The sequence below is a fragment of the Meles meles genome, chromosome 18 (assembly GCF_922984935.1).
Source record: "Meles meles chromosome 18, mMelMel3.1 paternal haplotype, whole genome shotgun sequence".
Taxonomy (NCBI): Eukaryota; Metazoa; Chordata; class Mammalia; order Carnivora; family Mustelidae; genus Meles; species Meles meles.
Genome location: NC_060083.1, coordinates 48,833,242 through 49,306,336, shown reverse-complemented (window position 1 = coordinate 49,306,336; position 473,095 = coordinate 48,833,242). Strand labels below are relative to the sequence as shown.

At 41.7% G+C, this 473,095-nt stretch overlaps 6 protein-coding genes across 24 annotated transcripts; 1 reads left to right on the top strand and 5 right to left on the bottom strand.

The window, feature by feature from the left end:
- Positions 1 to 4,388: 4,388 nt before the first annotated feature.
- Positions 4,389 to 25,630, bottom strand: KCNH6 (potassium voltage-gated channel subfamily H member 6). The gene is made up of 13 exons (XM_045985624.1): positions 25,390 to 25,630; positions 24,364 to 24,594; positions 19,155 to 19,316; positions 18,844 to 19,049; positions 15,215 to 15,640; positions 13,619 to 14,018; positions 12,392 to 12,591; positions 11,929 to 12,181; positions 8,692 to 8,885; positions 7,073 to 7,157; positions 6,393 to 6,561; positions 5,483 to 5,669; positions 4,389 to 5,192 (listed from the first exon to the last, which is right to left on the bottom strand). The coding sequence occupies exons 1-13, from the start codon at positions 25,463 to 25,465 to the stop codon at positions 4,884 to 4,886; spliced, it is 2,898 nt and encodes a 965-aa protein (XP_045841580.1). The 5' UTR covers positions 25,466 to 25,630; the 3' UTR covers positions 4,389 to 4,883.
- A 2,859-nt stretch (positions 25,631 to 28,489) lies between these two features.
- On the bottom strand, positions 28,490 to 39,125 carry LOC123929942 (angiotensin-converting enzyme-like protein Ace3). The gene is made up of 14 exons (XM_045986125.1): positions 38,969 to 39,125; positions 38,734 to 38,870; positions 38,178 to 38,336; positions 37,821 to 37,908; positions 37,462 to 37,605; positions 36,511 to 36,702; positions 36,299 to 36,396; positions 36,016 to 36,188; positions 35,480 to 35,703; positions 35,212 to 35,356; positions 33,656 to 33,754; positions 33,130 to 33,252; positions 29,371 to 29,555; positions 28,490 to 28,884 (listed from the first exon to the last, which is right to left on the bottom strand). Exons 1-14 carry the CDS (start codon positions 39,123 to 39,125, stop codon positions 28,490 to 28,492), a joined length of 2,319 nt encoding a protein of 772 aa, XP_045842081.1.
- A 6,545-nt stretch (positions 39,126 to 45,670) lies between these two features.
- On the bottom strand, positions 45,671 to 64,684 carry ACE (angiotensin I converting enzyme). 2 transcript variants are annotated; one of them, XM_045983970.1, is made up of 25 exons: positions 64,381 to 64,684; positions 63,617 to 63,784; positions 62,946 to 63,042; positions 62,107 to 62,250; positions 61,494 to 61,685; positions 60,819 to 60,916; positions 60,276 to 60,448; positions 59,661 to 59,884; positions 59,190 to 59,334; positions 58,793 to 58,891; positions 58,400 to 58,522; positions 57,854 to 58,065; positions 57,027 to 57,163; positions 56,034 to 56,192; positions 55,662 to 55,749; positions 53,481 to 53,624; positions 53,131 to 53,322; positions 51,855 to 51,952; positions 51,478 to 51,650; positions 49,388 to 49,611; positions 48,931 to 49,075; positions 48,539 to 48,637; positions 46,879 to 47,001; positions 46,336 to 46,523; positions 45,671 to 46,195 (listed from the first exon to the last, which is right to left on the bottom strand). In XM_045983970.1, exons 1-25 carry the CDS (start codon positions 64,645 to 64,647, stop codon positions 45,966 to 45,968), a joined length of 3,942 nt encoding a protein of 1,313 aa, XP_045839926.1. In that variant the 5' UTR covers positions 64,648 to 64,684; the 3' UTR covers positions 45,671 to 45,965. The 2 variants fall into 2 exon arrangements, with proteins under 2 accessions (XP_045839926.1, XP_045839927.1); XM_045983971.1 differs by lacking the exons at positions 57,854 to 58,065; positions 58,400 to 58,522; positions 58,793 to 58,891; ... (7 more) ...; positions 63,617 to 63,784; positions 64,381 to 64,684 and adding an exon at positions 57,302 to 57,793.
- A 133-nt stretch (positions 64,685 to 64,817) lies between these two features.
- LOC123928913 lies at positions 64,818 to 84,380 on the bottom strand. 7 transcript variants are annotated; one of them, XR_006815851.1, is made up of 5 exons: positions 84,117 to 84,380; positions 81,608 to 81,767; positions 80,057 to 80,129; positions 76,303 to 77,077; positions 69,980 to 74,388 (listed from the first exon to the last, which is right to left on the bottom strand). XR_006815851.1 is itself a non-coding variant. In XM_045983983.1 (4 exons), exons 1-4 carry the CDS (start codon positions 84,378 to 84,380, stop codon positions 66,596 to 66,598), a joined length of 543 nt encoding a protein of 180 aa, XP_045839939.1. In that variant the 3' UTR covers positions 64,818 to 66,595. The 7 variants fall into 7 exon arrangements, 6 of the variants coding, with proteins under 6 accessions (XP_045839939.1, XP_045839938.1, XP_045839936.1 ...); XM_045983983.1 differs by lacking the exons at positions 69,980 to 74,388; positions 76,303 to 77,077 and adding an exon at positions 64,818 to 66,641; XM_045983982.1 differs by having other exon boundaries at positions 69,979 to 79,757.
- An 8-nt stretch (positions 84,381 to 84,388) lies between these two features.
- LOC123928911 (transmembrane ascorbate-dependent reductase CYB561) lies at positions 84,389 to 95,258 on the top strand. Of its 7 annotated transcripts, none has more exons than XM_045983978.1 (8): positions 84,447 to 84,516; positions 87,657 to 87,725; positions 89,181 to 89,530; positions 92,101 to 92,315; positions 93,268 to 93,366; positions 93,632 to 93,735; positions 94,111 to 94,268; positions 94,449 to 95,258. In XM_045983978.1, exons 4-8 carry the CDS (start codon positions 92,111 to 92,113, stop codon positions 94,639 to 94,641), a joined length of 759 nt encoding a protein of 252 aa, XP_045839934.1. In that variant the 5' UTR covers positions 84,447 to 84,516; positions 87,657 to 87,725; positions 89,181 to 89,530; positions 92,101 to 92,110; the 3' UTR covers positions 94,642 to 95,258. The 7 variants fall into 7 exon arrangements, with proteins under 7 accessions (XP_045839928.1, XP_045839930.1, XP_045839933.1 ...); XM_045983973.1 differs by having other exon boundaries at positions 92,098 to 92,315; XM_045983977.1 differs by lacking the exon at positions 87,657 to 87,725 and having other exon boundaries at positions 84,446 to 84,516; positions 89,178 to 89,530; positions 92,098 to 92,315.
- Positions 95,259 to 95,267: 9 nt separating this feature from the next.
- Positions 95,268 to 471,147, bottom strand: TANC2 (tetratricopeptide repeat, ankyrin repeat and coiled-coil containing 2). 6 transcript variants are annotated; one of them, XM_045983969.1, is made up of 28 exons: positions 471,009 to 471,141; positions 412,051 to 412,144; positions 366,618 to 366,689; positions 337,548 to 337,730; positions 281,905 to 282,015; positions 255,280 to 255,428; positions 248,596 to 248,782; positions 232,983 to 233,246; positions 217,983 to 218,108; positions 196,007 to 196,288; positions 191,793 to 191,926; positions 180,513 to 180,744; positions 165,165 to 165,331; positions 161,379 to 161,986; positions 145,039 to 145,147; positions 135,528 to 135,650; positions 134,534 to 134,770; positions 129,272 to 129,457; positions 126,724 to 126,817; positions 119,711 to 119,844; positions 118,634 to 118,757; positions 114,229 to 114,404; positions 113,615 to 113,747; positions 112,092 to 112,183; positions 109,856 to 110,002; positions 107,377 to 107,477; positions 104,786 to 105,816; positions 95,268 to 95,426 (listed from the first exon to the last, which is right to left on the bottom strand). In XM_045983969.1, exons 2-28 carry the CDS (start codon positions 412,115 to 412,117, stop codon positions 95,290 to 95,292), a joined length of 5,406 nt encoding a protein of 1,801 aa, XP_045839925.1. In that variant the 5' UTR covers positions 412,118 to 412,144; positions 471,009 to 471,141; the 3' UTR covers positions 95,268 to 95,289. The 6 variants fall into 6 exon arrangements, with proteins under 6 accessions (XP_045839925.1, XP_045839920.1, XP_045839922.1 ...); XM_045983964.1 differs by lacking the exon at positions 95,268 to 95,426 and having other exon boundaries at positions 98,191 to 105,816; positions 471,009 to 471,147; XM_045983966.1 differs by lacking the exon at positions 95,268 to 95,426 and having other exon boundaries at positions 98,191 to 105,816; positions 337,659 to 337,730; positions 471,009 to 471,147.
- Positions 471,148 to 473,095: the final 1,948 nt, after the last annotated feature.

Sequence of the window (473,095 nt, the reverse complement as noted above, 5' to 3'; positions counted from 1 at the left end):
GAGATAACGGCGCAGTGCGGGGCTTGGGTGGCCTAGCGGCCAGTTACCTAGCTGCAGCACACCAGGCCTAAAAGTTCTAGGCCAAGTCTTTGACAGCGAAACCGCCTACGTGACCTGCTCTGACTTCTCTGCAGCTGCCATTCTGAGAGGCTTCTCCACGCTGTCCACTAGAAATTTACATTCTGCCTTACCCTGGCAGCCTGGCCCCAGCCAAGTGGGAATCACGTTAATTTCCTCGCGGTGCCCACAGCCCTGCACACCAGGGAGCTGGTCTCCCAGTAACCCCCAAGGGCCAAAGGTGGACGCGCCTTTGCAGACCGACCCACCTTTAGTCAGGACTTCCTGCGCTTTCTTGGACATTCTAGAAATGCTCAGAATTTCAGGGTTGGTTTTCAGTTAAATCGGCGATCCTACTTGCTTGGCCCAAATTTTTGTCGGTTCCCATTCATTCCATCCTTTTCCCTCCAGCGCCCACGAGCCCAAGGCAAAAGCTAATCAAGTCCTAAACCTATCTGTGTCGTCAGTTTGAAATGGAGAAAGGTCTGAATCTAGGTAACATCTCTTTATAATTTGAATGATTTCTTATGCTTTGCTTTCAACACAAAGGAGAATCATATGGGACTGCTAGATGATATCACTATCGTTTTAAATATAGTGGATCTTTGAGCAGCTCAAAAAGAATTAAGTAACTGCTGTGTATAACAAATCCCTTAGTGTTCTATCTGCTTACTTATTTGAACAAGTTTTCTCTCTTTTTTAAAAGATTTTATTTATTTATTTGACAGAGAGAGATCACAAGTAAACAGAGAGGCAGGCAGAGAGAGAGAGGGAAGCAGGCTCGCTGCTGAGCAGAAAGCCCGATGTGGGACTCGATCCCAGGACCCTGAGATCATGACCTGAGCCGAAGGCAGCGGCTTAACCCACTGAGCCACCCAGGCGCCCCTTGAACAAGTTTTCTAAAAAATAAAGAAAAATAGATATAAAAGTGTTGCTGAACCTTATCTCCGATAAAAAAGTGATATTCATCCACACTTGAGCTATGAGGGGAAAATACCCTCCTTTATACATGCATTTCCAATAAAACTGCAATTTCTATAAAAATTTTTTTGAAATATATTTGAGGCTCCTGGTTGGCTCAGTTGGTAGAGCATCCATCTCTTGATGCTGAGGTTATTGAGTTCAAGTCCCACCTTGGGTGTAGAGATTACTTAAATAAAATTTTTTAAAAACTTTAAAAAATAATTTTAAAAAATTTGAAATATATTTCTGATGTTTTGAACAACTCTGTACTAATAAGTGTAATCTTTTTTTTTTAAGATTTTATTTTATTTATTTGACAGAGAGAGATCACAAGTAGATAGAGAGGCAGGCAGAGAGAGAGAGAGAGAGAGGGAAGCAGGCTCCCTGCCGAGCAGAGAGCCCGATGCGGGACTCGATCCCAGGACCCCGAGATCATGACCTGAGCCGAAGGCAGCGGCTCAACCCACTGAGCCACCCAGGCGCCCCTAATAAGTGTAATCTTTAAAGCTTGGTAAGGTTACAAAAATTTAATTTTAACATTTATATATATAGGGGCACCTGGGTGGCTCAGTGGGTTGAGCCTCTGCCTTCTGCTCAGGCCTGCATCAGGCTCTCTGCTCAGCAGGGAGCCTGCTCCCCACCCCCACCTGCCTACTTGTGATCTGTCAAATAAATAAAATCTTTTAAAAAAATGTATATATACAGGGGCGCCTGGGTGGCTCAGTGGATTAAGCCGCTGCCTTCGGCTCAGGTCATGATCTCAGGGTCCTGGGATCGATCCCTGCATCGGGCTCTCTGCTCCACAGGGAGCCTGCTTCCTCCTCTCTCTCTGCCTGCCTCTCTGCCTACTTGTGATCTCTCTCTGTCAAATAAATAAATAAAATCTTTTAAAAAAATGTATATATACATATATATATATTTGTTGCAAACAGTTATGATCAGGTTATCAATAATAGATCTTAAATCTGGAAATAAATTACATGTAGCATAAACTGTGGTGGGAATAGAATGGAATTATGAAAAGAGACAAAAGAATGATGTTAAAGAAGAGCTTATTCTCGTGTTTTTATTTTTTATTTTTTAGATCTTTTTTTTTTTAAGATTTTTTATTTTATTTATTTGACAGAGAGAAATCAAGAGAGGCAGGCAGAGAGGGAGGAAGGGAAGCAGGCTCTCCGCTGAGCAGAGAGCCCGACGTGGGACTCGATCCCAGGACCCTGAGATCATGACCTGAGCTGAAGGCAGCAGCTTAACCCACTGAGCCACCCAGGCGCCCCATTATTTTTTATTTTTTAAAATATTTCATTTATTTGAAAGAAAGAGAGCGTGAGTGGGGGAAGGGGCAGAGGGAGAGGGAGAAACAGATTACCTGTTGAGCAGGCAGCCCAACCTGGGGCTAGATCCCAGGACCCTGAGACCATGACCTGAGCCAAAGGCAGCCACTAACCAACTGAATCACCCAGGTGCCCCTATTTTTGTCTTTTTAAAATGAATGCTGTAAAAAAGATGTGATATATATATATATATACACATACACACACACACAATGTAGTATTAATCAGCAATGAAAAAGGATGATATTTTACCATTTACAATGACATGGATGTAACTGGAGGGTATTATGGTAAGCAAAATAAGTCAATCAGGGAAAGAATTATACGGTTTCACTTATATGTGGAATTTAAGTAACATAACAGATCATAGGGGAAAGGAGGGGAAAATAAAATAAGATGAAATCAGAGAGGGAGACAAACCATAAGAGACTCTTAACTATAGGAAACAAACTGAGGGTTACTGGAGGGGAGAAGAGTGAGGGGATGGGGTAACCCGGTAATGGGCATTAAGGAGGGCACGTGATGTAATGAGCACCGGGTGTTATATGCAACTGATGAATCAATGAACTCTATATCTGAACCTAATGTTACACTATATGTTAACTAACCGAATTTAAATAAAATAAGTTTTAAAAAAAGAAAATGAATTATGTTAGGGGTTCCTGGCTGTCTCACTTGGCAGACATGTGATTCTTGATCTTAGGGTTATGAATTCAAGCCCCACATTGAGCATGGATCCTACTTTAAAAAAAAAAAAAAGAATGATGTTGGTTCTGAAATCACTATGCTACTTGGATCTAAATGGATTGATATAAATGAGGCAATTTATAAAGTATCAATATTCACAATACACTGGAAATTACATGCTTGCAATTATTTAAGCTCATCAGTGAAATACTTCAAATGTTAAGTTAAAAATGTGTATGTGGTAGGAGAGATTCATTTTCAAAATTCTTTCAGGGATTTCTGAAAAATGACTGAGGGCTAGCGACCAGGTACTTTTTGGACAAAATTCCATTTCACTGGAGTGATTAACTGCAATGTTCTCAGCCCAGACCTGGATTGAAACCATGTTGTCCTTTTCCCGTAATGTTAGGGAAGATTCCTTTTTTTTTTTTTTTAAGATTTTATCTATTTATTTGAGAGAACACAAGCAGAGGGAGGGGCAGCAGGAGAGGCAGAGGGAGAGGGAGAAGCAGACTGTGCTGAGCAGAGAGCCTGACACGGATCTCGATCCCAGGACCCCAAGATCATGACCTGAGCTGAAGACAGATGCTCAACCAACTGAGCCACCCAGGTGTCTCAAGATTCCTTTTTTTTTTTTTAAGATTTTATTTATTTATTTGACAGCCAGAGATCACAAGTAGGCAGAGAGGCAGGCAGAGAGAGAGAGAGGAAGGGAAGCAGGCTCCCTGCTGAGCAGAGAGCCCGACTCAGGGCACGATCCCAGGACCCTAGGATCATGACCTGAGCCGAAGACAGAGGCTTTAACCCACTGAGCCACCCAGGCGCCCCTTCATTCCTTTTTTTTAAAATTGAAGTATAATTTACACGTAGAAGTGCACATATTTTCACCATCTGAAATACACTTACGTCACAGCTCCTGGATCAGGAAGCAGGAAGGTACTAGCATCCCAGAGGTCCCCCTCATGTTTGCGTAAATTTCGTAGCCTCTTGCTAAACGGGGCCAATAATGTCAACCCCATCGGGTTGTGGTGAGGCTTAGGGAACCAGTATCTACAGAACTGTCAGCAGAGGCCTGGCACAGGGTGAGCACTACAGATGTGTTGGCCAAGCCAGACCCTCTCTGTTTCCCTTTACCCTAGCCTAGCTAAAAGCACTATGCTCCTGGTAGGTTCCTGGGTCCAGCAGAGCACCTTCAGGTCCCCAACACACAAATCCTTGTGGGAGCGACTTGAAGAAGACCACAGCTGTTGGAGTCACAGCACAATCAAGGACCTGATGACTCTCAGGTAAGTAACACACCCAGTCCAACATGAAATGTGCAGACTTTATTAGCCGGGAGACATTCCACTGCCTGGTAGAGTCCCAAGGGTCATCACAGAACCGTGAGGGGTGGACTAGCTGGGGGCTGGAGCTCTGTGCCCTGATGTGTCCACTACAGAGGACACTTTTGTCCTCAGCCGGTTCAAAGGCTCTTGGCAGGAGGTCTCACTAACCTTGGGTGCTGAGCCATGAAGTGGTGGATAGTTCTGAGTCACAGGTGACAGTACCCAGCCGAGAGCAAGCGTCTCACATGGATCAAAAACTTCTTTCTTCAGTGATTCCTCCATCCTGTAAGCTACCTCTACTACACCTGAGCCTCAAACACCCTCTAAAAAGAGCCCTAGAGGAGTCTGGGAAATTCCTGAGCCTCTTTACCATTCGTCATTGTGGGTCACTTGGGTTGGCAGTTTGTAGTTATGGTAGGAGAATGGTTTTCAGAGGTCCATTGGGCAGCTGTCTGCCTCCCCCAAATCCTTCACTCTCACCCACCTTCAATCCCCTCATGGTATCTTATCTTGGGGTTCAGTGGCTCCAACTTCCTGCCAATCCAGGATCTGAGCCATGTCTCTGGAACTCCAGCTGCTTGGGGATGGAGCTGAGGTGTTCAGGGAGGGAGGGAAAACGGGGACCACAGATGAGTCCCTGTACCTCCAGGGGATGAAGAGTTGAGGCCAAGGGCGACAGGAGCCCCTCAGGCTGCTCCTGTTCTGAGGAAACTGTGAGAATTTTGTCTGTTGCAGCCAGGGGAGCCAGGGGAGCCAGGGGAGGCCCCCTGGAGGAGGAGTTCCTTCGCATCAGCCTATACTTGTTCAAGTTGCCACAGCTTGGGACCTGGGGGTCGGGGGGCAAGAAACGGGGAGGCCACCAACGTCAGGGATGGGAACTGGCAGGAGCTGTGTCCTGTTGCCCTTGCCCCAGCTGTGGGATCTATGGTTACAATCTGGGCTTTGCCACCACCTGTCCAGGCTGCTTGTCATGATGTAAAGGAGGACAGCAGAAGCCACAGCTGCTCTCTGACCGCAAAGGCTCTGGGCTTGATGCCACAATGAGACCAAGTTCCGGGTGAGGCAAACATGCAGCTGCCTCCAGGAAAGCCCTTGGGGATCCCTTCATCTGCTCACCTGTTCAGGGGTCAGACCGCCCAGGGGCAGCCTAGTTCCTGGACTCTGAGTGGCTGAGGCTGCAGGAAACAAGGCCAGGTCATCGGACATAGGGGCTCCCAGAATGCAGCCAGCGTGACCCTGGGGCGGGGGATGCTGAAGGAGCTGTAGGATACGGCTGAGGTCTGAGAACATGCGGGACTCCAGCCTGCCAGACAGAACCCCACAGTCAAGGTCAGGGTCAGAGTCAACATCAGGGTAAGGGAGAGCAGTTCAGGTCCTGAGGCAGCTCTCAATTTTGCAGCCTGTGTGCCATTCCTGATGCATGGAATGGCAGCCTGGGACCTACCTGATGCTACTTCCCTGCTACAATCCACAGGTCTACTGAAATTCCCCTTAGCACATCCCTGACTTCAATAATAACAGTGACCAGGCATTGTGCACACCTCATTTAGCCCTCTTAAGGGAGCTTTAGTATGGGTATTCTGGTTATCCCCATTTCATGAAAGGGCAAACAGAGGCTCAGAATAGTTAAGTAACTCGTCCACATTCTTGCTGGTCAGTTGCAGAGCCAGGTTAGGAGCCCAAGACTCTACTGCCCCAAGCCCTCCCTCTACCACGATGGCCCAGCCATCCACAGGCCACACACTCTTTCCAAGGGCCTATGGAATTTGTTTCTGCATGAGGTTATGCTCCTCTTCCAGAAAGTCTTCCTTGGTGTGTTTGGGGGTTTGCTAGGACAAGCCGCCCAAGGAAGTAGGCTTAGTGACCTAGGGAAGGGGAGTCTTACAGCTAAATGGGGCTAGCCATTCTAAAACCCACAGAGTCCACAGTGATGTCCCTGAGCCACCAAGAGGGGGCACCCGTGCCTAGCCCACTGCTGGGCCTGCTCTCTGCAGCCACCCCCATTCCTGGCCCACAGGACACTCACCTGTTCATCTGGGCCTGGAGCTGTTCTAGCCTGGAGCCTAGCTCCCTAGGCCAGCCGTCTGGGTCTCCCTGAGGGTTGGGGGGGCTGTGCCTTGGCTTTGGGGGCACTTGCTGCAGCAACTCGGGCCAGAGGCCAGATGCATCTGAGATGCTCAGGGAAGGGGCTGCGGCTGCAGGAGGGAAAGGGAAGCCGGAGCTTCGCTGTGGCTGGTTCCACAGGCACGAACTGGAGCAGAGCCCATCCCCTTCCCCTACCTGCCATGGTAACACAGGTTGGGAGAAGTGGATCTCTTTACCTGGGTGCCCTGGAGTACAAGGTCCTGCCCCCGTAGAGGTCTGGCTTCTAGGGCCCAGAAAGCTCTAGCCTGGAAAAGGGGGCTAGGGCCCTAGCTTGGGTGGGGGGGTGCTGGCTGCGTGGGGACTGTCCAGCCCTGGCCTCACTGTCCAGGGAGCTGCAGCCCAGCCGCTCCCCTTGTGCCTTGATGTGAAACAGTCCTTGCTCAGGTTCTGAGCACACAGGGGCAGGAAGGAGACAAGGGTGTCTATTCTTGAGCCTCAGAGAGGGAGCTGCCCTCTGTCCCAAGGCAAGGAAGATGGGGAAGGACCTGCAAGGGGTAGGAGGCTGGGCAGGGGCTTTAGGCCAGGCTGGGTCCAACACTAGCGGAGGCTGGCTTTGCTTACCTGACTGGTTGTCACCAAGGAAGAAGGCTTGGTGGTCCTGGCTGCCTGCAGCTGGCTGGGGTGATGACTGGAAACCCCCGCCTGCCTTGTGGGGAAAAAGAGCATCAAGTGACAGGTACCACAGTTGGGACAGCTTTTTTCTTCCTTGCAACCCCCCTCCTGTGGCCCTTGAACAGCTAGGTAAGAAAGTAGTAACAGGAGACCAGGCTTCCCCTGATGCTCCAGAAAGGTTCCTGAAGGTTCTCTCCTACACAGGTGGGCAGGAGATTAACGGGGACTTGGAGATGTGCTGACTACCCCGTCCCCCAACCAAGAGTCTTGGGAGAGGCAGGCTTGAGTCGCAAGATTTGGTGGGGTGCGGGGGGGAGGCGGACAGAGGAGCTGTTCTTGTGGTCCTCCCTTTCCTGAATTCCCTGCTGCTCCCATCCTCAGCTTGGGCTACTAGAAAGTTTCCTATGAGGAGACTCATAGTCTGGAATCCCTAATCCATCTGGGATACCCTCAGCAGCACCCTTGGCAGACCACCCTCTTGGCACCATGTAACTTGGGGGTATTGAGGGGCTACAGATGCCCCAGGCCACAGGACCACATTCCTCTTGCCCTAGGGTCCAGCCACTGAGCACTTGGGCCATCTGATGGCTCCTAGGGGCTAGGGGCCCCAAAGCAGATTCCTTATAAAATGTCTCCCAGACAGATCAGATGGGAAGAGGAGATACTGGCTTGGGGGAGAAGAGCAGAAGAGACAGGGTTGGAATGGCTGTCCACAGCAAGAAAACCTACCTCAGCACCACCTTCTAGAAGGTGGGCATGGGGCTTGAGCCAGCAGAACCCATCCTCCTGAGGCTGGGGGGTGGCAGGCTCAGTGCCAGGACCTCAGCCACTGTTTTCCCTGCCAGGCACGCCTGCCCCCTCCTTCACACTAACCGATTCCAGACACCCCTTCTCCATACAGTCCCTTCTGGGCACTCCTTGGTAACCCTGAGCTCCGTAGAAATTTGGTCTCCCCACACATCCTTGTGAATTCCTTGGTTATTTAACTATGAGGCTCTTTATTTTCATTGAGTTGTTATAATCTCTTCCACTGAGAGATAAGCTTGAGCGGAGAGGCTGCTCTATCACTCATTTACACCCCTGGGACCTGGCACTGTGAGCCCCTGGATGGCAGATGCCCCCTTCCAGCCTGGTGCTGTGGGGTGGGAAAAACATCAGCTGTAGATTTGCACAAACTTGAGTCCACTCTTTGGCTCTGCCTTTGACTGTATGGCTTACTGAATGCGGTATGGCTTTAGCCAATGTACTCATCCTCTCTGACCCTCAGTCTCTTCATCTAGAAAGTGGGGGAAATTAGACCCAGTGCAAGGAGAAGACTAAATGAGATCGTGTAAATGAAGCTGGGTTGGTGCTCAATAACTAGTAGCTCTCATCACATTTGGCATTATGTTGGCCACAGAAGACGTAGAAGAAATTACAGTGAAGGATGCAGGATGGGGTGGAAAGGAAGGGAGGTGGTCAGATGGGTCCCCTCAGGCCAGGCAGGCCAAGGGCTCAGCAGCCTCCATGGCCCATTACCAGCTGGCTGAGGGCCTCTCCCCGCCCTGGCCCACCCAGCCCAGACTCACGTCCCGCAGGTTGAAGGTGACTTCCAGCTTACTCCAGAAGCTGTCTGCAAACGCGGGGTACATGTCCAGCACCTCCAGCAGGTCTGCCCGCTGGATCTTGTGCAGGTCACAGTAGGTCAGGGCCCGCACATCTGCACTGGACTTGCCTGGCCGGGCGTGAAGGCTAATGGGTTCCCCAAAGATGTCGTTCTTCCCTGCCGGCCAGAGGGACAGGGGTCTCTCCAGGTTCTGGCTCCAAGCTCTCCTTGGAAGAGCCTCCCTGAGGGCCCCTTGATCATGAAATCTCCCCCCTCCAGGGATACTGCCAGGCTGGGGCTAGGGACAAGGCTGGGTGTGCTGGCTGGGGGTGGGGAGGGGTTGGACCTGAAACCTGCCTTTTTCTTTGTTTTCTGAACTCTGAAGAGGACATATACTATCCCAGCATGTAGGTTTCCCCCAACACTTGTCTCCAGGCCCCTCAGGACCACCCCCATCAGAATCCGCCCCCCTTCTATTTTCTTTGTTCTCTGGCACTGCCCCTATCCACTCCTCCACTCCAGGGGAAAGTGGGCAGAAAAGGACACTAAAGGTTCCCTGCTCAACCTCTTCCTCACCCCTCAGTCTGGTGGTGCTGTGAGTGCAGGGAACCCGGGCGGGGAGCCCCCACTGCCCCCACAGCGAGGTCTGAGGCTTCTATCTCCTTGTGTTCCCACTCCCTATTGTGGGGCCAGGCAACCAGCATGGCCCTGACAGAGGAAGCCTGGGGAAGTCACTTCCTCTCTCTGGATCCCACCATTCTCCTCTCTAAAATGGGTTTAACTGTATCTGCCTTGCCTGCCCCACTGGGCTGTCCAGAGGAACAGATGTGATGCTTGAGAACCTGCCTCCAACAGCAAGAAGCACCAGACAGGTTGGTGCCAGGCACCGGGGGCAACGGATGTCCCAGGGTGGATGTAGACTGATGACACTTGGGGCATGTGGTGAGGGTAGGGTTCCTCCTGGTGCCAGGCTCCCTGTGCTGGCCACAGGATGTAAACGTGAATAATATCCTATACCCCCTCAAAGAGCCCCCAGAGTCCCACAAGACAAGCAACTAAGCCATCAACTAGATTATGCATCATGTGTAGAGTCTGAGGACGGGGAAAACCAAAAGCTAAGGGGCCAAGGAGGGGGAGGGGCTCAATCGACCAGGGTTGGTGGAGGCCGGGATGAATGGCTTACAGAAGATGTGATGTGGAGGCTGGGTTGTGACAATGAGGGCTGGGCCCGCAGGAGAAAGGCAATCGGAGTAGAAGAATCATCTGCCCAGTGAAGGCAGACAGAGAGCCCAGGGCTGGGGTGCCAGGGACCATGATTGCCTGACATCTACCCCCCACAGGGAAGTCCAGCCCCTCAGCCTGGCAGTACGACCAGGAGCCCTAATGGCTCACATGGACAATGATGGATGGAAGCCAAGACCTGTTGCCCAAGAGAACAGGATCAAAGATCACTCAAGAGGAGGCGACTAAGGTCCAGAGAGGGAAGGGACTCACCAGAGTCACATATGAAATTCATAAGCTCGAAAACTGGGCAACATCATAAAATGATGGTTATCCAGTAGACGAAGGATTATGATCTAATGTCCATTTCCACTCAAGGCAAAATGAGAGGATTTCAAGTCTCTAACTGAAACTTAGATTGGACTAGCTTCTTAATTATTAAATAGAATTATTATCCTTCCCACGTGGATGGCACTTCTAAGGTAGGCTGGGAGTGAGGGAAGGTCTCACAGAGGAGCCCACGGCTTGAGCTCAGCCTTGAAGGATGACCAGGATCTACCAGGCGAGTGCTCCAAGCAGAGTGGCAGCACGTGCGAAGGCAGGGAGGTGTGACAGAAAGTGCAGGGTAGGGAAGTCTAAGTGTTTGGATGGCGGCAGCATGAAGTATCGGGGGGAGGGTGGCAGGATTTAGGGAGGCCAGATCAGGGAGGGCTGTGCATGTTGTGATCAGGGGTTTACAAATGTCATGGGTCACGGGGAACCATGGAAAGATTTTGAACAGAAGAGGAATATGCAGATGTGAATTTCAGGTCCCATCACAGGCAGAAGGTGGAAAATGGAGTATGGGGGTAGACCAGATGTAGGGACACAGGAAAGGAGCGCATGACACGTGCCGAGGAAGGACATGATGAGGGCTGGAGCCAGGCAGGGACAAGGAGACAAGTGTGGGATAGAAAGGTATTAAGGAGGGTAACAGCTGGGAGTCTGTGGCTGCCTGGATGGTGGGGATGGGACAGGAAAGGAGAAGGGTGCTCCCTTGGTTGATTTCCAGATCTCTGGCCCCAGCAACGGATGGTTCACAGTGATGGGGATTCTGAAGGAGCAGATTTGAGGAAAGATAATGATTTTAGACATGGACATGTTGTTTGGTCTTCCTATGGAATATAGGGTGGCCACACCCAGGAAGGAATGGAATATTCCGGCCTAAGGAGATATTGGGGCCAGGATGGCTGAGAACGTGGGAGAAAGGTGAGGGTACTGGGTGAGAAGAAAGCAGAGCCCACACTTGGTGAACACCAGCTAAGGGTGACCAAAGGGAGAGGACTGAGCAGAGGAACTGGAGGCGGCCTGTTCAGTGGGGCTGGAGGAGAGCCCAGCCATGGAGACCAAAGGAAGGAGAGGCTGGCATCCTGATCAGGGTCTTGGGGTGGGCTGAAGTCAGGGAGAAGGCAAGGAAGATGAAAATTGTCTCAGAGAGGTGAAGTGACTTGTACGAGGTCACATGGTTGGTAAGGAGCAGAGGCTTGTGTGGCCCCAAATCTGTCCCCTATCCAGTGCTCATATCCTCTTCCAAAGTGTCCAGCTGTCCGTATAGCAGCAGTGAATGAAACTGGGGTCCTCCCTCCACCCAAGACAAAGCTTTGCCCTCTCACACTGAGAGCTCCCCAAGAGTGGAAGAAGGTAGGCACCTTCCTGGACTTTGGAGCCAGACACATAGCCCTGGAATCCCGGTCTGGGCACCTGTCGGCATGACCTCTCTGAGCCTCTACTTCCCTATCAGGAAAATGGAACCCATGGTAGAGATTTGTTTTAAGGGTTCAGTGAGCTAGGTATTTAAAGGGGAAAAAAAAAAAAAAAGCTCTCCACCAAGCACCGAGCATGCGCACATGGCAGGCCAGTAAAACGTCCGGTCCTCGTTAGGAATGGAGTAGTCCAGGCAGGACATCTCTATTTCCACCCCACCCACCCATACCGGTCTTGCCCTCCCTGCCCGACCCACCTAGGATGGCCACCACCACGTCGTCGCGCAAGATCTCAATTGAGCCACGAGAGATAAAGTAGAGCGTGGAGAGCACGTCACCCAGGTGCACCAGTGTGTCCCCCGGCGGTGCGTGCGTCGTCTTGAACTTGACTGCCAGCGCTCGCAAGCAGCCCTTGCTGGCTCCCCGGAAGGCAGGGCAGTGCTGCAGCAGCGCGCGGTGCAGATGCAGGCAGATGTCGGCCTGCAGGCACTCCGGGAAGCCCTTCAGCACCTGTGAGGGGGACGCCCCGTCCAGCGGGATGCGGCTGGTCCTGGGGCTAGGGGAACAGGAGCGGGGGAGGGGGAAGGCAGAGTGGAAGGGGGTAGGGGGCTGGGGGTGCCCTGTGCCCACAGGACCTCGGCCTCCCCCGGGGGCATTCAGCCAGAGCTGGGACATGAGCTGGATCGCCTGCCCCACTCGAGGTAACATGGCGGGGCTCACCGCGTTCATGTCAATGCCGTTGGTGTAGGACCAGGCATGCTGGAAGTACTCTTCCAGGCGCTGCCGCAGCGGGTTTGGGATCTGGTGGAAGCGGATGAACTCCTTGACACGTAACATCTGTGTGTGGTAGCGCGCAGTGCCCGAGTACAGGCGCTGGATGATGGCTGACACGTTGCCAAAGATGCTGGCGTACATGAGGGCTGGGGTGAAGAAGCAGGGGTGCGGGCAGTGAGCTCCTTCGCAGCCCCACCAGGCCACAGCACCCCAAGGCCTGCTCCAGACCTCCTTCTCCCTAGGAACCCTCTAATCAGGGGCCCCTCTGTCCAGAGCCAAGTCAGAGTGCCCAGAACAGTGCCAGGGCACACAGAGGGACAAAAGCCCATGGGCTTCCTGCCCTCCTCCCTCCTCCCTCTGTGCTGTGTCTCTTGGCACCTTCCTGGACCCAGAGGCCAGACTCCTGAGAACTAGGGCAATGATTTTTTTTTTTAGTACAGATTTGTTTTCCTCCTTCAAGTTGTTAAAAAAAAAAAAAAGTATAATAAAGGGAAAACTCTTGGTCTCTGTTTTCACCCATTTTTTTTTCCTTGTTTTTGTTTCTCTGGGCTTTCACATCTCTAAATACTCTGAACATGACAACTTCTTCTACGTGTAAAATTCCATCTGACTCTTGTGTTGCTAGACGAGGTGTCTTGGGGAGCAGGCAGCGCGGGGCAGGGCCCAGAGCACACATAGCCAGAGGAGCTGGCCCCCTGGGATAAAACTGGGTCTCTGTGTATCCCTGGCAAGTTAGGACCCTCAGCCTCTTTGGTCTGTAAACTGGGCTTGTAATACGGGCCCCACAGGGCATGCACCTTTGACAAGCACTTACAAAAATGCCTGAGGGGCCAGCTTCATGGGGGTGTGACCTGTGCTAAGAAGGGCCCCCGGGTTTGGTTGCTGGCTCTGCTGTCACCATTCTGGAAATCCTAAGACTTTTTAAATAAACAGTCCCCACCTTTTCATTTTGTACTGGGCCCTACAAGTAATACGGCTGGTCCTGTTGCCTGGCACAGAACCAAATATTGTACGTGTGTTAAATTCTGTGTGTAGTAGGTGAACAGGTGCAAAATTTCCTTGTGCTGCATGCTTCGTATTTGCCCATCCCCCACAGCTTTGCTGTGTTCTGTCTCATTACCCAACTAAAATTTGAACGGCCCGGGTAAGGCCTGGGCATGGCGTGGCACTCACAGCCGATGAGCATGATGCAGATAGAGAAGACCTTCTCAGAGTTGGTGTTGGGGGAGACGTTGCCGAAGCCCACACTGGTGAGGCTGCTGAAGGTGAAGTAGAGGGCAGTGACGTACTTGTCCTGCACCGAGGGGCCGGAGGCTGGGTCACTGCCATTGTAGCGTTTGCCGAGCTGCACGCCCAGGCTGTCCAGCCAGCCAATCTTGGGCTCCAGGTAGGGCCGCTCCACGTTGCCGATGGCGTACCAGATGCAGGCTAGCCAGTGTGCAATGAGCGCAAACGTGCACATGAGCAGGAAGAGAACAGCTGCCCCGTACTCAGAGTAGCGGTCCAGCTTCCGCGCCACGCGCACCAGCCGCAGCAGCCTCGCCGTTTTCAGCAGCCCGATCAGGGTTGTGGTCTGGAGGGGCAGGGAGGGGGGGCCATGGAACCGAGGGTCAGCCCTGGAAAGGCTGCACTTAGGATCACCTTTGGTTGCTTGTGCGTGTGGTCACACAGTCATTCAACAAACATTGGGCTCTCGGCCGGTGGCTGCACAGCACAGCAGAGGATCTTAAGGAGCTCTCAGCCTAAATCTCAAAACATTGTTACGGTTGTGCGGACAGAAGTCCAGGGGAGTGCAGAGAAAAGGGTGATCAATACAGGACAGGGGAGGCTTCACTCATGAGCGAAATCTAGAGAGTTGAGGCCGAGTCCGCAGGCAGACAGAGGGAGAGGGAAAGGCATTCTAGGCACAGGGAGTAGAACGAGCCAAGCAAGGCGTGGAGGCGTGAAACGGCACAGCCCGCATGGGAGACCAAGTGCAGTGTTGCCGCCTGGAGGGCAGGGTAGATGGTGGAGTGGTGAGAAACGAGCCTGAGGGGGGGTGAGCGGGGGCTGCTCCTGTGGACCTCAAGGTCCAAAAAGAGCTTGGCTTTTATTTCAAGCCACTGAGAAACCAATGAAGGTTCTACAGGGTCAGATAAATGACTTGAAACCGGTCCCGGTTTCTGTGTGGAGGAGTGAGGCTGGCGGGTACAGCGCTGGGGCAGAAGTGGGTACGAGGGCCGCTCAGTATTCTGGCAGGGGCAGTTGGGATGGAGAGGAGGGGAAGGGATTGGCTAGAAGTGGATGGGCACAGGTACAGGGAGTGATGATGGACTTCCCTCCCCGCCAGCCCCCTGCTGGACGGGCTGTTGTGGGGGTGGCTGGTACACAGAAGGCAGAGCTGATCTGAATGGAAAGCTGATCCCAAGGATGGGGACAAGAGGACATTGTGGGACTAGAAGCTAGGAGAAGAACCTGCAAATGCCTTCATGTCAACTGTAGGAAGTGAGTGGGCATAGTAGAGGGTCTGGGGGTGACCGGGGGGTCAGGCTGCCTTGCGGAAGCAGCCTGTGGATTCCCTTTCCAACTCCAGGGTAAGTGTGCTTTAGAAGCCAGCACAAGGGGCTGGGAGCTGACAATTGTTTGAGGCCCCCCTCTCTATCCCCACCTGCTTTGGCAAAGGTACCCAACACCAAGTGCTCCCTGCACCCAGGACCGTGGGGCTGAGAAGCCCCAGGGCTGGGGCACAGGGAGTGGCCACAGCCGCTGGCCTGAATGGGGTTTGCTCACCTCATCAGAGCCAGTGCGGAAGATGAGCAGGTCGAAGGGGATGGCGGCCACCATGTCAATGAGGAACCAGCCCTTGAAGTAGTGGACGGCGATGCGGCGAGGGTGGCTGACCACCTCGTCATTGGTGTTGACATAGGTGGTGCGGAAGTTGATGACAATGTCCACGACAAACATGATGTCTACGATGAGGTCCACCACGGTGAGCGGACTACAGGTGTAGCCACAGTCCACGCGTTGCGACTCATCCTGGTCGCTGAGCAGGAAGGCGGCTGAGTAGGGCGTGAAGACGGCCGTGTAGATGACCAGCAACAGGATGAGCCAGTCCCACACGGCCTTGAAGGGGCTGTAGTGCAGCAGCGTCCCCCGGTGGATGCGTGGAGCCTGCAGCTTGTACTCCGGTAGCACGTCGGCGCCCAGGGACAGAACCTGGGGGCGGGGACACATAGGGTGTCCGTTGCTAGTCAGACAGGGCTGGGAGGGATGAAGGCTTCTCGGAGAGGCTGGGGGAGGGGGCTGGGCAAGAGGGTGGGTGATGAGGGCTGTGGTGGGCAGAGGGGATGAAGCAAAGATGGGGAGAGCATGTGTGAGGCAAATTCATAAGGCGACAGGTGTATTGGGAGGAAGTACAGAGGGGAGATGGGTTACATGAGGAAGGACACAGCTCTGCGGCATAGGGAACCCAGGCTGGAAGTTCACCAGCTCCCTCACAAACAGGCCAGCCTGGAGTGGAGACAGCACGGGGTCTCCTCCCCCACCCCCAGGCTCGGAGGAGAGGGAGGGAAGGAGAACCAGGCTCGGAGTCATCCGTGGGTGTGTTCCAGAGAAGAACTTAGATCAAAGTGGGTGGCTGGGGGTTCGATCCTCTCTGGTGGGTTTGGGAGGTTCCCAGAGGTCAGGATTCCTGATGGACCAAATCACTCTCAGAAAAACCTCTTCAGTCCTGAAGGCCCCGGGGAGCCTAGACCAACGAGGGGCCTCCCTGGGGCCAACTCACAGAGCCTTCCATGGGAAGAGTCAAACTTGGGGTCATGTAGCTAATCTGAGCCCTTGACAGGTCCTGGGCACCAAGGAGCCCTGACTATTTTACATGTGTGCAGGGGGGCTTTGCTCATTACTTTCAGCTGAGCCCCCTCTGTTCTGCCCCTCCCACCCTGCCTCGGAGGCTATGGCCAATATAGGGTGACCAGGCCCAGCCCGGCATGCCCAGGCTCTTGCCAGCTACCCAACACTAGAGGCAGCTGGAGCATCAGGAAGGGCATGTGTTTTGAAGCCAGCCAGACCTTCCAGGCTGATCCCAGTTCTAACATTGCTATACGTCTGTCTTGGGGTAAACTTTATGAGCTCTATGAGCCTCAGTTCCTCCGTCTGCAGAGTGGGTAACAAAGCACAACCAACTCCAGACGCGATCGTGCATCCCAGTGGCACGTGCCGCTCTACGATCATTCCTGATGGAGCCTGAGGGCTGGCCCGCTGACCCCACCACCACCACTGGATAGGCCCTGGCGGATGGCCCTGGTTTGAGAAAATCTGCAGTGTTACATTCTAACCTTTGCAAATCAGATCCGTTAACAGATGAGGTCACAATAAGGAGGATCCATCAAAGGGCTGGTTTCACCGTGTGGCTCCCTGATCAGCCATCTAAGCCCCTCACAGAGGTCACAGTGTCCCCACCCTACAGCTGACCCCCGACTCTGCCTTAACTCCTATTCTGCCTCTCAGGAAGCCTCCTCTGACCCTCTTTCCTGATTTTTCTCCCTGCCCCCCTAAACACCCCTGAACACAGTTATTCTCCACAAAACAACAGGCCATCCTATATGCCCAGCACTTAGTTCACGTGGGGGCTCAACTAAAGGGAGCGACCTCAACCAACTGAGCTGAATGAGCACTGAGACCCTGGGTCCTTGTAGCTACCCCTCTCCTTCCCTGGACAGGGAAGGAGCTCAAGACCACACCATGATGGAAGCCCAAAGCAGAGGACCTGGGAGGGAGGCAGCAGGAATCCAGAGGATCACGGGTGGATAAGAAGAGAAGGGCCCCCAGAAATGGGTGCCATTTTCCCCACCACACAGACCTCCATAGTTTCCCACTCTCTCTGAAGCCAGCATGGGGGCCTTTCCCTGTGTTGCCTGGAGCTGCAGGGGCCTTAGGAGGTATGAGCTCAGGTGTGAGGGCCCAGTCCTCTGAGCTTTGGTTGAGGCAGGGGAAACTTCCCTACTTGGGGCCCATGCCAGCCCCCTCCCCTGAGCTCTGTCAGGCGCCTCTCCTACCTTAGGGCCCTTAGGGGGTGAGCTGGAAAAGCCAAGGCAGGCTGCGGCGCTGGGGTTGGGGGGCAGGATAGGAGCAGGGGGGCTGGTGGAGCAGGGACCATGGGCCCCAGCCAGGCCTGTCAGTCTTTCATGGGCAAATTTCCAGTCTAACATCCCCCACCACTGCTGTGCCAAGCTGAGGGCCTGGGGTGAGTGGCCTTGGCAGGACTCCCATGGTCAGGTCACTAGGGCCACCCTGCCTGACCTCTGAGGCCCGGGCCCTGCAGCCTGGGGTGCTTCCTTCCCAGGGTTCTCACATTTGGGGCGGGGCTGGGTGACAGGGAGTTTCCATCCCACCTGTCCTGTCATAGGTGAAAGGGGGCAGGGAGGAAAAAGAACTGACCCATCCCCCTTGGAGGCAAAGCCTCAGAGAAAGCTGAGTGGAGGCCCCCCTCCAGGTCCCCCATCCCCACGACCTGTACTTCCTCACTCAGCCCCAGTCTAGCCCCCTTTGATGTCCCCATTACTCAATGTCAAAAGGATCCTCAGAGACCGTGGAGTCCAACTCTCTCTACATGAGAGCTCTGGGGCCCAGAAAGGGGTAAGGTTACTTGTCCAAGGTCATACAACAAGTCAGGGGCAGGACTCTGGTCATCTGAACCTCAGACAGGGCTCTTGCATTTCCCTCTAGAATGGTGGTGGGGACTGGGGCATCAGGCCCTATGTGAGGGCACACTGGGGTCAGCTGAAACAGAAAACCCAGGAAGGTTTGCCTGGGGCTGGCCAAGGAGGGGCTGAAGGGGAGGGAGGCATTGCAGATGGGACAGCTGGTCCCCTGGGCCTGGCGGCTCTGACCCTGGGCCTGCTTCAGGGCATGAATCCCCAGGAAGGTGCTCAAAGAGAACTTAAGATGCCAGGGCCAGCTCCCCTCTGCCTGGCTGGCGGGAGGATCCTGTTGAGGGCTGGGGGGTGGAGGTGGGAACAGGGACAGGAACAGGGCTCTCCATCCTTCCTCCTCTTCTCCCCTTAGGACGGCCCTGACACGTCTCTCTGCTTCTCCTTCACTGTGACTGGCAGAGACCTGAACAGGCCCCCGTGGTGGCCTGGGTGATCCCCCCTCCCAGGTTCCTCCAGAGCTAGGGCTTGGCACTATTCCCAGGCACTGTTGATACCGACCTCCCGGCCTCTTCTATCAGGATGGTGGGCTCTAGGTAGGCCTTCAGGGCTAAAGAATCAGACTGCGGCAGGACGGGGGGCCTGGGGCTCAGACCAGACCCCAGGGGACTGGACAAGCTGACTGCCTCTACCACTTCCCAGCCCCAGGCCTGAGAAGGGACCCATGAGGCCCAGCACAGCCCCACCACCCTGCCCCGCAGCCCGCACCTGGGTGACCTTCTCAGTGACGTTCTGGGTTCGCTCCACCACCTTGTGCGGCGCGATGATCTCAATCTCCGTGGTCGAGCCCGAGCGGTGCTTCTCGAGGTTGAACTCCACGAAGTTGAGCGTGAACTGTGGGATCTGGCCAATGGTTCTGTACTTGACCCTGCCTGTGCCAGGCCCCTGTGCCCCCGGCCTGCCATGAGAGCTCTCTGAAAGCAGGCCCAGGGTCAGAGCAGCCAGGCCCAGGGGACCAGCTGTCACATCTGGTACCCCCACGCATCCCTCCCTCCCCACTACCCGCACCCCCACCTCACCGGAGCCCAGGAAGCTCTGGGACAGCAGGCACTGGGACAGGCTGCGGCGTTCGCTTTTGGCCAGGAGCTGGGCCAGGTCCTCGAAGTTGAGGATGAACATGATGACGGCCCCGTCCTCGTTCTTCACGGGTACCACGTCCACCAGGCAGCGGAAGCTGGAGGCTGCAGACACCATTGGGAGGGGTCACGGAAGGGATCCTCTCCTGCAGTAACACGGCCAGGGGAAGCCAGGGAGGGGGCTGGGTGGAGGTCAAGTGAAGGGCAGCCACGGGACTATTGGGTAGAGGGTTGGCGATGCTGCCCAGCAGGTGCCCCACCCACAGGGCAGAGGTGGGGAGAGCAGCTTAGCTGCTCATTAGGAGATAATGTAGCATCGGGCCCAAGTCCACACTCAGCCCCCCGCTCAGGGCTTAACCTTGAGGTTTGCTTCTGCTGTAATTAAAGCTGAGCAGCTGGGGTGGATTAAGCGGGGAGGTGATGCCGGGCGTTCCACCCCCATGTAGCTCTGGCTAGCCCTGGGTTCGGCTGCCATATTCTTACCCGACAAAGATGCCCCGCTCCCTCGATGCTGGAAGGAACTCGGAAAACACACCAAGTACTGTACCTGGAGCCAGTGGGCGCTTTAGGCCTCAAGATCCATGGTGGTGCGTCAGGGGAGGGGCAGACATAGCCCTCCCCTCCCTTCTGCGGAGTCTGGGGTTCTGAGAAACTGACTGGCGAGGGCTGGAAGGGGAGGTGGTGTGGGGCTAGTCTCGCTGAGCTCTCAGCACATAACAGCTTGGGGAGAAGGGACAGGTCCAGGAAGAATACACAGGAGTAAAGGCCAGGCTGCTGCCCCAGGGGTCCCAAGGCAGAGGTACTGGACTGGAGGGCAGGCAGGGCAGTGACCTGGGGTCTGGAGAAGGAGAGAGATGGCAGTTGGGGGAGAGGCCCCTCCCCTTCTGTCCCTCTCACGCCCTCTTAGGCAGCTTAGACCTAGCTGTTGGCTCTCTGTTCTTCTTTCTTGGCTTCAGGGTCTCCCCTATGTGTGTGTGGGGGGGGGGGCAATCAGAGCTAAGGCAGCCACATACTCCCAGAGCCCAGACTATGGGCTGAGTTGGTGGGTAGATGCTCTATAAGCCCCCTTTCCATGATACCCAGTGGTCCCATGTCCCTCAGCTGAAACTGTTGGTGGGTATCAGGCCCAAAGGGCAGGATGCTAAGAGCCAGGGCCTCAAGTAAATATGCAGATCAGCCTGCTGAGGGCAGATTTGGGTCTGTCTCACATACGAGGGGTCAGTACCTGTCCCGGGTGTTGTGTGTTGGTTGAGTGAATGAAAGAACGTGTAGATGCAAGTACACAGGAGGCCAGTTGACAGGAGCATTGCTACTTTGGGGTCCCTTGGGCTCTCTCTTCCCCCAAACTGCCTCCTCACACCATCAGCACTGGGGTGCAGCTAAGCGGCCTGCATCCTCCCTCCCACCTTCTTCCCTGGGAGCAGGGATCTCCTGGATCAGATTCCCCGACTCCCAGGCACCAGGCAGCCATCTGCCAGCTGCTGCCCTGGGCCCCCGGGAGAGACATCCACACCGAGGAGAGGCCACCCACCTGCCTCTGTGACCGCTCCTGGGCTCAGAGGGCTATGGGCTCAGCCTCCCGAACCACAGACCAAACTCTTAGCCTGGGACACCGGGACCTAGCCAGGAAGACTTGCTGGCCAGTGGTCCGACACATCCCCCCAAGGCCAGACTGTTGCCTGGCTGGCACTCCTCTCTGGCATTCGAGAGATCTGGCCTGGAATAGGGAAGGGAGAGGGCAGAGCTGGACAGAGCGGCAGGGTCTCCAGGCTCTCTATGCTGTTGGGCACTGTCAAGGCCCAGTCTTCAAGGGGTAGGACCTGCCACTGATGCTCTTCTGGGAAAACTGAGGTTGGGAATGAACCAAAGACCCATCATAATAGTGAGGGCTAGAGGGGAGTTGTGCATCCTATGCCTGACTTCCATTCATTCTTGCTGCCCGAACTTCATTCTTGCTGCCTCTAGGGTGGGCAGAGAAAGGAGCCTGTGAGGATTTAGATGAGTTTGGAGCATTCTTTATCCACAGCCCCAGGCTGCCCTTGCTCACAAGTGACTGTGTCTGGGTAACCAGAAGCAGGTGAGTGTGTCACCCCAGGTTGTACCCAGGAGAGGCTGTGTCTCTGTGCTCTTGCCCCACTGCTGGAGGGGGAGCTACCTTTTACCCCTTCCAGGGGCTCCTTCCAGGGCCTACCTCACCTCTGACCAAGGGCAGCAGACTTGTCTGCCCCCTGGGACGCAGCCCTTTGCTCTGCTCTGCTCTGCCTCCTGGATGTGCTCCTTCATTCAGTTTCCCATTGTCCCCTCCCCTTGCCCCCTGGCCCTTGTCCCTCCTCCACACAGCCTCCCTGTCTATCACCCACCCCCCTTTATGCCCCGTCCAGGTTTGCAGGGAGCCCTCAGGGAGAAGCTGGGGCTGTAGAAAGTTGCTACTGAGAGGGTAACAAGGGAGGGTGGCCTCCTTTTTGGAGCTTCTGGCATTCATGGGTGAGTATGTGGAAAACACTGGGGCCTCTGACGTTGGCCCTTAACCTGTCCTCCTCATCCAGAGCTGAGGACTAGAGGAGCCCAGGCATCCTCTAGTGTGGCTTGGAGATGAGGAGACTCTCTGGTTTGGGGTCATTAGAGAAGAGGGCCCGACTAAAGCAGGCAGGTCTAGGCTCCTCTGCCAATGGTCCAGCGGGGGCCGGCATAAAGGTGGGGGAGATCTGAGCACTCTCTCTTCCTCTCTCCAAACTCTCATTAGTTTTAGTCCATCATGACTGTCCCCATTCCTCCTTATCTGTTAGACTCTTACTTTCCTCAGTAAAGGCAGGTGGCGGAAGAGCCAGGTTTTTAGGGGTCTCTGAGCCATATCTCATGGGGCAATTTTTGCCAAGTGCCGTGGCTTCTTTGAATCCAACTTTGTGCAGCTGTATAATGCAGAGATAAATGGACACTTTCATTTTGACTTGGAGAACTGTCAGTGGATTACCCTTTTAGAGGAAAAGAGGATTATAAATAAAACAGCTAGAGTTCTGTTCAGGACCCTTTCCCACCTCCCTGGAGTCAGGGGGAGGGGAAGAGAGGAGGTATTGACAGGAAGAGGTAAGAAATCACCATTAGGAGACCTGTCAGGAGGACTAAAAGGTATATGGGAACATTATAAAAGAAGAATCATGTAGTCAGAGTGAACCATAAGGTGAATATAAGTTATCTGAGTACCACATCCTTTCCTTAGAGTAATACAGGCCAAGAAGCTCTCCTTTCTGGATTTTGGGCCAATCTCAGGTAGGTCCAAGTGGTCTAAGTCTTGGGTAACAGGGCAGAGAAGGGCTTAGTGGCATAGGCTGGGGTTTGCAGGCACCAGATATGTGGTAATTTTCCATTTTCACCCAGGGCACACCCCCAAGACTAGGTCCTGGGATCTCTTTTGATATCTGGAAGACCCCAGCAGGGTTCTGAAGACCTGAATCTTGATCTGAGAAGGCCAAAGCCTGGTCTTGATCTCTTCCCCCTGCCCAGGTACATGCAGGGTGCTGAGGAGAGATCCTAAGAAAGCTGATCTGACATCCCTAGGAGTCTGAGACCAGCCCATACCCCTCTGGGGCCCAGCTAGAGCTCTGGGGTTAAGGACCTGTTATCCACCACCCCCCCATTTCCTCCTGTCCCATCCTATCTCTAGGGGACCCTTCTCACTCCCCTGACTGTCACCTGCTCCCTGCAATGATGTGAGGAGGTGAGGTCACAGCTTTTAAAAATGTTCTGACTTCATTAACCCTGCAAGGGCTGCCAAACTAAACCAGATTCTTCCCACTTCCCTAATCATTACCCCTGCATCGGCTTAGTTGGCAGCAGCAGGAGACAGTCAGGGGGACACATCTAGGACCCAGCCATGAAGCACCCTAGAAGCCCTTGAACACAAACATGCACCCACATATGTGCTTATGTCCATGTACATAACATGGACATTACATTCATGCTCCACACACACCCCAGGCCCCTAGGGCCCCAGTTCTCAGTACCCCTTGGCCCCAATCCAAAGGAACCTGGTCTTTATACTCAGAGGGCCCTCATGCCTGCCTTATCCAGAAGTCCGGCTTCTTAGCAGAGGCAGCTGGGGGGCCTTTCTCCCCTCTTGGGATTACTCAGAACAAATAGCTCAAGGCAAACATCCAGAGACTTGGGTTCTGCCCCAAGTTGGACCCCAGCAGTAGGATATCGGGCAAGTCCCTCCGTTGTCTTGGGCCTTAGTTTCTTCATCCATGAAATGAAGGGATTTATCTAAGCCAGTGGTTCCTTAACTTGACAGAACATCAGAACCACCAGGGAGATTTCTCCAAATGCCCTTGCTTTGGTTTCAACTCACACCTCTGAGTCAGCCTCTCTCTAGGGAAGGTGTGTTTTGGAAAACACTGTCCCAGGTAATTCTGATGCAGAACCAGGGTGGGGGGCCATTAAGTGATTTCAAAGGGACTTTTAGGATCCTAGTTCCCAGTCATCTCTCCCCTCCTTCCCACCTACTGTCTGAGACTCTGAGGTCCTAGGGGGAGAGTCTTAAAGGGCCACAGAGCTCTGTGCTCAGCTCCTGCCCCATGCTTCTGTCCTGCTTGCAATAAACATGGGCTGGCAGTAACATCCCAAACTGGATGAGCCTCTGGGTAGGGGCAAACTCCAGACTCTATCTCCCCGAGGATCTGGGGCTGGGTGAGCCAGATCCACTCCCGTTTCCCAGCAAGCAGCCCCCAAGCCTTGTCTGCCCACAGAGGCATTGAGGGGGTGACTCCTCCCCTAATCTCCAGAGCAGACGGAGATGAGGAAAGGTTCATTTTCATTCCAGCTGCCTGACAGCTGGGGCGGACAGTGACAGAGTGGGCAGCCAGGAGACTGGGGATGTGGGGGAGGGATGGTGGAGCGGGGGGCCGTGCCTGGAGTGAGGATCAGTCAGTCAGTCACCCTGGTCCCCAGCTTTGGGAAAGGACCTCAGAAGGCATTGATTCCAATGCCTATTGCTCCTCCCCCCCCTCCACGCAGATAAGGAAACTGAGGAGCAGAGAGGAGCAGGATTTGTTGGGGCCTCTGGTCCCTGGGTCAGTGCCCTCCTGATGGCCACTGTGGCTGGACAAGAGAGGGGCCGGGTCAGCCCTGCAACACCTGTGGCCCAAAGGAAGCTCACCATCCTTGCGGTAGTAGAGAATGTCCACCTTGCACTCCTCAGTCCCCAGGAGGGCCTGCGCTAGGCGGGACATGGCACTGCGCGGGGTATTGGGTCCTGTGAGGAAGTCGCAGGTGCAGGGTCGCTGCATCACCTCCACTCGGGAGTAGCCGAAGAGTTCACAGAAGCCGTCGTTGCAGTAAATGATGGCGCAGTTCTCCATCTGTGCATTGGCTATCAGGAACTTCCGACCTGGGGTGGGATGTGGGAAGCCCATGGCGACCAAAACTGGGCAACAGAGGGCAGAAAGATCATAGGGATTCTTGGCAGCAGTGAGGGGGTGTCTGGATGGGAGAGCAGAGCAGTAACCAGAATGAGGGAGAGAGGTCAGGTCTGGCAAGGGTGGGAAGACCTCAGAGGCCAGAGTCATGGGGGATGGCCATGGGGCTCTTGAAAGTAATGAGGGTGATGGTAAGGAGTGGGGGGAATCAGAACAGTGACCAGAGAAGTGCTGGGGAAGGGGAGTCAGGCCTGGGGGTAATGGGAAGACCGGGGCAGTAATAGGGTCAGTGAAGTGGGAAAGTGGCCCAAGGCTTCCTGGAGTCAGTGCAAGGAGTCAGGAAGTGGGAGCAGGGATGTGAACAGATGGGGCTCAGGCCTGGCGAGAGCTCCTGTAAAAATTAGAGTGGCTAGGGTCAGGAGGTGAAAAGGAGGGATCAAGGAAACCTCTGGAGGAAGGGGGAGGGGGTTGGTGTCAGGAGGAGGAAGCCCAACCGTGATAGAAGGGAAGGTCAGCGATTGGGATACCAAGAAATCAGATCAGGGAAGGGGGCACGGCAGCCTGCCTCTCTTGCTCCAGAGGAGAGTGTGGCATTTGAGTTAAGTGGGGCTCGCTGGAACAGAAGATGTCCGGGGACATTACAACGAAGGATTTTGCATTCAGCGTTAATACCCCCCACTCTGCTCCATTCGAAGTAAGGGAGTCCCACCACTCCTGCCACCGAACCAGGAGTTCAGATCCGCCCCCACCTTAACGCATACACTCACTCTGGCCCTCGAACTTGCGGATGATGGTGTCCAGGTACGTGTTTTGGGGCGCGACGTGGCCCCTGCGGACAGGCATCTTTCGGCTGTAACCTCCGCCCGGAGCCACCAGCGCCCGGCTCCCTGCGGCTCCACCTGTCCTCGGGCTCAGCGACGTCCGGTTCCGGGTGGGCGCCGCCCCCGGAGTGGGCCGCGGGGCTACGTGCCCCGCCTGCCCGCCTGCGCCTACCCTCTGCTGCCCTCCCTGCTCCGCCCTCCCAGGCCCGCGGCTCCCGCGCCTCACTCCCCGGGCTCCAGCCCCGGAGCTGTCCGCGCCGCGGTGCTGAAAGAAGCCTCGCAGCGGCGGGGCGGGGTTCGCGGGGCGGGGGCAACTTCTCCCAGACCCGACGGGGCAGGGGCGGGGCCCTGGCTCTTAGGGGGCGGAGCTGGGCAGAAGTGCTGCATCAGGGAATGGGTCGGGGCTCCTCTCCGGAGCTTCTTTCTGATTCTGTCCCACAGGCCAGTGGCCTCAGCCCCTATCGGACCCTTTCCCGCTACCGTAGGGCAGTCCATACCTTGCCGGGCCGGGTCTTTTAGGTGGAGGGTGAGGAGAAGGGGAGCAGTTGTTAGAGGCCTCAGGTAGTCTTTAGCTGACTGTTTCTTTCACGGTTAAACAACCCTTAATCCGCCCTTGCCCTTGCCCTCCAGCTGAATCCCAGTGCAACATGCAGAGCTCCTAAGTGGCAAGCTCAACATGGCCCTGGCCCTGGCAACATGGGTAGGAGTACATACGGAGGTGTACAAAAAATATACAGTAAGGTATCTTCTTCAGAGGCCTGAGAGCTCTTAGCCTACAGGCACTGCTTGGGTTGGGGGGGGGGGGGGAGGAAGAGATTTAAAGCCAGCTATTAGCAAGTGACCACTGATAAGAGTACTGACTGAAAATAAGACACTAGCAGAGCAGATGGGGATGGGGTGAGGTTTATTGAAAGAGGCTTCTTGGAGAGGAGGGAGAGAAGAGGATCACTGTTCACTGAGCACGTCAGTGACTGGTCTTGGAGCTTTGCAGAGGGTCCAATGAACAGTTTTGAGTCAGGCCTTGGAAGGCAAGCATTCAAATGGGGCATGCACCATAGGCAAAGGCCAATGGTGGAAGCAGTGCCAAGGGGCTCAGCTGGGGCATGGGAGAGGTGAGGTTTGGACAAAAGGGGAATTGATAGAGACCCTCGGATGCCATTTTGAACATCTAGATTTAATTGATGGGCAAGCAAGTTCTTAGGCAGTTAGACATGAAGGAAATATTCCAGTGGAAGAAACTTTACAATGGTGGGCGGGAGAGAGAGGATGGACAAGGAGGCTCAGTGAGGTTTCTGCTGGAGTCCAGGTGAGAGGCTTGGAGTCCTGGGCTGGGTGTGCCTTTGCCACGCAGAGCCACAGTGCCGGATGGGGGCCTGGCTGGCCACTGTGGCTGGGGAATGGGAAGGCTGCAAGTGTGGCCTCCTAGGGGGGGCAGAGTTGTCCTGGCTGCCCCTTATTCGGGGGTGCAGGCTGGCTGTGGAGGAAAAGTGGGGCTGTTTCTCGTGGACTCAGAGCACGATGCTGAGCTCTGAGGAGGGACTTGGGCAGTGGGATACTCATGCATTCACTTTCAAACATTTTCCAAGTCTCCACCATGTTCTATGGCCTGTGCTGGCTAAAGATATTACGCAGGGGCACACTCCTGATGGGTGTCCTGTCCTTACAGAGCTACCAGCTAGTAATGGGGACAAATAAGGACATTATAGCACAGCAAAGTAAAAGGAGTGACAGGAACATCAAATAAGAGTGCTGTGGAGCCTGCAGGCAGAGCAGGGATTTCTCGGGTTTAGCTAGAACTCAGGAAGACTTCTTGAAACCTGGGGCAGAGGTAGGGTCCATGGAGATCTCAGCCCAGTCCCTCTGGTTCCCTGAACCCTTGACGTCTGGATTCAGATCCTTGATCTAGACAGAGCCAGTCCCATCTTTTCACTGCGCTCCCACCAACTCAACCATAACCCTACTGCCTGTCTCTGTGGTTACTGGTTATGAGGCTACTTGCCTCAAGACTCCCCTAATCTCTGACAGGCCTGATTTTCAACCTTGGGGCCTCATTCCCAACTCAGTGAGCCTACATATATTGGATGTGGCATCCCCGTGGTGGGCAGACCCAGGCTGGAAAGAAAGGGCTAGAAGAGGAGGGAGCAGAGGCTCTCTCTCTCTCTCTTTTCAAGCTTGTCCCAGAGTACTCATTTCCCAAATGCCCTCCTACAGCTCTCTTCATCCCGTTTTCCCTTCCCCCACTGAGCCTGGAAAGGTGCTGTTTGCCCTGTGCTCCGTCCCCAGGGCAACACGCCAGGCAGCAGGTGTGTGTGTGTTGAACAAGGCCATCTCTGGAGCGGAGTGGCTGGAGATGAGCTTTGTTTAAATATTAAAGAAGTCAATCATTAATCAAGCCTGGCTTGGTGCCCAGCTCCCCACTGTCTCCATTTGGGGAGCCGGGACTGGGCCAGGGAGGGCCATGTTGCATCTCATGCAGCTGGCAAGCAGCTTTTGGGGCTGGATTATGCAGCCCAACACAGGGTAGGCCAGGGGATCAGCAGAAAAATGTGCGAGGTAGCGCCGGGAGCACAGTGCTCATGAACGGGCACTAGTGATTTGTACAGAATGCCCGGTTCAACTTGACTATGTTTTATAAGGGGACTGAAGCAGTGTCCTGTTTCTAGCCAAAGAGGACATTTCTTGGGCATGTCCTGACCCAGCCTCACAGGCTGTGGGAAGAACAGTTTGGGGCATGAATTGCGGTGGGGACTGGATTGGAATGACATAGTCATTGGGTCGCTAAAACCATGGTTCCTGAGCCCTCCCTAGGGGATGGAGGTTGGTCTGGAAGCCAGAGCATACATGAAATCACACAGAGTCAGTAGCCTGCGCACATACATGAGTTCCAGACACACAGTTACGAACCCCCACGTACCCAGATCGGCCACAGCTGCACCCAACTGCAGCTGGACACTATGCACGCAAGCAGTCTCCTCCCCAGCCCCTCAGCCCTTTCTGCCTTGGCCGCCCTCCTCTTGCCCTCCAGCCTCACCAATCGTACTGGTGTCTAGTCCCAGCTCCACCATTCAGCTCTCATCCACGGAGGCTTCCTGTAGTGCTGTGTGAAAATCCGAATGATCAGGCAGATTGAGCACAGCGTCAGGACCAGGCAGATGCCCAGCAGGATCCACTGTCTTTTGGCAGCTAGGCGGGGCGCCATGGCTACGCCCAGGAAGTAGGCCTTGGGCTGTTTCTCGGGGGCACCGGAGTCCCGTGAACCAGTGTCCTGGGCGTTGGTGTCCTGGGACAGTGACCTTTTTTCCCGGGAGTACAACCTGCAGGCCAGCAGTAGGGCCAGCAGGAACATGACCAAGCTGAGGGCCAGCAACACCCACTGCCCAAATTTGGCCTGGTCAGAGTTCAGCTCCAGACTCAGAAACGTCACCTTGTCTGTGTCTTTTTCTGTGGAAGACATGGGAGTCTTGTAGAGCTGGCAGAAGGAGGGAAGGAGCCCTGGGGTGCCCCAAGGAAATCAGAGTACCTGACTGCCACTGGCCTCCTCCCTCAGCCTCAGAAGGAGGGTGAAAAAGAGGACTAGAAGGGAGAGGAGGAGGAAATGGGCATAGATAGGGCTACGTCCCTATGGTGCCCAGTGGTGGTTCTGTGCAAGGGTCGGGAGGAAAGAAGCCCACCCTATGCTCAACCGGGCCTTCTAGCTGAACAGTGTGCAAGAAAGCAACTGAGCCAGTGGCTGGGCTGTGGGCTGCGGTCTTGGCCAAGGCTGCATCAGGTGCAGACTTGGCCACGCAGCAACAGGGCTGTTACTTGTTCAAATCAGGTCGTAGATAGGTTAGGGGTTAAAGCTGGGTTAGGGTGGGGCCTGGCCCAGACCAGGCTGGGGTAGGGCTTGGGGCTGTACCAGGGCTAGCACTAAGGTCATGATCAAACCTTCAAAGGTACAGCTGAAGTCTGGCCAGCCCAGGATCTCCCCATGGCGCACATTCTCGGTGACCAGCCAGTTCAGCAGGGGCTTGAAGTAGGTCATGAGGGCTCTTACGGACACTTCGGTCTGGCCGGTTATCTTCTGCAGAACTTCTGGCCAGGGCTTGCTGGAGCCTAGCTTTAGGGTGTCTCTGGAAGATTGGATACAGCTGTGAGACTGTGTGGGCGCATCAGCTGGTGCTGCTGGGACCCTTTCGTGGGCCCCGCCCTGGCCTCACGGCTTTGCTAGCCAGGCTCTTCCCACAGTGCTCGGCGCCAGGGATAGAATCACAAGCTCTGAAATAAGACTGACCTGCGTTTGAACTCTGTGGGGCTTCGGGCCAGTGACTTAACCTCCCTGAGTCTGAGAGTCCATATTCACAAAACGGAGATAACAGTACGACCTCCTAGGGTTGGCCCGATGATGAAATCAGAGTGGGCAGGTGATAAATGTTGGCTGCTGTTTATTATTATGTGATGAACGTTATTCTCCTGACTCAGAGAGGCATAAAGTCTTGAGACACTGTTTGCCAGGAGGTGCTCTCTGTCAGTGGGGGAGGGGCCTTTCCGGTCGCAGGGAGTGTTTGGGAGGATTAGGGAGATGGCCAGCGTGGGATGTGCTCTGCGCATTGCCTGAGGCACTGCCTTAATGTCATCTGTCATCCAGCACACCCGGTGTTTGGTGGCAGGGGGACAAGCCTGAGGCTTGGTGGGGGCACAGTGTTTTGCAGAAGCCAGGGTACTGGGCTGTTCCCACTAGGGCCCCCTGCAGAGGCAGTGGGGGGGCATAGGTTGCTCCTTCTTAATCTGTGTCCGCGTTCTGACCAGGAGAGAGAGGGGCTCTAGAGGCCCACAAGTCAGGACTGTGGAGTCTAGACTAACGGGACCCATGTTCAAGACTCAGCAGTGCTACTAATGGGCCGTATAACCTCAGGCAATCAACTCATCTCCTCTTAGCCTCAGTTTCTCCGTCAGGAAAATGGGTCCCATTAATACCCACCTTTCACCGTGGTGCAGACTAAGCCACATCATGGTGGTGAGAGAAGGCTTTGTAGCATGCACACACTTGTATGCATTGCTTCATAAACAGCAGAGAAAGAATGAAGGGGAAACTAAATGTTAGTGCATCCTTGACAGAAACCACCAGGGGAAAATGTAGTTAAGATCTGAGAGAAATGCAGGGGAAAAGTCATCAAGATTAAAAGAAAAACAAAACAAAACCCCACAACTAAATTTAGGTAAGAGGATTTTATCAGATGCGGGTCCTGGGAGAAAGGAAGGACCTGATGAGAGAAAAGTTTTGACCACTGAAAGTCTGCCCACTTAGAAACAGTGGGACAAGAGGTTTGACCCAAGCCTGGCTCACAGCCAGCGTGGCCGGCACCTGAGACTTGCAAAGGTCGTAACTGGAACCCTCAACTCCAAGGTGGCTACAAGGTGTCCCATGGACAAGGTCAGGCCTACCACGGCGGCCAGATGAGCCAAGTGCTTTGGGAACTTGGATCAAATCCACTTCAACTCTCCATTCCCAGCAGAACCAACCGAGAGCAATCGCATATAGGAAGATGAGTCAAATTCTAAGATATATTAAAAAAGCAGCCAAGAATCTTGCCCTCCCCCTTCTCCTCTGCAAGCACTCACACCCCACACCCAACCTATATTCCACTCTGCTCTGTGTCATTTCTCCAAAGCTCAGGACATCCTCCTTTTCCAGAGCCCTCTCCTCTGCCCTCTGCCCAGAAGACAGCATTCAAAGTCCTAAACCTGGAACTTGGGGTCTTCCCTGGCATCCAGGGGTCTGGAGAGCAACGCATGAGGACATGAGAGCAATGAGCAGTGTTGACTGGCAGGTGCCTTGGTGCCAAGTCAGATGCTGGGAGCCTCGTGTGCCCTGCGGGTGGCGGTAGCAGAGGGGGTGGTGGGAACAACTGAGGTCAGATGCCCCACCCATCACGTGGTGAAGGCTTGGAATTAAACGTGAGTTGATGTATAGAAAACAGAAGTCACTATTTCTTGCACTTCTGCTTTTGGGGACAGAGATCCCTTCCTTGTACCCCCGCCCCCAGCGTGACCTCCTCACCCTCTCTGCATGTTCACCAAAGCCCTTTCCTACCGCACCAGCTCCTTTCTTGTAGTGCGGTCATTATCCTGTGGCCCATTGCCCCCTGCTGGACACAGGGCAGGCTGAATGGCACGTGCCCAAGTAAATGTTTGCTGAATGAATAAATGATGGGAGGCCAGAGACATGAATGCAGAGAGCAGAGAGGCCCCTTATGTTCCACACATTCAGAAAAGCTCCAACATGGGCCGTCAGCTATCATAAACCCCTGTAGTGTGGAAAGAAGGAAAAGCAAACAGACTAGGTTGACACTTGGCCTGCAAGGTGCAGCCCTCCCTGGGAGCAAAACCAGGGGAACAGTCCCGCAGCTCCATCCGTCCTAGTGGTTCCTGACAAACCCCATGGTGGAATCAAAATATGCTCATTAAATTTCCGAAGGATACTAAATTATTTGGCTATGTTAATCCTCTGGGAGACAGGAATAAAACTCAAGATGACCTTGACCAATCAGGGAAATGGACCCGCTGAAAAGGGTTGAAAATTGGTGGGGAGGAGACCATGTCAGTGGGTGGGCTCTGCATCTTGGGTGGTGGGAGCACTGACCTTGGAGCCAGCGGACCGAAGTCTAACCTCACCAGACCCGGACCCCTTGATTGGTAGAAGCAACCGTGTGAATGAGAATGCGTTCTGGAGTCAGTTCGGGACTCAAAGCCTGCTTTTGCCACTTGCTAGATGAGTGATGGGCAAGCATATTTTCTCTCTTAGCTTTGTTTCATTATTTATGAAATGTGGCTAATCATATCCACTCTGCAGGTTCGGAGCCGCTCACGTGAGACCTCATAGGAGCGCTCCTCAAAGAGCCCAGCCTCTACCAGCAAATGCTCCCCGCCATCGGGTCGGCCCCCCACCCCCCTCCAGGTTTGCTTCAGGGCTAAAACCACCTCTCCAGAGGCAGGAATAGAAAGGATGGCTGGATCCCAACTGCAGGAAGAAAAGACTGTGGGTAGGGAGTCGAAGTGGACCACACGCTGACCAGTGCATCCCAAAGGCTGCTGTGAAAGCGACCCGCTGCATCCGGGCACCTCCTGGGAGCTGCATCCGGGCACCTCCAGGAAGAGGTGGGAAGAGCCGTGTGCACCCGAGGGTGCCTCAAGGCTGCCAAGGGTAGGAAAGGATGAAGGGGTTCGGATGGAAATCTGGACGCTGAGGTCGGACTCCAGCATGACTTCCCATCGGGGACAGTTTGATTTACTGGCGCGCGTGTGTGTGTGTGTGTGTGTGTGCACGCGCATGGGCAAGTGGGGAACCATGAGCACAGGTGAGTGAGTGTGTAGTAGTGAGTGTGCGCAAGCTTGTGTGTGAGAAGGTGCGAGTGTGTGGGTGTGAGAATGACTGTGAGTATGAGTGTGTGTGTGTGTGTGTGTGTGTGTGAGCAGCAGAGGCCAGAGAGTGTGTCTGAGCATGAGGGGCTACACACAAGGAAACGGGCTTCGATGATTGTCGGAGAGACTGCAGTCTGACACAAGGAAGAACTTCCCCTACACTCTGAGGTCCATGAGGCCTGCTCCGGGTACCCCAGGCGGCCTGGTGAGGACATGGGGCCAGGGCTTAAGCGTCCAGGCAGGGGCAGGGGGAGCTGAGAACAAATGAGGGAGGAGAGCACTCACTCCAGGAGCTTCCCAGCCATCTTGGAGTTAGAGATGTCACAGCGGTGCAGGGGGCCCACGTGACCCGAGACCTTGCATAGAGCTTCGTGGAATTGGAACTGGAGCACAAGGCTGAGGAAGTACCTGGGTAGAGGAACGGGAGGGCAGGCTGGGGAGCTGGTGGCAGGGGTGGGAAGCCCAGAGCCATTTGGGGCCCGAGGGCTCTGCCAGGTGGAGGCTCCCTCGGCAAGGTCCCACCTCGGCCAGGGGCTCTCCTCCTTAGCCTTCTGAACCAGCCCTTACCTCCTTCTTCCCTGCCCTCCTCTTGGAGACAGTAGAAATGGTTTAGAATCTTCCCAACAGCTCTGCCCTCTGTGCAGAGCTAAAAGCCCAAATTGTCCCAGGGAGGGCTGTGCAACCCAACAGATAGGTGGGTAGGTGGTGGGGGGGGGGAACATTTGGATCCAGGGCCTTCCTGGGAATCCTCAGCCCAGTCCCCAACCCCCAACTCCCAGAGCTGCCTCTGCTGGCAGGCCCAGACCGTTACCGTATGTAGGGCATGCTGGCAGAGATGTGGAACTTGGCACCAGGATCAAAGTCATCCTCTGTCCGAGGGACGGGGGGGCACAGGCCCTGGTACTTCAACCTGCCAGGGAGAATGGGGGGCCGGTACCACCCAGCTGGGTTCTCAGAGCCTTTTCCCTTAGAAGTATTTGCACAGCTACCAAAAGTGGACTTGGCTGACGCAGGACATTTCATGCATTTTTATAGATTAAATAAATGAGTTGAAAACACAGGGGATTGGGAATCAGCGTCAAACGATAATAGTGGTTAACACTGACTTCCTCTGCGGAGGAACCATGCTAAGCTCTTCACACAGACTCACTCGACACTATCATGGTTCTGGGGACTTGGGAGGGAATGGGCTTCGCAAGGTCTTGCTTATAATCCTAATGATGAAGATGGTTAGAGACCAATCAACAAGGTCGTCTCATTTGGCAAGAACAACCAAGAAGAAAACGGAACAGCATCTCTGTGGCATAGAGCTGTTATCATTCCCAGTTTACAGATGAGGAGACCAAAGTTTAGAGGTCAGGGAACTGGTGGGAGGTCACAGAACTAGTCACTGGCAGATCCCATTAACCCTCTGCGCTGTGTGACTGTGGGAAAGTTACTGTCACTGAGCCTTGTTGCAAAATGTTGTCTAAGATGGGGGTAAAATGTTCCATCCCTGGGATGAAACAAAGTCTACGAAAAGTTCTCATTGTTTGATTATTGGCTCACTGGTCGCCTCTGAGGCACACTCTGGGGTCGACAGACAGTGGGGTGGTACCTCTCCCGGTGGACAGAGCCTTCCTTGGTCAGGCCCAGGAACTTGCCACCTCTCTCCCTGTGCCCCTGGATTTCCCCATTGATGGTGGTAGGTGCAGCTGACCCAGGAAGGGAAAGGGCCCTGTGGGTAGCCCAGATAGCTAGTGGGGTTTGCCCTTGGAGGAGTACAAGGTCAAGACTCTGCCAACCTCACTAGTGAGCCTGGGGCCTGAATTCAGGGGGGAGGGTAGGAGGGTGAGTGGACAAAGAGAGGAGCACCCAGCTTTGCCACCCTGGGGTGCCGTGGGACCCTGGGCTGCTCACACATTCTGCTCCTGCGAATGACCCTGGGACGTTGCACAGGATCAAAGAAACAGAAGGGCCTCGTGCAGAGCTGGCAGCCCCTTCATGGTCACCCCAAACCACGCTGTGCCTGGCAGACTCAAGCAGGTCATACTGAGGCCTGGGGGAGACGGGGTGCCCTGGCCATTCATTATCCCATCAAACAGCCAGCGGTCGGTGAGGAGACGTATCGTGGATGCCCCTTGCTTAAGCGGGGTGCTGCCTGACTGCTGGCAGGCTCTTTCAGCAGCCAGTTCTGACCTTGGACATGCCTAAGGATGCTAAACCAGAGGCAGGTGTCTGTGTGTACGTGTGCAGTGGCTGGGTTGGCGCCTGCGCAGAAGATCACAGAGAGGACACTGCATGGGCGGTGTCGTGAGGCTGACCCGGAAGCCCGGCCCACCGGGGGCAGAGGGGGCAGAGAGCCCAGGGCAGCCATCCTCTCCCCACCTGAGGTTCCACCACTCCTGGTTGTAGACGTCCTTCCGGATGGTGCCATCAAAGACCTTCCAGCGGAACAGGTCCATCAGGTAGGCGAAAGGGATTAAAGCGATCTTCTCCAGGGCAATGCCCATCAGGAAATTGACCTCCTCCTCTGGGGAAGAGGGTGCAGTCAGGAGGTGGCTCCTGGCTCACCTTCCCTTCAGCTTTTCCCAGAGAGCCCAGGTGGCAGCCTCAGGCTCGGCGGCCCTGCTACGGTTCTCTTGGTCCCCATCACCTGAGTCCTGGTGTTGGTGGCTGAGCAGGCCTCTGTTGAGCAGGTGCTTGTGGGAGGAGGCCGAGAGGGTGATCATGGACCCCACGGCCTCTTCAAAGGCTGGGTTGGCGCCTGCGCGGAAGATCATAGAGAGGTTCTTGTACTGCAGGAAGTACTGGATATGGCCCATCTGGTGGAAGATGGAGAGCAGGTCTTCTGTGGTCACCTCGGTGCACTTCTTTATCCTAGGGTTAAAGGGCAGGGGTCAAGGAGCACGGGGAGGCCCTGGGACAAGGGGACATCTCTGGATTCAGACTCCACAGAGGGACCGGGGCGGTCAGGCTGGAGACCATCAGGGCCTTGGGTGCTGTCGCTTCTCATTCTGGGTCCCCCGAAGACCCACGTTAGCAGCTCACATCCCCCCTCCGCCTCTGCGCTCCAGCCCTGCTCACACACCTCCTGATGCACCTCCTCAGACCAGTGGCCCGAGGAGGAGTGGGCGGAACCGAAGAAGGGTGAGAGAGGGGCGGGAGGGTGGTGCCGGCGCAGGGTGAGACCTGAAGTCCTTGCCGTTGTAAAAGTCCCAGGCGGAGGCGTGGCACTCCACCTCCCGACCATCAGCTGGCCTTTCCATCATGGATTTTTTCCAGAAGCTGGGAGGGGTGGAAAGCAGCCCCAGGGAGGTGAAGAACTTGTCTGCCTCTTCGAACATTTTGGAGGGCTTCCAGTGCTGTGGGGAAGAGGGGCTGCTTGGGGCCCTGCCCGGGGAGCAGGGGAGGATGTGGGGGTGGGGGGGGTGGGGGCAGCGCCAGCAGGGGCAGAGGGAGGCCCAGTACTAACCTGGCTTTTCATGTTCTTCGTGATATCCTCGGGGGGCTTCTTCGGGAAGGGTAGGACCAGGTCTAAGATGTTGACCCAGGACTGAGCCCACATGTTCCCTGGAAGGGGTATGCAGGGGCTCAGAGGAGTCCGGGGAGCGCCCCTCCTTTTGCTGGGGGCCAGCCTGGAGGCCTGCTCTGCCCACCCCACTCTGCTACCAGCAAGGTCTTTACCCAGCAGGTGAGCGGGGATGGGCCCCCTCGGGTCGATAAGCTCGGGCCCATAGTAGCGGTGCAGGGCCCGGCGCACGTAGGCGTGCAGGTTCAAGTACAGCGGCTGCAGCTCCTCGTAGAGCTGCTCCAGGTCCTGCTCCAGCGTGTCAGACTCATACTTGGACCGCCACAAGGCCCCCATGTCTGTGTAACCTAGGACAGGAGAAGGGGAGCTCAGAAGCACTCACCACCCACCCTTCCTCAGCGCCGGCCTGGCAGGTAGGAGACCCGGGCACTTTCTGGGGAAGCTGCTTGACCTCCCTGTTCCTCAGTCTCTTCATCTGCCAAATGGGAAATGTGCCTCCCAAGGTCAAGTTCAGACCAGATGAGATCAGGGGTGGAAAAGCACTTAGCAAAGTACACACTCCGTGCTCCTCACCGTGCCTGGTTGGATAGGACCCAACGAGGCCCTGGTCCTCACACCCACTTTGAACCCCACTTGTCCAAGCCCTAAGACCACCTGGCTCCTTTCAGATCCTCCCATCGTGGGGCCTGGGCGGCTCTTCCACTTCTTGTTTGCCTTCTTTCAGGCCTTGGGGAAGTGTCTCCAGGCCTACCCTTCCCCTTCTCTCTGGGCACTTGTCCAGAGATGTGCATTTGCACATCTTGTCTGTCCCCCAGACCATAGGCCCTGCCTAGGAGGACGGGCATCTTCTTGTCTTTTCATCCACAAATCTTTAGAACCTCTCCAGGGCCTGGCACACAGTAGGTGCTCAAGCAATATCTGTAGACCAATGGTGGTGAATGAAACACCTTTGCTTCCCCCAGCTGCAGGGCTCAGGGTCCCCATCTCCAGGTCCTACCATTGCCCTTATCCCCTGCAGAGTCTGCTTTGCCCTTCCCACCAAGGCCTGCGCCCTGTGCTATCTGCACAGACTGGACTGGCCGGGCTGGGGGGGGTGGGGGCCTTACCGTTGAGCTTCGCAGCCTTGTTGCTCAGTTGCACGTAGCGCTCAAAGGTCATGCGGAGCTGACGACCCACAGCATCCCGCCAGCCCTGCCAGGCCCACAGCAGCTCCTTCTGGTCCCGGGAGGTGGCCATGACTTCTTGGAGGTCTATGCCAGGGGAAAAAGGAGCCAAGGTGGGACCCAGGCACTCCTGCCTGCCTCCCGCCCTCTCCTGCCTCAGGCAGACCGCCCCTCCCCCCACCACACCCTCCGACAAGTGAGTGCAGCTGGGACGTGGACGATGATGGGGGTCAGGGCTAGGCTTGTGGAAGGGGCCCATGCTGGACTCTCGGGTTGGACGGGGACGAGGCTTGGGGGCTCACCAGGCTCCAGGGGCAGGCAGGGTCCCTCATTCAGGCACACCTGGGCCATGCTGTACGTCGTCTCCATGTAGGCCAGAAGCTGGTTGTACTGGGGTGGGGCAGGTGTCACCTAGAGCAGGCCTGCACCCGTGGGCCCACCCCCAGCACTAGCCCCACCAGCTGGGAGGGGCAGGCCTGTCTGAGGCATCTTCCCGCCGGCCTCTGTTTCTCTCCTCCCACCCCCCACCACCCAGGAAGCTCTAGCCCTGCCCGTCCCTCTCCCCCCCTGCCCAGGCAGTCTGGCTTCCCTCCTGGCCAGCCCACCCACCCCTGGGGTGGGGAGCATGTGCCTGGAGACCTGGGGGCTCCGTCCATCACCTCCCGGAGCTCGTCCTGGGGCAGGGCCGCCTTGTCTATGGTCTGCAGCTTACTCAGCATGCGCTTCACAGCCGGGTCCTGGAACCTGGAGGTCTTAAACAGGCGGGCCCGGGTGCCAAAGTACAGCATGTGCTGGGACCTCACTGAGTCCTTGTGCAGCTGGAATGAGGGTCACCATATTTATCATGGGAAGTTGGGGGAGGGAGGAAGGGCCCCACATTGAACTCCAAGGTCACAGTCCTCCCAACCTCCTCCCAAAGCCTACTTTAAGGGGTCACAATCACTGGAAATTTGCTAAGGGAGAAGGGGAGGAGCCTGGGTCCTTAAAAGCAAGGAGGTGATACTTACAAGGGGAAAGAAACCAGAGATTCTGGCCCAGGGAGCTTCTCTGGCCAGCAAGAGGCTCAGAGCTTGCAAGCCTGCTTTGACATGTACTTTGGGGATTCCCTCCTTCCTCTAGCTCTGGACAGGGGGCAGAAGGTATGTTTCCCCCAATCCCCCCAGATCCCTGAGAAGAGCAAGGGGAGAAGGGACTGGAGTTGAGGTGGTACCACACCATCTCCTCCCGATTTTTCTTGGTGATGTTGGTGACATAGTTCCACGTGGCCTCCATGAACTGGTTCCACACAACCTGGGCGGTATGTTCATAAAACTGCAGGAACGCCTTTGCCACGGTCTCATTGTAGAACTTGTCTGCGGAGAAGGAGGTGGACATCATGATGTCCTGGGAGAGGCCTGCCCCTGACTGGTCCCCTTGTCTGGTCCCAGGTTCCTTCAGGTCCCAGCCCCACCTAAGCTCTGATCATCCTCGGTCCTGAGCCAAGGCAAGAGCTGCCCATAACAGAAGAGCACAAATAGGGAAGGTCCATGGCAAGTCCATCTTGTGCCCATGACCAAGAGAACAGCAGAGCTGGGTGAGGCTGTGGGCCAATCGCAGTCCAGCTCCATATTGTGACATCAGGAGCTGAAGGGTTAGCCATGGAATGTCAGAACTAGAAAACCTCCACCCACCTTCTGGTCCAACCGTTCCCATTTTACAGGTGAGGAGACTGAGGTCAAGCCGCATGACCTGGTTCACACAGCTAGTGAGTGGCAGAGCCAAGAAGAGAACCAGGGCTCTTGATTTTTTAGGCCAAAGCTTATTTTGGTCTACTTGGTCACTTTTCCTTGGCATTGGAACCACCCTTGGACCTTGGCCGGGATTGGTGAGACCCCTGCCCTCCACAGGCTGGTATTACCTCTGAGAGGTGGATAGAAGGATGAATGGGTGAGAGGATGGATAGAGGTACGGAAGTGATGTCTCTGGGTCTCTGGAATCTGGAAGCCCAGTTGTCTCTCCCTGTTCTTTTGACCTAATCTCTTATGTTCTCATTTTTGGCCTCCTTCTCTCTTATGGGATGTGTGATCATCCCTCGGGCGATGCAGGACCCCTCCTCCCTTCCCCTTGTCCTTAAATCTGTTTCCCCAGGGATAGCCTCATGCTATGAGTTTGCAGTCAGGAGGAAGCACAGAGGGCAGAGGGCTGTGAGGGCTCTGGGGAATGAGTGGTTGGCACCTGCCACTCAAGATGCACGTCCCCGAGTACCTGAGCCTGCTTGGAACACCAGCTGGCAGGACCCCAGCTCTCTGCTGGCCTGGTGACACCCCACTAGCCTAACACACTTAGCGTGGTGGAGATGAGCCCATCTATCTCCCTTCGGGATTTTTTGCTCAGATTTGCTTTCCTCCACACTCACATGCCCTCGACCCCATGTTCCTTTCACTCCCCCTGCTCAGCCCAGGTGTACCCACAATCTACCAGACGCTTCACCTATTGGCCTGAGCCGATATCCCCCAGAGAAACTGACCGAATAACCCTCCAAATATGCTATGATCAAAATTATTTAAAACACCAGGAAAGAAGAAAATCAGTGACACTTTTGGGTAAGCTGGCTGACCGAGTTCTGCTTCAAGCATAGACATGCTTGATAAAATACAGAATTTTGTTGTCATTAACGATAGTCCTCGTGCCGTACCTTACGTTTCCCGGGACTTATTTATGTTATCACCAGCAGCTGATGCCTTTTGCCCACCGTCACCCGTTTTGCCGACCCTCCCACCCCTACTTCTGGCAACCACGAATCTGTTCTCTGTGTCTGTGGGCTCAGTTTTTTACCACCTTTTCATTATCCATTCACCTGTCATTAGACACGTAGGTTGTTTCCGTGTCTTGGTTATTCTAAGTTGTGTTGCGAGGAACACAGGAGTGTAGGTAACGTTTCAAGACAGCGATTTCATTTTCTTTGTATAAATACCCAGAAGTGAAATCGCTGGGTTATATAGTCTCCTATTTTTGACTTTTTGAGGAAGCTCTATACCGTTGTCTATAGCAACTGCCAATTCACATTCCCACCAACAGAGCACAAGAGTTCCCTTTTCTCCCCATCCTTGCCGGCACCTGTTATTTCATTTTGATAACGGCCCTTCTACCAGGCATGAGGTGCTATCTAATTGTGGTTCTGATCTGCATTTCCCTGATGTTTAGGGATGTTGGCCACCATTTCTTGCACCTGTTGGCCATCTGTATGTCGTCTTTGGAAAAATGTCTATCCAGTTCTTCTGCTCATTTTTTAATTGGAGTGTTTGAATTGTAAGAGTTCTTTATATATTTCGGCTCTTAATCCCTTATCAGATATATAATTTGCAAGTATTTTCTCCCACCCTGTAGGTTGCCTTTTCACTTTGCTGATGATTGGCTTTGTTGTGTAAGAGCTTTTTAGTCTGATGTCATCCCACCTGTTGATTTTTTCTTTTATCTTTGTTTTTGGTGTCAAATCCAAAAAAATCCTTGTCAACACCAATGCCTAGGAGCTCACCACCTATGTTTTCTTAGGAGTTCTATGCCTTCTGGCTTTATGCTTGTGTCTTTAATCCATGTTCAGTTGATTTTTTCGCGTGATGTAAGATAGGGCCCCAGTTTCATTCTTTGGCATGTGGCTGTCCACCTTCCCCAACACCATTTATTGAAGAAACTATCCTTTCCCCATTGCATATTCCTGGCTGTTTTGTCATAAATATGTTGACCATATATGGGTGGGTTTATTTGGGGGCTCTCTATTCTGTTTCATTGATCTATATGTCTGTTTTTATGCTGGTTCCATACTGTTTTGAATACAACGACTTTGGTACATAGTTTGAAGATAGGACGTGTGATGTCTCCAGCTTTATTCTTCTTTCTCAAGATTGCTTTGACTATTTGGGCTTAAAAATAGTGTTGTTGTTGTTGTTTTTTTAAGATTTTGTTCATTTATTTGAGAGAGAGAGCGCGGGCCCAGAGGGAGAATGAGATGGAGAAGTAGACTCCCCAATGAGCAGAGAGCCCGATGTGGGTCTCAATTCCAAGACCCCGAGTTCACAACCTGAGCTGAGGGCAGAAGCCTAACTGACTGAGCCACCCAGGTGCCCCCAACATAGTGCTTTTTAAAAAATGCAAAATACAGAGCTGAGATGGGAAGCAAGAAAGGGTACTGTTCAGATGCTGGTGAGACAAAGAGGGTTCATGCCACAGTGAGTGGGGGCCGTATGGGAAATCAGAGTACATCCATGTTCAAAGTGCTGCAGCATGGCGGCCTGCAGGGGGAGAGCTGATCCTCCATTCAGCTGAGAGCCGGCAGATGGCTTCCTTTCTAAGGGGGGTCCTACAAGAAGCAACCATGAACCTGACCGTGGGAACATCTTCACAACACATGCACATGCTGTGTGCATGGGATCCTGAAGAAGAATGTTCCCACTGAAACTGGCTCTTGGGTCAAGATAACCAAGAGAAAGGGCAGTGTCGTGAGGGTCAGTGATGCTCGCCAGTCCCCTCTGAGCACTTTTCCAGGTGCTAGGGACCCTTTGAGAGCTTTTAGTATAGACATCCTTGTAAAAAACATATGAGGTATGTACTGTGATCAACACTCCTACTTTACAGATGAGGAAACGGAGGCACAGAGAGGTTGAGGAACTTGCTCACAGTCACACAGCTGGCAAAAAGTGGAGGTGAGACTCAAATTAGCCTTTGCTAAATGACAGATACACCTGAGGAAGGACGGGTCTTGGAGCAATCTGGAAAGGACTTAAAATACAGATCTTTACACCATATGGAAAAAGTAAATAAAACTGGATTAAAGACCTAAACATAAGAGCTAAGATCATGAAACTCTTTCAAGAAGTCACCCGGGAAAAGCTTCCTGACATTGGATTTGTCAGTGCTATCTTGGCTAGGACACCAAAAACACAGACAACAATGACAACAAAAACCAAACTGTACTTCATCAATTTAAAAAACCTTTGCACATCAAAGAACATTAACAACAGAGCACAAAGACAACCATAGAAAGGGAGAAAGTGTTCATAAATCATACATCTGGTAAGTGATTCAGATCTGGAATATATAAAGAACTCCCAAACTGGACAATTAAAAAAAAAAACAAACAACAACTCAATTCAGCGGGGAGCAAAGGACTTGAATAGACATCTCTCTAAAGAGGAGGTATAAACAGATAATAAGCACTTGAAAAGATACTATTATTATTAGGAAAACACAAATCAAAACCAGGAGATACTGCTAGGATGATCATTACCAAACCACCCAGAAAACCTCATCTGTTGGCCAACACACGGAAAAACTGAAGCCTTGTGCATTGCTGCTGGGAATATAAAATAGTGCAGCCTCCAGTGAAAAGTAGTGTGGTGGCTCTTAAAAAAATTATAGGATTATATGATCAAGCAATCCCAAGTTGGGGCCCGCATTCAAAAGAATTGGAAGCAGGGACTCGAAAGATACGATGGTGATGGTTGCAGGACAGTCTGAATGTCCTCAGTGCCCCTGAACTCACGCTTTAAGACAGAACGCTATAGTGTATGGTATGTTTATTTTACCACGACTTAAAAAAAATACAGATCTTAAAGTGATTAAAGGCGGCACAGAATCCATGAAGCAAGAATGGGCTTTTATGAACACACAGGAGATTTGAAGGAGAGATGCAAAAACGAAAAAAAAAGAGTTATTACATCGGAACCACGTAAATCCCTATGGGCAGGAGAAGCCGCAGATTGAAATGCAGAACCGGAGCCTTCGAAGACATGACTGGGGAATCCCCTGGAACGCAGGACAGAGAAAGAGATGAGAACTACGTGCAAGGATTTGGGAGACACAGAAGGCAAAAGAGAAAGCTCCGAGGAGCATCTGGTAGGAGTTCCTGGAGAGGATCCTGGATAGGAGGGGAAGAGCGACATTCAAAGAGATGATGCCCTCGTTTCCAGAACTGAAGCAAGCCGAGTCCCCAAATGAACAAGCTCATTGCACTCCAGGGAAGTCGATGGCGCCGAAACCACAGAGAGTTCATGGAAGGCACCAGAGGGAAATGTGGCGCACTCAGCTGTCTCCAGCAAGCTGCTCTGGACCTTTCCCTCCTCCTGTCTAGTGAGGGGCTGATGTCTGCTTGACTTTCCTGCTGTCACAGTCCGTGACTGGGGGAGGTGATGTATTCATTATTAAGAGAGGAAACTCTATACAGGAAGTTGCATATTATCTCACCTAATCTTCACAGCAACCATAGGAAGATTTGCAAGAACCGTGTCATAGGCTCAGAAAATGGAAATCTCCAGGTTACACAGGTGGTAAGTACAGAGGCAGGATTTGACTTGGGCATAATCCAAAGCCACCAGATTCACTTATATTAGGGCCAACGTGGGGGTTAAGAGGGGGGTTTGAGAGATCAGAGAAACTGTCCAACAACTATGCTCATCTTTGGCCCTCGTAGGTAAGAGCTGATTGCGGAGGAGTGATCAGCCATCAGACATTAGCAGGTGCAATACAGAGAAGGGCTCAGACTTCAGGGCCACTGGTAGAAAATGCCAGAATGACCTCTCTTTCTGCTGTCACCCCTACCTTTTCTCTGCCTTCTTCCAGGTGGACCCAAGGAAGCAGCCACAGGAATCTAAGCAATTTTAATATTTCAAAAGGTCCAGGGGATAAAGCTGGTCAGGCTGACCCCACTGTTAAGTTTCTTTGTTCTCAGTCTGCGGCTCAGAACTCTGGGTGGTGAGTGCTGGTGCCCTCAGGCTGTTCTACCAGCTGCCACAGGCAGAGGAACCCCCCCGCTTTCACAAAGATAGGAAACGGGGTGTTGTGACAATGATCTTTGTCTGGCAGAGGGGCAGCTTTTGAAACACCAGGCTGGGGAGGAGAGTAATTAAAAAGTCATTGGTGGTAGAAGGCTTGGAACTATTTAGAGGATGTGTTTATAAATTCCATTGTCCTAAGTAATCATAAACTTCAACCCTCTTGCATATCCAAAATACCTCAACTCCACATCCTGCTCCGTGGAACAGGCCCCTAGGACCTAGTCTGTGCACAACACACACACACACACACACACACACACACACACACGGCCGCTGGAGATTGGGGGTAAAAAAAAAACCTGTGGACTAAAGGATATTGGGGGACAGTTATTGGGGGCTTGGCCTGGCTGGGGCCAAGGCATCCCCAAAGCTGGGACAGGCTCTGGGCCCAGTGTCCTGAGGGAGGGAACCAGGCTTACAATATGAGCCTCTGGCCCTGGAAAACTGCCAACTTCCTTTTGGCCAGGTTCTAGACTTGGCATTTAAATATCTGAAAAACAGATTGTATGTTAACTGGGAAAAGGATACACAACCGTCACATACGATGATCTCATTTAAAATATGTGCTGAGAAAAACTGGACAATTAACTGTCAACACTGCTTCTCTTGGTCTTCATAAAAAGGGCTTTAATCTTTATTCTTCTCTATTTTCCGAATTTTCTATGATAAAGTTATTAAAGTGTCCCTCAGAATTCTGCTCCCTCAAGCCCACCTTGGCTTCCTGAGGGAAGGCTCAGGGTGAGAGTGTGAGCTCGGGGGAGGGCAGGGGCGGCCCCCGGCAGTGAATCCCTGCTTGAGCACTAGCTCCTGCCTAGCTCCAGCATTTAGGGCCCCTCTCCAGCTGAGGAGAAGGGATCTGGCCCGGGACCCCACGGACGATACTCAGGGAGCTCGGTCTAGTCACACAAGGGGACATGGAGCTGGTGCAGGCAGGAGCCTGAGGCGACCAAGGGGAACAGTGCTGTGCCCTGGGTGAGTCAGATACATGCAAGGCTTCTTCCCCAGGGAACCAGAGGACAGCCGGAAGCCTTCCATCTTAAAGACCTGCCATTTTAAGCGAACAGTTGGGGCGAGGCCGGAAGCCCAGAATGTCTGCTCCCCCTTTGCTTCCCAGAGTCCCCTTGGGTTGGTGCCGGGGCTGGCAGGGGCCGCCTGCCGTGCAGGACATTGGCCGACTGCCTGGCCTAGAGGTGGGTGCTGGGGCCAGAGCTCCAGGGCATTTTCCCAGGCTCTTCTTGGAGGAGGAGGAAGACGCCCAGCGAAGTGACCCACTTGACTGCCAGGAGGTGGGAGAGCGTCCCTGTGCCTGTCCCTGGCTTCCCCATGAGGGACACAGACTCAGATGGGGGAGGCAGGTCCTTTAATTGTATTCAGAGAGGGACGAGGAGGGGGCTCCATGTTAGGCGGACGGCTGCTGCCCTGGGATCGGGGGGCAGGGGCCGCGGGGGCTCGCGGTCTGGAGGGCGGACTGTCAGCACGGGGTTCGAGGCACGGCGAGGGGGGACCGGGTGAGAGGAGGACGGCGGGCCGGGGTGAGCCGTGAGGGGGGCGGTGGGTCCTCTGCCCACGACCCCGTGCCCGCAGTCTGGTCCCTCGGTGGCGGACGCTCCCCGGCAGGCCCAGGCCGCCCCGGGCCTCTCAGGAGTGTCTCAGCTCCACCTCGGAGCCGAACTGGGGCCCGCGGTGCGGCCGGTGGAGGCTGTGGTGGCGGATGCTGAAGAGCCTCTGGGTGAGGCCGAGGGTGGCCACCAGCAGGGCGACGCCCAGGAAGAGCAGCGCCCACTGGCCCACGCGGGCCTGCTGCTCGTCCAGCTGCAGGCCCAGGAAGTTGACGCGGCCGTTGCCCGGGAAGGGGCCTTCGGAGCGAGCTGGGCGGGGGAGGCAAGGAGAGCGGGCGGTGGGCAGGCCCCGGGTCAGGCCGGCTGCAGCCCGCGCGGACCGCCCAGGGGCCCGGGCCGGCGGGAGCTCTGGGGGCGCGCCTGGGGCGGAGGGGGGCGGGGAGCGGTACCGGAGTTTGGCGTCCAGTTGTACTGAGGCCAGCCCAGCTTCTCCCCGTGCCGCCCGTTCTCGGTGAGGAGCCAGTCCAGCAGCGGCTTGAAGTAGTTCATCATGGCGGACGCGGACATGTTGGACTGGCCTGTGATCAGCTTCATGGCTTCCGGCCACGGCTTGCTGAAGCCCAGTTTCATGGCATCCCTGGGGGAGCACCAAAGAAGGGAAACTGAGTCAGAAGGCCAGGAGGGGAGGCTCCCTGATCCAGCCCCCAACCTAATTCTCACTGCCCCCAGCCCCCCACCAGCATCAACCTCCTTGGGGATTGGGAAGGCCTGGGCAGGCCTGGGGGAGCGGGAGTAGGGGAGGGATGACCCCGGCCCAGAGGGCTGTAGGTCCCTACTGGGATGACACATTAAGGCCCTGGCACGGGCTCCACCTGGGATCTCCAGCACAGGCACCCGGACAGCAGGTGTTCCCAGAAGAGCCCCACAGGGCTCTTCAAAGCTGAAGGGTTAGAGGGTGGAAAATGATCAAAAGAAAGCTGGAGAACACTCACGCCAGGCGCTTCCCTGCCTCCTTCGATTGGTAGATGTCACACGTGTGCAAGGGGCCTTTGTGGCCAGCTGCCTGACACAGAGCCTCGTGGAACTGGAACTGAATGACAAAGCCCACGAAGTACCTGGCGTGAAGGGAAGCACGGCCTGGGGTGGGGTGGCTGGGGACCTGTGCCACCGAGGCCCAGTGCCCCTCACCTTCCTCTGCAGCCAGTCAGTCAGGGTCAGCACACCCTCTGGTCTGCAGGGTCAGCAAGTCTCCCTAGTTCCATGCCTCCCACCGGAGAGGCTCCTGCTGCATCTCAGGAGGGCTGTTCTGAGGAGGTCTGGTGATCACTCATGGGTGAGGAGGGTCAGGGCAGAGCCCTTCAAAGTTTTGGCAGCTTGCTTCCGCAGCAGTGAGGTCTGGGTTAGATGCAAGCAGAAGCCAGGTGTTGGCTCCAGGGTCACGTGCACCTGGCAGGGTGGTCTGGGCAAGGAAGCCAGCGCAAATGATCTCCTTTATCCCAAACAGCAGGGATTCCCTGGTCAAGGCCACAGCAAATTCTCCGCACTTGGTTCAGAATGTCCCAAACTGGCAGTGCAGGCCTCCCACTTTGAATGCTGGGCACAAGCCATGTGCCACTGACTTTCCTGGCATTTCTTAAACGTGCTTTGCCAAGGTTGCTGGTCAGAATTTGGAATGTGTCTCCTTCACCCACCCCTGCCTGGAGAATTATCTACACTAAGCTCAGACGCTAACCATCACTTGGGCCTGGCTTCCATGGGAAAGCTAGTGCCAGCCTGGAAGAAGGAAACCAGTGGAGAAGGCAGGTAGGAGCCCTTCTTACAGGTCAACCTCGTGTACTGTCCAGGTTGGGCCTGTTCTGAGGTACCCTTCAGTCCCCTTGGTCCCCTGCCCAAGGTTGCTCTCTGGAACATCTGAGCAGGCTTTCTCTCCCTTCCTGGACTCTGGAAACAATTCACCCAACCCACACTTATGTATTAGGTCTTGACTATATGCAGACATCATGCCAGGGGCTAGGGTGGAAAGATGGGCATGGTGAGCACGAATCCTCCCTCAATGGCCTTCCTGGGACTGAAGGTGGCAAGGGATAGAGGTAGCCACAGCCCTCCTGGGGCAGCCCTCACAAGCCTTCCCCCCTCGCCTTGCCTCATGGGTGGTCTGGGCTCCCTACAGCTCAGAGACATCTAGGCCCTTCCCTCTCGAGGTCTCTCTAGACCCTTCCCCCCCAGGGAGAGCCCCAGATCCAGCTGGGTCTCTAACCCTGGATTTAGTGTATAGAAGTTCTTCCAGGCACAACTCAAATTTTATCACAGGCAATATGGTGAATGTATAGTAAAGGAATCACAATCTTGTTTTAAAACAAAGTTCTTAGGTCATGATCTAGCCAAGGATCATGGGTCATGGTTAATAATGTTAATTATCCAACCAAGGTCTTGTAACCATTAGCCAATTACAGTAGAGTTTCTGTTTTCAATTGCATGGAGGGGAGAGACTCTCATCACGTCAAAAGTGTGAAACAACAGGAAGCCTTGGTTTCAGGTGAGTGACCTAGGCACTGTGTGTCATGCAGCCAGGCCCTCCGGGTCACCCAGACAGGTAGCTCCCCATAGAGAAGCGATGGCCCTTCAAAGACTGCCTCTTTCCTTCCCCTTTACCTGATATAAGGCACACTTGAAGGAACGTGGAACTTGGCCCCTGGGTCAAAGTCACCTTGAGAGCGGGCCACTGGGGGGCAGAGGCCCTGGTACTTCAGCCTGTCAAGGGGAAAGGTACGTTGGAGGGAGGGTTTGGGAAGAATCAAGTCAGGAAGAGTTGGCATTTTTGAAGTAAAGAGCTACTTGCCCCTGGAGCTACACTGGGTACTCCAGATTCTGGTGTGCTGTACCTCGTGCACAATCAGCCCCTGTACCCCTCCTCACTTACACACACACACAGACTCGTGTTGTTCACAGACACATCCCCTCTCTAAACACACCCCACATGCAGAGACACAGATACCGATGGAGACCCTCCCACAACCCACAGCCTCACGGGAACATTCTAGAACCTGAGGTTCCACCACTCCTGGTTGTAGTTCTCCTTGGTGATGCTTCCATCGAATACCCTCCAGCGCCACTGGTCGACGAGGTAGCTGAAGGGGACAAAGGCGATCTTGTCGAGTGCCATCTTCATCAGAAAATTGATGTCTTGCTCTGCCAAGGGAAGGGAGCCTGTTCGTCAGATCACCACCTGCCTCCTGCCACATCCCAGCAGCTCAGCCTGGATGGGTGTGCAGCGGCTAGAGAGGGGAGGAGCGGGCTGTGCCTCTCTGGGTCCAGCGACCTGCCTCTTGGGCTGGTATGAGGGTTCTGTCCTCCTGGCTCACTGAGCTGGTAGCCTCCTTGTTCCCCATTGTTCTGTCCCAGCTGCTGCCTATGAGCCATCAAGGGCCCTCCCACAGCCTCCCAAGCTCACTGGCCCTTCTCAGTCCCTCTGTCCAGTGGGACCTCCCATTCCTCTCTCACCATAGCCGCCGCTCTCGCTACTCAGTAGGTTAATACTGTGTAGGTGCTTGGGGGTAGACACAGAGAGTGCCAGCACATCTCCGATGGCCTCGTGAAAGCCAGGGTTGGCACCCTCCCGGAAGGTCACAGGCAAGTCCTTGTACTGCATGAAATACTGTATGTGGCCCATTTCGTGATGGGCCACCACCAGGTCCTCCATGTTCACCGTGGTGCACTGCTTGATCCTGGAACACAAGGAGTGGGGCAAAGGGACCTGCTGTCCTCCCTGCATGCGAACCACATGCCCATCAATGCTCTATGCAGGGAATACAGCATTATGGGAAGGAAAACCAAAGGAGGCATGAAGCAAGCTTGAGAAAGAGGCAATCTGAGTGTTGGAAGCCCCTAAAGTATGGTCATTCAGGCCATCTCTCTGCCTCCAACTTCCCTGAATAACTCCAGCCCTCACTGCTATGTTGCTTTCTAACTGTGCAAAGTACTTGCTCCAGAGGCATTGGGACACTTAGCTATGATTGTGTAGGACTTTCTAGAATGTGGGTGCTATGATTTTTTTTCTTTTTTGGTACTGTGATTTTTCATGCACACTTTTTTTTTTTTTTTCTCTTCCAAGACTCGGGCTTCCTGAAGGAAACAACAGTTATTCTGAGCCATTCTACATCCCATGTGCCCAACACCAGCAAACATCTTCACCCCAGGAGGTCTCCGGCTCGGGCTGAATTGTCATCTGCAGAGCTGTCCACGCCAGAGGTCCCGCCTCCTTCTTCATCTTTCTTCAGTCTCTTTTGTGAACCAAAGAAATTCTCCCTTGACTCTAACCAGAGCCCTTCAGTTCAGTTGACCCCATATTTCTGTCACTGTACTGTCATTGTATAGGAAGAGCTTCCCTGCATCCAGATTGGAGTCTGTCCACCTTCTCCTATGACTCCCCATACAAGGAAAGACCCCCCCGAGAAGGGCTCTCACCCTCTTGATTCTGTCTCCATCTAGCCCTACAGTTGCAGCCCTCATGCCTTTGAAAGAGGGACCCAAGAACAGGCAATCCAGTGAACCCTGACCGCTTTGTTCTAGCCTCACTTTGGCCACTCTCATAAGAAGACACTTCACCCAAAATGGCAGATCATCCTTGCCACTTCTCCCAAGAGTTGGGGTATTCTTTCCCTTCTTTGACTCTGGATTGTCCTTGTGACTTGCTTTAGCCAATGAAGTGGGGCAGAAGTGACTTGGCCAGTTTTGGATTTAGCCTTTAAGAGACCTGGCTGTTTTTGCTTTCTTCCTGGAGGATGCCAACCGCCAGACAGGAAATCTGACTGCTTATCTCTCATACTGGGCGAAAGCCCAAGCTAGCCTGGACAGACCTATGTCCCATCAACCCCCAGCTGCTCCAGTCATCCCAGCCCAAGGACCCAACATGTGAGTAAAGAAGCCAGCTTGAACCTTCCTGCCCCAGCATGTGCCACATGGAGAAAAACTGAGGAGCCCGACCAAGAGCCAGAACCAAGTCCCCACCCCGTGCTCTCCAGCCACCAGAGCCACCGCAGCTGAGGGCTCCATCATTGTACATAGGAGCAGCCATGTCCGTTGCATGTTGCCTGCGCTCCTGACCAATAAAATCATGAACTAAACAGATGATTGTTTTCTACCACTAAGTTCTGGGGTGGTTTGTTAGGCAGCAATAGATAACTATCCTCTGATGAGGACAGATTCTGAGCCTCTGCTAATGGTGGGCCTGTGTGAAGCCCCCACTGTCCTCAGGTACCTCTCTGTGTCAAGGCACATGTAGCCAGGAGGATGGCCTGCTATAAGCAGGGGCTGCCGCAGAGTGAGGGAAGCCTGGGCAGCTCCCACGGTGCTCACATCCGACACTGGTCAGTGCCCGAGAAGACCCTTGCCTGGTAAACAATGTTCTCCCGCTGGAAGCCAATGGCCAAGCTGGGGTCAGGCCCAAGGCTCTTGAACCTCATCCTAAGCTCCGGTCCCTGTGCTTGTTTCTGCTCACTCTGGCTGAGAGGACAATAGGAGAACCTTTACTTAGCTCATCTCCTTGCCCACTGGGTTCAGGATATGGTCCTCTGGCTGCTACCTGGACACACCTGAAGTCCTTGCCATTGTAGAAGTCCCAGGCAGAGGCATGGCACACTACTTCCCGCCCATCGGTTGGCTTCTCCAGCATTGACTTGTTCCAGAACTCAAAGGGCACAGGCAACAGCCCCAGGGAGGTGAAGAACTTGTCTGCTTCTTCAAACATCCTTTTGGGAGTCCAGCCCTGCAAGCAGAGGGAGCTCTGTCCAAACTGGGGACTAAGGGGCTAGACTGTGTGCTGCGGTTGGGGTGGGGGTTGGGAGAAGCCCAAGCCAGAGGGAATTCCTGAATCAGAAGGCCATCTCGCACTGAGGCAGAGGTCTCCCCTCCCCTGTGCCCAGAGGCTGCCCTGGAGGGGCAGAAGTGAGACGAGGGACCCAGTGTGCACCTGCTTTATCATGGCCTCTGTGGCGTCTATCTTGGGGGCTGAAGGGAAAGGCACCACCAAGTCATAGATGTTGGACCAGGTCTGAGCCCACATGTTTCCTGAAGGCAGGGAGGGGAAGAGAAGGCAGAGAGAGAGGAGAGACCGATGTTATTTCTTAGACTCAGCATCATCACCCATGGAAAGGGAACCAGATCCCCGTCTTAGGATATTAACGGCTTCTCTTGAGCACCTGCTGTTAGCAAATGGTGCCGGGCATTCGACATACATGGGTCTTCAGTCTGTACATCCAGTGCACGAAGTCATTATCTGCTCTGAGTGCTAAGGTCTTCGTTCAAAGCCTCAGCTCGGCCTCCCGCTCCTGGGGCCACTTGGGCCTGGTGCCTCCCCTTCGGGGGCCTGTGTTTCACAGTCATCAAGCTGATGTCTCTTCAGATGTTCTTGGTTGCACCAGTGCGGGTCAAGGATGGCTGGGCTCCTGGGCTACAAGGTCCCCAAACCTGGTCAAGCTTCTTGGGGTCTCCCTCGTGGTTGGCAAATGGTCTGTGGCCCTGTCTGGCCTCTCTGCTCATAGCAATAAGCCCCCTAGGGCTGTATCCTCAGTGGCCCAGCAGGGACGGACAAGAACCCGGGAGCCCCTGCTTTGCCTCCCTGCCCAACATCCTTCACTGTCTTCCACTGCCTACTTCCTGCCTTCTGGGCATCTGAGCTTACAAGCCCTGAAAACACAAGGCTCCAGAGGTTGCAATGGCTCTACACTCTCCATGCTGTCCTCTGTGCTCCTAACTCCCTCTGCCCCGGGCTGAGCATCATGTCTGCCCTTCTCTCTACCGCTACTTTTTCCATCTGTGGGATCCTCTCTCATCTTTGAAGGCTCTGCTCACCTGCCGCCTCTCGAGGAGGCCCAGGTTCCCACTCCCAGCCCCTCCTTCGCCCGCACCCCCAGCGTCGTGCTGCCTTGAGCGGGGATGGGTGATAGGGTCTCCTGTAAACTTACTATGAATCCTCCCGGGCTCCATCCGGGTGATCTGTACCATGGGGCTCCGTAGCAAATGGGGTGCTCAAGACAAGCAGGGGGTTCATCTCTGCACACCTAGCTACCACCCCACCCCAGCCCTGGCAACATTCCCTCAGCCTCAAGTCTTCACGCTGTCCGCCCAAGGGACCTTTCCAGCCTCTCCTCCGCCCTCTGGACAGCACTGGCCCCACCCTCCCTCAGTCGGGCTCTGTTCCCGGCCCCGCCCCCGCCCCGCCCCCGCCCCGCGGTACTCGTCCTCACCCAGCAGGTGAGCGGGAATTGGGCCCTCCAGGTTGATGTGCTGCGACCCGTAGTGGCGGTGCAGGGCCCGGCGCACGTAGGCGTGCAGGTTCAAGTACAGCGGCTGCAGCTCCTGGTAGAGCTGCTCCAGGTCTTGCTCCAGGGACGGCATCTCATACATGACTCTCCAGGAGTCCCCTGCATCTTCGTAGCCTGTAGAGAGGACACCCGACCAGTCGCTGAGCACCCTCCGCCCCGCCTCCTCTAGGGACCCCCCCCCCTCACCAAGTGTAGGAGGCTCCGAGGACCCTCCTGAGGGCCCCAGCGGGGCTGGAACCCGAGAGCTGGCGATAACGGCCAGAGGGACTCACCGTTGAGCCGGGCAGCCTTGTTGGCGAGTTCCACATACTTGGGAAAGAAAGGGAGGATGGCTCTCCCCACCTTGTCCCGCCAGCTCGTCCAGGCCCACAACAGATCTTCGTATTTCCGGGATGTGGCCATGAGGTTTGTCAGATCTGTGGGAAGGAGTTGGAAGAATTTGAAGGGCTGGAACCTCGAGCCCTCGGCTCAACTCCCACCTCCTCTAAAGTGGACTCGGTCATAGGAGTTGGAGGCTGGGGTCCAGCTGGGAGGTCCCGGGAAGAGGGCTGTCCAGGCAGCCTGTCCAGGGACATGGGAGAAAGGCTCCTGCGCTTTCTGCAGAGGCTTCCTGGTGGCCGTCCCTGGGCTCAGGGGACCTGCACACCACTTCAAGTTTGCAACAGCCCCGTGAGGGGTACACTGGCTTTCACATGAGCGTGTTGGTGACATGGCAGGTTCCCCCAGCCAGGAAGTGGCCCAGCCAGGCACAAACCAAAGGCCCGGACTCCAGAGCTGCTGCTCGCCACGGATTTCCTGCTCACCCCCTCCGTGGGAGGGACAAATGGCTTAGAGGGCACAAGACCTGAGTTCCTGTCTAGTCTCCCACTGACTCCAAAATAACCTCACGAGTCATGGGACCCTTCTTCCCCTATCTTTCAAATGGGGATATGCCAAGCACTCATGGGGGGGGGTGTAAAAATCACATAGGGACACGAAGGCCCTGAGTGGGCACACTCCCCATCGGTCTCTGAGTATTCATGGGGCCTAGACCATCTAGCACCAATTGCTGGCAAACTGGACGAAATCAAGGATGGCCGTGGAGACAAAGTACAGAGAGCCATCCCAGTGCCGTCAGGAAGGCCGGAGTCCTAGGTCTGGGTCTGGTCTGCACTGTGCGTGCAGCCTTCTCCACATGGCTTGCACGGAGCTGGCACACACCTGGCAGAGCTGGGACAAGGAGGGTGAGCTCACGTGGCACTTTCGGAGTCCCCCCGCTCCCCCCACGGGTGGTGCCTGCGCTCGGCCCCCAGGCCTGAGCCGGAAGACAGCAGACGCCCTTTGGGACCATCTGTACCTTACTATCTGACTTGTGCTCTCTCCCTATTTCGGAATATGCTTCAGCATATCTACTTCTCCCTGAGAAAGTGTATTCAAATGCATTGTTTGGGGGAAAAATGTAATGTGAGAATTTCACTTCTGCCCTCTGCTGATGTGAGTATTGTTTTTTGTGGGTGCTTCCTCGTTTTAATGATGGCACCGTCTGACGGCCCGGGCCTGGAGGAAGAGGCTAACTGCCGGGGGTGGGGGGAGGCTGAAGGCGACACTCTCCCACATACATGGGCACACACACGCACACAGGCGCGCATACGCCCCCCGCAGCTCTGTGCGTGCCTCCCCGTGTATACAAACCGTAGGTCAAACCCTGTCTCAGGAAAACTGTCTCTCTCTCCTGTTTATTTTCCATTTCCCCTTCTATTTGTCATTGTTCTAATGAGGGACTTGGGCAGAGGGCCAGGAAGAGATGGTTTCTGGGTAGTGATTTCTCAGGAAGAATGTTTAGGGCTCTAACTCCCCAACCCTTGGGAGAATGGGGTCAAGAGGGAGGACGGAACGTATCTGTGCACAGGTACTCGAGCGTCCAGGGGGAGCTCTTCCAAAGGGGAGAAGCCAAGAAGAACCAGCCAGTGTGGAGAGAGAAGGGGATGAGCAAGAGCCGGGGGCATTCCTTCGAGTGGGAGGTGGGTTCCATGAGCCGTGGCCTCAGTGTGGGGGATGGGGGGCAAGGAGGAGGCCAGAGAAGGTGGGAAAGACATGGGTTGGGTGAAGGAAGGAAGGGACCTAGAGTTACTCTCCTCAGTGGCGGGTATAAGCACTCAGCTGACAAGTCTGAGGTACGCCGGACTCTGATGGGCACGCTGCCCATCAGAGAGGAAAAGAGGGAGTCCAGGGGGGATCCAGAGGGAGCAGAAGCACGGACCCATGGAGAGCCATGATCAGAGCAGAGGTAAAGTGGGTGCCTACCCTCGGTGGTGGCAGAGAAGCCCCCAGGGGTGGAAAACAGAGGAGTGAATCTCCTGGACACGCTGACCCTGTGGGTCAGGAGACCCTGACCCCCCTCAGTGGGCCAGTACCCCTAACACTGCCCACGCCAGCCTTCCCCACCCTCCCTCTCGTTCCCCACGTGCGCTCACCAGGGTCCAGCTGCAGACAAGTGCCGTTGGCGTGGCACACAGAGGCAACGCTGTAGGTGGTTTCCATGTCCAGCAGGATCTGGTTGTACTGCAGGAGGAAGGAGAGAGACAGCAAGCTGCCCCCCTTTGCTACCTGTTCTGCCCCAGGCACCATCATGTGCAGAGGGGGACCTATGGAGCTGGGGGAGTGTGTTCGCAAAGGTGCTGCCTTCTCAGGAGTTCTATGGGTGATGCCAACAGGGGAGATGTCACGACAGATAGAGGACGAGGAAGCAGCAGGAAGGCCGGACCCTGTACTGGGCTCAGTCCCCCGAGCTGGGACCTGGTCTTGTCCTTGGACCTTCCATTCTCTGCTCCCCACAAGGCACATACCTCCTCCAGCTCGTTGGCAGGCAGCGCTGCCCGCTCTAGGTCCTGAATCTTCTTTATCATCCGCTTGATGCTGGCATTCTGGAAGTTAGTCACATCGAACTGCCTGGCCCAGGTGCCGAACTTTAAGGTGTGGTTTGCCATCTGTATGTTCTTCTGCAGCTGAGGGCACAGGGGGAACCGTGCCAGGAGGCCTGGGAGCTTTGGAGAGGCCTCTGAGGTGGAGGGGTCACGGGGGGAGTGGAAGGGACTGGGTGTTGCCGTGGGACGGGGCAGTTTTGTCAAATTGTTGCCTTTGCTCTTCAACCTGGACCGTCTATGGGGTCTTGGATGCAGTGCGTGCCCCTCAACAGATACCCAATGTCACACAGGACATTCCTGGTAGACAGAAGGGGATGCGCCCCATGTATCTTGTTAGGATGGGGTCAGGTTGGTGTTAGTTCTGTGGCCTCTCTGAGCCTCAGGGTCCCATCTGTAAAATGGGAACAAGATCACTGGTTTTGCAAAGGCAGATGAGGACTAAAGGAGGCAAGAGCCGTTCCTCAAGAAACGGTTCTCCAGCGCTCACCTCCCATACACCTGCATGCACCACACAGGCCGGGAAGGGGTGAGGGGCCGCGAGTCCTTACTGTGGTGGCAAACAGGGGCTTTCAACCTAAAAACCCAGCTTTAGTCTCCCCTGTGTCTGTGCAAATCATTCTACTACGAACAACAGGTTGCTTGGTAAAGAAAGACAACTTTTTTAGGCATTGAGTATATGCCCACCCAAATCTGAAATTGAGTATTATTTTAAATATCACATCTGGATTTTTCACAAATTCTGATAGCGCCACCCCCCCGCCCTAAGGGAGGGAGGCGGCAGCCTGCTCTGCGCTATCTTGGGTTTTGAGGCTCGGTCCCTGGGGGCAGGAGTTCACATGTGGGCCGCCTGTGTGCGTGAGTGTGCGTGAATGTGTGCGCGTGTGCGCGAGCATGGGGCGGGGGCAGGGCCCCTACCAGGATCTTGCTGGTCTCTGTGGTGATGTTGGTGTTATAGTTCCAGTTGGCCTCGGCATACTCGTTCCATATCACCAGGGACCTCCGGTCATACTCCTCCACAAACCTTCTGGCCTCAACCTCATCGGTCACCATGCCTGTGGAACAAAGTGGAGGGAAACAGACAGGCCTCCCCTTGCCCTCTGCTGCGGGTTGGCCTGAGCCTGCCCCGGCCCCAGCCTCCTGCTCCTACCCCCCTCCCCCCAGGCCCCGCCCCACCCCCCAGCTGGTCCCACTTGGGCTCTGGGGTGTCTGGCTGCTGGTTGTTGTCTGGCCGGTTGTTGTCTGGCTGCTGGTTGTTGCTAGGCTGGTTGTTGTTGTCTGGCTGGTTGTTGCCTGGTCGGTTGTCACCTGGCCGGTGGTCTCCTGGCTGGGGACCAGCATGGGGTACCCACAGCAGAGTAGGAGGAAGAAGAGGCTGGGCAGTCCTGGAGCGGCCCAACCTTGGCCCATGGCCGCAGGAGAGCAGAGCCCTGTAGCCACAGTCCCCCGGCCAATAAGAGCGGAGCCAGCAATGTGACCTCATAGAGCAGTGTGCCCGCCAGCTTGCCCCCGGGGGGCCTCAGATCTGGGCACCCCCTCCCTAGAATGCTGGGGAAAAGGCATGCTCACTCCCACCCCAAGGCCCAGTGATGAGCTAAGGGCCCTGGGATGCACAGTCCTTAAGGGCAGGGTGCTGGGGCCCAGCTGGGAGCGGCTGACCAGGAACCAGGAACCAGGGGTCCTGAGTCCAGAGCCCAGAACCAAGAACGGACGTTAGCCAGCCCCACCCTCACTCCAGGCTTTACCGATGTCCTGTGGGTAATTGTTGGGCATCGGAGGCCGCCACTGGTATTCGGGCCACCCCAGCACCTCCCCGTTGCGCTCGTTCTGCTCCTGTAGCCACCGGTAGACCGGCTCGAAGTAATCGAGCAGCGGCTGGGCGTCCAGGGTGTCGGTGCCGATCGCCTCCTTCAGCACCTCCTGCCAGGGCCGCGAGGAGCCTGCGCGCAGCGCCTCCCTGTTGGTGGGCACAGGTTGCTCAGAGCAGCATCCGACACCGGCCCCGGCCCACCTCCGTGCCCCCTGGCCTGTCAGAGCAGCAACATTAAGACTCTGGGGACTAGGAGCTCTGGCAAGGGGCCGGGACATCATCCTGTGATGTACCTGCCAGAGACCTACTCCGTAGATGCTTGACGACACAAACAAGGGGCTGGGAGGGGAGGAAGGCGCCCTCCCCCAGTAGAGCCTTGTGGTTTTCCCATGGGCAGCCAGTTGCCTTCCAGACACGTCTTCTCCCTACCACCCCTCCCCTCCCCTCCCCTCCCACTGGCCCTGCTGCTCCCCCTACACACCGGAGCTTGGCCCCCGCCTGGGTGGACTGGTAGATGTCACATTTGTGCAGTGGGTACTGTTGGCCTGCCTCCTTGCACAGGGCTTGATGGAACTGGAACTGCAGGACAAAACTCACGAAGTACCTGCAGGTACAGGGCGGGCGTTAGGGCGAGTGGTGGGGAAGCCTTCGCCCAGGCACCATTCAGCGCCGAGCCGGCAGAGGCCAGACCACACGGGTCGCCTTGGGGGAGAGAGAACCCACCCTAGCTCAAGAAAGAGGCCCACTGCAATCCCAGGCCCTTGGCGGGGGGGGGGGGGTGGGGGGGTGCCCAGAAGAGTGTGGGGATCAGCCCTGAGAAGGGGGAGGGGGACGAACAGTGTGACCAGTTGGGTGGGGGGAGGGGCACTGGTACCTGATGTACGGTGTCACATTTGGGACATGAAACTTAGCTCCGGCATCAAAGTGGGTTTCGTTTCGGGCAACTGGAGGACAGATCCCCTGATACTTGGTTCTAGAAGAGGATGGTTAAATTGCCTCAGGACTTAAGAGTTGCACACAGGCTGACTTAGCCTTTGCAGAAAATGCTGTGAAGCAGGCATTCCCACCAGGCCATCCTGTCCCCCTCTGGTGAACTGTGGAAGACTTCCCAGAGGAGGGAGTTTTGGGTAGAAGAGAATGGGTAGGGAAAGGGTAGAGACAACATTAGAGAGGATGGGACGGGACTGATGGAGGCAGGAGGCTCCTGGCGGCCCAGGAGAGGAAGGAGGGAAAACTTGGGGTTAGGCCCTTCCTGATCCCTCTTTACTCACCGAAGATACCACCAGTCAAAGTTGTAGCGGGAAGGGGGGGTACGCCCACTAAAGACCCCCCAACGCCACTGGTCTACCAAGTAGCCGAAGGGAAGGAAGGCAATTTTTTCCAGTGCCATCTTCAACAAGAAGTTGATGTCACTTTCTGTTGGAAGAGGAGACGAGAAGAGGGAGGTCAGAGGGAGATGGGGGTCCAGCTAGGATAGGGTGGGCCTGGGCCGGAGCCAGCAGGAGGTGGGGGTGGCCGATGCAGAGAAGGGCAGGCCGGCCTTCACAACCATGGAGCCCTGCTTGGAAGAGGGTCCTTGGGCAGTGTCCAGTTGGAACTTGGGGTGAGCTGTGAGGCTCCAGGTGGATGCCCAAACCTGCCTGATCCGGGGCAGAGAGGCAGAATCAGGAAGGGCAGGAGGGAGCGTGGGCTGGAATGGGGTCCGGGGGTGGGGCGGGCTGGGTCCTCTCCACCCCCCATACCCATGTCATTGCTGACATTGTCCAGCAGGCCAATTTTGTACAGATGTGCAGGAGTGGAGACGGAGAGTGCCAGCACATCCCCGATGGCCTCGTGGAAGCCAGGGTTGGCCCCTTGGCGCAGGGAGACGGGCTGCTCCTTGTACTGCAGATAGTACTGCACGTGGCCCATCTCGTGGTGCACCGTGGACAGCTGGTCCATAGTGACCCGCGTGCACTGCTTGATCCTGGGGCAGGGAGATGGCGAGGGTGAGGGTGAAGGACAGGGCAGGGCAAGGACCAGAGCACGGGGAGGCCGGCACCTAAGGGAAAGGAGCCAGCTGGGCACTGCCCTGGGGCTCGAAGGAGCTGGTGGAAACATACAAATCCTTTGCTCTGCCCCAGCCCACACTCAGGGCCTTCCTCCTCCATTCCAATATAAAGAGCTGCTGCCTGCCAAAGCTGCCAAAGGAAGGCGACCTATGGGGTCTCATATGCCCAATAGCCTTGGAATAGAACCAGCCCCACCAGATGGTGTCAGGGCTCGGGGAAGAGGTGGTTTGGGGAACTGGCATCTCTGTGCCCAGTCTGGCCACCCTTCCTGGATCCAGACTCCCCTTTCCCCTCCCACGTCTAGACCTGAAGTCTCTCCTGTTGTAGAAGTCCCAGGCAGAGGCGTGGCACACCACCTCACGCCCGTCGGTTGGTTTCTCCAGCATGGACCCTGCCCAAAACTCAGGAGGCATGGGCGAGAGCCCTAGGGAGGTGAAGAACTCCTCCGCCACCCGGAACATGTGCGTAGTGTTCCAACCCTGGGGGAGGGAGTGGGGAGCAGGTACAAGTCAGGGACCAGCTGTGGGAGCTCCCTGTGGCTCCCATCTAGCTCGGCTCCTTGCCCAGTCCCTGCTCTGGCGGCCTCCCTTCCCAGAAGCAGGGCCCCCACTAACCACAGTGGATCAATAAAAGTAGACGGCAGCCCACACCCCACCTGTGGGGTCGTGGAGGGAGGGGCCGGCATCTCGCCCCGGACACAGACCCCATCTCACTGCTGGCATGCACACTCCGGGCTAGTGCTCTGTAGAAAGGGGGGGACCCATCTCCCTCCTGTAACTTCTTCCTGCCCCTCCCCCCATGTCTGATGCCTTCATGCTGCCTCCCACTCCAGCCCAACCCCAAGCTTACCTTCTGCACCATAGTGCTGGTAACATCAAGGCTCGGCTTGTCAGGGAAAGGCACCATCATGTCATAGAGGTTGTCCCAGCTCTGGGCCCACATGTCCCCTAGACAGAGGAGGGGAGCCAGTCAGCTTAGCTCCCTGCCTGGCCGGCTTCCTTCCTGCTTGCTTCCCCACGTGTGTCCCCGAACAGCCTGCTGGGTCCCTGGCACCTGGATCCTGGGCACTCAAGGGTAGCAGCCTGTTCGCCCCCTCAGGCCCACTCACGCTCCCAAAAGCTCCAGGTTCCCCAGGGTTCGCAAGGACCCTGGCAACGGCGGGAAGGACCCCAGCAGCATCACTTGGGCTCACACAAGCCCGGGCTTGCTTCCTAGGACATAATCTAAGATGATTACTCCTCCCTCACTGGACCTGAAGTCAAAAGTCTGTAGTGTGACTCCTAGCTCCACCTTTCACCAGTTCTCTGTCCTCTGCCCTCTGCCAAGTCTAGCGCCTCAAGCCTCTGGGTCCCCGTCTGAAAAGCAGGAACAGCCATGGTGATTGAGAAGGGCCGCCTGCTTAAGGGGTTGTGGAGTGAGCCATGGGGCTCGTGCATGGGGGAGTACAGAGGATGGGGCTCGACAACGGGAGACATGAGGAGGAGAGTCCATGGGACACGCGTGGAGGCGAGGCAAGGTCCTCACCCAGCAGGTGCGCAGGAATGGGCCCCCTGAGGTTGACGTATCTGTCTCCGTATCGGCGGTGCAGTGCGCGGCGGACGTAGGCGTGGAGGTTCAGGTAGAGGGGCTCTACTTGATGGTAGAGGTGCTCCAGATCTTCCACGAAGGTGGGTGACTCATACCAGGAGCGCCAGTAGGCCCCTGTGTCTGAGAAGCCTGCGGGTGGTGTTGGGGTGCAGCTCAGACCCAAGGTTCTGGCACCTCCTGGTCAGCTCCTGCTTCCCCATTCCCCCGGGCTCGGGGCCTGCGTATCTGCCAGCTAGCTGGGAAAGATGGCTGAGGGACCGCCACTCTAGGATTTTCCAACTAGGGTTGTTCCAACTCCAGCTAAACAGATCCTGGCACGGCAAAGATGAGTGCTGGGGCTCCGACGTGTGCCGGGAGGGGCAGCGCGAGGACCGCGGGGCAGCCCCGAGGAAGGCAGGTGCGGCTGCCTTCCACTAGCTGGGCGACCTTGAGTCGGAATATGGCGACAGCCCGACCCCTGAGGCTCCGAGGGGACTGTGGATGGGAGAGCTCCTGGCAAGCTGGGAAGGGCAGAGCTCGCTCACACCACAGGTGGGGTGGGTCAACTCACCATCCTTCTGGTAAGCCTCATTGCTGAGGGTGGTGAAGTTCTGGTACAGCGGCTTCAGTGGGGTGCCCACGGCATTGTGCCAGCCCTCCCAGGCATAGAGAAGCAGGGCGTAGTTTCTCGAGATGGCCATGATGTGGATGAGCTCTGGGACATGGGGGAGCGGGGTCAGTTGTTTCCACTGAAGGCAGCAGCCATCTTCAGGAGAGCTCCCACACCAGTCCTCACCATCTCCACCTGCTTCCTCAACATCATGATGCCCCCCCCAAGCCAAGGGCCGCCTGCAGCCTAGGTGGGCTGGGGCTGGGAGCTATACAAGAGGGATCCTGGTCCCTAGGGAAGTGAGGCTCTAAGGCGGTACACACAAGGGGGCCAGCCAGAGGCCAAAACCCAGACAGACCTTTCACAGCTCATGGGTTGGAGCGGCTAACCTCAGGCTGCCTCGTGGATGGGGGTGTCGGTGTTGAGGGAGACGGGGAGGTTTAGGCAAAAGTGACAAGGGGTCTATGTCCTGTGGAGGGCTCTTGGGAGACCCAGAGGACTCATGAAAGGGCAAAACCAGGCAGCCAGGAGGAAGGCTAGTGGGGATGGGAGAGGCCAGAGCACCCATGGGGGTGGGGGTTGGGTGGGGTGGGAGCTGGAGACTGGAGGTATGAGAAATCAGTGTGCCAGAAGCAGGGGAGGGGGCAACTGACAGTCCAGCTCCAATCGGAGGTCAATGCCTTTGGTTTACCCACTCCCTCCGTGGGCCTCCTGTTAAACACACCCTCTTCCTGGGTGCAGCAGCGCTGTGGGGAAGGGCTGGGAAGCCCCAGCAGAGACAATGAGAGACAGAGCCATACCTGGGTCCAGGGACCAGCAGATGGCAGTCTTGTTGGGATAGAAGCAGACCCTGGCTGTGGAGTAGATCCTGTTCATGCTGCTTAGCAGAGAGTTGTACTGGGGAATTAGAGTGCGGAAAATGTTAGCACCAAACAGCCCCCAGAGACCACTGGGCTGCCCCCTCCTCTTTTTGCTGGGATGAAGAGGAGGCCCGGAGAGCGCATGTGACTTGGGCAAGGCCCCTCGTGGAGCTCAGGACACTCTGATCACTAATATACTGATTCCCCTTCCCACGGAGGCAGCCTGCGGAGGTGGAAACAAGTGTCCTTAGAATTTGGGATGGGTTTCAAGTCCCAGCTCGGTCACCACCTCGCAGTGAGGGCAAATCTCTTTCAATCTGGCCTCAATGCCCTCTCAGTCCTCAATCTTTCAGAAGCCCATACACCACACTGGACTGTGGCAAAATTTTGAAAACCCCCTTTTCATCTGTTTTCTTGAATTTCACTTTCTATACTCCAACTCCAGGGGAAATCAATGTTTCAGGGAGCCGTTCTGTGCTCACAGAGGCTGCCCAGCCAGGGTGTGTACAGACCCCAGGGGCCCCTCCTGCCAGGCTTCCCCCCGCCGGCCCAGGGCAGCCCTGGGAGGCATGCTGGCCATGCCTGCGTCCCCCTCCGGCCCCCAGGCCCACCTGCTGCCGCTTTTCCACAGGCAGGTTGGCAGGACCCAGGGTGCGAACACCGCTGATGACCCTTCGCAGGATGGGGTCGCTGAAGTTCTGCCAGATTGGGTCGTATAGATCCTTGGCCTTCTGGCCCCAGACCTCAGCAAACTCCTGGTTGAGTAAGGCTGCTTCCTCCTGTGGGCACCGGAGGGGACACAGCAGAAGCCATGGCGCTGGGCAAGGGGAGGAAGGCCAGGGTCTCCTGGACACTGGGGCTTGGGGAAGCACTGCTCGCTCCTCTTGGGGGTCAGGAGCTGGGGGAATCTGCCTCAGGTGGGCGGCGGAGCAGAAACTGGGACCAGAAGAGAGGCGGGCAGAGGGAGGGTAGGTAGTGATGAGCAGTGACAGGAACAGTGAGAGAGGGGTAGGTAGCGGCTACGGAGGATGAGGTGAGGGCCAGAACAGAGAGGGCACCCCCGGAGAAGACTGCCTCTGACCTAACCCGATGTCATCCCAGGGCGCTGCAACCTGGGTGACTCGAGGTCATGCGAGCCAGCCTTATCCATTTTGGTTCTTGGGGATGGATCATGCGCCCAGCACCGTGCTGGGACATCCACCGCCGGTCTGATGGGAGGCAGCGGGGTCGGCGGCGTCCGCTGGTCCCACCTGGTCCCTGAGGCTCAGGGGCCGGGGGCGCGCGCCCGGCCGTGACTCCCCGCCCCCCAGCGCCCAGCCGCAGGCCTGTGATTGGGCGTCCGGGCCCCGCCCCCGCCCCGGGCCCGCGCGCCCACCTGGCGCCGCGCGTTCTCCTCGGTGATGTTGGTGTCGTACGCCCAGCTGGCGACCGTGCTCTGGTACATCACCAGCTCGGCGCTCGAGTTGAAGCTCTGCACGAAGAGCTGCGCCCCGGCCTCGTCGGCGGAAAAGTTTCCGGGCTCCAGGTCGGGGTGGAGCGCCAGGGCTGCGGGCGGCCGCGGCTGCAGGAGCAGCAGCGGCAGGAGCAGCAGCGGCAGCGGGGGCGGCGGCCCCCGCCCCGCACGGCCCGGCGCGGCCCCCATGGCGCGGTGCGCGGTGCACGGCGCGGCGCTGCCGCTTCTCCCGCGCGGCGCCCGGCCTGCGGATTATAAAACCCCGCCGCCGCCTTTCGACACACCCCCACCTCCCCGCCCCGCTAGCTTCCTCCGCGACTCCAAAGTCCCCCGGCTGCGGGCCTAAGCGAGCGGGGCGGGGACCGACGCTTCCTGGCCAGCCTGGGCAGGGGCGCCGGCCCGGGGAGGGGCCAAGGCGGCCCCCCGCGAGCTGTCGCCCGGGGGGTGGCGGATGGGGCTCAGGTCAGGCTCTCACAGAGGAGGCTGGAAGGGGGGACCCTCCCGGCACACACAGACCTCCGAGGCTGAGCGAGCCAGCAGTTCGCCGGAACAGCCCAGTCTGCACTCGGTGCCCTCTCCTTGCCATCGCCCAGCCTCGGCGCATGCACCCGGGAGCCGCGCGATCTGCCGGGCTCAGTCTCCCCGCCGAACCGCCCCAGGCGTCTCCGGAGTGACAAAGTGGGGGAGCCGTCCGCGGCGCCGCCAGCGCAGCAGAGATGGGGTTAATGATCAGTCACCGGGTCCAGCTTCTCCACCAGGCCTTGAGGGGAGGGCGTGTGACCTGCACCGGCCCCGGGAAGGCGGGGGGGTGGGGGGGGGGGTGGGCTCCAAAGCCAAAGTTTCGGCTTTGGAGGCGCCTGGGGGAGGTGCTGGCACGAGGTTCACCTGGAGACTGGCTGGGGGACTACCAAGAAAGGGGGGAGAACGGAGGGGCTGTGCTGGGAGGGTTTGTCTAGAGGCACAGGAGCGCTGGCACGCATGCCCCCTTCCTGCTGGGGACGCGAGCCGTTGAGTGTCTTACGCAGAAGCGACCACAGACTCTCAGCCTTTGCGAAGGACGAGAGGAGCCTCCAGATGAGAATTTATCCCCTCACTGTGACAGATGAAGAAATTAAGACTGCGGTTTACGTGGCTTCCTTCAAGTCACCTCAGGTCCCCACACTCCCCATCATTCTTTTCCGGTGTCATCCACGTCTCCAGGGGACAAGCACAGGGAGGGAAGAGAGTGGCATCTGCCTGAGGTGGTTGTGGCAGCGGAAGGTCCTCCCCTAACTCCTCAGCACCACAGTGTGTGTCCCCAGAGGCGGGGGGGGGGGGGGGGGGGCACCGACCCAAGACCCCAGCAGACCTGGACAAGCGAGTGGGAGGGGTGGTGGAAGGAGCCAGAGGCAGGGCAGAGGAAGCAGGAAAGGGACCACCGTGGGTGGTTCCCCAACCCATTCAGCTGCTCCAGGCAATTGGGAATCCCTGTGTCTGGGTGTGGACAGTGCCTGGTGCCTGAGGCTCCAAGGGACACATGGGCTCCCCTTGTCATATGGAGTGTGCACAAGAGGCTGTGACCGAAATGCCCCAGATGACTAATCAGGCGACATGGTGGCAGGGAGAGTGTGAAGGAAGATGGGGTGGATGGGGGACAGGGAGGGGAAGAGAGTAGATAGCTAGGGGCCCTCTGGCTGTCCCTCATGCCAAGGGACACTGGTGCATCTCAGGGCTGGCTAGGTGCACCCCTGTGACCACCCTAGCAAGGGGGAGGGCCCAGGCCGAGGGTACAGCGGTGGGCCTGGGCTCTCGTTCCCAGAGCCATGCGGGCTCTTGGGTGGTCCAAGGGAGCTGCTGTCTTCTGGGAGGGAGGAGTCTCCACTGGCGGCTGGCAGTGGTTGGGGGGTGCCATGTGGAGTCTTAACACCCCTTCAGGCCCTGAAGGAAGGGTCAGGGTTGGGGAGGAGGGGCAGAGTGGGAGGCTTAACTTGTAACTAGGGAGCCTTTCTCTGTAGTCAGAAAAGAAACGCAAGGAAAGCAGGATGGAGGTAGATTTCAGCCGGGATTGCCCTCGGAAGAGCTTCCCTCTGAGAACCGGATCTAGGAGGACAGCAGAGCAGGCTGGTCCGTTCAGGTCTGTGTGGCACTGCGATGATGTCTATGGAACATCTGGGTAAGGGACTGAGTTCAGCATGGAACAGCTTCTGCCTCAATGAAAAATAAAAGAAGCCAAGGTAAATGAGTTGGAAGATAATCTCATCTCCGTGGTTTATGTGGAGCAAAGAGATACGAGGGCTGGTTGAAGGCATCACCCGCACCTCTCTAATGATGGTTCACTCTGGTAGCCTGCTTCCCCACTGCACCATCCGTGCCAGGAGACAGAGACTGGGTCTGCCTTAGTCTCTGGTTTTCCCAGAGCTCAGCACAGCACCTGGCACAAAGTAAGCCCTCATTCAAGGAAGGGGGGGGTATGTGGATAAAAGGAATAAACATCATTCATACTCGCTTGCCAGGTGGCAGGCTCCCAGCCTCCTGCACGAATAACAGGAAGGACCAAAACTCACTAATTTGGAATTTGCAATAATATTGATGTTACAACCTTGATCTCAATGAGTAAAAGTTAAAAATAACCTCTCTCTTTAGGGTCCTATTCATGAGGGAGAGGTATAATAAGAATGCACATTACATTTGGATAGCACTTTAGACCTCCTAAATTCTTTTGTGGGAATTATCTAATTTTTTTTAAAGATTTTATTTATTTATTTGACAGAGAGAGATAGCGAGAGAGGGAACACAAGCAGGAGGAGTGGGAGAGGTAGAAGCAGGCTTCTTCCTGAGCACAGAGCCCAATGTGGGGCTCGATCCCAGGACCCCAGGATCATGACCTGAGCTGAAGGCAGACACTTAACAACTGAGCCACCCAGGTGCCCTGGGAATTATCTAATTTGATAATGGTAATAACCTTGAGAGGTAGGAAAGAGATACGGTCAGTTACTTCCCAGACGCCATCAAATCAATGGAGGATGTTCTGATTCCTATAGGAGGAGGTCATTATGGTTAGGCCAGTGCAAAGAGCTATGGATGACCGAACCAACAAAGGAAATGCAGTCTGCTTTTGGGAGCTCACTACCTATCTCCTCCTCTCTTCCAGGGAAGGAGGAATCACCAGCTATCACAGTTTGAGGGGGAAAAAATCCCTTAGAAAATATGCCCCCAAATGGAATAAAAGTTTAGTCTATAAATAAATCCTTAAATTATGTTCAATTGAGTTTTTGATAAGGGTGCCCAGACAATTAAATGGGGTAGAGGGAAAGGGAAGAAATTCTTTTTAACAAATGATTCTGGGACACTGGATTTCTACCTGCCGGAGAATAAAGTTGGACCCCCCCCATACCGTTTATAAAAATCAACCCAAACATCATAGACAGTGTAAGGGGTAAAATCATAAAAATCTGAGAAGAAGCATAGATATAAATCTTTGTGACCTTGGGTTAGGCAATAGTTTCTTAGATGTGACACCAAAAGCACAGGTGACAAAAGAGAAATTAGATAAACTAGACTTTGTCAAAATGAAAAACTTTTGGGCCTCAAAGGACACCACCAAGAAAACGAACAGACAAGCCATGAACCGGGAGAAAATATTTGCAAAGCATGCCTATGATAAGGGACTTTTTCCAGAATAAAGAACTCTTCCAACTCAACAAAAAGACAAATAATTCAATTTAAAAATGGGCAGAGGATTTGAATAGACGTTCTCCAAAGAGATACACAATGACCAATAAGCACATGAAAAGATGCTCAACTTCATTAATCATCAGGGAAATGCAAGTCAAACCACGGAATGAGCTGCCACTTCACACCCACCAAGATGCCTAAAATAAATAAGACAGGGCACCTGACTGGCTGATTCAGAAGAGCACGTGACTCTCGATCTCTGGGCTGTGAGTTCACACCCCGCGTTGGGTGTAGAGGTTGCTTTAAAAAAAAAAATTTGAAAAAATTTTTAAAAAAAGACAACAACCAATGCTGTTGAGGATGTGGAGAAATTGGAACCCTTGTACATTGCTAGTAGGATTGTAAAATGGTGCAGCCACTTTGGGAAACAGATTGGCAGTTCCTCAAATTGTTGACCATAAAGTTACCGTGTGACCCTGCAACCCCATTCCGAGGTACATACCCGAGCACTGAAGAAGCGTGTGCACAAAATACTTTTACACAAATGCTCAAAGCAGCATGTTACTGTTCATAATAGCCAAAAATGGAAAACGACCCAGATGTTCATCAACTGATGGATGGATAAGCAAAAGGTAGTATACTCATACAATGGAATATTATTCTGCCATAAAATGAAATGAAGTATTGATTATACACGATGAATATTGTGCTGTTCAGGCTACAACACAGATAAACCTTGAAAACATTATGCTAAGTGAAGGCAGCTGATCACGAAAAGCCACATATTTTATAAATCCATTCATGTGAAATTTCTAGAATAGGTAAATCCATAGAGACAGAAAAAGGATTAGTGGGTGCCAGGGATGTGGGGAGGGGAATTGGGAATGAATGCCAATGGTATGGTTTCTTTATGAGATGATGAATATGTTCTGAAATTAGCAGGGATGATAGCGTAAGGGGGGGATTTTATACTATAGGAATTGGATTTATTAAAAAATATGCCCAAGGGTTTATTTCTATCATTCTATGTTCATCAAGAAGTCTCCTGATTATTGACAGGTTTTTAGAGAAGCTGTGGGTCTCTTACCAGAGACCCACTTACTTCTGCTTAGCTAAAACCCCTGGGGCGCCTGGGTAGCTCAGATGGTTAAGTGTCTGCCTTCAGCTCAGGTGATGATCTCAGGGTGCTGGGATTGAGCCCCACGTCGGGCTCCCTGCTCAGTGGGGAGCCTGCTTCTCCCTCTCCCTCTGCCTGCTGCTTTGCCCATTTGTGTGCTTTCTCTCTCTCTGTGTGTCAAATAAATAAAATCTTTAAAAACAAATGAATTAAAAAAAAAACCCACCCACCTCTCAGAGCCCAGCCCCAAAATAGCTCTAATTTCCTTAATCCCTGCTAATCTCTCTCTTTCATATTTATTCAGCATTAATGTATACAGGCCTCCAAAGCACAGTGGAGGGGATGGATTAGGAGCCAGAAAAACCGGGGCCACACTTAAAGTCTTATGACCTGAGCAAAATAATCGCTCTGAGCCTCAGTTTCATCCTGGGTAAAATGGCTGTAGACCCTTTACCCATCCTCCCTTGAGAGGTTGTGAGAAAATGAAGACAGATTCCTTGTCAGTTGCCACACAAAACCAAGATGGTATTAATATTTTAAAAACCATCCGCTCGGGGCGCCTGGGTGGCTCAGTGGGTTAAAGCCTCTGCCTTCAGTTCAGGTCATGATCCCAGGGTCCTGGGATCGAGCCCCGCATCGGGCTCTCTGCTCAGCGGGGAGCCTGCTTCCCCTCTCTCTCTGCCTGCCTCTCTGCCTGCTTGTGATCTCTGTCTGTCGAATAAATAAATAAAATCTTTAAAAACAAAAACAAAAACAAAAAAACCATCCGCTCCCGTTCGTTATGTGCAGGGCACTGGGCTGAAAGAGAAATACAAGAGTGTTGCCTTTAACGTAAAAAAAATGGGGTGAAGAGAAGATTAGGTCCGTGAGGCCACATGCATTATCAGTAGAAGGTGCTAAGGAGCTGGGAGGAAGAAGGCTCCAGCAGGCTGAAGGGGACAAACAAGACAGATTCCTTGGGAGGAAGGCAGAATCTGAGAGAGGGAGGCCCCCAGGAGCCCAGTATGGGAGGGGGTAACAAGGATGCTGGGGGCTCAGGGTGAGCACGGTTTATTTAGACTCAATTAGCACAGTCCAGTGGAACTTTCTCGTGCTGGTGGAAATATCTGTCCAACAGAAATATAATGAGAGCTGCATACAGAATTATATAATTTCTGGAACCACATTTAAAAACGTAAAAAGAAAGAGGTAACATTAATTTTAGTAACATTGATATAATAATAATTTAATACTTTATTTAAAACTGATATATCCAAAATATCATTTCAACACGCAATCATTAGAAAAATAACGAGATATTTTATGTGTGTGTGTGCTAAGTCTTAAAAATCTGGTGTGTGTGTTTTTTTTTTCCATTTTATTTATTTTTTCAGCGTAACAGTATTCATTGTTTTTGCACAACACCCAGTGCTCCATGCAATACGTGCCCTCCCTATTACCCATCTGGTGTGTGTTTTACACATCACAATTTGGATGCTAAACTGTCAAGTTACAGTGAAATGTAATCTTGCCACAGCCAATGGAGTTTTGTTCAATGGCAACACATTGTGTACTGTTTCTGTTTTTAAATTAAAATTAATCAAAGAAAATTAAAATCCAGTTACACTGGCCACATTTCAGATATTCAATAGCCACGTGGAGCAAATGGTTTTCATGTTGGGCAGCGCAGCCCTGGAGCTAAGATTTTGAGGGTAGATTGTGGGATTGAAGACAGCTTCTAAATCCACACCTCCAGCCTGGACCTCCATGGGCTCCAGCCTCGTGCTCCACTGCTTTCCAGAATTATCCGTGTAGGGTCTGGATTACGACCGTGATGACTGTATAACCCTTTCCTCCCAGAGGCCACCCCACCATGGACATGCGGGATCCTAGCTTTGCAGAGTACTTTAAGGCTCATCTACCCCAGCTGCCTCCAAATGGAACCCTAGACCTGCGGGGGTCCTTGAAGGTGCTCATGAGGGCCAGATGAGCACTTCCAACTGGAATCCTACATTTCCCCGATGTGCACCTGTTGCCAGGTTACTTAGAGCACACCATTTTGTGCCTTCAGTGGACACAGAGCAGCTCAGGTGGATAACTCCAACAGTCTCCATCTGTTCACAAGCTCGCAAGCTTTATTTCACTCTGTAAGTACTTACTGAGACCCTGTTGCAGCCAGGCACCTCTGCGTGCTGGGGTCGCAGCAGAGAGCGAGGCAGAGCCCAGCTGCCCATGTGTCGGTGGCAGGGGAATGACAACGCTATGTTGCAAAGCAAATGAGGCTGGGGTTGGGGTACAGAGAGGCAGACAGGCAGACGTGCTGTCCCGCCCAAGACTTCAGGGGGGAAGAAAGACCCTGAAGAGAGCCAACCAGCAGCCTGGACATCCGGGGAGGGGCTCTTGTGGGCCTGCAGGGACTGCGCCCCACCTCTAAGGAACAGCCAGTGCGAGGGCCTGTGTAGCCCGCTCACCGGGAGCCGTGAACAGCTGAGTGCACACAGGTGGCCAGAGCGTGGGTCATCTTGTCCGCTGGAGGGGGGGACCTGGTTATCGTGATGTGAGAACCCAATGGAATTAGGGTATTGGAGGCAGCCTTTTGTTTTTAAAAATGTCTTTTTATGTAATATATGTAGACTATAAATAATATAAATACGTATGTAGGCATGATAGCTAATGTCTGTTATGAAGTATAATAAAAGGAACACCATAAACTCCCTCTGCCTCATTATTCTCATCTAGCTGGGACCCGTCTTTCCCTTCCCCGTCTTCTGCTTCCCCATACACCCCCAACTAACTCTGTTGTGTTTATTACTCTCTTCACTTTTAAAGATTTATTTAAGAGAGAGAGAGAGAGTGCACCAGCAGAAGGGGCAGAGGGAGAGGGAGTCCCAGGTCGACTCTGAACTGAGCGCAGAGCTCAAAGCCAGGACCGGATTCTGGGACTCGAAGATCATGGCCTGAGCAGAAACCAAGAGTCCATCACTCAACTGACTACGCCACCCAGGCGCCCCGACTCTCTTCACTTTTAAAGAATAGTTTCAGTTCTTTGTATTTCTAAACATAACACTGTTTCGCTTTGCTTAAGAATTTTATAAAAACAGGGTCACCTAGGAATGCACCTAAGAGAAATGAAGATCCACGGCCTTGCGAAGACTTGCGTACATAGCATTGTTAGTCAACGCAGCCGAAAAGTGCAAACAAGCCAGATGTCCGTCAGCTCGAGGCTTGCTTCTTCTCTCACAGTGATGTTTCTGAGACTTAATTGGTGGTGTTGCAGAAATCTGTAGTTCATTTATTTTCACAACTGTGTGACAGCCCATCACCCAGCGTGATGATACCACGATTTATTCCTCCAGTCTCTAATTCTGTCACTGGACACGTGAGTTACCTCTTGTTTTTTTGCAAAATAGTGTGCCAGTAACACGCTCGGACGTGTCTCCCCGGTAAACATAACCGGTAGGGATGTTGAATTGAATAATAAAATATCAGGGCTTGTAGATTGCATGTCTTTTTTCCACTTCATTTTTCAGAAATTCACTTTTATTGTAATTTACAAAAGGATTGCTTCCCCAGCCTATTGAAAAGTAAAATAAAATCAAAACTGGTCCTCATTGAGAAATATTGCTCTGGGGAATATACTGGGAGTAGAACTGCTGAGTCAAGGGTATGCAGATGTTCAAAGACATGCAAAAGTTCAAGGGTGTCCAAATGTCAAACTGCTTTCTAAAATACGTATATTGGGGGTGCCTGGCTGGCTCAGTCGGCAGAAAGTGTGACTCTTGATCTCAGGGTTGTGGGTTCCCACGTTGGGCTGGAGCCTACTTAAAAATAAAAGACAAAACAAAACAAAATACTCCTACTGATCTGCACTCCCACCAGCCATGGGTGAGAGCTCCCATGCCGTTCCCCATCTTCACCAACACTTACTCTTGTCCAATTTTTAATTTTGTACCAATTCCGTGCGTAGGACACGTTTTCTGTCCCTTGCTGCTGCCGAGGCTGGATTACCTTCTCAGTGTCTGGGAGGCATTTGTGCTTCCTCCTCTCTGCTGCTCCTGTTTGTTTCCTTTGCCCATGATTTCCTCCTTCTTCTTGATTCACACAGTTCTTCAAATATCCTGGCTAATAATCCTTTGTCATTTCAGTGTGCTGCAGACACAATTCCCAGCTCGTGACTTGTTTGCATCTCTTTGGGGGTGTCTCAATCACAGAAGGTCTTACTTTTAAAGTTGTTGCCTTTTATCTTTTGGGCTGGCTCCTCTTCACTCCCTGTAGATCTGCCCCCTGGAGATCATGGTCAAAGCCCCTACTGATCGGATAGGTTCCAGAGCAGAGCACGGACACCCGCTTTGAATCTGTACCCTCCTGCCCCCAGCCTCACGTCAGCCCCACTGTATACTGAGGTGTTTACTCTGGAGCTTTTTTTTCCCACCCGAGTCTTTCCCTGCCCTTCGGACCAGAACCCTAAGTTAAATCTCAGCTCTGGCACAAGCTCCTTTTGAAAAAACCAGTCCAGAGGTCTTTTATGTATTTATTCCCTTACTCACTAACCTATTTTTACACCTATTAAACCATGAATTCTTAGGCAACAGGTTCCAGCGGCTCAGGCTTCTGCCCACCCGTTCTCCCCAAGTGTGGGTCTCTGGGCAGAGCAGGTTGGTGCTTCTGTGGAGCCCAGGTAACTTTCCCTTCAGCTTCTTTCTTGTTCTCATCATTTTCCTTCCCACGTTTCAGGAACTATCTTGGCTCTTGGAGTGCTTAATATGCTCAGGACGTACGTTAATTCTCTTGGCAAGAAACTTGCCCTTAACTTGTTTGTTTACAACGATGCCAACAGCATGCTGGGTAACACGGAGGGCTCTTCCAATTTTGCCATGGTAACGTTTGTGGGGCAGTCCTTTTTGAGCAGTGCCCATTCCCTTGATGTCGACAATTTCACCTTTCTTGAAGATTCGCATGTATGTAGCCAAAGGAGCGACTCTGTGTTTTCGAAAAGGCAGGCCTAGAACGCACAGTGCTGCCTCTCTCCTTTCCCTTTGGGCCGGACATTTTGGGACCTTGCTGGAAGAGGGGATTCTGGCCGAAAGGCACACATCTTCTTCTTGGAAGCATTTCCAGCCCCCCCGCGGCTAAATCACTTCTTCTAGTCAGTGGGCTTAGCCTGCCGACGTATCCGATGACTGACAGGAGACAGGTGTTCGACTATTAAAATGGGATACTTTTTCCTTTGAATAAGTACAGCTTGTGAAATTGATTCAGTATTTCAAAACATGGGATTCCTCAACCAGGGAATGTTTGGGAGGAGAAAAATGGTTGGGAACTCTTACTAGTGATGCCTACAGTAGCCTTGACACTTCTGACTAATCTTTGACTCATAGCTCTCCTGTCTCATATTGCCGAATTTTGCCACGTCTTCATTAAACTTGTCTCCCTGCTTTCCTTTCTCTCACTGCACATCTCTCCCTATGCCAGAGACGGTCTTACCGACACCAACTACCCGGATGTTTAACAAGCAATTCCCGAAGATGTGAAGGCCCTTGAGCCCCCGCTTGGGGTGAGCCCTGACAGAAGTGGTAGGAGTTGATCCGATCAGGCCAGCTGTTGAAAGACACATTTCGAACAGAGGAAAGAGAAATTTATACCGCCCAGCACTAGGATGTGAGTAGAGGCTGGAAAAGCAGGCTGAGTCTGCCAAAGCCGAGGTGGGTGGTCAGACTTCGTCCTAAGGAAGCCTTTGGCTTGGGCAGTGCCCTGGCCACACTTACATTTTAGGGCCATCAGGGAAGATGTGATTAGCAAACTGAGAGGGCCTGGAGGTGGCGGGAGAAGGCAGTGGGCTAGGGTCCCCAGAGTCTGAGGGAAGTGGTAGATTGAGGGTTGTGCCAAGGGAGGTGGGACGGAAAGGAGGCAGGAGCCCGCCGGTTGGAGGGGAAGGGTGGAGGAGTTGAGGAGGGTGACAATGCTTTGAAAGACATGTTCATAGGAGAGGAACATTCTAGAAGCAGGTTTGAATGGTGGGAGGGAAAGGAGATGAAGACTCGGTGTTGGAGGGTGCTGGTCCTTTGGAGTGAGGAGGTGGGTGACTAAGGAGCCAGCCCTTCTCACCACCCCTCACAGCTGCTATGGGGCCTCTGGTCCACTTGGCCTCCCCGGGATCCTTTGTGCCTTTTCTCTGCCTGCCTTCTGCCTGTTGAGGTGCTGCTGGACCTCAGAGAACATCCATCTCAGAGAACCTTCAGGTGTTGTGTCCCTCCTCCTCCCCAAGCCCACCATATTTTCCATCTCAGTCCCTGCTCAGTGAATGTGGAGAGGCATGTGAGGGCTGCCTGCAGAGGACCGAGGAACATTCGAAGTCCTGTCCTAGACCCTTGTCCTTCCATAAAGCTGGCCTGGCATTTGCCCCCATCATACCTCCTTGTCCATTTCACCCACATTAATGGTCTGTCCTATGCTGTGAGTGCTGGAGATACAGCAATGGATGTTAATATCAGGCCACGTCCACTGAGCCAGGCATCTAAGAGCTTTATATATCTTCATTCTTTTCAATCTCCTAGCAACCCTACGAGTTAGCTACTATTTGATTCCCATTTTACAGATGAGGAAACTGAGGCACAAAAAGGTTAGTAAGGTGACTAAGGTCACCCAAGTGGGGGAGCCCAAATGCAAAGTCAGATAAATGCCCCCACTGCGAGCGACTGCACTGTCCCCGCCTGCTCTCTCCTCCAGAATGTTGTGTCCATTCACTGTCATGGGATATGTCAAATGCCATCCTCGTTAGAGTCAGGAAGTTCTTATTTTTGATCCCAAATCTTAAACCCCCCTCTCCTAGTTTTGCTCCTGGTGAGGTGACCTCTGCTGCAGTCCCTGCAGGAACTTAGACATGACACCTTCCTCTTCCTGGCTCTGTGTGGCTCCTCACCTGACCTGCTCACAGCAGCGCCCAGTCCCCCCTCCCAGTCCCACTGCCACTGTCCCCATCTACGGACCCTCATCATCTCTCACAGGCCCCACCTCTGCTTGCCCCCTCCGTGTCTCTCCCTGAAGGCCATTCTCACGGGCAGCCTGGGAATGAACCCGTGTCCTAAAGCACACACCTGAAAACAGCATCTGTTGGCAAATCGCTCCCTTAGTCCTCTGAGGGATAAAATCCGCACTCCTCAGCGTGAAGTCCAAAGTCTGCGGTTTAAAGTCCAAAGTCCTGGCGTGGCCCCTGCCTCCTCCACAGCCCCAGTCCTGGCCCTCCCTCCACAGATCCCTGTGTCAGTGCTCCCGGAGGCCCGTCGCTGGCGACTCTGGCCTTGATAAAGTGTTCAAGAAGTCAGCAAGAAAGGGAGCAAAACAAGAATAGTCAGATACAAAAATCAATCAGCATATATCAGCCAAGTGGCCAGTTGTCCTTTCTTGGTCACAATATCTTTAATCCCAAATATCCTTTCTATTTTTTTTTTTTTTTTTTTTGCAGTTAAAATATTACTTCTTTGATAAAATGGTGGCAAGTAAAATGTCTTACTTGGCAAACTAAAAAGTGTTTGCGACTCCGGTCAGACTCCATCTTTTCCCTGATGACTCAGTGGCAGGCAGACCCTGAGCTCTGGGTCTTTCCTGCCTCTCTCCTTCCTTCTGCCTGGAATGTGCCCTCCTCCTGTTGGCTGGTCCTTGTCGTCCCTCCAGGCCTGGCCTGTCCTTTCTTTCCCAAAGCAAGGCCTCAGCGTTCAGCATAGCGTTCAGCGAGTAGGGCCCCGGGCACGGGCACATCTGTCTCCCCGCAGGCCTCGGGGGCGTAGAACCAGGGCGTGCTCACAGTCACACTTCCAGAGCCTGGTGCACCTGCGGCCATCCCAGTACATGGCAGCTTTGCTGAGGTCCGGCCTGGAACGAGTCGGTTCCAACGCCCCTTGCTGTGGTGGTGGTGAGAGGCCATGGGGCTGCCCAGGCCTCCCTGGCTGCAGCAGGTGGACTCTCTTGCTCTGAGGGCCCCAGAGAGGGCTCTGGTGCGATCCCTCCCCAGCCCCAGAGAGGTCCCGGGGGGAGTTCAGGGGCTTGGGGGCTCAGGCGTCTAACTGTCCCCAAAGCACGACGGGGGCCAGGGCCGCGTGGGCCTTCCTGTGACTGTCTGTAGCTTGCACAGGGTTCCCGGAGGGGGCCGGGGAACTGGCCGCACTCTGAGGGGCTGGAGATTATCATCTGCTTCCTGGCGGCCCAGGGAAGCTCAGGTCACACGGGAAGCCATGGAGGGAGGGAAGGAAGAGAGCCCAGAGAGAGAAGCTGAGGAAGACAGGTGGACAGGATTGAAACCAGGCCGAGGCTGGCAGCAGAGACAGAAACCTGGGGGACCCAGAGAGAAGTGGGGAGGGGCCGCTGCCATCAGACAGGCGTGGGGGTGGGAGCCTGGAGCCTGGAGCTGGAGGTTCGGCCGGCCTCCCGCTGGGCTGGAGGAGAGGCACCTGCCTGTTGGCGCTGACACAGACTACGTTGTGGGACCCAGGGCAGGGGGGCAAATTCACCTCGGGGTCCAGCCTCCACCAGTCGATGTCCAGGGTCTTGGCAAAGTCCTCTGAATGCCTAGGACCCCGGAGGGCCCTCTAGCCCTGGTCTCAACCCAGGTGGCACCCTGACTTTGCCTGGCCCCCTTACCCTTTTCCTGAGGGCCTCTTGATAAACTCCCTGAAGACATCACAGATGGGTCAGAGGAGGGACTCAGAGGGAAGAAAATGACATTTTTCATTACTTTGTAGACGTTTGTTTTAGGCAGAACCTCTTGAGAGGGCATTTTAAACCGCTGTGAGACATTAAGTCCCATGTTGAGGGGGAGGTGGTGGTGGACTTCTGTGGTTGGACAGAGGCCAGCTCGTGTCACACACACACACACACACACACACACACCTCCCCCCCGCCCCGAGAGCGGTTGACCAACAAGGAGGAGGCGGAGGAGGAAAGAAGGTGAGCCGAGACCCTCCTATCTTAGCAGACCTCCTCTGACGTCAGCTGGCCAGAAGGGCGCTAGGGTTTCTGGGGAGAAGCCTCTTCGTGGAGGAACCTGCATGGGGCCCGGCTCTGCAGTGGCCTGATCATCTAGGGGACAGCTGAGCACTGGGGACGCCATGGGGGTGGCAAGCAGAACGCTGGGCCAGCGAAGAGCTCAGGAGCTGGCTTTGCCGCCACAAGGCCGCCACAAGTGCCTGTACAACTGCCCGGGCGAGCAGGTGCAGCTGGCTCTTGATTTCATGGTGCAGTGAAGCCGGGACTGAGCCCTCGGCCAAAACAAGCCCTGGGGGTGCTTGAATTTATCAAATGCAGAGTGGCGCTTGGAAAGGGAGAAACACGCCAGACAGGTGAATGTGCTCCAAGGCCCATCAATGTCAGGACGTGACGGTGCCCTTCCAGCTGTAAACGGCTATCACGTCACAGGGGAGAAAGGGATGTTGGGATGGATGACTTATTAAAGCCTCCCAGTAGTATCTTTGCCTTCCAAAGATACAGACTTATGTTCTAGAACCCAAGAGCCAGCCCTTGGGCAACATTCTTGGGCCCCGGAGCTTTAGGGTGAGACTTTGAAGCAGCCCTACCCAGGAGACCTGAGCTGCCAGAGAACGAGGCCCCAGTTCAGCCCTGCTCCAGAACGGGCCCCTCGGATCCATGCTGGAGCGGGGGGCATGACGGGCTCACAGTGTGTGATGACGCAAGAGACAAGGATCCATCCGAACTGGGGGCCCAGCTGACAGGGGTGGGATTCTCCCTGGTTGTAGCCCACTGGTTAGCACAGCATATCCCAGTGACCAGCTGGGAGGGATCAAAGGAGCATGGCTTCTTGGGTAAGGGAGGTTCTGTGCTAAGGTCAAGGTGACTTCAAATCTAATCTGCTCTCAAGAAGGACCAGCGGCCTGACCGGAGCACTCAAGGTAGGAGGAGATGACCAAGGTCAAGAGAGTGTGAAGAATGGAGGTGGGAGGGGGAGTTGGGTTAAGGGAAATCTCAGACTCAGGCCCGCCATGCTGCTAACTTGTGATGACCTTGGAAGAGTCACCAGCCTTAGCGCACTCATCAGAGCCAGTGTCTTGTATGAGTGCCCCCTTTTTCCTGCTCTTCTGGTTTCAGTGGAGGTCTGACTTGGAGAGGGATATGCCATAAAGCCACCCCTGGGGAATGACGCCTAAGCCTCTGCGGGCACCCTCTGGGCCATGGCTTGGGCACCCCTCACTTTCGGCTCACCCCCTTGCGGCGCTTCTCTCAGGAGAAGGTGGGCCAAGAACCAGGGGGTGTGCGGCTGAAGTTGGCGTAGCTCTCAGGGTCAAGATGAGAACGCAGAGCTGCCACAGGCTTTGAACAAAGTGCAAGAGTCCTAGCCCTGCAGTTTATGGCTGGCTTGTGGAGTCGATTAGGCGGGGGACATTATCAGCGGGATCTCCTCTCCCTTCCCTTATCCCTGCTGACAACACGAAAGGCTCTGGCCACCCTTTGCCCCAGGCCTCACACGCTTGCTCTCCACAGTGAATGCCCCTAGCACTCACACAGCAGGCCTTCAGTGCTTGTTGACTGACCGAGGACTGATCTACCCAAGGAGAAAAGCCGGAAGGTCGGGATGGAGGACACCACTGGGATACAAACCTCTTCGAGTTTTCTTCCTGGAGGGGAGAGCTGGCCCAGGGGAGTGGGGTCCTGGAGCTGGGCTCCAGTGCCTCCTGCGCAGGCCACGCTGGACAAGGGGAGCTTGGCAGTGCCCTAGCAACTGTGACCCTCCATCCAGAGTCCCCATTGTGTGAGGGATGTGCTCCGTAATGAGATACAACTATGGACCTGCGGACACCTCTTAAATGCCCCGGGAACCACTGCTAAGTCCCTCCAACGTACCTCACATCTTCAACCTCTGCCCTCTGCGAGGACCTGTTTGCATTCTTGCCACCTTCTGTATACACCATCTCCTCTGCCGGGGGGAGAGGAGTGTTAGAGGGCAGGACGGGATGGAGCTGACCATGCACATTCCTGTCTCAGGGCCTTTGCCCTTCCTCCCTCTTCCCTCTGCTGGACTTAACCTCCCCTCTATCTCCACAGGACCTGCATCCCTTTCTCCTCAGAGAGCCTTCCTCCTGTGACACTCCAGCCCTTCTCCTGCTTAATTGCCTTTGTAACACTTGCTGTTATGTGCAACTAGGTTTCTGTGTGTGGGTGCACACATGCATGTCTGTGCGTATGTGTCATTAGAAACACCCTGGGTTGGAAAAAAAAAAAAAAAGAAACACCCTGGGAGGTTGGAAAGCCCGCCCCTTTCATGGCCCCCCACCTCGCGCACCCAGGGCCCTCACGCCCCCTCTTGCCCCAGGCTGGTCCTCAGTGTTTATCTAACCCCCGCCGGTTCCCTCAGAGCCGGCAGAGGGAAAAGCTGGCCCGACTCCGCTGATTCACATCGCTTCTCCAGCCATCCCACAGGGCTAAATTGGTGTGTTTGTCTGAGTCTTGTCTTCCCAGACCGGACTGGCTTTAGCGTCAGCCTGGAACCCACAGCCTGTGACAGCCCTCAGCCCAATGCCCTGGAATTCCAGAGGTCCCAGGTGACTGACTGTCTTCATCCGGAGCCAGCCCTCCCCCCCCCCACCTCCCTGCCACGCCTTCCCCATTGCTGCAGCTCCTGCTGCTCCTGCTGAGGCCGGTGCCCCCCCAAACCGAAAGAGGGGGGGTTTCTCCCTGAGGGATTCGTCTCATCTGCAGCTCATCAAAGTGGCTGGGTACTTTCAGAATAAGACTCGTTTTCTTTTCGAGAAAGCTGGAACAAGTTCCTCTGGGAGGGGGCCTGATGGGGCCACCCCACGCCCTGGGCGGCTCCTGCCTCCGCAGACAGGTCAGAGTAAGCGTCTTTCAGGGATCAGCCATCCCAAGGCAAGGCTCAGCTCCCTGCGCCCGCGCAGGCTTCGGGGCAAGCTTGTGGACTCTTGCGGTGGCGGCCAGGGAGCCCGGAGGGTGTACCAGTTAGGCCATGCTCACGTTCCTGCACAATGCTCTAGCCGCTCTAGCTGTGTCTTTGGCTGGGATACTCCTGCCCTCTCCCCATGGTCCCTCTGCCAGTGGAACCCCTGCTTGTGCTGTAGCTCTCTGAGTCTACGTCAGGGTTACAGAAGCCTTCCCTGACTCTCACATCTGGGTTGCCTTTCTATGAGCTGAGGCCTGAAAGAACAGGGCTGTGCCTGTCGTGTTCACTGATACTGTCCCAGGGTCGCCCAGCACCTGGCACACAGAAGGGACTCGATAAATCGCTGCTGTAAAGCGTGAGTGAATTCTGTGTGTGCGTGTCTTACAGAGCCTTTGGTCTGGGGAACCCCGTCTCCTATGCCTTTCGCATTCTCTGTATCCCAAGGTGAAGGCCTCTGTCTACACCCTGTGCTGAAGAGGAATGTGCATGAGATGTACCTTGACCTGACTCTGAACAGGAGTGAACTGGGTGTTTCAGTCTGTTGGAGGTGCGGGAGCTCTTCTGGAGGGGGCTAGAATGGCTAGGAGGCTCCTCTCTGGTCCTTCCCACACAGGAGCAAGATGGGCTTGCCAGGTAATACAGGATATCCAGCTGCATTTGAATACCAAATAAATGACAAATGCATTTTCAGTATATCACACATCAGTGGAGATGGGGATGCCAAAAACAATACGAAATTCGAATTTAACTGGGAATCCTTCTTTCTCAGTCTGGGAACCCTAGGAAGGGCAGCGCTGAACCACCTGGTTCCCCAGGGGCATTGGAGACCCTACTCATGAAGTACATTCTGCTCTCTTGGTTCCTCCTATTCGTTAAATAAATGCTTTCGGCCAAAGAACAGGGTGAGCGCCAGCTGTGGTTTCCCAGCGCTGTCACGAGCACAGTTAATGCAAAGTCCCTCCCTCCGTCTCAACCTCAACCCCACTGGACTGGTCGGTTAGGGAGGGCCTCTCTCAGAAGTTGACATGGGAAGGAATAAGCCAAGTGATAACCAGGGCATTCGGAAGGAGAGGCAGGAGTGAATTTGGTGAGTCTAGTGTGGCTTTATGAGTGCGGTAAGGGCGGGGGGGGGTTGTTGCATGGAAAATGCCCCGGACCACAACCTCCGTCCTCAAGAAGGTGCCTTGGTGCTGCTCCACTAGCCTGCTCTTACCCACCTCTCTGCCCCCAGCGGAGGGTGGAAGCTTCTGTAGCTTCTGCCGCAGGAGTCTCAGCAGCAGGCAGTAGGGGGAGAATGGGAGTGTCTGCCATCCTGGGTTGGGGGTTCTGGAGCTTGGTGGCAATTTAGTGGGATCACCTGCTCTTTAAAATGGTTGAGTGGAGCCCTGAGTCCTTAGTGCTAAGTCTATGTGTGGCTGGTCCTCAGGGAGGCGCCTTACCTGCATCAGAGCACCACGGCTCTCCCCTCCCCACTGTAAGCTCGCAGGGTATTCACCCCTTTCTGAGAGGAAAATGCTGCTGCCCAAGGCCATAGGACCATGGGGGCAGGTGGAAGAAGGACTCAGGGGCCCCATCCTGCCTCAGCAGGCGTCTCTCTCCCAGCTTTGGAAGGGGCTGAAAGCTCTACACTGGGAAGCTCGGCACTCAAATCACAGAGTTCCCAGCAGGCTCCGCTCCTCAACTGCCCACTCCAGCCCTCCTCCTCTAAGCCCAGATATACAGGCCAAACAATGGGAAATGGCTCAGTTCCACATTTAACACACAGAGCATTTGTTGCCTGCTGTTTGCCTGCTGGCACACTAAGGAAGCTGTTTCTTATTTTAAAATGTCCATTAACTCCCTCCAACTGGAAAGCTACTCCAACAAATTTATGCTGTGGCAGGTTTAAGCTTGGTTACTCTGAGGGGTGGGCCCTGCACTGTCTGCCCCCTTAAAAGATGTGCCCACGACAGTGGGCACCCTTGGGTGTCTTGCCATGGGCTTGAGAGTATGTTCTCTCTGTAAGGGGGAATTAGATCCCCAAGGCCCCCTTTGGCCAGGGTCCTTCAGGAGCCCTTGGCCACTGCCCATGGGAAGCCCACAGTGTGGGAGGTAGGGGGAGGGGGAGGGACACCCTGGGGGAGGGGTGTCTCTTTTACAACTCCAGGGGAGGAAACCCCATTTCCCTCCTACCCTCAGGCTCTTGGTGAGCTTTGCCAGGCATCTGACAGGAAAGAACCTTTTGTTCTGAGCTTGTGAGAAGTCTGAGCTGGACTTGTTATCTACCCACAGCATTTCCTGGAGAGGGGGCTGCGGTAGGGGCTGGCCCCCAGCCTTGGCCTTGGCATCCTTCTCTCAGCTGTTAGGACAGGGGAGGCTGCCGCTGGCAAGATCTAGGCCTTCAGGAGCAGCTGGTGAGAACTGCTATTTATCCTTAGGCTGGTTTGTCTGGAGGGTGGGTAGTCAGTCTCAAAGTCCCTTAAGAAAGGGGTGCAAAGAAAGCCACTGTGTGTGTGTGTGTGTGTGTGTGTGTGTGTGTGTGTGTGTTGGGGAGGCCGTAGTGTGTGTGTGTGTGTGTGTGCCGTAGTGTGTGTGTGTGTGTGTGACTTGCCCACCAGTGACATCCCCCAGGGCTGCGGGAGCGTCAGCGTGGCCCAGGTCCGGGCCGTGTCTGACACCTAGTGGCCACCTGAGCCCGGGGCGGGGCGAGGGGAAGGAGGAGGAAGGTGGGAGGGAAGCGGAGGGAGGGCGTGGAGGGAATCAGGAAGCGCGGAGCCCACGCCGGGGACCAGGCCCGGCGACTGCTCTCCCGGCCAGCAGCCCCTCCCCACGGGAGCCGTGGGCCCATCACGTGCCCGTCCTGGGTCCCGGTCCCCGTCCCGCAGCCCATCACCCCCCCCCCCCCCCAGCAGCGCCCGCGACCTCCGCGTCAGGCCTGGGCGGGAGGCCCTCACACCCACGGGGTCGCAGACCCCCTTCCGCCCCTGAACGCGCCCCGGGTCGCGAGGCCCGGATTTCGAAGGTTACCCGAGCTCGGGTCCAGAAGGCCGGGTCGCAGTGGCCGCGGCTGTCGCCCCTCAGCGCCACGCGCCGCATCTCCTTTCGCGCGGCGTCAAGGTCTGGGCCCGGGATCCGGCGGCGGCCGGGTCCCGAGAGCGGGGCACTAGTGGGCGCCGGGCCCTGCCCCGCGTGCCTCGACGCGCGGGGGCACTTCCGGCGCCCCCTGCCCCCAGTTACCCTCGCGGCACCTCCCACCTCGCGCCCCACCCGCAGCCACCGCCCTGTCGTCATGGCGACGCCGTAGCTCTACGCGGGGCGCGGCGGGCGGAACCCGCCGAGCCGCAGGGGCGCGGCGCGGGGAGCTCACCTGCCGGTGCGCGGTGAGGCTGCGCGGCGGGGACGAGCTCCGGGCCCGGCGCCCGGCCAGGTAGGCGGCCCGGGCGGGTGGGTGCGAGCCGAGCCCCGGCGCGGAGCCGGGACGGAGGCCCAGGTGTGCCCGCAGCGGAACGGGCCCGCCCCCCGAGCCGCCGTGGGTCTTTCTCCAGCCCCTCACCCGCCAGCACCCCGAGCCCTCACCTCACCCGCCGCCTCACCCGCGGAGCAGGGCGGGGGGTGAGAGAGCAGGCCGTGCGCCGGGCCAGGGCTGTCGGCCTCGGGCCCTGGGTCAGCCTCCGGGCCAGTCCGCGGAAGTTAAATCCGAGCGCCAGGTGACCTCACGTGTATCTAGGGCCTCACGCCTGATAGTTGGCCATATTCTAGAAACAAGCTAGGCGTGGATCAGCCAACATTTGCTACGACCGTTCTTTGGAAACCTGAAACCGAGACTGGCCGAACTGCTTTGCTGGTGGCGGGGCCTCCCTCAGCCTGCCCCTCTCCTCTTGCAGAGAAGTACCTAGCCAAGGAGTTCCTCGTTTGGGAAACCCTGGCTCATGGGGTTGGCCCTGGTGGGCCCAGAGCTGTGGGCACAGCGGGCACAGAACGGGGCCGAGGGTGGGGGTCCGCTGCTGCCTTTGACGCCTGGGTTAAGACAGAGCCACCTCCCGTCTCCACCTGCTCTTTCCCCCAGGGATCCCGCTGGAAAACCCCCCTCCCGCCCCAGCCTTTCTTCCTGGAGGTTGCCCCTCCCTTACTTGGCAGTCTTTGAGGAGCTGCTAAGTCTCATTAAATGAAGCTCCACCTCAGGACTTCCGGATTCGATTCCTTTGTTTTCATAGCAAATGAAGAAATGCCAAAGCTTTGCCACCTTCTCATGGATCTCTTGATTTCTCTCGTGACATTGGATTTGAGGCAGAAAGTACAGAAAGAAAACTTGTAAATGCCAGGGTGAGACCCACATAGAGAAAGGGTGCTGGAAACCGCCACCACCGTCACCCCCCCCCCCCAATGCAGGAGAAACCGGCTGGACTGGGAGGGGGAACCACCCCTGCCTGCCCCACAACTTCCCAGCCCTGGCCGCCTTCCTTGGTCCGGTATGGGGTGGGGCAGCAGCACCGGGAGGCACCGGTGAAGGAATCGGCCCCAGATCCAGGGGTTTCTGCGCGGCGGGGGGATGGCCGGAGAGTAGACAGAATTGGCATAGGGATTTATGAGAGGGGTACTGCTGTCTGCTGCCTTCTGACTCTCTTTGGCCCCAGACCTCTATGTCAACAACTTCTGATGTGTGACTCTAACCAAGCTGCCATTAGGACCAGATTTATTTTTATTAGATTGTTATCTGAATGTCTACCATGTGGCAGGCACTTTGCTAGGCTCTCGTACATAGTTATCCCTCTTAATTTTTGCTAGGCCAGTGAGTGGTAAGGTGGGACTCGATGTCCCCTATCTCGCTGATGAGGAAGCAGGTCCAGAGAGGGGACTTGGCTTGACCAGGAGCACATAAACAGTAGGGCTGGCTTTCAGATCACATGTGTTTGACCCGAGCTGCATTCATGTGTCCCAGGCACTTTTGCCTTGGTGGAACCCCTCTTCCACTAAAAATAATAACAATTTAAAAAAAAAGACACCCTATATTTTACAACTGTGTTGGTATAAAGCAGATATAGTCCAGGTTGGATTAAAAATTAAAGAATTTTTTTCAACACTGAATTTGTTCTTCCTCCTGATTTAGCAGAAATCTTAACAGTTTTTGTGGGTCCCTGCAAGTATTGGGAACCCTGGACCCAAGCCCACTGTACCTAATGGAGAACCAGGCTCAGTGTTTGACTTCAAGCTTTGCTTCTTCCCGCAGGCTACTTGGGGCCCTGCCTGACACCTCAACCTTCATTTTGCCTTCGATTCCATCACTTTCTAGGATGTTCTAGGGCAATTGGGTTGTCCCCTCCTCCCGGCACTCACCCATCAAGAAAAGCTCTAACTTCTGTCCCCAATATAATCTTCTCTAACCCAATTTTAAAACCCCGCTGCGGACAAGCAGGGCTGTGGCCAGGCCAGGCTGCCTGCTTCCAGGCTCTAGGACAGGCACAGTGTCTGGTCCCCATAATGAGATTAGGCCTGGTGGCCTTTAAATGAAACTGTGGAATCGGGAAGAGAGAGTGATTCTGAGCACTGTCAAGCCCTGAGGGTAGCTTCTGTGCCTGTTTGATTGCATTAAATGGATCTGGCCTGCAAGTGTGGGTGGGAGGGACAGGGTGGGGTGGGGGTGGTGTGTGACTGTCTCAGCCTAGGGTTCCAGAAGCTGCCAAAACTGTCCCCCCCATCCTGTGCTCTGACAGGAAAGAGAGTGGCTGTGGAAGGGGCTGTAAGAGCCTCCTCTGCTTCTAAGACTCCGGTCTGCCCCGGTGGAGGAGAGCTTTGGGGTGGAGAATGGCAGCTTCCAGGCCCTTGGTGCTGCTGCTTCTGCTCCCGGAACAAAGGGAGCAGCCTCATTGGGAAGGGAGAGAGAGAGTGTTGTCACTGTCTGGATTGGGAACCGAAGGCACATGATTCAAAGGCAGCTGCTTACTAGGGAGTGACTCCTGACTGATTTCCAAGTTCAATTGATTTCCAAGTTTGCACATGCAAAAATGTGTTTGTGGGTGTGTCAGTTTCCAACCGGAGTCAGTGAAATGTGCTCTCTCTCCAGCATTGGAAGTAGGCCCTCCTTGGCCAAAGATAGGTTGTCCGTGATGTTGAACCAAATAAGCTGTTGTTGAAGGAATCTTTCAGGTCATGTTCTGTAAAGCACAGAACCACTCACTGCTTTGTCTTTTTTGTGAATCTGGATTTTTCACCCTTGGAGCTTACTGACTGTGAGGCCACCTGGAGGCAAGACACATGCCTGCCTGAGGCAGGATGGTTTGCTTGGTGTGAGTTTTCTTGCTTCCCTCATGCTTGGGCTTAAATCACTTTCACACTGAAAGGAAGAGTGGAGGAGACAGCTTGGGCTTTCGTAGTTCCAAAGGTCATTCTTTACTGATGGTTTCCTCTTGGACGCCTCATCACCCAGATGCCTAGTTCCCAGCAAGGATGGGGCAGGGGAGCTGCCTTTGGAGCAGCTGATGTGAAAATCTCAAGAAATGCCTGGTTTGCCCTCCTGCCACCCCCTTTGCTCTTAACTGCCTGTTCCCATCTTGCCTCCTTCTCTCCCAGGAGAGCCGGCAGGGGACGCCATGCTAGATGCGGTGATGGGCCTCCCTTAGGAGCCTGGTTTCCTGAGAGGTGAGGGACACAGGAGGACTGGCATGGGACAGAGAGAGTCTTCTTGGTGCTCTGGTTCAAAGTGACTTCTTTGGCAAGCGCGCGTTCAGATCGTTGATTGCTTTCAGATCCACCCTCCATGCTGGGCAAAGCCACGCCTCCGCCCAACGACCAGCTGCTAGGGCAAGTCACTCCCTGTGTTAAAGCAGGTGGATAGTGGCAAGTGCCCTTGGAGGCCTGAGTTGAGCTTGCGGCCTGAATTCTTAACACCCTTTACTAAAAAATTCCGCATCTGCTCTGCAGCTTGTCTGCAAGCTTCTCGAAGGCAGGGCTCACGTCTTACCTGTATAGCTCCATCATCTGGTAGTCTCACCAGCATACAGCAGGTGCTCGATGAATAAATGCGTTGAGTAGCTATTTGTGGCTGATAATTTGGGGCGTGTCATGTATCCTCTTTGAGCCCCAGTTTCCTCCCCATTAAAGTGGGACAACACTCCTATTATCCTAGTGGTATTGCGAGAGAGGTTAAGCGAGAGAAGGCTGAGCACAGAGGAGGGGGCTTACAATCAGCGGGGAGCCATCCTCCCAGCCACACAGGCAGGCCTCTCCGCTCTGCTCCAAACAGCATTAGGGTTCGGACTTCTGGGGAATTCAGGATGGGAAATTGCAGTGCAGAACGTTCAAGCCCCCCATTTGGTGGTTTCGGCTATCCCAGAGTGCGTCTCCTTTTCAGCATTACCAGCCACTTCTCCAGTTCTCAGCGGACAAAGACTGGGTGTCGTGCAAGTTAACTCAGTTCCGACACTGTTTACCTGGAGATCGCGTCAGAGCCCACAGGTTAAGGGTTCAGTCCCGCAAGACTGCTCCCCACTTCAGAGGCCAGTTGCAAATCCAGGCTCGCCCCTGTGGCTCCGACCCACCGGCTGTAGATGCAAAGTTCCCCTGGCCTTCTCCCCGGGTTCAAGTAATTTGCTAGAGCAGCTCACAGAACTCAGTGAAACATTCTACTTAGTAGATTTGTTTGAAAAGGCTATGACTCAGGAACTGCCAGATGGAAGAGGAACATTAGGGCAAGGTCCCGAAGGTCGTGAACGTAGGAGCTTCTTTCTATCCCCGGGGAACTAGGGTAGCCGTCCTCTGGGAAGCTCCTTTTGGATTAAACTGAGGCTTCATTACTTGGACAGGGTCGATTAGATCAGTGGCCATTGGCGATGGAACTCAAATCCCCAGCGGAGAGCTCCTTAGAGGTTGAGAGAGGGTGGAACGGAAGGTTCCAGCCGTCAATCACGTGGTTGGTTTCCCTGGCGACCAGCCCTCGCCCACAGGTTATCTAAGGGCTCGTTAACAAGGCAGGTTTCTGGGGTGGTTGGGAAATTCCAAGGGTTTTAGGAGCTCCATCCTATATACTCCTTCTTCTAAGTCACAACCTCACAGCTCTGCAGAGACCCTCGCTTTGATTTCTGCCTTTCTCAGTAGGAGGCTGGCTGGCGTGGCCACGGAGTAGCTCCGAGATCGGGGAGCGACAGTTCCTTTGCTGCCCTGAGCTCCTGCTGCTGTCGTCGGTCATTCAGCTTGGGCTGCGGAAGCCAGGCGCAGAGCACGTTCCATGTGTTCTTTCTCCTTCAGAGCTAATCAGGTTCTGACTGTGCCCCGGGCGTTCTGGGGATGAATCTAATAAAGGGGAGGAGGACTGAGAACAGGTGACCCGGGGACAGCAGCTGTTTGGTAGATCTTTCCTGTACGAGTCAGTGCAAGACATCAGATCCCGGAGGAGATCCAAGGAAGAGCGGGACGCGTGGCCCGCCTTGCGCGAGCTCCCAGGGCAGGTGAGCAGAGGGGCGCAGGCCAGCTTCCCGGGAGGCAGACCGCCGCCGGGGTAACTGAGCCCCGGCCCGGCTTGGCGGTGCAGAGGACTGGCCAGAGATGAATGAGATGCCGGGCTCAGGTTGTGGGCCGAGGGATGGCGGGGAGGGTGAGTGGAGGAGGTGGGGAGGGTGTATGCGAGTGGCGGGGAACAGGGAGTAAGGCCGGGAAGTGTGAGGCAGAGGGCGGTAGGGGAAGCGAGAGTCTCCTGAGTGCATTTGGTGAGAAAACCCAGTTGGGAGCTGGGGTGGTGTTACAGAGGTGGCATTTCCCCAGCAGGCGGGGCGCTGTTTGTGCGGGGTGGGGTGGCAGGGGGGTGTAGAGATTGGAGCAGAAGCCCCATGCCCTGGCTGGGGTGGTGGCAAGGAGGATGGCCAGGAGGGAAGTGATGGCGGGGGTGGGGGGGCAGGGGAAATCCTCCAGCATTCGGTGGCCTGTCTCCACTGACCGCTCCACGGATGTCAGGGCCCGACGGGGCGGGGGGTGCAGCCACATCGGCTACGTGCACGGACAGGAACCGGCTTGGTTGTCAGGGGCAGATGAGTTGACTTTGGACCTGCCGCGTTTGGAGTGTTGTGTGGGTTGTCGGTAGAGGCGAATGGTGGGTGGCTGGAAATGGAAATGGGGTTTGTATTTGGGGGAGAGCACTGAACGGGCCGTACATTTAGGAGTTACCTGTAGAGGTGACAGATACAGAGACAAGCGTTTCAGAAGCAGAGGGTTGTTGTCCGCCAGGCCTTCTGGAAACAGGTGTTGCTACCTGCTGTGGGAGTGTGTTTGGAAGATGATTTGATAAAATGTGAAAAACCTCTGTTTCTCCAGTGAGGAATTAATTAGACACATGTGCAAAGATGATCACATAGCCTGGTTTATTTAGTGAAAAACTAGGAGCTAAATGTTGAACAACAGGTTCAACAGGTTGGTTAAAGCACGGAACAGCCGCAGCCTGTAATCCCGTGACGTCATTGAAACGATGGTGTAAAGTAGATGGATTTTCTTTGACGTGAAGAGATGAGTAGGACCTACTGTGACGTTAAAACAGGTTAGAAATCAGTAAGATTCTGTTTCTATAAAATAATGTATATATTTCTAGACAAAAGTGATGTAAGGACACACATGAAAATGCTGATTACTTGTAATTTTTTCCTTTTTTTTTGCTAGTCTGCATTTTACTGTAAGAAGTGTGTATTAGTGACACTCCCCACTGCCACTGACTTTTTTTGATGGTGAAGTTGCCAACATTTTCGGATATGGCAGAGAGAACTGGGGGGTAACCTCCCTAGTAGTCGTTGAAGACCAGGCCGACTGGACACAAGTTCTTGTGCAGAACAGAGGAGAGAAAGAGCACACGTCGGCTGTGAGCAGGGGACCATAAGCCTGTTAGGCATGTCTCTGCTCGGCTGTCTTTCCCTGGGATGTTTCCAGCAGTGCTAGGCGAGGCCAGGACTGGGAAGGGGGAGAGCACCTTTTTGTGGGCACAGGACACCCCAGCGGCAAGGCAAGGCGGATGGAGGCCATCTTTGTTTGTGCCCAGGCTGCTGCTCCCTCCTGGGTGTCTGGGCCAGGGCTGGGCTCTGGGTCAGGAGAAACATCCAATTCAGGGTGAAAAGCTGGCACGAGGCCTTCGTCCTAACCGGTAGGGGTTGGGGGGGCGGGGTGTGGAGGAGACTACCAGAGGGGTGGACTGGGCAGAGGAGCCAGGAAATGCGACACACACACACACACACACACACACACACACACACACCCACCCAAACCTCCTGGAACTGCCATTTTCTCATCTGTAGCATGGGTCCAGTAACTCCCTGATTACAGCCCCACGCAGGCTCACCGGGAGCGGAGTGACGTGTATGAAACACACCAGGAGCCCTGAACGCGAGGTGCTGTTCCCTGTAGGGCTCATTTCTGGTGACTTTAGTTTTGGAAGCATCAGGCCAGCGGGAGTGCAGATGGGCCTGCCCTGAGCAGGGTGGGTGGGGGAAGAGGCAGCCGCAGGGGGAACAGGCTGCTTGGCTGCTCCCATTGCCCACGTGTGTTGGGCGAAGCGGGGTCCGAGCACATCCCTGCTATAAGCAGGGGACTGCGGTGGGGGGGGGGGGCAGGACTCCTCTTCATCTCGGGCGGCAGGCTTGCACACTGGGGCGGGGAGTGCACCCGATGGCCTTAGGACACACTTGGGGGACAAACGGTGAGGAACCCTGTTCGTTCGAGGGATTTCCTCACTTCTCTGTCCCTCCTCTGTGAAGGCCCCTGAGAAAACCCAGGGCCTCGTGAAACTGAACGTAAAGCCAGGTGCAGGCTTCACACCTGCTCCCACCTGAATTTGGGGGACCTTCACTTGCACCCTCGTGGCCTCTCTCCGCCGGTGTCTGGCCTGTCTCTGGGGAAGCGGGGCACCTCTGCCGACCCCACTAGAGACTTGGGGTGGCCGGCTTTAGCACAGGGGCCTGGGGGAGGGGGGGAGAGGGGCTTGGCCTTGGGAGGCCAGGGTGTGGCGTGTGGTGCTCTGAGCTGTCTGTCTCTCCTCCAGCAGCTGCCGCAGCATGGACAGTCGGGCCGGCCTGGCAGCCACGCCCGGAGCGCTGCCTTACTACGTGGCTTTCTCCCAGCTGCTGGGCCTGACTGTGGTGGCCACGACGGGGGCTTGGCTCGGTCTGTACAGGGGCGGCATCGCCTGGGAGGGCGCCCTGCAGTTTAACGTGCATCCGCTCTGCATGGTCATAGGCCTGATCTTCCTGCAGGGAGACGGTGAGTCCCGCTGTGCGCCTGGAACCGCTCCTGAGAGAGGCTGTTTGCACAAACACTCTTGTCCTGAGGTTGTTCCACAAAAGACAGGAAGGAAGCTGGCTTAGAGCCTGGGGACACCAGGCATCCAAATCCAGGGGCCTGAGGTGTGGGGGTGGCAACTCCTTTCCTACTTGTCCTGGTCTTTCCACAAGAGCATCCAATGGTGTGTGTGCTGCTTAGGGCAGGAAGCCCAGGGTTTGGGCTATGAGCTGAGGCCAGCTTCTATGGGGACGGTTTGATATCGGGAGAAAGAGGGTGGGTTTGAGTGTGAGCGTGTGCGCGCGCGTGTGTGTCAGGGGTGGGTGATGGACTTGGCAGAGCTGAAGCTCCTTTCTGAAGGAGGGGGGCTGTGCTTGGCCCCCACTTGCCATCTGTGGCCTTCTCCTCTGCTAAGGAGAAGTCTGGATCTGTTTGACCCATTCTTCCTAGAGGTGGTCCTGGTGACAGCCACTCCTCCCGCAGCAGCCGCTCCGCAGAGGCATTCCCTGTGCCACCTGGGTCTGTCTGGCTCAGCGCAGTGACCGGGTGGGGAGTGAGCTTCGGACCTGGGGGCTCCCCGTCTCCCTGTCTCGGGAGCGTGCTTGGTAAAGGTCGTGAGTGTCTGCTCAGGCTTCCATCCTGGACTCTTCATCATAGCTAAGAGGTGAACGCAGAAGCTTGGTGACACCTCGGCATCACTGTGCGATGACCCTACCACACACACCGGACAAGGAAGTGATGGTGGCCGGGGCTGCTAGGGGACACACATCCGGGGACCCCTGCCAGGCCCCATGGAGCCTTGTTTTCTCTCCCCTTGGCTGTGGCTGGAGGACCTTGACAAGTCCGTCATTCTGATCGCCTCCCCCAGCCGAAGGGTGTCTCCTTGGTGCCGGTGGCAGGCCGGCCTCACGGTTCCTTTCTCGCCCCCCATAAGCCTTGCTGGTTTACCGGGTCTTCAGGAATGAGGCCAAACGCACAACCAAGGTCCTGCACGGGCTGCTGCACGTCTTCGCGCTCATCATCGCCCTAGTGGGTGAGTTCCGGGGCACAGGCGCCCCCTGTCCCCACCTCTGCTTTGGACTTGGGGAGGGAGCTGCTTGATCTGTCTGCTCTCCACTCCAGTTCGGTTACGGTCCCCTCCCCGTCTCTCCGCCCCCGTCCGGGCATCCCCGGCTGGGACACTGGGTGCTGGCAGCCACCGAGCTGGGACCAGATCCCAGAAGTGCCAGCGAGTCGGGTTTCCCTTGGGTCACCTCCCCAGCAGCCCTGTCCTCATGCGGCCCCTCTCTCCGGCCCAGGCGTGGTGGCGGTGTTCGACTACCACCGGAAGAAGGGCTACGCGGACCTGTACAGCCTGCACAGCTGGTGTGGCCTCCTCGTGTTGGTTCTCTACTTCGTGCAGGTGAGGCTTCAGCCCACCGCGACGGGGGGCTGGGGGCGACACGGGTGTCCTACCAGGGCCCACTTCCGGGCCGTGTGCCTGAAAGTGAAAGAGGTGCTTTAGCACCGCGGGCGGCCGCCTGCGGACTCTAAAATGGGTGCAAAAGCCAGGATTTCCGGGCGAGGGTGCCTCGGAGCACGTCTGTGTGGCCAAGGCCTGGGGCGCCGCGGCGGGACCTCCGCCCCGGTGCTTTCTGCGGCCGCACCCAAGCTCTTAGGGTGGAGGGAGCCCGACAGGTGGGCGCAGGGGTTCTGCTTCCTTGCCTGTCGGCGCGTCCTGGGCTCCGTCAGACGGATGGCCAGCTCGGTCCCTGGCAGCCCCCGCCTTTCCTCGCAGTGGCTCGTGGGCTTGAGCTTCTTCCTGTTCCCCGGAGCTTCGTTTTCCCTGCGGAGCCGCTACCGCCCACAGCACGTCTTCTTCGGCGCCGCCATCTTCCTCCTGTCCGTGGGCACCGCCCTGCTGGGCCTGAAGGAGGCGCTGCTGTTTAAACTTGGGTGAGCGTCGTCCGGTCTGCTGTCCCCCGAGTTAGCGAGGCCCTGGTTTTCCTCCGGGGAGGGGACGGGCGGGGCTGGGGCGGGGATACCAGGCCGCCTTTCTGCTGTTTCTGGGTGCGGAGGGCGTTTGGTCCGACCGTGACCCCTTGGGGGGCTTCTCCCTTCCGCTTCACCCCGCAGGGCCAAGTACAGCACGTTTGAGGCGGAGGGTGTCCTGGCCAACGTGCTGGGCTTGCTGCTGGTCGGCTTCGGGGTGACCGTGCTCTACATCTTGACTCGCTCTGACTGGAAGCGGCCGCCCCAGGCGGAGGAACAAGCCCTTTCCATGGACTTCAAGACGCTGACAGAAGGCGACAGCCCCGGCTCCCAGTGACGGCCTGTCCTCGTCCCGCACGGAGGGCCTGGCTGTGGCTGGCCGCCGCAGTTGGGGGGGGGGTGTTGGGTAGGCGACTTTCCCACGCTCTGTCGCCGCTCTTCTGGCTCGGCGGCTCCTGGCTAGGGCTGGCCGGTGCGGCGGGCGCGTGGGGGCAGCGCTCCGCTGTGGGCTGTAGGGCTTGGCTTCCTCCGCTTTCCCTCCTTGTTGCTGCTCTAGAGTCCCGTTAGTCTCGCACAGACCCCGGCCCTGTTGTCACCGTCACCCCCTCCACTCGAGCCGTTTCGGATAGGGTTTTGGGTGGTCAGTCCTGGCTACAGAAGCACAGATCCTTCAAGAACACGCAGAGTGGCCCTCCTCTTGAGGAGCGGATGCTGGGCCGGGTCCAGGGGCTGCCAGGAGCACAAAGCTGTGGGAGAAACTGGGGCTTAGTGACAGGCCTGGCAAGGCCGAGACTTGCTTTGTGAAACGCTGAATTCAGACCAGAGCCCCGTCCGAGTAACACGTGGTGAGAACGGGCCCGACTTTGGCAGCGGAGCAGGTGATATTATGTACAGACTATGCTGGTGTCCAGAGCGTAGTCCCCTGGAGAGGGGAGGGCGGGCCCCTGGGAAGCTGTGGAGCTGTGGCTTGGGCCCAGCCGCACTCTCAGCCGCCTTCTCTCCGGGCCTCAGCCCCAGGACGGCTCTGCCGGGAGAGGGCCAGGGCCCAGGCTGGAGACAAACTGTCCTTGGCGGCTGAGGGCCACCGAGAGAGGAGGCCGAGATGGCCCCCGGGCAGGCGCGCTGGGCTGCTGGCGCTGGGGTTCGGCTCCGCGTGGGGCTGGGGTTGCTGGCGGCCGCCAGGCTCCCCGCCCTCAGCAGCTGGCTTAGGCGCTGCTCTTGCTCTGACCTCAGGCTCGGGGCTTCTATCTTTTTTTTTTTTTTCTTTTTTTTAGAGCAGAAGGCTTCTGCTGCTGCTGCCCTGTTCCAGGGAAGGCAGGGCCTCCCGCTTCTGTGCGGAGGAAAGTGCCCTCCTCCCCGCCGCGCCCCTCTCTGCGGGCAGTTGGGCTGCGCGGGAACCAGAGCGGTCCTCCCAGGGGCCGCCGAGTCACTCTTTGGCCTCAGCCTCGAAGGAACGTGATTAGAGCATTGACCTTGTGCTTCTTGGACTCGGTGAATGCTCTCTCCTTGTTTTCCTCATGTTCTGGGCTTTGAGGAACATGACACAGTTTGAGACCGACGCCGGTTACGTAAATGAAGAAATGCCAAGAGCTTTCCAAACCTGACCGCTGTTCCTTCCATGGTTGCCTTTTTCTCGCCTCAGCGCTGCCTTCAAGAGAGGGGTCAGCCTCCTCTCGTGCTCCGGTTGCGAACCCTGCATTCTGGCCTTGAGCCCTGCCTCCAGCGATGCCACTTCAGCGAGCAGGGGGCTGTGGTCCAGGGCCCTCCCCAGCAGGGCGGCCCAGTCCCCTCCGAGACCCCTTCCATGCTGCAGCTGGCCTGGCTGGCCGGGGTGTTCGCCGGTGACACGGCGCGCTCTGCCCGCACCAGGGCCCCGTCCACCACCCCCCCCCCCCCCGCCCCGGCACACGCCATGTAGCCAGACATTTTCACGTGCAGAAACGTCCCCCTCGGACAAACCCAAGTGCAATTGTGTCTCTCCCTTGCCAGGACGCCCCAGAGAGAGACGGAACCTTAGATTTGTGGTAAAAACCTGTAAACTGGTCTGTTGGCCCAAGTGTCTGTTGGATGATTCTGGAGGCCCCCTGAAAGCGCCCCACGTGGTTTATTTCACTTTGCCTGTGGCCAGTCTTCTTTGAAGTGCCGTGTAGCGTCGGTGTAATGGATGATTCAATAAATGTCTACAGCATATCTCTGGCCTGCTAGCTTCATTTACTGTGGCGACAAAAGGGGCTGGTGCTTCTAGAAGAGTCAGATACAAGGTTAGTTCTCCCGGGCTCGACAAACGGAACATCCCCCTGCTGGGCACAGGAGGTAAAGCGATGCGTGCTGTCAGGACACAGGCTTGGAGATGGCCCGGGGGCCGCTCGGTCTGTGGACCCAGTGGGGGAGAAACCGTTTTCTCAATCCGGAGAGAGTGGCCTGGAGGGTGGAGCCCGATAAGGGCCTTGGTAAGAAGTTCTCCCCCCAGTAACTTTCTGCCTTTTAAAAATATGTCTCTTTATTCCTTCAGAGGAGGAGCAAAACTTGGGGGACAAGTGGAGATTTTACTTGAGAGCCATTCCCGAGGCCCAGGCAGGAGGTGCGTTTATGGTGAAGTCGGGCGGGGTCCCACACGGGGACGCTCTGTGGGCTCCACATGGGCACGGCAGTGAGAACACTAACAGGGCCCTACAGCAAATCCTCTGGTGCGTGATCCTCGGGTTACATGAATCCTTCCTGATACTGACCTTATTCTCCATATTCTTGAGAGGTCTTTGGTTTGGTGTCTGTGGAGTCTGTCTCCTGAATCAGGGCTTCTGTGTGAAGCTTCATTTGCTTAAATGCATGTAAAGCACATGGCTTGGTACACATCACGAGCTAATGGCTCGGTCAAGATCACAGCTGGCTCTCAGTGTGAGGGCGGAAGCCCCTGGACCCCGTGAGTGGCCCATGTCAACTCTGACTTCTGTGCTCGCCTCTGGATCCAGGGTCTCCGTGTTTGGAAATATTCCAATGATCCCAGATGTGAAGGAGACGCCTCCACCTTCACCGGCTCAGGGTGTCCCTCACCTGACTGGGTTTGGAACCCCTTGAGGTCTCAAAGGTTTCAGACCAAGCAGGTGGTTCCTTCCAGAGTCCTCTCCTGTCCTCTTTGAAGATAACTCTGGCATCCAGGCTGGGGTAACTGCGTGCCTGGAGTTTTCCTGCTTCCCCGGCTCTGGCTGTTTTGGGGAAATGGACATAGTTGCACAACAGGGATGTTTGTTCAGCACAGTGTGGTGTCTAGAGGAAGCAGTCTCCTTCCTTGCTCGTCCCTGCAGTAGACAGAGCGGTACCAGCGAGGAGGAAAGGCTCCCGGACTCTGGGCTGGCCGCTTTTTAAAAAAAGGTCCCCAGAGTCTCCAGCCGGTTTCAGGAAACCTGCAGCTTCTCCACTTATGGTGCAGCCGCCTAGCTCTCTGGCTGGTAAGGATGGGAAATTCTGGCCAGATTGCTGAAGAGTAAATAAGCCAGTGGAAGCCGTGGGCTTCCAGCTCTGACCAAGTTCGCTTGGGGAACTCTAGCTAGGGCTGTTCCCTCCCCTCCCCTCGGGCCTGCAGCCTCAGCTACTAAAATCAAACAAGACACCTCTGTGCTCCCGTGGTTTGGCACTGCCCCAGCTCCGAGAGGGGTGCCCAGTCACCTCGCTGAATGAATACGAGCCTGGAGGGGTGACTGTGCATGTCCCACGGGAGACCAACCGGATCACCAGGAATCTGGCCTCCGCCTTCACCTTGGGGGAGGTTCTCGCTGGGGGAGGCTCAGCGAGGTCCCTCCTTAGCACTGCGGGACCGTGAGGGAAGGGCAAGCTCCAGGCAGCTCTCGGGAGGCGCACGGTACCGGAAGGAGAAAGCACCACAACACCGTGTTTTTCCAAGTGTTACCCTTTATAAATAAGTACATTTGCTTTCATACATACAGTTCATTGTACGGATGGCGATCTGTACACATGGGCAGGAAAATGCATTCATTTAACTTTTCACATCTATCTCACACAGCTCACATGTACAGACAATACAACTGCTCAAGCAAGTACAGCAAAGGAAAAGGTCTTTCCTTATACACAGGGGGCTAGATGCCTCTGTTGGGTGTGGGACATCCCCACTGCACGAGTTCACAACTGTGTGGTGTTCAATATATCGGGAGAGAGAACAAACATGCATTGGATAATATACTGTACAGAGAAAGTCCTTTACATCTGAGTCATAGAAAACCTAAAGGAAAACTAAGTGCATTAAAGCTTTTTCCAGCAAGTGTCTTGAAAGGACAGCAAAGAGGAGGAGGAATCAAAATCATATTAGTACAAATCACTCTTTAATTGTAGACTGTACATGTCTGTACTAATTAAAATCATCTTGGATTTGGAGGAGACAGAACAGAGACGGATATGCTGCGCTAAATGGAAAGGAGGCCATGCCTGAGGATGGCACCTGCCCTGAGCCCGATGAGGAACTGGCCCCACTCAGCAGGAATCAGCCAAAGGAAAAAACAAAAACAAAAACAAACTGGAACAGGAAGTGTAACTTACAGGATTTCCAAAATAACCTGTGAATGAAGGAGAGATCTGGAGCCGGCATTTCTAACTCTTTTTTTCCAGTCAGCTGGTACACAATAAGGCAGGTACATTCAAGTACTGAATTTCCAGAATTTACAGTCTGTCTGGTCCTGGGGACCCAAGGGATGGAGTGGAGTCCCCCTAACCAGGTTAGTGGTTCTGGTTCTGGTTCTGGTTAGTGATTAGGCAAAAGAAAAATCCAGCCAGTAAGTGCTACAAAAACACAGCAGCTAGGCTCCTTCCTTTCCACGGAGTAGGTCTGTCTGAGAAACGAGTGACGCCCGCCTGCATCTAGATGCGTTCAGCTAAAACCTGGCAGGTCAGCTTCGTGGAGAGTATCAGAGTCGGCAGGAAGAAGTGAGATGACATGGGTGAGGAAACATGAAAGTAACACTTGATTTTTGGTGTCCAATTACGCATTCATTTGGTACTGACTTTCAAAGCTCTGACCGTGGCCATCGCATGGCCACAAGCATCTCAGGGCGGCTCAGCAGCTGTGAGGCATTGGACACCAAATGCAGGTTACCAACACTTCAGCCCTTCAGTGGTCTGTTATAAACGGAGTTGATGAAGACCCAGTGATTATTCAAGTAGCTCTGCACAGTGGCTCTACCGTTCCCATTGTGCTTGTGTCCAGGCCCCCAGCCAGCCGCCTTTTCTGGGGAGCAGCCAGAGCTGAGTTCAAGGCATTGCATGGTGAAGGTTTCCATGACACGTCTTTGTAGGTAGCTCTTACCCCTAAGCCCTTTGTTCATTGTTGTTAGTCATGGTAGATGGTCAGTCTGGAATTCCTAGAGGAAAAGGAGAAAAAGCCACACCTCCCGACGTGCATGCACCGGGCAGCACGGGCCTCGGTGTGGAAGCAGCAGCAGGCTGCCTCTGCAAGTTGGCTTCTTGAGAAGTGGGCAGCCCAAGGACAGACAGGGTGGGAGAGGCCAGGACAGGGAGGGGGGAACATCCTGCCCCCCCTCCCCGCCCCCCAGGGGAGCCTGTTCCATTTTGTGGCAAAGATTCGGTGAGCAACTGGTTTTGTTCAAGGCATTTCTGCAGTAGAAAAATAACAATTTTTGAATCAAACCAGCCAACTGTGATATCTCTGGAGTTATAAAAGTTGGAGGCCAAGAGGAACTGAGAGGGATGCTCACGGGAAGTGAAGGAGGCTTCCTCATACCCACCCATCCACCAGAGCAAGGGAGTTCTAGTCAATTCTCCCATCCTCTGCCTGCCTGGCTGAAGGTCCAAAGCGGGTCGTGTTCAAAGACCTTTTCTCGCCACAATGGGCACAGATACTTGAAGACCCCTCTGCAGGCCTGTCCCCTCCTTCCTGAACCCTCTGGGCCTGCCGGCTGCCCTGGGAGAGGCTCCTCCAGGGGAACCTGCTGCCATTCTTTGCTACCAGACAAGCCTGGTGCAGAGCCACAGTGACACCTAGTGGTAGAGTATGGTTGAAGCAAGGTGACGTCCACATAACCCACTGTGTAGGACTAAAATCTAAGGAAAATACTTATGGATATTAAATTAGATACTGGTTAATTTTTCTATTGGGTACATCTCTGGAATATAAAAATACCAATATTTAGAGAGGGGTTCATAAACTACTATACAATATAAGGACCGAGGATACCTTTCTCTAGGCTGTTCTGTTTACAATAATTTAGGAAAAGTGTTTTTAATAATCCAGGCTTAACTAAATTAGCAAACTTGTGTCTCTGGACAACGACCTGGGGTACTGTACATGATTCTAATTAGTGGAATTTTCCTGAGCCTTCGAGTTTAAGTTAAACACATCTAGAAAGAGGGGCACATGGGAAAGGAACAAGAAGGGTTTGTGCTCTATTAACTTGGGGCTTTAATAGTGCACGTCTGCAACCCAGACGAGAGACAACAGCAGATACAAAATGGTCTCCATTTTGTCCATGCCAAATTCTCATGTCACACAGGGTTTCCCTTTACTTTGTAAATAAACATTGATTTTTAAATTGTTAATTGTGTGCCTTACTGATCCAGTAAATAAAGTAACCACGTCTCAGGAGTCCCTAAGAAAATTGCTGGAAAAGCACTTTAAAATCACTGCAAATATTTTTTTGTATTTAAAAATTCTTAATCTTTTTGATGCTTATATACAACAGTTATTTCTTGTGCTATAAATGTTGTGATCCACTGCTTGATTTCTTTCCTTTTTTTCCTTTTTTTTTTCCCTTGAAAGATACACTAAAAGACAAGAGCGGTTTTGCTATTTTCTAATGAAGACATTACGCACACTTAAATATCCAGTATTTATCAGAGTTACAAATTCAAACAGTAAAGTGCACCCATTTATAGACATGATGTGACGGGAACCCATTAGTGCAAGAATTCTGGGTGAATGAAACGTACAGTCTGGTGAGAAACCTAGAGGCTGCGGTTTGTTACCACTGTCTCCATTGCAGGGTGATGTGAACTGGGTGAGTGGAACTTACCAGGCCCATCTGAAAAACTGCCCCCACCAGGAGCCAGACATCGACTCAGCGAGTGTTGCCGGGGAGAGGCCATCTCGGAGACGCGGTACTAAGACCGGCCCATGGCAGTGAAGTAGTGCAAAGGGCACGGGCCGTCCGCCTGCAAGAACCGGTCGGTCTCCTGCCCCCAGGAAGGCCCAGTTGGCGTTTTCTAGTCAAACTCAACTGGCACCCAGCAGTGATATTCACTCCCTCTTACAATGGCTAACAAAGAGGCTGCATTTTGACTGTTTTAAGTGTTTTGCCCAATAAGGCATAGACCCTAAATCTCCGGTTTGTCCAGGAAAGCCAAGAGAGACCCTGGGGACAAGCGGCATCAGGGCCGTGTTGGTGAAATGCAGAACCCGCTGGCTCCCAGAGAGAGCTGAGCGCAGGTCGCATGTATGGTGTTCCGAATAAGCAGGGGCACTTCTCTGACAGACGCAGACATTGTTCAGAATGTCGCAGCAGCATCTCGGTGAGAGGTGCTTAGGAAAGGGAGGAGATGCCAAGAGCCCCCTAGGGCTGAGACCTGGACAAAGCGGGAGCTGGGCTCCTGGCTGTAGGCTGGAGCCACAGCTGGACATTTCATCTTCCCAGTGAGAGAAAGAGGGAGAAGGGAAGGGCCAAGACACCGGGGCCCACCCTGGGCTAGCTGAGTAGGACACAGTCCCTGGGCGCTGGAGAGAGAGGAAAGAGTCTGGGTCTTGAGATGGCCCGGCTGTCTGCTTCTAGTACAGAGCCAAGTCCTGGCCTGTTTCAGGCTTGGGGGCAGAGGGGCCCATCTATTTGGCAGAATCTAAATTAGTAGAGAAATGTTTCTGATCTCAACTTCATGCTCCCCATGTCTTAGTGATACTTTCAGAGGACACTTACAAACATGTCTGGTCGTATCTGGATTTTTGTTCAGGAAACTGCCCTTCCAATAGCCCTTTACTAACAAGAGCAGAATGATTCTTAATAACAGAGAACGAATTCACTTTTGCTTCAGTTTCTTAAGTTTTCAGAGTTGACGTGCCATCAGCACCAGGCCTGTGCTAAGGCTTTGGTTTCAGTGTTCTTGCTGTCCACCTCATGCTGGCCTCAATCACGCAAAGGAGAGGTCAGCAAACGACCTCAAGACATGGAAGAAGGGTGCAGGCTACCCAGGTCAGAAGACCTGCTGTCTGTCTCATGTGCCCCCACCCAGGGCTGAAAGGGGTCCGTGTTCTCCCTGAAACATGTTGTAGTTTCTGGTTTTCAAAGATTGCTCCCCAAACACTCCTACCTTGAAAAAAAAAAAAGAAAAGAAGAAACGATTCCTAAAGTAACAGATAATGGGACTATAGATCTCAAAATGGAATCAGATGGCGTCTGGCGCAGGGTGCAATGACCCTGGGTGCAAACTTCAGGAATAAAGTTACGGTCCCGAGAGAATTCAGTTTGCTTCCCAGAGAACCAATTTCTTCACTACACCGTGTGGGCTGCAATCGGAGGGCCGGTGGAACCCAGTCTGGTTCTGAGCGAAGACCCCACTAACAGGATTAGGGTACCACTCACACCTCAGCAAGAGTTTGCTTTCGTAGAGTATGATGCTCAGTGATCTCTCAGGCGCTAAAACGCAGACTTCTCCAAGACAAAGATTCTCTCTAGCCTTTCAATGAGAGTCCAGAACAGTCTTTCTTCCTCTCTTTTCTATGTATTTATGTAGATCCCCCCTGCTACCACCCCTGGAAAATCAGTAGATTTTTAGTAGTTACTGGTTGGCTAAAAACCTGGAGAATACCTCTCAGTAGATTATTTAATAATATCCATGATTCTCATCTGATTTCCTTGGCTGAGTGAAATATTTAAAGGGCTGGTTGTTTTCTAAATATTCATAAAATGTTTCAAATAATTATATTGTTTTTTTCCCCTTCCAATTTAATAGACCTGTTTCCTCTCTTTCTCCTGGATCCTTTTGCCCCCGTACGAAGACCAGCAATAACCTAAATGAACATTCTAGACCTGATGACTGCAGGGAGCTGGCAGTCCAGGGGAGGAGACCATGGCACGAGAATGCACTGGGGCTGGCTATTTGGATAACACCGGATAAGAATGCGAAGGCAAAGGGGCGTCATACTCTTTCTAAAGTTCCTAGAAGAAAACAAACGAGAACACCTTATTTTTGTAAAAAAGGAGAAAGACATTCACACAACAAGAACATCAGTGAAAGCGATTGTCTCCTGGAAAAAGCTGACCAGTGTGTCTGATCTCCCTGGGTTAAAGCACACGGCACAACAATCTCCTCGTTGGCGTCGGAAGAGAGGGAGAGCGCTTGTGGCTGGGGCACAGACGGGAGGAACTCAAGTCCTGGTTCGCTGGAGGCCAGCTTCCCGGTCGGCTGCATGCAGAGAACTCCAGCATGTGGGCTGCCACCTCTGAACACCACACAGAAACTACATGAGAAATTAAGCCAGAGAACTACCTCAAATGTGGAAACCAAGCCTGAAAATGTGCAGTGAAAACATATGGGTCTCACTCCAACAAACGTCTTTTAAACATTAGACTCCACAAATGGTCTCTTTGGTTTGATAGGGGATGTCTGCCCTTGTCGAGAGTCCCGGGACAACTGCCTGTACAGGTTGTCCTGGTATGCCTGAGCCACAGGGAGGGTCCGAGCCACCTTCACATCGGGGTACGAGGAGGCCTGGCCGACTCTCTCCAAGAGGTCTCCGCGGGACCCGTTGGCCAGCATCCCATGGGGGCTGTAATAATCGTCCTCCAGCAAATGGCCATTCTGTGCATTGTTGGTTTTGTTATAAAAGGCAATGTTGCTGATGGATGATGGTGGGCTGAAGGACTCAGGCTGAGGCAGGTTGCCTGGAGACGTGGGACTGAGAACGGTATCCACGGATGACACGGCCCAGGTCCGATTCTGCTGGTGAAGGTGGGGGTACTGTTGAGTCCGGGCTGTTTTATCTATGATCCCCATGAATGGTGTGGTCCTGGATCGGGTGGGCTCGCTGGGATAACCTCCCTGAGTGGGAGACACTGGGGACAGCTCGTCACATGACCTATCATATGCCGGTTTCAGTGGGATCTCCATTTGCTGAATCGAGGAAGACGGCCGGAAGGTTGGAGTGAGGTTGGAGGCTGATGAGATACTATTGCTGGATGGAGAGAAGCGGAGGCCTACGCTCTGGGAGTGCAGCAGCGGCCTGGGAGTTGGTGGGTGGGGCTTGATCTCGTTCGGGTTGACGCTAATAGGTCTTCTGATTAAATGCGACACGTCAGGGGAACCTAGCTGGCTGGAGGAACGCTCCAGATCTAGTTTTGAGTGGCAGACTGGGTAGTAGGATGCCGACTGGCTACGTCCAATCTGTGGCGTCTGGCTGTATCTCATACCGCCTCGGTATGCCGAGGAAGGTCGCTGTGGAAGGTCTTCTTTGGTCAACCCTCCGTGCTGACAGATGGCGCCCGCACTCAGGCTAGCCTGGACATGCTGCACGGGTCTCCCGTCTCCTACGATCCCCCCAATTGACCCTTGATAAACCAAGCGGCTCTGACTTACTCCCATGTCGCCTTGGGAAGACTGGTACTTACTAGCCATCGAGTGGGCTACTTGGCCATAGGCCCCTGTGGAGATGACGGTGCTGGAATGAACTGCTGAGCTGGGCTGGTTGCTTCTCACAATCTGGGCCTTGGCAGGCTGTAGCCTGAGCCCTTGCTGGGGAACCGCCACAGGGAGCTGAGGCATCTGGTAGGGCCGCTGGGTCATTTTGGATAATGGAGATTTTGGTCTGCCAGGAAGCTGACTCACATTTGTGTTTTGCTGATAGCGCACGGGGGAGCCCGACTGGGATCTGTAGACACTCATGCTTTCAGCCGGAGGGCTGGCCCGATACTGAGGGCCTCTACGGAGTGGGGAAGGGGGAGGGCTTGGGTATTCCTTGCCCTGTCCTCCCACGGGCGGGGGGCTGAAGCGGTAAGACCCGCTCTGGTGCGCCGGGGAGGTGTGTGGTGGGCTGGGCCTGTAGTGGGAGTTCTGGTGAGTGGGAGAAAGAGCGGGGGAGGTGGACTGATAGCCCTGTCTGGTGGGAGAACCTACGGAACTGCTAGAACGGAAGTCAAAGACCTGATGCGAGCCAAGTGGTGAGCTGGAGATGTAGGCTGAGTCCCGATGGGCTGGGGAGGATGGCGGGCTCTGGATTATCGGGAGCCCCTGACTGGGCCGAGCCTCAGTCTGGAGGCCAATGGAAACGTTTTCAACATCTTGTTCCAGGTACTCCTCCTCGAATATATCCTGGACAGAGTAGAGATCTTCGTGCTGCGGTTCGGGCTCCGTCTCCTCCGGCAGCGGCGGCTGTGGCGGCTGCTGGGGCGGCGGCTGCACCTGGCGGCACTCCTCCTCCACTCGCAGCAGGAGTCTCTGGATCTCACGGTTGTTTGGACAGAGCTTGATGGCCTCGTTCAGATCCTCTAAGGCTGCTGCAAACTGTCTGCTCGACAAAATGTAAACACAGGAACTGGAGTTATTCTGAACCAATAGGAACCACCAAGAGCTGAGAACGCGGTCACTGCTGCAGAGAACTGAGGGGTAGCGTCTGTGGGAGTCTGGGGTGGGGGTTGGTTTCGTTTGATTTGTAAGGGAGGGAACAGGTAGGCTGTCATTCTGGAAGAGTCCAGAATGCTTCCTTAGCCTGTTTAACCTCCGTCTTCCTTCTGGCCTCTCTGGGATTAGCAGAGAAGTGGCCCCATTTTGTCAGTCCAGCCAGGCCCTTCAGGAAGATTCTCTTTGTGCCCAAAGGCACACCAGGCGGTATGTGGGTTGGGTGGGGTTGTCATTTACAGGGTCACTGTCAATTAGCTTAGGAACAAAACAGTAACTACAATATTTAAAAATCTTGCTGATCCAGCATAATTTTTTCTTTACATTCTCAATATTTTGGCCCCAAATTTCAGGCCTGTTCCATCCTAGGCAAGAAGCCCGACTTCTGCCCTTCTCTCCCCTTCGCCCCATAGCACTGTCGCTCCTCCATTTGGCTACATCAGAGCTGGGCAGGTCTTAGGCTCACTGACTAGGCAACTCAGATCCTAATTTACAGATGAGGACACGAACTCTCAGAGACAGTTCCGTCTTCTCTATTAATAATCACCCTATTAATCACTCTGTTAATAATAGTCCCTCAATAATCACTCTATTAATCACAGGAAAGGGGCAATTGGCCTTGTTGGGAAGGCATTCTCTGGGGACAAAGAGAATTTGACAGTTAAGCTTCTGTAAAGACTTTCTTACCCCAGCTAGTTAAGACTAATGCTATCACCCCTGTCATCACTAGACTTAACCCGGGTTTGGTTTTTTAGGACTGTATCCCCTGCTGGCCACAACAGTGTATGTGAAGCAGTTCTTTCCCAGGGAAGAGTTTGGGAGAAGGGTGGGACACTGGGCAGGAGGCACCGAGGACAGTGACAAGTTATCCAAAGATCAGTGATGTCAGGTTCTAGGTCTCTCTGGACCCCCTGTCTCCATGAGGTGGTGGTGGTGTTGGTGTGACTTGGGTGAGGAGGAGATCTGATGCCACCAGACCTGAGGAGTACTCCAGAAGGAAGACTAAATAATCCAGGGACTCCTCAAATTCCACCAGAAAAGGGGCACCTGTGGTATAAGTGACCCATCCTACTTTTCCTCCTAAAAGGGCCAGGAGGATGTTTTGCTTAAGTGACCTCCTCTTAAGTCATTGGCGTCTCTCTAAGTTGTCTGTTCCAGGGGTTAAAAAGTGATTGAGAGATGGCAGAGGCTTCTTGGAAGAAGGTGCCATTCTCCAGCAATATGAAGGCACTTTCCTCCCAAAGTAAAATGTTCTAGATCTCTGTAGCACTGAAGATTTGCCAGTCTCAAGTGGAGTTCTGTGCTATGGAAGCCATCGCCAAAGCAAGTCCCTAAACATCCTCAGGGAGAGACACATTTGGGTACATATGCCCCAGGATGGCCTAGGTTGGCTCGGCCAGATTTTCGGAAAAGAGACCTCTTGCTCGTCACCCTCTCTCTCTCTCCTCACCTGCTGCTGCGCTTTGCCCTTGCTCTTGCATAGTAAGCTTCATAAGATTTCGGTTTCAGCTCCAGGGCCTTAGTAGCAAATTCCTCCGCCATTCCAAAATCCTGTCATTACAATAGGTGTGCAAATGAGTCATTGGAGAGATATGAAAAATAGACAACTTGGGAATAAAACAGATTATATGTACATTTCTTTGACATTTATGGATGGAACACCTGGGATTCTCGACATGCCTGGCACGGCTCTAGCCATGTGGCCCAGACCGGGAGTTGCTTCTGCTTTTGCCCTGAGAGGCCCTGCAGTAGGTCCTGGGAATTTATCTGCCCAGGAGCATTAAAATACTCTAATGTGCCTTCCTTCTGCTTTTCTAACGAAGTTCCTTCTAGGCCAGCAGCCAAATGTGAACCCAATGAAGCTCCTGAAGTTGGAAACCTGACCCGTTGTGACACGTGTGTGTACGAGGCAGACACGTGCGTCACTCGGGGCCTCGCCCTACTCCCCAGCTCCCTGTCGCACCCGCTATTCCTCTGCTTCCTAACGGGCGAGGGAGGGCCAGTGGGATGAGGTCTGTGGAGAGGAGAGCTGCATGGACCAGGGAGACTACCTGGGGTCAGGGCGCCCGACAGACTCGGGTTCAGTCCTCCAGCTGACCCCATAACCCCTCGAAGGGGTGGCGGTGTGCCTTCTCATCCACGCCTACTTCACAGGTGGGATGAAGTGTGAGGACGCATTTGAAAGTCCCAACACCATTTCCGGCACAGAGCAGATGCTCAGTAATGGCCTCTCCCTTCTCTTAACTGGGTCCTTACTTAGAAAACATTGAAAACAACAACAAAAATAAAGTAAGAGAGGGCCCTGGCTGTGACTGGGGTTTGTGACAGATCATCTCTTGGTCACTGTGGCTCCTGAGAGGAGCATGGTCTCCTGAGAACCCTGGGGATAGGGACCTGCGACATACAGCCACGGTTTTAAAACTACCCTTCCGTACTAAGCTAAAAGGAGTGTCCTTTCTCTCCTTTCATTCGGTGTCCAAGCCTTAGGACAGCATAATGACTCCTGGTGACACGCGTGATTCCAGGGGCAGAACAAAGGCCTGCAGCATGGGTGGAAACTAAGCAGGAAAAGTCACGAGCCCTCTTGGGCTGAAGGAGACAGGCCTCAGGAGCGTCGTCCAGTGCAGGCCGCGGGAGCTGACTGCCACCTCTTTCTGAGCAAGTGGAGCTGGAGAGGGAGTGTTCATTTTATGGGAGTCATCTTCTATCGCTACTCTCTTTCCAATCGTTAATTTTTCCTTTCTCTTTTCAACAATCATCGTTTCTGGCAAAATCAGAAGGCTTTTAAGATTGGGCTGGGAGCGGCTCCTGAGCGTTACCTCATTCGCACTGGCTGGAGCCCTGGGGGACCCTGGGTGCTGCAGGTCTGGTTCTGTTTCAGAGAAGAGCCTCACCGCCTTCCCCTGGGGTGTCCCCTTCCCACAGGAACCGCTACCCTGTCCACAGTCTCCTCGGCACCATGGGGCAACTCCGCCTCTTCCGGCCACAACTGTGTTCTCTGGGCCATCAGGGCTCTTCTCGTTGCCAGGGTTTAGACGGAGGCTACGAAGGTCGTACACACAAACAGCCTCTCTGGAACTGAAGTAGACCTCTCGTCCCTGCAGCTGAAATCTCGCTTCTGCACAGCTGGGCTCTCTACTCATCAGCATCCTTTTTTTGGGGTGGATTGTTTTTAGCTCCTGAGGAACTGTGAGACCTCAGGTGGGGGATTATCAGAGGTTCCTGACATAATCTCATCTATTCCCAGTCTCCGAGAGAGGATTCTTGGCCTGGGAGCATCTGCATGTCTGTGTGTCATGGGAGCAGTGGCTGAAGGCATCAGACACCGTTTCTGCATGGCAGGCGAGAAGGACCAAGGACTATTTGGGAGGTAACAGAGGACCAAAAAGAGTTCTAAGATTCCCTCTGTGACACGAAGGGACATGGCATGCTGGAGTAAAAAGATGAGGAAAGGAAGTGAAAAGTTCAAGATCAGCCTTTGAAATAAACCTTGAAGTCCATGGTCCTGAGTTCTCTTTCCAGCCCTTCCTTAAGAGACTAGGGGCCTACTAGAAAGGAAGGGAGTGACTACAGTTCATATCGAATTGCAGCTGGAATTCTAGTGACCACTGCTCTCACATTTTCCCAAAGACCAGAAAACTGCCTTGGGGGTAGGAGATGATGATGATGGCATTCCAATCACTTTCGGTGGGAACTAAAAATTCAGAAAGCTCCAAAAGTGCCCACAGCATTAACTTTTTTACAGTTTAAGATACGGATTGTACTTAGACTTGATTTCTTTCAAATTGCAAATGTCAGTGCTCTGTGAAGGACAACCAAGTTCCAAATGGGGCCGAGAACGATTTCAGGGGCCTGGTTAAGAGCCAGAGAGTGACATGGATGGTCAGCTTCCAGGGTTGTAGGAAGCAGCTGGGGGGAGAGGGACTTACGTTCATTTTCCTGCGACATCGAGAGAGGTTGAGGAGGAGAGACACCTTTAGTTCCCGGAAGGTTTTCAAGTCCTCACCAAACCCTTCTCGAGGGAATTTCTTCAGGGCGTACTGGTAGCGCTGGGCAGCCTCCTTTACTTTACCTTTCTAATGGGGGTAGAAGACGGCAAAACACATCGTTGGTTTGCTGAGCAGCCGAGGAGGTCTGGCCCGCTCCCTTCCTCCTCTCTGCAGTGATTATTAAGTTAGCCCTCCCAAACGCCAGCCTGGGGAGTAGATCTGGCCCTGCTGGTGAGAGAAAAGGGTCCAGTCTTTTCAACAGGAAACTCACCTGGCAGGAAGGGCAAGGTTGAAGGGGATGCCCAAGACACAAGCCAAAGAACCAACACCTGGAACCCCCAACTTCCTGACCGGAATCCCAAGAGACTGATCTTGCTCATTTCAAAGGAGCTTTTTCTTGACCTGATTTCCCTGGGACACATACTATTTTCTAGTCCCAACTACTCCACAGTTATTACTCCTTCTTCACTTTCGATTTGCCTGGAAAACTCTTCCTGTTTGATGCTCCTCCTCGCCAGTCCTCTAGAAGAGGTCATGCTCTTCCTCACAAAGGAGGTGGGAGCTAGAACAGTCTAGCTGTTGCTTCCCTAGGCTCAATGCATAAAATAGTTGCCAGTGTCCCCATTTTTAGAAAAGGCTTAGGGTAGGGTGAAATTAGTAGAGAAGTTTAAAATTTGTGTTCCATCTGTGTAGGAGGGATTTTCCAAGATGAAGTAAGTCTAGGACCAACTTAGGGACCTGGTAGCAGGGGCCTTGAATTTTCCTTACATTCTGTATCTGAAAATCTATCAGCTAATAAATAAATACTTATATACATATACACATAAATAAATAAAAATAAAACAAATGAAAATCTATCAGCTGGACTCAGAATGAGGCAGGAGGCATCTCCCCTTCATTTAGCCGATCTTAATCTGTTCCATTCCTTCTGTGCAGCTGCACCTCCATCAGGGAGCCTGATCGTCTCATGTTCTCTTCAGCATCTTTCCTCACGGAGAGATCTGGAGTCTACCAAGGTAGAACTCTGCCTATCCTCATTAGGAGGTAGGACTCTTTTTGTTGGAATATGAGAAGTTATATTATAGTCAGGGCTTAGATTCTTGAGACCAATGTTATCCCCAAGTCCATAAATATGACACCTGGAGTAATGAGGCCCTTCTTGGAAGTCATATGAAATCCTGGGAGGGTCAGGACTCAAGTTTCCTAGAAGACCAAGATCCCTAGATTGTCATGACTTCCACACGGAGGGTCCTCAGGAAATACAACTCTTCTCCCAGGAACTCAAAACATTCCTTACACAGGGGTGGGTGAGAGGTGGAAATAACGCGCTTCATAATCATCTCCCATCTTTGGGCCTGACAGCTCAGTGAGGCTGGATTTATGTTTACCTTTAGGAGAAGAGGATGCCGCTAATCTTAATATAACCAGGTAACCATGACATGTAATGTGCTTTGGTTTTTTTTTTTTTTTTTCTTTTTAAGTAATCTCTGCACCCAACATGGGGCTTGAACTCACAACCCTGGGACCAAGGGTTGCATGCTCTTCTGACTGAACCAGCCAGGTGTCCTGTCATGTAATGTTCTTTTAGGATTTCCTACAGGCTGTGGGAGAGAGTCTGCGTTAGGGTACTGGAGACTTTGGCTTGAATTGTGACTACAAAAAGACTCCATATATTTTTGCTGTCATTCGGTGAGTGACTTAAAGAAAATCTTATAATTGCTATTTATCTTGCTTTCCTTATCTTACTCAGGGATGTTGACAAGCTGTTATTACTACAGACTTTTAAATCTACATATATATATTAAATATGAAGGTGAAGATCAATGCCTTTTCCCACAGACTAGAAATATCTGTACTACATAATTTTACTTTACTTGTGTCATGAGTTTCCAGGTCCCACTTAGCAGATTCCATGTGGAAACTAGGTAACTGCCTATTAGTGACCAGATAAAATTAGGTCTTTGAGTTGATCAGCTGCAGGCGTATGTAAGCCATTCTCGCTCTCTTGTTGGGAAACTAAAAACTCAGGATGGTCAACCTAGGAGCCCATCAAGGAGGGATGGCATTCTCCCCTTGCCTCTAGAGCCGAGGATGAGACTGTCAAGACTTTAGTAGATTCTACAGGGAGAGAACAGTCCGCGGCCGCTTTGAGGAAACTGTTCCTTGCCCCCCTCACCTTATAAAACATGTCCCCCTCTTCCATCAGCTTGCTCAACAGGATGATCATGATGTCTGGTTTGGAGGTGGCCATCGCCCACGTGGCTGGACCTGTAGTGTACAGGATGCATGATGGGTAAAAAACTCAGACAATGTAAGGGTGGCAGGAAGCTAGGTGAAAAAACATCCTGGGGGATTTCTGCTGAGAGAACAACTTGCTCCACAACAACTTCCTCATCGTTTAGACCTGGGAGTATCTTAGGAACTCCCATTGCCAAGAAGCTGCGCTGGACTGGTATTCACCTTAAAATAAGAGCACCTGACCTGTCTGAGCCTGCACCACAGGAGGGCAGCAAAGCCTGCCAACACGCTGTATTTGAGCAGGCCATGGCTTAGCCTGGCGCTGTTTTAAATGAGGTCATTCGGAGAAAGAGTTTACATCAAATGTCACCAAGAGATTTAGAAAATCCAAAAAGGGCGGTTTATTTTAGAACCCGGGACTCAAAATCCCTAGCTGTTTAGTCTCTTAATTTAAAAATATGTCCTTTGCAGAAAGGGGAACCATTAAAGATTCTAAAGGCTCCCTTAATTTGTAAGTACTGAATAGGCCTCCCTGGGATTTACTTTGAATCAGGAGCACAGTTCGAATGTCAAAAGACGAGAAACAAGCCGACATGACTGAGAACTACTTTACCCACACAGAGAAAGAAGAGGTTAAACTGATTAGTTTATAGACGCCTGGATTATTTACCAACTAAGCTTTTCGGGGTTAGTTATCAAAAGTTCAAGTTATTCTCTACAACAGTCGTTAAAAAAAATCTTCTTTTAAGGTGAAGTAAATTAAAAGATTAGAGGTGTAGGGAACTCATGCAGGCTAAATCAAAGAGGAGAAGGCAAAGCTGACCAAGCCATCAGACCACGCCTGATGCTGACAGCGGTGAAATATACCTCGTGGGCGACTCGGTAACGTCTGACAACCTTCAAAGAAAGGAGAAAACAAAAAGTTGTAGGAGAGGAAAAAAAAATGGATGAAGGTGAAAAAAAAAAAAAAAAAAGGAAGGAAAAAGCAGCAGTGAGAGGCAGGCAGCAAAAAAGCCAGCATATCAGCCAACCCTCGCCTACAGGTCCGTGGGATGGGGAGCAGATGGGACGGCAGCAGCAGGGACTGGAGAGTCTGAAGCACATACAGAGCAGAGAAAGCAGAGGCTCACGGCAGTGCGGGGATCCAGGGTGCTGGGGGTGGGGTTGTGCTGGCACAGAGGCATTAGCACGAAGATGTGCTTAAGGTTGGAGCAGCCTCCTGGCAAAGGCGATAAGGGGCACGGCAGATAACCAGGTGATTGTGGACACGGAGTAGTGTCGACCAGGGCTCCGAGGGTGCTTTCTCTGGGCCCAGAGCCTTTCTGTTCACTTGGACAACAACTGGGGCAGGGCAGAGGGGAGACTATATACACACTCACACCAAACACCCAGGGCAGCCAGACCACTGGACCAGTCTGGCCCCCGGGCACAGATGGCCAGCACCTTCTTCCTTTCTCCTACCTATCTTGGCTCCTTTCTTCAGAAGAGTGACAACAACAGATGTGTTCCGACACCCCACTGCTCTATCCAGAGGGCGCATCCCGCTGTAGTCGACATGCTCGATCATGGCCCCGTGATCCACCAGGAACTGGACCTAGGATGGGGATCAAAGGGAACAGTTAGCGCAAGTGCAGTGGCTCAGTGCCGCCCCCCTGAGGGCTCTGGCTGTTGCCTGGACTTTATTCAACCGCTGGTCTGAACCAGGCTGGGTAGCCACGGGACTTCAGGCCATACTGTATTCTTGATCTTTAATGGTGTTTTGAATATGCTTGTCCTCTAGCAAGTACAGGTCCAAGAACTTTCTTTATATATATATATATATAACATTTATCTATTTGAGAGAGAGGGAAGCAGAGTCCCTGCTGAGCAAGGAACCTAACATGGGGTTTGATCCCAGGATCCTGAGATCATGACCTGAGCTACAGGCAGACACTTAACTGACGGAGCCACTCAAGTGCCCTCCAAGAACTTTCTATCAGGAATCATCAACATGTTACTCTACTCTTAACCCGATAACATTATGGATGGAGAACCTTCCCCATCCCTACTACCCAAACGTGTGTAAAGGCACTCACCACTTCGGCATCACCGTAGAAAGCTGCCAGGTCCAGTGGGGTGCGGCCGTTCTTGTCAGCGTGGTCTGTAGCAGCTCCGTTATCCACCAGAGAACGAACTACTGGGAGATGACCCTTCAGACAAGCCCAGCTGAGGGCTGTCAGTCCTTCTTTGTCCATTAGAGCAATGGAGGCACCTACAAGAGCGAGTGTAACACGGGGCTGAGGAAATAGGAAACACGGGGCCGCCCAGAGCAGGCGGGAAAGCAGGTCCCAAAGCTGAATGCTCGGCCAAAGCACAGCTGTTGTTTCTGGGGGAGGGGGGAGCTCTCTCGCACTAACACTGCTAAAAAAACCCTGTTCCTACAAGCTCTCGGTAGAAGAGAGTCCAGCTGTTTTTACTGGGTATCCTGGGCCCCCCATAAGGCTTCCTCTTTGTACTTAAGTTCCAGCACGCCCCGCAGAGAATCCTCTACTTGGGCCACGTGGATGTCCTCACGGCCTCCTGACTCTCCCACAATATCCCCATATTCTCACTTCTGGTCATGTTTGCTCCCACGTGGGGAGTCTTGTCATTCCTGCCTCACTTCTACTCATTCTCTAGGGACCATTTCAAATCCCCCCGTTTCCAGGAAGCTTCTCCTGGTTCACGGTTCACCTCATCTTGAATGTGCTTAACACATGTCACCTTATTCTGTTCTTAATCTTTTTTTATGTATCCTACTTGCATGTAATAAATTCTCAGTGAATGTTTTCAGGAAGCAGCAAAAGTCTTCCCTTTGGAACAGTATAAACTCCTGGAGAGACTCTCATAAAGCAGGAGGAGCTCAGTCTGTGCTTATCACTGGCAATAGCACCAGATCACGTTCTTTCTCTCTAGAACGTGGGAGAGATGAACTCATGGGAAGAGACTGAGCCCAAGCCACAAGGAAATTCAGAGTTTAATTAAACTTGTCAGCCTTCAACGATCCCATCCCCACTCTCTTAGCCTTGTTGGTATTCTACATCTGTGTCTCTTCAACATTTCTATTTTCTTCCATAAAGATCAAGCATACTCGATACACTGTTTTGTAATTAGTCTAAAGTTCAATACACATTTCATCCTTAGTCTAGACTGTAAGCGCTTGGATGGCAAAGGGCTTATCACTTCCTTGCTGGTTTTGAAGAGTACCTAAGACAATTCTTTTCACACAGGGGACATGGCACACTAACTAAATTAGGATCAGCTTACTGTGTACAGAACACTTTCCAGGCCGCCTCCTCAGCTAGACAGGACTCAGAGGTCAGATCAAGCTTAGGATGTACCACAGCAGGCTCGGTGTGGGTCAGACAATCAGACTTTGTGGCTTCCCGCAGCAGGATGAAGGGCTGGAAGCTACCTCTCACCCCAATGACAGCCACTTACGTACTGGGTTCTCTTTTCATAATGGTGTAGTTTACAAAGAAATCATCGGCTCTAACACAGAATGAAACTGAATGTGGGAGAAAATCTAAGGAGTTTTCTCAGATGGAATGTCTAGAAACTCCCTGGACAGAGCCTCCAATGTGGAAGAAGCAGGATAAGAAGGTTCTGGATGTGTATTACAGATAAGTTGATTTTCCAAAGATAAGGAAAGCTGGAATTTAAGAAATTAATAGGAGATACATATGAAACGAACCCATTTATTCAATGTATGTCCAAAATTCAATACGTATCTTTCCCTTCACTCTCGATGGTTCCCCTTGCAGTGAATGGAATCACACTTCTTCCAAACATCCATTTTAAAACTTTGGAGTTATCTTTAACTCAACTGTCATTATTTCCTACATGTAATTACTCTTTATATCCAAAATCGTTTTTGTACTTGGCCCTTCTGCTCTCTTCTAACAGCTACCGCACCTGGATTAGAGCCTCATTACTTCTCATCTATTACAATGCTTCCTAATTGATCCCCTGGCCCACTATAATTCCTCCATCAAATTGTACTACTGCCAGAGGAATTTTTCTTTTAAAGCACAACTCTGGCATCAATTCCCTTTTAAAAAGTCTTGAAAGGCTCCCCATTGCCTTCAGAATTAAGTCCAAAACCTCTTTTGGTCTGTTCCTTTTCACCTTCTTTCCACATACATTTCCAATTTTACTTCCCAAGAGCCCTCATGTACTTCCCTGGACAACTTGCATTATTTCCTCAAACCTCTTGTGTGCTGGCTCTCCTCATTGATTTTTAATCACGTTCCCCTCCCTAAACAGGACAACTTTCTTCCTATTCACCTTTCAAAGTCTGTCCTTTCCTAAGTCAAATACCTTAAACAGAGCACTTAGGATTCTCTGGTTTTCAGGTATTTATCTTCGTTTCATCCCTTCCTTGCTGGATTACAGTCTTGGAGGGCACAGATTACAGAGTGTCCATTAAAAGAAAATCACCTGCTGGGGCAGTACTGGTGCAGTGTTCTGCAAGTGAAGCTGGGTCAGTAAGTGTTGGCAGAATTTGCTGATTTCGTTGAGTCCCTGATTTAAGTGTGAAAAAATGAAATACGGAGGATCCCTGACTCTTGATCGTTTGTCTTACAATTTTTCAACTTTATGATGGCGCCAAAGTGATATGTGTTCAGTAGTAGATGGGCTGTGAATCTTGAATCTGGACCTTTTTCCAGGATAGCAATGTGCGGTACGATGCTATCTCGTGATGCTGGCCAGCAGTAGGGAGCCCCAGCAAGCCAGCAGCCATGCCACCATGAGTGTAAACAACAGATATGCTTACAACCATTCTGTTTTTCACTTTCCATACAGTATTCGATAAACTACATGAGACACTCAGCACTATTATATAGTAGGCTAAGCTATCATGTCCATAAGCTAGGTGTATTAAATGCATCTTCAACTTCAGATATTTTCAACTTGGGTTTATCAGGACCTAAGCCCATCCTAAGTTGAGGAAGACTGGTAGTACAAAGACCAGCATGTCTGCAAGGGTAAGGGAGAACACATCTCTGCACTCTGTCTGATAAGCTTCCACTGGTGTGTGGCAGACACTGTGCAGTGATCTAAAAGTTATCAGCGCCTGAAGAGGTTTTGCCTTTTCCAGTAGACTTGGGTTGTTCTGGGACTTTTGTTCCTGCCACATCTTATCCTGGGAATCTAGGTACACCCCCTATCCTCCTCCAACCCTCTCTTGGCAGAAGTAAGAATAGGTATCATGAAACCAGACTTGTTTGTTGGCTTGTATTATGGAAGCAAGAACCACTCTGCATACTGGGAGAGTGGTTTTCTGGTTCTGGCCCAGCATTGCGAGTCTGAGGCTGTGGAAACAAATACCTCTTCTTTGGAGATGCAGCTAAAGGCCTAGTAAATTTCTGAGTTTCAGTTTGAAATCTTAGAAGAAACCTCGTCGTCTTCTTAATTTGACTACCCTCAGTTGTGCCGGCCTGGTTAGGATTCTTCCTTCAGGAGCTTGGATTCCTTGAAGTGAATGTGCCCACAGATATAATTTTAAATAGGTCCATTTTACTAATAGGGAAGGCTAACTGGAATGAAGTCATTAGCCTGGGCACAATCACACTATCTCCTGCTTCACGTAAATGCTCAAAGTCCACTAGATGGTACTGTAGAGTCAACAGTGATTTGAGTTTTCCTTCTACAAAAGGCCATGCTCATTCACCCGTTTTGCATAGGTGACTGAGGTCAGAGCCATGAAAAGGAGCCTGAAATGCTTTTGAAGGTGGTGTGACCACAATCTCTTTGTTTCCCATTCACCAGGAGCATGTGAATGTTAATGTCAAAAGGAATTTATTACAACAGAAGAGAATATCCTGATTTCTCAAATAGGGTCCCAGTGTCAGCAATTATCTTAACCTTTGTCTCCTTCGGATACAAGAAAAATATTAGTTGTGCAGGCTTACAAAAGAATTGATAAAAATTAAAGAAAAAACACAGTCCTTGGAAGATGAACAACTATTGAGTATATATTAAAAAATCAAAGTTTGGAGATTACAGATTTGAATTAGAGAATTTAGAATACATTAATCGATTAGAAGACCAAAACTCCCTTAATTCATAAGGAAACAAAGAATATCAGAGTTAAAGGGTCCCACTGTATATAAGAGAGGAGATGAACTTTCACATCTTAACCAACTAGATTCATAATACATATATTTTTTTTAAGATTTATTTAGAAAGAGAGAGAGAGCATGTGTGCACATGCATGGGAGGGGAGGAGAGGGAGAGAAACTTAAGTAGACTCCCAGCTAAGCACGGAGCCCAATGTGGGACTTGATCCCAGGACCCTGAGATCATGCTCCAAGCCTAAACCAAGAGTCTGGATGCTCAACTGATTGGGCCACCCAGGTGCCCCAATAATATCTATTCTTAACATCTCTTAGAATCCATCACTAGTTCCTTGGGTTATTATAGGCACTGCCCATGCAGCTCTGGCATCCCAGGACTGACCTTGTGCAAGCAGAAAGTCCACAGTTCCTAGATGGCCTTCAGAGGCAGCCATCATCAGGGGAGTACGACCCTGCTTGTCTGCCATGTTGACATCAGCTCCATGGGTGAGTAAAAGATCAACAATCTGTAAGTGCAGAGAAACAGGGACGAATGAGCCGGGAAGAGCTGCTGAGTAGACATGTGCACGCTGTTCCCTACACTGGGGGGATCTCCTCTTGCTGCACAGGCGAGTCACTTCTCCATGTAACTTTCTACTGTAAGAGTCTCTCTAATTCCTGCAGAGTCCTAGTACCATGTCATTTGATCGGACTCTCTTAAAGGAAAGCCAAATGAGAATTCAACTCTGAATGTCTGACTTATCCCTAAAGTGAAAAAGAATTTAAGATACAAAAGGCCAACATGTAGACTAAAACATCCCACAGTGGAAGCTCCGACACTAGTCACTACCTATGCGAGTGCCATTTTATTGACCTCTAGGGGCTGCTAGCCTGCCTGTAGTGAGGATTTATGACTGAAATGAATACAGCAAAGTGCCTCTAATAACTCTTCTATACCATTGGGCTTCTAGAGCTTTTTTTCTACAAAAATACTTCCAAAGATTATTACCAATATATGTTCTTCTCCATTGTAAGTGTACAAATTAGCATTTATCTGGAATTCAAACATCTGGAACGATTGCATAGCTAGAATTTACGTACACCACATTTTCTTTTAGCAAGTCTGAGACACTTGCAAGACACCTGTTGGCAGGGATCTGCTGGGATACGCATCTTCTAGAGGACCTGTGGATACTGTGAAATGTGGGAAGCAGCTCACTCCATGACCAGGCCAGAAGGAGCTAGTCCCTCTATGCAATCTAGATCGTGATGATGATTTTTTTTTTTTAAGTGATGATTTTGAACGGTAGGTTTCTGACATCTTCTCAATGAACCAGAATACTAATAACCAAGCCCAAGTCCTCAAATCCGATGACTGGTGAGTAACCCAAATGTGACCTTTTTTTTTCCTTTCTGTTTCAGAAGTTCTTGTCTAGAACTCACCCTTCCCTGAGGGGCTGGAAGTAGCTAGCCTGCTTACCTGCCAGTGGCCCTGGCGAACAGTGCTGAACAGGGGCACCGCCCCTCGGCGGTTTGGCTGGGCCACTGCTGCCCCCTGTTCCAAGAGCAGACGGCACACCTCCAGTTTGCCCCTCCCGGCTGCAGCTGTCAGCGCTAAGAGCAGAGAACACAGACTGAGAACAGGCAGGTCTTGCCCTCCCCCACCCTCTGTGTGAGTATGGAAGTCTCTCTGCTACTTCACCTCCGGGCGTGAGAATGGCTACTTTTGCCATGAAGGATATTTTTAAAGAAAAATCATGAGTAAAACTACATTTAAGTGGGCTTACCATCTATGGAGACAATTGCAGTAATAAATTTATTTGAAAATCACCTTTGATTCAACTGACTTGGTTTAATTTTTCCTACCTAGACTGTCTTCCCTACTTTTGACTTACCTCTTTTTTTGGTATCTCTTCCTAGCTAGGAACTTTTCACGGGTGTGTATGCATCGGTGGAATGTAGAGAGAGGGCCTCTGCAGAGTAAAGCCTTTTTATTTTATTTTTAAGATATTTATTTATTATTATTTTTAAAGATTTTATTTATTTACTTGACAGAGAGAGATAGACAGCAAGAGAGGGAACACAAGCAGGGGGAGTGGAAGAGGGAGAAGCAGGCTTCCCGCTGAGTGGGGAGCCTGATGCGGGGCTTGATCTCCGGACCCTGGGATCATGACCTGAGCTGAAGTTAGATGCTTAATGACTGAGCCCACCCAGGGCCCCTATTTATTTATTTAAGATTCTGTACACTTATTTGACAAAGAGAGAACGAGAGAGCACAAGCAGGGGGAGCTGCAGAGGAAGAGGGAAAAGTAGGCTTTCTAGCGAGCAGGGAACCTGACGCACAGGCCCCTGGGATTGTGACCTGAACCTACATTTAACTGACTGGGCCACCCAGGTGCCCCAAGTAAGGTCTTTTTTAGAATTAGCTAGGAACCATTTCTGCCAGCCTCTACTCCTGGGTCCTTAAGCCTAAAGAACCAAAGTCAGGAATGGCAGTCTCGGGGTCCTGGGCCAGTTTTCTTTTCTTTTCTTTTTTTCTTCATTAGTTGAGACAGAACTTTTGCACCATTTGCAACCACTTTCAGGTAGGGGTCAGAACTGTTCAAGGTAATGGCCTTAAAGATGAGAGAAGAGGTGTGACAAAGGCTCTTCTGAATATGAAATAATGGAGTCACTGGTAATAAAAATTGCTATAGTGGGGCGCCTGGGTGGCTCTGTGGGTTAAAGCCTCTGCCTTCGGCTCAGGTCATGATCCCAGGGTCCTCGGATCGAGCCCGGCATCGGGCTCTGCTCAGCAGGGAGTCTGCTTCCTCCTCTATCTCTGCCTGCCTCTCTGCCTACTTGTGATCTCTGTCAAATAAATAAATAAAATCTTTTAAAAAAATTGCTGTAGTGCCTCCAAGGGACACAACAGGGAGAAACTTAAACACTCTTCTTTTTGCGTTACTGTCCGTTTATGATCTCTGAGAGGTTGTGAAGAGTCATGAGTGCCACTTTCATTCTCTGAGCGCTGTGTCAATAGCAGCAAGAGGGATTTGGAGATAGATTTTCCTACTAAGTCCATATTTGAACAAATATATATATATTTCATTTGACCATGGTGTCTCAAATGCATAGGCTCAGGGTTTTAAAGAATGGAGGAGGGTGGAGAGGACGGTAAACACTACTAGAAGGTGGCAGGAATTAGGTTTTTTAAAGAAAGAGGATAGAGAACTTATTCTCAAACTGGCTTGGACACCTGAGGTCGTAGCCAGGAGGTCCTTCCTTGATCATGGCCTCCTACTCCAATGGCAACTAAAAAAAGATAGTATTTCCCAAGTGCAGATAATATTCCAGTTTGCAAATGTTGGTATCTAATCAGGAAGACAGCTGAAATTCAAATCAAATGGTCACTTGAAATTTTTTTCATTCAAGTGCAACTGGTGGCATTTTGTCTTTGGGCTTTTGTCAAACACAACTGATTCCCGTGAATCATATGAAAACGAAGAAGTTTTGCATCTTGTTCCTTACATCAAAGAGATCTTTGGCAACTTTCCATTTCTTTCTTTTTTAAAAATTAACATATAATGTATTATTTGTTTCAGGGGTTATATTTCTTTTTTTATTTTTAAGATTTTATTTATTTATCTGAGAGAGACAGAACACAAGTTGGGGGGAAGGGGAAGGGACAGAGGGAGAAGGAGACTCCCCACTGAGCAGGGAGCCCCATATGAGGCTTCATCCCAGGACCCTGGGATCATGACCTGAGCCGAAGGCAGACGCTTAACCGACTGAGCCACCCAGGCACCCCAAGAACCCAACTTCACCGTTCTAATAGTTCAGGAAAAAAAAAACAACAACTTTAATTCTTGGGTTAGAACACAAGAGTAGCTTAAGAACTTGACTGGAAATCATGTTGTACACCTTAGTTTACACATGTGTATATAAATAAGCTCTCAGTAAAGCTGGAACAGAAATAACTTGACTGGGGTAGACACTCATTAGGAACCATAAGAATCATCTTGTTGGTACATGAAACAAAGGATTTGTAGAATTTCTAACTCTTACTTTCTGATTCCATTTAAAGTAGCTATGCCCAAACCTCCCTTATAATGCCCTGAGTACGGCGGGCGGGGGTAGGGGAATTTGTGAATTTGTGAAAATTCCTTTCACAAAAGAACTGTAGCCTGCTGGAGAAAATACAGACAGTATTTCAGAATCAAGCCTTTCACCAGTGATGCCAGTTCACAGAACACTGATGAAAACTTACAACCAGTTCCCATCTTGAAAGCTGAACTTTCTACTGTTCACTCTAACCTGGAGTTACATTGCTCTGGCTGGCGCATTTCAACTCGTTGGATAACACATTTATATGAGAGGGAATGTTCCATTTGGCTCTTTTCTTTGTTGTATCATCTCTGTTGCTTAGGTCATGATGTAATTTGGTAGGAATCTCCAGCTGATAGCTGGACACGGTCATTAATACAGCTGGCCAATTTCATCTCAGAACAACACGCTATGTATAATGGGATTTGTACTTTTCAAAATCCAAGAGCAAAAAAACTTCTTTGGCTGAATTTTATGTAAGTCTTATCAAAAACTGTTAAAACTTTTTGAAAGAAAGAAGATTAAGGTAAAGTCAGTTCTGTAAAACAACAAACCAATTCTTAGAGCAAACAGAGCAGTTTGGAGGAAATCTCTTCCTAAGAGACCAGTAACAGAATTTGTTCCCCAGCTTGTCAGCAGCTGATGAGATTATCTGACATAAATGGCCCTTTTTCAAAGTAAAATATCTAAGGAGTCTGAAGAGGCAGACAGGATGCAGCTCAGAGTTGGGGCAATAGCCAAAGTCTGCTTGGATGGGATGGGGACACTAAACAGAATGCGGCAAAGCAAATGGTTCTGTTTGTCTATTTTCAACTGTGAGAGAGTATAGCACAGACAGGTCATGCAAGACCAGTAAGAGAGAGGTGGTTAGGGAGACATAAACTAATCACTGTTATCTAAAACATTAACTAAACATTTTTTGAACTATTTGTCAGACACTGTCTCTGCTCTCAAGGAACTCAAGGTTGAGTAAGGATAACAGACAAATAAAAAGAACATTACTATCTGGTGTATAAGTTGTATGGAGGGGACAACAGAGAAGGTCTTCCAAAAGAGATGTTCATCTGAGCTAGATGCTTAAAGAGAAACAGAAAACTGAGAGGCATGCCAGGCACAGGGAGAGCATGTACAAAGGCCCTGAGGTGGGAGACAACAAGTTTATTGTTATTGGAGTTACCAGAGAAGCCAGGCAATAGATAAGGCTAGAGATCATGACTGGTCTTCTTGGGCTCCACTAAATAACTTCATTAATGGTACAGGTGGTCAGTAAATGGTGGTAAGCAGGAAAGTGACATCAACAGATTGTGGCTCACAAAGACCACTCTGGCAGAAGTCATAAGGGAATCATGAAAGGGTGACAAGAAGATCAGTGAGGAGGTGGTTGCAATAAATTAGGCAAAGGATGATAAGAGCATGAGTTATGGGTATCTTGTTTATTTTGTGAACTCTTGCTTCTTTTGGGTCATAGGACAGTTCAGGTGCTCCAGAGATGTTAGAAGATTTTTAATGCTGGTCCTGGTCTAAGCTCATAAGACAAGGAAGAAGAGGGAGTAGTGAACAATCTTGTCACCTTAATTGCTTTTCTTCTGTACTATTCCATAAGAAGTCTATGAAAACCCTATGGGCTGGGAGGGGGCCAGCCAGATGGTGGAGGCTGGTTGTAGGCAGATGCTCTCTGGAAGAATAAGGAGGCTGCAAAAGGAGGACAAAAGCAACCAGGATATTCCAGTGACCTGCTTTTAGAAAATCTGCTCTGTAAAAATTACATTTCGATTATTATTTCATTAGATGCTAAGATAAATTTCATTGATTCTAAGACGCACTTTTTTCCCTTCACATTTTTTAAATTGTATTATGTTAGTCACCATACAGTGCATCATTAGTTTTTGATGTAGTGTTCCATGATCAGTTGCATATAACACCCAGTGCTCCATGCAATCTGTGCCCTCTTTAATGCCCTTCACATTTTAACATCTCTAAAACTGGGATGCATCTTGTGATTACTGTGATAATAAGGAACTGTGTCAGTTTAAAAGGTGAAGCCTTCCTTTTTTTTTGTAGTGGTACATAAATTAATGGCTATATAGTTTTCTATAGTTAGAAGTGTCTTAGATTTGATACAGATTGTTGGGACCATCACAATCATTTGATTTTCCTTAGGTAAAAATTGTGTTGTTTAGACCAGGGCTGTAGGTATGAGACCCAACCAGCGGGCTGCAGGTCACAGACCTTATATACATAAGGGGGCATGTATAAGATTTTGCCATTGGAGAAAACATTACAATTCACTGGGTCATTATACATTTTAAATGCTTATGTGCTATAAGGTAGAAAGGAACATGTATATTTATTAAATCTATCACTAGTGAGGAGGAATAGGGACATTTTTGCATAGCACAGGCATTACTTCCTAGAAATTTTCCTGAAGCCAAATAACTATTTACAGATCTATAAATTGTATTACAGATGCATTTCATTCTAGCACTATTTAAACAGCATCTTATGTTTATAATCCTGAAATTATTTCAGGTATGTATCAAGTTAAACACAACTCAATTATGATTATAAGCCAATTCACATGAAGCTTTGATTTTTTTTTTACAATCTTGAGATATGGTACATATTTAAATAAATAAATGTAACAAACTTTGTTGTGCATGTTAAGGTGAGATATTTAAAAAGTCCTGAGGCAATAAAATTTTGTCCTTTTTTTTTTTTAAAGAGGCGGATGAAGAGAGAAAGAGAAAGAGAGAAGTGCAGAGGAAGAGGGAGAGAGCCCCAGCAGGCTCCATGCTCAGTGCACAGATGACACGGGGCTCCATCTCACAACCCCGAGATCATGACCTGAGCTGAAATCAAGAGTCCAACGTCTAAGTGACTGAACCACCCAGGCGCCCCCATAGAGTTTTATTCTAATAAGAAATTCATATCAATAAAAATAAGTCTTTTACTTAGTTCACTCCCTTCTTGAACATTTTTAAGAAACTCAAGTACAGCACTAGAATGTGTTTGATATTCATCACTATGATTGTTAATCTTATAATTCCCATCTATTATCCTTATCAGGCCATACTTTTTTTTCATACCCTCCCCTGGGGTTCCATGTGCACGACTGGCATCAGGAGCCAGTTGGGAGGTTCAGCAACACTGTGCTGGGCAAGGCTGTGCTGATGTGAACGGTAAAGCACCATGTCCCTTCTGCAGCTCTCAGTCACAATATACATGTTCCAGGACAGCCGGAGTCCCGCTCAATCCCCTCAGGCCATCCTCTGGCTTCCTGCGGGTTAGAGTCCCAGAAACGGCAGCTGTTTCCAGCTGCACATTTTCCTTTAATCTGTCATGGGCCCTTAAGCTGCAGCTGCCTGGCATCTGTTCTCTTTTGGCTCTTACAGAGGGAGGGATTGTTGGAGAAGCAAATTCCCGAGCTTTGGACCATTCTACATGATATTAAAGAAGCCATGAAACCTACCTATGATATTTGCCACGAATGGAAACATCACAATTTGATAGGTCGTGATAAATTTTCAATGAATTCAAGTGCCTCCTTTATTTTTAATAACACTCTGACTATAAGTAAAACACACACTCTCTTTAAGAAAATATTCCCCCTATGTTGGCCATCTCAGTATTGGTCTTCTTCTGGCAAATATGACACATATCTGTGGTGACTCCACAGCTTTCAGTGCCCTGATTTCATAACAACACATAAAAGGTTATTAATGTTTCTCCAGATGTTTCAGTTTAGACTTGGGGGAAAGACAACAACCATTTCCTGCAAAGGCCACAAGGAAGAAGCTTCTGTTTGTGGAGTAAGTACCAAGCAATACAGACATCTCTTGGCTACAGATCAAGAGGGACTGCATGGCGCTGTGCCTTAGAGGGTGGTACCTTCATTTTGCATTCAGAGAGCAACTTTACTCGGAATGTATAGTTTAGCCATGTCAGATACTACTCCGTCATGATAACACCTGGTTACGCCAGAGGTGTGGATGAAAATTTAACCTCCTGGATTACAACTGCAGGTGGAGTTCTTTTGATGGGAGAAAAATTTATCCTAACTGCTACAAGAATCCCATAAAAGAAGAGAGAGGCCACAACTATTTTCTGCTCTGGTTTGGCACATTGTAAGGAAACTTTCAGTCTTCTAAAAATATCTGGAAACAAGAGCAGACTAAAGTTTTGGTTGAAAGACGACACTGGTGCCAATGATTTGGGGAGTCCAAAGGGAAAGAGGATTGGAAGAAGGACACTGTTTGACTTTTTACCTTGGCTGAATCAATCTCCAGTACAAAAGCCATACAGTGGAGACTGCCAAAGGTATGCAGAGGAAAAATCAGGGTGTGAGATGCCGAATATCTTCACACAAACACATTACTGAGAAAAGGGGGTAATGTCCATGAGAAGTACCTGTCTCTCCCCAGAGACTGTCAAAACTGTTGATCTGTGCTCGCTCTACTTCTTCTTCATCTTTTTCTGGAAGATCAAGTAGGTAGGAGACAATCTGAAATGAGAAGTTGTGTCAGTTCAAACTTCAGGTGGGAAACTATGCTACAGGCTCTAGCCTGTGAGGTCTGGAAGATGCCTGGATGACCCAAGCGTGATGCAAGCTCTTGCACACAGAAGAAACCAGAACCGACTATCCCAGCAAAGAAACCCGAAGCAGCTGCGTTGGACATTTCTTTTATCAGGCAGAGTTTATACGTTTCTCTTGAACACAACTCACTTACACAGCAAGTGACTTTTAAAAAATTATTTATTCCTCACATTTTTTCTTTTTAAAGATTTTATTTATTTGACAGAGAGAGATCACAAGTAGGCAGAGAGGCAGGCAGAGAGAGAGGAGGAAGCAGGCTCCCTGCCAAGCAGAGAGCCTGATGTGGGACTCGATCCCAGGACCCTGAGATCATGACCTGAGCTGAAGGCAGAGGTTTATTAACCCTCTGAGCCACCCAGGCGCCCCTTATTCCTCACATTTAAGGTAAAGAAGCAATCCCTCATCCTCCAGTAAAAATACCAATTAAGTAGAGAAAAAAAGGGGCACCTGGGTGGCTTATTAGTTAAGCGGTTGCTTTTGGCTCAGGTCATGATCCCAGAGTCCTGGGATCGAGCCCCACATCCGGCTCCCTGCTCGGCGGGGAGTCTGCTTCTCCCTCTGCTCCTCCTCCTACTCCTGATCTCTCTCAAATAAATAAATAAAATCTTTCAAAGAAAATAAAATAAAGAGAAAAAAGATAATCAATCAATAAAAACTAGAAAACAAAATGAAGAAAATGTAGGACCTGTATTTCATCAGAGTAGAGCAATGATCTCTTTTCTGCTTGGAAGTACAAGGACTACTCTGGGGATAATAAAGGGAGAACGACTACTAACATAAAAGGAAAGTGACAGCTCTGTTTCTGGGAATTTGCCTGTAGAGAGTGTTTAAAAACCTACAGATACTAAAAATTCCAGTTTTACTTAATATTCCCTTGGTGACGTTTCGGGTCAGCTCGCAGGACAGCTGGACACCAAGGCATTCCCATGCAGTGGTGAGCCAGTGTGTTCTGGACCACGAAAGCAGAGCATTACATGTGTAGAGACTTTGTAAGCTGGTTCTTCGACGAAGATGCTTATTAAAAATTAAGTAACAAATAAATTATATTAAAAACAAAGTTTAAAAGTATAAAATCTCATGACTTATTTACTACACTTGGCATTATCTGTGCTCTTGAGGTGATTTATGTGTATTGTATCGTGTGGTGGAAATCCACACTACAGTGTGTGCTCCTGCGCCTCTCTCTGCAACTCTGTGCTGAGTGATGTCACAATGGCAGCTCTGTGGCAAATGTAGGGGGACATTTACACCTTGGCAATTGGTAAACATTATAAATCAAGATTTGATTTAGTGCTTATGCCCAAAAGACTCCAGTTTTTGTATGAGGGTGAGAAGTAGTTTAACATAGATCACATACCAGATTTAATGACAAGAAAATTATTGGGAAAAGAGCAAAAGAGATCACCGATAAATGATTGCTGAGTTGCAACCACAGGTTGGCTTCAGATGTGAATTTCACAAAAATCAAGCATTCTACAATGTATATTTTATATTTGTAAACTGTATGCTACATGTTCATTATACGTAAAGTTTTTTTAAAGAAGATTTTATTTATTTATTTGAGGTAGAGAGAGCACAAGCAGGGGAGTGGCCGAGGGAGAGGGAGAAGCAGACTCCCTGCCGAGCAGGAAGCCCAACATGTGGGTTGATCCCAGGACCCCAGGATCACGACCCAAGCCAAGGACAGGTGCATAACCAACTGAGCCACCTAGGTGCCCCCATATCAGTAAAATTTATACCAATTTTAAGTATGTATGCACACACACACATATTTCTGTTCCACTACACAACCCTCCCAGAACTGGATGTTCAACATTTCCTAGCAATTATTAATTCCATACATTCGTTACTGTATTATTACTGTGATAATATATGAGACTAATTTTACTGATGGGAAACGAAGGTTCTAAGAGATTAGGTAAACTACCCAAGGTCCAGAGCAAATGAGTAGCAAACTGGGACTCAAACCTGGTCCTTCTGAGATCTCAAATACTGTGCTCTTCCCATTCCACATCACCTACTCATGTGAGTACAGGTCAATAAATAATCCCTAGGAGCCTAGTGTCACTGCCTGTTAAATAAGGGCGGCAAAATGGGGAAGGAATTGGACTTGATGATTTCCAAAGTGCTTTCCCAGTCTCGTGTTGTGTTCAAAATTTTAGACATGCTGGTATTTGAGAATTAAAGTGTTTCATGGAATTCAGTCTCGATTCCTCAAAACCAGTGACCAAAATGCTAATTCACATTAATTAGGCAGGTAATTTTGTTAATAATGCCACCCCTTGCCCCGTTTCTTAAGTCCTTTAATACATAGCCTGAAAAAAACCTAAAAACCCTAACCCCTACCACCTGCTTTCTTACCTCCGTGTACCCCATGCTGGCGGCGGCAATGAGGGCCTGCTGGATGGCGTGGCTCTTCTTAAATACTCCTTGCTGCTGGCCGGCCATTGTCCAGTCACACTGAATCAAAAACTTGACAACCTCCAGGTGACCTCGGAGTGCAGCATGGACCAAAGCACACTGCCCATTCTTGTCCAAATGATCCACCTCAGGGGAAAAACAGAGAAATGGATGTGAACAAAGATTTGTGGCCACACTCCTAATCCAGTTACATTGGTCCACTGCATATGACTAGACTAACAAGACTCATCCCTTCCCAAACCCTGAATCCATCTCTGAGAAAATCTAGAAAGTTCTCTCCTACTCAGGCTAGGTCACTGCTGAGCTAGAACTCTGATAGATGTCCCTCAGGGGAGAACCTCTTTTTGTAAGGTCAGGCTTTTGTTTTCACAGAAAAAGGAACCAAAAAAACAAAACTGCCAGCTCCAGCTTTGTTTTCCTGAGGTATATTCTCCTTTGTCCTCGAATAGTTCTTTTCAGACCAAGATTTGAAAGACTCGCAGCTCTGCTGGCACCAAAAAAAAAAAACCACCAAAAAAACAAAAAACCCCAAAGACCTGTCTTTGAAATCATGAAAGAGAAGAAAAACATTTTGAAGCTCAAAATTTTTGGTCTTCCAAAGAAGCAAAATACCTCATATCATGAATCATACTTTTGACCACCAAGCTTTGGCGGAGGCTACTTTTTTCTTCCAATGGGAGGGAAGAATCTCAGATCTGGCCAAAATGGCTAGAGATCCTTGGAGTCTAATGCTAGACTATGTTCCAGTAGTGGCTTTTATGGTTGCAGTGTTGGTTGCATGTTCAGGTTGAAAGAAGAGGCTGGTTAAGGCAGCCACAAGTTTCAACAGAAGAGTGGCCTTTTCTGGCGGGCAGACTTCCCGGGGTAGTTAGAGCACTGGAAACGTAAGTGCTGCATCTGGTTCACCCCAGCTTTATTTCCACCCAGCAACCTATTTAACGAATGTTTACTGAATGCCTACTTTGTGCAAGGTACCACATAGGATGAAAAGGTGAACAGGGTAGTAAAATACAGATTCTGTTCTCAAGGACTTTCAAGTGAGGTAGGGAGATGCGACCAATACAACAGAAATCTATCCAACGAAGGATAAAGAATGTTGTAAGGAGAGTAAGAGTGCAATGAAACTGGAGAGAATTCCTGACTAGAATCAGGGACAGATTCTGAAGGAAAGGTGCTGGAGTCTAAATTTTTTGTTCCGCTGAAATTATTTGTTGGAATTCTCATCCCCAATGTAATGATATTCAAAGGAGATGGGACGTTTGGGAAGTGGTGAGTCTCCTACTATCATGCCCCTGGAGGGCTTGCTTTCCTCCTCCACCACAGGACAACACAGCAAGAAGGTGTGACTGTGCACCAGGAGGCTCCCACCGGTGCCCAATCTGCTGGCACCGTACTCCTGAGACGTAGCCTCAGAAGGGCGGGAAGTAAGTGCTGTCCACTGGCCACTCTGTTTATGATATTTTGTTATGGCAGCCCAAATGGACTAAGAAAAGATCCATCTCACTTGGCTGAGATGGGAAACGATTAATGCTAGTTTTTATAAAGGTAAGGTACATGGAGGGAAAGTTTAAATTACAAAGTTGAGAGGGTCTGAATTTTAATCAGGGGTAATGGAGAGTCATTTTTTGGAGAGAGAATTTTCATGCTCATACTACATTTTCAAAAACTAAGGGGATGAATAAAAGGTGCTTTGGCTCCTTGGAAATGATTAATTCCTGGGCACTAATAGTAAATGATGAGTGTGGATAATCTGGTAGTGCCAGAAAGTCCTGAAATGCTCATAAAATACTTAGCAGAGACTGGGAGGACACAGGAGCCAACTTGAAGGAGTTCCTAAAGGCCAAATATTGGGCAATTTGAGCAACAAATAACAATGGCAATGGGTTATAGGTCCTACTATAAAGTAGATACAGGAATCCATAATGCTATAAATGAATAAACAAATACATATGTGGGGAGAAGGGACAGCTCTTCCTTACATTAGAATTCTAATTAATAAACGTTGAAGGAATGAGGGAAACAGAAAAGTGCAAAAACAGCATAGCAATCATCATTGCAGCAAGAATCTCCGATGGATCCTAAAAGCAGTGGACAAAAGCACGAGAAACAAGATATTGGCCTAGCCTCAAAGCATCTCCCTCAAAGATACTTCTTCATTACAAAGGGAAAAACAAACCTGACAAACCTGGTAGACACAATGTGACCCAGGTGATGGAGGGCAGCATCCCCAGCAACAGGCCTCAGCAACTTCACCCACCCCTCCCGCGTGCTGCATGAGGAAGGGGCCCAGCAGCACCTCTGCGGGAGTCTTGCTGAGAAAATAAACTCAATCTAACAGTGAGAAAATCTCAAAGTAAAACTGGAGAACATCCTATAAATAACTAGCTAATATTCTTCAGTATTTTGGTGCTGATGCCATGGGAGAGAGTGTGAGGATGGAGAAGACCAGAGGACAAAATCTCAGGAAACAGTGATATTAGGAGAAGGAAGAGAAAAAAGCAACCTGTCTCTCAGGCAGGGAGAGAACCAGGACCATACTACAAGTTCTAGGAAGTCTTGTGTCAATACTGCCAACACTATGGAGAGGTTTGGAGGGGTGAGAAATGAGAAAAAGTTACTTTATTTGGCGGTTGGCAGTTGTTTGTGGCTTTTGAGAAAGTAGCTTCAGTTGAATGCCAAGAGGTTAGGGGTTTTCTTTCTTTTCTTTTTTTTGAACATTTTATTTTATTTATTATTATTTTTTAAAGATTTTATTTATTTATCAGACAGAGATAGATACAGTGAGAGAGGGAACAGAAGCAGGGGGAGTGGGAGAAGCAGGTTTCCCGCAGAGCAGGGAGCCCCATACGGGGCTCGATTCCAGGACCCTGGGATCATGACCTAAGCCAAAGGCAGATGCTTAATGACTGAGCCATTCAGGCGCCCAACAACTGAGCCACCCAGGCGCCCCTAAAGATTTTATGTTTAAGTGATCTCCACACTGAACACGGGGCTTGAACTTATAACCCTGAGGTCAAGTGTCACATGCTCTACCGACGGAGACAGCTGGGCGTGCCCATCCCCCATTTTTCTTAAAGAATATTATGTATTAGGCCCTGCAAGAGATGAAAAGAGACTTCATCTTTCTCTCTTTTTTTTTTTTTAAGATTTATTTATTTGAGAGAAAGAGCAAGAGAGAGCAGGGGGAGGGGCAAAAGGAGAGGGAGAAGGAGGAAGCAGACTCCCCACTGAGGCAACATAGGACTCAAACTCAAGACCCTGAGATCATGACCTGAGCCAAAATCAAGAGTCAGAGGTTTAACTAAACCACCCAGGTGCCCCAAGACTTTATCTCTTTTTAAAAAGACTTTCTCACTTTTCCCATGGTGAACCCCATTAATCCTTTTTGTGGATGAAAATAGTGAGACTGAGAGGTTAAATGATTTGTCCATGCCCTTGGAAAAAGAAGTGTAAATGGAGGCTTTGACCAAGTTGTGTTTGATACCAAAGTTTACAATTTTAATGATTTAACTCCTCTTTCTCTCACGGAAGCCAGACTAAAAGTGGTTAAGGGGCAGTAAGGAAGCGGCGGTGGCAAGTAGAGATGACTCTTGGGCTAGGACTGTGGACACAGAAGGGAAGAGATGGGATGGTAGCTTCTGGTTAGCAGCAGAGAGGGAAGCTGTTTTTTTGGGTTATAGGAGACATTCATAGGTTTGTTGAGAATTTATTTTTTATTTTTAAAGATTTATTTATTTATTTATTTGTCAGAGAGACAGAGAGCGAGAGAGCATGAGCACAGGCAGGGGAAGCTGCAGGCAGAGGGAGAGGCAGGCTTCCCGCTGAGCAGGGAGGCTGACTCGGGACTCCACCCCCGGACCCCAGGGGATCATGACCCAAGCTGCAGGCACACGCTCAACCAACTAGCCATCCAGGCAACCCAGTTTGTTGTGAATTTAGAAAAAGAGTGAAAAGAACTGTAAGAGAAGAGCAACATACAGAGATTAAAAAATACAGGTGGAGGCAAATGCTTTGGAAAGGAAGGTAAGCACTTCCTTCCCTGAGGCACATGTGAAAGGAGTGTCAGTAAGGATTAACAGAGTTTTGAGACCGGAGGCACAGGGAGATGGACTCAATCTTGGTAACTCAGGAGGCCAAGAGGTGTGACAGGGTGTGGAGATGAATGCAAATGATTTCCGTATCTGCTCTGAGGAAAACGACAGACGGTTAGAATCATAACTGGGCAGTAGGAAAGGCTCCGAGAGACGAGAATATGAAATGACAGCAGTAGTAACAAGGCCCAGTTCTTTTTTTTAGAGATGTTCATTCAGATGAATAGGACATTAGAGGTGGACAGTATAGGTCTGTGTCACAGAAGACACTCAAGGCTCTGGGATTTCACCGAGAGTCTCAGGTTCCAGGTCTCAAAAGTCTCAAGAGTCCTCCTTCCTTCCTTGGTAAGTAAGAACACTGGACACCTCAGAATGAGGTCACACATATTACTTACATTTCAGTGCAAAACCACCAAAATCCTCAGTCTGTTTTCAAGACTGAAACAAAATGCCACAAGGCTACAATTTTCCCCAGAGGCTTGCACTGTTGAGATCAGCACTTTTCGTTTCACCAAAATTTTGAAATTTAGTTTTTTTGTTTTTTTTTTTTGGTATCAACAGCTCTTGAGATACTATAAAGCAAACACGTTTTGAGAAAGGTCTTCAGAGAATTAAAGTACGCTAGCAGAAACACTGTTGAGTGCCTCTGGTCGGTTTGAGGATCAACACAGAGAGTCATGTTCTCCTCACACCTCTAGACGCTGGTCTTCAAGGCTAGGCTGAGGGAGTCTGGCCCCTGTTCTTACTTCTAGAGCGAACTTCACTTCTTTACACATGAAAGGCTGTGGGCATGGTTCAGTTCCCCCTTCCCAATGCAGTCTCTTTGCTCCTTCCCTTCTCCTTCCTCCCTCTGTGCTCAGCAGAGAAGTCCCTGATTGTTGTTAGGTGGGGACTTTTTGTGGCTGCTGATAAAGGCAGTTTCCTAAGTGCCCCCCAAGGGTTCGAGAACCGTGTCCTGATGCGCTGCAGAAGGGGCAGCGGCAAGTGGGCCAACAGTGGGCCAGGGCTCCCCGGGCTCTACATCCTGCTGGGCGTGGTGTGCTCTGCCTGGACTCCCATGAGGGAGACTGCACGGAGCCGGGGGAAGGGCAGCGGGCGGGGCAGCCGTTACCTTGGCTCGCTTCTTGCACAGCAGCACCACGATGCTCAGGAAGCCGGCCGCAGCGGCGTAGCCCAGAGGGGTCAGGCCGCTCTCAGATGAGGCATCCACGTTGGCCCCAAACTCCAACAGCAGGGCCACCATTTCTGTGTAACCAAGATGAGACTGGACACACAGAATTGGAGCATTATTTAAAACCTCTGTCCGGTAATTAATGTTGGCACCTCCCAAAATCAGCAGTCGGCTGACCTGGAAATAAGTAAACAGAAATCACACTCAGGCAAATTTCAGTTGTATCCTTTCAGTCATCTGTAAAGATTTTATTTATTTATTTGACAGAAAAATCACAAGTAGGCAGAGAGGCAGGCAGGGAGAGAGGGGGAAGCAGGCTTCCTGCCGAGCAGAGAGCCTGATGCGGGGCTCGATCCCAGGACCCTGGGATCATGACCTGAGCTGAAGGCAGAGGCTTAACCTGCTGAGCCACCCAGGTACCCCCTTTCAGTCATCTTTAGTGAAGTCATCTGGGACCCCACAACAGCACCCCAGGAGCATTTAGTAACTGCTTTATCAGTCTCCACTTGCTCTTTTTTTGATACCTTGCCTTTAGAACAGGATGTGACACGTCTCCTATCCATGAACTGCTCAGTCACGAGAGCCGACTGCCACCCACACCGTAGGGCTGAACACAGCCTCTACTAGGTGAACCGCTGGCCGGAAAAGCTCCTACCGAAACAAAGCCTACCTGAGATTAATTTACTGCTAGAGGCAGGAGGACCTGACACTATAAATCAGAGCCAGCTTATAGAAGGTAGTAGCTCCACAGGTCTGGTCTTCAATTCACAGAATAAAATGCAACCATTTAAAATAGATTAGATTATCAATAAAAGTCTGATTACGGAGACAGTCTAAGGTTAAGTCAAAGATCAGTTAAACTGCCACTTAAATGTCTTAACTTTATGTTTGCACAGCTAATTCTTTTATCTGTCTGTAGTCTACAAGCATCTACCTTTATATTTGGAGTGTAGAGATTTCGTAAAGACGCCAATGCCATGGAAAGACCTTCTGTGCTGTAGGAGATCCAGAGACCTTGGAGGATGGAAGAGGACACACCAACTTTTTTACTCAAACCCTGAAAAGAAATAGAGACAGTTAAACTCGTAGCCCAGCTGAAGAGTACCGAGTTAGTAGTGGCTTCTAGGTTTGTTGTACTAAGAAATGAGAACAGAGTCTTGCCCTAACTACGTCCATGCCCAGCAAAGCCAGTCCACTCATGGGGACAGACTAGTCCTGTAGGAACAAGCTGATTTAAATTGTTTCTATATTAGCAGTCTTTGGCAACAAATCTACTTAATACCCTTCTTTTTTCTGCTATGTCTGGATGTAATTCCTTCCCCATATCTTTTCTATTAGCCTTCTTGAATCAATCTCTCAAATTCAAGTTACTAAAATACACACTGTGGCAAAGATAATGCAATGTGGTCACCGATCTCCATCTCATTTTCTCCCTGGGCATCTGGGAAAATGATGTTTCCCAGCCTCCTTTACAGTTTGATGGCCCATGTGACTGACTTCTAGCTAGTTAAGTATGGGCAGAAACAGTATCTTGTGTCCAGGCTTTGCGCCCTCCTCCCTTTCTACTGCTCCTCTGGACTGCAGACTGGAAGATCCAGTGGAGGGTTCCGAGGCCCTAGACTATTTCAAAATTACTCTATGGAGGAAGCCTGCCTGTTGATTTGCCCTGGACTGTAACAGGAGAGAGAAATGAACCTTTGTCAAGTCCCTGAGCTCTTACAGGTTTGTTACAGCAGTTAGCACTCCTCACCCTGGCTAATGCACCCTAGAGTGACCATATCTGTTTATCTCTGGAAAACAACAATATAGGTTGGATCATCGTGAGCAACAAATTTTCTCTAGTATGACCAGCATAGGTCCCACCGCATGTACTAATGTTTGCTCCTTTCACTGTGGCTTCTCCAGAAGGAAATCAGAATACTTTTCAAAATTTCTGGATAGTCAGATATTCTCTGGCAGTCATTCTACTATTCTGCCTATATCTGGGTGAAGTGAGTTAAAGTGGGAAATCCTGAGGGAAGGAAGATACTAACAATGAAGTTTGGCACCTAATAAGTGAATCTGGGGAGGTATCTCTTAAAAAAACTTAAGCTACTCCTGCCTGCTTTGTTCTTGAAAAGCAGGTTGTTCTTGCCTAGAATACCTACTTATGAACAGCAATTCATGGCCAACTTTGTTTTATTTATACTCCTGACCCTACCCCCCCCCTTTCCCCATAACTGAATTATTTGGAAGCAAATCCCAGACCTCTTATCAGTCAATATCCAAATATTTCAGTAAATGCCTCTAGAAGCACATCATTATGATACCTAAAATGAACAAGGATTCCATAATATGAGATATCCAGTGTTCAAATTTCCTTGACTGTTTCTGAAAAAAAAAAAAATAATTTTTTTCTAAATTGTGATCCAGAAAAGATCCATATACTACAATTTTAAAACACTTAAAAATGTAGAGGGAAAAAAAATGAGATTTTTTTCCTATTAATTTTTAATAAAGATTTTTATTTATTTGATAGAGACATACAGAGAGAATACAAGTACACAGAGCAGCAGGCAGAGGGAGAGGAAGAAGCAGGCTTCCCCCTGAGCAGGGAACCTGATGTGGGGCTCCATCCCAGGACCCTGGGATCATGACTTGAGCTGAAGGCAGCTGCTTAACTGACTGAGCCACCCAGGTGCCCCTCTATTAATTTTTAAACAAAATACTGTGCACATATTCCACACATGTGCATGTTTTTGCCTCGTTCTATTTCAAGAGAGACTTAGTAGTCCATTATATGGATGTATCATAATTTACTTACAGGTAAGTTAGGGTCTAGAGCTTACCTCCACTGTAGATCCTGGGAAACCAGAAAACCTAGCTCTGACTCCCTCTTTGGGCCTCAGTCTCCTAATCTAGACTATGTGTGAGCCTCACCAAGATCTTTTGAGGGACTGTAAACTATATTAGCCAATTATACAGAAAAATCATTAGCAATTAATATTTATGTCCAATAGAGGGAGCTCTTAGTAATGGAAGACAAGCTCTATAAATTGTGATTGAAGGGGAAAAGAGGAAGGGAATCCAACATTTATTCAGTATCTATGTGTTCTATGTTCAGTATCAGGTTCTATGGTAGCGCCTTTTCATACATTAGCTCCTTTAATCTCCATGACAGTCCTATGAAGTTGAATTTATTACTATTTTATTAGGAGGAAACAACCCAGAGAGGACTAAGTAATTTGCCCAAAGTCCTACAGCCATTAAAAAGTGGAGCTGGAGTTAGAAGCCAAGTCCTTTTAACTCTAAAGTTCATGTTCCTTCCATTAGACCAAGTTAAACCTGGGCCAGGACTTCAATTCTGAATTCTTAGCTGGAAAAGTGGCAACTAAAATAAAGTAGCTGATTGCTGGCTTCTCATTTAATTCTGACCCATTCTCCACCCTTCAGTGTCATCTTTAAAACTGTCCTTTTTTATCCTAGACAATCCGATCGATTCCTATGGCTTTACTCTTATAATTTCAGCTAAGCATTGTTTCTTTTCTAACTATGATATTTAAAGCAAAACTATGACTATGATCTATAATAGTCAACTTTCTTTTAAACAATGACTTACATAAAATTCCTTAGATACGTTCATTTAATCCATTAGAATATTATGAAGATTATCCTACAGAGAAATAATGCTGAACCAGTGTTTATTAAAGTCACACAGCAATTCTACTTTTACTCAAGGTCTCCAGCATCAGAGGGAGCTCAGTAAATGTTGTATTTAGCTTCTTGGAAAGCTAAACTCCTTTGCTCAGGGCCTATAAATTTGGGTTTAGTTTTCCTGAATGTAAATTGCTTCTCTTTTCTGTGTGATACTGAGGACAGTTTTGGTCATTTAAAGATACCAAAGGAATTTTAAATGAGAAGGCCTAAGATGGTTAGAGAAAAGCCAAATGTTCCCAAAATACCAAGTCATAATTTTTCCTCAAGGGGACCTGGGTATATTTCTACTTCTGGTAATGGTGGATCTAAACTTGATCCTGCTAAGGACAGCTAGGAAAAATGGTACAAGATTTAAAAATCACCCTCATCAAAGACATGGGAGGAATAATAGGTTGGAGAAGAATTACTAGCCCAAGTAAGGATAGGATGGAGCCCAGGAGAGCAGCTTAGAGCTACTTTTCTCCGCAATGTGTTTGCCAATTCTGCAGAATTAGCTAGGAGTACTTTTAATAGCTTTGGGATTTTTAGGGCAGTGAAATTCTTCTGTAAGAGACTGTAATGGTGGATACATATTAGGCATTTGGCAAGATCCACAGAAGCATACGACACAGTTAAGACCTAATATAAACTGTGGACTTCAGTTAATAATGATGTACTGATAAAGGTTCATCAATTTTAACAGTGTACTGCACCAGTGCAAGAAGTTAGTAATAGGGGAAACTGGTGGGACAGTGAGTATATGGAAATTCTCTGTATTTTCTGTAAACCTAAAACTGCTCTAAGAAAGAAAGTCTATTAAGATCAAACAGACAAAACCTGGGTTCTACTCCAGAGCAATGACTGATAATCTCTGGGAGTAAGGCTCAGAGGTGTGTGTGTGTGCGCGCACGCATACACGCACACGCGTGTGCTTAAAGTTCTCTGGGAGAAGGGCGCCTGGGTGGCTCAGTTGGTTAAGCAACTGTTTTCAGTTCAGGTCATGATCCCAGAGTCCTGAGATCAAGCCCCACTTGGGCTCCTTGCTCAGCGGGGAGCCTGCTTCTCCCTCTCCCATTCCCTGCTACTCTGTTTGTGCTCTCTCTCTGTCAAATAAATAAATAAAATTTATTGAAGTTCTCCAGGAGAATCTAATGTATAGCCAAACTGAAAGCCACTGGCCATTGATCTCGACACACAGATAAATCTCGAATATACAAAATTGGGTGAAAAAAGAGAATTTCACGAAGAGTATGATTCTGTTTATGTCAAACTTAAAAGTTAGCAAAGTAAGTCTATATACTGTTTATGAATACATTTCTATGTTGGAAAAATGCAAAATATGGATAAGAAGAACACATGTGAACTTCTGAACTTCATCTCTGAAAAGGGGAGAGAAATCAAGTTACAGAGGGCTTCTACTCTAAGTATTATATTTTCATTTCTTCAAAATAAAGAAAAAGATTCGGAGCAAATATGGAAATTTTAATGTCTTAAATCTGATAGAGAGTATTTGATTATTCGGTTATCTGTGATTTCTGGTATGTTTGAAAAAAAATAAAATTTTTAAAAAGGGGGAGAGAGGGATATTTCCTCCTGAGACAAGAGAAAGTTGAGGTAAGAACTGATGATACTGTAGACTGATTTTTTTGGTGAGAGGAGGAAAGTCGTTAAGGGAAGTCACACTCAATGGCTTTGATTTCTTCAGTGACTCATAAGTCAGGCTGTTTGTGCAGTTAGTTGACTTGGTTAAGAGCCGACAAAAAAGAAATGGGAAAAGGAACTGAGTATGAATAGACCTTGGCAAATGAATTTCAATGAAACAGTCCAGTAAACGGACTACAAAGCAGCACTGAGGGTCGCAATGAGGTTGAAGTAAATACACAGGAAAGAAGCCTGAATTTCAGAGCTACACTCCAGGACTTGGAGGATGAGCTTCACTTGTGCAAGGACTTGCTCTGCTGATTTCTTCTGCTTGGTGGGGTTGACTCTTTGCTTCTATGTGGTATAAGAGGAAAGAGCTTCAGTTTAGTTAAATTCATCTCAACAGACGTGATAGGCAGGATCCCATTATCAGGCGGGATGTAGCCAAAAATAACCTGTAATTAAATTCTGAGCTGATGGATTCTTAAAGAGAACTTTAAGTTCAAATAACTAGAAAAAGTGCTTCTTTAGTATCTAACTACTGCTCAGGCAACAAGGGATCTCTGTCAGAGATGGATGGTAATGGGGTCCCTTCCTTAAATATTTGTTAGAGTCTAAATTTACAACACTGTTTATCAGCTGGGAGAAAGCTTGCTCAGCAGTTTAGACTACAAACAGAGAAAGCATAAAGAGATGACAGCAATCTCATCTTAAGAATCTGAGCTCTGGGTCAGGTATCATAAGATCATGGCAAAAAATAACCTAGGGGGCTCATCCGATGAGGGTTTTTTTTTGTTTGTTTTTTGTTTTTTTTTTTTTTTTAAAGATTTTATTTATTTATTTAACAGACAGAGATCACAAGTAGGCAGAAAGGCAGGCAGAGAGAGAGGAAGAAACAGGCTCCCTGCTGAGCAGAGAGCCAATGCGGGGACTTGATCCCAGGACCCTGAGATCATGACCTAGGCAGAAGCAGAGGCTTTAACCCATTGAGCCACCCAGGCGCCCTAGGTGACGTTCTTTAAGGCAAATTATTTACAAAAATGTCATTAGTGACTACAGTGATATAACCTATAGTTATCCAAGCATCTCAAATAAATCATTACCATTCTTATCTGACTATCCGTGAGGCCATGCTTGGTTATAATGAAAAGATCCTGGTTAAAAAAAAGGGGGTGGGCAAACTATAGCCTGGAGCTAAATCCAGCCTTTCATGAACTTTAATAAATCATGTTTTACTGGAATATGACCATATCCATTTATTTCTGTATCACCTTTAGCTGTTTTTGAATTACAATGGCAGAGTTAAATGGTTTCAACACAGTTTATACGGACTACAAAGCCGGATTTGCTGATCACTGCTGTAGGGGATGCTAGGTAACCTCTGACAAGGTTATAGCACCATCTGGAATTTATGCTCATTTTTAATTCTTACTATCAGGCAAGAGATTATTTCTAGTAAGTTTGATCATAGAACCTTAGATATATGTCTAGTACTTTGCATTTTATAATGTACCTCTTTTGTATATCTTCTATGATCCTGGTAACAATTCTGAGAGTTAGATACTGTTACCATTTTACAGATGAGAAAACAGATTGCTTAAGTGGTAGAGTCTGTACTGAAACCCATGCCTTTTGACTGATATCCAAGGATCTTTCTTCTTTCTACCAGATGCCTACGTATAGCACCTTTCCCTCTTGGCTAACAGTTCTCTTCTGGTAAGAAATGTTATAGAACTGACCAATCAAAGAAACATTTCAGAGGGCAGCATTTAGGCAGTGAATTGCAAGAGCACTCTGAAACCCTTTTGGTGGCCAGACTCAATCCAACGAAACACCTTGCATTACAAGGTAGACTGAAATATCTCTGGCCACAATTCACAAACAGCCTGCTTTCTTTTCATAGATTAAAAAAAATCAAAATGGCAATTAGGGGATCACAAAAGAACTGTTAAGTGCTCAACACTGGTGGTCATTAGGAAAGTGCAAATTAACACTACAGTGAACTAGCTACCACATCACACTAAAATGGCTACAATAAGACAGACAATACCTAACAAGTGTTGGCAAGGGCTTGAAAAAAATGGAACCCTCATACATTGCTGGTGGGAAATGTAAAATGATGCAGCTCCTTTGGAAAGCAGATTCGCAATTCTCCAAAATGTTAAACACAGAGTTACTATATGACCTAGTAATTCCATCCTGGTATATATCCAAGAGAAGTGAAGACATGTTCACATAAAAACCTGAACACTAAAAAATAAAAAATGGGAAAAATCTGTAAGCTAATATTCATAGCAATGTTAAGTCACAATAGCCAAAAAGCAGAAACAACCCAAATGTCCAACTGGTGAATGGATAAACAAACTATGGTGCATCTATAAAACAGAATATTATTTGGCAATAAAAAGGAATAAAGCGGGATGCCTGGGTGGCTCAGTTCGCTAAGTATCCAACTCTTGATTTCAGCTCAGGTCACAATCTCAGGGTCGTGAGACTGAGCCCTGCACTGGGCTCTGTGCTCAGCGTGGAGTCTGCTTGTCCCTCTCCCTCTGCTCCTCTCTGAGCCGGTGTGCGTGCTCTCTCTTCTTCTAAAATAAATACGTTTTAAAAATCTTAGGGAAAGAGGGGCGCCTGGGTGGCTCAGTGGGTTAAAGCCTCTGGCTTCGGCTCAGGTCATGATCCCTGGGTCCTGGGATCGAGCCCCACGCCGGGCTCCTCTGCTCAGCAGGGAGCCTGCTTTCCTTCCTCTCTCTCTGCCTGCCTCTCTGCCTACTTGTGATCTCTGTCTGTCAAATAAATGAATAAAATCTTTAAAAAAAAATCTTAGGGAAAGAAAAAGGAATCAAGTGCTGACAAATGCTATAACACAGTGAACCCTGAAAACATGCTAAGTGAAAGAAGCCAGACACAGAAGGTCACATTCTGTATGATTCTGTTTGTATACAATGTGTAGAAAAGTCAAATCTACAGAGACAGAAAGTGGACTGGTGGTTGCCAGGGAAGTATGGGGAGTACCTTCAAGTGGGCATGAGGTTTTTTAGGGTGATAGAAATGTACAAATAGTGGTGATAGTTACACAACTCTGTAGATACACTAAAAGTCACTGATCTGTACATTCAAAATGGGTTACTTTTATGGTATATAAATTATACCTCAATAAAGTTGTTAAAAGCAAAAAGAATGAAAAGGGCTTCTTGGCCAGCCAAATATCCAGAATCAGTCCTACAACCATGTACTTTAACGGTAGTTAATGATATTGTACCGCAATTTTTCATGAACAAAGATAAAACAGAGGGAATTTAAAATTAATTGGAAAGAAATAGAAATTGGATTATATGTCACTGCTAATTGGGAGTTCTAAATGGTACTGGTTATAACCAGTCTGTCTTTGCCTTTTCATGACCCTTAACTGATGGGGACTGAAAATTCTAGCAGTCTGGGAGAAGCTAACGTGAATCGACAGGGAGCACTGGGCATTTAAAGGACACTGAAAAGTGTAGCATCAGGAAAGTCATAGTCCAAGTCTACATTCTTCAGCCCACAGTCATGTCATCACCATATGCTGCACACCCGAGTATTTACGGCCAGAATCACACACGGAGCCAGTCTTATCTCAGGCAACCGTGCTGTCTGCAGCAACTTAAGATAAAACTGTGTCAACCATAGGAGCGTGTGGTTTGAACACAGGTTTTCACGTACTGGATATAATCACCCTGGGTCCAAGAAACTTCGTATCATTTATCTGTTAATGTGGTATTTGTTTATTTTATGGTATAGAAAAGACAGGAATCAACTTCTTTGTATCTGACCCTAGGCAGATGGTGAGGCTAAAAGCTTAAGTGTTTAAAGCAGTAATGCTTAAAACTTATGTTACTTTCCTAGCTGACTGAAGGACAATGATCTCAGAGTTTGTAGAAATAGCAGACACTTTTTGGTCCACTTGAAGTTGGAATGAGACACCTGGCCTGTTATTTTAGTCTCATTCTGCTCCCGCTAAGTAAGGTCACTGGGTAGAGTCATTTTTGGTACAGTGATTTGTTAGATAAGGCAATTATGATTCAAATAAAGGACTTGTCACTGTGGGTTCCACTTCTGTATGTCTGCTGAACAGGCCTTTCCGGCTGTGCGCTTATATACTGGGAAGAATTTGCTAGGCTCTCGGAGTTGCCCTTAATGCCATCTTTCTCTCTGAAGAGAACCGTTTTATCTTTAGCAGTATCCCTCAGGGGGAAGTCCGACACAGAGAACTATTTAAGATACTTGTATTTCTCCATCCTGAGGCAGGAAAAGCACTCTGATGTGACTGCAGGGACTGGAGGGAGCAGATGCAAGAGCAAACTGTGGGCTAGGAAGACCACGAGAACAAATTTCTTTCCCAACTTTTGTGCTTTATCCAACAATTCTTACTTAGACTTTAAATTCCTTGAGATTAGGGACATTATCTTTTCTGTTTCTGTATCCCTAGGATAATGTCTACATTAAGTGCTGAATAAACAAATGTACAGGCGCAGACAGATATATTACGTGCCGTCTCCTCTGGCATTGTGTGTCCGCTCCAGCCTCGCGAGTACTGAGAGAGGGACGCTGATGCCACAGAGTTCTTAGAAGTTTTGAAACTACTGGGAGAAAAACCGGGATTACAATTTGAATGGAGAATGGGGGAAGTAGCTCAAAGAGAGGTTAATGTTGGTTCCAGATAAATAGCTGGAAAATCACAGTAAGGAATATTACAATCTTCATTAACACAATTATAAGAAAATTAAAAGAGTAACTGCTCTCAGTGATTTTTTTTAGACATTGTGAACATCTGCAGCTAATTGCTAGAGCATGACTTGTCTTTAGGAGATGGCAGGTCATATATGGAGTACACGTATGTATGTGTGCATGCTTCTTACCTAAATGATTATACATGCACATTTCCTGAAAAGCCTAGCAATCTGCTAAACTGAGAGATGACAAACGTGGTTCTCTTTCCAAAGTCCTAGAGAGGAACAGGCTACAAATTTTAGGAGGTGGTTCAACTCTACAACAAAAAGCAGGGACTACATTGAAATGAGTAGCTTCATCCACAGTGTTAAGGAAAGCCTGCTGGAGATTGAAAGAAAAAAGCCTTCAACTTCTCTAATTACCTTAAAAATGTGTGCTTTGAGGATGTGATGTCCCAGTTCAATAGTCTGCTGTCGGTTTAGTTTTCCCTCTTGGCGGGAAAACCAGAAAGCAAGTAATGTGTGACCACTCCTGCAAAGAAAAAGAGACTCTTTTTAGAATTTTAATGACCCTGTTCTGCATTGGGTGGGGGACTGTTCAGGTCCATCCATACGTCCAGCGAAACTTTGCCTCATTCAACCAGTATCTAAGAGAAGGGCACCTGCTGCTGGGCAAATAATGGGCACTGAAAGGTCTCTAACTTTTACCAGTCCTTTACCCAGATCACATGTGTGAATATCACAAAATGTCATTTCTAGTTGGCTTACACCATCCCACACACAGATGGCATTAAAAGATTCATTTTTATTTTCTGTCTCTGTGAACTCTCCACTTATTTTACCCATACTTTAAATGTCAGTCCTCCTCAGGATCTCCACTTTGGTCCCCATCTGTCCTCTCTCCAGTAGCTCATCCATCCCGAGAGCCTTCACCACCACCTGAATCTTCTTCTTGATCTAGACTCCCGAGGCTTCCACCAATATACATCCAACAGTTTGTTGGATTTCTCCGCCTGGAGGTCTCGCAGTACCTCAAGCTCAACATGTCCCCAGATGGATTAACCACCTCCTCCCCAAGGGAAGTCTTCTTTGATCCCCTCTATCTTCCCTGCAGCTGAGAAACAGGGAGTATTTTCTTTTTGGTACAAGCATTACAGATTGTGTATCTCTCTCGTATCTCTCACGCTATTTCATGCCTCTCCTCTGTGTGACTGCAGGTTTCCAGATGGCATCCACTCCATCTCCTTGATAATGGACCCTTAATCTCTTAAGAGAAAACTCTCTTTTCTGCCTCCCCATGTTGTCTTATCAGCCCATAATACTCAGAACTGCCATGGCTCTCGTAATCATGTGGTCACCTGGTCTGAAGACAAAGCTAACAGAAGGGCTAAGCTAAGAGGACTGCAGAAAAATAGAGCTTAGGTCCTGACTATATGGCATCAGAAACTCCCCGAAGTTTGGACTTGTTATATACTTTATACATTATTGTATACTTTATACATCTGCAAAATACATTTATACTCCATTTGAGTTAGGAGTATTCTAGTTCTTCCAGCTCAAAGCATCTTAATGGTATGTATTCTTCCTTTAAAGAAGATTTTATTTATTTGAAGGGGGTGGGGGGAGGTGCAGAGGGAGAGGGAGAGAGAAAACCAAACAGACTTCATGCTCAGTGTGGAGCCTGACGCAGGGCTCAATCTCATGACCTTGAGATCAGACCTGAACCAAAACCAAGAGTCTGATGCCCAACCAACTATGCACCCAGGTGCCCCTGATATATTCCTTTAAATGTGAATGTATGTATGTATGCATATATATCAGATGTGTGTGTATTTCTATTTACATTAGGACAGAAATTCTGAATTATTTATATTTCCTGGAGTGCCTAACACAGTGTACTGCATATAAACATTCTCAGCAACATTTTTTGGAAGCAAGAGAAAATTCGGTATTAAAGAAAGTATGCTGGGGGCGCCTGGGTGGCTCAGTGGTTTAAGCCGCTGCCTTCGGCTCAGGTCATGATCTTAGGGTCCTGGGATCGAGTCCCGCATCGGGCTCTCTGCTCGGCAGGGAGCCTGCTTCCCTCTCACTCTCTCTGCCTGCCTCTCTGCCTACTTGTGATCTCTGTCATAAATAAATAAAAAATCTTAAAAAAAAAAAAAGAAAGTAGGCTGGATCACCTTTGGGATGTGCTCTCTTGCCACATTTGCTCTAGGTTGTAGGAACTGCAGACATTTAGAACTGCCTCTCTACTGCCTGCCAGATTAGTGGTCAGTAGAGTTCTTTATGCGACTGGTAACAAAACTCTTCTATTCCTTTCACTTGGAGTGCCATAGAAGAGGGAAATGAAACTACTGTCTCAGTTTCAAGTCTAATGAATTAATCAAAAAGAAGGTAAAAAAAATAGCAAGTAAATTTTGTTCATGATATTTCCCCGAAAAGACACCCAAATATCTACTGGATGATTTTCTCTCATGTTGAACACTGGCTACTCTGCCAGGTTTAACCAAATTTGGAGATAACCTCACATTTGTTTGAAAAACAAATACATTTTTAACTTATTCTTTGATTTTTTTTTCAAGCTTCAGTAAAGAATCTGAAAACTAGGGGATGAGACAACTTACCCAGGAATCATTATAAAGAAATTTCTCTCCAAAAAGACTTTAAAAAGAAATTCTACCAAGGTTCTAACCTTGAGCTCCAAGAATTCTAGTGGATAACGTGCCAACTTATTTCACTGGATAAGATTAACCATAATGGGAAGGAAGTTATTTAACTGAAAGACTATCTCAGAGAAGTGTAGCCTGCATGGAATCATCAGTATCATCTGAGGGTATGAGCCCAGATCGTTCCACATTCAAAAATCTGGAAATTGCTATTGAATTTTCTTTTTTTTATTTTTTAAAGATTTTATTTGTTTATTTGATGGAGAGAGAGATCACAAGTAGGCAGAGAGGCAGACTGAGAGAGAGGGGGAAGCAGGTTCCCCACCCAGCAGAGAGCCCGATCGAGCGCTGGGGCTCGATCCCAGGACCCTGAGACCATGACCTGAGCAGAAGGCAGAGGCTTGACCCACCGAGCCACCCAGGTGCCCCTGAACTTTCAATTATCCTCTGAAAGCCCAATTTAGTTGTTGGTTATTTCAACAGAGCATATTAGAAGGTGACATGCAACATTTAGGAAAGGCCCTATGTCAAGTTCTCAAAGTCCTACTCAGTTATTAACACTGAAATTACTGTAGCCTCCCTGCTGTAAGAATTACTGCTTTAAATGACTCATCCATTGACTCAGCTACATAGTACCAGAACCCCTGAATACAGGCCTCTGACCCACTACCTACCCACGCTTCAGGCCATTCCCAACAGGGTTAAGATAAAAACTCAGGTCTGACAAGGAAATGAATTAGACACAGAACTGACATCACCCTAGTGCTTTCGTTTTATTACCATAAGAAAGAAATCCCGGTATGATGTGTGCATTTCTTTAGTATGCACTTCAGCTAGCTAGAGAGGACAATGCTTGCTTTGGCTGTCGTTGATCTCGCACTAAGGAGACCAGCAAGCAATACGAATCAAGGAAAAAGATGAAGGTGACAACTATAGTTTCATTTCCTTTTGGACACAAGCATATCACATTATTCATAAAAGAACGGTTCTGATCAGTTCACTGGACTCAGAGTTTATGGTGTTCAGGACACAAAGGAAAACAGCAATTTATATTATATGCTGGCATTTCCATCTGTCCCTTACTGTTCTGATAAGATATGGAGCCACTGGCTAACCTACCATCTGAATGTGTTACACTATACTTGTCTGTGTTTATTTCTATTTTCTAATTATTTGCTCACTTCCAACCTCACTTCTTTTGACTCTTAGCCTTGCCATTCTCTGAGATTACCAGCAGCCTCTTAATTGGTTGTCTTTGAGACTCTGAGCTTTTTCTTTTTTTCTCCCTCCAGCACGAGGTCCTATTGACTACCTCCCCTGAACTCTCTTCTCTCAGTATCTGTGACACTGCCCTGATGCTTTCTCTCCCATTTCCTTCAGTGATATAACTTCTCTGCTTTATTTCCCATTTCCTCTTATTTCATAGGTCTCCTGGCTTCAGCTCTCACTGTAGCCACATCTCTAGCACAGACATATTGTTTTGCTTCTCTAATTGTCTGCTGGATCTCTCGTCCTTCAAATGGCCTGTCATATGACACTATCTGAAGTTGAAGCTTTCCCTCAAAACCAAATGCATTTATGGGGCGCCTGGGTGGCTCAGTTGTTAAGCATCTGCCTTCGGCTCAGGTCATGATCCCAGGGTCCTGGGATGGAGCCCCACATCGGGCTCCCTGCTTGGCAGGAAGCCTGCTTCTCCCTCTCCCTCTGTTGCTCCTCTGTGTGTGTTCCCTCTCTCACTGTCTCTGTCAAATAAAAAACAAAAAAACAAAAACAAAATCCATTTAGGATTTCTTTATTTTTTAATATATTGCCAGTCACTCAGGCATAAAATCTAGCACTTGTTTTTCTCCTCCCTTTATATACTTTTCTGTTGGATAATTCCAAGAGCCTCGTTCTCTCCACTCTGCTCCCTGGCCCATGCCAATAATCTACAGTGTAGAAACCTGATAAAAAGTCTGCTCAAGGGCGCCTGGGTGGCTCAGTTGGTTGAGCGACTGCCTTCGGCTCAGGTTATGATCCCGGACTTCCAGGATCAAGTCCCGCATGGGGCTCCCAGCTCCTTGGGGAGTCTGCTTCTCCCTCTGACCTTCTCCTCTCTCATGCTCTCTCTCACTCATTCTCTCTCAAATAAATAAATAAAATCTTAAAAAAAAAAAAAGTCTGCTCAAAATTCTTCAATGGCTTTATACTTCTTCCCATATATAATCTAAGCTCTGTAGCATGGTATTCAAAGGCTCTCCGTAATTTGTCCCTTGTCTATTCTTCTCTCTTTACCCTTTTACCTGGTGCTTGTATTTTCAGATGGAGTAAATTATTCTAGGTTTCAAACACACGTTCCCTCTGCCTATAATTCTCTTCCCCATTTAGTTCACAAGGCAAACTCTTCCTCATTCCTGAAGTCTCAGTTCACAGCATCTCCTCTATGAAGTCCTCCCTGATCCCACCAGATAGACTCAGAAGCTCTTTCCCTTGGATTCTTGTAGTAGGTACACCCCCCCATCACACCTACCACAGCACACTACCTGTCTGCATGTCGGCCTTCCCACAAGACTGTATGGAGTCTGGAAGCCATGTTTTTTCACATATGTACTCCCAGGCAACAGGAACGCATATTTGTAGAATGACTGAATTAATAATACTGTAAAGTTGCACACGACCTTATCGTTTTACAAATACTATAACACTTTTTTAAATTCTCACAAACACCTATACTATAGGCATAGGACTAAATATTACTCCTAATATTATCATGGAAGACAGAGACTTGGCAAGACTGAAGGACAGCTCCCAACTCACGTGGCTGGGATCAAAGAGAGATGGGATGAGAACCCAGGGTTTTCTGAAACCTAGTTCTGTTAACACACTGACAAGATCAGCGACTTGGTTTTCATTTCTGCAAAAAATGGGCATGTTTGTGTGAAAAATCAACCAATATTAAGAGCAATGTATTCCTTTCTATGGTATAAACCCTGAATTCTTTTTTTTTTTTTAAAGATTTTATTTATTTATTTGACAGATAGAGATCACAAGTAGGCAGAGAGGCAGGCACAGAGAGAGGGAGGAAGAAGCAGGCTCCCTGCTGAGCAGAAAGCCCGATGTGGGGCTCGATCCCAGGACCCTGGGATCATTGCCCGAGCCGAAGGCAGAGGCTTTAACCCACTGAGCCACCCAGGTGCCCCTAAACCCTGAATTCTTAACATAATTAAAATCAGCAATTAATTTTGACATTTTTTGATTGGCATTTTGGGAGAGACTAGTTTAAAAAACAGAGGGAGCCCTCATCAGTGTGACATGATTTTAGACATGACTGAACACAACTATGTCTTCCTTCTATAATTAAAGATGATGGTAATCAAAGTCAACTTTGGTGTGGGTTCATATGTGATAATAAAGACCAAATGGGGGTGGGGGGCAGCGGCGAAGGCAGAATTACTTCCACATAGCTTATATATAATGAGGTCACCTTGTGATTCAAAGCTACATAGCAAATTTCCCTGTCTGCATTCACACTGCTGCCTCTTCATCTCTGAAGCAAAATCAAAACAGACCTATGTTCAAATCCTGGTTCTGTCACTTAGAAGCTCTGTAACCTTGGAAAAGCTACTTAACCTCACCTGCAAGACAGGTGATAACCACCTCACAGGACTGTGGTGAGAATTAAGTGAGCTATACTAAGTGAGATGTATATTCTCTGTAAGAACTAGGATAGTGCTATACTTAAGGAATGAATATTAACCACGTGACTTTATACATATTGCGAGATAACTGTGTGCACAAACAGAACTTTAACCTTTAAATGCGATACCTCATCCTTAAGCCCAATCTTCATCCCTTCACACCTTGACCCCACTACCTTCAGGACCAAAAGAGAAATCCATATATCAGGGAACAGTTATTGGGTATGGCTGCCATTCCCTGTTAGTCAATGCAGGAAAACTTGGTAGTGTAATTTCAGGCAGAGAGGGGAGACGAAGACAGAGCTAACTGGTCCCTAAGAAATAACGTTAACATTTAAGCTAACAGGAGGAATATAAATTTCTCAAGGAGACCAGAGGTTTTTTCAAGAGGATATTGAACTTTATATTCAAGATGGATTTGCTTTTGAGGTATTTTAGGGGAGAACCAATCACAGGTCAGAGTTGCAGATTCCTCCCCTGGCCTTGACCCCTCTCCCTTCTCCTAGATGAGTAAGTTCTGAGGAAAGGTAGAGAAGATAGTGTCCAGAAGAGCAGAGGGTCAATCTTATCTCCATTCCTTTTTGCAGGCATCAACAGCCCCTTGAGATGGATTATTGGAGACAAGTGATGCTCACCCTTGGGACACTGACAGATTACAAGGCAGTGAAGAGTTGCTCTTAAGATATTATCAAGATATTATCATTGATAAGATGTTATCGAGAGATAACATGGTTATCTCTTACATGATAACCCTGTTTCCCTATACCTCAAGACTTCAGAGCTAGGGAGATTTTTAGAGAAAAAAACCCTTTATAAGCAAGAATCACCCTCCTTTCCCCCCACCTGTTTAACAGTCTGGAAACTGAAGAATAGTTGTTTTACGCAAAATATATAATGGCATAAAATATATATTGTTTTTCTAATAGATTTTCACTTAGCACCCCAGGGAGATAGCTAGACTTAAAGTTTCTATTTGTAGTAGGGAAACATGCTAACAAATGTTTAACTTAAATATTTCTGACATGGATGTTTTCTCCACTGTTCTAGTCACAGTCACTGATGTGTAGTCACAAAGATTTCATTAGCTGTTATGCTGAAAGTCGATATACAACACGTTAGTGTTTCAGAGAAACATCACTTAGGTGTTTTGATATTCTTCTGTGCAGGGCTCAGACATGATAAAGTGGTATAGTTACAGCCTGCTGCTAAGGTGTTGCTTACAAGCTAGCTGAACTATCTTATAATCTGGGCAGAAGAAATGTGCGAGGCTGCTGTGGAATGACTTTCTAGAATAGAGGTAGATGGGGGGGAATTATTTAGGGAGACCTAGTGAGATCAGAATTACCTGGCAGAGGGGCGCCTGGGTGGCTCAGTGGGTTAAAGCCTTTGCCTTTCGCTCAGGTCATGATCCCAGGGTCCTGGGATCGAGCCCCGCATCGGGCTCTCTGCTTGGCAGGAAGCCTGCTTCCTCCTCTCTCTCTCTCTGCCTGCCTCGCTCCCTACTTGTGATCTCTATCTGTCAAATAAATAAATAAAATCTTAAAAAAAAAAAAAAGAATTACCTGGCAGAGAGGGATAGCTGTCTACAAAAGATCTGCGCTCCCTTCCATAGCCAACACTTGTTCCTAGGAGGTGGCGACTTTGCCAGGAACCTCGCATTCACTTACTCAAGTGGGGTTGAGGATGGAGTTCTGGCTAATGGGATATAGGCAGAAATTATATTCATCGCTTCAGACCTGGCCCAGAAAAGTTTTCTCCTTTGACTTCCGTGACCTTACTTTCTCTTGTGTCTTCTTCTAATATTTCCCTTGTACATTATTAGTTAGTCCATCATTTCCCTTAGTGTTTAAATATAACTATTCTGTTCACACGCTTCTAAACTTCCTGCTCTATACTCTTAACTTGGGTTACCTTGTTTAGTCCTACAACTTCTGCTGTCAGGTACTTGCTGATGACTTCCAAATCCATAACCCTGTGCTTTGACTCTTCTCTTTCCCTATTTTCCAAAGTCACATTCTAAATAAACTTGTGCACCTTCCTTGGAGGTAATTCATTAACAACATGTCCAAAACAGGACTCACCTTCTCTCACTAATCCTATTATTCTCCTCCCTCCGTTGCTCATGCTAGGAGCCCTCCTCCCTCAGAATGTTCTATATTGGTCAGTAGTTTCACTTCCCGCCAGCATTCAAGATAAGTTTCACGGTAATTTTTAAGCCCTCCACCCTCAATGGCTGTACACACAAAAAAAGATGCAGTGCTTTTGAGTATCCCCAAAATGTCTCATGTATACCTTGCTCTCCATTCTCACCATTGTAGGTCTTGGCATTTCTTACCTACACTATTGCTATAAACCTCATAACTAGTATTCCTACCTGCACTCTCTCCTCTTCTTCAACCCATCTTCCACACACCACTCATTAGAACTATTTTTTACATCATCAGAGTTATTTAATCATTGTCTCCTTGTCCTTAAAAGGTTATAGAGATTCCCTGTTACAGAATAAATTGCGAAGTCTTAAACATGGCAGTCAAGGCTTTCTTCCTAGTGACACTTCCATTCATTCTTTCTGATCTCATGTCTTATTCTCTAATCACATCTTCTCACAATTCGGCAAAGGCATTTCCTATCTTCCTATCCTAGCCTGCTTTTGCTCCTGCCGTGACCTTGTCTTGCCTGCCTATAGCGTTCTCCCACTCCAGAGCTGCTTCATGGAATCAACTCATCCTTTAAGACATCCAGTGGGAATGTCTTCTGCAAAGCATTTCCTCTTTGTCTAGGTTCCTAGGGTATTCCGTACTATGGCACTATTGTTGGTTGCTTGGGGTCTGATTCCCCTTTAGAAGGTAATGGTTTTAGTGTCAGGAGGGGTCTCATTCGTCTAAGTTTCTCTAGTGGATAGCACAGTCCTTGGTGTAGAGTAGAAGTTCAATAAATGTTTCAAGATTGAATCCATGCTAAGCAAATGGGGTCAAGAAAAAGAAACACGAGGACTTGCAGGTCTGCTTTCTAACTCACTAACCCACTTTGGCCTTGAATTTGCAGGCATCTCTGTTGCCACTGTTTCACTGTGAAGGAGTGTAACTATAACTCAAATATTGACAAGAGACTGACATTCCTGATCCTTTTCACCTCTCATCTTAAAAACTCCGCCTGCAGCCACACTTTGGTGGTTGCTGCCTTACAGTCTGCTTGTTGCTATCAATTCTCAGCAAATGACACCCACACATCTTGTAAAAATTTCTTCCATCTTTAGCTTATCACTCGGTAACTGCTTTGGCATGTTCTCGTCATGGTTTTCTCATGGCACCTGGATACCAAATACATTGCTAGTCAGCTTGTCCTACTGTTTCAGATTCAACGTGAAAGTGAAATGAAAGAGCCTGGTGAAGTCAACCCCAAGTCGCAGATTGTCAAAGTAGAGTGTGCCCAAGATCTGCCTTTGTAGAAGTGGGTGGAGCAGTGTTCCATCTTTTAAAATATGGAATCTGGATGGAGATTTCCTGTTTTCTCCCACTTCACCCCACAGTTTCCTCTAGCCCTTCTGTTCCGTTAAGGCATCACTGGCCTGAGGAAAATGGACACTTGTCCTCTGACAATGAAGTCTTTGGGCAGTTGGCAGGGATCTGTGAAGCAGAAGAGCTATGGCTCCACTGACTTGTCACAATTTAGAACAATAACAGCAGGCACTGAAGATTTATCACGCCGCTCTTCGTCCCCCATGCTGCTCGCTCACTGCTTATACCTCTAGCATAGCACTCTGCCTTGATTTATAGTGAGTTGTAAATGTGTCTGTTAAAACCACTAACCTGTAAGTCCTAGTAGACAGATCTATCTTATATCTGTATCCTCATCAGTGCTTAACACAGTCTTGAAAATATTACTTAGTAACTGTTCTTTGGACCCTTGCGGAAATGCGTGTCTTCACTCATTCCTGACACATGGTGACAGAGTGAACAAAAGACACTGTTGAACTGTCACGAAGAGTTTCACAAATATTTTCAGTTGCAAGCTTAGAATTAGTAGCACTTATCATTCCTTTGTTTACTTAATTCATTATTTTAAAAAGTATTTACTGAGTGCTGTGTGCCAGGTACCGTATAAATCACTAGAAAGCCCAAGGTGAGCATGACAGAAAGGGTTCCTGTCCTCATGAGCACACTCACATTCTAAAGGGGAAAATGGATCATAGAAACAGTATTCACATACAACAAATTAATAGTAGATTGTGACAACTGTTAGGAACGAAGTATATAGGTTGCTATGATGAAGAAAACAAGGAAGGACTTCCTTATATAAGGTGACAAGTGGAAGTCTCTTTGAGGAGATGGCATTTTTAAGCTGAGATCTGAGGAGGAGTGAGAGATCTTGCCATGTGATGAGCCAGGGAAAGTGAGCTCCAGATGGCGGGAATTGTGAAGTGCGAAGGCCCAGAGGTGGGAGAGAGCTTAGCAAGTTCTGGGAATTAGCCGGCGATCAGTTATGACCAGAATATCAGGGAGAATAAGAGGGAGAATGAAGGAGCTCAATTTAAAAAGGTGGGTGGAAGATACCTTTGTTAGAGAGGGCTTTGAAGTAGATATTAAAGGATTTTCATGGGGAAGTTACATGGTTGGATTTATGCTTTAAAAAAAAAAATGATTGTGGCTGCTGGTGGAAAATGGATAAAGCGGAGGCTCTCCCTAGTTAGGAGGTTAAAGCAGTTCATGTTAGAACCGAGGGTGTGGTCTGCAGAGGTGGAAACAACTCAGGGAACACTTAGGATAAAACTGGAACGGCCAAACCAACTGGATATGCTCATGGCTGCGTGAATGCATGTCTCACAGCTGTGGGTTCTTACGGTTGAGAGGACAGGCTATTAGTGCTGATTCTACCAAATGTGGAGATCGAGCCGCTTTCGAAAGTCTCTAGAGACAGTTGAGTAAGTTGCTGCAGTCACAGAAAAGAAAATGGGCTGTCAGGTCCCCCTAAGCTGGCGAAAACTACTTCTGATTGCTGGGCCATTAATCTTGGTTTGACAACCTAGGAAAGCCCGTGGAATTCCCATCTTTTCATTCAGCCAGGGCTGCTTCAGGACTCATTAATAGGACAAATCAGCCTCTACTTCCTATGCTACTTTTGGTAGTGAAACTTTTCCTTAACTGCCTGCTCTACTTCTTTCTATTTTTGATTTTTTAGTTAAGTTGTTTTAATCAGCATTTGCTATTCAGGGCATAAGCACTTAAAAAAATACATATACATACATACATAATTTTAAACATATAAAGCAATATTACTTTCTTGTGGCAAAATCAAATATAGGACAATACAAGCCCTTTTTGTGTTTTCTTCAGTGGACTCTTCTGCATGCCTTCCAATCATAAAAGAATGCTCTCTCTCCATCTTATAAGAACTATTTCTCTGTATATTTATTAACTTAGGAAACTTCACATGAGTTTTTATGACAGTAAGAATGATTACTAGCTTTCTCCAAACTTAATTTTGGATTTGGAAAAGGGGGAAAAAAAGAGTTATTGTTGCCCATTGAAAGTATAAAAGCTTTAAAGATGGGAATGGTTTGTCTACTCGACTAACAGACGTGGGTCTCATGATTTATACTGAGAGAAAACAAATTTTTAAAGTTGAAGGACATTCATGCAATTGGCAAACTGGACATAGTCCAAGATATACATTAGATTTTATCTAATATCTCCCTTGCATTAAATCACAAAACCATGACCTTGGGTGACTAGAGTAATACTTCAGATATGAGTCTCACATTTATTCTTGATGCCAATAGGGAGTTAGAAACTGGATTAGATAATAAGGGAAAATTTATTGGCAAATTAGACAAATCTCTAACAATATTACACATCAATGAAATCTCTCCTTGGAAGTACACACACAAATGGTGACGTCAGAAGACCAAGTCTCCCCAGTGACAGAAAGGAACTCGAAGTGTAGCAGAAGTAGACCCGGCACAGAGATTAGAGAGTTAATACTTCCAGGCAGGTAAGATCATCTACTAATACTCAAATGCTAGTAAAGGATATACACCGTCTTTTTCCTTGCTGTAACTCTTCCAGACCTCCTAAGAGCTGATGTGATTCCAGATCCTTTTTTCCTTCCCATGATCCGTCACTTTGCTGAATTCTTTCCTACTGCTTTTAGAAAGCACAACCTATTCCCAATGTAAGAGTTCGTTGTAGGCCTGCAATGGCTATCAGCAGTAACCCAGAGGTCAGGCTTCAGCGAGGGCAAGGTTAAATGTCATCCTGCCGGGAGGCTCATGTCTGGATTAGAACAGTCAGGATCACCTTGACCCTGGCCTCCCTGTTCTGTGGTTACTTCAGACCCATGTGTTCTTTAAGAAGGCAGGCTGGGCAGGTCCTCTGCACAGAGTTCGTTTTCCCTTTTAGGGGGAATGCCTTCTTTTCACCTTAGGCAAACTGCTTCTCCTCCGATGGTCTGCTTTGTGGCATGGATTCTGGAGCACAAGGTTCAATGTGTAACTCATGGGCTAACATTGACCAAAATAGGAAAAATCTCAACAGACCATGTATTATAAGATACCAATTCTAGTCACAGAGAGTCAACTAAGTACTCAACTGTAGGGTTTGTGCAGCCCCTCCCCCTCTTTGCCTGCCATAAAGTTTGCTTCTCTTAGTTTAAGGAAACCAGGTCAACCCAGATGAGGCTCCCAAATCATTACTTCATTAGGTCATAGTGATTCAGTTACTCAAAAAAAGTTCACAAACCTCATGTGTTTTATTCAAACAGTTAAAAATAAGATAACTGAGTCTTCTGATCTTTTTATAAAGATCCTACATGTATTTTCCTATATATATGTATATACACAAACACTGATCTGTGAGCTGTTCCTATGGAAGGGGAGACTAGATACCGTGAAGACAAAGATAGTGAGGAACAGAAACAAAAAAAGGGTGGGGGTTTGTGCAGAAATATTAAGCCTAATGCTCTGCAGAAATAGAAGCAGCAAGGGCCAGCAGCCCCCAACTGTTTACTCTCCCAGCCTCAAATTTCAACGATTGAAGTTATCAGTAGGTTAGATAACAAAGACTGATGACTTTTCTCAAATACTTTACTTGAAATGCACAAGTTGCTTCAAATGGGTTTGCTATCTTCCTCTTATTAGCATAATAGCAGAGATTAGTTTATAAGATTAGTGAGTTAATCTGATATCTCAGTGCCCGAGGGAATAAAATATAAGATGGATTAATCTCAGAGTATGACAGGATATGACAGTGATGAATAGTGGGAAACAGAGAGTAGAATCAGATGGTGAAGTCTAAGGTTTGTCAGGGCTTCAAGAGGCATATTTTTATCCAGAATGTAAATCCAAAGTTTTAGAAGTTCTGATGTGATAAAAAAAATTTTCAGTGATGCTCTGCTTACAGTTTGACACACACACACACACACACACACACACCCATCCTGTTACCAAGCTAAGAAAAGACATCTATAACTCATCTCTTTCTGTGACAGTTATATGTTTATGCAACATTAGGTCATTCTCTCGGGGATGTTGGAGCTGACATCCTGGGACAACAGGCCATCTGATATTTAAAATAAGGAAAACTCTATCTCAGCTGTAGCACTGACCTCTGGCTCTGTTATTTCCTCTCTCCCTCACCATCCTCAGATTATAGACTCCCTTCAGCTTATGTGGGTGGCCTATTTCTGAGGAAGATCAACTACTTTTTGGCTTCAGTACAGAATATTCTCCTCTGTGTCTACTTCCCTAATAAGGTCAGCAAGTTCAGGGTGAACAAGTGAGTGTTGAAAGCCTGGGAAGATGGACTAGAAGAGCCAGAGACGTTCTGTTGCCTCTGAGAGTTCTCCTTACACGGAGACTGGCCTTCAGCACAGGCTTACATGGTGTGATTTCGGAGGCACTGAGTTGGTCTCTCTGGTCTACTGAAATATGTGCAATGCTCTGGAGAGAAACTAGGGAGAAACAGAAGAACAGAAGAGCAGAGGGGGAATGCACAGGAAGTAGAGGCTGAAGGCCACAAAGCCAAACCCTGCTTTGAAAGAGTCCCGCTAATCAGACTGCCTGAAATGGAAAGCAATTACAGCCAGTTTCTTTGAAAGGCCAGCTTGGGCTTTGCCAATAGCATTAAACTCTTAGTGAATTTCCATCTCATTGACCCAGGGGGCCTCAAACTCTGAGATCAATACTTCAGTAACAAAGCTGGTGCCAGACAGTGCTGGGCAGAAGGCTGAATTCCAACTGAAATGAAATGTGAGGAAGCTTTTTTGATAACTCCTGGTCCCACTATTTTATTCTCTCTGCCATTAAGTGATATATGATGGTCCCTCAGCAGCTCTGCATGTTATTCAATCACCAGGGAACAGACTACAAAGCATCTGAAGTTAGAAGTGTTTGCTTGGCCCCGTGTATCAGCTGGTTGCCAAGATGTTTCTGGTTAATAAATCATGTTGAGAAGGTAAGCCTGTAAAGTCATGATATGGCTACAAAATACCGTATTTTCTCCTTTCGGAGCCCTCTGAGGGTTTTATCTGTTGTAAAGACACTTTATTCAGTGGTAGCCTGGCTGCCTTGGACCTCAGCATTCAATTCTCTGAGATGTTCCAGGAAAAGAGAGAGCAGATCAACTAGCGAAGTTTCTCTGGAAATAGATTTCTAAGTTTTCATGAGCAATTCTAGATTGGTCTCTTTTTATTAAATATGTGGCTGCCAACTCTGTGTATGAAGCATTGTAGCAGTACTAGTGGGAGTTATAATAAAATACTCTTGGGAATGTCATACAAGTTATAGAAGAAACTCAGATTCAGTTTTTTTTTTTTTTTTAAATCTTGTGCCCCTGAATACTAATAGCAGAAAACTACTGCTGCCTATCGAATTAGCCACAGGATTTAGTTAAGGTATATCTAAAGGGTCTATTACTGCAAAGGCAGGAGTAGAGAGAAGAACATTCCTTGAACACTTTCTTTGTACTCTGTACTATTTTAGGTATTATACTATATGACCTCTTTAGTTCTCAACAACTTTAGTAATTATCTCTTTTACATAGGTAAGAAAATGGTCCCAGAAACATAAAACTCTCCAAAGGTCACAGTTGCAGGAAGAAATACGATTTACATGCAGGTAATGACTCAAAAATCCATGTTCTTTCCACTAGAGCTTGTTTCTTTAAAAGTTCCTGTCTCAGGGAAAATACCAAAATACCATAGAATCTCCTCCCTGGCTTAATATCTTCATCAGAATCTGGAACTAATTTTCTAACAAACTGGCATGAAGTAGGCTGGGCAGCATGGCCACCAGCACAGTTGTGTCCAATAAGGCTGGGTGAAGAACATGCCAGGAGAGAAATAAAACCCCAGCATGGTCTGAGAGGTTTAGTCTCTCTGATGAGTCACAGATGGAGGCACACACAGTCAAATGTGGCCTCTCTTCTTTCTAGGCCAGAACAAGTTCTGCATTTGCCAGCTATGTCGTTGGTGTCTTCTTTGTTTCCAGGAAAGCAGGGATAGGTCTGCTTTGGGAAACACCAACTTTGTTAAAGGAATAATCTTTTATAAAAAGGTAATGTGGAGCAGAAAGCACACTTCACTGGGATGCTAGAGATCTAGGTTCTACCCAAGAGAATGGGAAACAGTTTCACACCTAGTCTGGCATGTTGTGCTGAGAAAGAGCGTTAAGTCAGGGTCACGTTGGTGAGGTGAGAGTGCTGGGCATGCACAGCTGCAGGGCAGGGGAGAGCTGGTTGGTACATACCACGTATCTGCCGTTCTTTTTCTAGTCCTTCCTCCTTTCCCCCACCTATTAACTTGATGACTTCCAGCACTGATTCATCATTTTAACGCTTTTGTAAAAGGGGACCTTTGTAAAATACGGACAATGGAAACTTATTCAACTATAAGGAGGGCAGCTAGGTCAGCTGAACTCTTCAGGTCTGTTTAGCTACGAGGTTTAAGATTCCATTTTCCAGCATAAACCTTAGCACTGGCTGGGCTCTAATGGGCTTAGTCACTGGTGGCTTTAAAAATGGTATGGCTTTTAAAAGGGCAATTGCAATTTTAAAACAATTTTGGTCTAAGTCAAAGACATGAACAATATATGAATTCTTTCTTCATATTGGAAGAACACTGAGGAAGTCTATGAAATGGCTAAATTAGTTATAACCTGGGTTCAGTAGCACAAAGAAAATTATTTAGGAATATACAGGACAGTAGGGGGGGTATTTTAAATATCTATGCAGAGTTCGAGTCTTACGGAAATAACATTGTGAGAAAATAAACCTCATTACAGCCTTGTCTTGGGAAGAAACAGAGACGTGTTGCCTTTGCGTGAAATGTTCAATGAAGAACACTTCTCATTGCTTTCAATACCCATGTTCCATGCAATCAATACAAAATAGGCGCTCAGAATTGCTTATTACAGGTGATGGCTTACCTGGGATCACAGAGAAATTTGGTTTTCTCTCCTTCTTCTCTCCAGATAAGCCACTCTCGAAAAGAAGGATGTACAAACATACGAGTCATGTCTCTGCGTTTGATTAGGAACATGGAGAGGTTCTCCATTCTCTGCTGAAAATCCTCCCATTCTAGGGTGCCTTCAATGCTACCAGCATTGATGGCCTGGAAGATATGTTCGTCAGTCAGTGGGTGCAGAGAGGCCACTGCCACATTCAGGAGAGGCATCACCCGGTCAAAGGAAGACTGGGTGGGGAACTTCATATTACACTGGAGCAAATAAACCTCCGAGAGCGAAACAGGAACTACTTTGTAGCTAGAGCTCTTTAACACTAGATAGCCTTTCTCTATGAGGTCAAATGTGAGTTTCAGGTATAGATAGGACCCTTGACTGAGGGTCTTGAGGTGAGAACTGAGTTTGCCAAATGTAGTATTGTCCATTTTGCCATTAAGTGAAATGTTATTCTGGATCTCTGAGCTGCTGTGTATCCGGTGCAGGATGTAAGCCTGCAGATCCTGGTCTATGGCTTCGTTCTCTTCTAGTCGATCCAAAAAAATCCTATGGAAAGGCAGCAGCTTGGTAATTTCCTAAAACAGATGGAGAGAGAGAGAGAGACAGAAAGACCTTCAGTTTCCCCTAACTCTTGTGATACACTCTGAGGTCCACACATTGATCCTAAACTTCTGAGTGGCCGAAGAGGGAAACGGGATCAAGTATCAGTATCCATAGGTTAAAACACATCTGTTGCACAGAGGGGACACAATTTTTCCTAATATTGAGACTTGAGATAAATGTTTATGGGTCTTCATAAAGGCTACCTTAGGAGTGATTTAACAATCAATATTCTAAATAACGCTCCTAACATGAAGGGAAAATGGAGCGTCATATAATTCTTTTGTTGTAGTTTTTCTCAGTGTAAACCATGGCATAATGTCAAAGTACAATTCAGTAAGGGAAATGCACGAGGACTCAAAGAACACCATATAAAAATGTGCCTTTCCAACCCCTAATAAGATGACTACATTTTAATGGAGACTTTTTGCAGAGGCCTTAGCCCAAAGGAATACTTCTAATATGTTTGGTACCTTGGTGATCTGCTGGAAAGTATACTGGGGAAAGGTGATAGGGCTTTGTGGTTACTTATGCTCCGGATTCCATTTTATCTGCATACAGACTTTGGTCCTCTAAGTATCTACTTTCTTCTGCATCAGTTTCTTTTTCCTCTACTGGCTCACACAGACGAATGGCACCACAATCCCTCCCCTCAAAGACTATCCTATATCTCTGTCCCCATTTTTAGCAAAACTTCACAGAAGAGTTTCCTTATTTCCTATCTCTTGTTCCTCCTTCCCATTCTGTCCTCTATTTGTTGCAATCAGACTTCAACCGCATCATTTCACTGAAATGGTTCTTGCTAAGGTTTTACGTAATTTTCGTCTCACCTGGATGAAGCCTAACCTGTGTTTCCTACTTAGTCCTCTCCCCTGAGCTCTTATCGTATACCTTGGTCTACTCGACATTTACATCATCGGGGTGTTGCACAGACAAACTTAACATGGCTAAAAATCAGAACTAATGAATTTTGCCCCCACCACAGAAACTTCCCCATGTCAACAAACAGCATCACTACCAAGCCTACCACCAAATTATAGGTGTCTGTGATCTTTCTCTTTTCCTCATGCTGGCATTTACCCAACTGTTCACCAAAATCCCATGTTTTGCTTTTGAATCTTGTTTCTTGCTCACCCTACATTCAGCCCATCATTAAGTCCTTTTGATTCTCCTTCAAAGTATAGTCCAAGTATGACCACTTCACAGGGTCCCTGCTATGACGACTCTAGTCTAAGCCACCATCACCTTTCGCCTATACTGCTCCTATTCTTGATCCCCTACATTTTATTATCTTTGTGGCCAGCAGCCAAAGAAATCTTTTAAAAAGGTAAATCAGATCTTATTATTTTGCCAGGCTCCTGGGAGAGGGCTTTCCCATTGCCCTGCCTAAAATAACTGTCTCTTTATCCTATTTGTCTTCATAACACCAATACTATCTAAAATTTTAATATATGTTTAATTTTTCACTTAGTTTTCATTAGTGTTCCTCACTGGAATATAAGCTTTATGAGGGCAGCGACAGAATTTGTCTTGTTTACTGCTTGATCTTCAGCTCCTAGGAAGTGCCTGACACATGTAAAGTACTTAAGAAATGTCTGTGGAAATAATGAATGATCAAATATGAGGGTTTTTTTTTTTTAAAGACCTATGAATTATTTCACTGTCAGAGCTGAATGAAAATAAAAAAATTCTTGGTCAAAGTGAACGAAGTATCTGGGAAGTTATTACAGGTCTTGAATTATGAGGACACTGAAATTTTGACTTTGTAGATTAGTATGCATGGTAGTACTTTTCCTGTCCTTTGGCATAGCTGGAAAGTTAAAGTCATCTGTTCAAGTCATACTTAAAATGTCTTTTGAGATTGCACATGGTCTTATGTAAAAATACAAATGAGAAGAACATCTCCTAAGCATACATTTAGTATAACTAGTCAGAGACTGTGTTCCTGGGAAGTTTCTTTTTTTCATCCTTCTTCTTTAACAATCAAGTTACTGACCAGTAACAATAGATTACACAATTTTTAGTTGTAAAGATGCATTTACATTGATTTATCCACATCCTTTAATTTAAATTACTTTGAGATTAATAACAAACATCTGTAAGGTGGTGGCCAGGATTGTAAGTCTAGTTTCTGATCAAAGAAGGGAGAAAAGCTAATTGGTCCACACGCAGGAATACCACTAAGTCCCTGGGAGAGGGGAAAAGGAAGGAGAAGCTGCTTTCTGCACACTAGTAATTATTACAAATGGGCTATATCAAGATAGTGGGATAGGTGTATAATATGTGAGACTTTGATGCCTAACAAACAAGGCAATGGTTAGGCAAAAAAAAAAAAAAAAAAAAAAGGTTAAGAATTCTGTTCCAAACCAAGTATGAATATGTAAGGAATAGGGGACACCAACTCAACTACAGTGAGAACAAGGTTTTACGTAATCTTGTGAGAGATTAGGTGGAGTCATTTATCCTTAGCCCATATGTCTTTGCAGGCTTAGTCCCACATTTCTAGTCCTTCTTCCAGGCCATTAGGTGATCAGTGGGAAAGGATGGAAGGTAAAAAGGATTAAAAAAAAATCTTATCTCCCAGTTGTCGTACATTTAATCTAAAGCCTTAATACTGCCAATATTTCTTAGAGGAAGGCATACACCGTCCTGTTATAGAAAAGTTGTTCAAGTTGAAGCGGGTGGTGGGGGGGAGAAAATCTGACTCTAAATGGCAGACAGAACTGGGCTTTACATGGCATTACATGATAAAAAAAAAAGTCAAACAAAAGTCAAACAGCAAATTAGAGTGCTAGGGATTGAATTTGTATTGCTATGTTAAGGACAAAGTCTAGAAAAATGGACTTTCTTTTCATGTTAATTGAGGGATACTTTATCAAAACTTACCCAGAGCAATGGGAATGCTATCCCACCTATCCCACTATGTAAGACAGGCATACATATACAGAGACTGCCCTCTCTAGATCATCTGATCTCTTGCTCTCAAAATATACTCTTAGGGAATTATTCTTGCTAGTGCTCCAGGACATGGTAGAGGTGTTTAAAAAAAAAACAACACACAAAAAACAACTCACCACTAAGGGAACACAGATCTAGAACTTTGTTTAAGCACTCTCCAAGAGAAATATGGTCCCAAAGCAAACAAACACATACCTGTAAACTGGTCCTAACGGTTACAATTAGCTTGAGCCAAGAAGGAAATTTTCCAATCATTTTACTCAGAAATGAAACAATTGTATCCCCATAATCCGGTTTGTGAAATTCTGCTTCATTTAATCCATCAATTAGGATGATGAAATCTTCATCTGGGATTTTTCTCTCTGAGGCAGAAAGAAACAGATTACTTAATAGTTAACAAGTGGATAACTGAGTTCTTTTTGGGTCTTTGACCAAGTATCTGTTTGGGAAAAAAAAATCAGAAAAAGATCTCTTATGTGTTACTAAATGCTCAGGGTACATAATTTATTATAAAGACAAAGAATAATTTATTTAGTGAATTAATTTTTTTTATACATGTAATATTCATTTTGTTTTGTTATACATGTAATAGATGAAGTGTAGGTATGATCATCATCTCCATGTTATCAGTTGTGAGACAGACTGAACATGACATTTGTGAAGATATGCACATGGAAATTCATTTTTCTCCCAAACTTGAAAATACTGAAAAGAATGTGTTTTGTTTTTTTTTTTTCTATCTGATAGCATTAAAGAGAACAGAGTTACATGTTCCTTTGGGAATTTCTTCTCATACCTCCCACCTGCCCCTACAAAAAAGGTTTAATGTGAAGTCCAAAGCAGTATATATTACTTCATGTGAATGTGCAGTGGGAAAGAAGGGGGTGGAACAAAGAAAAAATCCGAGCCAACAGAGAGATCTCAGTAAGGAAGGTTGGATCCCAATATCTTACAGAACTAGCAGCTTCCTACACTACATCTAATGCAGCTTCAGTGGGACCAGACCCTTGTGTGATCTTCCCAGGAAGAAGGAGTCAATGGGAGGGGCGCCTGGGTGGCTCAGTGGGTTAAGCCTCTGCCTTCGGCTCAGGTCATGATTCCAGGGTCCTGGGATCGAGCCCCACATCGGGCTCTCTGCTCAGCAGGGAGCCTGCTTCCCCTCTCTCTCTGCCTGCTTGTGATCTCTTTCTCTATCAAATAAATAAAATAAAATCTTAAAAAAAAAAAAAAGGAGTCAATGGGAAAGACAAACACGTGCCGCTTTTATGTTTAGTTCCCTCCTGAACTCTATACTCTCCCAGCTTGACAAAATCAGTTTATCTTTAGGGCTAGGCTGTAGAAAAAGGGTTGGAGGGTTTTCAGACTTCCACTCTCATTAAATGCTTAGTGGTTCTTGAACCAGAGTGAACAAATTATAGAGATTAAAATGTATACTTTAGTACAAATGAATTGCAAGTAGGAAGTAAAAATTACTACATTTGACCCTTAAACAACATGGCTTTGAATTGCATGGGTCCACTTACATGTGGATTTTTTTTTAGATAAATACAGTATAGTACTGTAAATGTGTTTTCTCTTCCTTATGACTTTCTGAATAACTTTTTTCTCTAGCTTACTTTATTGTGAGAATACATAATACATACATCATACAGAATATGTGTTAATTGAGTGTTCATGTTACTGGTAAGGCTTCATGTCAACAGTAGGCTATAAATAGTTAATTTTGGGGGGAGTCACAAGTTGTATGCAGATTTTTATTTTTGTAGGTGTCAGTGACCTTAACCTCTGGGTTGTTTAAGGATCAACTATGGTTAGTAGGACTTGACAGGTTCTCCAAGGAGGAAAGCAGGGGGAAGAAAGAAGTCATTGAAATGGAACACAGGTTGTATCTGAGTCTGAGGAGGAAAAGAGGAAGTTGGGGACTGAAGGAAAAGTCCATGGACTTCTGTACAAGACTAGCTCTTTTAAAAGAGTCAAGACCGGGGTGCCTGGGTGGCTCAGTGGGTTAAGCCTCTGCCTTCGGCCCAGGTCATGATCCCACTGTCCTGGGATCGAGTCCCGTGTCAGGCTCTCTGCTTGGCAGGGAGCCTGCTTTCTCCTCTCTCTCTGCCTGCCTCTCTGCCTCCTTGTGATTTCTCTCTGTCAAATAAATAAATAAAATCTTTAAAAAAAAAAAAGAGTCAAGACCAATTGAAAATACATATTTTGGTTTCCTACTTGAAAATATGCAGATTTTTTTCATGATTAATAAAACTTTCTATTTCTCCCCTAAAGTACAAGCTTTATATTATAGCAATTTAATTTTAATATCCTAAGGACTGTAAGTCAGTTCTCAAATTATGAAGAATTTTAACTATTACTTTCATCTGGTGACCCTTTGAAATGAACTATGGATTCCAGCTCTGTTAACAATGATTATTAATGATGGGGCGCCTGGGTGGCTCAGTGGGTTAAGCTGCTGCCTTCGGCTCAGGTCATGATCTCGGGGTCCTGGGATCGAGTCCTGCATGGGCTCTCTGCTCAGCAGGGAGCCTGCTTCCCTCTCTCTCTCTGCCTGCCTCTCTATCTACTTGGGATCTCTCTCTGTCAAATAAATAAATAAAAATCTTTAAATAAAAAAAAAACAAAAAAACAATGATTATTAATGAAATGACATCCTTGATGACATAGTACTAAGAAAAAACATTATTCCTATAGGGAGTCCAAAGACTTAAGAAAGACAAAAAAGTTGTCTGGAACTAACGGACTGACCCACAAAAGTGGGGGCTCTTATGTTCTTGATTTCGAGGACCATGGCACCCATAAGCATAATTGTGCCTTTAATGTCCATAGAGGAATCTTCTAATTGCATTCTGCTTGGCAGCTGTAATAGATCTCTTCCTTACTGGGCACCATCACCTTGCCCCACCAAGTGGTGGGCTGAAGTCACTCTGTACTGATCCAGGAAAACCCACTGCAGTCTTTTTAAGAGCTGGTTGTTAAACAGCTGGTAGCCTAAAACTGGCCAAGGCGGGAGTATTTATTTACACAGTGGAAATGGGCAAATATTACAAACCCTCCCTCTCCAGCTGGCTGTTAAAATTTTATCAGCACATCACTGCCTCCCCAACTTCAATTACATCTCCCTTAACTTCACCTGGACTCCTTCGTCAGAAAGCCATGATCTTCCAATGGAGAAAAAGTCTGGTGATAATGCATTTGCTGGGATTTTCTTTGGGAAAAACATTTCAAACACATTCTTAAGCATAAAGATCAAGAACATGCTCTAAATTGTGATCTGGACATTTTAATGAATGAGATAATTCCATAGCTGATAAAAACCACATTTTTATTTGCATAAATTCCCAGTAGATTACATTACTCATGCCAAGAGTAAAGTAGACAATGTATCATTTCTTTTTTTTAAAAAAGGAAGTATGGGGGCGCCTGGGTGGCTTAGTGGGTTAAAGCCTCTGCTTTCGGCTCAGGTCATGATCCCAGGGTCCTGGGATCGAGCCCCGCATCGGGCTCTCTGCTCAGCAGGAAGCCTGCTTCCCTTCCTCTCTCTCTGCCTGCCTCTCTGCCTACTTGTGATCTCTGTCAAATAAATTAAAAAAATAAATAAATAAAAAATAAATAAAAAAGGAAGTATGTCTCACTTATGATAATTACATTGTTCTCAATTTTGGCTATTTTTTCCTTTTTTTGGAGATTTGCTTCCTTGAAGAGGTTACTTAGAAGTCACCTAGTAATACAGGTGATATAAAGGAAGTATCAAAAATATTTCATGTGTTAAGAAATAAGGACATCATGTTTATCTAAGATTACTTTTTTTTAGGATTAAGAATAAATGCAAAGAATTTCCAAATGGTACTAATATTGTAAAACAGTGAGAAGTATTCCTAAAAAAATTTCCTTTTCCTCTGCTAAATAAGGTATCTCAGTTATAAATTTAAGAGGTGAGGACTTAATGATATTTAGCTTTCACCTCTCAAATGCAACTAGCCTTACAGAATGCTTCTGCATGCTCATTTCCAAATTTCTGCACATTCTTTAAATACATACTCTATCATCAGTAGCTTTAAAAGGTTTTATAGACAAATAAAAATTAAAAAAAAACTGGGGACCAACAAAGGATTGCTGTTTCTTATTTATTTATTATTATTTTTTTAAAGTACACTCTATACCCAACATGATGCTTGAACTAACGACCCCAAGGTTCAAGAGTCACGTGCTGTGCTCTACATACTAAGCCAGCCAGGCATCCGACCAGTAAGAACACTTAAGTGCAATTACCATCTACTATCACCATTAGTTCATAGAATAAAAATACTTTAATATTTAAAAAAAGGAAAGATGTAATCTCTCTAACTTTTACATACATGTATATACCAAATTATATTCACACAAAGTCTAGGCTGTTTGTTTTCTTATTTTGTTAATGGACTAATGAAAACTTCGAAGGGACTGGTGCTTAGAAGCCACTGTTCTAGCTGACAAGTCCCTGGAAAAGCTTCTAAGCCCTTTAACCTTTGTTTTTATTCCCTTGTAAAACTGTATTTACCAGGGATTCCCTACTGCCCTCGCTTATACGTACACTTAACAAATGCTGGAACTCATGTGCTTAGCACCCCTATTCTGAGACTCTGTACCTAGGAATCTGAGAGAAATAAGGACAGAGACTGCAAGAGAAGAGATGGTAGCTAGTACTATAGTCAGAACTAAATCCGACTGCATGGGATTTTACTGGTATACTGTGTAGGAATTATCAAAAGTGAAAGGAAGGCTCATATCAGACAACATTTTTTGTTCAGAAAAGCTGCATATTACATGTGAATTATCTTCCTTTTAGTTGTGATAACAAATTAGTATCTCCTTTCATTGCATATCAGTGGCTGAAGCAAGAGCTCACCAGGAAACTGCAAAACTTTTCCATTTGTTTTGCATATATGTGTTTTGCTATTTAAAAAAAGTATTTTTTTCCCTTAGAGAGGCTGCACAAGTGTGCAGGGAGGGGGAGAGAGAGAATCTTAAGCTGGCTGCATTCCCAGTGCAAAGCCCAATGGTGGGGGGGGGGCTCAATTTCATGACCCTGAGATCATGACTTGGGCCAAAATCAGGAGTCAGATGTTGAAACAGCGGAGCCACCCAGGCATCCCTGTATGTGTTTTTGTCACTACACTTGTAGAACCTTAGAGTACTGAGGAAAATACTTCTATTTAGGAGTGCCTGGGTGGCTCAGGGGGTTAAGCCTCTGCCTTTGGCTCAGGGCATGATCTCAGGGTCCTGGGATTGAGACCCACATCGGGCTCTCTGCTCAGCGGGGAGCCTGCTTCCCCCACCCCCTCTCTGACTGCCTCTCTGCCTGCTTGTGATCTCTGTCAAATAATTAAATAAAATCTTTAAAAAAAAATACTTCTATTAAAAAAAAAAGATTTTATTTATTTATCTGAGAGAGTGAGCAAGCAAGAGAGAGACAGAACACGCGAGAGCGCACACTAACGGGGCAAAGGAGAAGCAGACTCCCTACTGAGCAGGGAACCCAAGGCAGGACTCGATCCCAGGACTCTGGGATCACAACCCGAACCAAAGGCAGATGTCTAACCGACTGAGCGAGACTTTTCATTTTTTAAAAGAAAAACAGGGGCACCTGGGTGGCTCAGTGGGTTAAAGCCTCTGCCTTCGGTTCAGGTCATGATCCCAGGGTCCTGGGATCGAGCCTCGCACCGGGCTCTCTGCTCGGCAGGGAGCCTTCTTCTTCCTCTCTCTTTGCCTGCCTCTCTGCCAACTTGTGATTTCTATCTCTCAAATAAATAAATAAAATCTTAAAAAAAAAAAGAAAAATGTACAATTTGAAATCTAGCTTTGGAATCTAAACTGAAAACGTTTTCCACTGAACTTCCCTGGAAAGAAAGCTTCAGCTACCTTTAAAAATAATCTATCTTAGGGCGCCTGGGTGGCTCAGTGGGTTAAGCTGCTGCCTTCGGCTCAGGTCATGATCTCAGGGTCCTGGGATTGAGTCCCGCATCTGGCTCTCTGCTCAGCAGGGAGCCTGCTTCCCTCTCTCTCTCTCTGCCTGCCTCTCTACCAACTTGTGATCTCTCTCTGCCAAATAAATAAATAAAATCTTTAAAAAAGAAACCTTAAAAAAATAATCTATCTTAAAAATTATTGTGATAAAATTTACTTAGAGTTAATTGTGAAGATCTTAACTGCATTGATCAGTTTTGATAAATATATGTAACTCATGTAACTAACATGCTAATCAAAATATAAAACATTTTCATCATTCCAGAAATTTCTCTTAGGTTCCCTCCCAGTCAATCTTCTATCTCTTCTATCACCATAGACTATATACACTTGTTTCTTTTGTTTAACATGATATTGAGATTCCTCTATATATGTTGAGTATATTATTATTATTACATATTATTATATATATTATTAGCTTGTTCCTTTTTAATATTACGAAGTATTCCATTGAGTGAATATACAACAATTTGTTTATCCACTCTGTTGAAGGACATTTGGGTTGTATCCAGTTTCTAACTACTATGAGTAAAGCTGCTATGAACATTGTTGTGTAAGTCTTTTTGTAGACATATGTTTTCATTTCTTTTGGGTAAATACATAGGCACAGAGTTTCTTGGTCATAAAGCAGATTTATATTTAACTTTATAAAGAACTGCCAGTTTTCCAAAGTAGTTGTACCATCTTATACTCCCACCAGCATTGTGTGAGAGTTCCAGCTGCTCATCACCATCACCAACATTTGACGCTCGACTTAAAAAATTTTAACCTATTCTAGTGGGAGTAAAGTGGTGTCTCACTGTGTTTTTAATTTGCGTTTTCCTGATGACTAATGATGTTAAACACCTTTTCTTGTGCTTGTAGGCGCACTTGGTATCTTCTTTTGTGAAATGTCTTTAGATTATGTTGAATCTATAGACCAGTGTGGGGGAAAAATTCTAATCTACAAACTACATATATTTTTTCCATTTACTAAGTTCTGTAATTTCACTCTAAAATATTTTGTAACGGGCACCTGGGTGGCTCAGTGGGTTAAGCCGCTGCCTTCGGCTCAGGTCGTGATCTCAGGGTCCTGGGATTGAGTCCCGCATCGGGCTCTCTGCTCAGTGGGGAGCCTGCTTCCCTCTCTCTCTCTGCCTGCCTCTCTGTCTACTTGTGATCTCTCTCTGTCAAATAACTAAATAAAATCTTAAAAAAAAAATAAAATGTTTTGTAACTTTCACTGAAGTCTTATCATCTTTTGTTAAGTTTTTTCTTAAGTACTTTGACACTACATAAAATATTGTTTGTATCATTTGAGAATATCTTCTCCCATTCCGTGGGTTGCCTCTTTGTTTTGTTGACTGTTTCCTTTGCTGTGCAGAAGCTTTTTATCTTGATGAAGTCTCAAAAGTTCATTTTCACTTTTGTTTCCTTTGCCTTTGGAGACATGTCTTGAAATAAGTTGCTATGGCTCATGTCGAAGAAGTTACTGCCTATGTTCTCCTCCAGGATTTTGATAGATTTCTGCCTCACGTTGAGGTCTTTCATTCATTTCGAGTTTATCTTTGTGTATGGTGTAAAAGAATGGCTGAGTTTCATTCCTCTATACATAGCTGTCCAATTTTCCCAGCACCATTTATTGAAGGGACTGTCTTTTCCACTGGATATCTTTTCCTGCTTTGTCAAAGATTATTTGACCATAGAGTTGAGAGTCCATATCTGGACTCTCTACTCTGTTCCAGTGGTGCAGCCACTTTGGAAAACAGTGTGGAGATCCCTCAAAAATTAAAAATATAGCTACCCAATACGCTGCAACTGTACTACTGAGTATTTACCCCAAATATATAGATGTAGTGAAAAGAAGGGCCATCTGTATCCCAATGTTCACAGCAGCAATGGCCACAACCGCCAAACTGTGGAAAGAGCCAAGATACCCTTCAGCAGATGAGTGGAAAAAGAAGATATGGTCCATATATATAATGGAATATTATGCAGCCATCAGAAAGGATGAATACCCAACTTTTGTATCAACATGGATGGGACTGGAAGAGATTATGTTGAGTGAAATAAGCCAAGCAGAGAAAGTCAATTATCATACGGTTTCACTTATTTGTGAAGCATAAGGAATAACATGGAGGACATTAGGAGAAGGAAAGGAAAAGTGAATTGGGATAAATTGGAGGGGGAGAGGAAGCATGAGAGACTATGGACTCTGAGAAACCAAGTAAAGGTTTTGGAGGGAAGGGGATGAGGGGATGGGTGAGCCTGGTGAGGTACTGTGGAGGGCACGTATTGGATGGAGCACTGGATATGGTGCATAAACAATGAAACTTGCAACACTGAAAAAATAAAATAAAATAAAATAAATATATTGTTTGTTAGAGTTAACTACTGCTGCATCAGACCTGTAGGGGTTACTCAAATGGCTGTGGGCTGAAATCACCTGGAACAAAAACTCCCATGTCAGGGCTAGTCAACCAGAACACTTAAGTGTTGGTACTTCTTTACTTCTTACATGACAATGCAATCCTCCAAAAGCAAGTGTTTCAGTGAACAAGATGAAAGCTGTGTGGACATTCATGACCTAGCCTAAAGATGTCACCTAGCATCAACTTGTAGTATTCTATTGGTTGAAGCAGTCACAAGCCTGCTAAAAACATTCAAGAGGACAGACAAAGACCCCCAACTCTGGATAGGAAGAATGCCAAAGAATTTACAGCCATCTTTTAAAACTGCCACACTACCGGGGAACTGGCTGGCTCAGTTGGAGGAGTGTGTGATTCTTGATCTCAGGGTTATGAGTTCAAGCCTCATGTTGGGTGTAAAGATTACTTAAATAAAGAAGCTTAAATAAAACAAAAACTACTTTTTTTTTTTTTAGATTTTATCTATTTATTTTAGCGAGAGAGTGAGAGAGAGCATTAGAGGAGAAAACCAGAGGGAGAAGTAGACTCCCCATGGAGCAGGGAGCCCGATGTGGGACTCAATCCCAGGACTCTAGGATCATGACCTGAGCCGAAGGCAGTCGCTTAACCAACTGAGCCACCCAGGTACCTTGCCACACTACTTTTTAAGTTTCAGTTTTCAATTGTTTTCTGCCAGTATAAAAATACAATAGATATATGCATATTGGCCTTATAGCCTGGAGTTCTGTATTTATTATTATTTCTATTATTTCTGTATTTATTATTAGTTCTAGGTAGGCTAATTTTTTCTTTTGTAGATTCCTGAGAGTATTTTAGGTAAATAATCTACAAATAAAGACAGTTTTATTTCTTCCTTTCCAATCTTTACTATTTGCTTGTTTGTTTTCTTCTTGTGCTAGCTTGGACTACCAGTGGAATGTTGAGTTTAATGTAAGTGGTGTGAGTGAAGGAAAATTCCTGTCTTGTTCCTCACTATTAGGGGGAAAATATTTAGCATTTCATCGTTAGCTGCATGTTTTTTGGAGTTTTCCTTTATTAGACCAAGTTTTCTTCTATTCTTAGTTTATAGAAAGTTTTATTGTTAATTATAATATTTGGCCAAAGCTTTATTGTGTTTATTGAAAAGATTATGTACGCATTTATTTTATATAAATATATTTTATATAAAGACATATAGATTTTCTCATTTATTGTTAATATGATGAATTACACTGATAAATTTTCAAAAAAAATTTTTAATGATTTTTTAAAAATTTATTTGACAGCATAAGTAGGCAGAGAGGCAGGTGCGGTGGGGGAAGCAGGCTCCCTGCTGAGCAGAAAGCCCTAAATTTTCAAATGTTAAACTAACATTTCATTCTTGATCAAGTAGGGCTAATTGATTTGCTATTAGTTTTTTCAGAACTTTGTTCTTATAGTCATGAGGAATACTGACCTATAATTTTCTTTTCTTCTGAGATTCTTACTGTATTTTGGTTTCAGTGTAACACTTATCTAATAAAATGGGTTGAGAAATGTTTCTGTCTCCTCTAGTTTTCTGAAGACATGTGTATGATATATTTCTTTTTTATCTTTTTGAATTCTATTATTTTTGCAGAAATATTATTTCTTCTTTAAATGTTGAAAACAATTCATCAGTGAAACCATGTGAGGCTGGAGTTTTTTGGTTGAAGATTTTTTTCCTTTTAAATTACAAATTAAATTAAATAGATAAGGGCTATTCAGATTGTCTATTTCCCCTTGAGTCACTTTCAGTAAGCTGTATTTTTTTCTTTTAATTTATTTATTTGACAGAGAGAGAGAGATCACAAGTAGGCAGAGAGTCAGGCAGAGAGAGAGAGGGGGAAGCAGGGTCCCCGCTAAGCAGAGAGCCCAATGTGAGGCTCGATGCCAGGACCCTGAGATCATGACCTGAGCTGAAGGCAGAGGCTTAACATACTGAGCTACCCAGGCGCCCTAGTAAACTGTATTTTTTAGAGGATTTGTCCAGTTTATGTTGTTGAATTTATGTTATAAAGATGTTTATAGGGACACCTGAGTGGCTCAGATGGTTAAGCATCTGTCTTCGGCTCAGATCATGGTCCCAAGGTCCTGGGATCGAGCCCCATGGGAAAAAAAAGATGTTTATAATAAACCCTTATTTTTCTTTTAATGTCTATAGGAACTACAAAGCTATCTCCCTTTTATATCTCATGTTAATTTGAGTTCTTTTTCTCATTTTCTTGATCAGTCTTGCTAGGGGTTTATTCATTTTAAATATTAATTTTTTTCTATTTATTGATGTCTGTTCTTGTTTTTACTGTTTTTTTCTTTCTGCTTACTCTGGGTTTATTTTCTTTTTTTTTTTTTCTAGTTTATGAAGTCAGAAACTTAGACATTGATTTTACACTACTCATTTTGAGATACTTTATCATTTCCTCTGTGATTTCTTCTTTGTCTTATAGGTTATTTAGAAGTATGTTGTTAAATTTCTAAATATTTGGGGATTTTATTTGTATCGATTTCTCATTTAATTCCATTATGTCAGATAACATTTTCTATAAGATTTTAATTTTTTGAAACCTTTAGACTTGGGGCACCTGGGTGGTTCAGTCAGTTGAGTGCCTTCAGCTCAGGTCATAGTCCAGGGCCCTGGGATTGAGCCCTGCACCAGGCTCACTGCTTGGTGGGGAATCTGCTTCACCCTCTACCTGCTGCTCCCCCTGCTTGTACTCTCTCTCATTCTCTATCAAATAAATAGTAAGTCTTAAAAAAAAAAAAAAAGAAAGAAAGAAAAGCAAAGAAACCTTCCAACTTGGTTTTATGGCCCAGAATATGGTCCTCGTGCACTCGAGAAGAATATATATTCTGCAGTTATTGGGTAGTAGTCTATAAACGATAAGTGGATCGGGCTGGTTGACAGGGTCATTGAAATCTTCTACACACTTGGTTTTTATCTGCTTGTTCTTACACTTATTGAGAGGTGTTAAAATCACCAGCTATGATTATTTTCCTGTTTATCTCTTTAGTTCTATTAGTTTTTGACTCATGAATTTTTTTTTTACTTAAAAAACTTACTTGAAATAATTTCTTCATTCTTCTGAAAAATATGTATTAGTGAAGTACAGCTGACATACAATGTTATATTCATTTTAGGTGAACAATACAGTGATTTGACAATGATTCATGTAATTTGAGCTTCTGTTATTAGGTATATGTACATTAGGATTATTTTATCTTCCCAGAAATTGGTTCTTTCATGTTTATCAAATGGCCCTCTGGTTATACTTCTTGTCTTAAAGTCTGCTCTGTCTCACATTATTAATACAGCCACTCCAGCCTTCTTATGCTCCATGATTATATATATTCTCTATCCTTTCACTTCCAATCTGTGTCTTTGTATTCAGATAACATCTCTTGTAGATAGCATATTGTTGGATCTTGCTTTTTTTTTTTTTTTAAAGATTTTATTTATGTATTTGATAGACAGAGATTACAAGTAGTCAGAGAGGCAGGCAGGGAGAGAGGAGGAAGCAGGCTCCCCGCTGAGCAGAGAGCCCGATGTGGGGCTTGATCCCAGGACCCTGAGACCATGACCCGAGCTGAAGGCAGAGGCTTTAACCCACTGAGCCACCCAGGCGCCCCTGGATCTTGCTTTTTATTCAGTCTGGTAGTTTCTGCCTTTTAATAGAAATGCTTAGTCCATTTAAATGTAATGTAATTATTGATATGATTGACTTTAAGTATAGTATTTTGCTTACTAAAAAAGTTTAATTTGATTTTGTGTTTTTGGTTCAGTTCTATAGCATAATGATTCGATATTTGCATACACTGTGAAACAAAAAACACAAGTCTGTTAACATCTATCACCTTACACAATTACAAACTTTCTTTCTTGTGATGAGAACTTTAAAGATTTACTCTCCTAGCAAGTTAAAAATGTGCAATACAGTATTATTAAATATAGTCACAAGCTGTATTTTCCCATGACTTATAAATTTTATAACTGTAAGTTTTTTTGACCCCTTTCCCCACACCCCACCTCTGGCAACCATTAATCTGTTCTCTGGATCTATGAGATTGGCTTTTGTTTTGGTTTTTTTTTTTTTTGGTTTTGTTTTTTTTAGATTCCACATATAAGTGGGATCATACAGTATTTTTGTTTCTCTGCTTGACTTACTGCTTCTTTTAGCAGCTTAACACAATACCATTTTATTTTCTTATATTTCTTTAAAAATTTTTTTTTTTTAAAGATTTTATTTATTTATTTGACAGAGAGAGATACAAGTAGGCAGAGAGGCAAGCAGAGAGAGTGAGAGGGAAGCAGGCTCCCTGCTGAGCAGAGAGCCTGATGCGGGACTCGATCCCAGGACCCTGAGATCATGACCTGAGCCGAAGGCAGCGGCCTAAACCACTGAGCCACCCAGGCGCCCCTTAAAAATTTTTTATTAAAATTTTTTAAAATTTGAATATAGTTGACACACAGTGTTACATTAGTTTCAGGCTTATGACGTAAATTCAACTTCTCTATATGTTATTCTATGCTTACCACCAGTGGAGCTACCATCTGTCACCATATAATTCTATGATATCACTGACTATATTCTTTAAGCTGTGCCTTTGATTTCCACTTGTTCAATTTAAAATTTTGTGTGTGCGTGTGCGCGCGCGCAAAAAGGTGGTTCTATTAAAGCATGGGGACAGTACTTATGGGCAGAAAGAGCTGCCTAAAAAAAAATTTTATTCTGTTTTTCTTTCCTGCCTTCTTACTGGTTGATAAAATAATTTTTAGTATTTCATTTACTTTATAAATTCTGTTTACAGCTATTGCTCATGACAGGGATTTTGTTTTAAAAGTAAGAACATGGGAATCAGATGGAATAATTAAATTCACTTAGAACAATATTCATCAATAAGGCTATAAAGCTGTTTATGGAGACCTACATGAGAAACAAAATTGAAACGCATGAGTCATGGCTAACAATCTAGAGCTGAACCTGCAAGCATTTGGATATTCTCCTTGAATGAGTTATAAGATGTAGATCTTTGTATCACTGTCCTTCCTTCAAGGTACTCAGTATGTGAGCAACTTCTATGTTCACTCATTTGTTCAAACTTTATTTCCTGAAATGCCCACTGTGTTCAAGGTGATGTAACCACATCGAAGTATAAAAGATGAATGAGAAAAGGTTCCTAACTTCAGTAGCATACAATTTAGTCGAAGGGATAGGACAGGTACAGAAATAACTAATTCTTATAAAGCACAAAGTATAGTATCTGACATATAGTTCAATAAATGGTAGTAATAAAATTTTAAATCCTTACTATGCATATAATAATGTGTTAAGTACTCTAAATATAAAAATACAAAAAATAAACCCCCTAATATCGATGTGGAAGAATACTGTATCTTACTAGAGGCTGGTAGGGGGATCATTAGGCCTCTTATGAACAAGGGGGCATTTAAGCTGGTTGTTGAAAGATGGGTAGAATTCTAATAGAGATGTAAGCAGAAGGCATAATAAGAAATGGAACAATGAGCAAATGTACGGAGGCAGGAATATGTATATGAGTGTTTAAGAACTAGTGAGTATTTCACATGTAAACACAGGATTCATACAGGTAAAAGGATACAGTAAGGCTGGAAAGCAGGTTGGACCCAGGCTATCAAGTACCTTACACACTAGACTAAGAAACTGGAAGTTAATTCAGTAAGCAGTAGTTAGGTTTCTGAACAGGGAAATTAAGTGATGAGAGTGATGCTTTATGAAGCTTTATTTGGAAGCAGCACATCAAGTTTACAAGATTGTAGGGGCTAGGGCAGAGCCTCCCTACCAGGTATGTCAAGAACGGGTTACAGGTGTACTTAAAAATGAATCTCTTTAGCCCTCAGGGCTCTGGGGGTTTAGCACAGTTGTAACCTCAAGGCCAGTCATGTCTAGCTATAAGTTGTGATTTTTTTATCTCAGGATGCTATACAAATTTTTATAATTTTCTAAGTGTGCTATGATGTGAAAGCAGCACTAAACCCCCAAACCAGAGAAGACCAGGAAGGGTAGTAATACAGACAGATGCCAGGAGCAACTGAATGGCCTTTGGGGGTGACAATGGCAGGAATGAATACGAGACTAATGGATGGGAGAAACATCACGAAGGCACAATTAGTAGGATGTAGATTGACCATACAGAAAATAGGCTTTCAAATATCTGTGGAGAAATTCCAAGGTCTAGGGTACAGAGAAGCTAATAGGTAGGTAGTAGAGGTATAGTGAGTTGAGAAGAGAAACTCTGATATCCAAGTAACTAGTACGGAGGTTGAAATAACTGAAGATGGTGGCCAGGAAAAAGGCAATCATAATCATTTTTTCTTACTGAGCACCTCCAAAACCTTCAAGAAAGACGTAAGTCTCCTAGGAATAAACACAACTGCTCAGGAACCTCATGCTCGCTCGAGTCCTTCTTTCTGGCTTCCAGCACTGAAAAAACTGTTAAGGGGATGGGGTAGACACAGGTGAAGGAGGGGATGCTTGTGCATAGGCCACGGCTGACACCAGAGTTGCAGAGGAAAGAGGGAAGAAGGGCATGAGTACGAGAGGGAGATGGATTCCATTTTATCAACCCTCCCCCCCCATTTCTTAAACAGATCTTAAATACCCTTTACATAGTTTTTCGTGGAAAGCTGAGGTTTAGGACATACACAGAATTGTGCAGCCATAGATGCCATTTCATTTTACCTGACTATGGAGTGAAAAAAAACAAACAAACCAAATCCAAACATGATGATGAGGAGGTTTCTAATCCCACGAACTCTACAACATGGAGTGGGAGCCATGGCTGTACTGGTTTTTTTGAACTCTACAGAGAGGACTAGAAGCACTACTATCTTGAGTACAAGAAAAATGTATTCTATTTGGAAGTGAGAATGAGAATTTTTAGAGGGAAAAAGGAGGAAAGGAGTAGCAGTTCCTGTAGGAATTTTCATGTTTTCAAGTAAAATCTTTTCTCTGTTAACTGTATCCTGTGGGACATCAGTTATGGCACATTTGGTTTTGGCAATGTGATAAAAATAATCATTTCTAGGACATGCTCTAGGTAAACTTGGGCTCCAAAGCTTCCACCTTTCCCCTTCTGAGCTCTCCATCTGTACCTTTGTGGAGATTCTCCAGGGGCTCCAGGACTCCCCTCCGGAAGGAGGCCATGGGGTCTTGGACACAGGACCGAAGGCTCAGCATGCTCTGTAAGTGAGGCTCCCGAAGCAGCTGCTCCCGGTAAGCCGTCAGCTGAGGTGAGCGGCAGAGCAGGGCAGCGACATTGTGGACGAATTCTGGGACCAGGCAGGTGTAGGCGTTATCTGCTTGGCAATAGTGATAGGCAACCACCTACAGCAGAGAGACGAGAACGCCAACAGGTTTGTCAGGAGCAAGAACAGCAGCCACCGTTACCGTAGGATCGTTCCCTAACTCGGTCTTCCACCTCCCCATTCCCCAACTTTTTCAAGTAAGAACAAAAACTGCTATCTCAGAAACGGCCTGTTTTACCCAAGACAGAAATTTGGTGCAGTATTTCTACTGTATACACATATAATTTACAATTAGAATTTATAAATGCAAACTGAGTTTTGGATGATAAGATTCCTTTGCAGAATTTGGGTTTTAGATTTTAAGAAATGGGAAACAAGCCTGAGAATAAAGATTTACATTTATCTCTCTAATATTTATTCAGCATGGAACCGTACAGGTTCCATGTATGGTACGGTATGGTACGGTAATCTTGTACCAAAGCGTTAGGACTAAAATGACCCCAGAAAACCCTTGTTAATCTCAATAAACACATATAACTTATTAAGTCCTTACTTTTTAAAATTAATGTTGCTTAAATAGCTTTATAAAAAATAATTCAGATTTAGGAATTATCATTAGTATTTTCTAGCACCCAGAGACAACCAGAATTAGATGACAGGAAAAAGGAAATGACTGAGATTTTTGTTAGCTGCAGGTCTTACATTCAAAGAACTTAGAAAATGTGTGCGTCTTAATATCATCCATCCATCTGGGCAGTCTGGCTGGAGCCTGCTTTTCACCTCTGGGTTTTTTGTTTGTTTGAATTTGCACAGAGCTCACTCCATATCTTCTGGCTGTTCTCTTTGCCTCAAGGTAAGTGTAGGGGGGTGACTTTAATCTATAGCACTCTGTTGGCTCAGTACTACCCACGGAAGTGACAAGACTGAAGAGGTAACATGAAATTGGCAGGGGAGAGTCAGCCTGAATGTATGGAAACCACCTGGCACGGTGCTCAGCACAAAGATGCACAGCAATGTCAGCTGACGCTGCCATCACCATCATTGCCCTACGCCCCCCCACCTCCTCTCCATCGTCATCAACATCACCCAAGTTTTGTATACTCTTTACTTTTGGGCTGCTGGCTTTGTGCCTTTAGGCAGATGAAAACTGCCCTGGGAGTAGTCATGCACCAAAGTGTTCTTTTTTTTTTTTTTTTTGAAGACTTTATTACTTATTTGACAGAGAGAGACACAGTGAGAGAGGGAACACAAGCAGGGGGAGTGGGAGAGGGAGAAGCAGGCTTCTCGCTGAGCAGGGAGCCCAATGTGGGGCTCGATCCCAGGACTCTGGAATCATGATCTGAGCTGACCGCAGACACTTAAGGACTGAGCCACCCAGGTACCCCTAAAGTGTTCCGTTTTGAAAAGACTCCCGATCTATAGGTCATTCTTGCTCTTTAACAAATACTAGAAACGTCACTTTTTTTCTTTAAACAACCGAAATCCTTCTCATTAGGCACACAGAGAAAAATTTAATACGGGAAATGTTATTATCCATAGACAGCTGAAGACAGCTGAAGACAGAAATTGCTTGTGAGTGAAGCAATGAGATGTGATCATAATTTGGAATTGGAAGTGAGAAGTTACAAATTTAAATTTAAAAATCTCCACTCTTTTCTTTAGATAGACTGGTCACTGCTTTATTATACCTTTCTTAAGCACAATGTAAAGAGCCAAAGAAAAACCTAGCAGCAGCTGATCTCTCCTCTCAATGAACAGTGAATGTCAGTGGTTATATCCACGTGGATACAAATATCCACTTCATAAAGAGCAAACAGCAAACCTCTGAATCAATATGAACTTTCATCATATTTTACCTTGATAGCTTCCACATGTCGAGGTGAAGCAAAGCTGAGCAAATCAGCTGGAACTTACCCTTTACCTAAGATAATGGGACAGAAGTTTTAAGATAAAAATTCTGAAATTTAGGAAGAGGTTTCTCTTATTGATTTTATTAAAAATCATCTGTGCTCTAGGCTGAATGAGATTTTATCTAACAAAGGACACTGCTAAAGCTACTCCTTCTGGGGCTACCTTTCTTTCTTTTAGTTTGAAATATTTCTTCAGCATTCCAAATATAGAGTCTTGACTGCTTTGCAGAATTCAGGTAGAAAGACCATTCAACATTTTCATGAAATTTGCACTGTGGCTCAAAATAAGTTATTTACTAGACATTTCAAAGCAGTTTGGTAGTATACATACATAGAACATGCACACGTAGTAACCAACAAACACAGGTTCATTTGTCAAACCTATCTGGTGCTTCCTCCAAATTGTGTGTTGACATCAACTACGACTTTTCCTACATATACAAATAGGAAACAAGTCTGCTAACTTCAGTCTCTCATTGCACCAGTGTTCAATGGTATTAGATTTTTCCTGCAGCTTTGAGGAAGTTACCATGGCCACTTGTGTTCAATCACTAACTTCTTGGAAATGATTCAGAATTAGTCTACCCCCAATAAATTAGCAGGTAGAATCTTTTTCCTTGAATTCTTGTCTCTCATGATGATTTGCTGAAATTTCATTTTCAGCTATGCCTCTTTTATTATTAATTTCTCTCCATGTCAAGTTTTTCTTATGTTAAATCCCTAGACTTTTTATTAAAATAATTCTAGTCAAAATATGTCAGATATGACCAGAATTATATTAATTCTTTGGGAAAGACAGAGAGTAAATTTTACTTATTTATTTTTTGAGAGAGGCAGAGGAAGGGAGGGGCAGAGGGAAAGGAGAATCTTAAACAGGTTCCACACTGGGTGCGGAGCCTCATGCAGTTCTTGATCTCATGACCTTGAGATCATGACCCGAGCCAAAATCAAGAGGACACTTAACTGACAGAGCCTCCCAGAAACCCCAATAGAAAGTAAATTTTAGATTACTTCTATGAGGGAAGAAAGAAAAGGCAGGTTTGTAGGCTATATAGACGAAAGAAAAGACTAGCTTTGGGTATAAGAAAATTTAAGGGGAGCCTGGGTGGCTCAGTGGGTTAAGCCTCTGCCTTCTGCTCAGCTCATGATCTCAGGGTCCTGGGATAGAGCCCCACATTGGGCTCTCTGCTCAGCAGGGAGCCTGCTTCCCCCTCTCACTCTCGGCCTGCTTCTCTGCCTATTTGTGATCTCTCTCTCTGTCAAATAAATAAATAAAATCTTAAAAAAGAAAAAAAAAAAAAGAAACTTTGATGGGGTCCCTGGCTGGCTCATTCTGTGGAGCATGAAACTAGAGCTTAGGGATGTGGGTTTAAGTCATACACTGGGTGTAGAAATTACTTAAAAAATAAAATCTTAAAGAAAAAAGTAAAAAAGCTTTGATTTATTGCTGTATATAAGAAATCATAAGATGAAATATAATCCTCATCAAAAGGCCTAATCAAATGATTGAGTGGCTGCAAACCTGTCAGGCTTTGGTTAAAAATCCCAGACCTTCACTCTCCAAAGACTGTTTTCTACTTGAAATGAATAATTTGTGACAGGATTAAGCTAATCTCACATAAAGAAAACGACAGCTTCGACTATCTAGAATTCAGCTGGAAATAAAAACTTGATTTACATAATGACTGGCACTTGTACCATTTAAATTCTAATGTTGCAAGCACACTCCCTTCAGGTCTGCTCTCATATTCTTACTCCAGGTCTCATTTTCATGACTCCTTGAATTCCCTCATCCCCACCTGAATGATTCCTAGCTCAGCACATCCCTTCCAGCACTTTAGTGTGGCTTCTAACATTTCCAGGGACCTGAGGTTTAGTATGAGTAAGGACCTTTGCTTGCTTTTCTTAGTCCCTCAACTCTGACTCTAATCCTTACCGTGGGGCTGGAAGCTAAGAATAGCCTCCAGACTTGGGTTCTGCCTCAGTAATTTTCCAGCTTGGAGATCTACTTTTTTTTTTTGGGGCAGTAGGACTTTTATTTATTTTTTAACTTTATTTTGAACTAATTTTAGACTTACAGAAATGTTGTAAAAGTAGTACACAGAGTTTCTGTATATCCCTCACCCAGCTTCTCTTTTTATTAATATCTTACATAATCAAATCATAATTAACAAACCTAGGAAATAACACTGGCACAACATTACTAACTAAAGGCATTATTCAAATTTTACCAGTTTTCCACTAATGTCCTTTTTCTATTCCAAGATTCTTTCGGTCCCGTATCGCATTTAGTTGTTATTTCTCCTCACACTCCTGTGAGTTTAAGTCTGTAAGAGTTCCTCGGGCTTTATCTTTCATGACCTTGACACTTTCAAAGAGTACTGATCAGTTATTCTGGTGAATGTCAATTTGGGTTTGTCTAATGTTTTCCTCATAATCCAACTGAGATTTCTGAGCAAGAATACCACAAAAACAATGTTGTGTCCTTCTCAGTGGATCCCATCACGGGGCCGCGATGTTGACATGTTTTGTTACTGGCAACGCTGACCTTGATTGCCTTGGTTAAGGTAAAGGTTTCTGTCATATTTGTCTACTCTAAAGTTACTCTCTTTCTCTTTGTAGTTAATAAATATCTTGCGGGAGACACTTGGAGACAATGCAAATCCTGTTTCTCCTCAAATTTCTGCCCAATGATTTTTAGTATCCATCAGTGCATCTTGTCTGCAACAACTACCACGTAGTGTTTGCATGAGAGTGATGCTCTATTTCCTCCCTTTTTCCTTCTACATTTACTATTGGAATTCTACCTGCAGAGCGAGCTCTCCTTCCTCCCGCCTCATTTGTTTACTTGAGTGATTTTAAGTATGGATTTATTTTATTCCATTAGTTATATTCAGTACTATATTTATTTTGTTGTCACTTTGCTCCAGCTTCAGTCATTAGGATTTCCTTCTGGGAAATCCTAGAAATCCTTCCAGGTTGGTATCTGTGTTCTTTCAAGAAACCCCCATCTTCCCCACCCCCCATCTTTTTAAAAGCACTTTCTTATTTTCTGGCACCATAACATGCTCCAGGCTCATCTTAAATTTACTCTGCCCCAGATCTGGCATCATTTAACTTCTTCAGAGCCCTGGTTTCTTTTACTGGAGAATGGTGTTTATAAAACAAGATCTGAACAGTAGGTGTGCTTAGTGCTATTGAAGTGCCTTTGATTTGGGGCCCTCTTGGTGGAGAGAGCTAGGAAATGCACATACATACACTAATTCACACACAAAGATTCATCTGTATTTCTGTCTCTCTCTCACTCTACGGAAGTAGCTGTAGATGCAGATATACGTATTAAAAATTGTGAATATACACTGGCGCCTCAGATTTCCATCCAGTGCCACCTGGCTCACTTTTGATTTCCCTTTCCTCATTTGTTGACTTCCTTCTCCAACAATGAGAAACCTGGGGTTGCTATTTACAATATTTTTACTTACTCGATCCATTCTCTAATACATACATGAAGGATTTTCAGAATTGCTAACCATATCCTGTGAGAAACACACTTATTAATCAGAATACAGCATTATGCACAGCTCTTTTTGTCTAGCCTTACAGTATTCAGTAAAGATGTCTTCCAAACTGAGTTCTTCCGCATGGTCGTGTTACCCGTTTGATGCACAGTTAGGTTTGGGGCACCCGGGTGGTTCAGCTGGTTAAGCGTCCAACTCTTGATTTTGGCTCCAAATCTTGATCATGGGGCGCCTGGGTGGCTCAGCGGGTTAAAGCCTCTGCCTTCAGCTCAGGTCATGATCCCAGGGTCCTGGGATCGAGCCCCGCATCGGGCTCTCTGCTTGGCTGGGAGCCTGCTTCCTCCTCTCTCTCTCTCTGCCTGCCTCTCTTCCTACTTGTAATCTCTATCTGTCAAATAAATAAATCTTTAAAAAAAAAAAATTTACATTCAAATCTTGATCATGACCTCCGTGTTGTGAGGTAGAGCCTTGCACTGGGCTCCACACTCAGCATGACTTAGCATGGAGTCTGCGTGGGATTCTCTCTCTCCCTCTGCTCCTTCCCTGCTCACATGTGTGTACTCTCTCTCACTCTAAATAAAATGGATAAAATCTTGAAATACAGGGACATTTATTTGTAAATGTTTGGATTCCACTTTGGGCTTCCCCGACCCCAACATACTTGTTGGTTTTAATTATGCTCTGGGTATGTGAAACATCGCTCTGTTTCTAGGAGTCACAGCTATACAAAAAGATATATGCAAAGGAGTGCCACAACTCTCTTCATCTTAATGGGTACCCCATTTCCAGTACCCATTTCTTCCTATTCTCCATCCCACCAACCTGCTTTAGGTAACCAGTATCTTTTCCTTCTGGTTTATCCTTCCTGCATTTCTTTTGTACAAATAAGCAGATACCTATGTATTTTTATATTAGATGAAAGTTAGCATCCCGTAGTTGCTCCTTTGCACTCTCCTCCCCACCTAACATTACGTCCTGAAAATACCAAAGATAATTACTGATGTACAAGAATTGGCACTAAGAACTTTGTCTATCAAATCAAGAGGTTTTGCACGGATACTTTTAATTCACATACATTAGCTTACTTCACCAAAATACTAATTGATTTGAAAACCTTACTGAAAAGGCTTCTGCTTACTGGCCCGTTATAGTGAGAAGTGAGATTGTTGGCTTCTGCTCTATGCCTCCAAGAACAAACTTATATACTTAAATGTAACACATGGCACAATTACTGGGATATTTAGGTGCCATTTCTTATACAACATTCACTATAAACTTAAAACTATCCTATCTCTAGCACAAACAGGTGCATTTCTATTTTGCTTAAGGAAAAAGTAATCATGAAATTTAAAATATATTCCTTGAGTAAGTGTAAATAATCACTAATTTCCTACTCACAATATTTAACATTTTCCAAATCTTGAGCATCAACATCAATTTTAATTTAAAGGGCCATTTCTTATACAAGGTTTAATATAAATTTAAAGATAAACCATCTCTAGGCACAAAAAAGATTTATTTACATTTTGCTTAAGATAGACACGAAATCATGGACTTGAAAATGAGATTACTTCTTAAGTGTAGTCACTAATTTCCTACCAACAATATCTAACATTTTCCAAATATTGAACATAAACTTGATGAAAGAGAGACTAAGACGTGACAATGTGGGGAGATGTAATTCCTGGAGCTCTTTTCAGCACTCATCACGATCTGACATATTACGTTTGTTTATTGGCTTTCTCCCACCGCAAGAACGTGGGCTACAAAACAGCAGGGACTGTGTCTGTTTTGTTCACTGCCTTAATTTTAGTCTTGTATTCCATGCATTCGAAACATCCATTCTAAATGAGTAAGTTGTTGATGATGATGATGATGATGATGATGGAAGCTCTTCAGCACTCAATGTATTTCCAATGTGATATTTATTCTGATTCTTCTAAAGAAGAAGTGGGAGCTAGTTTATACAAAATATTTAGAAAAAAGCAGATGTCTTTTAAAGTTGCAGAGTTGAGGGAATGAATATGAGGGAAATCTGAGACTGTTTTCAGAAGCCCACTGATAAGTAGGGATGGTTAAAAATGTACTTGGGGGAAATACGCTGCTTTGAGCTCTGGGCTGGACTGGATTTCTATGAAGAAATTAGAACCTTATGATATTACAGATGACTCCCTGTTCCTCCTTACTAATTAACTATGACAAGAGATTTCTCTGAATATTGGAAACAGACACTTTAAAACTCTTGTTCGTCTCTTGAAAATCCTCAAAAATAAAACTCCACCTAAAGGGATCTCTATCTATAATCTCAGATTATAATATATAAGGTTGGAAAGTAGATGCACAATTCATAAATGACTCAACAGATAGAAGAAGGTGCCCGCTGGAGGTAATGACAACAGGACTAGGCCAGATCATCTGTAAAACCTCAGAAAAGCACAGGAGTCAGAAGCATCAGGTAATGTGGAAGATGGGGGTGAGGAAGGGAATTGAAAATACAGAAATTATTTGAAGTTTATATAAGGGGCAGTTAGATCTCCAGATAGCCACACCCACCTTGCCCAGCCAGGAGACTACCTTCCCCAACAGCCACAGGAAAGAGAATTATATTCATTAGAGAAACAAAACCAGGGCAAATAGACTTAGGGGTGGTAGACACAGAATAGGTAAGGGTCAAAGAAGGACTGAAAATGATGTAGGGACTTAAGTAAGTCTGCATACTGAATGGTGAAACTCTAACTCTTCTCTTGCCAACTCTAGATATATACCCAGGATGTATATCCTCCAGGAAAGAGACCGGTGGAATTTTTTGCTAAAGAAGAACAGCACAAAGAAAAAACTTTGTGAACACTGACTTTTGGGTGTTTCCAATAAAGGCTGGTGGGCTGTCTTACCGCTGTATAGTTAAGCTCTCTATACACATAAGCTTCCAATCAGTTTTCTAGTGCCTAAGTACTAAGGAAGAGATAAGAGAAAATACTGCATCTATAAAACAAGAACAGAATGCTGTGAAAAAGAAGGGAACAACTAGGGCCAAAGAAAGAGTTATCGGAAATTAAAACTATGATAGCCAATCCTTGTGAAAAGATTAGAAGGTAGTGTTGTGAAAATCTCTTAAATCAAAAAACAAAATAGAAAAATAAAAGTAGAATACAGGAAAAAAAGCTTAAGAAAACTAGAGTATCAGATTAAGGAATATAATATATTTTTTAAAAGATTATTTATTTATTTATTTGACACAGAGAGAGAAAGATCACAAGTAGGCAGGCAGAGAGAGGGGGATGTAGGCTCCCCGCTGAGCAGAGAGCCTGATGCGGAGCTCGATCCCAGGACTCTGGGATCAAGACCTGAGCTGAAGGTGGAGGATTAACCCACTGAGCCATTCAGGCGCCTCCAAGGAATACAATTTTTGATTAAAAAGAGTTGTAGAAGGAGAAAACAGAGCAGATGGTGTGATAAAATTATCAACAAGTAGTACAAAAACACTTCCCAGAATCAAAGAACATCTCCAGGGCTTACTAGGTACTAAAAGAATAAATGGAAAAAAGGCCCAAGGACAATGGTGATAAAAAATAAGATCCTAAAAGTTTCTGGAGAGAAAAAATGGTATAAAGAATTAAGTATAAGGGACACCTGAGTGGCTCAGCCAGTAAAGTTTCTGCCTGTAGTTCAGGTCATGGTCTCAGGGTCCTGGGATTGAGTCCAGCATGGGGCTCCTTGTTCAGCAGAGAGCTTGCTTCTCCCCCTGCTTATGCTTGCTTGCTCTCTCTGACAAATAAATAAATATCTTTAATAGAAAAAAGATTTAGGAATAAAAATATCATTTAATAACAAAATTATTGGGGCGCCTGGGTGGCTCAGTAGGTTAAGCCTCTCCCTTTGGCTTAGGTCATGGTCTCAGGGTCCTGGGATCTAGCCCCGCATTGGGCTCTCTGCTCAGCGGGGAGCCTGCATCTCCCCTCTCTCTGCCTGCCCCTCTGCCTACTTGTGATGTCCCTTTCTGTCAAATAAATAAATAAATAAATAAATAATCTTTAAAAAAGAAAAAGACTACTGTTTAAAAAAAATAACAAGGGGCGCCTGGGTGGCTCAGTGGTTTAGGCCACTGCCTTCGGCTCAGGTCATGATCTCAGGGTCCTGGGATTGAGTCCCGCATTGGGCTCTCTGCTCGGCAGGGAGCCTGCTTCCCTCTCACTCTCTCTGCTTGCCTCTCTGCCTACTTGTGATCTCTCTCTGTCAAGTAAATAAATAAAATCTTTAAAAAAAAATAAATAAAATAAAAAAAATAACAAAATTATTAGAAGCTCAAGTCAGTGGAGCAATGCCTTCAAAATTTTGAGGGGAAATAATTTTTAACCTAGAATTACATTATGTCAAATAAACAGTAATGTATGAGAATGGAATAATGATGCTTTTAGAAACATTAAATTTTAAAAACTTACCTCCTGTGCACTATTTCATAGTGCAGTGGCTACTGGCGGATATGCTCCACCAAAATGAGAAATAAAATCAAGAAAGAAGATGATGACATGGGATCAAGCACAGAAGAAAAGTAATGGGAATTTCCAGAATAAGAGTTAGGTGGTAAGCCTCAAGTGCATCCTAGGTCCAGGCTGAGTTTGATGGAAGGTTCTAAGCTCTCAGGGGAAATGTAACTGATGTGGAAAACTGTACTGAGAGGCATTTTACAAAGCTATTAAGGATTATAGATTTTAGCTACAGATTTGAAAAAGAAAACAAATTTTACTTTATTTTTAAAATTTTTTAAAAATAAGCTATACACCCAACATGGGGCTTGAAGTCACACCTCTGAGATCAAGAGTCAGATGGTCCCATGCTGTACCAACTGAGCCAGCCAGATGCCCCCTGCCAAGAATAAGCAAAATTTAAAAAGAGGCATTTCATAACCCTAGGAAAAGCAAAATTGCTCAAGAAGGAAATGTTACCCTTTGTTCCACAATGAAACATACGTGCATAGTACTAATACTGAAAATATTATAAGGTGGATTCAGACAAAAATCATGATGTAATGGTACAGAGATGATGGAGGGAGGAAGGAAAATTAAAGATCTAAAATTCTCATCATCCATAAGAAGCAACAAAAGGTAACGCATAAAACTGATGAAAAAAATTACAGCAGTATAAGAATATTATTTAGAAACTGTGGAGGTAAGATCAGAAGAACAACCTCAGGGGCTGAAAGTGGCTACCTTTCGGGTGAGGAGGGGGAAAGAATTGCTGGTTTTTATTATAAGTCTTTGAGCATTAACTGATTTTTGAAAATCAAGCAGATGTTACTTAGATAAAAAATAGAAGTTTAAAACCCAAACATACAAAAAATATTATGAACAGTATAGTATAGCAGGAGGAGTTTTGAAATAGGAATGAAAATAAACTACTGAGTGCTTATACTGTGATTTGGGTAAATCATATAACTTCTTTGAGTCTCGACTTCCCTATCTATTCATTGTGGGACTCTGGTTATTTCTTAGGGCCTTTCAAACAATAAGGCTTTCATTCTATAATGACAACGTCATTATAGACGTCATTATAGACGAACGGCACAGAAAGAGAAACTCTTCTCCATGGTCTCATGGCATAGCTGTACACATTTCTGTCCACTTTGCCAAGGGTCCCCCTACCTTTGCCCATTGACGTTAAAATGGAACTGGCACACCCACACCCTGAAAACCCTATTGTACCTGCGAGGCTAGTCTCCGCATAGCTTCCTCCTGCCGCCTGCGCATCTCTGGGGTTCCTGGGCAGCTTCCACTGGGGATAGATGAGTGGGCTGAAGGTGGCTGTGTGAGTGGCAGCTCTCTGTTGGCATCCACATCTGGATTAAAAAGATGAGATGTTTGCATGAAATACTCATAAAACCCTGAGTTAAAGGAAGATTGGTTAAATTCCATTTGTTCTATGACCTAGCAATTCTACTCCAAGAGAAATAAAAACTTAGGTCCACAGAAAAACTTATACACAAGGGTTCAAAGAAGCAAGATTCATAACAGCGCAAAAGTGAAAACAACCCAAATGTCCAACTGACGAACGGTTAAAATACGGAATATGGAATACCTATACAATGGAATATTATGCTCACTTGAAGAAGCCAGTTAGAAAAGACCATCTACTGTATGATTCTCTCTACATGATATTCACAGAGTAGAGAAATCCATAGACAAAAAGTAAACTGGTGGTTATATAGGGGTGAAGGCAGGGTGTTAGGGGGAGAATGGAGATTGACCACTAATGGGCATTTCTTTTGGGGGGGAGATAAGAATGTTCTGATATTAGATGATGCTGATTGCTGTACAACTCTGTGAATATACAAAAAGCACTGAGTTGAACAATTTAAGTGGGTGAATTGTATGGTATGTGAATTGTAGCTTAATAAAGCTGTTTTTAAAAAATCTCATTTGTTCATGTTATTTAGAAAATATCTTACCTCCTACTAGAAATTATAGACTATATATATATATGGATACGGATCACAATATAAAAATGGGTACCCAAATCAGGAGACTGTTGATGGTTACTAGCCATGGAAAAGGAGGAGGAATAGGGAAGGTAGTCCTCATTTAACTCCCCACCAGCAGGACTGAATTAAGACTTCTTCATCCAGCTGGGAGAGTAAAATCTCTGGTCACCGGAGCCGAGTTCAGAATAACTGTAGGAGGGCAGGAGTGGGAGGCAGCAGTGGAAAAAGACTGAAAATGTGTGAACTGAGATAAAGCTCTGTGACTGTCACTGTATCATTTCTGTTGTTCACTCCCTCTCCCCACCCCATTCCCCTTTATCCAGTATTTGATTTTGTGGGCGATTAGTGCCTGAATACCTTGTCTTCTAGCTATTGCTTTAGGGAGATGCCTTCCTTTTCATCAGGAGTGGCTTTACTCTCCGTCTGGTACTCAGAGAACAGGAGAATAAGTTCAGAGGTAGGCAGTCAATGTGCACAGGAAACGGGCAAAACAGTCACTGCTTCCAAAGCAAACAGACCATGGAGGGTAGGGGTCACTTACTTAACAGCTCGCTGGGGGCCTGGCAGCTGTTGGCAAATGTCAAATCCAAACAATAACTACCCTGAGACTTTTAGTGATGGGAAAAGATAGTCTTGTATTAGACAGAGCTTCCCTAACTACTGTATTGAGTATACTTGTAGTTAACGTAATAGAGCCTAAATTACACAACGGCTCTATTTTTACAAAATGTTTTTGTGCTTTGTGTGTCTGTGCTGGGGAGGGGGGTGGGTGATGACGGTGGTGGTGGAGACTGACGGGGGAGTCAGGTTTGGGAAGGGGTGTGGGTGGAAAGCAGGATGACAGGCTAGTGCCTGCCTTGACAGTTTTTCTGTACCTTCCCAGGAAAATGACAAGGAAGGGGCGGGCCGGGGGCTGAGTGTCTGTGGGGGAAGGCCGGAGCCAGGCAGCGCAGGGCTGCAGGCTGAGTGGCTCCCATCTTTCACAGCGATGCTGCGCAGCGTGGAGGAGGCAGGGGTGGAAGGAAGAAGGCAGATGATGCAGAGATGGGAGCTGGGAGCTCCAAAGATTTTCCACCCTGCTTTCGTTATTTCTACAACTCTATCATTGGTATCGCTGACGGGGGTTAGGAAAGCCATCGGGAATTCAAATAAACCTATTCAAGCTTGATGTAAATTAAACTCTGTGGAAAAATTAAGCCATCTCTCCATACGGACATCATTCTTATTCACTAATGAAAGAAATTCTGCTGTTGCCAGTAAAACTCCCAGCGCCAGCTTACATAATAACAGATTAATGTGAAAAAACAGCTTGCACACTTTATCAGTCACTTACTCTTGACCCTTCTTAAGGGCTAGTGGCTCTGGGAAGGCGGCAGAGGTAGGGTGTAGTTTGGACTTGGCAGATTACAACAGAAGTTATTTTGTACAAGGCAACTGCTGGTTCTGTGTGAGTCCGATAAATACATAACGCGTATTCTATCTCCTCTGACACCACCTTCAAGTTTTGAAAGTTAACTATCAGGGAAATCTACAGTCACAACATATGGACAGTTATCTCAAGAATAGCAGCGTCCCGCTCTTTTTAGAGTTTCTCTGGAGATAAAAGGCAATGGAGGTCAGAGAATAACTTAATGAACCACCTCTAAAGAACCTCGGCTTTGGGGAGCACATGGGCTATGTTCTGTTAATTCTTGTTCTCCCAGGTACCTTTGCTTTCTCAGAAAGCAGCTCTTTTTGCCCTTGGGATTTATTCCGTCCTCCAGGAGTCTACCATTCTGTTATCTGCAACAGTGGTACACAGAGGAATCGGAGAGACTATTAGCTATCTGGTTTTCTTTCTAACACACTCAAAGAGTTAACCTCTTGGATTATTCAGATAAGATGTAGTCTGGTGTGATATTTAAGTATTCAAAGAAAAATACTGGAATAGGTTGGAAAGTTAATTTCAACTACTTTTCAAGAAGATATGTTTTTAGAATCACAGAATTTTAACACAGGAACAAATCTTAAAGATCACTTCCTCATTTTACAGATGAGAAAACAGGTTTAAAAACCTCAATTAGAATTCTCAAGTTACAAAGTATGTGTAGTCACTTGAGTGTTGGGGCTCAAACTCTGGGCTCCTGGCTCCCATGACACAATGCCAATCTACCTAAGAAAAGCTTCCTAGAGAAATTAAGCATGCTACTGCTTGTGAGAAAGGAATTCTTCCATACCAATTTTTATCATACCCTGGTAAACAGGGACTCTCAATTCAATGAATTTTCTCTGTAGACACTAGTTCTTCTCCATATGAGATACCCATTAAGTTAGCCAGAGGTAATCTGCCTACTGAATGAAAGGGGCTGCTAATTAATTTCATCAGGAAACCAGAATGTCTGGAGGATATGAAGTGAGTACCTATTAAGTTTCCAGCATGCGCTAGACTCTGTAACTACTATGATCTCAAACCATTTCTACTGGCTGCTGTCTGAAAATTTGTGGTGAGCTAGATTATTCATTCGGAATAGCAGAGCAATAGTTTCTGGTTTTATTCTCTCATAACTAATAGAAACCAGGTAGACTGGTTATACCTACAGGTTATATAGGAAGAACATCTATTTATTTCCTTTCTGCAGATGAGTTCCTCCAATAAGGAGAGGCAGGACAGCAAAGCAGATAAGACACTGGGCTCTGACACAGACTGCTTAGACTCAAATTCTTGTTTCACCATTTACTGGCTTTGAAACTTTCGAGGTCTACTTAACCTCTTTGAGCCTCAGATCACTGCTCTGTGACATGAAGACAACAGAACTACCTTACTGAGTTGATAAGAGGACTGGGTGAATTAATATTGGTTAAGATCTTAGAGAGTGCCTGGTACTAAGGACCTCATGAGTATTTTGAAAATAAACAAGATCCTGGTGGGGACCTTTGAGCTGTGCCCTCTCTGTGATGAAAGAAGTACGAATATATACGAGATCTTGGCATCTTTTCACAAGGAAGCAGGAGAAATCCTTCAAGGACACAATGAAGTTCAAGCCCAAGCAGCGCAGTACTGACATCAAGAGCAAGGAAACGGAGGCTGCAGATAGACTGTGCCTGCTCGGAATGAAAAGACCTGGGCCCTGGCAGAGCAGCAGCTGACGGTGATGGGTGCGAGCGGCTCTTACAGGCAAGGCTGGAGTCAGTGTCTAAAGGACAGGCTAGCCAGAATGCCAGAAGCGAAGAGTCATAAATTTATTCCCAGAGAAAGGTTTTCTCAGTCACACTTAGGTGACTGCTAGATATGTGGGTTAAATATAAACAGAGTATTACATTCTTTCTCTCAACTCTGAATTAATGGTCCTCTTGAGCAAGTCAGGTTTTGCAGATCAGAAAAGAAAAGGGTATAAGGCTTAATACGTCAGAAAAACTTTCAGCAACGAAGTACGGAGTTCTTTAAAAAGGAATACGTACGTTTGGGGGAGGCATGTGGGCTGTCTGAGGCAATCTGTCTCATCCGTGTTCCATGGCAGCTGAGGGCCACCAGTCTGGAGATGATGGCAGTTTTGCCGAACCCAATGTTTCCCACAATCACCACTCCTTGGTTGACGCTGGCATTTGAACTCTGAAGTTGAGCATCTATTTCATGGAAAACCCAATCCCGGCCAACAAACACTGACTCTGTAGTGATGCTGGGCACTTCAAAGAGCAGAGGCTTCAGGGAGATGTCTGGAGGCCTATAAGGTGCAAAGTGAACTGGAAGGAACAACAAGAGAACACACAACTTAGGCCAAACTGTCATTGAAAGAAACACAGAAGCAGGGCCGCACGGTTTAGGAGACTCTCAGTTACAGTACAATGGCATCCTGGGTTATTCAGCAGATAATACAGCTCAACTTCGCTTCTATGCAGATGAGCAACAGCAGGTGAACTAGGGTCATTTGATACTCTAGTTGGCAGAAAACAAACACAATTAAAATGCCCAATATTTACGGAACAGTCAGAAAGACAAGATGACATTCAAAATTATTAAATAGTGGGGAGGGCCCAGCACCAACACTCAGAATGGACGCCGAAGGAGTAGAGAAGCAGGGTCCAGGCTTCCTGCTCTGCCTGGCGATAAACTTTAAGTGGCTGGATTGTGGGGAGATACAGGGTGGGAGTTCCTGGGGGAGAGTCCAGGCTATGGCAGAGCACCCAGATGTCTTACAGCATCAGCTCTTTACCTCTAAAAGCTCTGCTAGTTTAAAAAGTCTTCAACATGTTAAGCAGTCAAGGAAGCAGAAACCAAACTTCCTCAAAGACCTCAGGTCTTTGCTCCTCTACTGCTTGTATTCATGCCAATTAAAAAAAACAAAACAAGGGCGCCTGGGTGGCTCAGTGGGTTGAGCCTCTGCCTTCGGCTCGGGTCGTGATCTCGGGGTCCTGGGATCGAGCCCCACATCGGGCTCTCTGCTCAGTGGGGAGCCTGCTTCCCCCTCTCTCTTTGCTTGCCTCTCTATCTACTTGTGATCTCTCTCTATATACCAAATAAATAAAATCTTTTAAAAAACAAACAAACCAAACCAAACCAACAAAGAGTTTTGGCTTATATACACCATGGAGACCAGGTACTGCTTTTCTCATTTCTGTGCTTCTGAAGTTGTGGGATATGCTAAGAGCCAAGCATAGGCTCTACTTTCAGTAGCTTTCTAATAATGCATAATAGATGTGACTTGGTTTCGAAGATCAACCTTTTAATTTTATTGGTGGTAGAAAGAAGTCTTGTCTATGACCTCTCTTACCTGAGTTAAATGCCTTCCTAACTATTCAGAGAGTAGCTCTAAGATGTATCATTTTACCTGTCCGGAACCAGGTTGTTGTTGCTGTTCTCGTTTTCAGTAAGCTCTATGCCCAGTGTGGGGCTTGAACTCATGACCCCGAGATCAAGAGTCACATGCTCTACCGACTTAGCCAGCCAGGTGCTCCAGGAACCAGGCATTTTATGTTTGTACCTTTAACACCATAGCACAGTGCTTTGACAAAAAGCAGGTACTCAATAAATGCTTACTGAAATAATTAATGAAGAATAAGGTATTATACTCTAAGCCCGTTTTTATATTTTGGAGGATAAAGCCCAAGGGAAGGGAATGAGGACAGGAGAAAGAGGGAAATGAGATCTATTTTTATTGCTTATATTATTCTAGAACATACGTAAGCCACCCATACATCATTAAATGGGATCTAGAGATGGCAGCTTGAGAAAATCTGCTCATAAACAAGCATACATGTACATACTCATTAAAAACCCTCTGAAAGCTATTAGAATAACTGAGCATTAAAAAAATAACAACTCCAGGGGCGCCTGGGTGGCTCGGTGGTTTGAGCCTCTGCCTTCGGCTCGGGTCATGATCTCAGGGTCCTGGGATAGAGCCCCGCGTCGGGTTCTCTGCTCAGTGGGGAGCCTGTTTCTCCCTCTCTCTCTGCCTGCCTCTCTGCCTACTTGTGACCTCTCTCTCTGTCAAATAAATAAAATATTAAAAAAAATAACAACTCCAAAAATAGTGCAAATAATTAAAAATATAAAGCCAAACTCTAAAATGAGAAGAAAAGTTTCCTCTAACAATTTTAAAATGTTCCAAATTTTCACGAAAAAGAAAAAAAAAAAAAGGCTGTGGAGATTCAGCTATGTAATTGCTTATAATTTCCTGATTCTTATTTCTTTAACAAAACTTACTTTTCTAAAATCCATAACTAAAAACATAAAATAATAAAATCTATAATAATAGGCTAATGTAACACTATATGTTAACTGGACTTAAAATAAAAATTAAAAAAAATCCATAATCATAATTACAGAATTCAGTGAAAAATTTGACTATAACTTGCTAAATATATTCTTTTTAATGCTAATGAAAGCATTAAAGCTAATGTAGCTCATACTCTATTTTACCTTTCTTAAACATTACTTTATTGAGCTACACTTTACAGATCATTAAATTCAGCCTTTTAAAGTATACAGTTCAGGCGTTTTCAGAACAGCTGACCCCTGAACTACGTGGGGGATAGAGGAGGTGATGCCTCATGGAGTTGAAAATCCATGTGTAACACCTGACTCCCCAAAAGCTTTACTAATAGCCTATCTGACTGAAACCCTTACTGGTAGTCAACCAATGCATATTTTGTATGTCATACATACTATACACTATATTCTTACAATACAGTAAGCTAGAGAAAAGAAAATGTTAGTAAGAAAATCCTAAGAGAAAATACCTGTATGGTACAGTCTGTAAAAAATCCACATATGAGTCAACCAGCACAGCTCAAATCTGTGTTGGTTGAGGCTCAACTATATATTCAAGAAGTTGTGCAATCATCACTATCTAATTCCTGAACATTTTTATCATCCCCCAAAGAAAACTCTACACCCATTAGCTGTTACTGTCCAGTTCCTCTTCCTCCTAGACCCTGATAACCAGACTTCCCATCTTTACAGATTTACCTATTCTGGACATACATGATAAATGCTATTGTGTAATATGTGGTCTGTTGTGTCTGGCTCATTTAGCATGTTTTTGAGGTTCGTTCATATTGAAGCATGTATTAGTACTTCATTCTTTTTATAGTTGAGTAGTATTCCATTATATGGATATATCACATTTTGTTTATCAACTTATCTGATAAATGTCTGATTTGTTCCCACTTTTTGGCTATTATGAATTATGCTGATATAAACATTCATGTACAAGTTTTTGTGTACATATGTTTTCAGTTATCTTGGGTATATATCTAGGAGTGGTATTGCTGAGTCATCTGGAAACTCTATGTTTAACTTTTTGAGAAACTGCCAAACTGTTCTATTTTCCTTTTTGCTATTTTTTTAGAGAAGTAATACATATTCACTATAGAAAACTTAGGAAAAGCAGATAAACAAGATAATAATTGTACTCCCAGTAGCCAGAGAGAAACACTACTCACATATACTCTGAATTTTTTTCTGTACCATAAATACTTAATCTAAAAACCCAAAATGGGATCATACTGTTTTATAATCTCCTTTTTAAAATTTTCACTTAGCAATTCCAGAATTCTGAAAAGGTTGATTCTGTCAGACTTGCCTAATGGCTACGTCAGTGGTGGGACTGATTCTTGGAGCTCCTTACTCTACCGTTTTCCATGTCACTTGATAGTAGGCGACTGCTATCCACTTGGGGCTTCCTGGGTACCTGAGTTTGCTTGGTGGGTACCCAGACAGACACACTGAGATTGGGATGAGCAGTGATAGGACTCCCCGGGAGGAAGGAGAAAATAGATCAGTTGGCTTGTGATGAGTCTAATGAGGCCTAGTGAGACCTAAAGTTACACAGCCAGTTTCAGAACTAGAAACAAAACCCAATTCTGACTCAAAAATCCAGGTTTCCCCCCCACACTGTATCATGTTGCAACTGTTCTACAGGATGTGACTTTCAAATCTGAAAGTGACATGAATGATCCCACTGATGACCAGGACTGATTAGGCTTATCTGATGAGCTACATGGTCTTCCTCCTTCAGTTCTCTTGTGCTTCCCTTTAGGAACTGCATGCTTGGCCAGAAACGACCTTTCCACAGAGGTAAGAGCTACAGAAACTCTCATATGATTTCTACACTAACTGACTTATTTCTTCAGGTCCAAGGTTACTTTATATTTTGTATCAAAGGTGCTTTCATGAATATGACCAATGCTAATTTATAATATGGAATTAAGTATAGACTCAATTTAAATGCTTAAGTTTTTGAGAAAAATTTCTGAACTTGTTCTCACGTTGACGTAATCTCCCATCATATTTTATTCTACTGAGAAAGCTCTGACATTTTAAAAAGTTATTTAAAAAATTTTCTAAAAATGTAATCAATTCACAAAAGCCTCAAGGGAAGAACAGACAAAATTAGCCCGGTACCATATGGTAAAACAACTGTAGACGCCAAGAACAGCCTAGAAACAATTTCTGTACTTCAGAACCTAAGGCTTTTGTCAGCTCAGTTGATAAAAGAAAGCCCTGCTTCCTATGTACCAACAATAAATTTAGGGCATACGAACAAGAAAGCACTTTGGCCTGCATTATGGGACATGGAGGTAATGGATGTTCTCTGTGCAGTTCATATTCCTAAATAAATGTTTGTTTGGGATATCAGCTGGCTTCTGAGATATTTTCTAAGGCAGAAACACTGAAATAATCCATGAGAAATTACCACTGCAACTACAGCTGAGCTAAGGGAAAAAAGATGAGTTAATCCATACCATTTAGTAGCAGATGTGGCTTTCTTACCCCTGGCACTCAAGAGTTGGCAGTCTCAGCTCAGCAAAGACAATCCCACCTGTCTCAAAGCTTTCTGATAAAGTATACTGGGGTGTCTGCGTGGCTCAGTTGGTTAAGCATCGGACTCTTGGTTTCTGGCTCAGGTCTTGATCTCGTGGGTTATGAGATTGAGCCTCACACCAGGCTCTGCGCTCAGAGGGGAGTCTGCTTAAAGATTCTCTCCCTCTGCCTCCACCCTGACTTAAGGGCAAGCTCTCTCTCTCACTCTTAAATAAATAAATAAATAAATCTTATTTTTTTAAAAGCATACAGATACCTGTAATTTACTTCAAAACACATAAAAAAATGATGGGTGGGTAAAGAGATGGACAGATGGATACACAGGTGATAAAACAAAACAGCAAATGTTCATGATACAATCAAGGTGGTGGGTATGTAAGTGTTAACTGTAAGATCCTTTCCTTTCTGGTATATCTGAAAATTTTCCTAATAAAATGTTAAAGGGAAAAAAAAACACCATGGAAAACAATCACATAAGATAAGCTTAAGGGAAGTAGTTTTAAAAAGGATTTAATAACCACTCCAGACTCAGATCGGTGTGGGCATCTCCTCAATGTAGATGAGGCTTGGAGCAGACGAGTAAGTTCTCTCTAGGAAACAGCCTCTGTGAGACCATCAATAAGTGTAATTATATACCTAGGCTTACGGAGAAAACAGACCTTTCTTTAACTAAGGCAAAGCAGCAACATTAAAAAACAACACTGGTGTGCATTAAGGCCAAGGGATCAGCCTGCCCAAATGCAAATATAAACAGCTGCAGTAAGAGGAAAAGGGGAAGGGGAAGTGGAGGCAAAGGAGCTCTAAGTGGATTTAGACTAAAGCATATTTACTCATGGAAAACAATCATGAATCATCTTGAAAGCAGTCAGTCACAGGACTGGCAGAAGAAAGGGTGTGTGTAATACAGCCAAGGTCTGGTGCAAACAGGAGCAGAGATGTGTTTCCTCACATTCTTCTACAATGACTGTAAAGTCTAGCCTGGAAGTTCCTCTGCTCCTCAGAACAAAAGATAATCGCAGGCTCATTCTCAGGGCTCATGACATGCATGCCAGAGCAGAGAAAAAACACACGGGCTGCAGACACAGCCTGGTCACATCAGCACCAAAGCTCTGTCAAAAAACACACTTATTTTTCTTCTTAAGAAATGTTTAAACCAGGGCAGGAATTGATTTGTCTACTGAGTTTCTAGAAGGTTCACTCTCCCGTTTACAGGAATCAAATCGCTTTAGGGTCTGTTGTTTATTCCTGCTGCTTGGGATAGGACTACAGTAGGCAGCTATTTCTATACCAGGAAATGAGTTTCTGAAGAATGTAAAGCAATTTGAAGCAGGTCTTAAAAGACAATCTAAAGATAACAGTCTGAGAAATGTTCATTCCAGAAAACGTCTGTTTAAAAAAAGAAAAAAAAAAAGGTTAAATAAAATGGAATCACTTTTGGGGTCAATAAGGAAACACAGCAGAGTAGGAAAACTATGGACTCAGAGCCAGGATCCCTTAGTTTGTATCCTGTCTCTGTTACTTGCTGGTGGTGTGGCCTCAGGATAATTACTTAGGTTAGGATATCTCAGTCTTCCTCATTTTAAAACTAGGGATAACAAAGACACCTGAGGATTAGATGAATTAAAAGATGTGATGGTTTTAGGACAGTGTCTGGTGGTTACCTGTGTTAGCTGCTAGCACTAGGGACATCATTAAGCCAAAAAGACATCCAGAGTAACCGTAATCAGCCCCCTCCCGCATACACTTATTTAAAACAAAACTTAGCAAAAAGGATATATATTTTTTAAAGATTTTATTTATTTATTTGACAGACAGAGATCACAAGTGGGCAGAGAGGCAGGCAGAGAGAGAGGAGGAAGCAGGCTCCCTGCAGAGCAGAGAGCCCCATGCGGGGCTCGATCCCAGGACCCTGAGATCATGACCTGAGTCGAAGGCAGAGGCTTTAACCCACTGAGCCACCCAGGCGCCCCAGCAAAAAGGATATTGAGAACATAATGACTCTCTTTAAGCTCTCGTCCCTCTGAGGCTTCTGACTTATGTCCCTTCTTTTCCCTACCCAACATTTTGAAAGAGCCCTGCTTGCTCTCTTCACTTCCGCAGCAATCATGCACTCTAGCCTGGCCTCCTCCTGTATTATTCAACAGCATATCTGCTCAAACTATTTGCTTAAAGTCACTACAAACTTTTTAATTGTTAAGTGTGATGATTTCTTTTTCCAGTCTTTATGCTTCTTTTTTTTTTTTTTCCCCAGTCTTTATGCTTCTTAACTACTCCTCAGTATTTAACACTCTTAACTAACCCCCACTTTTGGAAATACATTCCCTTCTTGGGCTTCACATGGTAACACTTTCTTCTAGTTCTTTTTTTATCCTCTCCTCCTGATGTGTCTTTAATGATTCCTCCTCTTCTGCCCATTCCTAAGATACTGCCAATTTTTGGTTCTATATTTCATTTTTTTTCTTCTTCATGATCTCCCTGGATAATCTCAAAGGAATAGACTAATAGCTTTCACAACTATCTAAGTGGTGATGGTTTGTATTTCTATTCCTCATTATCAAACTCCTATACAGCATTTCCAAAATCTCAAGAGTTATCTGCTTGGATTTCCAATAAAACCTCAAACTTGTTTAAAAGTAAAGTTACTGACTCACTCACCTTAATCTATTCTTTCTCTTCCATTTAGTATCTCAGTTAATGAAATATCACCAATCTGCCTGGTCTTTCCAGACAGAAACTGACACTCATCAGGATTTCTTTTTCATTAATATTTACATCTAATTTGTCACAAGTCCTACTAATAATTCTTGAGAAAAGGGGTGCCTGAGTGGCTCAGTTGGTTGAGTGTCTGACTCTTGGTTTCAGCTCAGGTCATGATCTCAGAGTTGTGAGATGGAGCCCCACGTCAGACTCCATGCTCAGCAGGGAGTATGCCTGAGATTCTCTCCCTCGCCGTCTGTCCCTCCCCCTGCTCATGCTCTCTCTCTCTAAAATAAATTAGTAAATCTTTAAAAAAATTATTCGTGAGGACTATCTCCCAGATATAATTCCTTTTTTCTTCCCTACTCCACTGCTACTAGTGGTATAGCCTTGGGGGAGCTACTGATCCCTCTAAGTCTCAATTTTGTCATCTATAAATTAGGGTATTAGGAGCATCTACTGCCTTAGGCTGAGAAAATATATGTTAAAGTTCTTAGCCCAGACCCTTAATCCTCAATGAATGGAAGCCATATAGTTTAGGTTCTCAACATCTCTTGCTTTTACTATGTACTTAAATAGGTTATTTTTCCTTTTGTATACAGCTACCAAATCAATCTATCTATCCATCCATCAATCTATCATGATCATGTCAACCTCTACATTCTACTCTCATGTCATCAAATCGTCCTACCACAGTCATCTAACCTATTAGGTTATTAACTTAATTAACTAACTACCACAGTTCTTGTCATAGGGTAGGTATATTCAGTAACATTTAATAAATGAATTCATGAATGGAAATAGTTAATATGGATTTTTCTTCCCCAGCTGCAGGGAAATACAGTACTATACACTTCACTTTGGTAGAGCAGGAGAGCTCAAGGAAGACAGTTAAAGGATGCAAATTCAGGTCTTTGAAAAATCATTGCTCTGTACTGTAATAATAAAAAGAAATGAATTCATTTGTTTGGCACCTTTCAGGGATACATTCCTGTATAGAGGCAACTGTCAAAAAACAAGTAGGCCATTAAATAACAAGATAGAGAGAAAAAATGTTATTTTCCAAGCTCTGTGCATATCACAAGCAAGGCCTGGATGTTACGTAAGTACCAACAGTCTACTATTGCTATACGAAGACAGGAGAAGGGAGAAAATGGTTTCTTAGAGCTAGTGTCCACAGAGGACAGGATAAATATTTCTAAAAACAATTCTTGTTTTCTTTTAGAAAAGTTACTGAAAAGGCTGGATCCAAATGAATCCATTTAGTAACTGAGGTCTTGCTAATCCTACATGTGAGATTTATTCTTGTGCAACAAATGACCATATTTAATTTTCATCATTATATGTACAATATGTAATTTAGTTCACAGAGAACCCAAGTCTAATTCTATTTTTGTCCAAGATGGAGTAACAAGGACTTTTTTTACCCTCCTACCTAAGAGATTTCCCAAAGAAACAAACAAACAAACCTCTAGACAAAGTATATAAAACAATGGTTAAGACATTAGACATAAGCAGTGAAAAATAATGATCTTTGAGAGACGGAAAACAACAGGCATATCCTATGCCCACTTATAGCCTTCAGAGAATTTTCAGGCCATAATGTAGGAGGGAAAACCCAGTCAGATTCTGGCAGACTCCCTGAGTTGAGGAGATGGAATTGAGAATCTAGGAAGACTAAGGCAGCAACTGTTCAAAGGACAGAGGACTGAGAAGATGAACACTGAACAGAATAAATCTGTAGATCTGTGGAAAGTAGAGTACTGGTTGGCACACGTATGTAAAAAAGCTGCCCGAGACCAGGAGATGAACTATCCAAGATGATTAGAAGGAGGAGGGCCTGAATAGTGCCTATTACCAGCAGCCAGGATAGAAAAACCTCACATATGACCTCAGCTCAGGTCATGATCTCAGGGTCCTGGGACAGAGCCCCATGTCAGGCTCCCTGCTCTGTGGGGAGCCTGCTTCTCCCTCTCCCTCTGCCTGCTGCTCCCCCTGCTTGTGTTCCTTCTCTCTTTGTCAAACAAATAAATTAAAAAATCTTTAAAAAATAATAGCTATAAAATTTCTTAAATTTGATGGAAACTATAAATTCATAGATCCAAGGAGCTCAATGAGCCCCAAGTACAAGAAATATGAAGAAAACCAAACCAAGGTACATCATAATCAAACTGTTCAAAACTGGAGATAAATAGAAAATCTTAAAAGCAGCCACACATAAAAAAAGATATGATGTACAGAGGAACAAAGATAAAGATGACAGCAGATTTCTTGTCAGAAACAATGGAACTAAAAAGACAGTGGACCTACAGCTTTATATTAATGGAAAGAAAAAAAACCTGTCAACCTAAATTATAAACCCAGTGAAAATTTAAATTTATCTTTCAAAAGTAATGGTGAAATAAAGACTTTTTTAGACATTTAAGAACTGAAAAAATTAATTACCAGCAGATCCACAATACAAAAAAAATGTAAAAAAAAAAGACCTGCAGGCAGAAGAAAAATGTAGAAATATGGATTAACACAAAGAAATGAAGAACACCAGAAATGAAAACTACATAGGTTAATATGTAAGATTTTTGTTGACTTTACAACAAATGGTGTTGGAACAACTGGATAAGTGTATCCAAAAAATCCCCCCAACAAAACCCCAAAAACCTACTTTCATACATATCATGTACCATACATAAAAATTAAAATCGATCATAGACCTAAATGTAAAATCTGAAACTGTAAAACTTCTGGAAAAATATATAGAAAGTATTTGTGACCTTCAGTTAGTCAAAAAAATCTTAGATACAACACCAAAAGAATGATCCAACAAGGCAAAAATTAATAAATTGGATTTCTAAAAACTTTGGTTCTTCAAAAGATACTGTTAAGGGAATGAAAATACAAGCCATAATATGGGAAAAAATATTTGCAAAACATACATCTGATAAAGAACTTGTATCCAAACTACGACAAACTCTCAGAACTCAGTAATAAGAAACAACACTATAAAAACTGAACAAAACATATGTACAGATGCTTCTTCATCAAAGAAAATATTCTACAGCAAATCAGCATACAAGATCATCAGATAAGCACAATGTTGTATAGAGATCTAGAACTTTTTCATCTTGTATGACTGAAACTTCACCCACTGAACAGCAACTCATTTTCCCTTCCCTCCAGGGCCTAGCATACACCATTCTACTCTGTACTTTGAGGAGTGTGACTACTTCAGATACCTTCTGTGAGTGAAATCCTGCGGTCTTCTATGACTAGTTTATTTAATTTAGCACAATAATCATCAAATTTAATCCATCTTTTATTATATAACAGAATTTCCTTCTTTTTTTATGGCTGAATAACATTCTATTGTATGTACATGGAACATTTTCTTTATCCATTCATCCATCAATGGATATTTAGGTTCCTTCCACCTCTTCACTACTGTGAATAATGCTGTAATGAAAAAAAAAGGGGCGGGTATCTCTTTGAGATCTCAGTTTTAATTCTTTTGGATATATACCCCAGAAGTGGGATTGCTGGATCATATGGTAGTTGTATTTTTAACTTTTTGAGGAACTACAGTGCTGTTTTCCACAGTGGCTGCACCATTTTGCATTCCTAACAACAGTGCACAAGGATTTCAATTTCTCTATGTCCTTGTTATTTTCTTTGTGTATGTGTGTGTTTTCTAATGGCCATTCTTACAGCTGTGAGGTCATTGTGGTTTTCATTTGCATTTCTCTGATGATTAGTGATGTTGAGCATCTTTGCAAATACCTGTTGGCCATCTCTATGTTTGCTTTGGAGAAATGTTTACTCAAGTCCTTTGCCCATTTTTATTTATTTTATCTTATTTTTAAGTAGGCTCTATGTTGGGCATGGAGCTCCGTGCAGGGCTTGAATTCATGATCCTGAGATCAAGATCTGAGCTGAGATCAAGAATCAAATACTTAACTGACTGAGCCACCCAGGCACTTTGCCTGTTTTTAAAATTGGATTATTAAGTTTTTTTGCTATTGAGTTTTAGGACTTCTTATGTATTTTGGTTATTAACCCCTTATCAATTACATGGTTTACAAGTACTTTCTCTTAGTCCACAGGCTACCTTTTTACTCTCTTTTTAAGTACTTTAAAATATAAATGCAAAAGTAATTTCTTTCCATTGTAATTCCTTTATTTATGAGTTCTAGATATGTTTCACATTACAATTTAACCCCCCTTATCTTTAATTTAATATATGTTTATTCGTCTATTTCTTCTTTCTTAATTATTTTACTTGTCTTCCTTGTTATGGTTCAGTAACTCAGTTAAAAACAACTGAGTCGGGGCACCTGGGTGGCCCAGTCAGTTTAGCGTCTCACTCTTGGTTTTGTCTCAGATCGTGATCTCAGGGGTTTTGGTATAGAGTCCCAAGTCACACTTCTTGCTCAGTGTGGAGTCAAGCTTGTCCCTCTCCCTCTGCTCCTCCCCCTGCTTGCACTCTCTCTTTAAAATACATAAATAAAATCTTAGAAAAAATAAAAAAAGATAAAAACAACTGAGTTGCTATCAGTGACTCCACGTGGAAAAGGGTCTTACTCAACTAGCATGGAAGTGATTTAAGACTTTGTTTTTGAATGAATGAACAAAATTCATTAAGCATGGTCTAGGCAGGTTCCTCGAACATTATCTAGTATATCTGCCCCTTTAGTTCCTGTCCACCACAGGTTCTGTTTCATGGTCCATCTGGCAGTATCCATTTTAAAGAATATTATTTAGCTTAAGTATCAACAAAGTTAATTTTTAAAGGTATTAACAAACCATAACTTGTCTTCTCCAAAACCACTTTTTTATTTTTCTGATTTCTGGACCAGAGAAGGATGATAGCAATGATAACTATAAGATAGAGAAATGACATTATCTGAGCTGCATTTTAGAAGGACTAATCTGGCAAGCCAGGCATTAGCTTGATTCAAATTTGGAAAGACCAGAGGAGGGAGACAGACTAATTATGGGAGAACATGGGAGAAACTGGGAGAGTAGAATCCTCAGAGTGTCCTAAGTGACTGGATGTGGGAGATAAAGAAGACAGTGATTCAAAGCTGACTTCAAGAGTTAAAACTGAGGTGACAGAAAAATTGGGGCACTATTAATAGAAATAGGGAAGTAGGAGCTAGTGCCCTGTTTGATCAGAGTTGCCAAAAGGACAGTCATAGGCAATTAGTGTTGATATGTAGCTCTCTTTCCCATACCTAATGCCCCAGAGTCCTGAGTATCTATAATCAGCCACTGTATTGGTACATTATTACATTCCTCACTGCTTTTTATATTACGCTGTCTATAACATTGTATAATATGGTGGTTAAGAGCATAGGCTCTGGAGTTGGCCAGGTATGAAGTGAATCCTGGCACTGCCAATGACTAGATATGTAACCTTAAGCAAGTTATTTAACCTCTCCAAATCCCAGTTTCCTAATTACCACTGCTTAGATCAAAGAGTTATGAGGATTAAAAAAGAACACATTTAAAGCTCTTAGCACTGTGACTACAAAGAATAAGAACTCCAATAAAAGCAAGCTATCGTTTTTATATCTGTCTAAAAGTGATACTCAACATTTGTCTTAGTGTTTTAAAAAGTCTACTGTATTCTATTAATGTGGGGGTAACAAAGGGATGAGGCTTATTTTACTCTGAAAAATTATACTTTGAGTCCTCAAATAATTGTATATTAAATTTCAGCTTTCTGACATTGGTCTTATAGGAAAACATTTGTTGAGAAAAATTTGGAGTCATTGCTGAGTGGAATTTTCAGGAAGGGATTTTCCCTTTGGACAATAGTAAGGGAAATAAGGAAAGCCAAACTCTCTCAAATGTTGTCAATTTTTACGTTTCCTCATGTTAAGTATCTCAAAATGTAGGGAAAATATAAAAACAGTAAAGCTTCTAAAATGTGAAATGTTTGATAAAATAATTATACAACTGTCAACAGTTTTATGCTATTAAATTGTTGGCCTTGAATGTGAGATATGAGACATATTTTTACTGCTTAATTACTTGAAATTTAAGATTAAACTTTTTTTTTTTTCATGTAGGCTCCATGAGCTCCAATGTGGGGTTTGAACTCACGCCTCTGGGATCAAGATCTAAGCCAAAATGAAGAGTTAGACACTCAATGACTGAGCCCTTAAGATGAGACGTTCAATCCAGGCACCCCTAAGATTAAACATTTTTAAGTGAACTTTCAGTGATGAAACAGCTATAGTTTTACAAAGGAAATTTTCCATTTTTATATTTTATTATACTTGCAGAGTAATTCCATTAAAAACTTAAAAAAAATTCCATTTGAGAGAGAGTGAGTGAGCAAGAGAGACAGTGTGAGCAGGGGAAGGGTGGAATCAGAGGGACAAGCAGGCTCCCCGCTGAGCAGGGAGCCGGACGTGGGGCTCAATCCCAGGACCCTGAGATCATGACCTGTGATCATGACCTGAGCCAAAGGCAGACACTTAGCCAACTGAGCCACCCAGGCACCCCAATATAAAAGAACTTCTATATATAAGAGTGGAAAGGTTAAATCATTTTACAGAATCAAAAAATGTTTTGCAAAGGGTTACCTAAGTAAATTTATTGGCAATATGATTACTAAATAAGATATAGTCACTTTTGGAGAAAATGATAGATTAACTGGGAAGCTGATTCTTTAAATCTCATTTAGATCAAAACATCAAAATGTCCTAATGGTTACTTATTTTTCCTTTACTGCACTTAAGGCATTTAAAAGTATTTTCAATGATTTATTCTTGCAGAATTAGATATCATGATTAGAATCTCTTTCATGTTACTCCATGGGCTTTCTTTTTTTTTTTTTTTTTTTTTTTTTAAAGATTTTATTTATTTATTTGACAGAGAGAGAGATCACAAGTAGGCAGAGAGGCAGGCAGAGAGAGAGGAGGAAGCAGGCTCCCCGCGGAGCAGAGAGCCCGATGCGGGGCTCGATCCCAGGACCCCGAGACCATGACCTGAGCCGAAGGCAGCGGCTCAATCCACTGAGCCACCCAGGCGCCCCTCCATGGGCTTTCTTTAAGTAGTGTGTTATTTAATGCAAGAGGTCAATATGGGCCTGTTAGAAGACCCTGTGTTTTATAGATGTGTTTTATAGTCTCTTCTCTTTCTCAAAGGTTATTTCTCCCTTGTGGGTCATGCAGGGGAACTCTGTTGTATATTAGCTACTGTTTGGATTCTTAAACTTTAAGATAAAATTTAGTAAACAAGGCTGGGTTACATAAAAACCAGATCAGTCTGAGTTCCTTTAACAAGTAATGATCTGCTTTAAAAAATCATATCCAGACTACTACAAAAAGCATAAACTAGTTTCTAGCAGACATTCTAGCAGTTTGAATACTGCATTTTCAGATTTTAAGGTACTTTCCAAAAGAGCTGACTGGGGTGCAAGGATCAACTTCATACAATTAAAGATTACAATCTATTTATCTACTTATCTATACAGATTATATGTATACATACATATCTATAATATATTACTATCTACTTATCTATAGGCAGTATGTACATGCAATCTTACCTCTGAATTTTAAAATTTTAAAAGAAACCTAATCTTGTAAAAATAGAACAGTGAACAGTAAGACAGAAGACAATGATGGAAATATTCTCCTGTAACTGTAAGAGCCAGCCAGGTCATGATCAAGATGACTAAGAATCTCAGGGGTGTGTGACTCAGTGGGCTAATGCAAGAGTATTAGCTCCATGACATGCATCTTAGTCATCTTCATAATGAATTCATTGTTTTGGAAAAGGGACTCACAAATATTGTGATGCACTGATTTTATTTGATGAAAATTCAACATTTTGCTTTGACAAAGCGACATTAACCATGGCAGGGTCAATTTCATATAAATTCTGCCAGTGAGCCAGATTATCATTTGCACATATGCCCTCCCACCTAGTATCTACGAAGGTAGCTGTGAACTAAAGCCAATGCCTGTGAATGGTCATTGAGTAATGGGATTTAGTAAAAGTCCTAGGGAAACCAACATATATTGGGAAATAAATTTTAATTAGGTTTATAAACTCTTCAATCAGAACAGTGTTAGAATATTATCATTAATAATTTATTGTTATTTACCCCAAGTAGCTACTCTGGGAAATCAGTATGCTATGATTTGTTTTGTGTATTTTAATTCCCCCTTGTTCCCTTTACGTCTTCCATCATAAGATTTATTACATTTGTCCATAAAAACCAACAACCTCTGCCTTCCTTTGGCTAGACAGCAAACTTGGTTTCTGTCTTTCTCTGTGGAAGAAGAGAGTCCATTAAGAGGGTCAGAAAGAAAGAGTTTTCAGGTAGGTTATTCCTAGCCTAACTTCACATTAACACAATGGTGATTAAACTTTTAAAAATGGACTCCAAAATAATGTTTAAAACTTAAATTAAAAACTTTAATAATGTTTCAAATTAATATCTATCAAAGACTTTAGGCTTTGAGATTAGAAAAGGCATTCATGGTTGGCTAGCCAGCTATCTACTCTGCACTCCTAGTACACAATCTTCTGTAACTGTTTTACCATGAGAGCTCAGGCTCTTGGATGGCTGACAGCTAGGAATCTACTAACTTGCTGCAATGGTCCTGGACAGTGCACTTATGTGACCTTCTCCCCATTGTTGGGCTGGGTCTCTGGAAACATCAATTTTGGTAGAACAGTTGTTCAAAACAGCTGCCTTGAGAAGTTAAAAAAAAAAAAAAAGAGACTTTTTACTAATGAAGAACTGTGGATTTTTAAAAAAAATTCTTTCTATTGCTTTTCTTTATTCTGTATTTTATCTGTGTTTTTTTTTTCCCTTGCATATGTTAGTGTTACTACCCTACTTAAGATCCAAATTTTAGCTTAGATGTTAACCAGCAACTTCTGCTTCAGTGGTTAAAACACTACCATTATAATCAAACAACTGTAGTTACTATTAAGGCAACTATTAAGTGAACTATGCCTGCAGTCTTTTTTTTATTAATTCAAATAAACATTTATTGCACAGGTACTCTGGCAACTGTGTTAAGTGTTGGATTTCAGGCAGAATGGTCAGCACTCAATGACAGAGCCGTTCTGCATCAACATCTGTAAGGTTTCAGTCACTATATTTAAATAACACAACTAAAGAACACAATTAAAGGCTGGCTCTTTTAACACAAAGTTAGCATAATCAATACTAGTGATAAAATGATTAAAGAATCATACAGATAGCTTAGAATTCCAGAATGAAGGTATCTAACCTAAGTGAACTCAGGACAAATATTCAGAAAGTACTTCTACACAGAGTTCAAAGAAGAGTAGAGCCTATCAGCTACAAGAGGTCCTGCTAGTGTGGAAATATAAAAAGATGTGAAAACCTTAGGGAGACAAAGACAGACACCACATGATTTCACTTATATACAGAATCTAAAAAACAAATGAACAAAACAAACTCTTAAACACAGAGAACAAACTGGTGGCTGCCAGTGGGGAGGTGGGTAGGGTACAAACTTCCAGTCATAAACTAAATAAGTCACGGAGATGAGAAGTACAGCTCTATCCTTGTTCTCTTAAACAATGTTTATGAATAACTTTTTTTAAAAAAATATTTTATTTATTTATTTGACAGACAGAGATCACAAGTAGGCAGAGAGGCAAGCAGAGAGAGAGGGGGGGAGGCAGACTCCCTGCTGAGCAGACAGCCCGATGCAGGGCTGGATCCTAGGACCCTGGGATCATGACCTGAGCTGAAGGAAGAGGCTTTAATCCACTGAGCCACCCAGGCATCCCTATGGATGACTTTTTTTTTTTTTTGAAAAGTATGTATTTTTTTTTTTTAATTTCTTTTTAGCGTAACAGTATTCATTGTTTTTGCACCACACCCAGTGCTCCATGCAATACGTGCCCTCCCTAATACCCACCACCTGGTTCCCCCAACCTCCCAGTCCCGGCCCTTTCGAAACCCCCAGGTTGTTTTTCAGAGTCCATAGTCTCTCATGGTTCACCTCCCCTTCCAATTTCCCTCAACTCCCTTCTCCTCTCCCTCTCCCCATGTCCTCCAATAATTTGTTATGCTCCACAAATAAGTGAAACCATAGGATAATTGACGCTCTCTGCTTGACTTATTTCACTCAGCATAATCTCTTCCAGTCCCGTCCATGTTGCTACAAAAGTCGGGTATTCATCCTTTCTGATGGAGGCATAATACTCCATGTGTATATGGACCACATCTTCCTGATCCATTCGTCCACTGAAGGGCATCTTGGTTCTTTCCTATGAATGACTTTATTTTTTTTTTAATTTAATTTATTTATTTGACAGAGAGACAGGTCACAAGTAGGCAGAGAGGCAGGCAGAGAGAGAGGGAGAAACAGGCTCCCCACTGAGCAGAGACCCTATTGCGGGGCTCGATCCCAGGACCTGAGCCGAAGGCAGAGGCTTAAACCACTGAGTCACCCAGGCGCCCCCTATGAATGACTTTAAACCAATTCTAAAACTATACTTTTTCCATATTTCTGTAAATAGACTTTATGGTCCTTAAAGATGGAAAGGCACTTATCTCCAATTGCTAAACCAATGGTTCTTAAAGTGGGATCTGGAGGCCCCAGGGAGTTTTTAAGACACTTTCGGGGGGGGGGGTCCACAAAATCATAATTATTTAATACTCAGAGGTTACTTGTCTTTTTCCATGTTCATCTCTCACAAATGTATGGCAGAATTTTCCAGAGCTTATGTGATATTAACAAATAATGGGTCTACTATTGTTTTTGAAAAATGAACAGATACTTTAACACTTTCTCAGTTTTAACTTCTAATATGGCAAATATCAATAAATATAACTCACATAAACACAAGCTTTTAAGGTCCTCAGTAATTTTTTTAAGTGTATAAAAGGGTGCTGATACCAAAAAGTTCAAGAACCACCGCTCTAAACAGAGTAATGCAAGAATGTCTGTATGAAGTGCCCCAAAAGTGTTTGCTCCCTACCTGTTGAGACATATCCTCAAAAGATACTATTTCAGATAATCTCCATGCTGGGAATCAGTCAAGTAAATTCAGTAGCCAGAGGATACACTACAGTATATCTGACCATTAACTACCTTCTCTGAAGATCGAGGGTCATTTAAAACTCATCACTTGTGATAATTGTGATAGAAAAACTATTTCACTACTTCATAGGACTTATTTGAGTAATATTTTAAAGTATAGAAAGATCTATCTCTAGTGCAGAAAGATTTATCTTAGATACCACAAAAGGTTTCAATCACATTATTATTTTTCTGGGGTAAAGTTGTCTTACTTCAACCACAGCCAGAAGAAAAATATGTAAGACCAAAATATGACTGAAATTTGTATGTCTCTTTAAATAAAACAGAAACCATGATGTGACATGTTTTCTAAAGTTATGCCAGGAAAACAATATGATACTGTTTCTACGATGAAGTACAATGTTTGGGTATAACAAGCACAAATTATAAAGGCTTGCCAAGCAGGTCTATAGAAACATAACGGAAGTCAATCCAAGTTTGCTTTCCTTTCTTGTTAATGTGTTTTAAGTCATTTCAGGAGACAAAGAGTTCATCCGTAAACAGTAATTAAGATAACATATTGCTTTTTGAGGGAAGATTAGTATGCTAATTTAGAAGGCAAAATATTTCTTAGTAAACACCCAGTCTCTTATGGATTAAAGTACTCAACGGAATGGCATGTTCTAACCCTTTGGACTGCTGAACAAAAAGCTCTTGAAAGAACAACTTTAAGAAACTAAAACACTCCTATCACAGCACCTTTATCAATGGAAAAACTGCATCTTCAAGTAGTAGTGTAAACAGTAAATTGAGACACTGTCTGCAGGAATATAAAATTCGTTTTGTTAGGAATGCATTATTCAGGCAGAGAGCTCTCTAAAGATTTAGGCATGCTTTGAAAATCTTTGGATGCGCTTTGGTTTTACTGAACGCTGAGGCTGAAGCTCAGGGCAACAGCAAAGCTTTTTGTTGTTTTCTGGATATAAGTGCTATCTGTGTCTAAATATCAAGTTCACTAGAATGCATCTGCCAAAGATCTTACTAAATCTTTACCTACCAGAGCAGATACACACCATCAAGTATTAAGAGAACCCAACCCTTTGAGAAGGGTCCTCAAAAATATACAGCTGCAATCTGTCAACAGATGTTATTTTCTACTTTCAGGCATACCTTGTTTTCTTGTTTCACATGCAGATAATTCCTTTTTTTTTTTTTTAAACAATTTGAAGGTCTGTCGCAACCCTGCATTGAGCAAGTCTACTAGTGCCATTTTCCAAGAGCATTTGCTTACTCTTTGTCTCTGTGTCCCATTTTGGGAGTGTGTGCACTATTTCAAACTTTTTCATCATTATTATATTTGTTATGGTGATCTGTGATTAGTGATCATGACTCACTGAAAGCTCAGATGATGTTGCCATTTTTTAAGTAATAAAGTATTTTAGAGATTTTTAAAAAAATTTATTTATTTGAGAGAGACTGAAGGCATGAGGGGGAGAAGGGCGAGAGGGAGAAGCAGACTCCCTACCGAGAACAGAGTCCAACGTGGGGCTTGATCCCAGGACCCTAGGATTATGACCTGAGCCGAAGGCAGATGCTTAACTAACTGAGCCACCTAGGGGCCCCTAAGTAATAAAGTACTTTAAAATTAAGGTATGCACATTGTTTTTTCTAGACAATACTTTTACATACTTAATAAACTACAATATAGTGTAAAGATAACTTTTATAGGTAAAAATCCATTTGACTTGCTTTATTGTGATATTTACTTTAAAACTGCAGTGGTTTGAAACTGAACCCGCAAGATCTCTGAAGTATGCCTGTAGTACGAAATCCATCATTCAATGACTAGCAGAGCACAAAACAGGATAAACAGTGTATGTCTTCTAGCCATGACAAGGTGATGTCAATGCAGCAGATTTTCAGCCAAATCTTTTTTTTAAAAATTTGAATTCCAGTTAATGTACAGTGTACAATTTAGTGATTCAACACTTACATAACACCTGGTGCTCATCAAGACAAGTGCACTCTTTAATCCTCATCCCCAATTTAACCCATCCTGCCCCTCCCTTCTGGTGACCATCAGTTTGTTCTCTATAGCTAAGAGTCTGTTTCTTGGTTTGCCTCTCTCTTTTTTCCCCCTATGATCATTCCTTTGGTTTCTTAAATTCTATATATGAGTGAAATTAGGTGTCCAAATTTCTTTATTATGGCTATGCATACTGGTTTTGGCACAAATCACTTATTCAGTCTTTTGATTAGATTTATTCAGGCTTTGGATATAACCAATCAATCAGCACTAAGTTGTGCTAAATAGAATTCCACTTCCTAGGCTGGAAATACACAACTGTATACACTAAGCAACTAGCACATGGCTTAGCTGAAGAAATGGTGAGGAGAATGAACAGGACTGGGAATTAAAACTGACAGATGTCAACTCACTATAGTTGATGGGAGGTTTGGTAACTGCAGCAATACACCCAATTATTTTATGCTCCTAGTTGCCTGGTCATCACTGATAAACTATCAGCACCATGACTTCCAGAATCGACAGCAGGCATGAATAGAACCCTTCCTGTGTGAGTTACGCATGTCGGCCTATACAGATTAGCACTGGACAAGTGGTGAGCAGGAGAGCAGAGGAAAGATGAAAATAATCTAGGAGATATAATTTTTTAAAAAGGCACTTGGGATATTAGAACTCTGGATTACGACATACGAGAGAAAGCAGAGCACTCTCTGGTAAGGTGATCAGAAATGGTCTGGTTCATTTTGAACAAGCCAGAAGCACAAGCAGTGGTACCACTAACACGTCTCTCAGCTCGACTGTCTTTGGAAAGGATCAACAAAATGAAAAGTCTTTGAAAAGACCGGGTTCCTGATTGTAGAACCGAGCAGTATGCCTAAAAAATGTAAAGAAACTGTTGCCTGAGTGGGATAAGGATAAGTGGTTTAAATGTTGCCAGGGGAGAATTAGAAGCACTGTGTAAAACTCCAAGTAAAAAAACTTACTGTATGTCACTGGAAATGGCCACTAGGAAGAAAGCAAAATGAATTCTCCAAGAAACATGTGACCATTAGCACCAAGCTCACCAGGGGCACTAGGGCTGAAGTGAATCAACACCCCTTCTGAAATCTAGGTTGTCTCCTCCATCACCAACCTTTACTCTTACTTCCTTGGAGAATTTCAAGGGTCAATGTTTCCAACTGTTCAAAACTACAATGTCTATGATGAGTATAATGTATTGGTGTTTATCTTTCTCTTCTATGGTGACATGCTCATTTCTTAAGGGAGGCTTGAGGAACAGTAGAAATAGGAAACAAACTTTTTGCCTACTGCCCATGTCCACTTTTGCCTGGGCATCACCAGGCAAAGCCCTTCTGCAGTTCTAACCTCTTAAATCCTGTTGTGTGCGAGCACCGCCCATGCTCTGTCTCGGCATTCGAAGAGAAGTTCTCAAAGGCGTATGTCTCTGCTCATCCAGGTAAGCAAGGTCCTCCAAGTGGGCAGAGCTTGTGGCTGACAAGACAGAAAAGCTTAGTCAGAATATGTAAGTTCAGAACACTTTCAGTTAGTCTCTATCTCCCAGACTTGGGAATCAGAGCTTATTCCAGCATATACATTTACCAAGAGTTTGCAGAACTCATGGTCCTCGGCAGTGTCCTAAACATGTGCGGAGAGAAAATGTCAAGCATTGTCTTCAGCTCCTTCAACGCTATCAACTGCCTGAGGTTATGAAGAGTACTAGCAACAAGCTGGCAAACACATTTGTACCTGACAACAAAAGTTATTAGTTTTTGCTTCTTTGGGGTCACAACGACCACTTGCAGAACAAGGCATAAACATCACCAGTGGAGAACCATGTTCTAAATTATATTGAGCTGTAAGAAAAACATGAAGCTCTGTTTCTGACATTTTCCCTTCATGCTAAAGAATGAAATAGGAAAACATTCTGAAAACAATGTTCATGTGTGTGTATCTTTTGGAAAGATGGGCACTAGGACAAGAGACAGAGAACTGCTAAAGAGCCTTTAGGGAACTGCCAATGTCCATGAATTCCAAGAAACACTTAGTTGCCCTCCAAACATAGTCAGGTAATAAGGCCCCCCATTGCATGTATAAACCTTTAACCCAGCCACAGGAGAGAGAGGGAAAATGCATGGGTATTGGCACGGCTGTATATTGAGAGCTGTTGGGAACATTCACAATGAACCAAAAAGTGAGGAAATTAAGGATCAGCACTGAAGACAAAGTAGTTTTTAACAATAACATGCCCAAACTTCTGTCAGAATACAATCATTTTAGAGCTTATAAATTATTAATTAAACCGTTGGTTCAGTTTGTTGCTAATTATGTACAATTCTGAGCCAGGGGTTATTCAGTTCTTTGATGGCAATTATTTACCAAGAGTTTACTGTGTGCCAGGCCCTGTTCTTGAGGCCCTCCCTGGCGTGGCTGCCAGTTTACCTCTGGTGACTGTTTTGAGTGGGTGAGAGGAAGCAAAATGAGATCACTCTTGGCTACAGAGCTCTAATGAAGTACTGTCCATATCCCCAGTTGAGGTAAGACACAAACAACAATCTAAGGTGGATTATGACTAAGTGGCACAAAGAAAGTCACAAAGTGCTCTCTGAGCTGAAACGGGGGGACAGGGAAGACAGAGAAAAACAGAATAGAAGTAGAGAAAGACAGAAAAGAACAAGAGAGAACATGTTCAAGAGATATATATTCCCTTCGTCCTTCAACTACTGTAATAACCTCAGTTACTTGGGTCTGCTAGAAACCTAGACAAAAAGAACTTCTCCAAATTTATAGATATAGTTTCTACGGGGAAATAAAAGTCTCTGAAAGCTTGTCTTGGGAAGTAAATCAAGAAAAGGAAGTCAAATGTCACATTACACATCAGTGGGAGAGAGTCTCAGAGGAGTAGGAGATAATCTTGATCTCTGCATTCTGAAATTAAAACGATGCAGAAGAGATTACTGTTTAATCTTTTATTTAAAAACACTGGAGATATGACTCTTACATCATTCCCACTGGGAGAGTAACAGAGGAATAAGAGATGATCTTGATCTTTGCATTCGGAAACTAAAACTATCCAGAAAAAATAACTACAGAATTTTTCATTTAAAAACACTGGAGACAATGACTTACACTATTCCCACTGGTACTCTAATGTGGTTCCGTGAATTCATTCTTTCTTATGTTTATTAGTCTTTCCTGCTTTAATCTAAGTTGGTTTTCCTTTGTATGGTTCTTTGTCTATATGTGTGTAGCTACCAAAAAAAAAAAAAAAAAAAGAAAGGAGTAGAAAAAGAAGAAGAAGAAGAAGAAGAAAGGGAGAGAGGAAAAAAAAGAGCCTGCAGAATTCCCATTCCCACAGAGCCCTTGTAGGAACAGAGAAATATTAACATCGGCTGAGCAGGGCCCCCTACACAGAGATCAGAGTGTCAGCTTTGTAGGGCCTTTCCTCCAAGTTTCTATGGGTTAATAATAATAACCCCAGCCTCTTCTTGTGCCCATAGGCTCAGAGGTGCTGTTTCCTGCAGTTGCTAAGTCCATGATACCTCAGTGTTTCCTTTTTACCTTTTCAGTTCATTTAAACATAGTCAACCATTTTTTACATATCAAGTTTTCTGGTAAAATATGGCTTCTGTATCCTGGCTAGCCCCTGACTGACCCATACACCACAGAACGTAGTGGAGCAGCAATCTTTTCATATATGTGATGTTGGTAATAAAGCCATACCACAGAATGAAGATGTGGAAGGAATCTTATCAGTCATCTAGTCCAGAGGTCAGCACACTCAGGCCTGTAGATGAAATCTGGCCTGCTGCCCGTTTCTGTAAATAAAGTTTTACTGAAACACAGCTTTGCCTGTTCCTTAAGTATTCATTTTCAACAGAGTTGCGAGAGAGGCCATATTGGCCTGCAAAGCCTAAAATACTTACTAGCTGGCCTTTTAATAGAACGCCTGTTGATCCCAAACCAGTCAAATTGCTTCATTTTACAGATTAGTACTGTAGAGTGACTTGTCTACAGTGAATCACTTTTTTATGGTACAGCCAGGCCTCAAAACCAGCCATCTGGTCATCAATCCAATGAGTGCTCTCTGCATTGTACCCCTTACCCCCATCTTTAAAGCTTAAACAGATTTAATTCTTTCTTAAAAGGCTTATTTTTTTTTTTTTTTATCCCTTCTTATCTTTGTCACTTCCCCTCAACTCCTAGTTTTTTATGGCTTCAAAGAGCAGTAATCAAACCTGGGAACAGAGACCTTAGAATGCCAGTGAAGGTACTGGTGTAGCCCGGACTAATGATTTTCACCCTTCAAATATTTTTTCCACAATAAGAAACAAGGGAAAAAACAAAAGCCCCCAAATTTGTTTTTTTTTTTTTAATACGAAAAATACAGATAAGGTACTTTCTAAAGCTGATAAACTGAAGAGTAATATGAAAAGAGTATCAATGACAACAAGAATCTTTTACTCACATTAAAATAGAACTCAAATGGAAACTTTAACCACTGGATGAGTGCTTAGTTTCGGGTTACCATTATAGCAATACTAATGGCACATTATGTAATTTTAAAGCAACGTTCTCTTGCTAAAATGTCAATGCACTAAAACAGTTTGATACGTTTTAATAAAAAGAGAATGTGTATTTCTTTAACAGTAGGTGTAATGATACAGCAACAACATGGAGTGGAGCAAAAAGCTGTGTTAAGGAAAAAATGGCCCTTTTTCCTAAATTCTTTTTCCGTATTATATTCCTCTATAAATCTTTTAAAGATTAAACTCAGTGAGATCTGAACTTTGAGTAGAGATCTGAATAACAGATAATCCATTTTCATTTCTCTTTACTGAAAAGATCTTCTGGCAGGTACTACCAGCCGCAGCCCCAGTTTCACAGCGTCAGTTTCCTATTCCAAAAGAGCTGCTGGCAGCGTTTGTTACATCTAAACGTTTAGTGTGAACTTAACAAGCTTTGCTAAACGAATCTTTACCATCTTAATTCCTTGGAAAATGGACATCAGTTGTTTTATTCCTTTACTTCACAAAACCAAGAAATGTAGTAAAGATATTTTGGAACGAGCAACATGTCTCAATTTCAATCAGATGACATCAGGAGAAAAAGGCAAATACCGTAATTATCGAGCTGAATGAACGGTTCATTCCTCTACATATCCAAATACTCATAGGCAAACAGTGAACTAAGGAAAAACAGTGATCTTCGGTGTCAAGTGCAAGAGCTCTGAAGCCTGATTCAGGACACAGACAGACCTCAAATCAGCCAATGGGGAACTACTGTTTTAATCCGGATTGCAAATAAATTATCTTTAGCGCTACTTAAGTCTACTAAAACATTTGTTGTTTTTCTTATTTTAGCAACCAGTATCTTCTCTTTGTTGATCTCTGAATCTATCACAACTTTATCAAATAATCCAAAATGTTTTTTTCACTGCTCATATCCCTTATTAAATCACCATTCTCCTTAGTCTTACTTTGCTTTTCACTACCTCATCATTTTCAAAATTCTTGCCCATTATTTAAAGGAATATGAGACAAATATTGGAAAGATGAGCCAGGAGACCTGAAATTCTGTTAGCTGCGGCTCTTTGTTTCACTAGTTGTATAGATGTACTCTCCCTCATGATCACTTGAACGTTTTCCATTTGTAAGCCACTTTCTGAGAAGTCTGTTGTAGTTTGTTAAACATCTCACTGTCAAATTTGCTCAAATTACATTTTCTCTGCTTCCCTGACTGATCCTCCAGTCAAAATTAATTGCTTCTCCCCTTTAGCAACCACATACATATATTAATTAAATCTGTGTTATTCAGCTACTTGCCTACATTGCTGTCTTCCCTTGTTAGAGTAAGTTCTGGAAGGCAAGAAAGCGATGTCTGATTCATCTTTGATAACCCTGTCTCCTCAAAGTAAATCAAAGTACTCTGCACCTTATGCTTAATACAGAACTGAATTCCAGCCTAGTCCTACCTAGATTTAGATATATGTCTGGTTCTAGCTTCATCCTCCTCGTTGCTCTGTTTAATGCTTACCAGACATCACTATGATAATATGCTCGGCTCCAATGATGTTTATATAAACTTCCTTCAAGTACCAATGAAGTACTTGTCTTGAAGTCCCTCTTCTACTTTTTTCTATAGCAGATATCACTTTCTTTCATACTATATAAATTACCTATTACATTTATTTTATTTTCTCTGGCTAGAATGTGAGCTTCGTGGGGTGGGGCAGGGATTTCTGTTTTGTTTACTGATGTTTCTCAAGTGTTTTGAACAGTGCCTGCCATATATACAGTACATATTCAGTAAACACTTGTCTAATAGCTGAATAATTGTATTTGACATCAATGAATGACCAATTAGGTTTTGTCTTATGGGGTTGTTTTGAAAGCTAAGGATGAAGGAGGCAGCTATAGCAACAATGTCTTGAATATCTTCATCACATACAAACACCAATGGCAGATCTACAGGGACATACATGTTTCCACCTCACAGTGGTACTCTCACTGTGACACTGCCCTAGCATGTTTTATCTGAGAGAGTTCCATCAAGTTAAATTAATACTATAATATTTAATGAACATTTTCCAGATACAAGCATAGGAGATAATTAGGTAAGTCGGACTGAACGAAAGAAAGAAGAAAAACAAATATACAATTAAAAAAATTACATGAAAAGAAAATGCTTTAAAAAGTAAACTTCCATATATTCTATGGACATTGGGGAGGGGAGGCGAACCATAAGAGACTATGGACTCTGAAAAACAACCTGAGGGTTTTGAAGGGTCAGGGGTGGGAGGTTGGGGGAACAGGTGGTGGGTGATGGGGAGGGCACGTTTTGCATGGAGCACTGGGTGTTGTGCAAAAAGAATGAACACTGTTATGCTGAAAAAATAAATAAAAAGGGAAAAAAAAAAAAAAGTAAACTTCCATGTAAAATCTCTCTAAGTAAAATCTATGTCATTAAAAATCCTTGTTTTCAGAGAAGGAAGAGGGAAGTGGAAAAAGGGAGCATCTATATATTTTTTGAGATCTCACAAGATTGAACAGCTGATTCATTTATAGAACATTTAACTGACATACTTTTTTAAGTCAAAATAACTTAACAAACAAGTGGGCAGAAAAAAATCCAGCAGACAGCATTTGGTACAAAACATTCCAGAGGCAACTCTATATCGAGTATGAAACCAGTCTGAACCGTTTCTTCTTATATCAGTTGTCACTAGTACAAACAGATTTTAGTAGCACGACTGTCATTCTGGCTGACCTGAGCAGGGAGCTTGGAATGACATTATGTTTGCTACAGTCTGGGCAAGAAGCCACTGTGCTGTCCTTATACCCTTGATTCATAAAGTCAACATTCTGACTGCTGAAAAGTCCATATTTTCTTCTTCATAAGATCCTCATTACAGCTTCTGATTGGATTCACCTAAATCCCCCAAGATTCCCATTTTGCATTTACCTGATTCTTAAGATCTTTTTCTTAGGAAAATGTGCAGCTCCAAACATTAGCAAGTAGATGGTGAGAGTTTGTATTTTCACTGACTTCCATTGCTTATGTTTCTTTGACAGACTCCTCATTTTCACACAAAGCAATGAGGACAGCTGCTCTAAGTGACTATTCCTGCTGTCCACATCCCTCCAATTCCCAGCCAATCTCATTTTAAGAGATCACAGACATCCTACTCTCCGATAATTTCTGCCATGCAACCGCAAGTCCACAAATTCTCTAATTCCTTTCAGCACAACAGGCTTAAAAAATAAACATGCAGCAGTGATTTACATTTTGAAAACAGTAAAAGACAGTAGTTTCAATTTTCTGTATCTTAGAATTTTAATTTAAAGGTAGAGTCTATACATCTGAATTTATATTCAGAAAACTGAGCTACTCTAGGAAAAACTCAAGCCTTGAAGGTAGAGATTGCCAAAACTTAGCTTTAATCACTTTGTCATTCGAGTTAAAAGTTTTTATTTTCAGTAAATAGCACTACCTTCATATATGGTATATCATTGAGCTTTTAAATGATACATCTAAGTATAAACTTCACTTGTTTGAATCTTTATATTTCTAAAAATATACAGCTTTTGGACCAATCTAATGGATCAATATATTTATACTTAGAATAATCAGACTTCTATTTTAATAGTTAATAATGAGTACATGGTTGTTGTTTTTTCTTTCTTCTTCTTTCTTTCTTTCTTTTTACAGATTTTATTTACTTATTTGACAGAAAGAGAGAGCACAAGCAGGGGGAGCAGCAGGCAGTGCGAGAGGGAGAAGCAGTCTCCCCGCTGAGCAGGGGGCCTGACGCGGGACTCGATCCCAGGACCCCGGGGATCATGACCTGAGCCAAAGGCAGATGCTTAATGGACTGAGCCACCCAGGTGCCCCAGTACATGGTTGTTTTAAAAATTTCCTTACATATATATTTTCCATGTATGTTGCAGGTGAGTTCAAAGCTCAGAAAAAAATTTTTAAAAATCACTATAAACATCTGAATACGTACTGAACCCATTTCTAAGTAAAGTGTTACAAAAGTGTCCTTCCCATTCTTTTTAAAATCAAGGGTTATATGGAATAATAAAGTCAATTTTATTCTTTAGAATTCAGTGCAGCAAATTAATTTAAATAATTCCTTGACAATTTCCTGGTCCGGCCAGAAGATGTGGCCCCATAAAGATGCCAGCAAGCTCAGGCAAAGGAGGTGACTCTCTTCCCCAAGTAGGAAAAAGTCTATAATGGCAAGGACCATTTAAACAATTATTCTCCCTGATTTTCTCAAGTGATGTGAATGGTATTTTCACATCATTATTCAATGTTATTTCGTCTCTAAAGTAATTATATTATTCATACTGAAATAAAGTTTTAAAAAGAAGGCAAATTTAAGAGCTGGATTTGAACAAAGCCTTTTATAACTGGCATTATTTTTTCCCCCTCAACTGTTTATATGCTTAGAATAATTTAATAAGTATAAATAAATATCTCATATTTGAAATCCTCAGTTACTCCTGTTCACCAAGGAGATTTGAGTGTTTGATCTTCCCACACTTTGGGAAACCACTCATATGTGCACATTAGAAAGTAAAGGAAAATAAGTATATCTAGAGCTATATCGAGAGCTGACCCTCCACAGCTAAGAAATTATTTTAAAAAATGATTTAGATACCTAATCATTTTAACTATCAGAGGTTGTGGTCTTACAAACATTTATACAACATTACATAGTTAGCAGGATAATCCCCTGTAAAAGTAACTTTATTTCTCTACATTCTGGAAACATTTTCAACCTATAACCTATTAAATTTTGAAGATAATGGAGTCCTCTGGTTTATAGTTCACTTTCCTGCCTCTTTGTGAGGATACTGAAACCATGGTTTCCAGATACAGAAAACAATCCAATACAAACTATTCCCTGACCTATGACTTGCACTGTAGGCAACACTAGATTTGTTTGTATTACATTCAACAATGACAAAAAATAATTTTCTGATGAAGTATGCCCATACTCCAATACATTCAATTTGTACTACTCGGAGAGTATAAAATCCTATTCTCCAAGACAGATCTGCCTGGCTTCTTTTTTTCCTCTTCCTTTTTAAACTTCTTAAAAAAAAGATTTTATTTGTTTATTTGAGAGAAGAGAAAGAGCAAGGGAGCACACAAGTTGGGGAACGAGGGGGAGAGGGAGAAGCTGACTCCCCACTGAGCAGTGACCCTGGGATCATGACCTCAGCCAAAGGGAGACGCTTAACCAAGCCACCCAGGAACCCCTGATCTATCTGGCTTCTGATGGTACATTTACCTTTTACCCTTTTTTTTTGAGCAAACATGATCAGTACTACTTAAGAATCTGAAAATCTGTGCTTAGCCAGAAAGGCTCTAATTATGGTATGAACACTGTGATAAATGGAAAAATAATAAACAGTTATGGTCTATGGGCATAGCAAAACAGGCTAATGTTATCCCTTTTATTTTTTTGAACATGGGGGAGGGGCAGGAGAAGGAAAAGGAGGGTAGAAAGAATTTGAGTATAGAAAATATTTTCCAATACTTGAATTTAAAACAAATAAATTCCAATAACAAAGAAAAATCATTATTTTGTGGTATTTGATATAAACAGTATACTTTCTATTAAAAAGATAAAAAATGACACCAAAAGCATGATCCATAAAAAGAAAAATTTGATAAACTGATGTGATCAAAATGTTTCTGCTTCAAAATATATCAATGAATCAATGAAAAGATAAGTAACAGACTTGGAGAAAATATTTTGCAAACCTGTCGTTTGATAGAGTATTGTATGCAGAATATACAACAAATGCTTACAACTCAGTAAGACAAACAAGCCAACAAAAAAATGTGCAAAGGGTTTGAAAAGATATTTTACCAAAGAAAATATATGAATAACTAATGAGCACACAAAATAAGCTCAACACCATCAGTCATTAAGAAAATACAAATTAAAAATATAACAAGATAGTACGTCACACCCACCCAAGTAACGATAGTAAGAGATAAGACAGTAACAAATGGTGGAGAGAATGTGGAGAAAGAGGAATCCACACACACATTATGGGCGGGAATGTAAAACGGTGCAGCTACTTTAGAAAACATTTTGGCAATTTCTTAAAAAGTTAAACATAAATTTACCCTATGACACAGCATTTCCACTCCTAGGTATCTATCCAAGAGAAATGAAACCATATGTCCATCCGAAGACTTGCACACGAATGTTCATAGTAGCACTATTCAAAATAGCCAAAACCTGGAAAAAACCTAAATGCCTGTCAACTGGTGAATGGATAAAATGTGGTACAGGCACACAAAAGAATACTATTTGCAATAAGAAGGAACAAACTTCTGATACATGCTATATCATATCATCAAAAACATGATGCTAAGAAGCCAAACGTAAGAGACCACAGACTACATTTATACAAATGTCCAGAAAAGATAAGTCTACAGAGATAGAAAATAGATTAGTGGCTGCCTGGGGCAGGGGATGGGAATAAAATTAATATTAAATAGACATGAGGACCACGTCATCACAACATATTATTGGAATGATGAAATGTTCTAAAATTGATTTATGGTAAAGGTTGCATAACTTAGTAAATATGCTGTAAATTACTAAATTGGGTAGATTATTCAAAATGGGTAAATTTTATGATATGTAAAACATAAGTCAAAATAATTATTTTTAAAAATAGGATAAATTCACATAGACACTGCTGCTTTAGGACTTTATCTAGGCTAACACTGAACTAAGGTGGCAATTAAAATCATTTCTGGCCAGTTTGGGTACTGATCCTAGGTTTATGGTCTCAACACGTGGAACACTTTAAGTAAATTATCCATTTGTTGAAGTTACTAGGTTATTATACACACACACACACACACATATATGTATATATTCATTCATTCATTCATTTATTCTGAGAGAGGGGGTATGGGGCAAAGTAAGAGAGAGAATCCCAAGTAGACTCCATCCCCAATGCAGAGCCAGACAAGAGGATTGATCTCAGCATCCTGAGATCATGACCTGAACCAAAATCAACAGTCTGACACTTAACAGCCTGAGCCATCCAGGCGCCCCTAGGTGATTTTTAATCAACACTAAAAATAGGTATTTCTTCAAAGACCTAGTTATGTCACCAAGAACCACTATTTCTAAACCAAAGGGAAAATTCTTCTAGAAAGACAGAAGCCTAAATACTTTATACATTTTTTTTTTAAATTGAGATATGGCTTGTATATGTTAACTATATAAATCTTAAGTGCATAACTCAATAAATGATTATATGTGTACACACCCATGCAACCACCATCAATCAAGATATAGAAGGCTCCCTTGACATTCCCACCAAAGGTACCCACTATCTTAGTTCTATCACCATAGAAATGACATAGTTTTGTCTATTTTTCTACACTTCATATAAATATACATATTTCATATAGTATGCCCTCTGCATGATGTTATCTTGGCTACAACATTCTTTTTCATTGTTGTATAAAATTTATTAAATCAGTCGACTGTTGACAGACATTTGGATGATTTCAGCTTTTGGGTATTATGAATAAAATAGATATGAACATTCTTATATTTATTTATATTTATTTTAGTTATTTTTTTGGTGAATATAAAGACTTTTTTTTTCCCCAGTAGGCTCCATGCCCAACACAGGGCCTGAACTCATGACCCTGAGACCAGAAGTCATGTGCTCTACCAGCTGAGCCAGCCAGGCACCTGGGGATTTATTTTTGCTGGCCATTCTATACAGGAGTGGAACTGATAGGTTTTAGGTAACATGCATAAACAGCTTTAGACACCTTTAATAGACCCTGCCAAGCACCTTTACAAAGTGCTAGTTCCAGTTGATTATTACACTCCTATTAGCAATGCATGACAATTTCAACTGCATCATATCCCCATTAACGTGGTATTGTCATTCCTTTTAATTTTGTGGGTATGCCCACAGTCGTATCTCACTGCCAGGAAGTAGGAAGGATCTGGTATCTTACTCTACTTCTAACAAACTGGGATGGCGGAAGACAGGAGACATCTAGGTCAGAGACGAAAGACATTTTATTACTCAGAAGAAAAGCAAAAGCCAGAGTATCAACACTGGAGTTGCTCTCTGAGGCGGAATTCCCACGGGCAACACCAAGAGCTGGATGGTACCAGCACATGCAGATGGGTGTGCTGTGAGAAGATGTGCACTGTGCCTATGAATTAATTTGTGTTTTCTAGGAGTCTGTAAGTGGAATCATATAGTATATTCTCTTTTTTGTCTGACTTCTTTCATTCATTGTCACCATTTTGAAACTTGTATACATTGCTGCAGTATCAATAGTTCACTTCTTTTTACTGCTACGTAGTACCCACTGTAAGGATATGCTCTAATTTGTTTATCCATTCAACTGCGGGGGGCCATTCAGGATGTTCACGATTTTTGGCTATTAACAAATAAAGGTGTATACCTTTGTAAGAACATGTTTCCATTTCTCCCTCTATAAATCCTACTGATTTTTTGACCTCACATGTCTCTTACATATATTATAATCATATATAGGTATATATTACATATATAATCTGGATATTTTATGTATAACATATATACTTTAAAGACTCATAAGTAATATTAACCTTTGGAGAGGGGAACTACATGGAGAGAGGAGTGGCTTTTTCTCTTGTATTTTTTTGTTCGAATTTGAATTTTTGTTTGATTTATATATATATTATGTAACACATATGAATCTTTAATTTCTAGAATATGTCAGCAGGAACTACTGGGCAAGGAAATTACAGCTCATTTTTGTTTTGTTTTCTTCTTTGTATTTCTCTGTATTTAAAAAAAATCTAATAAATGTTACTTTTTAAGGCAAAAAAAGAAGAAAATCTTCCAAGCCATTTTCTCAACTCTACTGATAACTGGTGATTCGCTCCCTATAATTCTGCGTAATACCACAAGCTTTTGATGAACTATTTTCTCTAACTCCAGGCTCTCCTCCTTCAGTTCATCCTATATGAATGAGTATATAGCCATTTTTCTAAACTGCAAATCTGGTTATATAGCTCCTGATTAGACTGACTAGCAACAAAATAAACCTAATATCATCAGAGCACAGAAGCTCCTCGGTATCATCTGCAACATCATTTTCTACTATGCCATCACTGTACCCCAGGTTCGGGTCATGCTGAAATGCCAGTAACATGCCAAGTTCCTTCACTTCTTGGTGCCTCCTTCCTGTTTTTTCTGTCCTTCTTGTGACTTCTCGCTCATCCCTTTCTGTGATGTCTTCTATTCCTCTCTACCCTCTCCCCCTCCTTTTTAAAAGATTAATTAATTAATTTGAGAGAGAAAGAGAGCAAGAGTTAGGGGGAGGGGCAAAGGGAGAAGTTGAAGCAGACTCCCTGATGAGCAGGGAGCCTGACATGGGGCTTGATCCCAGGACTGTGAGATCATGACCTGAGCAGATGGCAGACGCTTGACTGACTGAGCCACCCAGGTGCCTCTACCCTCCTACTTTGCGTTCAGATGCTTCCCTCCTCTGTGTTCCTATGGTACTTTAAAATTACTGTATTATAGCAGTTATCAGACTGAAGCTGACTATTTCACAAAAACAGCAATGGATGTCAATTAGAATTCCATCCTGTAATTCTTTCTAAAACTCTTTTTTTTTTCAAGATTTTATTTATTTATTTGAGAGAGAGAGAGCATAAGCAGAGGGGAGAGAGAGAAGCAGGTTCCCTGAAGAGCAGGGAGCCCAACATGGGGCTTGATCCCAGGACCCTGGGATCATGACCAGAGCCAAAGGCAGATGCTTAACCCACTGAGCCACCCAGGCGCCCATGTAAAATTCTTATCCTAATATTTGCTGAAGTCAGTGTCCCAAAGAATATGCAAAGACTTACTGAAGTTGAAGTGTAGCCACAAATATATTGATGCCTAAAAGGGGTAGAGTTGCTAAATGGCAGTTAGCAAAAAATATACCATGAGAGGTAGTTTAGAAGCCCTCAAAATTCACAGATTGGATGGCAATTCCCTGAAAGTTGACCATAATTTAAAAGATTTTATTAAGTAACTAGAATATCAGCTCTTGCAAGATAAAATTCTAAATAAACGAAAATCTTACAATCCATGTAAAAGAAAAAACGTACTCTTCACCTGATAAAATGTTGCTTGCTTTGTAAAGTTTAAAAAAATATATATTTTAAAAATGGCATTTTTTATCTGGTGATTAAAATACCTGGTACAGAAATCTAAGTTCTGTTCTCTGTGATAGAGCTATAGAGTCAATTTCTTCTGTATGTATTAGAGAAGGAACTGGTAACTCACTGATACTTATGACAGTTGCCTTGTGCTAATTTCTAGAAAACAAGAGTGTTAAAAAACTTTAGAGAGAGAGAGAGAGAGAAGGATAATATCTGGCCAGTTTGTCCTGGACAACTCTTTGTACAACCTAAGGTTAACATCTGAATAGGGTAAAATAATGAATACAGATATTTATTCTCAAGAAGGGCAAAGTACTTTATAATCTCTCTAGTAAACTAAAAAGAGGACAAGAGAAGCTTATACTTTTGACTTCTACCAAGTGCTCAGTGCCCTTCTCTAATAGCAGAGCTGGAATTTTCTTATAAATCACTGCAGCTTAGTTAAGAAAGTGGGATGTACCATTAAGACTGGTAGCTATATTTCCTCAATGTTATGTAGGCGAGAACTTAAACATTTCTTTTCTGGAAAGACTGAATTTGCTTTGCACTGTTTAAATTACAGCATTCTAGGAGTCTAATACAACATCATTAGTGGGGATCAATATATTCCAAACAACCTAAGAGAGAAAAGTTTCTGTCACTAGTTAAAGTGAATAATCTTGAAAAATTAATATTTAAATCGCCTACAGTTACCACATAATCACATGTGATGACTGAAGTTGATGGTCTCCCCGAGGATGGAACAAAGAGCAATGTTTTAGAGAAGGTACAAAAAGGCAAGTAGCATCACATTATCGTCTGTATAACATAAATCATTATATTTGGGAAAAAAGAGCTCTCAACTACAATAAGTGTTTTATTACCTTGTGTCAGAGAGACAAACCTTTCAGGCATTCATCAGGCAAGTAAGAAAGACAAACATAACTATGGTATTATAGTAAGGACAAAGCCGAGATGATGTTGCATTTTGAAAATGCCAGAACGCCCAACTATTCTGCAAAAGCTCCTGGTCTGAATTATTAAGTAGCAACTTAGCTATATAAAAATATCCTTTGACATCAATTCTGAACAGCTGCTAAAGGATAACGGCTCCATATTTCCTTAATGAGTTTATGACTAAGACTGCTAGGAGTGTTTGAGTTATTCTTTAGCAATGTAGGTACCTGGTGATTTTCCTATGATAGGATGACCGGGGTATTGTGAAAATACTGAGCTCTGCCTTACCTGCCTGTTACTCCCTCAAACTATGGATGACGATTTATTTCTGATAACACAACTTGTACTGAAATACACATTAATTTTAAAATGTTTTTTAACACTATTGTTTTTAAAAACCTCAAACCAAAATCTTTTCAAAGACTTCGGATGTGAAAAAAATACAGTTAGAAATTTAATAATAAACTTTATTGGTTTTACTTCTGATTTTATGCATGCTGTTACACACTTTCGGAGCAGAACTAAATAACCACTTGAATATGATGATATTCATATTCAAAGCCAGATTCAAAAAGATATACACGTGCATATTACCCAAACACAAAAGAATAGCTTAGTCAAAGAAGATGAATGGAAAATTCTGTTAAAGCAGAATTTGCTTTCATTCCAGTACATATGCCAGTAAAATGGTCAATTAAAAAAAAAAATCTTACCTGCTACTGAATTTGGCCGTGGCATAAGATACAGAGGAATAGACTGTACGGACTGTGACAGAACTGTTTCCAAATTCCTCTCTGGGATCTTATTCAGACTATAGGTAGAAGCCGTCATGTTTTCATCTACTCGATACAAACAGGAATCCATGCTGGATTTTTGAGACTGCCAAGGTTTTAGGTTTCCTCCAGATCCTAATTCTTTACTGCTTTCCCCAACATATTTCGTGCGTTCTACATTTTCAGAATAGCTTGTCAACGTAGCTGAAAAAGAGAGTAGAACAAGTTTAAAAAACCCTCACAAACTTAGAGATTAAGCTGTTTACTACTATCCAAATTCATGACTAGCTATTAAGAGTAGTAACGATATTATTTTTAAGAAGTCACTGATGATCGTTTCATCTCCACCATGAACTTTAAATAATTGAAAGCAAAATATAATTCTTACATATTTTCTCTCACATCTGTTATATATTTACTTTAACAACTCTATTTAAATGGAACTAAACACATTCATACATCAGTGTTTAAAGATCTACAACTAGAACCTATCAATGCTAAAAATTTCAGAATTTCATCAAAAAGGGAATTTATATAATTTTCATGAATTGCTGGAGAGTCCTCCAAATCTCAAAAAGATCTTCATGCTCCTTTTATCCCATATTTTCCCTCAGTTAAATTTATTTCCTGGCCCCTTCTATGTAATTAAGAATTAGAAAAAAACAAACAGTCCTTAAGTAGACACACAGGATATACAGGAGAAATAATCTGTCCAAATAAGGAGGCAATACAGGGCCTTCTTGTACAGCTACCCTCCATAGCGCTAACCCTAGATGTCCCCGCATGAAATCAAACAAAACCCGAAAGGTTTTAAAATATTTTCATCAATGCTAGAAATGCAAGGATTAAAAACATTAAAATCAAGATTATAAAAACCTTAGCAATAATTATAAGAATAAAAGAGGTCATCCCAGGAGAGTTTTTAATAGGTTATTCATATTCTCTTCTTACATCTTCAATATACTTGTTGTTAAAAGAAGAGACCTAAGTTTATTAGGTAATTTCCATAATCCCTTATAGTGAGGAGGTTGTCTCTTTGGAAATGTAAATGGAGTTCTGGACTTTGTAGTAACAGGGGAAAAGAAGAGTTACAAAGGAAGACACCCCGGTTGCTTCGGTTGCTTCGAGCCTTTCTGCTCTTTAAGTCCTCCTTGCATCTGAGAATTAAGTGCTGCCAACTGGTCTCTGTATCCTGATACCAACGGAGTCTAGTTCCAAGGTAACATCTACCTGTTAATTGCATCGGAGTGGGCAGTCACCATTAGGCTTCTCCAAGATGACAACGCTCCCTACCCCTACCTACTCTTGACACGTTCTCCCCTCCTTTTTTCAAAAGATTTATTCATTTATTTGAGAGAGAGATAGAGTTTGTGTGTGTGTGTGTGTGTGTGTGCACGCACAGGGGGAGGGGCAGAGGACAAGCAGAATCCTCAAGCATAATCCCTGCTGAGTGCAGAGCCCAACATGGGGCTTGATCCCAGGACCCTGAGATCATGATGTGAGTTGAAATCAAGAGCTGATGCTCAACCAACTGAGCCACTCAGGTGTCCTGACACATCCTTTTTGTATATTGTCCCTATTATCTTTTTTATATATTGCTGTATTCAATGTTGGAATTCTGTTAAAGCCTTTAATGTCTATGTTCATGAGAGATACTGGCCTGTAGTTTCTTTTTTTTTTTTTTAAGATTTTATTTATTTATTTGACAGACAGAGATCACAAGTAGGCAGAGGCAGGCAGAGAGAGAGAGAGGGAAGCAGGCTCCCTGCTGAGCAGAGAGCCCTGGGATCATGACCTAAGCCGAATGCAGAGGCTTTAACCCACTGAGCCACCAAGGCGCCCCTGTAGTTTACTTTTTATATAATGTCTTTGTCTGGTTTCATCTTAGGATAATGTTGGCCTCATAAAGTATTCCTTTCACTTCAATTTCCTGGAGCAGTTTCTGTAGAAATGGGAGAAGATATGTGCAAATGACATTACAGACAAAGAGCTGATATCCAAGATCTATAAAGAACTCCTCAAACTCAACACTCAAAAAACAGATAATCATGTCAAAAAATGGGCAGAAGACATGAACAGATACTCCTCTAAAAAAGACATACAAATGGCTAAGAGACACATGAAAAAATGCTCAATATCACTAGCCATCAGAGAAATACAAATCAAAATCACAATGAGATACTACCTCATACCAGTAGGAATGGCAAAAATTAATAAAACAGGAAACAACAAATATTGGTGAGGATGTAGAGAAAGAGAAACCCTCTTACACCATTGGTGGGAATGCAAGCTGGTACAGCCACTCTGGAAAACAGTGTGTAGTAGGTTCCTCAAGATGTTAAGAACAGAGCTACCCTATGATGCAGCAATTGCAGTACTTGGTGTTTACCCCAAAGATACAGACATAGGGAAAAGAAGAAGCACATGTACCCCAATGTTCATAGCAGCAATGTCCACAACAGCCAAACTGTGGAAGGAGCCGAGATGTCCTTCAACAGATGGACAGAATGGATAAAGAAGATGTAGTCCATATACACAATGGAATATTATTCAGCCATAAGAAATGATGAATATCCACCATTTGCATCAACATGGGTGGAACTGGAGGGGATTATGTTAAGTGAAGTAAGCCAAACAGAGAAAGACAATTATCATATGGTTTTACTCATATATTGAACATAAGCAATAGCATGAGGATAACAGGGGAAGGGAGGGAAATCTAAAGGGGGAGAAATCAGAGAGGGAGATGAACCATGAGAGACTATGGACCCTGAGAAACAATCTGGGGGTTTCAGAGGGGAGGAGGCTAGGGGAGAGGGTAATGGTTATGGGTAGTGAGGAGAGCATGTGCTGTGATGAACACTGGGTGTTATCTTAACTAATGAACTGCTGAACTACTACATCAAAAACTAATTATGTACCATACAGTGGCTAACTGAACATAATAAAAAAATAATAATAAAAAAGAAAAAAAAAGAAATGGTATTATGTTTTCCTTAAATGTTTGGTAGAATTTACCTGTCAAGGCATCTGGACTAAGAGTTTCCCTTGTGGGAGAGTTTTAAATAACAAATTCAATTTATATTTAACAGCTGTAAAACTTTCAGGTTATCCTTTTCCTCTCAAATGATCTTTGGTCATGTATTATTTCCAGGAATTTGTTCATCTAAATTGTCAAATATATTGGCATAAAGTTGTTCATGACATTTACTTACCCTTTTAATGTTTGTGGGGTCTGTAGTAATGTCGCTCTTTTGTTCCTGATATTGGTAATTTTTATCTTCTTTTTTGCTGGTTAATATGACTAGCAGTATATCAATATGATTTTCTCTGAGAACAAGCTTTCAGTTTCACTGATTTTCTCTGTTCCTATTTCACTGATGTCTGCTTTTTATTATTTCCTACTTTGTTTGGTCTGATTTGAATTTCTTTCTTTTTCTTGTTTAAGTAGAAGTTTAGTTCACTAATTAAAAAACTTTCTTTTCTAAAATAAGCATCTAATGCTTTAAATTTTCTTCTAAGCACTTCTTTAGCTGCATTTTAAAAATTTTGATGTTTTGTTTTCATTATCGTTCAATTAAAAATATTTTAAAATTTCTACTGATTTTTTTTGACCATGTTACTTAGAAATGTGTTTAATTTCTAAGCATTTGTGAAATTTCCTGATATTTTTCAATTATTGGTTTTAGTGTAAACACGTGGTTAGAGAACACAGTTTGTAATGGTTTAGCCCATTTACCTTTATTGAGACCTGTTTTATGAAACAGAATATGGTCTCTTGGTGCATCTTCTGTGTATACCTAAAAAGAATCTGAACTATGCTAGTGTTAGGTGGACTGTCCTATAAAAAATAATCAGGTCAAGTTGGTTAATGAAATTGTTTAGGTCTTTTACATGCTAATTGATTTACTACTTGTTCTCTAAACCACTGAGAGATGAGAGGTAAAAATCTCTGTGGATTTCTGCCATTTGAAGCTTTGTTATTCCACGCATGAATATTTTGGATTGTTATTTCCTATTGATGATTTGACCCATTTATCATTATGAAATGACCTTTCTTGATAGGTTTTCACTGTTTATTCTGAAATCTATCTTGACACTCTTAATGAGGGAGAGGATGAGCATACAGTATAGACTCCAGGACAAGCAGGAGCAGCAGGGACTTAATATTCATTTACCAACCATTTCTAAGTCTTTTTGGGAGACTGCGACTGGTCATTTTGAAGAACTGGATTTGGATCTCTCCTCTCAGAAAAGAATTGAGTACCACAGTATCATGTTCCCAGGTGAGACTAGATGCTAAAAGAGGGTACTAATAATTGATCTATGTAGTATAAGAGTTGAACTGGATTTGCCACTCTAAATGTACTTACCTGCCTCTTGTCTGCTACGAATGACTCTAGCAGTGGTGTAGACTATTCCCATGATTAGAGCTGGGTCCTTGTTATTAACATCCTGCTCCATACTGAAGAACTGGCTATAGTGGCTATTCTTGGTCCTTTGTAATAATCATGGGCAGAAGTCAACCACTGTCTTATGTACTGTCATATAGCCTCTTATCTGTCTCTAGACTTCCTAGTTGCCATGGAGACATGAGATGCAGTAGGGCTACTGGATTTATGCAATAGTAAGAGTCAGGGAAATAGTATCCTATTAGGGCTAACATACCAATGTGAGAAGGGAACTAGAAGTAATACCACCTTGTAATTCCCCCTTCCACAGTTAAGAAATGCATGGTCTCTCTGAAGACTTTCAGTAGAATCAAGCAATCATCTCTGCCAGCTCTGTAATTCCTTTCCTTATAATTATTTCTCCTCCTTTTCTGCCTTACTTCTCTTTAATTCACTCTTGTTTCCTTCGTTTATAGTCCCGTAATATAGTATGAGCACATAACTTTGTTGTCTCAGGCTCTATTTTTCTAAGGAATCTATGCTCAGGAAGTCTTGTTGATGAAAATGTTGAGAACCATGGGATACTCTTATAGCTAATCCAAATATTCAAGTCAGTTTCAGTATACAGTCAAAACTACTCACTTTAATTAAAAATTCCTTTCATATGTTCAGACTTTCAGTCATGAATAGCCCAACAGTTCCTAACTTTTTGCTACTAAACATAATGCTATACCTTTCCCAATGAGGTTATCATGGAGTCCACAGCATTATTTTGTAATTTCTAAATTATTTTGTATTTCTAAATTTCTAATATATACATAATGTACCTGTGTGTTCTTTTATTTTATATATATATATATATATATATTTGTGATAACAAGTTACAACTATTAATTTATCACCAAGTATCTTGCTTGTATTATCTCATTTGAAATTCTATCAATATGTACAAGGAGAGTTGCATTAACCCATTTTCTAGATGAGAAAGATAATACTCTGAGAGGGTAAGTGATGTTCTTAAGATCAATCAGTTGTTAAGTGATGAATCTGGGATGCTGTGTTCTCTTCCTAATTTCTGAAAATTATCTCATTAATTTAGAATATAGTTGAAATTTTTTAGTAAAATCTGCTAAATATTCAGTAAAAATTGGAAAATAGTATTTCATTTGGTGTAAAGATGTAGTGATTCAGCTGGCTTTCTAATTATTTGCAAGAAGCTTAGAGTTCATATAGCTGCTAGGATCAGTATCCTGAATCAAGCCAGAGAAGGAAAACTCTTGCTTCCCAGAGAACTTGTCTACATGTAAAGTGTCTGCTATTTAACCTGTTACCTTTTATGTTTTTTTGTGTTGTGTCCAAAAGAAGTTATTTTTAAGTCCCTAATCAGATTTGGCTAAGACCTACCTGTATCTGTGTGGTCTTAGCCTGGTATATATCCCAGAAATATACCCCTTTTCCCCAGATAAACCATGAAAATATTCAGTACACTGGATGACTATACCTTTACAGGTCTGAGAAAGTAGCAATGGAGTTCACTATTTTCAGTATTTCAAGTAATTTATAAATAATATATAGCTAGTTAAAATGGTAGCTAGTTAAAACATCAAACTTCTGCCAACATAGCTAGAATTTTATTAAAGGTGACAACAGCAGTTACCTCATTTAAACAGAAGCTTTGGCAGAAATACATGTTTGATAAATTAAACATGAGAAGCTGCTAAATAACAAATAGAGTGATGCTGAAAAATTTTTCAAAACTATGGGATCTACCAACAAAAATTATGAAAGTACTGATCAGTGGTGGAAAGATTAGAGAAACTGTGAGTTAATTTGTGGTACACAGAGATGGAATTACTCAGTGGTCTAAGGACCCTACTTTAGTTTTATTTGATGCACAATGGTCTAGGATCTTAGGGGCACAGAAAGTAAAAATAGACAACTGACGCAAAATGCTAGAAGTGAAATTCTCTAGGTAACTACTTCTACTTAGGGATTTTGTGCATATTTGCTTCATTGATGCTTTTCACTGAACTTGGTGACTTTTGGTTAATTCCATTCACCTACCGATCCAATAAATTTTTACTGAGCAATTAATGTATATAAATAAGATAGGTCTTAAATCCTTAATTATAGAAGAAGGACAATTCTGTGACAAAAGAGGTCATACACAGAAAAATGAATCATAAAATGAAATGCTATTTTTAGTAACAACAGGCTAATGTCTGTATATTATCCACCTTTATGGATACATCCTATTTTATTCAACCATTCCTCTATGGTGAGACCTCATATAATTTGGGGTCATCAGGGTTAACTAAAACACCAGAGAATGCAGTAATACTTTCATGCATGCTAAAAGTTTCAAAAGCCCAAAGCCCATGCATGCAGTCTTTGTGCCAGATTAGCTGGGCCTAGATGAATTAAGCACTCATATGTGTGAAGTTTCTATGAATGGAGTTGGAAAGGAAGACACAGTTCCTCACTGAAAATATACATATTTGTTTCCCTAATCTATCATTATTTCTAATAATGACCAGGTGGAACAAAGGATAGGAAGAAAATACTGAGTCTCACGTAACTGAAGAGATTTTTCTGAGATCTCCATTTTCCTTCTCTGATACAGAAAAAAATTGCTACCTCAGTATAAAAAACTATTTATGTGACATGTCTTTTTTTATTGTCATAGAGACCAGAAAAGAGATAGTGTGAGGAAGAAGGAATCACAGGCACATGAAACAGGCTTGTTGTGAATAAAATTAACTCTCTATGCTTTTAAATCAGTTTTATTGAAGTACAATTTACATACTGTAAAATATACCCACTGTAAACGTACGATTCAATGATTTTCACCAAATTTATAGATCAGTGCAATCATCACTATGATTCAGTTCTAGGATGTTTCCATAACCCCTAGAAGTTCCTTTGTGCCTGTTTACAGTTAATTTCTGTTCTCATCCCAGTACTAGGCAACTACTGATTTGCTTTCTGTCTCTATAAACATGCCTTTTTGGAATTTCATATAAACAGAATCACATAAGACGGAGTCCTTATGTTTGAGGTCAATTCATTCTGTAGCATTTATTAATAACCTCTTCCCTCTTTATTGCCAAAACAGTACTCCGCTGTATGGACAGTTCACATTTTGTACATCCATTCACCAAGTGATGGATATCTGGACTGTTTCCAGTTTTTGGCTATTATGAATAATGCTTCTTTTGGAGACATGTTTTCATTTCTTTTGGACCTATTCCAAAGAGTAGAACTGCTAGGTCATATGGTAAGTTTATGTTTACTTCATAAACATAAAGTAATACATGAGGGCAATACATGAAGGTTCTAGTTTTTCCACATCTTTGCCAATACTTGGTACTTTTTTTTTTTTTTTGGTAACAGCCATTCTAGTAGGTGAACAGTAGTGTCCCACTGTGGTTTTAATTGCACTTCTCTAATGACTGAGGATAATGAGCACTTTTTTTCTGTGCTTGGTAGTTATTCATGTATCCTATTTGGTGAAATGCCTATCCAATGTCTTTTGTACATTTTAAAATTGGATTGTTTGCAAACAAAAAGCAGAATCAGACCTAGAGATACAGAGAACAAACTGATGGTTGCCAGAGAGAAGGAGTGGGGGATGGAAAAATGGGAGAAGGGAAGAAGGGGATCCAGGCTTCCAGTTATGGATTTTTTTTTTTTTAATTTTTATTTATTTGACAGAGAGAAATCACACTAGGCAGAGAGGCAGGAAGAGGGAGAGGAAGGTAAGCAAGCTCCCCGCTGAGCAGAGAGCCGGATGTGGGGCTCGATCCCAGGACCCTGGGATCATGACCTGAGCCGAAGGCAGAGGCTTTAACCCACTGAGCCACCCAGGCGCCCTCCAGTTATGGATTTAATAAGTCATGGGGATGAAAGGCAGTTTAGGGAATAATAGTCAATGATATTGTGAAAGCATTGTATGGTGACAGATGGTTGGTACACTTGTGGTAAATACAGTATAAGGTATGCAGGTGTTGAATCACTGTTCACCTGAAACTAATGTAACACTGTGTGTCAGCTATACTAAAATTAAAAAAAAATATATGTATATAAAATAAAATTGGTTCATTTGTCTTCTATAATATTTTAAAACAGGACAAATTTTTTTTTATCTTGACTCATTATTCTACTTTTGTTGATAGAGACTACGTTTTTAATGCCATATAATAGTTCTAGGTCATCTATCCTGAGACGGAATTATTTCAGAACTATGCACTGTTCTGTAATAATTAGGACCAGGGGTTTTGAAGTCATACAGACCTGAACTTGAATCTTAACTTTGCTTCTTACTGTCTATAATATGACCTGAGACCAATTATTTTTGAATTTCAGTTTTCTAATTCTAAGAAAGATTCTTACGCTATTATATAAGACAGAGTTATTTTACAACTAGACTGGGCCATTCCCAAGCTTATTTCTGGGGTTGCCTGGGAGTCTATTACTGATTCTTTGCCAAGATAACTAAAGATCTATAATTTGCTCTTTAAAGTTTTAAACTTCTCTTGCAGCCCCCAAAACTAGCAGTTTATTGACAACTTACACTGGAGGACTTAGACAACCTGACTTGGCTATGAGATGAGAGGGGCATAAAAATCTTCACTATAAACTTCTGGGGAGCTCTCCTGAAACCAAGATTCCTCGTACAAATTTGGTCCTTTATATTCTGGAGATAGAGCACATCCTGTTTAAGAAAGAACTTGGAGAGCTGTACTTGGAAGTGTCTAGGGTCCTCTGCTTGTTTGCATTCTCCTTTACCTGCTATTCTGTATCTTTATTAAAAGACTTTATAGGCATTCTCTGTCAAGTCTTATGCATCATTTCAATGACATGACCCTGTGAAATCTTTACAACTATTTTCTTATAAGATCATTGTAACAGGGGCTCCTGGGTGGCTCAGGGGGTTAAGCCTCTGCCTTCGGCTTGGGTCATGATCCCGGGATCCTGGGATCAAGCCCCACTTCGGGCTCCCTGCTCAGCGGGGAGCCTGCTTCCTCCTCTCTCTCTGCCTACTTGTGATCTGTCTGTCAAATTAAAAAAAAAAGGATCATTGTAACAATTAAATAAAGGTACTTGGCTCAATGTTTGTACTCAATAAATGCTGGTTGATACTATTCGGTCAATATGCAAAAGAAATGCTTTGTTAGGTCTCCTTGATCATTCTAATAAGCAGTGTCCAGATTTCTTTAACAAACATGTCATATTATAGCTATTGACATTTTACTTAGGGCTAAGTGATTAGAGAGGTGGGAAGAATGATGGAGTCATAGAACAATGAGTGGAAAAACTTAGTAGTAAAAATAAACGTGTACTTTTCTGAAAACAGGTTGGGGAAAACACAAAAAAGTAATTCACATGATCTAATGTTCAGTTTATGACCCAGAGGGGTAACTTTTTTATTTTAATCTTTTTGAGTTTAGTTCACACACAGTATTACATTAGTTTCAGGCACATAACACAGCGACTCAGCACCTCTACAGGTTACGCTATGCTCACTGCAAGTGTAACTACCATCAGTCACCCTACAATGCTATTACAATATCACCAACTGTATTTCCTATGCTGTGCCTTTTATCCCCACAGCATACTCACTCTGTAGCTGGAAGACTGTATCTCCCACTCCCTTTTACCGATGTTGCCCATCCCCATAACCCCTTCCCTCTGGGAGGTACAACTTTCAAGATGTGACAATATGAATCAAACAAAGAATATACAACATCCCACTGGTCTGCAGTCATACAGACCTGAATCTGAATCTTAGCTTTGCCTCTTACTGTCTTGAATCTCAGTTTTTTAATTTAAGGAAGATTATTACATTATTAGATCAGGTAGAGTTATTTTACAACTAGACTGGGCCAACCCTATGCTCATCTCTGGGATTGCCAGAGTCTAATACTGATTCTTTTTACTTACTAATGTGAAACATTAGGAAAACATAATCACAAAAAACGGGCAAAGTCACAGATACTACATCTTTGTAGGTGTTAAGTGATATAGGGCTATAGGATAGAAGACCAAATTTGGCAACAAAATCAGGACTTAAAACATTCCAAGATTTGATTAAAAGAAATAATTCAAGAATTATACCATTCTGGAAAGAACTGTGACCTCCAAATAAACCAGAGGAAAAGCAAAATGGACCCATGCTTAAATTCATTTTGCGGTATAACCATACCAAAAAGGACCATTATTAAAACTTAATATGAAAAAGGAATAGGAGAGAAAAATGATATCTCATGGAGGTTATAACTGTCAAGATTTTTGCTTGACATTATGTGTATATGTCTATATATGTGGATATATAAATACATATACAGATAAATAGAGATATAGCTGATAGGAGATTATACGTTATTAGTGGTATCACCTACTAGGTACATACATAAGACCATTATACTACTAGAGTTATACCAATAAAATTAAAAAAGAGAGTCACAGATATAAAATTAACAAGCAAATATCTGACAACTGCGTTGGTGACATTTCACCACATGTTTAAGAAGGGTTATGAATTTGGGGAGGGATGCTATGACTGCAGCAGAGAATGCTTTCTGTGGTAGAAATTAACTCACGTCTGGGCTGAATCAACTCCACAGAATCAAATAAGTCACAGTTATTTAAAATCTTCTAGAACCCTATTTTACATTCAGAATACTTAAAAATTTAGGAAGTCTGTATTTCTAGTATTCCAAATCTTGTAACTAGGATTCTACAAATTTTGGTCAACTATGAGAGTGATACAGCCAAGCACATGAATGGTTAAAATTCTGATAGCTGTAAGTGGAAAATGCAGTGCATCACAAAGGATCACACTGAGCTGACCTCTACAGGAATTTAAAATGCATAAATTAAAACATTTAATAACTTTTGTGCATTTTTGCTAATAGGGCAGGATTTAAATACAGAGCACTAATAAACAACAGACCATCTTGGAAGTTTTATTTGAAATAATGCAAGCAATATGAAATTTGGTAAAGCAGGTGTCTGTATAATCAGACAGGAAAATACTTAAAGAAAGTGTATTTAACAGTTAAGGTAGGTCAGTCATGAGATTTCCAAGGTAATAACAATCTTGACTATTATTACTTATGCCACATTCTGTTTTCTTCCAACTCAAATTGCATTTAAAAAAATAAAAATGAAAGAGAAACTAAACATTTAAGTTAACTGCTCACATATAATTTGATAACTGTTCTACAGTTGAAGTAATTTGATGACCAGATATTATTCTCATTCTTCTCTCATAATTTTGTAAGCAAATGTTTATTTATACATATTAAAGAATGGAAGTTCATCATTCTTTAAATTACATCTATTAAGAACAAAGGCACTTATGGTACAAGGAACACAATTTTGGAAACTTATCAGAAAAAAAAATAGAGAAACACTGCCAGCTGTAAGTCAAAGCAGGATCCCATTTTTAATTTTCAGAACATACGAACATTTACTCTGAACATCCACTGACGTGTTAGGTTTTCCCTTTGACAGGTAACTACTTGTAAACATATTTTGTCTGCTCCATCAGCACCATCCCTTCCACTTGGATGAACACATTTTTATATGCAACACAGGGGATATGCAATGATAGACACTAACAATATCAACAGAAGAACCCAAGAAGAAGCGTGGCTGGGATTATAAAAGTCACTTTGCTAAAATTAATCATAAAGAGAATGTAAGAGAACAAAACTAGTCAATGGATAACTCTAATCTCTACACTTTGTTCAAAATCGAATAAATCCAATACCTATCTTGTACCTAACGGTCACTCTAAGCACTATCAAAAAATTAATGCAAAATACCAGATCAGTCCTTGGGCCCTTCTTCTTCTCCCCTTTTGCTCTCCTTCCATTTGTAAACATTTAGTTAAACACTGACTGTGCTACCACATACCAGCTACTGGACCAGACGCTGCAGATACCGACGAGTAAGGCAATGTTTCTGCCAATAAGAGATTAACAGCTTGATCCCAATGGTGGAAAGCAGGTTCAAAAAGTAATTAATACAACACACATTAAATGCCATGACATCTATATGCTCAGGTGTTACTGGGAACATGGAGTAATAATATATACTGGATAGGAGATGGAGTGGAAAACTGAAGGGAGGTGGTGGCTGCGGTTAAGTGGCAGAACACTTAACAAAGTCTTAAAAAATCCATAGGAGTCATTCATATGTGAAGGAGATTACAGGTAGAATGGTCAATATGAGCAACAGCACAGAGAGGAAAAAACTGAATGCATCAGGTAACAATAAAGTCTAATGTTGCTAGAACAATATATACAAAGCTGGAAATAGTGGGACAGATGGCTGGAGAAACTGGCCATGGTCAGTTCAGGAGGGCCTGGGCTTTAATTTATAGGTAAATGGGAGTCAAAGGAATATTATGATCAGACTTGATTTTCAGGTAGTTCACTATCTACCTTATAGATAACAGAATCAAAAGAGTAATTGGTTTTCGGTTAATTCACTTTGGTGGTTGTGTGAAAAATAGACTTGGAAGGGACAAGATGAAAAGCAGAAATAACAGTTACATTTCTATTAATCTATGTCTAAGATAATGAGGACTGCTCAGACAATACTAAGAAAGATGAAAATACAATCTGGGGATAAGAAATTTAGGGGGAGGGAAGGTCTCCTCTCAGCTCTTTAGCTCCTGTGTAGGTAGTGAATATTTTGGACAATTTTATACCAGTAAATTTGAAAAAGATAAAAACCATAACGAAGGAAAACTGATTCAAAAAGAAAGAGAAAACTTAGAAAGTCCTATAGTTATTAAATACTATATGAATCAGTAGTAAAGGGCTTCTGGGTGGCACAGTCAGTTGAGCTTCCGACTCTTGGTTTCAGCTCAGGACATGATCTCAGGGTTCTGGGATCAAGCTCCGTGCCAGGCTCTGTGCTCAGTGGGGAGTCTGCTTGGGATTGTCTCTCTCTCTCTCTCCCTCGACTTATTCTCCACCACCCCGCCACTTGCTCTTTCTCTCTCTCAAAAATTAAATAAATCTTTTTTTTTTTTTTTAAAGATTTTATTTATTTATTTATTTGACAAAGAGAGATCACAAGTAGGCAGAGAGGCAGGCAGAGAGAGAGGAAGGGAAGCAGGTTCCCTGCTAGCAGAGAGCCCGATATGGGACTTGATCCCAGGACCCTGAGATCATGACCTGAGCCGAAGGCAGTGGCTTAACCCACTGAGCCACCCAGGCGCCCCTAAATAAATCTTTTTAAAAAAAGTAGTAGTTTAAAAAAACACTCATGAGTATCAGCTCCAGATTATTTTAATGGCAAGTCCTACTAAATAGTCAAGGAACTGATAATTCCAATCTTTCATAAATTATTCCAGAGGTTAGAAAAAGAAGGTACTCTTCTAGAGTTTATTTCTCTATTTTATTTCATTAAAACATTTAGTTTTATGTTTTATTATATTATACATATATATAAAAACTAAATGTTTTATTAAATAAAATATGTTTATTTTTATGTTTAATAAAAAGTTTAATGACTATATCTTCATAAAGACTTCTCATATAAATAAATCACAAGTTAGAAATTATTATGCTAAATCCTGAGGATGTATAAAAACTGTAAGACATGAATCCTGCCTTTAAGAAGCTTTGTAATAAGTTGTGAAATAAAGAAACCCGAGTCCTCCAACTTTGTTCTCCTTTTTCAAGACTGTTTTGGCTACTCAGGATCCTCTCAGATTCCACTGAATTTTAGGATAGAAACACCACGTGTTTCTACTTGTGCAAAGAACTTTGTTGGGATTATGATAGTAATTTCACTGAATGTGTAGAATGCTTTGAGAAATATTATCACTTTAACAATATTAAGTCTTCCAATCCATGAACACAGAATATATCTTCATTTATTTAAATCTTTTAAAACTCCTTAAGCAATATTTTCTGTTTCGTGTACTGGTCTCAGTTTAGTGTACTGTTTAGTGTAGAAGTCTTTTACCTCGGTTAAATTTATTCCTAAGTATTTTGTTCTTTTTGATGCTATAATAATGGAATTGTTTTCATAATTTTCTTTTGAATTGTTCATGGTTAGCATGTATGAAATGCAACTGGTTCTTATGTGCTCATTTTGTATCCTGCAACTTTGCTATTAAAATATTCTTTTCAACGGGGCACCTGGGTGGCTCATTGGGTTGGGCATCTGCCTCCAGTTCAGGTCATGATCTCAGGGTCTTGGGACTGAGCCCCATGTCAGGCTTCCTGTTCAGCAGGGAGTCTGCTTATCTCTCTCCCTCTGCTCCTCCTCCTCATTTGTGCTCACCTGTGCTCGCTCTCTCTGAGATAAATAAAATCTTTAAAAAAAATTCTTTTCACTTATTACTTATTTTAAATGAATAAATTTACATGTTAATACATATGCCTTTAGGTATTAGATATATACTTAGTTGCATGGCATTAATATCTGCCTCACCATCTAAATAAATAAATAGTTTGATTTGATAACTTTTAGAAGGAAGCCAAATGAGGAAGAAATATTTTCTTTATGCCTGGTCTTTTCAGCTTTTGTCATTTGTTCACCAACCTTTCCTCATCCCTTCCCTGAAACTTTTATCTTCTTTGGCCTTCCTCCAATTCTTCTACTTGTCTGACTACTACTGTCCACGGGCTCATTCTCCTACCTCTAAGTTCCTGCTCAATTTGAACATGGCCTAAGATTCAGTGCTCATTCCTGTTTCCTTCTCTGTGGATTCCCTTTCTTCAGATTCTTCATTTCCCAAAACTTCACTCATTTCCATTTGACTGACTCCCCTTAATAAGCATATAGTAAGCAATACATATATGAAGAACTGAGAACCTCAGCTCAGTGAGGAATGAACCTTTTCTGAACCACTTCTGTTGGCAGAGAGATGAACTTACAGGCAGCAGCAGACAAAACTTTTTTTTATCCACCCCATCTTTTATCAGGTAATATCTTTAAAGGAGTGGTTAAGGAGGGAGGGATAGCTTTCATTTTGTTTACCTTTATTTCTCTCTCCAGCATCATTAAAAAGGACATTTTGTATACATATTTCAACAATTCAAACACAGAATTTTTTAAAACCTTAAGTTTGTGTAATTATTTTAAAGAGGGGGAAAAAACCCACAAAATGATTAATGTAAAAATCAACTCACCAATAATGCCGCTATCTCTGCTTTCAAGGGTAGAGGTTGGACTGGTAACAGCCCCATAGCTGCAGTCTTTGGCAGCTGCATTTGTACTGACTGGCGGGAGGGTGGAGCAGGGGCTACTGGCTGGTGGAGAGGCAGTGCTACTAGTCAAGGTGGAACAGGGACTTATCCGCTGAGTGATTGCTGAGGTCTGAAAAAGTGGAATGAAAAACAAGATCAACTGATCGCTGTTAAAGTAAAATGTATCTTATGGCAAAATATATGCTTTGATGAGAAAAAGAACAAAATCTACATACATAACTTTTACATCAACTAGGTACTAGTTGCTTTTTGCCTTCTAGGGTAAGAGAGTCTGCATCATACAATTAAGGCACAACTTGATAAATTTTAACACAAGCAGAGACTGTGGTCAGTTTTTCTGCCTAAGAAATTTCTAGTGACAAATATTCTTTATCACTGCCATGAATTCACAGATGGATTTTTTTTCCCACAGAGGTATTTTTAATTAGCTACAAGTTGTGCTTGCTTTTTCCTATCAACAAAACTATTCTGAAGGCTTAGAATTTAGTCTTGTTAATACTTTTCTTCAGATTGAAAAAAAAAATATCTGCAGCCAAGGAGAAATAAAAATAAGGCTCTCAATGCAAATAAACATTTTTTTTTTTATACACAGGTGGCTACTCTAAGACAGTAAATGAACGCAGAGATTATGCCTTATCCTGAAAGTCTAACTAAAAGATAGAAAACAATGTTCATTTAAAGCAAAACTAAATAATTTCTCTGTAGAAACTGATTATAGACTGAGATTGCTTTGTATCTTGAATAACTTTTATATGAGGTCACCTCAGTTTAAAGTTTTTGATGGGAAGGAATGAATAATCACCAAAAAGATTGGTGGCAATATATCTTGGCTTACCTAATTTAACAAAAATCCCTTTTCCTTAACTCTTTCTACCCAAATTAATTGCCAAAATATGAACAAAAGTATATATTTTTTCAAACACTCAAAAAAATGGTAAGTTATCAGTGACACAATTACTGAAGGAACACTAATGACACCACTCAACATCTTTAAATGTCAAATCTAAAAGAAATCTTTTGACTTCTTACCTACAGAGTCACTATTCACATTCTCTCCACTAAAATTGAAGATTTACATTTAACAACTCGACTTGAAAATGTGTTAATCACTAAATACGAGAAAATTAAGGCTCTTTCACTCACCCTAACATAAGGTTTAGATACAATCCCTTGTATTTCATCATATGTGTTGAATCCAGGTTTTGACTTTAATTTAAATGCTATAGCTATAGGTCATAAAGCATACAGTCAACTTAGGGCACAAGTGACATTCTCAGAACCTGGCAATGAAGCAAATCGTTTCAACCGTATTAATGATATTAGGAACTGATTTTTGTTAGTCATACCACAAGCCCTCCAATCTATGCCATTTCTCTTCGCTCTCTGTCATTTTTTTCTCCAGAGGATGGAGGAGTTTCAATTTCTTTGTAATCTCCTCTATTTTTATAAAATGATGCTGGCCTACCACAGCAATGAGTTTTAACTGGGCATGCAGGAGAATCACCTATGGAATGTAAAAAAGCAAGCTCCCCAATGAAATTGACAGATGTAGAACCCCACACCCCAGACTTACTGAATCAGAATTCTCCCTAGTTAGAATCTAACATGGCAATTTTTAACCTCCTCACTCTCAGTTTAAAAAAATATGTGGGTAGATGAAATGAACTATACAAGGATTTTTTTTTTACATTAAATATATCTATAGTCATTCCATATTGAAAAAGTTCCATTTTGGTATGAATCTATTACCTCCATAGCAACTCATTTCCATTTTTAGACAAGATTCTCAGTCTGTTCTTTGAGAAAGGAAACTATATTATACGCATAATACAGCCAATGTGGAGGTTAAGCCCAAACGACACTATTTTTACTACAAGTTGTTCTCTACAAAATAAAACTTGTATCACAGAATGTATGCTTTAAAAGCTTTAACTGTAAAAGCAAAGCTTAAAGATCAAGCCGTTTAGAAAGCAGAAATTTGCTCATGGCCTATGAATTAAAAAAGCAGGCTTCCTCTTTATCTAAGAAGGCTAGTTAATGAGATACAGAAATCTCTTCTAGGCAGAGAAAGACAACATTAACAGTTCTCCATACTTTAAGCTAAAATGGACATCTAATTAAACCACTCCACTTTCAAAACCTTTCAGTCGTTTTTCAATTGTGTTCTCTGGAAGGATCCCAAACTCCCAGTCTAATCTCTTAAAGGTTCTACAATTACACAAGGTGAGAACCTGATGACGGAATTCCTAAAGTACATCCTACTACTCCAGAAATTCCAAGTGAAGAAAATGTAACGGTTAGTTGAATATCACACTTCAGTACTTTGTCTTTTGTAGAAAAACAATACATGCTAACTTTCCTGTGCTGGATTCTGTCCTTTCTAGTATAATTCTGAGGATGCCATTAACCTCAGGCCCTTCCGAACAAAGCAATTTATCTTTGTTAGCATGCTGATTACCTTGGAAGAAAGTCACCAGTGAACACGATAACCTTAATAACCTTCCTAAGACTAAAAATTCCAATTCCAATGATCAATTTAGTCACTTCCTTCTGTAGCTCCAAGATAGTTTCATGGTATATTATATTCCAAGACAGTCATCATTATTGATATTTTACATTTGTTCAATGCTTTACAGTTTAAAAAATTTTAGCATTATTTCATTTACTCCTTACCAACCAAATATAAGGCAAAATGACTATTATCTTCCCATTAAGAAATGTGAATAAGAAACTGCCCTCAAGAATGAAAGCTTTAACTTCCTCAAATCATAGTTCTTGCCATATATTTATTTTTTATTTATTTATTTATTTTTGCTATTTCACGGGTTTTATTATTATTTTTTTTTCCATTTTATTTATTTTTTCAGCGTAACAGTATTCATTCTTTTTGCACAACACCCAGTGCTCCATGCAAAACGTGCCCTCCCCATTACCCACCACCTGTTCCCCCAACCTCCCACCCCTGACCCTTCAAAACCCTCAGGTTGTTTTTCAGAGTCCATAGTCTCTTATGGTTCGCCTCCCCTCCCCAATGTCCATAGCCCGCTCCCCCTCTCCCAATCCCACCTCCCCCCAGCAACCCCCAGTTTGTTTTGTGAGATTAAGAGTCATTTATGGTTTGTCTCCCTCCCAATATACTAATTATACTGCATAGTATTTTATACCTTTTATTTATATGGCATTCCACAGCTTACAAAGTAATTTCATATTCATGGTTTACCTTGATCCTCACAACAATCTATCAGGTCTTATTATTTTATATTACACTGAAACAGTATGGTGCAGCTGTTAAGAACAGAAATTTGTAAAAGCAGACTGTCTGGATTTGAATACTATTCCATCACTTTGTGGCACCGTGCTTCCACTTTTTTATCTGAAATCTGGAATATCCAAGGACCCTACCACGTTGGGTTGTAAGGAAGCTCAGACAAAATAGTATAAATAAAGCAATTAGTACAATGATTAGCATGTAGCAAGTATTTCATAAATGTCAGCTGTTATTACCTATGAAAAACCTAAAGCTCAGGGAGGTTAAGTGACATGTTCAAATTTACAAAGTCATAGGTGGCAGAGTTGGAAGCAGGGCACAGATTTTTTACTTCCTTGTTCAGGGACTTTTCTGTTTTCTTTCTTTTGTTAACTGAAATATAGTTGACACCCAATGTTACATCAGCTTCAGATGAATAACAGTGATTCTGACAAGTTTATATTATGCTATGCTCACCACAAATGTAAGTGACAATTCTATTATTAGAAACAACATGATCCTTGGCAAATACTCCTACTGTAACGTTATGTTCCTTGGTCATTATTAGAACACAGTCACATTTTTAACTTGACACAAATATCAAGAAATAAAAAGTAAAAAATAAAAATGGATGTTTTACTTAAACCAGTATCAGAAAGGCCCTCAACATATATCATTCCTATTTTTTATTCACAGGGCATAGCATACCGACACAGTTATAAACTGATTTAAAAAAAACGACCAATCCCTGACATTGTGAAGCTTACACTCCTGTATGAGATACACGCAAGAAAACGAAAACAAAAATCCACAACTAAATATGGAGTGTAATAAATTAATGATTAAGAGCTATAAAAAAAAAAGCAGCAGGATAAGGGGCCATAATGACGGGCAGGTGCTATTAGAGACAGCAGTTAAGGAAGGCTTCCCTGAAGAGGTAACACTTGAGCAGAGCAGCGAATGAAGTGAGCAAGTGAGTTATGGGGGAGCGCTTTCCAGTATTAAAGGAATGTTCTGTGTCAGAGGAATGACAGGAAGGCCAGTGCTGCTGCAGGGCTGCAGGTCAAAGGGAGAAGGGTTGGCAGTGTAGGAGAGGTAGTAGCAAGGGGTCAGATGAGGCAGTGCCTTTCTGATCATGCTGACGATTTTAGATTCAACTCTAAATGTGATGGGAAAACAGTGGAAGATCGAGAGCACAGAAGCAAAAGGATCGGATTCATGTTTTAAAGATCACTCTGGTTACTGTGTGAACAGATTACGAAGGAGCAAGAGCGGAAGCAGAGGCCTACTAGGAGGCTATTTATTCATTCAGTAAATATTACTGAGCACCTGCCAGTGCTAGACCCTATTCTAGATGCAGAGGATACAGCAGTAAATAGAACAGGCGAAAGTTCCAGGGGTGCCTGGGTGGCTTGGTCGGTTAAGCATCTGCCTTTGGCTAGGGTCATGATCCCAGGGTCCTGCGATCGGCCCCGAGTTGGGCGCCTTGCTTGGTGAGGAGCCTGCTTCTCCCTCTCCTCCCCACTCATGCTCTTTTTCTCTCTCACTATCTCTGTTTGTCTCTCTCAAATAGATAAGTAAAATCTTAAAAAAAAAAAAAAAGTTCCAGGCCTTATAGTCCAGTAACCATCACAGTAGCCCAGGCAAGAGGACAATGACCTGGACTCAGGTGTAGTGTGGAAATAAAGAGAAGGGAGCAGATTCAGCATATATTTTGTAGACAAAGCCTACATGATTTGCCAAAAGAGTGAATGAATAATCTGACAGTGAAAACTCAAGAAGGGCTCTGATGCTTTTGTCCGAAGCATGAAAGTGGTACAAACTACTCAGACTGAAAACACTGCAGAAGGAGCAGGTTCTGGGGAAAAATGTAAGGGTTCAGGTTTTGACATGTTAGGTTTGAGTTGTGTCTTGGACACACAGGTAGAAAAGGGAGTACAGGTAGCTGGAAATACACTGGAGTTAAGGGGAAAAGCAGGGCCAGAGGCAATTCAGGAGTTAAGAGAGTATTTAAAAAAAAAAAAAAAAGGAAGCGAGTTTCAATATGATTAGAATCTCCAGGCATCGGAATTTTATAAAAACTGCTCAGGTGATTATAATGTGCAGCCAGCAAAACCAATGACCAAGGGAATGAGCATAGAGAAGTCGGAGGAGAGAGCTCTGGAACACCTGAGTATTATCCACATGATCTATAAATGTAATCCTTAAAGACTATATTATTTTGTGACAAAACAAACACAGGACACAGAATCTTCACAAATATTTGCGAAGAATATACAAGATGAACTCAAACTGTCATCTTCTAGAATAAAGGATTCACTACAGGACATGTATTTTAAAAATGAGCACACAAATCTGAGTCTACTTCCTTTGCTACATTTAAGGTAAAAAATAGCTAGAAGAAAAAAAAAATCTATGAAATAAATGTTCACATTGCTGATATTTTAAAACTTTCAGACATGAATATTTAGATTATTAATTTTTCAGATTTTCACTCTTCTAATTATGTATTCAAATTTAAATTTTTTGAGCACCTCTTTAACTGTAAGTTTTATATATTACCAATACATACTGTAAGTTTTGTTATATTTTATTATTTCAGTTTAAAATATTTTCTAATTTCTTATAAATTCTTCTTTGAAAGGCTGTTTAGAAGTAGATTAATAGCCAAATATTTGGAGGATTTTCTAAATTATCTTCTAGCTATTTTTAAGGTTATCATTTTGTAATTGATTAATTCTACTATGATCACAGTAATTGTAATTCGAAATTTATCAAGACCTGGTCAGCATATTGTCAATTTGAGAAATAATCCATATGAACCTGAACAATGTATATTCTGTTATTTCCGGGTACAGTGCTCACATAAATGTCAATTCTGTTTCTTGGCTTATGCACTTAATAATTTCCTCATTCGTTCCATAATGAATCAAAACTTTAAAGTGACTTTTTAGACCTAAGAATGAAACTAAAAGGTGTTTCATAAACTAAAGCGATACAGTGATGATAGAAAGTTAAGCTACATCTTCAGGACTCAAAAGTCATTCAAGGGCGCCTGGGTGGCTCAGTGGGTTAAAGCCTCTGCCTTCAGCTCAGGTCATGATCCCAGGGTCCTGGGATCGAGCCCCGCATCGGGCTCTCTGCTTAGCGGGGAGCCTGCTTCCTCCTCTCTCTCTCTCTGCCTGCCTCTCTGCCTACTTGTAATCTCTATCTGTCAAATAAATAAATCTTAAAAAAAAAAAAAAAAAAAAAAAGTCATTCAACCATTGGGATGCACACATACACACACCCTGCAACATTGTTCTTGATATAACAGGCTGATTTATTCCACATTTCGCAGGTGACAGCAAGCAGTTTACCTGATTTTCATCCTGTACCTCCATGTTGTATTGGTCACCCGGCTGAACTTCCGTGACTTTCTCTCCAAGGAGGAAACCCAGACGAGTCATGAGTGTGTTCGCTGCCTCATCTACAGATGGAGGGGGACCAAGTTCCTGTTCAGCATCACCTACAACAGACAGACATTGAAACACTTGAGTCTTTCAAAATAAAATAGCCTCGTCCCACAGCTATTCTTACATTTAATTTGGTTATTCCTTTGTTTTAGTTCTAAATCCAAAATTACCAGGTCCCTGCCTAGAAGCTGATTTTCCCACTTCTGCACAATTGATATATTATTTCCTCGGATTATCCTCAATGTATCTACTTGAAACCTGGGTTTAAGAGAATGTTTGTAATTTACTAACTAGAAGAAGTTTCCTATTTCTTTGGGAGTTAGGGTTCCAATTCAGTTCCAGTCTTGGGATCTAGCTCCAGCCACAATCCCCACCTTCATTCAAGTTCTTTTATCTTCTTTTTCTTTTCTCTTACAGTTTGTGTAAATATTCTTTTCAAAAGATTTTGAAATAAGTTTAAACTTTTAAAAAAGTTTCAAGAATAGTAAAAAGAACATTGTTTCCCTTAACCATGTGGAAGTATAGACATGATGTCCCATCATCCCCAGTTAGTGTGTCCTGTAAACAAGGACATTCTCTTACATGATCACAACACCAGCACAGACATCAGGAAACTGACGTTTGTGGCATTATTATGATCTCACCCACAGATCCCATTCAAGTTTTGCCCCAGCAACGTCCTTTCTAGCAAAAGGATCCATTTCAGTGTTACTCACTGCATTTCATTCTCTGTTCTCTTGTAACTCTTTTAATTTGGAACAGTCCTCCAGTCTTCTTAACTTTCATGACCTTGACACTTCAGAAAATTATAGGCCAGTTGTTTTGTACAGTGTCCCTCAATTTGAATTTATCTCCTGTTACCCTGTACTTTGACTCAGGTTATGCATTTTGGGCAGAATAATCACAAAAGTGATGCTCTGTTAACTTTGATTGCTTGGTTATAGTAGTGTTTGCTATATTCTGCCATTCTAAAATTATACTTCTCTCTTTGTAATTAGTAAGTATTCTGTGGGGGGTTACTTTGAGTCTACATAAATATATCAACAAGTTTTTAATTAAAAAAAATTTGTGATAAAAAATATATACCAAGATTTTCCATTTTAACCATTTTAACATGTATAAGTCAGTGGCATTAAGTTTGTTAATAGTGTTGTATAGTCACTGCCACTGTCCATTTCCAGAACTTTTTCATCTTCCCCCAAAGAAACTCTGTACCCATTAAATAAAAACTTCCCATTCCCCCCTCTTACTAGCCCCAACTAGCTCTATTCTGCTTTCTATTTCTACAAATTTGTCTTTTCTTGGTACCCTGTAAGTGGAACCACACAATATTTGTCCTTTGACATCCTGCCTAACTGACTTTGCATGTTTTCAAGGGTCACTCATGTGGTAGCATGTATCAGAATTTCATTCCTTTTTATGGATAAATAATATTCCATTGTATGTATATTACCATAGTTTATTCAACTGATATTGGACCTTGGGGTTGTTTTTATCTGTTAGATATTAGAATATATCATATATATATTCCTATATATGCTATTAGTATAGACACTGGTGTAAAAGTATCAGTCTGACTCTTGTCAGTGAACTTTGGTACACTATTTTTTTAGCATTCACTAATGCTTCTTGATTGAATTAATTACTATCATGCCAAATAGTAATTTTTCTAAACCCATCACTCTTTCTACAGCTTACTTTCTTTTCCTTACTTATTTATCCGAACTTAATGATTCCTATATATTCACTGACTTACAATCTGTTACTATCCTTTTTTATTTTGTTGTTCCAATTGTCCCAGATTTGGCCAGGGTAAGCCGTTTCAGTGTGGCTCTTGCAACCTTTGGACATACTTTTGTCATTTTCTGAGTACTTCTTTTCTTTCTGATACAATAAGATGTTCCAGGATCATCTTTTACTTTCCCTGCCCTAGCCCTAGAATCAGATGTTTTTCCAAGAAGCCGTGGTTATTTTTAGTGGAGAAAGGCATTTAGAATGTCAGGTATGCTTATGGCTGTTAGGATGCCATTCACCTCCATGTCCACTGGGACAGAGTTAGGCAGTATAATCATGTACATACATACACGTATATATACATACACATTCACACATCCTTATATTCATTTTCCTTTGTAATTCTGTACGCAAACATACACCCCAAAAGTTCCCGGTGATGCTCTAATTCCAATTCAATACCATAAGGTTAATTTAGGTTTTATTTTTCCCCAAAGTTTTTTCCCATAGTTCTCCAATTGTGAGAAATCTGACTCTCACTATCCTTACTTAATCTGTTCCCCCTTTAAATACAAATGTCACTGCTGCTCACTGCCATCCTACACACAAGTGCTCAACTCCCCCAGCTTGGGGTCCTACCCCATGCCACAGGAGGCTGACTAGCATGTCCCCCACAGTCAGAGTCATTTTTTTTTTTTTTAAAGAGAGAGTGAGAGAGCGCATAACATGTGCACAGAAGAGTGGAGGCTAGGTGCAGAGAGAGAGAGAGAATCTCAAGCAGACTCCCCACTGAGCACACAGCCTTATCCAAGGCTTGAACGATCCCACAAGCCATGAGATCATGACCTGAGCCAAAATCACAAGTCCGATGCTTAACGAGCTACCCAGGTGCCCCCAGGGTAATTTTTAAAAAATTGATATATAATTCACATACCATCAATTCTATCCTCTTGAATTATACAGTTCAGTGGTTTTTAGCATATTCATAAGGTTACACAACCACCATCACTTTCGAATACCAGAATATTTTAATCACTCCAAAAAGAAACCCCATTAAAGTTCATTTTTGCCCTAAAATTTATACAACCCCCCTCCCAAATTCCTGATCGTTGGTACTCATTTTAATCCTCTATATCGACTGCTACATTCTTTTCATACAATTTGCTTTTTTAGGTTCTTTTTCTATTTAGGCTATTTTTCAGTGGTCACCAACTATATGAATTATTCTTTTTCAAACCTTTTCACTGAAGGATACTAAACAAAGTCAGTATGAGGTTTTTCCTTGGACTCACCATCAAGATAAACTTACTTTCAAATTGAGAATTTATCATCGTTTCTCAGTCTTTTGGCTAAGATCGAGTGAAAAAAGAGAATTTATAGAAATCACACAAAAAGGAGCCAAGGAATGCAATATGATCTACTCTAAATGTGATGCAGAAATAATTTATTTAAACTACCTGTTTATACTAACTTGACTCATAGTTAACATTTTTTCAGATTTTGTTGTCATTTAGATGCATTTAGTCTAACTTTATAACAATCCACAGAAGCACAGATCCTACAGGACCTTACAAAAATCTTTTTAAGAGAGAGACATGTCCTTTTAACACAAGAAGCATCAGCTAGAATGTCATATGGTTTGATGCCAAAATAGCTTCTTAATTTTTTCTTAATATTCAGTCTTACACATTAAACCATTCCATATGGCAAGAAAATGTGACTAACATTGTTATTATTCAGTTTACATTTATCTTAACTTCTCTACTAAAGCTGTAAGCTGGAGGTCAGAGGAAGGGACTATTTGTATATTTTTGCATACTACTGCTGAACTCAAGTGGTGCGTCTGTGAAAGATCTATACAGAACTTTAACTGAATTTATGTCAGAATAGAAAAACAGGCTCTATTTTCTCTTCCCTACTTCCTCTCCAAGAGTCAACAAAAATAGATTCTCTGCCACAGAACAGATATAATAGAATCAATGAGGTTATTTTTATTTACAAATATTTAAGTTTACACAGTTCTTGCTGCCCCCCCCCCCCGACTCACCTCAAGAATGAAAGCTTTTTATTTCTTCATAAAAAGGTAACTGCTGGGGCACCTGGGTGGCTCAGTGGGTTGAGCCTCTGCCTTCGGCTTGGGTCATGATCTCAGGGTCCTGGGATCGAGCCCCACATCGGGCTCTCTGCTCAGCGGGAATCTGCCCCCCCCATCCTGCCTGCCTCTCTGCCTACTTATGATCTCTCCCTGTCAAATAAATAAAATCTTTAAAAAAAAAAGGTAACTGCTATATTCAAATGGATGAATTACCCTTTTCCCCTTCTATAGATTAAACTAGCTAAGCTTTTCCAAATTCTTCTTAGCATAGATTCCTGACCTTTAGACATTTTGGGGCTCCACTTCATTTTCTTTTAGGACTTATTCTGGTAATTATCAAGTATTTTCTACGTACATGTTAATACCAGGTACTATGAGGATTTATATAATGTGGAGGAGGTACAGTCACTGATTTTAAAAAGTTTATACTCTATGTGGAAAATAAGACATTAAATTATATGATTCATTTATTTAACATATAGTACTTATTATGTACAAGTCACTGAACAATTTATACATATTAATTTGTCTTTATAGTAACTTTATGAAATAGGTATTATCACCCTCATTTTACAGATGAGAAAACTTAGGGACAAGCAATAAATGGTAGAGCCAGGTTTAGAATCCAGGCTCCCTGACTCCAGAATCAATGTTCCCAGCTAGTAAGTTATATGGCTCACTCACTGGAAAGTAATATTACAAATAGTGAGAATGTCTAAATGAGAGACAACTTATTAACAGCCATATTGCTTATATGTGATATTGTGATATAAGAAATGTATATCTGGTCCTTGTTCCCAGTTGTTGGAACAGAGCTCCTGAACTCTTGGAATTCTGTGAGTGACAGCAGTGAGAGAAACATGTTTTGTTTTTCAGAAGCCCTTTTGAGGTGACTCTTAGGGGACCACTAAACAGCTGTGGGAGTTACCAAAGAATCAGAGAATCAACCATGTTTTTAGAAGGTTGGAACTTTCACTCCCACTCCCCAACATACAGGGAGGGGAAAGGGGGCTGAAGATTGAGTTAATCAGCTATGCTCAATGATTAATTAATCATGCCTACATAATGGAACTTCCATGAAAATATTAAACAATGAGGTTTGGAGAGCTTAGAGGTTGATAAACACATCCACATACTGGGAGGATGGTACATCTAAACTCCACAAAGACTGAAGCTCTTGTGCTCAGGACTTTTCTGGACCTCCTCTTATGTACCTCTTCATCTGACTGTTCATTTATATCAGTAAAGATATCCCTTATGAGGGACATCTGGGTGGCTCAGTTGGTTAAGCACCTTTTTTTTTTTTTAACTTTTTAAAAAAAGATTTTATTTATTTGAGAGAGCCACAGAGATAGTGAGAGAGCATGAGCGGGGAAGAGAGGGAGAAGCAGGCACTCTGCTGAGCAGGGAGCCCTATAGATGCAGGGCTGGATCCCAGGACCCTGGGATCATGACTTGAGCAGAAGGTAGACACTCAACTGACTGAGCCACCCAGGCACCCCCAAACTGTTATTTCTGAGAATTCCTAGAATTACTTCAATTTCTGGCTTACAATGAAGTTTTATCTTTAGATTGTTTCTTTCCTGAGTGTGGGGTTTGTTTTCTGTACTACTAGGTTCTAATAATCTTTTCAGTCTTCAACACACTTTGGTCTTACATAGGACTTACTGGGGATGAACTGTGCATGTCAAGGGTGGAGAAACATAACAAGGCACAGAACAACTTAAATAAAAATATAATACATTTCAGATGATAACACAGATGATCCTTTATTAATTAAAACCATAGCTAGCAATATGAAGATTAACTATATGCCATGTACTGTTTCTAAGTATTGTATTATACATACTAACCCATTTAATTATCCTAACTGCCTTACAAGGGTAGGTATTCTTATCCTTATTTTACAGATAAGGGAAGTAGGCACAGAAAGAATAAGTAACTTACCCAAATTCACATGGGTAATGAGTGGTTGTCCAGGCAATTTGGATCTAGAACTCAAGCTCTTAATCCCAGGTTATACTGTAATCCTTGATTCCAGTCTCTTATCATGTCGCTGGCATCACTCCCTACCATCTCTCTACTCAGGGTACCTGCTCTCATAACTCTCAAAATTCCTCTTAAATCCTCCTACCAAGTATTTGCTGTCAAAATTCCTCATGGGATGCCTAGGTGGCTCAGTTGGGTAAGTGTCTGACTTCAGCTCTGATGGTGATCTTGGGGTCTCGGAATCAAGTCACATGGTGGGCTCCGCGCTCAGTGGGGAGTCTACTTCTCCCTCTCCCTTATTCCTCTGCCCCTCCCCATGCTCACTCTCTCTGTCTCAAATAGATAAATAAAATCTTAAAAAAAAAATCCTCTTCTTCATACCAAATGTTTTACCCACCTTTTAGACTTGTCCATGACCATCTAGGCATTTTTATAACCAAACACACCCAATTAAGGTATGTCTGTAAACAAAGATAGTACTTTTCTTGAGTGGAATTCTACTCTGACTTCTTTAATAATGATGAATTTGGAATATGATAAACAAAACAAGTGATCACTGTAAGACTATTTTATACGAAATAAATCATATAACTTTCATACATTCACTGCTGATCAAAACTATTTAAATTTACAGCCTTATTTTATTTTAGCTGTTTAGGACGAGTGTACTCATGCATTAGGCTTTGCTCCCAGAACACTGAATAAAGAATATAGCACCATGGGCCCCTGGGTGGCTCGGTGGGTTAAATCCTCTGCCTTCAGCTCAGGTCACGATCCCAGGGCCCTGGGATCAAGCCCCGCATTGGGCTCTCTGCTCAGCAGGGAGCCTGCTTCCTCCTCTCTCTCTCTGCCTGCCTCTCTGCCTACTTGTGATCTGTCAAATAAATACATAAAATCTTTAAAAAAAAAAAAAAGAATATAGAACCATAAGAGATAAAGGATTCTAAAATTTACACGGAAATGGAAAGGTCCAGGAATAGTAAAGAAAACTTGAAGAAGAATGACTTCCATTACTTAATATCAAGATTTAATATAATAATAAAGCACTTAAGATAGAATGTGACTGACACAAGCATAGATTAAAAGACCAGTGGAAGAGAATAAAGAATCGAGAAGCTTATCTATACATGTATAATTCATCTCATTTAGGACAGGGGTAAGCCACTGCCATATTTTAGTAACAGGACGGTATTTTCAGTAATTGATGATGGATCAATATGATATGAATAAAAATAAAACTTGTTCCTACATCACACCATATACAAAGCTCAATTCCATAAGGAATACAGACCCAAATATGAAAGGTAAAACAATACATTTTCTGGAAGATAAACTAACAGAATATCTGCATGACCTAGGACTGGGCAAAGACAATTTAAACAGGACAAAAAAGGCACTTAACCACAGAAGAAGATTGGTTCTTAGTGAAGTTTATTGATAAGAAAAACTTCTAATCACCAAAGACACCATTAAGATGGTAAGAAGGCAAGCCGTATGATAGGAAAAGGTATCTCTAATTCAAATATCCAACAAAGGGTTTATTTCTAGAATATACAGAGAACCCATACAAATCAATAAGAAAAATAAAGACAATCTTATCAAAAGATGAACTAAAAAATTTATACAAGAATTTAGAAAAGAGTATGCCCAAATGACCAACAGGCATACGAAAAGCTGTTCAACATTATCGGGAGATACTATGGACTACAAGAAGCAAACTGAGGGTTTCAGAAGGGAGGGTGGTTGGGGGATGGGTTAGTCCAGTGCTGGGTATTAAGGAGGGCATGTACTGCATGGAGCACTGGGTGTTATATGCAAACAATGAATCATGGAACACCATATCAAAAACTAATGATGTATCGTGACTAACACAACATAATAAAATAAATGAAAAGAAAAGAATCCTGCTAAAAACAAAAACAATGCCGCACCCCCCCCAAAAAAAGCCCCAAAACATTACTGGGAGATGAAAATAAAAATCACGGTGAGATACCACTGCACATGTACAGTGCAGAATGGCATGCAAAACAAATAAACAAACAACCCTGACAGTACAGGGTAAAAAAATACTTAAATACTGCTGTGCTGGTGGGATTGCAAATTGGAAGCATTAAATTTGGGAAAAATTTTAAGCTGAATGTACTGAAAACCCTAGCATGCCCACTGCTGGGTATCTACCGAAAGGAAAAGTATACATAGGTGCATCAAAATGTATGTAACAAATATTCACTGAGTTGTTCATAATAGCCAAAATTGACAATGTCCATCAACAGTATAGACACAATGAAATAAGAAAGCAGTAAGAGAGAATCTAACAAACATCCTATTGAACAAAAGAAGAGAGATTCAAAAGAATACGTACTAAGTGATTTCATTTGTACAAAGTGTGAAAATGGGGAAAGGAAATAACAGAATGGCAGTCATATAGTAGTTATACTCACAAAGCAGATAATGATGTGGGTGGGGGGAGCATGAGGAAAACTTCTAAGTGCTTGGTAATATTCTATATCTTGACCTAGGTAGTGGTTAGGTGGGGGTGTTTGCTTCAGAGAATTTCATCAAGACTACATAATTATGATTGGTATGCCCTTCTGTATTTATAGTTTAATTTTTTTCCTTTTTTTTTTTTTTTTTTTTTTTACAGAGAGAGATCGGAAGTAGGCAGAGCAGCAGGCAGAGAGAGAAGGGGAAGCAGGCTCCCTGCTGAGCAGAGAGCCCAATGTGGGGCTTGATCCCAGGACCCTGAGATCATGACCTGAGCCGAAGGCAGAGGCTTAACCCACTGAGCCACCCAGGTGCCCCTATAGTTTAATTTTTAAAAATATTTTATTTATTTATATGACAGAGAGAGACAGAGAGATCACAAGTAGGCAGAGAGGCAGGCAGAGAGAGATGGGGGGAAGCAGGCTCCCCGGTGAGCAGAGAGCCCGATGCAGGGCTTGATCCCAGGACCCTGAGATCATGACCTGAGCCAAACACAGAAGTTTAACCCACTGAGCCACACAGGCGCCCCTATAGTTTAATTTTTAAAACTTAACAGACTGGGTTTAAGAATGAAACAATTATTAATATGTTTTTTCCTCCAAGAAAGAAGTCTAGAATAAGAAAAAAGAAATAATGCTGTATGTATTTCAAAATTTAGTATAAAATTAAGAAGTACTTGGCCACTCCTCTCGTACCAGTTAGCAACTTAAAGCAGAGCAATGACGTACAGAGAGAGAGAAGCCAATGAATACAAGAAGTGTTTTATAAATAAAGGAAGTGCTGGAGACCACAGAGAAAACAATTAAACTTGTTTGGAAGGGTGGAAGCAGGAAAAGGAGGGAAGAGGGCTCTTAAACGAGGCTATATTCAGAAGTCTTATAATGGATGAGGCTGGTTTTGTAACAGTAGAGCTAGGGAGCTCTGAGAGAGCTGAGGGAATGATCTTCAGATTCACATTCTATATGACTTACCAGTTCAACACAAACATAGAGCTCTAATTTCAAGACAGATTAAATGCAGTATACTTAATGTTGTTCTACAAGAGTGTTTTTTATTTCTAGAATAGTAATATTGATAGTAGACTAGTAGTATTAACAATGATAACTAATACTTACTGGGCTATTAGTGTCTAGTACTTTCCTAAGTGCTTTACATGTATTAAATCACTTAATCTTTACAAGGTGCCCTACCCTACAGATAGTAAAAGGGAGGTACATGGAGACAGTTCTTGCCTGCCCATGGTTACAGAGTTAGATCAGTGACAAAGTTAATGCTGAGCCTCAGGAGCTCAACCACCTTATTATTTTGCCAGGAAATAAGTGATTGCTGTATATGAACTGTTTATATGGTTACTTTGTTTACTTTTATCTTTTTTAAAAGATTTTATTTATTTATTTGACAGAGAGAGTGTGTGAGTGCATGAGCAGAAAGGAGGGGCAGAAGGAGAAGCAGACTCCCCACTGAGCAGGAATCCCGATGCAGGGCTCCATCCAAGGACTCTAGGATCAAGACCTGAGCCAAAGGCAGACGCTGAACCAACTGAGCCCCTACATTTATCTTTAACAGTATCCTGATGACAGACAATATAGGAAAGCATTCATTAACTCAATAAATATTTACTGAGTACTTTCTGTGTGTCCCCAGCACTGTGTCACGTGTTACCTACACATTTATGAACAACGGGCATAGCCCCTATTCTTAAGGAGGTTACAGTCTCATGGGGGAAAAAGGAAAATCAATCAGTCCATTAATGAAATCATACTAAATTAAACTACGTGAGAAATACAATGCAAGCAAGAAACGGGATGCTGTAAAAAAGCAAGTGCTGAACATTTTGGTCCTTGTTTCCTTGATGATACCAATTCTCCTTTCAGAGATGGTTTATACTTTATATTTGCAAAAAAAAAAAAAGTGTCTTCTATTTGGCTACTTCTGTAGCCCAACCACAGAGGGATTAGACAATGACTAAAACTGTGTAAAGAAATGACTGCGTATGGGGTGACCGGGTGATGGGTACTGAGAAGGGCACGTGATGTGATGAGCACTGGGTGTTATATACAACTAGTAAATCACAGCACACTACAGCAAAAACTTATGATGTACTATATGCTGGCTAACTGAACATGAAGGAAAAAAAAAAAAGAAATCAATGTCTAATAGCTAATGCATCCAAACCCCTAATCTACATCCGCAACATGGCAGGCTACACAGAGTCTCAGTGTACAGCCTCTCTCAATTCTCCGCATTCTCTTAGCATTTTCACATCAGGCTGTTTACATTTTCCTTTATGATCTGCTAATTATAAACCACTTGTTCTCATCTACTGCAAAACTAGAAATTTGTACCACATTTAATCAAATAAAGAAACCCATTCATTCTCTCTCACAGAGTTATAAAACCTATGATTAGCTTGGCCCAAAGCAAACCTGGTAACATTTTCATTTCTCGGTTCTTAAATGATTACCTAAATTTTTTCATTTTCTAAAGAATATTGGGAAATGGGTGGCTATTAAAATCAGGGCTGTTATTTGTCACAGTAAGTGCTGAAGCCGGCACATGGGCTCTGCCACTTTCTCCCCAAACTGGGCTTGTTATATGGCTCCAGTTCTTCAAGCTTATGAACCCCTTTGTAGCAAATGAGACAGTGAAAAGATATATTCTTACTAGAGAGAAATCTCTGTCATTTACATACATTTATAACATATTAAATTGTTTCATTTTGCCTTCCTCTGACTTTTTGGGTTCATTTCATTCATTCAACATACACTGAATGAAAGTCTACTATGTACCAGCCACTACAGGAAGCACTGTGAATACAACTGTAAGCATAAGGGAGAAAATCTATTAAATTCTCCAGATGGGTGTTTTTGATAATTTTAGTGTTTATTTTTTCTTGATTGGGCACTTGAGAAGACATGATTGAAGAATAGTTATTTAAAAGCTTTCACTGAAAAAAGGCCATGATGATTCACCTACAGTTTAACTCTTTCTTTTCTCTAGGGCAAATAGCAGACCTTCTCTGTCATAAAAAATGTTACTTGGTTAAGGACCAGCTAAGGCATTTGTTGTAGTAGAGAACTCATTTTAATGAAGAAAATCAGCATCGTTGTTTTGTTAAGATGCCAGAAAACAGCATCCATATTTTATGCCCCTGAATGAAATGGAAGTTTTACTTGTACATATATGAATTCTAACCCATGTTCTTTAAGACTTATAAATAGAAAAATTACTTATATAAAACAAATAATACCTTTAGATTTTAAGGGTAGCCTTCTGTTCTAGAGTAGCCAAAGATGATTTACATGGATTAATAGAAGGGTAAGTCTTCAATATATACACTAGTCATTTTGTGGTAAATATAAAAATGTATTGTGTGGCTTTTGAAATTCGATGTTTTAGTAAAACATTGACCAGCAGATAAGAACATTCCTTTTAAACTGGTTTGCAACAGAGCCAAGCAATATAAACCCAGACTGTAGTATGCTTATGTCTCATGATCCTCTTCAAACATGAAAAGAAACTCTCTACTCATTTTGCATGATTACTCCTATTTCCTATTTAGTATTTTTTTCCTGGCAACAAAAGAAACATCAGTTTCATCTACTCATATTTATAACTGAGTTTTCAAGGCTACTGTAGAAGTTAAGATAAAACTAGAAAACAAAATAACGCTGAACTTATCTCAATGATTTATGAAATACATTTGAGATTTGTGGCTGGATAAAGTAGACATTTTTCACTCCAAGCTAAGGTAACAGGTCAAATGAGGTCAGACGGAGATCAGAAGCAGAAAGACAAGTTTTTCAACAATTTAGTATGAAGGGTCTTATAACCACAATAGGCAAAACTTGCAAACCTTTGATGCAAAATACAAATTTGAGATTTAGTTTCCAAGTCCAAATAGGAGACAACTTGCTCAAAGAGACAAACCATGAATCAACTGTAAAAGCCTGTTTGAAAAGGGAACTTCTTTATATTTCAAGTAATCACCGGGCTAACAATACCATTTCAATTTCTTATTATATAGCTCCCAGAACTTAGGTTGACTGGTTTATTCAAAGAGGTAGTGTTCTAAGACTATTTTAGTATTCAGTCTGTTTCCATTTGCTTCATGGAGAGCACAGAATGAAAAATTAAAATGTTCTTTTTATACACTTTAGAATGTGTATACACTCTAAAAATATAAATGCTAGAATTTCCCCCACAGCCCCCAAAGGAAATGGTGGTGGCAGGGACCTTCCAGTAACTGGAGACTTTCTAGCTGATGACAACTAATACAAACGGGACAAAACATACCTTAAATATCTTTTTAAAAGCAATAAAACCTAACAAGATGGTGATAAATCAAAAGAACAAGAAGAGGAAAATCCAGAATGGAGATCTCACCCACTATCAATGGCCACTTTAAACAGGGGCATTTGTTAACAGGGAAGAAATGATTGCTTGGCTGAGCTGTGCTTCTATCTGTCTCACAAGGTCAGGGGAACAAAACTGTGGAGTCTAGGATCTGCCAAGGGTGGGAAATCTAGTAAAGCAACCTACACTTTGGGCTGAGACCCTTAACTGTACCCAGGGGGTAAAGATAAACCAGAAGTAAACTAAGCCTTGCAATTTGACTTACGTCATCTGATGAGCCTGGGAAACCACAAATTCTGAACTTGAATCAAACTGGTCTCAGATGGCAGAAGCAAATACAAATCTTCTCTGGGGGGGGGGGGAACCCCATCCTATCTTCAGGTTATTTCTATGAATATTCTCAAATATTAAATCCAGCACACAGAAATAATTAGGGGTATGCAAAGACAAAAGAACGAGAAGAAATAATAAGCAAAAGTAATAGTGGTAAAGATGATGGGGTGATAGTATTATAGTTGATCTCTTATGATTAAGATAGTTCTTAATATAATCTTGTAAAACTGCGGTAGAAAAGAACTAGTGTCTATAGCATGATGACTGGTGGAGTTGGAGGAAGGAGTGAGTTGTAGAAGAGGTAGAAGAATGAGTTATCTGATGATCACAGCACTGAAGATGGCAAATATTTCCCTAACACCACTAGACGTTATTGGTTGAGAAAAATCTCCTTAGTTCTTTTCTTTTCAAAGTAACTTCACATTTCAACTGTTCAGTCACGCATATTTTCTCTTGGTACAGCTAACCACGGTAGCTAATAACAAATGATCCTCTAAACCATAGCATATGGAAGCTAACAGAGGATCTCAATCAGGAACTCTTGATCTGAAGCCCTCTGCTACCTGCTCTTTTGGAAGTCTGTGAAACCACTGAAATTGTTTGTTTTAATAGGGAAAGAATAAAGGAAATTTTCTTTCTTCTATCCTCCACTGCTTCTTTGCATCTCCTAGAAAAAGAAAATAACAGTTCCCAGTAACCCATAGCAGAGACTGCAAACTCAAATACCTTCAGGATACAAGCAGTTTTAATATGCCTGTCATGGCTGGGTTAATGGTAGTAGGAAATGGTAAAATGTATATTGAACTATGACGTGTACGGCCAGCAAGAGGGTATTCTAATCCCAATTTTTAAAAATGTGCTTATCAAACAGGATTTTTATTAACTGTCTAGAAAAATCTGTATACTATTTTACTAGTTTGGAGGTTAAGATGGTAGTCTATAAGTTTGGATGTTATATAAGTTTGGAGGTTAAGATGGTAGTCTAACATGTTTTCCATAGTTCTGAGAACTACCTTTCAATTTGGTCCAGAGAACAGAAAAGTAGAGAAGAATGGTTCCTGGAGATAGATGGGAAAACTAGGTCCATGTTAGGCTATCAATGACAGGTCACTGTCCATCCTCAACTGAGGAAAAAATTGCCCAAGTTGGGGCAGGTACATAAAAGTCTAAGGATCTTTAATTATAGGACCCCATCTCTTGAAAAGGGAAGTGTCTGAGCCTCTCCAACTTACCCTTCCTTGTCTTCCAAATTACTGCCTTCTTTAAATTAACTTACCTGGAGCCTAAGTTAAAGAATCAACTTTTAGGGAATCTCTCCAGTTACAGAGAGGAGTATTTAGATGCCTTGCTTTAGGGTATGGGATGGGAGTTAGAAATAATGCAAATTCATTAGAGCACTCCCAGTTAGTCTTTCTTATTAACTTTGGTTTGTTCAGACTAGCTTTCACATAAAACTATTTACATAATGCAACAAATATTAATGTTTCATTAATTTTTTGAAACTCCAGACAATATGCAAAATTTTGTATGTAGGCTCAATTTTCTGGAGAGATTGTCCATAAATTTCACCAGCAATCATTATGCAAGATATACATAAATGAAATCACACATATTGCAGACCTTAAGCTTACACAATGTCATATATCAACTATATCTCATAAAAGCTGGAAAAAATTTTTTTTACAAGTATGTTCCCTAAAGAACAATAAGAATAAAAGTAAATTTAATAAATTTATCTAATCTTTAATAATCCTATAGTCTCTTAACTAATAACTTAGACATAAGTAAGTGGAAGAAAAGTCACCCACCCATATAAGCACATAGCTGTTGGTCCTTTTGCTATTTAGAAATTAAATGTTTAAAAGATTAAGGACTCTACTTTTTGTTTTGTTTTGTTTTGTTTTGTTTTAGTGGTGCCACCATGGGGCCCAAACTTACAACCTGCAGATCAAGACCTGAGCTAAGATCAGGAGTCAGACACCCAATTGACCTAGCTACCAGGCTGCCTTGGACTCTGCGTATTTTTTTATCTCATTAGTTTGGCACTTAGCTAAGAAAACAGGCTTTTATTCTATACTGAACAAGCTTTTAATATATACACAAAATTTGGGATGTCATTATGTAAAAATATTACTGTCATTGTCTTTGGGAGGTGAGGTTATGGGTGTACTCATTAAATTCTTCCAGGTTTCAATAGGTATGCAATTACAAAAATCCTGGAAGGGAGGGAAGGAAGAGGGAGGAAAAGGGGAGGGAAGGCAAGCAGTAAGGGAGTAAGGGAAGGAGTAAGAGATGGAAAAAAGGAAGGAAGGGAGGGAGGAAAGGGGGGAAAAGGAAGGAAGGAAACAGCCACTGACTTTGTGAATTAGAGGATAAAAATCTATTTGGTACATCTATATTCAGTAACTTCTATGATTTTTTTTTTGCCATTGAGATAAACTTAAATTTCATTTGTTAAAAAAAAAACCCACAGGTTTTAAAATGCTAAATAATCTTCTATCACAACACCCTACTTCTGATTCTCTCCCACTGAAGTAAGAATCACTGCAAAGACAGGATATATAGAAAGTACTCACTGCTGGCAACACTTAGAGTAGTGTTTCCTTGCCTACATAATTGCCCCCAGTGTACAAAAAGTAGTATGTGCACAGTGATGTAAGGTGATGACTATTTGGCTGGGATAAAAAGCAGTATTTGACAAGCTCAAGAACCTTAAATGCTTCACTGAACTCTCTAAGACTGATGTTTCTCATTGAGTGTTCCTTTGGGCTTTAAACTGAGGTTTCTAACGACTGTTTTGAATAGACATACGTTTGAGATACAAGTGATGGTAAAGAAGCGTTACTTCTGTAATGCAGTATTCTCCATGTTATTTCCCTGTTGGCCTGGATTTCCTCATCCATAGCACAATTTATTCTAATGTAGAAAGCTAGGTATGTATATACTGGTCACAGTAAGGAAAGTTTTATCCTCAAAACTCACGTTTGTCTAAATAACAAATTTACTCTCTGTTGACTTCCAAATCTGAGATCTATTCTAGAAACCACACTAAAATAACATGATGTAATCACGCAGACTTAAAGAGAAAAATACCATTCTAGGAAGAGTTATTTCACTGTACTGTATACTCAGTACAGACTGGGAAAGACCTACAGGTAATTATATGAAAAACAGCAGGGGAAGGGCATCTGGCTGGCGGCTCAGTTGGTGGAGCATGTGTCTCGATCTCTGGGTTGTGAGTTCGAGCCTCACACTGGGGGGTTGAGATTACTTAATTTTTTTTTTTTAAGTGGCAGGGGAATTTTGAAAACAAAATGGGTAGGAAGCAGGAATTCTGGTGAACCAGCAGCTAAAACCTTTAAAGAATTAGTGGTATGACCTCAGAGTCTAGAGAAACTTCAACAAGGAAAAGTAGTGATTAGTACAGTCTGATGATGTGAAATGGAAAGCTGAAGTATTAGGGAAGAAAGTAGGAGATTGGTCTAGAATGGACTCTCCTAGTCAGCTCTTATGGAAATTTTTTTTAGTGTATACAAGAATTTAATACTTCCTTCAGTTTATTCATTTATTTATTTTTAAAGATTTACTTATTTGAGAGAAAGAGCATGAGCATGAGCGTGGGGGCAATGGGGAAAGGCAGAGGGAGAGTGGTCCTAAGCAGACTCCTCCCTGAGCATGGAGCCCAACACAGGGCTTGATGTCATGATCCTGAGAACATCTCCTGAGTGGAAACTTAGCTGGATGCTTAACTGACTGTGCCACCCAGGGGTTCCTTCAGTTGTTTAAATGTGGTATTTTCTTTTAATCTCCCTGAGTAAATTGAAAGATGAGGAGTGGGAATCCAGCACAATCTATGTATTTGCAATAGCTGCCTTTTCTTCAAGGACTGGCTTGTCTAATGCCAAAAGATATGCTTGTAACACAAACTGTTCCTCAGATCATTTCCAAATAATCTGCTGAATGTGTGTCCATGGTATCTGACACAGCAGCTTTTACAAGAATTTGTTTCACATACTCCTTAGTATCCGCTATTATCTCTAGAATTAACCTCTTTTTTTCTGGTGTTTTCCTTGTTTGCAAAATATTGCAATTTTTAGTTGTTGCTACTGTTTTACAGTTGACCATTTATCCATCTAGTATTTGTTGAGTATTATATAGCAGTCACTGGTCTGAGTGCTAGGGATAGTGGACAAGTTCCACATTCATAGATCTTGTAGTTTAGCGTGGCTCATGTAGCATAAACTAACACCTCACTTCCTTGGATCACAGTTTAGGAAATCCTGTTCTAAGTAAGGATATCTGTTCTAATATAGTAAATACAATCTAAGATGGTAACAGGACATAGTAATCTTCCATAATGTGGTTTGTGCACATTTTTTGGCATAAATACGTTTAAATACTGGCCACCTCTTCGTAAGAAATAAGAAATAATGTTATACTTTGAAAAGAAAATTTTTTTAAGATTTTATTTATTTGATAGAGAGGCAGCGAAAGAAGGAACACAAACAGGAGGAGTGGCAGAAGGAGAAGCAGGCTTCCCACTGAGCAGGGAGCCCAATGCTGGGCTTGATCCCAGGACCCTGAGATCGTGCCCTGAGCTGAAGGCAGATGCTTAACAACTGAGCTACCCAGGTGCCCCTGAAAAAAGATTTCTGAATAGTGGTAGGAAAGAAGGGTATAATACAAAGGGGTGGTAAGTTATCTTTGTTCTTCCTTTCTATATTGACCACGAAAAACAAATCCGGAAATGCTAGCTGCAACATCAGAATCTTTTTTTTTTTTTCACATCAGAATCTTAATATGGCATCATGAGACAGATTTTTCCAAGCCCAAATTTCATGCAAGTGGTATAAACCACTTTATATTAGTTATTTTCACTGAATATATTTTTCTATAAAAGTCAAAACACATTACAGTAAACTTAAAGGTAGAGTAGCATTGATTATAATTGCTTAGTAGTACAGGTTAATAATTTGTAATCTGTAAATAATCTGTACAGATAAATCAGGGAAAGACCTATAGATAGTTATAAGAAGGACAGCAGAAGTTTCTGAATATAAAAAGGGTGGATACTAGGAATATATAGATTTTTTTTTTCTATTGGAATGTAAGGATGAGAAAGATACATGCTTCCAGACCATGGGATGGCATATACCAAATACGTAGAAAAAACAAGAAAAATTTGTTGCTTCATTTAAACAACTTTCCTCAAAATTCCAATTTACTCCCTTGAGTGTGGATTGGATGTAGTAATTCCTGCTAACAAATGGAATACAGCAAAAACTAGAGGATTTCACTTTTTAAAAAAGTTCTATTTATTTAAGTAATCGCTATACCCCATGTGGGGTTCAAACTCCCGACCCCAAGATCAAGAGTCGCATGCTCTTCCGACTGAACCAGCCAGGTGCCCGGTTACTTTTGAGATTATACTAAAAAAGACCATCACTTCCATTTTGCTCGAACTCACTTTGCCTCTGCTTGCTTGCTCTCATGAAGCAAGTTTCCATGTTGTGAGGTGCCTATGGAGAAATACACATGGAAAGGAACTAAAGGTGGCCTCTGGCCAAAAAGCTAGTAAGGAACTAAGACCCTAAGTTCAACAACCCACAGGGAACCAAATCCTTCCAACAATCACATATATAAACTTGAAAGAAGATCCTTCCCTAGTTGTGTCTTGAGATGATTACAGCCCAGGCTGTCAACCTGACTGCAGCTTATATGCGACCCTGAGCCACACAAAGAAGCTAAGCCGCCTCTAAATTCCTGACCCACAGGAACTGTGAGATAGTTAAGGGCTATTGTTTTAAGCTACTAAGTTTTATGTTAATTTGTTATATAGCAATAGATCACTAATACAGGATCTATTTTCAAGTGAACTTAGTGAAAATAAACAGAATTTAACCAACACTTCCCACAAGTCCTATAAGCATAAATGTTACAATGCAGAACTTCTAGATAAGGAAAAACAAACAAAAAGACAAGGAGGATTTTAAGTGACTTAGAAATAAAGGATGGCACTGGCGACTTCATACAGAATTCATAAATCTCAAGTTTGTTGGGTGTCAAAACACAGGTCAAGAATACCTTTCTGTCCCTTCCTTCCACCCACAGAATTTTTCATGGATATTAGGCTGCAGGAACTTATACACTGTTTAGGAAAGGAAAAAGATAAAACTACATTTATTTTCAGAAATAAATTTACAATAATATAGACTTGTGAAACACAAGTTATTAGTCATAATAATTGATGTTCCAGATGCTGAGCTAAGTAAATTATGTATTGTATCTTATTTAATCATCACAAACACCCTATGGAGTAGGCGGTATGACTATCTTCATTTTACAAACGAGGAACCAGAGGATTAGAAAGATAAAGTAATACAAGTTACAGCTAATATGTGGCACAGCTAGAGTTGAATCCAAGCTTGTCTGATCCCAGGGCCTGAGCTATTTACCGCCGTGAAAAACTGCCTCCACTAAAAAAACCCAAAACCTAGAACCCACACAACTTAGCATCTATATACATACCACATTGCCTGTAAAAACAACCAATGACTACAGGATACAGGTGTAATTTTATCTCCTGCAAAGTACTCTAAAAAGGATGATAGCCTAATCCACAGTATTCTTAAATAAAAGGCACTAAAGTTTCTAAAACATTATAATAATCATAGTTAAGATTTACACAGCACTCCGATTGACTTATTTCACTAAGCATGATATGCTCTAGTTCCATCCACGTCGTCGCAAATGGCAAGATTTCATTTCTTTTGATGGCTGCATAGTATTCCATTGTGTATATATACCACATCTTCTTTATCCATTCATCTGTTGATGGACATCTAGGTTCTTTCCATAGTCTGGCTATTGTATGATCTCCCTGATATGAGGACATGGAGAAGCAACATGGGGGGGTAGGGGGATAGGAGAAGAATAAATGAAACAAGATGGGATTGGGAGGGAGACAAACCATAAATGACTCTTAATCTCACAAAACAAACTGGGGGTTGCTGGGGGGAGGTGGGATTGGGAGAGGGGGAGCGGGCTATGGACATTGGGGAGGGGAGGCGAACCATAAGAGACTATGGACTCTGAAAAACAACCTGAGGGTTTTGAAGGGTCAGGGGTGGGAGGTTGGGGGAACAGGTGGTGGGTAATGGGGAGGGCACGTTTTGCATGGAGCACTGGGTGTTGTGCAAAAAGAATGAATACTGTTACGCTGAAAAAATAAATAAAATGGAAAAAAAAAAAAAGATTTACATAGCACTCTAGGCCACATGCATAACTGTTTGATTATTTTACATAGTTTAACAAATCTCTGCAGCATTCCTATGGTGTAGGTAATATTATAATCTCCATTTTACAGATAAGGAAATTAACTTCTTATGGTTGTTCCTTGCTCAAGGTCACACAAGTAGTGACAGAACAAATGTCTGAACATAGGCACTCTGGCTTCAAGATCTGTTGTCTACGCCAGTGCATTTTACTCTAAATCAGTGCATTTTACTGCCTCAAAAATTGTAAGTTAAAACGTTTTTCAGTTAATGGAAAAACCGTTCTTTTGGGTATCTAATTTATGGATCTAGGCGCCACATGCGTAGGCCATGTTTTTAGAATTTGTGATGCAAGACATCTGAGAAAAGTTAATCTCAGAGTTTGTGGGATGAGACTATTTATCTTTTAAATAATGGTTAAGATGTAAGTCAGGAAAACAACTAAAAATTATCAAAATGAAACATTTTATTCAGCAAAGCATCTGTGCACTGAAGTAACTTTCTGACATGTTAAGAATTTACCAGTGGCTAAGGAAGTATGGGCAAGAAAAGTTATTCATATTCATATTCTAGTCTTTGGCATGCTTTTTTTCATAACCAGGCTGTGTCTCTCGTACTTAAAATACACTGAAATATGTTCAGTTTCTCTCTCTGCTTCTGAGCTCTCCTTTCTATACTGACTTTCACATTGTGATTAGAGCAGCACTGTTTTTCAGCAATTCCCTTCATTCCATTTAAAAGTCTGTCCACTGTCCATATATATGTGTGTGTGTGTGTGTGCATTTTGTTGTTGTTGTTGTTCTAATAGCTATACCACTAAGAGCCTTTGTTTCATTTCAATCTTTACAAGAGTATTTCTTTTCTCCTTTATTTGGGGTGGTGAAGTATGTGTCACAGACTGCTCTGAAAGCAGCACACATTCGGGCACCTGGGTGGCTCAGCTAGTTAAGTGTCTGCCTTGGCTCAGGTTATGATCCCAGGGTCCTGGGATTAAGTCCCACGTTGTGCTCCCTGCTCAGTGGGGAGCCTGATTCTCCCTCTGCCCCTCCCCTCCCTTGTGCTCACACGCACACACTTTCTTGCAAAAATAAATAAAATCTAAAAAAAAGAAAGAAGCACACATATACATTACAGAATCATGTTTATGTATAATAAGGAGCTTAGGACACACTTAAAGCCCACCAGTTTCCGTCAGGTTAAAAACCCTGCTTTACACTTACTGTGTTTACAACACAGTAGATGTAGGGAATACAAACACAACAGAGCAGAAGATGTGAATTACAAGAGAAGCCTCCTGGTATCTACATGCCAATCAAAAATTATACAGAGGGTTTTAAAATATAATTTTAAGTATAAAACTCACAGCAGAACAAATGAAGCATGTCTAAATAATGAAGATAACATTTGATAATGTTTTCAGGGAAAAAAATATAAAGAAAAAGATGAGAAAACAAATTATCCTTTTCTTTTAAATAGAATGACCACAACTATATAGGAGTGGGAAAAGAGGTTCAAGGAATTACTTTTTATAAAACATTTATCTACATTTGCTTGTATTTGTCCACAGAACGTACAATGTGATAAGAAGTCCAGAGGAAAACCTTTCATGAATTAAAAAAAAATATGTAAATATGAATATGTACCAAATAACTATCATAAAACTCTCTTCCATTCTTGAGTTTCAAATACAACCTAATCTTGTTGTCATCTTAAGTAACACTGTCCTTTAAAGGACAGTGCCATTTTAAAAGAGATTTAAAAGATCTATTATAAAAAGATTAATCTCAAATTTCTCTGAAATTTGAAATTTGAAATTCTGTCTATTTTCAGAATACCAGTCTGGACTTTGGTCCTTAACCTTGCACGTGTAGTCAAAAGTCCTATAAAACTGTTCAGTTGGCTTGTGTCAAGATTCATTTCTACAGTTGAGATGATTATTACAACATCCAATACAAAAACTTAAGAAACAAAGGTATTTAAATAAAGAGTATCACCATCCTTTAGTGGCATCTGATGACTAAAAGATTTCAGTACACAGTCATTGTAGAAATTTTAGAAAAGGAACAAAGTGAAATGATGATGATCAACAACAATAACAGGAAAGGTGCTCTTATTATTTTGCCTGAAGTAAGCATTTGGCATGTATGTTACTACTCTTTTTTTGCAGTATATGTATATGTACTATGTAGTATATATAAAAATACATGGCACTTATGTTATTTTACTTAATCTTAACAACCCTATGAGATAAACCTATCATAAAAGACCTATTTTAATCAAAGCTTGCAAATAATCAAGGTTATGAAAGTTAACACGTTGTTACAACTAGTAGGTGACAGAGTCAGAAATTAAACCCACATCTAACTCTAGAACTTGAGCTCTCATTCACTAATACATGCTGCCCAAGAATGAAAATTAAAACCACCTGTAACCCCACCAACCAGCCACAACCACTGCTAACACTAATCCCACTCTCTCCTGACTTCCCAACCAATCCCAACTCTCTTTCTCTTTAGGCAACCAATGTTTTCCCTGAGAATCTATATATTTATATATATGTTATATAATGTTAAATTACATTATATATATGTTAAATTACAGAAATAAGATCATGGTATATGCCATGTTGCTGTGACAGGAAACTGAGGCACACCAGAGACATTATATCACACGTTTAGGATCACATGACTAGTAGGGGGGAAATCAGAACTGAAACACAGAACATTTAAGTAAAAATGACTCTTGGGGAACATGGATGGCTCAGTCAGTTAAGCATCTGACTCTTGATTTTTGGCTCAGGTCATGATCTCAGGGTTGCAAGATTGAGCCTTGAGCTGGACTCTGTGCTGGGTGTGGAGCCTGCTTAAGATTCTCCCCCTCCCTCTCTAAAATAAATAAATAATAAAAAAATAAAACAAATAAAATAAAAATGACCTTAAACCTTTACATCTTCCCACCTCCCTGATTATTAAGAAGAAGCTTTAACACCCTGCAGTATACTTCAGGATTATCACTATAATAGTAACAAAATCAGCTAACATTTATAAGCATTTACAATGAATCAAGTTTCTGCTGAGTGCTTTATATTAATCTGATTTAAGATTATTCCCATTTTTACAGATGAGGAAACTGAAGCTCAGAAAGGTTAAGTGACTTGCCTAAAACCACAAAGCTAAGAAATAATGCCATAAGCAGGAAAGTCAGAGTGTAGGATGAATCCGTTCTCTCACCTTGGGAATTGCTTTTATTGAAATCCCTGATACCAGTTGGTTACCCTAAAAATAGATTACAGCCCAGTCTCATAAGTAAAAACTGAATTTTCTGCTTCTTAATTAAAGGAGAGTTAAGGGGTGTTTATGGAATTTAAACAGTACCAGAATTCCTGGATTACACTGTGTCTACTTCAGGAGTTCAACAATAAATTCTGCTTGTGACGCTATACAAATCACTTAAATTCTCTAGGTCTTGATTTTCCCACTGTAAGACAATTATCAAACACAACTCACTTAACATCCCCTATACTCTGGTAGGTCAGTTATGCAACATCATCAATCATGTCCCATGATTTTAAGCACAGAACCAAAACACACTGTTCACTTGTGTTTTTCTTACATTTTCTGCATACAACAAATTTGATATGAGGAATGGTAAAATGTAAGTTAGGTATTTTAGAATCTAATGCTATGTAGACTGCATCCCATAATTTGTTAGACAAATATTCTGGATCAACAGCTGTATCTCAGTATAGCTTTCCATAGACTTTGCAGACCAAATATCAGTGACTTGCTCTGATTTGATCCACAATTGCCTTTTACACGTAGGACAATACTGAAAACTAGACATAGGGACACAGATACCAGGAACAAAAGGACCAACCAAAAAAAGGACATGTCCATTTCTTAGACACAAAAGCTTTATTCTTCCAACCTAAGGTACAGGCATCAAAAGGTTTAAATTCAGATAATACAGAAACAACATCTGCAGAAGAGCCGAATGACTTTCTGGAATTGTTCACTGGACCGCTTGTAAGCAGCCTGCAGCAGTCCTGGTTCCTCTAAGTGTAGAACCTCAACCAGCAGCTTCAGCGTCACTTGGGACTTTGTCAGGAAAACAAATTCTCAACCTAACCCAGGTTTACTGAATCAGAAATTCTGAGGGTGGACCCCACAATCTGCAACAAGTCTTTCTGGTCATTCTGAAGCATGCCAAAATCTGAAAGCCACTGCTTGAACCTTTGATTTATGACTGTTGTCTCTGTGAGATACACATACTCTTTTCCTAAATTCGTATATGATAACGAATAAAGCAGGTGGACAAGAAGAGAAACAGCCTGAACTGAGTTACTACATATAAGCATATGATAAAACACGATCTCTGTTCTGATAGTATATCCTATGTAAGAGAAATTCAAAAGGAACGGATGATTTGTTTGCTTTCTGAGTACACTGAGTTCATCTGTTTATTAAGTTTTGGTACTATGTAGAAGGTAACAGCTTCAACCTTCATGTCACTAATCTTATCTCAGTACAAACTTATTTTCAGAGAGTTTAATAACTTCATTATAAAAGAGTAAAACACTAAGAAGTTTCTGTGCATTAAGTCTGTTCAGATAAGAAAAGGAGAGACTGAGGAGCATGGCAATTAACATTCTGGCAACATATTTTGTTTTTTTCCTGGCTTTCTGGAAGTTTCAACTGAGGTTTAGTTTGGTTCGATTCCAACTCAGCAAAGATTCATATTTGTGGGGGATATACATAAAAAATAACGTGGATAAGATTTTTCAGAGGGATTCAGCACTGGCATTCCAACAAACAGCAGCTACCTCGGTTCTTGAAGATAACAATGGCTAGATTAAAGATGTCGGATGGACAATCAGGAAGTGAAAGATTGTCTCCCTGAGAGCCATTCTGACTTGCAAATCTGGAAAGGAAAAGCCCTCCAACAGAAGTTTCTTTCCCAAAACTTAATGCAATAATTAGGGCATTTATTTGTTTTACTTAATTATACCAAAATTCGTATGAAAAATGCAAAGCACACTATGTCACTGCCCAAGAAGTGTGACAGTACCTCAAAACATGAAAAAGACTGCTCTAACCGTGTGCTATGGTGCCATTTAAAGAGCTATTTTGTTCGCTTCAGACACAGAAAAGCTGGTTCCTGATACATAACTGTGACTGACTTAAAAAAAGTCATCTCCGATGGTGGATGAAACCTGGGATTCTGCATCCTTAAAGTAAAAATCCCCAAGGTCCTTCAATATTTAAAACCGATCCATCCAATCAATATCTCTGATTAGGTTTGGTCCAAGTTTTCGCCTATTAACCCCTTTTCCCCCCTTAAATATGTATTATTTGGCTTCAGAGCCATGTTATCCTGATGTTTCAGATTATGGATACCTTCCCTAGAACTAAAAATCATTTTATTCTGCTGACCCCTAATGTTGTAAATACGTAGTAGTTTCATTCTACGGTTTGACATCAATTTTAGTGAGCAGAAATAAAAACAAAAGACCTAAAACCAAGTCTTCTAAGGCCCTCTGCTAAAGCTCTGATCTGTATACTCAAGTAGATCTTTGAACATTTCTAACACAGCTTATAGACTCACTGTAGAATGAGTGTAAAGGATGTTGCCAGGCAACTCATCTCAGTTTGCAAGAATCTGAGCATTGATAATGATTCTGTCTCAGCTTGGCTCCCACAAGAGAAGGGTTTTAGGGAACTCCCACATGTGCTCACAGGCCATTCATGAAGAAGAGGTATTTCTGAAAGTGAATGTCCAGGAGCCCAAATTGGGAACCTATAAGGCTTCTTTTCTAGTAATTTAAGTTTAATGTTTCCAACATCACAACTATTTTCCAGAAATCCAATGGGAGTTAGAAAAAGTAGGTCATATATAAAGGGCTAGTGTTGAATGAACATTTATATTCATATCTTTAATATTCTTATTTGCACATGGCCAAAGCAAAATTTCTTCAAGTATCTCAAATAGCAAAAATCACCCTGAAAAATACTAATCTACCAAAATTATTTTAATTCTTTTGAAGATTATCCTGGAAATGGTTTTCAATACTTACTCATTATTACATCAACAGTCAAAAAGGATATTCAGTAAAAACTATGTTCTAATAAGGAAAATATGCCATCAGTTGCAAAAGGGATTATGGATATGTTTTTATGAACAGGATACATGCAAAACACTGCTCTGCTGGATGGGCCTGATCCAAACCTCCCTCTGTCAAAGCAGACACTTTGCATGCATGCTTACCAGGGCAGTACGCATCCACGTCCAGTTTCTGAGCTGAAGCGAGGGTTGGTGAGCCAAGCTCGGATTCTGGAATTCGTGGGCTCTCAACAAACTTTGCCTTCCTCAGAGGGGCTAAGGACAAAAAAAAGAGACAGGGAGAGAGGGAGAGGGAAAAAGGAGAGAGAGAAAAACAGAGAGAGACAGAGAGGGAAGAAAACAGAAAGGAAGGAAGAAAGAAAAAGGAAAGAGAAACGGGGAAGGAGAAGGGAAAGAGAGAAACATAGAGGGGTCATGAGTAAGGGGAACAGCAGGCAACAGATGGAAGCACTTAAATGAACGACACACTCTGTCAGACTCAGATCAGGTTACCCTATTTTTTTGTGCCAGAAAAAAAATGAACTGCATTCTTCATAGAAGAGATGGGTCTTGTTAAAAAGTCACTGCAAACTGGAAAAGCTAAAATCTAATATTCAAAACTATGAGCCTGAGTTGCAACTGTCTATCACATTTAGCTACTTTCTCTCTTTAGAAAGTAATGAGCTATTCTGTCTTCCTTTGCCATTAAATAAAGGTATGAACTGAGGAAAGCATAGGGCCAAGTTTTAAAATTCTGTTTATAACAACTGTAATCAAAGGTTTTCTTTAGCCAGAAATAACTGCTATAACACTCAGTTGTGATAAATACCATAACTAGGATTAATCTACCTAGCTTAAAAGGAAATCAATCACCTGACGGCTCAGCTATTAAGGTAAGAAGTCAAAACTGCTGGTGGACTAAGATGCCAGTCGGACACAGGACGCTAAAGGTAAAGAGAGGTGATTCAGTTGCACATATACTCGGGGTTCTAGGGATTATTCATATCCCACGCCATGGAATCCATTCATTCTTGTAAGGAATGAAATAGAAAGTATAATTCATGAATTTAAAGTTCTATTTATCAAAGGCTTGTATAAATTCTATGTATTGATCTTTAGGGAGAAGAGTTAAGGAACACTATTGATATACATTTAAGTAATCCATGTAATACATTAAAAATTAACATTAGGAAGATTACTTTCGTATTTTCAAATTGAGTTTCATTAAATAAATGACAACAGGGTGAAAGTGCTTAGCATAACACTGGTTCAAAAGTATCATTTGAATCTGAAATTGAGTTGTATGCATTATATATTTGTGTCATAACTATAGGTGTCCAAGACATGGGAGTGTTTAAGATCACACTGCTTTTTTCAAAATTTCTGCGAGTTCTTCAAAATCCTCATCCATTACTGATCCACAGGGGATTCTAAGTTATTCCTAAAAGACCCTGTAAAAAGTAATATAAAACCTGGTCATTATAATGGCCAGAATTCTCTATTTTCTCTGGAGGATAAAAATAATAAAGTATTAAAAAATATAGAAGTACTTTTGAAATGTGCCAGTACTCAAAGCCTACAAGGCAACTAAATCACATTTTAAATCTTAAGATATGTATGTATATTTTAAGTGTATGTTAAAAAACAAAATAAATCCTGTTTCTGTCTCCATAGCAACAAAGGTGCTAACAGTATGGTTCTCCGCCAAAAGTAAGCTTTGGAACAGCAGAACTCTCACCTCTGCTAAAACTGTAATAATTGAGCCTATTTTTAAAAGTCACTATCACAAAGATCTCAAGTGATTTACATGCAGATCTGCAGGCTACTAATAACCAATATTAGAGTCTCTTTCATTATAATCTCACCAACCAATTCAAAAATAATGAAACATTTTATTTACCCAGTATTGCTCTGTATAGAAGAAATGATTATAATTTAATTCTTAAAGCTATTAAGTCCTTTACTAGAATTTTAAAATTTTCTTTATCATGGCAGCAGAAAAACTATTTTACCTCCTGAGTTCTGACAAAGACAGCACTGGTCCCTGTTCAAGGGATTCCATATATCTAAAAAATCTTTTTTTTTTTTTTAATTTTTTTTTTTCTTTTTTACAGAGAGAGAGAGAGAGAGAGAGAGAGATTACAAGTAGGCAGAGCAGCAGCCAGAGAGGGGAGGAAGCAGGCTCCCTGCCAAGCAGAGAGCCCGATACGGGGCTCGATCCCAGGACCCTGAGATCATGACCTGAGCTGAAGGCAGAGGCTTAACCCACTGAGCCACCCAGGCGCCCCCCATATATCTAAAAAATCTTAATAACAATTTTTATAATGAAAGTTACACTAGTGTGCTAGTAATCAGACAGAAATCAGCAACTTAGGGTAGATATGTAAGGAAGAAATTGAAGGATGGAAGGAGAAACTGAGGGGGGTGGTAAGAGGAATGTATAAGACTTATGAGATGGAGTCAAGGGGATAACTCGGGATCCCAGAGATCTGTAAACTCAATGCCATGCAGACATCTTGGTTTTCCCTTCTCAGAAATTCCAACTGAGGTTATCTTTCCAGCTCACAGTGGACGTTTGGTTCTTTTTTTTCCTACCTTCACCCCTACCCTCATTCGTGGAATACTGTACATGTCTAATAATGACTTCAAATTATCTTTTAAGGCAGATTATAATGTTCCTCTCATACAAATTACAGAAAACTAGTGCTGTCCGTAAGTCCAAACACAGGGGGTACAATCGCAGGTATGAAAGGTTGTCTGATAGTCGTAATATTGCTTGGTGGAGAACATAAGAGGTCATTTTGGAAGATAGGACATGATATTTTGCTTGGAAACCTAGAATTCTAATATACTTCATTGTTTAAAAAAAAAGGGGGTACAGAAGATGATTCAGCTGGGTACAAGAATTTCGTGTCAAAAGGGTTTAACAGACCGTTTTTTATCAAGTGGTTGAAGTGAGATGCGCAGGAGGATTCTAACACCAAACCAGGTATTTTACTGTGATATAACATGGTAGTAGAGTAGTGAGGGGTTGGACAGCCGAGGAATTAAAGTCTGGGCCCTGAAACCAGAAAGCTTGAGTTAGATTCCATCTCTTCTACTTTTCCCTAGCTGAGAATATTTCTCTAAGTTTCTGATCAGTTATTCGGACTTAATAATATTACCCATTCCGTGGGAGGTTTGTAAGGATTACACTGATTAAAATAAAATGCTCCGAACCATGTCTGGCACACAGTAAGTCCTCCACAAATGCTAGCTGGTTTTCTCACTGTTTTGGCCTCATCACTACCATCACAGATGCAGCATGATATGTAGAGTCTGAATTGTGTATAGTTGGAAGGAAGAAAACAAGGATGTCTAAAATGTCATGGGAGAATGACAAGAAAAGTGATATAACCAATTTTTTTTTTTTTAATTTAGAAGGAAATAATGTTGAGGAAAACATGTTATAACTTAGAAGGTAGTAGGTTACCCAAATCAAAATGGTCTAGACAAGGAGAAATACTGTCATTGTCAAATATTGTAAAGAAAGAAAATTAAATAGTGTGATTAGACCACTGGTTCTCAAATTGTGGTGCCTGGACCAGCAGCACAGCATTATCTGGGAATTTGTTAAAAATGGAAATGATCGGACTTCTCAGATCAGCTGAATCAGAAACTGTGGGAGGTGGAGCCCAGCAATCTTCATGTAGCAAGTCCTCCAATGATTCTATGCATGCTAAAGTTTGTGAATACTGGATTAGAGAAAGATATCTGTAAATACCTCATCATAGCAGATCAGGAAGGGGACTTTCCTAAGAAAGCAATATAACTGTTATGTTATGTTTTATTTTTTAAAAAATATTTTATTTATTTATTCATGAGAGAGAGAGAGAAGCAGAGGCAGAAGGGAAAGAAGGCTCCCCGTGGAACAGGGAGCCTGAAGTGGGACTTGATCCCACATGACCTGACCTGAAGGAAGATGCTTAACCAACTGAGCCACTCAGGCGCCATGTTATGTTTTTTTAAAAAGAGTCCTAAGTTATAACTATCCATCATTTGGGGCCTATTCTGAAGAGAGAGCAATATTCTCTATACTCACTTGGGAAGGAGACGAAATAAATTTCCTTGGGGAGGAAATAAAAACAATTGGATCCATCACACAGCAACATGAATGGTGAATGAGAAAATCTGCCTCTGCAAACCGGAATGTTGTAGATAATGCTGAAGCACACCAAATCCAAGCAAGAATCAAGGCACTAAAATAAGGATTTTAAATAACTACTAAGGTATCTGTCTTTGTTAAAGGTTTCAGAGCAGATGGGAATTTTTAGGAGAGAACTGGCACGGGAGCCAGATAATAATTATGGGAGACAGGTATGAGGGTAGACCAAACCAAAGCAAGGATCAGAAAAAGAGAACTGAAGGATACATTTAAGATGAGAACAACATAAAGTACCAACAAACTTTCTTCACGGAGTTGGTTTTATGACAAAAAGCATATTCAGTAAGATTAATCGAAGACAAAGTCATTGTCAAATGTGAAAGCAGGGCAACATGATTTTAGCTATAGGTGAGAATATGAAATATGAGGCATCCAAGTCAGAGCGGAATAAGTAAAATTATCTCTGTTCATAGATGACGTTCTGTAAATGTAGAAAACCTTAAATGAAAGTGAAGATTCTATAATAAAACTGTTAGAATAAACAAACTGAGGAAAGGTGCAAGATATAAAATCCATACACAAAAGGTTACTAATGATGAGCTATCCCAGAATGAAATTAAGAAAACAATTCAATTTAAAATAGCAACAGGGGCGCCTGGGTGGCTCAGTGGGTTAAAGCCTCTGCCTTCAGCTCAGGTCGTGGTCTCAGGGTCCTGGGATCTGGCCCCACATCGGGCTCTCTGCTCAGTGGGGAACCTGCTTCCCCTTCTCTCTCTGCCTGCCTCTCTGCCTACTTGTGATCTCTGTCAAAATAAATAAATAAAATAAAAAAAAATAGCAACAAAAAGAATACTTAGGAATAAACTTAATTAAGGAGGCGAAAGACTTGTAAACTGAAAAACTACAAACCGTTGCTGAAATTAAAGACACATATAAATGGAAAGATATCCCTTGTTCACAGATTTGAAGACTTAATATTGTCAAAATGGCAATACTTCCCAAAGTGACCTATGGATTCAATGCAATCTTAATAAAAATCCTGATGACATTTTTTTGCAGAAATAGAAAAATCCATCCTAAAATTCATATAGAATTTCAAGGAACCCTGAAGAGCCAAACCAATCTCAAAAAGAATGAAGTTGGAGGTCTTACACTTCATGATTTTAAAACTTACCATAAAGCTTCCTACAAAGTAATCAAAACAGTGTGGTACTCTGTCATAAAGACAGATACATAGACCAGCTGAACAGAGATTCCAGAAATAAACCCCATGATTGAAAGATTTTACAAAGGTACCAAGACCATTTTATGGGGAAAGGCCAATCTTTTCAATAAATGGTGCTGGGGAAACTGGATATCTATATGCAAAAGGAGAAGCTGGATACCTATTTTACACCATATATAAAAATTAACTCAAAACGGATCAAAGACCTATATGTAAGAATTAAAATTCAAAACCTCTGAGAGGAAAACACAGGAGAAAAAGATATTAACTGGAGAACTATTAAAGGAAGTTGGAGGAAAATGGTGGAAATTTTATCTGGAAAGAGATAACTGGGGATGCCTGGGTGGCTCAGTTGGTTAAGCGGCTGCCTTTGGCTCAAGTCATGATCCCATCATCCTGGGATCGAGTCCCACATCGGGCTCCTTGCTCAGCAGGGAGCCTGCTTCTCCCTCTGCCTCTGCCTGCCACTCTGTCTGCCTCTGCTCACTCTCTCTGACAAATAAATAAAATCTTAAAAAAAAAAAGACAACTGTATTTTAAAAAAGTTTTTAACAGAGCTTTAATAGGCAGAATCTTACATGAATATTCATAACATTTTAGCTCCTAAACATATTAAAAAAATAGCAAATATTAAAAAATAAACCTTTGCGTACCATGAATTTCCTGGAGTGGAAGAGTAGGGGAAAAGTGTAGAGGAGAGATATTTATGACATTCTCTATTTCCTTCTTCTTAACCCCCAGTCTATGGTGGGTTTAAAATCTAGAAATTCTAACCTATCCAAATTCCTAATTAACTACTATTCATGATCGTGCTTAAATGACATAGGCAACACCTTGAAGGAAGGGGAATGCCAAGGAGCTTTCACTGGTATCGCACCTTCCCCGAAACAGAGGCTCAAAAACAACAAAGTTTTTTTTTTTTTTTTAAAAAGTGAGAGATAAAAAAAAAGCAATAGATTTGACAACTTGGCACAGACTAGATGTAAGCGAAAAGTAGATGAAGAAAAAGAACTATAATTCACATAGTTCCTTGGGTGTTTTGCAAGGAAAATGTATCTAAATAAAAGAAAAAAAATAACCCCCCCCCAGATACAATGCAGAAAGAGGAAATTAGAACTTGACATGACAATCTATATCAAATAAAAGCTAATGTAATATAGAAATAATCTGACTCTTTATAATGAAAAACAAAACTTTACTGATCTAAAACCAACTACAAAATTAATACACAGCTGCAGAGTATTATTCCAGTTCTCTTTTCTTCTGTCCATGAAAGTATAATAAATGAAATATATGTTTTATACACTTTTCTTTTTCCTGCATTTTCCTCAAATACCATGCACTATCCTCTTTAGTCTCCCCACTCTCTGACTCTACTTTACGAATAAAAATTGTTCCATGTTGTTTTACATCCATATTATGCCATGAAGTATCAAATAATTGGAACATATTTATTTTAAATCTGAATAAAGATACATTAGTGTAGCTAGAGATACAATGCACATATTCTTGACAACTATAATAGACATCTGATTTCTCTGAAAGCTGTGCAAATACAAGTGAAATACAAAATGTGTGCAGTGTGGCCAAGTAAAGTTAACTTTGTTTACAGATATAAATAGCAATTAGTGTATGGCCTCTAGCTGTCCATGACAGGCTCACATATCTCTATCTTGACTGATTATAATGAACAGCCAAAACAGGATTCATTTTACTTGAGTAAAAAAGCAACCTTACATAATTTTACCATTTATCCAACTTATCCAAGAATAACACCAACTACATCCGTTTAAAAAAAAAAAAAAAGAAAAGAAAGTTAGTCAGTATCAACTTACGGCATTATGGTCCCACTGAAAGGAAGGGGCTCACTTGAACATCACAAAGACTAAGAAGCTAGCCAAATGTGGGGAAAATGTTCTCTCTGACTTTCAATATGTTAAAAATTTAGCAATTTGGAAATCAAAATAAGTTATTTAAAGAAACTATCTACCATATAAAGAGTTTAATACTAACTTCCTAACAATGAAAACAAAACAAAAAACTCTAAAGTAACAACATCCTAATAACTGAAATGCCATTAATAATTTTAAATTTGTATATAATTCAATAAAGGATAGAAATACTTACTATTAGTGACAAAGCACACTGCTACACAGAGATAACCAAAAGAAATGGAATTTGAGAACATACATTAGTGTCTTTACTCATTCACAACTAATAATTTCAAGAATAATGGATTATCACAAATATATTCATAAAGTTGTCTACTGACTAAAATAGGGAGGTTGAGATATCAGGGCTAAATGCTTTACTTGTACTTTCTTACTCAGAGGTTCTAGTTGTGAGGCGGAAAGTTTATATGTAGACAACATATTACTGAAAACTAATATAATTATAATCTAATTACTTTCTATGTAAACAAAAACAGAGCCATCAGGATACATTTTAGGGATTATCATAATCATTTGGCAGTATTAAGATACATCATTTCCTGAAAATGTAAATTTGACGCTAAATGAAATTCTCACACATAAAGAGTGATACTTTTAAAATGAGAATTGTTTTGTTAGAAAACTGAATGCAACTATTTGTAAACCAACCATAAGATGCATGAGAGAGCTGTTCCACTCAATTCAGTAAAATGTTACTGTGTTCTGCCAGGTGCAGCGCTCAGTGTTAGATGGTTCACGGGATTCAAACAGGATTAGAACAGTTTGTGGCCTGAAGGAACTCAGTGACGGAGATGAGACAGAGTAAGAACAGCCATGATCTAGAGCAGAGAAAGCTAAGTACCACAAAACGATACGAAGCACAAGTCACAGGGTTTAAAGAGGAGAAAAATCTACTTCAGAGTACCTCCCAATTCAGTAAAAAGTTTAATAACCATTCATTTTCTATTAAAATCAAAATCAGGGGTGCCTGGGTGGCTCAGTGGGTTAAAGCCTCTGCCTTTGGCTCAGGTCATGATCCCAGGGTCCTGGGATCGAGCCCCACATCGGGCTTTCTGCTCAGCAGGGAGCCTGCTTCCCCCTCTCTCTCTGCCTGTCTCTCTGCCTACTTGTGTTCTCTGTCAAATAAGTAAATAAAATCTTTAAAAAAAAAAATCAAAATTACAAGGTTATTTCTAAAAGCTAATTTGGAGAGAATTACTACATTTTTCTAGTTTACTTTTTTTTTTTTTTTTAAAGTTTCAAAGCAGGGACACCTGGGTGGCTCAGTCCTTAAGCGTCTGCCTTCAGCTTGGGTCATGATCCCAGTGTCCTGGGATCGAGCCCCGCATAGAGCTAGCTTCCTGCTTGGTGGGAAGTCTGCTTCTCCCTCTCCCACTCCCACTGCTTGTGTTCCCTCTTTCGCTGTGTCTCTCTCTGTTAAATAATAATAAAAAAAAAATCTTTAAAAAAAATAAAATTTTAAAGCAGAGTTTTATGGTTATAACATTTAAAATGCTACTGGGGAAATAGTGTATGTTTTTAAAAAGTTGAAAAAGAGCAAACTAAAATTAAAAGCAAGCAGAAAAAGAAAACAATAAAGATTATAGCAGAAAGAAAGAAAATAGTAAATAAAAATAGAGAATACTGAAATCAAAAATCTTTGAAAAGATGAACAAAACTGAAAATACCTTAAATTAGACTTATCAAGGAAAATAGCAAAGACACAAATTATCAAAATTAGGAATGAAAGAAGGGATATCACCATCAACTCAAAATAAATGAAAAGGATTATAAAGGAATGTTATGAATAACTTTATGCCAACAAATTAGACAGCTTAGATAAATAAATTCCTGGAAAGACACAAATGATCAAAACAGACTCATTAAGAAATAGAAAATCTGAATAGATAGGTAACACATAAGGAAACAATAATTAACGTCTTCCCATAAAGAAAAGCCATGTCCCAGATGGCATCGCTAGTGAACTATACCAGCTATTTAAGAAGAAATAGAACTCCTTTATAAACTCTATCAGGAAATTAGGGAAGAAGGTGGGACAGGAAGAAGTGACCTAGAAAAACAGATTACTTTGGGTACATATTTGATTTGTGAATTTATTCTTAGTTTTATCATTTAAGTATCACTCTGCTTTGTTTTAAAAATAAATACACTATTGTAAATTTTATCAAATAAAAAGTTCAAAAACCAAGTTTCCTAACATTACATTGATAGTTTTCTTTAAAAAATTCTTTTTTAAAAAAATTCTTAAGTTTGCTCTGATCTTATTTGGCAATTCAAAACAGAATAAAGTATACAAAATTTTTTTATGGAAGAGCATTTTCATTGTAGAGAAATATGCTTAAGCTTCGATTTAGAAAGATTAGTCTCTTATGAAATTAAAGTTAGTGAAACTAACTTCTTGTCAAAGCTAGAGTCTAATGCTAGGGATATAGCTCTAAAAACATAATCTTACTCTTGAAAAAGCTACCCTACAACCAATAACTGCTAACTTCTTTTTTTTTTTTTTTTGAGAGACAGAGCATGCACATGAGTGGGGGGGGGAGGAGCAGAAGGAGAGGGAGACTCATCAGCCAACTCTGCACTGAGTGTAGAGCCAACACGGGGCTTGATCTCAGGACCCTGACTGAGATCGTGACCTGAGCCAAAATTCAAAAATCAGTCACTTAACCAACTGAGTCACCCGGGTGCCTTGTTCATATCTGTGTACCAGTTTATTTTATACTTTTATTTACACTTCATAGTTTTTCCATGAGGAACACATTAACCTTGTTGCAGAAGAGAAAACAGAATCACAAGATCTCTTACCCAAGATCATAGTATTTAAATGGTAGATTATAAAACCATATTTGGGGCTTTCAAGTTAGAATACTATATTGTTTCAGTGACAATATTGTTCTTCAAGGTATGGAACTCATTTAACAAGAGATGACTCTGGAGACGTGTCTTGAAAGACGTTGCTGTGGCCGATGTTGAAGAGTTCATCATCATTAGCCGATGTTGAGTTCATCATTGTTAGGGAAATTCAAATCAAAACCACACTGAAATACCACCTTACACCAATTAAAATGGCAAAAATTGACAAGGCAAAGAACAAGTGTTGGAGAGGTTGTGGAGAAAGGGGAACCCTCTTACACTGTTGGTAGGAATGCAAGTTGGTGCAGCCACTTTAGAAAACAGTGCGGAGGTTCCTCAAAAAATTAAAAATAGAGCTACCCTGTGACCCAGCAATTGCACTACTGGATATTTACCTCAAAGATACAGATGTAGTTAAAAGAAGGGGCACATGCACCCTAATGTTTATAGCAGCAATGTCCACAATAGCCAAACTATGGAAAGAGCCAAAATGTCCTTCAATAGACAAATGGATAAAGAAGATGTGGTCCATATATACAACAGAATATTACTCAGCCATCAGAAAAGATGAATACCCAACTTTTGCATCAACATGGATGGGACTGGAGAAGATTATGCTAAGTAAAATAAGTTAAGCAGAGAAAGTCAATTATCATATGGTTTCACTTATTTGTGGAACATAAGGAATAGCACGGAGGACAGTAGGAGCAGGAAGGGAAAAAGAAGGGGAGAAAATTGGAGGGGGAGAGGAAACATGAAAAACTATGGACTCCGAGAAACAAAATGAGAGTTTTAGAGGGGAGAGGGGTGGGGGGATGGGTGAGCCCGGTGATGGGTATTAAAGAGGGCACGTATTGCATGGAGCACTGGGTGTTATACACAAACAATGAATCAAGAAAACTACATAAAAAACTAATGGTGTACTGTATGGTGACTAACATAACATAATAATAATAATAATAATAAAACAAGAGGGGCACCTGGGTGGCTCAGTGGGTTAAGCCTGCCTTCGGCTCAGGTTATGATCTCAGGGTCCTGGGATTGAGCCCTGCATAGGGCTCTCTGCTCAGTGGGGAGCCTGTTTCCCTCTCACTCTCTGCCTGCCTCTCTGCCTACTTGTGATCTCTGTCAAATAGATAAATAAAATCTTAAAAAAAAAAACCACCAAGAGATGATTTTAAATGATTTATAAAACTGGCAGTAAATAGCACTGAATTACATAATATGGTGGGCTGTACTAATGCCTACCAACATCCTAGCCTCCATTCCTTTCTAGGCACAAAGGTGACTACGATTGCCAGCTCCCATGAAGTTTAGGAAGGATTATGTGACTGGTTCGGACTTATGAAATGAGAACACAGGTGACATAGGCCCTGCATGATTTTACAGTCTGTTTCCTCCTATGACAAAAATCAGAGAAGTCTCATGTTGAGACGGTACAGATACAAGACTGACACAGCCTGAACTGCTGTGCTACTGTACAAAGAACAGCTGCCCTGGAGAGTTGCCCAGGCTTGTTGGGTAAACTAGAAATAGACCTTCTTTGTGTTAAACCACTGAGATTTGTGAAGTTGTTGTCATGACAGCATTGTCTAGCTTATTCTAAATGAAATGGCTACGGTGTTATTCTTTTTTCAATTATGTTTCCATCTTTCAGAATAGGTCCAGAAGAAAATTTTAATGTGCTAATACTAGCTAATCCTCCTTTTTAAAAAGAGAGAAAAGATTTTGATGTCAGTGCCATTTGAAAGTAAAGTATTTAGCTAGAATTAACGTTCTGGATAATTATACAATTATAATGTGTGATACTGACTTTCCAGTTTGATTAGTAATATATAATTTCTTTTAAAGTAAATTTATTTAAATAAAAGCATGAAATTCAAAGAAAGTATTAGGTTAAAGAAGTACGGTTATGGGGCATCTGGATGGCTCAGCAGATTAAAGCCTCTGCCTTCAGCTCAGGTCATGATCCCAGGGTCCTGGGATCGAGCCCCGCATCGGGCTCTCTGCTTAGCTGGGAGCCTGCTTCCTTCTCTCTCTCTCTCTGCCTGCCTCTCTGCCTACCTGTAATCTCTATCTGTCAAATAAATAAATCTTGAAAAAAAAAAAAAAAGAAGTACGGTTATGAGTAGGAATGGCGAAAATCATGAAGGAAATATGCCAGTGAAGGAAATTTGAGAAACATGCACTGTACTAAACTGTATATCAAATGGGTGACTTAATTTTATTTTCTATTTTCTGTCCATTCCAAGTTAAGATGGGAGCAAAATATTAGGCAACTGCATTTGAAGTGGTATCTAGTGTGAAGGAAAAGAACTGATTAAATACTTTGAGATAATAAGAACAATGTACTCTAGTCATAACTGAGATATTGGTTAGCACTAAAGATAATTATTGAGACTCAGGAGGTAACAGGTATAAATGGTGAAAATAAATTAAGCTTAAAAAAAAACTTCTCATATAAATAGACTTAAGGTCATTTGGGCAATCTAGTCATTTGATTAAGTAATCAGAGCAGTCTCCTCCTAACACTTTTTTTTTTTTTTTTTTTTTGGACATCTTTTCAGGAGGACCAATCCATTTCTATACACTTATAAGAGCCACTGATGCATAGTCAGAGGTCAAAAGTGGGGAAAGAGGATCTCCTCAGCCGCCACCAAGGTGTTCCATCTTTCTGAGGAAGCTAGGCTGAGCTGCGGTAAGGCCCTCACTTCATCAGTCAACTAGCACCAGGCCCAGCAGTGCCCAGTCCATCGTTTGCCCACACCATGGCCTCTGTCTTGGAGTTCACGTGCATCTACGCGGCCCTCACCCAGCAAGACAATGAGGTTAGGGTGAGAGACAATAATAAGATCAGTGCCTTCGTTAAAGCAGCCAGTGTAGGTGCACCTGGGAGATTCAGTGGGTTAAGCCTCTGCCTTCGGCTCAGGTCATGATCCCAGGGTCCTGGGATGGAGCCCCGCAGCAGGCTCTCTGCTCAGCAGGGCACCTGCTTCCCCCTCTCTCTCTGCCTGCTCCTCTGCCTACTTGTGATCTCTGTCTGTCAAATAAATAAATAAAATCTTAAAAAAAAAAAAAAAAGCAGCCAGTGTAAATGTTGAACTTTCTGGCCAGGTTAATTTACCAAGTCTGCAGCCGACATCAACACTGGGAGCCTCACCTGCACCAACAGGAGCTCCTGTCCCCTCCACCACTGCTCCCCACCTGAGGAGAGGAGAAGCGGAATCAAAGAAAGAAGAATCTGAGGAGTGTGATGAGGACATGGGCTTTGGTCTTTCTGACTAAACTTCTTTTGTAACATATTCAATAAAAAGATGAATTCAAAAAAGAAAAAAAAGTGGGGAAAGGAGCACAGAGTGAATTGGTTATCATACGGCACCCACCTCTGAGGAAACTACGTGTAGGGTATTATGACATCCTTAAATGAGTGCAATGTGTCAACACAGAAAAGTTTTCGTTGCTCTGTTAAATTGAGAGTAAACCATGAGGTCGTTCTTAGATGTGATGGGTGATCAGTGCATTCTAACACTCACTTAGAAAAAGGTAAAGGGGGGTCTCATCATGCTCACGCACTAAACTTGGCACTGAAAGAAAAATCTTTAAAAAAATTGCCCCTGATTATTAAGAAAGAGAAAAGGAAAGGTAGGTAAGAATGAAGAAGAGGAGAAAGTAGTTGAGTTCAGGGAAGTGGAAGAACGGATGCAGACTGACAGGGAGATGGAGACAGGGTATGGGGGAGGTATGGGAGTAGGAGGTTAAAGCAGCTCTTCCAGCAGCTCAAGCGGAACCAGGGCCCATACCCGAGCCCAAAGGAAGAGAACAGTGTTTGCACCCGAACAAACTGGTGTACACAAGAGACACACTGAGAAAGACTGAAGTCTCTCAACTCACTTAGGCATTTGTAAAAATCATTGTCCTCTCCCACAGATACATCACTGTAGTTACAGCACAATCATGTTTCTTCCTTGCACTAGGGTAGGCCAAGAAATAAAACAACCCAAAATCTCAGAGGCTGAACACAACAGAATAGAGTTCTCACTCAGTATGGGTGCTCAGCAGACAGCTTCTTATCCTAAGATAAGCCTTAGAGTTGTTCTCTTGTGGGTTCTCCTGGGAGAACCCTTGGGAGAGGGGAGTGGGGGAGGGGATAGGGAAGATGCATATGTGACCTTTTTATAGCCTAGCTGGAATCTGTATACATTATTTCTATTCATATTGCTCAAAATTCAGTCACATGACAACTTATCTGCATGAAAGGCTGGAATATATAGTTTGCCTAAGTCCCAATCCCAAAGAGGAAAGGGAATAAATTTTGGTGAACACATAGCATTCTTTGCTATATCTTACATAATAGCCTGACAATTCATTAAAGATGCAAAACTAATGAACAAAGCAGCAAATTCTGTATAAATTTAGCTCTTTTTCTTTTAAATGGGCTGAACATATATCATCAAAAATTACCTTAATCTGTTTTTTTTCATTCAAATATAATGCTTTGGATTACAGTGCCTATAATACTGCCTGGCATATGGCAGCTGGTTAATAACTGCTAAATGAATAGTATGCAGTAGAAAATCAAAGCAAAGACAAGCAATACAAATAAAACAAATGATTCCAATAAAACAAATGATTTTAAAAAGTGAGTTTTAAAAAGCACTCATGGATATTATAAATGTTAATCACAGTATAAATCACCTGACTGAGAGACTCAGACTTTCATAAAACAAACATTGTATTAATCATCATCATTATAATCAGACTATAATCATTTAATTTCTAGCTTTAATGACTGGATTATTTTCCATAAGAAACATCCAACAAAATATGCTGAGAATATAGTTGAGTTAGAAGGGAAAGACTAGAAGACTTTGGCTATAAAGTCTGCGGCTGTGCCCAAGCTCTTCCAAACTCAGGGATATTTGAAGGATGTATTAATGCATGCAGAACGTGCCTCCAACCTCCCACCCCTGACCCTTCAAAACCCTCAGGTTGCCCCAACCTCCCACCCCTGACCCTTCAAAACCCTCAGGTTGTTTTTCAGAGTCCATAGTCTCTTATGGTTTGCCTCCCCTCCCCAATGTCCATAGCCCTCTCCCCCTCTCCCAATCCCACCTCCCCCCAGCAACCCCCAGTTTGTTTTGTGAGATTAAGAGTCATTGCATGGAGCACTGGGTGTTGTGCAAAAAGAATGAATACTGTTACGCTGAAAAAATAAATAAAATGAAGGATGTATTAACAAAGAAAGTCAACATCCTTTTTATTCTTAACTTTCAACAGGAAGGCTAAGCAGCTGCTTTCTGACCCAAGGCATCTAAGTCACTGGTGGATCAGTCTGATCCTTTTGAGCCTTAAAAGCTTTGTTTAGGCAGGTCTGGAGTAACTTTTTACTCTAAGGCTAGTTTAGCTTCACTACCAAAGTGTGTCCTTTCTTGGATCTCTACAGAATGCTGCAGGTTTAAAACAAGATTTCTCTACATTCTGGCTGCTCAGAATGAAAAAAAAATCTCCCATTCCTGTGGGAACTCTAGGAATTGTTGTTTCTAGCTCTCTGGTATTCTTTCTCCAGCCTCATGGGGTCTCACCTCATCTAGATGCAACTTAGTATTAAGTTAAAGATTCAAAAGGACCCTTCTGCAGAATTTTGTAGTTCTGTTTCTGAAAGCCTCCCATTCCTCAGTACTCTGTAAATTTCAGTTGCCTTGACTTCCCCAATTTTTGATCTATTTCCTCAATTCAGTAAGATTATCTTTGAGTTCTCCACCATCAAGAGAATACCCTTAGGCAAAAAGCCAGGGTTAGCCTAGTTTCCTCCCCCATCCTCTCTCTCAGGGATCACATTACCATGCTCTTAACTGTCCAATGTCTGAAAACAGTTGTTTCTAGTGGGAGGGCAAGTCCAGTACTGGTTTTTCACCATCAGAGTGGGATGAAGTTAAATGAACTATTTCTGTTTATCCATATATTTTTGGAGGTATAAATTCTCTATTTGTCCTTCATCCATTTTGTGCTTAAGATCTAAGAAAACAGGTGATTCTAAGCTGTATCCAAGGTAATCAAGAGTAAGTCTGATCCTAATTTCTATGTTCATACAATTATGTTGTCTAATACAAAAGGGTATACTAGACACTCTGAAATACAGATAGACCACATGACCAATAAATAGAGACAACATGATGCTCCAAAGAAAGTTACTCCAAAAATGACTGCCAACAACTTTTAGGACATTCCTACAAGACATTACTTCAATACAATTTTGAATAATTTAAATAGAAATTCTCAATTCAAAAAGAAATTGGGATTTAAATCTTTGTTTACATGTTATTACAAATAAAAAGGCAAATTATTATAGCTTACAACTCATTGTTGAAAATGTTATCTATTTCAGTGTATGGCAAAAGTCATGGTATAGGAGATAAAATAAGGCAGTGTATATGTCAATTACCTATTTTAATAGCTTTGTATATACAAAAGACTTTTAAATAAGCCAACACAATACTCAAAAGCCAATGATACTAGATTTCATTTCCGTACATCTGAAGAAGCATTAAGTTTCTGATAACAGAAAAAAGTTTCAAATTTCAAAATTTTAGTTATGTTGGTTTATGTGTGATTATTGGTATACCGATATAGGGAATTCTACATATGTGTCAGGTTAACTTCTGAATTTTAGCAATGAAATATAACTATATTTAAATTAAAATATTATAGAAACATGTTTCATCATAGGATGATTAGAAAATACAAGAAGCAAATAATGTAACTAAAAATGATCAGAGTCCTACCTTTGTTAAAATTCCAAAGCATTATGACCCTTCCAATCATTTTATTTTATATAAAATATTAATGCCTACAGAAGCAGCTAAAAATGACTAATGACTTCTCCCTTTGCTTTTTAAAAAAAAAAAAAAGATTTATTTATTTGAGAGAGAGATTAAGACAGTGCGCAAGCAGGCGAGGAGGCAGTGGAAGAGGAAGAGACAGAATCTCAAGCAGACTCCCCCACTGAGCAGGGAGCCTGACGCAGGGTTCCATCTCAGGACCCTGAGGTCACGACCTGAGCAAAAAATCAAGAGCTGGATCCTCAACCCACTGAGCTACCCAGGCGCACTGACTTCTCTTTTAAATACTTAGACCCTAAAAGTGACAAGTGAACTCACTGAGCAACATTTTACATGAAGGGAGATTGTGTGATGCCCAACTCCACTAATATGAACTTGAATATTAGTCACAGTTTTTTCCTTGTTAAATGACTCTCACCTCCTCAAAATGTAAAATGTAACTTAAAATATAACATATTTATATATACAATTTATGCCATCACACAGAGTAGACATGTGGTATGACTGTAAGGCATGAGGTGAGATGTACTTGTAAATGTTCTAAAAATTCATGAATATGCTACCACTTCTAAATTAGAGGGGAAAAAAAGTATCTTCTTTAGCACCTTTAAGACAGAAATATTACATCTATAATTCATATCCTCTCATCTACATTTATGAGAAAGTAGGGGGAAAGAAACAGTAGGATAAAGAACACTGTGATTGAAAGAAAGGGCTTTCAAGTGAGACTTGCATCATACTGCCTGTTATGTGGTCTTCAACAAATTATCCAACTTTTCCAAGCCTGGAGTCTGCATCTTTAAAATGTGGGCCACCATCTCTTTCTCTCAGAATTGTTATGAGGATTACATTTCAGGAGCAATACAGGTAAGGCTAAAAAAGAAGGTATTAACATTTATTATCCTTTGGAAATAGTAAGCTGAAGCATAATGTGCTATTCAAGGCCAGACTGAACTATTCCAGGAATAGGAACTAAAATATGGATCTTAGATTCGTGGATCAACCACAATGCAAACAATAGATGCTTTCTATATCTCTAAACTAATTGGCCTAAGTAATCACAATAATATACTACTTAACCTCTCAAGGATATTATAAAGATTTAAATGAACTCATCTTTGTAAAGCAATTAGCATAGTGCTTTATACATAAAATGTGCTCCCTACTAGATGTTGTTGTTATTATTAGTATATGATGATGGTGGTGATGATGTGATAGGTAACGCAAGGACGTGGAAATGTACAAAGTAAATTTCAAGATGCTGATCAGAATGTTTGGAATCTAGAGGGCATGATTTATGATGTCAGATTGCAAGAAGCAATCTACTCACACTTCCTTCTTCAGTTCTGTCTCCCTATCTCCCTGCACCCAAAAGGACAGCTGTTGTTTAATGGATGAAGTTTCTCTCTTTAGTGGAATATGTATTATACCATGAGAACTAGTACAGCTCCTCTTGTGTATATGGTGAGGAAAGGTAACATAATTTGGAGAAGAGGTTTTATAATATGAGAATACTACTGATAGTTTCTTTCTGAATGCTTTACAAACTATTATTTAAAAGTATGCTATAGAGGGGCACCTGGGTGGTTCAGACAGTTAAGCATCTGACTCTAGATTTCAGCTGAGGTCAATCTTAAGGTCATGAGTTTAAGTCTTGCACTGGGTTCCACGTTGAATGTGCAGCTTACATTAAATCAATCAATCAATCAATGTATGTATGTATGTTATAAGTAATTGGATATGGGATTCTGGCATTATAAATTTTAAGTATAAATTCCATTATCCCCGATTATTTTTGTCTAAATCATCAAAGCCTACCAGATTATAAACTTTTTGAGGGCAAGGGCTGTAGAATAATCATCTCAGAACAGTGTTTTAAGAATGATATATAATGCTATTTTCCATTTTGTACCAGTTCTCAATAATGGCTGAAAACATGTTGACTATGTACAATAACATAAAATTCCTTGGAAAAAATAGTTTTACATACACTTAAGAATTGATAGGAAAAATAAACTTGGACAGTAAGCATGTAAATAATGGTTAGTTGTCATTTAATGATAATTCCAAATGGATTTCTCCAAAGCAGACCCAACAGGTTGGGCTAACAAAGAAAAAGTTAACAATTAGGGAAGGAAATTAAAACCCTTTTTTCTTTTTCAAAACTTTAAAAAAGTATACTGAAAAAGATCCTAGGCAGTCAATGTGGAAGGCAGAAAACTGTTAAGGTCTGCATGAACATTAACATTGTGCCAGACTGTAACGAAATTCTACAAGGGTAGATTTAAAACAAATTAAGTCTTTGTCCCATGAGCAAAAATGACTACTGAGACATTTTCAGAGATTAAGTGTGAAGGACCAGTAACTTTTGGCTTGTTTTCGGAATGTGCAGTTGCTACTAATCTTATAATAAAGAACTCACAACAGAGAACACTTCCCTGCCCACTAACTACGGGTAAAGAATCACCAGCATTCCTCTACCCTTAGAAAATCTCTCAGCAATTCCCAGTCTCTAACAGGATAAGTTGATTTTCATCTCTCAGAAACCCTGGGATCATCTGACTGGACAGGAATAGGGATGAATATAAGATGATGATTAACTCCTGACAAGAACATGTTATGGAAAGATGAGTTGCCTACTCACAAGGAAAGTAAATCATAAAAAAAGAGGGTTAATGGGAGGAACAGAATTACTGTTCTACCAGGCAAGTCTTTGAGTTAGAGATAAAAGCAGAAATTTTTATTCTGACATTCCTTAAGTACACAAAAGAAACAAATGGTTTGCTTTACTCTCCTTGGTTGTATGTTAATAAAAGGGTGGTCTATAAATATGCATAAGTAGACACTGACTTAAGCTTAGAAGTCTTTTTTTTTCCTTAGGGTTTTTATAAGTCTCCTCCCACTCCTGGTTTTTAAACTAATAAAACATATTGTTCTATTCATCACATTATTTGAGATTAAAAAAAAAATCTGACAGCTGGATGGAGGCAGAAGCAGTGGTGCTTATTACAGGAAAGAGGAACAGGAGCCAAAAAGTAAATCTCAAATTGAAGAGTTCATAAATTTTCCATATGATTTCTCTCATTTTAATAATGTACCTTACTGGAGGTATGGAAAAGAGAAAAGAGATATATATTTGAGTATGGAACAATAAGTGGTAAGGAAAAGAACACTAAAGTTATTTTTTATAAAACTGGGTCCTAAAGCTAAATGCCAGCTCCCCAACGCATAAGTATTTCTATAATTAGAAACAACCTGAGAAACTTTCAATATTATGAAAGGCAAAATCTCAAAATCCAATCAGAAAGGTTCTGCTTCTCTACAGCCAAGTAAGCGTCTACTAGATGGAGCCCCTTACAGATTAACTTTAAACTCTGGACCCTGGAGATTAAACATAATAGATTCTGGAAAAGAGCTAACAATTTGGGGGGGGGAGGGGAGAACAGATCATTAGGCATTTCTCTTTTTTTAATTTATTTTTCTTTTTTTGGCTTCTGAGCTAAAAACAAACCACAGCACCGCATAGCGTCACTGAAACTCCAAGGCAAAACCTATAGTTCTTCTACTCTTAAGTATCAAAAGACAGAGCTTAGAGCTATAAGTCACTGAAAAGTTATAGGGAAGAGGATTTCCAGAAAAGAGAGAGAGCGCTATAGTAGGTAGCCAAAATTCTGTGTATAAACTCTGCTCAAACCTCTGGCTGATTGTTGAACCATGCACTGCACGCAGCAGACGGGCTACGTCTAATACAGCTGAACTGAATTAAACTGATGCTCTAAAGACAGAGTTTTCCATTAAATCAAACCAAGTTAATTGCTTGCTAAAAGAAAACTGGTAATGCTCTTTGAAGGAATATAACAAAATTCAGAGTATCTACAAAATGAAATGTTTAGGATACAAAATTACTCATCACATGAAGAACGAGGAAAATATGACCCATCATCAAGAGAAAAGATGGAGACCAACACTGCAACACTCTAGGTGTTATAATCAGCACATAAGAAATTTAAAGCAGGGCGCCTGGGTGGCTCAGTGGTTTAAGCCTCTGCCTTCGGCTCAGGTCATGATCCCAAAGTCCTGAGATCGAGTCCCGCATCGGGCTCTCTGCTCGGTGGGGAGCCTGCTTCCTCCTCCTCTCTCTCTCTCTACCTGCCTCTCTGCCTACTTGTGATCTCTCTCTGTCAAATAAATTAAAAAAAAAAAAGAAGAAATTTAAAGCAGCTATTGTAACTATTTTCAGAGAGGTAAAGAAATACATTTTCTTAATTTAAAAAAAAGGCAAGAAAATCTCATCAAAGAGAAACTAAAAAAGAACCAAATGCAAATTCTAGAACTGAAAAACATAATAGCTAAGATAAAAAGTCACTGGATGGGTTTAAATATCACAATTTAAATGATACTATATAGTATGTTATATGTATGTATGTACACACATACATAAATAGTATATAGTAAATTGAAAACTTTAAAATGACAGAGGAGTCCATGAATTTGAAGACAAAGGAATGAAAATTATACAATTTGAAGACCACAGAGAACAAGGATTAAAAACAAAACACAAAACAAAAAAATACCTCAGGACCTGTGAGATGATATCCCAAGGTCTAACATGTATGTAATTAGGGGCTGAGAAGAAGAGAAAACGAGGCAGATAATATATTTCAGGAAATATTGACTAAATATCTCATGTCTGTAAGAGACATAAATTTTCATAGTCAAGGAGTCCACAATAAATTTGAACAGAAAGACACTAGGCTCATCATAGTCAAACAGCTAAAAAAAAAAGAGAGAGAGAGAGAGAATTTTGAAAGCAGCCAGAGAAAAACAAGATTATTACATACGAGGGTCAACACAACAATTTGAATGATGTCTAACTTCTCATCTAGTTTCTCATAGAAACTATGGCAGCCAAAACAAAATAAAGTAACATCCCTAAAGGGCTGAGAGCGAGGGGGTTTGGAAAAAAAATCAACACATTAGTCTATATCCAGTGAAGATATACATAAAAAACGGAGGCATTTTAATTTATTTATTTATGGGGGTGGGGAGAGAGAGCAAGCATGTAAGTGGGAGTTGGGGGCAGGGGCAGAGGGAGAAGGAGAAGCAGGCTCTTTACTGAGGAAGGAGCCCGATATGGGGCTCGATCCCAGAACCCTGGGATCAGGACCTGAGCTAAAGGCAGACACTCAACCAACTGAGCCACACAGGCATCCCCAAATAAGACATTTTTAGACAACAAAAAACTTAGAGAATATGGCAAGAGCAGATGCATACTGTGAAATGTTAAAGGTTACTGAGTGAAAAAAAATGATACCACATGGAAATATAAGTGTTCAGAAAATAAGGAAGAGCATTAGAAATGATAAAAATCTGAGTAAATGCAAAAGACTGTTCTTTTATCCTTAATTTCTTTCCAATACATGTGACTGTTTCACACATTCACATGGGATTTAAAATGTAGACAGACGTGAGACACATGACAGCGATAGCATGAAGGGTGACAGAAGGTACAAGTAGATCTGTACAGTTCCAAATGTTCTACATTTTACATCAAGTGTGGTAGCAAAATAAAAATATTTTCAGATGTATAAGAACTCATAAATTGAATTCTTACACATCACTTCTTGAGAGGTTGCTTGAAGGAATGGTGCAGCAAAAGAGTGAATAAACCAAGAAAGAGAAATATTTGGGATCCAGAAGATGGGATAATCAATCAAGAAGGCAAAACAGTGGAAACGCCTGGGTGGCTTAGTCATTAAGCATTAAGCGTCTGCCTTCAGCTCAGGTCATGATCTCAGATTTCTGGGATCGAGTCCCACTTTGGACTCCCTGCTCAGCAGGAAGCCTGCTTCTCCCTCTTCCATTCCCCCTGCTTGTGTTACCTCTCTTGTTGTCTCTCTCTCTGTCAAATAAATAAATAAAATCTTAAAAAAAATAAGAAAGCAAAACAGCTAAGATACAGGAGTATAGCAGAAATTTAAGTCTAGACAGTAACCAGTCCAGTTGGGTAGAGGAGTTTGGAAGATACTCGGAAGGTTTCTGGTGAAAAGTAAAAGATCTGTTATCTTATATGGTGAAGAGTTTGGAAAATATTGGCAGTACAATAAAGAAACATAATTAGAAACCACAGTAAAAACAAATAATGATATAGGAAAGATGTAGTCATAGTATATGACCTGTCCCTGCAGGTAACAATATTTACATAATCAGAACAACATTTATATTGATTTTCAAGTTCTAAAATTAATCTAGAGATAAAGCACAAATGACTTAATTATGATTATAGAGCAGAATGTAAACATGATCAGCCTTTGAACCATAAATTACAGATGACAGAATTTAGGAAGTGGGAAGAGGGAAGGGTAGGGCAGGGATGCTAACATCTTCTTACAAAGTGGAAATCAAGAAATAGTGTCTTATACCTAATGGAACAAGAAATATAGAAATAAAAAATAAATCATTTACAGCTATAACCAATAAAACAAAAACCAGTGACATAATTATGCTGGGATGAAAGGTGCGAGCACTGCAAATAAGCTTACTGTTTCATTAGATGTTTTAAAACTGATCGATCAAGAAATGCCAGCAGAAGCATGTTAATTAAAGATGTGGATATAACTACCAATAGAAATAGCCGAAAGCCTTTAAGTGATTGTCCCCTATGGGGAGTAGAATTAGGAATGAGAAAAGGTAAGGATAGGGACAGTAGCTTTTCATTTTAAGCCTTTCTGTACACTTTTCATTTTTTCTTTTAAGACTTATTTATTTATTTGAGAGAGAGAATGTGTTGGGGAGAGGAGAGGAAGAATCTTAAGCAGACTCCACGCAGAGCACAGAACCCAGTGCGGGGCTGGATCTCAGGACCCCGAGTTCATGCCCTGAGCTGAAACCAAGCTGAACACTTAACCAACGGTGCCACCCAGGTGCTCCCACTTTGATTTAAAAAAAATAATAATAAATCATGTGTATTACACTTTCATTAAAACAACACACATAAAACTAGTAGAAAACAATGTTTAAACTCCCTTTAAAAAAATTGAAAACATTAAGTATTTATTAGGTAACTTTAACATGCAAAACATTATTATAGGCATCAAAATTTGCTTTTCTCTTCCTCAATACCTAGTCTTCTACAGGATCTGTACAGAGCTGTCAACAGGAGAGCCGGATTTACTGGTTACTAACTGGCAGCCCATAAGAGAGTTCTGAGTTCCTGACATCGTCATATAGATATTTTCAAGTCGTAGGAATGTATTAGATCACCTAGAAAAAAGAATGGTAGGCAGGTCTTCTAACAGCACATTCTTTTCAAGTAACTAGACTTTTCATAACTTATGGTTAGGTCTAGCCACAGAGTCTTATTCGTGCATATTTTGTCCCTATCCTATTTGGCTGAAGAAAATGGTTCACCATGGGTTATTTTTCCAAACGACTACAAAGAACAGTCTCCCAAGTCTCCCTCCTATGCAATGAGATATTGTAACATAGAATCTGACATTCTGAATGATTCCAAACAGCTGAATTTTATATATATTCATTACAACACAACGAGTTTCTCTTCAAATTATCAGGTATTTTATTTTTTTCCTTTCCTCTGACTAGCAAACTTCTGAAGTTTCTTATTTATGAATTGATGTAAACTTACATATATTTCTATAATACTTTCACATCATTCAAAAGTTATCTTAAAGGGTCTCCAAGAACCCATTGCCCTTATTTCCAGTTAATGTAAAATATGAAATTAAATCTATAATTTGGAATGCTTGGTAATTTATTTAAAGAGGGACAAATGTTTCTATTTCTAAGATATTCTAGTGAAAAAAAATTTACTGACCAAGTTTATTATGTAACCATATTATGTGGAATTATATAATTAATATATAACATAGTCACTGATGTATATCACCCCAAAATTTGAAGGATAAATATCTAAGGATCCATTCTATATCATAAGTCATGTGGCTTGTGAGCCAAATCTGGCCATTCACCTTTTTGTGAGCCATGAGCTAAGACTGGCTTTTAAATTTTTAAACAGTTACATTTTAAGTGATTATATAAATACCTATACAATATTCTTGATTTTACCTGTTAGCCAACAAAGCCTAAATTATGTTTAAGAAAAAGTTTATAGTCAGTGTAGTTTGAGTGTAACTGTTAACAAAAAGCATTACCAGAAAGTTAAGTCACTTTTATCTTAGTCTCAAACAGGTAATAGAACTTTTATTTTATTTTTATTTTTTTTAAAGATTTCATTTGACAGAGATCACAAGTAGGCAGAGAGGCAGGCAGAGAGAGAGGAAGGGAAGCAGGCTCCCTGCTGATCAGAGAGCCCAAAGCACGCGGAACTTGATCCCAGGACCCTGAGATCATGACTGGAGCCGAAGGCAGAGGCTTTAACCCACTGAGTCACCCAGGCGCCCCCAGGTAATAGAACTTTTAAAGAGCAAGTTATAGTAACATTTTCATAGCACCATCTGTATTACCAAGAGTACTAAAATAGAGTAAGTATCCACTTAAAAAGTATATTAATCTCTGGATAACTCTGAGAAAAATATGTAGGGTATAGAGAGAATGGAAAAGATAGAAATATAAACAATGTCACTTTTCCAACACCTTTGCCTTTTTAAAGCTTCTAATATTTGGTTCCCTTCCTTTCTCTGACATAAGAAATAAAATCAGCTACAGTGATAACAGGCCATCCTGAGGCATTCACCAAGAAAGAAATGCCAAACCTTCAGCTTTAAGAGGCTTACTGGAGTCTAATAAATGGCAGTGGTAATGTCACCTAAGTCTCTATTACTCCTGTGGAAAAAATGATATGTCTGTTTCTTTTCTCTGGGAAATCTGGCCAATCCACTTATTCCCCACCAATTCTGCTGGGATCAAGAGTCACATGCTCTACCGATAGAGCCAGCCAGGTGACTCCTTCCCCACCAATTCTAAAGTAAAGCAGACTCAAGTAAGAGCTTCACAGGTCTGCCTTACAAGACAAGTCCACCTTATAGCCAACTTGATGTGTAATCCTGTCCAAAGAGTAGTTTGTTGTCCCCAAAACTTTATCTTCAGGCTGTTCAACTACAAAGAGAATAGCCAGGCAGCCTAACACATGTAGAATAGGCATTTTGTTCTAGATATAATACAAAGGTACCTACTACCTGCAAAGGAGAGTTCCCCTTTCAATTGATCTCAAAAGCGAGTAGTGTGTAACTCTATTTGAAACAGTCTGGTGAAAAATACCTTCCTAAGAAGTTACATCATCTCGATAAGTAAATGTCAAACTTTAGCATGCATCAGAATCACTTGGATTGGTAGACTCCATCCTCAGTGTTTCTCATACAGTAGTCTGGTGCAGGGCCCAAGAATCTATGCTTCCCAAAAGTTTCCAGGTGATGCTGATGATGCTGATGATGCCAGTCCATAGACCACACTCTAAACTCACCAATTCAGATGATCTCCAATATAAAAGGTATGAAATAATGTCATACAAAAAGTCTTGAAAGTAAGTGGTTTACACTTGATTTGAACATTCATTAATATTGGGTATTTGTATCAGTCACGTGATGAAAACCAATTCTCACACAAATCCACACAACTGATGCAAACAGGAAAAAAAAAGAAATTTTGCTTGAAACAGTAATGATGATGTGATATTTGGTAAGAGATATACATTTAATCCCCCCCTTCCCTTTTTTCATGGGGTGGAGAAGGGAGTGGTCAGCAAGAAAAATCAAAATATATAAGCAGTCAACAAATGATCCTGGTATTTTCCATTTCTCCGACAGCGTTTATGTTATGTGTCCTCCACCATTATAGCCACAGACTCTCCACTAGAAAAAGCACAGTGGAGAATCAGTCTTCTATTCCTACTGTTATCACACAACATATTCCAAAGCAGTTTGACTGGAGCCATTGTCTTTTAAATAAATTCGATTTAGCCACAATTCTTGAAAAACCTTTCCCGGGTTTTAAAATTCTAGTCAGTATTTTGTGTCTTCTGATCTATTCAATGTTCCTCAGTTTTAACCTCCTGAAGCTTAATCTTCATTAATGGTGTCTGAATCTTTAAAAATTCGCTACATTCATTTTCCCACTACTTTGAAGGAATAAAAAGTTTATGTTTTGTTTTTAGATTCCTCAAAAATAAACTGATTTAGTAACTGTTTATAGATTTTAGTGGTGTTTGTGCATATCAATGTAAGCTGCAGAGAAGTATGTATATTACAGGAGTTCTGAATTTAGTGTTAATATAATTTCAACTGTACTAAATCAGAGCTTCAAATTCTCAGGGAAGCCTCTTGGCAGAAAAAAACTATTTTGTTCTTAAAAAGATATGTAGGGCGCTTGGGTGGCTCACTGGGTTAAGCCGCTGCCTTAAGCTCAGGTCATGATTTCGGGGTCCTGGGATCGAGTCCCGCATCAGGCTCTCTGCTCAGCAGGGAGCCTGCTTCCCTCTCTCTCTCTCTCTCTGCCGGCCTCTCTATCTACTTGTGATCTCTCTCTGTCAAATGAATGGATAAAATCTTAAAAAAAAAAAGAAAAAAGATATGTAGAATTGTTTGGTAATAATACCCCAAATAACAGTTTTATTATTGTACAGATTCAATTATGTGTTAGGTAGGCCATGTCCCCTGAAATGTAAACAGTAAATTAACAGATTTATAAAGTAATTGTCAGTACTGACTCCTTTTAAGAAAGGAATTAACAAACAGCTACCAGAAGAGAATACAACTTTATGGTGCTACCTAATGAGAAAAAAATTTGGCTAAAAGGAAAGAAATAATTAACTCAAATACTGGAGAACTATAAGTAGCCAGATTTTATTTCCTATTTTGTAATTATGTAGACATATAACAGGGTTGCCATAAGGGAAGTAGAAGGTGGTGAATATAATTTATTTTTTCATTTTAATTGGACTTATACCAACAGGTACTGACAATGTTAACTCTTTTGTTCTTAGTTGTTGCTATGTGTTTCTTTTTTTTTTTTTTTTAAGATTTTATTTACTTATTTCACAGAAAGAGATCACAAGTAGTCAGAGAAGCAGGCAGAGAGAGAGGAGGAAGCAGGCTCCCTGCTGAGCAGAGAGTCCGATGCAGGGCTTGATCCCAGGACCCCGGGATCATGACCTGAGCCGAAGGCAGAGCCTTTAACCCACTGAACCACCCAGGCGCCCCTGCTATGTGTTTCTGTACATACATATGTCTATCTCAGTTTACTAGCTCTATTACATATTTTTATCAGCTTTCAACATTATTTATACTATTAATAATAAAGATCACCTAACAGTTTGTGTGTCTAACTGTGAGCATATTCTAATGGTATACACATAGGTAATATATGATTTACTATATACAAAGCTAGGCACTTGACATACCTTGTTTGCTTATCCTCATAACATTCTTACGAGGCAGTTACTCGTATTATGCACATTTTATAAACAGTGAAATTGAAACTGAGAGAGTAGGAATAACTTGTAAAAAGTCCCACTTTTTACAGTGGCAATGCTGGAAACTGAACTTTGTATGTCTGAATACAAAGTCCAGTAACTTAACTACTTCTGCACACTACCTTGAAGTATGCACTTCTACCCAAAGGAACAGAATATTCTTTTTACATGACTCCCTAGTTTGACAGATGGTATTTAAACTTAATAGACAGGAGTGACATGTTACTAAACACAAATCCCTACTTAGAATTAATCCTGGGCCTTAGTCCTATACAGATGAAACCAGAATTCACAGATCTATTCCACACAAACTATGACTCTTCTCATGATTCTCCCAAATGCGTTCAGGGCTTTCAAAAAAATATGATGGTAATGTACATACCAGAAGTCCTCATATGCGACACTGATAGGAACCATCAGATTTTTAAAAATTTGATAGAAGTGGGGAAAGAAAAAAATGGTACATATATGAAATTCTTAAACTTAAAATATAAATGCACATTTATTCACCAAACTTCTGATGTGAAGCCAAAGCCTTTCTGTTTGAACATGAATTCCAGTTTTTCTTTCTGATATAAACTATGCTAAAATATACAGTGCATTCATTTTCTTTAAAATAAAACAAATTTAGATACCCTAAGTACAGATGGATTTTTAAGTGTTTTTTAATCGAATAAATTTGACATGTAACATTGTATAAAGTGTATAGCGTGTTACTGATACTTTAGATATGTAGTATGACTGGTGATGTAGCAATATTTGTCACATACATAAGTATATGTAATTGTTGATATTCATTATATTGTACATTAGATCTCTGTAGCTTATTTACTACCTGTTACAAGTTTGTACCCTTAAGCACCATCAATCTTATCCCCCTCAGTGTTCATCCTAATTCATTATAGCATTTTTTTTAGCAAATTATCTTTGCTGACATTTTAATTGATTTTTTCCAAGATTTTCAAAGAGTTTTCTTAGAAATGGTACCTTTATAAATGACATCCTTGTTGCATCTATATTTCATTAGTTTATATATAAAAATTTTAGTTATATGATCCTAATAAGAAGTACAATGAGCAGTAATTTAATTGCCTCTTAGTAAGCACATGCCGCCACTGGATAACAGAAGCACCAGGGTAAGTCAGAAGGTGGCCAACTGGCCTATGATATCCATCTTATCCCAACAACAGTCAGGGGGTGTCAAAAAGGGAATGGAGAACATTATTCAATCGTGCAAGTGGTTAAGTGAAGGTCAGTTAAGAAAGTTTCTCCTGTTACTAGCAGAGCTAACACATCCTGCCTAGGGTACACTTACATGTAGAATGCAGATGAGAATGTTAAGACTGGACTCAGAAACTTATCTGAACACCATCCAGATAACAAGATGTCTACAAGGGACCAATCACCAAGATTTAGATTTGGAAATAAAACACAGAGTATAAAATCCTGCCAATCCACTATGGTGACTGATGAGAGCCACTGTCCATAATTTAAAAGACAGAGATGACCTAAATAATGATGGGGAATAAAGCATGAATAGATTTCCATAAAAGGGAGTTATCTGACATTCTATTGAGTATATATATTTTTTAAAGTTTTTACTTAAATTCCAGTGAGTTAACAAACAGTTCAGTATTAGTTTCATATGTACAACTTAGTGATTCAAGTCCAAACAGTATCTGGTGGTCTACTAACCATATTCTTAACAATAAACTATTTGAGAAGTAAAGTGTCAAAAGCAATACTAGAAATATACAATAAAATTGCTTCAGAGAGATTAACAGTAAACAAAAAAATGTCTTTTCAAAATCCAAGGTATAATCTAGGAAAAATGAAATTATTAAAATCAAAATAAAATTAATTTAGAAGTAGAAGAGGTAGCTCACAGTTTGAAATAATCAAAGCTAAACAGACAAGATACTAACATAGCTACAAAGATTATTCATTATTCTTCTCCTATCCCCCTACCCCCCCATGTTGCTTCTCCATGTCCTCATATCAGGGAGATCATATGATAGTTGTCTTTCTCCGATTGACTGATGGGATTGGGAGGGAGACAAACCATAAATGACTCTTAATCTCACAAAACAAACTGGGGGTTCCTGGGGGGAGGTGGGATTGGGAGAGGGGGAGCGGGCTATGGACATTGGGGAGGGGAGGCGAACCATAAGAGACTATGGACTCTGAAAAACAACCTGAGGGTTTTGAAGGGTCAGGGGTGGGAGGTTGGGGCAACCTGAGGGTTTTGAAGGGTCAAGGGTGGGAGGTTGGGGGAACAGGTGGTGGGTAATGGGGAGGGCACGTTTTGCATGGAGCACTGGGTGTTGTGCAAAAAGAATGAATACTGTGACGCTGAAAAAATAAATAAAATGGAAAAAAAAAAAAGAAAAAAAAAAAAGATTATTCATTAAAGCAATGATTTATCCCCAGAAAGAGGACGAGCAGAAAATACTAGGACAATAAAGAGAATTCCACAACACAATAGAGAAGATCCAGTGGTGAGAAAAAGAAAAAAAAACAACAGTAATTCTTAATCTCAGCTTTGCCAAACTAAACCTGACCTTTTCTGGTACTTAAAAGTGAGAGACTTAGAACGTAGTATGCCCCAGCCTTGAAACTTAGGTAAGCTGACCTCATACATCAGAGCAAGTTTTCCCGAGGAAGTTCTTAAACCAGGTCAGAATTGGCATGAAGAAAACCATTTCTTCCTTTTCTAGGTACTATAATAATATCTTCAGAGAATCCTGAGAATCAGGGAGGAGAGGAAGAGCCAGACCAATTTGTCATACTGACTTTGAACCTCAGTTTAAAAGTGTTTACCATCACAAATCTGATCAATAAACAAAATGGTGAGTTGGGCACCTTCAAGACTTTACGTTTCACATTATACAAGGGTTAATCTGCCTTGGCTTGCTTGCTGAAGGTATTCAAGCAAGAATATTACTGAAGCCCTAGGTAAGCTCAGAATGTTTCATTGATTTATTCAACAAATGTGTATTGAATATCTACTATAAATATCCACTGTATTCTAAGCATTGTCCTAAAGAACTGAAATATAGTAATAAAGAGGATAAATACTGGTTCTGCCTCGTAAGGTGACAAGACTTAAATTATATAAGAAATCACAAGAAAAGTTAACAATTGGGCAATTCTGATCTGAAACTGTTCAAAGTATTTTACTCATTTAGTCCTCACAACAACAGTACGAAGTAGATACTACTATGACCTGTTTTTTATGGATGAGGAAACTGAGGCACAGAGAGGTTCGATTATTTGCCCAAAGACACAGAACTAGTGAGTGTCAGTCAGGATTTAAACATAGGCAATCTGGTTCCAGAGTCCACAAACCATGTTATATAGCCTTTTATGCCAAACTATACTGTGAAATAACTTAAAACAAGTATTTCTCATAAATACTAACATGAAAAGCCCACTCTGTACTGAATGTACAATTTTACCACAATTCTAAGCTTCTCATTATATCATATTAATATGACAATACACTTGCCTGTTCATTCTTTCAGGGAAGGAAGTTCTTTCAAACAAGGAAGAGGAAATTGTACACTTACCAATTGTTTTGGTCTGAGTATGAAACCAATTTTTCCTGGAAGTAACATAAATTCACCCTGAAATACTCTGAACATTGAAATACTCTCCACTCACACCTGTTTTAGGCAGCCTCTCTCCTTTCTCCTCTTCCAAGAAACAGAATGCAATTATTTATTTGTCTAATGCAGATGACTGCAGCTAAGAGTTTCATCTACAGTTCAGAAAATAAAAAGCAGAATCACTTAAAAAATAGTTTCATGTTCCCATATGAATTTATATTCCTGACCTCTATATTTGAAAATGGTGATTAAATATACTTGAAAACTCCCCCTCTAACTTCAGCTTCCATAATAGTTTTACTACCTCAGGCCTTCCAGGTCTTTCAGACTGCTCCTTATTTATCTCATGTTTTTAACACAGTTTTCCCCCTTTTGGTCCAGTAAGTGGATATTCCTTAAGATTTACTTCTTAACCCCTGAGAGTAGGTACTCAAGTTAGAAAAAGACCTAAGTTGGAATCCTGATCTCTTATGCTTAAATTGCTTAATGGTTAACCTGCTTAGGTCTTGTTTTCTTAATCTGTAAAATCAGGGCCATAATAATCTAAACTGCTTTTGAAAAAACATCCTGAGTTCAAGTAAAAATGCCTGATATATGCTCATGAAATACTCATTTCTCACTTTTTCTATTTATATGTTCTACTCTCATTTTCTTTTTTTTTTTTAAATTTAAAGATTTTATTTATTTGAGATAGAGAGAAAAAGTGAGAGAGAACATGAATAGGGGGAGAGGGAGAGGAAGAGAAGAAGCAGATTGCCCATTGAGCATGGAGCCCAATGCGGGGCTTGATCCCAGGACCCTGAGATCATGACCTGAGCCGAAGGCAGACTTAACCGACTAAGCCACTCAGGTACCCCTTTACTCTCATTTTCAAGAGATTTTTTTTTTCTTACCTACTTTTCAAGTTTTAACTACTCTCTGTGTGTATAACTTACCAATTTAGATGTTAAAGTGTTACTTCTTTTTAAAATGTTGCAGACATGATTTCCACTATAATATCCTGCAGCCACTCAGTGTGCCTGATTCTTCTAAAACCAGTTGTCTCAGTCCTTCTATTCCTATTGGTGAGGCTATCAAGTCCCATCTTCAAGTCTTGGCATCATCTTTGACAGATATCCCACATTCCCAGATCCTAGAACTGATCAATCACCAATTATCTTATTTCTCAAAACCTCTCTTTCCTTGAACCTTTTCCACTGCTACCATCTTAGTTTACCACTGCCCCAAAGGCCTCCTCAGTCTGGTCCTGCTATCCTCTTCCACAGCATCCTTCACGAAACCTCTGTTCCAGACAAACTGAAGTGTCTACCATTTGTATCTCCTGTACACTTTTGCTCCAAGTACTTACTCAAGTCACTTTCTCATTTCACTTGCTAATCTACATGACCATCTTTCCTCCAGCTTAAAAAAATAAAAAAAATACTCTTCTTCAAAATATTAAAGCACAATTTTTGGGAGGAATTTAAGTAAAATTTAACTTTTACATAATCTTCTGCAGTGCCAAAATGATTGCTGCCAAACTTCGTTTTGTACAGTTACCCATTCTTCTTTCCCTCTAAATGACATAATAACTCCCTTCAGTCATTTATTTCCCTAAGTATGCTCCTTGAAATGCTTACCTGTCATGATTTTGCTGGAGTTGTTAAGAAAAAAAGGGGGTCTGTTGTCAAATTGAGTTTTAGAGGTGTGAGATTAAACAGGCCAATAGGTTCCTTTATTGTAGGACTCTCACAGCTTTAAAAAATGCTTTTAGTTTCTCCATTATCATTTTTATTTCTGACTTGAAGGTATTCCTCTCTCAACTCACTACAGCTTGACCTAGCTCCATACCACTACTCCTCTTGAACTGAGTACATTTTCAGCTTTAATCAGATTCATTTTTTGTCCCAGACTGTTGATTCTCAATCTGTTTCTTCAGAGAAATACATACTTTTTTTATTTCACAATCTTTATTTCCTAAAAATGATACGCATGCCAAGAGATCTAAGTAGTATGTTTTACGTTTAGAAATTCATAGACATAGGTAGTAATGTGTTGGGGGCATGCATGTTTAATAGGAAGAAATGTGGCATGTTTTCCTGAAGAGTGAGTTTTACTCAAATATTTTTTTTTAAAGATTTTATTTATTTATTTGACAGAGAGAGAGATCACAAGTAGGCAGAGAGGCAGGCAGAGAGAGAGGAGGAAGCAGGCTCCCTGTGGAGCAGAGAGCCCGATGCGGGGCTTGATCCCAGGACCCTGGGATCATGACCTGAGCCGAAGGCAGCGGCTTAATTCACTAAGCCACCCAGGTGCCCACTCGAATATTTTTTTAGAAACATTTTCTATGATGAAAAATGTAGAATGCAGACTCTTTTAAAAGGAAAAGAAATATGAGGTTCAGGAAATTTCCACATTTGCTTTTGTTTTTAAAGATTTATCCATTTACTTTTAGAGAGCGAGCAAGCGATAGAGAGAGAGAGAGAGAGAGAGAGAGAATAAGTGGAAGGGGCTGAGGGAGAGGGAGAGAGAATCCCAAGCTAACTCCACTCTGAGCACAGGGCCAATGCAGGAGGATCTCAAAACCCCATCTCAGGACCTCAGACCACAACCTAAGCTAAAAGCAAGAGTCAGAGGGTCAAAGGACTGCACCACATGGGCGCCTCCACATTTGCTTTAGGAAGCCCTTTAGGCTACATCCCACAAGCTACTGGTATGCATTCAGATTCCTCTGTCCTAAAGGTACTGCCAAGGTAAAGCCCAAGTACCACTGAAATAGATCGGTGGAGAGAAAGAGTAGAGAAGAAAATTACTTTAAAAAATGTTTCCTTTGTGCTCAGCCCTATACTAAATCCTTTACATACAGTATCTTTCTCGATGTCTGCAATGACACTGCAAAAAGGCATTAGTTCATTAACTGTATAGAAGGGAGACTTCGGAGAGGTTAACATGTCCTAAGCTGCAACACTGACAAGTGGTTAAAAGGTTTTACTACATAATGTTGGAGTGATAAAGAAGACACGTTTATCACAGAAACATTATGACTGCTGATTCCCCTGAGCACAAAAGTAACTAATAAATAACTAGGAATCACTCTTCTAAAATAATTTATCACCAGTGTGAGATTTTAAATTTTAATGTAGATTTTGGCATAAACGAAGCACCTATTTCCTTGTAAAACCTTTTTAGTGGTACTAATAAGTTTCTAGATATCCAGAAGTTATTATTAGAATGACTGTTTAAGTTTTAGCTAATGGAAACTAGGGAAGAAACTTATACCTTTTATATTTATAAATTCTATACGTTACTTCTTTACTAGCACATTTCCTCCCCAAATAAAAGCAATGCCTACTATCAATGTATGATTTAGGCAGTTACCTACTATATGAATAATACTGAAAAGACTTCAAAGGATTTCAGAAAGTAAACCTGAAGATTTTGAAACTGAGGGGTTAAACTACAAATCTAAAGCATGAGGCTTAAGTTTTCATAGCATATTGCCAGTTAAATCTGTAATTTGAATCTTTATATTCTGGGAAAAAAACACCAAAAAAAACAGACGGCTCTTACTTAAGAAAACCTAGTCCATGATACATAGATTCACCAAATTACCTTACTGCAGAATCTCTCAAAATAGTCAGCTTCACGGGTAGATTTTAATTTAACACTTTACAAACAAACAAATATGCTTATATACAACCTTTCTGGAATAATCCATTGAGCAAGGCTCCAAACAGAAAAAAATTTCATAGGATACAAAGATTACTTTAAAATAAATAAATATGATCAAAATACTATTCTTGTTAGAAAGAGTCCAAATTAGTCTTTGTTATTTTTAATAAGAATTATGGTTTCAGAGATAATGGAATACAAAATCCTTTAGTTATCTGTTTGTGTGGAGTCATAAAAGAGTGTCAACTGACAATGTACACAGTTACTAAATATACATACTATTCAAAATTCCTATTTTCATATCCAGCAATGGTTAAAGTATGAATAGTCAATTTACTTAATCTATTAATTATAGGCTTTCAAATAAAAATAAAATCCTTTTATTAAACACAAATATGACAGTAAATATAAGTGATTGGTACTTTCATTATTCTTTAATATATTAATTCTTCCTATTTAAAGGCTTCTTAAACATTGGGCAAAGTCATATGTACAGACCTGTAGGCAAAAATCTCAAAAATGGAAGGAAGAATAGAAATCAAAATGAAGTAACAACAAAGAAAGAAAATCTTTCCCCCCTCTACTTGTGCAGATTAAAGGAACAGTTATTTCCCTATAGTGTATCTTCTCTGAATAACATGCATTTAAGAAGAGTAATTCAGGAAGATAACTAACTGAAAGTATAAACCCAGATGAAATGCCTTTTTCTTTTGTGAGGTAGCTGAACACCAGTCTGAATATTCTAATTTTGAAAAACCAAAGTTCCTACTTTTAGCACATTTCTAAGTTACCATGGTTAGCTGAGGAACTAAAAAGGGAAAAGAATTAAGAGCCAGGAAAGAGACCGAATCTTGTGAGAAAATCCAATCTATAAATTCAATTTGCCTTAAATTTATAATTACTAAATGGCCTAAAAATATAAGAATGGTAAATAATTTACCTTTCCCAACTGGGAAAACAGACAATATAAATCAAACTAGCAAATAATGTCAAGTTTAAAAAAAAAATCCTTAAACTGCAAGAACATCCATTTGTAAGTACTTCGTTGATAAGATAAGAAAGATCTGATGTATTAAGGAAGCAGGCTTAAACAGTTTTAGGTTCCCATACCATTACTTTCTTTTTTAATGTATTTTACTCATAAGGATATTGCATTAAGAAGTAGAAATCTATTCTGGAATCACAACCTACCAAAAAAAGCAACCTGTCACATTTACATTAAAAATTTAGTATCTTTCTTCACAATGAATTATTTTTTAAAATATGAAACTACTTTAAAAGATTCATATATACACACACACAGTAAAAGAACACACAATTAAAAATTAAATAAATGTGCCTAATGACATTTCTTAATGGCTACTCTAAAAAACTAAGTGTCAAATTCTCTTAGGTTGCGTTTCGTTTTTTACAAAGCTCAAAGTAGGCCTTAGATCTCAAAAATCCATGTAACACACAAATACTCTACTCATCATACTCACAGGCTTTAGTTTTTCTTCCTCATTAGTCAATATTATATAGTCTTTTATCCTGAAAACCTGAAAGGCTTCTTCTTACTCACTGGTCACGTTGTTATCAGATCTGACACGTCAGTAATGATCCACACTTCAATCTTCTCCAGCCAGCTCTTCACACTGCCCAGAACTTACTGTGCGTTACAGGTGATACTTCTTACAGCAGATGTTGACTGTGGTCCCAAAGCACTAGGGATGCTCCCACAGGAACTTAGAACCCCTAACAACATCACCTGCTTCTTTTTATATCCAGAGATGCAATGTGGTATTTGTTTTGAACAGCTAATGATTTCAAGAAAGATTACACAGACGAGTTCTTTTCATGAGATTGCCTGACAGCAGCTTATCCTTTCAGACTACTGCAGCAAATATAGATTGTATGATTCCCTTAGGGAAAAAAAAGAAATGTTTTTATATAATTTTTCTCTGTGGCGCAGTTTAGTTTACCCTTCTGTTAGAGCAAACTGCTGGAAAAACTGGTTCTTAGGTTTCTAATGGCGCAGCATTAACATAGTGAATGATTCACGGATGTTCTTAACATTCAGGAGTAACACGGAAGGCTAGCTATGCAGCCCAGGTCCAGAGCTGATGAATGGTGCAGTGCTGCTGTTGTCATAGCAACCGAGAGGGAAAAAAGCAGCACCATATAAGGAGCTGTGACATGGATTCTGGGAACAATTTATATTAAAAAGCTGTAAGCTCCTCATGCCTTAAAGCTATAAACTCCTCTTACTAATTCCTCCTCAGATTTTTCTGTTCTGAATTCCCAAATCAGAAGTGTGTGAATAAATATTGCAAAGACAGTAAACTAAGTAGACACTAACAAAAAAACCACACATGGAGGTAACTAAAAAGATTAATAACACTTTAGCAAGCTAACATGTGCCTGTGGTATCTCCATAATTTACTGGGTTAAATGGTAAAATTAGACAGTGATAAGTAAAGAACTGTCTAGAATGTGAGAGCAGAAAATTTATTTTTAAACCCTTAGAGATACTAAAAACCTGACTAAATGTCTTTCATTCAGCTGGTAGCTTCAAAGACACCAACACTAGAGAATAATCAACTGACTGATACAGTAGCAATGATATTAATTTCAAAGACCGGCAAACTACCTCTTATATTCCTTCTAGAAGCAGAAAGATTCAAAAGACACTAACTTCCCGGAAAATGCCAATAGCCTTAACTTACGATCAAGGAAATTCCTTGTGTCAATCAATGGTGGGACAGGGTTACTATTCCACCCCACGCTTCTGAGAGCCTTTCCCTACTGGCTCTGGAGAATCTTTCTCCTGACAGTTTCCCCTGTGAGAATCTAGGAATCCAGAAGAGCCCCTTCCCTTCCAGGGGACAGAAGGAGTGTCAAAAAACAATCATGGGGGGCGCCTGGGTGGCTCAGTGGGTTAAAGCCTCTGCCTTCGGCTCTGGTCATGATCCCAGGGTCTTGGGATCGAGCCCCACATCGGGCTCTCTGCTCCGCGGGGAGCCTGCTTCCTCCTCTCTCTCTGCCTGCCTCTCTACCTAGTTGTGATTTCTCTCTGTCAAATAAATAAAATATTAAAAAAAAAATCATGGAAGGAGAAAACTGGGGTTGAGTGTCCACGCGTGAATTAAGCAGTGGTTACAGTACTCTCCCTGCAGTACTCTACATGTAGCTCTGAGCCAAGTTTCCTTAGGCTTCTGGATCATGATCCGCTGGTGCTATTCATCTATTTAGATAGGGCAATTCTACATGAAATTGTTCTGTATCATATGGATAGATGCTTCCTTCCTAGCACAGTGTATTTAATGAAATGTTAAGATGCAAAATAAAACAAAACAATTAGGTAAAACATTCATTACAAGGTTCTCTTCTGTGGGCAACATTACCAGTATAATAATTCTGGTATAATTACATATTTGTTCATTATGAATTTATGATATTTTAATCTCCATAAATGGTAATAACCCTAGTACAATATGAATGAAAAGGACTGCAATTTAATAGAAAGGACACACCCGGGACACCTGGGTGGCTCAGTCAGTTAAGCATCTGCCTTTAGCTCAGGTCATGATCTCGGGATCCTGGGACTGAGTCCAGCATTGGGACCCTTGCTCAGTGGGGAGCCTGCTTCTCCCTGCCCGAGCCCAGGCTCTCTCTCTCTGACAAATAAATAAATAAAATATTAAAAAAGAAAAAGAAAAACAAAGAACATATCCTTGACTTGTCTTCTGATTGTGGTTGCAGCAATGGCTTAGTTGCTTATGAGACATAACCCTGGTAAATCACTTAATTCCAATACTCAAACTCATCAGAAGTCAAGTCTGAGTAATAATGTATTTTCTACTTCTTCCCAAAGCAGCTATAGAAATAAAATAAAATAATGTAAAGCCTTGAAATTCTAAAAATCTATGTTATCATATTTAAAAATACCTAATTAAACAAAACAGTGAAAATAAAAAGGGAAAAAAGATTTCAATAGAACTCAACAGACAGAAAATGGCCCATAAGAGAAAATATATTTCAGGCTAGTTTTTTGTTTGATTGAATGTATGGTCTCATCACACTGCACATACTTGCTGCAAGGAACCCTTGCATTTTAAAATTATAGTAAACAGAGATGTTGTGGACTAATGCTAAAGGATTATTTAAGATAATAATGTAAAAGTAACCCCACTACCCCAATATGGTGCTCATGTCTTTAGAAAATTATAACTTAGAGAATAAGCAATTTTGATAGAATGATAATACTAAACAACGTGCAAAGTAAGAAACTTGTTTCAAATTACTTTCAATACTTCTCAACTCTCCTAACTAGAAAACTGTAGGGTAAACCTAAAAATAGGCATTTATGTTAGATTTAAAAATTCCACAAACACATCTCAAATTCTCTCTCCTTGATAATCTAACCTCTTCTCTCTAGTGAAGCTTTAAAATCAAATATTGTCTTGCCACATTGGTTATTTTTGTGGGAAATTCTCTTTAGTTGTTACTTTTAGAATACCAAGAACTCAATACTTTTAAGAAAAAGAGGGCAAGTCTGTGTCTGTCCCAAATCAAGTTGAGCTGATCCATGTATTAGAGGGATTCTAGAGTAATTTTATAAAAAAAATACTAACTTTGACAAATAATTACTTTCCATTGACATTCATTTTAACATTGTTTATGCTCTATAGGAACTGACTGGGAAATGGCCATGGTTGAGGTACTTTAAAAGACAAAACACATAGGTTTTTGTAAAAATGGGTTTAATTAAGGTAAGAGTAGAGAGAGATTTAAGGTGCTAAACTATTTCCTTGGCTACAAATTTTTAACTCCCTTATGCTTAATTTAGGTAAATCATTCTAAAACTTACACAGAGTTTTTATATTATTTTTATTCTTTTTTCAATCTTCCCCCTTTATAAGCTTCCTCTAAGGAGTAATCATCAGTGCTGAACTCTGCAGTGTCTAAAGGTAGGGTAATACTTGTGAAGCGGTAAATATATGAAATCATTTTTTTTTTCCACAGAAGTCAGAAAGTATCTATCTTACTTGTTATAGCAATTTAACTTTGGTCAGATTTCTTTCTTTCTTTTTTTTTTAAAGTAGGTTCCATGCCCAGCATGGAGCCCAATACAGGGCTTGAACTCTGACCCTGAAATGAGATCAAGGGTTGGATGCTTAACCAACTGAGCTACCCAGGCAACCCTTCAAGCTTTGGCCAGATTTCTAATGTTGGGTTTTTCCTTTTTTAGGAATGGCTACTGCTCCAGATTAGAATGTCAATTTGCAACAGTACAATGGTGACTAAGAGAAGAGAAAGAAATACCATAAAATACCTAAATACCATATAATGTAGCCTCTACATGTAAGACAACTATTCATCTGGTGGTCAATAAAAGAGTAAGATAAACTGGAATGTTGGACATAATGAAAAGCAGTGTTTAGGGCACCTGGGTGGCTCAGTCAGTTGAGCGTCTGCCTTTGGCTCAGGTCATGATCCTGAGTCCCGGGATCGAGTCCTGCATCGGGCTTCCAGCTCCTCAGGGAGTCTGCTTCTCCCTCTGAATTTCTCCCCTCTCATGCTCTCTCTTACTCTCACTCTCTCTTTCTCTCTCAAATAAATAAATAAAATCTTAAAAAAAAAAAAGGCAGTGTTTAACGAATGCCATGAATGACAGTTACAGGACCTCTGAGAATAATTTTCATTATATATAGCTTTCACTTGATATGTAGACTCTATTACCCAACCCCTGAATAAAATTCCCCAAATGTGTGATGTTACTTCTAAATTATAACCTCAACATTTGAAAAAGATCATTTGATGGCAGGTGGCTCTTTCAGAATTTTTTTTACTGATTAATAGAATGTAAAAGAGCATATTGAGCTACAAGATATTCACATTAAATCCCCTTCCTCTCACTTTACTTAATTCATTAAGTGAATCTGAATTTATGAAATTCACTAAATGATACAGATGTATATATAATTTTTTTAAAATGTAATCACTTTAGAAGCCAGAAATATTGACTTTAACCAGAAAGTAGGGAAAACACAGATGTTCAATAAACTCTGCTATATATCAGAAGACTGTTCATTATGTTGTCTAAACAAAACAGACCACTCATATACACCCAATTCCAAAATGGTCATATCTCTTATTTTTAACGTAGCCAGTGACACGAAAGTATAAATGACAATAAGATGATGTATTTATAATAAAGAAAATGTCCTCTGGAACATTCTGCCCTCTGGTGTTTAAAATGTTCATCAGAGAGGGAGCATTGTGTCACACCACGTTTATTACTTCTGCGGGCTGATACATCAATTTGAGCATATAATTTTCTACAGTGAGGAAAAAAACATGGTTGAACATTATAAGTTCTGTTATTATAACAGCAATAATATATATTCTGTACTAAGCTTTCTATTATCCCATACTATAATTATTTCTTGTTGGGAGAATCACTAAGAGAATTTCTTTTGAATCATGGACATTTGACTCATTTGCCTCTTTCACAATGCTTTGTGACTGAGAAGTATTCTTGATGACCAATACTAGTCTTTACATTCAACGTTTGACCCTTTTTGAACTGCTTACATTCCACAGTAGGTAGGCAGATAAGCAAGTAAGGAGATAAGGTCAGTTAAGCATAAACACAGACTTTCTAGGAACTGTGGCATAAAACAGTGGTGAGTTTTCTGGGGAAGATCACAGAAGGTATAGACAATGAAGTTCTTTTTTTCCTGTAACCTCCATGGTATTTGCCATGTCTAAAAGTGATATCCAGGGTGCCTGGCTCAATTGGTACAGTGTGAAACTCTTGATCTTGGGATTTTAAGTTTGAGCCCCATGTTGGGTATAGAGACTACTTAAAGATAAAATCTTAAAAATAAATGAAAGTGATATCCAACTCTTAGAACCACCATATAGCTGCAAAAAAATGATATCAGAGATTATTAACAAAGTGATTGCCAACTTTTCTGTTAAGATTCCTTTTATTATTTTTTCCATTTATACATACTTAGCATTTTGAAAGATTCTATGTATCAAAAATTTTATTTATTAATTTAAACAAGATAAAATAACTATTTACTACAGTTACAGATAAATGTGAACTGATCACAGTAAGATGATATAATTTCTTCCAAAGCAAAGTAAGCTGGCCCATGTTATTTTAGGACTAGTTAACATGTATTTTCCTTGAGGCTTTTTTAAATACTGAGGATTATATCCAGGATATGATACTGACTGTTACATATTACTGAACTGTGGTAACAATAATGATATTTAAAAAGTAAATAACTGGGTATCTGGGTGGCTCAGTCAGTTCAGTGCCCAATTCTCGATTTTAGCTCAGGTCATGACCTCTGGGTTCTGGGATCAAGCACCCCCTCGAGCTCCACACTGAGTAGGGAGTCTGCTGGGGATTCTCTTTCCCTCTGCCCCTCCTCCAACTTGTGCTCAATAAACAAATAGGTAAATCAATAAAATCTTTAAAAAATAAAAAGTAACTATCAAATTATACTTACATTTTATCAGTAAGTGCTAGGCACATAGAGAAACTCTACAAACATTTCTGTGTTCCTTTCAGCCCTACGGTATTATTATTCTTACTATACCTATGAGGAAATAGAAGCTCAAAAGGAGTTAATCTGTTCAGATATACAGCTTACAAATTAATGAGTACGGAATTTCAAACTGGTTTTTTGTCCAGGAGAGCCTGGCTCTTGACCAGTTTGACATTATCAGTTCTCTGGGGCCTAGAGTTCTGAGCCTTAATTCTGCCACATTATAGATATAGCTATAACTTTATCCCATAAAGATCTGCCAAGAACATTGTTTTATGGTGTGTTCTCCTTGTTAAACATCATTCTCAATATTGACCACCTACCCTCCTAGAACTCTCCTGTCATCTGCTCCTATATTCCCTTTCCTTGGTCCACCCCCTCCCTCCTGTGACAATTACTTATTGCTGATCACCCTAATATTTAGGGTCTATTTAGGTCTCTACTTAGTGATTGCTATCAGACTGCAGCTTACTAAATTGCCTTCTCCACCCCAGATCCTAGGTGTCCCTTTAGGGGGGCACTACTCTAATAGAAATCCTGGATAAAATCAAATCTACACTTCATATTTTAGGCAAACAGACTTCTTTTTAAAAAATGCAGAGAAAAGAAGCTATGAGCCAATGGTCAGTAATTCTAAGAAGGAATATAGCTTGAGAATACAGGCTAAAAATTAATAAGTAATTTATACAATCACTAATATATGAAAAAATACAAAGAAATAAATATGGCCATACCAGGAATTTTCTGATAAAGACAGATCTTGTCCAAAAAAAGAAATATACAAAGAGAGAATGATATAATCAAAAATGAACAGTGGAAAACTCTCTAATTATATTGTCAAGAAAGAACAGAGCCTAAGCTGAGAAGCGCGGTGTTTCTAAGACGACATTAAGGATTGTTGGGATATTTTTAGAATAAAAAAATGGACAAGGGAAGGCCAGATCCAGTGCATGAGAAAGAGAACCAAAGAAATGACTCTGTTATAAGCTTTCATTTATAAATCAGCTGCTATGAGTTAAACTCTATGTTCTTGACATACATAATATCTTACTCAATCCATACAATGCCCTGTGAGGCAGAAATAATAAAAATGAAAATAATAATACAGATAAGCAAACCTGCTCAGAGTAGATACGTGACTTGACTAAGTCACAGAGCTAACGCATGGCAGAATCAGGGCTTGAACTCAAGTATGACTGACTCCAAAGTTTGCCATGTTTAACAACATCCTGCCTCCAACCAAGAGACATAGAACAATTATTCCACCTTAGTTTCCCTTAATCTTCTCCAACAAGGAAAATATATTTAAACTAAAAAGGGTAAATAAACATTGTTAAGAATTACTGAAGTATATATTATGACTATGAAGACAGGTTATAAAAAACATATACTCAAAATTTAGGCCCACACAACTGACGTTTGAGTTCTAAAAGAACATGAGGATAAGAACATGAAAATACTAATGCAGTCTTTGCAAAACCATACAGAAAACTGGGAGGGCTGCAGGACTAGATAGCGGCAAAATATGGATATAAAATAGTTTATATAAAATCTTTACCAAGGGAGAAACACTAAGAGTCAATAAGGGATCAGAAGGAAAAGTAATTCCAAAATAACGTCATGTCCATTTTGATATAGAACATGAGGGAAATAACACAGATGTAGTGCCATCTTGACACTGGACAGATAAGCTAGAGAAAAGCAGATCTGATAGTAGCTTCCCAGTATATTAAGGACTGCCATGGGAAAGAGGAGGTTTACTTCTGTCATACAGCTTAGCAGGCAGTACTAAGACTAAAGGGAAGGAGCAAAAGAGGAGCAGATTTCCATCTGTGTAAATCAGAATATTGACAGTAAAAACTATTCAACAAAGGAATAAGCTATGCTACAAAGTAGAAAGTTTGCCCTCATTGAAAGTTTTCACACAGAAGCTGCTGACTAGCCACTTGGGATTTTTGCTCTGAAAACTAAATTTGCTTCCATATGTAAAGCACTTCATATCGTCTGGAACATACAAACAGCTCAACACACATTATCTATTATTACAGATACTATTACTTAAATGTTTAGTAAAACTTCCTGTAAAATCATCTGTGCCTGCTGACTCTTAGGGATCTTTGATTTCTATGGTAATGGCTAGACATATTTTTATGTCAATTACAGTTTGTTTTCTTCCATGTCTGTATGTATGGGTATATTTATGATTAAGTAATCTCTATAACCAGTGTGGGCCCCAAGATCAAAAGTCATATGCTCTACTGACTGAGCCAGCTAGGCACCACTATCTCCTCTAGATTTTTTAGGTTATTTTACTATAAAGTTGTATTAACTATATTCCCTTTTAATAAGAAAACATTATCAGTGACTATTTCATTTCTTATTCTATGTGTTACATATATTATTTATCTTCCCTCTCTCTTCTCTTTTTCACTTTGATCATTCCTGACAAAGATTTTTCTATTCTCTTAGTCTTTCCAATAAACTTGCTTGTGTCTTCACTAATCAAGAGGTTTTTTGTTTTTAATTTTATTCATTTATGCTTTTAATTTTGGTTATTTCTTTTATATTTACTTATTCTTCTATCTCCTTGAGCTAAATGATTAATAAAATTACTTTCAGTATTTCTTTTCAAAAGTAGTATTCAAGCACATATAAATACACATAAATGCACACTGAAATAAAGAAAAAATAAATCAATTATATGTGTGGTGTGTAAAACTTTCTGAAGACATAAACCATGTCTTATTTCAACTACAATAATTAAATAGAAATATCACATGATCCAGTAATTTCACTAGTGGGTATTTACCCAAGGAAAATGAAAACACTAATTCAAAAAGATATATGTACCCCTATGTTTACTGCAGCATTATTTACAATAGCTAAGATATAGAAGCAACTCAAGTGCCCATTGATATCACAGATGACCATTAAAAAAAAAATGAGATCTTGCCAGTTGCAACAACATGGATGGATCCAGAGTATTATGCTAAGTGAAATATGTCAGAGAAAGACAGTATCGTATGATTTCATTGATATGTAGACTCTGGAACACAAAATAAATAAATAAACAAATGAAAAACAGATATAGACCCATAAATACAGCAAACAAATTGATGGTGGACAGGGGTAAAGGGGTAGTCAAAGTGTGAGTGAAGTAGGTGAGGGAGAGTGGGAGATACAGGCTTCCAGTTATGGAATAAATAAGCCATAGGGATAAAAGGTAGAGCAAGGGAATATAGTCAATGGTACCATAGTAACAATCATGGTGACAGATGGTGGCCACATTTGTGGTGAGCACAGCATAATGTACAGACTCGTCGAATCACCATGTTGTACACCAGAAGCTAATGTAATACTGTGTGTCAGCTATACTTCAATCAAAAAAAATCAGTGATAATAATTAGAACATTCTGATAATTAAACACATCAAAAATATGAATTTCCAAAAATTCTATAAAATATTATTAAATATTTAATAGAAAAAAATAGCATGTCAACATCTGCCATTTATGAACTAAGGCAAATGTAAAAGTAGAAAAATGTTACTATTACCTTTGGGATTATTTCAAAAGTGCTACTTTTAAAGAAATTCATTTCAGGGGCGCCTGGGTGGCTCAGTGGTTTAAGCCGCTGCCTTCAGCTCAGGTCATGATCTCAGGGTCCTGGGATCGAGTCCCGCATTGAGCTCTCTGCTCGGCAGGGAGCCTGCTTCCCTCTCACTTTCTCTGCCTGCCTCTCTGCCTACTTGTGATCTCTCTCTGTCAAATAAATAAATAAAATCTTTAAAAAAAAAAAAAAAGAAATTCATTTCAGCACTTACATTACCACTATTCTAATAATAAATCATTATAATAAAACTGCTAAAAAGAATCTGTACTGTGCTAGTTTAAAGTTACTTGAATTATAAGGTAAAACCACCTATAAGACTATATTTATGCTAATTAGATTGACAAAAATTGCACCAACTTTTAGACTATGAAATACTTCTTATCACCAAGAGATCAATTATTAATCAGAGGAGCAGTAAGAAGTACACAAAGAATACAAAAGAATATATTATCAGTTATTAGTTAACACCACTCACATCACTGAGAAGACCTACAGAAATATTAAAAGACTTTCTATTTAAATAGATTAAGTCACCACTGATATATTCATACAGCTCACAGAGACTCACTAAGTTGGATTTTTTTTCCCGGAATATCACTCTGATTGGATGTGTCATTCTTCTTCTTCTTCTTCTTTTTTTTTTTTTTTTTTTGGATATGTCATTCATTAACAGAGGAGAAAGTATGAAACTATTAAGTTCAAGAGCAACGTGAGGACTTCGGTGGCAAACACCATACGCTGGTTTATTCAACCTCTTCCAACTTGTGTTTCTATACTAATATGGCTAGAAAATCTACGTTTCTCAGATTCCCTTGTGTTAATATATGGATATGTAGCCTAGGATTTTACCAATATGATGTACCTACCCTCCCATGCCTTCAGTGATGAAGTAAGAGAATGCCATACACCAGGTCAACAGGTTTAGTGATGTGATTCCTAAGTTCATTAAGTTCAAACAGAAGGAGATGAAGAACTGTAATAGGTAAAAATAGAGTTGTGAAAACTGACAAAAGAGTCTGTGATTAAAGGAGAGAACAGACAAACTATAATGATTTGGGCACACGGGGTAGGAGCAAACTGCTACATCTCCAGTAGGTCACCAAAAGACATACCAGAGTCTAGTTCAGTTTTTCATGTTCATAGTAACAACTCCAAGTCATCAAGAAAAGGTTAAATTGGGCGCCTGGGTGGCTCAGTGGATTAAGCCGCTGCCTTCGGCTCAGGTCATGATCTCAGGGTCCTGGGATTGAGCCCCGCATCGGGCTCTCTGCTCCGCGGGGAGCCTGCTTCCTCTTCTCTCTCTGCCTGCCTCTCTGCCTACTTGTGATCTCTCTCTCTGTCAAATAAATAAATAAAATCTTAAAAAAAAAAATCTTAAAAAAAAAAGAAAAGGTTAAATTGAGCATATAAGTAAATAACACATTCTTCAAAGATGCTCTTCCAAAATGTGGGGGTTTTTTTTGTTTGTTTGTTTAGTAATCTGAGGAGATAAATTCTTAATACTGTAAAAAAAAAAGTAATTATCTACAGTAACTCCTCAGGGCAGCGGCGTTCCAACTTTAATGAGCAATACAGACTGCTAAAAATAGAAATCCGTAGGTTCCAGACGTAATCTGGACAGAATTAGAGACAGAATCTGTGAAGTGAGATTCATTAGGTAAATTTGGATACTCAGGAATTTGAATTTTTCAAAGTACTCCCAGTATTTCTAATGCAAGTGGTCTAGGGGCCACACACTGTCCATAAGCATTTTACATAGGTAAAGATTTTCCTATAGTACTGGAGTCACAAATTCGACCTCCCTCTTTTTTCTTTTTTTCATATGTAAATGTGTGTTGGAGAAGGTGCAGAAAATTAGAAGAAAAGTATCAATTACTCAATGTCTATGTGCCGGGCTGCGGTTATAGGTATCTCACTTCATTTTAACAGCACCTTTGTGAAGGTAAATTATCACGTTTTTGTATCGGAGAAAACCAAAACAAGCATAAATTAACTAACATACTTTGTATAACACAGCCAGAAAGAGGCAAGGCTGGGATTCAGCTTACTTTAAGAGCAAAGCCCATTTGTTTCCATTATACTTGGGGTTCTTAAACTTGAGGAAATGCATGAGAAGGCTTTAAAAGTGGACCTATGGGCTCTTCACACTTGTTTCAATCCTACAAAAACACCACTGCCCATGCATTTTGTTACGTGAAGCCAAACATTCGAATACACTGCTTTTCTAAGTACCAAATTCATTTTCTTTTCTTTCTTTTTTTCTTTTAAAGGATTTCATTTATTCACTCTAGAGATAGATGGAGAGAACAGGAGCAGGGGATGGAGCAGAGGGAGAGGGACAGACAGACTCCAAGCTCAGCACAAAGCCAGCAGGGCTTGATTGCATGACAGCGAGATTACAACCCACACTGAAACCAAGAGCCAGGTGCTTAACTAACTGAGCCACCCAGTCACCTCTCATTTGCTTTTTCTATAATAAGGTGTAAGGTTTTCTGGGTGATAAAGTCTCCATATATGAATCTTCTAACCTGACAGAAACAAAACCAGTTCATAAGAAAAATGTAAATAATTTATTATTTTGGTCCCTTCTCCATTAAGGAACATTGTGGCATTTTTGCAAACTTTCCCTAGTAATGGTTGAATAGGGACAGGAAGACAGGACTCTTATATTTCAATGAAATATATACAACGATACTATAGCTGCAATAAATAATCTTACTATAAATAAATACTACAATACTATGAACAATAGTTCCGCTCTGAGTGACTTCCATTCAATTATGAAAATAGTTAGTAGAACAGAGTTATTTTCTTACATACAAATTTCTGGGTTCCGTTCTTACAAAATCTAAAAAGAATTATGTTGCAAATCCAGCATGTGTAAACATCGCAAAAGGATTCTTTATTTGGTAATACATGTTGACTTTTAGTTGCTCAAAATACCTATACTGACAAAGACTCTGTCCTTGACTAAACTTTATCAGGCTCCTCTGAGCTGCTTTCTACTGTGCCTCCTCCTTGAGCCTTATCCTCAAGCCTGCAGTCTAGGGATCCGGTAAGTCCATTTAGAGAGAATCCTACCACCCTCTTCGGATGGCCCTGGCCAATCCAGCAAGGGTCCTGTTAAACTGGTTTTAGCAAGAATCCCTCTAACCAATGTCTCCCTCTTTGTAATTTTCCATCCACCTTGCTGCCCTCCTCACCTTGCTCCTTGGCTATAAATCCTTAGCTTTCTTTACTGAATTTAGAATTGAGCCCAGTTCTGCACTAAGGTCTCTTTTCTCCATTGCAATAGTTCCTGAATACTACCTACTGTCCAGCTCTGGTTTTAACAATACTGACTGATGATAACTGAAATTACCTAAATTGAATTAAGTAACAACCCCTTAACATTCTATACTTCTGTTCTGGAAGACTACAGGGACAACAATGGAAGAGTCCCCTTTTCTCTACTCCTGCCACTTGAGTAAAACTTGGAATTTACAACAGCATAATCTTTAACGCATAAAACTAGAGAATCTGAATTAGAAACAGTAATGAGGTCCAGACCTAGTTTAATTAGTACTATCATTCCAAAGAGCTTAAAATTCTTCATATACATTTTCTCATTTAACCTTAAAAAAACAGAGATTCTGGGGCTCCAGATTTAATGAGACAGATCTCTGAAGTGAGGTTGATTAGGTAAATCGGGATACTCAGGGATCTGCTTTTTCCAAAGAAGTATTTCCAGTATTTCTAATGTGAGTGGTTCCAGGCACCACAGTGAGATATTTGGTAAGATACTTTATCCATATCGAAATTAAAGTAGAAATATTTAACATCAGGGGCACCTGGGTAGCTCAATCGTTAAGTGTCTGCCTTTGGCTCAGGTCATGATCCTGGGGTCCTGGGATCAAGCCCCATACTGGGCTCCCCGCTTGGCGGGAAGCCTGCTTCTCCCTGTCCCACTCCCCCTGCTTGTGTTCCCTCTCCTGCTGTGTCTCTCTCTGTCAAATAAATAAAATCTTTTAAAAATAAATAAATAAATAAATATTTAACATCAGCCATGATGGAGCTTAGACTACCATATATATATATAAATATACACACACACACACACACACACACACTATATTTTTAATCTAGTAAAATTCACTAGATCTTGAATTCTAATATTTTTCCTAAAATTGCAAAATATTTACTCATGCTACAGAATCATAAGTACACTGCAATAAATCAGACTATAAAGACACAATATCATTATGTTCTTTATATTTTCAAGTTGGCTTTTCAATAATTTTCTCAAGATTATATTTCCAATTTATACAAGATAATAAATGAAAAGTAACACTTACTTAATGTTTATTCTGTATTAGGTTTTAAGTTTAAGAAATCTTATTCAATCTTCATAGGAACCCTATACTTTTTCTAACAATAAAATTCACGAAAGTACATCTTGAATTCCAGTGCTTCCAAAAATTATAAGACTACCATGTGAAAAATTTATCTTAAGTTCACTAAAATACATCAGAATATGTAGACTAATATTAAGCATAGGCTGTTTTTAATGTCAAAATAGCTTGAAATCTTTTCCCCAGAATGTATCATAAACAAGTGAATGACTCCTTTTTATCCATGATGGAAATAATATTTTGGCCATAGTTAGCATCAAAGTAACTAGGCTGTAGCATGATCACGTAGGCTATTGTGACTTACTTACCATCTAAATTGGACTGCCACACAGTCATTGTAATCTATGCAGCAAATACTTTTCAAATCAGGCCAAATAAAATTTCCCAATGACCAGATAATAATCCATTGGATATCAATATTTGAAGGTTACGCCTCAGAAAAGAAAAAGGGCTTACTTAAGGTGATTAAATAAATTACTTGAAGATCACCTCCCAAAGGCTCAGAACTCGTATTTAACAGAGCTGATGGAAAGTCACCCAAATCTCTTTTGGAATTATAATAAATATGGCTGACATTTATTGACTACTTATTCTTTGTCAGATACTGTCTAATGAGCTTTATATGTACCAACTCGTGCAATTCTTGTAAAGTCCTATTATCCCTACTTTAGAAAGAAGGAAAGTGAAGTACAAAGACTTTTAGCAAATTTGCTTAAGTTTATTTACACAGTTAAGAAATGGCAGTCAGAGTCCATTTTGCAAGAGACTTCAGATTTTACACGTGGTAAAAAAATACAAACACTACAGAAAGGTACACAACAGAATCTGTCATCCCTCTCCCACTTTTGGGTTAGAATTACTGTTTCTCCATACCACCACCGAATGCATGCGTGTGTGTGTGTGTGTGTGTGTGTGTGTGTGTGTGACATAAATGGATTACTATTAGTGATAAATATTTAGATTTTAGTTTTTATTATACATATGTATAGATATATACATATTTCAAACTTGTTCAAATTTATTTGTAAAATAAACTGTGCGATAAAATTACTGTATCAAGGGTTATGTGCATTACAATTTCTTAAAAAAGATCTTATTTATTTGAGAGTGCATGTGCAATCTGAGCTGAAACTGTTGAGTCGGAGGCTTAACCGACTGAGCCACCGAGACGCCCCTGTGCATTACAATTTTGATACACACTACCAAACTACCCTACAAAAAGGTTGCAATGATTTATAACCCTATCAAAAATGTGAATACTCAAAATTTAACTTTTACTAAATTTACAGTGCATCTAATAGGCAAACGGTTTAAAGTGTTGAATGAATGAACTATTGGCACTCCTAATTATCTATATTTTAAGAAGTATGCTTGAGGGGCTTTGGGATATTATGAACAAGAACATCCTGGAAACAGCACTGAACAAGAATCTGGAGAACTGGGGCAATGCCATTACCACAGTAACAGGGGCCAACAGTGTCTCTGCACACTTTCATCCGTACCTCCCCAGTGCACAGTGATATCCAACTAAATCAAATGAAACTTGAGGCCTACCCAACCTTAGGTCTTCTGGTTTTCCTTTAATGCTTAAACCATTTAGCTGTATCTTCTGTCCCTTGGAATAAAAAAGTCTTAATTGATATACCAAATGGGTCATCATCTACACCTGTGTGAAGGACTAGGCTAAATATGTTAGGAGTACAAAGGTTCCATAATAAAAATACAGGAAAAGGTTAGTTATTTCTTTACTATATCTCATAAGATAAAAGAAAAAAAGATTTCTTTTCACCATTCTATTAACTTATTAGAAGTTAAAGACAGATTTAAAGATCAGGAAAACACACAAGGTTAATGAACATAGCAAACTTTATTCCCTCATAAGCCATTCTTTACACATTTGCCAACAAGATCTGATAAAAAGGTAAATCGGATCACATTACTTGCCATTCTGGCTCTGCTTAAAATCCTACAGAGTTAGGTTCCTTATCATGACCTAAAAACCCTGGTTTCCACCTACCTCCTCAACTATTTTCTACTACCCTCCCCTCTGACTTACTCTGCTGAAACCACACTTGCCTTCTTTCCATTCATTCCCTGAACATGCCGCTTTCTGCTTTAGGACTTTGGTTCTGGCTGTTCCCTCTGCCTACAACGCTCTGATCCCGTATCTTCCCCAGGACTGGCTTCCTTTTGTTATTCACATCTCTGTTCAAACAGCTCCTCTTCTGACTTTCCCTGATGACTCCAAAGAAAGAAATCCTACCTCCACTCCACTCTCCCTCTATTCCATTCCTTATTTTATTACCCTCATATTACTTGTCACCATCTAAAGTTTTTCACCACTCTATTAAGTGGGTCTAGAGCAGTGCTTGGCATATTACTGGTTCTAAGCAAATATCTGCTGAACAATTAGGTGAAAAGCACAGAAAAATAATAAACCACTTTGACTATAGCAAAGACAGGAACTAAACATTAGAAAGTCAGAATGAAAACAGAGTAAGATGACTATTTTGGCCCTACTTACTCAGTTTGGTTGGTAATATGAATACAAGAAATATAGGTAATTGGAAATTTAAATGCATGGAAATGGATAAATCAGTAAGTGAAGCCTTAATGACTGGATTAAATTAATGCATTTGTTAAAAACCATTCTCTGGAGGACATTTACTTATGGTCAGCAAATCTTTCTCTATTTGGCTTTCTTTTTAGTTATTCGTAACAAAATATAATTAGGAAAGGAAAGATAACTCATAATTCTACTAAGGTTTTAAATTTAAATTTCAAAGTAATTTCATTCTAGGTTAAATCAAAAAGTTCTTATCATCTGCTTCACTTGGCAGAAAATTGGCCACAGAAAAATGTTCATGGCATCCTTTTGCAGGAGACAGATTTCTCTCATTCAGAAATTTTAAAATGCATCCTCAATCTTTAAATTCTTAAGCCTTCGGCAGTCTCTTCAACAAATGAAACTATTTGATAGCATTCAAATACTTCGAACATCAAAAAATTAAAACCAAATAGTTCACACATGTCAATAATCAAGTATGTCTCTTATTAGTACTTCCCTGTCTCATCTCTGTGATATCAGGCATGTAACTGACTTTGTTATTAAACGTACTTATCTTTTAATAAAGTTCCTTATTTAAGCTGAACCTTAACTGGGATAGGCAGATGGGATAGGAACCTCAGGCAATCTAGTTTCATTTCTGTAAGGAAACAACTTTTCTTGCTAACTCTTCCAATGTGTGGTAAATGACAAACATCACTTGGTAGTCATCTTATATTTGGTTGATTGTATTTCAGTAATCAGTAATATCTTAAACTACAAGAAAAAGGGGAGATCTCTAAGCAAAGAAATTTTATTAAGTTCAACCACTTGGAATTTATCCTATTTTTAGATATCAGAGGGAATAAATATTCCAGTAAAATGTTACAAGGCTATTTTACTGATTTTTATTTAATGACCCAAGAATCAAAGTAGACTTGACTCAGTTATCTGAAGAAGTCTAAAAACAATATAAGAGGTATGACTTATGCCTTGTGGAACTAAAGAATAAAGAAATACTATTTTTTTCATGAAAATTATACACATTATAAAATTTTTATTCAAAATAGATGGAAGAGTCTAAAAATTCCATTTTCCTTTCTCTCCTCCTGTTTTCTTTCGAACTGTCATATGATAATCAAACCTCCCCACTGCCTCTAGCTCAGTGCCAGACATGTAAGAAGTAGTTAATGTATCCTTTGGGAATGACTTAATTTCCTGCCCCAATAACTCATAACCCACCAATACCAGTCAACTTAATGATATCAGATATATATTGATAATGTTAAAAGAAACCTAAGAAACTGACCTAGGCTTACATATTTTCACATGTAAGTATCATTCAACATATTAAAATTTCTTCTCTGAAAAAGTTTAAAAAGACAAAAGTTCATTCAATAATTAAGACACACAGTTTCACACCTAATCACTGGAACTGAATGGGTAATATATACTGTGAGATCATATTAAAAAGTCAGTATAATCCACAACTTATGAATTATAGTTAATACCCTAAGAAGCTGAAAGAATGTACAATGGGAGAGGAAAAATATCTAAATCAGCTTTTAGAAATAGATGTGAAATATACAGATTAGGATTAAAACCAAAACATGACTGATGTCCCTTTGCTGAACTATGAAGCTCTTACTACCCTAAAATTAAATATCTCCATCTGTTAATCTGACACAAACAAGCTGATAAATGAAATCAGAACAACAGTGTATTCTGGCAAAACCAGAAGTTTCCTGAAAGCCTAGAAAAATATGTCCACAACAGATGGATCACTTAGAAAATAAATATATCAATCTGTCAAACTGCGTACTATTCTAATTCCCTAAATTAAAATCAGTAGGAGTTCCACTTTCCCATGTCTGTGACATTAGGAAGGCCAAAAAGGAAAAACCTAAAGATGCACATAAATATATCTGTTATGACCTCAAGTGCCATACTGTTAGGTTTCCTGTTAAACATACTAAATTTAGGTAAAGTCCTTACCAGTTAACTTCTTCACAGGTTGGAGCCGAACACTGATAGACTGATGTGTGAGTAAGGGGGAGGATGGAAGAGAGCGAGACATGCCCTCCATAATCCGAATGTGCTGCATACCTTCACTCACTGGAAGTGGCGGAACGGCGTAGTCTGGCTCAAAAGCACAGTCGCTTTCTGTGGAGATGCCACCTGTTGGGACAGGAAAGGATGGAACAAAAGAACTGATAAGAAAAGATTCTCTCTTCTCTGTTAAGACCTTTTAAGATAACTCAGAACATCATACACCCATGTTGATTTTCACGGTGAGAAGCCAAATAAGGTTATTTTCAACATCCAAATTCATTTCTATACTTACTAAATGGACACTTAACACCAGGTTTAGCACTAGGAAATTAAACATGGATAAAACAAGGCTCCTCCTTTTAAGGGCTCACAGCCCCATGCATTCATGTCCCATAAAGAAATAACTAAGGTACAACGCAGTAAGTGTTACAATTAGAGCACTGGTCTTTGTTTTTTTTTCCCCCTGATAAAAACCATAAAAGAAGATATTCACCTGCTTGATAATCCAATATGTGTAATTGCTAGTAGGACCAATGTAACTCTATTTCTCACTCTTTTCTTCAAGAAAGTATGTGAAAATACAAGTAGGTAAGACTGACATTATTATATGGTGATTTTTGAATCTGCTTTGATATTTTAAAAAAATTATGTATTTCTACCTATATTCTGTTGACTTCTACTTCTAATAATGGCAGAGTATATACTTCAGACCAACTTTTCCCTAAGAAAAACTAGAACTATACATATACTTTAAAATCTTCCTGGGCACTGAAGAGTTAATAGCATGATGAAGGATTACAAAAAGAAAAAAAGTTTGGGGGGGGCAGGCTGAAGACTGGTATTTTTGGCTACTTTTTATTTAGTGGCATCTGAGAGGCTAAGAAGCTATTGACAGTTTTAAAGAGCTGGAAGGGCAAATATTGAAATGCAAAGAAAACCAATATACAGAAGGGAAAGCTGGTAAAATTCCAACACTTTTGTTTGGAAGCCCAAAGGGCTACACTCTAGGAGTAAGTATGAACCAAAGCTAGTATGGCCTTTTACAGGAAGAAAAGCGCAGCTTGAAATGTCTACCACAAAATTAAATTAAGGCAATCTTGGATTGCTAATGCCTGCCAAAAACTAACACAAATCTTCTTAGAGGGAGACAACATTGTCATAGGTCTCAAATTACTGCTATAATTTTTCATACACAGATCTGGCCCTTAATTAACAAACACAAAGAGGTAAAACAATATGAAAAAAGTAAATCAGAAAGACCATTCAAAAGAGATAGTCTCACAAGGAATAGAGATTATGGAGCAATGAGGCACAGAATTTAAAGTAGTATACTTAATTAACATCTGAAAGATTAAAATAATTTGAAATAAATTTAACCAAGGATGTGAAAGATCCACACACTGAAAACTGTAAGACACTGATGAAAGAAACTGAAGAATAAGTGGAAAGATATCCCAAGTTCATGGACCAGAAGAATTAGTACTGTTAAAATATCCATATAGGGGCGCGTGGGTGGCTCAGTGGGTTAAAGCCTCTGCCTTTGGCTTGGGTCATGATCCCAGAGTCCTGGGATCCAGCCCCATGTCAGGCTCTCTGCTCAGCGGGGAGCCTGTTTCCTCCTCTCTCTCTGCCTGCTTCTCTGCCTGCTTGTGATCTCTGTCAAATGAATAAATAAAACCTTTAGAAAAAAATAAAATAAAATATCCATATAACCCAAAGTCTCTATAGGTTCAGTGGAACCCCTATTAAGTTTCCAATAGCATTTTTTATAGAAGTAGAAAAAAAAATTCTAAAATTTATATGAAATCACAAATGACACTAAGTAACTACAGCAATTCTAAGAGAGAGAAAAACAAAGTGGGAGCCATCACACTTCCTAATTTCAAAGTATATTACAAAGCTATAGTAATCAAAACAATTGGTGGTAGCATAAAAACAGAGCAGAAGACCAAAGGAACATAGACCAAAAGAACAGAATAGAAAGCCTACAAATAGATTCACATGTATATGGTCAACTAATCTTTGACAAGGGCACCAAGGACATACAACGGGGAAATGAGAGTCTTTTGAATAAACGGCACTGGGAAAACTGAAAAGCCACGTGAAAAGAATGAAATTGGATCCTTATCTTATACCATATACAAAAATCAACTGAAAAATGGGTTAAAGACAAACACAAGACCTGATGCCATAAAACTCCTAGACAAAAACACAGGAGAAAAACTCCTTGAAATTGGTCTTGGCAATGGTTTTTTTGATTTGATACCAAAAGCACAGGCAAAAAAAGCAAAAGTAAGCAGGTGAGACTGTATCAAATGAAAAGTTTCTGCAGAGCAAAGTAAACAATCAACAAAATGAAAAAGCAACCTATGGAACCAGAGAAAATATTTGCAAACCACACATCCTTAGGGTTAATATCCAAAATACATAAGAAACTCATACTCGGGGTGCCTGGGTGGCTCAGTGGGTTAAAGCCTCTGCTTTCAGTTCAGGTCATGATCCTGGGATCATGGATCCCATGAGTCCTGGGATCAAACCCCACATCAGGCTCTTTGCTCAGCAGGGAGCCTACTTCCCCCTCCCTCCCGCAGCCTGCCTCTCTGCCTACTTGTGATCTCTCTCTCTCTGTCAAACAAATAAAAACAAAATCTTAAAAAAAAAACAAAAAAACAACTCATACTCAATAGCAAAAAAACAAACAACCTAATTGTAAAATGGCAAAAGATGAGAATAAACATTTTTCCAGAGCAGACACACAAATAGCCAACAGGCACATAAAAAGGTGTTCAATATCACTAACCATCAGGAAAATGGAAATCAAAATCACTTTAAGATACCACCTCATACTTGTTAAGACAGCTATTATCAAAAAATCAAAAAGTCAAGTCAAAAGATAACAAGTGTTGGCACTGATGTGGAGAAAGGGATCCCTTGTACACTGTTGGTGGCAATGTAAATTGGTACAACCATTATGTAAAACAACACGGAAGATCCTCAAAAAATTAAAAATAGAACTACCACATGACCAAGCAGTCCTACTTCTGAGTATGTACTAAAAGGAAATAAAACTATCATTCCAAAGAGGGATTATTATTCATAGTAGCCACAATCTGGAACAACCTCAGTGTCTGGCAAATGACAGATGAAGAAAATGTGATTTTTACACACACACGTACACACACACACACAAATGAATATTACTCATCCATAAAAGAGAAGGAAATCCTGCCACTTATAACAACATAGATGAATCTATAAAATATTAGGCTAAGTCAAATAAGCCAGACACAGAAAAACAAATAATAATCTCATTTATATGTGTAATCTAAAAAATAAAGTCAAACTCATAGTAAAGAGAGGTGAATGGTGACTACGTGGGCTAAGGAGATGAGGGGAAAAGAGAGATGGTGTTCAGTAATTAGTTAAGTAAATTTTGGAGAGCTAATGTACAGCATGATGACTAGCGGTGATAATAATAATACACTGTATACTTGAAATTTCCTACGTGAGTAGATCTCAAGTGTTCGCACACATGCACAGGAAGGATAATTTTGTGAAGTAATGGATATTTAATTAGTGTGATGGTGGTAATCATTTTACAATGTATACATTTATCAAAATAACATGTTATATACCTTAAATATATGCAATTTGTATTTCTCAATCATACCTCAATAAACCTGGGGTAAAAGAGTAGAAAATTTAAAAAAACAAGCACATGGTCTTACATGAAATGATGGTAATGTGGTTTACACTGAGAAGTACAACTAAAGCAAGTGGGCATGCCTGGGTGGCTCAGTTGGTTAAGCCGCTACCTTCAACTCAGGTCATGATCCCAGGGTCCTGGGATCGAGTCCCACATCAGGCTCCCTGCTCAGTGGGGAAGAGTCCCCACTTCTCCCTCTCTCTCTGCCCCTCCTCCCCACTAGTGCATGCTCGCGCTCTCTCTCTCTCTCTCTGACAAATAAATAAATAAAATATTTTTTAAAATATTAACACAAGTGTCTCACTTAGGTTCCCAATTGTGTTATAGTTGTAATTTCATCATATGCAATTCTAACTCATTTAAAAAACCTACCATGGGGAGCCGAGATGGTTAAGCATCTGCCTTGAGCCCAGGTCATGATCTCCGGTTTCTGGGATTGAGCCCCATGTCAGACTCCCTGCTCATTGCGGAGTCTGCTTCTGCCCCTCCTTTTGTCTCTCCCCCTGCTCATGTTCTCTCTCTCTCTGTATCTATCTCAAATGAAAAAGTAAAATCTTAAAACAAACAAACAAACACCAAAAACTATTGTGATATATCATGCATTATAACATAACCAGTCTCTAATTAAGGGCCACTTACACAGCTCTTTCCATAGTATTTCTATAGATAATACATATAGTATTAGTGGGTCAAAGTGCTGAGAGTTTCCACTGAGAAATACTCACTAAATGCTGTATCAAGTCTGTGTAGGAGAGCCTGGATGGCTCAGTTGGTTGAACGTTCTACTCTTGGTTTTGGGTCAGATCATGATCTCATGGGTCTTAAGAGGTCAGGCCCATGTTGGGCCTCCATGCTCAGTGGGGAGTGTGCTTGAAAGTTCTCTCCCTCTGCCCCACCCCTACTCGCTTTATCTCTCTTGTGCCCTCTCTCAAATAAATAAATGAATCTTTAAAAAAAAAAAGTCTGTGTCATGTTGCATGTAAAAAAGGGGGGGGTAGTAGTATGCTTAAATATTTGGAGAAAATAAAACTTTAGAATTCTAGCTAAGAATTAAAATTATAAAAATAAAAACTCAACAGATGAATTGAAAAACAGATTAGACAGAGATGAAGAGATAATTAGTAAACCGGAAGGCAAAAGGTTTATGCATCAAAAGACACTATAACAAGAGTGTGAATGGGGGTGCCTGGGTGGCTCAGTTAGTTAACCATCTGCCCTCTGCTCAGGTTATGGTCTCAGTGTTCTGGAATCAAGCCCTGGGTCCTTGGGCTCCCTGCTCAGCAGGGAGCCTGCTTCCTCTGCCCCTCCTCTGCCGCCACCTTCCACTCCCCACCCCATGCACATGCATGCTCTCTCTCTCTCTCCAAAAAAAAAAAAAAAAAAGGTGTGAAAAGACAACTCCTAGAATGGCAGAAAACATGTGCAAATCTTGTATCTAAAAAGAGTCTAGAATCCAGACTATATAAAGAATTTCTACAACTCAAGAACAAAGTGACAATGCAACTTAAAAACAGGCAAAAGATCTGAATAGACATCTCTCTGAAGAAGAGATACAAATGGACAGAAAGCACATGAAACTGGCATCATTAATCATTATGGAATGTAAATCAGAGGCACAGTGAGATACCACTTTATACCCAGTAGGATAGTGATTAAAACAAAACAAAACAAAAATAGACAACAAAAAAGTGTTGTTGAGGATGTAGAGAAGTTAGTTAGAACCCTAATACATTGCTGGTAGGAATATAAGATGGTATGACTGCTGTGTAAAACTGCTGTTCCTCAAAAAGTTAAACAGAGAATAACCCAGCCATCCCACTTCTGTATATACACCCAAAAGCAATGAAAACAAGTTTTCCAGCAAAAACCTGAACGTGAATGTTCATAGCAGCATTAGTCACAATATTCAAAAGTGGAAACAACTAAATGTCATGAACTGGTGAATGGATAAACAAAATGTGGCATATTTATATAATCGAATATTCTTTAACAATAAAAAGAAACTAGCCTGAATCATGCTACAGTATTGCTAAACCTTGAAAACATTACGTTTAAGTGGGGAAAAAAAAAAAAAAAGGTCACATGTTGTAAGAGTCCATTTATATGAAATGTTCAGAACAGGCAAATCTAGAGGAAAAAGTAGACTATGATTCCCAGGGACTACAAGGAGGAAGGAATGAAGAGTGACTGCTTATGAGGTACAGAATTTCCTTTTGGAGTGATGAATGCAGTAATGTTTGCAAAACATTATAAATGTGTTAAAAGCCACTGAATTGTACATTTTTAAACGGTGAATTTTACCTCAATAAAAAAAAATTATGTAGATACTTACCACCTACTCACATACTTATTCAAACCGAGAAACCTAGTAAATTGTTGTTAATTTCTTCCTGACACATCCCTTTGCAACAAATGCATTAGAAGTTCTACAGATTATCAGTATACACAGATTTCAAATCAGCTATACTCTCTCCATTTTTCCTACCATTACCATAGTCCAGATCACTATTATTTTCCTCCAAGATTCTGTTGGCAGAAATATAGAATTTATTCCTTATCCTTGGAGCTTAGAAATTTTACCAAGATTTGACTTAACTTTTTTCTTCTCATTAGTTTCTGGGTCCTTTCTTTTACTATGTTGACTAATTCTTCTCTTCCAACTATTCTTCTCTCTCTAGAACAATGATCAGATGGATATAGTATCTCCTAGACGTATTTCTCAAGTCTCTCTTTCTCTCATAACAGATTTCCAATCTTTGGGCATTCATGAACAGACTTGAGACTGAACTATATAGAATTACAATATTTTATGTTTACACACACAGAGTCATGCTATTAATGTAATTCCCTAACTGAGGAATCCTTTGGTTGAGAAAAATCAGCATTATATTTTTTAAAAGCAATGTATCTAGAAGAGTGCATTTGATTTAGTGAAGCATCCCTCCTCACTTGAAATGTTCCAATATGAGAACTTGGCTGATAATTTTAGAATCTAATAATACTCCTTAAGGAATAATACTGCAATTAGTCCAGTCTGGATGTCCTAGTTCACTTTTCTACTTAAAAATATTTTCCTCCATATTCTTTGTCCTATAAATTGTGCTTGAACTCATTGTAGTGAAAGAGGAAAAAACTAAAAATATGTTTCAAGTAAAGTACTGGTAAGCATTAACAGAATTCGGCTACATTAGCCAGTTTTTCTTGGGTAACTAGCAACCTCAAAATCTCAGTAGTCTGTAACATTTACTTTCCTCGTGAGTGTGCAGACTCATGAGACTGTGGGTCTTACTGCGGGTCAGCTGAGCTAGGCTGAGCTATCATGTTCAGAACTACTCCAGTGGTCTGCAATACTGGGCCTAATCACTGAAGAGGTAGTGAATATGTGGGGCTGGCTCCTCTCAAGGTAGATCACAAGCGTGCAGGAGGCCAAGTCAAACCAGTGGAGCATATTTAAGACTTCTGTTCACTGACATTCCACTTGGCCCATTTCAGTCGGAACTACAGCAACGTTGCATAGCAAAAAGAATGGATGATTAATTTTTTTTTCAATGTTTAAGCAATGCTCGTCATTCATTCCTCATATGTTCAGCATATTTATTAAGCACCCATATTCTGGTGAAAGATAATAAATAACATTTTTCCAGTGGTGCAAAGTGCTAGCTCTAGAGCAGGGCCCAGCATACAATGGTTGCTGGTAAAATCTGGCCTCCACCTATTTTTGTAAGTAAGTTTTACTGGATCACAACACACATTTATATGCATATTTTCTATGTGCCATAATGACATAATTGAGTAGTTGCAAGAGAGACCATAGAGCCCACAAAGCCTAAACTACGGACTCTCTTGACATTTACAGAAGCTCTGTTACAGAAAGAAACAGGGCAGTATAAGGGGGAAAAGAGACTGCAAAGGGATGAAGGGATAATTTATTTTATAACAGAGAGGAAGTGAAATTGGGAATCCAATTTACCAAGCACGTAGGATGATATTTATTGGTATTCCAAATTACTCATCTTCATCTTCCATCTTTTTTCCCCCATCCACTTTTCCTGCTTCAATCAACCAAATAGAAGTTACTCTAATAATGTGATAAAAATATGACAGAATAAAATAACCTGCTTAAAAAATTGTTATGTTGGACACCTTGTGATTAAATATTCAAAAGCTGAACTAAGAAAGCACAAGGACATCAAGTAGATGGACACTAAAGAAGTATTAGGAGTAATTGTAATTCAATAAAAATTTCAGTCATCACTAAGTCTAATATAGATGATTATTAGATATTAAAGCTCAAGTTAATAAATCCCTTAGTCAAAGGCAGTACTTATTCTACAGAACGGCCTTCTAATTTTTCATATTACATGACTAAACACAAATAAAGCTTACAAATCAAAACCTCCCACATGATACTTCACTGAACTACACATATGATTTGTGAAATTTTCAGTTTATATATTACACTTTAATAAAAGTTTATTTTTAAAAAGCTTAGTAAAAAAATAGCCCCTAAAGTCAAAGGACTTTTACATATTTCAAAAACAAAGGATGCTCGCCTAAATTACTCTGAACATCCTTTTAACTCATGGCTTATATCACTTTGTAATTTGGCAATATTCTTGCAACAGATCCATATATGAGGCAGGCAACAGGCATTGGGAAGTATAACTCATACAGGACCATGACTGCCTCTGTAGAAAACTCTCAAGAATCTACAAAGAAGCTACTAGAGGGGCACCTGGGTGGCTCAGCGGGTTAAACTCTATGCCTTCGCTCATGGTGTGATCCCAGGGTCCTGGGATCGAGCCCTGCATCGGGCTCTCTGCTCGGCAGGGAGCCTGCTTCCCCCTCTCTCTCTTTGCCTGCCTCTCTGCCTACTTGTGATCTCTGTCTGTCAAATAAATAAATAAAATCTTAAAAAAAAAGCTACTAGAATAAAATAAGTGGGTTAGGTAAATTCAAAGGTTAAAGAGTCAAAGTACAAAAGTCAACTGTCTTTGTACATACTAGCAATAACACTTGGAAAATAAAAATTTTTTAAAGCACACCATCAATCAAAATAGCATCATTAGAAACAACAAAATTAATCAGGAATAAACCTGACAAAATAAATACAATAGTACAGTATTTGTATACTAAGAACTATAAAACACTGATGAAAAATATAAAAAATCTAAATGGAGAGATAGAATGTGTTCATGGATCTGAAGATGCCTGTAATTATGCCTATTCTCAAAGTGATCTATAGATTTGAAGCAATTCCAGTGAAAATCTAGCAGGCAGTATTTTGGTAAAAATCAACAAGCTGATTTTATTTTTTCTAAATAACCCCAAGATCAAGAGTCTCATGCTCTACTAACTGAGCCTGCCATGCACCTCTGATTTTAAACTTTATATGTAAAAATTTCAAAAACACAGACAAAACAATTTTGAGCAAGGAAAAGCAAACTTTGAAGTCTCACAGGACCTAATTTCAAGACTAACTGTAAAGTTACAGTAATACAGACGGTATGCGGTGCTGGCAAAAGAATAGACATGAAATCAATGGAACAGACTACAGAGTTCAGAAAAGACTCACATAAATACAGACAACTAATTTTTTTTTCTTTTCTTTCTTTCTTTCTTTCTTTTTTTTTTTTTTTAGAAAGAAAGAGGGAAGGAGAGAAGAGTAGAGGGAGAGAGAATCCCAGCTCGGCACTGGACACAGAGCCCAACACAGGCCTCAATCTCACAACCCTGAGATCACAACCTGAGCCCAAACCAAGAGTTGGGATTAACTGACTCAGCCATGCAGGCACCCTAGTCAATTAATTTTTGACAAAAGTGTATGGACAACCTAATGTTCAAAGGATAATCTTCTCAACAAATAGCTTTGGAACAACTGGATATCCATACACAAAAAACAAACCTTTACCTAAATCTCTACCACATACAAAAATCATGCTGAAATGGATCATAGACCTTAATGTAAAACCGAAAACTATAAAACTTCTAGAAGAAAACAGGAGAAAATCTGGATGAACTTGTGTCAGGCAAAGATTTATTACAATGAACCCCCAAAAGCTGAGCTATTCAAGAAAAACTGGGAAGTTTGGGGATTCATAAATATTTATATATTTAAAAAATCTACTCTTCAAAAAGACACTGTTACAAAATGAAAAAAACCAGTATCAACTGAAAGAATACATTTGCAAAACACATACATGTTAAAGGACTGGTATTTAGAATATAAGTAGAATTCTTAACTCAGTAACAAGAACTATTCCAATTTAAAAAGTTGGCAGAAGATCTGAACCGACATTTCATTAAATAAGAGACATGGATTTCTGATAAACACGTGAAAAAACATCACTAATCATTTGGGAAATGCAAATTAGGAGATGTCACTGTATATCTAGTGAAATGGCTAAAAATTAAAAAACAAAATGCTGACCACGATTAACCCTAATGCCGAATGCTACCAGGATTAACCTAAAGTTACCATTCACTCTTTTCGTCACTTTTTTTTTTTTTAAGATTTTATTTATTTATTTGACAGACAGAGATCACAAGTAGGCAGAGAGAGAGAGAGATCCCTGCCGAGCAGAGAGCCAGATGCGCAGAGAGCCCGATGCCGGGCTCAATCTCAGGACCCTGGGATCATGACCTGAGCCAATGGCAGAGAATAACCAACTGAGCCACCCAGGTGCCCCTCATTTTTTTTTTAAGATTTTATTTATTTATTTGATAGAGAGAGATCCCGAGAGAGGGAGTACAAGCAGGGATGCTTAATGACTGAGCCAGCCAGGCACCCCAACCCACTTCTCATTCTCTATCACACAATCCTATTTTCTTTCTTTTTTTTTTTTTTAAGGAGTTTCAGTCATATTTTTTAATGTTTTATTAATTTATTTATTTATGAGAGAGAGAGAGAGAGAGCGTGCGAGAGAGCGCACAAGCAGGCAGAGTGGCAGGCAGAGGTGGAGAGAGAAGCAGGCTCCCTGCCAAACAAGGAGCCCGATGCAGGATTCGGTCCCAGGACCCTGGGATCATGACCTGAGCCGAAGGCAGTGGCTTAACTGACTGAGCCACCCAGGTGTCCCCCTATTTTGTTTTCTTGATAGCACTTATCATGACCTGAAATTCCCTGGTTCTTTTATGTCTCACTCCTCTAGAATGAAAGCATTATAATAGTAGAAATGTTTGGCTTGTTTATTGCTCCTGTCCTTTGGCCTGATTGAGACCTGGGTACTGGAGTTGCCCTTGGATAGAGAGGGGGCATAGCTGACTCAGGTTCCCAGTCTTCTGTGGGGGCCCAGCTCTGACTCTTCCATCTGCCTGGATGCTCTGTCCTAAGGTCTCTTTTCAGTGTTTCTTCTTACGATCCTCATCATAGTACAGAAAGAACATCTCTCCATACAGAGGCTTTACTGCACTGGCTAGGATCTCCAGACACAGATGAAGCAAAGTAGTGACAGCAGATATCAGAGAATGCAACCCTTTCAGCTTTTCACTACAGTGTCTGCATAAATGAGATGCGAATAGAAGGGAATCTTAATGAGATAAACTCTATGAATGTAATCTATGTGGAAAAGCCTTCAGAAGGAGCACTAATCTTATTTTGCAGGAGGAATCATTAAGAGAAACAAATCATGAATATAAGAATTCTAAGAAAGCGTTAAGTAACCATCATTTTCTTCAAAGAAATAGGAGAATTAAAATGAAGGTTCTTTAAATAATTTCAGAGCAGACAAGCATCTGGTCTATAGTCACCCCCAAAATATACACTGGAGACAAACTTTATTAATGTCTGGTCTTGTGGTACCCAAGAGAATACATACTGGGCAGAAACTATGAACAAAAAGACTAAAAGAAAGCCTTCAGCAGGATCACTCATTTTACTTCTTACCAGGGCATCCACAATGGGGAGAAATTCTACAACCACAAATGACTGAGAAAAAGCCTTCAGTAGGAAAAGTAAGCTCACAGGTCTATGTGAATACACACAGAGGAGAAACACCATGACTGTGATGAATTCAGAAAAGCCTTCTATGGAAACCTTAAACTTACCAAACATATGCAAGTACATCCTGGGAAGAAAGTCTATGAATGCAATGATTGTGAAAAAGTTTTTAGAAGTCACTCATCCCACGGGGAAAATGTAAGCTCACACACTGAAGAGAAGCTTTATACATATATATAAAATGTGGGAAAGATTTCAATGATCCCTCTTGCCTTTACAGACATGAGAACTCACACTGGAAAGAAATCTATGAATATACACCATGTGGGAGAGGCTTTAACCTCAAATTCTCCTTTGTTCTACATAAGAGAATTAATACAAAGAAACAAGTCGTGTGAGTGTTTTTTAAGTATCAGTAAGGTTATATCTTTGAAAAACATGATTCAGTTCCTGTTCCAGGAAAGATGGAATAAACATATTCCACCTTTACTCTCCCACTGAATGCAACTTAAACCCTTGAAAGAATGCAGAGAGCTCACTTCCAGCTTCCTCATAGGACTACAGAGCACTTCCCCTGTCCCACACTTGACCGTTACATTACTACTTAGGACAGCTCATTTTACCAAGAATGCCATGTCTACCTTTCAGCAGAAACTTACACGCCATACTAAAAGGCAAAAAATACAATTTGAAGAGAAAGAGTATGTGTCAAACCAGAAACAGATATGGCAGGGATGTCAGAATTACAAAACTGTGAATTTAAAAAATGTAATACTTAGACATGATTCTAACAAAGTATGTATAAGAACTATATGAGGAAAACTACAAAACTCTGATAAAAGAAATTTTAAAAGATCTAAATAGATGGAAAGGTATTTCATGTTCATGGATAGAAAGAATTAATATTGTCAAAATGCCAGTTTCCCCCCAAACTGATCTATCAGATAGATTCAAAGCAATCCCAATCAAATCCCAGGAAATTATTTTCCTAATATTAACAAACTGATCCTAAAGTTCATATGCAGAGGTGAAAGACCCAAAAGACCCAAAAAGTCAACTCAATATTTGAAGAAGGAGAAAGTCAAGGAACAGACATTACTGAACTTCAAAACTTACTGCAAAGCCACAGTAATTAAGGCAGGGTCATAGTGGTGAAAGAACAGACAAATAGATCCATATAAGAAAATGGAGAGTCCAGGGATGCCTGGGTGGCTCAATCGGTTAAGTCGCTGCCTTTGGCTCAGGTCATGATCCCAGGGTTCTGGGATCTAGTCCCACTTTGGGCTCCTTGCTTAGCGGGGAGCCTGCTTCTCTCTCAGCCTCTGCCTTCCACTCTGCCTGCTTGTGCCCCTGCCACTCTGCCTGCTTGTGTGGATGCTCTCTCTCTGACAAATAATTAAATAAATAAAATCTTTTAAAAAAAAGAAGAAAAGAAAAGAAAAGGGAGAGCCCAGAAATAGACCCACAAAACTATGTCAACTGCTCTTTGACAAAGGAGCAAAGGCAATACACTGGAGAAAAGACAGTCTTTTCAACAAAGGGTGCTGGGAAAACTAGGACCTCCACATTCAAAAAAATGAATCTAGACACAGATGTTACACCCTTCACAAAAAATTAACTCAAAATGGATTATACACCTAAATGTAGCATATAAAACTATAAAACTCCTAGAAGGTAACACAGGAGGAAAACTAGATGACCTTGGGTATGGCAGTGACTTTTTTTTCTTAAGATTTTATTTATTTATTTGACAGAGAAAGATCACAAGAGGCAGAGGCAGGCAGAGAGAAAAGGGGAAGCAGGCTCTCTGCTTAGCAGGGAGCCCAATGCAGGGCTTGATCCCAGGGCCTTGAGATCACGACCTGAGCCAAAGGCAGAGGCTTAACCCACTGAGCCACCCAGGTGCCCCTACAGTGACTTTTTTACATACAACCTCAAAAGCATAATCCATGAGGCGCCTGGGTGGCTCAGTGGGTTAAGCCGCTGCCTTCGGCTCAGGTCATGATCTCAGGGTCCTGGGATCGAGTCCCGCATCGGGCTCTCTGCTCAGCAGTGAGCCTGCTTGCCTCTCTCTCTCTCTCTCTCTCTCTCTCTCTGTCTGCCTGCCTCTCTGTCTACTTGTGATTTCTCTCTGTCAAATAAATAAATAAAATCTTAAAAAAAAAAGCATAATCCATGAAAGACATAATAAGTTAGACTTCATTAATTTAAATTTTAAACATTTAAAACTTCAGCTCTGCAAAAGACATGTAATAAAGGGCCATTATCCAAAATATACAAACTCAATAAGATGAAAAACACAGGTAAAAAAAGGATAAAAGATCTGAACAGACACCTCACTAAAGAAGACATCTAGATGGAAAATAAGCACATGAAAAGATGTTTAACATTATATGTTACCAGAGAATTACAAACTAAAACAACAATAAGATAACCACTACATACTTACTAAAACAGTCACAATCCCAAACACTGACAACACCAAATGCTGACATGGATATGGAGCAATAGGAACTCTCATTCATTGCTGGTGGGAATGCAAAATGGTACAGCCACTTTGGAAGACAGTATGGCAGTTTCTTACAGAACTAAACATTATCTTACAATTCAGCAATTGTGCTCCTTGGTATATACCCAAATGAGTTGAAAATATATTCACACTAAAACCTGCACATGCATGTTTATTGCAGCTTTATTCATAATTGTCAAAACTTGGAAACAACCAACATGTCCTTCAGCAGATGAATGGTAAATAAACTGTGGCAGATCCAGGAAACAGAGTATTATTCAGCAGTAAAAAGAAATGAGCTATCAAGCCATGAGAAGACTGCAGAACCTAACATGCACAACACTAAGTGAAAGCAGCTAACTGGGAAAGGGGACATACTATATGATTCCAATAGAATGACATTCTGGAAAAGGCAAAACTATGGAAACTGTAAAAAGATTAGTGGTTCCCAGGGACTGGGGGAGGGAGGGATGAATCGCCAGAGCATAGAAGATTTTTAGGGCAGTGAAACTATGATATTAAAATGGTAGACACATGTCAGCATACATTTGTCAAAACCCATAAAAAGTTCAACAAGAATGAACTCTACTGTAAACTACGGACTTTGGGTGATAATGATATGTTAAGGTAGGGTCATCTATTATAAACAAAAGTACCAGTCTGGTGAGGGATACTGATAATGGGAGAGGCTCTACACATGTGGGTCCAAGAGCTATCCGGGAACTCTTTGTACCTTCCACTCAGTTTTGCTGTAAACCTAAAACTACTCTAAAATATACAATTTATTTTTAGAAATTTTAAATGTACAAACAAAACAAAAAGAATGCACAGAGTAGCTATATGAGGACTGAAAAAGAAAACAGCAGTGGGAGGACTGGGAAAGGAGCACAGAGTATGCAGTTCCACTGAAGTGGTGATGAGTTTACCATGTTTCTTCCTCAGGTACTGCCCAACCAGGACACTTAAAACTCAGAACTGTATACCAGGTAAGAAAGAGCGCCAATAAAATTTCTCCCTTGTTGGTAGGAGCAGGTAAGGGGGCCCTAACAGGTCTGAGAGACTAAGGAAAGCCCTCTTTTCCTCCTTATCTTTTATATCAATGTCCAGACAATTCTTTGTCAGCAGCTACACAGAGATGGTACAGTTGACTGAGCAGGCACCTAACACTCTGGGAGAAGGAACCCTTTTCTCTAACTCCAAGAACTGTGAGCCCACTGGTTTGTGGTAAATCCTCACTGCTTTCTTCCCTCTCTATGTCCTTTTTTTTTTTTTTTTAAAGATTTTATTTATTTATTTGACAGAGAGAGATCACAAGTAGACAGAGAGGCAGGCAGAGAGAGAGGGAGGGAAGCAGGCTCGCTGCTGAGCCCCTCTCTATGTCCTTTTATCTCAATCTAGATACAAACCATTACAGTCATTGAATGCCAGAATGGGAAAACTAGAGTCTGTTTTTTTTTAGCAAGAGTGCTGGGAAAAGAGGGAGCTAAAAATTGTTCACAAGATTGGAGTAAGAAGGGATATCAAGAAAACAATCCCATAAAGCTGTATATGAGCTGCTGGCTTCATCTAAGAGCTCTGTGTGCATGGATCTGACCCTAAACAGCGCACACAGGCTTTGAGAACAGAACAGCAAGATGTACCACTATTCTGATCCAAGAACGGACACTGGTCATACACATGGGACCCATCTCAGTAGTACTCCAAATGCTTAGAAAACAGAACTGACACTGGAAACACAGCCCCCACAGGAACTGTGTTCTGAACAAATTCTGCTTGACTGGCCACTGACCACACAAAAAACAACATTCTCCTTAGGATTTAAATAAAACCCACAGTCTCATAGATAATATTTAAAATATTCAGAACATGGGGTGCCTGGGTGGCTCAGTGGGTTAAAGCCTCTGCCTTGGGCTCAGGTCATGATCCCAGGGTTCTGGGATCGAGCCCCACATCGGGCTCTCTGCTCAGCAGGGAGCCTGCGTCTTCCTCTCTCTCTGCCTGCCTCTCTGCCTACTTGTGATCTCTGTCCAATAAATAAATAAAATCTTAAAAAAAAAATTCAGAACATAATCCAAAATTTTATGGCATACGAAGGAATAAGAAAATCTCAACATGAGGGGGAAAAAAATCCTGTAAACAGCATTCCTGAGATTACAAAGATGTTAGAATTAAAATCAAAGACCTTAAAGCAACTATTACAAAAATGCTTCAATAAGTAAAGGCAAATATTCTTGAAATGAACAGAAAAATAGGAAGTCTCAAATCCAGTGTGTATTTTACATATACAACACATCTTCCTTCAGACCAGCCACATGTTGGTGGTGGTCTTTTTTTTTTTTTTTTTTGTATTTAAGTATTTAATTTTACTTGGTATACACCACTATGACCTTATTGTAACTGAAATCCAATACAGGATTTTTTAAATTATTTATTTTCTTTTAATTATTAGTCAACTCCACAAAGATAATAATAGTGCTGTGGAAGACCAAAGGGGAAAAAATGATATATTTATTTACAATTCTCTATGTTGTAAACATTTAATCTATATACTGTTACTAACTTATAATGATAGAGCTTTACATAGACAAGGAAGTGATGCCTACATTTCTATTCACATTCAGCGATAGCATATTAAATAGATCAGATTTTGTTTTCCATTAGCATTATGCTTTCTTTAGATAATTATCTAAACTTTCAAAAGATCTAAATATATTCGACTCCTATACAACTAAAACTACTAAAGCCAACATATTTGGCTTATAATTTCCTTTTTATAATAATTTAAAGTGCTATAAGCAACTGGCAATCAACAATTTCTATAAGAACAAAACTACCTTTAAATATTAATTTACCAGATAATATACAATGGTTATCTGGAATAGCTGAAATTTCAGCACAAAGTCACTGTCACATGTATAACAGCAGGATTTTTTTTTGCCTAACATGAAGCTTTGAAATTAACTGATGAATGACCGCCACAATGGCATATTACTGATTTCCTACAAAAGAGATAAGAACTACTAGTATATTCTATCTTGTCTTTGTTTTTTTTTGAGGTCACTTGACCTCATTGAGCCACATTTCAAGTGTTTAACAGCCACATGTGGCCAATGACTACTGTACTGCTCAGTGAAGTTCTAGACTTATTCCCAGAACTAAGTTCATTTAGTCTCTAAGGTATAAGGTAAAAGTGGATCCAATCACTAAACGCTGGAAAGATCCAAGGCTGATGACTCTTACCACATCCCCATTCAACTCATCTATCTGCCCAGTGTAGAGGATAGACAAATCTTGGAGACAGTGTATTTCTGTAACTTATTCAGGTTGTGACTCCCACTGCTGCTACTATTTTACATACGGTTTCTTGCTAAAGCAAATCAGCATATCCCTAATACCTGGTTTGCAGTTATTGACCTGAGAATGAGATAATCAGATGCAGTATGCATTCAGCTGTCAGAGTCAGCTATATATTTTCACTGTCCTACCTCCCGTTAATTCTCCTGCTCTACGTAATAATCTTAACTGTCCCTCAATTTCATAGGACACTATTGCTGTCCTACTATACTGATAATTTCATGATGATTAAACTTGGTGAATAGGAAGCAACAACTATCTAGATACTGTGGTAAAACATGCTTGCCAGAGAGTGGGAAATAAATCTTATCAAAAGTCAAGAGATCTTCCACACTGTGAAATTTCTGTGAGCCCTATGGTCTTAAGCAATTCAAAACACCACTTCCAAGGTGAAGAAGTTGCTGCATCTAGTCTCCCTTATTACTGAGAAAGAGGTACAATGCCTAGTAGACCTCCTTGATTTTTTTAAGCACCCTGTACCTCACTGGGTTATGCGACTGTGAACCATTTACCAACATGCTGGACGTGAGAGAGGACCAGAGCAAAAGAAGGCTTTGCAATAAATATGGGCTTCTGATGTTTGAAGTTTCTGTGGTAGACAGGGCTCTTAGACTGTTATTGCAGAACTTTAGGTCAATCTCAGGGAAGACCTCCAGTATTTTGTAAAAGAAGAAGAAAAAAAGAAAAAAACAACCTATGCCATCCTATCTGTGTAAACAACTACTATCCTTCTTGAAAATTAGCTTTTGCCTTACCATAGGACCTCAGAATGAATGCATGTGACCTCAGCAGCCCATCATGAACTAAGTATTGTTGAAACAAGAAATCAATATGCTTGGGTGTGTACTACAGCACTTCACCAGCAAAAGGAAGAAGTGTACATGAGATTAGGCTTGAGCGGGTCCTGAAGGCACAAATAATTTGTATGAGCAAGTGGCCCAGATGCCCAAGGTTCCTAGTCCTGCTATAACTTCTTTTCACTTAATCTGGTAAATTCTCTATAATCATCTCACTGAAGAAAAAATAAAAATCAGGCCTGTTACCTGATAGTTCTGCAAGATAATAGCACACCAGAGATGACAACACTACAACCCCACTTTGTGGTAGTCTTTAAGGACAATAGTGAAGGGAAACCCTTCCAGTGGCAGAAATTGGAACACGGTACCTAGTTGTTTACTTTGCCTTGGAAAAGAGATGACAGAGGAACTGACTCATGGAGAGTGTTTAATGGATATTCAGAGATTTGAAAGGAATAACTGGAAAACTAGTGACAAGGAAATCTGGGGATGAGGTATATGAATAGACCCTTTGAAAGAGCACAGAATATAGAGCAATTTATGTCCCATGTGAATGCTTACCAGAAAGCAAACCTCAGAGAAAGTGCTTAACACAGCAGATTAGATGATCTATTTGGGTGAGACAGTCAGTCTTTCTACTCAGTCACACTAACCTTGTGCAAAGGGCCCATTAACAAAGTGGCCATGGTAGCAGGGATGGAATTTATACATGGGCTCAGCAATATGGACTTCCACTCACCCAGGCTAATCTGACCATAGCCACAGCTGGGTATCCAACATGCCAATAGTCCATGCTTACACTGGGGATGAGGTAGGTGTATGCCCCCAATATATGGTACCATTCACGGGATGATCAGCCAGTTATCTTCCTATTCATTTCTAGCCCCAGGTAATTTCCTCTTTCTTAACAAATCAACTATGAATTTAAAATAAATATTCTTTATAGTATGAAGGTTTTCAGGTAGTCTTAGTCTGCCCCCTTGTGGGAATCAGCTCTTTAATCTCTCACTAGGAGTAAGACTTACTAATAAATCCAAACTATACCTCAAATAAAACAAAAAATATATTTGCTCAGTAATAACTTTATCCCAGGCTTTACTAACAGGTCTCTTCTTCACCTTTTGTTATTCAACTTTGTATGGCCCTTAATTAAAGATTATGAAGTTTTCCAAAGAGGTTTTATGATTTTTATCTCTTGCCAAAAAAGATGTTTGGAAAGATACTTTTTCCAACCTTTTTAGTTGTCTTGCTTTTATTCCTTTTCTTTCATAAATATGGATAAGCAAGGAGAGGTTTCTACAATGTTTCTAGTGTTAACTAGGCCAATTATCATAATGTAAGTAGTATACTTAGTATGTTCTGACACAAAATGTGCTTGAGGTTGCAAATTCCAAGAGTTTAAGGTGTTATTAGATAAATGATTATGAATCACTTTGAAAGTCTGAACACTCATATATGAGGAAATGGTGAAATAAATTATGGGTTACTTATGCTGTGAACCATTATACCGATTTTTTACAATTAGAACTTAAGTATGCTCCTGAGGGATGGTCATGCTAACTGGGGGATAATGAACTAAAACTGCATTTTATTTTTAAAAATCTTCAAACTAATACACACACCCATCCATACAGACACACCCCTACATTTGCCAATAAGAACTCAGGGTAAAAACATGAAAGGATACAGACTGAATGTAGTTAATATTAGTTACTGTAGGGTAGTAGAAGGAAAAGAAGCCTTAACATGTTCTTTTTAAAGATCTAAATTGTTGGTAAAAAGTAATCTTTTAATTAGTAAAATTATTATAACTCACATTAAAAAAAAAAGCATGACAATATATGTAAATTCATTCTGACACATCCCTAGAGGCCCAAGATAATAAGAAGTTGTTTGCTAAAAGGCCAATTTCAAGTTTAAGTCTATGAAAAATGAGTGTTATACAAAGAATAATCAATATGAAGTTAAATTTCAGAATTACAGGACTAGCAACAAAGGCACTTTAGAGGGATTTATCATTTAAGGTCAGATCTTTCATTCTAGGCCTTATCTAACCACTAACAAATTTAATTTTAAATATCCAAACAGATAGGTTCTAAGTACATGCTACCAACAAAGCTGATTTGAAACTTCTGGTGTAGATTAGTATAAAGCTTGAAATATTTTCCTACTGAAAATAATACCTACTTCACAGCATTATTCTGAGAATTAAATGAGGATTATGTAAAAGCACCTTGCCCAGAGCCTGACACATATGTATAATTAAATTTTTTTTTCAAAGCAACCTATGTTGAAAACTAAGTGATTTTTTATCACAATGATAAACCACTAAAACAATAAAAAATTTTGTTCATTAGTGATCCACTATAGTGATACTTACAATGATACAAAAATGACACATAAATGCTGTAATAATTTTCCTTACCATTTTATGTAATTAAACAGTTGGTTTAATAAAGAAATCTTTGTAACTTACCAGACTGAAAAATAATCTGTGTATGTTTTAAGAGCATGAACATCTCATTTCTACTAAATATTTTACATACTAGCAAGGAAAGAAAAATAATCAGAACACATCATATTTGACCATTTACTGTATTATTACTATAAATGCACCAACATGTACTAATCAAATACAACTGGCTACAGATAATGAGAATCATGCAGAGTTAAACCCTGTACAGTTTCCCAGTCTTCCAGCATGAGCTGGTCATGAGCATTACTACACCAATACACATTTTGTGTAGCAGAGCCTAATACCAGCTTAATGCTATTCTTGTAAAAGTAAATAAAAATTGGGTTTCAGTCACATCACATTGGTTCATGCATTTCTTTAATATCTAGAACAAAGTAAGTTCTGTTTATATATGACCTCTAATGAAAAATCATTTGCTGCAAAAAATGGAGCTAGTACACCAAAACCAATTCTGATAAGTAACACATGAGATACAGAACTAGGGGCGCCTGGGTGGCTCAGTGGGTTAAAGCCTCTGCCTTTTAGCTCAGGTCATGATCCCAGGGTCCTGGATCGAGCCCTGCATCGGGCTCTCTGCTCAAGTTGGGGGAGCCTGCTTTCCTCACTCTCTGTCTCTGCTTGCCTCTCTGCCTACTTGTGATCTCTGTCTGTCAAATAGATAAATAAAATCTTAAAAAAAAAAAAAGAAAGAAAAGAAAAGAAATACAAAAGTTAGAATTCCTAGAACTGATGGTCAAACTGATAACCTAACTGCAAGACAGTAGCACTGTGCTAGATGCAAAGATCCTACTGATAATCAACTCCTAAATCACCTGGAAAAAAAGAGATTCAACAAACAAGACTAAATACAATGAATAATATATCCCAATTATATACAATATGTTATACTGGAAAGCAGAAAATATCCAACCAACCTCAGAAGGCCTTAACTTGAATAGGCACAATCATACTCCAAGAGCCTCATTTCACAAATTAATAGTTAGCTGATAGTCTGATAAACTACCTACGCTCAACAACAACAAAAATTTTTTTTTAAGATTTATGTATTTATTTATTTGAGAGAGAGTGAGCAAGAGAGCACAGGAGCAGGGGCAGAGGGAAAAGCGGACTCCCCTGCTGAGCAGGGAGTCCAGCTCCAGGCTCGATCCCAGGACTGACCTGAGCCAAAGGCAGGCACTTAACTGACTGAGTCACCCAGTGTCCCTCAACACAATTTCTTTGCTACTTTACTTGTTTAGTTATGTTAAGTAACAGAAGTGAATACTGGATCCATTATGTAGCCTGGGAACATCCATATATCTTACCCAGCACCCTAAGTGCTACTTGTTCAATCTTTCATTCAACAAATAGTGACAAATTCATATATGCAAGTGTTCTAGGGCAAGTGTAGTGAAGAAGATGAAGTCTGCTCAAATGAAACCTAGTTTCTAGTAACTGAGATAACAACAAAACAAGTAAATGAATAAATCATTATTTTCAGGTAGTGATAAACACTATGAAGGTTAGGGCCTCTTTGACTTAAGCAGAAATCTACAGCCCTTTATTCAAGAAAGAACAAGTATAAAGGCCTTAAAAAGAAAACACTCTCAACATGTTTAAACAAAAAGGCCAGCAGAAAGGAAACAAAGTAGGAAATGGAGGGAGTGGGAGGGCACAGATTTAGAGTACTAGGAAAAGAGCAATTCAGGTAGGGTTCTATAGGGAGTGATAAAGGCTGGAGTTTATTCTGAATGTGATAGAAGGCTACTGAGTAGTTTTACGTCAAGTCTGGGGAAATATATGATTTGATCTGTATTAATAAGAACACTCTAACTATGACAAGGACAATAGACTATAAGGAAAGAAATGAGGGTAGTTCAGACTAAAATGGCAACAGAGGTAGGGTGGAATGACAAAAGAGTATTTTAAAAAGAAAAATTCTTAAAGCATAATAAAATAAAACAAAAAGCCAATAATAGAGGATAAATGTTAAGAAATCCACGGAAGACAGAAACTAGGTGCATTTGGAGTGAGGAAATTATAGCCCAGAGCATGTGTGGGAAGATAACTGTGAAAGATGAGTGTTTCCAGGTCTGTTTTAAGCACAGAAGCAGTGGTTTCAAGGAGCAAGAAGTGCCCACAGGCAGCAGTCTGAGTGAGAGGAGCAGGACTGAACTCACTGCAAGGAGTCAGGCACTTCCCATCTCCTACACTTTATAAGCAGAAGACATCACAGGTCTCTGCCCCATGTTTGAGACAGAATCCACTGTGCCTGAGAAACAGATCAGAGGCCAAGCTAGTCAGTCAACACATAGGAAAGAGCTATCATGACCCTAGATAAGACATCTCACCAGACCCTTTACCTTACCGTCCGCTGTTATCATGGGAGAAGAGACACTAAATGGAAACTGAATTCACAATCAGGCAGGGCAGGTCACCAAGCATTATGCACCTACAGATGCCTATCAGTTGTTTAAAACTAGTATTTGTTCCCAAAAGACTGCCATCTGTTTTGGTAAGTTGATGTTTATGCGTATTAATTGTTAAGTAATTCGAACATCACCCCTTCAGAGAGGCAAACACAAAATAAAATAAAACCAAAGAGCTCTAGACCTGGGTTAAGATGGAATAAGCAGGGGCGCCTGGGTGGCTCAGTGGGTTAAGCCTCCGCCTTCGGCTCAGGTCATGATCCCAGGGTCCTGGGATCGAGCCCCATATCAGGCTCTCTGCCCCACAGGGAGCCTGCTTCCTCTTCTCTCTCTGCCTGCCTCTCTGCCTACTTGTGATCTTCTCTGTCAAATAAATAAATAAAATCTTAAAAAAAAAAAAAAGATGGAATAAGCACACTCCACCTTACTGAATGTAACTAAAACTGGTGAATGTAAATGAAAACCCTGGAAAGTAGAACAGCAATCTGAAGACTCCAAAAAATAAACAGTAGCAGGCAAACTGTGGAAGGAAAGCAGAATTTGAAGGACAACCAATTCAGTAGCACATTTCCTACTGTTTTTAATGTTCCCAAATTCTGAACTCAAAGGAAATCCAAATCTTGGAATAGCAGAGCATGGATGAAAAGAGATGCAAGAACAAGTCTTCTCTACCTGATTAGGCAGTATGAATGAGGGGGTGAGGGCGGCTCCTCAGGGGACTGAGGGAAAATCCCCCCCCTTCTTTTTTTTTCTTTTTACCTTTTTCTTCCAGCTCCGCCCCCCAGGCAAACTTATTTCACTACTGGCAGCTGTCACTGAGGGGAGACTTAAGTCTCTGAGGGAGGGGAATTTTTTGACCGGAAGAACACAAGTCTAAGGAGTATGATATAACTGAAAGGGGAAATAGATAAATCCATACTTATAATTTGAGATTTCAATATTCTTCTCCTACTACCTGAAAGGATGAGCAGACAGAAAATCATCAAAGGTAGAGAAGACATGAACAACATTATCCATCAACTTGACCAGATTGATATTTATGGGACCTTCCGTCCTAGAAGAGTAAAATACACATTCTTTTTAAATGCATACTGAACATAAGATCGTTTCCTGGAGCATACAACAAGTTTCAATAAAAGTGATTCGGCTCAAGGAAAGTGTTCTTTGATGATAATGAAATTAAATTAGAAATCAATATAACAAAGATATGGAAAATTCACAAATATTTGGAAACTACATCAACACACTTCTAAATAACACAAGTTAAAGAAGGAATCACAAGGGAAATCAGACAGTATTTCAAATTAAATGAAATCATACTCATCAAATTCTGTGAAATGCAGCTAAAGCAGTGCATAAAGCAGTATTTTTAAGATCTTATTTATTTATTTATTTGTCAAAGAGAGAGGGAGAGAGAGAGCACAAGCAGGCAGAGTGGCAGGCAGAGGCAGAGAGAGAAGCAGGCTCCCAGCTGAGCAAGGAGGCTGATGCGGGACTCGATCCTAGGATCCTGGGATCATGACCTGAGCCGAAGGCAGCAGCTTAACTGACTTGTGCCACCCAGGTGTCCTCATTGAGGAAATTTTATAGCACTAAAATTCCTATGCTAAAAAGAAAGTTCCAAACAATCACCTTAGCTTCCACTCTAAGAAACTAGAGAAGAAAAAGAAATTAAACCCAAAGCAGAAAGAGGAAGGGAATAAAGAGTAAAGCAGAAATCAATGAAATACAGAAGAGGAAAGCAGCAGAGAAAATAAATGAAAACTGAAACTGATTCTTTGAGATCAATAAAACTGATAAAACTCTTCCCAGAATGATCAGTTCAAAGAGAAAGAATACCCGAATTACCAATATCAGGAATGAAAGAGGTGACATCACTGAAGATCCACAGATTTTAAAAGGTTACTCAAGAAAAGGTAATTCAAATAGTCATACTTTATTCAAGAAATTTAATTTGTATCTTAAAACTTTCCATAAAGAAAATTCCAGGCCCAGATGGTTTCTCTGAAAAAGTCTATCAAACATTTAAGGATGAAATAATACTAGTTCTATACAAAATATTCTAGGAAAATTGAAGTGGAGGAAATACTTCTCAACTTTCAACTTATTCTAGGAGGCCAGCATTACTCAGATACCAAAATCAGACAAAGGCATTGTAAGGAAAGAAAACTAAATGTCAATACCCCACTTGAACATGGATGCAAAAATAATAAAAATTGTACTAGCAACTCAAATCAACTGTACAAATAAAAGCCACATACACCAGATTTGCTCACTGGTCCAAATCAAATAATGGAAATCTTTGTACCACGCTGGAGTAAAGTGATTAGACGGGCATAGACATCAGCTACCCCAGACCTTGCCCCAAGGACTGAGGACTTACTCTGAAGAATATCTCCTTTTCCACACATTATTTGTTTTCCCTTGAATTAAGGACTTCTTCTTTTTACTTACTATTTTATGTATTTATCACCAATCAACCCTAAAACATTTAAAAATTTTTTTAAAAACCTTAAAAATTTTCTGAAGACAATTAATGCAGCAGGTTTCTACCAATCTCATTTTCAGGAGATAACTCTTCTGGAGACTTTTAACATACTCCAGTTTGGTTTGGTTGCCCTCTCTCCCTGTTTTCTCATTGTCATTCTAAAGACTTCTCTACCTTTCTCCTTTGTTGAATTTCCTATTTCCTATAACCCATCTCTTTCATTTATTTGTCTGACTTTCTCATTTTGATGGATCAGATCCTAAAGAGTCCTAAGAAAGGGTACAAGGCAGGCAAAACAACAACAAACCAAAAAACTTAGATGTCTTAAAAGACTATATTAGTTTATTTCTGTAAGGATGTTAATAATGGTTCTATTACTTCTCTCTGCAAAATTTCTCCAAGTTCTCTCTAAGTTGCTTTATTCTATTTATTTTAATCTCTATCTTTCATACATTAGAAGGTTTCCTCAAATATCTAAAGTAACCCTTGGTTAGTTGCTAATATTTAAGAGAACAGGACGAAAAGGCTGCTTGAGAGTTTTGATACATAGAGTGAACTAGCTAGGCCGTTTTGGTTTGTTTGTTTGTTTTTTTTTTTAAGGAATCTCTGATGGCTACATTTTGTATCTTTCTCTTTAGTCAGATTCTTCAGAAAAGACTAAGCCAACCTCCTGCCTGAAATATGAAACCTAACGGCCAGTATCCTAGTGCCAGTAGGATAAAGACAGCTAGAATGCAATTGTCCTATTTTCAGTGGAGGACTGCCCTCAACTATGCCTAGTAGATGTCTCCCAGAGAATCTCTATTTTGTTCCAAAGAATACATTTCTGAGTTTTGCCAAGGTTAAGAGTAGGGACTTGGGCACCTGCCCAGATGACTGCTTAGCTAATTTTGAGTAAGAGGTCTCAGGAATCAAATGCTTCTTCAACTGACTTTCAGCTAATCTTCCTTTCACCTCCATCTCTACATGCTACCATTCTCGAGTTTTTTGAGGTTTCTGGAGGTTGTTTTCCTGATTTTCTCTGCTATTGAGCTTAGGGTTCAGTTTTTAATTATTCACACACTCTCCAGTTTCTAAAATTGTGTTGATGTTGGCTTTTCTCCAGTTCTCCTTTACTGATCGTTTAGCAGGTTTCTGCAAGGAGCAAATGTAGAAATGTGTGTTTATTCCATCTCTTTACTCCTGATAATACTGATGCTCATTCAGCTCGTTATACATGTATTTTTATGTCTGCTGTCTAAATAAAGAGATACTACAAACAAAATTTCCAAGAAGGTAAGCAACACATTTTAAGTATTAGTTAACTCTGATGAAGATGCAATTCCTGGTAATTTCTGATTGACATCAGGTAGTAGTGCTCAAGGTCACAGAGATCACAGATTTTGCTGTTACTAGGTTCGGCTTTTGTTTCTGCTGTTTTCTTAAAGATTTTATTTGAGAGAGAGAGAGAGAGAGAGAGAGAGAGCGCATGCGTGCACGCGCGTGCGCACAAATGGGCAAAGGGCAGAGAGGGGGAGAATCAGGCCCCACACTGAGCAGGAAGCAGTATGCAGGGCTCAATCCCAGGACCTCAGGTTCATGACCTGAGCTAAAGGCAGGCACTTAACTGACTGAGTCACCCAGGTGCCCCTCAGCTTTTGTTATCAAAACTCAACTACACTCATTGATTTGAAAAATATTTTAACTGACACAGCCTAGGGGGCATAAGATAAATAATTCCCGTATCTGCAGCTGTGACATTTAATACAAATTATGATATTTAATAAAATTAGTACAATTTTTTTCTATTAATTTCTACTAATTTTATTTTTAGGGTCTTTCATACATGTGCTCATTTTCTTTCTTTCCCCCCAACCCAGGTTTATTGAGATATCATTGACATATATAACATTATGAAAATTTACAGTGTACAATGTGTTGATTTGATATGCTTATAAACTATAATTCATTTTAACTTCTTCTTGCATATAAAATATGTTTAAGGAGAAAAATTAGACAAATTGCTGATAAAATACCATGCATATTATTTAAAAATGCATAAGTACTAGTACAAGTTAAAATTTCCAAATCAACCTGTGTATATTATTCCTCTTTTTATTCTACAACAAACAATTTTTTAAAAACAGCACAACTCGGGGAACCTGGGTGGCTCAGTCGGTTAAGTGCCTGCCTTTGGCTCAGGTCATGATCTCAGGGTCCTGGAATAGAGCCCCATGTTGAGCCCTTTGCTCAGCGGGGAGCCTGCTCTCCCTCTCCCTCTAAGCCTTCCCCCACTGCTTGTGCTTTCTCTCTCTCTCATATAAATAAAATCTTTAAAAAATAAAAATAAAAAATAAAAACACAACTCTAAAACTTGGGTAGAGCAAACTTGGAGAAAAAAGCTAAGAAGATTATGGAACAAAAGAACCAGGAACTTTTACAGGATAAAAACACCATACATTTGAAAATCAATGCTTTATTTTATTTGTAAGTAAAGATTTTCTAAGAATCATACATCAGTCAAAATGACTGCCTGAAGTTTTATAATATATTCATCAATTTGGGTTCTCAAACTCCATTCTCTTAGTGGTCATTTCATTCATTCAGCAATATTTATTTAGTAACTACTACATGCCTGGTACTTATTCTTGGCACTGGAAATACAGTAACGAACAAAACAGACAAAAATCTCTACAATCATGAAACATTCATTCTAGTTTTGGACAGAGAAAATAAAATAAATACCAAGGTGATAAGTACTATGGAGAAAAAGAATGTGGGGCACTAGTCATACAATTTTAAACAAGTTAATTAGGAAAGGCCTATATGAAGATTTCACTGATACAGGATGTTTTTACCTAGTTTGGAAGTTGTCACTTCAAAAAACCAGTCTATAGCATATAATAAATTTTAAACAGAAAAGGAAAATAATTAGTAAGGTCCTAATTTAAAATAGCAATTATAAACATAAACCATTTCTTCTGAGAGAGCTAAAACAACAAATATTGTGCTGATGAAATCTTAAAAAGCCAGCGTGCTGATACAAATGGTACTGTTAAAAATTTACTTTTGGTTATATTCCAAAAGTGATATTCAGATATATATCACAATGTTCCTAAACTACTTAAAATCTTATTATGGTATTACCATTTAAAAAATAATATGAGAACATTTTTCATTTTACCTTGAATAAATGATATGACAGAACTTTTAGACTGCAACATATAAAGCCCTAAAGGAGAAACTAGAATATCTAAAGTAGACTCAGGGAAAACCCCAAACCTCAGATAAAGTACTAGAAAGGAACAGCCGATATCTTTTCTTTTTAATTTCATAATAAATTTAATGAAAACTTACCTTGGCCAGAGCGGCTTTGGCGAGAGTCTACACTTGACTGTCTTCGATCCGGTGGTTCCTCGCTCCCTCCATCTATATACAAGTAGAAAGGGCATAAACAAATAGGCAATGGAACTGATGTAGTGTCCTCTACGGTACCATTTGTATCTTAAAACTACAACATCTGGGAGCACTTGGGTGGCTCAGTTGGTTATGTGTCCAATTCCTGATTTTGGGTCAGGTCATGATCTCAGGGTTGCAGAGTTGTGAGATCAACTCAGCATTGGGTTCTGCACTCAGCAGGGAGTCTGCCTAGATCCTCTTTCTCCCTCTCCCTCCAACCCTCCAACCCCACACACGCTCTCTCTCCTTCTCTCTCTAAAATAAATAATCTTTAAAAAAAAGATAATATCTAGCATTTGTTCTCATTTCTTACAATCTCAATCATTAAAATACTTGAGAAGACTTTTTCCTATATAAACCAAACGTTCTTACCCATATTTTTCTGAGGAGTTTACATTCCCCTCTGGAAATGTAAAGAAAATCAAGGTGTTCCCTCCCTATTCCCATACACATACACTCTACTTCACATGAAATGAATAATGTTATCAACCCTGAAATTCACTCACAGATTCCAGTACTGAAACCTTGATTTAAAGATTTAAAGCAACGTATAAATTAATTACAGCTGCCTATTTGAAGTATGTCAAGCAATTCCTTGGGCTCTATGTTTTACTAATAAAAATTACATTTATATGTCTCATAAGTTATAATAAGAAAATTATATAATACATGAAAGAACAATGTAAATCAGGATCAGAAAAACTCAGAAATGAAGAGACAGAAATCAAGAAAGAACTAGAAATAAAACAAAAATCATTCCAGTACTAAAGACTGAACTTTAAGAAAATAAATAAATAAACATAACAAAAGAACTTAAAAGAAAAAAAAAGTTGGGGCCCCTGGGTGGCTCAGTTGACTGAGCCCAGCCAATGACTCTTGATTTCAGCTCAGGTTATGATCTCAGGGTCCTGGGATCAAGCTCAGTGGGGAGTCTGCTCTCTCTGGTCTTGAGATCACAATGATATTTAAAAAAACAACACTAAATGAACTGGTCACCTTCTGAGGTGACCATTATCTTGAGATCTGGGAAAAAGGAAAGAACCAAGCAATTTATCCTATATTTCCCATACAAATTGTACTGGTACCCAAAGAGTACATAAGTGAGATCTTCTATAAAATCATTCCAGATAATAAATGGGAACCAAAAGAAAAAATCATATTATCACCATTTCACAATGAACTAATAGCTCCAGAGGCACTGAGCATCAATGATTAATAACATTAAAAAGGAGTAAAAACCAGACATTATATGCCCCTTGATGATAGGAGCACAACAGCTACAGTTTTCCATCAAACGTGAGTCTTGTCAAACCTCTGAATCTAGCTGTCAGTTTTGAGGAAAAGCAAAAGACAGAGGAAAATGTTGAATTGTTCCTGAGCACACAATAAAATTCAGATTGTGGGAAATTTTACAGGACAAATAATTAAACAAAAGACAAAGATAAAGTATTATGCAGTCCTAAATTATGGTGGAATAAACATTCTTTTTTTTTTCTTTAAAGATTTTATTTATTTATTTATTTATTTTATTGACAGGGAGAGAAAGCACAAGCAGGGGAGAGGGAGGGAGAGGGAGGGAGAGGGAGAAGCAGGCTTCCCGCTGAGCAGGGAGCCAGATGTGGGCTCCATTCCAGAACCCTGGGATCATGACCCAAGCTTAAGGCAGATGCTTAACTGACTGAACCACACAGAAGACCCAACATTCATTTTATCAAAATACAAAACTATATCAGGAATCTATGGAACCTATCATGACCCAAGCTTAAGGCAGATGCTTAACTGACTGAACCACACAGAAGACCCAACATTCATTTTATCAAAATACAAAACTATATCAGGAATCTATGGAATCTATGGAACAGAAGACCCAACATTCATTTTATCAAAATACAAAACTATATCAGGAATCATTACAAAACTAAATCAGGATGTGTAAATATAGTATTAGTCAATTTTTCTTCTTAGTAATTAATTTTTATGCAAGTATCTTCCTTGGAAACCAATTATAATGAGCAACTTTCATATCCAGGCAGGTCTTAAATTTTTACTTTTCTAATTTTTTATGAGGATAAAATTACATATATAATCTGTTTTAACATCAAAACATGCTCTTAAAGTATGTGAGAAGTAATATGAATAAAACATCACCGTGTCCCCTTATCAGGACTGTCTTCCTAAACAATAAGAGGCAAAACAAAACGAAACAAACAAAACCTAGGCTTCAAACAGTATTTTTGCATGACCTGTGGAATGTCAGGGTATCAATAAAACAATAAGGAAAAATACAGGCAAGAAATGGTTTAAGACATAATTTTGAGTTAGCCGGGCAATGAATTCCAAGACAAAAAACAAATCACAATTTTGATACCATCATAATCTAAAATGTTTTAACTGCCTAAATTTTCAAAATTAAATCAGAAATACATTGCAGTAAATTTGAGCAATTCACTCCTCTAAGACTGAAACCCTATAACCAGCCATGTCTTACTCCAATGAAGACTGAGACTAAGAGTTGAGATTAACTCTCAGGTAAAAGTAAACAGTTAAAGGGGTGCCTGGGTGGCTCAGTGGGTTAAAGCCTCTGCCTTCTGCTCAGGTCATGATCTCAGAGTCCTGGGATCGAGCCCCGCACAGGGCTCTCTGCTCGGCAGGGAGCCTGTCTCCTCCTCTCTCTCTGCCTGCCTCTCCGACTACTTGTGATTTCTGTCTGTCTAATAAATCTAAAAAAAAAAAAGTAAACAGTTAAAGATTTTTTAAGAAGAATAAACTCACCACTTTCCCAAGATGATGTAGGAAAAAAATTTCAACCTCTTTAAAAGTGTTTGTGGTATGCTTACGGAACCAATGAATCCATTATCCAAAATAGCAAGACTACAATGACATACAGTACTTCAAATGTTTTGGCTTTGCTTAACACACAATTCCTTCAGTACAGATAAGACCTCCCACGCAGGACACTTACATCTACATTTATGGACAAAACAGAAGACCTTCAGTCGTCAAGCAAGTCAAGTTATTTGCATAAGACTGATTACCTCACCCCAGGGTGTAGAAGGTAGGACTGGGCTGTGTCTATGAAGTAAGAATTTACTCATCAAACTTGAGTTAAAGACTTACTTCAGATATACTGTGAACTTCCCAGAGGAAAACCCCCTGTTGTAACAGATACAGATATAAAAAGAAAAGACTTGACTGTCCAACTAAAGTGCTAGCTTTCAAAGCCAGACCTTAAGTTTCCTGGATTTGAGATAATCAGCAGAGAACATTTATTTTTTTTTAACTGCATACTGAGTTCAATCCAGCAAGTAATATAAAACAATATACTTTTAATACTGAGAAACATGAATAGATTTCCTATTCCCATTATTTCAAAAGGGAAAATGTCACTGGAGAATTTACCTCACAGGGTAGACATCTTTCAATTGAGGTGTATTAAAGCACTGAAATACGCCTTGTAAAGAAATACCAACCATATTGGGATATTCAGTATATACTGATTTCTATGAAGGTACTTAAGTTAGAGAAAGTCTAATAAGAAAGTGCCTGAATAATTCCAAGAAAAATATTTTCTTTCCTGTAAGAAGGGGATACCTTAAATGATTCTTCTTTTCAGCCGAGGATCAAAATATTAGAGTTGAAAAATTAGCAATTTAAGCAACCTTGAATTTGGTAAGCCAAGCTCATCTTTAGTGTTTTCAGCTAAATACTGTGATAGAATAACAGATTAGTTTTTATGAATAAAAATTTTGAAGTTGGTTGCTTTCGATCTTTCTTTGGTAACTTAAACCCTAATAGAAGGCAGGCATGGGAGGGGTATTAAAACTGAATAGAATACAATACAAAGAGATTAAAGTTTTACTATTCAAGTATAAACTCTGGTGCTTTTTACTAATCAAGCATGAATTTGTAAGAACTATATACACTTAAGGCCAACAAGACAGACATGAACTGAAAGGTATGAATGGAATTTTTTTAAAGTGCAAAAGAAAGGACTAGGAACATAAGCTAGACTTATTTATTAGCCAAAGGTCACTTACGAATAGGTTCATAGATAAGATGCTCCGAGGCTACATAAGCACTTTAATAACCAAAAAAAAAAAAAGAAGAAAAGCAGCTCATTTGTTTGGGGTAAAAAAGAGAAAAGGAATTTGTCTATTATCTATTCTCTACTGGGTGTAGTGCCAGAAAGATCTTTACATCATTATCTCATTTATTACTAATAGCAATTCTATGAAACAAATATTATGCCCATTTAAAAGGTAAGACTGAGGGGCGCCTGAATGGCTCAGTGGGTTAAAGACTCTGCTTTCAGCTCAGGTCATGATCTCAGGATCCTGGAATCGAGCCCCACATCAGGGTCTCTGCTCAGCGGCGAGCCTGCTTCCTCCTCTCTCCCTTTCTGCCTGCCTCTCTGCCTGCTTGTGATCTCTGTCTGTCAAATAAATACATAAAATCTTAAATAAATTAAAATTTTTAAAAAAATTTAAAAATTTAAAAAAATAAAATGTAAGACTGAGATTCAGGGAAGTAAAGTGACTTTCCCCAAATCACACTATAATCCTAAAATTCAAACTGTCTGGTTTCAAAACTCTCCACTGCTCTCTTCTATGACAAAGAAGTCATTAAGGGGGTGGTACAGGGTCATGAAGGGGAAAGAGAACAAAAGTGGAAAGAAATCAAATCAGAGGCTACTGCAAAAATTCAGAAGAAAATAAACATTTGGACTAAGGGGGCAGTGGGGGTGGTGAGAAAAGGTCAGATTCTGGATATATTTTGTAGGTAGAGCAGAAAGAATCACCTGTCAGAAGAGAAAAACAAAGAAATAATCAAGGGTAATACCAGTATTTTGGGCCCAAACAATGGATCTGCAATTTACTGACATAGGAAAGAAAGACTGTGAAAGAATAGGTTGGGGATCAGGAGAGTATTTGGAGCTCAGTTCTGGAAACACAAAGCTTGAGGTACCCATTACACAAATAAGCAGACATGAACATACATATGCCATCAGTACAGAAACCACTTTTAATAAACTATATGACATCCCCATGGAAGGACTATAGTTGAGGGGTGGGGGAGAGAGAAAGAGTAAAGTCAAAAGACTAAACCTTGGGGCTGAATTCAACATGCAGAAACAACCGCAGAGTAAGAAGTAACAACCAGAGAACAGAACAAAACTGGAAGACTACAGAAGTCAAGTAAAGAAAGAGTTGCATGGGGGTACCTGGGTGGCTCGGTCAGTTAAGACTCTCGATCACAGGTCATCAGTTCAAGCCCTGTATTGGGCTCCAAGCTACGCATGGAGTCTACTTTTAAAAAAGAAGGAGAAGTACAAAGAGGAGGAGGATGAGAAACTGAAGCAGCAGCCTTTCATGAAAGGGAAAAACTCAAATGTTGATAGGTCAAGTAACTGAAGACTGAGAATTGCCCATTAAATTTAGTGGATGTAGATAAACTTTAACTTGGTATCTGTGGAGTGGTAGGGATGAACCTGATGGGATTAAGCTCAAGAGTGATTAGAAAGAGTTTCTGGAAAAGGTCTTATCTCTCCCTAGAACTGTTAGACAACCCGTGGAGAACTTGGATGCAAGATGTCAAGGTCCTCATTAACACTGGATTACTGAAGAAAACTACCCTATTTCTGGTCTATAGTTATATAAACCAACAAATCCTTCTCATCATATAAACCAGAGGTGAGTAAACTAGCCCATAAGCCAAATCTGGCTTGCCATCTATTTTTGGTGAGTGTCCATAAAGTTTTATTAGCACACAGTCATGATCACTCATTTATAAACAGTGGATGGCTGCTTGTAGACGACAATGACAGAGTTTAGTAGTTACAAACTATATGGCCTATAATACCTAACATATTTACTATGTAGCCCTTTACAGAAAAAGTTTGCTAACCCCTAGTATAAGCAATTCTGAGGCAAATATTCTATTCCCTACAACCCAATCCCCTAGACTCTGGCAGCACAAAACTACTTGATGATATTCAAAGAGGAAACGCATTATAAGCCCTCCATCAACTTATTCACACTTTTCCTCTACCTAAAATGCAGCTGCCTCTACTTAACAATATAAGGAAATTGTATCTAACACATATTTACAGGGCTTAGTGTCTAGCACAACTAAGCTAGACTCAATCTTTGAACTACTATTATTCACATGACCTTAAGAAATTTAATGAAATCCTCTGAACCTCAATTTGTCTGTGAAGCTGATATTAGGTAAGACCTATGAAGTTGTAATGAAAAACAAACGCAGTAATGTATATAAAACACAGCATGCCATCTGGCACTAAGTAAACACTTCTTAAATAACTAGAATCTTCAGCGATCATCATTATGATCAATAACAACATCCTTTCAACCAAAAGATGGTTTAAATATCATTTCCTTATCTTCTCTGTAAGATTTTTCGGGAGAATCCCATTAAGAATTAATTGTTTTCTCTTCTGTTCTTCTCTAGCACTATGCATATCTATTTTATAGCACTGACACATTGCATGATTAATTATTTACATGACTATCTTTGGACTAAAGTTCAAAGTGTGCCTCTGAAAGCTTTTTTCATCTTAATATTCTCAGTGCCAACTTAGAATCTGGTACGGCGTGGGTATTCCCAAAAAAAAAAAAATTGTTGAATTAATTTTGTCAAGAGCCACCTCTAAAATTAGTGCATTCATAAAACCAAACCAAGCTCAAGGAAAAAACAAGTGGTATGGATGTGGTTTTGAGACACAGTTTAAGTAGTTCAATGTTGTCTTTTATCCAAACTATTACTGTGAAAAGAAGAGTGGCATTATTCTAAAGCACAAAGACCTTATCCACCATATCATTCTCAAAGATCTTAATTATCAACAAGAATTTTCACAGGTAAGCCAGACCCCCTAAAAGTGATTTAGTTCTTAAGAAAACATCTATACTAAAGGAAGCATTCTATTCCAAATAAAAAGTATTTCACATAATGCCACCAATACTATAGTTAATACTTCTCACAGGTTTTCATAGATCTAGCTTCTATACTCTAAATCTCAATATGACAAATGACTTCCCTATGATTAGTTATCAATTTACATTTGCCTAAGGTATCCAAAATTGCCTAAGGTATCCCAGAAAGTCTGATCGGTAGCTGAAGAGAAGTTCCAAACACAGAATGGTTTGATTCTCATGATGAAGCTATGCATCAATGATGATGAGTAATAAAAGGAAAACAAAGTAGACTTGCTAAATGTAAATGGAGTAATCACCAGTAATAATGCCAGTAGTTTAAAACTTGATGACTATGCTTTCAAGGTGCACAATGAATATATAAAATGTCAAGCCTAACACAAAATTAAATAGAACAACTGTAAAAAATAAAGGTTATCTGCAATTATATATTTTTCTTGTTTTTTATTAATAAAGTTTTTATTTTAGAATAGTTCAGATTTATAGAAAAGTTGCTGAGATAGTACAGGGAGATCCCATAAACCCTACACCTGGTTTCCCACTTAGATTAGTCATTTGCCAAAACTAATGAATCAATATTGATACAATATTATTAACTAAAGTCCACACTTTACTTAGATTTCCTTAGTTTTTTTTTTTAATGTTTGTTTTCCATTCCATGATGCCATATTACATTTAGTCATCATCATCATGTATTCTCAGGAACTTCTGTTGTTTTTGGTGACTTTGACAGTTCTGAGGAGTACTAGTAAGGAATTCTATAGAATGACCTCCTTTGCGGTTTTGTCTGATGTTCTTCTCATGGTTAGACTCGGGTTATAAGTGAGAGGACCACAGAGGCAAATTGCTCTCTCCATCATTTAATTTCAAGAATGCATACTATCAATATACTGAAACTAAATAAATAGGTCTACGTGTTTTACATACCCTGCGTACAACTAAAAAGAAAACTGAAGCTCTAGCTTCTTCAGCTGTGCCGTTAATGGAAACAGGCATTACCTATTTGTTTCTTATTATGTGTCAGACACTGTGCAAAATGTCGTACAGATTTATGTCATTCAATCCTCAATAAGACCTTATGATATAAATACCATTTTTCTTTTTGCGAGATCAAGAAACAGGAATCGAAATTTCAGGCAAACATGGCCACAGCTGTAGTTTTTAAGTGCAGGATCCAGAATCTGAATCATTCTAAAGCCTGTTCTCTTCTCCACCATTCTCTGTCTATACACAAACATAGCATGACAAGTTAAGAGAGCTCAACAATGCAGCTGATAGGAGACCAAAAAACATGAAAAAATTCCAAGGTGAATTTGAAATAATTTTTTATTTCAAACTTCTTCCCCTCAAATCGGGTACTCAGTATGGCTCAACTGAATTCTTGAGTTTAACAGTTTGCTTGGAGTTATTAAGAAGCATAGATTGCTCTACAGATAAACACTTCTTAGAGTCCCAGAATGATAGCGCTAAGAAGGAATTTCGACTTTATTTTTGTCAATTGATGCTTTTTAACCAATTTGTGAGGGTGAAGCTTAGCAAAAAGCAGTCCAGCAGAACAACTTAACAACAGTTAAAAATATAACTGAACGTCAACAATAAGTGTATATACACACATACACATACTTTGTTTATTTTTGGTGATTTTAATCTGTTGAAACTGGATGCTGAGGAGAATACATGTGAGTCTCAATCTTGGCCACATACCAGATTGATCTAAAAATCCAGGGATTTAAAAAAATCCTCATGCTCAAGCTACCCCCCAGATCAATGAAATAAGAATTGAGAGGGAGACCCAAGCATGACTAGTTCTTTAAAACTCCCCTGATGATTCAGCATGCAGCCAAAGTTGAGAAATATTCATAGAGATGAAGTGGTGCTTGGATACAGAAACGAACTGGATCCATCTGCAAGTTTCCAGGGCTAACAGATGCTACAGGTAAGAAATACTAATTGTACTAAAGGGTATGATCCCTAAATTGAGGAAGGTTACACTCGTATGTTCACTCCCTATTTATTTACTGATTTTGGTGAGTTTGGGAGTTTATGGGGTAAACCAGGATAATACTGTATAATTTGAAGAAGGTTCTAACATACAGTTAACTAGACTAAATTTACTTTTTTGAGATGGGTTTGTGAAGTTATACTACCAAGATGATTTTGTCATCTAGATGTAAAGCTTTCTAAGATTCTGGAAACTAGAATAGCCTCTGCTTCTTCACATCAACCTGGTCTCAAGAAAGTCCCAGCTCCTAAAGCATGAGAAGGGACGTTCAGGAACTGTATCAGATTTTATTTATAAAAACAGACAGGAATAAAAGAACGTGGTGCAAATCCAAAGAGCCTGGTATACTAGAGCACAGAAAGTATGGGGAAAAGGCAGGATATCAAAGTAAAAAGTTGGCAAAAGCATCATCACAAAAGGCATAATCATTATTCATGATTAGACTTCATCCTCTAAGTGTGGGGAAGAAAATGAAGGACAGTGAGCAGGAGAGTAACATGATCTGAATGGTGTTTTCAAAAGATAAATTTGTTGAGCATTTATAGATGGCACTATGGGGTCAAAGAGGCAAAGAGATCACTGCAAATAAGCCCAAAGGAAAGGAAAGCCTGAAGAAATACGCTAACACTGCGAATACAGAAGAAAGGGTAGGTTTGTGGCATATTTAGGATTAAGAACCCCAAAGATTTCGTATCTTTTTGAAAGAGGTGTTCTAATCACCGTCAATCAGTTTTCTTTCCCCTTTCTTCCTTAAATCTATTCTCATCAGGCTTTCGCCCATGCTGCTCCAGCAAATTCACACTTATCAAGATCTCCTATAAAGTCTACTGCTAATTCCAGCGGTCAGCTCTGTTTTCTTACTTTTTGCCTTATTATAACAACATTTGATGCAGTTCACCATTCTCTTTTCCTTGAAGCTTTCTCTTCGCTTAACTTCCAAGACACCACCCTTTCCAATCTCTGCGGTTCCCTCTTAGTCTTCCTGGCTTGTTCTGTCTCTGCTCCCCAGTCCCTACATGGCCCAGTGCCCTAGGGCTCACTTTTCTAATTAGTACTCTCTCTGATGTACACTCCTTTGTTTATCTCAAACAGACTCATGGCTTTATGCTTCATCTAGATGCTAATGGTTCCCAAATCTGTATGTCCAGCCTGAACCTTGTTTGTGAATGAGCTCAGCACTTCCGAATTGCCCACCCCAGATCTCTACTTTGAAATTAAGCAGGCATCTCAAAACTTGACGCAGCCTCTCATTCCCCCTCTCACTCATTCCCCTCTTATTCCCCCATTCCTTATCTCTGTGAACAGCAACTTCATTCTTTTAGTTGCTCCAGTCAAAAGCCTGGGATATCCTTAACCCCTCCCTATCTTTGTCTCATACTGCAAAAGCATTCTAACAATAAACTGTCAGCTGTACCTTCATAGTATATCCAAACTATGTCTCACCCTTTACTCCTGCCACCCTGGTCCCAGCCACCTTTGTCTATGACCTGGTTTCTCTGCTTCTGCCCCAGCCTGGCTTCAGTTTTTTCTTCACACAGCAATCAGAATGATTTTGTTAAAACACAAATCGTATCATGACACTCCTCTCCTCAAGGATTCCCCATCTTAGTAAGAGTAAAAGTCAAAGTACTTAGATCAAGGCGCTACACAATATGGCCCTCATTACCTCTCTGACTTCATCTCCTACTACTCTTGGGCCTCTGACTTCACTGAAGCATACTGGTTCCCTTCACACTTTAAACATGCCAAAGAAGGGTGCTTAGGTGGCTCAGTCAGCTAAGTGTCTGCCTTCTACTCAGGTCATGATCCCAGAGTCCTGGGATTGAGCTCTGTCGCAGGGCTCCCTGCTCAATGGGGAGTCTACTTCTTCCCTCTCCCTTTGCCCCTCCCCATGTCCCTGCTCTTTCTCTCTCACTCACTCTCAAATAAATAAATAAAATCTTTTAAAAATAAAAATAAAAAATATACACAACAAACATGTACCCATATCAAGGTATCTGCCTAGAATATTTCTCTCTCAGATATCAGTATGGCCTGTTCTTTCATTTCCTTCAGATGGCATCTAAGTGTCCCCTCAACAACCATCTTCCCTCAGCACCCTATCTAAAATCATAGCCCCCCAGACACCAGATTTACAGACATACTTTTTTCTCCCTTCCCTGCTTCTTGCCTCTCCTTAGCAGTTACCACTAACAGATTCTATACTTTTCTTATTTACTTTAATTTTAGCCATTTCCTCTACTAGAATTTAAGTTCTATGCGGACAAATAATTTTGTATTTACTGTTCTATCCCCTATGCCTACAGCAACAGCTGATGTCTGAATTAATTTGTGTGAGTGAAATGAGTGAAGGAAGGGAATTCTGGATGCCTTAGAAATTCCCCAAATTTGGGAATTTCACTGGACTTATTATAATTCCATTAACCAAAATAAAGCATAGAAGATGGGAGACTGGGAAAAAGAAATAATAAGTCACTTTAGCTAAAGATTTATTTTACAACCTAACTTAATCTTAACCTCTATTTAGTGCCTCAATAATTCGAGTTCTAGGACTGGAAGAAGGGAAACATGAACAGCCAGAAATGAAATTATTTAATCCCTTGTTTGTTTGTTTTTTTAAAACCAAACAGGTAATTCTCAAACAGGAGCTCTGTAATGATTCCCAATTCTCAACACAAATGTTTATGTTTAACTTTTAAATACATTATTCTATCCCTTTATTCATCTATTTGTGTAAAAATTAGAGAGGTCCATCTACGAATTAATTGCCTTTTTCAAATTTCTACTTGAATGTCTCTTATATACCTCAAACTCAAAATACCCAAACAGGAAATTCTCACCTTCCCCTCACCCCTTCAAATCTGATACTATCAGAGCTCCCCATCTCAATGAATTCATCACCAAATTTTGTAGATTCTCCTTCCTAATGTCCCTTGAATCCATACCTAACCTGTTTCCAATTCCTATACCCATTCCCTTCTAAATGTTTATCCACAAAATGGCCAAATAATCATTCAGAAATGCAGCTATAATAGTTTCCCCATTTAATGTTTAAAATGTTGAAGTGATCCCCATTAGAACAGATATAAACTCTTAACATGGTCTATAAGATTCGACTTTTCCAGCTTCATTTCTAATTCGAGCTCTCTTTGTTTTCTTAATATTGGCTTTTGTTCAGTTTCTGATCTCTACCTTCAAGATCTAAAGTAGAAACCTGAGAAACAACTACTACTACATGCTTGGGAAGTCAGGATAAAGTGATTTTGATCCCAAATTCCTGCCTTCATATATGAGGATAAGTAAGTTTCAAAAGCACTAGTAATAGAAAAATTTTATTTTATGTCATACATTCAATAAAATATTATTTTATTATTCAATAAAATAAACCCTTAAATTTATTCCTCTTATACCTTAAAAAGATAGAATGATAGCTACTGACAGATTAAAAATCATATCTCCCCCTCTCCCACCTCACCCTTCAAAAGGACACATCTTTCTGTTTTGACTAATAAGTATATTTAAATGTACTTGATACTCACTGAAAACCCAAAATAACAAAAAGTCAGAATATATATTATCTAATGATACCTTCATTTTTTTCCACAAATAAATTATACTTTATTAATCCCATACACCTATATTATACAAATATAATGATGGCAATGAATATAAAAAATTAAGACCAAAATGTTTTAAGGAAATTTTTTTTAAAGGAAAAACCCTGGTATATGTCATCTACAATATTCAGAACAATATTCCCTTCTCTAAACTTGTCATTAGTAAGGCCCTTACTAGAGTGTTACTACTTTGTATTTTTCTCCTGTAACTAGGAAACATAAATGCAACAATGATTAATTGTTGAATAACAGGAATCATTAGGATCTTGTAGAATACAGACATATTTAATCAGGGCAGATGGGTGGACTTGATCGACTAAGTGTCTGACTCTTGACTTCGGCTCAGGTCTGGATCTCAGAGTCCTGAGATTGAGGGGAGTCTGCTTAAGACTCTCTTTCTCCCTCTCCCTAGGTCCCTTCCCCCAGTTACATGTGTTCTCTCTCTAAAATTAAAAAAAAAATTTTTTAAGAAATATATAATTAAAAAATAAGGATTAATTGAATAAGGAATCAAGAAAACAGACTCACATTTAAATAAAGGAACTTCATATATGAGAAAATAGCATTATATAGCACTGGAGAAAGAAAAGGCTATTCAACAACAAATAGGGTACAAAAACTAACTTTTTCCATATGGGAAAAAACAACTATCTCCCCTTGTCATACCTCAATCTCATTACTAAAAAATTAAGGGGAAAAATGTAGTAAATGTAGTAAAAATGTAGTAAAAAATCTGAAAGTGAAAAATCAAAACTCAATCATTAAAAGAAATTTTCTGAAACAACACAGGGGTAATAAAGAATGATAAAAATGAATAAACTAAAATTTTAAACTTACATTCAACAGAGGTTTAGAGTTTTAGACTTATAACCAAAAGCAAAGTCTTAAGACAGAACAGACTAAGAAAAGATATCCACAATAAATATCAAAGACTAAGGATCGATCTACAACAGAGATCTATGAACGTCTATAAAGAGAGTAAATATTTCAGGCTTTGCAGACCATATGTTCTCTTTTGCAACTATTTCACTCTACGATTGTAGCACAAAAGCAGCCACAGACAATATGTAATAAACAAATGTGGCTGTATTCCAATAAAATTTTCTTTATGGACATAGAAATTTGAATTTCATATAATTTTCATGTACTGTAACATTCTTTTTTTTTTCTGAATCACAAAATAATTGTAAAAAGTACCCTTCACTCACAGGTTGTACAAGAACAGGTAGTAGACTGAATTTGACCCAGGAGCTATAGTTTGCTGAACCCTGTCTAGAATATATAAAGAATATCCATAAATCAATAAGACAAAGATAAATAAATCCAAGAAAAAAATGCACGAAGAATATAAGGAAGCTATTAACAAAAGAGGTCATCTGAAGGGCCAAACACATCAAAGGATATTTGGCTTCACTAGAAATTAAGGAAACAGAAATTAAATCAGTAGGGTACTACTTTTCATGTAACAGATTAGGGAAAATGATGAAGTCTGATCATATGAATGTTGGCAAGCATACTACAAAACAGAAACTCACAAACACTGCTGAGAAGACTATAAACTGGTACAGTGACAAAGCAAAGAAATTACCCAGTAAAAGTGAAATGCAAATGATCTACATCCTGGCAATTCTACTTTCAGGTATAGCCACTAGAAAAACTCTGATAGTGTGTAAGGATATTCACTGCAGCATGATTTGTAATAACACAGAACAAAACAAACACTGAAATAAACTCAGACTTCTATTAGGAGAGAAATGAATAAGAGAAATGTGCTAATGAAATTGAATACTACGCAACACATATGAGAAATAAACATATACACCAACAAGAGCAAAATAAGCAAGATGCAGAATTCCACAGAGAGAATGATACCACTTAGTAAATTTTAGAACACATACAATACTAAAAATTATTCATGGTTACAACTATATTAAGATTTTTTCATCTCTTGATAAAGGAGATTCAAACATCAACTTCTTTTTTTTAACCAAATTCTTTATCTGTATGTATGAGTCTGCGTATTATCTACGTTATGTGTCCATCTGTTAGGATATGGTTATAGCAATGAGAACTAGTGAAAAGACATGCCATATTTTATTTTGAAAGTTACAGGAATTTACATTTATGAAAACGCACAACTGCAGCAAAACAGAGAATGGACTAAAGGGTACTGAGACTGGAAATGTAATAATTAAAGTGGAAAAAGAGGAAATCCTAAATTAGGACGTGAGAATGGAAGAGGACAAGAGAAAACCAAGTTAAGAAGCATTCAGAAGTTTTGTTTTTTTTTTTTTTTTTTTTTAAAGATTTTATTTATTTATTTGACAGAGAGAGAGATCACAAGTAGGCAGAGAGGCAGGCAGAGAGAGAGGAGGAAGCAGGCTTCCTGCAGAGCAGAGAGCCCGATGTGGGGCTCGATCCCAGGACCCTGAGATCATGACCTGAGCCGAAGGCAGCGGCTTAATCCACTGAGCCACCCAGGCGCCCCAGCATTCAGAAGTTCTAATCAACTGGACGGGTTAGATGTTGGCAGCCATTTTGGGAGTGCAGAAAGCTTTGTGTGTTTTCTAACTGCTTCCTGAATACACCTGCTATGGGCTTTTAAGTAGATTTTAGAAATGACATCTGCATTAGCTGATGATGATAATGGACCATCAACTATACTTAAGTGATAGAAAAGGTTTTTAGAAAACAAAATATCAGTTAAAGCAATTTTGAAAGAGAGGTAGCAGAAAGGTTTTCCCTGCTCTGCAGTTTCTGCCAGATTATATGCACAGCATGTCCTCCTGAGGGTTAAGGATCCTGTTGAACACTAACATCTCAATCTTTAGTTACTGGAGGAAGAGACGAGAAAAGGTCCACATTAAGTACAAATCCTGGCTCCAACACTGACTGTACGACTTTGGCCAAGTCACAGAACTTCTTTTTCTCTGCATCTGTTTCTTCATCTGCTAAATGTGTAAAATAAAGTACAGCTGATTTTGACAATGTGGATGTGTCCTGTGCAAACCCACTGACACAGGATTTTTTTATTAATAGGGTAGAGTACTGTATACATTCTCTTCTTATGATTTAGCATTTTCTTAGCACTTTCTTTTTGCTAGCTAACTTCACTGCAAGAATACAGTCTATAACACATATAACATACAAACTATGTGTTAATCACCTGTGCTATCTGTAAGGCTTCCAGGCAACAATCAGCTATTAAAGTTTTGGGAGAGTCAAAAGTTATTTGTGGATTTTCAAATACATGGGAGTCAGCGTCCCTAATCCTTGAGTTGTTCAAGGGTCAACTGTAATAGAATTTATTCCATAAGGTTCTGAAGATTAAATGGGTAAAATTATGTACGTATTTACGTATGCATGCGTGTCCTTATATGCACACACAAAGTGCTGTTATTCTTCTTCATCAGTTACTAGGCACCCAGTAAGTGCTGGGGCATAGCACTAGGTGTTGGAGAAGCGGAGATGACAAATTTATATTGTCTGTCCTCTCACAGTACATAGCCATAACACTGTGAGAAACAGACATGTGAGCTAATGTACAGTCTTCCAGTTAAGTAACTAGGAATTCCTGAAGCTATCTCTCAGTCTTTCTGAGCCTACCAACCATTTCAATGTCATTTAATCTTCTGACAATTGCTAAACATCATCAGAAAAGGCTTAGAGTTACACAAAGAAAACCCCTTACTAATATACAAACCTATGGATGAAGTCATTTTCTAAACCCTATTTTCATTGTCTCTAAAGCTTCCTGTTATTCTATTTCTTTTATCCTTCTAAAAGATTCATAAATAAATAAATCTAATGTTAATCTAAAGGATTCCTTAATGTATAAAACTCCGAGAAACTTGTCCCTGATTTTCTCCCCTACTCAAAGTATGTATTCATTTAACCATACTGTGAATCTGAAAGACTCATAAATAATACACTCAGAAAATACCTGGGTCCTAGAATGACAAAGACGATGATGGTTAAATGAATATTAACAAGAGTTTTTTATTGCTTAGTTGAAAATGAATTACTCTCTATAGCATAAAATCTTTTGTTTTTATGCTGTAATAGAGTAGTTTTACATTTTTTAATAAAAAGATGTTTCTTTATTGTCTAAAACATCTACTACAACCATCATCCCCTCATCAGTTTACTTTGTAACAGTCTCCTTCAACAAAAGATAGCTTAATTGCATCCAGCTCTCTATCACAAATTTACAGTACTAATCCTTGCCAGCCATTTTGTTTTCAGCTTGTAACACGAGCAGCCAGCTGCCTTCAGCCTGACTCTATTAGCATATCGGATAATTTAGAAAATGAGCACAGAAATGGAACATAAAAGATATAGTTAGTGTTTATCAGAATATATCTATGTATTAGATATTATTCTTTATGCCTTATACTTCTCTTCTTCCTTTCAATATAATTAATTTTCTTAATTTAAATGCTCATTTCCTGCTCACAGTATCCCTCCCCCAGATCCTATAAATGAGGTTGACCTACAACTGTTTAAAAATAAGAATTTCAAATTTTAATAAAATAAACTACACAGAATATTTTCTGTAAAAGGATAAAAGGGTTGGATATTCAGCACTATAATTTACAACTATATTCCAGCAGACCACCTAGCCAAGATTAATAAATACATAAAAGCTAACATATATTGTTCTCACATTTCAAGGATGTTTCTAATAGCCAGCAGACAGCAAACAATTCTCCACCTGTTTTGACTTGCAATAGGCTGCTGTTTGAATGTCAATAACAATGTGCCCTCACCCAGCATCACTGAAGTCTTAGATGACAAAGCTAATACAAATTTAATTGGATGGGGAAGGGTAGGGCCAAAGAGTTCCTCTTAGTGTCCTGTTCTTCAGAACTCTTTTCCATCAGAACCTCCCTCCTCCCCCAACAAGTCCCACTCATCTTTATTTAATAAATACTCTGAAATGCTATTATTCATTAACCCACCCTATCACTTAACGTAAAACTCTTTTTAGAGAACCTTTTAGTTAATTAAATAACACTATTTAGAAAGTTTGCTAACTTAATAGAATATAACATCCCTGAAGTAACTATAAGCAAAGTGGTGGGGAGGAGGATAAGGTGGGGGGAAGGATCTGCAAGGAAATAAAATGCTCAAAAGATAGAAATTACTGAAGTGCTTTAAAATTTCATTTTCTCCTCCAAACCCCACCCTGTCTCCACACTATTTTTTGTGTTTTTATGGTGATGCTAACTAGCCATCCAGTCTGCTGTAGAAGCCTCTGGTTAGAACAGATTTCAAGACTGCTGTGTCTTGTGAGGAACCAATCAGATTTCTTTGTTTCATCTGCAACATTCCATCAGGGTTATATAACATTTTAGATACATGAAACATTCTAATAATATAGTATATTTCAATCTGTAGTTAGCTATTTATTGTCGCTAAATTTGGCATATAAAAATCTTGTATTATTCTGCATTACTCAATAAAATCAAAGGAATAATAGTACAGATGAGAGGGTTATTTTTCTTTTTGAGAAGATGATAGAGTGAATTTGCTTTGTCTAAAAGAAAGAGTTTGTGAAAATACAGAATGTGGGCACTCTGCAGACCACTAAGATGAATGCTGATCCTTATTATTTCTGTTTATAGTAAAGTGGGTGAGGTAATCCAAAACAGTGGCAAACAGCCATACAGTTGTTAATTCTTATCACATACAGCATGTCATTAGTATAGAATAAAATATTATAAATAGATTTCAAGCTCAGGCTTAATCTTTTCCAATTTTTTAAAGCACGGAAAAATTAAGTTAAATATTTAAAACACTTGGACCAATATTTGCTCCAAGAAAATCTGCACTCTAAATGTCAAACCCCAACTTAATACCTATGATACTAACCAAAAAATAGTACACTGGCATCCCTGTTACCTATATGACCAGAATACTTTCCACACACTTGTACTGACACCATACAAATATTTCCTCTCTCAATCTCTCTGCTAGAGATAACTGCATAACTTCAACACTGCTCTTCTGTGCTATTAATATAACAACTCAGATATACAAGAACACATTAAGCTAGAACCTGTGAATCTAGTATTTTCTTTGTTTCTTTCTTTCTTTTTTTTTTTTTTTTTACAACTCAAAGGCATCCCACATATGATGGTTACAAATCAGCACAGGATTAAAATAGTGCCTGAATGCATAAAAAGCTCAATCTGTTGGGTGTGGCTTAAGTAAATATATCTTGTCTCAACTGGACAGCTCCCCAGTAACATGCAGCCACTGAAACCCAAAATATATGAGTACATAAGTAAAGTGCTTCCGGGAGGGGGTGGGAAACTAAACCTCCATGTTTTTTTTATGTCTGATGTTCAGCTGTTTCTGTACTGTACTTCTAAAATGACAGTGCCTGAGTCAATGCTGAACATTGCTCAAGAAACCAAGGACAGAGAAATTTTACTTGTCCTACTTCCTCTCCTTATTTTATACTCACTGTCTACAACATGGCCGTTCTTACAAACATTTTGCTTTCATAAAAGAGGTAATCATTTAAATGATGACTATGTGCAATGCGAACTCACACTGCATTACAGTCATCAATAAAATATGAAGGGCCAACTCCAGTGTTCATTCTACTTATTTTCCATCTCATCAGAGAATGCTCTACTAATGCTCTCTACTATTATAAAATGAACAATATAAGGGAAAAGGCACTGGTAGGAGCTGCGACAAATAAGCAACAGAGAAAACATAAAACCTGTAAGTGCTTACTTTTTTAACAATCCAGTATTAATAGTAAAAACCCCTTCATGCAGATGTGTATGTGTGTATACACACACACATATTTAGTACAAATATAAACCTGTTTATAATCTTCCATGCATACATTTATTAATGTCACACATGCAATATACCTGAAATCTCCCTATATAAGGGGCATGCAGATTTCAAAACTATACATTTTCATTCTTAAATGGCCACAATCAAACATTAAAACAGCTAAGGATTTCTGACATACTGAACTATATCCAAGCTTTTAATCTTGTTAAACAATTTTCTCTGCTATTCAATGCAGCAAACCCACCTTTGAATTATAGTGACGGTTATTTTTTTCCCATGCCCTCTACGTGCTGCACCATTTTGTTTGTCTTCTGGACAGTGGAGAAATCGGCAGACAGCAGTGAAGGAGTGTACTGGAGTCAGCAGAGGCAGTGCCAGCCTCCTACTGCAGTCTGTATATTGAACGCACTCAAACCCACAGGTGCCTACGTAAAATCCTCCAGCTGCAGCCTGCAACTTAATGTTTCCTTCGGCAGCAGATCTGTATGCTATTTTCACTTTGCTTTAACCCAATAAATGGACAGGATGCACAACAGTGTGCACCTTTTAAAAATGAATTTTACATAAAATACTTAAACACACACTGTCTCCATTAAGTATCTAAAAAATGAGTGACTTTTCAAATCAGAAGGATAATCACCAAATTATGAACATTCAGAAGGATAATCACCAAAAGCGAAATGCATTTCTAACACTCTATAAATTCTAAACTGGTAATTTAATTACTCAAAAAATATAACATTAAAAACTAGCATACAATGCACCTTACATCTTCCTACATAATTATCTTATGAAAGTAGTTTTTCATATTCCATAATAATATCATGTATAAATGCATAAAAAGGTCTGTCTCTAACCATACCTTTTCATCACCAAATAATCCACTGATAAGAAGAAAATACAGAATTTATCTGTTAAAGGCTAAGTGAATCAAGGTAAACCAACGTTCAAACACTAACAGATTAAACAAGAAACAGAGGCTCACAATCCTTTCACATAAACTTCAAACACATACACTCTTATCTTAACCAAATTATAGAATTTTTTAAAAGATTTTATTTATTTATGACAGAGAGAGAAAGTGAGAGGGGAACACAAGAACGAGGGAGCTAGAGGGGAGAAGCAGGCTCCCCACTGAGTACGGAGACCAATATGGGGCTGGATCCCAGTACGTCAGGATCAAGACCCGAGCCCAAGCCGAAGGCAGCTGCTTAACGACTGAGCCACCCAGGCACCTCCAAATTATAGAATTTAAAAACTGGGTGAAACCTTAAAGAAATAAAATAAATCTTTTTAATTTCTCATATGAACAGATTAAGGACTAGAGAGGTTAATACCAAGGCACCTCTCCCAAAGTCACATAGCCAGTCAGCAGCAAATCTTGGTCTTCAAAAACATCTTATAGTAAGTAATTAACTCCTGAAACTCACCCAAAATTGAATAGTAACCTGAATATACCTGTAACTATTAAATAAATTTTGTAGTTAAAAACAAAGAAACAAAACAGGGACACCTGGGTGGCTCAGTCAGTTAAGCACTTGCTTTTGGCTCAGGTCATGATCCCAAGGTCCTGTGATATAGTCCTGGATCAGGCTCCTTGCTCAGAAGGGACCTGCTTCTCCCTCTGCTTGCTGTTCCCCCTGTTTGTACTCTCTCTCTCTCTGACAAATAAATAAGTAAAAATCTTTAAAAAAAAGAAAAAAATTCTACAAAAAAGAAATCTCCAGGCCCCAGATGGTTTCACAGGTGAATTCTACCAAACACTTAAAGAACACTAGAATTCTACATTATCTCTTCCAGAAAACAGAAGATAAGGAAACACTCCAAACTCATTTTTTTGAAGACAAAGTTAATCTGATATCAAAGCAGATAAAAACATTATAAAATAAGGAAACTACTACTGTGGTATCCCTCTTGAACAAAAAACCAAAAATCCTCAACAAATATTAGCAAATCAAATCCAGTAGTGTATAAACACACACACACAATGACCAAGAGAGGCTGATATTGGTATGTTCAGCTTGTTTAATATTTGGAAATCATTCAATGTAATCCATTAAATTAATGATTTAAAGAAAAACCTTATGATGATATCACTTGATGCAGAAAACTAATTAATAAAATCCAACATCCATTCATGAAAAAATTAGAAAATTAGGAATAGAGGGGAATTTCCTTAACTTGATAAAGAACATCTACAAAAAACCAACAGCCAACATAATACTTAGTGGCAAAGACTAAATGCTTCCTACTTAAGATCAGGAACAAGGCAAGAGCACAAATTCTCACCACTCTTGGCTACCATCATACTAGAAGTACTAATCATTGTATACAGACTGGAAAGGAAGAAATAAAACTACCGTTATTCTCAGAAGGTATTATTGTCCACTTAAAAATTCAAAGTAGTCTACAAAAAAACAAACAAATAAACCCCCCCAAAACACCTCTTAGAACTAAGGGCTGAGTTTAGCAAGGTCACAGTACAATCTCAAAAAACAAAAATCAATCAATATTATACATAATCTCAAGATTTTAAAGGAATACCATTAACAACGGCTAAAGAAAAGAAAACACTTAGGTATAAATCTGACAAAATAAATATAGGATCTGTATGTTAGAAACTACAAAATGCTAATGAAAGATATCAGGTAAGACCCAAATAAATGGAAAAAGTATCATGTTCATGGACTGGAAGACCCCACATGGTAAAGATTTCAATTCTACTCCAAATGATCTATAGATGTAATAAAATTCCAACTAATATCCCAGAAGCATTTTTTTTATAGAGATTCTAAAATGTATATGGAAAGGCAAAGGATCTAACCTATCTAAAACAAGTTTGCAAAAGAAAAACAAAGTTACAGGAACCATACTACCCTGTTTTAAGACCTCCTATAAAGCTACAGTAATCAAGACAGTATTATACATAAACAGACCATGGAAAATAATAGATGGCAGAAATAGACCCAAACAGGGGTGAATGAGTGGCTCAGTCAGTTAAGTTTCTGCCTTCGACTCAGGCCATGATCTCAGGGTCTTGGGATTAAGCCCTGCATCGGGCTCCCTGCTCAGTAGGGAGCCTTCTCATCCCTCTCCCTCAGCCCCTCAGCCCCTCAGCCCTGCTTGTTCTCTCCCTCTCTCTCTAAAAAAAAAAAAAAAGAATAAGGAAAGAGAAAGAAATAGACCGAAACAAATATGGCCAACTGATTTTTTTACAATGATGCAAAAGCAATTCAAAGGATAAAGGACGGTCTTCTCAACACTAGTGTTGAACAATTGTATATCCAGACACAAAAAAAAACCACATCAACCTTAACCTCATTTATTACATGAAAAATAGCTCAAAACACACAAATTTAAATATAAACTGTAAAACTTTAAGGAAAAAAATAGCAGAAATCTTTATGACCTGGGTAAGACATAGATTTAAGATATGATACCAAAAGCATGACCCTTTTTTTAAAGATTTTATTTATTTATTTGACAGAGATCACAAGTAGGCAGAGAGGCCGGGGAGGGGGGAACAGGCCCCCTGCTGAGCAGAGAGCCCGATGCGGGACTCAATCCCAGGACCCTGAGATCATGACCTGAACTGAAGGCAGCATCTTAAGCCAATGAGCCACCCAGGCACTCCATGACCCATTAAAAAAAGATAACTGGACTTCATCATCAAAATTTAAAATTTTGCTCTGAAAAAAATCACTGTTAGGAGAACAACAAAAAAGCAATCAACAAAGGGCTTGTATCTAGAATATATAATGAACTCTCAAAAGTCAACAGCAAGAAAACAAACAACCAAATTAAAAAATGGGCAAAAAATCTAGAGAGACACTTGACCATACAGGATATACAAAGGGCAAACAAGCACATGAATATATGTTCAGCATCATTAGCCATTAGAGAAATGCAAATTAAAAACACAGTGAGATACCACTACTCATTTAACAGGATGACTAAAATTAAAAGATAAAGTATCTTGACAATATCAAGTGCCAGCAAGGGTGAGGAACAATTGGAACTCTCATACTTTGCTGATGGGAATGAAATTTGCTCTGGAAAGTAGTTTGGCAGTTTCTTATAGCTAAACATACACTTCCCATATAATCCATAAATCTCTCTCCCAGGCACTCACCATGGAGAAATGAAAGCTCACAATCACACTAAAACCTATATATGAATGTTTATAAGTGGCTTTATTCATAACTGTCCCCAAATGGAAACAACTCAAATGTTCTTCAGTAGGTGAATGAATTAAGTAACTATGGTACATCCATACAACAGCATACCACTGAGCAATAAAAAACAACTACTGCTGGACACAACAACTTGAATGAACCTCAAAGGCATTTATGCTGAATAAAAGAAGCCAGTCTTAAAAGCTGTATTATTCCATCTTCCATTTATATCACATTCTTAAAACAAGCAGAACCTATGGAGATAGAGAAAAATAGTTCATTGCTTTTCAGGATGAGGGGTGGGGTAAGGGTGTAACTAGAAAAGGGTATCATAATGTAACTGGTACCATGATGTATACTAATTGTGGTGGCAGCTACATACATTCATATGCATGTTAAAATTCACTGAACTATACAGGGACAACTGGGTGGCTCAGTCAGCTGGGTGTCTGACTCTAGGTTTCAGCTGAGGTCATGGTCTTGGGGTCTTGAGATCGAGGCTTGTGTCAGGCTTGCACTCACTGCAGTCTACTTGAGATTTTCTCTCTCATTCTCCCTCTTCCTTGGCCCCTCCCCCTGCTTGTGCTCTCTCTCTCTCTCTCTCTCTCTCAAATAAATAAATTTTTAAAAAATTCACAGAACTGTAGATACACGCTAAGTAAATATTACCTTCTGGTTAGTTTTTAAAACTTCAGCCACTATCATGTGATTGTGACTTTCAATTCTAGACCTCTTACTCTACCCTATCCTAAACCCCTAACCCATATATCTAACTTCTCTTAAATATACCATTATCGGTCCAAATTTAGTATCTCCAAAATGAATTCATTACATACACCCTCTAACTTCAAGTGAACGAAACCCACCATTCACCCAATCATCTAAGTCAGAAACATGAGTATGAACCTTGAATAAGTATTTTTATTTAAATTCAATTAGCCAACATATAGTATATCATTAGTTTTTGATGTAGTGTTCAAGGATTCATTAGTTACATGTAACACCTAGTGCTCATTACATCATGTGCCCTCCTTAATGCCCATAAGTTTTACAGTTACTACATAACTAGGACCGTAACTTGATCTACAGCTCTGCTATATCTCTAGTACCTCTAACTGGAGCAAGCACTCATCAAATATTTTTGTTGAGGTGAATTAATAAAATTAAAAAATTTTTAAATGATGCTATCTCCTTCATTTAAGCCAAGACTCAGTCAAGTCCAGTTGACTCTTCCATTATATCTACTCATCTCCACTGCCACCCTCTTATTTCAGGCCCTCACAATCTCTCACCTGGACAATGCTGCCACTGCTTCTAAAAATGTCATGTGTTCTGCCCCACCCACCTTCATACACACACTTCTTTCTGGGAACTGCCCTTTACTAACCTTCATTTCATCTACTACTTTACTCTCTCTCTCTCTGCCGTAGTTGATTTCCACTAAGGTAAGTTACCTAACCCAAGCGGACATGATGACAAATCTTACCCAAACCCTACTCCAGAGTAAAACTGATTTGTCCAGGGGTGGATACCAGCACTAAATTAGGCCAGAATTAACCTACGGATGGGCACACAGATTTGAAAACAAAACGATTGAGTTGGTATCCACCTCTGGGCACCTGAACTATAAGATGTATAACTCAAATGTTGTTAGTAGCTGTGTTCTACTATTTGAACCGAATAGTAGAGGAAATTAATGTTGTAGATCAGAAAAAAAATGAAATAGACATGCAGAAAGAAGCATATATAAGAAATGAAAGCCAACCAAAGTACCAAACTACCTGTATGTAATTTTCTAAATTTATCAAACTCCCTCATAACTTCAGCCTTTATAATTTCTGTATCCTCTGCCTGAAATGATGATAGTCACTACCTCCTCCACGAATTGTTCCATCCTCCTCAAGTCTGAGATGCAGTTATTCCTCTGTCCTCCAACAGTATCCTGGCAGAACTTTATCATAATACTGCTCACACTATATTTTAATACTAATGGTTTATGTATACCATAGAGTATAATCTGGTAGAGACTATGTCTTATATCCCTAAGTAAACTATATCCCTCAGTATTTCACCTGACCCATAGTCGGTGCTCACAATATAATCAGGGATGAAAAGATAGAACACAGAGAGGAGGTGAATAGAGAAGTATCTATAGAGTATCTAACAGTACTTCAGCCTCAGAATATAAAGTAATTGGAAGGTTAACAGAAAGGAGATTTCTTACTAGTCTGGCCATCATTCTTTAAGATGGGGACAAAGAATAGCCACAAAGTAACACAATATTATGAGTAAAGAAATGACTGCACTAACTAGCGCATGAATAATATCAGAGGTAACAGAACGAAGCATGAAGTAAATTTTTAGGGCAAAAAAGTACAGCTAGGCATTATTTTGAAAAAATAAATTTTTCTGGAATATTGTTTTTCTCCCACCAAACATTCAAAAGCAGCCAAGTCTTTTGTGGTTAGGATGGGAAGTGATGGCAAAAAAGCAGACAAATCTGTTCCAAATATTTGAGTTGAAAAATCTGGCCCCTTAATAAAAAACACAGAAAGGATTCATATAATTAAAAATATATATTCAGGAGAAAAGAATTAGTAAGAGCTAACCTCCCATGTACTCATACGCTATAAACTAGAAAAGAATTACAGTGATCAGAACAATATAGAAATCCATCTTCTAGCAAGATCATCTGCTTTGTTTCCCAGGCAAGGCCTCGCATACAGAAAAATCCTGGTTCAGAGCCCAGTCTTCAGCTTTGCAGGTCAGAAACCAAGTCTTTAAAGAAGATAGGTCTTCAAAGTAGCTAAGACTCAAAGAGACTGACTTATGCCACTATAGCTCTATTTCACCTGCAAACTTCACAGCAAAGTATACACATTATTGACAAACATAAGTGTAAGGGCCTACTTAGCCAGAGCAACCCCATCACAGTAGAACAGCCATTTTGTTGTTTATGCAGTGAACTGCTCCCACCACCCCCCAGAACTTACTTAGAAACAAGTCTGGGAAACCAGTAAAATATGGCTGACCAGCCCCTGATAACAGAGCCCAGATACCAGGACATGTCAGGTCAGGGGGAGATAACAGAGCCCAGATGCAAGGACGAGTCAGGCCAGGTGGAGGGGTCCAATCAGTAAAGCACACATACTATCTCCTTAACTACCAAAGAATGTGGGCCTGGCCTTTTGGATGCCTTTTGGGCGCCAATTCTGACCAAGGTGTTAGGCTAGTTCAAATATCTACTATAGGGTAAACTGTATTTCAATAGGCCACCCGTGTGTGACCTAGCATGACTATGCAACTTTCTCTGTGTGTTACAATCTCATTGGCCACCTATGTGTGGCCAGGCTCAACGACATGGCCTTTGCCCTATAAAAGTTAGTCTACAAGGCTGGGGAGGGGTCGCTCTCTCTGCAAGAGGCAGCCCCAACCCATCAGTTTGATTCTCCGTGTTGGCGCGAAATAAAGCTTTGCTTAACCTTCACTTTGTATCAGTCTCACTCCTTTGATCACAGATCCTAACTAAGGAGGTTCTGTCTTTCCTATTTAGGGGCAAACACATGCTGTTGTAATTCTTGGTAAGGAAAAAACTACTAATTTTCAGAATAAACCAAAAACCCCACAGTTAGATTAGTAAACCAAAGGGGCAGGTTCCACTGGTTGCCCATCCAATCCCTTCTTTCACACTAACAGAACGCTGATTTTATTTTAGGTTTTTTTAGGTTGGTTCTCTTCCCTAGCCTTTGAGAGTGAACCTTAATTAGTAAATGAATCTTAGTAACAACAATTGCAATTTCATTAATTGGTTTAAGAAAATTGCATGCTTTTCTTTGGTCAACAGGATGTGAAGCAAATGGGGGTGGGAGAGAGATGGATTTCAAGAACTTTTCCTCAATCTTAAAAAAATGGACCCAATAAGGCCAGTTGTTCTACCAGTCTCTGAACAATGATATGTGCAAATATACATGTTGAAAGTGTGGTAATTCTCTTGCAGCTATGTACAGACAAGCTGGAAAACAATGACCAATATGCTGAAAATGGCAGAGCAGAGAGATGGAAAGAAATCGAGTCCTTGGTGATGCTGTTGAGCCTCAGAATTAACTTCTCTATAATCACTATACCTCCAGAATTCTCTATTATATGAAATTATAAATTCCCTTCATATCTCAGTCATTCCAAATTGGATCTTTGGTAATTCCAACTATTCTAACTGCTACAACAGCAAATAAAACTGACTAGGGAAAAGATTATACAGGACCTAATCAAAGGTAAATTTTAACAGAAAATTCTTATTTCCTCTAGAAATTTCAAACTTAAAAAGTCTGGGGCAAAGGGGGCGCCTGGGTGGCTCAGTGGGTTAAGCCTCTGCCTTTGGCTTAGGTCATGATCTCAGGGTCCTGGGATCGAGCCCTGCATCGGGCTCTCTGCTCAGCGGGGAGCCTGCTTCTCCTCTCTCTGCCTGCCTCTCTGCCTACTTGTGATCTCTCTGTCAAATAAATAAATAAAATCTTTTTTAAAAATGGGGGGGCAGAGGTACTGAGTTTAGATGCTAAAATCGTTTTTTACTCATCAGTTACTTAAAACCTTGCAATGGCTCCCTTGTGGCTTTAAAGCTATAATTGAAACTTCAGCATGGCACACAAGCTGCTTCACTGACTGATGAGTGATTAACTGTCCATGCTTTTTAGCAACTTTCTAACTCACCCTAGGTTCCAGGAATAGAGAATTCTTGCACATGCCAGAATGTACCATATGGTCTCCTATCTTCATCTACTGGCAAATGTTACCTTCCCAATGTGCCCTCACTCATACTTATCTTTCAGTGTTCAACTTGCATTCTCCTCTCCTTCCTATCCCCCAACTGTATTATCACTGTTAGGCTAGGAATCTCTCTCCTATATTAAACTTTAAGCTCTCAGAGAACAGGAACTATCCCAAGCATGTATCATAATGCTTGATACAGAATAAGCACTAAAAATACCCTTTGTGATTTAACTGACCATACTTGGGGGGCAGTCCTAAGTTCTTTCCATTACAATTCTGGATGCAGACTTATAAAAATATATCCATCATCACAGAAAGTTCTACTGAATAGCATTACTCTAAAAGGTCACTAAGTTACAAAATGTAAGATGAAATAATATGCTTTTTTCAGAAAATTCATGCCATGTGACAAATGTTTATTAAGAAAACAGGACCAAGAACATAAAATGTCTAAGAGATAGCTCTGTTCCCAATAACATTCTTGGTCTGAACACAGACTACTACCTAAATGCTTTACAATAACCATAAATGATATTTACACCAAGTTCTTTCCTAATCAAAATGGTAAGTTCCCTAAAATAAAAAAAAATTTTTTTAAGATTTTATCTGAGCCAAACGCAGAGGCTTAACCCACTGAGCCACCCAAGCACCTACTTAAAATAAAATCTTTAGTGAGCAAATCATCCCACAATTTTCAAATTTTTACATGTAATTCAAGTTAATGTAGACTAATATATGAGTATAATTTTAGTTAAAGTATTTAATATAGTGCAAGGCACAAAATAAATATTCAATAAATATAGGCTGAATCTGAGTCTACTGTAATGCAGATGAACAAAGTTTTTTTCCCCAAGTTTTATATCTTTATATACTGTAATAGCCAAGGGCAGGCTGCCTCAAATGAGCCACTTTAGCATAAAGACCATTTTGAGTCTTAGAAAGCAATCAAAACCCAGCAAATTCTGGAAAAGTGCTTTACCTCACCTCAACTGCCTAAAAAGAATTTAGAGAATCTACTATAGGAACAGAGTTATCCCCACAGATAACATTACTGTATAAACTAAGTCTGGTATATGGGGAGGAACCTGACAAGACCTATTTGATCCAAGTCCTCCATGTCCCATTTTGTCTGAGTGGCCCAGCAAACATTTGTTTACTAAACATTTACTCTTTTTCATCTTCCTATGAAGGGTATTCCTTCCCCTTGAAACCCAGGACCCTCTCCCCTCCTCCTTAGTTCAGAAAGACGTATATACCTTATGATGCCTCTCTTTGGAATTTCCATGTCTATATGGATTTTCAATACTTAGTTTACTAAATTTGATTTTCTCCTTTTAATCTGTCTCATGTCAATTTGATTTTTAGTCTAGAAGAAAGATCTTGGTGGAAACAGGAATTTTTGTTCTCTGACAATACATACAGAAAGGACATTTCAATACCATAGACATAGGTTTACTATCTGAGGATAGTAAAATTCTTTTGTTATAGAAATAGAATTAGTGTTATAGCGATATCTTTATCCTATCTGCCATATCCTATTAATTACTGATACATCCTAGTAATTATAAGAAATAATTTTACGAAAGACATTTCATCTGAAAATTGCTGAACCATGGAGCTACCATGCAAGAATTTCAGTCATTCTAATAGTAAACATAACATTTTCAGTATTACTTATTCCTTCAACTTATTAAAAGATTAAGAGTGGTTTAGGAAGAAGCAAAACAAAATCAAACCCAGCTTGTTAATCTTTAGTTTAAAAACATGACTAGCTTACTTTATATCTTGGTGAGACATAAAAGATCCTTATGAAACTTTTTTAAAGAACCAGTTCTTTTGATGGAAGATACTTAGGGATGAAGGAAAGAAAATCATGGCTCTTGGGGTTGGGGGGGAGGCTAAGTCAGTTAAGCACATCTGCCTTAGGCTCAGGGCATGAACTCGGGGTCCTGGGATGAAGCTCCACGATGGGTCCCCTGCTCAGTAGGGAGTCGGGTTCTCCTTCTCCCTCTGCTCCTGCCCCCCCCATGCTATCACTCTTGCTCTCTCTCTCTCTCTCTCATAAATAAATAAATAAACTCTTAAAAAAAAAAGAAAAAGAAAAAGAAAATCATGACTCTTAGAACACTCTGAATCTGGAAAAAATTAAGTTAACCTATTTTCTCCAGGAAGTCAAATAAAACCTGTGGGAAGGGGAGTTTGAAGAACACATTTATAATGTTAAATTTTTGGTTACCGCGTTTCTTTTATTATTCACTTATTTATTTGAGAGAGAAAGAGACACATGCACATGCACCCACACACAAGTGGGAGGAGGGGCTGAGGAAGACGGAAAGAAGGAAAGAATCTCAAGCAGACTCTGCACTGAGTGTGGAGCCCAACACTGGACTCAATCCCATGACCCCCAGATCACGACCGAGCCAAACCAAGAGTTCGACACTTACCTGACTGAGCGACCCAAGCACCGCAACTGAGTTTCTTTAAAGACATACAACTTGTAGTAAAGATGTTCCCCATTCACAGAACCGTACTCCAAAGATCCTTGAGGACAAGAGTTTATGAAAGCCACCCCACAGCAACTTTTAAAAGATAGTTTCTCTTTTTAGCATCTCACTCATTTCATGGATCTACCATTAATGTTTTACTATCATGAGTACATGTATGTATTTTTATTAAAACTGCCATATAGGTGTACCTGGGTGGCTCAGTCAGTTAAGCATTAGAATCTTGGTTTCGGCTCAGGTCATGATATTGGGGATCGTGGGATTGAGCCATGTGGCTAGCTCTGTGCTGGGTGTGGGGTCTGCTTAACAGGCCCTCTCACCCTCTCTGACTGCCCCTCCACTCCCCCCCAAAAATCTGCCACATATCACAAATAAGCATGATTATATTACATATGAGGAAACCATGAGGTAGTACTGAATATCACAAACTTGCAAAAGCACAGATCTATAATCTAGAGCATTTTATATGAAATATTAAAGTTTTCTAAGAAAACAAAAAACTAGATCTATTTAGATGAAAAATCTGACAGTGTTAAAATAATTTACCATTTTAACTTGGTGAAATACCAAATATCAAACTATGCTATATGAAAAAAAGCATTAAAAAGAAAATTTTATGTTTTAACACAATTTAAATATCTTTTAAAATCAAAAATTAGACTCTATTTCCTAAATATTTATTTTTCTTCATTGCACATTCTGATTTGTGAATGTAGGATTACAAGTGGCATATCTGAAATATACTTGGCTTTTTAAAGTAACTGATATGCAGGAAGAGTGTCCAAATTAAACCAGTTTAAATGATTTAACCTTTTAAAAAACTGTTGTTTAAAATATATGATTGGATTAATAACTAAAGACAGCTTTCAGAGGAACTTCAATCAGTATTTTAAATTTCAAGCACCTTGTGCAATAGGCAAAGAATGGGCACCTGGAGGATAAGCACAAACTAATTATAAGAATGAAAACAACATCCCTTAAATTGGAAAGAATGAGTCACAAAAGGACCTCTGCTGATAGCAAAAACCCTACATAGATTTCTCTGGCTTCCTTCCTCAGCAACAATAATGGAAACAGAAAACTGTGAAAACAGACAACCTTGGAAACGAATTTTTGGCCTATGTATTGTAGTGCAGGGCTAAAAGGGCTTGTAACATTAATTTGTCCTAAAGCCCAGGGGAAGCATAATTCCAAAGCTCAAATAAGGGTAGACTACAAAGGAACCCAGAAGAATGGAAATGAACCATAGAGTTAAATAAATTATATTTTAAAGCAAAATTCTATTAGTTGAGGGAAACTGGAGGGGGAGATGAACCATGAGAGACTATGGACTCTGAAAAACAATCTAAGGGTTTTGAAGGGGTGAGGGGTGGGCGGTTAGGTGAGCCTGGTGGTGGGTATTACGGAGGGCACGTATTGCATGGAGCACTGGGTGTGGTGCATAAACAATGAATTCTGTTACACTGAAAAATTTAAAAAATAAATAATTTATTAAAATTGAAAAAAATTCTATGCAAAGGTAAAAGCTTCTCTCTGGATAGTTATTCATTTAATATATGATCACTGTACACATAATATGGGTCCAAAATCATGCAATGTCAGTAGTTAGCTAGCCTCTCACCAGAAATTTCAGAACAAACTATTTCTGCTCATTCTTTTCCTTTCCCAGATATTCTAGTAACCAAGTCCTTTCTATTTTACCTCAAAAATGTCTGCCTTGTGTAACCTCATTGATCATAATCTCACTTCTTTACTCTTTTCATCATCTCTTAACTAGTGTCTCCTCACTACAGTCCATTTTATGCACTGATCCCAAGATATGTTCCTACAAATGTAATTCATGTATAAAACAAGTACCACTGAGTGCTTACTAGGTGCCGGGGCTGTGCTAAGGAAACAGCAGTGGAAAAGAGAATGAACTTGTCATGAAACTTGCTTTCCAGTAGAAAAGAGAGATAATAAAACAGAGTAACAATATATACAATAAGATAAATAGTGATAATTACAATAGAGACAGAATATAAAAGGGTTGTACATGCAAAATAATAAGAGGGATGAAAAGAAAGGGTAGGGGGCATCTCCTTGCTGTAATTTCTCACTATGGCCTTCACTATTTGTCATTCCATTCTGTCAATTCTCTCTCCCCACTTGACTATGCCCAAATACTCTACCTTAAGCCATTAAGAACAGAGGAGAAAATATCCACAACTGGAAGGGAAGCATTATCTAACTTAACTTGCCCAATTCTCATCTTAATATTTGCCACTCTAGTTGAGAATCCCTAATATTTTTAGTAAATATTGCAGGAATGTATGGGCAGAAAAATATTGAGATCAATATTCTGCTGCATGAAAAAAATTTTTTTTAATTAACCTCAACTGTATTACTGTACATTTAATAATCAGGAAAGGCAGGGGTACCCTGGGTGGCTCAGTTGGTTAAGCATCTGACAACTGATTTCAGCTCAAGTCATGATGTCAGGGTTGTGACATGCTGAGCATGAAACTAGCTCAAGTTTCTCTCCCTCTCTCCCTTTGCCCCTCCACCTCCTACTCACACACTCTCTCTCTCTCTTAAAAAAAAATAAAATAATCAGGAAAGCCATGGAGAGATGTTAATATTAGTTTACATTTAAGGCAATTTTTCAAATAATAAACATGTAAGAAACTGACAAGTCAACTCACAGCAAATAATTGGTACCCATTTTTAATATTTCCATGAAAAATAAGGGGAAAAAATCAAAGAGCAAAAATGCACACAACTTAAAAAGAAAAATCTCTCTCAATTACCACAAGAAGCCACTAAATTCTGGCCTGCTTGTTGCTGTGACATAATCCTCAGCAATTTAAGACCTCTTAACATCCAACTTGTTACTTCAAAGAAAAGATACAGTTTTCCGATCTCAGTTTAGACTTAATTCCATTATTAACTGTCTCATTTATTCAGTGACAGCAATATATGAAAAGTGAAAATTCAAGTTTCTACTACGGCTGTCTACTAGCTGTGGACACTTGAGAAAGTCTTTTTATCTTGAGCAAGTCTTTTTTCTCTCATCGATAAAATGACATGGTATTTGCTATACAGATTAAATGAGGTAATATATGTTAAAGTCATCTGCCTTTGTGAACCAGAACATAAGCAAATGTAAGGTAAGAGTTAGTCAACACATGCTTCATCAAAGCCAGTAACTTTACTTGACCTCTTATACTCACTTTCAATGAAATATGGATACATAAATGTAAACACAGTGACAGTCTGAACTGATGTGAGGACAGAAAAAAGCGTACATCCCTTACCCATAAGATAGTTAACCTATCTATATTAGGTAAACATTTCTATAAAGTTCATAAACAATAGAAGTTACATATTAGGAATACAGGCAATAAGCACTATAGCACATGAGGCAAAAGCCTGATAATTGTGAACCAAAATGAGATATAAGCTGGACTTTAATGACTGATTAGATAGGATTAAAGAGGTAACTTGAAAGCAAGTGGCAAGTTTATTCCAGATAGAGTGAATATCATGATCAAAAGGGTAAAACACTAATAATATAAAGGATTAAGAAGTCTGATTTAGATAAAGTAGAAAGTTTCTTAATAAGAATTACAGGGAATAGAGGCTTGAGAAGTTAGGTGAGGTCAAGTACGGCCAAGCTAATAATTTTTTAACTAAGAAATTTAACATGGCAGTAGGATGAGAGTGAGGGCAGATGATGGTGAATCACAGAAAACAGTATATTTGTTTGTTCATTCATTCAACAAATATTTATAGATCTACTAATGTGTAGGCATAGTCTAGATGCTGGAAATCAGTCAGTCAGTAAATTTGTAGGGCTTACACTTATCAAGAAAGACTGACAACAACCCAAACCAAGCAAAGTAAAATATCTCAAAAAATGATATCTATTCTCAGGACAGAAATGATAATTGGATGGAGTATGAACATGGTAGGGGATGAAAAGGAAGACCACTGAGGAGACTGAGAGGAAAGGCAAGTGAGTACTACATGCATATGTGGGGGCAGATGTATATGGGAAATCTCTGGAATTTCCCCTCATTTTGCCATGAACCTAAAAATAGGATCTAAAAAATAAAGTCTATTTTATTTTTTTAAAGAACTATTTACTTTAGAGAAAAAGAGAGAGCATGAGCAGGAGGGGCAGATGGAAAGAGAAAATCAAGCAGACACCGCACAGAGAATGGCACCTGATGCAGGGCTCAATCTCATAATCCTGATATCACTACCTGAGCTGAAATTAAGAGTTGGACACTTAATTAACTGCATCTCCCAAGTACACCTGAGGTCCATTTTTTAAAGATTTTATTTATGTATTCATTTAGAGAGAGAGCACACATGCATGAGAAGGGGGAGGGGTTGAGGGAGAGGGAGAAAGAGAATCCCAAGCAGACTCTGTGCTGCCCTGAGCAAGGAACTCCACACAGGGCTCAATCTCACAACCCTGAGTTCATGATCTGAGCCAAAATCAAGAGTCAGATGTCAAACTGACGGAGCCACACAGGCATCCCAATATTAAACATTTTATTTATTTGTTTAAAGATTTTATTTATTTATTTGACAGAGAGAGAGAGTGAGGGAGGGAACACAAGCAGGGGGAGTAGGAGAGGGAGAAGCAGGCTTCCCATAGAGCAGGGAACCCAATGCAGGGCTCGATCCCAGGACCCTGGGATCATGACCTGGGCCAAAGGCAGATGCTTAACAACTGAGCCGTACCCCCCAATATTAAACTTACTAGTCGCTATTATAACTACAGAATTCTGTTCTTATAACATAAAAGCAGAAATAGACAAAACATAAACAAGTGAGTATGGCTATGTACCAATAAAATTTTGTTTACAAAAATAGGTGGTAGGCCAGACTTAGCCTGTAGGCCACAGTTTATCAGCTCCTAATATAGAAGATGGAGGGATCCTATATTCAAAACTAGGTCTCCATGCTCACTGATTCTCCACACAGGATTTCTACTAAGTTCATGGTGGCAACAAAATGGAGGACTAGAAGCCTGACAATAAAGTTGATGACAATCTCATGATCAGATGGAATTAGCCAGAGTCCTGCTAAAGGGTAAGGATTGACACAGACAAAGAGATCTGACCCTAGACATATGGAATACATGTGAATTGAAACAAACTGAATTATAACCTAGCCCTTATCCACTTCAACATTCCATGAAATCCAAAAGGTCAGACTCTCAACACAGATGCCTTACATAAGTAAAGGCTTTCCCTCTCTCGAGAAAATTATTTACTCCAGACAGTACAGTTCTTGTAAACACAATGTCTGATAAACAAAAGAAAAATGTTGAGACATGTGAAGAAGCGGGAAAATATGATCCATAATCAACTGGAAAAATAATTAATAGAAGCCGATGCATATATGACCCACATGTCTTAGCAAAGATGTCAGCTATTAAGCTATTATTTTCAGCTATTATGTATGCTAAGAAAAAAGACGTTAAAAATAAAAACAAAAAAAATGGGTTGAAAATTTCAATAGAGAAATGTAATTATCTTTAAAAGAACCATATGGGGATGCCTGGGTGGCTCAGTCAGTCAGGCATCTGACTTCGGCTCAGGTCATGATCCTGGGGTCCCACGATCAAGCCCCACATCAGGCTCCCAGCTCAGCAGAGTCTGCTTCTCCCTCCCCCTCTGCGTGTGCTCTCTCTCTCCTTGTCACATAAATAAGTAAAATCTTTTAAAAATAAAAATAAATAAAAATAAAAGAACCATATGAACATTCAATAACTGAAAAATACTACGGTAGAATTAACTAACTGGGGGGGCGCCTGGGTGGCTCAGTGGGTTAAAGCCTCTGCCTTCGGCTCAGGTCGTGATCCCGGGGTCCTGGAATCGAGCCCCACATTGGGCTCTCTGCTCAGCGGGAAGCCTGCTTCTCCCTCTCTCTCTGCCTGCCTCTCTGTCTACTTGTGAGCTCTTTCAAATAAATAAATAAAATCTTTAAAAAAAAAAAAAAAAGGAATCAACTAACTGGGCTTAACGGCTACTGGACAGAGCAGAAGAAAGTATCAGTAAACATGAAGACAGGCGAACATAAATCAACCAATAAGAAAAAAAAGTCCAAAAAACAAAAATAACACAGTTCCATATATATAATATCAAAGAATCTAATATATACAAACTAAAGTTCCAAAACACAGATGAGAAAAAAAATTGAAGAAATACTTTAAGAAATAATGGCTGGGGCGCCTGGATGGTTCAGTGAGTTGAAGCCTCTGCCTTCAGCTCGGGTCATGATTCCAGGGTCCTGGGATCAAGCCCCGCATCGGGCTCTCTGCTCAGCAGGGAGCCTGCTTCCTCCTCTCTCTCTGCCTGCCTCTCTGCCCACTTGTGTTCTCTGTCTGTTAAATAAATAAATAAAATCTTAAAAAAAAAAAAAAAAGAAAAAGAAAAAGAAAAAATGGCTAAGGTTTTCCACAATTGATGAGACATCAACACATAAACTAAAACTCTCCAAAACCTAAAAAAGGTAACAGAATGAAAGTCATATAACTAGGCAATATCATATCCCAGTGATAAAAGCCAAAATGAAAAAAAAAAAAAAATTTAAAGCAAACAGACCAAATTAGGTCACATTACATGCCAATTTGGGGCGGGGGGCAAATAACACAAATGATGGCTAACCTTCCATCAGAAACAATAAGAGTCAAGAGATAATAGAAAGCATCTTTAAAGTGTTGAAAGAAAAAAATTACCAATCTAAAATTTCACACCTAAGGAAAATATCCTTCAAAAATGAAGGTAAAGTAAAAACATCATGGGAAAACAAGAACTGAGATAATTCACTGCTAGCAGACCTACACTTAAAGAAAAGCAAAGGAAATTCTTCAGGGTGAAGAAGAATCCCACATAGAACACCATTTTTCTTTTTTTAAGATTTTATTTATTTATCTGACAAAGAGAGAGAGAGAGCACAAGCAGCGGGAACAGCAGGCAGAGGGAGAGGAAGAAGCAGACTCCCCGTGGAGCAGAGGGCCCCATGTGGGGTTTGATCCCAGAACCCTGGGATCATGACCTGAGCCAAAGGCAGACACTTAACCGAATGAGCCACCCAGGTACCCCTAAAACGTCATTTTGTAAGAAGGAAGGAAGTATACTAGAAGAGGTAAATATATGGGTAAGTATAAAAGACATTTTTTAAAAAATCTTGAAGATATTGACTGCTTAAAGCAACAGTAGTATAACATACTATGAAATACATGCCATAGAAGTAAAATATAAGGGGCGCCTGGGTGGTTCAGTCATTAAGTGTCTGCCTTCAGCTCAAGTCATGATCTCAGGGTCCTGGGATCGAGCCCTGCATCAAGCTCCCTGCTCAGCGGGGAGTCTGCTTCTCCCTCTCCCACTCCCCCTGCTTGTGTTCCTTCCTCTCGCTGTGTCTCTATCAAATAAATAAAAATCTTTTAAAAATAAAAAAAAAGAAGTAAAATATAAGACAACAGAGTGGGATATAAGTAGAATTAAATATCATAAGGTCATTACAGTGCTAAGAAAGTAGTAAAATAAAAATTCAAGTTAAACCATAAAAAGTTAAAAATGCAGGCTGTAATCCCTGTGTAATCTCTTAACAAAATCCAAGAAGGTATAGCTAAAAGGCTACGAAAATGGATAGAGTATAAAAAAAACTTTGATACATTTTTAAAAGACAGGAAGCAGGGAAAAAAAGAACAAGGAACATATGGAATGTAAAACAAAGATAAGAGACTTAAACCAAATCATATCAAGTTATACAGTCAATGTAAATGGACTAATTATACCATTTAGAAATAGAAAATCAAATTGGGCTTAACAACAAGACAAAAATACATGACATTTACAAGAGATACACCTTAAATACAAAAATCCAGATAGATTTAAGGCAAAAAAGTACTGAACACTCGACTAGGCCAAAAAAAAAAAAAAGGAAGGAAGGGAAAAAAGAAAAAGAAATTAACATATATGAGTTATGAAATCAGTAGTTTAAAAATTGGCAGTTATAAAATAAATTTACTTAATATAGTTAAATATTTATTTGAGAGAGAGAGAGCACGCACGAGCGGGGGTTGGGGAGCAGAGAGAGAGGGAGAAGCAGACTCCCTGCTAAGCAGGGAGCCCAATGCGGGACTCCAACCCAGGACCTGGAGATCATGACCTGAGCCAAAGGCAAACTCTAACCAACTGAGCCACCCAGGCACCCTTGGTGATTATTTGTATTTAACTATAAGCTTTACTCACTTACTTTGTCTTACTTTTCTTTCTATACTCCTGCCTTTTTTTTTTTTTTACTTTGTTGGGAGACAGCCTCAAGTTTTTTTCTCCCAATAGCTTTGTTATACTTGGGGTACTATACTTTCTGAGTCCGTGAATATCTGAAATTAGCAGTTATTTTTTCTGCTCATACTTGAATGATGGTTTACCATTACAGTGATACTAAGTAAAAGTATTTACATATATCAAAGAAGCATATTTTAACTTCTACTAATTACTTGAATGACTTTAAGTAATAAGGTTAAAATAAAGTTAAGAAAAGATCTATATAAACATACAACCTTTAAATAGAATAGAAACACATATATATTTCCTTTATAACTCATAATTCAGGAGATTCATACAATTGTTTGTTTGTTTTTTCATAAAAACTTAGGAGCACCTAGTCCTATATGCATCAAGAACAATTTTACATGGAAGATATGAATTAAGTTATACAATTCAAAGCTGATATTCACATGTCCTTAGGGGGAAAACACTGCCTGAGAAAATTCATGTTATTATATGATATAAAATCTATTTCTATGAAATATTTGTCCAGTGGCCTACACAAAAGTTCAGATCTACTATTTAAAAGACAAATTATGGGGTGCCTGGGTGGCACAGTCATTAAGCATCTGCCTTCGGCTCTGGTCGTGATCACAGGGTCCTAGGATCCAAGTCCCGCATCGGGCTCCGCATCGAGCCTGCTTCTCCCTCTCCCACTCCCCCTGCTTGTGTTCCCTCTCTTGCTATGTCTCTTTCTGTCAAATAAACAAAATCTTTAAAAAAATAAAAGACAAATTGTAACAACTTCTCTTTATTACAAATTCTTTTTAAACTAATACTAAGTTGGTCTCCTAATACCCAAATAATTATGCCTATGAGAAATCTCACCTTATTAATCCTTAATATAAGCTATGAACAAAAGTTAATATAAAGAATAAAGTCCACCCAATTATTCATTAACAACTAAAGAAAAAGGTAATGATGAAAACACTAATGAAGTCATTCCATAAGCATACTTTTTAAAAAAATTATAACATTTATTCTTGCCCTAGAATCTCTTGCCTTGGAGTACATTTGAAGAAAAGTACTGCTTCTCTACAAACAGGGTTCTTTTCATACAGAATACAAAGCACTATTTTTACAACTACTCTAACATAACTACTCTAAATTATAAACATTTTACATGAAAAACCATGGAGAAGAATACTAAAATAAGACCCCCAAAATCATTATTGACATAATTAAATACCTAGTAAATCAAAGGAATTAGCTTCAATAATACAGTAGAACCTTGACATGTATGAATTTAACAACATCTCTACTAGAGCAGTACTACTCAGAAGGCTCACATATAATAATTTGTAATTTTGCTGAAGTGAAAATATAATGCCTACCTTTAATAAGGATAGTATGTATGCATAAGTTACTTATCCAGTACTCAGGGCAAAGACTATCCACAACTGTATCCTATTATGGCTTTATTGATTTCTATTAGTTATATGAAGTTGTGAAGTAAGAGAAAATGCTGGTGCTGCTGTCAAAAGTGAACAGCTAAAGGTATCTAAGAAAATCATGGTTCTAGGCCACAAAACAAATTTTGGACAAACCATTTCTTTAAATGTCAAATGTGGAGGCAGTTTGGATATCTGACATATATTAGTGTGTGTGTGTGTGTGTGTGTGTGTGAGAGAGAGAGAGAGAGAGAGATCGAAAAGTGACCATTGGAATGATGTCAATTATTGTCTTCTGCCCAACTCAGTCTATCTGGGGAGACAGAATAATGCAATGTAGTTCTCTGGATTGGATTCTGAAGCAGAATGAGGACATGAATGGAAAAACTAATGAAATCCAAATAAAAATCTGGAGTTTAGTAAACAATACTGTACCAACACTGGTTTCTTAGTTTAGACAAATGGACCATAATAAATAAGATGTAACAGGCGCCTGGGTGGCTCAGTGGGTTAAGCCACTGCCTTCGGCTCAGGTCATGATCTCAGGGTCTTGGGATCGAGTCCCGCATCAGGCTCTCTGCTCAGCGGGGAGCCTGCTTCCCTCTCTCTCTCTCTGTCTGCCTCTCTGTCTACTTGTGATCTCTCTCTGTCAAATAAATAAATAAAATCTTTAAAAAAAATTTTTAATAAATAAATAAATAAATAAGATGTAACGACATAAAAGTGGGTAAGAGGTATATGAGAATTGTCTGTACTATCTTTGCAACTTTTCTTTCAATCTAAATTTAATCAACAGGTACCTGTGTGGTTCAGTAGGCTAAGCATCTGCCTTTGGCTCAGGTCATGATCCCAGAGTCCTGGGATCAAGCCCCACATCAGTCTCCTTGCTTGGCGAGAGACAGGATTGAGAATACTGACAAAGAATAGGAAACCATAAATAAAATGGTGTCCACCTGCCAACTGTTTTTCAGGGGAAAATCAGTGTCTATATAATAGAAAAACACGGAGAATACCTTGATTTGGTCATCAAAATCACTAATGAATGACAGAGAGTCATTGTATGTTTCTGGCTATGATGCCCCAAGGGGGGAAAAATGCATTTAAGTAACATTCAGACCAGAGATACATACCCTTCATCTAATCATTTAAAAAAGAAAAAAATCAAACACAAAATTAGGGGCATTCTGCTTATTTTCAAAAGGACAGAGAGCTTTTATTCTTCAAAACTGTCCAAAAAGGCAGAGAAACTATTTCAAATTGAATGAGAGTAAAAAGACATGACAAGTCATGCAATGCCTTATCCTGATTAGATCTTGGAAATAAGGGGGAAAATTCTACAAAGGAAATTACTGCGTAAACTATCAAAATTTGGAAAATGGTAGATTAGATAAAAGCATTCTATTAATGTTAAACTGTTTGAGATTGATAACTATACTGTGATTATGTAAAAGAATTTCCCTGTCCTTAAGAAATACACACTAAAAGGATCGCCTGGGTGGTGCAGTTGTTAAGCATTTGCCTTCTGCACAGGTCATGATCCCGGGGTCCTGGGATGGAGCTCCACATCAGGCTCCCTGCTCAGTGGGGAGCCTCTTCCTCTGCCACTACCCCTGCTTGTGTTCTCTCTCTCTCTGTGTCAAATAAATAAATAAAAATCTTAAAAAAACAAATTAAAAAAAAAAGACAGAACAGGGTATAAGTGCAATGAGTCAGACAAAGACAAGTAACATTTGTTTTCACTGATATGTAGAATCTAGAAGAAAAAAACCAATCAACCAAATAAACAGAAACAAATTCATAAATACAGAGAACCAACTGGTGGATGCCAAAAGGGAGGGGTTTGGGGGGATAGGCAAAAAAGATAATGGAGATCAAGAGGTACATACTTTCAGTTATAAAATAAGTCACAGAGATAGAAAGTACAGTATAGGGAATATAGTTAGTAACACTGTAATAATTTTATGGCAACAGATGGTGACTACAATTATCATGGTGAGCAATGGGTATGTTGTATACCTGAAACTAATATAACACTGTATGCCAACCATACTTTAATAATTAAAAAAAAAAAAAAAGGAGAATAAACAGAAACAAATTCATAAATACAGAGAACCAACTGGTGGATGCCAAAAGGGAGGGGTTTGGGGGGATAGGCAAAAAGATAATGGAGATCAAGAGGTACATACTTTCAGTTATAAAATAAGTCACAGAGATAGAAAGTACAGTATAGGGAATATAGTTAGTAACACTGTAATAATTTTATGGCAACAGATGGTGACTACAATTATCATGGTGAGCAATGGGTATGTTGTATACCTGAAACTAATATAACACTGTATGCCAACCATACTTTAATAATTAAAAAAAAAAAAAAAGGAGAATAAACAGAAACAAATTCATAAATACAGAGAACCAACTGGTGGATGCCAAAAGGGAGGGGTTTGGGGGGATAGGCAAAAAAGATAATGGAGATCAAGAGGTACATACTTTCAGTTATAAAATAAGTCACAGAGATAGAAAGTACAGTATAGGGAATATAGTTAGTAACACTGTAATAATTTTATGGCAACAGATGGTGACTACAATTATCATGGTGAGCAATGGGTATGTTGTATACCTGAAACTAATATAACACTGTATGCCAACCATACTTTAATAATTAAAAAAAAAAAAAAAAGGAGAAAAAAGAAAACCACCCTAGGCACATCAGTATAAATCTAGAAAACTAAAAAAAAGGAGGAAAAAGACAGATCTCCTTTAAAGAGGCAGCAATTAGCCTAACAACTGAGTTCTCACCAGAAATAATTCAAGTGGCGAAGACAATGAACTATACCTGAAAGTGCTGAAGGAAGATAACTGCCAACCTAGAATTCTACTCCCAGCAAAAATATCCTACAAAAAATAAAGACAAAATAAGGACGTTTTCACATAAAGAAAAGTAAGTTTACCACAGAAAGGAAATGATAGAGAATCTTCTCCAGATAAAAAGGTTATCCTGTCTAGAAGAAAGTAAGGGATGAAGGAAGGAATGAAAATCAAAGTAACGATCAAATACGTAGGTAAACCTAAATAATGGTGACTACATAAAACAACAACACTAATATCTTGTGGAGTTTAAAAAACACACACAGGTAAAAAGAACCTAATGGGGGGCACCTGGGTGGCTCAGTGGGTTAAAACCTCTGCCTTTGGCTCAGGTCACAATCCCAGGGTCCTGGGATCAAGTCCCACATCGGGCTCTCTGCCCAGCAGGCAGCCTGCTTCCTTTCCTCTCTCTCTGTCTGCCTCTCTGCCTACTTGTGATCTCTGTGTCAAATAAATAAATAAACTCTTTAAAAAAAAATTATTTGTAAAAAGAACCTAATGGTCTTGATTGTCCAAGAAGAAAGTGAAAGTACCAATGACATTAAACTTAGATACTCGAATCTTTAAGGTAACCACACAAAGAATTATAAGAATATATAACTTCCAAGTCAAAAGGAAGAGATATGGAATAATTAAAAAACGGTTTTGATCAATATAAAATAAACCAAGAAAGGAGAAAGAACATCAGTCAGGACAAGTATTTAAACCAAAAAGATCATTGTTGAATTAATGCAGATTAACCAACATCTCCCTTAAGAGAAAAAACTTGTCTGAAAAAATAAAGTTCAACTGTATCCTATTAACATTAAAACCATATAGAAATGCTGAAAGTAAAAGAATAAAACAAATCATACTATGCAAACACTAATCAAGAGAAAGGATAGCTACAGTAATATTAGACAAAGTCAGCTTTCAAACAAAAGACATTATTAGAAATAAAGAGGACATTTCATTATGGTGAAACAGTCAAATTCACCAGGAAGACAGAGCAATTCTAAATGACAATATATCTAATAAAATAGCTTCCAAATATTTAAAGCAAAAACTGTTAGGAACAAGAAAGAGAAACAGACAATTCAATAATCACAGTATAAGATTTAATCATATCTCAGTAAATAATTTCTTTAAAATAAATAAGGATCTAAAATACATGAATACCACCATTAACTACACTATGCCCAATAACTGCAGAATCCACATTATCTTCAGGTGAATCCAAAACATTCACCAAATAAGGCAAATCTCAAAAACTGTCAAAAAAGAAAACTTGTAAAATGCAGAAAAACTGGGAAACTGAAAAGATTAAAAGAATATAATAAATATCTATAACCCATTGGCAAAAAACAAATATTTAGTACATCTCTCATCAACGTTTCTCCAAAAAAGTATATATCTAATTTCTGTTTGTTTTTACCTTAAAAGCCTAAGAATTACTTCCTTATTCTTAAACCAACCTTAATAAACTTTATTTTAATGACTGCAGAATTTTATTTCAGTTGCATTGTATTTCACTTTCTGTACAACCCTCTAAGGACAGTTTCTATTTTTATAGTCTCTTTCCCCAAAGAGTGCCTAGGACTGAAATAATATCACATGTTAATTCATTAAGTAAATTTTGGTCTAGAAAGTTTTTAATAAGTAGTACACAAAAGAATTACTCTGTCATATATTTTAAATAAATATGTTTCCTCCACAAGCTTTCTTTTATCTGACTGTTCCTGGTAAGTATTAAAGTTTTCCATACTCTTACTTAAGAGTATGGCAGCCTAGAGGAATATAAACTTTCTTTTTTTCTAAATTAAACAAACCATTAAATAAACATAAAGTTGTAGCATCAATTCAGATCCCTAAAAGAACTTCCCTTTCTAAAATATCACACAGAATAAGTGTAACATAGTCACTTACCACTTGATCTGTTTTTACGACTTGATTTCCCTCCAGTAAGAAGCATCTTGAGACTATTCCGAAACATGGTTGTGCTATTCTACTACTCACAAGACTGTAAAAGAAAATATGGGAAAATACATTAGAAAAATGGATTTTCTACTCAAAATACTATTAATAATTAATTTTAAATGCACTATCTGGAATTAAATTATGTTTAAATATATAGTACAGAAATTTTAACAATATGACAAAAACATTTAATTAAATTAACTTAATTAAACATTTTAGTGTTTCTTTAAAAATATACTATAATACTTTGAGTGCCCTAAGAGATAAAGATAGATATCGTGAAGGGTACAAAGAAATAAAATAAAGAATTAGGTAGCTATAAATACAGCTTAACCTTTCATTTGACTCTCCTTTTCTTGGACAATTTTCCCATACACCCAACACACACACATACATACACACATACACATATATATCCAAAATTTAATAAGAGTCTAGAAACTTAGACCAGATACATATTTTCCATTGACCAAGCCAGAATTCCACCGCAAAGATATACTGATTCACTGATATACGCGAATGAGTGCCTATCCTCCTTTTGTCCCACTTCTATCAAAGGAAAATTCTTCCAGTTGTGCTTTGGATTATGTCCTCTCTCACCTCTTCAAGGACTTTTAGCCAAAAACCATCTACTTTTTCTTCTCACACAGCTTTAATTTTTTTCACGCTACTGAATCATTCCAATCATAACACAAACATGCTAGTATATCCTAACTAAAAACAAATAAGCAAGTCCCTCTCTTTGTTCCCACATGGTCCAATTACTGCCAATATCATTACTCTCTGTAGCAAAATTTCCGAAAAGGGTTGTCAATACTTGGTGCCTCCAGCAGATGGAACAGAATAAACATAAACTAAAATGGAGGTTAACAAAAAATATCCAAACCAAAGCACTGAGAAATAAAGGTTGAAAAACATAAGAGAATAAGAGGCCTATGGAATCCACTGAAAGGTTCTACCATACACATCATTGAAATCCCAGAAGAAAGGAGAGAGAAAACAAGAAAGAATCAATATTTGAAATAATAACAAAGAAGAATTTCCTAACCTAAAGTCACATCTTTAAAGAGCTAGAGAAAAAAATAAAAAATTTAAATAAGCAACAATCAAGACAGAAATAACTTTCAACAGAAATTAAGAATGGCAGAGGAGAATAGAATGACTTCCTGAAAATTCTGAAAGAAAATAGAAGCCAGTCAAATCTATTCACAATTTTAAAATGTTTGAAAATGAAAATGAATTAAAGGTGATTTCAGAAAAATAATAAGAATTTATAAGTAAAAGAAATACTAAAAGGGATTTCTTCCAACAGAAAGAAAATGATACTATTAAAAAAGCATGGAAATGCAAAAAGGAAGAGCCAATAATTTCATTACTAACTTGTTAAGTTTAAAATATATGTAGATTTAAAACGTGTGACAACAATAACCAAAAAAAAGTCAGGACTGGGATAAATGGAGTTAAAACTTTTTGAGATATCTGTATTATGCAGAAAATGACAGAAGTAATAATCTCCATCAGACTGCAATAACTCAAAATTAATGTAGTAATTTCTAGAATAGCCATTAAAGGTTAATTGAAGTGAGAAAAAGAATAAAATATTTCATTAGACCAAAGAAGGTAAAAAGTGAGAGAAAAAAGCATAGTGCACATCAATAAATAAGATGTTAGCTTTAAACTCAAATTATAGTTACCATGTTAAATTTTAACTCTACTATAAGACTACTTATGTTCAAAGAAAGATTAAATAGAAGATGATGAGAAAAAGGAACAATTAAAAGGAAGCTGTCAGAGCTATGCCAATATCAAAGTCAACTTAAGGCAATAAACACTACTAAAGATAAAGAGAGAGGTTTCCTAATAATTAAAAAGTCAAACCAACAAAAAGATATCATACTTCTAAGTATGAATGGACCCAATAACAAAGCTTAAAAATACACAAAGCAAAAATATACAAAAGTAATAGAGGATATGGAAAACCCATAATCACATGGGAGACAAACACAGCCTTGTCAATAGCTACAAGACCAAGCAGATGAAAAAAATTTTTACTAAGATACAGATTTGAACTACCTGTAGACTAACTAGATTAACCAACTAGATTAACCAACTAGACTTAATATACATAGTACGTTCTTCCAAATAAAAAGAATATACAACCTGTACACAAAATACATGCCAAAATGAACCAGTCTGCATCATAAAGCAAGTTCCAATAAATTTCAAAGGACTTAAGACTTTGAGAGCATATTCTCTAAATGAACAATTTTTAAAAATTGAGAAACTCCCCTACTACTTGAAAATTAAGTGACATACTTCTAAATAACTTCTGAGTCAAAAAATAGAAGTACATAAATCACAATGGAAATTTTAATATATCTGCAATAAATTATAATGAAAATATAAATGATGGAAACATAGAGAATGAAACTAAAACAAAGCTTATAAATAAATATAGAGAATATGGAATGCATTAGAAGAGAGGGATGAAATCAGTATCAAAGCTTCTATTTCAAATAGCTCAAAAACAAACAGCAAATCAAAGAAAGCAAAAGGAAAGAAAAAGAGTAGAAATGAATGAAATAGAAAACAAATCCCAAACAGATAAAATCAATTTAAAAAAACCACTGGGTTTCTGAAAAGTAGTAAAATTAATAAATCCCTAGCAAAGCTAATCAGAAAAAAAGAGAGAGAAATTGCCAATATCAGAAAGGAATAGGGGACACCATTTCAGATATTAAAGGCTGTTTTAAATAAGAAGATACTATAACAACTTTACACAAAATTTACTGTTTTACATAAAACGAACTTTGAAAAATACAACTTACCAAAACTGACACAAAATTGAGCAGAAAATTTGAAATAACCCTATTTCTATTAAAGAAACTGAATTTATCAAAACTCCTCCCAGAAAGAAAACTACAGGGCCAGATTATTTCACTGGTGAAGTCTACCAAACATTTAAGGTACAAACAATACCAATTTTATACAGTTTCCTTAAGAAAATAGAAGGAATGGGGCGCCTGGGTGGCTCAGTGGGTTAAAGCCTCTGTCGTCCGCTCAGGTCATGATCCCAGGTTCCTCGGATCAGGCCCCCAGTCGGGCTCTCTGCTCAGCAGGGAGCCTGCTTCCCTCTCTCTCTATCTCTGCCTGCCTCTCTGCCTACTTGTGGCCTCTGTCTGTCAAATAAGTAAATAAATACTCTTTAAAAAAAAAATTAAATTAAAAAAAAAGAAAATAGAAGGAATACTTCCAAACATATATTATGAAAGCAGCATGATCTTAATTCCAAAACCCAACAGAAATTATAAGAAAATTACAGACCACAAACCTCATGAACATAGATTCAAAAATCCTTAATAAAAGACACTGAAAAGTACAAAAGGTTGCTTAAAAAAATTAAAGAAGGGGCGTCTGGGTGGCTCAGTGGATTAGGCCTCTGCCTTTGACCCGGGTCATGATCTCAGGGTCCTGGGATTGAGCCCTGTGTCCGGCTATCTGCTCAGCAGGGCCTGCTTCTCCTCTCTCTCTGCCTGCCTCTCTGCCTACTTGTGATCTCTCTCTCTGCCAAATAAATAAAATCTTTAAAAAAAAAAATTAAAGAAAACTTAAGTAGAGATAGACCACATTCATAGAGTGGAAAGTTCAATATTGCCAAAATGTTGATTCTCCCTATAATGCCCTAAAGAGACAACGAAACCTCAAATTCCAGCAGGCTTTTTTTTTTTTTTTTTTTTTTTTTTTTAAGAAATTGAGCACCTCGGGGCACCTAGGTGGCTCAGTGGGTTAAGCCTCTGCCTTCCGCTCAAGTCATGATCTCAGGGTCTTGGGATCGAGCCCCGCACTGGGCTCTCTGCTCAACAGGGAGCCTGCTTCCCCCCTCTCTGCCTGCCTCTCACTTGTGATCTCTCTCTCTCAGTGTCAAATAAATAAATAAAATCTTAAAAAAAAAAAAAAAAAAAAGAAATTGAGCACCTCAGGGCACCTGGGTGGCTCAGCGGATTAGAGACTCTGCCTTCAGCTCAGATCATGATCCCAGGATCCTGGGATCGAGCCCCACATCATGCTCTCTGCTCTGCAGGGAGCCTGCTCCCCCCTCAACCTGCCTGCCTCTCTGCCTACTTGTGATCTTTGTCTGTCAAATAAATAAATAAAATCTTGAAAAAAAAAAAAAAAGAAATTGAGCAGCTCATTCTTAAACGCCCATGGTAATACAAAGAGCCAAGAACATCCAAAGCAATCTTGGAAACTAACAACAAAGCTGGAACATTTATATGACCTGAATTCAAGACTTACTCTACAGCTCCAGAAATCACGACAGTATGGTACTCTCATAAGTATCATCAAGCGGATCAACAACACTGAATATGCAGTCCAGAAAAAGACCTACACTTATATGGCCATTTTTTTGGACGAAGTCATTAATGAGTAAAAAGAAGTCTTTTCAACAAGTGGTGGTGGAACAAATAGATATCCACTTTTTAAAAAAATTATCCTTGATTTGTGCTTCACACTATACATGAAAATTAATTCAAAATAAATCAAGCATCAAACACATGAATGCTAAAATCATAAAGCTTTTAGAAGAAAACACAAAAGAATATCCTTATTATTCAGCGATAGGCAAAGCTTTCTTAGAATGCAGAAAGTAATAACCATAAAAGAAAAAAGTATGTATTTGGCCTTTATTAAAATTTTTTAAAACATCTGCTCATAAAAAATAACAACACCAAAATGAATAGGCAAGTCACAAACTGGGAGAAATTATTCACAAAACATGTATCTAACAGAACTAATATCCAAGATATATAAAGAACACCACCTACAACCCAACAAAGAGACAATCACATTTTTTAATGGGTTAAAGATTTGAACAGACACTTTTTATAAAAGTATTTGAGTGGCCAACACACATATTGAAAGAGATTAACAAGATCTGTCACTGGGAAAATACAAATTACAATGAGCTACCACTATGATCCATCAGAAAAGCAAACTTTTGAAAGACTGATAATATCAAATATTGACAAGGATGAAGAGCAACTGAAACTCTTAATATACTGTTTCAGGAATTGAATAGTACAATTCCTTTAGGCAGAAGTCTAGCAGTTTATTACAAAACAAAGCATATTCCTAACATACGACTCCTTACATTACATATATACTCAGGAGGAATTAAAACATGTGCATAAAAAGACTATTATAACAATTTTCATATCAACTTTATTCGTAACAGCCCAAAGTAGCCCAGGTGTTCATCAATAGGAAAATGGGGGTCTTTGGGATTTTCATATAGTAGGATACTACTCAGCATTAAAAAGCTATGAACTATTCATATATTTGTACATAACAACATAGATAAATTTCAAAATTAAAATATGCTGAATAAAAGAACTTGACATAAAAGCGTATGCAGTAATCAATGGTAGAAAAAAATCAGAATAATGGTTGTCTCTTGGGGGTAAATTTGAGGATTAACTGAGAAAAGGCACAAGAAAACTTTCTAAGATGATGGTAAATTCTGTATCTTGAAGATGCCTGGAATACACAAATGTAGGAATTGTCAAAATTCAGCAAATGTTCACATCAGACTTATGAATCATACTGCACATATATTTTACCTCAAAAGAAAAGACTAAACATTGAACTCTACTTAATTACATTCATGCTTAAATATTTAGAAGAAAGCCTTGTATGTCTCTAATTCCTTTGAAATGCATCAAAAAATAAGATGAAATGATGAATGGATGGAGGAACAATGGTAACGCAGATAATGTAATACAGCAATTATAGCAAAATGTTAACAGTAGATTTTAAGTAGTGAGTATACATGTGTTAACTGTAAAATCATGTTAAATTTTCTATATATTTGAAAGTTTCTATGTATGTTAAAAACACACTCCCACAGAGGAAACTCTGTCTAGATCATTCAACAATGCATTCTACCAGCATTTAATAAGAAATAATACCAATCTAACACAAATTGTTCCAGACAGTAAAAATAGGGATTACTTCCAAACTTGTTTTCCAAAGATATCATAAGCTTGATAACAAAAATTATATGGTTATTAATGTAAAATAATTTACAAGAAAGAAATTACAAACCTCTCTTTTGACACAGATGCAAAAACCCTAAACAAAATATTGGGAAAATAAAATCTACCAATACACTGATCAGGACCCACTGTGGGTTTAATCCAGAAATACAAAAATGATTGAACATACAGAAATCAATACAACTTAAACCACATTAACAAGAGAAAGAAATATTTTCAATAGATGAAGCAAAAGTAATTGATGAAATTCAACACTTACTTATCCATGATCTAAAAACCTTCTATCAAACTAGAAATAAGATAAGTTCCTTAATACTACAGAAGCATATCTTTTTTAAAACTCATAGTAAACATCATACTTAATGGTAAATGAATAAAAATATTCTACCTGAAATGAATCATGTGACCACTTCTTATCACCACTTACACCCAATATGATCCTAGAGGACTACGCCTTTACAAAAAGGGAAGAAGATGGAATATAAAGAATGGAAAAGAAGAAATAAAAATGCTACTTTCACACACAATATAATTATATACTTAGAAAACCTAAAGGAATTTATAAACTATTAGAATAAGTCAGCTTAGTAAGGTCACTAATAGGTGAACACCAACAAATAACTTAACCTTTTAATCAGTGAAGATAAATAAGGTGATGAATCCTAAAGAGTATTTCAAACATTTAAGAAATATATTCATCTTGAGAGCTATTCTTAGTTTCTTTTGGTCCCTATTTACTTTAAGAGACTACCTGAGAAGTAGAAAATCTAAGTCTTGTATTTACATCACTAAATTTGAAAACTTGAAAAAATTGTGTCATATGCAATGATATATATGAAATATATTCCATGTTTTGAAATAAACCATAACATTTAAACAATAAATCTTATAATAACTATTTTCTTACATATAAGATTTTCTGTGCATACAAATGCAATAAAATAATTACAATGATCACTTTTTGAAGTATAGAGGTTTTTCTTTGCTAGTCCTAAAATATTTTATAAAAATTGACTGAAGTGTGAAGAATGAAATGAAACATAAAATACTTATTTAAAAGTAATTATCCATCTCATATTACACTTTGATAAAATGACTTTCTTATTCAAGTTAACACATCACCCGAAAATTTATTGTAATAAAATATTAGTACAGAAACTCCACAAAATTGAAGCTAAGTGGGAAATGGCAGTTCCATCTAATTGGATTTATGATAGTAATATATGGCTAAATTTCATCTTACTTTTCCAAATTATATGTCCAAATTTAAAAATAGTATCTCTCTCAGGAGAAATCATCAAATAAATTCCTAGCAAATGAAAAATCTCTGGCAGAAGGATAACAAACAAGCCATTCACGGGCCCCCAGTCATTTCTAATTGTCTTATAATTAACTGATTCAAATGTTTTGTTATCTACATGGCCCCTAAGCTTTCATGTTTGTGACACCTGGTTTAAACCACTGAAGGAAAGTATTGACTATTCTCCTCTAAATGGTCCACCAAGGCTGGACACTCAATATATTACTGAATATACTCTCAAGCTATTTTATTAGTGGACAATCGATTTTCATTTTCAGTGTTCATCCCTCCTGTATAAAGACCTTTTCTTACTTTTTTATTCAAAACAGGAGCACAATATCTCCCTTCATAAAAATGTTTATGTAACAATGATGAAATCAAATTAACGGTTAAGCACTTCTGCACTATTCAGGCTAAATAATCACAGTATTCCCCTTAACTTTTCCACACAGGAGCTTTTTTATCGTACAAGCTGGCTTTTTAAAAATATATGTATTTTTTCTATATCCTTTTCCATTTTGAGTGTTTGATGATATTTTAATTTTCATTGTTGGTTTTGTGATAGACTGGCTTAGTTTTCTTTTTTTGTTTTCCAATTCTAGAAACAAGTTTCTTGACATTAGAACTATGCTTAATGGATAAACAATACCACTGAAGTGCTTTTAAAGTTCTATAGGATCTGAAGAGAATGTTTCAAATAGTAAGAAAATAAAAAATAAGGAAAAGTAATAAAGTAAAATATTGTCTGTAGAATTCTAATTACAAAAACAAGAATGCATAATGATACAAATGATGGATTAAGAATCTTTCCTTACCCAGGCAACCAACAAAATCTCCTTTTACGATTTTCTCTACAATACTAATCTGAATATTGCTTTTAAAGTCCCCTTGAAAACAACCTGTTGGTGTAACTACAAAAAGTAAGCTACGTACCTTTAAGGTAAATGCTACCCATTCTGCACCATTTATCAATCTGGAGCTTCCCTTCAGAGAAATTTTGTAAGGCAACAAAACACACATACACACATTTACAAAATTTCAAAGAAAATTTTAAACACTATATGAAAGGACGCACTGGTTAATGAGGCAGACGTGATGGAAATTGTAAAAAACAGTGGTAACATTTTATAATACATGGTTTTAGTGAAAGAGATAATAAGCAATTAAGTACATATCCTTAAATTTAAAAATACATATTTTAAAAATATCTAAAAGATAGCATAATTTCTTACATGTATATATATATATCAACACCCTCCCCAGTCTTCCTCCCCATTAGGGAAAGTGGCCTAACTTCTAAATTGAAACTCAACCAAATATTTTATCACATGTAGACTGTCCAGACAGATTTACAACTGAGTGAGTTCTCAATTCATGCAAGGTTCTGGATCTTTATATCATAGGCCAGTATGTCCCCAGTTTGCAACTCCTGCCCAAACACAAGTACTAGCATCATCTGAGCCCCTGCAGGCTATGCTGCCTAAGAAACAACATGAAATAGCCAGGTAAAATAATAGGAATTAGAATGGTGTTGAGGAAAAAGATTGCTTTATTATTTTATAATGTATATTCACTTTAAAAGATAGGAAAAAATGGGGCTCTTGGGTGGCTCAGTCAGTTAGGTATCCAATCCTCCATTTTGCCTCAGGTCTCTCAGGGTCATAAGACTGTGTCCCACATCAGGTTCCACACTCAGCACAGGGTCTGCTTGAGATTCTCTCTCTCCCTCACCCTCTGCTCCTCCCTCTGCTCATGCCTGAAATAAATATATTACTTAATTAAATCTTTAAAAAAAAATAAAAGATAGGGGAAAAAAGAAAATAGAAACATGCTGGGGGCACATGGCTGGCTCAGTTGACTGGGCATCTGAATCTTGATTTCAGCTCAGGTCATGATATCAGGATTGTGGGATAGAGTCCAATGTCAGGCTCCAAGCTCAGCCGGGAATCTGCTTGTCACTTCCCCTCTGCTCCTCCCTTGCTCTCTTTCTCTCTCTTAAGTTGAAAAATAAAATCTTTAAAAAAAAAAAATCCTGGGCGCCTGGGTGGCTCAGTGGTTTAAGCCGCTGCCTTCGGCCCAGGTCATGATCTCGGGGTCCTGGGATCGAGTCCCACATCGGGCTCTCTGCTCAGCAGGGAGCCTGCTTCCCTTCCTCTCTCTGCCTCTCTGCCTACTTGTGATCTCTCTCTGTCAAATAAATAAAAATAAATAAAATCTTTAAAAAAAAAAATCCTAAGACTTCTTAAAAAAAAAAAAAGACATGCTGGAATTTTCTTAGTATTTTGTTTTTTGTGTGAGAGAGAGAGAGCACGTGAGTGAGAGCACACAAGCAGAGGGAGAAGCAGGCTCCCTGCTGAGCAAGAAGCCTGATGTGGGACTCCATCCCAGGACTCTGGGATCATGACCTGAGCCAAAGGCAGACACTTAACCAATTGAGCCACCCAGGCATCCCCTTGCTGGAATTTTCTAAAAGAATGACTCAACAATGAAATAAATTATCACTATTACATCCTCCTTTGGTTTTCTTATCACTTTGCTGAAAAGTGTTGCATCAACTTTCAACAAGATATAAGTTTGGCAACACCAGTTTTGTAGACTTTTTCTTTCTTTTTTTTTAAAGCTCTCACAGAACATATTTGAGAATACAGAAATTTTCGTTTTCTGCCAAAAATGTCAAAGAGAAGAATACTGTTAAAGGAAGATGTTTTACAATTATTAGATGAGAAGATGAATGCAAAAAAGATAGACAACAGCACTCTAAACACTGATGAAGGTGAAACTGATTGTGTAATGTAAGTCTCAGACTATGAGTCTTCAGATCACCATATCACAGATGAATTTTTTCACACTCAATAATCGATGAGTAAATTCTAGAAATTTATTAATTTATAAATTTCATTCACAGAAATGAACCATCAATCTACTGAAAAACCAATCAATGTAATTCACCATACTAACAAAGGGCAAAACCCTAATAATAACCTCAACAGAAAAGAAAAAGCATTTGACACAAAAAACTATACTCTTCCATGACAAAACCACCCAAAACTTGGAACAGAAGGAAACTTCCTCAATTTGGTAAAGGGCATCTATGAAAAACCTACAGCTAACATCATCCTGAAAGCTCAAAGACACTACTGTCCCCTAAGACAAGGAGGATGTCTGCTCTTAACACTTCCAATCAACATTGTTAGAAAAGTTCTAGCCAGGGCAATTAGGCAAGAAAAAGAAAGAGAAGGATCTGAACAGGAAAGGAAGAAGTAAATCTGTCTATATTCACAGATTACTTGACCTTATATATGTCTAAAGAATTCACTAAAAACTAGTAGAGCTAATAAAAGAATTCAACAAAGCTGCAGGACACAAAAATCAGTTTTATTTCTATACTAATGAACAATCCAAAAATGAAATCAAGAAAACAATTCCATTCGTGATAGCATCAAATAGAACATTTAAAAATTTAGTAATAGGGATGCTGGGTAGCTCAGTGGGTTAAAGCCTCTGCCTTCGGCTCAGGTCATGATCCCAGAGTTCTGGGATTGAGCCCCGCATTGGGCTCTCTGCTCTGCGGACAGCCTGCTTCCTCCTCTCTCTCTGTGCCTGCCCCTCTGCCTGCTTGTGATCTCTGTCTGTCAAATAAATAAATAAAATCTTTAAAAAAAAAAATTTTTTTTAGGAATAAAGTGAGAAAAAAAAAAGCACAAGACTTGTACACTGAAAACTACAAAGCATCACTGAAAAAACTTTTAAAAAGATCTAATTATATAAATGGAAAGACACCTCCTGTTCATGGATTAGAAAGCCTTATATTGTTCAGACAGCAATATTCCTCAAACTGATCTATAGATTCAATGCAGTAACCTCAGAAAATCCCAGGTACCTTTTCGCAGAAATTGAGAAGTCAATCCTAGAATTCATATGGAAACGCAAGGGAGCCAGAAGAGCCAAAACATTCTCAAAAAAGAACAAAGTCAATAAAGCACCTCCCATGTTATCCAAATTCTAATCTCTAGGACTTATTACCTTATATGGCAAAAGGGACTCTGTAGATGTGATTAAGTTAAAGAATTTAATAAAGGGAGATTATCCTAGATTTTACCTAGAGGAGCCCAATGTAATCACACAAGTCCTTAAAACAGGAAAAGACTGCAGAAACATCTCAGAAAATGTTATGACAGAAGAGAGGTCAGAGTGGTGTAGCCCTAAGCCAAAAAATTTAGGTGGCTACCAGACACTGGAAAAGATAAGGAAAAGAGTCTCTGGTAGTGCCTCCAGAAGGAGCACAAATATGCTGAAACCTTGGTTTTAGCCCATAACTGATCCATTTCAACCTTCTTATCTCCAGAACTATAAGAAATATAATACAGCTGTGTGTTGTTTTAAGCCACTAAATATATGATGGGCTCCATGCTCAGCAGGGAGTCTGCTTGTCCTTCTGTACACACCCCCATCTCCACTTGTGCTTGCTCTTTCTCTCAAATAAATAAAATCCTAAAAGAAAATTTATACCATATCTAAAGAGTTCCCGTAACACCACCTAACAACAGCATTGGGGTGTGCCTTAGGTGTGTAAGGCATACAGAAATCTAAAACTTAGCCTCAAATCTTTCTGTCAACCTATATACAATGTTAACGTTTTCTAGTTAGATCACCAAAGAAAAAGATGGTAACATACATGAAAATGTGGCATGCAAGAGCACAAGAAAATATGCATAGAACTTTTTCCCCCAGATTTTAGGAAGTCGTTTCAACAAATACGGCAATATTAAATGAAGGCTTTTGAGTCCTAGGAATCAGTCCCCTGTGATCTTTAGTTCTATATCGCCCAATGAGAATACTGGATCTGTCATTTCAATCACTCTCCCACCAAAATCCCAAACTCCTTAGCCTCTTTGCTCTGGTTTCACAACCAGACAAAAATCAAAATTCAAGCTGATTCTCTCTATCAAGCCCATTAAGCACTACTGCAGAGTCGTGTTACTAGCCAGACCAGTAACTAGTAACTGATAAACTAGAAACAGACTAGTAACTAGTAACTGATAAACTAGAAATCCATGGTTGCAAATTTCAACTTACCCTTTTCATTGTTCAGCAATCTACTGTTTTTCTCTAGTTAATTCCTTGAACTCTGTCTGGCTCTCCATTTCTCCCCAACACTCTCAGCCAATGGTTTTGGCTCCCATAACACAAAGAAAAATAAATATGTATCCTCAAAATTATCAGAAAGAACTCCTTTAACTATCTACCAACAAACATACAGATCTGAGCCCAACAACACACACCTTCATCTCCTATTAAAATAAATGTATTATTACTTAAGTGAAGGGAATTAAAAGTACGCTTATCTTGATGAGCACTGATTAATGTATAGAATTGCTGACTCACTATATTGTACACCTGATACTAATAATAACATTGTATGTTAACTATACTGTAATTAAAATTTTAAAAAAAGAAAATCATACAAATTCACTCCAGAAGGAAGTGGTGTTATCAATCTAAATAGGAAAAAAATAAATGTATCTCTATCACTAACTAAAAACAGACAATTGGACAGATAAATATATTACCGTCAAATTCTTGACCTTTGCTCTGTATCCCACTCCCTTCCATTCTTCCTGGGACCTTTTATATTTTGTCTTGTAGATTTTGAACTTCTTCCTCCTTCCATCGGCATCTCCCTATGCTCAAGATCCTCCCACCTTAAAAACATGAAAATCCTTTCTCAATGTCCTCCTTCTCTAGTTCATCCACTGCCATTACTCTGCACCTATTATTATCTGGATAATCAAATCTCATCCTCTGAGTTTTAGTTAGTACTTTCTAGCCCAGTAAATTAGCATCATGATGAACCTGTTCAATCATCCCTTATTCATTCTCACCCACCTACTTTTCTAATCAGTAAGCATATACTTTCACTCATGCCCCAAACTCGATTACCTCTAGCAATTTTAACTCCCAATACTTAGATACCTTGTTCTTGATCTTTTATAACACTAATAACTTACAGTGTTTGACCTCCACACTAAACATATGTATGTCCCACAAGGCGATAGACCATGTTTGTCATGTTCATTGTCATCCCAGTACCTACACACTGACTGACATATACTAGAGCCTCAGTAAATAATGAATAAATAAATGGCAAAACCAAAGCCAAGCCATACCCCACATCTGGTGATAAACATAGATAAATATCATAAGTCAATATGAGGTACATTTTATAAAATGCTGCAGAATAAAGGGAACATGTATCCCCTCATTCATTTATCAAACATTTACTTTCATGCTTACCAAGCACCAGTAGTCTCCTAGGTGCTAATGATACAGCAATGAACAAAACAGTAGTCCCTTTCCTCATGGAGTTTATGATCCAGCTAACCAAAGGAAAGGGATGTCCTTTAAAAGAATCTAATTCAAATCCAAAAGACAATACAATAAGACATGGCTTTCATAAAACAGGGACAGAAAACAATCCTAAAAAAAAAAAAAAAAAAAAAAAAAGAACTAGCTGGGTGCCTCAACTGGTCAAACATCTCCTTCAACTCAGGTCATGATCCCAGGGTCCTGGAATTGAGCCTCAGGCCAGGCTCCCTGCTTAGCAGGGAGCCTACTTTTCCCTTTCTCTCTGCCCCTCTCCCCAGCTTGTGCTCTCTCTCCTGCTCTCTTGCTCTCTCCTCAGATAAATTTTATTTTAAAAAAGAATGAAATTAAAAGACAAAAAGTGAGATAACTGACATAAGGAAGGTTTACCTAAAACGTAGTGCGCACACACACACACACACAGTTGATATATAAGAAAGAGCATACTGTGACAAATCAATCAATTCAGCAGTGCAGGGGCACAGTTTGATATACTTGATACTTACATACTTAATATACCAGAATTCAGAAACCAGCCCTGATAAACACAAATCTGCTTTCTGTTCTTATGGAGTCACCTATTCCAGATATTTCACATAAATAATTTAGGTTTCCATTTTTTTTTTTTAAAGATTTTATTTATTCGACAGAGAGATCACAAGTAGATAGAGAGGCAGGCAGAGAGAAAGAGGGAAGCAGGCTCCCTGCTGAGCAGAGAGCCCGATGCGGGACTCTATCCCAGGACCCTGAGATCATGACCTGAGCCGAAGGCAGCGGCTTAACCCACTGAGCCACCCAGGTGCCCCTCCATTTATTTTTAAATGTCATAGTCTACATTTTTCTTGGAAAAGTCGTTTCTTCTAATTTTTCAAATTGTTAACCAAAACTTATATGCAATATTCTCTCATTCTTAATCTCTGGTATATCTGTAGTTAGATCTCTTTTTCTCTCCTACCTTCAACTAAGAGTTCTCATTTTCTACTATATATCACGGGACCTTCTAGGCAGGTAAATATAAAGCCTTTAAAAAAAAAAAAAAAAAAAAGAGCCATACAAGATTTTTGCTAATTTAGAAGGGAAAAGATACAGTAAGTAAACAAATGAATAAATGATCTAATTTCAAGTAGTGAAAAACACTATGAAGACAAATAAAGAAGGGCAATGTTTAGAAAGTGAGATAAGGTGCAATTTTATACAAATAAGATCAGGGAAGGTCTGTCTGAGGATGATATTTGCAGAGATCTGAATGAAATGAGGCAATCCTTCAGAATTTATATGAAGATCTAGGCCAAAGAAAAAGCAATTACAAAAATACTGAGGCAGGAATGAGCTTGGAATGTTCAAGGAACAAAAATGAAGGCCAATGTGACTGGAGAAGAGTAATGGTAGATGAGGTCACAGAGATAGCCAGGGTTCAGATTATAAAGGTACTGTAGATCCTGGTAAAGACTGAATTTTATTCACAGTATGATGGGAAACCAGTAGAGGATTTTCATGAAACACTGCTCCCCCAAAAAAGATTGCAGGCAGACCTGCAATCTTAGAATCCTTCTGGAGTAGCCCAAGTAAGAGATTATGAGAACTACCACCATCATCACAGAAATGATGTGCTAACTGGTCAGAATTGCTATAGGGGCACCTGGGTGCCTCAGTCAGTTAAGCATCTGCCATTGGCTCAGGTCATGATCTCAGGGTCCTAGAATCGAGTCCCACGTAGGGCTCTCTGCTCGGGGGGAGCCTGCTTCTCCATCTCCCTCTGCCTGTCCCTCCCCTGCCTGTGCTCTCTGTTGCTCTCTCTCTGCCAAATACATAAAATAATTGCTATATGTGTTTTATTACTTTTTTGTTTAAAGAATTGTTATTTTTTCATTTAAATCCAGTTATTAACATATGATATATTATTTTTTCAGAGGCAGAGGTCAGTGATTCATCAGTCTTATATAATACCCTGGGCTCATTACATCACGTGCCCACCTTAATACCTATCACCCAGCTCCCCCATCCCACTACCCCTCTTCCCCTCCAGCAACCCTCAGTTTTTACTAAAATTAAGAGTCACTTGCACTTTGTCTCCCTCTCTGATTTCATCTTATTTTATTTTTTCCTCTCTTCCCCATGATTCTGTTTTCTTATATTCCACATATCAGTGAGATCATACAGTGTCTTTCTTTGATTGACTTATTTCACTTAGCATAATACCGTCTAGTTCCATCCACATCGTTGCAAATAGCAAGGTTTCATTTTTCTTGATGGTTGAGTAGTACTCCATTATATTTATATATATATATATATATATATATACACACACACACACACATACATATATACACACACACACATATATGGTTTTTATGTATACAACATGTATATATTTTGATATATATATATACACATACATACACATACCACATCTTCTTCATCCATTCATTTATTGATGGACATCTGGGCTCTTTCCATAGTTCGACTATTGTGGACATTGCTGCTATAAACATTGGGGTGCATGTGCCCCTTCAGATCACTACATTTGTATCTTTGGGGTAAATCACCCAATCATGCAACTGCTGTCATAGGGTAGTTCTATTTTCAACTTTTTGAGGCACCTCCATACTCTTTTCCAGAGTGGCTGCACCACAATGTAAAAGGGTTCCCCTTTCTCCGCATCCTCACCAATATCTGCAATTTCCTGCCTTGATAATTTCAGCCATTCTGACTGGTGTGAGGTGATACCTTATTGTGGTTTTGATTTATATTTCCCTGAGGCCAAGTGATGTGGAGCATTTTTTCATGTGTCTGTTTGCCATTTGGATGTCTTCTCTGGAGAAATGTTCATGTCTTCTGCCCATTTCTAGATTGGATTATTTATTCTTTGGGTGTTGAATTTGATAAGTTTATAGATTTTGGATACCACCCTTTTATCTGACAAGACATTTGCAATTATCTTCTCCCATTCTGTCAGTTGTCTTTGGTTTTGTTGACTGTTTCCTTTGCTGTGTAAAAGCTTTTTATCTTGATGAACTCCCAACAGTTCATTTTTGCCTTTGTTTTCCCTTGCCTTTGGAGACATGTCTAGCAGTAAACTGAGGCAGGGCTGAGGTCACAGAGGTTGCTGCCTGTGTTCTCTTCTAGGATTTGGATGGAGTCATATCCCACATTTAGGTCTTTCACCCATTTTGAGTCTATTTACGGTATAAGGAAATGGTCCAGTTTCATTCGATGTGGATAGAACTTGAGGGTATACTGCATGTGGCTGTCCAATTTTCCCAACACCATTTGTTGAAGAGACTGTCTTTTCTTCCATTGGGTGTTCTTTCCTGCTTTGTCGAAGATGAGTAGACCACAGAGTTGAGGGTCCATTACTGGGTTCTCTATTCTGTTCCATTGATCTATGTGTCTGTTTTTGTGCCAATAGCATACTGTCTTGATGATTACAGCTTTATCATTGAGCTTTAAGTCCAGAATAATGATACAACCAGCTTGTTTTCTTTTTCAACATTCCTTTGGCTATTTGGGATCTTTTCTGGTTCATACAAATTTTAGGGTTATTTTTTCCAGCCCTGTGAAAAAGCTGATGGTATTTTGATCAGGACTGCATTGAATGTATAGATTGTTGTAGGTAGCACAGACATTTTAATAATATCTGTTCTTCCAATCTATGAGCATGAAACGTTCTTCTGTTTCTTTGTGTCTTCTTCAATTTCTTTCAATTACTATTCTGTATTTTTCTGAGTACAGGCCCTTTGCCTCTTTGGTTAGATATATTCCTAGTTATCTTACGGTTTGGGGTCCAATTGTAAGTGGATCGACTCCTTAATTTCTCTTTCTTCTGTCTCATTGTTATTGTATAGAAATGCAACTGATTTCTGTGCATTGATTTTATATTCTGCATTTTGCTGAATTCCTGTATGAGGTGGAGTCTTTGGGATTTTCAGAGAATATTCATGTCATCTGCAAAGAGTGAAAGTTTGACTTCTTCTTTGCTGATCTGGATATCTTTTCTTTCTTTTTGTTGCTTGACTACTGAGGCTAGAACTTCTGGTACTATGTTGATCAGTGGTGAGAGCAGACATCCCTGTCATGTTCCTGATCTTAGGGGAAAAGCTCTCGGTTCTTTCCTGACTGAGAATGATATTCACTGTGGGCTTTTCATATGTGGCTTTTATGATATTGAGGTATGTTCCCTCTATCCCTACACTGTGAAGAGGTGTAATCAAGAAAGGATGCTTTACTTTGTCAAATGCTTTTTCTGCATCTACTGACTGATTTGCAGATGTTGAATCACCCTTGCAACCCAGGAAAAAAATCCCACTTGGTCTCAGAGAGCTTTAAGATATAATGTTAGATCCTCTTGGCTATTATCTTGATGAGAATTTTTGCATCTGTGTTCATCAGGGATACTGGTCTGTAATTCTCATTTTTGGTGGGGTCTTTGTCTGACTTTGGGATCAAAGTAATATTGGCCTCACAGAAAGAGTTTGGAAGTTTTCCTTCCATTTCTATTTTTTCAAGCAGCTTCAGAAGAACAGGTATTAATTCTTCCTTAAATGTTTGGCAGAATTCCCCTGAGAAGCCATCCAGCTCAGGACTCTTGTTTTTTGGGAGATTTTTTTATTACTGCTTCCATTTCCTTGCTGGTTATGGGTCTGTTCAGGTTTTCTATTTCTTCCTAGTTCAGTTTTGGTAGTTTATACGTCTCTAGGGATGTATCCATTTCTTCCAGATTGCCTAATTTGTTGGCATATAGTTGCTCATAATATGTTCTTATAATTGTTTGCATTTCTTCGGTGCTGGTTGTGATATCTCCTCTTTCATTTACGATTTTATTTACTTGGGTCCTTTCTCTTTTCTTTTTGATAAGTCTGGCCAGGGGCTTATCCATCTTGTTAATTCTTTCAAAAAACCAGCACCTAGTCTCACTGATTTGTTCTCCTGTTCTTTTGACTTCATTTCATTAATTTCTGCTCTAATCCTTCTATATTTCTCTTTTCCTGCTGGGTTTAGGCTTTATTTGCTGTTCTTTCTCCAGCTCATTTAGGTTAGGCTGTGTACTTGAGACCTTTCTTGTTTCTTGAGAAAGGCTTGTATTGCTATGCATTTCCCTCTTGGGACTGCCTTTGCTGCCTCCCAAAGCTGTGCTTTCATTTTCATTTGCGTCCATGAATTTTTTAAATTCTTCTTTAATTTTCTAGTTGACCCACTCATTCTTTGATAGGATGCTCTTTAACCTCCATGTTTTGAGTTCTTTCTAAATTTCCTTTCATGATTGAATTCAAGTTTCAAAGTATTGTGGTCCAAAAATATACAGGATATATCTCTGATATCAGCTGAGACCTGATTTGTGACCCAGTATGTGATCTATTCTGGAGAATGCTCCATTTGCACTCAAGGAGAATGTGTATTCTGTTGCTTTAGGATGGAATGCTCTGAAAACATCTGTGAAAGCCATCTGGTCCAGTGTGTCATTCAGAGCTCTTGTTTCCTTGTTGATCTCCTGCATAGATGATGTGTCCATTGTAGTGAGTAGGGTGTTAAAGTCCCCTACTATTATTGTATTATTATTGATGTGTTTTTTGTGTTTGTTCTATTGACAGGTCTTGCTTTTTTATCCAACATGATACCTTGCATCTTTTGATTGGGGCATTTAGTCCATTTACATTCAGAGTAACTACTGAAAGACATAAATTTAGTGCCACTGTATTACCTATAAAGTCATTGTTTCTGTAGATTGTCTCTGTTCCTTTCTGGTCTATGTTACTTTTGGGCTCTCTCTTCACTTAAAAGATCTCCTTTAATGGGCTGGTTTAGTGATCACAAATTCTTTTAGTTTCTGTTTGTCCTGGAGGCTTTTAATCTCTCCTGTTTTGAATGCCATCCCTGCTGGATAAAGTATCTTTGGCTGCATATTTTTCTCACTTAGCACCCTGAATATATCATTCTAGTCCTTTCTGACCTGTCAGGTCTCTGTGTATAGGTTTGTTGCCCACCTAATGTTTCTACCCTTGTAGGTTAAGGACCTCTTGTCCTAAGATGCTTTCAGGATTTTCTCTTTGTCTCTGAGATTTGCAAGTTTCACTATTATATGTCGAGGTATTGGCCTATTTTTATTGATTTTGAGGGGGATTCTTTTTGTCTCCTGGACTTGAATGCCTGCTTCTTTCCCCAGATTAGGGAAGTTCTCTCCACTATAATTTGCTCCAATATACCTTCTGCCCCTCTCTCTCTTTCCTTTTTTTCTGGGATCCCAGTTATTCTCCCATCCAAGTACTAACCAGGCCCGACCCTGCTTAGCTTCAGAGATCACATGAGATCGGGCGCGTTCAGGGTGGATGGCCATAGACAGATCCCAGTTATTCTAATATTGTTTTGCTTTATGATATCACATCTCTCTCAAATTCTCCCCCCATGATCCAGTATTTGCTTATCTTTTTTTCAGCTTCTTTCTTCTCCATCATTTGGTCTTCTATATCACTAAATCTCTCTTCTGCATCATTTATTCCAGCAGTTCTACCCTCCATTTTTTATTGCATCTCATTAGTACCCTTTTTTATTTCAACTTGATTAGATTTTAGTTCTTTTATTTCTCCAGAAAGGGATTCTCTAGTGTCTTCTATGCTTTTTTCAAGCCCAGCTACTATCTTTATAACCATTCTTCTAAACTCTGGTTCTGACATCCATACTGATTAAGTCCATGGCAGTCCATATTGCCTCTTGTTCTCTTTTTTTGAATTCAGTTTTTCCATCTTATCATTCTTGCAGAAAGTGATCACTTTTCTATTTGTAGAGTTGCAGCTATTCTTTTCTTAGATCTGCTGGAATTTGCAGGTGTTCAGAATGACCTGACAGCTATCTAGATGAATTCCTGGGACCAGATGAAACTGAAATCTCCTACTCCTCTACCATCTTAGAATCCCCCCTTTTATTCTTATAGTGCTTAACTATATATATTTTAAAGGTACAATTTACATGATTTGCTGATATGGTGTGAGGAAATGAGATTAACATTATTTATAAACATTTCTTCCTTTTTCTTGGTCAGCAATTTACCTACTGTTCTTTTCAAAGAACCAGATTTGGGGTGTATTTGTTAAGTCCATCTTAAAAAGTTCTATTTCAGGATGCCTGGATCACTCAGTCAGTTAAGTGTCTGCCTTTAGGTCATGATTCCAGGGTCCTAGGACCAAGTCCCAAGTCAGGCTCTCTCCTTCGCTCTCTGCTTATCCCTCTCCCTCTGTCTGCCACTCCCCTTCCTTGTGCTTTCTTCCTGTCAAATAAATAAATAAAATCTTTTCTTTTAAATATGTAGGAAAAAAAGCACTAGATGACTATTATGAAAAAAAGCAGTGTACCATAATGGTCAAAAGTAAAGTCTTGCTGTCCTACCACTTCCTAGTTGTGTTATACTGGGCAAGTTACTTAAATTTTCTGTATCTTACAAAAATTAAGTAATTCATATAAAAACTTAACACACTGGCTAGCTAATGAAAAAGCCCATTATATATTATTTTTTATATCAAAACCCCATTAAATATTGGTCATTATTATTTTAGGAGACTGAAATAATTGTATAACTATTTTATTAAAATTTAACAAAATAAATAGATTTACATAAGTTAGATAGTCAAATATACTTCTATCTCAGTTTGTCTAATTCCTACTCATTCTAAAATTTTAGCTTAGACTCCCTGACTACACTGTCAAATTCTGGTTACCTGTCCTTCCTTTGTCCTTCCCTTATAACAAACACTTACAATTCTATCAACACTTATATTCTATCATAATTGCTTTTTTAACTATTTCCCATACTAGCCTATCAGCTCTGTGAATGGAAAAATTAGACTTTATATCTTTGCACCTTCTGTGTCCCACACATAAAAGGTGCACAATTGGGGTGCATAGGTGGCTCAGTCGGTTGAGCATCCAACTCTTCATTCTGGCTCAGGTCATGATTTCAGGGTCATGGGATTAAGCCCCACATCAGGCTCCACACCCTATAGGGAGTCTGCTTAAGACTCTCTCTCCTTCTCTGCCCCTCCCCCTGCTCATGGTCTCTCTTAAATAAATAAATAAATCTTTTTTTTTAAGTGCTCAATAAATATTTGCAGAATGAAGGCATAAACTAATACAGTAATAACTAGATTACAAGAGGATAAGTTGCAATGACATGTTTCCCTAGTCCACCCCTTTCCAGGACAATTAGCAAAACACACACACACACACACATCATCATCATCATCACCATCATCATCAAACCAACATCATCATCATCACACCAGGACCCTGATCCATACAGAGCCAGGATATAGAGATAATGAGTATAATAATAATTCACCAGAGTTTTGTTCTAAGAGGCAATCAATATTAGCAAGATAAAGATTGGTTTAACTTATCAATATATCATTCTGAGACTGAACTAGCTATTTGCAAGACTTGAACAACCCCTACTGTCATCTTGACAAAAACACTCTTTTCAGGGAAATAGACAGATGTGGCTTCAGAGAAACACATTATTGTGCTAACAGCTATAATAAACACAGTGAAAAATTACTCTAAGCCTTATCTTCTGGAAGGTGGGGAGCACTCAGAAGCCTCCTTTGTAAGGGTAACCTAGTTCCTGTTACCCTGCTGTCTAATACAGCATATTCTGATAAATTAAATCCATCACAAGAACTCCTCCCATTTTTTGGAAAACGAGATGAGGAAATAATCTTTGAACCCTGAACTGAAACTACTCATACTCCACATGGCCTAAGACTCAACCCCAAAGCATTGCTTCCAATATCTCCAACCTCCCTGAGACTGGTGGGACAGCAAGTGAAGGCTGCAGTAAGAGGAGCCATATCAAATTTATTATAACGAACAAGCCACAACCAGTTTCCGGTTGGTCTATTTGCTGTACCTGGCTCACCTACACGTACCCAGATCTGAATGGGGTAGGGCTGGTGAGGTACACTGTAGAATGCTTGGGATTTCTAAAAGAATACTGGGGCAAAGAAAGCAGAAGTTACTTTAGCAGTATGTAGACCCTCCAAGTCTCACCATACCAGTGCACTATTTGGTACCAATTGCAAGGCTGTGACTTGATAAAAAGAAATATATATTTAGTCTTCAACCACTGTTCTAGGCACACAACTAGTAAAACCCTAGTGATTTGCCAAGGGAGTGGTAATATCCTTTTGTTATATTAATAAGATGACTTTTGGAAAGCCTCTGGATAACCTCAGGATGGGAGTGGTTGCCAAGAGAACCAACCATGTGGTTAGAGGGTTGGAACTTTTAGTCTTACCCCACAAACATTTGGGGAAGAAAGGAAAGGCTGGAGGTTGAATTAATCACCAATGCCCAGAGATTTAATCAACTGTGCCTATGTAATGAAATCTCCATAAAAAACCAGAAGGATGAGGTTCAGAGAGCTTCCACCAGGTTGGTGAACACATGGAGATTTAGGAAGAGTGTTGCACCTACAGAACAGGAAAGCTCCATGCCCCTTCTTGCATACCTTGCCCTATGCATCCCTTCAATCTGGCTGCTACTGAGTTGTATCCTTTTATAATAAACTGGTAATCTCATAAGTAAAAAGTTCGTCTGAATTCTGTGAGCCACTCTAGCACATTAGCAGACCACAAGGAAGGGGGCACAGTATGCTTGATGTCTTCAATCTACAGCCAGTAGGGTCAGAAACACAGATGACAACATAGATTTGCAACTGGCATCTGAAGTGGAGTCTAGAAGGCAGCGGACAATCTTGCAGCAAGCACTGAATCCTTAACCTGTGGGATCTGGCCCTATCTTGCGGTAGGGTCAGAATTAAGATAACTGCTCAGTGGTGCTGAAAAAAACACACATCAGACAGACCAACTACAATTTCAGATAATAACACCCATGCTGTTGGTTACTAAATGGGGTGCCATATCTGATCGACCTCCTAATATATGTCTTGTATGCTAATTTTATACAATCAGAAATTCCAAGGACCCAGGGGACCACCACCTATACATCTTAGCCAGCACCTTCCAAAGGGTGGTGATAAACAGTTTTGATTTCAACAATTTGCCAAAATAAAAAGGGGACTAAAGAGGGGGTGCCTGGGTGGCTCAGTGGGTTAAAGCCTCTGCCTTCAGCTCAGGTCATGATCCCAGGGTCCTGGGATCGAGCCCCGCATCAGGCTCTCTGCTCTGTGGGGAGCCTCCTTCCTCCTCTCTCTCTGTCTGCCTCTCTGCCTACCTGTGATCTCTGTCAAATAAATAAATAAAATCTTAAAAAAAAGAAAAAAGAAAAGGGGACTAAAGAAATAGCTATGAGACAGGAGTAATATATTCCCACTCCCACAAGTGGAAATACAGTTTGTGTAAAAAGAGGACAACAGAGTTACAGAAGTCCCAGGAATTCCAGAGCACATTTTCAAAAGATTGCTTGGTCAAAGTCAATTATTTAAGGGGTATTAGGTTTGTTTTTAAAATTGGCATGACAACCAAGTCTGAGTCTTTGCAAATATCCCAACATCTAGTAGAGACATAGCTATCTGGAAGGACTTACAAAGAATAGAAGCAATTCTTTAAGGTATCCTCAGCAGTTAAGACTTTCTGTAACAAGGAAACAAACTCACTCCTCACTGGCGTAAGCAAAACAGAGAAATCTGCTATTTATTTTAGAGAATAACCAGGAGTAAGTTGACCTCTGCTGCAACCAAGGCTTGAGGATGACAAAGACCCAACTCTTCTTTTTCTTTTTTAAGATTTCATTTATTTATTTGTCAGAAAGAGAGCGTGCACACAAGTAAGGGGAGCAGCAGGCAGAGGAAGAAGCGGGCTCCCCACTGAGCAAGAAGCCCAATGTGGGACTTGATCCCAGGACCCTGGGATCATGACCTGAGCCAAAAGCAGATGCTTAACTGACTGAGCCCTCAGGTGTCCCAAGGATCCAACTCCTGGCTCTCTTTCACCTAGATTGGATCTAGTCTCAGTACCCACACTGTGGTCCCCAACAACTTAACACACATCATCAGCATATCCAGTCCAACAGGAGAAAGCAAGGTCTTTGCTCTGAGATTCACTCTGACCCGCTGGTTTAGGTCATGTGTGTACTACTGAACCAAACCAAAGTGACACATTGATCAGCTAAGGCCTATGTTATGTCCTCCTCCTCTTGCCCCTCTCAGGCCAAGTGAACGGATATTGAGAAACGGCATTTCGCACTAAAATTAAAGCTACTAAAACAAAGGGAAAATGGAATATAAGTTAAGAGACGCAATAATGTCCCCCATGGTGCTATATTGCCTATAGGAGACAGTTAAAACCATCACTTGGATGAGTGTCATTTCTACCATAACTCAGGGAGGGAAGCTATGAGGCAGAGCCATAATTTCTCAAACAAGGAGAGAGAGAAGAATTGCTCAAATGCCTAACTGCACATCTTTAGAGAAATGATATTTGAGAGACTAAGCAGATATAACAGACAGATTACATGGCTCTCACTAAGCCCCTTGCCAAGTTGACTAGAGAGAGTCTGGCAGGTCTTAGTATCTTACATCAGCAAGAAAACAGCAGGGGCAACTGTGTGTACTTTAAGGCAGGTACTCAATCTATGGCCTAGTTTTGGAGAGAGATGGGAAAGCACTGCAAGCAGCAACGTTAAACAATGGTGGAAAAATCAATGTCCCTGTAATGACTCTTTACAACCCCCATAAGCCTTTGCACAATAACCTTTTATACACCCACTTCAAATGACTGAGGGGTCAATTCTGTATCAAGATGATTCAGAGAAAATAAACATATGGCATCCCCTATTCAGAAACCATCCAAGAGACTAATACACCATTAATAAGTTTGAGTTTTATCACTGAAGTAAATAATAATCCAAAAATATAAGGAGAATATATAGAGGCACATTCATAAATACAGACTGATAAAAACTTCATACATGTCCTTACTAGCATTAAATTGAATATCACAGGGCAACAAGAATGACCCTTACACTATGATCACAGTATTAATTATTGGCAGTGCAAAATCAACTGCTTCCGCCCCTAAACCATTGAGGTAATATCTAGAAGGAGTGGAGGTCATCTGAGTTCTGTATATATATCTGAAGCAGCCTTGATTTACACACCTTTGAAACTTGAGCCACTGTTCCCAAATGAGTCATTTCCCAAATGAAAATGGAAAGATTTATAACATCCTATAGCAGTAAAGGGGAGAAAGGGAACAGTGAACACTCCTCATAGGGAAGACTAAAGGTAAAAATGTTCTCTCTTCCAGGAATGTCAGAAATTATCACTAACTAATGGGTGACTACAGCCCTCCAGTAAAATGGGTTTTGAAAACCACTGTATACAGTCTCAGAAGTCGTATCTAATAATTAAGCTTGCCAGCTTAACATAGTACAACCAAACCAGGGCCAGAACTGGCAGGGAGAAGAAGGGAGCCACCCCGGCCTGCCAACTGACACTAATAAGCAAAGATTAGCCAGTAGTGCTCCAAGTGGGAGCTAAGAAGAGATTCATTCACTGACCAGATTAACAACACATATCACCATCCCACAAGTGAGCAGGACACCGTAATCATAAGGAGAAGGAGGGGATACTTAATGCCTTAGGGAGGAGTCCTTAGTTACTTCTCAAAGAAAAGGAAGACACCTCCCTCCACCACACATGGAAGCAATGAGTTCCCTCTCTCAGAATCTAAAGCACAAACCTTAGATTGTGGACTGTGCCTGGGATATGTCTAGGGCAAGAATTTGAGAATGTTATCAGAACTGCAGAAGGACAGGAAAAGGATAGAGAAGACTCAGAGTGGAAAGGGCTGGGAAGAAATTGCAGTTTAGTAGTAGAACGGCAACACTTTCTCTGAACCAGAGATCCAACCAAAATTCTAATCTATGAATTGAGGATGCCCAGAAAGCCCAGAAAGAACGCTTTCTATGTGGCCTGATAACAAGAGATAATGGGGTATACACTCTACTGACTAAAGGGGGAGGGAGAAATAGCCCCTTTTACAGTGAATCACAGAATTCAACTAAGGGAAGAAAGTAACGGGACTGCGTCTTCTCATCTATGCCTATCTACCCATCTCCAGTGATGTAAGCCATTTAATGATTACTGGCATATTCAGGTTTTCTGTTTCTTGAGTCAGTTTTTAAAAAGTATTTTTTAGGGATGCCTGGGTGGCTCAGTGGGTTAAGCCTCTGCCTTCGGCTCAGGTCATGATTCCAGGGTCCTGGGATTGAGCCCCACATCGGGCTCTCTGCTCAGCGGGGAGTCTGCTTCTCCCTCTCTGCCTGCCTCTCTGCCTACTTCTGCGTACTTGTGATTTCTCTGTCAAATAAATAAATAAATAATTTTTTTAAAAAAAAGTATTTTTTAAGCCACCCATTTCATCTAAGTATTCAAGTGGGCTTAAGGAAATATGAGCAGGAACCAATAGTGTTTACTACAGAAGGAAAAGGCCCTTTCTCTCTTAACCACTCTCCTATTTTCCATCTCTTTCTCTACATTGCACTCTGGTAATTTCTTCAAATCTATCTGCAAATCATTAATTCTCTTTTCAGTCATTTCCACTTTGTAACTCAGTGAAATATTCAGTGAGCCAAGAGTGAACCCTAATGTAAACTAGACTTTGGGTGATGCTGATGTGTTAATGTAGGTTCATCAATTTTAACCAATGTATACACTCATGGTGTGGGATGCTGAGTGGGAAAGGGCTGCACATGCATGGGGACGGGGGGGACATGAGAACTTCTGTACTTTCTGCTCAACTGTGCTGTGAATTCGAAACTGCTCTAAAAAATAAAGTTTATTAACTGCTTTTTAAAACAGGAAAGAAGAAAATGAGAGAAAGATGAGGAAAGGGAGGAACAATTAATAGGGAAATGATCAAATTTTTGGCATATGAGATACTATGAACCATGGAATGTTATGTAGATTTTAAACAGTGTAAAGTGTATCTATTGTAAGACGAAAAATTCTCCAAGTTTTATACTTAAGTGAAAACAAGGAAGTCACAGAGCAGTATGTAAAATATGGCCTTGTTATAATTTTTAAAACCATATGTTTATAGACCTGTGTGTGTATGTATTTAGAAGTGTAATAAAATGCACACAAAACTTTATAAACCTTCCCACAGAAAATGAGTACAGAATGAAAAGGGAGATAAAGGAGCAATTTTTATAAATATACTTAACTTAAAAAATAAAAAAAGAAATTCAGTGTGGCATGTACTACATTCACCATCGTTGTCTAGTTCCAAAACATTTTCATCACCCCAAAAGTATTTATTATTAATGTCACTATAACTTTTTAAATATTCGAGAAGTCAATATAAATCTGTGAATCCCCACAAAGAAGATAAGATCTCAAGGGGTGACGAGAACTCTAGAAAATCTTGGTCTTTTAAGCTGACTGGCTTCTCAAAAGAGTTAATCCCACCCATCTACAATGTCTCAATGCATTTCTGTATCAAAAAAAAAAAATCCAAAATCATGGAGATGAAGTTTAAAACTTTAGATCCTTTTTAATGTATGCATTTCTAATAAAATATTTTAAAGTTACACTACAGAACTGTTTTATCACCAGTTCAGCAAAAGGTCAAATCAAGAGTATTTACAGAATTACCACTACTACTTCCTGCATCATTTGCTTTCCCTTGGTTTCTCCAAACCATGTAATGAAGCAGTCCAGCAGGACTATGAAGTTAAAATTAACCTGCTATTTTAAGACAAACCATAAATGACTCTTAATCTCACAAAACAAACTGGGGGTTGCTGGGGGGAGGTGGGATTGGGAGAGGGGGAGGGGGCTATGGGCATTGGGGAGGGGAAGCGAACCATAAGAGACTATGGACTCTGAAAAACAACCTGAGGGTTTTGAAGGGTCAGGGGTGGGAGGTTGGGGGAACAGGTGGTGGGTAATAGGGAGGGCACGTTTTGCATGGAGCACTGGGTGTTGTGCAAAAACAATGAATACTGTTATGCTGAAAAAATAAATAAAATGGGAAAAAAAATTAAAAAAAAAATAAAATGTAAAAAAAAAAAAAAAATTAACCTGCTATTTTAGAGGACCAAGTCCAGGCACTAAGCATTCTTATAAATAACATCAAGAAACAACCAAAACACATCTACACAGTAAAAACTTTATTTTAGTAACATATGCTCACTAAAATTCTTTACAAATTATATTCTTGGGCTTAGGAATGCTTCTCTACTTCTAAAACATGTGAAATACAGATGGGCAAGGCTGCCTCAAATCTGTTTCTAGTATTAACCTATAAATAAAATTCTGCCTTCTGATCTTCTAGTTATTCAATGTTCATTATGAACAAACTAAATATAAGGCCTTGAGAAGGTACTAGAGAAAAAAATTTTTAAGTTAATAATAGTTCCTGCCTAAAAGGAGCATCCAGTCTGGTAATTAGAGTTAAGGAAAACAGAAGTGAAATACAATTCAAAATAGAAGGTGCTAGGTAGCACAAGAGAAATACAAAGTGTGATGGGAGTTTATAAAACGGTTTACGTAAACAAACTGTTCCTAAGTGTTTAGTAAGGTGCCCAGTGTCATGCTGGGTACTAAGGACAGCAACAGGGCACAGTCCTCAAGAAATCTGACAGCCTAGTGCTCCTGGGGGCTCAGTCAGTTAAGGATCTGCCTTTGCCTCAGGTCATGATCCCAGGACTCTGGGATCAAGCCCCACATCAGGTTCCCTGCTCAGCGTGAAGCCTGCTTCTCCCTCTCCTGCTCCTCCTGCTTGTGCTCTCTGTCAATCTGTCAAATAAAATCTTTTTAAAAATTTTTTTAATTAAAAAAAAAAAAAAAAGAAATTTCACAGTGTAGGGTGCCTGACTGTCTCAGTCAGTGGAGCATGAGGCTCTTGATCTTGGGTTTGGGTACAGTTTTCTCCATTCCCTAGTATTTCTCACAGAGGAAATTGTGCATAACCTCTTGTACTTCTTATTATGCTCAAATCGTTCCTTGATATATCAATCACATTAAAATAAATTCACATTTTCAAAATAAGTGACAGAACAGAACTGAGTATATTAGTGCTTATATCCACCAAAATACTTAATCTCAATTCTTAGAGTATTGAGGAAGGGAAATAATTTGCTGTTTTCTAATAAACATTCTTAGAATGCAATGATTGGATATTCTTGGACATTGCAATAACCTAAAACCAAAAAGAGATTGTCAATAAACTCCTATTTTATAAGCAGTTAGCAGAATAACTACATTGTCATTAAGAAAATCAAAATAAGTTACCCACAAGAACACTTTAATTTTTTTTTTACCAAAACAGTTAATGCTGGGGCGCCTGGGTGGCTCAATGGGTTAAAGCCTCTGCCTTTGGCTCAGGTCATGATCCCAGGGTCCTGGGATCGAGCCCCACATTGGGTTCTCTGCTCAGCAGGGAGCCTGCTTCCTCCTCTCTCTCTCTCTGCCTGCCTCTCTGCCTACTTGAAATCTCTGTCTGTCAAATAAATAAAACAACAACAACAACAACAAAAACAGTTAATGCCAGGGAAAACCATAATTATTAGTTATAGTAAGAATCAACTATTCTTATCAGAATATCTGTCCTCCCAAGCAATTTTTTGTGATTTCATCATGAAATATGGACATGAGTTAAATCCATTAATCCTCCAAATATGAACCATTTTCAAATTTTTTAAAACGCTACTTACAACCTTTACTTGGCTTCCATGCTATTCCCAGCTGTTTACTTTGGACATTTAAAGATAATGCCAGAATCAGCCTCCAATTTCTAAAGCTGACAGACATAGGAAGCAGAAGACATCAGAAGACAAGCCAGGCTTGATAAGACGATGACTCCGGAGCAGATGCAAGGCAGATTATTTAACTACCCCAGAATTTTCACCAAATCAGAACCAACATTAGAAATCAGGTTTCCGGGGCGCCTGGGTGGCTCAGTGGATTAAGCCACTGCCTTCGGCTCAGGACATGATCTCAGGGTCCTGGGATCGAGCCCCGCATCGGGTTCTCTGCTCCGCATCGGGTTCTCTGCTCCGCATCGGGTTCTCTGCTCTGCAGCGAGCCTGCTTCCTCCTCTCTCTCTGCCTGCCTCTCTACCTACTTGTGATCTCTCTCTCTGTCAAATAAATAAATAAAATCTTTAAAAAAGAAAAAAAAAAAAAAGAAACAAACACAAGTCATTTAAAAAAAAAAAATCAGGTTTCCCAATATCTGTCTTTAATCATCACTGTCATATTTGAGTCTCTCTTCATATCAAACTAAAAAAAAAAACTCCAGTTAACTGTATTACTGTAATGGTAAGAACTGGGGCTCTGGGGATATTCCCCATTGGTGCTTACTAGTTTTCTGACTGAGCAAACTAGCCTTTCAAAGACTCAGTTCCCTCATCTATAAATTGAGGCTAATAATATTAAAGTGGCTTTCCATTCCTATATTTAAAAATTAAGGGAGGGCGCCTGGGTGGCTCAGTTGGTTAGGCCACAACCTTCGGCTCGGGTCATGATCCCAGAGTCCTGAAATGGAGTCACATATCGGGCTTCCCCTGCTCTGCGGGGAGCCTGCTTCTCCCTCTCCCTTGGCCTCTACCCTGCTTGTGCTCTCTCTCTCTGCCAAATAAATAAATAAAATCTTTTTTAAAAAAATTTTTTTAAATTAAGGGAACTAAAGCAAATAAAGGACTTCATACAGTCTGGCATCTACTAACCAATTGATAAACATGAAAGTGTTAACTGTTGGAAAGCCTGGGTGGCTCAGTTGGTTAAGCATCACCTTTGGCTCGGATCATGATCCCAGTGTCCTGGGATACAGCCCCACATAGGGCTCTCTGTTCAGGGGGAGACTGCTTCTCCCTCTGCCCTCTGCCTGCTGCTCCCCCTGCCTGTTCTCTCTCTCTCTTTCCTCCTCTCCCTCTCTGACAAATAAATATATAAACAAACAAAATCTTAAAAAAAAAAAAAAAGTGTTATCTGAAAAGCAGTATTCACTGGGGATACAAACCACCATCACTTTTCTAAATTCCTTAGTTGTTTGTTTATAACATGTGTTTTACACTGGTTGCCTATTTCTTTTTTAACATGTCATCTTCCTGGGACGCCTGGGTGGCTCAGTTGGTTAAGCGGCTGCCGTCGGCTCAGGTCATGATCCTAGCGTCCTGGGATCGAGTCCCATATCGGGCCCCTTGCTCGGCAGGGAGCCTGCTTATCCCTCTGCCTCTGCCTACCTCTCTGCCTACTTGTGATCTTTCTCTCTCTGTCTCTCTTTCTCTGACAAATAAATAAATAAAATATTTTTAATAAATAAATAAATAAATAAAATGTCATCTTCCTAGAAGTAGACTTTTGCATAAGTAAAATAATTTCTCCCAGCTTCTCGGAAATAAAATTCAAGGGGAAGTTTCACATAAACCATGGCTCCTTGGGCACCTGGGTGGCTCAGTGGGTTAAGCCTCTGCCTTCAGCTCAGGTCATGATCTCAGGGTCCTGGGATCAAGTCCCGCATGAGGCTCTCTGCTCAGTAGGGAGCCTGCTTCCCCCTCTCTCTCTGCCTGCCTCTCTGTCTACTTTTGATCTCTGTCAAATAAATAAACAAAATCTTAAAAAAAAAAAAAAAAAAAAACCATGGCTCCTTTTCTCCATCTCCTTCTGTCTCTAAGCTCAATTCTGGGGCATATTGCCCAACTAGAGCCAGTGCTGATTTGGTCTTCTGAGAAACTTCAGAGCTACGCCTGAGTGCTGGATTTGTAAATCCAGGATATCCAGACCATACTCAGTGAGAATCATTTCATTATTTTTGCCCTAATTATGTAGGTCTAATTGTATACCATTTAAAAAAATTTTTTTTTCCTTATCTCTTTTCCTCTAAATTCCTGATTTGCCTATTTTGGACTATAATCCAAAGCAATCCTACATCTCAATACATGTTCTCACTATACATCAACTGCATTTAAACTTCAAAAATCACTCTTACACATGAACACCATTGTTATTCTCAACATGCAACCAGAGAAAGCATCATTATAGTATGAGCAAAGCTTAAGTGCTGAAGAAAATCCACAATAAAGTATTTAAAGCAGGAAGCAGGTCCCATCTAAGACATCCTAAGATTGAAGTAATCTGATTTCCCATGTATTTATCCCTTATCTTGCAAAAAAAATTATTACTCTCACCACGCAAAAATATTACAAGTGAATCAAAAGACTATGCTTAGTGGAGACTTACTACATGCACTGTCACAACTATGGAGGATAGCCATATTATGTGACAAGTGACTTATTAATACGTTCTATTCTCCTCCTCTCACCCCTCCTAAAAAACAACAACAATAAAAACACTTTCTCTCCACTGGGTTGCATGTTTACACCCTACTATACCTTCATTATCATCACAGCAGTAGGTAATAGTTTTTGAGATGCTTACCATAGGCCAAAAACTGTGCTAAGCACTTCAGGTGCATTCATTCATTTAACCCAAAAACACTATGACATGAGTCTTTTACAGATGAGAACCCTGAGGCTTCGAGGGGTCAAATAACTAGTCACAAATCATATACCTGGCAAATGAGTCAGAATGTGAACTCAGGTCTGTCAGACTCCAAAACCTGTGCTCATAATCACTTATCTCATATACTATGAAATAATGTTTTCCCTAAATTCATCCTTTATCTTTAGCAAGTCGCTCACTGTCTGCCATGTTACTGTTCAATAAGTATTTTCGGTAAGAGTGGTAAGTTGTATTATTCTTACATTCAAAGTATCCCACTGGGAGAGATGAGGAAATTTCCATTATTCCTTAATGCAAACCACCACCTTCCCCAACCAAATTATGATCACTGAGATACATGGAATTTGAACCCTGGCAGAAAATGGGGGGGAAAATGGTGGGGGAAATAGCAGAGGGGAAGAATAGAACTTACATTTTTCTCAGTGTAAATAATAATTTCTACTTGTTTTAATATCTCTACCTATCCATATCTCATTATAAGCTCTTCAACACATTTATAAGAAAGCTACACAAATACACTTTAATGAGCAGTTATCCATAAGATGACAATGAAGAAAAATGTGGTCCAAACAAGTATCTGAAGTACCAGAATCTGCAAATAAGAAATGAAAAAGATACAAAGCAAAATGGGGAATGTTTTGCCAATGTGAGAACAAGTTTATTCTTGATAAAAGCATTTATCAAAATATCAAATTGGTGACACTTTATGATTTGCTACACTAGATTTTCTAGTCAGACATGTTAAGGAATATTAGTATTTAGATAGGTGGTGATTATAAATCACAGAATACTGATGAACTTGGTCAAAGAAACCAGAAATGATCTGCTTTATGACAATTCTCAGATTATTAAATATTACTGTATCTAGTTTAATTTGAAAAGCCAGCTCTGGTCCTTATAAAATGTATGATAATCTATCTGAGCAGATCTCAATAAAGTTACAGCATTCACAGTTTATCTTGATTCTGATACAAGAATTTCATCATTTTTATATATCCAAAAGATCAAATAGCAGGAACCCTCTTGTCCTCACTATATTTTTTAAAAACCAATAAAGTGTTCTAAAAGAGCATCCCAGGGGCGCCTGGGTGGCTCAGTGGGTTAACCCGCTGACTTTGGCTCAGGTCATGATCTCAGGGTCCTGGGATCGAGTCCCGCATCGGGCTCTCTGCTCAGCAGGGAGCCTGCTTCCCTCTCTCTCTCTCTGCCTGCCTATCTACTTGTGATCTCTCTCTGTCAAATAAATAAATAAAATATTAAAAAATAAATAAATAAAAGAGCATCCCACTCTAAAAAACATCTTAAATACTATTTATACAAAATCTTTACTTAAATCAGACTCCTAAGTGGACAATATAAAGAGATCATGCAACATAATGGAAAGAATATGATCTTTGGACAGAGATTTACTTACATTCATATCTTGCTTTATCAATTACTTTATCTATACAAGTTATTTAACTTCTATGACCCCCCAGTTTCACCTCTGTGATGAAAATGACACCATCTAAACTCTCAAGGCTGTTGTAAAGAATAAAGATGCATTATTTGATACCACCTATCAACTGCTAAAGTTACCCACCCCAAATTCTCACTCTCTTCCTGTTATCAGAACACTAATTTTGGAGAAAGCAAGTAATGTGCCTAAAATACCAACTTCCCACACTCTCCTGCAGCCCATAGTAGCCATGTGACCCATTTGTAACCAATGAGATGAAAGCATAAGGCTTATGAGCAAGGATTAAAAGTAAGTTACTGTTTTGCTAAGAAAAAGCTAAAATGGGGAGAAAGTAGCCATCCTGCAATCCATTGAGCAAAAGCCACCCTTCAAAGATAACAGAGAAGAAACAAAGAAAGAGCATGACGGTATTGTGTAACTGCTGTAAACCCCGGACTGCCTACATCCACGTTTCTTTGTTACCTGAAGAAAAAGCCCAATCTCGCCTGGGTGGCTCAGTGGTTTAAGCTGCTGCCTTCAGCTCGGGTCATGATCTCGGGGTCCTGGGATCGAGTCCCGCATCGGGCTCTCTGCTTGGCAGGGAGCCTGCTTCCTCCTCTCTCTCTCTCTCTGCCTGCCTCTCTCCCTACTTGTGATCTCTATCTGTCAAATAAATAAATAAAATCTTTAAAAAAAAAAAAAAAAAAAAAAAAAAAAAAAAAGCCCAATCTGATTAAGCCATTGCACCTGAGTTTCTGTTACATGCAGCTGAACACAATCCTAACAGAGTGTGTAAAAGCACCTAGGAAAAGAATCCAACAACCAGAAGACCAATAAAGGCAATTATCTCACAAAACTTCTCATTTAACAGGACGTGTTAAATTATTCAACAATAAAGTAGTGTTAAATTATTCATCAGTAAAGCAATGAAACAGTGGGATGTCAACTAACACACATACACGTGCACACACAACCCAGTTATTAAAACCTGGGGTATTATAATGTATTCAGTAAGATATATATTCTAACACAGAGAATCAAAGAATGAATAGTTTTAATCAAGAAAGGTGTCCTTGGTGAGGTACAAAGAAGAAAAAAATGCATTTGGATGAAAATTCTGTTATTATAGCTTTTAAATTCATTCACTAATACCGTATACCCACACCACAATGTGCAAGCCCTAAATGCTATGGAATGAAGTACATGAATTTGAGATTGCTTTTAGGGAGAGGGCACACAACTAAAACTAAGAATTCTGTTTCAGATAAAGTAAAATGTTAAGTGGAGAGTTAATGACAGATAAAGATTAAGAAAAAGTTTTGTTACTTTTTAAAATAATAGCCAGTAAGCACTCTTCCCTTAAAATAATGAAATATATTACAAAACAATAGCAGAAAGAGAATATTACCAAGCTAATTTTCTGGATCAGAATGTGGAAGGGCAGAATGTGATATGAAGCAAAGTAGACAGAATAAATAGGTAATATAATAATCAGAGAAAGGGGCAGAGAAAAGGCAAAGACAGAGCAAGACAGAATCAGAATATAAAACTGGGGACAAAAGTGATGCCTGGATGGCTCAGTCGGTTTATATGCCTGTCTTCAGCTCAGGTCATGATCTCAGGGTCCTAGGATTGAGTCCCACATCAGGCTCCTTGCTCAGTGGGGAGCCTGCTTCTCCCTCTGTTAGTGCCCACCACTTCCCCCAGCTTGTGCTCTCTATCAAATAAATCTTTAAAGAAAAAAAAAAAACAAAAACCACTGGGGATAAAAAAGAGAGGTGAAGTTTTAAGGATAAAGTTTAAGTTAATCCATTTACAAATTTAAACCTCACTCACCTACACTCTGCCAGATCCCGACCTACCAACTAAGCAAACTTATTTATTATCATTTTTAAATCTTTTTCTCTACAACTTACCCCATCCTCCCTCTTTGTATCAGAAGGAGAAAGAAATCTTCTTCCTTCTCTTTGTGAGCCTTACAAAATCTATTGAAATCCTATTCTTCCTACCAATTTTTTATAATCTTCACATACATTCATAACATTTAAAACAATTGTTCTGAATGTACTTTTATAGTAAGTGAAATGTTAGTTTTCCCTTCTAATCAAAAGGCATGAGTCATGCTAAAGTTTGAGAACTAATGCTCTAAGATGAAAAACAGATTTAAGCTTTAAGATTTAAAGAGCTCTGTGTTCCAGATAGGATTGATTAATTCAACTCATTCAACAAGTCATTACAGATTATTTACTATGTGTCAAACACTATTCTATACAAATATAGTGAGGAACCAGGCAGCAATCTTTGCTTTTAGCAAGCTCAGAGTCTATATAAAAATCTATATAAATAGGGCACCTGGGTGGCTCAGTGGGTTAAGCTTCTGCCTTCAGCTCAGGTCATGATCTCAGGGTCCTGGGATCAAGCCCCATATCGGGCTCTCTGCTCCGTGGGGAGCCTGCTTCCTCCTCCTTCTCTCTGCCTGCCTCTCTGCCTACTTGTGATCTCTCTCTCTCTGTCAAATTAATAAATAAAATACTTTTTTAAAAAATCTATATAAATAAATAAGTAAAGCACAGTATGTGAGAAAATAATAAACCTAAAAGGTGTGGGGAGGGGGACAAGGAAAGGGGACCAGAATACTGAAGGCTGAGAGAAAGGAAGACTGGAAGGTTGCAACTGTAACCAGATAAGCAACACCTGAAGAGGATGATGAAATAAACTATGCAGGTATCTGGGGAAAGAAAATTCTAGACAGAAGAAACAGTAAAAGCAAAGGTCATAAGCCAGAACCATGCTCAGCTTATTCAAGGAGCAGGAAGAAGGCCTGTGTAACTAAAGCCCAGGGCATCAGGGGCAAGAGGGACGTGTTAAAGGAGGAGGTAAGAAAGATCAGAGAACTGACTTGAGTCACAATATGTAAGGCCTTATTGGCTCTTGTAAGATCTTTAGCTTTTATTCTAAATAAGATAAAAATTCACAGGACAGATATTAACAAGAGTAAAGACATAATCCAACATATTTTTTAAAAGATCACTCTGGCCGGGGCGCCTGGGTGGCTCACTGGGTTAAAGCCTCTGCCTTCGGCTCAGGTCATGATCCCAGGGTCCTGGGATGGAGCCCCACATCGGGCTCTCTGCTCTGCGGGGAGCCTGCTTCCTCCTCTCTCTCTGCCTGCCTCTCTGCCTAGTTGTGATTTCTCTCTGTCAGGTGAATAAAATATTAAAAAAAAAAAAAGACGATCACTCTGGCTGTTTTGTTTTTTTTTTTAAGACTTATTTATTTGACAGAGATCACAAGGCAGAGGCTTTAAAACACTGAGCCAGCCGGGCACCCCTGGCTGTTTTTTTGTTGTTGTTGTTGTTTTTAAAGAAACTATAGAACCAAACCAGTTATTAGGTAGCTACAGTAATTCAGGTAAGTGATACCAGTAGCTCAGACCTGGGTGGAAATGGTCAGTAGTGGTCAGATTCTAAGTAGGTTTTGAAGGTAGTCAATAGATCTCCTGATAGATTGGATATGGCAAGTAAACAACAAATCAAGGATGACTCCAACATTCTGAACAAGTATAAGGAAGAGGCTTCTACAACATGATGGAAAAGACTGCAGGTAGAATAGTTGGGGGGGAAGAGAGAAATGGAATAGTGAGAAGTTTAATTTGGGGCAAATGTGCTTAAAATGTTTATTAAACATGCAAAGAGAAATGTCAAGTAAGCAGCTGGATATAGGAGTTTGAAATTTGGAAAAGCAATCTCGATTGGATACATAGACCTGGCAGTTACCAGCATACAGGCAGTAAATACAGACATAGGGAATGAGTACAGACTGAGATCATATGAAATCTTCATCTTAGATAGACACTGAGACTGAGGTCTTTGATAAGAGAAGTTTCACTGGAATAGTAAAAGCAAAATTCTGTTTAGAAAGACTTGGAAACAGGATGTACTCCATTAATACAAACAGAAAAGATTACTTATTACAGAAATTTTTTTTTACTGCAATATACTGGAAACTATGTAAATGCTCAAATATAGGAAGTCAAGGAAATAAACAATGGCCCATATACACTATGAAGTACTATATAGAACTGTTTAAAAAAAAAGGAATAAATGTCTATAAAACATACAAAATATTTGAGGTATATTGTTAAGTAAAAAAAAGCAAAATGCAAAAGAGTACTATATTATGCTACCTTTTCTATAAGAAATAGAAAATTAAAATTTATATGCACATATATGCTAATTTTCTAGAAGAATAAACACAGAAAGGATAAGCCAAAAACACTTGGCAGCCAGGACATAAAACAGAAATCTTCTGCATTCAGAAGATGATGGCTAAGCTGTAAATCACAGAGTCTCTGAAAACTTGCCAGTATGCAGATACTAAGCCCTCCCGACAATAAAGTCCTGACACCACCCTCAATATATTAGAAACCAATGGTGAAATGAAATTAATTAAACAACAAAGCCCAGTCACAGGTCAAAGATAAATCAGACTGACTGAGCCTCCTACTCTAGTTATGGGGGAGAAGTAGTAGCATGCCCCTCTCTGGAGAAGAATATTATTTATTTAAGTCTCTACTATTCTTTTATACAAAATGCCTAGCATACAAACAAAAATTGGAAGATTCCAAAGAAAATGTGACTAGCACTAATAACTTTTTGACTCTCGGCTCCAAATTCATCCTTTTTTTGCCTACTCTGTGAAAATGGATCTGAGACTTTTCTTTTTTTTTTTTAAGATTTATTCATTTGACAGAGATTACAAGTAGGCAAGTAGGCAGAGAGGCAGGCAGAGAGGCAGGCAGAGAGAGAGAGAGAGGAGGAAGCAGGCTCCCAGCCAAGCAGAGAGCCCGATGCGGGGCTCGATCCCAGGACCCTGGGATCATGACCTGGGCCGAAGGCAGAGGCTTTAACCCGCTGAGCCACCCAGGCGCCCTGGATCTGAGACTTTTAAATATTTTTTTTTCTGTGCCAGGTGCCACCATATTAAGCTTTATCAAAATTCACTGGAGAAACTTTGCAGAAAGTTTTGTTTCTGTATTCCACTGTGCTTGCTCAGCGGATTCCTACAGTGCACATGATCTCTTAGCACCTGGTTCCTGTGGCAAAGGCAGCTTCTTCAACATCAAGTTAGGTGCAGCTTATCCAATGTCCTGCCCCTGGGCTACAGGGTAGCCAAGAAGATCCAGCAACCAGCACCTTCACCAAACACTCTCCCTCTGGTGGTTTTATAGTAAAGTACCTTTAGTGAGACACTTCCCTTTGTACAGCTTTCCTGGGCAGGACAGATTTCCACAAAGTTCTTTCAGTGCAGCATCACAGAAATTCAAGTGAGTTAGGGCCATGCCCTTCCCTAAAAAGCCTGGATGTCAATGGGGGTTGGGGGGAGCACTCTTCCTCGGACACTCTATTTCACTCAATCAAGTAGTGTCTTCTCTGTACACCTCCTATTCCTAATTTTTCCCTGCTTCTTACTAGCCTCATTACTTCATTTTCCCACTATAGTTAGTAATTTTATATTAAATGTTTGCTATTCAAATAAATAAATTAATTATATAAATAAATAAAATAAATAAATTACTATGTAGTTTCTCTCTCATGACTAGACTCAGACTGATATAGAAACCAAACCAAAAAAATCCTTAGTGTATGATTGCATGTATATGAAGTAAAACAACAGACAAAATTAATCCATGGTAGCAGAAGTTTAAAAAAAAAAAAAAAAGGTTGCCTCTTATTTGGGGGAAGGGAGAAGGACTGGATAGAAAGACGCATGAGTAAACTTTCTTAGATGATAAAAATGTTCTATATCACGTTTGTAGTAATAATCACACAGATGTATACAACTGCTAATACTCATTAAACTAGACATTAATATCTTTGCATATGATTCTCTATAAATCATACCTCAATTAAAAGGAAGATAAAAAGGAATCCAAGGCTCCATGGAGAAATGCCTGATCCTACTGCTGGGATAGGAAAGCAAAACTTGAGCCTAGAATATCATGTTGCTCCAAAATGTAAGGAAGTGCTCAAAATAATGATCAGTGCATGTAGCAAGGAATCAGTCTGAAGCTGCTCCCATTGGGAAAACCAGGAACAATCTGAGCATGAACAAATAATAGAAATAGATCATAACCCACCAAATAAAGTAGGAACCTGTGAGTTCATATTATTAATTAAGGAACAGAAGACAAAGGCTTGGCTGGCTTTTCCATCGTAGAATACTGTGAAATCACAGAAAATATATATTGGTCTCTGCCCCCAGTCTCTGGCACAGAGCTCCTAAAACCATTGTAATTTCCTAAGTGATACAAACACTGGGAACATCGCTTGTTCTGATATTTGTCTTAGACCTCTCACTAACACAGGGCTCCTAAAACCCTTGCAAATTCCTAAATAATTACAGCACGAGGGGTTCATCTTCTGTTCTAATAAGGCGACTCTGGGTGGGCTCCTGGATGACTCTAAGATGGGGGCTGGTGGTGACCAAACCATGCTTAGAAGCTTGGAATTTTCAGCTTTACTCCATATCCTCCAAAGACGGCAGGGGGGAGTAGAAAAGTAATAACTGATCATGCCTACATGAGGAAGCCTCTATAAAATCCCAACAGTGTGGGGTTCAGGGAACTTCTAGGCTGCTGAACACACCAGGCAGGGAGGGCGACACACCTCAGTTCCACCAGGCCAGAAGCTCCTGCACTTGGGACCCTCCCAGACCTCACTCTATATACCTTTTCATCTGGCTGTTCATCTGTATCCTTTACCATGACTGGCAAATGTGTCTCCCTGAGTTCTATGAACCGCTCTAGCAAATGAATTAAACCTGGGGGGGAGGGGGGACTGGAAGCTCTAATTTATAGCCAGTTGATCGAAAGCACAGATGATAACCTGAATTTGAGATTGGCATCTGAGGTTGGGATAAGAGGGAGCAGTCTGGTAAAAACGAGCCCTTACCTGTGAGAGCTGACACTACTGTATGTTTTAATTCCAAAGTAAAAAATTCAAAAATTGAAAAAAGAATGGAAGGAGAAAAATGGAACAGCATTATAGAGACAATTCTTGAAGGGCTTGCTACAAGAAGGAACAGAGAAATTAGGTGATAGTTGGAGGGAAAAGTAAGGTCAAAAAAAACCTTTTTTTTTTTTTAACATGAGAGAAATAACATGTTTGTGCTGATGGGAATGAGTCAGAGAAGAAAAAATTGAAGGAGGAGAAAATAATTCAGGCAATGTTCTTGATTAGGCAAGAGTGGATATGATCTGGTGCACTAACAGAGGAACTGCCTCCGGCAGAAGTAGGCATAGTTCCATAGTAACTGTCAGAGTATGTGAATGCAAATGCTGATAAATGAGTAAATATGACTGTGGAATTCTACAGAAGTTCTCTTTAGCCTTTTCAATAAAGTAGGAAGGAAAGTCCTTAGCTGAGAAAAAGAATGGAAGTATTAGAAGTGAGATGAGAGGGGGAAAAAGAGGGAAAAGGTATAAAATAATCATCCATTCATTCTCCCAACTACTAGACTAAGGATATATATCATGATTACCTGGAAGCACTAGGGCTACACTTCAGGTTTTTGGTCATGAATTTAAAATGAAATCAATCAGCATGATTGTATGGTTTTCACTAACTACATTCAGCTTCATGTGGGCAGGCATGGAACAGGTGGTAAGTAGACTTAACGAGGAATGTGGTTTTGGCACAGTAAGGACAACAAATCAAGAAAGAAGAAATATCAAAGGTATGTGCAAGGGATAACTATAGTTATGTGTGATCTGAGTTCAGAAAGGAAAGAGGTTATCAAGAGTGAGACAATGAAATGATAGATTAGAGGCCCTAGTGGGGTTAAAGAATTACTGGAGTCAGGGTACTAAAGGGAAAAAGATTTAGAAAGAGCAAATGGGGGGCGCCTGGGTGGCTCAGTGGGTTAAAGCCTCTGCCTTCGGCTCAGGTCGTGATCACAAGGTCCTGGGATCGAGCCCCGCATCAGGCTCTCTGCTCAGTGGGGAGCCTGCTTCCCCTTCTCTCTCTCTCTGCCTGCCTCTCTGCCTACTTGTGCTCTCTGTCTGTCAAATAAATAAAATTTAAAAATAAAATATTTTAAAAAGAGCAAATGGTGATCAGAGAGTGGGAAACATAAAATTGAAATTATGGAGAAGCTGCAATAATTAGCACGATCTAGGGTATAACTTTGGTTACGAATGATTTAGGTAAGGTGAAAGACAAGATCACTAATGGAGATTCAAAGAACTAAAAGATCTGAATGTTGAAAAAATATCTATATGGTTGAAATCACCAAGAATTGAGATCAGACATAGTACCGGTGAGAGAAAAGAAGAGTATAAACAAACAAACAAAAAAGTAAGAAGAAGGAAGGAATCCTGTATAATCAAGAATTTGGCTGGCTTTCATTTCTGGTAGCTGGGAGGTAGTCTCCAAATCCTAAGAATTTCCTGAGTGACAGGAGTGTCATTGTTATTCATGGTGGACCCTGATAGCCTATGCTAAGGCGATGATTCATGGTGGGCCCCTAAATAGTTCATGCTAATAAAATGACTCAGAATGGGGGCTAGCTTTACCAAAAAGACCATCCATGTAATCAGAGGGTTGGGGCTTTGAGCCAGGATTATCACAGCCTGCCTTCCAGTGAGGGGACAGGGGCTGGAGACTGAGTTTAATCAATGGTTAATGATTCAAACACGCCTACATACCAAAACCCCAATAAAAACTCTGAACACCAAAGTTTGGGTGAGCTTCAGGGTTTGCAATACTCTGTGTGCTGTAAATACACTGATGTGGCAGAAGGAAAAAGTTCCAGGAGGATGATGTGTCCTGATTCCAAACAGGGAAGACACCAAAAGCTGCACATCTGAGAGCTTCCTAAGCCTTACCCTATGTGTCCCTTCTTTTGGCCCGTTCTGTTTAGTATCCTTTTTGCCACAGTAAAACTGTATAAGTTTAGCACTTTCCTGAGTTCTATAGCTATTCTAGTAAATTATCAAACCTGAGGGAGTAGCAGGAACTCCCACATTTGCAGCCAGTTGGTTAGAAATGAGGGTGATTCTGGGAACCCCCAAGCCTGCAGCTGGCGTCTGAAGTGAAAGCTGTCCTGTGGACTACTGTGTCCTTAACATGTGAAGTTTGGTCTAATCCCAGATCGTAATCATCAGAATTCATTGCAGGGGATGAACCAGGAAATACAGTCAACAGCAACAGGGGTTGTAGTAAATAATATGATGGCATAAACTTCAAAGTTAGAGAATTTTAGGGAAGTGAGAAGAAAGATTTAAATCCTGAAAGGGGTAAATGAATAGAGTATCTATTTTCCTATTCAGTGCTATGAGGGTTATGAGAAGAAAAAAAGAGAAGGGCATCATCTCTTGAGATGCCAGTAGGAGAAATAATGTTCTCAGGAGAGATAAAATTCCTAAGGCACTACAAGATTTATAGGCTTATTAGAATGATGAGGACTAAGTGAAAGAAATTCACAAAAACGGGAGCATCCAAGAGACAGTGCTATCTTGGAAGTCAAAGACTTCAAGGAGAGTATAATCAATTATATCAAACAGTACTGATAGATCAAGCAAGAAAGACTAAGAAATGGCCACTGGATTAAGCAATATGAAAGTCATTGATGACCACAAGAAGAAGCTGCAGTGAAATGGTGGGAGAGGAAGCCTGGTTGGAATGGGTTCAAAGAGAATGGAGATCTGACTTAAACAGCACTCTGGAAATCAACTAAAGGCATACAACAAACTAAGAAATGATGATTCAAGCAAACCAGGCAACACTGGGTAAGAAAGATGCAAGCCTGTGGCATTTTTGCCTGAGGCTACTCTCATTCTCCCCAATGGGGCCCGTATAAGTAGTGGCTCAAACATGGAGGACCAGGCAATGAAAACCAGGAGCATTGCTACTGCTGCTGCCTAACAGGACTAAATTAATAGCATTACAATTAAAGTAGCCAGCTCACTGGCAAGTGACCAGAGGCAGTGTCAGAGCTTCTAGCCGGAGGCTGTACTCCTGTTCTAAGCAAACAATAAACTAATAGACTGAGGATTTAACAGGAAGTACCAAGTAGTGATACAGTCACTATATCATGGATGATAATCCCTTCTCAGGCCCCAAGTACTGATTTTTTTTTAAAAATTGTATTAAGACAATTCACTGCAAGAAAGGATAGTCTTTTCAACAAATGGTGTTGGGGCAACTGGATACCTATATGGAGAAAAAACAAACCTAGATCCTTACCTCATACCATATCCAAAAATTAACTCAAACTGGATCACAAACCCAGCAATTCCACTCCTAGGGATCTATCCAGGAGAAATGAAAACATACAGTCACACCAAGGCTTGTAAATGAATGATTATAGCAGCATTATTCATAAAAGCCAAAAACTGGAAACAATCGAAATGTATGGATTTGTATGTCCATAAAATGAAACGATATTCAGCAATAAAAAGGAATGAAATATTAACCTCAAAAAATTACACTAAGTGAAAGAAGACAGAAGCAAGACTGCATATTATAAAACAAAACTACATACTTATGATTCCTTTTGTATGAATGTCCAAAGGCCAATTTATAGAAAGAAAGGCAGATGAGTGGTTGCCTAAGGGTAGGTAGGGGTAGGAATGGAGACTGAATGCAAATGAGCTCAAAGAATTTTGGGGAATGATGAAAATATTGTAAAACTGGATTGTGGTGATGACTGCACCATTCTATAAATTTGCCCATAATCATCCAATTGTACTGTTACAATGGGTAAATTTTGAAATATGAACAATCTACCTCAATAAAGCTATATTAAAAAAAAGAGAGTTGGGTAAGGTAAACACAGATAACTGTTTTACAGAGTCTAGCATAAATGATAAAAGAAATGAGGTAGTAGCTGCAAGGGTTAGTAAGGTCAAGAGACTGTCTCTTTCAGATGAAAGAAATTACAATATGCTCTTACGCTACTGACAGTGATCCAGAAAAGGAAAAACAGGAAGAACTGCAGGAAGAATGTCCTTGAGAAGGCAAGAAGGGATGGGCTCAAAGGAACAATTGGTGGGAATGACCTTCAATAGAGGAAAAGACAGTTAATTCACAATAACTGGTAAAGATGCAGGTGGTAGGAAGATTGTTTCTATTTTCTTAATGAAATAGGAAGGTCACCAGCTGAAAGGGAGGATGCAAAGGGAAATATTGAAGATTTGCATGCAAGGAAAAGATATAATCATCTAAGCAAATGGGAGCATGGGAGAACTAAAATAATAAAGTAGGATAGCTTGGCAGCATTAAGCAATGAATTTAAAGTCACTGGGTATTAACTAAGAATTTAAAGTCGGCATAGTTGTGTTGCTCCAGCCATACACAGCTACAAGTACACAGGTGTAAAAAAGTAGAGTTGGTTTTAAATAGAATTGGGTTTTGCCAGGCAAGAACAACCAAGGGAGAGAGGGCAAGGGGGTTGAGTATAGATGCAGAAGAGCAGTTACAATGAGAATTCAGCAAGTCAAAAAAGGAACTGAGAACATACATGCACCGAGGAATACTGAAAAGGGAATTCACCAAGTCACAAAAGGAATTGAGAACAAGTATGTATGGAGGAAAAGTGAAAAGGTGGTAAATTAAAAGATCCCAGTTGAAAAAAAAAAAAAAAAATCCCAGTTGAGGTCAAAGATTTAAGGTTTTTGGGTGAAGTGAGCCAGAAAAACTGGAAGTGGTAGCTGGACAGTAAAATGCCAGAAATTACATTATAGAAAGTTGTAGCTATTGTTAATAACGAGTTGTGGGACAATGACTTTCAATCCTGGCTGCACATTAAAGTCACCCTGGAACACTTAAAACTAACATACCAAGCCACACCTCAGATTAACCAAATCAGACTTTCTGGGAGTGATGCCTGTAGTTTCTCAAAGCTCCCCAGTTAATGCAGATGCACTGAGGGTTTAAAAACATCTGCACCAGATATGCCATAAAAGTGAATGGCTGAAGCAAAGGGCAAGAACAGCAGAGGAGAGGAAGTCAGGAGGCCAGAACACCAGAAGGCTCATCTGTGTAGATACTGTAATCACCAAAAATCACAACTGGAGTAGTAGGAGAGTACCAGTGAACCACACCCTCCGCCCCGCCCCCACAAGTTAAAAGAAAGCAAAGAGAACACTTAACCCCTGTCACTAGGAGGAGCCACCACTTAAGAACTCCATGGGGAAGGAAGTAGCACCCCCAGGGGAAAGGTAAGTTTACTGAGAGCAAGAAGATATTCATGTTTAGAGAAGAGGTTAAAAATAAAGGGAGTTTTGCAGATGATTGACAGTGAACTCCAGAAGGCACAGAGAAAAGGGTTCAGTGATCATAAAGGGGTGAAAATTGGGATCAGACAAGAGAGATGAAGGAAAGAAAAGGTCCAGACAAAACTACTGGAGGAGAATAAGGCCAGGAAATCTCAGAACACAAGCACCATATTTTTTAACACTGCACAAAAGCAACCACAGGAAAAGCTCTAGGAAATCAGGAAAGTTTTCCTGAATCCAGCCACTTTCTAAAAGATTTTTTGAAATTAATTTCAAATAAAAATGAGTCACAGAAAATATCAGGTCAATTCCATAGACTAAGTTACAAGAAGAGAGAATAAGGGGCAGAATAACATCCCTACAAATGATGAAAGCATGCCAGAAAGACATGCCCTCAGATCAAAACTGAGAAATGCTAAGGGCGCCTGGATGGCTCAGTGGGTTAAGCAGCTGCCTTTGGCTCAGGTCATGATCCCAGCATCTGGGACTGAGCCCCACATTGAGCTCCTTGCTCAGCAGGGAGTCTGCTTCTCCTTCCCCGCCCCCAACTCTTGAGCTCTTGCTTGCTCTTATTCTCTCTCTCTCTACCTCTCAAATAAATAAAATCTTAAACAAAAACAAAAACAAAAACAGGGGCACCTGGGTGGCTCAATGGGTTAAAGCCTCTGCCTTCGGCTCAGGTCATGATCCCAGGGTCCCGGGATCAAGCTCCTCATCGGGCTCTCTGCTCAGCAGGGAGTCTGCTTCCTCCTCTCTCTCTGCCTGCCACTCTGCCTACTTGTGATCCTTCTGTCAAATAAATAAATAAAATCTTAAAAAAAAAAACAAAACTGTAACATGCTATTTCAAAATGAACTAAAAAGACCTTAAGAGAATGGCACAAAACATGAAAGAATAACAGATGTAAGAATTATAAAAACTCAAAATGACAAAACTCAAAATAATTAAAAACAAAAGGAAAGAATCATTCCAGAAATAAAGAGTAAATAAAAACAGATAACCCCTTAAGGAAAATACAAAGTAAAAAAGAAGAAAATTTTAAAACTCAAATCAAAAAGGTTTGAGAAAAACTGACAAATATTGAAAATAGGCAATGAAGATTGAATATACAGTGATAGGTACCCTGGAAGAAGGAAATCCAAGCAAAGAACAGAATAGTAAAAATAATAATTTTTTAAAAGTTCCCTGAAATAAAGATTTTTAAACTACATTTTTAAAGAGTGCAATGTGTACCTGAGAATATCAACTCAGAACAACCAAAATTATTTTACTATACTATTACTAAACATTAAGGAAAAAACGGGTGGGGTACTAGGGTCAGAAAGGGGGACATACAGAACTATAGACAGGAGTCCAGAAAATGAGAGATGAACGAGCAGCACTGGGTTTCCCAGGCTATAAAAGGGTTAAAGTGCAGAATGAGATTAGATCTAAAAATCTCAGGGTACATAAGGGTGACAACACTGTGTAGGAAATGAAGAACCAGTTACTCATAAAGAAAGGAGAATCAGACTGGCATCAGACTTATCTATTGCACAAGCCTGAAAACGGTGGTGTATGTTATATAGCAGGAAAAATAAGAGGGGGTTGATGAGCCAAGAACATTATTCACCCAAGATAAGACAGGCATTTTCAGTCAAGCAAGGATTCAGAAATTGTGCTACATCCACTGAGGAAATTATTTCAAATGCTTTTTTGGCATCCATTAAGATAGTCACAGGTTTCTTTTCTTCCAGTCTCTACCACTCCCAGAGTTGCGGCTGGCAGTACAGAATGGACAAATCCAGGAACATCATATACAACCAGCCCTAGAAAGCTTCAAGAAAATTAGATCCTAAGGAATGCATATTTTGCCAACAAGCACAAAAAAGTATTTCCAAACAATGAGCACCAATACAGAGGCGACAAGGTGCTTGTTAAGCCCAGAGTAACCAAATACAAGATCTTAAAAGACGCCAACCCTAAGTTAGATAGGTTCACTCTTATCATCCATCCCAGTCTCAGGAAGTATACTCATTTCCACAGTGTCAAGGGTACCCCGAAGACTCTGGAAAAAAGGCTTCTATCAACTTTGAGGGTCAAAGAATTGTACAAAACTTAGACCACTGTCCACATAGGCAGGCATCTCCCTATGTTATTTTGTATAAATACAATACAAAGTCTTCCAATTCATACCAAAAGAGAGAGATAATTATATAGTTTTGATCTTGTAATTTTTTTATATAGTAAATTATGTTTATTCCTTCCTGGAATAAACTCTGATATATTATCTCTTAAATACACTAGTTTAATCTTGCTAATATTTTAGAATATTTGCTTCTCTGAGGCACCTGGGTTGAATGTCCAACTCTTGATTTCAGCTCATGTGGTGATCTCAGGGTCGTTGAGTTCCAGCCCTGCACTGGGCTCCGTGCTCAGGAGGAGACTGCTGGAGATTTTCTCTCTCTCCCTTCCCCTGAGCCCCTCCCCACACTCACACATGCTCTCTTGCTAAAATAAATAAATAAATATTAAAAAAAAAGAATGTTTGCTTCTCTGGCCATGAGTAAGAGTGGACTAATGTTTATGATGGCCAAAAAAAAGAAAGAAAACAATCTTAATGTCCATCAGTTGGGGAAGAACAGTATAAATTATGGTGTAATTTTCCTTGGAATGTTATTCAGCTTTTTAAAATTAGAGTTCCATTTACTAAACTGGAGAGATGCCATGATACATTCTTAAAAGAATAAAGCAAGTTACAAAAAAACCTGTATGTGTATGTATGTACTTATATGATTTTGGGTGAGAAAAAGATGTTGAAAAATACTCAGTGTTGGTTAATGTTGGCTACTCCAGGGAGGAAAACTGGAGAAGGGAGAGACCTGAGGGGAGAGGAAAATACTAACTTTCCCTTTATTCACCCTTATTTGTTTATTTTCGTGGTTGCAAGCAGAGTCTGACTTTTATAATTTTTTAATAAAGGTAGAATGGGGGGGAGAGAACAGTTACCTATTAAAAGTAATGACAATTAACATTAATTGACAACCAGTAAATGACTAATTTTAATGCATCCAAAGACAAAATTACAGTTAAATTATGTAAAGCAAGGAGAGCAATTATTACAAAATTAATTTTTAATTAATTTATTTAAAAATACAAAACAATCCAATCTGTACCCAAAGTTGCATATAAGCAGTCTTTCTGAGGTGCATTAAGCAAAATGTCTTCAGGATGAACCAGTTTTTCTTTTATAACCAGCACCAACTTATCGGCTCATGGATATTTTGACAACTACAAACAAAACTAAGAGAAAGTGAGTCAAAGAAAAATATTCAATGAATAACTGTATGCATGATACACTGATTAGCAAAAATGGTCAAAATGTTACAGAAATAATGGAAACTCAAGAAAAAATGAGATTTTGAATACTTACACTAAAGAAACAGGGGTGATTTTTTCTAATGTATTATTTTTACACTGTAACTAGACAAGGCTTTTTTATTAAGTAAATCACAAAAGAAAAGCAACCACTTTAACTGATTATCACATACACAATTTTAAAAAAGAAAAATTACAAAAAGCTGGGGGCGCCTGGGTGGCTCAGTGGGTTAAAGCCTCTGCCTTCAGCTCAGGTCACGATCCCAGGGTCCTGGGATCGAGCCCCCGCATCGGGCTCTCTCTCAGCCAGGAGCCTGCTTCCTCCTCTCTCTCTGCCTGCCTCTCTGCCTACTTGTGATCTCTGTCTGTCAAATAAATAAATAAAAAAACCTTTAAAAAAAAAATTACAAAAAGCTATCAACATGTAGCATGGGTGATAGGGGATAAAGTTATCACAGAAAATTCCAGTTATTCACAAAAGTGAGAAATCTTTATTAAAAACTGACATTTACATGACCGAGTTGAAAAATGAACTGTCAAAGGGCTCACAGTCTCAAGAAATGGCATGGTTTGCTATTTTATAAAGAAGATTAAAAACTAATTTTTTTGATGAGTTTGTGGTACTTAAAGGGAAATAGCCCAAAAAGGTATGCACACCAGAAGTCTGCCCAAGAGCATCCCACTTCTAAGACTTGGTTTTTAAATTTGCAGTTATTTAAGAACTCTCTCAGTTCTCATCAAATCTTGCATAAGAGAGAATTTCAGAATACAAAATAAATCAGTAGCTTAATTACCATGGTGTCTTTTAAATGCCTTGCAAGGCTGAAAAGGAGAGCAAGACAAGATAACAAGGAAAAGCTGGACTGACAGGCTAGCAGAAAACTGTGCAGAGGAGTTGGGTGAGACATGCATCAAAAAAGAGAAATCCAGGGCGCCTGGGTGGCTCAGTGGGTTAAGCTGCTGCCTTCGGCTCAGGTCATGATCTCAGGGTCCTGGGATCAAGTCCCGCGTCGGGCTCTCTGCTCATCAGGGAGCCTGCTTCCCTCTCTCTCTCTCTCTGCCTGCCTCTCTATCTACTTGTGATCTCTCTCTGTCAAATAAATAAATAAAAATCTAAAAAAAAAAAAAAAAAAAAAAAAAAAAGAAATCCAGGATGATTTCCAAAGCCTAATAAAAATTGCCATTCCTTGAGTACCAGACATTGTCCTAAGGATTTTCACTGATATCATTTCACTCTGCCATCATCGAAAATCTACAAGATAGATTTTAGCCCCTCATACATTTATTAAGTGACAGCAGTAATTCGAACCTGTTTTCATGATTCAAAAACTCACAAATTCGTCTTCTTTCTACTATAAAATGGGTCTCATGATTGTAGAATTTCAAAAGCTTCTTACAACTGAACAACAGCATTGTCATTCTATCATAATGAAATGTGTGGGGAGCCTGGGTGGCTCAGTCAGTTAAGCATCTGACTCTTGATTTCCGCTCAGGTCGTGATCTCAAGGTCATGAGATACATCACCACCTTGGGATCCACAGGAAGCATGGAACCTGCTTAAGAGTCTCTCTCTCCCTCTTTCCTCTCCCCTCTAAAAAAAAATAAAGTAAAGGAATGTCTGATAACTTCCAAAGGAAGTCTTTCTTCCTCTTCAAAACCCTAAAAAGAAAGAGCTAAGATTCTCTGATGCTAGAACAGGGTTTGGGTATGTAGTAAATCTTCAACCCACATGTCTAATAAAACTAATTACTTTCATTCACCCTAATTCCCAATCCAAAGGAACCCAACAGAATCCCTTGGAATTGGAACAAAAGCAGAATTCTAGAGTAACAACACATACCCATCAAGCTTCTAAAACCTGACTAGCTTTACCCTACCAAATTTCAGCAACTAGAGCTAGAAATTGTGGGACCCCACAACCCAAGATTACAAAGGGCTAAGAAAAGACTTCCTTCATTCAGACAGAAGGAATTTACTGAGTTCTGAGGCAGATTCTCCATGACCAAAATGACTAAAATCTCCATGACTAAAATGACTAAAATCAAAGTATCTACATACCTACTCCCATCTCCAAGTTTAATAACTAATCTACTTATAAGGCTAGATCCATACGTGGGGTTTTCATGGCAATAAAAAACTGTTGCCATATTTCTTCATGTTATCAATCTCTATAATCCATCATCATCTGATATGATAGTGCAAACAAGAAAATAAAGCATGGCTACCTAGTCCAAAGATACCTGTTTCAAGTAAATAAGTTTTCCATTAGTATTGCTTATATATATTGCTTTGTGAATTTTGGGTCTGCAATACTTTCGATATTTATAAAAGGGAATGTTTGAATCACTGTTTTCCTTTCATTTCTTTTGTTTTTCTTTTTTAAAGGTTTTATTCATCTATTTTTGTGAGAGAAAGAGAGAGAGCGCAAGCATGTCTGCATGAGCTGGGCACAGGGGCAGAGGGAGAAGCAGACTCTCACCACTGAGCAGGAAACCTAATGAGAGACTCCATCCCCAGGACCCTGAGATTATGACCTGAGCCAAAGGCAGATGCTTAACCGTCTGAGCCACCCAGGTGCCCACTGTTTTCCTTTTCATGATACCTTTGCCACCTAATGAAAACAGGAAAACTTATCAACATTGACCAGTGAAACTTTAGGGAAGTGACAAACTTTAATACAGGGTTTTTTTTTTTACTTATATTTTTCCCAGAATAGAATGAATATTTGGACACAGAATTCTGAATTATACTATTAGTTTTGATTTAAGGAAGAATATGAAATGCCCACCTTCAACTGAAAAACTACAGTAGTAAAACTAATTATACATAGTACACAGTCACCAAATATTTAAGTGTATGATTTAATGCATTAATATACTGCATAAAAATCCTTTTTTTCCAATTTAACTAATTTTTCCAATATAACTAATCTAACTCAACTCATATACCTTTAAACACAAGATATCTGTATAACAAACTAATACAAAAAAATCAAGGGTTTTCTTTTTTTTAATGTAACTACAATCTTTTTTAACATAAAATATGCAAAAGAGAGACTGAGACTTGGGCCAACAAAGAAAAGTGTTCTCATATGCTGTGCTCCAAAACTCTTAGGTGGGATACCTCATCTAAGAAAAAGAATATACTTTGTCAGAAACTTCTTCAGAGTTAGACACAATATGATTGTCACATGGAGACTGTCAAATAAACCCCTACTAAGGCAAAGTAGCCAATCTTTTCTCAATAGATAGAAGCAATTATGCCCTGCAAGAGCCTTCAACAGACGTACCTGACAATGACCATTTATATAATAACCTAAGGCCTGGTAATTTTATCTGTAAAGGTTTAGATAGTAAATATTTAGGTTTTGTGTATTCTTAGGTCTCTATAGAAACTACCTAACTCTGTGGCTGTACACAAAGAACTGCCATAACCAATACGTAAATGAATGAGCATGGCTATATGCCAATAAAACTTTCTTCATGGCCAGTGAATTTGAATTTCCTATAATTTTCACATATCACAATGCATTATTCTTTTTTTGATATCTTTCAATCATTTAAAAATATAAAAAACAATTTTAGTTTGCAGGTCATATAAAAACAGACATTGGGCTACATTTGGCCCATGCACTGTAGCCTGCCAACCTCTGTAATATACAAGGAAAAAAATTCAGCTAAACATCACACAGGGAAACTTCTAATCTTCCTCTCCCCAACCCAGGAAATAACAAAGAAATAAAAAATTAGCTTATCTTTAGAGTCTGTTTTCACTGTAGTCCAGGAGTTACTCTGAATAATATTCTAGATGGGTGGGTGTATGTATATATATTTCTCTACACCTATCTCCTGATGCCTAGAACTTCGAAGAATGTGACAATGAGTCTAAAGAGGAGGCAAAGATCAGACCATCACGAAGGACTGTACATGGTTTGGGAAGGAGTTTCGGTTTTATACATTAAGTGATGAGGTGCTACAATAAGATTCTGAAGAAAAAATGACATAATCAGATGACCGTGTAAGATGGGGTCGCCTGGGTGGCTCAGTTGTTCAGTATTTGCCTTCGGCTTGGGTCATGATCCCAGGGTCCTGGGATGGAGCCCCACACAGGGCTCCCTGTCAGCTGGAAGCCGGCTTCTCACACTCCCTCCGCCCTTCCCTCAGGTCATGCTCTGTCTTTCACTCAAATAAATTAAAAAAAAAAAAATCAACCATCCTAATATTCCTTCTTTGGAACTAGTACTGGTTTAGTATATGTTAGTCCCCTGCTAATCCACCTACAGTCCAGAAGAAGATGATCCTCGTTCTGATGTATAGTCAGAAGGTCAATAGCAACACAAGGCTACATCACATCGCCTACACCATTCACTTCATTTCATCTCATCACATAGGCATTTTATCATCTTGGGTCATCACAAGAAGAGTGAATTCAATACAGTAAGATAATTAGAGAGGAGAGACCACATTCTCATAACTTTGTTATAATGCACTGTTATAATTGTTCTATCTTACTACTGTTAATCTCTTACTATGCATAATTTATAAATTATACTTTATTGTGTGTATGTACTCATAGGAAAAAACAGTATATATAGGGTTCAGTACTATCCATGGTTTCAGGCATCCACTGAGGGTCTTGCAATGTATTCCCCACAGGTAAGAGGGGATTATTTTACTTCCTTCCAGGCTTACTTTCTTCTCCATTCAAAATAATGCACACAAAATCTTTCAAAAAACGTGAAAAGAGCGAAGGCATTTATGGGGAAGTTTGGGGGAAAGCTAGAGAGCCAGCATGGGACAGTCCAAAAATCAAACATGGAAGAGGGAAATCATCGCATGTTTAACAACTTTAGTAAAACTTTACGATAAAGATGCAAACATCAAATTGGGTTTCATAAATGAAGTATGCTAAAAGGAACTATCAACCAATCCAAAATACAGAGCATGATCTAAGTCTATGACAATTTACTAAATATACTAGAGTACATAAATGTACATCCTAAATAAAACTTAGCCACAATCAGGGGCGCCTGGGTGGCTCAGTGGGTTAAAGCCTCTGTCTTCAGCCCGGGTCGTGATCCCAAGGTCCTGGGATCCAGCCCTGCATTGAGCTCTCTGCTCGGTGGAGAGCCTGCTTCCCCCTCTCTCTCTGCCTGCCTCTCTGCCTATTTGTAATCTCTGCCTGTCAAATAAATAAATAAAATCTTTAAAAAAAAATTAGCCACAATCAGTAGATTATCTTGAATTCCCTTATCAACATACATACATAAAAATGAAAGAAATGTTTGATTACATGAGGTATATGATTTATAGAATGGCAGAAAGTTTGGCTTACAGAAGAAAATAATTGTTACATGTATAAGAGATGATCTGATTTATTCTTTCTTCTTCTTTTTATTAGGGAGTGGGGGAGGGGGAGAAGGAAAGAGAAAATCTTAAGCAGGCTCCACACCCAGCACATGAGCCCAACACAGGGCTCAATCTCAGAACCCTGAGATCATGGACTGAACCAAAATCAAGCTGGATGCTTAACTGACTGAGCCACCCAGGTGCCCCCACTATTCTTTATACTTTATATATGAATGTGTAAGTGTGACAAAAATCTGAGCCAACAATTATTGATGGAAGCGGTAAAATATACACATTCATCCAATCCATACTGGTTACTTTTTTAAATAAAATAAGTCATAAAAATATGAATAGGTAGGAAAAATAGATAATTTCTCCTCAATTTTCATTGAGAAAGTTAGCAGGAAAGATTTACTGGTGCTTTTAAAGAGAGAATGTGTAGATCTCTGTGTGTGTGGTGTACTATCTCTTTAAAAGCACCAGTAAACCTTTACAGCAAACTGTGTACACACACACACACCCCCAAACCACTTGAAAGTAACTATCTTTAAAGTCCCCCCAAAACCAACCTCTATCACAATATCTCCTTAACTACATAAAAAGTACTGATAATCCTCTACTCAAAATTCCAGAGATAAATTACAAAAATAAATCCCATAAGAGAAATGTTCTTACCAAAAATAACTGTATTCTTGGTATACTTGTAGGTTTAACATTTATGTGTCTTACTGAAACTCAACTCTTCCACTTGCCAGGTAAATCTGTTTCTTGACTGCCCTACGCAAGTTATTGAACATCTCTGTGTTTCAGTTTCTCATCAGTAAGATGTAAATAGCATTACACACTTCATAGGGTATTGAAATTGATTAAAACATGTATAACGGGAATGGCACAGAATAAGAGCCATAAGAGGGTGACTTATTACAACTAGTACTTCTATTAGTAACAGTACTCCATCTTCCCAAAAATATTAAAAACATTCTGTGCAATTTGAATTACTGACTAAAACTGGATACTACTAAAAACAGACATTAAATCTGAAGCCTGATTAACAGTAAGTTAGAAGCCCTGCAACTCTGAAAAGAATAGATTATTAATAGAACCACATAACAACCCTGTCAAGAACAATCTGAGAGCGGTTTTCCCAAGTGCAACTATCAATTTCTTCCCTTACACAAGGGGGCAGTGATAACAAGAAAAGAATGGGGCTCTGCAACACCTCTTTCTACAGACAGTAGGGGGTGGCAGTACATATGGCTTACAGTCAGAACAAAACAGGAAGACCCAACAGAACTGCTCTTTATTCTCCTCTGCCCTCTCCTCTCTGCTTTAGCCCCAACATAGACTCAAGGTGAGGGACGTATCTATAGAAAACGCTAAAACCCATTATTTTTTTTTTTTTTTTTAAAGATTTTATTTATTTATTTGACAGAGAGAGAGAGAGATCACAAGTAGGCAGAGAGGCAGACAGAGAGAGAGGAGGAAGCAGGCTCCCTGTGGAGCAGAGAGCCCGATGCGGGGCTCGATCCCAGGACCCCGAGACCACGACCTGAGCCGAAGGCAGCGGCTTAATCCACTGAGCCACCCAGGCGCCCCTAAAACCCATTATTAATCACCAAGTAAAATCCAGTTTTCTCTTTGAAGCAAATGATCCCTCATTGTCTGAATGTGGATGCAGGAGGAAGCCAATCAGTATGATTTTTCAATATTATCTAGCAAATTACTTACTGTTATTACAAAAACAACATTCTTCAGGCAAGTAATTCAATTTCTCTATACAATAATCACAACACAAACCTCTAAATTCTCAGTCATTAACTACATCCTAATGAATGCATCCAGATTCTTTCTGCTTGTTTCATACCATAGAGACACTCACTGAACGTACATGTAAGTTACATTACATAGCTCATTGAACTATCTTTTGTTACTTCTGAAATTCCAGCTATATTCTGACAATCCTCTCAAACCACAGATGTCCTTCGTAAATGGAAATCACAATATTTTGCAGCATGTGGGTAATTTCATACATAAAGACAAACAGAGAGATGGAGAGAGAATACTATTTAATTCTTGCGCTCACATTCCTAAGATGATGTACCTGGGAAACGCTGTAAGAAGTGCTCCACTGACAGTATCCATGTTGCTGCTTTTTATGCTACATTTACTGTATTCAATTTTTTCCCCTATTTTGCCACCCCAACACGAAGAACATACAAGAATATATCACTACTGTCATTCACTGTAATTAACCACTGCAATAGCTTTTGGCTGCAACCCCTCAAAATGCCTGAAAATTTATCCCTTTTGTTCACCATATTGTTTTGTTTTCTTCATTCCAGATATTTTCACCTGTGTGAAAATGAAGACAGCAGCACATAGGGGAAAAAAAAAATCCCTTTGCCTAATGATCTTGAACTCAGAATTATGATCAAGATGTGGCGGTTTTTTGTTTATTGTGTTTCTTTTCCTGGAGAGGAGAAGAGAACAGCGTGAAAGACACCCAAAACACCAAATCTTCCTAATGTTAATGATCATTGTTTATGTTTTGTGAAACCCATTTTAAACATTCCACAACTGAAATAAAAGCCAGGATACAATTCTATCAGTGCTGTCTACAAGCTGACAGCAAAACCTAGAATTATTTTAGCCTTATTTTTTCTTTCCCATCTCACAACCAGACACAATATGCTTTTTTTCTTTCACGTGGGTACGTACTATTTCTATCTCAAAAAACAGCATATCATAGCTCCTCTCGATTTCCTGTGATAAAATATCTAGCAATGAGTCTTATTAATCTTTTCTTAGACTAACTACATCTCCTTTCCCAGAGGGATTGTTAATATCGCTCACAACACTTCTGCCATCAATTTCGATGCCACACAGGCCAACCCACCCTGCGCCTTACCTGGCACATTTCACAACTACTTTTTATGCTGCATTCTGGGGGCACATTTTGCAAGTCGTTCTGCACCACACTGCCTGCCACGTTTAGCAATCTGCCTCGCATCTCATCCTGGGTCCCCGTCATCTAGAGACTCTCTCGGTATCAAATTCCATGACACCTTCGGTGACACCGAAGTGACCGTCCCTGGCCCCATCTGAAGCCACCCTGAGTGCCACATTTGGAGCCAACCTTCCCCACACCTTGGACACCGGAGGCACTTCGCTCGCAGCCCGTTTCGCTGCTTCCCTGCTCGCCCCCGCCCCTCTCCCTGGAGCCGAGACACTGGAGGCGAACGCCCCTGTCACTGAGGCGACCCCTCCTTCCGCCGCTCCCCAGGTCTCTTACCTGCCGCTCTCAGGGGCTCGCTGCACCTCGGGGTCAAGCCCCAGCCCCCGGGATCCCCCGTGAGGACCGCGCCGCCCACCGACGCCGCCCGCGATTCCCAGAGCACCTCGCTGCGCTCCGACGTCCGCGGTGGGTCTGCGCCCCGGAAAGGCGCGGCGGGGCCTCGCGGCGGGCAAGCGCAGCCCGCGGCGGTCCTCTTGTCAGCGGCGGCGCGGGTGCAGGCTCTCGCCCCTCAGCGCGGCGGCGGCGGTGGCGGCGGCAGCGGCGGCGGCGGCGGCAGCTGCTGCGGGCGCCTTGCTCCGCCTCGCGCGCGGCACAGCGGGGAGGTGAGCGCGAGGGGGATGGGAACGGGGGCGGGGCCGACCGGAGGAGGCGCGGAGGGCGGCGGCGGGAGGGCAGCGCCCGCAGCCTCGAGCCCGGCTCTCGGAGTGCTCACAGCTTCCCCCGCCCGGCGGGCGGCTCGCGTGAGGCGGCTGTGCCAGCGGGTCCCGCCGGAGCAGCGCGCCCAGCAACCCGCGCCCGGCCGGCCGCTCGCTAGCGCCGCCGCCGCGCCGGGGGCGTCGCACCCTCTCAGGCAGCCCGCAGCCCCGCCCCCTCCGGGCCGGGGTGGGGAGGAGCGCGAGCGCTGAGGGAGAGCGCGTGCGTGGGGGCGCGTGCGTGGTGGAGCGCGCGCGCCCCCGCCCCCTCCACAGTTTGGGGGTGGGGAGTGGCTGGGAGAGAGAGGGAAGACCAAACCCTTCCCTGCGCGGAGAGGTTGGGCCCTGACTCTGCCGCTCTGTGAGGTCTGGGCATTTCTCGTTTCCTCAGGGGGCTCTGACTGGTGGGATCGAGGGTGTTTGGTGCGGAAGAGCGGTGGAAGCTCAATAGCAGACAAGGCCCTAAATAGTTCGGCTCCGCCCCTGGAGGGGTGATGTCACTCTCGAGGTGCTGCTGCTGTCACGTGCGCCCACTTCTGGGCCTGTCCTCCTGCTTTAATGGGCAGAACGTTCCTCTGGATTTACCCCCACTTCAGTCACCTTACGTACGCATCACTCCCGGCATCATCAAACCCTACATACGTCGGTTATCCTTTGCCTGATGCTCAACTGTAGTATGTAAACTGCTCCAAGTGCCACAGTTGGCTGTGGTGGGAATCAGAATGAGGTGCAAAACCAGCCAGGGGTGGGGAGGTGGGTGGGGAGGGAGGAGAGAGAAGGGAGACTATGTTATCTAGAATAATTGACGAAAATTCACCAACCACAGCTTGAGAACCAGAGGTGAAGTTGTGATGCTGCTTCTGTCGCTGCCAGGTGGGACAGAAGTAATGTGGTTTTAAGAGCTAGTGGGCAAGGCACGGAAAGCCACCGCATTAAAGCCTCCTCCGAGGTCTTACTTCCCCATTACCCCCCACCTAGAGCTTCTTCCCCTTTTCCTTTCCCTTTCATCATAAAACACCAAGCCAACTGTGGAAGATATCTGGACATAAATTTTTTCGTGTGCTGTGAGATGATGCAAAGCAATCACTATTACATACTCTTCCTGGCTAATCTTACTGTTCATCAACTGAGACGACCTTTCCTGGTCATCTATTTCCTAATGAGACGACATGATTGGAAATAGATGCCCCCAAACTACCTCAGTCAAGGAACGTGTGTCCGTGGTGTTCCCAAGATAATTTTGTTTGTTTGCTAACAGTTCTTTGAACCTACTTCATCCAGGAGTCTCTTTGGCTTTTTAAAAATTAGTATTAACTTCAGAATAATAGAAGAAATTGAATACGACGCCATTTTCAACAGCTATTTTCTATAATGAATGCTTGAAAAGTTAGAGCAGCTTTGAGTACTACAGCTAAAATGGCAAGGTGAAGGACTGATATATGGAATCTTTTGGTGATAACTCCAAAAACTTAGATTAACTCTAACTATAACCTATGGTGATAGTCGCATGATAGTGATTATTTGTGGGGGATTTGACAGTGCTGGAGGGAGCCTTCTGGGTTGCTGGAAATGTTCAATATCTTGATCTAGCTAATGACTACGAGGGTTAATACATATGCAAAAAGGTTTATTCGTACACGCAATGAGACACTACAACATCATCATGATTGA

Coding starts and splice junctions, on each gene's coding strand:
- ACE (XM_045983970.1), bottom strand. CDS start 64,647: ATGGGGGCCGCGCCGGGCCGTGCGGGGCGGGGGCCGCCGCCCCCGCTG. Junction 58,892..59,189: donor TTTGACTGGTGGTATCTTCG/GTGAGTAAAGAG, acceptor ATCCTCTTCTAG/AACCAAGTATCAGGGGATCT. Junction 51,953..53,130: donor AATTCCCGCTCACCTGCTGG/GTGAGGACGAGT, acceptor CCCTGCCTTCAG/GAAACATGTGGGCTCAGACC.
- TANC2 (XM_045983964.1), bottom strand. CDS start 412,117: ATGTTTCGGAATAGTCTCAAGATGCTTCTTACTGGAGGGAAATCAAGT. Junction 337,731..366,617: donor CCAAAGCCGCTCTGGCCAAG/GTAAGTTTTCAT, acceptor CTGTCCCAACAG/GTGGCATCTCCACAGAAAGC. Junction 161,987..165,164: donor CCGTTAGGACCAGTTTACAG/GTATGTGTTTGT, acceptor CATCTGTTTTAG/GAAATTACCAAGCTGCTGCC.
- LOC123928913 (XM_045983979.1), bottom strand. CDS start 84,380: ATGACGACAGGGCGGTGGCTGCGGGTGGGGCGCGAGGTGGGAGGTGCC. Junction 80,130..81,607: donor CTGTTCAGAGTCAGGTCAAG/GTACATCTCATG, acceptor TCCCCCCGGCAG/AGGAGATGGTGTATACAGAA. Junction 77,078..80,056: donor GCAGAGGTTGAAGATGTGAG/GTACGTTGGAGG, acceptor GACTCGTTCCAG/GCCGGACCTCAGCAAAGCTG.
- LOC123929942 (XM_045986125.1), bottom strand. CDS start 39,125: ATGGAGCTGGACTGCGATTGGCCCACAGCCTCACCCAGCTCTGCTGTT. Junction 38,337..38,733: donor AGAAAAATCGGGAGGAGATG/GTGTGGTACCAC, acceptor CCCTCATTCCAG/CTGCACAAGGACTCAGTGAG. Junction 37,909..38,177: donor CCCAGGACGAGCTCCGGGAG/GTGATGGACGGA, acceptor GCCCCACCCCAG/TACAACCAGCTTCTGGCCTA.
- KCNH6 (XM_045985624.1), bottom strand. CDS start 25,465: ATGCCTGTCCGCAGGGGCCACGTCGCGCCCCAAAACACGTACCTGGAC. Junction 12,592..13,618: donor CTGCATCATGCTCATCGGCT/GTGAGTGCCACG, acceptor TCTTCACCCCAG/CCCTCATGTACGCCAGCATC. Junction 6,562..7,072: donor CCTTGGTGACAACCAGTCAG/GTAAGCAAAGCC, acceptor TCCCTCCTGCAG/CCGCAGCCCCTTCCCTGAGC.
- LOC123928911 (XM_045983974.1), top strand. CDS start 92,111: ATGGACAGTCGGGCCGGCCTGGCAGCCACGCCCGGAGCGCTGCCTTAC. Junction 92,316..93,267: donor GATCTTCCTGCAGGGAGACG/GTGAGTCCCGCT, acceptor GCCCCCCATAAG/CCTTGCTGGTTTACCGGGTC. Junction 94,269..94,448: donor GCGCTGCTGTTTAAACTTGG/GTGAGCGTCGTC, acceptor TTCACCCCGCAG/GGCCAAGTACAGCACGTTTG.